The 494,204-nt window shown below is 62.8% G+C and overlaps 16 protein-coding genes across 45 annotated transcripts; 9 read left to right on the top strand and 7 right to left on the bottom strand.

The window, feature by feature from the left end:
- The first annotated feature begins 19,912 nt into the window (after nt 1-19,912).
- Nucleotides 19,913-21,348, top strand: HES5 (hes family bHLH transcription factor 5). Its single transcript, XM_045064937.1, has 3 exons — nt 19,913-20,031; nt 20,106-20,271; nt 20,355-21,348. Exons 1-3 carry the CDS (start codon nt 19,978-19,980, stop codon nt 20,636-20,638), a joined length of 504 nt encoding a protein of 167 aa, XP_044920872.1. The 5' UTR covers nt 19,913-19,977; the 3' UTR covers nt 20,639-21,348.
- Nucleotides 21,349-23,397: 2,049 nt separating this feature from the next.
- PANK4 (pantothenate kinase 4 (inactive)) lies at nt 23,398-38,683 on the top strand. Its single transcript, XM_004768743.3, has 19 exons — nt 23,398-23,554; nt 27,593-27,675; nt 27,960-28,174; nt 28,658-28,841; nt 29,052-29,144; nt 29,499-29,652; nt 29,741-29,922; nt 30,479-30,560; nt 31,089-31,189; nt 33,223-33,378; nt 34,023-34,135; nt 34,314-34,401; nt 35,513-35,664; nt 36,483-36,538; nt 36,663-36,712; nt 37,092-37,196; nt 37,515-37,615; nt 37,699-37,767; nt 38,217-38,683. Exons 1-19 carry the CDS (start codon nt 23,431-23,433, stop codon nt 38,428-38,430), a joined length of 2,322 nt encoding a protein of 773 aa, XP_004768800.1. The 5' UTR covers nt 23,398-23,430; the 3' UTR covers nt 38,431-38,683.
- A 2,236-nt stretch (nt 38,684-40,919) lies between these two features.
- On the bottom strand, nt 40,920-105,475 carry PLCH2 (phospholipase C eta 2). 4 transcript variants are annotated; one of them, XM_045063576.1, is made up of 24 exons: nt 105,259-105,474; nt 103,891-104,152; nt 64,327-64,473; nt 62,142-62,385; nt 61,828-61,957; nt 58,609-58,779; nt 56,293-56,386; nt 55,894-56,097; nt 55,487-55,607; nt 53,795-53,966; nt 53,315-53,422; nt 52,034-52,192; nt 49,621-49,707; nt 49,135-49,217; nt 48,602-48,699; nt 48,340-48,522; nt 47,895-48,002; nt 47,187-47,311; nt 47,024-47,108; nt 46,664-46,810; nt 46,139-46,218; nt 43,383-44,139; nt 42,567-42,594; nt 42,239-42,331 (listed from the first exon to the last, which is right to left on the bottom strand). In XM_045063576.1, the coding sequence occupies exons 2-23, from the start codon at nt 103,967-103,969 to the stop codon at nt 42,584-42,586; spliced, it is 3,393 nt and encodes a 1,130-aa protein (XP_044919511.1). In that variant the 5' UTR covers nt 103,970-104,152; nt 105,259-105,474; the 3' UTR covers nt 42,239-42,331; nt 42,567-42,583. The 4 variants fall into 4 exon arrangements, with proteins under 4 accessions (XP_012920143.1, XP_012920144.1, XP_012920146.1 ...); XM_013064689.2 differs by lacking the exon at nt 42,567-42,594 and having other exon boundaries at nt 40,920-42,331; nt 43,842-44,139; nt 105,231-105,475; XM_013064690.2 differs by lacking the exon at nt 42,567-42,594 and having other exon boundaries at nt 40,920-42,331; nt 43,842-44,139; nt 105,259-105,475.
- A 9,543-nt stretch (nt 105,476-115,018) lies between these two features.
- Nucleotides 115,019-121,330, top strand: PEX10 (peroxisomal biogenesis factor 10). 2 transcript variants are annotated; one of them, XR_006601615.1, is made up of 7 exons: nt 115,019-115,188; nt 115,679-115,759; nt 116,231-116,637; nt 117,869-118,044; nt 118,222-118,357; nt 118,755-118,848; nt 119,514-121,330. XR_006601615.1 is itself a non-coding variant. In XM_045063573.1 (6 exons), exons 1-6 carry the CDS (start codon nt 115,077-115,079, stop codon nt 119,580-119,582), a joined length of 981 nt encoding a protein of 326 aa, XP_044919508.1. In that variant the 5' UTR covers nt 115,020-115,076; the 3' UTR covers nt 119,583-121,330. The 2 variants fall into 2 exon arrangements, 1 of the variants encoding a protein (XP_044919508.1); XM_045063573.1 differs by lacking the exon at nt 118,755-118,848 and having other exon boundaries at nt 115,020-115,188.
- A 227-nt stretch (nt 121,331-121,557) lies between these two features.
- Nucleotides 121,558-131,512, bottom strand: RER1 (retention in endoplasmic reticulum sorting receptor 1). 2 transcript variants are annotated; one of them, XM_045063574.1, is made up of 7 exons: nt 131,364-131,512; nt 128,187-128,274; nt 126,968-127,072; nt 125,530-125,629; nt 124,124-124,202; nt 122,797-122,932; nt 121,558-122,214 (listed from the first exon to the last, which is right to left on the bottom strand). In XM_045063574.1, the coding sequence occupies exons 2-7, from the start codon at nt 128,265-128,267 to the stop codon at nt 122,125-122,127; spliced, it is 591 nt and encodes a 196-aa protein (XP_044919509.1). In that variant the 5' UTR covers nt 128,268-128,274; nt 131,364-131,512; the 3' UTR covers nt 121,558-122,124. The 2 variants fall into 2 exon arrangements, with proteins under 2 accessions (XP_044919509.1, XP_044919510.1); XM_045063575.1 differs by lacking the exon at nt 131,364-131,512 and adding an exon at nt 130,425-130,561.
- On the top strand, nt 130,502-131,656 carry LOC123387384 (collagen alpha-1(I) chain-like; the record flags this gene model as incomplete). Its single annotated transcript, XM_045064927.1, has 1 exon — nt 130,502-131,656. A coding segment is annotated over one exon (1,155 nt), but the record flags the coding sequence as incomplete, so codon positions are not given.
- On the top strand, nt 131,586-180,809 carry MORN1 (MORN repeat containing 1). Of its 9 annotated transcripts, XR_006601614.1 has the most exons (16): nt 131,586-131,843; nt 132,218-132,289; nt 133,017-133,214; nt 133,946-134,044; nt 134,548-134,658; nt 135,950-136,040; nt 136,545-136,632; nt 146,018-146,114; nt 147,316-147,426; nt 155,920-156,043; nt 156,450-156,619; nt 169,015-169,169; nt 169,288-169,367; nt 170,893-170,992; nt 178,689-178,735; nt 180,491-180,574. XR_006601614.1 is itself a non-coding variant. In XM_045063571.1 (15 exons), the coding sequence occupies exons 3-15, from the start codon at nt 133,773-133,775 to the stop codon at nt 180,658-180,660; spliced, it is 1,356 nt and encodes a 451-aa protein (XP_044919506.1). In that variant the 5' UTR covers nt 131,586-131,843; nt 132,218-132,289; nt 133,611-133,772; the 3' UTR covers nt 180,661-180,809. The 9 variants fall into 9 exon arrangements, 8 of the variants coding, with proteins under 8 accessions (XP_044919506.1, XP_044919501.1, XP_044919500.1 ...); XM_045063571.1 differs by lacking the exons at nt 133,017-133,214; nt 170,893-170,992 and adding an exon at nt 133,611-133,782 and having other exon boundaries at nt 178,686-178,735; nt 180,491-180,809; XM_045063566.1 differs by lacking the exon at nt 170,893-170,992 and having other exon boundaries at nt 180,491-180,809.
- Nucleotides 180,810-180,885: 76 nt separating this feature from the next.
- On the bottom strand, nt 180,886-190,093 carry LOC123387383. The gene is made up of 3 exons (XM_045064926.1): nt 189,959-190,093; nt 188,072-188,242; nt 180,886-183,173 (listed from the first exon to the last, which is right to left on the bottom strand). Exons 1-3 carry the CDS (start codon nt 190,091-190,093, stop codon nt 181,833-181,835), a joined length of 1,647 nt encoding a protein of 548 aa, XP_044920861.1. The 3' UTR covers nt 180,886-181,832.
- Nucleotides 190,094-191,634: 1,541 nt separating this feature from the next.
- SKI (SKI proto-oncogene) lies at nt 191,635-259,392 on the bottom strand. Of its 3 annotated transcripts, none has more exons than XM_045063564.1 (7): nt 258,367-259,392; nt 197,950-198,072; nt 197,736-197,851; nt 196,926-197,200; nt 196,531-196,832; nt 195,504-195,674; nt 191,635-194,751 (listed from the first exon to the last, which is right to left on the bottom strand). In XM_045063564.1, exons 1-7 carry the CDS (start codon nt 259,333-259,335, stop codon nt 194,569-194,571), a joined length of 2,139 nt encoding a protein of 712 aa, XP_044919499.1. In that variant the 5' UTR covers nt 259,336-259,392; the 3' UTR covers nt 191,635-194,568. The 3 variants fall into 3 exon arrangements, with proteins under 3 accessions (XP_044919499.1, XP_044919497.1, XP_044919498.1); XM_045063562.1 differs by having other exon boundaries at nt 195,444-195,674; nt 258,367-259,390; XM_045063563.1 differs by having other exon boundaries at nt 195,444-195,674; nt 196,932-197,200; nt 258,367-259,390.
- On the top strand, nt 259,334-273,735 carry LOC123387382 (basic proline-rich protein-like). The gene is made up of 7 exons (XM_045064925.1): nt 259,334-259,406; nt 259,656-260,070; nt 260,276-261,195; nt 261,491-261,586; nt 266,829-266,979; nt 269,854-270,260; nt 273,632-273,735. Exons 1-7 carry the CDS (start codon nt 259,334-259,336, stop codon nt 273,733-273,735), a joined length of 2,166 nt encoding a protein of 721 aa, XP_044920860.1.
- Nucleotides 273,736-277,322: 3,587 nt separating this feature from the next.
- On the top strand, nt 277,323-287,224 carry FAAP20 (FA core complex associated protein 20). The gene is made up of 6 exons (XM_045064924.1): nt 277,323-277,418; nt 277,855-278,029; nt 280,501-280,987; nt 281,705-281,834; nt 281,925-282,211; nt 286,942-287,224. The coding sequence occupies exons 1-6, from the start codon at nt 277,323-277,325 to the stop codon at nt 287,003-287,005; spliced, it is 1,239 nt and encodes a 412-aa protein (XP_044920859.1). The 3' UTR covers nt 287,006-287,224.
- Nucleotides 287,225-289,895: 2,671 nt separating this feature from the next.
- PRKCZ (protein kinase C zeta) lies at nt 289,896-379,275 on the bottom strand. 3 transcript variants are annotated; one of them, XM_045063561.1, is made up of 18 exons: nt 378,996-379,275; nt 376,290-376,411; nt 375,375-375,464; nt 373,793-373,843; nt 318,555-318,640; nt 315,565-315,696; nt 314,497-314,575; nt 313,379-313,428; nt 310,703-310,891; nt 307,472-307,569; nt 298,368-298,454; nt 296,874-297,009; nt 296,598-296,685; nt 295,100-295,219; nt 294,371-294,450; nt 293,976-294,065; nt 290,489-290,604; nt 289,896-290,364 (listed from the first exon to the last, which is right to left on the bottom strand). In XM_045063561.1, exons 1-18 carry the CDS (start codon nt 379,064-379,066, stop codon nt 290,277-290,279), a joined length of 1,773 nt encoding a protein of 590 aa, XP_044919496.1. In that variant the 5' UTR covers nt 379,067-379,275; the 3' UTR covers nt 289,896-290,276. The 3 variants fall into 3 exon arrangements, with proteins under 3 accessions (XP_044919496.1, XP_004768806.2, XP_004768805.1); XM_004768749.3 differs by lacking the exons at nt 373,793-373,843; nt 375,375-375,464; nt 376,290-376,411; nt 378,996-379,275 and adding an exon at nt 362,491-362,593; XM_004768748.3 differs by lacking the exons at nt 315,565-315,696; nt 318,555-318,640; nt 373,793-373,843; ... (1 more) ...; nt 376,290-376,411; nt 378,996-379,275 and adding an exon at nt 314,712-314,819.
- Nucleotides 379,276-395,149: 15,874 nt separating this feature from the next.
- Nucleotides 395,150-405,228, bottom strand: GABRD (gamma-aminobutyric acid type A receptor subunit delta). Its single transcript, XM_004768750.3, has 9 exons — nt 404,973-405,228; nt 400,068-400,180; nt 399,725-399,792; nt 399,409-399,629; nt 398,261-398,343; nt 397,657-397,794; nt 396,865-397,020; nt 396,414-396,625; nt 395,150-396,080 (listed from the first exon to the last, which is right to left on the bottom strand). The coding sequence occupies exons 1-9, from the start codon at nt 405,038-405,040 to the stop codon at nt 395,781-395,783; spliced, it is 1,359 nt and encodes a 452-aa protein (XP_004768807.1). The 5' UTR covers nt 405,041-405,228; the 3' UTR covers nt 395,150-395,780.
- Nucleotides 405,229-417,148: 11,920 nt separating this feature from the next.
- CFAP74 (cilia and flagella associated protein 74) lies at nt 417,149-478,751 on the top strand. 8 transcript variants are annotated; one of them, XM_013064605.2, is made up of 41 exons: nt 417,861-417,958; nt 419,084-420,796; nt 421,128-422,836; nt 427,247-427,331; nt 432,577-432,658; nt 432,793-432,933; nt 434,485-434,583; nt 436,213-436,320; nt 438,788-438,961; nt 439,561-439,671; nt 440,095-440,197; nt 440,900-441,057; nt 442,212-442,416; nt 443,666-443,824; nt 445,737-445,910; nt 446,338-446,456; nt 448,888-448,954; nt 449,354-449,443; nt 457,183-457,347; nt 458,453-458,615; nt 464,327-464,403; nt 464,890-465,012; nt 466,186-466,307; nt 467,766-467,894; nt 467,979-468,066; nt 468,495-468,668; nt 469,230-469,363; nt 471,461-471,737; nt 473,066-473,164; nt 473,724-473,863; nt 474,515-474,649; nt 474,808-474,917; nt 475,050-475,105; nt 475,214-475,333; nt 475,550-475,705; nt 476,555-476,684; nt 476,839-476,993; nt 477,194-477,326; nt 477,567-477,697; nt 477,914-478,048; nt 478,246-478,751. In XM_013064605.2, exons 4-41 carry the CDS (start codon nt 427,268-427,270, stop codon nt 478,345-478,347), a joined length of 4,908 nt encoding a protein of 1,635 aa, XP_012920059.1. In that variant the 5' UTR covers nt 417,861-417,958; nt 419,084-420,796; nt 421,128-422,836; nt 427,247-427,267; the 3' UTR covers nt 478,348-478,751. The 8 variants fall into 8 exon arrangements, 6 of the variants coding, with proteins under 6 accessions (XP_012920054.2, XP_012920053.2, XP_012920056.2 ...); XM_013064606.2 differs by lacking the exon at nt 419,084-420,796 and having other exon boundaries at nt 417,897-417,958; XM_013064600.2 differs by lacking the exons at nt 419,084-420,796; nt 421,128-422,836 and having other exon boundaries at nt 417,149-417,958; nt 436,216-436,320.
- A 136-nt stretch (nt 478,752-478,887) lies between these two features.
- TMEM52 (transmembrane protein 52) lies at nt 478,888-483,651 on the top strand. Of its 3 annotated transcripts, XM_045063558.1 has the most exons (5): nt 478,888-481,870; nt 481,956-481,999; nt 482,113-482,154; nt 482,777-482,955; nt 483,057-483,651. In XM_045063558.1, exons 1-4 carry the CDS (start codon nt 481,140-481,142, stop codon nt 482,905-482,907), a joined length of 948 nt encoding a protein of 315 aa, XP_044919493.1. In that variant the 5' UTR covers nt 478,888-481,139; the 3' UTR covers nt 482,908-482,955; nt 483,057-483,651. The 3 variants fall into 3 exon arrangements, with proteins under 3 accessions (XP_044919493.1, XP_044919494.1, XP_044919495.1); XM_045063559.1 differs by lacking the exon at nt 482,113-482,154; XM_045063560.1 differs by having other exon boundaries at nt 481,324-481,870; nt 481,956-482,154.
- A 282-nt stretch (nt 483,652-483,933) lies between these two features.
- On the bottom strand, nt 483,934-493,552 carry CALML6 (calmodulin like 6). Of its 4 annotated transcripts, none has more exons than XM_004768757.3 (7): nt 491,624-491,768; nt 490,706-490,891; nt 489,796-490,048; nt 484,593-485,934; nt 484,335-484,479; nt 484,160-484,260; nt 483,934-484,092 (listed from the first exon to the last, which is right to left on the bottom strand). In XM_004768757.3, the coding sequence occupies exons 4-7, from the start codon at nt 485,221-485,223 to the stop codon at nt 484,046-484,048; spliced, it is 924 nt and encodes a 307-aa protein (XP_004768814.1). In that variant the 5' UTR covers nt 485,224-485,934; nt 489,796-490,048; nt 490,706-490,891; nt 491,624-491,768; the 3' UTR covers nt 483,934-484,045. The 4 variants fall into 4 exon arrangements, with proteins under 4 accessions (XP_004768814.1, XP_012920065.1, XP_004768811.1 ...); XM_013064611.2 differs by having other exon boundaries at nt 484,593-484,767; nt 485,418-485,934; nt 490,706-491,766; XM_004768754.3 differs by lacking the exons at nt 490,706-490,891; nt 491,624-491,768 and adding an exon at nt 492,869-493,552.
- Nucleotides 493,553-494,204: the final 652 nt, after the last annotated feature.

Below are 494,204 nucleotides of genomic sequence, written 5' to 3'. Positions count from 1 at the left end.
TCCCTGGTGGGTGATGTGAGCCCCAGCCTGGGGCCTCTCCTCCCATCGCCCCTGTGACCTGGGCCCCGGGACGCCCCCCCCCCGGTCCCGACTCAGCCCGATTTGTGCCCAGACACCCATGCGGCTCGAGCTGGGTGTCTCACCCTCAGACTGCAGGGAGGGCCTGGCCGCCCGTCCCACTGCCTCCCTGTGACCTCCCGGTCAAGACGGTGCACGGCAACCCTGGGAATCCCCCGGCCACATTTCCCCTTTCTTCTTGAGGCAGATTTGCGGGGTCTTGGAGGGGTAGGAGAGAGACGGTGAAGGCTTGAGCCGGACCTCGGAGCAGGAGCGGGGGCGTCCTGAGACCCGGCCACAGCGGTGCTCCCTCCTCCCCTCTGCGTTCAGGCTACCCTCAGGGCCCCCCTCAGTGCCCCCCGGTCTGTGTGAGCTCCGGGCTGGACCCGGTGCAGTTCAGAGGCAAAGCGGCTGGGTCCTCCCCTCCCGGGGCTCTGGGTCTGAGCAGGGAGCCCCATCTATAAGCCAGAGATAAGTCACGTGGCGTGGTGAGCACCTGCTTAGGGAGGGGCAGAGGAACGATGCGGCCCTGGGGATGGGGGACAGGACATCTCTGAGAAAGAAGACAGTTGTGTAACACGGCTGGGAAGTGCCTGGGGTCCATTCTTGGTGAGGCGGGGTGTGGGGGGTGGGGGGGCTCGCACAGCGCAGGACTGGCCAGGGCCCCCTCCCACAGGGCCACCATGCAGTCTTCAGGCTCGTGGGGGGCAGACAGAGCGGACAGGAGGCCGATGGGCTAGCTCCCGGGTTGGGCCAGGTGGAAGCCCTGAAAGGCAGGGAGCAGGGTGGGGAGGGTGCGGGGTGGGGGGGGGACACCGGAGACGCCCAGAGGCGGAAAGCCTACAGGAGGCAGCTCCAGCATCATGTGGAGAGGAGGGTGGACGGCGCAGACCCCACAGCATGGCCTCATGCCTGCGACAGAGGGGAAGGATGCAGGGTTCAGGGGTCAGAGGAGGGCCAGAGGGTGTGCAGGGAGCCTGGGGACTTCCCAGACGTTGAGGAGCCGGCTCCTGGGAGCAGAACTGAGGGGACGGTCTGCCCCAAGCTCCAGACTGGGGTATCCGTTTCTGACCCCCATCCCCCCGCACCTCCGTGCCCCCCAATAGGAAGACCCTCCCCTCTCTCCCAAAACCAGGAGCCTGGAGGCAGCCGCGCCTCCCCCGGACAGCCGGGCCCTTCCTCACCCGCCCCTCCCCAGGCACCCACACCCTCAGCCCTCTCTCTCTCCACTGCCTGGCGGTAGCCGCGGCACCTTTCCAGCAGCAAGTCGAGCCGCGTCTGCCACTCCTACATTGTCTGGGCCTCGTGACCACACGCCTTAGGCTGGGCTGCTTAAACAGCACACATCGATTTCTCCAGGTTCTGGACACAGGAAGTCCAAGATCACGGAGCCAGCAAGGCCGAGGGCCTTGGCCGAGGCCTCTCTCCTTGGACCGCAGACGCTGCCGCCGTGCCGTGTCCTCCCTCTGCACACACACTGTTGGGCGGGGGAGCTCACATGTCCCCTCCTCTTTGTTTTGTTTTGAAGCCATCTCCTTGCCCAGCCTGCAGCCCAGGGCAGGTCTTGAACCCAAAACCCAAGATCAAGACCTGAGCTGAGATCAAGTCGCTGTCATGCAGCCCTAACTACCTCCGAGAATCCCCGTCTCCCGCTGCAGTCACAGTGGGTGTGAGAGCCTCCACGCGTGAATCTGAGGACACACAATCCAGGGCAACCTCCACCCAGAAGGTGAGCTCCTGAGGGCAAGGAGCTCTGGCCCCTGTCACTGCTGCGTCCCTAGCAGCAGGCACACAGCCCAGGCCCACGGGGACCCGGGAAGCGGAGGAAGCCTCCCGTCCGTGGAGAGGGGCCCACGCCATCAGCCGGGTTAATCAGTGACGTCACAGCGTGTCCGCATCTCCAGGAACACAGGCCACATGCTCACTCAGACACAGGAAAGTCACTGGCGGGCCACAGAACCACCAGCTGACCCCGGTGGCTTGTCACACACAGCCTTTGCTTCGCTCTGTTCCGCTTCTGACGCAGGCGAGGTATGTTAATACCAGGGGGTCATGGGACACGCAGGTCTTCAGGGCCAGTGTCCCCAGCAAGGAAACAGAGTGTCGGGACAGCCGAGACAAAACCGGGCGGGCACCACTTCGACGAGACCACGACAGCTTCCTGTCTGGCGGGACTGACATTTGCAACACATCCCAAACAAAACCAGTAACCGTGGAACGTCATTCACTGTCCAGTTGGTCCCCAGAGGTCAGCCCACGAGACCAGCAACATGTGAGCAATAACTCCACAGGCACTCGGGGACCTGATCCAAGCCCTGATTGGCACACCTTAGTAGCCAGTCCTCGGGGGGGCCCCCTCTCAGGATGCTCAAGACCGTTCCTCAAAAGTGCTTATAGAAACCCCTAAGGGCACCTGGGTGCCTCAGTGTGGGAAGCATCTGCCTTCAGCCGGGGTGGTGATCCCGGGGTCTGCAGGCATCGTGGGATAAAGCCGGGCTCCCTGCCCGGTGGGGCGTCTGCTTCTCCCTCCGCTCGTCCCCTGCTCGTGCTCTCCCTCAAACACACGAAGGAGATCTTTGAAAGAAATAAATAAAAAATAAAAGTCCCTATATTTGAGGACCAAAATGGCAACGCTCTCGGGTCCCCTGTTTCTCCAGGCGCTTCATACGGTGTCGATACACTTCGCTTTGCCACCCCTTGTCTGGCCCAGCTCCTCGTTCTTCAACGAGAGCGGCCAAGAACCACGGGCACTAAGGGGACAAAGTCCTGTAACATTAACACACCCGGTCAGGAGCTCCCCGCTCTGGGCCGCCCTCAACGCACACACAGCCCCAATCCCCCGACACACCCCAAACCCCGTGCCCACCGCCCCCGGAGTGACCCCACGCCAGCGATCCCCCAACCTCACTGCGTGGGCACGTGCGGGGGTCCGACTGCAGGCGCGGAGTGTCAGTTCTGAACAGGGCGTTCTTTGTCAAGCAAATGCTGATCACCTGCGGTAGCTCTGGGCGGCCAACGCACCCGAGGACCCAACACCCACACGTAGAGGCCTCCACGTGTGTATAGGACACATGGCACACAGCCCCGCCGCTACCCGCCGCTAGGCGGGTATGATGACGGGCATGACGAATCCCGCGCGCACTGTGCTTCCCTGCGTCCTGGAAAAGGTCGGGCCTCCTTCCGCTCAGCTCTGGCCAAGGACTAACTTCCCCTTTCTGCTTCATTCTCCTCTGCCTCGTCTGGGTTTTTCATAACACCATGTTTCCCTTTTACAAGAAAAAGCCCGAGGGGCAGATGGACTGACATCATTTCTGGTGAAGTCTGGGCCGTCGGGCCAGCCCCAGGGGAGCCCACAGGTTCCCCAGAATGCAGCCCTGCCGGGCAGCGAGGACAATTCCTGTCTGCTGCACAGCCCGCTCCCCACCCCGCTGGCCGGTCTCCCCACCCGCGCGCCTGGCGCCCCAGCCCTCAGCCCCGGGCTAGGGGCTTGGGAGTGAATCCGGGCCAGCATTGGCCTGAGGTTCAGAACACCCACGCTCACGCCGGCCAGAGGCGTCCCTCACAGATGAACGGATGAGCCCGTACATAGTCCCCGCCCGACGAGCATCACTGAAGCTTGGTGACCGGCATGGTTGACCTTGAGGATGTGGGGCTCCTGGAGCTCAGTCAGTCCCAAGAGGACAGATGCCCTCTGAACCCACTTGCACAAGGGACCTGAGTCGTCACCTTCCTAGAGAGCGCAGGCACCAGGGACTGGGGAGGGTAGGGCTGGGGTGTCAAGGGGACAGAGCATCCGATGGAACGTTCCGGAGACAGGCGGAGGGGACGAGGGAGTATGCTTCATGCCGCACACAGCTAGCACAGTAGCCCTCACGCCTGTGTCACAGCAGTTTTTAAAAAATAGATCAAAAAAATTTTAAGAGAAAACAGGAGGGACCCTCATGTTGCTAGAATGTTCTCTAGCTGGCCCATGTTAGTGTCAACATCTCCATCAAGCCTGTACCATGGCTTCGCAGGACATCACCCATGGGGGAAACCAGTCGAAGGACACGTGGGGTCTCTCCACATGATTTCCTACAATTCCCTGGGAATGGCACCGAAAGAAAAGCCTCACTTAAAGACTAAGAGCTGCGGGCCCCATGGGTGTTGTGCACTTGTGTGTGGAGTACGTGGTTGGGGGACGAGTCCCACGCCCCAGGCCTCAGCGCCCTGCTTGTTGCCACACAGGAAACCCCTGAGGCCCCGGGTCCCCACGTGGCAAGGTTCCTGCCTGCCCTGGGAAGCTACGGTTTCTTTCCCAGTATGTTCCACAACCATGTTTTCTCCCTGAACTGTCATAATGAAATGAAAAGTGTAACTCTACTTCGCCTTTCTCTTCTGTTTCAACAAGGTCACGGGATGTTGCTTTACACAGAAAAGCACCAACACACACCGTGACTGTGGATGCGTGTCTGTGGTGGGAGGAGATGCACTTTGCTTGCTCACGGACCCACCCAAGCAGCGCCCACGGGGCAGGCACCACCCCACCTGTGCCCGGACGGCAGCTGCCCACCCTCCTCCTGGGGTGGGGAACAGGACCCAGGGGATGTGTCCCAGGCCTGCGTCTCTGTGTCCCACCGAAGATATGACTTCCGGGGGACCCCTGATACTGCTGCTTCAATATCCAGCAGATGACAATGGGCCCCGGCCAACTGTTGATGAGAAAAGCCCTGGTTAGTCCCGGAGACAGCCCTGGGCCAGGGGAAGAGGAGCCTTATTCCAAGCCCAGAGCTCCCCCGCCTCCAGGAAGCAGTGCTCTGCTGGGCCCACATTTACCAGGCACCTCTTGCACGCAGGGCTCTGGGCTCACACGGCTGTCCAGCCGTCCCACCGCACGGAAAGGTGCGCTGCTCCACGGGTAACTGGAACACTCTGGAAGGCGGGGAGCACCCAGGGGCAGCTAATGGGGGCAGCTCAGGTCCCACCCAGCTGGAGCTGCACCTGTCAGGGAAGCTGCAGCAGCCTCGACCAGGCGGGCCGCAGGCAGCCGTGGTCACCACCTGAGCAGCGACCCATGCTCTCTGCGTGTCCCCGCCTGGAAGAGGTCACAGCAGGGCTGGTGCTTCCCCAGAAGGTGACTTCCCGGCCTGGGCCGCATCACTTCCCGGAAGACCCGCCCAGGCCTGGGCATTCCCCCCACCTCCCCGTGGCTGTCTCCCCAGGGCCCCATCCCCGGGGCAGGGACGGGCTGGGCCTGGGTCCGCAGGGACCCGCCGCCTTCCCCTCCGCTGGGGGGGACAACTCGAGCCTCAGCGGAACTGGGGAGGTCAGCGGCCGCCGGACCTTCCCCACGGCAGGGTCGCAGGACACCAGGGGGCAGCAGAGCCCAGCCCTGCGCTCCGTCCCCCGGAGGCGCCTGCCCGCCTCCCCGCAGCCGCCTCGGAGACCGGGAGCGCGTGCTTCTCCCGCCTCACGCCTTCCGAGACGGTGCGCTGGGCCTGTCGGCTCAGCGCGCGACCCAGGCTGGGCCCGGGACCAGGCAGCCTCTCCGCCGCGACGCCGCTGAGGGAGGCGGTGCTTGTCCCAGACGCGAGGCAACGTCTGGGGCACCGGGGTGAAGCGCGCGGGGCGCCCTCGGCACAGCGCCAGCCCCGGTTGCGGAGAGGCCCCCGGCCCACCCGGATCCCCGGTGCCGCCGCCGCAGGCTCCTCCGTGAAATGGGGACACTGAGGCCCTTGCCCCCAAGCTGCTGCGACTTCCGGGCCCACGACCTGGGGGGCTGGCACCCTGCCTGCCCCACGGGGACTCAGCGTCAACGGGAGACACCCGAGGCAGCCCAGGGAGGAGAGGAGCCACCGCCGGCTCGGCGCACCGGAGGGTCTTCCCGGCTGGCCGGGGTCGCGGGTGCGGGCTGGACCTTGACCGCAGGTACAGGAAAGAGGCCGGCGGGGCGGGGCGGGGCGGGCGCCCCAGCAGGGGGCGGATCGGTCCGCGCAGCCTGGGCGGGGCCGGGACTCCGTCCGCCTCCCGGGAGGGCGCAGGGGCCCCGGCAGGGCTGCAGACCAGCCCCTCTCTCCCAGCTCCGTGGTGCTCCAGGCACGCGCCCAGCCACCCTGCCTGCCCGCCCCATACACCTGCAGCCCCGGGGTGCGGCTCCAGCACACGGCCTCGCCCTGCCAGCGCGCGGCCCTCCCACTCGCTCGCCCTCCTGCAGGAACCCTCCCGTCCTCCGTCTTCCTGGAAGGCACGGAGGTCCCGCGGCAGGTTTGGCTGGGGTGACCCCGCAGCCGTCCCAGCGCGCCCGCGCACCCCCTCCGCAGCCTCCGCGCGCCACGCACCACCCCAATCACGACCACTTACAGACCTTGTAACACCCAGAGCCCTCGCCCCCAAGACCCCTCCTTCTAGCGGCCGCTGACGGCACCCGGCCCGCAGGCTGGGCTGCCGGGAAACAGGAGTGGACACAAAGTGTCCAGCCAGCCCAGCCTTCTCCTCTGGGCTCCAGCGGCCTGGCAAAGTCACGGCCACCTTGAGAGCGGGGGCTGCACTCGCTCGCCGCACTCGCGTGGCCGCAGGACTCTGGGGAGCGCTCTGCCCCCTGGCCGGGGTGTCCCTACGCGCCTGATGTTTGCAAAGAATCGCCTTCCCCGAGGTCCGCTCAAGGCGCTGGCGGGGCTGCGGGGGCTGCGGGGCTGTGGAGACTGAGCCGGGCAGGTGAGCGGGCGGGGCACGCATGTGGGGGGGGGGCTGTCCTGGGGGACACCCCTCCTAGCTGGCGCCCCCAGCCCCCCACCCTCCACCAGCCCGGGGCGGCGCTCACCCGGGATGTTGCCCCCTGTCTCCACGCTGTCCCTTCTCCAGCTCAGGGCTGGGCTGGTGCCCGCAAACTTCTCAAACAAAAGGGAGGCCAGGGAAGTGGCCCAGGGCGTCTGCCAGCCCCGCCCGGACCCTACCCCCACCCCCAACCACCGGTGCCCCAGACTCCAGCCGATCTTCATTCTGGGGGTGAACAGGGGCTGTGCCTGCCGCCAGGCGCCCAGGGCTGGAGGGTGGTCGGAGGCGGTGGAGGCGGGCTGGGTGCTGGTAGGGCCTTTATGCCGAGCGGGGTGGTGGGGCCTGAGGCGCGCGTGCCTTCCCACGCTCTGCCGCCAATCAGCGGCCAAGCCTGGACAAAGAAAAGCCCCCCGCCCCCACCACCCCCACCCCCCGCTGCTGGGCTGGGATAATGATGCCCCCGCCCCCAGCAGGTGGGGAGTGTGAGGGGAGGGGGAGACACGTGGGCACTGGCTGAGACTTGCCCTACCACCAAGTCCCTGCTGTCAGACCCTCCCAGAGCAGCCCCCAGCGGTCCAGCTGCCTGCCCATGGAAGCTGTGGTCCCTGGGGGCTCAGCTTTGGGACCCCACCCTCCCAGCACAGGTCAAAAGTAGCTCTCTGATCACTGCCTGCTCTCAGGAGCCATGCTTGGGCTCTCCCCTGGGCCTCTGCGACCTCTCACACCTGAGGGTCTTCAACCAGGCACCTGCTGGACCTGGCCACGCTCACCAGGGGACGAAAGCCGCTGCAGGAGCAGCTTGAGATGTGGGAACAACGTGGAGATGGCACCTCTGAGAAGGGGAGCTGACCAGCACCGGTGCCCCTTGAGTGTGCCAGGGGCACTGCCCCTGGAAAACCCCAACCTCATCTCGCTTTGGGAAAGGCCAAGCTTCAGCTGGCCACCTCCTCCGGGAAGGCCCTCTGAGCTCCTCCTCCACCCGCCAGTCTGGTCCTCACATAACAAGGTCATCATCAGAGATGCTCGAGGGTTCATTCCCCGGGGGGCAGGAAAGGCATGAGTTTCTCACCCCAGCATCCCTGGGACCCAGTATTTTTAAACGATGGCTCTCAGGAGGCTTTTCCACTAGCCCAGGGAGGGGGAAAGGCCATCCTGCACCTCAGAGAGGAAGCTAAGTTCGGGGTGGGGGCAGCCTTGCCGGCCCTCTGTCCCTACCACACTGGCTGGCAGGATGCATTGGCGGGGGTGGGGAGAGCGCCGTGCAGCCAGGCTGGGGAGCAGGGGTGCCAGGAGGGGATGAGGCGGGACCAGGGTAGGTGGCAGGGGGAAGGGGTGGGGGGGCTGACGGCCCAGGGTGATGGAGAGGCCCAGGAGTGGTGCCAGCCTGGGGCGAGACGGTGTTGGGGAGGGGCTGACACGTGGCTCCCCAGCCCCAGCCCCAGGGACCTCCTGGGCCCTTTGATGGTCAGCAGGCCGGCGCTGCCCCACGGAGGCTAGCTCTGCTTGGGGGTGGCCAGGTAGACCCAGGCTGCCCCTCTGCTCGCCCCGCCTGCCTCCAGGCCCTGAATGGCTGGGAGCCTTTTGTGGGAGAGCAGCTGGCGGCCGGCCCTTTATGTGGGGCTGTGGGAAAGTCGGCCGGCAGCCTCTCACACCCTCTCCAAAGCCCGGATTATCTCGGGGCCAGCAGGACACCCTCTCAAGGATGTCCCCCCCCCAGCAGGGGTGGGGGTGGGGGGCCCCCAGAGGTCCTGTCTACCAAGCACTGGCCCCGGAGTCCCTCAGCAAGGAAGGGCCCCTGAAAGCAGAGCTCCTGGGACGCCCGGCTCTCTGCCCCCCACCAGCCCCGCTGCCTAGACTCAGAACTGCCCCCCGTGCCGGGAAGGGCCTTCAAGGAGCCCCCACCCACCTCACCCTGCAGCTCATCCAGGCCTCTGGCCTTCATGGGGGTGGCGACAGGAGAGTTCGCTCAGGACTGACAGCCCTTACCCTAGCCGCTGGCAGCTGGGCCACAGCTGGGCCACCTTGCGGCAGGGCCAGGGCTGAAGTCAGACTTGGGGGTCCTGAGGGACCTGGACGGGGAGAGTGTGGCAAGGAACTGTGCACTTATTTAGCACCTACTGCATACCAGCTGAGCAGGGCACATTATCTTCCTGGACCCGCTCAGAATCCTGAGGGGGAGGGAAGACAACCGTTCAGGGGCCAGACCTAGGCCTAGCTCTCTCGTTGTCCTGGGTGCACTTTGGCCCCTGAAAGCCACTCCAGCGGGCAGCTCCCAGGCGGCCCGGAACTTGGGCAGGGATCATGCTCCAAATGAAGTGGGGTGGGCCAAGACGAAGGCCTACCAGAGCCCAGCGCCGGGCGCGGGCGCCAGCGATGTCAACACCAGCAGCCTGTGGGGGGCCTCCTGAAAGCTCTGCCTTCACCCACTCCTTCCTCCTCCACACCTGCCTCACACGGACTGCTACTGGCCCCATGTTACAGATGAAGAAACTGAGGGCCAGAGAGCCCAGCGACAACGCAGTGGCACTGGATCAGCACTCCAAGCCCACAGCCCTAGCAGCTCAGAGGGCCCCTGGCAGGAGCACCCTGGGGCAGCCATCAGAAGGGGCGGGACGGCAGGCATTCCCCTTTGTCCCTTGGTTCCCCAGCGGTGCCAGGCCTGGGGCGCGGGGACTGCTGAGGGCTGTGGGAATGGGAAGGCACCGGCCGGGCCAGATGTGCAACCCTCCAGCATGCGGTTGGGAGCTGCTGCTGATGCCCCAACCTTCAAAGGCAGCCTGGGGGAGCCCCGCCTGGCTCTGAGTGCTCCCCAGATGGCCTCTGGGCCCAGCGCTCCGCACACAAAGCCAGCACGCGCCTTTTGTGCCAGATGAATGTCCGCAGCAGGCGCGGAGTGTGGGAAGCCCCCCAGAGAGGCCCTTCCCTCTCGCCCAAATTCTCCTCTGGCTTGGGGGCGGGCAGGGCTGCAGAGCTGCAGGCCTGGGGTCCGCCACCTCAGCCAGCGTGCCCCCCCATCCCCGGGCCTCCATGCATGGTGTCAGACCGGCGGGGCGCTGCACCCAGGGAGACCACCGAGACCCCCTCACGCCCTGTTTCACACGAAGAGAAACGGGCCCAAGGGGGCTGAGGGGGCTGTCCGCTCTTTCCATCGGGGAGCTCCAGGGAGGGTGGGGTCTGCCTCACGGGGTCCGAGCCCAGGGGACAGGCGGGCGCTCACTAGACCCTCCTGGCTAAGGCCAGGAGCCACCTCAGTCCTGGGGGATGGGGCAGGAGACTGAATGTGAGGTCACTGCCAGACGTGAGAAACAAGCCTAGTAGGAAGGGCCAGACTCTGAAGGCTTCGCCCACCTCCCCCACACCCTGCCCCAGGGCCAGGCTTGGGCCTCTGCCTGGCACCCAGAAGCCACTTAATGAGGGTAATTATTGCCCAGCAGGGGGTGGGCAACCTTGGTCTCGCATCCTCCCCTAAGCTAGAGGCGGACCAGGATCCCGGGACTGGCTGGGCCCCTCGAGCCTTCCTCTGTGAACTCCGCGTTGGGTCCTGCGGGGTCTAAGGAGACCCCCAGCCCAGCGGCTGTAGGGAGCACCAGGTGTGCCCAGGGGGCCGGTGCTGAGCCTCCCTGATGGGTCCCTGCGCCAGGCTGGACCCCTGTACCCCCAACGGCTGGCCCGACTACTGAATACCATTACAATGGGGGGGAGGGAGTCTGTGGGGTTTCGGAGCCCAGGCAGGTACCCAAAAGGAATGTTGGTGAAGTCATCTGGAATCAGAACAGGGGGTCCTGTGGGGGGGGCAGCGGGGGGGTTGTTCAAGGATCAGTGAGGCGTGACCCTGGGGAGCACGGAGCCTGAACCCTCATCTGTGACCCTTCAGGTCCCCACAGTGCCTGGGCAGCAGAGGGTCCCGTAGGGACGGTTCTTGGCTCCCTCAGTCATCCTCGGGTTGGGGGGACTGCGTCAGTGTGTCACTCTGTGACACCCACGCCCAGAGCTGCCCAGGTCCCCTCTGCTTCCCCCAGCAACTTCCCAGGTAACTAAGCCACCAGAGCCCCCGCCATGAGTCACTTGGCCTTCTCTGGCTCCATCATTTGTGGGCAAATTAGTCGCCCTCCCCAAGCCTCTGCCGCTGCTGATTTGGGGAGCCCCGTGATTTGAGCAGGCGGCTGGGGGGGCTCTTTTTAAAATTTTTCTTTTTTAAAGATTTTTATTTATTTATTTGATAGAGATCACAAGTAGGCAGAGAGGCAGGCAGAGAGAGAGGAGGAAACAGGCTCCCCGAGGAGCAGAGAGCCCGATGCGGGGCTGGATCCCAGGACCCTGGGATCATGACCTGAGCCATAGGCTTTAACCCACTGAGCCACCCAGACGCCCCTGGGGGGGACTCTTTAACCACCAGCCAGACCAACCCTTCAGCCATCAGATGGGGAACACGAGGCCCAGGGCAGGCCAGCCCAGTGTCCAACAGGCCCACAGGCGAGAGCCGGGTGGAGCAAGGGGGTAGGACCCGCCAGTCCCGGACCCAAAAGGCAAGCGGGGTCAGAGTGTGCGGGTGCCAACGTAGGGAGCGGGAGCTGGGAGCTGCTCTGAGGGCCTGGGCTGCTCCACTGGGTGTGAGGGAAGGTCCCCCACCCCCAGCCTAGACCCCGAAGGAAGCACAGTGGTTGACAGAGAGGCTGAGTGACTGAGGGAAGCAGGACCCGATCCAGGAACCTGCTCCCACCCTTTCTGTGGGAGAAGCAGCCGCCACACCTGCCCTACCCCCCCGGCTCCGGTCTGGCCTCAGCTCCCAACATGCAGCATGGGAGGGACTGGTCCTCCATGTCCTTGCCTGTGCCAGTGGGTGCGATGCCACTCAGCCTTGGCACAGCGGGGTCCCATAGCAGCCCCCAGAGGAGCAGGGCAGGCGGGCGCGGCCCCCCCATGGGGAGTGAGGACGGAGGTCAGCGCCGTGCAGACAAGCCACACGGAGCAGGTGCCCCCCCCCATCTCCGGGACGGGCCCAGGGCCATCAGACTGACCCGCCCCCCTGCTCCCCGCTGCCTGGGATCGGGAGGGCAGCCCCGGAGCAGCGGAGGGGTGTGCCTGGAGCGTGCCCCCGACGCGTGACTCATGGACGCTCCGTTCGAGTTTCATGTCATTTTTGTGCGTCACAAAATATTTCCTTCTTTGGCTCTTTTTTCACGGGTTTAAACACGTGACTGCATTCTTGGGGAGACGCAGACACAGCGCAGGGCCTGGTGCACACCCCTGTGCTCAGCCCCATCTCCCCAGGTCTCGGGCAGCTCTGTCGTCATCTCGGTTCACAGGAAGCCAAGGCTCACGGCAGGTTAAGAGCCCCATCCCGGCTCTCCCAGTGGAGAGACAGCCTGGCAGTGCCCACTGGCAGTCTGGCCTCCAAGAACCAGGCTTGGGGTCCCCACGCGCCCCTCCTGCATGCAGTTTATGCTGGCCTGTGGTTCCCACACTGCGGCCGGCAGTGGAAGCGTGCCTGCTCCCCCCCCCCACCCCGCAGCATTAGTGCCGGGCTCTGCTTCTGAATGAATGGGGGCGGCCCCGGGGGGCGGGAGGGGGGGACGACTCCCAAAAGACCATCTGGCTCTGCGTTATAATAGAGCAATGAAGGGCTTGTCTGCCTTTCAGAGGTTGGGAGCGAGCTGCTCTCTGACACGGCAGGGTTTTAACCAGCTTTGGACTGCGACCCGGGCCTGCCCCCGGCCACTGGGGGGGTGGGGGCCACGTGGGCCACAGAGGCCCCTAATCCGGAGGGGCCCATGAGACTCAAGGGCCCCGCGCTTTCCCACACCCCCCGCCTCTGCGCGTCCACCCTGCTCCTCTTTCCGCTGGGGAAACTGAGGCCTCGGAGGCTGGGGCTGGTCAAGCCTAGGGTCTGAGCTCTCCCACTCAGAGACCAGAGCACCCTCCGTTTAGGAACATGGGGCCTGCTCTGGCCCACAAAGCCTGGGGTCCCCAAGTCTGGCCTGGGAACTTGGTGGGACCGCTGCTCAGGTGTGATCCCACCCCCGCCATGAAGGGCGGGAGCTGCGGACACCAAGGGATGGCCTGCCCTCCCCCAGTCAGGCTGCAGGGTAGTGCCTGGTTTGGACGAGCTGAGAAGGGGAGGGTGCGGAGGCTGGAGTCACCACCCCCACTGTCCAGGGCAGAGCCAGCTCATCCCAGGCCCCCAGGAGTAAGGACGGAGGCCAAACTCAGAGCTGGAAGCTGTCCAAGGGCAGCTTCCGCAGAAGGGTTTCAGCCCCCTGGAGCACAGAATCTGACGGAGCTGGCAGGTCTGTGACCTGACCCCCAGCATTCCATGTATGAGGCCCAGCCTGGCCCACCTCGTGGGTACTCACAGGCAGTCCTTCCCTGCTCAGAGCCCCTACTCCCTGGGACCCCGCCACCATGGAAGGAGAGGTGTGTGTACAGACAAGGGTGTGCGCAGAGCCTCGAGCCCCTGACTTGGTGACCCTGATTCAGTACGCCGGCGTCTGCTCAGCGGAGAATCCCAGGCAACTCCAAGCCGTCAGTCCCAGCAATGAGGGCTCCTTCTGTGCCAGGCCAAGCGGGGGGGGGGGGGGTCTCCTCTCTGCGGTGCCGCACTCGGCCACCCTGGGTCATCTCCCGCGACCGGGAACCAGTGCCTCCATCAGGTGGTCTTGGCGGGAAAAGCCCACCGCACAGAGGTAAGTGCAACCCATGTTCAACATAAAGCGAAGGGCAGAGCCCAGCCTGAGCTTCGACTTGCCCCCCACACCGACCCCCCAGTGTCCCTGGGGAACACACTCAGAGAGCAACCTCCCAGGCTCCCGCCGCCCTGCGCGCTACCGAAATGCACAGGAGACCCTCTGCAGAAGCACAAGTGTCTGTGTGGGCGGGACACTGCGGGAGGCAGGCACAGAACCAGGGGGGCACGGGTGCATCACAAAAGACAGGGTACTGCCCCGCCCGACAGTGCAAGAGACAAGCTGTTGATAGGGCCTTCCCCTACCCGTCCCCCAGGGCCAAGGTTCACCTGTTCCCGACCAGGGGGCTCAGAGCAGCCCTCAGCCCGGCGTGAACCTTCTTCTCAAGGGCCTCTAACACCTGGGCAGCAGGACGCCGCTGCGAAGGAGTGACCCAGCTGGGACACCTGAGCTGTGTCTACACACTGACCAGCCAAGGAGAGGGGGCCAAGCTGAGGGGCCAGGGAGCCAGGGCCAGGCCCTTTATTCCCGGAGCCCGGCGCACACACTGGGATGAGCACACACAGGCGGGGGAACCCCTGCCAGCCGGACTTGGAGACGCTGGTCCCTATTTCAACGCCCCCCCGCCCCCGCCAAGCCCAGATCCCCCCATTCTCGTTGCCTGGCAAAGTGTCTGCCGTTGCTTATCTGGAACACACCCGCTATCCCTCCAAGGACTGCTCGGGCCTCTCCTCCTCCAGGAAGACCTTCTGGGACACCCCTATCTCCCCCTCCATTCCCGAAATCCATGGCTCTTTCAAGAAGCATCAGTGCCTCCGCCCTCCGCACGATGCCGAGCCCAAGTGTGCCCTCTTAGAAACCACAGGAGGGTCTGACGCTCACTCCAGAGAATCCGGGAAACAGAGGCATAATGGAAACCAACCCCTGTGTGTGTCACACAAACTAAGCAGTGTGTGTGTCCCAAAGCGCCGGCATCGGCGAGCTTTTCCTTGACTTCTCTGCCAAGGTCAAGTGGGCGTCCATCCGGAGTGTTGGCCTGTCTTAGATGTACGCCTCACAACATTATCCCCTACCTGTGAGGGTTTCCTGCCCCCCCGCCCCTGGGTGGAGGCTGGGCCTCAGGACCTCTTAGCCCCGTGGGCCCAGGGTGTCTGCGCCCCTGCAAGGGGAGGAAGCCCCACAGTGCGGAGGGGCAGGGAGGGAGGAGCAAGCGCCCGTCTCTGTGTCCAGTTCTTCGGTATGGGACAGGGGTGCAGGGAGCTAAGGCCACGGGGACTAGGGCTCCTCCTGGCCAGGAGGTGGCCACTGCCTCCAGGGTACCCCCAAGCGGAGTGGGGTACACAGCCACCAGCTCCCACAATGCACCTTCGTGGCAACAAAGGTGGTGCCTGTATCTTGCCTGTAGGCCCGGGCACCAGTGGGAAGAACCCAGTGGCACCCAGCTCCCGGAGGGCGGGCACAGGGCGGTGGGGGGGATCCTCACGGCATTCCCCGGCCCTCCAGCCACTTTCTTAACCAACTTCCAGAAGGCCGTGCAAATGGGGTACGTGGAGAAGGGCTGAGCCCAGGAAAGCCACACGGCAACCTCAGACTCAGAAACCTCGGACACGGTGCCTGTGGACACACGGCACTCTCAGACACGGCGCAGCACCCACCAGCGTTCATTCTGGAGCCGTTGGGAGACTTCGCTCACGGTCTGTCTCTAGGCCTGGCCCATGGGGAAGGCGCAGGCTCCAGGGCCAGTGCAGGCCTCTCCACGTTGCAGGGAAGCCTCACGCCTAACCTCCAACCCCCGATGATCAGGGTCAGATTATCAGGGTCACCCCGTAGGCCGGGCGGCGCGGGCGGGAGCTGGGCGCTACCCTAAGGTGCCTCTCCCGTGGGGCCGCGCGTTCCCTGGGCTCCCATGGAGCAAACAGTCGACCTCCTTTAAAAAATCTCTGTGGGGGGGCGCCTGGGTGGCTCAGTGGGTTAAAGCCTCTGCCTTCAGCTCAGGTCCTGATCCCAGGGTCCTGGGATCGAGCCCCGCATCGGGCTTTTTGCTTAGCGGGAAGCCTGCTTCCTCCTCTCTCTCTCTCTGTCTGCCTCTCTGTCTAATTGTGATCTCTATCTGTCAAATAAATAAATAAAATCTTAAAAAAAAAAATCTCTGTGGGGCGTCTGGGTGCCTCAGTGGGTTAAATAAAGCCTCTGCCTTTGGCTCAGGTCATGATCTCAGGGTCCTGGATCGAGCCCCACATCGGGCTCTCTCCTCAGCAGGGAACCTGCTTCCGCCTCTCTCTGCCTGCTTCTCTGCCTAATAAAAAAATTTTTTTAAAGATTTTATTTATTTATTTGACAGACAGAGACCACAAGTAGGCAGAGAGGCAGGCAGAGAGAGAGGAGGAAGCAATCTCCCCGCTGAGCAGAGAGCCCGCTGCGGGGCTCAATACCAGGACCCTGAGATCATGACCTGAGCCCAAGGCAGAGGCTCAACCCACTGAGCCACCCAGGCGCCCCTGCCTAATAAAATTTAAAAAATAAAATTTAAAAACATCTCTGTGGATCGTGAAAGGGGCCTCACGTGAAATGCGCGGCTGTTCCGCTAAGGGCACGGCTCTGGGCGTGAAGCACAGCCCACTGTCGCGCGCCCGTCCCCACCGTCCGTCTCCAGGACGTTCCATCTTCCAGACTGACGTCTGTCCCAGGAAACGCTAGCCCCCGACCTGTGGCACCCACCCCGCCACTCTCTGACTCCGCGGATCTGACTCCCGCGGGGCCTGTGCTGCGGGGAGCGCTGGTCTCTCTGAGCTCGAAGTCCTTGAGCTCCGGCCCTGCCCCTTCCTCTCTCAGGCTGGGTAACAGTCCGTCACGCGGAGGGACCCGGTGCTGCTCCTCCTCCGTCCACCCGCGGCCCCCCGGGGCTGCTCCCACCGCTGGGCCCTCGTGAGCGCGGCTGCCGGGGTCCTGGGGTGCACAGCGCTCAGCCCCTGCACCCAGGTCTTCGGGGCGCATGCGCAGAAGACGAGCTTCTGGACCACGTGGTGGCTCCCGGCTGGATTTCTGGGGAACCCCACGCCGCTCCCTCCCACGGCGGCTGCCCCATTTCACTTTCTCCGCTAGCGCTCTCCTCCTCCAGCCTCCAGCCTCGGGAGCTAATGCCCCTGGAGCCCTCACCCCCTGCAAGCCGCCTGCTTTGCAGTCCCCCGGGGGTTGGGGTGTCATTCACAAAGGAGTTATGGTCCCAGATTCCTGAATTCTAGCATAATCAGCCCAACTAGGGGAGCCCCCCACATCCACAGCCAGGCATCTTCCCTCAGTGCTGAGGCTCACCCCAGACTTACTGAGGTCTCCAGGGTGGGGGGCAGGACAAACCTCCCTCCCCCTCAAAGTCCCAGCTGGAGAAAGGAGCCCCTCCCCAGCTGCTGGGGGCAGCCCAGTCGGAAGATCTGACCAGCCCCTGCATTCCCCGGTGCTTCTGCTCCAAGCCCACCAGCGGGGAGGGAGCCTCAGCCCTCCCCCCACCGGCCCATTCGCATCCCCCTCCCCCAGGCCTGGTGGGCCAGCCCCCTCCGGGTGGTGTGAGCCAGGAGCCCAAGGAGTTTCCCACACTTTGGCCCCATTCATAGTGTTAAACGGCCCACAAAGGCCAGGCGTGTGCCTTGGAGGGCTCAGAGCTGCCATCTGGCCCGCACACAGGGAGGGAGCCAGGCTCTATCCGGCCTCGCTGGGATTGAACACCGTTCGTCTCATATCTCCCACAACTGAAAAATGAACCAAAGCTGCTCCAGCTCAGGGGGAGGAGGGAAGAAGGAGGCGGCCCACTCACCACCCTCACTTCGGGCAGGCCACCCGGGCCCACTGCGGGTGGGTGGGCAGCTGGAGGGCTGGTGGGAGCTGGACCACATCTCCTGCACGTGTCTCACTTGGACCAAGAGCCAGCTTGGGGAATGGGGGTGAGGGCAGGACACAAGCCCTAGCCAAATGCCCCTCTGACGCAGATAGAAGTGAGGCAGGGAGAGGGACGGGCTGGCCTGAGGACTTCCCTCACTCGTGGTCAGGGCCCTGGGACCCCCGTGTCTAGCAGCCAGACGCTTAGGGCACACGTGGACTTGGGCTCGTATCTCGCCAGCTGTGTCTAGCCAGCTGTGGCCAGGGCCGGAGTGGGTTTGGGGCTTGCTCCCTGCCCCTGCATTCCCCAAGCCCTTCGCTAAGCAATTTCTTGGTGCTGAGTCCCTAGCTTTGAGGGTGTGGCCAACGGAGACACAGGTGACAAAGCCACCCTCTCCCTCCCACTCCAACCCACCCCTAGGGAGTCCATAAACAAGCAAGGGACACACCAAAACATGCCCACTGCCCAGCATGAGTCCCATTTGGGCTGAGAAATGGCCCCAGGGAGCGTCCTGGGTCTCGCGCTCCGCCCGCAGGACCTGCCCGCCCGCACCTAGGCTGTGGTCAGCGCCCAAGGCTGCGCGGCAGAGCCTGTGGCTTCCGCATGCCCATCCCCAGCTTCCTCAGCTGTCCCCTGCCCTTTTGCTTCAAACTAGAGCCACACATCTGTAGTAGGGCCCCATCTGCTCAGAGAGGAGCCCCGGCCCAGGGTCTCCCGCCTCCCACAGCCAGCCCAGGGCCTGGGCCCCCTTCAAGAGGAGGCTGTTAGGAGGGAGGAGGAGGAGAAGGTACCAGAGGGGTGAACAGGGGCTCCCTATGCTCCCCCTTCAAAGTTACCTGAAGGTTCCCCTCTGGAAGCTCCCCAGCCTAACACACCCCAGTGGGTGACCAGCTGGCCCACAGGGCAGCCCTGAGCTAGCTCCCAGCCACTCCTGTCGCGACACCATCCTGCCTGCTTCCCGCCTCGCCCATTGCTGGGAAACCAAAGGCTCCTTGTATGCGGTGGGGGTGGGGATAAGGGAGGGGGAGGGGGGTTTCTGGAGCAGGTCCACCAAACAAGCCAGTCATAGCTGTGGGTCCCTGCCAAGACCCCGGCGGAGGGGGGAGATCTGACTGGACCCTTGTTAAAGCCCTTCAATTTCCAGCCACACCTGGACCTGTTCCTGGATTCAAACTCTGGCTGATGTGCCCTGATGCCACCTGCCGGTTCCCAGGACAGAGGTTCCGCCTGCCCATTGAACCTGACTGGGTCCTGCCCTGCGTCCAGGAGGAAGCCCCGGCTCTGCCACCCCAGTCCCTGCAGGACTCCAGAGAATCAGAGCAAGATGACTGCTCTGGGCAGAGGGGGTGCTCCTGGACAACCAGGGTAGGGCTGGCAGTCCCCAAAGCAGCTGGGGGACCTGGGCTTGGCTGGCCAGGCACCAGAATTACCAGTTTTCCCAGGGAGGCCCTAGGGGGCTGTCTGAGCTCATGAAGCATCCGTGTGGGCTCCAGGCCTGTCCTGCTCTGACCCCCATGCCTACCACCTGGCACCCTTCCTCCCCACCCGCTGGCAGAATGCCCAAGGAAAGCAAACCCCACACGTCCCCACCAGGCTGGGCAGCAGCCAGCGGGCAGCAGAGGCCTCCCCCACCCCCGGTCTTGTATGTGTGGTGACCACACACGTGTGTCAAGCACACCCCTGGGGCCCTGGGCTCTCCTGCGCTCTGCGGACTCTGTGCTCGTACCTCCTGCCCCACGGGGCAGGGTGAGGCCCTGAGGAGCACCGGCTGGTGCAGGACACCCCAGATGCCACTGCCTGACAGGCTGCTCCCCGGAAGACGGGGTGCAGCAGATCCTGGGGGGAGCGCCTCGGCACCAGACTCCATGCTGGGCACTTCAGGCCCTCTGCTACCCTAGTCTTCCCCAGGCTAAGCCACGGAAGGTTTTCCAGCCCTGAAGAAGTCAGGTGACAGCCTGCGACTTATCACCTCCGCCAGCAGGTCTGATTCCAAAAGCGTGGGTCCCTCTTCCCCCTTCCACCTGCGCACGGGAAGACTGTAGCCTCCTCCATTTCACCCGCCCTGGCGTGGGCGTGGGGTGTGCAGCAGGTCCCCATCAGGGAGGCTCCCTAGCCTCTGGAAGCCCCCCACTCATTCACTGGAAAGCTTTTCCCCGCCTAGCCTCTGCCAGCCAGCGGCGGGAGACCCCGGGAGAGGCGAAGGGGAGGGGAGAGAGGGGCCCGGGAGGGGCACCACTCTTTCCTGCTCCCCACCCCCACCCCCGCCCCCTATCCCCGAGGCCTGGGAAAAGACAGCATATTGAGGCGCGGGGCTCCCAGCATCAGGCCCCGGGATGCTAATGAGGGCGAGCGCGTTCCCACAGCCCGGACATTGTGCGGAGCGGCCCACCTGCTCCTCCGGGAGCGCCCATTGTGCCCGCGCCAATTCACAGGCAATTTAGCGTGCGCTAATGGGCCGGCGCCTTTGTGCGGCCCGCCCGGCCATTGGCCGCCGAGTGTGGGAACGGCCGCGGCGCCCGGGCCCCAGGCGCCTGCCCGCCGCCGCGCCTATATAGGGCCCGCCGGCCCGCCGGCCGCCACTGCCTGCTCGCCCGCCGCCTCTCCGCGCCAGGCATGGCCCCCAGCACCGTGGCCGTGGAGCTGCTCAGCCCCAAAGAGAAAAACCGCGTAAGTGAGCCGCCGCCCGCCCCGCGCCCCGCGCCCCGCGCCCCGCCGCCGGCTGACGCGCGTGTCCCCCGCAGCTCCGCAAGCCCGTGGTGGAGAAGATGCGCCGCGACCGCATCAACAGCAGCATCGAGCAGCTGAAGCTGCTGCTGGAGCAGGAGTTCGCGCGCCACCAGCCCAACTCCAAGCTGGAGAAGGCCGACATCCTGGAGATGGCCGTCAGCTACCTGAAGCACAGCAAAGGTGAGCCGCGCCCCCCGCCGCGCCCCGCGCCCCGCCTCCCCCCGCGCCCCGCCCCCAGTCACCGCCGCCCCGTCTCGCCGCAGCCTTCGCCGCCGCCGCCGCCGCCGGCCCCAAGAGCCTGCACCAGGACTACAGCGAGGGCTACTCCTGGTGCCTGCAGGAGGCCGTGCAGTTCCTGACGCTGCACGCGGCCAGCGACACGCAGATGAAGCTGCTCTACCACTTCCAGCGACCCCCCGCCGCGCCCACGGTGCCCACTAAGGAACCCAAGGCCGCGGGCACCGCGCCCCCGCCCGTGCTCACCCCCGCCAAGGCCACCGCCGTCGCAGCACGCCAGCCCACCTGCGGCCTCTGGCGGCCCTGGTGACCCTGCCAGCCTGGCGGGTGGCCACCCCCGAGGACCGGAGGGCCGGCCAGCCTGCTCCTCTGGCCATCCATCTGTCCCTCCTGGGGCTTGGACAGACCCCCTTCTCCGGAAGGCTCTCTCTCCAGGCTGGCGGGCCAGCAGGAGGGTCATTCTCAAGAGAATGTGCTTGCAGAGTCCTTGTCACTTAGGACAATCAGGGCCCACCTTCTGCCAAGTGTCTGACTCCATGGGGTTGTTCTGTGTTTGCATTTCAGCAAGTGACTTCTGGGAAGTCCCCACCGCCTGGGGTTCTATGATATTTGTAAGTGTCAGGGGCTCGGTCAGCCGGTGCCTCCGTGTGTAGAAGACTTTCTTCAGGGCCTGCAGCGTCCAGGCCAGGGGGCCTGGCGGGCGGGCCGTGCCGTGGGCACATTTGCCTTTTGTGAAGGCGGAACTCAAGGTGTATCCTCATAGGAACGAGCGTCAGCCTGGACGGGCACGGAAGGGCCACGCGAAGCCGCGGCCACAAGGCCCCCGTTCACACTCGGTTGTCTAGCAGGGGCTCAGAGTGGGCTTTGGGGGGAGGGCGGGGGTCTCCACCATGATCCTCAAAGGGTCCCTGTGTGTGGGTGGGTGCGTGTGGGCAGGATCTGAATTCAGAATTGAACCCTCGGTCCCCGTGGGAGCCCACGGGCTGGCTCTGCAGATTTCCAATAAAACCTGACCAAGCAGCCCTCGGGTCTGTCTCTTGTGCTGTACATGGGTTCTTGGCAGCCACGGTGGTGGGGGCGGTCTGCAGGGGTGGAGGAGGCCACGCACCATCATGATCCCCAGCTGTGGGGGGAGGTGTCTCTGCCAGTGGCCCTCTGGACAAGGCAGAAGTGCTGGTCCCGGCTGAGGGAAGGCAGGAATGAAGACAGGAGGTGAGCAAGCAGGGGGGAGGCAGGCCGGGAGAAGAGCAGGCCCCATGGAACCCAGAGCCCATGGACAGCCGGAAGGGATGCTGGAGCTTCCTTCACGGCCCCTCGCTGGCTCCCTGCAGGTGGGGGACAGGGCAGGGGGGCGCTAGTGACAGCTAAGGGACTTTCCAGCTCCATTTGGCTGAAGGCGATGCAGAGACCCTGGCCTGCAGGGGGCCCTCCCCGCAGCAGAGGGGTTCAGCTGGGCCACACTGCAGGAGACGGTGTTCGCCTCCACCCTGGCCTTCCAGCACGGCCAGCGGCCCCTGCCCCCGGAAGAGCTCCTGGGAGCAGCCGCTTGGCTAGTCCACGGGTGGCTCTCCCGCCCTCCCTGCAGGCCGAATGCTCACCAGGGCTGCAAGAGGCAGGGCTGGTGACAAAGTCACCAAGGACAATCCCTCGCCTCAAAAAGGGCACCTATTTTTAGGCAGGGTACTGGACACCGGTGGAGTCCGCAGGAGCCTAAAAGGATGCAGGCTCCCCAAGGGACAAACCCACCCAGGTTGGGGGGAGGGGAAGGAGCTGGACATGGGGCCAAGTCTTTCACACGTCATTGGGGCCGTGGGGCCCAGACCTGGCCATCCTTCCTCTTCAGCATGCCTCACCCCACTGCCCTCTGGAGTCCTTCTGGCCACTCGGAGCAGAATCCAAGGCACCCTCTCCAGGCCAGCCCATCGCCTGCCCCACACCTTTCCCCTGCATCCCACAGGCGTCCTGCATGTGAGCAGGCGTGTCAATGAATGGGGAGTGGGGTGTGCCCCCTGGCCAGGCCCACACACCCCCACCCGTGGCCCAGGGTCCTCGAAGCTCCAGGCCTGCGTCCTCTGGGACCAGGCCCTCTGCACTCTTCCCCTCCAGGCGCCCCCACCAGCCCCCTCAACCCCTTCGAAGATATTCGCAAGGCCGCTTCTCCCAGGCTGAAGTCCATGGCCCCTTCCCCCCCACCCCCCCCCACCCCGAGCTCCCAGTTCCTGCGGCCCCACAGGCCTATACTCCAAAGGCCTTGCCAGGCGGCTGGAGACGGGTTCAACAGAGGCTGAGGTCCAGAGACACAAAGTAACCAGCCCAGAGTCACCTGGGAGTCCGTTGCCAAAGCCACCTTAGGGACCCTCTGTCTGCCACCAACACTGTCTGGATTCTTTCCTAAAGCGCCTAGTGCCCCTCAAGGGTCTCCCAGCCATCAGAGGCTTCCCAAGGACGGGCTCTGAAACCCGTCCCGATCACAATCTGTACCCGCACTCCAGCTTCAGGAACCATTTCAGCTAGTTCTCTGCAAATGCCTGTAGACTCTCCGCTTTGCCAAAAGGCAGCCTCCTCCAGGCAGGCTGCCGTGCTTTCTGCTGCATTCTCTGCAGACCTCACCATCAGAGTGAGTGTCCTCCCCACCTGCAGGCAGGTGCACCATCCACCCTGCACTGGTGGCGCCTGGACAACAGGGTCCCCAACACCCCCATTTCCATGGGGCTCTCGCAGCCCACAATCCTTCGCTCCTAGAGAGCCGGGCTGGTGGGTCACACGCGCCTTGATGACAGCGGTACTCATGGACAGAGGCAGGTCTTTGGAGCCCCAGGGCCCTCCTCTGCACTAGCTCACAGCACTGAACGTCAGCATCTGGCCAGCTCGCTGAAAGGGCAACAAAGACAACAGTCCAGACGTTTTGTGCTGGGCCAGCGGCCTTGGGGACTCTGGCTCAGGAGAACCCAGTGGCCCTCCAGCCGCGGGGACCACAGGGGCGGGCGGGGAGGGGCAGGCCCGGACGTCTCATTAGCATAATATATGCGCGGAGGGCGTTTAGCAGTCAAATATATGCGCATATATCTCCATAGATGATTAGGTTGGCCGGGCACATTCAAAATGGCGGAGTGTGGAGCGAGCGGCAGCGGGAGCAGCGGGGACAGCCTGGACAAGAGCATCACGCTGCCCCCCGACGAGATCTTCCGCAACCTGGAGAACGCCAAGCGCTTCGCCATTGACATTGGTAGCCGCGGGCGGGCGCCGGGAGTCGGGCGGCGCGCAGCGGGCGTGGGCGCCGGTGGCGGAGCCGGCGGGCCGGGGGCGGTGGCAAGGACGAAGGGCGGGGCGCGGGCCGCCGGCAAGCACAGCCTGTCGGACCTTGTAGTCCGCGGCCCGCCGGCGCCCGCGCTCGCCGTGGCGGCCGGACTACCACTCCCGGCAGGCGCTGCGCGGCAGCAGCGGGGCACGCCGGGGGTCGTAGTCCGGTGCAGAGAGGCGGGCGGCCCCGCAGCCCCGCGGTGGTCCATCTCCGTAGGGTCGGGCGCCGGGCGGGGCCTGTGCGGGCCGCGAGAGGGGCCCGGGGCCCGCCGTCTAGGGCCGCGCCGAGGGTGGACGGCGGCCAGGCTCGGGCCGCTGGAGTCCTCTGAGGGCTGCCCGCCCGGGCCCAGCCCGAGCCCTCCCGCGGCCGCCTCAGCTCCCGGACGGCTGACATTTGGCGGGAGTTCGGAGGACCTGGACGTGGACCCGGGGGCCCTGGCTGGCGGCCTTCAGAAGCCTCCTCGTGCCGCGCGGCCCGCGGCGGTGCCCCAGGGCCCCGCCCAGCCCCCGCCCCACCTTGCTGCGCCGGCCAGCCCCAGCCCCAGCCCCAGCCCCAGCCCCTGCCCCTGCCCCAGCCCCAGCCCCTGCCCCTGCCCCAGCCCCAGCCCCTGCCCCTGCCCCAGCCCCAGCCCCTGCCCCTGCCCCAGCCCCAGCCCCTGCCCCCTGCCCCAGCCCCAGCCCCTGCCCCAGCCCCAGCCCCAGCCCCAGCCCCTGCCCCTGCCCCAGCCCCAGCCCCTGCCCCTGCCCCTGCCCCTGCCCCTGTCCCTGCCCCTGCCCCTGCCCCAGCCCCAGCCCCTGCCCCTTACCCCGCCCTGGCGCCCCCCACCTCCCAGCCGCCCCCGTCACGGCCGGTAGCGAAGTTGTTTCGGGTCCCCGGCTGTAAGCGGCCAGGTAGGCCTGGCTCCTGGGCAGCGCGCACTCTGCGGCCCCGCCCGGGTCCGCGCAGGGATGGAAGACCGTGTCCTGCTGCGGAGGACACCCGGAGCAGGCCAGGGCGGGCGCAGGCTCAGATCCTTGCGGTGGCCTCAGCTGGCTTGTGCCTGCCCGAAGCCGAGAGTGAGCGCTTGCCCGGCCCCAGCCACGGGTCACACGCTGACCTGTGGGAGCTGGGCAAGAGTGCTCCTCTCCTGGAAGGACTGGGGCGTCCTGGCAGCGCCGGGCGGCCCCTTGGAGCCGCGTGCATGGGATGCTTTTGCCACCCGCTGCTCCCCAGAGTCGCTCTACTGTCTGGGACTTGGGTGGGTGGGGGCGCGTCCTCCAGGAGGTGGGAGCCGTGGGGAGGCGGGGCTGGGTCCTGTGTTCTCAGCCTGCAGATGCCCGGGATGGTGAGCAGCGCTGCTGTGGGGCCCTGACCTGGTGGCAGGTGTGCCAAGGAGCCCATATGGAGCCCGGCACAGGAGGAGCGTGGGAGCTGATGAAAGTCCTGCCAGGGTGCATGTTGGGCTGGCGAGGGGAAGCTTAGAGGCCCGGCTTGGGGGTTCCCAAGCCAGGCTTCCCGGGAGGCCCCTCAGGACTCTCCTCTGTGTGTCTTTGGAGACCCGCCCATGCCTCCAGGTGGCCGGGCCGTAGGGTGTGCGCCCTCGGGCATGCACCCGGTTTTGCAGCACGTATGCTGGGGTGCTGCTGCTTGGGAGCGAGTCGGCACTTAGCGTTTCTGAGGTGCAGCCAGAATTGGCTGGCCACGGGGTTTACCTTTGATCTTCTGTGTGGCCCCCAGAGGCAGGTTGTAGCCACAGGACGCAGGCAGTCCAGGAAGGTGTCCTCCGGCGCCAGCCCAGGCAGGGCTCCTGGGCAGAGGACACTCGGGATATTTTGAGTGTCCGTGTTCATTTCCCCTCTTGGGAGGTTCGCTGGGTCTCGGTCCCATGTCTGTGTTTCTCCAAAGGACACAGTCATTGTTCCAAAGGACAGACCTTGTGTGTGTTCCCAGGGCTGGTAGGAGGTCACCACTCGGGTGCGGGTCCTCAGCCCTGAGTGCACCAGTCACCGTGCGCGCCTATAGTCTGCTTTAAAAACAGGTTTCTCCCGCTTCCCCTGGCCTCTCCAGGCCTCTTGGTCCAGCAGAGCTCGGCTGCTCTGTGTCCTCGGCAGGCCTTTCTCTCTCGGACGCTCGTGTCAGCCGAGTGGGTTCCTCACTTGGAAAGCAGTGGGGACATTTTGTCAACACAGATTGGGGTGTCCCGCGCCCCTTGTTGCCCAAAATAGGAGGACAGGCCAAGAAGGCGGAGGAGAGGACGGCCCTGAGTCAGGCCCCGCGGGTCTGGGTGAGTGGGCAGGTCTTGGCTCAGGGGCTGGAGAAGGGACCCGAGGAGGCTGCTCCCACGGTCCGCTGCTCCTGGCTCTGGACTGGGGAGGCTGCGGTGCCCGCCAGCGAGCCCAGGGCTGCGTGCATGGCTCCTCTTAGGCTTGACGTGCCATGACCTGTGGCTGGGAGCTGGGTTGGCATTCGCTAAATCCAGAGGATCCTGAGAGCAGATGAGCTCTCGGCCCTGCCTGCCCCTGCCCCTGCTCTGCTCTGTGAGCTCAGCCCGGTTCAGGCTGACAGCCCTGCTCTGCACGTCCCCACTCACCTCCTAGACCCCTGACTCTTCCCTCCCGACGGGGTGTGGAGAGATGAGTCTGGGCTGCTGGGCATTGCCTCATGGGGGGCGCGTGGCGTGGGGCACACAGACCTGACTTCCCTCCCCCAAACCCCAGCACTCATATTTGCTTGTGATTTAAAGTTCACCCAAAGAAGACACACCCTGAGACTGGGTTTCCGTGGCAGGGTGGAGGGGGCTCGTTTAGGGTCACTTTTTGAAAAGTCTCTCAAGGTGTATCTTCATCCCTTTGCGTTGCTGGTCTTTTTAGGAAACCGTTAATTCAGAGCGAAGGACGCTCTGGGCCAGGCGGGGATTGGGGGCGGGGAGGACGGATAAGGAGGCTTAAGACCAAGTTCTCCCTCTAAAGCCCACGGTCTGGGGATGAGGTAAGCCTGTGCCTGGGTGGCCTGAACAGGGCCCGCCAAGGGCAGGTCACTGCGGCCCTCGCAGGCCCGTCCACACTGCGGCGGGCTCCCCGCGCGTGCTCTCGGCAGCGGGTTTCTCTTCCCTGGGCCAGCTTCAGCCCCCAGATGTTTCCCGCCTCGAGTGTTTCTTGTATGTTCCCTTGGGATCCTGTCACAAAGCAGCGGTCGGAGATTAGCCTCAGCCTCCCCCTCACATAGGGCTCTGCCTCACCTGGGCCAGCCCACGGAGCCCGGCAGGTTTCGAAGCGGCTCTCAGCCCCGAGCCTCCCGAGCCGCCTCCTCCTCGTCCTCCCCGGCGGTCGTGCACGGACCCACTGGCCGCCTCACTCCGCACGCTCGGAAGTGACCGCCCAGGACGGCTTTTTAAGTGGCCCTGAAACGTGTTTCAGGCCAATAAAGCCTCTTCTGCTTCCCGATGCTGGGCTTCCCTGGGTGTTCACAAGGCCGGCCGGGAGGAGGAGACCCTGCCGCCCGCCGTGTGGCCGCCCCGCCCAGAGCTGGTGCAGCAGCCCCTCCTCTGCTCGCCCCCTCCGGAGGATACTTTTGTTACCGCTTCCCCCGAGCCATCACGGCCGGCGGGGTGCGGGTCAGTGAAAGCTGTGTACTCGCCAGCTTCCTCTGTCGGGTCATTTTCACAGTCGGAGTCTGAAACAGAGTTTTTCTGAACCACTCATGGTCGCTGAGGCTTCCCGGAAACAGGACGCTTTCCTTCCTGCCCAGGACTGGATGCGGAGGGGCGGGGGACAGGCTCAGGCCTGGTGTGGTCTCAAAGACAGCGGAGTGTCTGGGTCTCCCGGTTCATCCCCTTCCTCTGCCCGGGGCCCTGCAGAGTGTCGGGCTCAAGTTACACCAAGTGCCTCACGCACAGGACAGTGTGGCAGAGGAGACGGTGCGCAGAAGAGCCTCGGGCCCTCCCGTCCGGCTCCTGACTTTGCCCGTCTGTGTCTCCCCTGCCAGGGGGCTCGCTGACCAAGCTGGCCTACTACTCCACCGTGCAGCACAAAGTGGCCAGAGTGCGGTCCTTCGACTACTCGGGCAAGGTGAGCCGCCTGGCGGGCTGGGTGGTCAGGCACCGCGGTGCCCCCCGCGCCCACCGCTCACCCCTTCGCTTAGCCTCCTGGATGTTCCTCATGTGAAAACCCCTCCCTGCTCCCTCGCTCACTCGCCTTCCACCAGGGACCCCAGCAGGAGCACCCGCTGCCTCCCCGGCTCCACCTCCCACCTGAACCCCCTAGAGAGCTGGGCCTGTTCAGGGCTCTCACGTCCACGTCCTTCCCTCCCCGAGGGCAGCACGCGCACCCAGACCCCCGCCCTCTACCCGCAGGACGCAGAGCAGGACCACGAGCCGCCCTACGAGGTCTCTGTGCAGGAGGAGGTCACTGCCCGGCTACACTTCGTCAAGTTCGAGAACACCTACATCGAAGCCTGCCTGGACTTCATCAAAGACCACCTCGTCAGCACGGAGACCAAGGTCATCCAGGCCACCGGGGGCGGGGCCTACAGGTTCAAGGACCTCATCGAAGAAAAGCTGCAGCTGAGGTCGGTGGGGGCCGCAGGGGCTGCGGGAGAGCAGGGGCTGCTGGCCTCGGGTCTCGGGGTCGGGCTCTGAAGGGGCAAGGGTCTGAGCTGGGCTGGCATCAGGCTTCTGTTGGCCGAAGCCGAGGACGGCCTGGGTGGCCGAGGAGAGGAGGGGGCCCTGCTCCTGCGGCGGCGCTCCCCGTCCTGCTGGGGCAGAGGTCCCTGACGTCTTCGCCCACGTGGGGAGTGAGGCTGGGGCCACGCGCGCAGCAGAGTTCCGGGTCTTCGGGTGCGTGCAGCTGGCCCGTCCAAAGCCATTTGCCGGGCAGAGGGGAAGGGGCCGGTCTGAGCTGTGTCCGGGGCGTGTCTGGGAGCCTTGCGTCCCTTGCGAGTGGGCGGCTGAGCGCAGCCAGGAGGGAGCCCTGGAGGGAGCCCGGGGCCGGCCCAGCCCGAGCCGCCGCGCACAGCAGAGGCGCTGTACCATCCAGGCTCTGTCCCTTGCAGAGTGGACAAGGAGGACGTGATGACATGCTTGATAAAAGGCTGCAACTTTGTGCTGAAGAACATCCCCCACGAGGCCTTTGTGTATCAGAAAGATTCCGACCCCGAGTTCCGATTCCAGACCAATCACCCCAACATCTTCCCGTATCTGCTGGTCAACATCGGCTCTGGAGTCTCTATTGTGAAGGTGACGCACGCTGTGGGGGTCGCACTTGTGGCCACCGGGCAGGGGTCGCTGTCTGCTGGAGCCGGCCGGGGGCGGGGGCGTGGCCACCTGGGGGGCGCCAGCGTGGGCTGTCGGGGGCACGGCAGGCGGCCAGGTGTGGCGCTCAGGAATGGAGTTCACCGCAGCGTGGGGCCGGGCCCTGCTGACCGGCCTCCGGCACTGTGCGTGCAGGTGGAGACCGAGGACAGATTCGAGTGGGTCGGCGGCAGCTCCATCGGGGGCGGCACCTTCTGGGGACTTGGGGCTCTGCTCACCAAAACAAAGGTACTGCAGGGGCCGCAGAGAGATGCCGCGGGCTCTGCTCCGGGTCCTGGGTCCCAGACCATCTCAGGAGGGGAGTGGCAGCCGTGAGGCCCGAGGCTGGTGGCTGGGGGTCCGGCCAGGGACCCTGGGCCTCGTCCTGGCCGTGGTTCTTGGTTGCTGCAGGATGGCCATTCATACTGCCGGTGTTGTCCGGGGCAGGGGGCGGCCAGTGGAGCCCTGACTGCCTCTCCTACGCTCAGCTTGACCCCCTTCCCGGACTCCGGAGGGTCTCCTGGCCCACCACGTGCTGCTCCACGGGCTGCGGCAGCGCTGGCAGTTCCCGCAGCACCCCCCTTCTGGCCCCCGTCCCCGCAGAAGTTCGACGAGCTGCTGCACTTGGCCTCCAAGGGCCAGCACAGGAACGTGGACATGCTGGTGCAGGACATCTACGGCGGGGCCCACCAGACCCTGGGGCTGGGCGGCAGCCTCATCGCCAGCAGCTTCGGGAAGTCCGCCATGGCCGACAGAGGTACCTGCTCCCCACAATGCCCTCTGCGTGCCGCCAGCCCCCTCGCGGCCCGGCCCTGCCCAGCAGCGCCCACCTGTGCCTCCCCCAGAGTTCTCCAAGGAGGACATGGCCAAGAGTCTGCTGCACATGATCAGCAACGACATCGGGCAGCTCGCCTGCCTCTACGCCAGGCTGCATGGCCTGGACAGGGTGTACTTCGGCGGGTTCTTCATCCGCGGCCACCCCGTCACCATGCGCACCATCACCTACAGCATCAACTTCTTCTCCAAGGTGACCCCGCGGGCCCCTGGAGCTGCCGCTCCTCCCAACCCTCCCCGACGCTCACTAGCTCGCCCTCCTGCCCTCCCTGATGCTCTGGTGCCAGCCCTCCATGTCCTCAGAACCTGTCGACCAAAGGGCAGGGGGGCCCAGGGCAGGCTTTTCCCGGACCCCTGCCCCTTTGCCCTGGTGGGTTCCAGCACCAGGCGCCGTGGCCGTCTCAGAGTTGGTCACGGTGGCAGCGGTGGGCGCGCGGCTGCCGTCTCCCCCGTGGATGAGCTGAGCTCGGGGACGTCCTTCATTCCCCGGGACACTCTGGGCTGGGCCTCGAGTGGGGTGCTTGGGTGGGTGTTAATTTTGTGGAAGAAGCTAGTCACTCTCTGATTTCTCCAAATGCCAAGCTTTTAACTTCAGCCCTGAATGTGGTTTTGTGGACGAGTGCATCGCGGACTTTTCGGGAAGCCTCTGCCACATAGGGAGGTGGACGGCGGGCGGCGGGTCAGTTCCGAGCTGCCCAGACTCCCCCCGTGGCGGTGAGGCCAGCTCAGACAGGGTCTTGCTGTGGCAGGGGGAGGTCCAGGCGCTGTTTCTGAGACACGAGGGCTACCTGGGAGCCATCGGAGCGTTTCTTAAAGGAGCAGAACAAGACAGTGAGTCCAGCGGCCGGGGTGACGTCGCGTCCCAACAGTGCAGGGCACATGGGAGCAAGAAGCGGTGGAGGCTGTGGAAGTGGGTCTCTAACCTTCCCAGGAGGTGCCGGCCCACTGCCCTCACTCACCCTCTGGAGTCCAGCGCCTGCATGGTGGTCTCGGTGGGCCAGGCGGGGGTGGGGGCAGGAGCTGGCCCGGGGCAGACGGGGGCCGAGGCAGGGGCTGGCCCTCAGCAGCAGTCCTTCCTTCTTCCTGGGGGTCGTCTGTGCGTGACGAGGGCAAGGAACGCGCCTTGGCGGCCTGCCTGTTGAAGTCCACTTGGAGGGCATGATGGGGAGGCGGACTGCTCTAAGATGCTTGGAAAGGTCCAAGTAATCGTACAAGGGTTCAGTACTAGCGAGAGAGACCACGGTGCCACCGCCCCAGGCTCCCTTGGTGTTGTGGGGACCCTCCGTGGCGGTTGGGCCGTGCTGGGGTGTGGGCACAGAGTGGTACCCCTGGGGTGACCCCTGGTTTTCTCCCGTCCAGACCCTAACCAGTACAGCTGGGGAGAGAACTATGCAGGCAGCTCCGGGCTGATGAGCTCGTCCCCAGAGCTCTGCCCGACGCAGCGGGCCAGGAGCGGCACCGTAAGTGCGGGGTTCTTGGTGGGGTCAGGTTCCGAGACCCCCTGTCCTGGCCACTGACCAACCGTGGACGATAAGAACAGGGGGGCTGGTTTCCCTCCTCAGGCCCCAGCAGTTCTGTGTTTTCCAAAAGTTCCACAGGAGCCCCAAGACCGTGCAGTGCAGGCCCGTTTGCAGGGAGCATACAGTGTGTGCTTCCGCGGTGCGGTGGGGCCACTGACGGCAGAACCAGGGTCAGCACCAACCCGGGCCCCTCCCGTAGACCACGTTCTCTGCCTGATGGTTTCAAACCTGCGGAGGCACAGAGTCTCTTGCCCTGGGAAGCTTCCTACCCATTGCTCGACCCCCAGCTGGGGAGACACCTGTGTGACTGGGCAGGGGCTCCTCCGTCCTGCTGAGCGGGCAAAGAGGGTCTCCCACCAGGACCAGTATCAGCCCGACACAGGACGCTGCCACTGTGGCCCGTACTGGGGAACTCACAGGCTTACTGAGGACGCCCCCCCACTGGCTTGTCACTCTTGTAAGTCTCTGAGCACTTGGCAGAGCTCAGGCGCCGGCCAGAGAGCCAGCTGGGGGAGTCCGGGCGGCCAGTCTGGGCACACGGGTCAGATTGCCTCCTTCAGGACCGGCCTGCTGGCTTGTCGGATGCAACACTGGTTTTCAGTTGTAGACGCAGGTTCTCTCACAAGTCGGCGTAAGCACCGTAAGAACACGGGATCTAATCATGAGTTCCCCACGAGAACCCCTCCCAGGGCCCCGCGTGCCGGCCCGGCCGTGCCAGTAGGTGGCAGGTGCAGGGTCTCTGCATCTTTGACCCCCGCTTCTGGTCTGTGGAGGCGCGACGTGGATTCCTGCCTCAGGGATCGCAGAGCCCAACGGACACGTGAGCGAGGAGGGCGAGTGTCGAGCTGGCGTGCGTGCCGGCTTGCTCCGCGCCTCACGCACCCGTCCTGCCGGGTCTCCGTGCGGCCTGCAAGGCAGGGGCAGAGGCTCCCTTCACACACGGGCGTGCAGAGCCTACACAAGGCAAAGCTGAGGTGTGAGCTGCTTGTCGGCCGGACGGGGTGCCCCGAACACCGGGCCGAGGCCCCGGAGATGGGCGACCGTCCACTTTCCTTCATTGCCTGGCAATGCACCAGCTGTTTCCTGGCTGAGCGCCCTGTGATTCAGGCACCCCGAGAGCCAGGGTGCCCCAGGTGCAGGCACCCAGCTCAGAGCACGCCTGCCTTTTGCCCTCCCGGCTTGCTGGTCTGGCCGCGGGCAGACGAGAGCGGAGTCGGGTGCGCGGCCACAAGCAGGGAGAGGGCTGCCAGGCTCATGCCGAGTGAGGTGTGAGCACGTCTCCGGGGACCAGGGCTGGTGTGACACCAGCCTCGTCTGAGCAACATAAAACTTAAAAGTGGCCGAGGGACGGCTCCTCCGGAAATGGCCGGAGCATGTGCTTATGGCTGGTGGTCCTAGGTAGCACGTCGGGCGGGGAGGGGTCCTACCCCTCGGCGTAGCCAGGGAGTTGGTTCTGGACACGGCATGCGTGGAGGGCACCCGTGCTGTGGAGAGAAAGGAGCCAGCGTGGGAGCCTGGACTGCCGGCCCCACGGGGTCCCTGTGGCCTTGCTGTGGGTATGGTACCACGGGAGTCACGGAACAAGGGCCGGCTGGGCAGAGAGGGGACCATGCCCGTGGGGGCTGGAGTGGCAGAGACGGGGCCAGAAGTGCAGCCAGCATGTGTGGGGAGAGCAGCACATGCTGGTGCAGGCGTCCCCGACCACAGGGCCACCCCGTCGCAGGAGCACCAGCACAGTCACTGGGAGGGACATGGCCTCGGTGGGGTTGGGCGGACTCAGGATCCGGGGAGCCTGGCTCTGGGCGCTGAGGCCGGGAAGGGCTGTAAGGTGGGTGGGCGGGCCCGGGAAGAAGGGGCCTGTCCGCCCCGTCCTCGTCCGCTCCCCCCGAGGAGCTGCTGCTCAGACTGGCCCGAGGGGTCTCGGTCTTCCGGGACCGCCCGGCTGACGCGCGTGTCGCCTCTCCCCCTCCCAGTTTGACTTGCTGGAGATGGACCGGCTGGAGCGGCCGCTGGTCAACCTGCCCCTCCTTCTGGACCCTTCTTCCTACGTGCCTGACACGGTCGACCTGACGGACGACGCACCAGCCCGCAAGTACTGGCTCACCTGCTTCGAGGAGGCCCTGGACGGGGTGAGGGCTCGGGGCGGACCGGCCGCCCCCGGGGACGAGAGACGGGCATCTCTGGAAACCGTGGGGCTTCCGAGGAGCAGCGACAGTTGTGGGGGGGTTGGTCGGTGGCTGTGGGGTCTGAGTCGGACTTTGAGAGTTGATTCCTGTTCCTTGGGTGTAGGTGCGACCCCGTGGGCTTCGTGGGTCCGAAGCACCTGGGGCCGTGCCAGGTCACCCCGCTGGTCCTGTGTTTGGGCAGAGGCACGCGGTTGACGCGGGGTCGGGGGCGACGGCGGTGGGACTCCAGGCCCGGGTGGGTTGCGTCTCAGGCCTTCCCGGCCCCTGCGAACGTCCTTTTCAGTCCTCACAGGCCTCCAGGCTCTGTCCTCTGAGTGAGGGGCCTCCAGGCTGGGACCTCGCATGGCCTCCTAGGATGGTCCCAGGCCACCTGTCCCCCCCCAACATCCGGTGCCGCAGGAGCTCATCCCAGCTGATGTGGCTCTGATCCCCGGGTGGGGGCCAGCGGTGACCCCATTCCCACCCCACAGGGGAGAGCCCGGGACCCCAATCTCCAGCGGCCGTGGGCCTGTGTGTGGGGACGTGCTCGGACCACGGCCCTGGCCACGCAGAGGCCGGGGCCTTGCTAAGCGGCCTGTGCCCGGCAGGTGGTGAAACGTGCCGTGGCCAGCCAGCCGGGCTCAGCAGATGCGGCCGAGAGGGCCGAGAAGTTCCGGCAAAAGTACTGGGGCAAACTGCAGACGCTGCGGCATCAGCCGTTGTGAGTGTCCGCGCCGGGCTCCGGTAGCCGCCCTGGGCACCGTGTGCCTCTGCCTGGCCTCCCCGCGCACCTGCTCCGCAGCTGCTTTGCCGCGAGGACGCTCTCCGGGGGCCGAGGCGGCGGCCGGGGGGAGGCCGTATACTTGGTGGCCGACGCCCTGAGCTGCCTTCTTCCCCAGCGCCTACGGGACCCTGACCGTGCGCAGCCTGTTGGACACGAGGGAGCACTGTTTGAACGAGTTCAACTTCCCAGACCCCTACTCCAAAGTGAGTGCCGCCCCCCTGCGTGGGGTTGGTGCCTGCGAGGGGGGTGCGGGCAGCAGGGGGCAGGGGTGCAGCCTGGCCTGGCCTGGCCTGCCTGGTGCGAGCACTGGGTGGTCTCTCGGTGGGCGGTGCCTGTCTCTGGCCTGGTGGGGTCGGCGTCCGGCCTCAGGGTTGGCGTTTGTGGACAGCAGTCCTGCTTTCGCAGGTGACAAGCCGCCCGAGCCCACCAGCCGGCTGAGAGGTACCAGCCTCCTCAGACCGTTGTGCCCAGGAGGCCATGTGCCCGGGGATGGCGGCCAGGGCTCCAAGCCAGCGCCGCATACCCCACCTCCTGCCTCCCTTGCCCTCAGACGGACTATCTGGGGATAGGGCGTGGGGTACCTGCGAGGGTCTGAGTCTCCCACCATAGCCCATCTCTGCCCTGCCTGGGGACACGGCACAAGCTCCTCGTGGCCGTGTCTGAGTGTGCACCCCGAGGCTGTGGCTGAGTGTGCGCCCCGCGGCCATGACTGAGTGTTGGCCCCGCGGCCGTGGCTGAGTGTTGGCCCCGCGGCCGTGGCTGAGTGTGCACCTGCAGCCGTGGCTGAGTGTTGGCCCCGCGGCCGTGGCTGAGTGTGCGCCTGCAGCCGTGGCTGAGTGTTGGCCCCGCGGCCGTGGCTGAGTGTGCGCCTGCAGCCGTGGCTGAGTGTTGGCCCTGCGGCCATGACTGAGTGTTGGCCCCGCGGCCGTGTCTGAGTGTTGGCCCCGCGCCCGTGGCTGAGTGTGCGCCCTGCGGCCGTGGCTGAGTGATGGCCCCGCGGCCGTGGCTGAGTGCACCCCCGCGGCCGTGACTGAATGTGCGCCTGCGGCCGTGTGAGTGTGCGCCTGTGGCCGTGGCTGAGTGTTGGCCCCGCGGCTGTGGCTGAGTGTGCGCCCACGGCCGCGCTGTTCTCAGTCAGTAGCTGTCAGCATCCAGGGTTGCCGGAACGCCTGTGACAGCTGGGCGTCCGTTCCCTCAGGGCGGCCTCGTGGGGACATCCACAGCGGGGCGCCCTCCCTCTGCCTGGTCCTCTGAGGGCCCGAGGGAGGCAGGGCCGTGCCTTCACGCCAACCAGCGACTCGCCTTTCCCCGCAGGTCAAGCAGAAGGAAAACGGAGTGGCGCTAAAGTGTTTCCCGAGGGTGATCCGCTGTCTGGACGCCTTGGGCTGGGAGGAGAGGCAGCTGGCCCTGGTGAAGGGGTTGCTGGCGGGGAACGTCTTCGACTGGGGAGCGAAAGCCGTCTCCGAGTAGGTGCCGCTGCCTTCACGGCCCCTCCACGCTTCAGCCCTGCCCCTGCCTGCTCACTCCATCTCGGGCTCAGGGCCACGGCCCGTCCTGTCCCCCTCGGCCACGTGCGCTGCCCCAGCTCGGTCCCTGCGGAGGTGGCATGAGGGATGGGGTCCCGGTGCCCTGGCCCCAGGAGTGGGTAGCGGATTTCCTTCCTGGCTGCCCCGAGCCTGTTCAGAGCAGGCACGTGGAGGGCTGGGCTGTGGGTTTGGGGCGTGATGTTTTCAGATGTAGAAACCCAGATCTGGGCTTTGCACATTACGGTGGGAATCCAACTATACTTAACAGTTGAAACTGGGAGACGGAGGTGCTTTTTGAAGGAGCTCGCAGACGCGGGTGGGAGCAGGTGGCCCAGGGGCCCCGAGGGAGCGGCACCCCCAGCCCAGGCCTGGGCCTCTTCCCTTGCTGGATGCTTGGTCTCCTGCCTGGTGTCCTGTCCTTGCCCTCGCCGGGTCTACGCTGAGAAGCGCCCTCATGCCCTCCTTACCCTTGTCACTAGCTGTGCCTTTGAGTAACATGTCGGGGCATGTGCCGGGCGAGGCCGGGGCTGACCCAGCGCCTTGCCGGAAGCTGGCACACACTCGGGACCCTCCCCACCTCCCCCCGCCCCCAGCTCCCCTCCACACCCCGCGTCCTGGAGCTCGTCCAGACCGCCACTGCTCTGGGGCTTGTGAGACTTTCGCGCTCCAGATCCTAGCGGGCTCAGCCCGTTTGGGCTCCACGGTGAATGCGGAAGCTGAGGTTGGGGTTTTTGTGACTTGTTTTCTCCGCCGTGCAGCGTTCTCGAGTCTGACCCCCAGTTTGGCTTCGAGGAAGCGAAGATGAAGCTGCAAGGTAGGGGCTCCCGTCCGTCCGCGCTGGGACTTCGCCCTGCAGGGGAGGGAAGGAGCGAGGGCACGGCTGCGGGAGGGGAGCGGCCCTGCCGGGGCCGGGGGCTGACTGGCTCCGTGTCCCACAGAGCGGCCGTGGCTCGTGGACTCCTACAGCAAGTGGCTTCAGAGGCTGAAGGTACACACCACCGCCCCTGCCTCTGCCCCAGGGCCGGGCCGGGCTCTCGAGGCCCCGGGGGAGGGGGATGGGCACAGGACGGGGCACGGGGCCACTCCAGGGCGGTGCACCGAGGGCCCCCCCCCCTGGAGGCGGGCGCGGCCCCGCTCCCCCAGCCACTGCCCCCTGCAGGCTCTGCTGGTTAGGTCGGTGGCCGCGGCTCAGAGGTCGTTGGGGACACGGTTCCGGAAGAGCCACAGGCGCGTCCCGCCCCCCGCACCCCAGCACCTGCGGGAGCCAGCAGCCCTCGGCCTCGGCCCGCGGGGAACGTGGAGCGCGCAGGGTCTGCAGCGCTTGGGCGCGCCTGTTCCCGACTGAGCGTCCTGGTTTTGTCTTGCAGGGGCCCCCTCACAAATGTGCCTTAATTTTCGCAGATAACAGTGGAGTAGACGTCATTTTGGGAGTCTTCCCCTTTGTCAGGGAGCTTCTCTCTAGAGGGACGGAGGTGAGCGTCCGGGCCGCGGCGGGACCCCTGCCCTGGGCCCGCCCCTCGCAGTGGGGTTGGCGCCGTCGTGGCCTCTGTGGGGCAGGCAGGTTCGGGTGAGGCTCCTCACGCCACGGACCTCGGGTCAGCCCGACCACAGTGTTCTGGGGCCGTCTTCGTCCCGACCCAGGAGCCGGCCCTCCTGGAGCCAGCGAGCAGTGAGAGGTCGTCGGGGTCGTGCCGCTCAGCCGGCAGCCCCGGGTGGGTGGGCAGACACGCGCTGGCTCGGCGCCGGGCGGCGGCCGAGGTCCGTACAAAGCTCGGGGCATCCCGCCGCAGGTCATCCTGGCGTGCAACTCGGGACCTGCCTTGAACGACGTCACCTACTGCGAGTCCCTCATTGTGGCCGAGCGCATCGCGGCCATGGACCCCGTCATCCAGTAAGCTAGCCGGGAGCCCGGGGTCTGCGTGGAGAGGTGGGGACACGGCGGGAGGGGTGCCGACCGGTCCCTGTGCTCTGCAGCTCGGCGCTCAGGGAGGAGAGGCTGCTGCTGACGCAGACGGGCTCCAGCTCCCCGTGTCTGGACCTCAGGTACCCCGAGGCACCTCTGTGCCCGCCCCTGGCCTCCCTGTGTGCCGCAGAAGGCAGCAGCCCCTCGGTGGGGCCCCGGGCGGACGGGCCCCATCTGGTGAGAGAGGCAGACACCCCCGAGGCTCCTTGGCGCTGATGACCGGGTCACCGCACTGGTGTTTCAGGCCCTGGGGATCCTAGAGCGGGAGAACCGGGCGCTGGGAGCCGGCTGGGGCCAGAACAATTCTCGGGGCTGACCTGCTCCCTTTCCAGGGCCGCTGTCAACCAGGAAAGAGGATTTCATCATGGAGAGAAGCGGCGTCAGGCCCGGGGGGGGGGGGGCGCTCCAGGCATCCCTGTCAGTTACTGCCCTTTAGGGACACAGGGCATGGTGTCTCCCGGGGGACAGCTCAGTGCAGGGGTAAGGCGCCACCATTCCCCCCCCCTCACAGCCCCCTCCCTCCCCACAGCCGCCTGGACAAGGGACTGGCCGTGCTGGTGCGGGAGCGAGGTGCGGACCTGGTGGTGATCGAGGGCATGGGCCGGGCCGTCCACACCAACTACCACGCGGCCCTGCGCTGCGAGAGCCTCAAGCTGGCCGTCATCAAGAACTCCTGGCTGGCCGAGCGGCTGGGCGGCCGGCTCTTCAGTGTCATCTTCAAGTACGAGGTTCCGGCCAAGTGAGGCGCCGGCCCCGCCGGGCAGCTCTGCTCTGCGCTTGTCAGGGACGTGCTCCGACTGCGGCAGGGAAACCGAGTTCCAAGCAGAGCATTCGTGTCGTGCACCTGGGACAGGAGCAGGGGCCAGGCGTGGCCGGGCGCGAGCGTGCGCCGTCGGGTCTCTGTGATGCTGCCTCGTTCGTGCTGGGAGACGCAACTTGTCCAGTGAGACATGCGTATTGGAATATATTTAACTGTGAAATAATCTTTTATACACACACGTGTACAGATGTAAATCCGCGCTCATGTCTCCAGCAGGTCAGCGGGAGCTCGGGGCGCCCAGAGAGAGCCCGCGGTGTCGTCCGGCCGTGCCGGGTGCTCTCAAGACAGCGGGCCCCATGAGCCCCGCCCTGGGTGGCCGCTAGCAGGGTCTTCCCTCCGCTTACTGCTGGAGCACCTGATCCTATGTGGGCTGTGGGCCGCGGCTGTCCGGTGACTCCCTGTGTCCTTGGCAGTCCTGTCACCAGCACGTCTGTCAGGGAGGGCCGTCCTGTGAGTCCGCAGCCCCACCGCACCCAAGACGGACTGGGGGGCCAGGCCAGGCTGGGCCATGCTCCTGACTGCAGGCGGCAGCCACAGGAGGGTCTTCAGGGGCTCTTGGGCTTGGTGGCCGCACACACTCCTGCTCAGACCCGACCTCATCACGGGGCCGTACGCCCAAGCCCAGAGCCCTGTCTCCAGCCCTCAGAGGGCTGCGCACTGCCCCTTCCCGCAGGGCGTGGGCCCGAGGCACGGCTGCTGCCGCAGGACTATGCCCACATGCACGCGGATGCGCTCGGCTGAGTCACCTGGCAGCCGGCCTCAGGAGGCGGCCAGCCCCGTCCCCGATGCCGCAGCTCCTGCCAGGGGCCCTGGCCACTCCTGCACCTTCCTTCCAGGCCCCCGGCGAGCCACGCATGCATCAACCCTAGCCCCACGGGCTCGTGGCTGCTTGTGCCAGGCCGGGTCTGTGCCCCCAGTGGCAGCCATTCCCAGGGTCCCTAGGCCAGGCTGGCCCAGCAGGGGTTCCCGTGAACCCCCACCATCCACAAGCGTCCTGCCCCCTCAGCCCACCACAGTCTGGCCTGCATCTCCCCAGCCGACACCCCTGCACCGTTCAGCGGGCTGTGGCCCCCTTTGTATGGCCTCCCTGGCCCCTTGGCCTGATGGCCCTCAGCCCCCTGCTTCCTGGTGCAGGGAGAGCCCAGCACGGATGCCCAGGAGGCCCAAAAAGTCTGGCCAGAGCCTGGCTCAGCCCAACACCCCCACAGGTTCTTCCATCTGCCCAACTTTGCCGTCAGGGGCTGCGGTGCCCCAGCCCTGGCATCAGCTGGGCAGAGCCGTGCAGGCAAGACCCGCCCTGCTGCCAGGCACCCTCTGGGACAGACCCAGCCTCCCCAGGTGTGGCGGCAGGCGGCTCCCAACCAGGGCCAGATGGGAATCGGCCCTGCTTCTCAGCTCCAGGAGCCCCAGCAGCCAGCCTGGCCCAGAAGCCCCTGGCTGATGCCCCCAGGTGCCCTCTTCCAACACACCCCAGATTCTAGGGACCCTGGAGGCCAGGCACACCTCCTAAATGCTCTGCGTTGGGGCTCCTCTTGGTCTCGGGGCACCGCTTCCCATGGAAGTGTTCCCCGTACCTGAGAAGGGGTGTGGTGGTTTCGGGGGGTTGTGGGGCCAGCAGGCACCCTCCACCTGGCCTTCGCTAAGACTGGGCGAGTGGCTGGCACAGGCCCCTGGAGTCTGCAGAGGGGACACCTCGAGGGAGACCGTGCCCACCCACCAGCACCCAGCCTCGTGTCGGTGCCCACCTTCTCGCCAGCCCTATCGGGAAGACAGCAGGGCCTATCCTGGTAGTCGGACACGAGACCTCGCTGGCCGGACCCACCACCTGCTGCATAACAGGCACTCTCGTGGCAAAGGCCTTGGGTGGCCCACATGGCTCCCGTGGAGGTCAGATGCCAGAGGCCGGGCTGGGGGCCAAGCCCAGACACAGACCCTCTGGTGTCCTGGCTGTCGTCCCGCCACTCCAGGGGAGGGGTAGTGTATGCATTTAGCCAGTTGGGGGTCCTCTGGCTTGGGGTCCCTGCCCAGGGCCAAGGTTGCCCCCTCCCCCCACACACAGGAGTGGGACCAGCAGGCTGGGAGGGAGCAGGGGCTGCATCCTGGAGGCTGCAGGGGTCCGCGAGCCTCTGTGGAAAGGGGTCGGGGTGTCCTCACACGGACCCCGGCCCAGGGACTGTGGCAGTGGTCACAGGGCACGGGGGTGGCCCCACTACCAGCGAGCAGGAAAGTGTTTATTGGAGTTGTGTCCGCGAGTCTGGGGTCTAAAGTGTCCCGTACAAAGGGGGCTTTGTGCAGAACAAGCAAAGCGCCGTCAGGCAGGGAGTGGGCACAGGACGAGCCCGGGAGCCCACACACAGCCGTGCCCCGCGCTGTGGAGACGCAGGTACGACGCAGAAAGGACTGGGCCCCATCTTAATGTGGGAGAAGCTTCGTCTCTAAAAACTTAAATACTTGTCATATATATCTTAACATCATGAAAAATCCGCCCCGACCGCAAGCAGGCTCCCTTCCTCCCTGGGGAGAGGTGGGGGCTGAGGGTCGGGGCTTCCACGGGACCACAGTGCAGGGCCAGGGGGCGGGGGGAGGGACTGGGGACCTCGCACCCTGGGGAGCCCGTCAGAGTCTGAGCAGGAGCCCAGTGGCAGGGGCAGGCACGTCCCCACAGCCCCCCGGGCCCCCGGAGCAGGCACCCTCGGGGGTGCCCCGCTCCTCCCCTGGGGGTCCCCTCGGGCCCTGCAGCCGCTGCTGCCGTTCCTGGGCCTGCCGGGCCCTGCTGGCGATGGCGCGCACGCGGCTCTGGCTGCGGGAGGAGGAGCGCCGCAGGAAGCCGGGGGGACCAGGCGCCCCTTCCCCCACGGCAGTGAGGCTTGTGGGCGAGGTGATGTCGTCCGCCTGCTGGAAGCCCGTGAGCCAGCGCAGCTGCTCCGTCAGGGCGTCCCGCCGCACCCCCCGCCCTGCCCGCCCCTCTCTTGCCAGTCCCAGGCTCTGGCCCAGGACCCCCACTTGGGGGGCGAAGTCGTCAGCAGTCAGGTCCCCCAGGCTCTTGGACTTGGCAGCCGCAGGGCAGTCCCAGAGGCCCGCCAGGGGGAGGCGACTCCAGGGGGGCCTGGGGGCCAGGGGACGCGGCGAAAGCTCTTCCAGTGAGGCAGGCAGCTGGCCGGCAGCCCGCAGGTTGGGGCTGGACTTGCTCTTGGTCACGGCTGACAGGTCCAGGCGGGCAGCTGTGGCCGAGCAGGGCCGCAGGGGCAGACGTCCGGCTAGAGCCCCTGCGACGCTCTCACGGCCCAGGCCCAGGCCCGGCAGGGAGAGGTCGATGACCGTGTCGCTGGACGACACACTAGAGGATGAGGACACGCTGTCGCGATGGCCCCCTGGTTCCAGCCGCCGCCACAGCCGGTCTCCACTCGTGGCGTCCGAGTACACGGTGGGGCAGGGCCCAGCCAGGGGCCGCCGTCCACCCAGGAGCTCCGAGGGCACCTGCCCCTCACTCATGGCCTTTCTGACCATCTGGCTGCTCGGGGTCCCCTCGCACGCCCCCCCGGGGCCCCCGCCATTGTACACCCTCCGCCGGCCTTCTAGGGCCGGCTCCGTGTCCCCTCTGCTCCGGGTCCTGGGCTGGAAGGGCATGGAAGCTCCCAGAGCTACCGCTGCGGGGCTCGCCACTTTGGCGCCGGGTCCCGAGGCGCACAGGGCCCCTCCCGGAGAGGGGCTGGGGGGGGCAGCCACCAGAGGTGGGGGGCCAGGACCCAGGGATGGCTCCTCGGCAATGGTTTCCAGGCCACACAGGGAGGAGCCCGTCCTCGGCATGGAGAAGGGGCGGGTATCTGTGGGTAAGAGGAGAGGAGCGTGTTGGGCACGTCCCCCGTGGACGGGGCCTGCAGGGCCCTCAGCGGCCAGGCCCCTCCCTGTGCACACGGCTGCCCCCCCCCCCGGCCCTCCGGCTCTGCTGCTGCTGGGGCTGGGGGAGCAGAGGGTCTGTGCCCACGGGCAGGGTCCACAGGGCCCCCTGGCAGGCCAGGGCTGGGAACGGCCCAGGGCACACAGGCTGGGCCCCATTACCTGGCACGCGGCTGCTCTCAGTCCCTAACTATAGAGGCAGCGTGGGGACAGAAAGAACAGGCTGGTCAGCGTGTGGGTGCGGCTGGCAGGTGGACAGACAAACAGCGAGGCTGGGCGGGGTGCAACGAGGGACCGGGGTCTGGGGGTGGGGGACAGGCTCGGCTTCCAGCCCCTCCCAAGGCTGAGGTTCCCTGATGAGGTGCCCTCGGGCTGTTGTCTGTCACAACCCAGCTCAGCTCAATTCAGGCCATAAAGCAGCGCCCAGGGCCGAGGGGTGGGTGCCGTCTCCTCCACCCCCTGCAAACACGGGGAACCTGGGCACCCTCAGCTGTCTCGGGGCGTCAGGGGCCGCCTTGCAGAGCATCACCGACACACTCCAGGCTTCCCAGAGGACTGCGGTGCAGGGCCAGGGGCCGAACAACGGCAGCCTGGCCCTGGGGGGAGAGGGTGGGGGGACAGGAAGCTGCCCCCAGCTCTTAGCAAAAGCGCCAGCAGAGGGCAGGGCCGGCCAGCAAAGTAGGGCAGCGGGGGCTGCCGGCCGGGGACATCGGGTCAGCGCGTCAGACCCGCTCTCACTGAGGGGCTCGTGGGGAGTCTCTGAGGGCAAGAGGGGGTTGGTACCATCAGCTGGGGAAGGGGTGCGGGGGGCGGCAGGGGACGCCCAGGCAAGCCAGCGGAGCAAAGGAGAAGCAGCCAGACGAGCACACAGAGGCAGGTTCTGAACACAGAAGCACAGGGAGGGTGCCCGGCCCGGGCCATGCCGAAGGGGGCGTGGGGGCGGCACAGAGGACGCCGGCCAGGAGCGTCTGGTCTTACCGGTGGACAGCATGGAGGAATTACTCCTAATCTCCTCCAGCTTTTGAACGAACAAGGCATTCATCTCCCTCTGCAGGGCCCCTGCCTGCCTGCGGGCGCCCTCAGGCCAGTGGGGGAACACCTCGGGACTGCCCAGGCCGCTGGAGTCCGTGGACACAGAGCCGCCTCCCGGACCTTGCCGCAGGGCCCCTCTGCCTCTCCCCGGGCCGGCACAAGGAGCCCCCAGCGAGTCCGCCCTGGCCCGGGGCTGCTGGCTGATGGCCTCGTGTGTGGCCGGGGACCCGGGGCTTGGCAGACGTCCCCGCCGCAGGCCCTCGGCGTCCTCACCGGCGCAGGAGCCCACCACACACTTCATGCAGGTGGCGGCCATCCCGGCAGGCCCGGGGCCCTCAGGGGCACAAGGGGGCGGCTCCTGGCCCAGATTCTGGGGCATCGGGCTCTTCCCCACCGGCGCCTTACCTCGGGGGCTGCGGCTGCCGGGCTCCTCGGGGGCAGGGGCCTCCAGGGTGGGGCCGGGGCTGGGAGCAGCCACGTCACGGACCTCCCCCTCAGAGCCTGTGTCCTGCGTGCCCAGGACCAGCTCCGGAAAGGCCTTGCGGCCCGGCTTCTGACTCTTGGTCGGGGCGCTGGCCGTGCGCCGCAGGAGCCTCTGGCTAACGGAGGGCCGAGGTGGGGGCCGCCCAGCAGCATGACTGTCCAGTGACCCGGGCTTTGGGCCTCTGAGGAACAGGCCTTTTAGGCCCAGAGCCTGCTTGACCTGCAAGAGAAGGAGCCCACATAGCCGGCAGCCAGGCCCCGGGGACCAGGGACTCCCAGCTCGCTGCTGCAGCCCAAGGGCCAGCGTGTCAGGCTTGTGCCGCTCACAGCTGCGGGTGGGGAAGCGTGTCCCCAGGGCACCCCTGCCAGGGACAGCAGCTGCTATGGCCTCTGTACAGACCGGGGATGCTGCCTTCCTTGAATGCAGGGGGAGGGTCTGAGGGTCTCAGGACAGGTGGACCCTGTGAGGGCTTGAAGGAGGAGACCCCCGGGCCGCCCAGACAGGGACCTTGAACCGTGGCTCCTGTGCCCACCAGGTACCCCTCACAGGTTCCCAAAGCCCCCGGCTCCAGCCGAGCAGGCTGGCACAGGGCGCCCGGGGGTGCTGGCAGGGAGAGAGAGAGGAGAGAAAACCCCGTGAGAGCGGCACCGCCCCGCTCACGCTCACCCTGCCTTTGGGCACACAGGCCAAGGAAGCAAGCAAAGCCGAGCGCAGGCCAGTGGTCTGCTCTCCCACACCCCTGCCTGCTCGCTCCCCCGGAGGGGCTGCCTCTTCTGGGAAGCCTTCCCGACTGCTACCGGCCTCACCGTGCTCTCTGTGCAGCAGCCCCAAGGGCAGGGCCCAGGCTGCCTCGGCATTCCCTGAACTGCTGCTGGCCTCGGCCTTCCTGGACAGCCAGGCCTCTCCCCGCCGCCTCCCTCTCTGAGCAGGGCAGCTGGGGATCCCCGGGACCAGCTGACAAGGGCCCAGGTCACTGCCAGAGAGGCCGACAGTTGCGTCTCCGGAGTGCAGAGGCCAGAAGGGTCTTCACATGCAGAGGCCCTGACCACAGCCACAACTGCCCAGGGATAGGGGGTGCTTCTGCGCAGGGCTGTTCACGTGGCCCGCACTTGAATCGGCTTCCCGATTCAAGATCCCAAATCCAAAGCAATTTGGTCAAAGTTGGTGGCAAAGTCATCTAGAAGAAGGTCCAGGATTCAAGCTCAAAGCACCTGGTCCCTGGGGCATCCCCACCCCACAGCGGGCATCATGGGTGCACACAGAGCCAGGGAGCACACGGGGGGCAGAGGGGCCGAGAGGAAGGGTAAGGGCAGGGAGCACACGGGGGGCAGGGGAGCCGGCGGCGCTCTGAGCTAGAGGACAGGACACGAGGTGGGGGTGGGGGGGGCACAGGGCGCCAGACAGAGGAGGGACGGAAGGCCAGGAGGGGTCCCCACACAGGAGGCCTCGCCGGAGTCCTGGACCTGCCTCATAAATGCTGCTCTGTGGCTGGGCATGGCCCGAGGGACCCCAGAACCACATCACGACCATGTCGCATGAGCTGACAGTCTCCAAAATGCTACCGGGAGCCACAGATGCTAGTGGGGCGACCTGAGCATGCAGGTGGTGGGCGGGCGGGCTCCGCCGCCCTGGCGCTGGGGTACCTTCAAGCTCCTAACAGGACTGTCCTTCTAAAAGTAGACTTTGGACATGGGGGAGGCCACTGCAAGACCAAAGAGACAGAGTGACGGCTGTGAGACGCAGACAGCCGGGCGAGGAGCCCGCGGACACAGGCAGACGCAGGACAGACAGGCGGCTGGACGGCGGGCAAGAGCCGAGCGGCCTGCGGCACCGTGCCCGGCAGCACCTTGGGGCCGTGGAGGTGGCAGGAGAGAGACAATGGGCACCAGGACCACGCCAGCCCCCCGTGCATGCCTGACACACCGCCACACACTGGCCCCCGCCTGGGCCCGGAGCTCAGAAAGGGGGAGACAGGGGAGGTCCCCCATCCAGGGATGCGGGGGACTGGGAGCAAAGCCAGGGACGGACGGAGGACCAGGGATCCCGAGACGCAGAAGGACTGGGGAGGCTCGAGAGAGATGGGGAGCGGGGGCTGAGCCGCGGTGCCCCCCCCACCCACTTGGCCGGTGGAGAAACAGGCCCAGCAAGGTACCCAGGAGACCCGGCAAACCTGGCAGCGTGGCTGGGGTGGGACTGGGGTCCTGCAGGCAGCTCTCACCTTACCACTGATGTCACTGACAGCCACGTGGACAAAGATGGAGGCTTCTTCCATCCCCTCTAGGTACACGTGCCGGTAGCCTGCAATACCGGTCACCCGCCCACTCTGCTCAAAGGCCCTGAATATGGCCCGGGAGCCCAGCTCTGGGGACGCCTCCTCCAGGAAGCCCGCTGATTTCATGGGCTCCTCCCCTTCCCGGGGGCCAGCTGATGCGCAGCCTGAGCGCTCCTCCCCTCCCGCATCCTCAAAGCGCCCTTGGCCCCATACCTTCCTCCTCGGTCCCGACTGCGTCCCTAGACCCACCCATGGCGGGAGCCGACCCACAGATGGGAGCTTAGCCCTGGTACCCTCCACCGACCTACGGGAGGCACTGCCTGTGGTGTGGGGGACACACTGGGTGTGGGGGAGGGACTGCTCTGTGTGGGGTGTGCTGGCCTCTGTGGCAGACGCCAGCCTGAGCGCAGGGGACGTAGGTCTCTATCATGGGGGATGCTGCCCCTCCCCACCCTGCCAGCCCCCGCCTACCTGGCATCATGCTGCTGAAGGCCAGCGTCCTCTGGCCAATGAAGTCACGCCCAATGGGGTCATGGTCCCAGACAAGGAAGCGCACCAGTGCGATCTCAGGCATATGCACGGTGAACACCAGCGTCTCCTCCCACATGGGGTTGAATCCTAGAGGCCACCAGGAGGAGGGGTCACCTCTCACCCCAATCCCTAGCCGGGAGGCCACTTGGGCCCACGCCCTCTTCTGGTGCCTCAGCCTAGGCTGGCCGCCCGGCGGAGAAAACCAGCCCCTGGGGCCCAGGCTCCCCCACGGGCTCCTGCGAGGGGGCAGTGCAGGGTCACAGGATCGTCCCCCGCCCCGCCTTCCCCTGCGAGCCTCACCATTGTCGTCCACCACACGCGTCTGCTCCTTGTTGCAGTCCACGGGGAGCCCGATGACCTCCACCTCCACGAAGGGGTCGATGATCTGGGCAGGTAGGGCAGGGGTGGCACCGGGCCTGGCGTGGCGGCGCTGCCCAACCCGCCCCCGCCGGGGCCCTCCTACCTCGCCTCGGTCCCCCAGCATGGAGTCCCGTGGCTTGGGGAGCTGCTGTCCGCTGATGATGCGGAGCACGAGCTGCTTCTTGAGCTGTCCGGGCAGAGGGTCCTCGGAGTTGGGGTTGAAGACGCCTGGGAGGGGCCAGGGGACCAGGCTGAGGGCTTTGTGGCGGCATGGGGCACTCCACTGCACCCCGTTGACCGGCCTGGAGTCCCGGGCCGGGGACAGGGGCAGAGGAGCAGGGTTCCAGCATGGGCGCACCAAAGGTCTGCGTGCCGGTGTCCCCTGGGACCGTCCTCGCCACCCTCCACACGCCGGGCTCCCGGTGATGGGGCTCCGCAGGCCCGTGCCCCCAGGCGGTAGAGTGAAGTTAGCCAAGGCTGGCCAGGAGGGCTGGGCGAGATCCAGGTTACAACGGGGACAGCCCCACGCAGCTGCCAGCAGCCAGCAGTGAGAGAGCTGGAGGCTCCGGGAAGGGATTCGGAGGTTCTGACTGCCCCGTGGGCAGTCGCCCCAGATGCGTCCTGCTGGGAGCCTCGTGGGGGTCAGGCGTGCGAAGGGGCTCCCTCGTTCACCCCTGCCAGCCCCTGGTAGCGTGGGGCCCTCTGCTGCACCCCCACTTCTGGCACCCGTACTTTGGAGGTGAGCCTGTGGCAGCTGCCCCTACCTACGCGCCCCGCAACCCCCGCCCCATGCCCCGCGCCCCGGGCTCACCCTGGCACATGCACTCGGGCTTGAGCACGTAGCCACAGTTCCCATTGGCACTGAACTTGGCCCGGTTCAGCTGCAGCATCCGCCCCTCCGACTGGTAGTTCAGGGCGACTATGGGGGTGAACACGAGGCGGCCTGTCAGCGCCCAGCACGTGCCCCACCCCCACCTCCCCTGCTTGGCTGCCCCCAAGTCCAGCGTTCGCCTGCGGGAGCCGGCCCCAGGCTCACCCTCACGTACAACCCAGGTCAGGCGTCCCGGCAGAAGGCCCCTGGAGCCCAGCACAGCCAGCCCCCCGCCGTCCCTAGAAGCACGCGGCCGATGTGCCTCAGTCTCGCTGGGCCCTAGGACCCCACCCCAGTGCCAGCCACTAGCGGGGTGTGGCGAGGCTCTCCAAGCCCAGCCTCCTGGAGCGCCGGGCCCTCCCCCTTCTCCGTGCAGCAAGCGCACCCATCTGGCAGCCGGCGTTCCAGAAGGGCTGGGGGTTGTAGTTGCTGGAGTCCACACGGTAGGGGGAGGGGTAGATGCGGGAGAGCTGGTGCTGGTTGAAGCGGAGGTACTGGGCCGGCTTCTGCTGCAGGATCTGCTGGGCCCTGGTCTCGCTGAAGGACGACACCTGCCAGCTGGACGCCACTGCGGGGCGGGGGGACGGCCTCAGAGGCCCGCCAGGCCGCAGCGCACCCGCTCCCGCTCCCGGGCCCGGGGCCCTCACCCTCCGCCTCCACGTCGCGCATGCCCACAGACTTGGTGTACTTCACCAGGTCTGAGAGGGCCCGGGACAGCTTCATGGTCTTTTTCTGCCGGGCGGCCCTGCAGGGAGGAGAGGCGATAGCCGTCAGGACGCCAGCACGGGCGCCCCTGCGGACTCGGGGCAGCCTGGGCAGCACGGTTCCCGAGCCAGGCTCCCTGGTCCACATAGAACGCGCACCCAACGCCTACTATGCCCCGGGGGGGTTCCGGGACGGGCAAGGGACCCCGAGGAGAGACGCGGGGGGAGGGACAGGTGCGGGCGCCAAGCCCACCCAACCACACAGCGGACTCTGGGAGCAGGCGCAGGGGTCCGTGTGGGCCCATCTGGCCCCACGACCCTGAGGTCCACACGCTGGGCTCCCCCTCGCCCAGCCCACTGTGACTTCACGGGGCCACAGCAGGGCCGGCGCGTCCAGCGTCCGCTGTTTCAGGGACACGGGCCTCGGCACTTCCTGCCCCACCCGTCCAGGGTCCAGGCTGGGGCAGGGCACTGACCCCCGGCTCTGGCTGCCCTGGGAGTCCAGGTCCTCGTCTCCCTCCTCCACGCTGGCCACTTTCTTCAGCTTGCTGGCCTTCTTCTATGAAGGGAGAGTGGAGTCAGGCCCGGTGGAGCCCCAGACCAGCCATGGCCCTGCACAGGCCGGAGGGGGCAGGAGGCAGGCCTATTGTCGGGGGGCCTGGTACCAGGGCTGCCCGGCTGAGCCTGCCTGTCCCCCGCAGTATGCCGGGCGGCCTGGGCCCGGGCCTGAGTGAGCCAGGGACGTTGGCTGCTATGCACCGGGGGGGCCGTCGAGGCACCTGCCCCCGGCAGCCCCCGACAGACACGTAGCAAGCAACCCGGGGGGGTTCCGGGAGGCGGGCCGGGGCCCCGGGGGCTGGAGGGGAGGCCCCGGCTGGCTGGCGCAGGGACAGCTGGGCCCGTGGGCTGGTGGAACACAGAGGGTCCCAGCAAGGTGCCCCCGCCTGGGAGCCCCGCCCGACCTTGCGCTTGGAGAAGCCGCTCATAAGGATCCGGTTGTTCCGTCGGCTAGCCCCGGCGTCCTCCCCTGACTCCACGTCCTCCTCCGCCTGGGGGAGAGGGAGACGGGGCAGCAGGGGGAGCCCAGCCTCAGGCCCAGAGCTCCGGGTGTCCCCCCCGGAACAAGCCGGGGGGAGCAGGAGCAAGAGCAGGAGGGGCTGCTGCCCCCCCCAGGCCTGTGGAAGCCTGGTCCGCCGCTACCCGGTGGGCGCCGAGGCCGCTGCCGGGGACCAGGCTCCAAGAGGGGCGGGGAGGGCTCAGCGGACATGTTGCTCTAAACCTATTCAGTCCCCCCGGACATGTTGCTCTAAACCTATTCAGTCCCCAGTTCTGCCTTTTCTCCCCACGGAGGGTGAGTGTGTGAGAAACGCTCTTTGTGTGTCTGGAAGTTTACTCGACCGCACGTGCTCATGTTAGGTGCGTGTGAGGCTCCCCACGGCTCTGGAGTCCTGTCCTGCTTCTGGAGGAGACAAACACGGTCTGCGCCCCCCGAAGCTGCTCTTGTCCACCTCAGGGCTACCGTGAGGCTTCCTCACCGCTGCTTACAGAGTACCTCCCGTGTCCCCGCCCGAGGGGCTCCCCAGGCCTGGTCCTGTCTGCACGTCACACGTCTGCACACCCATGGACGCACCTTCCCCACTAAGCGTGCCCCGGCCTGGACCACCAGCCGCAGCCAGGAGGAGAGCAAGGCCCCCTCTGTTGTGGACCCTGGAGCTCAAGGGGGACCCCACTGGACCCCACTATTGGGACAGGGAGCGCATGCTGGTCAGTTCCACCCCAGGGACACGGGGGACAAGACCTCATACTCTGGAGTGACCCCCAAGAACCCCCGGAGTGCCTGCCCCTCGGCCTGAACACCCCTGTGGCTCACACACGGGAAAGGAGTGTGTGGTCCGCGGCACGCTGGGCAGCTGCCCCCCAGCTCCAGCTGCTGCCCTGGGCTGCCCACACTGGCTCAGGGGAGAAGCCTGTGCCCGTGGGGAGTCAGGACTCTCCCATCTCCACCCTGGGCCTGTCCTGCTCGTGCACTGCTAGTCCACAGCTGCGCCTCGGCGGCCGCAGAGGAGCTCAGCATCAGCTAGGGTCCTGTCGCTCTCAGAAGCGTTTCTCTTTCTCTGCCCCGGCCCCAGCAACGCCAGCCCATCTCCCTCCTAGTTTACTGATGGCTCCACGGCCCGCTGGCAGAGGCACGGGGGGCCGTGTGCCTGCTGTGCTGGGAGCCGGGGAGGCCGACATGCGTCGCGGCTCTGCAAACACTGTCTGAAACAACACGCACACGCGGCTCTAAATCTGGGTGCAGCCAAGGAGGGGCGCGCGTCACCCCGCGTCCTGGAGGATCAGTGCAGCCTCAGCCAGAATCCACTGTCACCCTCCCAGCGCCCACATGTCCGAGCTTGGCTGGGTCCCAGCACGGGTCCTAGCTCCGACCGCCCTCAGGGATGCTGTGGGCAGCAGAGGGCCCGCCCTGGGCCAATCCTGCCCCCAGACACAGCCTAGTGACCCCAGAGAGCTCAGCAGGGTGGGGTGGAGCGCTCAGGACAGCAGGAGAAAGTGTTTCTGTGCCTTGGACAGAGCACAGACGGCAGGACCCAGCCTGGCCGGTCCCCTCTGATCAAGAAGGTCCAGTCCCGGCCCCTCTAGATGTCAGGGAAGGCGGTGCTGAGTCCCTCCTTGGCCAGCGCAGCCCCCACTAGAGCTGCACCCAGCACTGAAGACCGGGGTCCTGACTGGGGTCCTTTCCTTGCTCCTCTGGTGGCACCCAAGCCGCCTGCCCTCTCCCACACAGGACCTCCCAAGGGGTGGGGGGGCCACAACTTCGGGCCTCCCAGCAAAGGGGACAGAGAGGTATGTTGGGGACACATGCATGACCCCACTGCCCAGACGTCCCCCTGCTTAGACCCCCCACAGAGAGCTCTGTGCCCCACACCTCCCCATGTCCCAGCAGGGGAAGCCCTAGTGCTGCTGGGGACAGGGTGGTTCCCTGATCCCCTCCAAGCTCCATGCCTGGCCACTCAGCCTAAGCAGCTTCTCCTGCTCTTCCTCTTCCTTCTCCTCCTCCAGGAAGCCCTCCCTGACTTCCGCCCCCCCCCCACAGAAAATCACACAGAGGTAAGTTTCCCAGGTCCAAATGGCCATCCTGTGTCCCCAACTCCCCAGGTGCATGCCCAGACATTTCTTGGTCGAGGGAAAGCAGGGACTTCACGTCGCGTTGCCACACCAGACATACTGCCCACCGCTCACCCACCAGGGCCCAAGGTGCTCTGAGTCCTCCCCACCCAGAAACCTGGCATAGGTCTGTGGGGGGAGGTGTACGCACAGGTGTGCACAGGTGTGCCCTCAGCCGCAGGCTGACCTTGTGGGGTACACGGCCCTCACCTTTTTGCCCTCTGCCTTGTGCCCAAGCTTTCCAGACGGGGGCAGCGTGGACACGGTGAAGTCATTTGGGTCCTCACAGTCCCGAATCTTCGACTCCTTCATTAACGAGTCTAGTTTCTTCTTGGCAATGTTTTCCACACGCTTCCGATTGGTGGCGACCTGCCAGAGCGAGACGGCCACCCCGTGCCATCATCTCAGCCCTGCGGCAGCAGCGGTGACGGCCCCCAGGTCCCTGCTGGAGGGGCTTGCTGGAGCTGGGGAGCCCGAGCCCCATCTCGGCTTCTGGCCCTCGCCCCAGCCGCACACCTGCTCCTACACAACCTTGCTTATCCGCACGCCGCCCCGCCGCAGGGCTACACGGCAGACGTGTCATTTGCCCGGGGCCCTGGACCGTGACCAGCAGGCCCGAAACGAAGACCTCTCTGATTCGAACACCTGCATGCTCAACGCTGCTCGAGGAAGCTCGGCAGACAGCTTTCCAGGCATCAGGCGGGTGGTCCTTGCAGGAGGAGGTCAGTGCAGCCGGTGGGAGCCCTAAGCAGCTGGGGATGTGGGATCTCACCCCTGGCTCCCAGACACCTCAAGGAGTGGGCAGGGGGCAGGGACGGATGGCCGGCTGGCAGCCTCCAGGGCTCCTCCCCGCCTAGAATAGCCCCCGCCCCCTTATAGCCCTGACACACGGGAACCCCTCCAGGGCAGGTTCTGGGCCGTGTGCGTCTGGGCACCCCAGGAGTCACGCAAGGTAGACGTTAGACAACCTGGGTTCACAGTCACCTGGGGCCAGAGAAATCTGCATCCACCTCCAAAGCAGAAAGAATTCTGCTGCTTCAGGCTTTTCTAGAACAATTAGCCTACGTGGCTGGGAACGCTCCTGCTCAATTATTTTCCCATCTGATGGCCCCTCAGGGAGAAGTAACGCCTTCCTGCCTCACAGCAGCAGCTTAGAACAGCGCCCAGAGGAGAGAAGAAGCTAATTACAGAGCCCCCCAGAGCCCCCCCCAGCCCCGCTGGCCGAGCCCTTTTGCACTCCTCAGCCTCCCTGTGTGACTCCCCCAGCCCCAGAGCCTCTGGGCAGAGAGCGGGAAGCCCACTAGCCAACTTGGGCCGAGTCTCCGGTGGGGAAGGCACCCCCTCCAGCCGAGCACAGGCCGCTGTCTAGCCACTGTGCAAAGCACCGTCGCACCACCCAGGTACCCCCCCCCAGCCACCTGCCTCCTCCCAGCGAGGCTCGGAGCCTGCTGTCGGGGCTGCAGCTCCCGCCTTCCTCCCAGCCCTACTCACGTCCCCGTTGAGGAGTTTGCAGTCCTCGTCCATCTCGTCCGCGCTGTCTTCATCAGACACCTCGCCCTCCTCGGCATCCTCACTGATGCCGGCAGGAAGCTTCTTGCCCTGCGGGGAGGCGGGGACCACGGGAGGCGTCCTGCCGCAAGGGCCGGGAAGCCAGCACCCACCCAAGAAGCAGCAAAGGGAAGGAGCCCTTCGTAAGCTCGTGGACTTCAGGTCATGGGGTAGAGGCCCGCCCAGCACTCCCTTGCTGTGGCAGCACAGGAGGGAAAGGCTGGGCTGTGCACATGGAAGTCCCTAGATTACGAGCCCAGCACGGGAGAGACTGAGGCCAGGTCGGGGGCAGGGCCCACCCTGACTCCTCAGCATGGAGCCCTGTACTCTCTAGAGCAGGGCAACTGTCTCTCACCTGGCCCCAGAGCAGCGGTCAGAGGCCCAGTAGGAGGCCAGCCCAGGGAGGGGCAGGCAGGGGCTCACCTTCACCAGAATCTTGCCCTTGAGCATCTGCGGAGAGGGAAGCACGGTGGCGTCCTCCCCGCTTACGGACGACAAGTCCAGCTTGTCCCCGAGGATATCAGTCAGATACCGGGCCATCTTCTTCTGTTGGATGACACTGCAGTGGTTTTCAATGGACAGGATCACCGGGTACCTGTGGGCCCCAACGTGGGAAGAACAGAGTGAAGCCAGGGGAGGGCCAGGCCCCACCTGCCTAAGACCTCAAGTCACCTGCACCAGTGAATGAAGAGATCTTCCCAGCAGTCCGGATAGACGGACCTGCCAGCCACTGTGGGAAGGGGCCCTTCGATGGCTTTGAAAAGCAACCGAGTGGGTGTGAAAGTTGCTAGGACAGTGAAGAAGGCCTGCGGTTCTTATCCCGGGAAGTAAAAACAAAGGCGATTAGAAACTCCAGGAAAACCAGGGGACACAGTCAAGCAAGTCAGCAAGTCATGGTTTAAAAATGATGGACTCAACGGAGGTGCGACGCGGAGCGGTGAACCGACTGAAAAGACAATCTGGTTAGCCTGGACACCGCAGACACGGCCCTGCGAACGGCGCCAGGGTCCCAACACTGGTCCCAACTCCTTCCCATGAGAAAGGAGACATCGGCTGGGCCCACGCCACAGGGCAGAGCATTGGTGTTACCGCGCAGTGCAGGACAGGGAGCGCTACTAGGAATTTTCATTATGCTCTTCAGCTGTTTCATTCACTTTTTAACCAAGTGCACATTTTACTTGGATTTTTGCCAATAGGTAACGTGATCTTTTTAGAAAACGGAGGTGGCTCCGACCTAGAGGGCATGAATCAGAGTAAGAGACAAGTCCCGCATCGCAAACAGGACGTGGGGCAAAAGTACTCATCTCCCCATTTGTCAGGCTAGCGACTGAAGCCTCAAGTCCAAGGCGCTAGGGAAGAACCCTCTGCCTGCAAAGATCATGCTGGCGCCCAGAGCTTGCAAGCCCGGTGCTGAGACCCTGGGTTCTCAGCGGCCCCAAACGCCTGTCTGTCCCAGCTCCGCTGCCCTGACGTGCCTCCCTCACCTCAGTTCTAGGCCCAGGCTGCCACTCCGCACTCCCACTGCCTTCTGGCAGCCCCACACAGGGCTTGGGCAAGCTCCTTCGGGAGGGGCCCGTCTATTTCTGTTTCCTAAGTCAATCTTGCTTCTCCGCCCCTCCCTCGTCAAATTAGTTCTCTCCTTGCCTGAGAGCCTTGTTTAGCCAAGACTTGAAGGTGACTGAGTATGGGGAGGCGGTCTTCTATTTCCAGAAACTAAATTGGATTTTGCTCAACGGTGTCTGTAGCTACAGCTGAGTGACGGCAAATTGAGTTTGGACATAGAGCAGCTTCTGGGGGTTAATTAGTGCCAGAGCTACCAGTGCTGGAGGAGGCTGACCCCAGGGCCCGCAAGTGTGTGCGACAGGGACTGTGGGCACAGGGGACCCACCAGCCAAAGCTCATCTGTCACCAACTGCCCCCACCAGCCTCCCTCTCCCCAGACCTGTGGCTCCACTGCCTTCCCTGACCCTCAGCCTCAACGAGAGCCCCAGAGTCAGTCCTGCGACCTCTGCAAACATGCCTCCTGAGAGAGGATGTGGGGAGGGGCAGGAAGAGCCCTGTGGCCCCTCCCCCCACCCTCTGCTAGGGGCCCCTTCCCCAGTCCCAGCCACTCACTCATTCTTGACGAAAGCGTATTTGTTGATGGTTTCGATGACATCTTTGAAGAGGATCTTGGAGGTCAGAGTGTAGCCGTGGTGCACGATGGGCTCCCCGTCGGGCCCGTCCCAGCAGTCCACTGTGGGCAGGCGGACCTTGGTCAGGCCGACCCACGGCGCGGGGACCTCGGTCGGGCAGACCCACGGTGCGGGGACCTCGGTTGGGCAGACCCACCACGCAGGGACCTCGGGTCGGGCAGACCCACCACGTGGGGACCTCCCGCTCAGCTGCCAACACCAGCAGGAGCCTGTCCCAGCCCCCGCGGGGGGGGAGGGCAGTCATGCCACTCAGAGCCAGCACCGGTGTCCCCAAGAGCAGACGCCGGTCCGCAGCCCAGGCCCGCAGCCAGAGCCCCTCGCACGTACCCTCCACGCAGCGGCAGCCGGCCTGCAGGACCCAGGCGTACATGTCCACCCGAGACTGGGACAGGAGCTGGTCGCCCACGAGGTAGGTGTTGTGGGACGCGGTGATGAAATAGTGGCTCAGCGGCCGCGTCATGTCCTGGTGCACGCCGTGGTGCTCAGGGTTGAAGATGTCGCCGGCGGGACTCCGAGTATAGTTGGTGAAGCCTGCGTCGGGGGCACCGGGGGCGCTTAGCCCCGCACGCCGATCCCGCCCCAAGGCTCATCTCAGCACCACCCACCCCCGCGCCACCTTAGACAGGGAGCTGCCCGCTCGGGCCAGCTGCCCCGCCCTCGTATTGCCGGCCCGCACCCCCCATGGGCCCGCCAGGACAGCAAACCCGCAGCCACGCCCCCACTCACCGTCGATGCCCAGCACCCCCTTAGTCTTGTTTTCCGGGCAGGGCTCGAACTGCTGGACGATGTCCCGGCAGCTCTCAAGGGTCACACCCACCACCTAGGCCAGAGCAGGGGCTTAAGCCCAGGCTAGCCTGTCACTGGCCTGGGTAGCCTCGGGCAGCACCCACCACCTCCCCACTGCCTCCCCCCTGCCTCTGATCATCACATCAAGACTAACCACGGCGGGGGGAGGTTCAGGCCCCTGTGATGTGCTTCCTGGATTGGGGGGCACGCTAGCTGCCCCCAGTGTCACAAGACTTGGGACTCGGTGGCCAGAGGACTACTGGTGGGTCACACGGCTTCAGAAGAACTGTCTACGGCTTCAGATCCTTGAAGCCGGGGAAGGGTCTTTGGTTCCATCGGCTGGGCCACCCCTCATCCCCACCGGGCTAGGCAACTCAAGAGCTATGGACCAGGGCTGTCCCGGCAGAAGTCCCCGTATGGGAGGAGGTACAGGGGAACCAGGACCCAGGCCAACCTTGGAGGGACCCAGGGCGCCTCCTCTCCCTGCCTCTCCTGCTGCCTCCCCACATCTCTCACGGGTGAGCTGCACCACAAAGATGAGCCCAAGACAGCCCTGCACATCAGTGACCCCAGGAGCCAGAGGCCAAGGGACCTCCCAGGGCCCTGTGGTGCAGCAGGCCTGGAGCCCCCAGGTCCCAGATGCAGACCCACCATTCCCGAGTAATGCAGCTGTGGGTGCGTCACTGGTGACAGAAGGGAAAGGGGGCACCGCGGGTCAGAGCCCAGAGTCCAGAGGCCTGGCTGAGGGCTCAAACGGCCTTCCTGGTGGACAGTTTTTGTCCCAGATAGATGTTCTAGAAAGCTTAGGGTGAAGGACAGGGAATAATGAGTCAGAACTGCCCATCCCAGACAGGACCGTACTCTCACCTCTACCCTCCCCCCATGCACACCAGCCACCGTGACAGAGAACCCACAGCCTCGTCCCAGGGCTGCCCACAGTGGCTGGGCTGAGGAGGTTAGGGTTAGGGGTAGGGTTAGGGGATAGGGATAGGGTTGGGGTAAGGGCTAGGGTTAGGGCTAGGGTTAGGGTTAGGGTTTGGAGTTGGTCTGGACATCAGGAACCGTGAGGCTGGTGCAAGTCTCTCCTGTCCAACCCCAGAGCTTTTCTAGCAGTGCGGCCACAAGAACAGAACGCATTAATCTGTACATGTTAGGGGAGGCGTTCTGGGAGAACTGTCCCAGCTGTAGCCCTCTCTGATGTCCTGGGCTTGAGGCAGCCCTGCAGGTCGAGGTACGGCCAATGCCTGCCAGGGACTTTTGGGCTGTTGGTGCAAACACCACGTTGACCAGCCTGGCTCTCTCAGCTGTCCCTGCTGATCCGGCCGCCCAATTTTGGGCCCAGCCCAGTGGCCGAGAACCATTTTCCTTAACCTGGAGTCTGACTCCCTCTCACCCTCTGCCCAAAATGAGGTCCCTGAGGGTTTCAGGAAGTTTCAAGTCTGCAAGTTGATCCTCAAGGTGACCTCCCACCGGCCCTGAGGTGGCAGCCACAAGCTGTTTGAGCCCTGCCAAAGGAGCGCTCTTTCCTCAGAAAGAGAGGGCCCAGGGACACTGGCCTTCCCTCTCCTACTGCAGAGTGTCAGCGTCCTGCCCACCGCAGAAAGCAACAGCCAGCTCCTGCCTGGTCCGAGGTCAAGGGCGCCCCCATCCCTGAGCCTCTGGCCACTGCACCCCCCCATCTACAGGGCTATGCCCAGGGAGCCCTCAGCCTCTTCGGATGGGCAGGGGGGCATAGAGTCAGGGGAAAGGGGTGCACGCCCCTCGGGCTCCCAGGGCATCCAGGCATCTGCTGCACAGATGGGTGAATGGTGGCAGCGGCGGGCCTGGAGCTCAGGGGTACGGGCGAACCAGAGCCATGGGGGGAACCAGAGCCATGACGGGAACAGGAGGGATGCCTAGAGCATGGAACCCCGTTCCACGGGGAGTTCCACGCTAAAGGCGCTGTGGTGAGGCACAGGCTCCCTTCAGGAAGCTCAGAGTGTCTGTGGTCAGGGCTGAGCTGCTCAGAGGCCCACAGGGGAGAAGCCGTGGAACTTCCCCAGGGTCCCTCAGGGTCTCCATGGGACCTCGAAGAGGCTGGCATGGCCCATGATGGGAACCGAAGCAGGTCCATGGAGTGGAACCCTGAATGCCAGGCTAGCACCCATCCTCACACACTGAAGGGTTCTCAGCCACACTCAACCAGTTCAAGGGCCCTGGGAGCCCAAGGCGAGGCCGTGGAGGCTTGGACCCTGTGGCCGCTGCCCAGGCCCTCACCTTCTGCTCCACCTCCAGGAAGCGCTGGAGGTCAGTGACGTCCAGGTGGTCCTTGTGGTCACTGTAGGTCAGCATGAGCAGGTAGAGGTCCCGGCGGGTGGACATCATCTTATAGAAGGCACAGAACTCCTCAAAGCCCAGCGTCCCCTGGTGGTCATCTGTGTCTGCTTCCTGCATGCCAGAAATCTGTGTCCCCCAGTGTCCCAGCCTGAGAGCTGCCTGGGATCCTTGCAGCAGAGAATTCACTGGGCTCCCCCCGCCCGACTCTCCCACCAAGAAGCCACTGAGTGACCCTTTAACACAGATCTGACCCTTCCCGCCCCTAGTCCCAGACCTTCAAGGTCAACTTACACCTAAACCTGGCACAGTCACCCCACACTGAGAACCAACACTCCACACTGGAATCGAAACTCCAATCTGGGGGTCAGCATCCCACGTTAGAGCTGACACCTCTATGTGGCAGCTAATAGGCCGCTCTGGAGTTAATGCCCACCCCAGGCTCTGAGCCTGTGATGGTACCAGGGTGCCCAGTGGCCAGAAGAGCTCAAGGCCGCAGGGTGTACCGAGTGCCCTGCCTTCCGGCCGCGCAGCAGGGAGAGAGCACCTTGCAGCTGACTCCTTCCTGCCAGCAGGGCAGCTCTCACAACACCAGCAGGAGCCCGCTGGATGCCAGTGAGACCACAGAGTCCTTCATGAACCCACCCCTCAGGGAGCAACCCCTGAAGCATCAGACCCTGGGAACACCAAACGTCAGAGCCGGGACAGACCCAGAGGACAAGGGACCGGGCAACGGCAGGCTGGGCTGCCCAGAGGAGCCTGAGGAGCCCCGGGGCCATGGCGATCCCTGGGAATGGCTCAGAAAGGCCCCGCAGCAGGTGCCTCTCCAGCCCCAGTGCTCTGGGTGTGAGCAGGAACCCCGGAGGCTGAGGGCACAGCGGGGACGGGCGTGGGGTCAGCACCACGGACAGCAGTGCTCGCGGCCCTGCCTCCTGTCTGGACAGTCTTTCCTGGTCGGACACAACCTGGGGTGACGGGGGTGGGGCGTGGGCGGCAGGTCCCTGAGGCCCTCTCTGAACCGGGAGCGTCACCAGGGAACCAGGGACCACAGACACCCCCACGTCCCCATGCCCAGGGAGAGTACTCCTCTTGGGGGGGGGCAGATCTCTAACGCCTGCTCCTAGAGGGGCGCCGTGATGGGCACACAGCAGGGCCCCTGAGCCTCAGCCCAGGACACCAGCACCCATGCCACGGCTGGGACAGGACTGAAGACCATGTGTGTCTGCAGCTGTGTTGGAGGGCAGCCCTGGGTCTGAGAGCCGGCAGGACGGCCAGGTGGGCGGCCGTCCCGGGGTGTGGGTGGAGCTGTGCATGGACGCCCACCGCCCTGTCCGGTCCACGGGGTGATGTGCCCTCCCACCCGGTTCTTTGCTGGGCTGTACCACCAGGAGTCCAGGCTGGGGAGGCCGCCTGCCCTCCGTCCCGCAGCGAGCCCTCGGGGCGAGTGAAAACACGTTCCGAGGATGAGACTCCAAAGCACAGCCCCTCAGCCCCAGTCCTTGGGCCGCTCCTTCCGCCCAGTCACCGGCCGGCCAAGGCCCACTCCGGCTGGAGCCACTCTGCTGGGCACCCGAGGGCCACGCGGGGCCTAGCCACACTGCTGTTGCCTCAGACTTCACGAAACTATGTTCAAGGCGCCCTTTGCCCTATACAGTTCTCTCCTTTGATCAGGCACTTCCAGGTATTGGAAATAATCTTGAAATTTCTTGGCAACCAAATTGACTCTAGTGATCAGAGCTGCTTGGCCCGGTGGGAAGTCAGTGCTCCTGTCCTGGGCTCCAGAGCACTGGGAAGGATGTCGTGAAGATGGCCAGGGGCCGGGGACTGGGGGAGGCCTGGGGACTTGGGGACTACCGTGGACATGGTGGGGGGGCACAGGCTCTGGGGTCCACAGCTCTAGGCCAGCCCAGAGCCGCCACCACACACACACACACACACACACACACACACACACACACCCGTAGGCTCCAGGCTGCAGGGTCTCCCACTGCTCTGGGCATCCTCGAGGGGATCTGGTCAGAGCCTGGACTCAGCCAAGCCAGGGGCGGGTCAGAGGGCTCTGTGGGGAATCCCGTGTTGAAGCCTGCCTGAGAGGCCCCGTGTCCCTACAGGACCGGGTGGGCATGGGCTCCCCAGGGCTCCCAGCCTGGGCACATCTTCAAGCCAGGACTTTGTGCGTGACCTTCAGGTCCTGGGAGCCTGCGCACACTCGCGCCCCATCTGGGAGGGGGCGCTGCTCTCCTTGCGCCTCAGAGGACAGGCTGGACCCCAAGGTCTAAGCCAGCCTATTGCCCAGCCCCTGACAGCCTCACTGTTCTGGAACAGCCTCTTGCCCCAGAGCGGTCCCCAGAAGCAGCGTCAGCAGGGTACAGGTGGGGAGCTGATCTGCAGGCCTGAGCCATCTGCCAGCTCCTCACTGCCCAGGCAGGCTCTGTCCCCTTGGGGGCTCCCGGGGGGGCCCTGGGAACCCCCTAGTCCTTGGCCGGCAGCCCAAGAGCATCCCACTCGCCCCTTCCTTCACGCCCACCTCGCTCCGCCCAGCGCCAACACCTGTCTGTCGTGAGAGCCCAGGGGAAGCCCAGAGGCTGTGCCCAGTGCAGCGGTTGGCTGTGTGCACGAGAGATACAGAGCCAGAGGGACCGAGAGACGGAAAATCATCTTTCCAGGCTGCATCCTAGGAGCTGGGCTTGCCTGCCCTTCGACCCCACAAAGCAGGGACCCACCGATGCCACCTTACTCCACAACATACCAGCCGGGGGTCGGAAGGAGAGAAACTAACTGCGGACAGTAAAGCCTGCGTCTCCGCCGAGAGGCATTTTCCGAACTCCTAACGCGGGGCCCACTGAACCAGGAGGCGGCCCTGAGCGGGGCCCCAGAGCTGCTGCCCGCAGGACAGGCCAGTGCCGGGCACTCTGGGGGAGGACGAGGAAAGGGGGTGCAGCCCGCTTTGGGTGGCTTCCCTTGGGGACCTGACTGGGCCTGAATGCCCCCCAGCGAGGGAGGGCCCCCAGGAGCAGCTGCCACCGTGCCCCGGGCTTGAGCCGCCTCCGCTCCGCCAACGCGAGCTGTCCCCACCCCCGTCCCCCACAGGCCCCGCCGGGACTTCCTGCAGCTCCAGCGGGACGGCTCCCCGGGGACGCACCTGCACCGGCCCCACCTCACCTTGAACATCTGCTTCACCTTCTGCCGCGGCAGGTTCACGTTCAGCTTGTGCAGCAGCTGCAGGACCTCGCCGATGCTCAGGCTCCCGTCCCCGTTCTTGTCGGCCTCGTCAAACGTCTGCTTCAGCCACTTCGGGGCCGAGTTAGGGAGCCACACAGCCCAGCAGGGCCAGCCGCGCCCCCGCCCCCGCCACGGGCGGTAGGAGTGGAGGACTCCAGCCCCAATGCCCCTCCCCTGCTCCCCTTCCCCAGATGCGTGACCGCCCCCAGGAGGCTAACCCTTCCCTGACGCCTGCCCCCCCAGACCAAGGATATTGGTCCCTGGTACGCTGGCGGCGGGCCAGGCTGTCTTCGTCGCTGATGCCGGCCATGAGGTAGCGCAGGCCGGTGACCCAGGTGCGTGCCTCGTCCCCGCTGGGCGACACCAGGTCCAGGGACTCTCGGTGGCTGCCGTGGTAGATGCTGAAGCAGCAGTTGGGGTCGAAAACCCCATCAGGGTAGCGCTGGAAGACCTCAGACTGCCGCCCCTCACTCACTTCCTGGATGGAGTCGATGGAGACTGCGGGGGGCAGGGGCACCGGTCACAGCCCGCCCAGCACGCGGGGCCCCCACCTGCTGCACCGGCTCAGCACAGAGGGGCAGGAGAGGCGAGGCTGGGGACAGCCGGGGAAGGGACATTTCAAGGGACCCTCGAAAATACAGATGGGCTCAGGCTGGGGAGCCCACCGCTCCCCACTCTGCTCTGACCGTAAGGTCTGCTCCCCACTTCCTTCGGGTGTGAAAGAGGTTCACACACTCCCCCGGAGGGAGGGGCCTGCCTCCCTCGCATTAGTAATCCCAGGCATGTGGCCTCTGCCCCAAGCCCAAGGCTGCAGATCAAGGGAGCCCAGACAAGCCCCTTCTTCTGTCCAGGTCCAGCCAGCTCGTGTCCCTGCCCAGATGCTAGCCTGATGCAGGGCTGCCCCCCTGGTGAGCGCTGGCCCCGCAGGTGGTAGGACCAGGGGTACAGCGGGGTCCCGCTCTGTGTGCCCCAGCCCAGGTGCCTTCAGAGATATCCTTACTGGACGCAGCCCCCGGAGCTCCAGAGCCTCCATGCAAGACCTGAAGAACGCTGAGCCGATGCCCAGCCGCTGAGCTCAAGAAGGCGTCTCTAGGCTCAGTTCCCGCACGTGGGGCAGGGCCCCTCACAGCGCGTGTGCAGGGCACAGGCAGCCCAGGGTCCCCTCCGGGAGCCAGGCACCCGGGACCAGCCCCCCAGCTCTGTGCCCTCCATCCAGCTCTCACTGCCTCCCGTTACTGCCGGCCATTTCTGGCTCTGCCCAGTGGGCGCTATGCCCTTCTGGGGCAGGGGGCGTTATCCTGCCCAGGGCACGGACGGTGGGGCAGCCCCATCAGTGCAGTGAGGGGTGGGCCCCTCTGTCTTCTGCTCCCACCCCCTGAGCTCCCAGGTGGGCCGAGCCCACCTACCTGGGGGAGCTGCCTACTTCCCTCTCCAGCTCCCTCGGTGCGTACCTGTGCCTGGCAGGGGTGGGGGGTTCTGAGCCCCTGGACTGGGAGGGTGACAGACAGACAGCTGCCCCCCATTCCTCCCTCCTGGAGACCTTCCAAGGCCAGAGACAGCTCTAAACAGTGTACTTGGCCTCCCCTCCAATCCTGGCCAGTCTCTGCCCTGTCACCCCTGCCCTCGAAGGACCTCTGTGACCCCATCTACTGGTCCCTTCTCTCTCCAACCTCTGTGTTTTCTTCTGTCTCAGCTGGACACGAAGATGTCTATTGTGAGCTGACTGCCCACCTCGCGCTCAGACCCAGTGCAGGGAACAGCACAAGGAGGAGCCGCAGGTGAGAACTGCATGTCCACCCCTCCGGGCCCAGAGGGCAGGGCCAGCCCTCCCCTCCTGGATGCCCTCCAGGGGCCTCCCCAGCCCGGCTCTCTCCCAGGCCCCACGGCAGTGACAGTGCCCTTGGCAACTGCTGGGCTGAGGCCTGGCCCTGGCTCCCCTGGGTCTCTCCTGGCCTGTGCGGGCTCTAACGTGTCCCTTCCTGCCTCTCGGCCTGACTCCTGCCATGCCATGCTCAGAGATCAACTATGCTCTCCCCTCCTCTGCACAAACCCTCCCAGCTCAGGACCCCTCCTGGCGCCAGGCTGCTTGAGCTAGCCCAGACGCCTGGCCCTTGGTGTGCCCAGCTGGGGGCTCTCTCTCTGTATTTCTGGGAGGTCTTGTCCCTCAGCTCCACGGACGCTCCTTTGGCCCCTCAGCCCATCCCAGATCCCACCCAGGAAAGGGCAGCTGGTCCCCAGAGTCCTCAAGGGCTCTGCCAGGCAGGAACAAGGCCAGGGCCCTGAAGGGCACTGGGCTTCAAGCCCTCCCTACGTGGCATCCAAGGTCCCCTCAAAGCTCCACGTCCACTGGACCCTTGTGCCAAACCAGAGCCCCCGACTTTGCTGCCCTCCCAGCTGCCCGCAGCCGCGCCCCCCCGCCCCCCCAGGGCCGCCGCTCACTCTTGGCTTTCTCATGTTTGCGCGACGGCCGCCAGCGGACGCAGGAGCGATGCTCGTCCAGGAAGTAGAAGCGGACCAGGCCCTTGGAGCCGCCGCGGAGCTTGACCATCTGGGTTCCCGCTTGCATGGCGCTCATGCATCTTTCCACTGGACGTCCGCGGACGTGGCCGACAGACAGACGACACAGAGACACACGGATGTGGCAGACAGACGGAGGACGCAGAGACAGACGGGGCGCTGTGAGTGCTGGGCCCCCCACGAGCTTCGGGGGTGCAGAGACCACCCACACGCCCACCTCCGGGCCCACGGAGCCCACCGGAGAGACTGGGGCTGCCCAGCCCGGCGGCCGCCGCCTCCCCTCACGCGCCTGGGCCGGGTGCGGTGCCAGGCGGGGCCCAGGTCCGCCACGGCTTTGCTTTCCCTTGCTCTGGCCGCTGGCTCACCCTCTGCCGGCCCCAGCGACACCACAACCTGCCCCAAAGTCAACGACGCCCTCTCCAGGGCTGCTACGCAGTGTGGCCTCTGTGCCGGGCACAGGGAGGTCCCTGGCGGGCAGCTGGCAGGCCGGGGTTTCTCCTGAGAGCCTGTGCCCCCTTCCTGTGGCCTTCAGGAAAGCTGCCTTCCTCCAGGAGGCAGGGGTGACTCGGCACAGTCGAACCCTGGGGGCCCAGAGGGGACCCTGTGAGGCCATGTCTTGCACTGGCGGCAGGAAGACAGCACCAGACTTCAGCTCCAGAACGCAAACCCGTCCCCCAGCGCCCCTCCCTTCGTCCCCCTCCTCTGTCTGCCTGGCCTCTTGTCTGCAGCCTGGGTCCCCGGGGTCGGAGTCTCCGGGCCAGGCCAGCAGCCCCCTGGGGCTGGAGAGAGGCCCAGGGGTGGGGTCAGTTGTTGCCCCCGGCCCCCGGCCCCTGGGCCCCTCACACCTACTGACAGAAAGCCAGGCCTGGAAGCTGCCATCTGTTGAAGCACCAAGGAATTACCCCCCCGAGAACCACCGAGTGAGGGACCCTCGGCGGGCGTCTTGTGGAGGCACCGCCCGCCAGGGAGCCAAGTTGGGCAGGACCCCCTGGAGGAAGCCAGTCCCTGACCCTGCACTGCAGGGTGGTGGGACACAGCCCACAGGGAGGCCGGGCTCCACGGGGGACACGGGGAGGTGGGGACACAGGTGGTGCAGGGCCGGGGGCTGGGAGGCCCAGAGGCCCAGAACAGGTTCTAGAACGCAGCCCCTGGACCAGGCCTCATCCTTCGGCCGGAGCAGACACCCGGGGGGCACAGAGCCCAGATGGGGCCATCCACGGGCCAGCCCTGTCAGAACAGATATGCAATCTTCCTGTCACAGCCGGGCAGGCCTCGACGCGCACACGGCTGAGTCTCACATCGCTAAGGGGTGTCCCGGCCCCGCCGACGGCTCGTGTCCTGCACATGAGGCTTCTACCCCACTGGGGCTAAAGGTGCACGGGCCCCGAGTGCCAGGGAGTCCGCCCCTCCAGCAAAAGCCGCGGAGCCGCCTGAGTGCCCAGCCCGGGTCCTGCCCGCCGCCCTCCGTGCCCCGACCCCTCACCCTCCCCACTGCCTGCTCGGCCGCCAGCCTCTAGGCCCCGGGGCGGGGGGACGGTGGGGGGGGGCAGAGCGGGGCGCTGCGGGCGCCTCCCAGAGGGAGACCCGAGGGGCAGGAGGCTACAGCTCACACCCCCGGGAGCGGCCCCCACCCTCCTGACCCCGGGGGCTGGGGGACTGGGTGCGGCTCGCTGGGCAAGCAGGGCTGCCCCCTTACCTAGTGGGCCAAGCGGCCACGGTGGGGACACAGTCACACTCGCTCCGACCCAGAGGAGGGCCTCCGCCAGGCAGGCCACCACTCCCCCGGGGCCGGCTGGGGTCAGACGGCCCGGGGACCGACATGCCAAGACAACAGCCAGGGTGGCTCCTGGAGGCCCGAGACGGCCCGCGTCCCCCGCACCTCAGCAGCAGGTCAGGGAATGGCAGGGGGCACGGAAGCCCCACGGGTCCGCTCCTCTCTTCTGCCTCCTCCTCCTGACAGCCCTTCCTGCAAGGCCCCCTGGGGCTGTTCTCGGACACCTCTGGCATTGGTCCAACTGTCCCCCACAGTCCAACGGGGCCCCCAGGCCAGCCTGCCCACCCCGCGGGGCCACAAAAGGATCCCCAGAGAAGCAGCGCCTGGAGTCTGAGGGCAGGGGAGCCGCTGCACCTCTGCCCACCCCGCCGAGCCTCCGCCCAACCCCCTGTGCTAATCCAGCCCGGGGCCAGCCCAGCTGGCCAGAGGATTTAGGCCAAGGGAACTCCCAGCTGGAGACCAGGAGGGCACTAGGCAGCTGGCAGTGTCGAGGAGGGCCCAGGTCACCAGCCCCCATGTCCTGGCCAAGCAGGGACAGCCAAGACAGAGGCGGTCACCCTGGGGACCCGAAGAACACGGCTGTCAGGCCTGGGGTGACCGTCCTCGTGGGACCACCCACGTTGCTCATCATCCGCCCCATGCTGTCCCGCTCCGTTCCGGCCTGAGCCCCAGGAGAGGACCCTACTCCCCACCCCACACGTCTTGCACTTGCCAGAGACGCCGAGGGGTGCCCACAGTCCCCAGGGGGAGGGGGTAAGATGGGGCAGGAGAAGCAGTATCCTGGCCCCCAGCCCCCAGCCCTCTGTGGACTGATCCGGACCTGAGCACGAAGGGAGGGCCAGAGTCCGCGGGCCTGGATCGAGCGCTTCCACGCCCACACCCGCGCCCGCGCCCTCACCCAGCTCCAGGCCCCAGGGTGTGCGGCCTCAGGTCCCAAGGACCAGCCCCAGGGCCTGACCCCTCTGGGCTGCGGCAGCCCACTGCCCCGCGCTCGCTCACCACGGAGTCCACCCAGGCGCTGGGCTGCGCTGGGCCTCCTCACGCAGACCCGGCCTTGGGGAGAAGGACCCAGCCCAGGGAAGACCTGCCCGCCCATCTGCCGGCCCGACACAAGGCCCAGACTGGGGCGGCGCCCCCCGCCACCTGCGTGTCACTGCCCCTCCGTCAGCTGTCCCTCCCCGACACGGGCCGCTCCCTCCTGCCTCAGAGCCCGCAGCTCTTCAAACCCAGGCTACCCCTGCTCCTCCCCGATGCCTGGCCCCACCCTGGGGGGGGTCCCACCTCCTCACCCCCCGCCCCCCGGCCCCTGACCAGCCGCACCTGTCATCCCAGCTCATGCCCCGCACTCCCAGCCACCAGCTGATCAGTGGTCTTTTGCCATCAGCCGGGGGAGCTCAGGTACCTTGATCTGCCCGAGTAGGGGTGCGCTTGGGGGCACAGGTTGAGTGGGTCCAGCCCCTGCACCCCAGACACCCTAAGTCCTCCTCAGCACCCCCAAGGGCGTGGTCCTCCGCTGCCCAACCAGAGGAAGGTCCCGCTAACCCAGCCTGACGCAAGGCTCTGCCAGAGAAGGCCGCCTGGCACCCGGAGGCCCACTCTGAGAGTGCGTGAGGCGATGGACGCAGAGCCGGGGTCCTCCGGGGCCATAGGACACTGTGGGGGAGCTCCCGGTTCTGGGGGTGCCCGTTACCCCACAGTGCAGCTGAGCACGCTGGATACGTGCAAAGGCCAGGCCCCCAGTGACTGCCAGGCTGGGCTTGAACCCAAGACAGGCCCCGAACCGTGAGGACCCCGTCCCCTAACCAGGAGCAGGGTGCCTCCTTCCCCACCCTCCCCTCAACAAGAGCTGAGCACTTGCTCTCAAAGGGAAGGGACAGCAGCACCCAGGAGAACCACGCACAGGGTGGAGGGCCACACCAGCCCCCAAGTCTACATATGGCCCCGGAGCCAGTCCCCACCTGCTCCCTCAGGGTCCCCTGAGAAAACCCCTGGGAACAGACACCAAAGGCCTCCCCTTGCTCTTCTATCAATGGGGCCATAGAGACAGGGTGTCCCTAGTCTCCACACCCGGGCCCACACCCAGGGGGACAAGAGCCCAGCCCACCCCGACAAGGAGGCCACAGCGGGGCCCAGGATGGACTCACTCTTCACCCAGCACTTGGCCCGGCTCCCACCCCGCCTGCCCCTGTGAGCACCAGCTGCCCCAAGAGCCCTGACCCCAGCCTCGGTCCATGCCGGGCTCGTCCCAGTCGCCAGCCCCTGCAGGGCCAGCAGGTGTGGCCTCTGGGCCCTCGAGCCAGCGCACAAGCCGGGCAGAGGGGGCAGCTGGGGGCCAGCAGCCCTGGCCAGGAAGGGGCAGCAGGGCTCCCTCAGGCCCTTTCCTCCTCAGGCGCGCCCCACACACCTCTGCTTGGGTTCTCAGTCCTGAAGCTCAGCCGTTCCCTTCGGGACCCACACGGCTGCCTGATAAGACCACACACGCTGGTCTGCATGCCCTCAACCCCCCAGGGCCCTCTGGGGCAGGACCACCCTGTCCTGTCCTGCTCTGTCCTGGTGTTATCTGGGTCAGGCCCCAATCAGACCCTCAAAAGTGGGCAGCTGGGCCCCCAGTGCCAAGAACCCCAAGCCAGCCCTGGGGGTGGTGACAGGAGCCAGCACCTAGCACGGCCACGCAGCCTTCTCGGGCTTGGCCACCACCGGGCAGAGCTGGCCCCTGCAGTGGTAGTCCTTGTGGAGGCTGGTGCAGGGTGTGCCCAGCCCAGATGGAGGCACAGGCAGAGCCCCCTCCCCAGGGGCCTCCAGACCACCGTGATACTCAAGGCCACAGGGGCCCGTGGCTGAACCGCTGACCCGGACGCCCACCCTGGGCAGTCGCCGGGAAGCGGACTCTGAGGGCGGCCCCTGTCTCCGTGCCTCCGTCTCCCTATCTGGCAGCAGATCCCTCAGCCCCTTCCCTCCTCTCTTCCTCAAGTGGCCACAGGACCCTGGCTGCAGCTGCTCCAAGGGAAGAGGTCCCCGGCTGAGGTGGGACACCACTGGCTTGGCTGGAATCTCAGACGCTGACCCCGTCTTGGAGTCCTTCGGGGCGAGCACGCACACAGGCGGACGGGGAGGTGCTTCGGGCAGGCACGGGCCCAGGCCTTGCTCGCCCCCACCTCGAGCAAACACTCCCAGGGGCCGGGGCGTGGGGCGCACGCCTCCCACCTCCCTGAGCCCCCGCGGCCGGCCACCACCCCCCGGCCGAGCAGCCACGCCCTCCGTGGGGTCCTCAGCCCCCATCGGGCACCTTGAGCCGCACGTCTGCTCTCTGCAGGGGCATCTCCACCTGCAGGAGGGGCCCAACCTTGCGCGGGGAGGGGAGAGGAAGGGGTCCCCGGGCCCCAGCGCCGCGCCCGGCGCCCGCGAGCACCCACGGGGACCGGCCCCAGCGCCGGCCAGCGCCTGACAGGAGGGAGGCCTCCTGTCCCACACAGGCCTCCTGACAGGCCCACACACATATGGTGGGGATTATTTAAACGTCTGAGGAGCAGCTCGTGCCCCCTCCCCCTGCGCGTCTGGGCGCCTCCTCCCGACTATTTTTATTTTATCAGGGACCGGGCGTCGGCTCCCTCAAGCCCCCCTCCCCCCCGGCAGGACGCCAGGACGCCAGTGCCCAGGGCCCAGGGCCACGGAGTCAGTGCGGGCCCCGGGGGCCCTGGGGGACAGTCAGCCGGGCTGGCAAGGCCCTGGGTGGGTCCCAGACAAGCCTGGAGGAGGGCTCGGGGCGGGGGCGGCGGCGAAGCAGAGGGGGAGGTCCATGCCAGACACCACCCACCCCCACCACGAAGTGCCTTTTTTCCCTCCTCCGGCAGCACCCTCCCCGTGGGGCAGGCACTCGGCCTTCCCGCAGGAGCCTGAGAGCTTGGGGTGGGGGGCTGACCCACAGCATCACCAAGCTCAGAAGCGAGGAGGGCCGGAGGGAGTCCTGGGGGCAGACTGTCCCCAAGTTGCTCTGCCCCTTTGGACAGCTTCTGGCCGACCCCACCTTCTCCAGCCCAGGGACGCAGACCCCGGGGAGCCAGGGCAGCAAGTGTGCAGGCGGTGGGGGGTGTGTGCAGGGGATGTGCTCCAGCGGCCCCAGGGCCCCCCACCACACCGACTGACCAGCCCCAGGCCTGGGCCTTCTGCCCTCAGAGGGCCCTGGAAGCTCGTGCTCTCAGGCAGGGAGAGCAGCCGCATGGCCCCTTCCTAGCTGGTGACATGCGCTCCTCCGGGGACCAGGCCTGAGGGAAGGCCAGCGGGAACTTCCTGAGTGATGGACGAGCAGTCCACAGATGGCCCGGGCTCCCGCAGCCGTGGGCACCGTGGACGAGACAGAGTCCGGTGCCCAGCGCCCTCCCACAAGAGAAGCCCCTGGCCACGCACTGCACCGCCACACTGTCACCGAGGCTGCCGAGACCGTGGGGACCTGGGGTCTTCAGCACATGGGGTCCCAACATCCCGCTTTCCTCTGCCTGCCAGCAGAGCCCAGGACCAGCTCACACCAGCCTCACAGAGGGTCCTTCTCAGAGTCCTGCCCCCTCCCGTCTCGGCAGCCCCCAGCTCAGCTGCAGTGGTGGCCTTAATCACGTGGAAGAGTCGTGTGTGGAGGGGACTCTATAAATAGCCACTCCACAGCGGCCTGCCTTCCCAGGTGCCCGGGCTGTGTGCTCCCCGGCCCCAGCCCTCAGCGCCTGTGCACTGACCTGGCCAGGGGCTGGGAGGGGGCATCTGGCCATACACACCCCCCTCAACCAGGGCTCCCCGGAGGCAGGCACCCAGCTTTGTGGGTTTGTGTGAGGGATCGCCCCGGGGAGCCCCCGGCGGTGACCAGGGAGGGAGAGACAGCCTCGCAGCGGCTCTGGGGGTGGGGGCATGTTCCTGAAAAGTCACCAGATGGAACTGGGCCCACCTGCTGGGAAGAGAGGAAACTCCTGCAGGTTGAGGGAGGGGTCCCCCCCACCCCGCATGGCCAGCAGGCCCCATCCCCACCCCACACCCACCTGGGCCTGCGCGGGAGGCAGGCGGCAGCTGGCGGGGCTGGACGGCCGCCGGAGAAGCAGGCACGGAGCCACGGGAGCCGACAGGAAACAGGAGAAGGCTGAGCCTGTGGACTCCTCCCCGGGCCCGGTGGCTCCTCCTGGCCAGGGCGGCTTCCTCGACAGCCCGGGGGCCTCAGGCACCTTGAGGACTGTCCGGAAACAGCACCTTGAGGACTCTCCCAACGTGACTTCCTACAGTCCCCGCTATCTTGTGCAGGACCCCTAGCCCACTCCCCTGCGTGAGCTGGACCCGTGCCGCTGCGGAGCCAGGTGGTACCCTCCCTGAGCGTCATCCTGACTCCCCTTGGCCCTGCTCCCCAACATGCCCACCATGGACCTGGGAGAGAGCTCAGCCAGGGCCACCTGCAACCGCCCTCCGGGCAGGTCCACCCACGGCTTGAACCAGAGGGGAGTCTCCAGAGGTCAGCGGCTCTGCTGACTGGGGCCTGCCTGGGCCAGGGTGACTTCCGGTCCGTGTGCACCAAGACCACCAGGACTCACGTGGACTCACAGCGGCTTCCTTCTCTCTATAATTGACTGTCAGGCGCGCGAAGCCCCATCCTAGGGTCCTACAGGGCTGCCCCTGGCTGGTTCGGAGGCCCACTGGAGTCTGCCCAGTGGGAAGCTTCCTTCCCCTCCAGCTCTCCAAGAGCCAGAAAAAATACATCCTGTCCTGGAAAGGGTGTCTGTCTCCCTGCCCGAGGGGCCCGCGCCCACCGGCCTTTCCCACACAGGAAGTCCATCCAGCCGGTAGAGAAGCCCACGTCTGCTGGAGGCAAAGTCCCAGGAAGGAAAAGATACTTCTGATTACTCATCCCTTCTTGATGCCTCTACCCCCGAGAGCCCTCACGGAGCGTGAAGCTGGCCTCTGCACCCAAGAGGGCCCTCTGCACCCCCCTCACAGACCCCTGCCCCAGGAGAGGGGCGCCTCCCCACAGGGCCCATCCACTGGCTTTCCAGGAGAAGGTGCCAGGAGCGAGGAAACCACGCCCCCAGCTCATTAGCTGGACAGATGGAGGGCCGGACCCAAGACTCCCGCCCATCTGCTCTGTCCTCAGCTGTTCATTTGAGACTGTTCTCTCCGGGGGGGGGGGGCGGGCAGCACACTCACCCCAACAGACCACGGCCATGCCACACGTCTCCCCCTCCCAGACAGGGGGCACAAAGGGTGGGCTCACATCTGCTCCTGCGGCTGCCGCCCTACTACCCCCACAAGACCAAGGCCCTTCCCTTTCTGGCTGCACCCTGAGTGTATCCGGCCCCCCGGGCCCTGGGAGTGGCCAGTCCCAACCCTGCTAGTAGGCAGGCATCCTGCACCCCGGGGTTCTGACCAAGGCCGGGTGCTGATTCCACAGAACTCTCTACAGCTCAGGTAGGCAGGAATGTGCTGGGCCGGCCTCTCCCCAGGAACCATCCACCATGGAAGCCCTGCCCCACACTGGCATGGGGGTCTGCGGTCATCGGGTGGGTGCACCTATGAGCGACCCAAGCACACAGCCCCATCTCCACCTGCCATCCTGTCCTCCATTCACAGAAGGCATCTCAGGGAGGGAGGGGGGGTGTGGTGGGGACAGGCATTCCCGAAGCCTCCACACAGACTGGACATACTCTGCCCACAGCCACCCTACGAAGGCACCTCCATATTGTCCCTCTCTTGCACAAGAGACTCAGAGAGGGCTGGTGCCTTGCCTGTGGCCACACAGCTCCCTGAAGGACCCTGCAGGAGATGTGCCCTCAGTCCAGCCAGCAGTGATGTCCCTGCTCCCACACATGCTGTCCAGGGCCATGCAGTCCCTCCCCTATGTCCACACCAATCACAGGGCAGGACACACTGGGTCCAGAACAACGGGGACCCAGCCAGCCATCCAGAAGGCAAACTGGACTGCCCTTTGGTTCTCAGCCCTTAATCAGGAAGTCCCTCTGCACCTGCCTGGGGTCACTCTGGCTACAGCTGTGGCTCTGACCCCCTCCCTCTCTGCTTCTCCCCACTCCTGGCCCGGAGCAAGTGCTGCCCTGGGGCGGACTGACAGCTGGCCCCGAGAAGCCCTGCCCCATCTGGTCCCCACAAGGACAGGGGACAGGGCCTGACCAGGTGCAAACAAGTGCCCTGGTGATGGCAGTTCCGGGCTGTGTCCCCTGTGGATCCCTGCTGTCTGCCCAAAGTAGTGCGGGCCCCCAGGTCAGGACAGAGTGTCAGATCTCAGCAAGAAACCCCCACTGGGGTGCCAGCACTGAAGGCCCCGGGAAGCGGCCCCTCCGGGGAAAGTCGCCGCTGACCTGTCCATGGTGCTGACGAGGTTCAGGGCCGCCTGGCTGCCCTGGAGGAGTGGGGCGGGAGGGGGCTGGACCGGGCGAGCCCCCAGGGCCCCACAGGTCAGAATACCCCAGATCGGACACCCCCCCCCAGGCTGGTATCCCATAGGGGCAGACTGAGGTCAGGAGACAGCTCGGCTGGGGCTCCTCCTGCCCCGTCCATCAGCATTGTCTCCACTTTTGGCAGAGAAGCCAGCCCCGTGGGGGATGATGGGGGGGCAGCGGGATGTGCAGGTGTTGTGGGAATGGGAGTGTTCCGGAGGCCCCTGGGGGAGGGGGTCAAGCCCTGCCCTAGTGGGTGCAGTGGGTCACCGATGGGCAGTTCGCACCTGACCCTGGCTGCCTGCAGGGTCGCCTCAGCCTCCTTCCTTGAGTCCCTGCAGCTCCGTCTTACCTTCGTCCCGGCTGAGCCCACCGGGGTCCCCGGGCTCTTCCATGGCCCACAGGTACCACCCCCAACGATACCGGCGTGGCCCAAGGGGGCGCGGGTGGTATACTGGCACCGAGTGTCCCTGCGCCTGAGCGGGCGCCCATGGCCGATCAGCGAGCGCTGAGCCCGCCGCTGCTGCCAGGACCGCCCCTCCCGCCGGAGCCCCGCCCTCCTTAACCCTTCACAGCCCAGCCCAGCGGTGGGCGCGGGAGGAAGTAGGAGCTGGGGTGGGGTGCGGTGTCTCAGCGGGCTCAGCGGCTGGGAGTGGGGTGGGGGGCAGGAGGGGCTCTGGAGACACCCTCAGCTGCGCTGACCTCCTACCACAGAGGGCAGCAGCCCTCTCCCCTCAGGAACAAAATGCTCTCTGGTTGGAGGCCCCCCAAGACCACAGCGTCCCTCAGATCACTACGGACAGCCTCCCCTAGACCCCAAGGGCTAGTTCTCTCCAAGGAGGGTCTCCAAGAATGTCCAGGGCTTCAAGGATGGTGAGGGAGACCCTTCCCGGGCTGCCTGGTCCGGGCCCAGGTGCAGGATGGATGACAACCTTGAGGGTCCAGGTCCCAGCCCCAGCCACTTGGCATCCAAACCCCTCTATGCTCCTTCTCTGCCTCCACCCATATGTCCTCAGCGAGGGTCCTGCAGAAGATCCTGGGGCCCAGGGTCCCACCGAGGCCAAGCAGGCAGCAGTCCGGGGGCAGGGCGGTGCTGAGAGGCCCCCACCTGATCCTGAAGGGGCACCAGCCTGTCTGATTCAACCTGATACATCCAGCACCCAGGAGAAATCACGTTTCCCACATCAGCAGAAGAGAGCTTCGTCCCTCGTCCCTCAGGTGCTGTTTTGAAAGCTGCTGCTTCTACCCAGAGCCATGAGGGTGGCCTGGGGAGGTTTATGGAGGTCTGGGAGACTGGGTCGGGCAGCCTCGGGCAACAGGCCAGAGCAGGAGGACGGGGGGCTCCTCGGAGCTCCCTGAGCTCTGGCCGCCCCAGGGTGTGACTATCCCCTGCCGGGCCAGGCCCCCAGGTGTGCAGGGGTGAGACACATGAGCTGTCACCACCAGCACCTGGATCCTGCCCAGGGATGGCCTCGGGGCCACTGTGGGTTCCCTTAAAGGGGCAGCCTTTCTTCCTCTGCTGCCACTGGTGGAACCCTAGCCTTCCGGTCAAAGGGGCCACTGCCTGGGTTCTGGGGAGCTGCCTTCCTGAACTTGACAGGGTGACCCTTGTGTCCACATGAGTCATATGTTCCCTGAGCACAGTCAGGGTCCCTGGGCCCCGGTCCCTGGGCTGGCACAGACCCCAAAGGGAGAGGCAGCGTCCTCCCTCCGGCACCAAGTGTGACTGGGGCTCTCTGCTGGCCGCAGTGGGAGGAGGTCCTACAGCTGAGTGGGAAAGGCTGAGGTGGGGTCTGTCGGGCTAAGAGGAGGGGACCAGGCCAAGCCATGGCGCCAGAGGCGGCCTGAGGCCAGGGAGCAAAGGAGGAGGGGCCAGTCCGGCTCCCCCGCAACCGGGCTTTGCGAATCTCCTCACGCAGTCCCCTCTGGAAACAGGCCTGCAGCCCCAAGTCTCAGAAGAGGGGAGACTGAGGCAGGGAGAGACAGGAAAAAGGAGAAGCGACAGAAGGGAGAGCAGGTGAGGAGTGGAGTGCACGGACACAGGGTCCCGGGGAGGGGCCGGCTCTCCGCAGCGGACAGAAGGAGGTTCTGGTTCAAGCTCAGGTTCCGATGAATAATCCATCGGCTTGGCCAGCCGCCCCCACGCAGCCTCGGAGCTGGTTTCCCTCAAGGGGCGGGGCGGGCGGTGATTACCGGCGGTGATTAAAAGCCGCCTGCCGCACATGTTAATTTGCTTAAGATTCTGATCTCCTAAATCTCCTTTCTGGGCATTTAAGCAAAATTCTGTCTTTGAGAGCATTTGGCCTGGCTGGCAGTGGGTGGGGACACACGTCTGGAACAAGGGCTTGCCAGACCCCCCCAGGAGCCTCATCATCTTCTTGTGTGAAGAGGGGGACAGGAAGAAACACTGTCAGGTGTGGGGGAGCAAGTCTGGGCCCCCCCACCCCGACCCGCCCTGAGCCCTGTTCTCTTGGGGTGGGGGTGGCGAGCTCATGCTGGGGGAGCGGCCCTGCTCTTCCCCCCAGCGCCCTGCCCTGAGCTGCACAGCCCGCTCCCTTCCCTCTCCCTGCCACCTGCCAGCACCCACTCCCTGCCTGGGGCCCCAAGGTCCTGCAGGGGGCTTTGCTCCTGCCCAGGGTTGCAAGGGTGGGGCTTCCTCAGCTCTAGGGCCAGAGCCCAGGCCTAGATATCCAGCAGGAGGCCTGCATGTCAAAGCACCCCAGGGGTCATCTCCTCCACACCCCCAGCACTGAGTTCTTGCCTTCCAGACCTTGAGCACTGGGAGGGGCGTCTGCAACGCTGGATCTGGCCATGAGATCCAGCTGTGTCCATTCTCTGGATCCCAAACATCGCCAGGAGAAGACCATACTGTGCCCTGACACACGGGGGGCCAGCCCTGACCACGGGCCTAGAGCCCTGGGTTCCCAGCCAGGCCTGTAAGTGGCAAAGTCCATTCCCCTTCAGGCCTCGGTTCCTCATCTGCGCCATGCTCAGGGGACGGGGCTCCCCGGCGGGCAGCCACCCGCAGGCTGCTCTCGACAGCTACAGCCGCAGCCCCATCGGGGTCAGCTGAGCCCCTCTCCTTGTGGGGTGAGCCTTGCCACCAGAGCTCACCCTGGGGGGTCCAACTCACAGTCCACACCCATCCCCTGAGCATGTGCCATCCGGGGCGCCCAGGCTCTTCGGCAGCCGGTCGAGCTCTGCCTCCGCGGGCGGGGACAGAATTCAGGCCCCCAGCCCCCCACAGATCCCCCCGCAGCACCTGCCGTGCCCTGAAGCCTGCTCTCCACCAGGAGTCCAAGGGACGTGAAGCAGCTCCTCTCAGAGTCATTTCACCGGAAAGCTCCTACACCTCCGACTTCCCAGAAACACTGCGTGGGCAGCCCCGCGAGGGGGCAATGCGCCACCCTGGGCCACGAGCAGGCCAGCGCGTGTGGGGACCCCCAAGGGCTGTGTGTGCACACGTACCTGCACAGCCTGTGGGGACTGAGGGCCGCTGGTGGAGACCCAGAGACAGAGGGGCTGAGGCACGGAGCAGGGCCGAGACGGGAAGGGCTACCCTGGCTCTCCACTGTCCCCCGGGATGGCCTACAGCCAGTTCCCCGAGTCCCCAGCCCCCACCAGCCAAGGGCAGCTCTGTAGGCCGTCGGTCAGGGCAGCCGCCCGGGGACAGCAGACAGCAAACCCCGGCACCTGCGAGCCCTGCCCTGTGTCCCCTCAGCTGACCTGACCGCAGGGCCAGGAGGCGGGTCTGAGGGCAGTCCAGGGAGCGCCGTGGAGGTGACGGGCTATGAAGACCCCTGGCGACAGGAGAATGTCGCATGGAGCCATGCCCTGGCCAGGAGACCCCAGTGCCAGTCCTGCTCTGTCCCCACTCTGTGTGATCTGTGCAGATTCACAGCCCCCTGGACTTAGTGTCCCTGTCTGGAGCCAAGGAAGGGTCAGCAGTTCTGGGAGCCTCCAGTTGGGGCCATGGAGAAAGATCTGGAGGGCAGAAAGTGGGGGGTACTACGTAAGGGCACAGGTGGGGCCAGGCCTTCTGGTACCCAAGATCCCAGGGCAGTGTCCCCTTTGGTGGCGGCCGTGTGAAGAGGGTCTGGGAACACTGTCTCGTTCTTCTCGGGGCACAGTCCCTGGCCTGGGGCAGTGGCCACTCTGGCTCCCAGCCTCCGGGAAGCAGAGGCCGTGAGCAGTCACCTCCCCGCAAGTGGGATGGAGGTGGTCTGCAGCCGCAGAAACCTCCGTGGGGCCCTCGGATTTCGTCTTTGGACTCCCGTGAATCTCTGAGAAGAGCCTCCCCACTGACCTGTCGCAGTAAAGCCACCGCCCAGCCCCAGGCCCCAAAAGCCCACCAGCACCAGGGGAGACCGGGGGCACAGTGAGGGTCTCTGTATGTTGCCACGCTGCCCCTTAGAACGCCGAGGCAGAAGGGCCCCCAGAGGCCACCAGGTTCAACCCCTTTGCTTTTCAGATAGGGAAACTGAGGCACAGGGGTCTTGCCCGGGGCTCAAAGCCAAGCAGAGACAGAACCAAAGCCAGGCCCCAGGCCCTGACCCCAGGTGTGAGTTCCAAAGGGGGCGTCTGGGAAGATGGCTGGAAACAGCAAACCCAAGCAAGTCCCAGACCTGGACGGACGCTCGGGCACAGGGCCCAGGTGGGAGGGGCACTGCTCAAAGCCTGGAGCCCCTACTGCTCCCAGCACCCCTGTGTGCCCCCAGCACTCCCGTGCCGGCCCCAGAGCGGGGCACGCATCAGCGTCGTGGTTCCACAAGCCCAGAGGAGTCAGCAGACAGCCTGCACGCAGCTCGGCACTCCCAGGCCAAAGAGCAGGAGGCCCAAGGACGGCACAGCTGTGACACTTGATGGACCTGGTGTCCATGGAGACGGGGGACTGTGGGGAAAGCAGAGGCCCACTGGCCTGGGTGGTCATCACCCCCACAGCATCCGGACGGTTTCCAGGGCAGGAGGGAAGCCCCAGTCCCAGTGCTGGTGACTGGCCCCAGTCCCCATGCAAAGCAGAAGGCGGCCAGGGTCCTGGGGCCACGGACTGACCCAGTTGGAGGAGGCAATTGCCTTGGGCAATGACGGGGCGGGCCGGCAGGGAATGAAGGCCCCAGGCAGCAGGAGGGATGGGGGTTTCTGGAAGGTTCCACCTAAAGGGCCTCAGCCATACCCCCACATCTAGCCCCCCCGACGGACAGACCGCAGTCACCCCCCCACCAGTGGCACCCTCAGCCACAGCACCCTGCCTCGTGCCTCCCTCCTCGGCCCCCCACAGGACAGAACCCCCACCCCAATGGCCCCCTGCCCCCGGCCAAGGTGGTCAGGTCTGGGTCCTGTCCTGGGCTGCCGCAGCCCCCCCCGCAAGGCCCGGCCTCTCTGCACCAGCCTGACCTAGATTCAGTGCCCGCAAGCAGCAGGCACGGGCAGCCTGGCACCAAGACAAGAGGACCGATGCCAGGGCTGGCCGCCACGCAGCCACCAGCCCAGCCCACCTGGGACACCCCCACCCGTGGGTGCGGCCTGCCAGGAGCTGTCCCCCACCGACCCTCCTCCACGGCCGAAGCCCACGCAGGCTGCAGGGCAGGCGGCCAGTCTACGCATCCGGGTGCCGCCGCCTGGATGTAGGCACGGGAGGCCACTCAGTCACTTGCATCGATTAAAACCACAGAAATCCTTGAAATTAAAAGCAGGCGGCTCAGTGGGTGAAGACTCTGCCTTCGGCTCAGGTCACGATCTCAGGGTCCTGGGATGGAGCCCCACATCAGGCTCTCGGCTCGGCAGGGACCCTGCTTCCCCCTCCCCCTGCCTGCCCCTCTGCCTGCTTGTGATCTCTCTCAGATAAATAAATTAATTAATTAATCGAAAAATCTATAAATAAATAAATAAATGCACACAGAGGCAGATGCAAATGTATGCAAATCGGCCCCTGCCTTGGGCTTCTAGGCCTACAAGCCTTGGGCAAGTTTCTGGGCCAGGAGGCCATTCAGTGCAGCCCCGACCCCAGGGCAGGGTCAGCCCCCTGCATGTGCCAGCCTTCCTGCCCTCCCCCGCACGCCGCCTGGGCGCACCCCCAGCGGTCAGTCCCTGTTTGTGGGGCCCCTGCTCTGTCAGGATTGCCCTTGGGGTTCGGAAGGGAGTGGAGAGCGAACCAGAAGCAGCCCCCACCGTCTGCGAAAGGCAGAGTAGTGGGAATGGGCCCAGCTCCACCGGACAGCCCTGGATGGCCGGCCGGAGCGCGCCCGCCACGGCGCGGTTACCGGGGGCAGGAGGGCGCTCAAGCCAGGGCCTGGCTCAGGGCGCGGAGGAGAGGGAGCGGCAGGGGACATGAGGGGAGCTGGCCCCCGGCTGTCAGAAAGGCCCTCACTGCGCCCAGGATGAACAGCCCTATCACAGGGCGCACCCCTGAAACCTTCCTCCTGGGCCGTCCCAGGCCCCGGGTCATCCACCACTTGCCACAAGTATCAACTGCTGCTGGATGTGTGCCATCGTCACTTCCGACACCGTTGGCAGAACAGAAAGCACAGGCGGGCCCTGGGGGCAGCGCGCACGTCTCCTGCAGCACACCAAGCGAACGGCTCAGACTCGTGGAGAATCTGTCAAGTCGTCGCCCACGGGGGGCACAAGCTCCGGAACCCCCGCGCACAGTCGTGCTGGGCTCCGCCTCCGGGGCAGGGGCCGGAGCCGGGGGCTGGGGAGGGGGCTTCCCGGCTGACGCCTGACAGGCCTAGGTTCCTGCCGGCAGCTAGGACAGCCTGGGGGACGTGGAATGGGGCAGATGAGCCAGGAGCCACCGAAGCCGCCAGGAGAGGAGACCGCCAGCCGCATCGCCACATGCTGCAGTGTTCCCAGCCACGGCACCGCTCGTCCGGGACAAGCTGTGGCTGCGTGAGTGCACGCAGTCAAGGCCACTGAGATGGGGGACAGCAGAGGCTGACCAGGAAGTTCAGCCTCAAGACCGTCTGCTCAGCGACAGGTCTTGGACCCGCATGGGGAGTGCTGTGTGCTGAGGCCTCAGCAGCAGGAAGGGCCATGCTGTAGGTGGTGGCAGGACCCTGGGGACACCCCTACCAACCATCATTCCCACGGGATTCGGCTGCTGAGCAGCGAAGGGCAGTCGGTGTGCTGCCTTGTAAGCCGGCTCCCCACGCAGAGTGACTGTCCCTCTAATTCCCCAGGCACCAGAGCTGGGATCTGGGGCTTCTAAGACAGGCAGTACCTTGATCAACTAGCAGGCAGGGGGCAAAGGTCCAGGAAGGCTGGCAGCTCAGGGCAGGGGTGTGAACACAGATCAGAACAGGGGTGTGAACACACAGCAGAGGGAGGTTGGAGGTGTGAACACACCGTTCAGGGAGGTCGGGAAGTGTGTACACACCCCTCAGGGCCAGAGAACAAACAGGTAGCTCAGGGTCAGGTACCTGGAAGACCCATTTTCCTTCAAGACCAGAGAGAGACCCTGAGATCCTACTGGACCCAGGCATCTGCCCACTAGACATCTGGGAGTCTTCAGGGCTGGTGAGAGGTCGCCCCAACTCAGCACACAGCTCAGTGGGCTCAGAACTGAAGCAGCTGCCCCAGTCAGTGGGCACTGCTTACAGGTGGTCAGTCCTGGGCACCTGGTTTCCATAAGCCCCCTGCTCAGCCCCTCAACCCCACCCAGTCATCCACCTTTGCTTTGGGGCCCTCAGGGACCACAGGCCTGGGGCAGCAATAGGCCACACTCCCCACCACACACTGACCATCCGCCCGACACTCACCTTCACCCACAGCCTGGGGCAAGTCCAGCCAGGGGCAGACACCATGCCAGGAGGCCGGGACACCTTGGCCCTGGCCTGCCTGCCCTCTGGTCGCCCTCTGCCCCCCAGCTCCCTGCCTACAGATTGCGTGGGCCCCAGCAGCCACCGAGTGCTACGCACACAAATGTTTATTTTTTTCTCTAGGGCGAAAAAAGAAAAGGAAAGAAAGAAGAAGCATGGCTTATCCAGAGAGTGAGTCACTGGGGATGTTCGAGCACCCCATGGGCAGGACCGGAACTGCCCCCCCCCCCAAGTACAGGATGTGCTCTGGCTGGCCTCCTGGAACATCGTGGTCCTGTGGCTGGAGCTCCAAGGAAAGCCGGTCCTCACGGACCACCCCAGAGCGGGCAGCTGTCCAGCAGCCTTGGCCCCTGCCGCACCCCTGGGAGAAGGGGGGTACCCCATCTCAGCAGATCTTGCTTGTCTGGGGAGCATCTCCACCACTTCATTCATTTTGGGGTGACCAACCAGGAGGAGCAGGAGCACCAGAGAGAAGCCACTGTCAGCTGGAAACCGGGCCAGAGGGTAACCCGGCCTCACGGCCCCGTGCAGCTGCTGAAGGGCACAGGTCCCCTGGACCTCCGGTCCTTGCAGGCTCTGCTCCGTGGCCAGGCTCGTCCCCCCGCCCCAGACAAGGCAGGGGCCGGTGGTAGTCCTGTGTGTTGAGCAGAAGCTGGGCCAGAATGGCCACCCAGGGCTGATCTCATTCCTCCCCCACCAGGACGGAGCCTCCAGCCGGTCAGTCCAGGCTGGTTCCCCGAGAGTGGCCATCCTGGGAGGGCCCTTAGCGCCCCAAGCCCAGGCCACCCTGGATGGGACGGGCCAGCATGATGACGACCATCAAGGCAGGATGGCTAAGCCGATGTGGCCAGACCCAGGGGTTCCGGAAACAGGTGCCCGCTCCCGAGGAAAGGGGTCGGCCTCTGGGCTGCACAGAGAGGACCCACGCTGGAGGCCAAGAGAAGGTGCTGCCCACCCAGCTGTGCCCCCATGTGGGAGCACATCTGGCCCAGGGGCCTCAAGGAGACCAAGCCGCCCCCGTGACCTTCGTCGTCGTGGGAGCAGAGCTGGCGGTGCGGGCTGAGTCACCACCTGTGTCTTTTTAAGACACAGCGAGCGCAAGGGGGCAATTTAGGTCTTTTCGGCAAGACAGGAGACCATGTGGTGGAGAACACTAGAGAGAGCCCAGCGGGCACCGTGCATCCTCCGCGGTCATGCCCGCCACCTCTCACGGGGGTGCGGTGCAGCCGCAGCATGAGGGGCTCTGGCCAGGCAAACGCAAGGTGCCCCCTAAGGGGGTGTGCAGGGACCCCCACTCACTGGCCAGGGGACGGGGCTGCTCACAGTACGAGGCGGGGCGTCTTGTCCATGAGGGGGCTGTGCCCTTCCAGAGACTTCTGAGAATGGAGGACATGGCAGCCCCCGTCCCGTCCTGTCTGGGCACGAGCCGGAGTCGGGACGAATGGGCAGAGGCCAGAAGAAAGTGCCCTGTGCCGGGGTCCCAGGCAGACTGTCTGACATGGGCTCCGGTTCTAGAGGCTCGATGACCCCAGCTACGGGCAGGGAGGTCCCATGGGTTCGCCTGACCCCCAGCACCCTCTGTGTGTGTCTGCTCTCCTGCGCTGCCCCCCAGTGAGCCCGGCCTCGCCCAGCTGCTCCGAGGCCCAGCGCAAGCCTGCAGGCCTCTGGGGGTACCTCCTGCGAATAGTCTGGGGCCATCTGAAGCCCCGGGGGGCAGGGCAGGCGGCGGCGTCCTCCCCCATCACGGCGCCCTCCTCCCTCCGGGCCACATCCCGCAGTGCGTCGAGCACCCCCCACCTCAGCCTGAGGACCCCCAGGCGGCGGCACGTCTCCTCGAAGACGTAGAATATAATAATTCCCAATAATGCCAAGCCCAAAATAACCCCACAATGCGCTGCGCCGGGCTCCTTCAGAATGTGACTGAGTCAGGCACAGCTGTGTGTGGGGTCGCTTTAAAATGCACAAAGTGAACCAACACAGACGCACAACCCAGCCCCGAGGACGCCCGCCCCCGCCTGCCGCACCTCCACACGGAGGGGGTAAAGGTAGGGGCATGGGGAGGGGGTCTGCCTCCCCCCAGAGGGAGGCCCCAGGTGTCACACCGGCGGAGGGACCACAGGTGCCCCCAAAAGTGCCCTCACGCCCGCAGGCCCCCAACCCCTGCCTCGAAACCCTGCCTCTGGTAAGTCCCGGGGAGCTCTGAGACCCCCCGACTCCCGCAGCCGCCCTCCCAGCCCGGCCCCCCAGACCGCACGGAACAGTTCCTCCCCCCAGGCCAGTCTCTGCCAACTGGAGGGCTTGGGCAAACTCCCCTCTAGAAAACTCTCCCCAGGCCTCTACCTGCCCCCGGCCCCAGCCCCCGAGGCCCCCTAACCCCTGCCCACACCCCTTGCCCCCCGCACCACCCATGACAGGAAGAGCAGGTGGGCTGCCGTGTTGCACAGACCTGCCCAGAGGAGGCCAGCGTGGACCTATAGGGTGGCCGGCCCTGTGCACTCAGCAGCTCCAGGCCTCTGGCGAGGGATGGGGGCTCGACCTCCCCAGTTGGGTGGAACGGGTGCCTAGCAGGTGTCCGGCAGCTCCAGGCCCAGAAGAGCCAGCACCCAATGCAGGTGCCCAGTGGCCTCCGCACCAGAGGGCCCCACAGCACCAGGGGTATGCCAGAGAAACAGGCCAGCCTGCACCCCAAGAGTAGCCAGAGGAGCCCACACGTGCCCCACACGTTCCTCCCCACACCCAGGAGCCTTTCCATGAGGGGACCTCCACCCCCAGACCCTGGTCAAGAAGGCTGGGGGCAGTGTCAGGCCGCCCCCTCCCTACAGGGCTTTGCTGTTCCAGCCCCCAGACGGGAGCTCTGCGGCCTCCCCTGCCGCCCCCGCCCCGGAGACAGCCACGCCACAGCACGGCACGCCAGGCTGGAGGGGTGTCTATGGGGCACTGGGTGAATGAGGGTGACCAGGGTGACGGGGACGGGTCACAGGGAGAGTGCGCTTGGACGGTCCGCCCGGCCCCTCAGGAGCCCAGGCTGGCTTTGTTCTGAGGGCTGAACCCCTGCCTGTCCCGCTCTCAGCCCCGGTCCCATCGAGGGGCGCCCCACACTCCCCTCCACGGTCTGCTGGCTGAGGCAGGCGCCCAAGGCCTGGAGGAAGTGGGCCAGAGCCTGCTTGCTCGAAAACTGTGGTAGTCACGGGGTCTGCCCTGCCACTCTGCGGGCGGAGAAGGGCCCCCTGCTCAGCCCGCCGCCCGCCCCAAGACCCTCCCCACCCTGCCAGGCTCAGGCAAAGCACTGGTCCTCCGGCTTTCCATGTCCTCCCCCACCGCCGCCTTCCTGGGGGAGGCGTGGAGGAAGGCCTTTCCCTCAGGCCACGCCCTGACGGGGCCACAGTCCTGGGGACAGCTGAGGGCTGGAGCCAGAGCAACCCTAACCCTAACCCTAACCCTCCTATGAGGAGGACCCCGGGGACACACATCCTGACGGGTCCCACTGCTGGGCTCTGCCGGAGTGAGGACAGACGAGGGGGTACTGTCCGTGGCCACGAGGGCCTCTGGAGAGCGACAGCAGCACATGGGGGCTGGGCGTGGCTCCGTCCAGAGGGACAGAGGATGGCAGGTCCTCTGCTGGCCAATGACAGCGACAGCAGGGCGGGGAGGACCCGGCCCTGGGGCCCCCGGGGAGACTCCTGTGAGCCACCGCTTCCCCCACGGAGACGGGAGGTGGAGTTAGGGCCCCCACATGGCACTCAGCCCGCCTGGGACCTCCATGACGCCTTCCAGGCGGGACAGAGAGACGCGGTGAGCCGACCCTGCACGGCACTAATGTTCTCCACCGGCTGGTACCGCCTCCCCACTGTCTGCGGGCCCTGCGACCCCCGGCCGCTCACCACCCCCCATATGTCCTCATATGTAAATTGGAGCAATCGCAGGGCCAACTCTGGGGGGCTGGGGGCAGCACCCATAACCAGGCCAACAGCCCAGGGCCCCGGAAGGGGAGCCCAAGCCAAGCCCCTGTCCCCGCTGCCCGGGAATTACGTGGGCACCTCCCCAGGCCCAGTTGCTGTCCAAGGCAGATAGTGGCAGGTGAGTGACCTCTAAGCCGGGGGGAGCAGTGGACCCTGCCCCGGTAGAGGCAGAACCAAGGGGCCCCTGTCCTCTGAGCAGCACCGCCAACCGCCCACCAACTCACTCCAGGTGGTGGCTGCTGCCTTCAAGATGAGAGAAAATCCTTCTGCCGGATGCTCTCTGGATGGCAAGGCCGGGTGGAGGGGCCTGATGGGGTCCCCGGCCAGGCCCCCTCCTTGGGAACCTCAGGTCTGCTCCCTGAAGGCCAGCACCCACGTCTGGCACCAGGGCCGGCCGTCCCCAGGTCTCAGCTCTTTCCTTCTGTCAACCTGGGGGGACAGGGTGACTGCCATGGCTCCATGGAGCTGGACGGAGTGACCAGGCCCCGGGGGATGCCCCCCTCCAGTAGGGGAGACCAGAGCAAGCAGCCTTTCTTGCCTGAAGGGTCCAGCCTGGTGCCCGGGCAGAGGCCCTGCTTTGCCTGCCTTCCGCCGGCTGGAGAACACAGACTCTGCTTTGCAGGTTTGGCCTTTCTGAGGGATGACGAAATCCCAGGGCTTTGCTGTGTGAACAGACCCTCGCTTCACCAGCGTGCGGAGAACAGCACCTCCCCACAGCTCGGCCCGAATCACCGCCTCTGGTCAGGGCTGCCGTGGCCAGAGCTGGGGGCACATACCAGGACTCGGTCGGGCCTGTGCAGAGGTGAGATGGAGGGACCGGCCTGGCCTTCACACACCTCCCTCTCCCCTCTGTGACACTGGCCCAGCCCCCCAGGGAAGGGACCGACCACAGTTCCCAGAGGAGATACTCTGTCCCCAAGGGCAGAGTTTCAGCCAAGCAGTGTCAGGGCAGCCGCCTGCACTTGGTGGGGGGTCCGGCCCACCAGGGTCACAGACCCACATCGCTGCCACCTCCAGAGCAAAAACATGGGAGCTGTGGCCTTGGAGCCAGTCCCTGGGGCTAAAGGGAGACCAGGGGCCGGGGAAGGAGGCCTCCTAGGAGGCAGGTCTGTGGAAGTCCTCACCCAGCTCCGGAGTTAACCAGGCCTCTCCGTGGCTTCCCTGGGTGGCAAGACCCAAAAGAGTTAGCAAAGCCCACGAGGTGGGGGGGACCACCGAGTACCCATGCGGCTCTGGGCTCCAGGCCTCATGGTCCGGACCCCCACCCCACCCTCAACTCAGAGGCAGCCGGACCTGGGGAGGCTGTGGGTGCCCTGGCCTTCCTCCTGGTACACGGGGCCCCTGGCTGCATTCCCCACCTGGGGCTGTCCTAATGGTACTCCAGTCCCGCTTCCAGAGGGCCAAGCAAGGCCCCCCAGAGTCTGCCTCTCGGGAGCTCTCAAGGAGCCCCAGCCTCGGGAATGCGATCACCCTGTGGCATGTCCCTCACTTTCCCTGTGGTGACAAGGGCCTGATGCTCAGAGAGGCCACTATCTGGCCTAGGAATGCACAGCCCAGGGAGTGGCAGGGCCAGGCTTTGACACAGGCCGGGCTCCGCAGCCCCTCCCACCTGGCCACTGCCCCACACGTGGCCTCACACGTGGCCTCACACGTGGGCCCTGCCTGCCCAGCCCAGGTACCCCTGCAAGAGGACCCGGCTAGGGTAGAAGGTGTTAAGCAGGACCAGCCTCGTGAATTAGCCCTTTTATACTCTCTGGAGGGCAGGAGGCATCCCCGAGGCTCAGCCATGCTCAGCAGGGCGAGCAGAGGCTCTGAGAAAGTGGGGCACGTCGTGATTAGCGGAGATGACCAGAGGGCCGCCGTCCTGTGCTAGAAAGGCCCCTGGTGAAGGAAGAGGAACCAAGCCCTTGACGAGAGGGCCTCCGGTACCCTGCCATGCTCCACCTCCAGGCGCGGCCTCAGAAAGGACACCGCTCGCCCGGCGGCCCATCTCTGACCAGCCTCGGGGGTAGGGTCCGGCAGGCAGGAAAGCCCCGGGGACAGGGAGGACGGAGGCCGCGGCTCTGGGTACAGACCAGTGGCTTAACTGCACCCCAAGGCACACTGAGACCCACGGCTGGATGCAGGGACACGGAGGGCCTCCAGCACCAGAGGCCACTCCAGCCCAGAGCTGGCCTCCTGATCACGCAGCAGAGCCGCCCGTGCCCCCCACACACACACCCGGCCCCTGCGTCCTGCTAGCGGCAGCCGGAGAAGCCAAGGGCGGGTGGCTCTCCAGGGAACAGCGGAGCTCCAGAGAGCACCAGGGAGCGGGCTGGGAGGAGGCTCTGGCCTGCCCTGGCCTCTCTGCCTTGCTCCTTGGAAGCTGGGGAGGGCAGGCAGCCGTGGCCGCCAGCGGCCAGCACTCTCATCCCCTGCCCGCCGCACAGGTGAAGACGCTCCTACCAGTCCCCTGCCCGAGGCCACACGGGGGCTGGTGGTGGAGCAGGGAGACAGCCCAAGTCTGCCCCACTCTGGGGGTCCTCCTAGCCCCGGTTTCCCCGGGCGGGGCCTGGGCTGCACCTTCCCACCAAAGCCAGCCAGCACTGGCAGAGCCCCCGGACGCGCTCTCCCCTCCCCACGCACCCTCACGCCTGAGTCCCTCCTGCGGGGCCCTCGGCTGGCGGCGCCCCCCGGGACCCCGTTTCAAAGGCCCAGCTCTATCCATGGTGATATCCCCACCTCTCTCCTGCTGCGTCTTCCGTGCTCTCAGGTAGCGCCTGAAACCCACTAGAGCTCAAGGGTTGCTCGGGGCGGTGATGAGACCAGGGTGCCTCGGCAGAGCCGCTGGCCAGTGCCCCAGGGGCTGCCCAATCCCTGTGGTGCAGAGATGCCCTCGAGACCCCAAGGCTGCAGGCCACGCAGCCCGCCGGAGCCGGCCCTCCCTCACCAGCAAAACAGCCCACTCTGATGGGAGGGGTGCTTGGGAGTCCCCACTCCTCAGCGTGGCCATGACCGCCGGCTGGCCGGGTCCAGGAGCAGCCATTCACCAAAGGGGGCCCCCCCACCTCCCCCAGGAGCCTCTGGACAGCTGGGGTGGTGGGGACCCAGGCCTGTCAGGGGCTCTGTGTGGAGCAGCTCCACTCCTGCCCTCCACACGTCCCCATCTGTGGGGCCCGGGGGGCTGAAACCTGGCCCCGCTGCCGGCTGGCAGGCACTGGGTAGGGGCATGGCGGGTGCACACAAGACCGCTGTAGAGGGCCAAGGGCTAGCCTCCAAGAGGCGCACCCACACCCCAGAACTGACGCAGAAGGTCTCTGCAGGTGTGACGAAGCTAGAAACGGTCGCCCCGTGGGGCGTAGATCCCACGACAAGCGTCTCTATGGGAGGACGGGGGACTTGAGGGGGACCGGGGCATGTGAAGACAGAGGTGAGGACCGGAGCGATGCCGCGGGCCCTCAGGGTCCCCCCACAGAGCCTATGGAGGGAACGCAGCCCTGGACACCTTGACCTGGGGCCCCCAGCAGGGACGGAGGTTCCTGCTCTTTTGCTCTGGCCGCTGCAGGGCACCGTGGGGTCCCCTCGGGCTGGCTTGGAGGACCACCTCCCATGGCGTTCGCGCAGAAAGCAACCTTCCTATTAAGGTGGGTGCCTCTGCCGGGTCTAACGGCTTGGGGGCCTCCCACACAAGGTCCACAGCGGCCTTGGGGCCCCAGAGCCGCCAACACTGGCAAGAGCTACACACTCTGTGTGAATGACTGGATCAGAGCCCCAAGCTCTCCAGAGGGGCACAGAAGAACCGTTGGCTAGGTGCCCACAGCCGGTAAAGGGACCAGGAGAGGCCATGCTGGGGGCAGCAGGTGGCTGGCCTGGGTCAGAGGCTTCCCTGGGCTCTTCCACATGTTCCTAATGTGTCCGCGAGACACATTTCAGAGATGGCGCCCAGCCCTCTGTCTCTCTGCCTCCCAGGCCCACGCCGTCCCTGGTGTCCCCATCATGCCGGGGTCTCTCCCTGCTCCTAGCACTGGCCCAACTGCCAAGTCCCCTCTGAGTACAGCAGAGTCTGAGGTGGAAAGTGGGGGACCCAGTATGCCCGCTGGCTCACCTCCTTTCCCTGAGCGGCCTAGAGGTCTCCCGTCTCGGGACTGGCGTCTGCGCACGTGCGTGTGAGGTCGGGGTCCACACGCGGGTGCGGCAGGGGAGCAGGGAGACGACCCCCCAGGACACGAGCGAGCTGAGTGCTCCGGGGCCTTCCCCACTCGGGCTCTGGGTTGAGCGGACGCCCTGCCCCAGGCCTCCGCAGGCCCAGCGGCTTGCCGGTTCCTCCCGCCTCCTGGAGCCTCCTGCCCGCCGCCCCCCGGGGCACCGTGCGGGGTCCCACGCCGAGCCGGAGGGGAGAAGCAGGTGAGGAGCCCGCCCTGCCCGGGGGAGGTGGACACCCCAGAACCAAGCCCCAGAGGCTGCTGGGAGGGCAGAGGGGGCGGCAAGACCGGAAGGAGGCCATGAGGGGCCAGACGGGGCTGGGTCGGGCCCCTCCCGAGACCACCATGCCTGTGGAACACGTGTGCACACACGCAGGCTGAGGCCTCCGTGCCACACTCAGCCCAGGGGAGACCCAGAGCACCTGCCGGCCCAGGCCCCCTCGCCGCAGCCCCAGCTGTCCAGGTCTCCTCTGGGATCAGTGAGCAGGCAGCCTCCTTCGTCCCCTGCGCTGGGCAGGAAGAGGGGACAAAAGCCCCACTCGTGGCTGGCTGGCAGCAGCGCTGGAGACAGCTCCCAGGAGCCCTTGCTCCCTATGCTGTGTCTGTTACACAACAAACCTAAGAATAATCCAGAGGGCGGGCAGTGCAGGGGGACGGAGCTCTCCTGCTTCCCAGGACCCCTCAAGCTGGGGCTGGGGGCGGGGCTGATGGCACAGGGGCCTGAAGCCATCTGGAGGCCCCAGGGCCAGCCAGGTGTGCACCCACCCCTGGCACCTGGGAAATCGGGTCACAGAGTTCTGGCTCCCCAGGGCCAGCCAGGCAGATGGGGGAGGCAGGCAGAGCCCCAAAGGTCCAGGGCCATCTGTACCCAGTGGTCCTTGGGGTCCAAGGGCCTGGCCGGGTCTGCCGTGGGCACTGTGGATATGATCTCACACCTCCAGCGGCTGCCCCTTCTCTGCACTCGGGGCTGGGGGCTTCCATGGATGTGACTGCGTGAGACAGAGGAGAAGGGAGACTTAGCGGTGACAGGAGTGCCCACTGGCAGCCCGGCCCTTGCCCTGTCCAGCACTGGAGCAGGTGGCAAGCAGCCTGTGGGTCTCTGGGCCAGACACCCTCCCTTCCGGGGAGCAGGCGAAGGGCTGGTGCGACGTTCACGCCCAGAGAAGTAGCCCTCTGAGGCGCAGGGCAGCAGAATATGTACCAACAGGCCGGCTGCTCTTTGTCTATCACAGGCATTAAAGATTAAAATCCAATCACAACTCCTATTGTCAAACCGGCTCCTGCCATTTACCACAGCCCGTTGGGGGGGCGGATTATGTAACCCGAACTCTCGGCTTCAGGGAGTGAGGGCCCGTCCGCACCAGGAGGGTCTGCACGGATCACAGTACCCTCTGGCACCGAGGGGGACCCAGAGACCTGGCTTGGGCACCAGCTGAGGAGGTCCCCGGCTGACCACAAGCTCAGGAGGGGGCTCGGCCAGTCCAACCTCCTCCCGGCTCGCAGCTGCGCCCCGACAGCAGCCCATCAGCGCCGTTGGTGGCTGGAGGCCCCGAAGGCCCCGGGCAGACCCCACCCCAGCTCTGTGCTCGCTTCCAAAGCCCAGGTGGGCCAGGGTCCAAAACGTGAGGGTCACCGGGCCCCAGGACACGAGGGCACTGCACAGCAGTGAGTCCCATGACCCCCCAAGAAGTGTCAGCTCTCTTGCCTCTGGGGGGGGGGGCGCTGGGGGGGCAGAGCCACAGCCTCTGGCCAGGCTCAGGCCAGGACAGGGCCACCAAGATGTTCAGGCCGGGGAAGAGGACTGAAGGACCCTTCAGTCAGACAACACGTCACCCGCCACAGACACCCTTCTTTCTGGAACCCTCAGACCCTCTCCTTAGGGCCATACAGACGTGACCATGGGTTAAATTCAGCGAGAACTTCCGTGAAGTGGGGGCTGGGCGGCGGCAGAGCCCATCCCTGCTGTTTCCCCAGGCAGGGGCCACAGCCGGGTCTCGGGTCTCGGGGCAGACGTGCTGGCTCCTGACCCCAATTCTGACCTGCCTCCTGGGGCCCGAACTCCCCTCTGTGGCTACAGTGCTCCGATTGAGGCTTTGGTCTCCAGGAACCCTGGCAGGACCCTAACGGGCTCTTCAGGACAAGCATCTCAGCACCGAGGCCCAAGTGCCAGGAGAGCGCAGCCTCACCGGTGGGAGATGAGGGCGGGGGGCACAGAAAGGGCACAAACACGCACAGGCCCGTGGTGAGGGGTGGGGAAGGCCAGGGGAGAAAGGCCACTCCGGCTGGGGGGTCAGCCTTCTGTCCGCCTGCAGGCTCTCTCAGCAGAGTGGGAGTGGGGTGGGGGGAGCCCTCCTGAGGCCCTGGCATCTTCCCTCTGCCGGCTCCAGAAGTTTCTGTCTCCCCTGAAGTGTGCCCCTTACCTCTGCCAGCAGGCCCTGTACTGCTTCCCTACCGTCAGTGCCAGCGCCCTACAAACAGCCTGGGGAGCCCCCCCACAGCGCGACTGGGTCCCTCCCCTGCCAGGGCAGGCCCCACCACACCCCCCTGCCAGTGCTGGTGAGGGGCCAGAGCCGAACCTGCAGCCAAGCAGAAGGGCCCCGGCCAACCCTGGCCGCCTTCTGCCCAGCACCTCCCCACAGGCCCAGATGATGGCCGTGCCCCTGCTGCACCGTCCACACCCAGTGAGGGGACAGGGTGCCCTCCCGGGGCTCAGCGGGGCTCAGCCTCAGCACAGGGTCACAGCCCCAGCGCCCCATCCGCCCGAAACCAGGGGAGGAAAGTTCGCAGCGGGTAGCCGCAGATGCCTCCACGGGCACTGGGGCCTCCAAGAGAGCCCAGGACCCCTCACCTGCCGGACGCGATCCCGCACCCACACCCCCGCCCGCCGCCTCCAAGATCCCAGTCCTCCCTCCCGGGTCTGGACCTCGACCTCGGAGGCCGCTCGCGCCACCGCCCCGCAGCGCAGCGGAGCCAACCGGGCGCCCCCTCTCCGCGCCGGCCCCGACCCGCCCGAGCAGCGGCGCCCCCGCGCGTCCACCGAGCCCGGGGCGCAGCAGCGGCAGCGGCGCGGCACCTACTGTGCTTCGGCGGGGCGGCTCCCGCGTCCATTGTCTCCGCGGCGGCTGCGGCGGCGGGGGCGGCGGGGGCGGCGGGGGCGCCGTCAGCAGCCGGCCTCGGGCTCGGGCTGGGGCCGCCGGGGCGGGGGCTCGGGCGGCATCAGGCCGGGCGGCCCGCGGCGGGCTGTGCGCGCCGACACTGCGCCCCGTGGAGGCGCCGCGCGAGGAGAGCGCTGTCACTCGTGCCGCCCGCACCACACCCCCTGCCCGCCCCGTGCGCGGTGGGGGCCGGGGGCGCGGGCTCCGCGGCGGGCGCAGAGCGGGGCGCGGGGCGCAGAGGCGAGGAGCGCCGGGCGCAGAGCGGGGCTCGCGGCGCAGAGCCGGGGGTAGAGCGGGGCGTGAGCGGGGCGCAGAGCGGGGCGCACGGTGGGGCGCGCGGGCTTTCCCCGCAGAGGTGCGGCCTCGTCGCTCGCTCTTCTTCCCCCTCCACGCCCCTCTGCGTGGCCCCAGGCGGTGGGACTGCGAAGGGGGGCACCGGGGACTCTGCCCAGTCCAGGGGCTGGGCGCAGCGGGCAGGGGTGGTTGCCGGGCTTCACCCCTCCCCCAAGATGTAAGGTGCAGAAAGCGGAGAAAGCTGCACCAGGGTCTCGGCCTGGCGGGTGGAGGGGCAGCAGCTCCCCCACCAGGCGGAGGACACCCTTAGTCCACGTGCCGGGCGGGGTGTGGGGGGGCAGTGCCCCGGGCGGGGGTGGGGGCCGGGGAGGGGTGCTTCCCACTGCCGTCTTGAAATTGGGAAGAAGAGCCACAGCGGGGCTGGCCCACAGCCTCCTCTCCCCAAACCAGCCTCATACACCAAGGCCACGATGTCAGAATCTGTCCCCTCGCACGGCTCCGGGTCTTAGAGGTCCCCCCAAGCAGCGACAGAGATGAGCCCTGAACCCTCTGGGGCCCTCCCTCACAGGACCTCCCCACCAGCCCAGGCTTCCTGGGGGCCCCCACCTCTGCCCCCTCCTCCCACCCCTTCTGCAGGAGGCAGCAGTGGGAGAGGAGAGGCGACACAGATGGAGAGACATGTCCAGCGGGCAACAGTGTCCAGGGAGGCTAAGACCCCACCAGCCGCCCCGGGCCAGCAACAGCAGGTGGCCCGACGCCGGTGAGACCAGAGCAAGCCTCAGCCAAACTCCTCCCTTCTCTGGGCTTCGGTTCCTCCAGGTTCCGCCCCCACGGCCCCCAGCACCCTCACCCCGACAGGCCAGGGGCCCAGAGCCCAGAAAAGGGCCAGGGCTGCTGGGTCTGCTCCTCACCCCGACCTACAACCCCAAGCGGCCAGGACCCTGAGATATGACAGAAGGTGCGCGGGTGACAGCCTCTGGGACATGCTGGGAGGGGCCCTGCAGGAGCCACACCCAGGCCAGGCTGAGACTTCCGCTTGAGGACCCACAACGTGTTGGGATCATACCCGTGGGCACCCACAGTTAGCTTCGGAGACGTCACAGCAGGGCCCTGGCCGGGCAGAGGCTGTGGGTTCCCCTCTGCACTTTGCGCATCCCAGAGCCTCCAAGGCTTTCCTCAGAGTGACAGCCCCAGGCCCCCTGTGTCACTACCTGGCTGAGAGCCCCCCCACCCAGGCTGGGAGCAGGCCAGAGTAGGTGACACTGCCACCTGTCCCCATCTGCACACCTTTTCCCCAGCGGCATGGGGCTCAGCCGGGGAAGAGGTGGCTGGTCTCAGAGGGACCCGCACACCAGTCCTGGGGGCGGAGATGCCTGGGCATGGCTGCGTCCCAGCAGACCTTGCGGGTGTGGCCCAGGGAAGGAGGCCCAGGGACAGAGAGACCGAAACCAAGCCAATGAGACAGAGAAGCCCGGACTCCTGCTGCCAGCAAAGCTGGGATGCAGACCAGGGACCCCCAGGAGAGACCCCCGCCTTCTGAGACAGACTCCGGACACTGTGAGAAGCAGGGGGGGGTGGTGTCTGGGGATCCCAGCCATGAGGATGGGGAGAGGCCATCGTGCAGGGCATGTGGGGTGTGGACATGCCCACCATGACCTCCGGGTCCTCCGGGAGCAACTCCAGCAGCGAGGACAGCCTGGCCTCCCCCCGCAGCCCTCCATCACTCCTCCTGAGCACCGCCCTGGCCTGATCTCCCCCCGCAGCCCTCCATCACTCCTCCTGAGCACCGCCCTGGCCTGATCTCCCCCCGCAGCCCTCCATCACTCCTCCTGAGCACCGCCCTGGCCCGGCCTCCCCCCGCAGCCCTCCATCACTCCTCCTGAGCACCGCCCTGGCCCGGCCTCCCCCCGCAGCCCTCCATCACTCCTCCTGAGCACCGCCCTGGCCTGGCCTCCCCCCACATCTCCCAGACCTGCTCTGGCCTCTGGCCTCTGGCCTCCCCCAGCCCCAACCCACCGACACTGCTGGAACACAGGCCTGTCCAGGCCGTTCCTGGCTCCAAATCCTCAAGAACTCTACTCTCCAGTCATGGAATATCAGACCCTTGAGCCTGGCACCCAGGGGGTCCCACTGCCTGGTTTCCAGGGCCTAGAGCAAGGCATCTCCTCCAGGAAGCCTTCCGTGCTTGCCTTGTCCCTGGTGCTCACCCCCTCTGAGACCACAGCATCCACGGTCTGAGCCGGAGAACTTCACACACCGTGTCACAAGGGGCTTGCTCTTGTTTTGAGTGTCGCTGCCTAGAGAGATCACAAGGTCCCTGCAGGCAGGGCACCACGTGCCCCCTGTTCTCCCCCCCCCCCCACCACCACCACAGCTTGGGCCCAGCTTCAGGGCAGCCTCAGGCGTGTCTGCTCGGCCTTGGCAGAGAGGAGTCCAGCCACACTGCCCAGCTGCCCCTGTACGCTGAGACTGTTCCTCCGGGCGGCGCTGCCTCCAGGAGTAACAGGTGAGCCGGTGAGAGCCCAGCGAGGACACGAGGGCCCAGAGAGGCGCGCGTGGAGACAGCCGGCGGCACAGCAAGGGAGGCGGGGGGAACCAGAGCACACGCCGAATCGATAGGCCTAATTGGGGGAATGTGCAATTCTCAACCGGCTAAATTTAGAAAGTGTGTGTTTCATTTTTCACCAGCATCTGGTCTTAAGACGTCCCGTTCTCAATCAGAACTCAAGACAGTGCGCGGGGATCAGGTCTCAGTGTTGCCGGCTCCGGCCTCCCACACACACAGCCGGAGCCTGGGGACAGACCGCGGCCGAGCCCGGCCAGTGCTGGCACAAGTGCTGTGCCAGCCATCTCCCATGGGCACAGGAGGACCCGTGGGCAGCCTGACCCCCCCCCCCCAGCGCAAGAATTTCGCTGCCCACCTGAGGAAAGGGGAAGACACCCTGGGAGGGCCACCTCTGATGAGCCAAAGGCCTCGAAACCACTGCCAGCCATCAGGGATCACTGACTCCCAACAGCACCTTTTCTTTGAGGGGGACACTGAGGCACAGAGAGAAGGCACCTGCCTCGGGCTCCTGGAGACCAGGGATCCAGCCCCCAAAGAGCCTCTGTCATTGGATGCGGTGGGTGTTTCCACCTGACTCTGATAGGTCAAGGCAGGGACCACAAGCTGGGTCAGGGCTGGGCAGGGCCACGTCTAATACGGCCATCCACACGGCCAGGGTCTCAGCTCCTGCAGGCCAGCCAGACCCCTGGGCAGCGCAGCCCAGCTTGGGGGTGGGGGCTGGAAATGCTCCATGACGCCCTGACCACCCCAGGGCGAACCCCCTGCAAGTCCCCCTGGCCAGCGGAGGGGCGAGGCTGGTGAGCCGGAAGCACACGGTGGACTGGAGCTGGTCCCGGCCCAAATGACCCCAGACCAGTTGAGCAGAACATGGGCCCTGCAGTGAACAGCTTGTCTCCACGTGGCAGGTGCGGGGGTGCCGGGGCTCAGCACCTGGAGGGCAGCTGGAAGGGGCCTTCCCCGCCACACAGAGGGTGCTGGGGATACCTTGTGGCCATCCCGGCGTGGAGGTGAACATCGCTTCCCAGGCCTCCCCGTGGGCACCCCAAGCCCGTAGCCATCACCCCGGTCCGTTTCTGCCTTCGCCATGAGGTGTGTGCTGGGCGGCGGGGGGTGGCTCTGGGGAGAAGGGAACGGGGCAGGTGACACGGAGGGAGAGAGGTGGGGGCGGGGACTGTGTCTTGGAAGGAGGGAGGGGCACAGTGAGAGGCTTTCCCACAGACCCTCCGCCCCTCAGCCACCCCGGCTGTCTGTGGAGCAGGGGACACTGGGCCCTGAGGCAGCGATGTCCCACAGTAGCCAGGCTGCTGGCTAGGCTCACCCTTCCTGCAACCTGCACATCCCCGGGCCCCCAGCTGGGCAGCTAGGAATTCAGTGGGACCCCGGCCCCAGCCCCCAGCCCTAGACCAGCCTACTGACCAGCATAAAGCATGCACCCAAACTACTCCCCGTGTAGTTTACAAAAACCATTCAGCTGACACTGGGTGGGCTGTTGGAAGGGCACAGCAGGACGGGGCCTCAGATGGGGGCACTAAGCTTTACCCAGTGGGGGTGGGGTAAACAGAGGGAAAGGGGTTGGGGGAAAGGCAGGTGAGGGAAGCAAGGGCCAGGGCCAGATCACGAAGGGTCTTAGAGATAAAAGCAAGAAGGTGTTCTATGTAGTCGGGGGTGGTGCGGTGGGTCGAGGCGCGAGGAAGGGAAGGGAGGTGGCGGGGAGCTACAGGGAGCAGGCGGTCGGGCAGCCTGGGCAGCAGACACAGAGGTGGTTCAGACAGCGCGTGGCCGTGCAGGGGGAGGAAGTGAGGGGACCTGCGGTCGTGAGGAGCAGCGTCTGGGGTGCTCTTTGCTGCGACAGGGAACCTGGGGGGGTCTGGGGTGGAGCTGTCCATGCTCAAGGTTTGAGAGCTCCAGGCAGAGCAGGCCCCAGAGGGTCCCAGGTGAGCTCAGGAAGGAGTGGGGGCTGGACACCCTGATGGGGAGCGACCCCCCAATGGCAGGGGCCGCTGGCCAGGCTCCAAGAAGAGCCCCTGGCCCAGCTGGGCGGAACACTGCTCGCCTGCTGCATATCTACTCTTTCCCAGCTGGCTGGAAAGATCTGGAAGACCCTTTCGTTCCACGGGCCAGAGAGAGGCGGGCCAGGTCTGGGCTGTTCCCTCCCTGCCTGCTCCGGGCACAGGGGCCTGGGCAGCGAGTGTGGGCTGTCAGCTCTGAGCTCCAGGGTGAGTCCAGGGGGCGGGCAGCGGAGCTCACACCCCATGCCCTTCCGCAGCTGGCAGCAGGCAACAGAGACAGGGCTGGGCTACTCCTGTGGCCCCCAGGTTGGGGGGAGGAGGGGCCCTCACCGGGTCCCCCCTGAGCCCGGCAGGCAGTAAATTCCACCCTGTGCCAGGCAGAGCCCCCAGGGAGCCCCCAGAAGCCAACCTCCCTCTTGAAATCAGGGGGTGCAGAGCCACCTTGCCCCCAACGCCGCCCTCCCCAGGCTCCACACACAGGGAGGTCCTGCGACCCAGTGCACCAAGCCTGGTCAGGGGAGCCCCCTCCCCAGTCCCGTATAAGCACCTGCCCGTTGTGCAATCTCAGGGAAACCTAAACACCTTCTGCTAAGCTTGCTGCTGGCTGGACTGGCCCCCTCTGGCCTGCCAGGGCGGTCAAAGAGCCAGCCCCCAGCCCAGAGGAGTCCCAGCCCCCAGTGTCAGGATGTGTGCTCCCTGGCTCCACCGAGGAAATGCCACAAGACCAGGCTTCCCCTCCAGAGGAAGCAACCCCCAGACCTCCTGCCACAGCACCCTCACAGCCTGGCCTGGCCACTGGCCTCCAGACGCTCTGGGGACCACCGCCAGCTCCATCCCCTGCTTCTGACCGCTGACCCCTTTCCTCCTCCCTGAGGCAGAGCCCCTCTTCCTGGCCTCGCCCAGGCCACTCGCTCCCCCGCAGACTGGTCCGCAGGGTCTCAGTCCGTCAGGCTCCCATCTGCCAGCAGAGCCAGGTCTGTGTCCCAGGGCCCAGCACAGCTCTGACATGTCAGGCTCCCATCCGTGGAGAGCTGGGAGCCGCCAGCCCCACGCTCCTCAGAACCAATCCCCCACGTGTGACCTGCTTCAGGCCACAGGAAACCACAGCTTCCGGGGGACCCCAGCCTAGAGGTTCGGGTCACTCTGTGGCTCAAACACAGAGGTAACAGCTCACGGCCGCATTCACCCAGCCAGGCCGGCCTCTCAGGGACAAGAAGCATCAGTGCCCAGGATGCCGGGGAAAGCGGCCACAACTGGCAAGGTTCAGGGAACCTGTCCCAGGAAGCCGAGAAGCCTGGCGTGTCTCCCCTTGCTCGAGAGGAGAGACCCTTCCCACACTCCCCGCAAACCGGAGAGTCGAACTGGCCACCAGCTAGAACTGCGTCTGCCGGAGCGGGGCGGCCCCAGAGGAAGCCGACACCCACCGAGTCCTCGCAGGGATCACGCAGGGCATGATGTCACCTCCCCACACCAGGCTGCTCCCTGGATACAAGGCTGCCTGGTGGGGGTGGGGGGGATGTCCCTGCCTGGGGAGCGGAGGAGCGCAGGGCAGGCACCGTCCAGGGCGCTGTGGTCACCTGCCCCCACCCGCTCCTCAGGGTAAGATCTGCTCCCGGCGGGCTGACTCCGAAGGGCATAGGCCACAGCCCCCTCTCTCTGGCCCCGGCCCTGCCCGCCGGCAGCTCAGCGGGAGGCCAGTGATGCGTGCGCGCATCCGGGGCCACAGTCCCGAAGACGCGGGCCTCGGAGGAAAGAGCGGGGCCACAGCCCCGCCGCCTCCTCTGTGACCATGAGTGCTTCTAGGCTCCCTGACACTGGCGGCGGCTGCTGGGCCGTGCCCACTGGACTGTGAGGCAGCCGTTAAAAACCAGGCTCCAGAAGAAAATTCCCGGGTTTGAAGGGAACGCAGGCCGCAGCTCATCCCCAGGGTAGGGCTCCTCCAGGCGCAGTGCTGGGAGCTCAGAGACCTGAGTGAGCGCAGAGCCTCCTAGAAGGTGCCCACGGAGGTGGCCAGACCCCATCTCTTCTCCATATTTTCCCGTATTTTCCAAAGCATCTCCTCTGAGGAAGTTTCGCTTCTTGCTTTCATAGTCAGGGAAAAAAGAACTACAAGCAAGACGACACACAGAGAGCTGGCAGGAGGTGCCAGGGGGTGGCAGGGGATCTGAACACGCTTTGAAGGTCCACACATCCTGTTCCTGCCCAGCGCACACGGGCTCGCTTCCCCTCCCTCCGCCTCCCAGCCCCGGCTCTGTGAGGACACAGGCCTGGACATGCACCGCAGCCTCCCCACACGGGGCCTCCACACGGGGACAGGAAGGCAGTAGGACCCGTCCACTCCAGGCCCCGCTGTACCTCAGCAGCCCCAGCCAAGCACTGGGGATGCCCAGAGAGGGCGACAGGCCTGCTGCTCCCGCTGCGGGAGACCCGCAGCTCCAGCCCAAGAGACCCCACCGTCTCCAGTCCCTCTGCCCGTCCGGTCCAGTGTTATGACCTCATTCAGCCCGCAGCATCGGGACCCTCCTCGGCCTGGACCCTCTGTCTGGAAATCTTGCTGTGTGAGCTTGTGGGAGTGACTGAACGTCTCTGAGCGTCACGGGGCCACATCACACATCAGCACAGGGCTGGCCCAGGCCTCGGCGGGACAGGGCACAGTGAAAGAAAGACCCCTCTCAGCCCAATGGCCCGGCATCTGGGGGGGGGCGTGGAGTGGGGCAGCTCAAACTGACCCCCCACCCCCACCCCCAGAGCCCATGGGCTGTCCGACCCCTGCCGGAGAGCTCCGGCTGCTACAGACGGCCCATCCCGGGGATGCGGGCCCAGGTGCCCAACATCTGAGGCAGGTCCTCCGGAGTTGTCCCACTGTAAGCCCCTCTGTGCCCTTGGGGGAGAAAGGAGACCATGATCTGGACCCCCCAAGAGAAAGGACCGCACGGCAGCCCCTCCCCACCTGGCTGTAGGAGACACAGACTGGGGAGTAGCCAGGTGGCCCCCGAAGATAGCAGGGTCCCCAGGGTGCCCCTCGCCCACCAGCTCTGTTACAGAAGCCCTTTGCGGGTCCCCTTCATACACACGCCAGCTGGGGCCGGGGTGAACCTGGTGCTCGTGTCCCAGAGGACAGACCGCAGCCTCCAAAGCCCCGGAGGGAGTGTTGGTCTGTGACCAGGTGGCCAGAGGACAGCCACTCCCGCTCCCCCGCTAAGACCCTGTCCAGCACCCTGTGTGGCAGCGCACCCCGTCCGGCAGGGTGTGGCCTCTGTGTCTGTCCTGCCGAGTCCCGAAGGCCTGGCTCTCACCCGGCTGGCCCAGCATCGGGACCCCAGGGCACCAAGAGCTGACTGGCCCCCTGCAGAGCCCCGTGTGTTGTCTGTCAGGACCAGAGAGTTGCCCAGCCTGCGAGCTCAGGTGTCTACCGGCCCCCGGAAAGGCCCCCGTGCCGCCCGCCCCTCAGAGCCTGTGCCCGGCACCCCCGGCCCTCATCATGCTTGTCTTGAGGTTGTCGGAGAGCAGCTCTAGGGGTCTCTGGACCCTCACCCGCAGAGCAGCTTCCAGTCGCTCGAACTGGGACCTGCGACCACGGATACTCAAGGACAAGGGTGAGCAACCTGCCGTGGGAACGGCCCCTTCCGGGCACTGTCCCACGGTCCCAGCCCTGGTCCTGGCCGCTGGGGTCCACGCACTCAGCTCTGGCAGGAAGGGGCCTTTCTCCCCACCACAAGTGGGCCGCGGGGCTGAGGCCACACTCGCCTCTCCACCAGGAACTTGGCACCTGCAGCCCATCGCAGACACGCGGCTGGGAGTCCCGGCATGGGTGGCACAGAGCAGGCACCGGGTGACGGCCCTGCCCCCACACAAGCCACCAACCCAGGTCCTCGAGACCAAGAGGCCAGGACCCCAGAACGGACCCCAGCCACACAGCCCCTGGGCACGCCCTGAGCCTCCCCCCGCCGCACACACACACCGTCTCCCGCTCTGGGACTGAGCGGGCACCAGCCAGGACGGTGCTGCAGCTCACGGCAACCGGACAGACGTCAGTCCAGACCTGGAGGAACCCTTTGGCCACCAGGGAAACAGAACTATAGCCACTGACTGTCCCCAAGCAGCCGCCAGGACACGCGAGCTGCTCCATGGCCTTGCTGACTGTTTCCAGGGCCCAGGGCCTCTCCTGCCCTGCCTTTGCTCTGTGGTGCTGCCCCAGGGAGCCTTCCGGAAGGACCTGCCGCAGCCCTCGGCCCAGAACCAAGCCCAGGGCCTGTCTCATCTGCATCCGTACCCACGAGCCAGGCACGGAGGGGAGGCAGAGCACAGGGGGCACCGGTGGGGGACAGAAAGCAGGACGTAGGACAGGCAAGGGACAGGGCCAGGGCGAGGGGCAGCAGTCTGAGGGTGAAGCCCGTTCCTCCCCCACGGCCCCTGGCTCCCACAGCCTCCCCCCAGGGCCCTGCCTGGGCTCCTCATTCTCTGTTCCAGCCACCCCTTTCTCTGGGTGTCCGTCCCAGACTGAGCAGAGCAGCAGCCCCAGGGCCTGGGCAGGGGGCTGTAGGCCTCTGAGCAGACGTGTCCCCTTGGCAGAGGAGACCTGCTGGGACATGCCTGGGGAATGTGGGAGAACAAGCCGGGTTCAGCCCCTCGGGGCACAGGGGCGCACGGAGCACACACAGCCCCCTCCACACACACACGTGCACAGAACCTCACGGGGTGCGCGCCAATTCCTGCCACATACACGTGCCCACGCGCACTTCCACTGCCGCTACCCTGAGGGGCCGCCCCCCGAGCAGGCAGCAGAGAGCCTGGGGACGAGCAGGTCCTCCTGGGCAAATCTACCCACGGGGACGCACGCACATGGGCCACCATCCCAAGACGCGGGCCTGCTGGCCTGGCCTCACCCCGATGGCGCTCCCTCTTGGCTCTCCTCCCCGACCTCCCGAGAGAGCAGAGTCAGGGTCCCACCCGCTGCCCATCTGCCCAGGAGGATCCAGGAGGAGCCAGGGCCCCTGCACCAGCCGGCAGAGGCCAACTCGCTGCTGCTCAGACAAGAATGGAAGAGCCAGCGGACTTGGGGGCTCTCCCACTCCGGGTGGGCGCCAGCAGGGCCCCCGGCTCTAAGCCCAAACTCCCAAGTCAGGGGCTGGCAGGACCCCAGCCCAAAGGTAGCAGCTCCGCCCCGGCCTGAGGGGCCTGAGCCGTAGGACCGGGCACAGACGCGCCCCAGTGGCCTCCACTGCACCCAGGGTGCAGGAGACTCAGGACATGGCAGCCAGCTGTCCTGGGGCGGAAGAGGATAAGCCCCCTGCCTCTTGGAGAGCTTCGCCCGGCCGGCAGGCTCCCACCAAGCAGTATGGGAGTCTTCCACGTGGACAGACCGTCCCTGGCTCAAGCAAATTATATGGCAGGAGAGCTGCTGCAGCTGGAGTCTGCCGACACCCACCCTGCCCTCGGGGAGGGGCTCTCCCACCTGGCCAGGGTCACCTGCACCCGTGTACTCCTGCGTGCTTCCAGGCATTGAAAGCCGAGATGCCACAAACGAGCGTAAGGTGGTGGTTCCGTGGCACTTCACGTGGCAGGACCTTCTCTAGACACGCACCTGAGACGTGAGCGCTCCAGTGTGCACGCAGCACCCCAGCTCTCCGGAAGCTGGAGAGGAGACCGCATGCTCCAAACCAGTGCTACCCTATTCCGGAGACCACAGACGCCACTGCCTCCAGGCCATGGGGAGGCACAGACCAGACGGGCCCAGGGACACCGAGAGCCTCCCCGGGATGCACAGCACGGCTGTGCTGAGGACCCCCGAGCTGGGCCAGGATCCCAGGGGTCCCACTGTCCCGGACAGAGCTGGCAGGCAAGCCGGCAGCCCCAAAGCCATCTTCCTAACAGGCAAGTATGTTCCCTCTGCCGCCCTGGCCCTGGCCCTTGAGCGGAGGACACACCTGGGCTGCAGGCAGCGGGGCCTTGACCTTGCTTGGGTGTCCTCTCCCACTCTTAGCTCCAGCCCTGCAGGAAGCCTGCATCGCCTTTGCCTGAAGCCGCGGGGAGCCCCCCTTGGACGCACTTGTTCCTGGACCACAATTCCTGCTCAACTAGAGGAAAGCCTGGGTCCTTGGGTGAGGCCACCTCAGCCCCCCATCTTGGAAAAAGACCAGCAAAGACATGTCACCCTTGTGCACTGGGGACGGGGCACACCGGCCACCGTCGGCATCGTGTGCTGGGCCCCCGCCCACGGCTCCCCCTGCTCCGGGGGCACAGGCAGAACTCTTTCTCCCGGGAGGGAGAACTGGACTCCGAACCACGTCCGTGTCTGACCAGAGGCCTCACTCACCCACAGGCAGAATATTGATGTTCAGGAAAGACTGTCCAGTCCTCAGATTGGGCCCTGGGTCCCCCGGTGGGGGAGCCATCGTGGAGGGTGGAGGGCTCTAGTCGGCCGGGGGCAGCAGGCGAGAGATGGGGCTGGCCCGGGTCACCAGCGGGGGCCAGCTGCGTGCGGGAGGCCGGAAGAAGCCGCTCTGAGGTCCCTCTGTCCCCCGGGCCCCCGGCGTCCCCCTCTGGAGTAGAGGCTGGACCTGTGTGACATCACACACCTGGAGAGAGAGCAGGGCGGCGGGCGTGAGGCCTGCCGGCCATCCGGGCCAACAGCGGGGGGGGATTGGGGCACTTGTTGTAGGACAGCCCAGCTCACCACGCTCCGGAGCTGAACAGCCCACCCAGGTGAGGGCCGGTCACCCCAGCGTCACCAAAGCGTGACTGTTGCCCGGTGCTGGGACCTTTCCACAGCTCCATGATGTTCAAAGACAGAACAGGCATCGCTTCACAGAAATCAGCCCGTACCTTCGGCTGTGAAGGAGGAGCCGGCGTGCTGCGGGCCGTGGTGGGGCGGGCCCCGGGGCCCAGAAACGGCCGAGCAGGCTGCCCGCTCACCCTTCCCACAGCCCTTGGCACCGTCCCCCGGCCCTGGGGCTCAGGCCCTTTCAGCCACCTGACGGTCTGTGCAGAAGATAGAGCCCCTTTGTTCTCCGAAACCCTGGAGGGCCCCAGGCTCTGCCTGCCTCCTTGTGCCCCCCAGTCTCAGCCCACTGGCCTCTGCTCAGGCTCCTCCCCAGCTTGGAACCCCCACTCCAGCCGACGAGCTCTCCTCACACCCACGGCTGCCTCCTTGCGGGGGCTTCCTCCTCCCTGGGGGCCAGAGAGGGGCTGCAGAGGCCAGGTGGGAGGCCACTGGGCCCAGGACAGAGTTTCCCGGCCTAGCCCTGGGGTAGACCTCGGGACACCTGGGCCCTCCAGACACCCAGAGCCGTGCTCTGCCCAAGGAGGAAGCATGACCGAAGGTGGGCAGGCCCAGGCTCCCCACGGCGCCCCCCCTCCCCCGGTCGCCTCGGATCAATCTTAGCACATGACGCTTGAAACCCAGGACCTCCGATGCTCCCTCCAACCCCCAGGAGTCTGTCCCTCCCTCATCCTGGCCCGCTCTGGCCCCCCAACCTCCATCTGGCCTGCACCCTCCAATAGACCTAGAATTTGCCCGCCATGAGCTCTCTGGGGTCCCGTGCCTCAGAAGAGCACGGGGAGAGACCAGGTGGCCCCAAGGCCAGGGCACCCAGGGCTCATGGGTCGCTCCAGCCCCAGCCCGGCTCCGCCCACTGCAGCCCTTCACAGGCTCACCCTCTGCGCGCCCCAGCCCCAGGCGCACCGGCAGGTGTGGGGTCTCCTGGCCCAGGTTCACCGGAGGCAGCGGGATCGTGCAGCCCACCAGGTCGGAGCAAGCTCCTGCCGCCGTCCCAGCCGGCTACTGCCGGGTCCCCGAGCAGGCACCGCGGCTTCCTGCCGCCCCGGGAGCCCAGGATCCGTGCCCGGACACGTCTGTGAGCGCGGGCCGGGCGTGGGGCTCAGCAGGGCTGGCACAGCAGAACCTAATTAGGCAACAGCACCCCACCGCAAGCCGGGGCGCGGCCGTTACGGACCGTGAGGTCAGCCCTTGGCATAAGCCCGGCCGCACCTGGCCGTGTGAGCGGAGCCCCACCCCGCCGACCCCTGCCCCTCAAGCCGTGCCAGGCTCCCCCGTGCTGCCCCCCATTCCAGCCACACTGGCACACTGGGCCCCCTGACAGTCTGGGGGCCCGCGGCCGGGTCAGCAGCCTCGGGAGTGGGCGCTGCGGGCAGGAGGCACGGCCCTCAGCCGAGCCGCTTCCTCCTTGGGAGGGCCCCAGGGGAGGAGGGGGCCCTCCTGTCTCTGGCGCTCAGCCTCTGCCCAGACTCCCACCCAGACCAACGTCAAGTCCTGGAAACTGGCCACTGCCCACAGGTGACCACTCACAGATGACATTGTTCAGTGCCAGGCTGGGCCAGGCCGTGGGACAGGGTGGAGAGGCCCACCTGGCCCCGCCCCCCCAGGGCCAGCCTAGTTCATCAGGACATACAGCCCAGGCCCAGACAGGTGGGAGGGCGGCCCAGCCCAAGTCCGTTTGCCAGGGCCGCGACGCTCACACCCGACGGGCACGCCCACCCCACACAATGGCCACCTGCCCAAGCCCCCAGGGGTCAAAGGGACCCGTCGCCTGCCCCTGCCAGTCCGTGGTGCCCCGCCTACCCTCGCTGCCCTTGTGCGCGGGGAGAGCCAGTGTGTGTCCCCCCACGCCCCAGGGGCTTCCTCCCCGCGCGACTCTGATGCCCGCCGCACCCCCTCATGGTGCCCTGCAGACTCCCCACGGGAGTGCCGAGGGGCCCACCGCAAGCCCCTGCCTGCCCCCAGACACCTCCTCCTCTGGCCTCACCGCCCCCAACCCCGTCGGGCGTCACCAGGTCTGCCTCTCCCTCCACTGGTGTCCACTGGCCGGGAACGACCCCCGGGGCGGGGAGGGGGGAACAGGCCGGACACAGGTACCAGCTTGGGACCCCGGCGCTCTGCCCCAGAGAGAGCACCACGCAGGCCCCCAGGGCGGGGAAGTGGCCGGCAGCAGCACTATGCAGGGGACGCACAGGAGGGACGACAGGCCGCACGGGAACAGCCGGAAGGAGAAGCTCCCTGGGAGCACAGAACTGAGCCAAGGAGGCAGAGACCAGAGGAGGCCGTCGAGGGGGCACGCTTCCCAAAGGGCGGCCACGGGGAGCCCCAGGGGTCCCCAGAACCCCCAGCACGGGGCACGCGGTCTGCTCTGTCCGCACCGCCTCCTCCTCTCCCCTGCGCCGACTTCAGCGCGGCGGCGAGTGAGGCTCTGCACGGACCAGGCCGGGGCTCCAGGCCGCGCCGGGTCAGCCCTCCCTCCGCCCCCACCTCTGTCACCAGGCACCCAGAGTCACAGAGAGAAAGCCACTGCCCTGGGGACTTCTGGAAGGCGAGCTGAGGTTCCCAGCGCCCTGTGTGAGCCGCGGGGCACGGGCGGTATTGGCGGGAAAGAGCAGCTGCAGCCCGTGCGCTGGGTGCCCTGCATGCGTCTCCGTGGGCGCCGCGCTCCGAACCCCGCAGGGCAAGCCTGCCACCTGGGGGCAAAGCGACAGGATCTGTTGCCCATGACGTTTGAGCTGAAGTCAAAATGAGCGTTTTGGGGCGCACGTACCCGGCACGGCAAGTCTGATGGCTTCCAAGCGTCTGAAGACATTTCCTCCCGGCGGTGTGGCAGCGCTAGGGACAGAGACTCGGCGCGTCAATGTCCAGGAAGTCTGCCCCCGCCCGCCCCGGCCCCCCAGCCCGCCTGCCAGTGCTCGGATAGAGGGAGATCCACTCACAGGGAAACACGGACCACTGGGACCGAGGAGGCAGAGCCCCACGCTCACCTGCGACCCCTCCGTCCTTGGCTGTGGCGGGGGTCAGGACCACGTGCTGTTCCCGGGGGGCTCCTGCGTGTGCGCCCCATCCACCCGGCCCCGACAGCAGGTGCGGTGGCCGCGGTGCAGCCACAGATCCAGAGCCCAGCCCCTTCCTCCTGCCCGGCATGGCAGAGACCTGCAACCCCAAACAGCAACACCCCCTTCTCACTGGATTTGGTTTTGGGGGAAAAAGCTGCTCTTTATAAAATATTATTTATATTAACTTAAACAGGCGCAGCCACTGTGGAAAACAGTATGGAAGTTCCCCAGAAACTATAAATAGAAAGACAGTAGGACCCAGCGACCCTGCCGCTGCGCTGCCCGCAGACACACAACACGGATCCGGGACGACGTGAAGCCCCCGTGTGTCCCGCAGCCGCGACGGAAGCACACGCGTGTCCGCCACCAAGTCGAGACGTGCCACACACACGACGGAGGACTCGGCCGTCAGCAAGGGGGAGCGCTGGCCACCCGCCGCGGCGTGCGTGGACCGAGGCGTCGCGCTAAGCGAAACCAGCCCGTCGGGGACAGACAAACACGTGATTCCATACGCACGTGGAACCTCCACACCACAGCCAACGAACAAAGACGCAACGGACTCTTAAGTACAGAGAACACATGGGTGGTTTCCTGAGGGGAGGCAGGTGGGCGGCGGAGGGCCGCGGACTTCCAGGGACAGGATAAGGCGTCCCGGGGACGGACAGGACAACGTGGGGGCCGCAGTCATCAGGACGGAGTACCGTCCGCTCGCTGGGCCGCGTGCACGCCCGGGACTGCTGGGCCGCCGCCTGGGCCCCGGGAGCCGCCGCGCACGGCTCTCAAGTCCACCTCAACAGCCGAGGAGAGACGTTCTCTGCAGAGCCGCGTGATGAGTCCACGGTTATCCAGGAAGACTGCGTCGAGAGAATTCTTTTAGATGACGAGTTTTCATACTTGGCGAAGTAAATACCAGATAATAATCGTAACCAGGAGGCATTGGTACGATTCACCAGCAGCTCCCGGGGGCAAAACCCTCGGTGGGCGGTTGGGCGCTGTCGGCCAACTTCCACGTACATGCGCCTGGAGGAAACGCAGCCACCGATGTCCCGGGGACGGCCGCCGGGCAGACGCTGGGACCCCGCGGCTTTGAGAGGAGGGTGCCGACCGCAGCGGGCGTGACAGATGAGGAGGCCAGAAGTGTGACCGTTCGTCACCTCACGTTTCTGATACAACTCACATGTTTCACGTAATTTAATTAGTTTAATTTGATTTTTTTTAACAGCGGCCGTGTGTCGCAGCCAGCTCGCGAGCCCGTGCGCACGACCCAGTCCCCACAGCACCAAACACCCCGGGGACCCCAGAAATGGCTCGGCCTGGAAACGGGTCCGGAGACCGCCTTGTGCTCTGCTAAGACTGATTTTTTAAAATTCCGGCAAAACCACCCCATCCGTGCTGAGAAATGCCAAAAACAGAAGATGCATCCTGAAACCCACCAGGGCACATCCCGGGGGGACCAGACAGGCAAGTGGCCATCCGTCGTGAGGACTGGCCCCTGCGGCCCTCTGTGCTTGAGGACTCCTGGGGTCAGGACGCGCTGGAAAGCACAGCCCAGGAGCTTCTCTGAGCCTTGGTTTCCTCCCCCGTCGAGCAGGGTGCTGCTTGCCCCTCCCCCCACAGGAGACGGCAGGCGCACGGTCCACCCGCGGGGGCCTGGAGAAGCCCAGCCTGGCGTGCAGGCGGGCAGGCGGGCAGGTCCCTGGCGGGCAGGTGGGCAGGCGGGCAGGTCCCTGGCGGGCAGGTCCCTCCCGGTCATCACGCCCTGGGACCCCCGTGCCTGGGGACGCCTCCGTGCTCGCACCGGGAGCACACCCTTGTGGGCAGGGCACGCCTCACGACTGGAGACAGGCAGGCCCAGGAAGTTCCCACACCCCGCCCGCGGGCCGGAGCCCCTGCCCCGCCTGCACTGCATCTTCTCCCCTCGAGGGCCACTCGGGCCTGACAGGCAGCCGCAGGCGGAGACGTAAGGGGGCAGTTCTGCGCAGGGGTTAAAATGGAATCCTACAGCCCAGGGCCCGTGAGGGACAGCAGAGACCCTGCCTTGAATGCCTCCATCCGACAGCTCCCCTCAGCCCAGATGAGATGCTGAGTCTCTGGGGTGGGGGCCAGAGTCTGCTGACATCGAGAGGTAAGTTGAGGTTTGGGACAGGAGGAGGGCAGAGGCGCAGGGCCGGTCCCCACATCCCTCTGTCCTTAACCCAGAGCTCCCTGAGTTCCTGATCAATGACCACACACCCTGAGGCAACCCCATACCCACCAGCCAAGCTGCCAAAAAGCTCCAGAGCAGAGGAGGGAAGAAGGGGCCCTGTGATCCGCGGGCCCAGGGCTGGCACGGAGCCCCGGTCCCAGTGTGGACAGAACTGCGATGGGGCTCCCGGCATCCTCCAAGGATTAGCCCGGAGGAGCTCGCGTCTCATTTGGGGGCACCTCCCGAAGTCCTGCCTGCTGGGCTCCCCTTCACCTGACAGCGCCCAGACCACCTGCAGGGCCACAGATCAAGGGGAAGGAGGGGCTGGGGAAGGCTGCATGGACCCTGCCGGCCTCCAGCCCAGGAGCCACTGTTTGGGGGCGCCCTTTCCTGCCCTCGGCACCAAAACGAGAGGTGCTTTGTTCCTTTCTTGTTTGTTTAGGAACACTTCCGAAGCCCCTCATGGAACCAGGACCCCGCAGTGACCCGTCAGAAGTGCCACACTCGTGTGGCTCACATCTCAAGGAGGCAGGCAGCAGACCACCGTGCAGGGGACCATGCCCGCGAAGGTGAGTGCAGCGGGGCGGGAGCCTGGAGGGACCTGAAGGTGTCCTTGTGGGCGGGAGCAGCCTTTGCCTATCAGGGCACCCATGTTCCTGCGCCCCTCTTTTCAAGGTGCCCATAATATCCACGGGACCTCCAGTGCCAAGGTCAGACCCAGAACTCTGTCTTCAGGCACTGGGGAGCCTCTGAAGGTTCCAGAGCAAGGACAGGACGGGGGGACCAGGTGCTGGCCGGGCGCTCAGCCCCACCATGTGCCCAGAGCCACCAGATCCAGTGGGCCCCACCCGGCCCCGGCCTTTGGTGACACATAAGGTAGGTCACGCCTGTTTGTCAGTTTATAGCCAATAAACGGGCAGAGCAATGAGCGTGCGGACCGGCCGGAACACCCAGAGCCTTTTGCTGGAGGCCTCAGCCCCGCCCACCGGCCTCTCTGCTCACAGGAGAACCCCAGGGCACACTCACAGCACCCCCTGGGCCACACGCGGAGCGTCCGTCCCACATGTGCATGAGGCCCCGTGGCCCTTGTCGCTTCAGACCAGGAAGGTCGTGGGCCTTCGACAGCCTCGGTTCTCCAACTCTGCCGCAGAAATCTCCCATCCGCCTCTTCCCGGCTCACGGGGCTGCACCCCGAACGGGGCCGGAGGAACCAAAAGGAGCTGCTGCCCTTGACGGCTGCTGATGTCGTGCAAACCCACGTTCAGGAACCAAGTGGCTGCACCACTGACGCTGAGCACGTGCTCCCAGAGCCCTGACCCGGAGGAGACACCACCGGCGAGCGCCTGCCCTGCCCTGGGTCACCTGTCCATGCAGTCCCTCTGCCTTCCACAGGGGGGAGCCCCTGCTGCTGGCCGGGGCCTGCACCGGGAACAGAGCAGGGAGCAGGTCAGGAGGTTCCCCCAGACTGACCTCCCCAGCACCGGCACCCAGACAAACGCTGGCTCTGCCCGCAGAGGCTTTCACCACCTGCTGCCCCCTCTTCCCAGGACCCCGAGCCACTCAGGCCCCCAGGGCCATGCCCCCCAGCACCGCAGCCAGGCCCTGCAGCTCCCGGAGCCCAGGGAGCTGAGTGCCTCCACGGCCTCCTTCGGCAGACAAGGAAACGGAGACCCAGGAAAGGTGGGGACCTGCCCAGACGCGGCAGCCACAACGAAGAGGCTGCCCGAGGACAGTGGCACCCCAGGAGAGACGAGGAGCCTCCAGGACCCAGTCCCTCAGAAGTGGCCGCCCGCCCACAGCCCCAGCCAGGACACGGCCCCAGGACAGGCCTGACCTGCCAGCTCCCCAGGACGGAGGCCACACCCCTGGCTGGAGTGAGGGGAGCGCGCGGGTGACCAGTGCCTCTCCCGACACCCTGCCCGGCCTGCGGCCGTGCTGAGGCTTCCCCATCGGGCTCTCCCTGGTCCATGGGTCCTCGCTCTTGGGAACCCCACTCTGCAGGGGCCTGGCCTTCCCCCCACTTTCTTTCTCCCTGCAGCCTCGCAAGACCCCTCTCTCTTGTCTGGAGGGAGCCCTCCCCCCCTTCTGCCAGAGCAAAGCCTCCTCATCCAGGAAACCCTCCTGAGCAGTCTCTTCTTGGGCCCTTAGCGTCTTACACCAGCCAGCTCAGTCTGGGATGATGGCCGCACCCGCGTGAAGACCCCGTGCCCGTCCAGCAACAGGCAAGGCCATTAGGGACAGCTGTGGGACCGGACAGACCTGGGACCTGCCTGGTGCCTGCTTTTACCCGAGAAGAGCTCTCTGACCTTTGGTCGCTTAGCTCTGCCACATGACGGTAACCCCTTCCTCCCCCAGCCCGAGTTCGGCTTCCTGTCCTGGCTCTGGTGGAACCCTGACCATGGCTCCGAGCCCCACAGCGCCAGGCTGGCTCTGCTCCTGCCAGACATGCTGTTCTGCCAGGGAAATGCCATCCCTGACCAGCACGAGGACACACTGGTCCCCAGCCACCCTCTGGCGCCCTGAATCATGGACATCACCTCCCACACAAAGCCGAGCCCCAGGCCCAGGCTCGGTTCTCTGGCCCCTCGTCCTGACCCCACCTGACAAGCCCCCCAACGGGGCAGTGCTATGGGACCTCCACCCCTCAGCTAAGAAGGCCTCTGCTCAGGGGGCCGGCAGGAGTCCCAGGGTTGTGTAGCCCTGGCTCTGTTCTGGGGTGCTGCCCTCCCGTCCACAGGCTGCCCCCACCCCTTGCCCACTCGCGGCCACTGGATGTTCTTGCCAGCCGGTGGAGTGAGGTGCATTCCTGGGCCGCCAAGCCCTCCGGGCAGTCACGGGGCGAAGGAGCCTGTCCTCGGTGTTTGTCCGGAAGCTGCTCCCCACAAGGCAGCAGTGCCCTCCTCTGCTTAGCACCCGCAGGGCTCCTGCCCCATCAGGGACGCACACACAGCCTTCTCCATCATCCTGTGTCCGCCTGGATTGACACCTCTGCCTGGGAACCCCCACTCCCAGTCCAGGACAGGGACGCACCCCACCTGGCATTTGACCTGAAGCTCCTGAACCCTGGCGACAGCGGAGGGAGTCACATGCCGAGCCTTGGTAAGGGGCAATGAGCTGACCCACACGGTTTTTCCTTCTCTCCTGCCGGCACTGTCTTCCTCAGCACCTGTGCGTGCCGGGCTTGGCGATACAACGGCCACCCAAGCAGGGAGGCTATGCCAGGTGGAGCCGGCCTCCCTGGCGAAGCAGAGGGACAGACAAGCTGCCCAGCGGACCCCTGGGCGGCCCCCTAGGCCGCTGGGTGGCGCTGGGTTCAGGTGGGAGATGAGGGGAGGACCGAGGTTGAGGTACGCAGCAGGGCTCCCGAGAGGGGCCGGAGCAGACATCCAGGAGGAGGGACGGGGGACACTACATGCTGTGAGTTAGATTCCTGCTCCACGCGTGGCTGGGACCCAGGTGACTCGAGCGCTGCCGTCGTGGGCCCCTAATAAACACCAGCTAATTCTATCAGTGTTCCCATTTCACAGCGCGGAAAACAGAGGTCCGGGGCTTAAGGCAGCCTGTGTGTAAGCGAGAGCTCCCTGTAAGTGACCGAGGGCCAGCTGGGAGGGTCAGAGACTGGCTGAGTCAGAGATCAGCACAGCCAATGGCTCGGCGGCCACGGGACACTCCGTTTAAAAATGGAGCAACCCCTTACGGAATGCCCAGTCCACAGACAGCAGCCCCACACCAGGGCTGGACTCCCGTCGGCCACCTCAGCCCCACGCGGGTCCACACAGCTCTCTGCCTTCCTGACGGAGGAGGTCAGAGTCACTCTGCCACCGTGAAACTCACTCCCTGAACCCCGGAAAGTCTGCCCACTGACCTGGCGGAGCCGATGGGCTGACGGCCCCACCTGCCGGCCGCTCTGCCTTCTGACTCCAATCCGAAGTCCTCTTAGGGCCCCCGGGGCAGCCCCCGGGGTTGGGAACTTGAGTCTGAACCCTGTGGGGACCCAGGTCCCAGAACAACACACTTGGTTTGGTCGCATGGTTCTTGGCCTTGCCCTGCCGAGGCGGGAGGCCGCAGCAGGGGAGCTGCCCGGAAGGCACCGTCCTGAGCAGTGGCCACGGGCGGGTGGGCACTTTCCCAGTGAGGGAAGGAGAGTTCCACCGCAGCCGGTGCCGGTGCGCGGGGCTGTCTGTGCAAACCCACCGGCCGGGGCTTCCTTGGGACCAGGACGCGGAGGTTTCAGGCTGGTGGACGCAGCTGGGCAGAGACTTGTGAAGGACTCGGGGTCTTCCACCGGCCGCCCCCAGCCGAGGGGTCTACCCTGCACTGCCCACTAAAGCCTCAGGCAGCCTCGGTCTCCAGGAAACACGGCCAGGGGCAGGGGCTCGGCTCCAGAAGGGCACGGGGGCTCCAGCGGCAGGAGGGACTGTGGGACCCGCCCAGGCCGCGCCTTCCCTCTCGGAGGAGCCCACAGCCCGCGGGCCGCCCGTGAGCTCCGGGCCGGTCTCCCCAGCGCGGCCGCAGCCTGGCGGCTTCTCCGCGCGCCGCGTGCCCGCAGAAGAGGGCAGCCCGTGGGGCCCAGCCTGCGGCCCGGCCCGCCCTCCGTGCCCCACCCCCGCCGCCCCGGGCAAGGTCGGTGCGGCTCGGCGGCTCCCCAGCCCTGCGGAGCCGAAAGTGCGCGGGGCTTCCCTCCGCGGCCGGGCCTGACGCCACGCAGGTGGGCCTGGGGCGCGCCCTGCCCTCCCGCGGCCGCGCCGCAGGTGCAGCCCCGCCCCCCGCCCTCCCCCCCCGCCCCCCCGCCCCGCCCCGGCTCCGGTGCCGCGGCGGCCTGCGGCGGGCCCTCGGGCTGGCCCAGCGCTCGCCCTCCGCGTGCGGCCTCCCCGGGCCGCTCCTCCAAGAGCAGGACCCGCGCGGAGCCCAGCGCCCGGCGGCCCGCTGGAGGAGGGGCGGCGCCCGGCCGGTCATCGTCACCGTGGACCCCCGAGTCCTGCTCGCTCCCCACACAGCGACCCTCGGAGCCGGGACCCCGCCAGACGCCCACGCGCCAGAACCGGGCCCCGCCCTCGCCACACCCCCGACTCCCGGCCCCGCCCCCGAGGCCCCGCTCCGTCCACGCCCCCAGCCCTCATTGGTTCTCCCTCCCGGACTCCGCCCCCGGCCTCGGGCCCTGCCCTCGTTCCCGTCGCCTCCAGCGCCGCACGGCTCCGCCCCCCGCCCCTGCCCGCTCCCACGTCGCCTTCCACCCTCATGGCTCCGCCCCCAGCCCCCATTCCCGCCCGCGTTCACGTCGCCACGCCCCCTCGCGGCCCCGCCCCCGGTCCCTGCCCGCGTTCACGTCGCCCCCGGCGCCGAACGGCTCCGCCCCGCACGCAGCCCGTCGGTTCCACCCCCGCGCTAGGTCGCGCCAGGCCGGCGCCGCCCTCTGCGTCATCAGGCTGAGCCCGCGGGGGCGTGGCCAGCTGGCTCCCGGGTCCCCGCGCGTCGCGGACATGGCGCCCGCCGCCGCCGGCCCCGCGCAGGTGGTTCGCGCGGCGCAGAAAGACGACTACTACCGCGGCGGGCTCCGGGGCGCGGCGGGCGGCGCCCTGCACAGCTTGGCGGGTGAGCCCGGGCCTGCGGCGCGCGGGGGCCGCGGCGCTGGGGGCGCAGAGCGGCGGGAGAAGCGGCTTGTGGCTGCGCCGCGGCCCGCTCCGGCCTCTCTGCCGCTCTCGGCGCTTCGCAGACGCCGCCCGGTCAGTTCCGGACGTTCCCGGGTCGGGCTCCGGCCCGTGTCGCGGCGGAACTTGGGGGTCCGTGGGCGCGTCGGAGGTCGCCCGGGCCGCCGCCGCCTCGCGGGGGCTCCGGGTCGCCGCCCCCCGCCCTGCGCTTGTGGCCCGTCTGGGGCCGGGACGGTGGCCGGCGCTGCGGGGCGGGGGCGGGGGCCCTCCGGAGACCCGGCCCGGCGGGGACGGATGCCCGCGGGGGCCCGGACTGCGCTGTGGGACGGTCTCGGCCTGTGGAGCGGCGGCTGGACCTTGGCGGCCGGACCTTGGCGGCCGGAGGAGCCGCGCAGGGACTGGACTAACCGCCCGCCCGGCGCCCGCCCTCTCAGGTGCGAAGAGGTGGCTGGAGTGCAGGAGGGAGGTGGAGCTGCTGTCCGACGTCGCCTACTTCGGCCTCACCACGTTTGCAGGTAGCCCCGGTGGGCCCCGGAGACCAGGGCCCGGAGGTGGGGTGCGCGTGCCGCCCCGCAGAGTGAGAAGCTCCTGGAGCTGCTTCCCAGTGTCCCTGCAGCTGGCCCAGACCAGCCTCGGGAAGGAGGGGACGCTGGGGCCCTCCCCTGGAGGAGAGGCCAGGCCTGAGCCCCAACTGGAGCCTCGGAAACTTCCAGGGTGTCACTTCTGTGCCTTTCTCTGTTCCTTTTTGTGTTCCTGGGGATCTTTGCCCTCGACTTTGCCCAGGGTGCCCGTGGGACAGTTTCTCTGTAGCTGAGTTCTGTGGCTCGACGGGGGTCCTGGCACTAAGCCCTGTCGCAGGGCAGGGTCAGCAGGGCCAGTGGAGCGTCTGACACCTGACAGCAAAATCCAGTACAGGGAGAAAGAAACGGATGGCAGGCCCCTGCCTCAGTTTCTCAGGTGGGTCGCCCCACACCCTCACCCGGCAGGCTACCAGACCCTCGGGGAGGAGTATGTGGGCGTCATCCAGGTGGACCCGTCCCGGAGCAGAGTGCCCTCCAGGTTGCGCCGTGGCATGCTGGTGGTGCTGCACACCGTCCTGCCCTACCTGCTGGACAAGGCCCTGCTGCACCTGGAGCTCGAGCTGCAGGCGGAGGCCGACAGCCCCAGGCCCTCGCAGGGCAGCCTGACTCTGGGCAGGCGTGGCCGGTCTGGAGCCGGGCACTGGGTGCGCCAGCACACGGCCACCCTGGCGGAGCCGCAGAAGAGGACACTCCTGCGCGCGGTAGTGGTGCTCAGGCAGGGCCTTGGCTGTCTCCAGCGGCTCCACGTTGCCTGGTTCTACATCCACGGGGCCTTCTACCACCTGGCCAAGAGGCTCACAGGAGTCACTTACGTAAGTCACCGGTGCTGTCGGGTCTTGCTCGCCTCTGGCTGCTGTGTGTTCAGCTTCCGGCGGCGGGCACGGTCACAGGGCTGGAGCCAGGATCTTCTCCTGAAAAACACGGTTTTACTGCGTCGCGTTTGCTGGCAGACCCTAGAAAGTCAACCCTGAGGGAAAGGCTCATCTGCCTCCCTGCTGCCGGCACTTACAAGACGCCGGCCCCGGGCTCCAAGCCCCCGGGCCCACGCCCCCTCCTGCACAGCTGCCCTGCCTGAGGCTCAGGTGTCAGCCTCGTGTCACCACCAGGACGTTCCCTGGGCTGAGCCTGCCAAGGAGTCCCACCTTTCATTCTGTTTCTGTCCTGGTGCCTTTGCTTCCAGATTCACACAGGAAGTCTCAGCTCAGGACCCTGATCTCGAGGGTCACCCCCTTTCTCGCTTCACTTGGCAGCACCGTCCAGAGCACCTGCTCCTCCGGTCCCACCTCAGCCCTCAGTGTACGCACTCACGAGAGCCGCCAGCTCGCCGCCCCAGCACTAGCTAGGGTGTATGCCGAGCCGCCGCAGCAGAGGGGCCAGACGCACGGCCTCGACCCAGGCAGAGAGGGTTTTGCGCTCCTGGGGTCTTCTCTGCACGGAAACGTGGGGCCTGGCTGACTGGGGGGCTCCAGCTAACGGGAGGGAGACCAGGAGTGGACTTTCCCTTTGGGGGTGTGGTCCGATGTTGGGCATGTCACTAGCCACAGTGTCACACCGACGGTCTCCCGTCACTTGGGGAGCCAGGTGTCCTCCAGGAGCTGCTCTGTTCACGTGACAGAGAAGCAGGTTAGCAGCCATGCCTGCGCGGCTTTTCCTCCTGTTCCCTGGGCTGCCGTGCTCGGGACTCCCTGCTGGCACTTTCCTCTGAGCTGTGAGTCCCCCGATGCACGCCCCCCACCCCCAGATCATCGCCTGCAGCCATAGGGACTGGACTGCAGACTTGGAGCCCTGTGGCTGTTTTCCTCACCGTGGCTCAGCACTCGCTGTCTCCTCCAGAGTGAGGGCCTGAGCTGTCCAGCAGCGGCCCCCACCTGCATTCAGACCGGGCGAGGTGCTCCTGCCCCCCTCACTCAGCAGAGAGACCCCGTGATCGCGCTCTGTGCCCCCTTGTGCCAGGAGGGCAGGTTTTGGCCTCGTTCGATGGGACACTACCGCCAGGGGGTTGTGCCAACTGATCATGTGACTGTGCCTTGGGGTCCCTGACAGCTTCGTGTGCACTCTCCGGCCGCGGAGGACCCGAGGGCTCGAGAAAGCTACAGGCTGCTAGGGGTCCTCTCCCTGCTGCACTTGGCCCTCTCCGTGGGCCTGCAGCTATACGGCTTCCGGCAGAGGCAGCGAGCCCGGCGGGAGTGGAAGCTGCACCGAGGCCTGTCTCTCCGCAGGTGTGGGGGGAGGGGACAAGGGGGGCTCCCAGCCCATCTGCTGCAGCCCTGCGGGGGTGGGGGCGGGGGCGGCGGCAGGGGCTGAGCAGCCTTGTGCACAGCACTGCTGCTGGGGCTCTGAGCCGGCATCGCAGGGACATCGTGGTGAGATCTTGTGTCTCCCTGCCCCGCCGCCAGGAGCCACGCGGAAGAGAAAGCCGTTTCCAGAAACTCCACGTGTACGCTGTGCCTGGAGGAGCGCAAACACCCCACAGCCACGCCCTGCGGCCACCTCTTCTGCTGGGAGTGCATCACCCAGTGGTGCCACGCCAAGGTGGGTGTTCCCCAGCGTCTGCAGTGGTGGTCCCGTAGCGCCGGCCTCACGGGCGGGTGGGCGGGCCGGCCCAGGAGGCTGTCCAGGAATCAGGAAGCCTGTCCCAGGTTTGTCTTAGGATGGACCGCAGACGGGACATGCCTGCACGTCCCTGATGGGGCTCCAGCCGCGCGTCCAGAGGCATTGCTGGGAGGTGGGGACAGCAGCCGGGCCATGCGGTTCCATTCCTGGAGTCGCCCCAGCCCCCAGCCCCGCCACTCAGAAGCCTGGCCAGCCTGCAGGAGCAGGACCTTCTCTAGCTAGGCGGATGCCCCGCCGGGACGGCCTGTGTGGGTGGGAGCTCCGTTCAGGGTCATGCCCGTGGCCAGAGCAGGGGCCGCCACACCATCTCTTACAGCTGCGCCGACGCCCATGAGGGGTGGGGTTTCTGGGCCCCCAGCAGCACTGCCGCCCAGGCCCAGCCCAGATCGAGCTTTCTCGGGGCCGCACAGGTGAGGCGGGTAGACGAGGGGCGGGATGTGCACCTCAGTCGGCACCTCCTCTTCTCACCTGAGAACCCTCACCTCCGGCAGTTGGCCAAGGGGCGTTCCTCAGAGCCCGGGTCCGGGGTTCACAGGGGCCACGGCCTCAGCCTGGCCGCCGTCACTTAGAAATAGCACCATGTGGGTCCCTGGGAGTGTCCCACTCAGCCTCCACTTTGGGGCTCCTGCTCCCCATTTTGAGGGAATCCCCCAAGAACACAGGTGCCGTCTCTCATAAGCATGTGGCCCCAGGCAGGAACGCCTAGTGGGAGATGAGTGGACCTTCCTGGGGACAAGAGGGAGTCCAGCCTGTCCTTGGGAGCGGGGCCCCTGGGACGGAGCCAGACAGGACCCCACACACTCCTCCCAGCACGACACTCTGTAGCAGCCGAGTGGACAGACGGCCGCCTCCCTGGCTTGGCCTCTGCTCCCGGCTCCACGCCCCACTACCCCCGGGTTAAGGCCCTCCCTTCAGGTTTGTGACTTCTGAAAAAAATGCTTTTTTGAAATGGGTTTTCATTTGAAGTTGAGAGAGACGTGTGCACCTCCCACGTTACTGCAGGTGCCGGTGGGGGAGGGCCCGTGCTGGGGTCCGCACTGGCCACAGGGTCCCTGACCCTCCTCCTCCCCTGCAGGCGGAGTGCCCCCTCTGCAGGGAGAAGTTTCCTCCGCAGAAGCTCGTCTACCTGCGGCACTACCGCTAGCCCGACGGAGGGCAGAGGCACCGGGGAATCAGCATCAGGAGAGAAACCCCGTCAACTCTCAAGGTCGCTTTTACTTGCACAGGAATCTCCTAACTCTGATTTTCTTTCATGTCACGTGAGAAACTACACGAGCAGCTCGGGGACGGAAGCTGGACCTGCCTGCAGGGTGGCAGGTCTGAGGTCTCTGCCGAGTGTGGGCTGGCACATCCCCGCTCCGCCGCCCCTAGCCCCGAGCGGTGCAGGTGGCCAGCAGCAGCTGGGGCAGAGCCCGCCAGGGGGTCCGCTCCCCCCCCCCCCACGGTACATCTGGGTCACTTCTTCAGGAGCTGGACTGTTGGACAAGGTGGTTTCCATCCCGTCCCCAAACCATACAGTGGAAAGTTGGTTCCAGAAGTGGGCCCAGCCATTCACGTGATGACAAGAGGAGTCTGTATCAGGCACACAGCAGACGGTTGGGGTTTGGCCCAAAGGGGCAGTTGTGGGAACAGCAGACAACGGGGCTTACCCACTGGTCAGTCCGCCAGCCCCGCTGACCTGGAAACCTTGCCTTCGTCGGCAGAGGCAGGCCGCTTGGTGGCTCGGGCACGTCCGCTCACAGGAGCGGAAAGACCCCAAGGAGTCAGGTCTCCACCTGCAGCACCTGGCTCGTGCCTTTTCATACACGGTCAGGTTTGTCTGCTGTTCTGGAGGACGAAGTCCGCATCTTGGCCGAGATCTGCCTGCCCAGGGCTCGGGGTGCACAGCCAGCCTGCAAGGGAGGTTCTCCGCCTTCTTCACGCCTAGCCCACAGCTGCCTCTCAGAGCTGAGCTCTCCCTGAGCCTGGGCAGGCTGGCTATTCACACCAGGTCACTGCTGTGTCCAGCCTACTTCCTGCCACCATTTTGTTATCTTCGGGTCTTTTAAACAAAGTATTTAACTTGTGCCAGAGACTGTACTTTGCCACGAGCTTCCGTAAGAAACGAGTTCCACAGAAGCGTGGGTGGTAAGAATGTCATCAGGGTGGACGGAAGGTCCCATCTCATAAAGGACGAGAACCTGCGGTCAGGATGTCCCATGCCCTGTGCGAGGCTGTGGCCCAGGCTTCCGGCAGAGGCCTGTGCAGACCACTCCGGGATCTGAGTGGACACGGGCTTCCAGGGATGCATTGCTCCACACTCCTCAGCTACTACGGGCTGGCCACCTGAGACAGGCCCCCGTGACCACAGGCCAGACTGAGTAGGGGCCTCAGGAGGGAGGCTCCTCATTTCCTGAGGGCCTTTACGGACGCCTGACCAAGCGCAGACAGTTTCCTATCACTTAGGCCTGAGCATGTAGCAGGAAAACGGTATGAAAAACAAGTGTCCAGAGTTCCAGCATTTCAGGTACCACAGTGTTGTATCAAAGGTACCGGTTCAGGACATCATTTAAATGCCAAGATTAAAATCCGCAATCAGGCACGTAAAAGGTTTTCATATGGCCTCCTAGAAGCGAGAGGAGCTCCATCTCAGATACGTAAAAATTGGCCCCAAAAAGCCAGACAGTAAACGCATTCAGTGCCTACAACCCTGAGACGGATGGGAAACTGGGCAGAGCTACGAGTCCGCAGCGCCTGAGACCAGGAGGCGGCCCACGGCCTGCCCCTCGCCGCTGCGCCCCAGGGACCGGCCCAGCTCAGCGCCTGCTCACGGGCGGCAAGCTGTTGTGTTTCAGATAAAGACTCCACAAGAAAGGGGACACTGTCTTTAATAAAGTTGGAATTAAAAAGTCACTTAGTAAAATGTTTACGAGTATTTGTTTTTATCACATCAAAAAAGTTGACATGCGGGTCAGAGTTCTGTTTTCCTGTAGAAAGTGAGAAGCCGTGTGTTAAAACCCACAAACCGGTCTGCCCTTGCCAGCGTTTCTGTAAAGGGGCCACTGCGTGAGAACAACTTCAAATTAATCAAAAACAACTCTTCAGGTATCAAAGAAATGTGTCAAAATAATTCCAAACAATTAAAATAGAATATATATATTTATAATTCCAGGCCCTCAAAAGCAATCGTGGTGATTAAGAACAAAGTTTGAGTCATTACTGATAGAGACCAACGTGAACCTCTCCGGTACCAGAGACGAGCCGGGACGCCGGCACTGGGACCCGCGTTACTGGGGATCACCTTCCCAACGTTCTTCCAACACGCAGGAATCAGGTTCGCGTCCTCCTCCAGCTGGGTCACGGGGCCAAGGGCATCGGGCTAGGGGCAGCTGGGCACCACCCGCTGCTGCTGCGCAGGTCTGTTCCAGGCCGCCCGCCCCTCCCCACGCCCCCACCTGACTGTCCGCCCAGCCAGCGGTTGACTAGAATTCTGTCCATCTGAACACTTGAATGTCACTGAAAAATAAATCAATGCAATTTGGTTTAAAGGTCAGTTTCTTCAAGAACCTGATATTTCAGTTACAAATAATTGAAGCTCCTTTTTAAAAAGAAAATTCGACTCCCTCGAAACCAACTACTTTATGTGCAGAAGAAGGCATTGTTACAATGGCTCAGACCCGTCCTCGGCCCCGCGGTCCGGCCGGCGTCTAGCTCGCAAACGTCTTGCCCGCGTCGTCCTTCCCCTTGTACGTCCTCTTGCCGTGCGTGAACGGGATGTACCGGTACTTGATCATGTGCTGGGGACAGAGACACTCGCTTCAGAGCGGCTTCACCACCAACTACGTTTCCTCCAAATCTGAATCCTGACCCTCTCCACGCACAGGGCAAGGAAACCAGGGAGCCAACCAGCTTCTAGTCCCCTCCCCACCGGTGACACAGCAAAACCCTCCCGAGCTCACTGGAAATCCCGAGGGTCTGGGAAAGGGGTCATGACCCCCTGCATGCAGGAGGGGCCGGGCCAGGAGGGCTGGGGACCCCTACGACACCCCCAGAGGCATGGGGATAAAGCCGCCCTGGGAGCCGTTTGAGAGTGATGTCGGCGTAACACTCGCTGACGGGTGGGCCCTGGGCTCTGAGCCCCCAGGACAACGTGCCAGTGAGGCCAGCATGGCAGAACCGAGGGCGTCTCCCACTGGGCCCCCAGGGAGCAAGCGGTCTGGGGGGGGGGGGGGACACACAGCTGCACCACAGGACACATCTGTGTTGGCCCTTGGCAGCAAGGGGCTGTGCCATGCGCCTATGGCCCAAGGCTTTGTGATGCTCCAAGGACAGTCAAGACCCGAGCGGGGCTCTCCGCGCCCACCGCCGCCCGCGCTCACCTTTATTTGCCTCTTCATGGTGATGCAGAAAAGCATGATGAAGTACATCACCAGGATGGGCCAGAACACCGGCACGTTGAACGCCTCAAAGAAGGTGCAGGCCATGGCCACGAGGATGCCCTTGGTCGCCGCGTGCCTTAAAGCAAGGGAGGAGGTCAGCGCGGCCAGCTGCCGGGCCACCTCGGGCTGCGGCAGCATCCCTGCTTGGGGCAGCAGTGGCGCGGTGTTTCCTACAGGGGGCGCCACGCGGAACCACCACACGGCAGTCCCTTAGTCCCGCGAAAGCCCCCGTCACCTTCCAAAATTAGAGTATGAAACGTTCAGTGAAAACGTGCAACTGCTCAGGCCCACACGCACCTCACGTCTGCCCCCTGGAATAAGCCCCAGGCGCCCGGCAGGCCCACCCCCGGACCATGCACTGCTGAGACCCCGGGCCCCCGGGCAGCCCCCTTCAGCTCTGCGCCGAGCCCATCGGGCTCACGGCTCTACTGAAAACGCTCCTTGGCGCTCCCGCTCCAAAAGGCCAGCTTCCTCGGAGTGACCTGCAGGGCTGGCCGGCCTGCCGTCAGCTCCCTGCCCGCAGTGCCCTGGCTCCAGCCCTGCACACCCGACGGGCGGCCTGCAGAGTGCTGCCGCATCCCACACCCAGCACCAAGAACACAAAGACGGGGCAGCTTGTGCCTTCGACTTTTGGCTCCAACAAATACAGGACAAATGAGGGCACAGCCTCCATGGGGTGGGGGTCACCTTCATGCACGACAGCAGGGTCACCCGTCCACCTGTCCCATGCGTCCTTGTGCAACATCACACAGATGTCACCACCTCCGGGAGGCCTGGGGGACAAGCCAGTCCCATTGGAGCCCCACCCCAGCACGTTGGTGAAAGCAGGTCTCCCCAAGGCTGTGTCCACCCAGAAGGGCCCAGCCCTGCCTCTGTGCGGACACCCCGAGCAGGAGGGCAGGGGAGGCGGCGGGAGGAGCAGCACACAGGCCGGCCAGTCCGAGCAGGGCGGCCAGAGCCCGTGCGCGTGTCCTTCCGGAGGCCACGTAAGGATATACCCACGACCCTCCGCCCAGAAGCAGCTTCTCTTCTGCTGGTTCCGAAGAGCCACGAGGCCCTGGGCTCGCCTACAGAGGTCCCTGTGACCTGCCTCCACGCCCCACCCACTGCGACTCACATTTTGGATGAATGTTCGAAACACACACCATAAAACTCTCATTTTTGAAGAAGTCTTTGCTGGCGAACTAGAACAAAACCCCTCTGTTCTCAGTCTTACTGGCCACACCGAGGACAAGTCTTTCTCAACCACCCTCAGGAATGAACTCACCAAAATTTAAACTCTGGAAGCCTTCGAATGAAGGGCCGGAACTCCTCATTCTGTTTGGTTGGTAATGAGGGGCCGTCATCTGAAAGGCAGAACCTCCGTGAGACAGCGCGGGCGTGGCACCCGCCTGCGTCACTCCGGCTCCTGCACTAGCGGGCCTCACGCGTCGCACACACGTCTTTGTTATTGAACCAAACAGGACACGGGAAACCTTCAACCGATTTAGGAATCGATTCATTGCTTCAGAAGATTCAGAACAGAATTTCTTTTGTAAAAGAACTACACATTTTAAACGACTGCGTAAAATTAAAATGCAGACCCATCTCCAGACACACGTCAGCCGCAGCACACGGGGACACGGAGGGAGCGAGAAGGCTGTCGGAAAAGGAACGGAGACGCACAAAGCTTGACCTGCCGAGTCTGACTCAGGACAGCTACGCCCTCCGGCACAGAGTCCCCCCACGCTGAATCCCCTGGCTGGGCCCCCCCGAGCACCCCCAATGCTGAGCCCCCGACACGGCCCCAGCCGTCCGCAGGCAGGCGCCCTCCCCAGCGACACACAACCCCAGGCCTACAGAGCAGCTCTCCTAGTCATCGTCTAACTCCCTCAAATGGCAACAAATGGGAGTTGTGTTTCCTTTCAGGTTTTCCTCAAATGCTCCACGGAGAAAAACCACAGGCTTCTGGTTAGCATCTGAGCAGCCCGGGGAAGGCGGCGAGTGCCCGGAAGCACGGGGGTCACAAAGAGGAATCCACGGTCAGGCAGCTGCACCTGGGTTCTTCCCACAGTGGCGACACGCGCTGGCAGGAGGGACCAAGTCCCCAGGTCTGTGCCCCACCCCCACCTACCCTTCCCCAGCCCGACAGGCAGGTGTGGACCTGGCCCTCCGACCTGGCCCAGGGAGGGCCAGGAACAGCTTGAGCCAAGAAATTTTCAACCCATTGTCCCTGGAAGTCAGGGAGCGTCACCACCCTCAGCGGGGCCCACCTGTGTGTGCTCAGAATCCCAGTGGGCACTACTGGGCACAGCATGCTGCCCACAGAACCCTCTGGGCCCCCAAGAAGGGGGCCTACCCACGGGGCATAGATAGGACTCGAGGACAGTCCTGCCCCTGCTCCCACGCACTCTGCCACGCGACCCTGGCCAATCCGGTGACCCAAGGGACCTCCGCTTCCTCATCAGCAACCCAGGGTGGGCAGGAACGCCCACCCACAACATGACAGAGTTGAATGACTCAACCTACACCCCGGTCTATCATCACCGACGTTCTACGTACACTTTAAACACCAAGAGGACCTAGTCTCAAAAGTTCAGATTTGTAAGGTTTCTAGAGAAAATGAGGCTGTCTGTGAAGTGCACAAAATCCCAAGCCCCCTGGACAGAGCCGAGCAGACGGTCTCCACCGTACCTGAGTCCTCCATCAGGGAAGGGTCCACTTTGGGAGAGAGGAAGGCTATGAAAAGATTGAGGTGGTAGATCCCCAAGGCGTAGGTCACGATGTACCAGCCCTGCAAGAGAGGAGCCCCCGGTCAGAGCTGCCGCCCAGCCCTGCCCCAAGCAGCCCCCAACGTTCCCAGAACTCGCGGCCTTGTTGGAGCTCAGCGTCAAAGCGTGCACGACCTGCTCCCAGTCCGGAGACTGCACGAGGCCAGAGAGGCACAGTGAGCACACGCGATGACCGTCTAACTCCAGCGACTGTGTGCGACAATGCACAAGCCACGGGGCAAAGAACAACCTTCTGCAGGGGCCGCGGGGCCACCCGCACCCGAAGCTGCCAGCTCCCCACCAGAGCGGCAGCAGGAGGACTTCCTTAGAGCCACGCGCCTGAGCCGGGCTGCCCCACGGGGCGGGTGCGGACCAGGCACTGAAGGACGCTGGCGTGGACGCCGGGCCCAGACCCCGCCTCACGGACGGCTGCCTGCACCGGTATACGGGATCTGAGCCACCCGCCGGGGCGCGCCGGCTCTGACGCACATGGTGGGCCCCTCACACCGCCACCCGCTGGTCAGGGCTGTTAACGGTCTTTGCCCAGGAGAAATCCAGAACCGGAAAAATCAGGAAATCAAGAATGAGGTTAAAAAAAACATGGAGGGGCACGGGGGAGGTGGGGGGGCTCAGCCGTTAAGCTTCTGCCTTTGGCTCAGGTCATGATCTCGGAGTCCTGGGATCGAGCCCGGCATCGGGCTCCCTGTTCAGTGGGGAGCCTGCTTCCCCCTCTCCCACTCCCTGCCTGTGTGTGCTCTCTCTCAAAAAAATAAAATCTTTAAAACAACAAACAACAAACACCACCATGGCGGAGCCAAAAACCCTCCTCGGAAGACACCAAGAGACGGGGGCACCAGCAGGGCATCACGGACCCGGGATTCGGTTCATTGAAAAGCATCAAGTTCACCCTGTCGGCCCAGGATGTGGTGCGTCATCAATCCTAAAAGCCCAAAAACTGTGCACACAAACGAGGAAATCCTTCCGCCTTCGAACTTCCCAAGTCTGGAAACTGCAGACAGGATGTGGGGGCTGAGGGGCTTCCCACCGCGGAGCCACACCTGCGGCCGCAGCAAGAGCACACATGGCTCGGAGGACAGCTGAGTCCCCACGCCACCTGCAGCCCTCTACCGAGGTCTCCGCGTCACTCCTCCCGTTAGAGGACGGGCCGAGTTCCCATGCAAACAGCAATCCTGACGACGACCAACTCCTGACGGTCAAGTCCAAGTCAATTGTAGCCAGGCTGCGCCCTGCCACCCGGACCCCTCCCACTCCAGAAACAAAGGAGAAAACCCACGTGCCAGCCATGGCCATACCTGGACCGCGTGGAGATGGCAGGGGCTCGGCTCCCAGCCCACACCTACCTGCAGCAGGTAAACTCGAATCATGTAGACGAAGCTGAGGCCCAGCGTCACCAGCCATCGCACGGCGGTGTACGGCGTGGACTTGTCTAGCCAGGACTGATAGATCTAGAAAGACAGGGGGTCACACGCTGTGGACCTCACAGCACACTTCCCTGAGCACCGGCTTTGCACGTGACGTCACCAACGCAAAGCAGCAACCACGAGGACCCCCAATTCCTGACACAGGCCCACCCCTGAAGCAGAATGAGTACAGAACCATCTCTCAGGGCATCAGCCCGAGGGGTCGCTGTGGGGTCACCTAACTTCACCCCGAGAGCAACGAAGAACGTGGGCACCTTACGGGGGGCTCAGTCTGCGGGTCCCACGCCTCCCGGCCCCGGCCCCAGCCCTGCCCTGCCCTGCCCTGCCCAGCCCAGCAGCCCCAGCCTCCGCTCTCAGGACCGTCGGCCACAGCCTCATCTCCGGCAGGTGTGGAGCTCAGGCGCGGTGGGCGACAAGCGCCGAGTTTCCAGAAGGAATTCTTGGTTTCACCCACACAGGCACGTGCGCGTGCAAGCACATGTCATCAGACGTGCGCGAATTTTAATTTTGCAGTTAACTTTTCAACTCTTAATTTTTTACGAAAAACTTCTACTGTTCATCAAAGCAAGAGTACTCGCCACCTGGCCTTCACTACCTACGAAGTTTTCCAAATATTTTGTAACTTTAAGAACACACGTTTTTTAAATTCTAAGCCCAAACGTCAGTACGTGCAACTGCTAACCCAATCGGACGCCCGAACTCCGTGACTGAACACGGCTTCAGGCACCGCTGCCTGCACCAGGCCTCAGCACAGCCCACAGGGACGCCCACAGGTCAGCGCGGAGCTGGGCCAGGGCCCGCGGAGGCAGTGGCCCCGAGAGAGGACGGTAAGCGCATGGCAGCGGCCACCGCCACCCCGGAGCTAAGAAGCGTTTCCATGTTTTTAAAGGTTATTGGGGGACAAAAAAACCACCCAAGTGTATGTCAGAGCACACGGGTGGCCCTCAAGGCCTAAACCACTGTCTGGCCCTTTAGGGAAGAAGAGGCGAGCACGTCTGCAGCCGCGGGAACGTGGAAGGCGAGGCCGGCAGAGCGGGCGGCCAGCGCCCCGCAGGGAAATGTCCGAGGTCAGCGGCTGCTCACTCTGTTCAACTCGTCCGCTCATCGCCAGTCACGTCTTCAACCCTCAAAAACCAACCTGTCCGAGTCTTGTGAAAAATCTGTACACCACGGAAGGTTTCCCATGGACTGAATCTCCAACGCTGTCACCTTCGGACATTCTGTAACTGAGACACAGACAAGAGACCGTAAGTGAAAGCGTCCAGGGCTCTCGTCACCTCGCCCCATTTCCACCAACACGACCGAGCAAGCTCTCCCGGGGCTCGCTACGTCTCTCCGGGTGTCTTCGCCGTGAGCTGTCCAGGAAAAAGAAACCAGCAAGAGGGCCGCCCGCGGGGCTCAGCCGGGTAGGTATCTGCCTCGTGATTTTGGCTGAGATCGTGACGCCAGGGTGGGGAGCCGGAGCCCCACGTCGGGCTCTGCACTCAGTGGGGAATCTGCTTCAGATTCTTTCTCCCTGTGCCCCCCCGCCCCCCGCGCTGAAACAAAACTTGGAAAGAGGGCGGGGTGCCCCGGCGGAGAGCCAGAATGGTGCAGCACTGGACGGACTTGTGTTTCTGCATGTGCCGCCCGGCCTGCGTGCCTCCCACTGGTCCCCAGGAGCGGCCCTCGCTGACCATGGAGTCCTGTGGACACACTTTCCCTGGGGCTGGTCCGCACCACAGGCCACTGCACCCATGTCTCCCTCCTCTTGCCTATAGGGCTCCCCCCAGCAACTCCTCTCTCCAGGCCCAGGGCTCTGTCCAGGCTGCTCCCCAGGGCACCAGCTGTGCAAGTCCTGGCCTCCTCGAGGCCTGGCCCTCCGCTCCACGAACGCCACGCGATCCCCAGGAGGGAGCCCAGGCCTGGGCCCCGGCTGGTGGCAAGTGGAACTGAGCTACGCGCTCCTGACTACTTCAACAAGCTGCTGTGGGTCACAGGAGGAGTTAGCGGACGAGAAGCCCGATAACCCAGGGAGCTTAATCACCGTATCTCACTAAAGACGAGAGTCTCAAACAGTCCAAGCCACTGGCCAAGGTCTGAGCGGCCGTGCCAGACCTCACGCTCTCTGTGTGAGCACAATGCCACCCAGCCCAGACGACGGAGGTGCTGCGGAAGACGCCCAGGAACGCTCAGCACTGGCCCCCACTACCTGTGGGCAGCGCCTCTCCTGACGAGCACCACGGCAAGGCTGGGGCCCGGAAGCAGAGGCAGACTCCAGCCCCACGTCCCTGCCCCAGGCTCCTGCGCTGTACGGCGAGCGGCCGCGGTCTCCTCGCCCGGCCCTCGGCGCTCCCGGACCCAGAGCCTTCCCGTGCACACAGGACAGCGAGGCTCATAGCGGCCGCAGGGGCCCCACGGGTCGCAAGCTGAACCCACACCCGCCCGGGCCCATGCTTCCCCGTCACACCCTCACGGTAAGCGCTCGGGACACCCTCTGTCCGATACGGAGTCCGCAGGCCCACGGGACCCTCGACCTCCAGCGGAAACTTTCAATCACAGCCGAGCGACTGAGACCACCTGGCGGCCGCCCCGCGTCACGTCTGCATTCCAGGTGTAACGGACTCCACGGGCACCGCAGGCCGGGCAGAGAGCCAGGCGTGTCCAGGAGCAGACGGGGAGATGTCCTTTGCCCTCACGAGACCAGGAAGAACGGATGAGGATGACTGAACGGAGCCGATGACTCACGGCCCCGGGGCCCCAGCTCCCCAGGAGGTGCGTTTCCACCCTCCGGTGAGAGAACCCTGCGTTTCAGGACGGGCTGGGCCGGAACGCATTCCCCGGGACGGCCGGCCTCCCGGTGCAGGCCACAGCCAGGCCGGCAGAAGGCTAGAGCAGAGGCGTCCCTGACCTGGGGACCCGCACAGTCTGCTCCTACCTGCCCCCAGGCCCGCGGTCACCGCACAACGCCGCCGCGCCGACGGAGGCAGGACAAGCAGCGGAGCGTGTGCCTGGTGAGCCCTGGACGCACGCACGCCGGCCGGACGCCTGCTTCTTTCAGAGGAACGCGCAGACATCACGGCCAACACACGTCCCCTGGCAGCGGCTCCCCCGTCTCAAGGAGACGGTCACAGTGACTAAAGCAGGCGCAAGCTCCCTCCAGCGTCCAGGCCCGCCACTTTCGAGCAGGACGGCCGGGGCGGCCCCTCGTTCCAACCTGCGAAGCGGGGTGCCAGCCCCTCAGCACCTCCTCCAAGGCTTCCCCCGGCCGGGGAGCGCGCCGCCCGCCTCGCCCGGGCCCACAGGGGAGCCCCTTCCCTCCGCTCAGCTGGAAGGCGGCCTCTGCCCCGAGGCCCGCCCGGCCAGCAATGCCGGAGTCCCGTCGCCCTGTTCTTACTCGGGCAGCAGCCGGTCTCTGACTTCCACCGTTTCTCCCGCGGGAACCTCTGCGCCACGGCCACCGGCTGCCCCTAAACAGGCCCGGCCGCAGCGGGCGATGGGCAGGTCACCTGTTGGACTTCACGGCTCCACGCGGACCCGCGCGGGCACACGGGGCAGCAGCAACATCAGGCATCCCAGGACACAGCGACCGGGTCACCCCTGCAGAGCTGCGCGCCGCGTCCCGGCCCGGCCCCGTCCGCACGCCCCGAGCGGCGCGCGCCGCGCGGAGAGCCTCGGAGCCGGCGGCCAGGCCTCCGGGGCGTCCCCGCTTCGCTCCTCCTCCGCGCTCCGGCCAGGCGCGGGGCGGGGCAGGGCACCGGCGGCCTGCGGGGCGTCGCTCCGCTGAAACGGCCTCCGGACGCCCCACGCCTGCTCGGCCGAACCGCCTTCCCGGGCCAGGGCTCCTCCCGCCTCGGACGAGACGGCGGCCGCGGCGCCCCCGGGGACCGCGGCGCCCCCGGCCGTGAGCGGGGTCTCGCGCACGGGGACTCCCGCCGCCCTACTGAGAACAACGGTCCCGGGGAAACTTCGGGGCTCGCGGGGCCCCGAAGGCGGCTCGGCGAGGGCGGCCGGCCGTGGGCACCGTCGGACGCGAGGCGGGCGGGTGGCCGGGGCTGTGCGGCCGCGCCGCGCGGGGTCCCGGAGATCACCTTGAGCGACCCCACTCGCCGCGTCGGCGCGCCCCGACCTGAGCCCCACGGCGAGCCCCGGGCCCGAGGGACGACCGCCGGGGCGGAGCGCGGCCGACCCCTCCCCGCGCGCCCTCGGGTGGGGGTGGGGGCGGGGCGGTCCCTGCGCGCCCTCGGGGGGGGGGGGGGAGACCCGCGACCCCAGGCCCGCCCGCCCGGCCGAGCCCGCCGCCCCGCCCGCCCGGACACCCGCCGCCCGCCGGCACCTCGCCGCTCCCTGCGGCCGAGCGCGGTCTCCGAGGGCCGCGGGAAGGAGGACGCGGGCAGGCGGCCGCGCCGGCGCTTCGCACGGTCGGGAAGAGCCAGCCGAGCACTTCCGCTCTGTCCTGTGCGGCGCCGCCTCCGGAGCCTCCAAGATGGCCGTCGGGGCGGAGCCGAGAGCCTCCAACCATTTCCGCTTCCGGTGCGGGGCGCCCGGGCCGTTGGCTGGGCGGTCCCCTCGGCGGAAGGGACGTCATGGCGGAAGCGCACCCTGCGGCGCATGCGTAGTTGCCTCTAAGGGCTCCGAGCCGGCACAACTCCACTCCACAGATTGCTATCGCCCAGGGGCTTGGCCCACGGGCCAATGGAGGAGAGGTTTGCGGTTGCTACGGAAACCCGTAGCGGCAAAATGGCGGCGGCGGGCGGCGGGAGCCCGAGCTGCAGCCCGCCGCTCCAGGACCCGCCGAGGCGGCCGCCGCGGGATGGTAACGGCTGCGGGCCGGGGCCGGGTCTCCGTCCGCGATGCGAGGGGGGGGAGACGGGCGCGGGCTCGGCCCCAAGCCCAGCCGGCGGCCCCCGGGGAGCCCCGGCGCCCCAACCCTGGGAGGGGCGGCCCCGCGGCGGGCGGGCTTCCGCGCTCGCGGAGCCGAAGAACCGTGTTGGGGTCGAGCCCGAGCCGCCCCGCGGCGGGTGCCGGAGCCCAGGGACTCGCGCGCTGCCCGCGGCGCGGGGCTGGGGGAGGCGCGCCCCGCCGCGGCCCCCGGGACCTGCCCCACGCGCGCGGCCCCCCGCCCCCGCCCCCGGGGCTCGCCGGCCGGCCCGGGACCTGCCTCAGGCGGGCGCCTCCCTCCGCTTGCAGGCCGCGGCGTCTACGTGTACCCGAACCCCTTCTTCCGCTACGACGGCGAGTGGAGCGGAGGAAGGATGCACGGTGAGGCTCCCCGCGGCCGCGCGGCCCCGCACCCCCGCACCCGAGCCCGGGACGGCCGGTCCCCGCAGGCTGAGAGCTCGCCGGGCGGCACATGCCCTCCCGGGGGCTCCGGGGCACCCGGGGCAGCGGAAGCCGCAGCCTCGACGTCCTCCTGGGGTCAGCTAGTCCGTCCCTGCCCAAGCGGGCGCCGCCGTCGCGGTTTCTGTTGACGAGTCGCGCTGTGTTCCGCGGTGCGAACCGAGACGTGCGCGGCCCCCGCGCCCCGGCTCCCCGCGGCGGCGTCCGCGCTCGCCGCGCTGTGGGCCGCGCCCGGCCTCCGCCCCGGAGACCGGAGGAGGAAGACGCGGTCCGTGTGAGGACGACTGCGCAGCCGTCTGACACATGAAAAGGAAAAGACCCGAAATCTTGATATTTGCAAGGATGGGGAAGGCGCGAGAGGGTATTACCGAAGGGAAGGAAGTCGGGAAGACAGACGGCCTGTGGCCTCAGTGCACGGCTCGCGAGAAGCAGATCCGAGGGGCAGGGGGACGAAACAGGAAAACCGAGGGCGGCCCCCGCGGGAGATGCTGAGCCCCAGGAAACAGTGGGGCGGGGGCAACGGACCGGAGGCGCCTGACGGAATGAGCCCTGGGTGTTGTGTGCAGCGGCCCAACCCCTGAATTCCACCCCGGCGACTAGTCCACAGTGCACTTACCTAAGTTGAACTTTAAAAAAAAATTTTTTTAAGGGAGAGATTACCTGCTTCTACGGAAAATCTCAGCATTAAAAGGAAGTCCTGAGCCTGAGCAGCCGGAGCCCCCCCAGGGGCGAGCCCCGACATTCCCGTGTGGACCCGCACACAGTGTGACGACTGTTTGGGGATTCTGCCTGCTCACCTCCCTGCCTGGTTTTCCGCTGGAGCATTGGTCTTTTAGCATTTTCTCATGTGAGCCCTTTTTGTGTCTGCTTTTGTCTGAAATCTCTGCTTCTCTTCCTCTGGGCCAGACGTGCAGACGCATGTCTGCGACCCTTGCCAGAGCCTGGCCTGGACAGCAGGGTTCCCCCTTTTTATTTTTATTTTAATTTTTAATTTACTTCTTTTTTTTTAAGATTTTATTTATTTATTTGACAGACAGAGATCACCAGTAGGCAGAGAGGCAGGCAGAGAGAGAGAGAGGAGGAAGCAGACTCCCCGCTGAGCAGAGAGCCCGATGCGGGGCTCGATTCCAGGACCCTGGGACCATGACCTGAGCCGAAGGCAGGGGCTTAACCCACTGAGCCACCCAGGCGCCCCTGTTCCCCCTTTTTAAATGTATTCTTGAGTGCCACCCTGTGTCCACAGACTCCGTTTCTTCCGGCCCTGGTCCTGATGGAGGCCGGGTGACTGCCGTGTCCCCTCTGAGGAGGTTAGGATGGGTCCTCCCTGCAAGTGGACGGTGCTGCTGTCATCCCAGCTGAGACAGTGGGGCTTAGTTATGTGTCGACAGCGTTTTCATGGAGAAACATGTATGTGGGTGAGTTTGCAGTGAGCAGGCGTGGGACGAGAGGCCGAGCCGAACACAGGCCTGAGAGCTTCAAAGTCCAGGTCTTCCCTCGGGGAAACCAGTCCCGCCACGCGTGGGCAGCGGGGGTTTCTCCGGCTTCGGTCTGACTTCACATCATGATTTCTTTCCCCAGGCCAGGGCAAGCTGCTGTTTAAAGACGGGAGTTACTACGAAGGCGAGTTTGTGGACGGGGAGATCACAGGGGAAGGCTGCCGGCTCTGGGCCTCATCAGGTTAGGGGGGACGGGTGCAGGCGTGCTGACTGCTCTCTCACAGACTGTCTCTGCTGTAAGGTGTCCCTGGCTTCAGGGTGCAGAAGGCACCTCCATTTGGGAAGCATGGGCCCCCCGTTTCCATCCTGTCCCCCACATCAGCACCATGCCAGCCTAGGGCCGGGGCAGCCCCTCCCAGACCTTCTCGGGCAAGCGTGGTGGTGGTTCTCCCGTGGAGGGAAGCCCAGCCCCACAGGTTCTGACCCACAGAGGCCTTTGCCCTTGGGCCCCGGGATGCCGCAGAGGAGATCCGCGCCCACACAGTCACGGGACGGCGGGACCGAGCCCACCTAATCCTAGTTCCTCCCGTTCGCCACAGTGAGCAGCAGATGTGCAGACTCGCCCACGTGTTCTGCAACGGCACTTGCTGCCCCCGTTGGTCAGGGCGGGGAGGGACAGGGCTGGACCCGCAGGGACACAGGAGCAGCTCTAACCCCGACTGCTCTTCTCCACGTCTGCCCCAGGGGACACCTACTCTGGACAGTTTGTCCTGGGAGAGCCTCAGGGATACGGCCTCATGAAGTACAAAGCTGGCGGCCATTACGAAGGGGAGCTCACCCACGGCCTGAGAGAAGGTCTGACGCCCACGGGAGCCGAGTGCGGCAGGGGGCTCTGTGGGGAGCCCTGGGCCCCAGCGCGCCGCCCTGAGATCTGACTCTGGGCCTGACGTCTGCCCGGCAGAGCCGGCCGCGCGCCTCTCTCTGTCCCCAGAACCACGTGGGCTGCAGTTCCGTGGGGGGGCCGTGGCCCGGGGACCCTGCCTGCTGGGGCTGAGACCGTAGGGCGCACCTCAGTTCCCTGCCGTGCTTAAAACCCAGCGGCTCAGAAAACCGCTGTTGAATTACTGGCCTGCAACCCCAGGGCTCAGCCGCCTGCCCCTGGCTCGGCGAGGTGAGGTTTCCGGCCCCACATGCGGTCGCCCCTGCGGTGGTGGTGCTCAAGCAGGGCTGGAGGGTCCTGGACCCTGGCCCAGAGCCTCAGTGCTGCTGGGAGGCAAGAAGCGGCGGGTCCTCTGAGAACGGGCTGCTGGACAAAGCCAGTCAGGAGGGCACAGGCTGGGGGCGAAGCAGGGTCTGCCCCGGGGGGGGGGGGTGTGCATCCCCTGCCGCGGAGACTGAAGCACTGGCTGTTGTAGACGAGCCCCCAGAGGCCAGGCCCGCAGCCCCGCAGCCTCTGGTCCTGTCCTCGCACGGGGAGGCGCGCTCACAGGCGTCTCGCACCACACAGCGAAGCTCTCACACTTGTCCTCTGGCCTTCGTTTTCTTTTTCTTTTTTTGAGATTCATTTGTTTCAGAGAGAGAAGGCGTGCCGGCAGGGGAGGGGTGAAGGGAGACTCCAACACACTCCCTGCCTAGCGTGTGAGATCATGACCTGAGCTGAAACCAAGAGTCGGACCTTCCCCCAGCAGATCCCCCAGGTCCCCCGTCCTCTGGCCTTTAGACCAAGGGCCTCTGAGTTGGTCACTGGAGGCCCAGCACTGCCCTGTCTCTGTGAGACACAGTTTCCCGTGGACTGACGCCACGGCAGAGCCGTGGGGTGGCCCCAGCCAGACAGCAGGGCACTCCAGCCTCAGATGCTGGGGCCTGGGGGAATTTAAGGGGTGCCCCTCCCACCCCCGCTCAGCGCCTTTGAGAGCTGGACCCTAGAAGCACTTTCACAGGCGTGACAGTCCCTGGGGCCACGCCGAGTCACAGTGCTGTCTTCCCCGGGCGCCCCCGGCCTGGGAGGGTGACCTGGTTCCTGGAATGGAGCTGACCACGGCTCTCGTCCTAATCCACCGCCGCTCTCTGGGGGCAGGGGTGGAAGCAGGGTCCCCCACAACAGGAGGCAGGAAGTGACGCTCGCTGCCCTGGGCTCCCTCCCTAGGACACGGGCACCTGGTGGACCAGGACGGACAGGCCTACTGGGGCTCGTTCCATAACAACAAGCGGCACGGCCAGGGGCACATGGTCTTCCGGTGAGTATGCCGCCCCCTCCCCGGGGCGTCTGCAGCACTCAGGCGTCTGAGCTCTCAACAACTGACACTGGTTACTGGTGCGTTCAGTAGGGAGAAACTCTCTGCCGGGTAAACGCCTGGTGGAAGCTTGGGCAGTGGGAGGGGGACGGGCGGGGCCTCTCTCGGGCACCCGGACGCGGTGGGCCTGCCTTGCTGTCGGTTGCTCGCACATGATGCCGCCACGGCCACGTGTGGTTCACAGCGACTCTTCCTCAAGCCTTACATGCCTGCGGGCCGGGCGGGTCGGGCCGCCGGCCGCTGCCATCACTCCCTGCTGAGCGCCGGGGCCGCCTGCCCGTCCACAGCAGGCCCTGGCAAGGCATGAGCTCATGCCATCTGCTTGGGCCCACGTTTGCCTCGGGCCCGGTGGCGCGTGCTGAGCCCCGGCCGGAGGAGCGGGGCTGAGTCAGCGCCGCCACCTGGCCCTCCGCAGTCTGAGAACAGCCCCTGTGTCTGTGTCCCCAGGAACGGCGACAAGTACGAAGGCGACTGGGTCCGGGACCAGCGTCAGGGGCACGGGGTGCTGTTCCGTGCCGACGGCTCCACCTACAAGGTACCTGGAGACGTGGCCGGACCCCAGGCTCTTGGGGGCCCCGCTGGGGTCCTTGTGCCACTGGACACCCTCATGGGGCACCTCCATGCTGCTCCGCCCCCCCCAGGGCCAGGGAGGGCGGCCGCCCCGCCTGGGAGGAAGTGAGGGAAGGGCCTCGGCTGACACTTGCCCTGTCTGGCTCCTGTGATGCCCCGCACCCTGCCGTGTCACCTGTGGGAATGGGGTGATGCTTCTCGTTCCCTTGAGGTCACCCTTGGGGCCAGTGACGGGTTTCCGATGAGAAATCCCCGCCTTGATAATGTGAGGGCACAGGCGAGGCTGCGCACCCCTCCGCATTGCGCAGGCCGTAGCCCTCGGGTCTGACCAGGGCCGCGGGGGGTCAGGATGTACACGCAGGTGAGGGAAGACCTCACTGGGACCCCAGAATCCATCATTCATTTTTCTTATCGGACACTGGCCACGTGCCCAGCTGGGACCCAGCGGAGTCGGGGCCAGCGACGTGCGTCTCCTGCGGCAGTTGGTGGCCAGAGTGATGAGTCGCCCCGTTGGCCCCGCAGGCAGCTGGGGGCTTCGGGCCTGGCCAGCCTCGCTCCTGTGCCGTTCTGTGAGCTAAGCCCTACATGGTGGCGAGAGCCTCCACGGCTTCTGGACGGCACGGGCGGGGCGGGAGGGCCGCTCCTGGGGCAGGAGGGCAAGGGCGTGGTCTGGCAGGAGGTCCGGGAGGGGCCCAGGGAGACCCCGGCCTCCGGGGCTGGAGGGGGGTCGTGAGGGTCGCAGGAAGTGCTGGAAGGAAGCAGTGGTCCCCTCTCTGCGTCTGAAGGTCCCTCCTTGTTCCGAGGGCACTGCGGCCATCAGGAGATGGGAGGGGACAGAGAACAGCCCGGGGGTTCGGACGGAAGACACCAGCCTCACTGGCAGGTCAGATGTCGGGGCAAAGACCGGAGGAAAAGCAGGGGCGGCCTCTGGATCTGGGACCTGAGCATCGGAGGAAGACGGTGCCCGGGGTCGAATCCCGCGGGGAGACGGGAACGCCCACATGTTACCGTGGAAATGGGCAGCCAGTGGAAGGCCCCGTGGACACCCCCAGAATGGACCTGGGGCCAGCCTGCGTGGCCAGGCTCCTCAGGAAGGGAGACTCGTGTGTGGTGACGTCGCCACGGTGACTTCGCCATGGTGGCTGCGACGCCCCTACTGAATCTGGGGCCACAGGAGCCCAGGTGCTGCTGTACACGGCCGTTCACGCGGATCCTGCCACTGCGGAGACCGCATCAGGCAGCCGGGGAGAGACGACGCGGGGTCCAGCTCCCGCAGCACGGAGCCAGACAGGAAGAGTGGCTTTGGGCCGAGAGTGGTAACAGAGCTGGCAGCGTCGCCAAGACAGCAGCTGGCGGGGCGCCCGAGGGGGCAGCTGGCGTCCCGGCCCCGTGCAGCAGTGCTCCAATGCTGGCCTGGAGCGCGGACGGCCCAGGAAGGCTGTACCCCAGCCTTGGTCAGGGCGGCTGGCAAGGGCCAGCGTCCCCCGTGCGCATCCGTGTCGCTGCCGCCCTGCTGCTTCTATGCCAGGGGCCATCCGCCCAGTCTCACAGGGCCAGCCGTGGGGCACAGCACGGGCACCTCAGACAACCGTCCATGGTTCTCCAGAGCTGCAAAGAGGGAGACACGGGGGCAGGTCTCCGTCCCCTGCCGCCCCGCCGTGCCACAGCTGGCACCCATGCCAACGTGCAAACCAGCCCTCGAGGGGCCGGGGAGGACAAGCACCAGAATATTCACGCCACAGGCACCGGCCTCTGTCCCCAGCCCTTCCCCCCATGGATGAGGACACAGGCCCAGCGGAGGGGCGGGGAGTTCCGGACTGGAGCCCCAGTGAGAGTCGGGGGGCGGCTGCATGGCCTCCGACCCGGGTGGGTCCCCTCACAGCCGGTCGGGCCGGCGGACCGTTCTGCTCTGCGGACCCCAGCACTGCCCTGTTGCTGGAGGCTTTTCTGGCCCTCGGCCCCTCCGCCACCCGCCGGGCCTCACTAAAGGGCTGTGGCTGCCCCCGGGGCCTCCACGCAGGCCTCCCCTGCATGTCAGGGCTCAACCCGGAGGAGACCAGGGCAACAGCTTTCCACACTCACTGCAGGCCGACCCGGGGCGCCCGCCTCCTGCCCAGCACTCCACCAGGGGGCAGCCCAGCCCCGGAGCAGGGCCGCCCGGCAGCCCTCACGGGGGCTTCTCCCGCTTGGGAGACATTTTGCTCCAACTTGAGCGCTGGAGCCCGATTTCAGCCCGAGCCGCCCCAGGCTGCTGCTCCTGCTGGCCAGGCTGCCGCCATCCCCAGGTGAGGAGACGTCCACTCGGACGGTCGCCCCTCAGAGTCACAGGCTGCTCTGTCCCGGCCTGCGGACCTCAGGACCCCCACGCGCCCTCGAGGGAGGTGACATGTCCTCAACGAGGGGCACCTCCCACAGGAGTCAACATGGAAGGCTGGTCGTCCGGCCACGTCTTCCCCAGGATGCAGACTCGCGTCCACACGCATTTCTGTTTGCTTGGCAACCTGCCAACTTTCCGGAGCGTCATGCCCAAGGACCTGGGACAACCGTCCGGCCGCCTGCTGCTGTGAGTGCTGCTGGGACGCCGTCCTCCGTGGTGCTTGCCGTGTCTGTGGGTCGTCCCAGCCACGCACGGCGGCAGGGACGTGTGCAGCCACCTCGCCACAGCCCGGACGCCGATGAGACGACTCCAGTGGCACCCAGGTCCCAGAGGGCAGACGTGGGGGTCCCTCACGGCATTCCTCGGTCCTCTGGCCACTTCCTTAACCAGCTTCCAGAAGGCCGTGCAGACGGGGCGCGTGGAGAAGGGCTGCGCCCAGGAAAGCCGCATGGCGACCTCGGACACGGTGACCTCAGACTCGGAAACCTCGGACACGGTGCCCGTAGACACACGGCACTCTCGGAGACGGCGCAGCACCCACCACCACCAGCGTTCATTCTGGAGCCGTTGGGAGACTTCACTCACGGTCTGTCTCCAGGCCTGGCCCATGGGGAAGGCGCAGGCTCCGGGGCCAGCGCAGGCCTCTCCACGTTGCAGGGACGCCTCACGCCTGACCTCCGACCCCCGGTTATCAGGTCACCCCGAAGCCCAGGCAGCATGGGAGGGAGCTGGGCGCTACCCTGAGGCGTGTCTCCCGCGCGGCCGCGCGTTCCCTGGGCTCCCACGGAGCAACAGTCAGCCTCCTTTAAAAACATCTCTGTGGGCCGTGAAACGGGCCTCACGTGAAATGCGCGGCTGTTCCGCTAAGGGCACGGCTCGGGGCGTGAAGCACAGCCCACTGTCGCGCGCCCGTCCCCACCGTCCGTCTCCAGGACGTTCCATCTTCCAGACTGACGTCTGTCCCAGGAAACGCTAGCCCCCGACCTGTGGCACCCACCCCGCCACTCTCTGACTCGGCGGATCTGACTCCCGCGGGGCCTGTGCTGCGGGGAGCGCTGGTCTCTCTGAGCTCAAAGTCCTTGAGCTCCGGCCCTGCCCCTTCCTCTCTCAGGCTGGGTAACAGTCCGTCACGCGGAGGGACCCGGTGCTGCTCCTCCTCCGTCCACCCACGGCCCCCCGGGGCTGCTCCCACCGCTGGGTCCTCGTGAGCGCGGCTGCCGGGGTCGTGGGGTGCACAGCGCTCAGCCCCTGCACCCAGGTCTTCGGGGCGCATGCGCAGAAGACGAGCTTCTGGACCACGTGGTGGCTCCCGGCTGGATTTCTGGGGAACCCCACGCCGCTCCAACAGCGGCTGTGCATGGGTTCTGATCTGTCCACACCCTCGCCTGCACTTGTCCCTCCTGCCCTTGAAGACGGCCGTCCCCGCGTGTTCTGGCACTGCCCACAATCTAGCGCCCACCGTTGCCGCCGTGGAGGGATGTGGCCTCCGTCCGTCCTTGCTGGGCTCGTCTGCCCGGCCTCACCCTCCTTCCCGGCATATCCCTTAGCTGGACTGCCGGCCCTGACAGCGGCTGTCACCCGGGGAGCACAGGCTCTGCCACACACACACGGCCGGGATGCATGAACCATCCTGTGCCTACAGGTGTGGCAGGGTCTGTGCACCTCTTGCTTTCTTCCCAGGGAGTGCCGGCCCCCACATGAGGCCCTTCGGCAGCCGCAGACCCCACTCTCTTCAATCCCGAGCTGCCCAGAAAACTGTCCTGGGCCCCTCTCACCACAGATCTACCAGCTTCTGATTTTTATTTATTTTTGAGATAATTTTATTTCCTCGAAGATTAGACAGTAGAGGCCGAGCTGTCCCTTGGCCGTGTCCTATGTCAGCCGAATCGGACAGAGAACCTGCCAAACCCAGAGAAGGGGAAGTTCCAGGAGGGGTGGCACCTGCAGAGGCGCACTCAGGACCGCATGAATGGGGGAGTCGGGCCCCCCCCGCCCGCACGCCGTTAAGTCTGCCTTCCCGTGGCACGTGTGCCTTTGCCCCAAGGTTCCTGCTGCCTCATCACCAGATTCCCCAATGCAGACCGTTGTAAGGAGCCTTTAAAATGTTAGTCCCTGGCAATGTCCACTCCTGAAGATCATGTTCCAGTGTCTTCTGTCGACATAAAAACAACGTATCCCTAAGCCAGAACTGCTTCTCCCTCTCCCGTCACGGGAGCCGCATGGGCGGGATTGGGGCGGCTCATCTTGGAGAGAACGTTTCCTGCCTCTGCTACCCACTGAAGGTTCTGCCCGGATCACCCCCAGGCTCCGGGCTTGCACCCGCTGGACCACCTCCAAGGGACATGCGGGCAGGCGTGCCCAACAGCGGCAAGCTTACTGGCTCCTCCAGGGGACGTGGCTGTAGCACAGTGACCCCCGCAGGCACAGGGCAGCCGCTCCTAGAGGGACAGAGTTCAAAAATCCCTGGTGGAGCCCAGGAGCCAGTACCGCTCCGTGGAGGCGAGCCATGTCCCCCGCAGAGAGGAAGCAGATCCAAGCTGTCAGGGAACCTCGGTGACTGTGCAGCAGAGCGGTCCCTACCGTGTGTCCGCAGGGTGGTCCCCACCAGCAGCTGCCAGCTTCCGGCCATCCCTGGGCGCCTCTCCACGCACGCTGGCTGGGTTTTTCGGGTTGGCTTTCCCAGAGGGAGGCCTGCTGGTTGGTACACCTGCTTGCTGCACGGGGCCGGTGGCCGGCCTTCTGTGCATCCTCCCCTGCTGGCAGCTCCCAGCCGCCGCTGTGCTCACCTGCGTGTCTTTGGGAATGCCGCTGGCCTTTATGTGCCCAGGCCACCCTTCACAGCCCAGGAATGTGGGGCCCTGACTGCAGGGGTGCACGGCACACAGGACAGTCGGGCGTCTGGGTCTGCTCACACACAGGGGAGGGGTCTGGACTGCCAGAGCCGTCGTGGGGGCCAGCGCCACACTTTGTCCTCTGTGTGGTCTGCACGCCAGCAGGCAGCAGAAACAGACACAGAAAGGCAGCAAGAGCCACAGTGCACACCTTGACATCCGAGGAACTAACAAGCAAGGTCGTGGAGATCCAACACAATAGCCGTGACCCTGCTCTTGCTGGGGACACGGATGAGCAGGAGGCACACCTGTGCCCCGACGTGCCGGCCGGCCTGCGTGTCCATGGCAACCCCACAGGCTGCCCCACAAGCTGGAGACACAGGCCCCTTGGATAGTCCCAGGGCCCAGGCAGGTGGCCTGGCGCCACATCCGCTTATGTGACCTAACTCCAGACCACCCTTTGCTGGTCTACAAAGTCGTGACCTCCGGACGGTGGTCCTCTGCTGCAGCTCCGAGGTTCGACGACAGGGGAGGCCGTCCCAATACTGCCCACGGCGGACACTGGGGAGCTGGGCCATTGGGCCCTCGTGGTGTGGCCACCCAAACCCTGGGCCACAGGCAGGACGTGACCCATGTGCCAGGCTGGACGTTCAGTGTGTGCTGGGGGGCACCGGGGGGCGTGGGGAGGCAGGTGGAGAAGCACAGTAGCTCTTCCCTCGGAAAGGAACATAGAATCAACAGAAGAGGCTCCCTAAAATGAGAATCCAGCTCTTCTCACAGTTTATTCCCACCACGTGTGCCCGGGAGAGCACCCAAGGAGGCTCTCATCCCAGTGGCCCAACTGTCCTGGGAGCTATGGGCCCGCAGAGGGGGGCCCACCACGGAGGCATCTGCAACACCCCCTTGGGGTTCCAGGGGCCCCCCAGCAGCTTCCGGGTGACAGGCCTGGCTCCCCGCCATCCCACAAGACCATTTCCTAATGCTGAGTCCTGTCCCGCCGGTGTCTGTGGTGTGGACACAGCCCCCTGCCCCCTCTTCCTGCAACACCCTACGGCGCACGAGCCCTCAGCGGGGCCGAGAGGGGTAGGGAGAGAGCCGAGGGAGCCCCCACCCCGGGGGGATGTGCCCCCAACCATCCTTGGGGGCAACCCCCCCACACCCCCTCCGTGCGACGCTTTTTAAAGTATTGGTTCACGTTCTGTGTGCAAGTCAGCTGAGAAAGGGCAGAATTTTCGAAGGTATGATTTATAACATCAATTAAGATTCCGCGCTGCTGGGCAAGTTACGCTGTGCCCTGGAGCACGCCTGTCCTGGGGAGTCCTGTGTTAGCGCTGCAGACACCCAGCCCCCCCAGAGGCCCCAGCAGCCTGTGAACGACCCAGGAAAACAGTGGAGAGTAAGCACAGAGCCCCGCATGCCCCTGGAGTGGGTGTGGGACACATGGTCCCACCGGCCGCCCTGGACATCTCTGGGTGTGGGAGGACCCGCCAGTCTGCTCCCTCTCGGGCAACCCGAGGCTGTGCCTTCCTCCAGGAAGCAGCGTGGGTGCTTAGCAGAGAGAGGACGGGCCGACGGAGGGAGCGCGGAGACAAGAGGTGGCCGTTCTCACGGCGGCAACAGCTACGATGCAGACGACGGGCCAGCAGCCAGCTCCCGGCTTCGAGAGCCTCTCGGCCTGTCCTGAGCCTCACGCGGCCCTGAGGGAGCCGGCGAGAGTTTATGACTAGCGTCCGTCCGCCTGTCCATGGGAGCTCTGACGCCAGGCTCCAGGAGGCCAGGGAAGGATGTCCGCTAGGAAGCGCCGCAGGCTTGCGCTCCATCTGGCGGGAGCATCTGGAGCCCCGCGACGGGGAGCCTAGCGAGGGCGGAGTGGACGTCCCCGCCGCGGGCGTGGGCGGGGTCGGTGCTCTGTGCACACCAGACTCCGCAGCCGGTTTCCAGCGTCTTGAATCCCAACTTCCCACGGGGAGCGCCCCTGAGCACGTGGCCAGGCTCCACGGGCCCCACGCCCCGCCCCAGCACACCTGCACGGGGACAGGAGCGAAGACCGGGAGGCGAGGGCAGGGGCAGGCCTGCCCAGGGCACTCAGTGGGCACAGCTCTTGCCCCTGGGAGGGCGGAGGGAGACCGGGGAAAGGTGAGGGGCCCCTCATGAAGGCTCTGTTCTCCTGGAGGCACAGCCCCGCCGTGGCCGCCGCCCCCAGCCTGGGCCCCTGTCGGGGCTGACCGCGTCCCACTGTAGCAGCTGTTCCTGCCAGGCCTGGAGACTGAGCCCCGTGGTTCTAAGTAGAGGGCACAGCGGGTGCTGGGGGCAGTGGACGTGGCTTGGCTCCTGTGGGGTTTGCGTTCTTTTGGCTGAGAGTCCTGTCGCCTGAGTTGAAACCGGTGACTTCTCAAGTCCGAGGATGGTGTCGTGAGGGAAGGGGTTTCCTGGCAAACAAACCAGTCCGGCGGCGTTGTCACATCCAAGCCTCACCCGCCGGCTCCCAGCAAGCAGAGTCCCCAGGGGCAGGGGCTCAGCGTGCAGGCCCCCTGCCCTCCCAGGATTTTTTTTTTTAAAGATTTTATTTATTTGTCAGAGAGGGAGAGCGAGCGAGCGAGCACAGAGTGGGAGGCAGAGGCAGAGGGAGAAGCAGGCTCCCCGCCGAGCAAGGAGCCCGGTGTGGGACTTGATCCCAGGACACTGGGATCATGACCTGAGCCGAAGGCAGCTGCTTAACCAACTGAGCCACCCAGGCCTCCCTGCCCTCTCAGGATTGTCCCCCACTGACCCACGGACAGCAGCCCAGCCCAGCATGCCCTGCTGTCTCCCGCCCAGGTCCTTTTGCCCATCCTATTGAGAGAGCCGTCCCACCGTGCACACACATGCACACGGGTACACAGATGTGCACACGGACACGCAGGTGCACACACGTGCACACATACACAGGTGCACACACTTGCACATGGATACGCAGATGCACACGTGGGAGCAGGGGCGCATACGTCACCCCAAGCGTGGACACACGTGCGCAGTGACTCCCTGATTGCAGGGCCAAACGCCCATGCTGGCTCTAGAGTGGCCCCCGCAGCTGCCACCAGGCTCCCTGCCCTGAGTCAGGACAACAGAGTGGGGCCCACAGATTGCAACTCCAGGGCCTCACCTCCACTTCGGTCCGGCCCGTCACCTGCACACGTGAGCCACTTCCTGGAGAACGCGACCTCAGCCTCGCATGGCCCTGAGCGTCCTGGGAGCACCACGAGGGCACCCGAGCCGTCATGGGGCTGACTCGGCTCTCTGGGCCTCCCCTGAGGTGGGGGGCAGTCTGGCACCCCAGCAGGCAGCCCAGCCCCTCCTGCCAGCTGTCCAGTGCCCTGGCCCAGGGGCCAGCTGTGCTGGAGCCTGGCCATGGAGGTCCTGCCCCCACCCTGCAGCCTGACCTGGCCCCACAGCCCTGGTGCTCGGTGACTCTGTTCTCCAAGTCGCCCCCCGCGGGGCGTCCGAGTTCTGCAGAGCAGCGGCTCTCAGGGCCATTCTCACAGCCCCGTGGTCCCTCATGGTCCCGCCCAAAGGAGAGCCGGGCGCTGAGCTGCCTCCCACGGCACCTGCGTGCAGCGCCCTCCGCGTGGCACTGACAGCGCCCGGGCCACGGGAGAGCAGGGCAGGGACACGGGAGCCCCGTTAGCTCCCTCAGAGGAGCGCATAGACCCACAGGGCTTCCAGCCGGTTTTTCTTCTAACAGGAGGACCTTGACGTTTTCCACGGAAGCAGTTGTGGCTCTCACATTGTCCCCACGCCGCTGTGCCTGCGGTTCAGAGAGGCTGCTGGGGGGGGGGGCTGCACGCGGGCTCCGAGGGCCCCTCAGGGGGCTTGTTGCTGGTGGGCTCCTCGCCGGCACCAGTGTAGTCTCTACTGTGCTCCCAGGGCCCCGTTTGGAGCGTTCGCATATGAGCCATTGTCCCCCGACTCCGCGGCTTCTCACGGTTCCACTGCAGAGGGACTTGGAGGCCAGGGCGGTGCCCCGTGATTGCCGCCCCTCGGGGCTGGTTTTCCAGCAGCCTCAGTCCTCGCCTGTGGCGGGGTTGGTGCTTGCAGGGACCCCGGCCTCCGCCTGCGGTCTCGTGTCGTCCGTGGGCTCTGAGTGCACACGGCTCTCTCCGCAGGGACAGTGGCACGGTGATGTCTTCAGCGGCCTGGGCCAGCTGACCCACTGCTCCGGGGCCGTCTACCGTGGGATGTGGATCAACGGCCGCCCGGTGGGTAGGTGCCTCTCCCGCCCTTGCCTCGCCTGTCTTCTCGTGGGGTCATGGCGGGGTCTGCTGAGTTCTGTCTCCGATGGCCACAGGCGCTCGCACAGGGATGCTGAATCCGGAGGTGTTTGGGGTCAGGGGTGAAGTAGGATCTAAACCCCCAGCCCCTTTAGGAAAAACACATTCCAGTCGGGTTTCAGAAGGGCTCGCGACTGGTCTGCCTTCGGCTCAGGTCAGGATCTCAGGGTGCGGGGGGCCTGGGGGTCGAGCCAGCCTTCCCCAGGGCCCCCCGGGAGTGCCTTTGTAACTGTGCCCTGGGAAGAGACCCGGATCCCAGCTCACCCCACGTGCGGGCTCCTGGACGCCTGGTGGGGCAGCCTCTGGCAAGGGGGCATAGGATGTGTCCTCGCGTCCCCCCAGCAGAGTCTCAGCCACCGCCAGAGTCCACCTAGGCCCGCTGAAGCGGGCTCTGGCCTCCCCCTGCTGAGGGCCGGGTCGTCCCCCCTCAACGGAGCAGGGCTGTCCAGGCCGACCGTCTCCGCGAGGCACCTGCCGCCCTCCACACTCGCCTGTGGGAGCCCCCTCCTGACCCGCACGTCCTCTGTCAGACTCCGTCCTGTCCTAAGCTTTAACGACCCGAACCCTGGGGACGCAGGGGGAGCGGACACCGAGAACGCCGTCTCCAGCTGCTCCGACCCCAGAGGCGCCCCGCACGTCTGGCCTGTGGGTGGCCACGCCCCGGCCAGCTCCCCAGCTGGTGTCCAGGGCGCCCCCCCAGGCACACGTGGAGCCACTGACCAGACGCAAGGAGGGCGGGGCCGGAGTCCCAAGCAAGCAGAGGGTGTGCGGGAGCGCCCCCCGTGCAAACCCGAATGCCCACGAGCCCTTCGCTCACGGCCCTTTGGCGCTGGGTGGGCTTCCGAGGCCTCTGTAGTGTGACCAGCTCTGCAGTAAGTTGCTTAAAAGTCCCAGCTGGCCTTCAGGATGGGTCACAGTCTCACTCAGCGAGGGCCCAGGTCGCTGGGTGGGGTGGCACGGGCAGGGGACTTCCAGTCACGCGTGTGATAAAACCGCACATCCCTCCCCCTGCGGTGCCCTGGGAAGCGCGGCTGTTCCGTGGGGGGCCCACGTGGGGGCCTGGGCTTGCACGGACCGCGGCCCCACCGGCCCCGCCATTCAGCTGTGCCGCGCTCTGCTCTGCTCTCTCCCAGCACAAGCCAAGAAGATCGTGATTTTGGGTCCGGAGGTGATGGACGTGGCTCAGGGCTCTTCCTTCACCGTGAGCGTTCAGCTGCAGCAGGACAGTGGGGAAGTGGCCGAGGGTGAGTGTCTCCAGGGTGATGGCTGCAGACGTCAGGTGCTTAGGGTTAGGGACGAGATGCCCTGTGTGGCTTCGGGTACGGGGACACCCGCGGTAACTCCTGTGTGGCTTCGGGTACGGGGACACCCGCAGTAACTCCTGTGTGGCTTGGGGTACGGGGACACCCGCAGTAACTCCTGTGTGGCTTCGGGTACGGGAACACCCGCAGTAACTCCTGTGTGGCTTCGGGTACGGGGACACCCGCGGTAACTCCTGTGTGGCTTCGGGTACGGGAACACCCGCGGTAACTCCTGTGTGGCTTCGGGTACGGGGACACCCGCGGTAACTCCTGTGTGGCTTCGGGTACGGGGACACCCGCAGTAACTCTTGTTTTGTCCTCCTCTCTGGAGCCTTGGCAGAGGGGGCGTGTGAGTCCCGTGTGCGTGCATGGCGTGTGCCCATGGCCGTTGCGCAGCTCACAGGACGATGCGTGGCTTCTCGGGGCTGCTGGAGTCTGCAGGGGCCTGTGCCTGACGAGGGGCGAGTTCCTGTGTCCTCCATGGGTCATCAGGGGAGGACAGATGTCCAGTCCAGCTGTGTTTTGGGGAATGGTATCCGTGGAGTGGCGACGCAGAGGTTGGGCATCTGACCTGCCAGAGCCCTTCCTGCCCATGAGCAGATTGCCTGGTGCAGAGAGGGGCGTCCTGGCCTGGCGGCAGGGCGGAGGACCCTGAATGCATCCATCAGCGCCCCGGCGGACACGGTGCGGTGGCCGGGGCAGGACCGCCGGCAGTACATGCCTGCCTGAGACGCTTAGTCTCTGCTAGTTTGCTTGGGGTCAGCAAGCTTTGACGAGGGCACCACGAGCAGCACCGAGCAAAGACAGTCACAGTCGGTTCATTTTAGCAACTTTATTTTGGTGTCGTTTTTATGGCTCGAAATTCTCGAGTATTAAGTGATTCCTAGATTTTCAGGAAATTTACAGAGTAGAGTCCAACCAGCCCCCGGTTCTGCTTCAGACCATTTCCTTCGCCTCAGAAAGACCCCTGCTGCCCGCTGGCAGCCCGGCTCCCACAGCTGTGCCCTCTGTGGGCACTTGGATGAGTAAGTCCCACAACCCATGGCCTCTGGCTCTGCATCAGTGACCAGTGTCCTTGGCTGCGGTGACCCACGGGGACGTGCTGGCACTTCACAGACCACGCCTGTGCCTGGTTTCCCGTCTGGTCTGTTGGTGGACCTTCAGTTCCCTGCACTTCGGGCAGCTGGGAAGGTTTGGGGCACGTTCCGTGCGGGCTGTGTTCTGTGTGTCTCGGTCATGCACCCCTGAGTGGAGCTGCTGGGCCAGATGGCAGATTGATGTGTAAACTCCCCAAGGAACTGCCAGACTGCTTCCCAGAGTGGCCACACCAGCCGCATGGGGCTCGGTTCCCCCCAACCCTGCCCATCCGCAGCCATCCGGGACTGCCAGCCAGCCTGCTGAGGCCCTGAGTCGCACTTCCCCCCCAACTGTTGGTGCCGAGCAGCTTTTTGTGTGTTCCCTGGCCTTGTGTGCATCTTCCCTAGAGAAATGTTTATCCAACTGTGCCGTCCGTTTTTTTAAATGTTTGCTCTTCTTGTTTTTCAGTTATCGGAGTTCTTTATGTATTCTGGATACTAGTTCTTCATCAGTTACATCTTTGCAAGTCATTTATTTTCGTTGTGTCTCATCTTGTGATTTTCCTTAAGCATTTTTAAAGTATTGACTGATTTGAGAGTGAGAGTGGGGAGAGGGAGCTGAGGGAAAGAGAAAACCTCAAGCAGACTCCTGCCGAACACAGAGCCTGAGTCGGGGCTCAATCCCACAACCCTAAGATCATGACCTCAGCCAAAACAAGAGTCGGACGCCTTACCGACTGAGCCACCCAGGTGACCCCATCTTGTCATTTTCTTAATGCTGCCTTCTCAAGTGCAAAGGTTTTTAATTTTCATGAAGATTTGTCCATTTTTTCTTTTATAGATCATAATTTTGGTAATGTATGTAGGAATGATTAGCCCGACCCAAGTACCCAAAGATATTCTCCTGTTTTCTGCTAGAAGTTTTGCTCTTGCATTTCTGCAGTCCATTTTCAGTTAATTTTTCTGGATAAGATAAAGTTCTAAGTTCATGTTTTCTCTTGTAGTACCATGTGCCGGAAAGACTGTCCTCTCCCCATCGAAATGCCTCAGCGCCTCAGTCGAGGGCAACTTCACTGTCAGAGTGAGGGTTTGTGCAGACTCTGGGTTTTGCTCCGTTGACCCATATGTCTATCCCCACACCACACCATCTTCATTATTGTAGCCTCACTCTGAGTTTGGAAATTAAAGACTCCTTCGATTCTGCTTTCTTTTTTAAAATTGTTTGACTATTCTGGGAACTTCATCTTTTATACAGTTTTTTAAGGATCAGCTTGTCAGTTTCTGCAGAGGGGGAAAAAAAGCCTGCTGGGATTTTTGTTAGGGACCGCTTTGACTCTGGCCGGGAAGAGCCACCATGAGCCGCACTGCGTCTTCCCATCCATGAACATGGGACACCTCCTCATCTCTTTATATCTGTACTTTCTCTCGCCAACGCTTTGTAATGTTTAGTGTGCAAGTCTTGCACTTGTCTCATTAAAGTTATTAATAATGATAAGTAATTTATCAATATTTTGTTTATAACTTAGTTATAGTTGGTTCAGTAATTAATGAGTCATGTTTGTTCTTTTTATATTATTATGGATGGATTTGTTTCCTTACCTTTATTTCAGGAATTGCTAGGCTACAATTGATTTTATTTTTTTTTTAAGATTTTTATTTATTTATTTGACAGACAGAGATCAAAAGCAGGCAGAGAGGCAGGCAGAGAGAGAGAGAGGAGGAAGCAGACTCCCCGCCGAGCAGAGAGCCCGATGTGGGGCTCGATCCCAGGACCCCGAGATCATGACCTGAGCCAAAGGCAGAGGCTTTAGCCCACTGAGCCACCCAGGCGCCCCGGCTACAGTTGATTTTAAAACATTGATCTTGTGTCCTGTGACCTTGCTGAACTCATTTGCTAGCTCTGCTGCTTTTCCTGAGGATTTCTTGGGATTTTGTTATATGGAAAATCATGTCATCTGCAAAAACATCCAGTTTTGCTTCTTCCTTTCCAGTCTGAATGTGTTTTCTTTCTTTTGTCTGCAATAGTTTCCATTCCCACTGGCAGTGACCAAGGTCTCCAGCGGCTCGGCGTCCCTGCCGGCATTTGTTGCCGTCAGTCTTTGTAGTACTCGCCATCCTACTGGGATGAAGTGTGTCTCACGCTTCGGATACGTGTTCCTCTAATAAGTAATGATGTTGAGCATCTTTTCAGATATTTATTGGCCATTTGTATGTCTCCTTTGGAGAAATATCTATTCATATATTTGCCCATTTTTAAAAAATGGGTAACTTGGGTGGCTCAGTGGGTTAAGCATCTGTCTTCACCTCAGGTCATAATCCCAGAGCCCTGGAACTGAGTTCCACATCAGATCCCCTGATCAGCGGGGAGCCTGCTCTTCCCTCTCCTCTGTCCCTGCTTGTTCTCTCTCTCTGTGCCAAATAAAGAAATAAAATCTTTAAAGAAATTAAATAAAATTAACATTTTAACAATGGGTAATGTGCCTTTTGATTGTGAGTTATTAGGACACAAACAAGAAAGACAAAAAGGTGTTTGTCTCTTTATGTATTCTGGATATAAGTCCCCTTATCAAATATCTGATTTGCAAATATTTTTTGCCATTTTGTGCATGGTCTTGCAGTTTCTTAATGGTGTCCTTTGAACACAGAAGGTTTGAATTTTGGCAAAGTGCAATTCCTTTACTTTTTTCTTTTCTTGCTTATGCTGTTGGTTTCATACCTAAGAAGACTCCCTAACTCAGAGTCATGAAAATTTACTCCTGTATTTTCTTCTAAGAATTTTATATTTTTAGCTCTTACATTCAGAACTATAATCCGTCTGGAGTTCATCTTTGTGTGTGGTGTGAGGCAGGGGTCCGGCTACATTCTTTTGCATGTGAATGTCAGTTGTACCAGCGGCATTTGTTGAAAGGCTGCTATTCCCCCCATTGAATTATCTGGGCATTCCATTTGCTAAATTTTTCTTTAAGGTTTTTACATGTTTTTTCATGAGGGATATTGGTCTTGAATTTTTCTTTTTTTTTTTTTTTTCTTTTTTAAGATTTTATTTCTAAGTAATCTCTGCACCCAATGTGGAGCTCAAACTTACAACCCAAGATTAAGAATCACATGCTCCACCGACTGAGTCAGCTGTGTGCCCCAAATTTTTTTTTTAATATGTTAGTCTGGTTTTTCTATCAGGGTAATGTTGACTTCATGTTTCAATTTTCTGGAAGAGTCTGCGTTGAATTCGTATTATTTCTTTCTTAAATATTTGGCAGATTTCAATATGAAGATCATTGAGGCCTGTCGTTTCTTTGTGAGAAGACTTTTTTTTTTTTTTTTAGATTTTTTTTTTATTTATTTGTTTGACAGAGAGATATTACAAGTAGGCAGAGAGGCAGGCAGAGAGAGAGGAGGAAGCAGGCTCCCCGCTGAGCAGAGAGCCCGATGCGGGACTCGATCCCAGGACCCTAGGATCATGACCTGCGCCGAAGGCAGTGGCTTAACCCACTGAGCCACCCAGGCGCCCCGACTTTTTTTTTTTTTAAAGATTTTATTTATTTGACAGAGATCACAAGTAGGTAGAGAGGCAGGCAGAGAGATAGAGGGAAGCAGGCTCCCTGCTGAGCAGAGAGCCCAATGTGGGGCTCGATCCCACGACCCTGAGATCATGACCCGAGCCAAAGGCAGAGGCTTAACCCACTGAGCCACCCAGGTGTCCCATGTGGGAAGACTTTTAACTACTAATTCCATTTCTTTAAGTAGCTATAATGTTATTTGGGTTATCTACTTCTTCTTGAGTGAACTTTGGTGTTTGTGTCTTTGAAGGAATATTTGTTCATTTCATGAGTTGATTTATTGTCATAAGCTTCTTCATAATACTCCTTCATCTCCTTTTAATCCACTGATATCACCTCTTTTGTTCCTACTAAGGATTATTGATTTCTTCTTTCTGTTTTGCCTGACTCATCTGGCCACAGGTTATCAGTTTCATTGGTAAACAGTCAACTTTTGGTTTCATTGATTTCTCTATTATTTTCTGTTTTCTATTTCATTAATTCCTATTATGATGTTATTTCCTTGCCTTCTTATTTTGGATTTAATTTGCTCTTTTTTTCTTTTCTTTTAGTTTTTTTTTTTTTTTAAGATTTTATTTGTTTATTTGACAGACAAAGACCACAAGTAGGCAGAGAGGCAGGCAGAGAGAGAGGGGGAAGCAGGCTCCCTGCTGAGCAGAGAGCCCGATGCAGGGCTTGATCCCAGGACCCTGGGATTATGACCAGAGCCGAAGGCAGAGGCTTTAACCCACTGAGCCACCCAGGCGCCCCATCTTTTAGTTTTTAAGATGGAAACCAAGGTAATTGACTTCAGACCTTCCTTTATAACACAAGAGTTTATTGCTATAAATTTCCCCCTCAGAACAGCTTTAGCTGTATCCTGAAATTTTTGATAGGTTTTGCATTCATTTTCATTCAATTCAAAATGCTTTCTGATTTCTCTTTTGATTTCCTTTTTGACCCATGAGTTATTTAGAGATATGTTGTTTTGTTTCCAAATTTGGAGACTTTTTTTATAGAATTTGTTCTATTTTGGTAAATGCTGTGTGTGCACTTTAAGAAGTATATGATTTCTGCTTTCGTTGGGTGGAACATTCTATACATATCAGGTGGATTTTATTGATACTGTCCTTCAAGGTCACATGTGCTTGTTGATTTTTTGTTTGCTTGTTCTATCAATTGCTGACAGTGGTATCTTGACATCTCCAATTGTAATTGAGGATTTGCTTATTTCTGATTTCATTTCTATCATTTTTTGCACCATGTATTTTGAAGGTCTGTCCTTAGATGTGTAACATTTAGGATTTTTATGTCATTTAATTAGATGACCCCTTATCGTTGCAATATTTCCTTTTTCATCCCTGGTGTAGTCATTGCTGTGACCACTACTTCCTGTAATAATAATATAGTCGCTTCAGCTTTCTCCTAACTAATAGCATTGTGTATCTTTATCCATACTTCTACTCTCCACCTATGTAAGTCTGTATTTAAAGTGTGCTTTTGAGGACACCTGGGTGGCTCAGTCGTTAAGCCTCTGCCTTTAGCTCAGGTCATGATCCCAGGGTCCTGGGATTGAGCCCCGCATGGGGCTTCCTGCTTGGTGAGGAGGCTGCTTCTCCCTTTTCCCACTCCCCTTGCTTGTGTTCTCTCTCTTGCTATGTCTCTCTCTGTCAAATAATAAATAAAATCTTTAAAAATAAAAATTTAAAAATAATAAAGTATGCTTTTTATAGGCAACATATTGTTGGGTCTTAGTTTTTCATCCATTCTAACCACATCTATCTTTTATTTTATTTTTTTTTAAGGTTTTATTTATTTATATGACAGACAGAGAGCACAAGTAGGCAGAGAGGCAGGCAGAGAGAAAGGGGGGAGCAGACTCCCCACTGAGCAGGGAGTCTGTCGGGGCTCAATCCCCAGACCCTGAGACCATGACCTGAGCCGAAGGCAGAGGCTTAACCCACTGAGCCACCCAGGCACCCCAATAAATAAATAAATCTTTTAAAAATGGAGGGATTTTTCAGCCTTTATTTCCTCAAATTGTTTTTCTATCACCATTCTTCTTCCTCTCGTCCAGGGGCCTCATTACCCACGTTGTTAGGGAGCTTGGACTCGCCTCACTGTCCGTGGATGCCTCACTGTCCGTGGATGCCTCACTGTCCGTGGATTCTCTTTCCCTCCCCCTTCCTCCCTCCTTTCACTTTACCTTTGTTTTTCTTCCTCTTTTTTCCTTTTTTCTCTTGGTGTTTTATGTTGGTGGTTTCTATAGCTATGTTTTCAAGTTCGTGAATTTTTTTCTGCAATATCTCATCTGTCATTGATCACATACCGTGTACTTTTTTATCTCATAGTTTTTGTTTCTAGAAGTTCAACTTTATTTTTATATCTTTTCATCTCTACTTACGTCTTGAACACGTGGAGTACGGGTCCAGTAAAAACTTTGGACAAGGGTCCTTCCTGCTGATCCTCACATCTGGGTGTGTTCTGAGCCGATTTCAGTTGCCTGCAGTCCCTCCTCACTACGGAACGTATTTTGCTGCATTCTTCGCCTGCTAATCTTTGATTGGTGCCAGACATGGAGGATTTTACCGTTTGGTGGCTGGGTATTTCTGTGTTCCCATAACTCTTCTTGGACTTTGTTCTGGAGCACAGTTGGCTTATTTGGAAACAGTTTGATCCTTTCAGGTTTTGCCTTTGCGACATGTGAGGTGTGGAGGAGAGCTCCGACTGAGAACCACGATCCCCACTGTTGAAGCTGGACCTTCTGAGAGCCCTGCCTCGTATGCTGTGGCGTCCATTCTCCCAGTGTGGCCAGCAGGAGTGAGCGCCACTCCCAGGGCCATGCAAGCCCAGGTCCCTCCCGCCCTCCCCTGTGGCTCTTAGCCCGGCCTCTCGGCATGTCCTCGCACTCGTGCACAGATATGTGCTCCACTGTGTCCCCGGAGGTCCTCTGCCTCCAGGACTCCAGGACCCCTGCTGTGTGCTTCTCCTCCTGGCCTCCCAGCCCCGTTGGCTCACTGAGGAGTTTCTTGGGCTCACTCAGTCCCTCTCCCTGCACCCGGTCCCCCTTCTCTCAAGGCAGTGGCCCGGACAGTCGGGGAGTCCACACCATTTGTTCCGCATCTCTCAGGGGCCACTGTCCTTGCCTGAGGTCCAGGATCTTGAAAAGCCATCGCACCATCATTGTATTTTCTCTGCCTTTTTGGGGTGCTTCAAGTGGGGCATGAATTGGTTCCGGGTACTCTGTGGTGACCAGAAGTGGAAGTCAATCAAATCCCGGGGGGTGTGGCTCTCTACTCTCCTTCCAAGCCGAGTGCTCGCACTGTCAGCCCTGCCACGTCTCCTCTTCCACAGGGGCTGGGCGGTGGGCCTGCACTGACCCTGCTCGGTGGGTGCTGTCGGCTGTCCTTCTGCGCCGGACCCAGAGCCCTCACGGCCAGGCCCTGTGCTGGGTGCCTTGGGCGCGCGGACAAGGGGCCCAGAGGCGGGAAGTAACAGGCCGCAATGTCTCGCCAACGGCAGGACCGTGGTAGAGATGGGCCTCAGGTGTCTGCTCCCAGCCAGGGCCGCCCCCATGGCCCTGAGGATAACCAACAAGAAGAGGCCCCCCCGAAAGCGCAGTGAGGTGCGCTGAGGCTCAGGCCCTCAGCGAGGGCAGGAGAAGTCGGGGCAGGGAGCTTGAGTTGAACGTAGCTGCGGCCTGGGCCAGCGTCGCTGCTACGCGCCCCTCACAGGCGTCCAGGCCAGGACAGGGAGGGAGAGACCTGGGTTCTTGTGGCCATTCTGTCCCTTCTTTGGCACAGCCTGCTTTTCTCCCTCCCCAGGCGAGGACGGCCGGGTTTTGAAGATCTCAGCCGGCGTCCGGTATGTGCAGCTCCCCGCCTACTCGGAGGTCAGCTTCTTCAACGTGGACAAGGACGACCGAGGGACACCCATCCAGACCCCATTGTGAGTATGGGCGACCCGGACGTCACCCATGGGGCGTGGGGGAAGAGGAGTGGCCCGGACCTGCTCCTCCCAGGCCCATCTCCACACTGCTCCCACACCAGCCGGGACCCCAAGGGCACTGGGCACACAGGAGTGACCCGCGGACATGCTCTGCTCGGTCTAGGGAACAGGAAGCAGTGGGGGCCAGGCAAGGGGCCGGCAGCGAGGGCTGGGACCAGGCGAGGCACCACGTGGTCCCGGGACTAGACTCTCCCCGCCCTTCCTTCCCGCCATCTTAGTCTCAGGGTGGTTGCCTCCGCCCCTCCTCCTCCCCAGAAGGGCCCCCAGGCCACCGTGCCCCCCACAGCCAGGTGGCACCCTCAGCTTAGCATCCAGCAAAGCCCGGTCCCTCCCGTTCCCTCCACAGCGGGTTTGACTGCGTGGCCTATCCTCTGTGGAGCCCCAAGTCTGGGGGCCAAGAGCCCAGAGCTGCGCTGGAAAGTACCAGAGACCCGCGGCTCCCCACCGGAGGCCTGGAGCTGGCGCTGGCATCAGACACGGCTCGCGGCCAGAGGGCCATCCCTAGCGGCCTTGCCGGTGAGTGCCGTTCGCCAGCTGGTTGGCGGTAGTGGGCCTGAGTGCTTAGGGGCGTGTGGAGTGACAGCGGGTGCGCTGGAACCTGGGCGGGAGGAAATTAAAGCCTTGAGAAGCCAGGCATGGGGACCCTGGAGGAGACAGACGGTGCCAGGAAGATGGGGCCGGGCCTGAGCAGGTGTCCCTCTGCAGAGCCAGTCCCCAGCACTGTGGGCTGAAGGGCAGGCTGGGAGCTCCCTGTCCTGGCCATCCAGGCCCCTCGGGCGCAGTCCCAGTGCCACGGTAGCATTGGGAACAAGCAGTCCCGGGGGCCACCACAGGGGCCGTCCCGCAGTCCCCACGGACACACCTGGTCATCGCCATCAGTGTAAAGTGAGGCCGTTTCACTCGCGCCCGGAGCTGGTGGGAGAGGACAGACCCTAGGCGGGCTCAGGGCTGTTTCTGCATCTGTCAGACTGAGGGCTGGGCCCAGAGGCGAACCCACCAAGGCCACTGTCCCCAGGAGGCTGTGGTCAGCCTGGACAGGACCCCGAGTGTAGGAACTGGGCCTACACTCCGCCCCCCCCACCGAGGTCAGCCACCATCTGCAGCCCTAACGGTCCCGAGGGTTTGCCCGGTTTTCTGGCTGCTTCCGCGCCTGCCCAGAGCACACAGCATCTCCGTATGCACTTGGCTCCTGGTGCCTGAAAACCTGCAGCCGTGGAGGGCCTGGCCTGGCTTTTCCGTGGCTTATTCTGAACAACTCCCAGAGAGCAAGGGCCGGAGCTCAGGATGTGAATCCAAGTTTCACGTCTGCCGCTCACTGTGCCCGGCCCGTGGGCCTCCCACACGGCCTGATGCAGTCCCACACGGCCTTCATCGTGCGGGGGGGGGGGGGCATTGGCGTCACCCACGGCATCCCAGCCGAGCATGGCCGTGGGTCCCGCCTGGTCCCTGTGCCCCCGCCCCCCGCCTCAGGAGCAGCTGCACCAGATCCTCGGGGACCACAGCAAGCTCAGGAAACGGGGCTCCGGGATCCCCATCGGGCAAATTCACATGCACATTAGCTGTGGGGGCCTTCACGCACTCCTGGGCCCTTTGAAGAGGGGCCCATCCCCGCAGTTAGGACCCCAGCCCTAGACACCGCGTGCGAGTACTCCTGAGTCGCAGAGCAGGACGGGCGGACCTGGAGTGCTGGCACAGGGCCCATGGCTAGACCCAGGCCTGGGCCCTCACCCGGGGGAGCCCCATGCCACAGGGGTGATGGGTAGCCTTGGGGGGCCGCGACCTCTAGTCTGCTTCCAGCGCAGTTTACGGAGGCAGCTTTACACTGCGGGGCTGAAGAGTTCTCACATTTCCGCATAAAAACACTCGCTGGGCCCCTCGCCTTCCACTGGGAGGGATTTTGGAGCCTCTCATGAGGTCTCCGTGGAAACCAGGCCCAGAAAGGGGGGCCTGCATCTGCTCCTTGACGTTTAGTGCAGGCGGCCCAGGGCCCAGCCCTCTGTACAAGTTTGGGGCGCTCGCTGCTCGGGAAATGGGCCTCACCCCACACTCGGGGGGCTGTGTCGGGCTGCCAGCACGTTCAGAGATGTTTCCAGCTTGGCTAGGATGGGGGTGGGGCACCGCAGAAGATGATCTTTGGGGAGACCAGGGGGAGCAAGTCTTTGGTTTTGGGAGGGCCACTCGGGTTTGAGCTCTGCGGGCATCCGGTGGCCTGCTGGCAGGTCTGCGGCCAAGCGCCAGGTCCCGGGTCCTCTGCTGGTGCGTCTGGGGCTGATGGCAGACGTGGGGCTGATGCTTCTCTGCCTTTTCTGGCCAAGCTTCTCCGTATAGGTCTCCTCTTCTATAAAGTGACCGGGACAGTGCCAGTCCCATGGCGGCCCCTCCTGTCCCCTCACAGGGTGGCATGCTGGCGACGTGCACACCTGCCCACGGGTCAGGAAGGGTCCCCTGTGCCACTGTGTCTCTTCTGGGGACCAGTCCACCCCCAAACGCTCTGGAGGACACTCGCACTGACAGGGTCTTGTCCCCATAGCTGCCCCAGAGCTCCCCTCACCCCACCGGTGCCCAGGCCCTCCGGACGTGTTGGCAGCGAGCTCAGGTCTGCTCTGGGTCATGGACACACAGGCCGGCCGGCTGTCCTCGGTGCCTTCTGCAAACGGCAGTGAAGCCATTGCATAGGTCAGCTCTGCCCGGGTAGGTGGTGGGCATCAGCGTAAACGAGAGAAAAGCCCAGGCGATGACGGTGCGAGCAGGGCGAGGCTCGTGCTGTGTGGGGTGTGGGAGGCACTAGCTCAGCAGGGCGTGAGGCCCTCCTGCCGGCGGGACACCCAGAAAAGACCTCAGGGGGACGCGGAGCTACTTGGGTGGGAAGTAGGCAAGGCTTTTTATTTTTTTATTTTTTTATTTTTTAAATGAAGTCGCTTATTCTGTGACTACGTGGGGATAGTAGCAAGTTCTCTTGGTTGTTATCTGGAGAGACAGCAAAATTGCGACCGTCCGCGGCAGCCCCACACGTATGGGGAGCGTGTGTCAGGGCCTTTCCTTCGCATGAGTGAAGGTCTGTATTCGCCGAGGCAAGCTGTGAACCGCACCACTCCCCCTTACTCTGGCCTGGCACAGAGCTTTCTTGCGTGGCTCCTGGATCCCGCCTCCCTTCCTTCCGCCAGACCTTGACCGAGGACCCCCGAGCCCCACTCAGGCCTGCACCGAGCAGAGGGGCTCCAGCCGAGGGTCACTGCGTCTGCCCACCTAGGTGACAGTGCGCCGGCCTCGGGCTGCGGAGCACCTGCTGGGGCCGCCGTGGGGGCTGGCCACACACATTGGGAAGTCTCGGGGAGCAGCCACTGGCGACACCCAGCCTGCAGCCAGGACAGTGACGGGCCTCCCAAGTGCAGGGCAGAGACCACAGCCGGGAGGGTTTCAGGCAGAGACTTCGGTCGACACAATGCCTAAAACAGGCCACGGCCAGAACATCTCCCAGGTGACTGTCCCTCTCGAAGCTACTTTCTGTGGCCCCAGAGCAGAAACGTTCTCCCAGCACATAGACTCCAAGGCCGGGGTTTCTCTCTCAGCCCCGGGTCACAGGCGGCATTGGACGCCCTCCCACGACGGAACGCACGCCACCGCACAGGCAGACATGAGCCCGGCTCTCGCTGAAGCCTCATCCCATGGCGGCGGCCACGCTCTTGCTGGCCAGGAGCAGCCCCCCTTCCAGGTCCACACTCCGGGCTCACGTGGGCACCCGCTTCTGACAGCAGTGGGGGATTCAATTCCACCAGTGTCACTTCTCACATGGAAGCTCCATGGCGGGGCGACGGCCCCCGGGATCACCAGGGATCCCTGCTCCCGTTTCCTCTTCTTTTCTGTCATCCTTCCTGCACCTCGTGGTCCCAGGGGGCTGCACAGGCACCAGCCATCACACCCCTATTCCAGACTCCAGGAACTAGAAGCAGAAGGAGCACAGGCCTGCCCTTCTAACAAAAGCCCCTTTGAAGACACCCACCATCACTTACCGCTCATTGGCCAAAACTTGGTTACATGACCACACCAGGCCACAAGGAGACCAGATTGTCACCCAGAGTTAGGTCTGAAAGCCACAGGAGCAGACCCGCCATTGGCTTACATCTGAGAGCAAGGCCCTGGGCCTCCCACCACCTCCGGGGTTGGACGAGGCGAGTGACGCCCCCTTCATCTGCTTGTAGGAAGCCCGCCGTGCCCCTCAAGCTCGTCCCCTGTCCCACAACCAGGCTGTAAGGCGGTGATCGGTAGATTTGGTAAAACCAGGCCTGGAGGTGAAGAAGTTGAGCCTGTTAGACCAGCGGGAGGTGTGGAAGACAGGGTCCCCCAGCCTCAGGAGCGGCTAAGGGCACGGGGAGCCACGGCCCCGTGGCGGGCCGGCCAGTGCCAATAGCCTGTACCCTGCCCTGCTTCTCTGCTCAGGGTTCGCTCACAGTCGAGAAACAGTGCGGGCAGCCCCCTAGCCCTGGACAGGGGTCCCCTTCCCTAACCTAAGGGGTGGGCAAAGGCAGGGCCGGGGTGTGGGTGCTGGCCACCAGGTCTGCCCCCCCGAGCAGCCTTCGTGCAGGGCCCAGCATCGCAGGACCCCTGGCGGGTCTCCCCTGCAGCCTTTGCCCCTGAGGGTGATGCTGGGTGCGGGCTGGGAGGTCCCCCAAGCCTCCCGGCCCGGCCCCGCCCGCCATGGTCCGCCAGCCAAACTGGAAGAGTGCACCAGCTCAACGCTCAAATTTTCGAGGACTTCAGGGTTTCCGTTCTCAGCAGCCAGGAGGGTGGGTGCCCAGGAGAGGGGGGAGGGAAGGGGCTGGAGCCGCGCTACAGGGAGGCGCTGCAGCGGGAGCCCAAGCGGAGGGGGCGGCGTCTAACACAAGCAAGTGTCTGTGTCTCTACACATTCTTGAGCTCCTGCGCCAACACCAGTGGGGGGCGGGGGACATGGAGCACAGTCCCCGGCCAGCAGAGAGGCGCAGGGGGACCCCGCCTGCCCTGCCCCAGCCCCAGATTTCCCCGGCCGTGTTCGCCTGGCCTCTCTGGTCGCTGAGACCGTGGAGCTAGACCTGCCGGTGCGCGGCCGTCGCCCACACCCGCGGCCCACAGGGACCTGCTTCGGGCCCTTTCTCACCCACCCAACCCACAATTAAGAAAGTGAAGACTCTAAAACCTTGGCTTCCAGTTACTTAACTGTAAAATGAAGAGAAAACGCTCTCTCTTTCCAGAGGCCTCGTGTCAGTCGTGCACAGTCGTGAAAGTCCGTGTTTGATTATTTTGTTGGTATGAATTATTTCAGTCGCTGAATTGTTCTAACTTTTGAACAGACGAGTTGCCTTCCGTTGAGAAGAACAGGCGATTTCATGGGCGTGGATGATCGCCAGGTTTTCCAAACCCTATTTTGGTGAAATTACAGCGCCCACATTTCAGTAACAAAGCACGCTGATGTTATATTCAAAAAGATTTTTATATTTAGACACTTAACCTTTTGTAATTCCCACCCACAACTTTAAACGTAGCACCCTTTTATGTTAATTGCCGTCAGTGGGGTGTCTGCTCGCCCCCCCCCCCGGCAATTTAGGCCCATTGAGTCCTAACGCAGGTGCTGATAATTGCTGCGGGACATTGTCTGGCCGCGGAACCCAGGGGCCCAGACAATCCGCCAGGGATTGGATTTGGGAACCTAATAACGCTGTAGCAAGGAGAGAACCTCAGACTGCTTCTCTCTCTCTCTCTCTTCTAAGTGCACAAAACCCGCGCAGGGAATGTTTCCAACTGATCTGAGAGGCCCCGTCTTTTCCATTTGTTGAGCAAACGGTTTCGAGTATTCATCAGACGGGAGCTACGAAGACTCCCCCATCATCGTAAGATGATTTTGAAAATCAAGGTTGCCTTTGCCACTAACCCAATCTCACCGATAAGAGGGACGGAAAGTGTAGAGAGAACTGGAAATTTCACCGCCTCTTGAGGTGGTGACACGCTTTAGTATTAATCGTCCGTGGTTAATTATGGCAGCGTAGCTGCACGAGAGATCCGTACTTTTAAAGGGAAATTTGTGCTGTAGTTTTCTTTTTTTTTTAAGATTTTATTTATTCATTTGACAGACAGAGATCACAATTAGGCAGAGAGGCAGGCAGAGGTGGGGGGGAGGCAGGCTCCCCGCTGAGCAGAGAGCCCGATGGGGGGCTCGATCCCAGGACCCTGAGATCATGACCCGAGGCCTAACCCATTGAGCCACCAGGCGCCCCTGTGCTGTAGGTTCCTTGTTGAGGAATCCCACCACGCAGACGGACCGTCAGGGACAAGGAGGAACAGGTACCCCGGTGCCTCCAAGGCCAATGCAGAAAAGACCGATGGGACCGTCGCAAAGGTCGGGGGCGTTTCTGCCTGAAGCAACACCCCCGAGGGCTGGGCGGCCCGAGACCACATCTCCCCTCCCCGCCCCGCACCCAGGCTCCCTGGTTCCCTCCTTCCTGCAGCCCATGGCCTGGGGCCGGGAGCACCCACAGGACCCCAGGCAGTGGGTCTCTGGGGGGACCCTGGAGAGAAAGGAGGGGAGCAGACAGGCCTGGACTTCCATCAGGCTTTGCCGGTGCGGCGCCCTGTGGGCGTGCCTGGGGGGGATGGTTGCCCCGGGAGCTGGCTCAGATCCCTCTCTCCCTGGCTGTGGCCCCAGAGGCCTAGTCCAGGGGGCTCACACCGCGGTAAGGAAACGCTGCTTGGGGAGGGGGCTTGGGGGGCCCCCGCCCCCACGGCCTGGGGGATTTAGGCCGTCGGCTGGACAGGCCGCGGACCACCCAGAGCCACCAGGCCCGGTGGCGATGGAGACTGTGTCTGTGTCCTGATCCACCTCAAGTTTAGCCTCCGACCGTTGAGCCACCGAGTGGGGTGGGGACCAGCCCGCCCAGCCAGCTGCCCTGTGCACCCTCTCTCCCTCTTGGGAAGCAGCTAACAGGGGCTCCTGGTCCCCCGTGGTCAGAGCCATGCTTGCCCTCACCCCACGTCGTGGAGCCTGTGGCCTGCTTCTCCTCAAGCCCAGAGCTCCCTGCGGCTGTCTGTCCACCATGAGAGGTGCAGTGCTTGGGTCAGGCCCCTGCACTGACCCAGTAGGGGCGTGGGGCTCTCCTGGGGCAGGGTGTGGCCCCTGGGAGTCAGGGGCCCCTTTGGGCAGGAGACTTGAGGAGGGCAAGAGGCCGGGGGGCCCTGCACCCTGACCTGTCCGGGACTCCCTGGGGAAGGTTCCGGGGAAGCGGTCGGCTTGGAGTCGCTGCCGTCCTGGCCGTGGCGGGTGCAGCCCAGGCGTGCGTGGCGGGCACAGTCAGGGCCTGGGCTGGCAGGGAGCGGCCCAAGCCCAGCTAGAGGAGCAGGTCTGGGTGCGGCTGAGGACCTGCCCCGGGACGGAGAGGACATGGGCCGGGCGTGTGCGCACGTGGAGGGGAGGCCGCCCACGGCTGAGGGGTCTACCAGCCAGGCTGTGCCAGCGTGAGGGCACCCATAGGTGTGTGTCTGTGTGCGCGTCTCCCGTGTACGGAGACCGTGTGCTCACAGCCCTGGTCACGGCCAGCTCCTCAGGGCCCGGCCCCTCCCCACACTTGGGGCCGGCCGGCTGCAGGCCCCACAAGGCTTTTCTGGGGATCTGAGATCCAGCTTCCTGCTCCTGCAAAGGCCACTGGCCCCCGGCATTCTCCACACCCGCTCGCTCCTAGAGACACAACAGATGCCCCTCACCCTTGCCCAGGAGAACGCAGGCCCAGCCTCAGCCCGCTGCCCACTCCACCCCTCTTGGAAGCCTCGGATTTCTGGACCGGCCCCCGCGGAGGCCCCCGCACCACGGTCCTGGCCGCTCCCGCCGCCGCAGAGGGTCCTCACGTCGGGATGCGGCCACTCCCCAGGCCCCTTCTCGGCCCCAGAGGCCTCTGCCCAGGCCCGTCCTGAGAGCCCGCGGGACGGCCGCGCCCGGAGCAGCCCCCGGCCGGTCCTCCCGGGACGGGTGGTGTCCAGGGGCAGAAGGGCTGCAGCGGCCACTGGTGAGAAGGCGCCCAGCCCACCACCTGCCGGCAGAGCCGCGGTGGCAGGCTCCCGGCAGTCACCTGCCCACAGCATTGGGAGGTCCGCCTCCGCGTCGGATCCCGCGTCCCTGGGCCGTTTCTAGGGACCCCCACTCCCCACCCAGACAGGCTTCGGCTTTCCAGCTGAGCTGCCAGCGCAGGACAAGAAGCAGCTGCGGTCGCCTCGGGGGCAGCCCGGCCTCCATCTGGGCCCTCAGTACGAATGGCCTGGCTGGAGGAGCCTTCTGGAGGCGCGGAGTGGGGGACCGTCCGGGACAGGAAGGAGCCCCACGTTCGTGCCGCTGTCCCGGGGGCTTCACACCATCTCCCCGGCTCTCACTGCCGCTCGCAGTTCCCGCACCGCTGGCTCTGGGAGGGAGTCTCTGAACAGCAGCATGGCCTCAGGGTAGCACTGGGGGAAGGGGACGTTTTAGCCCCTTGGCGGGGCACCAGGTGCACAGCCCCGTCCGGAAGGTCGCACGCACGGTGGCGGACGGGACCGCACGAGAGCATTGAGGTTCGAAGTTTTGTTTTCTGAGTGTCCAGAAAGGACTTGGGCCAACGGGAACATGGCTTTGTGTCGAGTCCATTTTCCGTGGTTCAGTGAAGGAAGCGGAAGGTTCCTCATCAGGAACAGCGCGTGGGCCCTGCCGAGTGCAGCCCGAGGGCCCGGGGATCCTGGTCCACGCTGCCGGCCACGGGGCTGGGGGTTCGGAACGCTGGCGCGCCCGCCCCTCCCCAGCCAGGCCCGGCCACGAGCTCCCTGCTGGCTTGGTTCTCACAAGGCTCCTTGGGAAACCGTGCAGTTTGAAAGCCTCCGGATAAATCCTCGAACCCAGCCTTGCCCGAGGCCTGCAGTCGGGTACAGCCCTAGGCGCCCACGTGGGGCCCGTCTGTGTGTGGGCAGTTCTCCCCCAACCCCAGGGGCAGCCTGTGTGGACGCATGGGGCGGGGGTTGGGGTGGGGGCTCCTGGTGGGGGCCGCCCCGTGGTCACGTCGAAGACAACATCTGGGGCCCCGTCAGGCCAGCCCCCCCCCCCGGACAAATGGAAGGGTGAGGTGGGCAGGGGCACGCGGCCCAGAAGGAGCCCTTGTCTGGTGACACAGGCCATCCGAGAAGGAGCCCGAGGGTGCCCACCCGGCCCTGCCCGACACTCACGCCGCCTGCTCTCCCTCTGGGTCACGGAGACCCGGACCCGCAAGTCCTCTCCAGGCCGGTGGCTCTGCCTGTGGACGTAGCCCGCTCCTCGGCTGAGGGACCAGTCCTGCCCTGAAGACTAGTGGGGTGCGTCTGGTCACCTCCACGTGAGGCGGCTCTCGGCCCCTGAGGGCCGATGACATTTTATTTCTCTGATTCATGTAAATGAAGCAAACATTCCCGCCTACGCCCGGCCCACGGGCGCTCGCCGCAAGGCTTGCTTCCCCCGGCCCCTCCGCCTCTGTCTCCGTGTCCTACAAGGCTGATTAGGGAGTCTAATGGAGTTGGCTGTAAAAAGGTAATTAATTGACGTCTCCTCCCAGAGCGGTCAAGCGCCGGTCTCTCCCCGTGGCGCACCTCCCGTTGCGTGTCCCCCACCGCCACCCCCGCCGCGCCCCCCAGAGGCAGCAGTGACCTTTATCTTGCTGATAATTAAAATCGACTTAAAGGCTTTGGAAATAACCCCTGAGAGCTGGCGTCGGCATCTGCGGGCAGGGCCCTGCCTCACGGTTGGCCAGGCTGGGGGCCGCCCCCAGAGTGGCCAGGACCTGGTCCGTGGGCCGCTACAGGCCCGGCAGGACCTTCACCCCAGAACCGTCCCGTCAGGAGCTGGAGGGGATGGCGAGCACTTGCTTCTCTGGGTGGTTTCCTAGGGGCTGGCGGGGCACAGGGGGAGAAGGACGGGCTCCCCAGAGAAACTGACACCCCTTGGGCAGCTCTCAGATGGGTGGGGGCTCTGGCTAGGAGCGCGGCTGGGGAGGGGGCGTCCACGCTGGCCTGCGCCGTGGGCCTGGCGGTGTCTCTGCAGCGAGGTCCTTTATCAGGAGGTGGTGTCATGTCCTCTGGGCGGCACCTACAGCGGGGCGGACGGGTGAGGACCGGGCCACAGCGGGGGGAGGGTTGGGGGATGGACGTGGCCTCCCTGGGGCAGCAGGGGCAGGACTGGACAGGGCACCTGCCGCAATGCCCCGGGCTCAGGGCGCCGGCAGAGACTGGGGGCCCAGCACGTAGATGCTTGGCATGCGGCGGGGCCATGAGCGAGGACGAGGTGTGGGACTGTCAGGAGTAGCCGGCGCCGGAGCTCCTGCGGCCACAGGGCTTAGTGTGCGCTCAGGATGCAGGGGAGAGTCGGGGGCAGGGTGGAGCAGGCGGGGACCTCGCCTGGCAGCGGGTCCGTATGCCGGGAGCAAGGGCGGGCCCCACAGTGGCGACTGTGGAGGGACCAGGACTGCGGGGATGCCAGTGAGGGGAGGGACAGAATCCTGGATGTCGCCCCCATTTCTGGCGGAGCAAGCAAGAGTGGGGGACAGACCAGTAGGGGTGGGAATTGGGTCTGGGGGACCCAGAGCTCCCCCTCTAGGAGGCAGCACGTGGAGATTCCTGCAAGGAGCTGGGGCAGGGGTCTGACCCCAAGGAGGCCAGAGCAGGCCCCGCGTGGTTCACTCGTGGGCAGTAAGGCGCCCACCCGGAGAGGGTGCGCACGGGACGGTGGCATTGGATGTCCACCCAGGAGGCTGCGGGGGCGGTCAGCTGTGGTTGCTGGTGCCCAGGACAGGGCAGGCCCAGGAAGTGTGCACTAAGGTTAGGGCAGGGACACCAAGCCAAGACTATGGGAAACCCCAATTCTCGACTCCTCGTGTGAAGCTTGGAACTCACGGTCCCGCCCCGGGGCCCACGGCACCCCGCACACGTGCAGCTTTAAGTGGATCTCAAATGCCTACGCGACCCAGGGAGCCCTGTTCTCTCTCAGGGGCAGAGCAGGGTCTGCAGGGCCTCACCTGGACCCTCCAGGGGGGTGGGGGGTAGGGGCATACTCTGAGACTTCCGGCCAGTCCACAGCACCACCCACCCCACAGGCGCCCTGGGCCACCGTCCACGCACGGGTGGGTGGCGGGGGGGCAGCAGGCCTGGCCCGTCGGGACATCTCGCAGGCAGAGCAGATAGAAGCTGACTGACCCCTTGGGTGTACGGGCCAGGAAGCCACGGTCCAGCTGAGATGCGGAGGCGGAGGAGGTCGGGGGCCGTGTCCAGGAGCAGGGGCCAGCACGCGGGGACCGATCTTGGGCAGGCTGGGGTGTGCCCTAAGCACCAGAGTTGCTCATCCCTGGGAAGGTGGCAGCAGGCCTTGATGTCACATCTGAGAAGTGGGGATGATGGGGACAGACAGGTGTGTGAGCCCCGTGTGGTCACTTTGAGCAGAAGGGGCCCTCGTATGCAGGGACCCAGTCTTGCGCAGTCACCCAGATGGGAGTCTAGGCCACAGCGCCAGGGTCCTCACCATCCGGAGGCGATCAGCTCCACCCGAGCCCGCTGGAAGCCGTCCATCGCTCAGAAATAGAACTATGCCACCAGCCCCGCGGCCCCCAGTCACTGCCCAGGACATAAAGAGCGCGAGGACTGTAAAAGCTAATGGAGAGAATGCCCTTCATTAAAGAGTGTCCTCGCAGAAGGACAGATTTTGCTTTTTATAACGCACCATAATGATGAAGGCACCTTTGAGAGAAATAATTCCCTACCTGTGATTTGGAAATACTTCTGGGGCCTGTGTGCGCAAGCTGGGCTCCAGCGAAAGGGCCTTAATACCCTGCAGCCCCCGGGCCCCGTCCAGTGCATGGATGAGAGCTGGCCCGCCGTCCACCCAGGGCGCCCCGCAGGCCTCCCTGCAGACTCAGTTAGCGGGAGCCTCCAGCCCGTCTTGCCCACCCCCGCTGTCCCCACGGCCCTACCCAGCCACCGCCCTGAGGTCTGACCACGCCTGCTGGTGGCTTCTCCCTGACAGTGGGTGAGTGCAGGGCAAGGACCTCAGGACAGAGGTCCGTTGGGAGAGCTGGGACCCCAAGCCCCACAGGAGAGCGGATCCTGACGCATGTGTGTTAGGGACAACCCTGGTGACAACCCGGTCTCAGCCACCAGCTTCCTGTGCCTGAGGCGGAAGGAAGTGGCCAGCAGGCCGCAGCTCCATCTGCCCGTGGGCGGAGCCTGGGGAGGGGCCTGCCGGGGAAACACTCCGCACCCCCAGGAGGAGGGTACGAAGAAAGCCAGGATTGACGGGTCCACAGCGGGGCTCCCACTGCGGGCGAGCCCAGCCCACCACCATTCTTAGATGCCAGAGGATTCGGGGATCTCCCGGAGGCTGTTGCCCCTGGCGGGGCCCGGTGGCTGCCAGAGGCTTCTGTGCTCCACACTCATGGATGTGACCTGCAGTCACCCGCAGCACAAAGCCATGAGGTAGAAATGTCCTTCTCAGGGTGCACTGTGCAGGAGAGGCCCAGCCCGGCCCAGTGCAGGGCCTTCAACCTAGATCCTCTCCAGGCCCTACCCCTGGTGCCCAGGACCCTCCCAGCCCCAAAGAATCCTCCTGCCGGGCACTCACAGTGGGTCCCAGAATACACCCGCGGGGAGACTGCTATGTCCCCCCCGGGACCACTCGGGGCGTGCCAGGACCAATGTATGTCGTGGGCCAGGCCCTGGCCCCTGCTGGCCACTCACCTGGAGAGGGCCACACGGCCAGTGTACCGGGCAGCAGGGCTCTCGCGCCCACGTGGTCGCCCGTGGACCCGGCCAGCTCCGCTACAGAAACTGCCCTTCCGAGAGGCCACGGAACGGGTTCTCTCCAGTTTTGGCTTCCTGCTGCTTCAGAGTGTCTTTCTGCTCTGCACTTCCCAGGAGAAACCTCTTCCCCCGCTTCCTGGGGACGCGAACCCCACTGCCCTGAGGACTGCCGACGCGTGGAACAAGGTCGCGCCCAATTCTCGGACGTCCGCCTTGGACCCCCACCTCCCGGGTACAGCCCTGTCCTCTTCCTCGACAATCTCCGTGAGGTAAGGGCAGGGAGACCCCCCCCCCACCGCACCCACCATGGCTCAGACCGCACGCTGCCCAGCACCAGGGCCAGGCCGCCCGGGGCCCCTCTGAGCCGTCCCTCGTCACTCCTTCCAGGAGACAGACAGCAGGTCCAGAGGCGGCCTGGGCCCCGGCAGGATGATGCCCGACAGGCGGGACCCGCCAGGAGGCAGCAGGTAGGAGAGGGTGAGAGACTCGGGACATTTGCCGCTTGGCGTAGCCTCCCAGGTGCCTGTCCTCAGGGGTGGAGGCCGGGGCACGGGGGTCGCAGTGCTGCTGTGGCTGCTCCTTTCCGCCCCTCCCAGGAGCCCGGCTCTAGTCCGGGTCGGCCCGCCCTGGGCCGTGGCTCAGACAGACCCAGGGTGGGCAGAGCAGGGTGGCCTGCTTCTTCAGGTGACACCCACGGCAGGGAAGCCAGCTGGGCAGAAAGGGACGCTCCTCGAGTGGGCGCAGGGGCCGGGAGTGGCCCACTGGGTGGGCAGAGCAGCCCTCAGTGCGGCGCGCCCGGCAGCCATGAGCTTACCACAGGCCAGCCACATGCCCGCCACGGCCCGGGGTCCCCAGCAGCCCGTCCCACAGCAGAGCAGACCCTGGACAGGGCCGCGTGCCCCTGTGGGGCCCAAGGTGACAGCATCTGTCCGTGCCTCCCGGCAGCTCTCTCCGGCCGCGGCCCTGCCGGGAGGAAGGCTGACTTCCAGAGAAGTGTTTCTAGCGTCAGCCGCCCCCTGCCAGGCCTTGGGACCCGACTGAGAGCTCCCCTCTGGGAGCCGTGGGGGCTGGCAGCGGCGCCGCGGGCCGCGTGCGGAGGCAGAGAAATCACCGCTCTTGAAAGCCAGGAGCCCTCCCCTGCGGCCCGGGCGCACAGAGCCCAGCAGGGGTGTGGCAGGGGAGAACACGGCCCCTCGGGGGCAGGAGGGGTGCCGGGCCTTCCCAGATGACCACCTGCCAACAAGGGCAGACTTCTGACCAGTGTGTGTGGCCCCACCAGGCCTGGGGGCCTCAGAAAGAGCCACGTCCAAGGGCAGAGGCCTTTGGTCACAGACGCGACGATGAAGCTCAAGGAAACTGGGAAATGCAGGAGAAACAGGAGGAGTGGCCGCGGCGGCCGCAGTCAGATGGCTCCCGGCTGACGCCAGTGGGCGGGGACCGGGCCGGGACACCCGGAGGCTGGCACGGGTCGGCCGACTGACAAGCCTTTGATCCCACTCCGGCGGAGCCGGGACGCGCTGCTTGCTGGGGACGGTGCCTCCCTGCGTGGGCTCGGAGTCACGTCTGCGCGTTCGCTCTGAGGCCCGCTCTGCTCGCTGACGGGAGAAGCGCAGACTTAGGAAAAGCGGCCAGGATCCTGCTGAACGTGGAGACGCTACCTTCACCCAGTGTTTCGGTGACCGGGACGCGTGTGAGACCCAGAAGCTGACGCCCAGCGTACAGGGAACCGGTGCTCAGGGTGGAGTGGAGCCCGCTGTTCTCACCGCGGAGACTCCGAGGCCCACCGCCGAGGCTCCTTCCAGCCAAAAGGAGGCCCTCGCTGTGCTGGCCCGTTCCTCCTGCAGGAGAGGCCCTCGTGCTGTCCCAGGAAGGCACGTTTGCATGTGAAATGCTCCACCTCTCAGGGAGCCTTTCAAGCTGGTGACATGGCTGTGACGCAAGCCGGGCCGGCGTCCTTTGAGGTTAATGGGGGCGGCTGCCCTTTCTCCCCAGGGAGCCCGGATTTCCGGGCAGAAGCCTGCGGAGATGGCTTTCATGGTGAGCTCTGGCGGCTCTGGTGACTTGGCGTTGGACCGGTCATCTGCAGGCCCAGGTCTGTGTGGCATGACCCCTCTCTCAGACCCCAGGGCCCCCACGACAGCGGCCTTCAGGGCCCTGTGCTCTGTGTCGCATCCGGGCACCTGGCGCTCCCCTGGCCCCCATGCAGAGGCATGAGGGGGAGCCTGCCCGACGCCCCCAGCATCGCTCTGCTGTGGGGACATGGGCCCTCCCCGACGCCCCCCGCCAGCTCCTGACTCTGGTTCCAGCCCCGGCTCCCCACACCAGCAAACCTGGCTCCTGACCCCCAAAGCCCACCTTTTGGAATTCTAAGAAAACCATCCTTCCTAGCGAGCAAGGCTGGCCCCGGCAGGTCAGAAGGCCTAGATTTCACACGGGGTCCGGTTTGCGGTGAGAAGCCCCCCAGGTGTCGGCCAGGTCTCAAGTGTGTGGCTGCCCTTCTGTCCACCCCCCGGCTCACCCCCACATGAGCGAGATGCTCCCAAAGCTGGGAGCCCCAGCGGCCGGACCCACGGTGGGAGGACAACAGGAAGGGGCTCTGGCAGCTTCGTGCCCCTGCCGGCCCCCACCGAGCTGCTGCCGCCGCCTTGACTGTGTCCTGCCAGCCGGGCACCCCAGCCCCGAATTCTGCATGTCTGGCTCTGCGTTTGCAGCCTGTCTAGACTGAGCCCCCTGGAGGGAGTGGCCATGGGGGGGAAGGCTGGGTGGGGGCGGCCTCCCGCCCTGTCTCCCCGTGGCAACAACGGGGCCGTGCCCAAAGCAACCCCAGGGACACAGAGTCATGGGCCCTGGTGCCCACACCCCCAAACCATAGGCTCTACCGACTTCTCTCACCTCCCCAGTGACTCCAGAACCGTCTTTTCTGACGCAGTTCCCAAAGTTAAGAACTTCCGTGCGTGCAGATGGCTTCCACACCCAGAAACCCTCCACATGCTGCCCCCTCCCAGTGGCCAGCGACCGGGGTCGCGAAGTGGCCTGCGGGTGTTGGCACCGGGTTCAGGAACTCCCGCGGGCAGCGGGACTGTGGGACCCATGGGCTGAGGTGACTGTCCCAGACGTGCACAGCCTCGGACCCCAAGGTCGGGAGGGTCGGAGCCCAGCGGCCCGGGGGGCTGCCATGCCGTCCCACCTGGTGGGGCCCAAGTGGGAGAAGGAGTCTGTGGGAGCAGCCACCGGGGCTGGGCTGCGGGCTGGGGTACAGCTCGCAGCGACACAGGCCGTCGGTCCCACAGGAGAGCCTCGGCGTGCCCTCACCCCCTGCAGCACCCCCCCCCCCATGCCAGGAGTCCCTTCTGCGTGCTCCGGGGTCCCTGGGAGAGGCCAAGCCTCACTGAGCCTCCTGTCGCTGTCAGCTGTGGACCTTTGTCCTTGCCCGGGGCCGGTGACCCCTCGGAGCCACAGGAGGCCACGCGCTCGCCCCCCGACTCACTTTGTCTGCAAGTGGCTCCTTAGTACCGTCCAGGAGGCTCCCACGATAGAAATGATTACAAAAGATTAAGAGGGACTTGCCACCCGGTAATTTGGGAGCCTGGCAGAGGTTTTAATTTCCATAAGAAGGGTAGAGCATTCCGGAGGACTCCTCTGCCTCTTGTTACAACTTCCAGGCATAATTCTGCATCAGCTTCCGTGTGGAAGAGGAACCAGCCTTGTGCGTGTAGGCGGAGGGAAGGGAGACCAGACGCTGCGGCCCCCGGGCTCCCAGAGGCCTCTCCCCTCCAGCACACATGCTCTGACGCCTTACGCTTGGGGTGCGTGCCCGCCCAGGGCAGGGGCGCTCAGGGGCAGCCAAGTGCTAAAGGGCCCAGCCCCCGGCCCTCTCGGGGCCCCTTGCGACGCGAGCCCCACCTGGCCGCGCCTGGCAGAGTCCCCTGCCGGGAGGGCCCTGGATGTGGATGACAGGCCTGCTGATGTCCCAAGCAGGGTCCCAGGGTCCCAGAGGGTCACGGCCCCGCCTGACTCTTTTCCCAGGGACTGGCATAGATCCGGCCTGGAGATGCCGCCTCCCCTGGCTTGGGTGTGGCCGCTCCAGTCCCCGAGTGCCCAGGCCAGCCAGCTCCTGCAGGGCGAGGCAGCCTGTGGATGGGGCCGCTCGGTGTGGACCCAGACAGGGCGGGGCAGCAGACGGCCACGGGAGCCCCACATCTACCGTATCCCTGTGGCAGAGCATGGCAGTTGCCAGCTGCGCCCAGCCAGAGCCACGAGGCTGCGTCTCCGTGCCCGCAGCCTGGAGCAAGGCTGTGTCCCGAGGGTCCCGGGGGCCTGCTGCCGTGCTCCGTGGGCCCAGGCCAGAGCTGGCGGCACAAGCGGGACTCTCGGGCACACACCCAGCTCTGGCTCTTCACCGGCGGGGCTTGCCCGACTGGAGCCCTTGGTCCCGCCAGGGCCGACACCCCAAGCCTGTCCTCGCTGGGATCCCGCTGACCACGGAGCATCGCCTGGTCTGCGGCTTGTCCCCGAGAGAGTCCAGTTTCCACCGCAGGCTTCTGGCTGCGTTCCTGCGGAGGCATTCCTGGCACATCACGGGTTTCACAACAGGACCCAGAGCCCTGTCAGCTCCGGTGATGTGAGATCATGTCGACTGCTGGAGACAGAGCTAGTTTCGGAAACGTGGCCGTGAGCGTGCCCGGCCACCCACGGGGATTCCACTGAATCAGGGCATGGCCCCCTCCCCCAAATCCCAAGTGTGCGCTCTGTGGTGGGACACGGCCACCGCCCACAGCCCCACCTGGCAGCCGGGGAGGGCCTCGGGGGCGACCTTGCCCTGCGCACTCGTTGCCGGCTCAGCACACGGCCAGCCTGACGCGCGCCGGCCAGCACAGCCCCTCTGCTGCTCACTCGGAGAAAAATGGGTTTAATTAAGACTTCCGTGATTAGTCATTTAATCAGTCATCAGACCAACACAGATGGAGCCAATTAATCGTTTTATTTGAATAGACGGTTGAGGCCGGCAGCCCGTCCACGCAGGGTCACACAGGTGACTGCCGAGCACCTGACACAGGCCCCCGCCTCTCCACGCCGACCCTGCCCCAGGGACACAAGTCCACCTGCCATCCCCCCTCGTCTGTCTGGGGCCTGGGCACTATCCTGTCCACCCCCGGCGGGCCCATCACGACCCAGAGATGCTCCGGGCAGAGGCCTCCGCAGTCAGCAGGGTCCCAGCAAAGACAGGCTCGGGGTGCCGGCCCCGGTGGGGACGTGGGCTCCAGGCGGGTCCCCCTTCCCTTGGCCACAGGTCCCTCCGAGAGCCGGCTCAGTCTCTGCCCCGTCCCGCGGCCGGCGGCGCCTCTGGGTGTGTTCCCGGAAAATAAGAGATGGGGATTAGTGACTGTCTCCGCTTCCTCCGAAACTCTGGAGACGAGAAGCGAGACCGTCCCCAGCAGGAGTAACCAACGGAAGCAGGGGTGAGGGCCGGGAGGGAACGGCCGGGCCGGCGCCCTAGGCCCCCCGCGGCACAGCCAGGATGTCTCCCTCCTGACGCTGGGCTGGCAGGTGGCGGCTGGCGGTGGGGGGCATCCTCACAGCCCCCCCAGCAGGGCCTCCCTTGGCTTTCTGGGCCCAGAGCTGACTGCCTGCTGGGGACAGGAGCCCTTAAATGGTCCTTGGAGCTCCACCCCCCCCAGCTGCCCCCCGGGTCCAGGCCGAGATTTCCCAGGGGCTCTGGTGCCCATGCGTTCAGCCGCTGTGCCGCCGGCGTGTGTGGGCCTCGCTCCGAGGGGCCCCTGTAGCCCTGTACCCCCGGGCCCAGCGTGAGCTTGGCTGAGGACAGGCCTGCCTGCTGGGTGCCCCGTGGAGCCAACCACCCTCTGCTGAGGGGGCCACGCCATCTGGGAGAGAACCCGGGGCTGCACTCCGTGGCCTGTGCACTCTGTGGCTCTCGCTTGGGGCCCGTGGGTCTGAGGGGCCCCTGGCAGGCCGCGTCCCAGCGCAGCCCCAGAGCCAGCTGTGCTCCCGCAGGTACCAGACTGTCCTAATTTTGGAACTTCCTTCTGGGCTCTCGGTGGGGGCCATAGAAAGCCCTGGGGCTCACTTCCCATGTGAGTGGGTCAGGACCGACCCCGATCAAGCCCTGAGCCTGTGCCCCTCCCCCGCCACCTGTCTGGACTTCAGTCAGTGCTTTCCTCATCTAACCAAAGGGCCACCAAGCCCACAGCCCTGCCTGTCCCTCAGTGACCTGGTGGACAGGCCTGAGTCACCTGGGCTGCTAGAGACCTTGGGCTCACTTGAGGGAACCCCTTCTCCTGCCATCCACTGTGTGGGGTCTTCACACCCCCTCCCCAGCTGCCCCCCTCTGTTCAGCTGCCCAATAAAAGGTCAAGTGCACACACAGGCTCCGGGCCCGCTGGGCCAGGGTCAGCTGACCGGCCTCAGGCTTCCAATTAGGGCCATTTCTTCAGCTCTGCCAACCTGCCCTCCCCAGCCAGGGCCATGCAGAGAAGCACAGCGAAGCCACACGCCCCAGGGCTTGCCTGTGGCCCCCAGGCCCCGCCCAGGCTGCTGCGTGCTGCGCCTTAGTGACAGTTCTGCTTAGGGTCAGACCTGTTGGAGGGAGTTCCAGTGGGACAACATCCCCAGGCGCCTTCCTGGGGGGGCCTCGTGACTTGTCAATGTGGCCCTGAGAAAAGGTGGGGTCAGGAGAGCCTGTCAAGGTCACAAGGCTCAGACAAGACATTCTCAGGGCCTAAGAAAAGGAAAAGACGGGGTGGTGGGGGGCACCAGGGCCAGCGGTGCGGAGGGGACGCGACCGCACGGGTGAGCCCCTCACGGAGCTGGGCACAAGGAAGAACCTGCAGGTTCGCCTTGTTGGTCTTGCCAGGAGGCCATCCGCTTCCCTCCTGGGGCCCGCTGGGCCACGCATCCCACAGGGGCAGGCAGAAGGTGAGGCCCACGAGGCCTTGCGGGGACTGGGAGACCCGCCACGGGGGCCTCGCTACGGGAGAGTCACGCGGGGCCGGCCCCACCTCACAGGGCCACAGGCCATTGGAACAAGATGCCATTTGAGGATCTTCGAGGACAGCCCCAATAGCGGGGCAGACGCCTCATGCTCGGCCTTCCGCAACGAGCCCAGCCCTTCAGGAGTGGCCACAAGGACATGAGCTGGGGACACCAGGGCCCCACATGTCAGTTCAGCCTACAGACGCAGAAACAGGCTTCTGCTCCTAGCCAGGGTGAAGTGCGGGGGGCCAGATCCCCTCCCTCCCCAGGCAAACAAGAAACAAGCGGCACAAGATCCAGGAAGCAACAGCCCTGCCGTCACGATGCCGCAAGGCCCCAGCCCGGTTCCTGAGCGTTTCCAGCTGTGGTGCAGGGAGGGGACCCAGCAGGTCCCGGGGTCCCCACAAGGGCAGACATGGAGCTGGGATGCCTAGGCAGCCAAGGCAGCGAGTCCGCAGGAGGGAGCTCGGGAGAGGAGAGAGTCCTAGAGGTCTGCAGAGCGGGAGGAACGTGCCTGCAGCCTGGAAAACCACAGCGAGGGTCACGGCCAGTCCTGCCCAGAGCTCACACAGGGCTGTGGGGCGTTGGGTCCAGCGGTCAGCCCAGAAGACCTCCGGATTCATCCCAAGACATCAGAAGAGTATTTAGCATTGGGGAATAACGAACCCTGTGTTGAACTCCGGCTGACACACCTTAGGAGCCAGATCCAAAAGGATCAGACCATCTCCAAGCAACGGAACAGCGTCCGAAACGCAGGAGCCAGGAGAGGAAGCCACGGTGTCGGACGTCCGGCTGAGGGTGAGCAGGCCCACGCAGCAGGAAAGGAGAGCCCATCACCAGGAAGAATAAACCAGTCAGAGCCAACCCAGAAATGACAGGACGGGAGACTCCGTGGACGCGGACGGGAAACGCGCAGAGGAGAGGCGCGTCCGCAGGGAAGACCGGCCGCGCTGGGCCCACGCGGGGCGGGAGGGGGTGGAGTCGCCCGCGGGAGCCGACACGCGTGGGCACGGACGGCTGGAAGGAAAGGAGAGCCCCGAGCTCCCGGGGACGCCAGGCAGCCCCCAGACGCAGCCAGAGAGGAAAGCAAGAAGAGCTGGGGAAGGTCACGGGCAGAGCCGTCTGTCGGACGGTTTCCTTCCGGCCAACCACGCGCAAGGTCAGAGGCCGAGAGGTGCGAAGACTAACCGGTAGATCCAAGACGCGAGGAGCCCCAAGCACAGGAAGCTTGAGGACAAGGACAGCAGCTGCCAATACAGAGAACACGCCGGACGCGGCGCCGGCCCCCGGCCCCAGTCCAGCTCCAGCAACGCCCCCAGCCCCCCCCCCGCCGGCCCACCGGGGGCTCCTGGGTCTGCCCAGGAGGCCAGTCTGCTCCCCCCGCTCTGACGGCCCCGGAGCCCCGAGGCTCGGCCCGCACCCAGGCCGAGTTCCCGCGGCGCCCCCGGCTCACGCGGCGGCCCAGCGCTACCGCCTCGGACCCGCCCCCACTCTCCAGGGGCACCGTGTCCCCACGCCGTCCCTCTAATGCGCGCCCCTGCCATCTCACTCCGCGGCTCCCCAGCTCCTTCCCGGCTCTGCCTCTCCTCGAAGCTGGCAGGCGGACAGACTCTGGTTATTCTTAGTGCGGGATTATTTATCCGCGTTCCTGCTCACCCACACTTCAGAATTCGGAACGTGGCTCCTGGGTCCAAGCCAAGGCCCATTTTCCCCCACTTGAAATGAAGTAATTTTAAAATCTTTTGTCTTTAATTTTTTATCACCCAAACCATGCCTGTGGTAATTAAGCTTGGCGAAGGGTCGGAGCCTGGCGGGTCGCCGAGCCGGTGCCAGGGAGCCCCCTGTCCTCCGCCTCCCCCACCAGTTCTGATGACAGGAAACCGCCGTCCACGGAGGGCAGGGGTGGGAGGAGTCCCCCAGCTCCCCCAAAGTGCCACTGGGTAGAGAATTCAGGGCAAAGCTCAGCCGGCCGCACTCGGGGCCTCCATCCCGCCAGGAAAGCATGCCCGGCAGCAGGAGGAGTCAGGTGGGCCGTCCCACCAAGGTGGCGGGGGGCGACTGAGGTCCCGACCCAGGGCAGAAGCTGAGGACGTGCACCAGGGCTCACACAGGGATCCTGCACCAGGGATCCCCTTGTCCTCGCCGGCACACGGCGTATCCCCCTGGGCAGGTGACCGCCCCTGTGGGCATGCAGAATGGGCTCAGCGCCACGCACCACAGAGAGGAGAACCTCCCGTCAGGTCAGAGCCTCAGGCTGCCCACCGGGCCCTCCTGTGGCGGCCATGGCCAAAAGTGAGGGTCTCTGCCCCTCAGAAATGGGGCCAGGCCTGGGCCCATCCCTCGCGCCTCTAGCTGCTGCCTTTCCAGTCCGTTCCCATGATCTCCCAGGCAACAGCGGCCTCAGTCTTTCTGAGGGGACCCACGGGAGGCACCGGTGCCCCACAGCCCCCGTCCCACGGCCCCCGTCCCCCGGAGCCCGGCTGCCACGGGAATTTACATGCCAAGTGCAGTGGGCCTGGTGCGTCCAAACCTGCAGCTCGGTTCTGCCAGCAGCGCGGCGGGCGGTGGGCCGGGGGTGAGTTTGTGCAGCCCCGTCCAGCCTCTGCCCGTGGGCTCATTCAGGTGTAGACAGGAAGGCACCAGCCGAGGGGCAGAGAGCTGTCCGGGGGGGATTGAGCACACTGCCCTTGGAAGGCGGGGGCGGGGGCTGGGCTCCGAGGACAGGATGGTCGCAGCTGTGCCCACGCAGGGCCGCAGGCTGGGGCGGTCATTCAGGGCTTTTCCTTCTCTCCCAGCAGGCCTGACGGGGCGGCCTCAGCCGAGCCAGCAGCAGCCGCCTTCCCAGGTAGGTGGGCGCGAGGCGGACTCCGTTGAGCCAAGGCCACCAGTCACCCCACAGTCCACATGTAACCTATTGTGGACCTTTTTGGCAGGTCCCCTGCACCCCTTCCCCTGCATGCACCCTTAAATTCAACAGCTCCCAGCCTGGCCACCCGGCACGCCATCCCAGGCACCCCAGAGGCACCAGAGGCGGAGGGGACCCGATGGGCCCAGGGCCTCCACTAGGCCCTCTCCCACCTCCGTCCCCTCGCGAGGGCTTCAGGCACGGGGCAGGTATGGTGAGGGTGCTTGCCCATCCTGCGGTCCCCTCTGTCCCCGTGGGCAAAGCCCCACCTCCTTGTGCCCAGGGTCCCGAGAGGAAGGCTGGTGGGCCTCCAGGTCTGGGCTCTGACCCCATGTACATATGGGAGTGTCGGCAGGACCGTGCCCCTGAGCCCACCTAGTGCAGGAGGAGGGCTGGGTCCTGGGCAGCGCCCCCCATGTCCCCCTCTGGGCTGGCACTGGGGGTCCCAGCAGCCCCACGAGTCTGGTGCCATGCTCCCCAGATCTCAGGCCCCTGGAACCCTCGTGCCCTAGGAGGAGGGAGGCCAGAGGGGACGCGCCAAGTTGGGAGGACCGATGGCATCGGCTGGAGGAGGGCCAGGCCCTGAGGAGAAGCAGTTTCCAGACCAAAGGGACAAGCCAGCGGGTGGCCACGTTCCTGGGATGCGGGCCGTGCATCTCTGTGGGGACGCCGGGCCTGGGGTGGCCGGCAGCCAGAGCCTCTCCCGGCCACTGGGAAGAGCGTCAGGAGCGAGGTCAGACGAGGCTGGGCTGGGTCCTGTGGCCGCTGCCCACGGAGCCCTGCTCCCCGGCCGGGCCGCAGGCTGGCGGAGCTGTGTTCCCGGGAACACCTAGAAACCCCAGCTGCTTGGAAACACTGTGGCGTTGCCATGCGCGGGTCTCCTCCAGGCCGGCCCGGGGGGCCTGGAGCCCAGGGCTGTGGAATATGGGCCCCCCCGGGCCCCCCGAGCTGCTGAAGGGACAGACTCCGAGCCCAGCCCGTTCCTGCCGCCGAGCGCTCCCTCACCCGGGCCTAGAGGCAGGCAGTGGCCGCAGGCGTGGAGAGGAGAGGCCTGCGTTCCAGACCGGGCGCTGGAATGTTCTCCCTGACGGTGTGAGCTGCGTCCTGTGCCCCGTTTCAGCTGCGGCCACATTCCTGGTGTGAGCCGGGGCCAGCCCAGCGCACTTTTTCCACGCTCCGGTGCCAGCCCCCTTGGGCTCGGGGGGAGGAGAGTCCGGTTTCCAGGGCAACCGCACTTTCTGTTATTTCTTATTTTCTTTTTTATGGCTTCTCCAACGTTGAAGCCCTGCAGTTGACAGACGGCGAGAGGGAAAGTGCTGCCCCTTCTCCTGAGCCCACCGGCGGGCGGCCTCCTGCCCCAGCCCCAGCCGGCTCAGCGGCCACATCTCCCCAGCCGTCACTGCTTAGAAAAAACATCTTAGAGAAAATGAATTCTTTTTCTGCTAAAAAGATGGGGACTGTTTTCAAAAGAATCCTCGCACTCAGCCACGCAGCCCCGCTAGCACTGAGGGGCTCTCCGCCCCCGCCAGCGCCCGGATCACCCGCCAAGGAGAAGGCCCGGACCCTCCAGCGGGGCATCGAGGCGGGTGTGCGGGCGCACAGGAGCCAAGGCTGGACAGAGGCAGGGGCAGGAGCCTGGGCAGGCGGGGGCTGTGGGGGCCACAGGGGCCGTGTCTGAGCGCCCGTCTTTTGCAGGGGAGTACGTCGTCATGATCTGCGACGTGACCGACCCTCCCTTCCTGAGCCACACGCTGCCCACCGCCTTCAAACACCTGCGGGTCTTGGGGAAGGGGACAGACCAACGGCCCCACGTGGCTGGAGAAGGCCCTGACCCCCAACCTCGGACAGCCACCCCGTGCACCTGACAGCCCCCAGGGTCGCCCTCGGGAGACCATCTTCACTGTGAGGGGAAGGAAGAGCCGTGTCAGCTCCCTGGGGCCCTTCCCCCACGTCCCCCGCAGGCCCGAGGGCCACCACTGTACACCCCATGGCTTCAGTAAAACGCTCAGCACCAGCTCCTGAGAGACGCGCGACCCACACAGCCAGGACCCCTTGGGGGGCACCTCCACTCCCCCTGGCCGGGCTGGGGCGAGGCTGGTCCCGGTCCCCCGCCCCGGCGTCTGGCAGGACTGCCTCCCAACAGCGGTCCAGCCCCCGGAGGGTGGCTCCCCCACCCCTGCCGCAGGCCACTCGGACATGGGGACCTGCTGCCATATGAGAAACCAAGAGGCTCCAGCGGGTGATTGGTTTTCCGGAAGCGAACTGTGGGTCTGGGGGACAGTTCTTGAAGTTCATGGCTGCCTCTGAGACCGGCCCAGGGCCTGGGAGCGGGAGACCCCGGGAGGCTGTGGCCGTTGGAGGCGGGTGAGAGCCGGGACCCAAGGCCTCCACCGGCTCCTGCCTCCAGGGCCGCTGGGGCCCACCCTGTGCGCGCGGTGTGGGTGGGAGCTGGGCTGGGCCCTCGCTGGAAGCCCGTCACCTCTTCTCTGAGGAATGGGGAGCAGGGAGGGACCACCCAGCCCCCAGCCCCGGGAAACACATTTCTGCTTCCTGTCCCCGGAACCCTACGGACCCCCTGCCCCTCCACCCAGCACCTGCTGCCCTCCTGTGCTTGCGTCTGCGCCCTGCCTCCCACCCTCCGGGATGGAGCCCCCCACCCCTCCCTCGGGCGCCACACGCGGTCCCGCGTCCACATAGCCGAGGCTCCCTCGGCCCCTCCGCTGGGCCGCCCCTACCCCTCGCCGCACAGTCCTCATTGTTCAGGCACAAATGCTTGGCTCCTGTCTCTGCTTCTCTCCTGTCCTGTGGTCCATGGCCAGTCTTGGACGGCTTCGAAGTGCACCCCCAGCCGGGCCCCACCTGCCACACCCTGCACACGGCAGGCACCGTCAGGGTTCCCTCCCCATGTCTGTGCCAGGACTCCAGGCCGGCCAGAGCGGGTCCCGCGGTCACTGCCTCCCCTCCTGCTGCTCCCCCTGGCTCTCTGCCCTCTGCTCACACCGGCCCCCGCAGCTGCCCCGTCCTGCCTGGTTCTGCCTCAGGGCCTTTGCACGCGCCCTTCACGCTGCCTACACTGCTCACCTCCCTGAAGCCGCCTTCTCAGGAGGCCTTCCTTGGCCACCAGCTCTGAAGCCTCACCCCACCTCCGGCGAACACTTCCTGCTCCCCAGCTCACCCCGCGTGCGCAGGTCAGGGGACCGCCCGGCCCGGCCACGTGTCTGGTTTGCAGCCTCCAGACAAAGGGAGGCGTCCTGTCAGTTTTGCTCCCTGGCGCGGTCTCAGCATCTAGCAAGGGCCTTCTCCTCAGAGGTAGGTGGCTTTTCCGCGTCTTACCGGGACCGGGTGACCCCCACGGTGGGACACTTAGAGGCCGTCGGCAAACGTCGGCTGAATGAGTGGGCGAGTGGGAGCCCCTGCTCTGGGCCAGGCAGCATGGACAGTGGAGGCAAACCAGGCAGAAGAGGTGTGCAGGGAGACGGGAGCTGAGTAACGGGCAGGAGGGAGAGACGGACAGACGCGTGGGTGGCGGGCAGGCGGGCGGACAGTCGTTGGGTGACAGCTGGTGGATGGACGGACGGACAACAGCGGCCGGGCGGGTCAGCGGTGGGTGAGGACGTGCGCAGGACAGATGGGGGGACGGTCGGACGGACGGACGCAGTGGAGGTCCGTCGGCCGAGGAGGGAGGCCGGCACGGAATGGTCGTGTTCTGACGCCGAAGGCAAAGGACCCCTGGGTCCAGACCAGCCCACACCAGACAGCCTTTCTCGCCCGACAGCGGCCCCTCCCGCCGCCCCCCTGCCGGGCGCTCGTCTCTCTGCCAGCCAGTTCGGCCCTGGTAGGACTGGCGCGGGGGGCGGACCGGTCGGCCCCACCGACCCTCCACCCCGTGCTCCGTCCCCACCTCCAGAGCCGGTGGGGCAGCCCCCCGAGAGCCAGCTGTGACCACGGTGGCAGGCCACTGGGGGACATGAGAGCCCGAAAGGCAAAGGCACTCGTGGACCTCTCTGACCCGGGAGTGAGGTGGAGGGAATGAGCTACAGCCGCTGCCCTTCCCGGCCCGTGAGCTCAGGCGGCCGCAGATGCCGCCAGCCCGCCCGAGCCGGCTTCTGCCTCGGGCCGGCCACCTGCGTAGGTGTCTCCAGCAGTGAGTGCCCAGGAACGATCCATTCCCGGGACCCACGGACTCCTGGGTCAGAGCGCCTGGGTCCTCAGGCCTGCGTCCACATGGGTCTGCACGTCGTGGACAGACCGGGGTCAGGAGGGCCACCCACTCTGGAGTCCCCCAGCTTCGTCGGCACTCACCGTCCACCTGGGTCTGCCCCTGAGGCTCGGCAACTCGTCCGTGGCTCTTTCCTCTTTTCCAGATGAAACCATACTCCTGGCAAAAGAAAAACAATGAAAATGATGAAGTTTAGGAAGAAAATGAAGTTGAGGAAGAAAAGCATGCTGGGCACAGAGCGCTCCTGTGTTTCCCAACTTGTCCGGGGGGTGGGGCGGGGGCCTTCGCTATTTCTATCCAAATCATCACCGTGGGGCTCGGTCACGAAACCCAGGGAGCAAGTTCAGAGTCAGACCCAGGGCCCCAGAGCTCTGGACGCAGGGGCGGGGGTGGGAGGAGTGGGGAAGGTCAGCCCCCTCGGCCCCTGGGCAGACGTGGAGGACGGCCAGCTCTGCCGGCCTGCACACACACAGCCCCCGAGACCTCCTACTTTCCAGTCACCCCAGCAAACCCCAGAGCGGCTCTCCCCACCGACCCACCCACACCCTGGATGGCCTACGGGGGCAGGGGCCCCTCGGCGAGGCCTGGGGAGAGCTCAGACCCCATGGACCTGTGTTTGGGCAGGTCCCCTGCCCTGCCCCACTGGCCCCTTCTGCTGGGATGCCTGGGTGCGGTGCTTCTGAGCCAGGGACCAGCATTCCTTCCCGGGGCTCTGCCCTGGGACTTGTGTGCCCGTCTGCTGTCTGCTGGGGGCCCAGACGCCGTTGCTCTCACCATGACCAGACCGCTTGTCCTCACACTGGGCCCCACAGGCAAAACCACAAGAAATTTGAATTCTTGAGAAAAAAGAAGAGGGTGGGTGAGCAGAGGCCAGGCCGCAGACTCTGGTCCTGCCCGTGCCCTCCAGGCAGCACAGCAGAAGCGCAGCCCATCCCGGGGTGGGACGGAGCCCGGGGTGGCGCCTGCGGGAGAGCTCCCCCGACCTCCAAGCAGCTGCGACGCGGGTCCTCAGCCTGGTCACCGCTCCGAGTCAGGGCAGGGAGCGTCCGTGCCTGGGAGGCGGGAGGCAAATGACACCCCGGGTCCCGAGTGAGTGGCAGTGTGACAGCCCGCAGAGACGGCCCCTCAGGCCCCCGCAGACATCCCAAGGGCCTTCTCCCCGAGGAAGGCGACGCAGGCAGGCAGGGGCTCTAGTGCGGGCGGCGGGCGGCTGCCCCCCGCATGCTCTACACACCGAGAAGCGACCCAGCCCCAGGAGGCTCGGGGAGGAGGCACTGGTCCCAGCAGTATCCGGAGAGCAAGCAGTCCCTCCTGGCCAGTCTCTCCCCGTGGTGTGTCCTCCTGCCGTGCCCTTGCTCAGTGGACAGTGACGGAGGGGAACCCCATGCTGAGCTGCTGGCCAGGCAGGGCCTCGAAGAGAACATACTCGTTCTTCACAAGGACGTGTCCAGCCAGAGTCAGAGCCCGAGAGCTCAGAGAGACAGAGAGATCAGACGCCTGTCCCTCTCTGCCCGGCCCACCTCCCAGCAGGGCCTTGGCGAATGTGATGTCTCCAGCCACCCCTCGCCGGCCTGGCGTCGGCATGGGACCGAGCCCACCCTCCCACAGGGCCCCGCCTGGCACAGACAGCTCGCCCAGCCTCCTCTCCCACTGGCCGTCTGGTTACTGGGGACGCCCAAGGGGGAGGCCTCCTGTCCGCAAAGCCTGGCCAGGCCTCCTGGTCTCGGTGCTGGGAGGGCGGCAAGGCCGGCCGTGTAGAGCCCCGGCTCCCGGGCAGGACGTCCTGGGGTGTTCCTGTGAGGCCTGGCTCAGTCTGCCAGCCCCCTGCGTGTCCCAGGTGGCCCCCAGCTCCCTGGGGTTCCTCGGTCCTGAGCGAGTGTTAGTGGGGTCAGCAGGCCAGCTTCAGCAAGACCATCTCGGGGCAGGCAGCTCAGATGGGCAGCGGTCGCAGCAGTGTGGGCAGTCCCCTTCCTGCCCCTGTCCCCTCAAGGCAGAACACAGCCCTGAGAGCCGTCCCACAGCCTCTCTGACTGGGCCACAGTGGGCACAGGACACCTTGAGGCAGACGAGGGCCTGAGCAGGTGCAGAGGAGCTGCCTTGGGTCCCCTGCCCATCAGGTAATCCTGGAGGCCCACAGCCTCAGGCCGGGGACCACTGTGGTTCCTCCACAAGCCGAGGGGGTGGCCAGGGGCCATGAGTGGGCCAGGCGACACCCCATACTGGCCAAAGCTGCCCTGGCCTCGGTTGCCCTTGGCATGAAGCCCTGGGTGTCCAGGGGCAGGCGGCCACCCCACCGCCATGGCCACGGAGTTTTCTGATGGAGACTCTGCATAGGGCTGTCGTCGGCTGGTGGGGCAACCAGGGAGCCTGCCAGAGCCTGCCTGACCGGCTGGACTCGACCGTCCCCACCCCATGTGCCCCCCCAGATGGTGGTGCCCCCCCAAATTCTAGAAAACTGCTCCTCCTGGCAACTCTGCCCCAGGGTTCAGGGAACTGCCAGCTGCCCCCCAGCCCTGCTTCCTGGAAAACCCGAGGTAGCAGGAACCAGGACAACGCCCCCGCACAAGTGCCCAGCAGGGTGGACCCCAGTGTATGGGCCTTTCTCCTGGGCCAGTCTGGGGAAGGGCGTGGGAGGGGTGCCACCCACTCCCCCAAGTCTTCAAACCCTCCTTAGCCCTGCCCGCACACAGGTGCTCGCCACAGGCCACGAAAGCCACCGGAGCCTCGGTGCAGGCCAAGATGAGGGCAGGGTGGCCTTCCGGGGGTCCCTCACTCCCTCTGCCAATTTCTAGTGAGCCCCCACTTGAAGAGCACCCCCCCCAGGAAGGACGGTAAAGGTGAGCTGACACGGAGCCGAGAAGGCCTTTGTGTGGATGCCGCGGGGCAGGGGCAGGGTTGAGCGCTCACGGGGTGGGGGGCCCGTGGGAGTGAAGGGGTGGTGGGAACAGGCCGGGTGTGGGGGTCTGGGCTTGCTCTGTGTTAGCAGAGGAAGAAGGGAGCAGCCCAAGCGGCTCGGGCGGGAGTGGGGGCAGGCCTGGATGTGGACTGGAGGGTTGGGTCAGTGGGGTCCCAAGTGGGGGGCAGTGTTGGGGAGAAGCAGGACGTGTGGCGGGGAGGGGGGCCTCACCCTGCTGAGGGGGAGCCCACGCCGCAGGAGGGGCCAGTCCTGGAGGAGAAAGGGAGAGGCAGGAGGGGCTCACAGGTCACCATGTGGCTTTCCATGGGTGTGGGGGTCTCCGGTGGCCGCACCTGCTAAGGCCCGCAGCCCACTCCCCAGCCAGGGCCCTGACAGCCGCCCAAGGACTCCGGCCAAGCCACCGGGGCGGGAGGAAAAGGGGCCTAAAGAAAGCGGCTGGGCCTGGGGTCGGGGTGTCCCCCTCGCACCCCCCTGCAGTGACTCAGGGCCGCACGCAGACCCCTGGGGGGCACAGAGCCCGGGGCCTCTACGGAGCCCCGGGAAGGGGCAGAGGTCCGGCGGCAGGGGCGCCCTTCCGCGGGAGCGGGGCAGGGAGGCGGCGGTCCCCCTTGGCTCCCGCATCCCGGGGGCGCGCTCAGGCCCCGTCCCGGCCGCGGCTGCAGTTCCCGCCTCCGCCGCCGGGGGCCGCCGGTGAGCTCGGGCTCCCGACACGTAGGCACGTCCGCGGCGCGCCCGCCGCCCGGAGCAGGGACCGGAAGGGTTAACCGCGCCCGGGACGCGGGGTCGGGGGAGGGGGCACTTCCTGCGCCCGGCGCCCCCGCCCCCCCAACCCCGCGCACGCGCCCGGCCCGGCGAACCCCAGCTCCCTGCGCGCCCCCGGCGGCCGGGGCCCGGGGCCTCCCCTCGCGGGGGCGGGGCGGGGCGGGGCGTTGGGGGAGGGGCGGCCGGGGCCCCGGGCGCGAGGCTTCGGGAGGAACTCGGACGCGACGGCGGGCGGGGAGCGGGGGGGAGTCCCGGGGCGTCCAGTCGGGCTCCCAGGCGTGAAGGGAAACTGAGGCCGCGCCCGCCCCACCCCCGGCCCCCGGCCCCCGGCCCCCGCACGGGCTCCAGAGAGCGGCTCCGCGGAAGGAAGCGGGGACCGGCCGGCCTGCCCGTCCCCCAGGGGCGCGCCCTCGCGCTGACCCGGCGGTCCACGGCCTGGACCCCCGGACCCGGAGCGCCCGCCGTGTGGACGGCCGCAGGGGGCTTGCGGCTCGCCCCGCGTCCCGGCCCGGGGGCGACCCGCTCCCGGCGCACCCCTCCCCGCACGGGCTTCCGGCCCCGGCGGGAGGTGCGGGAACCGGCGCTCCCGTTCCCCCGACGGTTTCTGCCCCGGCCTCCCCCCTGCGGCGGGGGTGCGGAGAGGAGCGTCATCTGCATCTCGCTGGGAGGGGTGGGGGCTGTGGGACCCGGTTTGGGGCAGGAGCCGGCACCCCTGCTCGCTGCCAACTCCAGACCTGGGGGTCCGAGGGCGGGGGGGTCTGCTTGCCGACGTGGGCGCTTAGGGGGAGGCTAGACCCGACATGGCCAGGAGCCCTGACCTGGGCCTCTGTCCCAGCTGACCACTGCCCTCCTGCCTGGGAATGCAGGTGTCCAGGGAAAGCAGATGGCCCACCAGTGACAGGGGCCAGTGACACCAGCTGCAGCCGCCCTGGTCCTAGGGCCTCTGGACAAAACAAAACCCCTTCCCAACCCCTCCCCAGACCTTGGCCAGTAGTCTCCACAGAACCCCAGCGCCTTTGCTGGGGCTGTTTTTGCTTAGAAACGGGAAATTGGGGCTGTGGGCCACCTCCACAGGGTCAAGGCCCCACCAAGGGCCAGGGAGGGGGGCTGGACCCCAGGGGAACTCAGCACTCTGCCCCGTGCCTCCAGCGCCCAGTGCCTGAGGGAACCCCGGGTGCCTAAAATAGAGAAGGTCCAGGATATCTTCGTCTCCCTGGGTGGGGCTGAGCTGTGGGGTTGTGGGAACACGGAGGGAGAGCAGAGGTGGGGGATATGGGGGCCCCGGTGGGCACCCTGTCACTCGCCAGCTTCTGTGCAAGCAGCCTGCGCTTTGCATTCACAGAAGTGTGTGGACATCACAGCAGTGTCCATGGCCCACCTGGGTTGCCGAGGGGATCTGGACGCTGCCTTCCGACTCTGCCCGCCGTTGATCTGGGCGCTGCCTTCCTGCCTTCTCTTTCGCACCCCTGCCTGGGCCTTGAGCTAGACTCAGGTGTGTCCTCTGGTGGGGGCCAAGCCCCGATCTCGGGCTCCATCCCTCACAAGGTGCCTACTCCTGGAGGTTTCCAGAGCAAGCTTCTGTGGCAGGAGGAGTGACCTGGGTAAGAGCTTGGGCCAAGCTTCCTGCCAGTAAGGGCTCCTGGGCCAGGCTTGGAGCAGGAAGGCCCGACCCCAGCCCTGCCAGACACCTGCCTGTCCCTACCACCTCCTACAGTGGAGCCACCTGCTCCAGGGCTGGGAGCCCCAGCACCCGCGGCCCCCAGCCCCTGGCATGGGTCTGAGCACAGATGGCTGTGCGTGTGAGGCCTACAAGGCTCACGTCATCACTGCGTGTGGGGAGGGGGGGGGATGGGATGGGCAGGCATCCAGGCCCCGAAAGTTCTGCACCCCCGTGCCACGGTTGCCTGGCAGTGGGCAGAGCACACAGGAGGGCACAGAGCATGGTGGGTCTCCGTGGGTAGGGTCAGGGTCCCCCTCCAAGGCCCTGCTCTTCCATCCGGCTGGGGTCAGCACACCTGTCGCTGAGGGCACACAGTCCCGCGAGAATCTCCGGTCCACTTACCCTACAGGACCCCTGCCTTCCTGCAGGTGGTGGGACTCAGACTGTGCTGGGCCCCGGCCAGCAGCGTGTGGGTGTGGGACCTTGGGATTCTCGGGAGCCCTCCAGCCTGTCCCTGCCTGGCCAGTGAGGGGGGGGGTGGCCTCCGATGGGACAGGCAGAGAGGGAGGGGGTGTCGGTGGGGAGTGGAGGTAGGTCAGGCTCCAGGTTGGGCAAGCCAGGGAGGGGCCTGCTGGCCACAGCTGGGAGTGTGGGTGGGGTGGAGGTGGGGGACCACACTGAGTGCCGGGGCTGACCCCACAGTCCTCTCTGGGGGCCCTGGGGAGGATGGGCCGCCCCAGCTGTTACTGTAAATGGGCAGGCGGCTTCCTCTTTCCATGGAGGGCGCGCCTGGCATCCGCCTCCCCAGATAAGGGTAAGAGTTCTTGGCCTGCGGTCAGACCCCTGACCACAGGGTGCTGGGTGGGGCCTGGGGGGCCAGACTGTGGCTCTGGGGCCAACAGACTGGAGGACGGGTGGAGATCCCAAGACACAGACGGGCAGGAATGGCTGAGTGCACAGGGGACCGGGGTGGGGCTGGGGCTGCTGGCGGTAGAGGAAGAAGTGAAAGCGGAGGGTGGGGGAGTGTCACAGGGCAGGCCAGAAACCAAGGACCTGGGTAGGCGCCCAGGAGCACCCCCTCTGCCCCAGGCCCCCCGCATCCCCGGGGCCTCGGGCAGTGTGGAAAGCAGCACCATCCTCGGAGCAGCCCGCACCCGGAGCCCGGCTCAGGCCAGGGTTCCAGGCAAACGAGGCCCTGCGGCAGGACAGCCTCGTGGGTCCCTGGGCAGCATGCCAGTGGCGTGGGCGGTCCTGAGCCAGGGGACCCAGAGGTGGGGCAAAGAGGCAGGGCGTGGCCAGGAATACTGGGAAGGGGGCTTTGACAGCAGACGGCCCCCGTGTCCTGCACCAGGGTGCCCAGGGCCCCTGAAAGACTGATTTAGTTGCAAGAGAGGCCACAGGGGGAGGGACAAGGGAGGTGGACAGCAATAATCTCAAGCAGACCCCCCCCCCCACTCAGCACGGAGCCTGGACAGACAGGTAGACGTGGGTCTCCATGCCCCCCACCCATGAGGCCGTGACCTGAGCAAAAATCACAAATCGGACACTTCACAGACTGAGCCACCAGGGTGCCCCGACCAGGGGCCTTTAAAGTTAAATTCATACCCAAAAGTGAACCCGGAGTTGGAGCCCCAGCCCCGGGAAGGTACTGGCTGGCGTCTGGGCTTCTGAGGCGGCCGCCAGCCCACCTCCAAGGCCCCGCATGGGCTGAGCACCACACTGGCCACGTGGTGCCCCCATGGCCTGCACTGGGCCCGCCACCCTGGGGAAGCCCCCTTCTCCAGCCCCTGCGGGCCTCCTGCCTTCCTCCGGGACGGCCTCTCCCCTCCCACCGCCTCATTCCTCCCACATTCGGGGCCTGGAGCAGCCCGCGGACCTCTGCCCTGGAGCCAGTGGGGAGCCCAGAGCCTGTGGGCCCTGAGCGGCGGCAGCAGGAGATGCTCTGCGGAAGGGCAAGGCCTGGCACCAGCACAGGGACACCTGTGTGGCAGGCCCCAGGGAGGGGACATCAGTGGCTGCGTCGATACCCTGTGGGAACGGCAGGTCTGGACAAGTCCGGGAGGTCCCATGAGGACCTGCCGCCCATCCAGGTGGGCTTGGTTGTGAGGCCGAGAAAGGGGCAAGTGTTTGGCACTGGGCACAGGTAGGGCCTTGGCTGCCTGCCCCTGCGGTCCTCGGCTCCCACCCAGGGCCACTGGGGAGACCCCAGAGGACAGCGAGGAGCAGCCCTCCCCACAGCGCCACACGGTGGGCAGATGTCGTCATGGGGGGCCCACACCCTAGGTGTCCAGCCCTGCCCGGGAAGGGGGGCACTCAGATTCTGGCCGATGGTCCCATGGCTTCACGGTGGGGAGTCAGGCCAAGGTGACTCCCAGGTGATGGGGGGTTGGGCTCCGCTCTTGGGGCTGAGCCCCACTATGTAACCTTGCGGGCCACACCTGCAGGCCAAGGACCCCAGGGCCCCATAAGCAGTAGGAGGGGGCAGGGGCCTGGGGCGTGTAAACCATCCGCCTTCCCTCAGCTCCCCAACCCAGGCTCTACCAGATCCTGGGTGGTCCCCCACGAGGGGCTGGGATCTTGGCCTTGGGGAGCCTGTGGACGACATGGAGGTTCTGCCTCCTGGTCCCCACTGTCCACACTCCAGATCCGGTCTGGATAGGAGCCTGGAGCTCCGGCAGAGTGGGCTTCTCCAGGCTGCGGCTATCCAAAGCCCGGCGGGCTCGGTCCCCCTCCCTGGGACCCCCGAGGACTGCTGGGGCTGCGTGTGCAGTAGCCAGGGCTGGGCACTGGGGCTTCCCACCACCCAGTTCTCCAAGTGACCCCCGTATGACCTTGGAAGGGCTCCAGTGGAGCTGGGAATTGGGACACCGGCAGCCACAGGGTCCCGGGAGAGGTGGCAGCATAGGGTTCCCAGCACCCAGCACGGCCAGAGTCCCCAAGCTTCTCCCTCAGGCCAGCACGCTGGGGCCCAGGGCTCTCAGGGCCCCTGAGGGGAGCTGGCCATCTGCCCCGGAATAGGGTGGGGCGCGCGGCAGGCCTCCGGGCCCCCACACAGTCCCCTCCAGCTGATATCCGTGGGCCAGCCAGGTGGGACCTAGGCAGGCAGACAGCACCCCAGCCAGGGCGCTGCCCACCCAAGCCCCATGTCACTCCGGGTCGACGGAGACCGAAGGTCCGCACAGTCTGACAGGCAGACAGACACCCCCGCCCCCACCCTGGGCTCAGGCCCAGATGGTGACCCGGGCTGGGGGGAGGGTGCCCAAGCACGGCTGTCCGCGGCACACTCTCCAAGTCCTTTATTGTACAAGGTCATCTGTTGGGGGAGGGGCGCCAAGGGACTACGGCACACAGCGAAGTACATAAATAAGCAAGCTTTCTCTGTGTTCGTCTTCAATCAGGCATTTATAAACAAGAAAGCATACATTAATTACATAAAAATAGTTTTCGATAGTAGAGTAAGTCATCATGTCGTCATTAGCAGCAGCAGAGGGGACGCGGACAGCGGTGCGGACGCTCCTGGCGGGGAGAAAGGTAGGGGGGGTTTTTTTTCCTTAATTGAAAAAAAATGTCGCTTGTGACTCCTGACTTAAAGCAAGAACAAGACGGCCGCTCGAGCCTGGTGGACGCGGTGGGTGGGCAGGGGAGCTGTTCTTCCTCAGTTAAAAACAACCCCGAAAACAAGACAACTACCAGGTAAGAAAAGAGTTTCTGAAAAAGGAACCACCGTACACGCATGTGATACAACAGTGTGGGAACAGTATTTACAGGGACCGTCTGTACACGGGCTAGTCCGTACGAAAAGCAGGATATTACGTGTGTGAGTTAGCTGCTCCAAAGATATGAATGTTATTGCTGTTGTTTTTCCCTTCGTTAAAAATCCTCTTTCAGCGCAGAAATAATGAGTGATTAAACTGAACACACAGTCATCCGGATAGCGGGCGGGTTACACACAGGGAGAGCCCACAGCCGACAGATAGCTCCCTTCTCCCTCTGCACAGAAACCAAACGGCAGCTGCCCCGACCAAAGCCGGGTCTCGGGCCCCTCAGCCCAGCCCCCAGAGGATGGGAGTGGCCAGAACGCGCCGACACCCCCACCCCTGGACACCCTTCCACCCAGGGAGCTGCCCAAGAGGGCTCGAGCTGCTGGTGACCGGGGAGCCCGGGACAACCGGTCCCCGCCACCCCCGGGCAGCCGTGGCGGGCCCAGCTCTTCCCGACCTTCCGGGACGAAGCTGGCACATGGGGGTGTGGACCCAGCAGAGAGACGGTGACCAGAGGCGGGCAGGGCGAGGGCGAGGGGAGGCGGGGCCCCAGCAGAGGAGCTGTGAGAACTCCCCACCCTCCGGGACCCCCCCAAACTCCCAAACCTAAAAGTGAGCGGGAGGCCCCGGGCGGCAGGCCCCAGGGCCCTTTGATCTCTCTGGACTTTCCGACTTGGCACCAGAGCACAGCCAGCCAGAAGCACAGGGCACACGCGCTTAGAGCTCTGCCCTGCCGAAATCACGCAGTTTCCCTTGAAGAAACGACTGAAAACACACAACTCTGGAAAAACAAGGCTGAGCACGGCACTGTGAGTGTGGCATAGCACAAGCAGCCCCTTCTGGGGCCGGTAATAATGCCCATGGACGGGTGCACACACGGCAGAGCGCTACCATCCCATGCATACAGATCTCATAACTGCAAAATAAACAAAGCAAAAAGCAAAAAAAAAAAAAAAAAAAAAAAAAACCCAAACCAACGCTGCATATATATGATGTCCCTTTTGCATTGCACTTTAGAAGGGGGGTCCAGCAGCACCTGCGCCCCTCCCCCCCAGTAAACCACGGGCGGGAACCCTGCAGATGACCCGGTCACCAAGCCTCTGCTCGTCGCAGCGGCGGGCGGCGCCAGTCTTGGCCGGCGGTCTGGTCTCCACCTCCGTCTGCGCTCACAGCTGCCTCGGCGTTAGAACGGGGTCAAGCGAGGAATTCTGGTAAGATCTTTCTCGAGTACATAAATACCGTAATTTCGGGATGGGTAAGCCGCCTCTCGTCCACTGGGAGATCATTTTTCAAGGTTGGGCATAAAAAACCTTATACAATTTCCATGAACAGTTGAGAGTAAACGAGATTATTTGGAATAAATGCAAGGAACTTATTCTGATAGTGGCAGATTCAGTCCTATTGAAGACAAGGATCTCGGGGGTAAAAAGACAAGTCAGGGTTTGCTGTACAAGATGCTGGAAGGCACAGAACTACCCCCCGAAGTTCAGTTTTTGCATTTTCGTTTTGTGATTCCCTTGTTCAACCAAGCACCAGAGGGGGTTTCTAAACACTCGAGCACTTAGAATGTGCACTGCTCTATAAACGGGTTCGCGATATTTGAAAAGTAAAAACCTCAGTTAACTGGGGAATAAAAAGAGCAGGGAAGGGTTTGACAAAGTGCAGTTCCGAATATACGTTTAAATGAACAAACAAACAAACAAAAAAATAGTGAAGTAATGCTGTTTTGTTCCAACGCTGCAGCCTCAGTCCGACGCAACAGGAGTGGCCTGGGGAGGGCAGCCGAGGCGGCGCGGGCCTGGCACTGCCCCACCCCCACCCCCACCCCCACCCCGGGCCGCCGGGCCGCAGCAGGAGGTGGCAGCCCGGCTCGCGGCGCCCTCCCTGCTCCTCCCAGCGGCAGCACAGGAAGCCTGGGTCCTCGTCGCTGAAAAAATAGACTCTGGAGAAAACCCTCCCTGTCCCTGTCCCGGGCCGCTGGCAGGGCTGCGATGGCTTGTAGGGGCGGGGCGGGGCGGGGCGGCCGTGCCCGGCTCCCTTAGCAGGTCCTCGCATGGCGTCACGTGTTGCTGGGGCTTTTAAAAGTTAGTCATTAAAAAACCTGTTGATTTTTGAGTATCAAGTCTTCTTACTGGTTTTAAATAGCTTATAACAAAAATGTAAATGGTCGAACGTCCCGGCAAGCGCAGGGCCGCTGCCGGCGCCGACTGCGCCCGGCGGCCGCGAACCCCGCCGCGCACGTGAACTTGGCCAGTAGAAAATTCTGCAGTGGACTCCAAAAGTGTGTGGTTCCAAACACTCGCTTGGTTATAGGCACAGTAAGACGTTGTGCTGTGTGGCCGCGGGGCGGGCCCACCGGCGCGCAGAGCCCCGAGCCCCGGGCCGGCCGGCGCGGGCCGCCCGCCCACCCGCTCCCTGCGGCGCCCGCCCCGCGGCGGCAGACGGTGGGGTCCGCTAGGGCTCGGGCTCGGCCGTGCTCTCCGCGGCCTCGGGGCGGGGCCGGGGCCACAGCTGCTCGCGCAGCTCCTTCACCACCTTCTCCAGGTGCTCCCGCGCCTCGCGCTCCCGCAGCAGGTCGGCGCGCAGCTGCTCGCGGTCCGCCTCCGCCTGCTGCAGCTTCACCTGCAGGTCCTCGATCTGAAAGGGACGGGGGGGGCGTCAGCGGCCCCGCCTCCCGTCCCCGCCCGGCCCCCTTCCTGGCCCCCTTCCTGCGTGGGAGATGCAGTCCGCAAGGGAGGCGGGGACAGGGGCCGGACAGCATGACCCGAGGGCAGACGCAGCACACAGACACCACCCCCCACCACCTCCCCCTCCCCGGCGGATGGGCTACGACCCGAACCCTAAGAGCTGCGGCCCGGACTCCTGCCGGCCAGGACGGCCCGTCAGGCGGCGCAGAGACCCTCGGAGGTGCCCAGGGTGGACAGCCCACAGCCCCGGCCCCCGCCCCAGGACAAAAGAGTTGGGGCTGCCTGGGGGCCCCCTGCACCCCTGGGGCCGGCTCGGAGCCGACTCCTCAAGCAAAATCCCCCAGGAAGGGCCCGGCCTGGAAGGAAGGAGCCCCAAGGAGCTCCCACACGGTGGCCCCGACAGGCCAGAGGACCGCCTCTCCGTGGAGGACCAACGCCGGCAGCCCAGGGAAGGGCCCCCCTGGCCTCCTGGGCCGGCAGCGGGTCCCGCGGGTGCCCAGAGAGCGCCGGCCGCTTCCCGCCCGGGGCCCGGGCGCCGCTCCGCAGCGGCAGCCAACGGGGGCGCGCTGGGGCCTCGCCGCCGCCGGGCCCTGCCTCCTGGGTGGCGCCCCCGACACCCGCCCCGAGGCCCCCCGCCCGTACCTGGGCCGAGTACTTGGCGCGCAGGCGGCCGGCCTCACAGCCCTTGTCGCACACCCGCACCTGGCGCGCCTGCTCCAGCTCCCGCTTGAGGCGCAGGCGGGACTCGTTGGCCTCCCGCATCTTCTTCTCGTTCTCCGCGCGCAGGCGCTCGATCTCCTTCCGCAGGTTGCGCTTGGCCTCCGTGGCCTCCCGCAGCTTCTCCTTCTTGGCCACGCGCAGAAACTCCAACTCCTGGAGAGCGAGCGGCACACACCGTGGGCCGGGGGCGGGGGTGGGCCGTCCCCTTGCTGCCCCGGCCCTCCCGGCCCCACGGGGTCCCAGCGCACCCCAGCCTGCGGTCTGAGCAGACAGCCGCGGCGGGCAAGCTTCCGCCGGGGTCCCACGGCCGCAGGGGTCCCTCCAGGCGGGGCCGGGGCCCCCGATGCACAGCGGCGCTCCCCGGCGTGGGCAGGTGCACTCACGCCCCCACCCGGAACCAGGGAGAAGGCGTTCTGGGTGAGTGCCTGACAGACACATCTGAAATCTGGGGCTCTCAGGACCACACGGCTGAGTCGCGTGTGCGAGGAGCCCCTGGGCGAAGCTGCCAGACGCCAGCCGTTCAGCTGTGAACTCAGCGGGCGCGCGCGCAGGGGGGGGGCTCCTGCAGGGCCACAGAGCCCGAGGGTGAAGGCCTGCCCTCCCCAAGCCATGAGCTCTGCGGAGAATGGGCACAGAGGACACGACAACATAATGACCTGGGGGCCGGGTGCTACCGAGGTGGGAGGCAGAGGCAGATGCGGGCGGGGCCCAGACCCCCTCGGCCTGCAGTCCCCGCTGCACCGTGGGGTCAGCTCGGAGCCAGCGTGCGTGCACAGGCGGTGCGCTTGTGCCCGAACCGGAGCCACCTGGTCCGGCCCTCACGCTTGCCAGAGCAACCTGCCGCATCCGACTCCGACAGCCCGCGTGTGCACGAGGGACCCCGGGGGCTGCAGCCCAGGAGGTGTACCAGTCCTTGGCACACCAGGGCACGGGGCTCCTGCTGGAGAGCAGCGGGCCTGTGCTGCCCCAGAGGGACAGGCCGGCAGCGGGCGCAGGGGCGGAGCCTCACCTGGTGGAGGCCGCGCTTGGCCTGCAGGGCAGCGCTCAGCTTCTCCTCCTGCTTCACCCGCATCTTCACCACCTCGTGCAGGAACTTCTCTTTGGCTTCCTTGGTGTCCAGGCCGCCCTCCAGGGCCTGCCGCAGGTGCTCCAACTCGGCCTCCAGGCCGCCGCTCGTGGGGTCGGCAGGGGCCACAGCCTCAGGGGCAGCAGGGGCGGCGGGTGGGGCGTGCACGCCGGGGGAGCTCAGGTCCTTGGCGGAGCTGGATGAGGTAAGGGACGGGGACGAGAGCGAGGACAGGGAGGAGGTGACTGCGGAAACACAGATGGAAGCCGAGGTCACCAGGGTGCTCGGCACGTGGCCGTGCGGCGCTGCGCCCGGGGCAGGCAGGGACCCCGACTCACACGCACATTCCTCCCTGCTGTCCACTTCCACCTCGGCCTCCGAGTCCTTGTCATCCTCTGGGGCGGCCACAGCCACGGGCGCCGGCGTCTCTGGGGCTCCAGGGGTGTCCACGGTCAGCTTCCGCTTCCGTGGCTGGAGGCAGGTGGCCAGAGGCTCAGGGGCCCGGGAGACAACGGCGGTGCACGGTGGGCTGCTCACGACCTTCTGCTGAGCCGGTGGGGCCAGGGCCACGTTGGGGGCCACACCCGTTTCGAAGCTCTTGTAGGAGTAAAAGCTGCGGGGTATGGGGGGGCATTGGGGCCACAGGCATCTGCTCCCCACCCCGAGTCCCCCATCCCACCATGGCCTGCATGCGAAAGCTCCTTATGGGACCCGCCCCCGGAGGGTGCGAAGGAGGAGACGCAAGCCAGTGGCTGTAGCCCAACCCTGTCTAAGACCAGCACGGTGGTGACTGCCCGTGGCCCCCCCCAGACTGCTTCCGGGCCCACATGGCCCCACGTGCAGGCCCTCACAGCAGGCCCGCAGGAGCGGAGAGCCTCTGGGCCAGCACAAGGCGGCTTGCGGGTGGGAACAAACACAGCAGCATCCCGGGCTCTCCATTCCCCCTGCACTGAGCCACCGAAGGAACACCCACAAGGGGGGGAAACCCGTCCGGAGACACACAGAGCAACAGCCTTTCTTGGATCTTGTCCACTTTGAGAATGACCTTAGGTGGCTCCTGGCCCAGCAGGTGCTTACAGACACCCAGGTGGCAGAGCCCAAGCCCAGCCCCTGTGTCCTCGCTGCCTGCTGGCACAGAGGGCACTCACCTGTCACGGATCAGGGCCGGGAGGTGCGGGGAGAGCTCTTTGTCACTTGTGGACACCGCTGGGGACCAGGGTCGGAAAGCGGAGAGGCGCTGGCGAGGGTGAACACAGCCAAGGCTCTGCAGGAAGAGAGGCACCGGGCGTCAGGGGTCATCAGAGGCCGGGCTGCGGACCCCGCGGCACCTTCCGTCCTCCGTCCGTCCCTGCCCCGCGCCACCTTGCTGGAGGAGCTGGCCAGGGGCCGCAGCCAGCCCGACTGTTTGTCCTTCTCAGAAGATGTGGGGAGTTGGGCGGAGGCGTCATCTGTCTTCCGGATGGAGGCTGGGGGCTCGGAAGAGACCTGTGAGAGACAGGAAAGTTGTCGTTGGTGCCTCTAGCTCTGGCCAGGGTCTCCCAGCCAGCAGACTCGACCGTGCACAAGGCGTGAACAGTGACGTGCAGACCCGGACCCCAGCAAGGAACAAGTTGCATCCCCGCGTGCCCTGTGGGGCTGCCACGCTGGGACCTCACCCCACAGCTGCAGAAGGCTCAGGGGAGGGCGCCCAGGCTGAGCTCCGGGCAGGACCTCGAGGGGACGGTGCTCCCTCCCCACCACGGCCTTGTCTGCGCACTGCCGACCTGGTGCCCACACAGCTGACAGGAGCCTCAGACTCTGGCCTCTTGCTGCAGTCCTGCCTGGATGGGGAGGGAGGAGCCCGGCAGGCAGGCTCACTGGCCGAGTGTGGGGCCTTCCATTGGGGAGGGTCACCCAGGGCCCCAGAGTTCTGGGTTCTACCAAGCAGAACAGACAATTTGCTGTCAGCCGGAGGGGCCGTCTGGCAAGACCCCAGGAGAAAGGTGGGGCAACCCTCCAGCGCGTGCCCACGGCTTCAGGACCGAGGCCACGCTCATTTTCTCCTCACGCCTCGCAAAGCTGCCTCCAGCCTCCCAGGGGCGCCAGGTTATGCGTCTGCCGGATGCGGTGGCCAGAGGGGCTTCCAGCACCGGTGTCAGGATGACACACGCCCCCATCCTGATGACACAGGATCCCAAGGGGGACGGGGCCTCTGCCTGAAAAAACGGAGCCGTCTGTGGAAGACAGACAGTGCCCACACCCAGGGCAGCTGCGCCGGGGCCACACGCAGCCAGCATGCAGCCACCCGCCCGGGGCCAGGGGCCAACATGACAACGCGCTGTCGCAGGTCTAAATTCAGGAGAGAGCAGAACTGGGGGGCGTTCTGCTGGCCGTCGGGGAGCCTTGGAGGGGAGAAGCGCTCCTCCCCACTAAGGGCTCCTTCAGAACACTTAGAGAAGACACTGTGTCACAAACCTGGCCGTTGGGGGGACACGGGCTTCCCGGGAGGGGGAAGAGGGCAGGGAGGCAAGTGGCCCATGGAGATGCCCTGCTTACCAGGGCCATCGTCACCAAATACCAGGGACAAAGGACTGGCGGGACCCTGGCCAGAGGGCCAAACCCAGCCCCTCACGCTCCTGTAATGCACGCATGTCCACGGGGCCCCCACCATCTGGCAGCCCTGCTCGGGGGACAAACACGTAGGGAGAGGGGGACTCCGGGGACAGAGGCAGCCTCGGGCCCCAGGGAGGAAATACTAGGACCTCGGACCCTGTGCAGGGACGCACTGGCCTTTGTCCTCAGAGAGAAGCAGCTGCCTGAGGCCGGTGGCCCGAGGCCTACGCCACGCTCTGGGGAGGTGCTCCCAAGCGGAGCCCACAGACGGCTGTGGACGGTCTGCTCAGACACAAAACAATCATTCAGGAAATAAAGACCCATTTGTTGGTGCTTTTTAAGGGAAAGAGCCGCGGTGACGTCTGTCTGTGCGGCTTGGACACCTCCTGCCGCCTGCGAGCGGGTGGCCGGGCGGGCGACGGGCGGAGCTTCCTGTTGGAGCAGATAGGAGGCAGGAGGAGAGGAAACAAGCCTAGTTCTCACCGAGAGAAAAGCCACAGGCTTGGCACCGGCGCCTGCAGGTTCTAGAAGCCTCAGGGAGACTCCTGCGGGGTGCATACGACTCGGATCATAGGGCCACCCCCCGCCCCGCACCCACAGGCCACAGCCCCATCTGTCCGCAGGAGGAGTGAGGCAGGCGGGGCTGGGCTCCCACTCAGGGGCCTGGCCCGCGAGCACCAAGCCTGGGACATCTGGAGAAAGGGCCTGAGCCTCCCCCGCCCCACCCACCCCCAAGCTTGTCAACCCTAGGATGGGGACGTGTCTTCAGGCAGGAAAAACCCCAAGAGCAGGACCTTCCATGAACATGAGAGAGCAGCAGGAAGGGGCCAGAAGGGAGCCTCGCCAGGACAGAGACACTGGCCCTGAGGGAGGGCTGCTGCTGCCTCTCCCCTGAGAGCGACCTAGAGCCCCGGCAGCCTGTGCTTCTCCAGGCCTGGAAGGCCGCCATCCCCGGCAGGCCCACGTGAGCCCCCGCAACGGCCCACGGCATCCCCACTCCACAAGAGGTCAGCGAGCAGGTAAGACAGTCACTTCTGGTTCCTGACCCTTCTCAAGGCCTCCAAGCCGGATCACGGGGGCCCACAACCCTCACAGAGGGAGCAGGCTTCTGGGCCTGGGGCCTCAGCTGGGGCACGGAGACTGGCCAGCCCACTCCCCGGAGCCTCGGGCTGAGCCTGCAGAGGGTCCCGCAGAGCGTGGACGGGCTCCCGCGGCCGGCCACGGCACTGCCCGCGGACGCCTGCCCACAGGACTCCGGGCAGAGCACTGCCCCACACGGGGCCGAGAGCACGTGCCAGGACACCCAAGTGTGCCCCCACGCAGCACACACGCAGCCACCAGGACCCCGGCCTTCCACGGAGCAGCCACTCGGCTGGGCGCGGCGGCCGACGTGCCCGTTGCCCTGCTCTGCGAGGCACCCAGGTGCCCACAGACAGGTGAACGGACAGAGAAGACGGGGTCTGCACGCAGGAGAACGTCAGAAAGAACGAAATGCTGCCACTTACACCAGCGTGCACGGAACCAGCGGTGTCGCACTAAGTGACGTCAGTCAGAGAAAGACAATGACCCTCTGATCTCACCCACACCGGAATCTAAGAAACCAAAGAGAGGATCACGGGGAAGGGAGGGAAAAATAGAACCAGATGAAAGCAGACAGGGGGACTCTTCACTCTCGGGGAAACAGGGCTGCTGGAGGGCGGGGCGGGGCGGCTGGGGATGGGCAGGCCGGGAATGAGCCCTGGGAGCCACGCGGGCTGATGCATCACTGACCTCCGCCTCTGAGACCAATAATAATGCGCTGCATGTTAAATAACTGAATTTAAATTAAAAAACACAACCTAACAAAACAAAACAAAACCCGCGGCTGGGAGCTGAAGGGAGCCGGGAGAGGGAAGTCACGGTTTAATGGCTACAGAGTTTCAGTTGGACAGACGGCGGGAAGCAAGGCTGCAGGATCGGACCCGGCGCGGCCGCAGTGCACCCTGCAGTGTTTAAGATGGTAAGTGTTACCTTGTCTATGTTTTGCCACGATTTTTAAAACAAATGCGGTTTTCAAAAGAAAAAAAAGAGCTGTCGGGAGAGCACGCAGGCAGGCACCGGGACCCTCCCGCAGCCACGTGCGCCTCACAAAAGAGAGGACGCCCCGCATGGGTTCCGCACACCCTGCCCAGGGGCCTCTGTAGGTTTACGAGGATTTGGGGGCATGACCTCACAGTGACTTGACTATGTCCCTTCTGTCGGGCTGGGCTGCGGGGTCCCTCCTGTCAGAGGCTCCAGCAGGCGCAGGGCGGTGCTGGGGCAGCGCAGGGTGAGGCCGGGCAGACGACAGGGTGAGCAGCCACCAGGAGCTGCGGCAGCTTCTGGCATCAGCCCCGGGCCCTCATGCTCACAAACGCCGTATTTCATTCCACGCCTGAGCCCCAAACGCACAGAAGGACAGCATCTGCCAAGGCCCAGCAGCAGGGCAGGGCAGGAGGAGGGCTCCGGGCTGCGAGACCAGGGGCCCTTGGATTTCTGAGCCCCTTCCCCCACACTCTGCTGAGAACCCCACGTTCCAGCAGCAGGGCGGCAGGCCTGGGTGTGGGCCCTGACCTGGCATCTGGGAGCCCCTAGACGCAAGACTCCTGTGAGAGAGGCCACTGGCAGTACCCCACGCTTTCTCAGGGAATGAGCTCATTACCACCTGCCTCCCAAGACTGGCCTGGGGTGAACCCAGGATCGCTCCCCAGGGCCTGCCCTGCCCCTTTCCTGTGCACCACCCCGGACATCTTCGAAGAGAAAGAACAACTGTACATGGGGGACAGAGCGGAGGGAGAGAAGACGTTCCAGATGCTGCTGGCACCGGCCTGAAGCCCAAGAGCACAGCCGCTGTCCGTGCGGTGCTCTGGCCACCACAGCAGATACAACCCTTGGCTCGGGGACCGATTCTGCGGGGACACCGGCGGTGCAGAGGGCCAGCTCCCACCCATCTGCCAGGACAGCCAGAGGCCAGCGGGGCACAGCCATGTGCCACACACCCAAACGGCCCAGGGTAGGGACAGCCAACCACGATGACAGACCGCACCCACAGAGCCCAGGTCGAGAGAGCAAGGCCGGGCCAGTGCGCGCCGCGCGTGAACGGACGTGCCAGGCCCCCGTGTGCACACAGAGCCAGCGCTACCGGGGCTGCGGCGCCAGAACCAAGCTCATGCGGGCGGTACGAGCCCTGAGCTGTTGACCCGCAGGAGAAAGACGTCCCTCTTTGTCGGTCAGAATCAAGTCACCTTCTCCACCCAGGTCCACGGACCCCAAACTTTACCTACGCGCACTTGGGGGATATGGGGCCTTCGGCTGAGGATCGGACTGTGACAGTCCGAAGACTCTGCCTGTCAGGAGAACCAGGGCCACAGATGCTGAGAATCAGACCCGCGGCCCCGGTGTGCACACAGGGAGCCAGTGTCCAACAACAAACACGGCTGTGGAGGGCCGGCCAGCAGCCTCAGCACGCCTCCGGCTCCCTCTACCTTCTCTGAGACGCCCCCAGCGGGTCCTTCTCTCCCCATGCCCTGTCTGGACATCGCTGGCATGTGGTGCCCGGCTAGGGCACACTCGGAGCTCAGCTGTGTGGGTCGCTCTCAGCCACAAAGGCCACAGGCACCCGAGAGTGCACGTACCACCACCCCCCCCGCCCCGCCCGGAGCAGATGGGAACTGTGTTGGTTTTGTTCTCCTAGTCCACTAAGGTGCCCCACCCACTCTGGCCCCTGGACCAGGGCCAAGGACGCACACTGCCCCCGGTGCCACATGGCGGGGCCACATCCACCGCCACCCAAGTCCCTCTGACCCAACAGCGCTGGGCACCGAGGACGAAGGAACAAGAGAGTATGTCTGCCCAGCAGACACCTGGGCGCTGAATGTGGAGTGCGGACCTGGGCAGAAGACCAGCCTCCTCACTGTGGCCAGCCACCGCGCGGACGTCCGTGTGCCCAGAGCTTCAGATCCCCACCCACAGCTGATAAAGCCGGGGGCGGGGCGGGGGGGGGCATCACGCCAGAGGAAAAGACTCCCGGGTCCCAGAGCCTGCAGCAGCTGAGCTGGAGCTGGGAACCAGGGAGGCACCGGGCAGCGATCCACCTCCTCCCGCAACAGCAGGCCCAGGCGAGGGTCAGGAAGAGCCCCTGTGGCGAGAAGGCCTCCCGGGTGGCGTGAGCTCAAGCAGCAGTGGCCTGGTCTGGGTGGGCCCTCAGGCCCGGGCACAAGCTGACGACAACAGTCACAGGCCTTAGCCGAATGCCAGGGCAGAGAACAGCAGCAAGAACCACTCGAGGCGCTCTTCTGCCCGCTCTTGTGCCGGTGGTCTGGGGCTGAATTCTGGTCAGTTCCTCGGGGATCAGGAAAGAGAATTTGGAGGTCACAGGTGGGACAAAGAGCTGAATCCCAGGAACCCCAGCTCACTGAAGGCCAGACCTCTGCCAAGGGTCCCAGGTGGACAAAGGACCAATGCCCAAACCCAGGAGAGGCTCCCCAGGGCTCAGGAGCACACGCGTCCCTTTCAGACGCCACGGTGGGGATGGACTTAGCAGATCCCGTAACCATGCGGGGCTCTGGACCACACCCAGACGGTGTGTGGCTCGCAGCTCAGCAGGCGTGGCCACGGGTGATCCCAAACAGGCTGAGCCTGGTCTATAGGTCTCCACTGACCACTGACCACAGGCTGACCACTTGGTGCTCGGGGGGGCCGAGCCTGGCAGGGCCCCTCCTTGCTGTGGCCTCAGCCCCAGTCCCTCACAGGCCCATGAAGGGAAGCCACAGAGAGACCGCCCCGGACAGTGGGAGCAGACCCCACCACTGTGTCCGCTGGGGGCTCCCAAGGCAGGGGCAGTCCCTCTGGGCAGGGCCCAGTGGCTGGCCCTCCCTCAGTCTCGGCTCTCCACACTGTGCTCACCAACCCAGCTGTTAATGCCTAGTTACTAATTAATTACTAATTAGATGCCAAACAACAGGTCCTAGACCAAAGCCCCTTTCCCTCTCACCGCCGGTGCGGCGCTGATGGTCCCCGCTTCGAACCCCCCCGACACAGGGGTCTGAGCCAAACTTTACAGAGAGAGTTTGTATACCCCAAATCAAAACAAAACACCGCCCCACACCAGCCTCCACCCCCGCCCAGTGTCCCCCGAGGGGTCCTGCTGTCCTGGAGCAGTAAGGGGCCCGGCCCCACCCCTGCGACCTTCACATGCTCTTGGTCTCAGGAGATTCCAGCACCTCCTACAAGATCTGGGTCAGCCACGTGGCTTCGTCCAAGACACCAGCTGGTTGGCGCTGGAGGGATCCCTAGTCTGTCACCCTAAGGGGAGGAGGGCTGAGGGGCTCCCCGGAGCCCTGTAAGGCCACGGTCACGCTCCCAGCAGTGTATTTGGGTCAGGGAGGCCACCTCAGCCCCAGACAGAGAAGCAGCATCTGCACCTGGGCCAGGAGGCCCCGCCTTGGGGGTGGAGCTTCCCGGCCACACACCTACAGGGAGGGTCGTCCCAGGCAGCCAGGGGGGCTGCGGGCACCCTCAAGGGCCCATGGTGCTGGCAGGCAGGGCTCTGCACGGAGATGGCAGAGGATCCCCAGAAACAAGGCCTAGACACCGAGGAGGCCACAGCCAGATGGTGGAAGAGGAGGCCTCGGCACACGCCCAGCGCCACGGCGGGTGCGGGGGACTCCCGCTTGCTTTCTTACTTCTCAGCACACACAGGGCCCCTTCCGTGGGCGGGAGCAGAGCACACCAGAAGGAGCACAAACCCATTCCCAAGACGCAGCTGCCTGGCCTGCGGGCGGCCTGACACTGAGGCCGCCTGCTCAGACCCCAAACGGCCTCCCTGGTAACGAGGCCCAGCGCAAGAGTCCGATGACAGAGCACCTGGCGAAGTGGCTGCCCGGCCAACACACGTCCCACCTCTGCCCAGGCCACCGCCACAGCCACATCAGAGGTGCCACATCTCGGCCCAGGAATGAAGGTGAAGCCTCACCCAACGAGGCACCTCATCCCGCTCCAGAGCAACTCAGCTCGCGGAGCACAGCACGGTGGCCCGCACCGGTCACCGGGTAAGGACAGCACTGGCGTCCGTCCCCGCAGGACCTGGCGTGTGCGCAAACAGGGCTGGCTGCGGAGCCCCGGCGGGCGGCACGGCTATGTCCAGGGCAGACGCCCGTCAGGAAGGCAGGTACCGGGAGGCTCGCCAGCCTCTCGAGAACAGTGGCCCCCATTCTGCACACCTGAACAGCACAGAGCAGGCACACAAGTTCCAAGACAGTAGCCTGAGAGGCCATGTCCCAACCTCCTGGGTACGCCAAGGGCCCCCCACCCCGGGGAGCTCACACCAAGCTGGGGGTACGTGCTCTACCGCAGAGCCCCACTGCCCCAGCCTGCCAAGGCCGCACCGCGCTGTCCGCCAGCCCTCCCGGCACCGAACCACGTTCATCGACGCGGTCAGCCCAGCAGTCGAGACGGTTCTGTGCTAGGAGCCAGGGAGAGTGTTTCATCAAACACCCAGAGCTGTTGCGACGTCAGGGCAAGGACTTCTGTGTAATGGCCGGGCTGAGTGAGGAGACGGCACCTGTGTGTTCCGCAGAGGCTGAAGCCTGGGCGTGAGGTCACTGGCCCCTGCGTGCACTAGCGACCTCCTCCAGGAGGCCAACAGGACAGACCAGCGCTGCCGGAGGAGTGGGATCACCCACGCACACCTACATTCTTCACCTGGTAAGAACGGCCACCGGGAGGGGCGCCTGGGTGGCTCAGTGGGTTAAGCCGCTGCCTTCGGCTCAGGTCATGATCTCAGGGTCCTGGGATCGAGTCCCGCATTGGGCTCTCTGCTCAGCGGAGAGCCTGCTTCCCTCTCTCTCTCTCTGCCTGCCTCTCCATCTACATGTGATTTCTCTCTGTCAAATAAATAAATAAAATCTTTAAAAAAAAAAAAAAAAAAAAAAAAAAGAACGGCCACCGGGAGAGCCACAGCCTGTGCAGACCCTCCCGAGGGCCAGGAGTCCCAGGCAAACGTGGCCGAGGGGCGTGGGAGATCCTGTGGGGGGGCCAGCCCCTCTCCGAGCCCCTTCTCCGGTGCTGCTCCCACCCCTGGCTTGTTTCCCCCCCGGGCCGGAGAGTGGCTGCGTGAAGGGAGACGGCCCCAGCCTCACGTGCCGCGAGGACCGGCTCTGGGGCGGGGAGGGCCCTCAGGCCTGCTGGGGCAAAGACTGCTGGCAGGCGCCTTCCCTACCGGCGCGTGCTTCCTTACGCTGTTGCCAAGCAAACGCGAACACGGTGTCCGCAGGGCTGCGGCCGCCACTGCCCACGGGCTTCCCGCGTAACCACGGCCACCACCGCCACCCCAGCCACCACCGCCAAGCGCCAACACGAGCAGCGGGCGGTAGAGAGGATGCGGCAAGTCCAAGTCGGGGTTTTCCTGCGGGTCGGAGGGTGCCGCCGCGGCACCGAGACAACCACGGGCCGGGAGGAACGTGTAGATGCGGCGTCAGCTGGGGGACCTGCGTCGCGCAAGCCAACACACCCCTGCTATGACGGGGCGCGAGGGGCCCGCAGCTCCCCAGAGGCCACGCCCCCAGCAGCAGGGAAACGCACCTCAAAACCACCGCCAGAGACCACTTCACACCCACCGGGATGGCTGTGATCCGACAAGAATCACACAAGCACCCTGGACGGAGGCGGGGCGGGGCGGGGGACGGACGCGACAGGACCTCAAGCCTGTGGGCGGGGCCGGGACCAGCAGCGGCGGGGAAGGGGCCAGCTCCTCAGTCAGGACCTGGGAAAACTGAGAAGAGGGTCCCAGACACGTGCACAGTTGACCCCCGAACAACGCAGGGCTGAGGGACACCAGCCCCCTCCGTGGGGTCCCCAGACGTGACTAACAGCCGGTGCTGACCACAGGCCTGGCCCATCCCACAGGTAGCCGACCGACACACATTTTGCGTGTCATGTGTCGTACACATCATCCTCCCGCGATGAAGTAAGCTACAGAAAACAAAGTGTTACCAAGAGAATAAAAAGAAAGAGAAATACGTTTGCAGGACTGGCTGTCCGTGCCACAGCAGACACGGGTCTGCTTACAGGACGAGCGGCCCCTCAGTGCACACCGACGTCCTCTATGCGTGCGCTAGGACACACTGGCCAGGTCGCACGTGCTTCCTACAGGAAGTATTTACGGGGTAACAGGCCTCCACACAGATCACCAAGCAGCGACAGGGCTGCCTCCTGGCCCCCTCGCCCCTCCGCTAACACAGGGGCCATCACAAAGCTCTCAGGCCTGCAGGATCGAGTCACCGTCGTAACGTGGCACTGGAAACTTCGCAAACCACGGACTTCTGATCACAGGCCTATACCCACTTCCTGCAGTTTCTCCAGTTTTAAGAGGCCAATCGTAGCATAATGATTTGAAAGCGAAGTTATAAAATCAGGAAAGCAAGCCGCCAGGGCCTCCAGCGGGACCCAGGCACGTACCTGCACCACCAGGCAGCCCCTCGCAGAGGGCGCCGCCACTGAACACCACGTGGCTCCCTCGGGGCGTCAGGTTTCACACACAAAACCCGGAGCGCCGGGCCCCTGTCAAAGGTCAGGGAATGTTCCAGTCTGGCCCCATCCCGGACCACGGGATGCCCTGGTCTAAGCTGCGGGGTGAGTGGCCGTGAGGACTCCACAACGGGCGGGGACTGGCCTGGCCCAGACCCCGGCCTGCTCCCACTGCGCCAGGACCTGGTGCCAAGACACTGACCAGAAGCGCAGGGTGGGGGACTGAGCCACCCGGAGTGCAGGCAGCCCTCGGGAGGAGAGGACAGTGCGAGGGGCAGCGGGCTCAGGGGAGACGGGGGGAAACGGGCTCCCAGCAGCCGCTCCGTGCCAGGAAAGGGACAGGCATCCTACGTCCGCTCTGGGCAAGGCCCCAGTTCCCAGCTGGGCAGCCCGGGCCATTCCAGGCTGACGCCGAGGCTCTGGCCAAGGCTGGAGTGGGGGTAGCCGTGTGTACATCCAGGGGCTCAGGGCAGGGGGGCATCTGTGTGTTTCCTGAGGCCCACCTGGTCCCCACCTCCCAAAGTCCTATGGTCCAGTGTCCTGGGCAGTGGCTCTTTCAACCTGGCGCCAGCTCACAGATGGGGGCACACAGGGCTGCTGGATGGCCGCCGCATACCGCGTGGGGCCTGGGCCAACGTGCCCACACCCCTGCACCGACCTGAGATCCCAACTCTCAAGCTGTGGGGTCAGCATCCGGGCCCCTCCCTGCCCTCACCAATACCCATGCTCTGACACTCCCTTGCCCCGTCCCTGACCCTGGCTTCCCGGAGACCCAGATCCCTGGGGCTGGCACCTAGGGGGACCTGGGTGGGGGGGGGAGGGGTGAGGTGTCCCCATCACTGTCTTATGAACCACTGAGAAGACAAAGCAGCCCCTGCCCAGCAGGAGGACCAGCCTGTGCCCCCACAGACTGAGGCCTTGGAAAGACAAGCGGCGGAAGTTCTCGCAAATCAGCAACACTGTGTCTGAGCACAAGAGAGTGCTTTCAGCTGGGGGAGATGCCCCAGGAAAACCACATCTAGGGGTCTGAAGACATGCGTCCAATTTCCGAACTTAGAGACTCAACTAAGCAGTTCTTCCTCATGGTTTGGCAGAGTCTAACAGAATCCAACCACTAAGTGATATGTCCAAGTTAGAAGCTCACTGCAGGTTTAGAATAGGGGCAGGCAGGACCCAGCATTTAGGCTGCTCACAGGTTCCAGGCGACCAGGGACCTTTGGTTACATCATCCTCCCTGAGACGGCCATGGCCTGGGGGAGTGAACCTGTGGGTCTCATCCCCCAGAGCAAAGACGGCAGGCTTAAGTCTGGGACTCTGCAGAGCGCACAGGGAAGGGCCAGCAGCCGTGCTGGGGTGCTGGGCATCTCTCTGTGACCCTCGAAGAGAGGGCCCCACAGTCCAAGTGTTCATGTTATAATTCCACTCCATCGAGTGGGTCGGCAGGAAACGACTAAGACCACAAATTCAGAGATGAAAACGTTTTCCAGAAATGTCATCAGGCCTTCAAAGCAGCCTACCCTGTGATGCTGTCAGGCCAGATTTCTGAAGAACAGGTAGGGGTGGGGGGTGCCTGCCACGTCTGCTGCTCACCCCATGGTGCCAGACCTCCTCCTCCACAACCACTGCAAATGTCAGAGGAGACGCTCCAACATCCCCCCAAAAGCTGAGCTCAGGAGGAAAAGCCCAAGGGCCCAAGGCCAAAGCTGAGAAAAACCACGTGACAGGCCCGCCATGCTGACCCAGGGAGGCCCGCCATGACCACCAGGGGTCAAGGACCCCTGCGCCCCACCCCAGGGACACAGGGACCGTGTAACCACGGGACCCCATGGACCTCCATGAGCCCCAAGTGGAAGCTGAGAGGAGCAGAGTCTGGGGGCCGCACCATACGACCCCCCAGGCCCTGCGCGCAGGCCGCGGGCTGGGCCGCACAGCCTCATCCACAGAGCAACGGGTAGAAATGCTAGAACAGACCGAGCTCAAAATGAGTAAACATATACAGAAAAAAATGTGAGAAAAGAATAAGACATCAAAAAAGATCACGCAGATTGGAAAAAAAGCAGAACTTTCCAGAATAAAAGCAGTTCTCAGGGAAATTATTCCAACGCAGTGCAGAGGAAGACGAGACGGACCCATGAGAGAGGGTAACAGACGCGCAAGAGCAGAGGAGGCATTCCAGAAGGAGAGCGCAGGGAGACGGGCCAAGAGCCTTCTGGATTTGGTGAGAGGCAAGCCTTCAGGTTTCAGAGATGAGGCCGAGGAGGGACCGGAACGGCAGCTTGACCTTTCAGGTGCCAGGTCGACGCCATCATGCCATGCGGCCCGCACGGACACATTCGAGTGTGCGCCCTGTTTCTCGGCCACGAATCCTCAGCTTCAGTGTCAGACGGAGCAAATCCGCACCGACGTGGGGCCCGCAGCAGGCGCTGGACCTGAGAGCTCCGGGAGGTCGGTCCCACACGGGCAGCAGGGGCTTCCGTCCTGCCGGCCCTGACCGGGTCTGCACGTCCTTGAGCACAAGGATGCGGGACCATGTGGGTGAGCAGAGCCCAGGCGGCTTGAACACCGCCCCCTCCCCCAGCTGTGTGCATGCTAGGCCCCGGCCGCGGCCGCTCCGGGGGCAGAGGCCGCTCCCGGGGCAGGGAGTCCGGGCAGAGGCCCGGCAGCAAGGCACAAACGGCGTCCTCATCCCCATCCAGACTGCGAGTCTGTGCGGCTCCAGCAGGGGCAGGGACTCCAGTCCCGAGTGTCTCTCTAACTGGGGATGCTAGGTGCTTGGTGCCGGAGTCCAACTGTCTCCTACAGGTAAACTCGAAACCCCCACCTCAAAGCCACCCTAAACCAGCCAAGACCTGCATTACGGACCATTCCTGAAGATTTTACAGTTCTAGAAACCGCACAGCTATTTTTATAAGTACCATTAATATTTTCCACAGGATAATTCATGTTTCATATTATGCTTAAATTAACCTATTTCTGATTACTGTGGTTCAGAGGAAGCAGATTAAATTTGCAAGACAACTCCAAACCCCAAAATGAAGTGAAAATAGCAATTTTAAAGACCCACCTTAATCTTTAAAAAAATTTAAGTAGGCCATCCTTTCAGTTACTTGCACACTGTTGAGAGGAAGTCGAGTCTCCTCGGAGGACAGCCCGTCAGGGACCTTGCCCAAGAATCAGACCTCATGACAGGCCAGCAATGCTCCCAAGCCAGGGCCCGGACACTCTCGGCTCCAGGTAGCACCTTCCCTCCCCCAGGACCTCCAGACCTGGGCCAACCCAGGCCTGAACACCACGGCGGCAGGACACTTTGGGCTCGAGCTCCCAGAAGAAGGCCCCTGGGGCTGGAGGCACCACTGGGCACAGAGATCCCCTACCCTCCCGTCGGTCGAAACACAAAGAAGCCCTCGCAAACGCAGAGGCTGGGAGGGAGAGGGCGGGGTGGGGCGGCCCCCCGACCCCCACTCTTCTGCAGACTCACAAACATGACTCCTGTGGCCCCGCCACCCTCACGAGGGGAGGGAGAGGCTCACCTCCACTGGGCCGGGGGGTCTGGGGCCCCGATCAGAGGGTCCACTGGACCCAAGACTGAGAGCGGGTTTCGATGCAGACACTGGATGTCTGCTCTGACCCTGTCCCATGGACTCGCCAGCAGCCCTCCGGATACCACGGTGTCCTGTGCCCCTGTAAAACCTCACTTTAGCATCAGGAAATGTGTGGGAAGTCCCCAAAGGGACACGGTGAGGTGGACCAGGATCCTCCCCTTCCTCGACAGTCACTAGAAAGTAACTGCGAAAAGCATGACAACAACGAAACAGAACCCCAAGGACAATGAAGCTGTTCTGAAAGTCGGTGGGACTCTTGTGTTCTGGAGAAGTGGGAACAGAAGGCTCCTGGGTGCTCTCACGGCTCACCCCAGCCCCAGCCAGAGACGACAGCCGCGCCTTCCGCCCGACCGGTGTCAGAACCACCGCTGCGCAGGAGCGAGGGCCACTGTGGTTCCACTCCGGACAGCTGGCCGGCCGAGGACCGGACAGCAGGCCCTCACCCCACGAAGTCCCCTCTGAAAGGACAGCCACCCCTCCTCCCCCACAAGCCTCCACACAGAGAACCGGCAACTGACCGGTGATGCTCCTGCGGACGCCGCAGCCAACCACGACACCTGTTGCCCCGGGCCAGGCTCCCCCTCTGACGCACAAGCAAGAGCCTGGAGTTTCCGCTCATCTCGAGCAGAAATACACGGCGCACGGCCCTCAGAGCGAGGCACCAGGCAGTGGCCACCAGGCAGCGGCCACCTGCTTCCCACCCCCGACCCCTGCCACCCTCTGCCCTCAGGAGGTGCCCGGCTCCTGCGGTGCCAGCCTCCTCCCCACTCTATAGGGTCTCCAGTGCCTCCCACATGGACAGAGCCTGCCCGCCTGTCCCAGTGACCACCCGCCCTTCGGGAAGCTATACACCCTGCTGACGACGGGGACCCCAGGAAGCCCCTCAGCTGCCTTGCTCGCACCTCCAGGTCCCTCCCACAGGCCCCCATCCCCTGACCTTGTGCTCAGAATAAGGACCAGGACCGGAGCCCGTGTGCTCTCACATGTGCGCGTGCGTGTGCGTGTGACCGGTCGCCTGTCAGAGGTGGCAGGCCTCAGAGAGAAGGCACCGGGTGAGGGGAACTTTGGAAGTCGATATGGGGTGTGGGGTGACATGGTCTGAAGCGAGGGGAGTCCTGTCAGCTCTGCCCCAACCCCAGGGGCCCAGGGGGTCTTTCACTAAGGAAAGTGTCCAGAGAAACTTCTTCTGTACCACAGATCCAGTGGGGACGGCAGGGGCGGGGTCGCGGGTGGCCCTGGGAAGAGAGACCTGCCCACTCCCCTCCCAGAACACGGGCCCAGATGCCGGCCCAGCGGGGAGCCACACCACAGGCCTCCAGGACCGGGGCCTCCTGCCTCTGGCCACCTTCCAGTAAAAGGCCTTCTCACTCCTTGAAACTCCCCGTCCGCCGCCAGCCCCACGGCTGGGACGCGGGTGCAGCCCCGGAGCCTTGGCCAGGGGCACAGCAGGGGCGTTCCGGCTCAGAGGAAGGAACCAGCAGGCAGACAGGACCACGAGAGGCAGCAGAGCTCTGTGCAGCATCCTACCCCCGGGGACACTGACCCCACACAAGGCTTGTGTCACCGGCCACACACCTCTCTGGGTGCCGCCACACCCCATCACCCTGTCCTGAAGGAGGAGCAGCTGGGACCAGAGAGCCGCAAGCCCAAGCCTGCCGCGCCTCCTTGCAAAGAAGCCTCCCATCCGCTCAGCCCCTCTTCCCACGCACAAAGGCTCCAGGCCCAGCGCCCCCCATGAATGATGCATAACAGCTCAGCTGTGACAGCACCGCGGGAGGGCCGGCGTGGGGGCCCAGGAGGGGGAGGAGGAGGAGGAAGAGAAGCCTGGCGGCTGGCATCCCGGAGGAGGCGGCCGAGGAACCCCAGTGCGGCAGGGCCACCGGCGTCCACGTGTGTGTGACAGAGGTGCTCAGGGTGCCTGGAGTCTGGGGGAACCTGAAGGACCAAGAGCTCCAAACTCGAGCCCCCCGGGTCCCCGAGACCCCATCAAAGCCCAGAAGAGTGGCTGCTGGCCCCCGCGATGGTGGGGAAGGCCCCTCGGGGGGAGCTGGAAGACCCACAGGGCCCAGCCCCACGCCTTCCGCTCTGAGCACCCTGGGAGGCGCACAAGGGCAACGGCGGCCTTCGGGCTCGCCCCAGCCGGACCTCCACCTCAGGCAATCCACCCGACAGAGCCACCAAGAACGGAGGCTTCCAAAAAGGTAGCGGGAGAGAGGGGTGAGGCATCTCCGCTGCTCTCAGCTGGCCCCCCGAGGAGGAGGCCGGCAGCCCACACGCCCGCAGGCCAGAGGCCTGTCCTGAAGCCGGCCGTGCGCAGCAGACCCAGCATCCCACCCCGAGGCGGGGCCTGCGGGCACAGAGCCAGGCTGCCCACACTGGGACATTCCCGTTCCTCCCGGGCCAGGGAACTCTTCCTGCAAAGGACCAACACTTTCCAGTCTTCAAAATCGAAATAAAAATATCCCCAAGCGGCGTCCATTCGTGAGAGGACACGCAATCTGTCTCCACACAGAACAGGAAAGCGTGCCAGGCCCCCCAGAGCCTAAGACTCGCACGAGGAGCTGAGAAACCCCTGTAGGCCATCTGAGCCCCGAGGCTGGGAAAGGGGGTGTGAGGAGCCCTGCCTTCTGGGCGCTCGCAAGCTGGGCCTCAGCTCACTGACTTTTTCATCTAAAAGGAAGATACTCCCCAGGCTGGCTCCGTGGGTGTGCCGTGTGTGCACCAGGTTCAATGCTCTGCTGTCGCCGTCCCAGAATGCTTGATCATCTCATCTTCGAGAAACCGTTCCTTGTAAGTGACGCTGAAGGACTATGGGGCGCGCACGGAGCCAGAGACTCGAGGAAGGTCAAGGGGAGGAGGGAAACCCCCGAGCCGGCCGGGTGCCCCCACCCCAGGAGGCCAGGGCTCCCCTGCGCACAGCCAGGGCCCAGGGCCCGACCGGAGCGCTCTGCCCAGCTGAACGTGTGCGGCGACAGGGGCACCACCGTGCTCTGCCGTCAGCCTGCTCCCCGCCCCCCACCGGGAGGGACCGGCAGAGTGCTCGCGTCTGCGCGTCGCAGGAAGTGACCGAGAACAGCCGAGTCAGCTCTGTGCTGTGTTTCCACTGTTCCGGGTAAGGAGGAAACACAGACGCGTGTTGGAGGCACAAAACGCAAACTGTGTGACTCCAGTGACCCTGCATCCGAACTCGAGGCTCCTGCGTTTGCTCGATATAGACATGAACAGGACAATCTGGGGCAGGAACTTAAATTTTCTATTTTTTCTTACTCAAAATGCCATTAAATAGCAATAAGAACCATCATGACAAGTCGAAGGGCCGCGAGAAGAGAAACATCTGCGTTTCAGCGGCTGCCGACTTTCCTCCTGCCTCCCAGACCCAGGGCCCGGCACATGCCTCGACCTCCGCCACGGCCACACGTGGTCCCGGAGGAACCTGGGCAAAAGCTTCCCAGAGAGGACAGACTCCGGCTGACCTGCGGCACCTGTGAGTGCCCCCTGAGAGACCTCCCAGTCCAGGGCCTCGCAGCCGGACGGCCCCTCGCACCAGATGGGGCGACCCTGGAAGGCCATTTTCTAACCTGAGAACAAGATCTTTCGAAGGAAGAGTCTTAAGCCCACTTGTTGGCACCTGCAAATGCACGGAAAACCAGCTGATGTCAGAGAAGACGGAAATCACAGGAGAGAGGGCTCAGCCAGGCCAAGCCACAGCGCCCAGGGAGCAGGGGCCACACCCAGCCACCCGGCCCTGCTGGGCCCCCGCAAGGCCGAGTTTCCGGAACACCGCTCCCTACATCTCCGAATGGGAGCCCGAGCCCAATACGCTCATCAGACTGCCCACGATCCGACAATACTCTGGTAGGTCCACAAAGAAATAATACTGTACATCAGCAGGATCAAAGAAGGTCTCTGTGCTCCTAATTCAAACTAAAAGTGAAAGTTTCTTAATTCTTTTTATCACCAGGAAGGCCTAATTTGGGGGTGTGTTCGTAAAGAAAAGTGTGTACGTCATCCTCCCCTGCTCTCTCTACACGGCCACCTCCACACGATACGCACCGACCCCGCCCTTCAGCCAGGGGACCCTGTCGCGCTGACAGGTCCCAGAGGAGGGTCACGCCCACCTCGCCCCCGCCAGACCTCCTGAGGCTAAAGGGAGTGGAAGGGGAGAGTCTCCCCAGAGCGAGGTCCGTTCTGAAGGAGACCCTGCCTCCCTGCGGGCCGTGCTCCCAAGGGGCTGCCCCCAGCAGGGAGGGGGCCTGGGCCCTGGAGGGGCCGTGAGCAGGGTGACACAGCCTTGGGCCCCTTACCTTCACACTGGCTGTTACACCCACACATGCAAATGGCCCTGAGCCAAGCAGGGTGACCCGGAGCCAAGCAAGGAGGCGGAGGCCGGGTGGGAGGCAGGATCTCAGGGGAAGCGCACACAGGAAGGAAGCCAGACCCTGGCCTGCTCAGCACGCGGTACACCGAGGCCCCAGACCTCATGCGACTTTCCACCCAGCTGGACAGTCCCTCCCGCAGGACAGGGGTTCCCGGGTGGGGGCCCTCCACCCTGCAGCTGCCTCAAGGCTCCCCCCACCGCAGGGCAGGTCTCCCCGCCCAGCTGGTCCCCCCAGGGCAGGCGGCAAAGGCGGCTGGACTGCGGAGGGCGGGCTGGGCTGAGCGCCCACTGCCGCTGTGAGCTGATCCCGGCCTTCAGGGCCCCTGGAGAGCCGAGCACTTTCACCTCCCCAGCCAGGAAGTGGAAATTCGAGGCCGGCCCCGCCCACCGCCCGCCCGCTCTGTTTTGCTTCCTCAGCGCCGGGGCCTCCCTGCCCCTCCCCCCGGGCAGAGCCTTGTTTTCCTCCCCACAGAAACCGACACAACAGGCCTGGCGGACTGGGGGGGCGCTGCCGGGCCACAGGGCCGCCTCCACTTCCGGGCTGTGGCAGGGAGGCGGCCAAGGACCCGCAGAGTGGCCGCTGGTAAGGCCCGGGCTCACAAAGCAGCAGAGAGGAGCGCTTGAACAGGGACCTGGTGGAGCCCAGTGGGCGGCACCACTGCTCGGGGCTCAGACCTGCGCGCAGGCCGGACACACCAGAACGGGCCCAGGAACAATGCGGATTCTCCCTGGGAAACAAACAGCACACTCTGCAAAACATGCGTGTCCCTCTCACACACCAGCACGCTGGGACCCAGGTCTCCACGGGGACCCAGCCCCCTCCTGTCCAGAGGTGCAGTCACCGCCAGGTGTCGGGAGCCGGGCACCAGGCAGGGGACAAGCTGCTCCCGGCTGGGGAGGTGGCTGTGTGGGTCCCGACAGGCTCAGGTGGGCACTGGCCCAGAGGGACCCGGAGGAGAGCCAGGGCGGTGTGCGTCACAGAGGCCTTGGCCAAGGGCCCCGGGGGACTGTTCAGACCACACCGGCTTTGTCACCTGTGTCACAGGCTCTGCTGTCTTGGCAGTGCCAGCAGAGGGAACACAGCAGCATCCTACAGACCACCAACTCCAGACGGGCCCCGCCATCGAGCCAGAGCCACGACACTGCCCTGAACTTCAGAATTCTTCAGAATGTGCAAACTGGCCAATGCGCCAAGCCCCCAGGGCCTGCCTCAGAGTCCCAGGACAGGCTCCCCGCCGTCCCCCCCCCCACAAGGGAGGACACCAGCCTGGGCTCGGGGCACCAAAGCTCTCGCTGAGCAGCCAGGCCTACATCCTGGTGACATCCCTGCCCTGAGGGACCAGGCCTGGAGCCTGACCACCCACTGCCCCACTGGCCAGCCCTAGCGGGGTGGTGGCCCCCTCACCCAGGAAGCCAGAGACCCCGTGGGAAGGGTGGGGTCTCCCCAGAAACTACTGGGCGGGGCAGCAGCCCAGCCAGAGAGCAGGGCCGGGAGCCCAGCTGTACGGGGCCTCTCATCGGCAGAGGAGGAGGGTGACCCAAAGACCTCGGAGTGAAGGGCGGAGGGCTGGGGACAGTGTTCGAGCCGGGAAACGGGCTCCTGTGGTTTCAGAAGGCCGCAGCTACCACAGACCGCCAAGGCTGACCCCAGCACCAAGTCTGCGGCCTGCTCTGCTCACGGAGGCCAAGGGCACCACAGGGATGGGGCCCGGCCCCGGTCCCACCCAGGCCCAGACCCTCACCTCCTCTGAGACCGCGTTCCGATGATCTAAGGAGACGGGTCAGGGCCTCCTGTTTTGGCTCCTGCACGTGCACACCACAGCGCATCCTCCACCAAGTTCCCCTGAAGGCGTCCGCACGAGGGCTCAGGTAGGACAATGTCCCTGCGCACTTCTAAGGCAAGCCCTTTCTACAGGCCACCAACAAAGGCCACACAACCAAGACCATGGGAGTTGTTCAGAAGGGCAGAACCCAAGGGGACACGGAGGACAGGAAGCCAGGCTCCTACAAGATGGGGGTGCCCAGGCCCCTCTTCTGGTGCCATGAAGGGTGGCTTCCCTGGGAAGGGGCTGTGAGGCAGGAAGTGGAGTCACGACTCCGGACATGTCTCCTCAGGGACGGGGAACACAGATGGCGAGGGAGTGGGCTGGGGTCCCCACTTCATCTGCTTCTTAAAAGACCCCACTTGAAACAGCTTCTCTCCGGAGGGCTGCCGGGAAGCAAGGAGAGCAGGACGCGGAGGCCCTCGGCTTCCCTCCCAGGACACTCACAATGGACCAGAATTAGGGAGAAAGAGCCCTTCTGTCTGCCGGGCTGGGACTGTGGGTTTGCCTTGGCGGGGCGACAACTTTCCACTGGCCCGTGCCCCTCCCCCAGCTCCCTCCCCGAGCAGCTGGAGCTGTCCTCAGAGGGAAGGAGGCATTTCCTGTGCCCCCCCAATTTCCCAACATTCTTGGCAAGCCGAGAGAGGGGAAGGCAGCAAGCACAGGGAGGGCCAGGCGTGCCCCCAGGCACACAGAACTACCCGTCAGGGGGACAGAAGACAGAGCGCCCAGAGAAAGTGCTTACAGGCTGATGGGGCAGATGGGGGGCGGGGGGCGGGGTCTGCTCTCCAAACCAGTCTCCCTCCTGCTGGAGTGTCCACCAGGCCCACACTGCCCAAAAAGATGCCAGAAGGGCAGGTGGGCAGGGGTCTCAGGACAATGGCTGAAATGCTGTGCCTGGTCTTGGGGTAGATGACCCTCCAGGACACAGCCAGCCAGGTGGGCAGGGGTGCAGGTGACTGTCCAGTCACTGGCCACTAAGTCCCCCCTCCCCACAGTCATGGCACAACAAAGGTGGCAAGGGTCCAGGGGGCACTGCCAGCCTCCCTCAGCATCTCAGCTCCCCGTCAGGCTAGGCAGCAGCCCTGAGGGTGGCCGTGGGGCTCAGAGACACGAGGCCCTGACAGCTGCTCAAAAAACATCTGCAGTGAAGGCAGGAGGCCAGGCCAGGCAGGGCGTCCCAAGCACAAGCAGCCCGCAGGATACGGCGGCAGCGGCCCCACCCAGCCGCCTGCTCCCACCTGCTGCCGGGGCCACAGGACACCTTGCCTAAGGCCTCCCCAACTACTGTCGTGAGCCCCTGGGCGCCTGAGTCGCTGGGGCAGGGCTCAGCCATGGGGCGGCACGAGTCTCCTGGGGGTCAAGGCAATGGCAGTGACAGTGGTGACCACCTCCTGGTCCAAGGACCTCGGGAGCCCCTCCAGTGGGCGCCCAATCCCTGCAGAGGCCTGGATGGTTCCTCCCCGGAACAGCTGGATGCATCCAGCTGTTCTGAGAAATCTGCCTTCGTCTGGCTGAGACCAACTGGGGTCCCCCGCCCAAGGCCACCGCCGAGCTCCACAGATGCCCACTCCGGGGTGCACCTGTGCCCTGTCAGCAGGCACAGAAGAGGGACGGGGCTGGGGGCCATCCCGCCGGACTCGTGGGTCTGCTGGGGTGCCGACTGCACATCTCCAACTACTCAACTGCAGCCCCACAGGGGCTGACGGCTTATCTCCCGCGGCCGCCGACCTTGCACACCCCCTCCCCAGGATCCCTGCCTTCTGCTCAGCCCCTTCCCCACTTGCCTGGAGCCCCCGAGCCCAGCACATGGCTCTCTGGAGCGGGAAGGAGAAGCCCACTGCTCCGAGGACGAAGCATGGGCTGGGGAGAGACACGTATGTGAAGGGACACATTTTTGTCCTGGTGAGGGACCACACAGGGCTTCTCCACCGGGACTGCTCTCCAAGCAAGGGTTAGAAGTCCTCAGATTCACCAACGGCCTCTATAAAGGCCACAGTCCAGTCCCAGAGCCCCGCCCGAGTCAGCCACTGAACCTCACAGCCTCCCGGCCGGGACACAACAACTGGCGCCTGAGCCGGCGTAGCCAGACCAGCACACGTCCTGCTGCTGCCCAGCCGGGAGGGCCACACCGCCAATCTCTGCAACAAGGTGCAGCCATGAGACGCCACCCTGTCTCGAGAGCAGGGGCCCTGGCCTCTACTGGTATGCCGAGTGTGAAGACTTGGCTGGAGCAGCCACTCTGGGCCATGAGGCAGGAAGCAGCAGGAAGCGAGTAACGGGGACAGTGCGTGGGCAAGGACACTAGCAGCGTCCATCTGTCAGGGCTCTCGTCTCTAGACGAGAGGGAGACAAGCGCAGCGCCCTGCCGGGCCTCAGGCTTGCTCCTCCGCCCTCCGCCGACGGAGTCACTGTGTTTCGGTCACCCTCACGCCGCTCCTTACCCAGGAAGCAAAGGACAGAAGGCACCAGCACTCATCCATGCCCAATACAAACACACCAGGGGAGAGGGACCCCAGCAACCCCCCAAATTTCAGAAAAAAAGAGAAAAGCCTCAAAGGCCAAGGTTGTGAACATGACAGATAAGAAGCTACCGGAAGAGGTTTTCATCCTTTCCGCACAAAACCAGCGGAGCCAGCCGCCAGGAATCCAAGACCGCTGGGAGAGGGCCGCCCTTTCCCAAAGCTTCTGCCTCCTGGCCTCAGGCAGCCCTGCTCAAGACGCCCCACGCAGGAGACCACAGCGCCCCTCTGGGGCAGAGCCCACCCAGGCCGCCCGCTCCCACGCTGCTCACCCCGGGACACATCCCTGCCCTAGGTGGCCTCCAGGCTTCCCGCCTCCCTCTGGGGTCCAGGCCACCTGCACAGTATCCTTCCTTTAGAGGATCTGTGACTGCAGCAGGTGACCCTCAGAGAAAGCGGAGAGGGGTCCTGGTGCTGGGGGCAGGGCACCCGGTCCCAGGGACGCCAGGGAACCACCACCTCTCGGAAGCCCAACAAGGGGGCACGTGGAACCCCGGCCTCACGCCTGGGCTGTGGGCACAGTGGGTGAGGAGGCTTCGGGGGGGCCTGAGCAGATACCAGCACCTAGAGGCTCCCATGGATAGAGGCTCTCACAGGACCTCCCCGGGCTCAGAGATAAAAGCCAGAAACAGCAAGAACAACGAGATGAAACTGTTCGATCCCAGGGTCCGCATGCCCCGAGAAGACCCCAGGAGCAGAGAGAAGCTGCCTTCCTCCCAGGCACGTGGGACCTGCAAAATTCACGCAGAGGCCAGCAGTGCAGGCCAGCTTCCTCCCAGGCACGTGGGACCTGCAAAATTCACGCAGAGGCCAGCAGGGCAGGCCAGCCACAAAAGGCATGGCCGGGCGCCAGGATGTCCCAGGGGACCTGTGGAGGGGGGGGTGTGTAGGACTCTCCCACGGAGCCAGGGAAAGGGCGGGCTGTGGCTTCGCCAACCTGCCCCCGGCCCCGGCCAGGCCAGGCCCCCTCGGCAGCTTCCGGCAAACGTTTAAAGACACAGTAGAACGGTCATGGAGAAACCAAGCCCCCCACACCCCTCTCCCGACCCAGGCCTTGTGGGGGCTGAGACCAAAGGCAGAGCCGCCCAAGCCTCCCGGCCAGACCCCTCCAGGATCACAGGAAGAACCAGGCCCCCAACCTAAGAACACAAGCTCCGACCGCAGCCTGAAGGCAGGCCCGGGGGCCCCTCATCCCTCCACAGTCCGCTGGGCTGTCAAGGTGGCGGGGCGCTCTCCCTGCAGGAAAGTGTGCGGGGAGCTCTGTGGCGACAGGAAGCACACCGTCCCAAGTGGGGAGTCAGCACTGCTGTCCGACCAAGACCGCAGGAGTGTCCTCCGCACTGCTCTGCACATGAAGGGCCCCAAACCTCTCTCGTGCCCCAACACCAGATTCCCACTCCCGCCCCAGGCCAGTCACGGTCTCGTGTGGCCCTTTTCACATGTGGGGCCCCCAGATGATCCTGGCCAGCTGGAGAGACCCTCAATGTCTCCCACACAGCTCTTCCTGCCCAAGTGGGTGAGCAGTGCCTGACCCAGGAGGGACCACGAGCCACCAGAAAGCAAAGGACAGCAAAAACCCACCATGTCCGAGGCCCTGTGCCCCTGGAGCAAGGACGGCCGGGGTTGCCACGCACCAGCCAGAGGCGGTGATCACGCGGACGGCAACTGGCCATCAGTCGCGTCGGGGACACATGACAGTCACGACAAGGTGTCACCTCCCACCTGTCAGAACGGCTCAAATCAACAACATGAGAAACAACAGGCATTGGCGAGGACACGAAAAAATGGGAGCCTCGTGCACTGCCGGGGGGACGCGGGTGCGGCCGCGCTGGCAAACCGTGCGGAGTTCTGTCCACGGCCAGAAGGAGAACTGGCCTGCGACGCAGCCCCCCCGCCGCTGCGCTGCCCGCAGACACACAACACGGATCCGGGACGACGTGAAGCCCCCGTGTGTCCCACAGCCGCGACGGAAGCACACGCGTGTCCGCCGCCAAGTCGAGACGTGCCACACACACGACGGAGGACTCGGCCGTCAGCAAGGGGGAGCGCTGGCCACCCGCCGCGGCGTGCGTGGACCGAGGCGTCGCGCTAAGTGAAACCAGTCCGTCCGGGACAGACAAACACCATCTGAGTTGACTCGTTTTGGAGTTTAACACACACAAACAAGCACGTGCGAAGGAGAGAGTGACCAACCGAGAAACAGACTCTGGCTACAGAGAACGTGCCGGCGGTCCCCACGGGAGGGGGTGTGAGATGGGGCCGACGGGAGCCCCGGTGAGCTCCAGAGTCACTGGGAAGGGCTAAGCCACAATGCTGTCCACGTGACAAGAAGATACCACCCTGTATGTCAACTGCAATTCTTTAAACTTAACAAAAAAATGGGACATGGCCACAGGAGCAGGAGCCAGAGGCCTGCGCTGCCCAGGAGTGGTCTTGGCCCCTGCGGTCCCTTCCAGTCCCATGGACACACCTGCTGGGCCCCTGCCCCGGCCACAGCGGGGCTGCCTGCGGTGGGGCGGGCTGGACCCGAGCCGGGCGGCCCGGGGGGCGCGCACACAGGCTGTGCACACGCCGGAGCACACGTGGCCACGGCGCGGGCGCAGACAGCCCGGCGTCACGAGGGCAGGAGGACGGGAGGGCGTGGCACGCACGAGCGCCACACCCCGGGGAAGTGCACACAAGCTCCGCAGCAGAAGCCTCCGAGTTCAGAGAAGAAACCAGAACAGAGGTGCGAGGGTGGTTTCCCCAAATACTGCAGCGCTTCCCAGCCTGTGAACAACCTCCCGCTCCTGGCGAACACACGAGGCCGGACCGCCGGACCGCGGCCCGTGGGGGGGTGGGGCGGCGCTGCAGGAAGGAAGGAGGGAAGAGGCCAGCCTCGGCCCGACCCTGCCAGGTCGCTCTCCTTACCCGGAGACTCAGAAGGCCGCCCACCACCGCCAAATACACCCACGTCTGGAGAAGGACCCCAGGACAGCCCACAGGCAGGGCCCCTTCGGGACCACGAGCATGCCCCCCTTACCAGAGCCCCAGAACCCCTGCCCTCCTCCTTCCGGGGGCCACGCACTCCCCTCAGCGGAGCCTGGAGCACACGGGCCCGCCCCTGCGCTGACCTCCAGCTTCAGGTCCCAAGCAGCCCTGCCACCAGGCCCCGTACAGTGAGAAGCTGCGACAGCCCCTTCCAGGGACCAGGAGCCAGCACGGGAGCTCTGCAGGCAAGCAGCTAGGGTGTCCCTCCAGAGGAAGGCCGCACCCCCCTCCTCTTCTCTCCCCTGGCAGAGGATGGCCGAGGGTGTGAGAAGTCGAAGCACACTGCTCCCTGGTCCCCCGCACCCCCCGCCCCACCCGCCTCCCCGGCAGCCTTTCCACTCTGCAGGAATCCCAGGGTCTGGGGCCCACGGGGAGTCACGGCCCTCAGGACACCACGCAGGTGCCGAGCAGAGAGGGACAGGCAGCCTGCTCCTGCTTCACTGTCCCAGATCCTGTGGACGGGTCTGTGCAACACCAGCACAAGAAGCCCGGTGCACACCCGTCTACACCAGCATGCCCAAGAATCTTCCAGAATGATGCAAATGGAAAAGCGGGGCCAGGAAGGGAGACCAGCGCCCACCAGCCTGAGGCACAGGTGCATGCCATGGACCCTTGGGGCCAGTTAGGGGCCAGATGGCCCTGGGGTCCTCAGTGGAAGAGCCAGCCTGGGACAGACACCTGGGCTTTGGGGCTGAAGGACGTGTGGCCAGTGTCTCCAGGTGCCCCTGCGCAGCGGTCACTCCCACAGCTGCCGGGTGGTCCCTGATTTAAGACTGGGCACTCCTACCGCTACCCCGCCCCCTGGCAGGGAGCCCCTCTAGTAAGGCAAGCTGGGCCAGAGCACGGCGGCGGGGGGTCATGTTGGGGGACCCTGGGGTAGAGGCACCAGGTGGCCGCCTGTGGGAACAAGTAGCCTATCTGCCCCAGGAGCCGGAGACCGGGGCCAGGAGAGGGGAGAAAAGTTCGATGCCAGCCCTGAGACCGACCACACGCTCAGAGGGCATCAGTGAAGTCTCGGTTCTGACCAAACTTACAGCGAGGACAGCGTTCACGTGCCCGGCAGTGTCAACTAAGGGCTTCTGGGGCAAGCAGTCACCATGCAGAAATGCAAACCAGCTCCCCCTCCGTGGTTTGTTTTTTAAATCACGAAGGCTCTGCCGGTGCCTGAGCGGGAGTGAGCCGCACACCCGCACACCGTCCCGCACTCCTAGACACCAGCCCCCCGGGCCGCACACCCAGCCCCACGCGTGGGCGGCCCCAGGGACGGCCGCCTGCTCTGCTCCTCTGGGGGGGCACCTCGCTCCGGGGAGGCGGCGCTGCCCCAAGCAGCTCCGGTTTCCATCCACCCGGAACCAGGCCTGTACGCGCCTTCTCAGCTTCTGACGCCATTTTGAAGCTGCTGAAACACGTCACCTCGGTGGCTTGCAATTCCGACCTTTTGGCATGTTTTTCAACCCCTGAAAGGCCTTGTCCAAGCTCCCGCCTGGCGTCCATGCCGAGGGCAAGGGTCGTGGGAACTCCGTGAGGCGGCAACAAAATCAGGGCAGTGACCTTTCGACCCGGCCTGCACACGGCCTACGAGGGGTTGGGGGTGGGGCACCCCCACAGCCAGGCCCCCCTCCCCAGGCTCCTCAGCTCAGACGGCCCCGCACCTGCCCATGGGGCCACTGCCCCCTAGAGAAAAAGAAACAAGCCACCAGGACAGGCGTGACCCCCACCCCCAGCCTCCCTGAACCGGGGAGTACTGCCTGTTGTTCTGGCACCAGGTCCTTTTTTGAGAAGTGGCTTTCTAGAAACCTGGCCAGGCGGCCCTGCACCCCCCCAGCCTCACCAGCTAAGACATTTGTTCTCAGCCCCTCCTGGCCCTTCACAGCCAGCCTGGATGGGGGGGGAGGGTGCCCCAGGGTCCCTGAGGAGCGGTCACTCAGGGACAAGGACTGCCTCCCTGCCCCAGGGGTCCTGCAGGAGAGACAAGGTGCACCCCAGCACTGGAGGGCTCCAAGGAACAAAGGTTTCGGGGGGCAGGAGCCGCTCAGCATCTCGGGAGCGCCTGGTCCGCACAGGGCGCGCCGAGCGCTCAAGGCCCGCGGCTGCCACAGGGTGCGGCCAGTCCCCGGACCAGCCCCTCACCTGGGGGCGTGAGCAAAGGGCTGCCACAGGCCCGCCTGTAAGGAAAGCCAACCACACGAGGCTTTGGGGCCAGCCCCCCAGGAAGGAGGCCATCTCCCCACAGGTCCCCCAAAGCCCCAGCAGACTTCTGGGGGTCCGGTGCCATCCACCCAGATCAGTCGGGGAAGCTGGAAGGGAAGGGGGGGCAGCATGAGGGTGAGCCTGACCCCAGGGGAGGGGACTGTCCCGGAGCAGGGGCCAGTGGACAGGGATCCTGCTGCAGGCCCCAGGGCCCCCACGGCCTTGCCCAGGGGTGGCACAGCAGGAGGGGGCTCGGGTGAACTTGTCCGTCTGTCCCAGGCCTGGCCCCACCGCTGACCCAGCTGCGAGCCCTGCAGGGAACAAGCTGGTCTGCGCCGTCAGCTCAAGGGTCGCCTGCAGGCAGAGCAGCCCGGCCCCACCGCCGGCCTGGGCTCCGCCCCACCCCCAGCTCCCCTTGGAGCCGGGACAGCCTGAACTTTTCACCCCTGGGCACAGACATCAGGAGGAAGGGGCTACAAAGGTGTCTGCCCGGGAGGGGGAGCCTGCACCCCTGGCAGTGTGCTCCTCCCCCGACCCCCTCCAAAAATGTGTATTGCCCGTTTTACAATCACCAGATGGAGGCCCCAGGCCTGCAGGCCTCCTCACCCTCTGTGACCTCTCGTAAACAGAGCCCAGGACCACGGCCACACCCCCACTCCCGGGACGGGGGGCCTGCAGGTCAGCCTGCTGCATCCAGCCCTTGGCATGGGAGCGGGGGAGCGAGCAGCATCTCAGAGCCCCTCACGCTGAGAACCAGAAACCTACAACCCAAGAGGAGTGGCCCCAGCCGGCAGCTGAGTGGGCACCAAGGCTGGTGGGCTGCCCTGCGGGGAAACAGCCCCGGCTCCCCCACCCCCCACTCAGGAGCAGTGAGCGCCAGCCCAGGGCGGGGCCCCCAAAGGAGGGGACACGCAGGGAGGCCCACCCTGACCATCAGCACTCCCTGAGCCTGCACAGGCGAGGAAGATGAGCCGGTCGCGCCGGGCCTCTAGTGAGGGCAGAGGGTGCCCCGCGGTCTCCGGGTGAGGATGCCACCACGGTCACCCACCAAGCCTCCGGGGCCAGGGGGCACAGGCGCTGCCACAACAGACGTGGTCGGATCCTCCTTCCTCCACAAGGACCCTCTCCTGCGCTGCTGCCACGCGGCCGACCGCCGGGGCCCTCCCTGCCCCCAGGCTCCTCCTGCCTGGGTCTTCACTGCCAGCCAGGGCTCACGTCCCCAGCAGGCCCACCAAAGTCACTCACGGCCCTGAGAACAGAAGCTCGCAGCCAGACCCTTGCCAGGCCTGCCCCCGCCCGTCCCCCCGGCCCCCGCAGCTCGGTGTGGCCTCCTTGGGACTTACCAGCAGCAGCCTGTGCGCCGTGCTGGCCAGAGGTACGCGACAGACGTCAGGGCAGGCCCAGGGCCACAGGAGGTCAGGTGCGCGCACTCCTGCAACCCAGACAGCGGGGCCACACCAAGGCCCAGAGCGGCAGGGACATCAGAGCCGCGATGAGCAGGCCCCCGCCGTGAGTGGCGGGGGGACCCCAGTGCGCACGACTCCACCGACAGCGCAACGGGACAGTCCACAGCTTCCACAGAGCAGGTTTCTTGGTGGGTTCCAGGGCAAGCGGCGCCCCACACCCCCGGCCTGCCCGCTCTGAGCTGAGGCAGGGCCCCTCACCCCTCTGTGCTACAGCCCCCCTCAAGCAAATCAGGGCAGACACCCCACAACCAGGGAGAGAACCACGTGATAAAACCAGCAGGAAAACCCACCCTCACCTCCAAAACCAAACCACATGTGGTTCAGGATGGTCCTGAGTGACCCACGGTCTACAACCTGCGATGGGAGGCTGGACGGGGGGGGCAAGGGTCTTCAGCCCCAACCGTTCCTCACCATCTTCTCCGGTGTCCACAGCCTCCGCCCCATGGCCACCCTGTGGTCAGCCGCCACTGCCGGGGGGTGGGCGAGGGCCCCGGGGGCACGACCCGTGGGGGTCCTGCTGAGGCACCAGAGTCCGCGCACAAAGTAAAATGCCGCTCAGCAGCCGGGACGCGGCCAGCGCCTCCTCCCGACCCCACAGGCCGGACACCGCTCCTCAGCCAGCACCGTCCAACACTGTCTGCCCCGGCTGCCCCGCCGACACTCAGGTGTGCTCGCCGCAGACCCAGATCCAGCAGCTGGCTACAGCTGTCAGAGAGCCTGGACGAGGGAACGGGGGACGCACACTCGCGCTGTCGCACCACGGTGGCAGCCCACCGCCGGGAAAGACCCAGAACGTCCGTACAGACATGGTACCCGCTTCCTGGGTCTCAGAGCACACCTTGTATCCTCTGTGCTGCAGCCCTGTGCCCGGGAGGTCCAGGGTGAGGGCTGGCAGGCACATCTGGGAGAGGGAACGGTACTCTGGGGGGCACCCCGAGAAGGGTCCTGAGTGCCGGGGCCCTGGGACAGAGTCTCTAGGAGCGAGCAACCTCCCCTGAGGCCATCGGCAGGGTGTGGCCCTCCCCGGACCTGCAAGTCCCCGTCCAGACAGCCAGGGCGGCCACGGTCCCCTCAGTGCGGGAGCGGCAGCCACAGTACACGGAGCCGACCACAGAGCCGGGGCCGGCCCCGGCTGCTCAGAACTTCCAGCCCCCGTGGCCTCATACGAGCTGAGCACAAACCGGCAGGCAGCAGGGCCCGGGCCCGGGCCCGGGCCCGGGACCGGCCCCGGGACCGGCCCCAACAACTGTCCGGGAGCACCCAGTGCGCGATCCGAGCCGGCCCCGGGGTGCCCAGGCCGAGCGGGGCAGCCCCCGCCACGGAAGCAGCCTTTCCCCGGGGCTCGGACCCCGCACCCACTCCACGCACCCAGCACGCTTCAGAAGAGAGCAGAGCGGCGCTGACCCGGGGTCCCGGGCGCCCCCTGCCCCGAGGCAGCGCCCGAGACCACAACACCATCCTCAGGCCCGGCCAAGACCAAGACCCAGACCCCGCGCCACTGACCAAGCAGGCCTTCCACTCTGGCTGGATGCGGCACCTCGGGGCCACAGGTGACGCTCACGCAACAGAGCGCAGGTCAGCCTCGCCGCTCTGTTCGCCCTGAGCCGCGTCGCAGACCTGTCCCTTCCTCACACGGGGTCGGGGGCGGGGGGATCACACTGTCTGCAAACTTGTACAAACAAGCCAAACAGGCGATCCTGACTCGGCTGACCCCTGCGCGGCACCTGGAGGGAAGCGTGAGTCCCACGGCCACCGCCTCGCTGCCGGCCGGGCCTGTGCTTGCAGGTGCGCCGAGAGCTCACGGATGCCAACCCTGGTCTCCCAGGTGTCGCCCGGAGCGCGGACGCGAGCCGGTTACCAGACCCCAGGCGCCGGCACGCTGCAGCTGCCAGACTGAATAGTCAAAATCACGGCACTTTGTTCGTCATCAATTCTGACTAAAACTGAAAAGGCCGTAATGAAGATGTTAACAAAACGAATTTAATGCAGCCAAAATTATTGCAAAAAGGAAAACATATTTGCTCACAATGGACTTGCCAGTCAGCACAATTCAGCCATTTTTTAAAACCTACCTCCAAGCTCGATTTGCTCACCTTCCTTCCTGCAGCTGAGACCACCCCCAAGGATCTGTCACTCAAAGTCTTGAGTCACCGTTGCTTTCTGCAGCGGTCAGTCCTAGAGGGACACACCAGAAGCCCTACCTGTGCAGGGGAGCCCCCCACACCACAGCCATCCACACCAAGCATGTGCACAGCAACTCAATTTTGATCTCATATTTCCAGGATCACTTATGAAGAGAGTATCTGAGCAGGAAAGTCGGTTTTAGCTGGGGGCAGCAACCACACTGCGAGGAGGGGCCCCATCTGCAGCCAAGATGGCGCCACAGAGGCCGGGGTGGGGGGGGTGCAAAACCCAGACCAGGCCCAGGAGCCGCCACCCTCCAGCTCCAGCCGCTGGGCGTTAAGCGACTAAGCACAGTGACTCCCAGATACAGAAGCAATCGCGCTGAGCCCTCAGCCAGCCCCAGCTTACCGCCCCGAGGGCTTCCGGGCGGGTGCAATGACCAAGTTGAGCAAATGGAGCTCGAGGTCCAGGGACCCACACGGCAGGGGAGAGTGGCACAGAGAGGCGCCAGGTCTGCCAAGCACAGATCAGCACATGTGTGCCAGGAAGTTGCACAAAGCTGGGAAACCTCTGAATTCATGGGATCCTGTCCACTCGGGAAGGTTCTGTACAGGATGGGAACAGTCAGCCCCAGAAAGGGCACTGCTCTGGACCCACCAAACAAATCAGAGAACACCTGTAAGGACCAAACTATCCCCACGTAACTTAACCGCCCCTCAGAGCCGAGCTCAAGATTTACAGAAGCATTCAGCGCCTAGACAGAAATTTCAAAACGTGTGCAGCCAAAGAAGCAGGAAAACATGAACCATAATGAGAATCACTAAAACTGATGAGAATGGACACAGACATAAGCATTCACAAAGGACATCGGTGGCATTCGTAACGCCGTATTCCGCAGTTCAGCAACTTCCACAGAGACGTGGAAGATCCGTCCAGTCACACACAGACCCGCACGCTGCACCACGTGAGGTGGCGGCGATGGGCAGGAGACCTCGAGCCTGAACACGCGCAACAGAAAACACCCGAGGGAAAGGGGGCGCATCAGAATGACAAGAGCACCTGGGAGCACGCTGGGCCCTAGGCGGCTTCAGCTGAGGGTCTGACTCTTGGTCTCGGCTCAGGTCCTGATCTCAAGCTCATGAGTAGGAGCTCCGCATGGAGCCTGCTTGGAAAGAAAGGGAGGGAAGCGGTTTTCCAAAGAAAAACAATAAACCCAAAGTCTCCATAATACCCCAAACACATGCAATTAAAAAACTACAACAAAAGAGGCGCCTGGGTGGCTCAGTGGGTTAAAGCCTCTGCTTTAAGCTCAGGTCATGATCTTGGGGTCCTGGGATTGAGCCCCGCATCGGGCTCTCTGCTCAGTGGGGAGCCTGCTTCCTCCTTTCTATCTGCCTGTCTCTCTGCCTGCTTGTGATCTCTGTCTGTTAAAATAAAGAAGTAAATAAAAATATTAAAAAAAAAAAAACTATAACAAAGTACATCACAATCAACATGCTCAGAACCAGGGACAAAGCAAGAATCTTAGAAGACATCACGTAAAGAGAAACCAGGACCACAGCAGGTCAGCCTCCTTAAAGCATCAAAAGAAAGAAAAAAATGACAATCTGGAATTCTATACCTACTGAAAATACCTTTCAAAAATGAAAGGAAGAGGGGCGCCTGGGTGGCTCAGTGGGTTAAGCCTCTGCCTTCGGCTCGGGTCATGATCTCAGGGTCCTGGGATCGAGCCCCGCATCGGGCTCTCTGCTCCGCGGGGAGCCTGCTTCCTCCTCTCTCTCTGCCTGCCTCTCTGCCTGCTTGTGATCTCTGTCTGTCAAATGAATAAATAAAATCTTTAAAAAAAAAAAATAATGTCAGTCATGTGAACTCCCCAATCAAAAGGCAGAGAAAAATACATAAATAGATAAATACAAGGCAGAGACTATCAGATCAGACAGAAAAGCCACATGTAGCCCACAGGAAACCCATTTAAAAAATACAGACACACACACAATAAATTAAAAATGAAATAAAACAAAACACAGATACAGATCAAAGTAAAGGGACGGAAAAACGGGCAGCTGGCCGGCAAAGTCGGGGGAGCGCGTGACTCTCGGTCCTGGGGTCATGAGCTTGAGCCCCACACTGGGTGTGGAGATGACTTAAAAATAAAAGATTAGGGGCGCCTGGGTGGCTCCGTGGGTTAAAGCCGCTGCCTTCAGCTCAGGTCATGGTCCAGAGGTCCTGGGATCGAGCCCTGCATCGGGCTCTCTGGCAGGCGGGGAGCCTGCTTCCTCCTCTCTCTCTGCCTGCCTCTCTGCCTGCTGGTGATCTCTGTCTAATAAATAAATAAAATCTTTTAAAAAATAAAAAATAAAAGGTTTTTTTAAAAAAGGATAGAAACAGGTATGTCATGCTCTCAAGAATCCAAAGAAAACTGGAATAGCTAGACTAACATCCAAGTAGATTTCAGCCAAAGAACATTAACCAGGGAGAACGTGCAGGATTATATCGGTAAAACGTCAAGTAATCGAATACAAAAAAAAAAGCATAAACATTAATGCCCCAAATATACAAAGCTACAAAACACACGCGGCAAACCCGACAGGACAGCATGGAGACAAATCCGGAGTTCCACAAGAACCCTCTTCTGCCAAAACTGGATCGAGCGATAAACAGAAAATTGGCAAAGATACAGCACCACCACCACAGAGCAGCATTGTAAGCTGACCGGACCAGCTCACGGCGGTCCCCACAGGTCCTTCTCAAGTGCACCGCGAACATTCACCCAGACAGATGATATTCTGCACTGGATACAAGTCTCACAAGCTTAAGAGGGTCCACGTCACGAGTGCACCCTCTGACCAAGGTGGAATTCAACTGGAAATCAGTAACAAAAAGATCTGTAGAGAATTCTCAAGTATTAGCAAACTAACAGACTTCTCAATAACCCAAAATGAAATGAAAGCAATTATAAAGTATTTGAACTGAATGAAAATGAAAACAGCATATCAGACCCTGTACGAAATCCCTAAAACAGGACTTAGGAGAAAACCAAATATTTGTATCTGAAAACAAGAAAGAGTCTTAAATAAATGCATCAGCTTCCAACTTATGAAACTAGAAAAAGGACCAATTCAATCCAAAGCAAGCCAAAGGACAGAAACTATAAAGATCAAGACAGAAATCAACGAAGTAGAAAATAGAAAAATAACAGAGAAAATCAGTGACATCCACACTGGGTCTCTGAGATCAGTAAAATTGATAAGCCTCTAGCCAGACTCGTCAAGAAAAGAGAAAATGGTCAGCATCAGGACCGTGAAAGGCGGCATTGCCACGGACTTCTGCGGCTGCTTAGGAAGAAGAGGAATGATGTCACAACAACAGAGCCAAGCGCAGAGCGAGTGGATCACCCGCACACCTGCCGACTCTTGGGCCGGAGCAGGAGCCAGGGCAGCCCAGCCTCGCTCACTCCCCCCAGAAAGCCCTCCGGACCCCGGTGAGCCTCCGCGGTTCAGTGCTACCAGGAATTTTTAAAAGAAATGAATGTTTCAGAAAACGGAAGAAAATGGAACCCAGTAACTCACCAGGTTAATAAACTGAAAAAAACATTCATCATATTATGAATCCCAGTAAATGCAAAAAAAGCTTTTAATCAAACTCCACACCCATTCCTGATCAAAATAAACTAGGGCCAGAACTGTAGGGACTCCCTCTGTCCAACAAGCAGCATCTATGAAAACCCCAGGCCAAGCGCAGGTGGCGGAGAGAACATCGCACGCCTGCCCAAGCCTGGGGGCCAGGAGAGCTGCTTGTGCCCCCTCCCGCCAGCACGGTGATGGGGGCCCCGCCAGGGCAGCCAGGCCACAGCCCGGGGGCCTCCAGGCCGCAGGGGGAGAGGGGACACGTTCTTTGATCACAGATGGCATCGTCATCTATGCAGAGAACAGGCTGGAGGCTTCGGAGAAAGACACTAGAAAAGTCGCGGGGCGCGGGTGTGGGGGTCAACACAGAAGTCAGCCGCGCCGGCAGCATCTAACCAGGAACCGAAACCTGGAAAGCGGCACTACTGGGGACGCCCAGGGGGCCGGTGGGTTAAGCATCTGCCTTCGGCTCAGCTCATGATCCAGGGTCGTGGGATGGAGCATAGTTTCAGGCTCTCTGCTCGGTGGGGGGGTCTGCGCCTCCCTCTCCCGCTGCCCCCCAACGTTCACTCTCACGCCCTCAAGTAAATAAACAAAATCTTAAAAAAAAAAAAAAAAAGCAGTACTTGAAACTCTCACACTGTATGTTAACTGGAATTGAAACAAAAACTTGAAATTATAAAAAAGAAAAAAACGAAAGGATCAAAATAAAAAGCAGCACTGCTGACAGTAACACCAAACAAGAAAACCTCGGAGACAATCCAACAACGGTGACAGAAGGCGCCAGGGCCCGCGCCCTGGGACTACGGAGCGCGGAGAGACCTCGAGTCACTCACACGAGCGGACGAGCGCTCCGACCGCGGCTGGAAAACCAGGGTCGCTAGGACGTCCGTTCTCCCCGGATCCATCTGGAACACCCCCACAGCAATCCGAATCACAACCGTGGCCCGATTTTTCTTCATGAAACAGCAAGCTGAGGACCATGCACGCGGGAAGGCCGAGGACCTGGGGAAGGGCGGAGCCGGGCGCGCCTGCCACCTGACGGCAGGACACGAGGCCGCACCGTCCACACCAGCAGGGGAGCGACACAAAGATACACAAACAGACCAAGCGAGCACACCAGGGTCCAGAAATAAGCGCCTACGCAGGGACAACGGCTCTCTAACCGAAGCGCCACGATGCCCGGGGGCCGAGCCCACCCGGCGACATACGCAGGAGCCTCTGGGTCTGCACAGGCCGAGATGCGGACTCGGACGCGCACCTTGCATCACCCCCGGCTCCACTCCAAGTGGATCTCACACCTGTGTGTAAACCCTAAAGCTACAGAAGTTCTAGGGAAAAGCAGAGCAGGGGCCTCTGTGACCAGGGTCCAGTGCCGCCCGCGCGCCACGGGCCCAGCCCCCGGACACCGGAGCACCGCGGGGCCGACGCTTGCCCCCAGCTCTTCAGAGCCGCGGTGAGAAGAGACAGGGGCGGTGGGGCAGGGCCTCGTGAAGCACCAGCGTGAAGGGGCGTGCGTCCACGACACGGAAGTCCCAGAGCTCGGCAGGACAGCGACGACTCCCGCAGAGACGCGAGTCCGCGCAAGCCTCAGAGGGCCGCAGCTCGGCGCGAAGCGGAGCCCGGCACGGGTGGCCTCCCGCAAGCACAGGGGAAACCAAAGCCACGCGCACCGCACGCACCAGAGGACACCCGGCACATCGGGAGTTCAGCTCGCATCCGCACGCACGGCCCGACCCAGCCGCTCCGCACCGCTCCGCACGGAGCTGTGCCGCCGGGGACCGAAGCGCGGCCCCACCAACACTGCCCCCCCCCCCCCCGAGCGCTCCCGGCAGCGTCCCCTGAGCCGCCGAGGCCTGGGGCTGGGCCCATCACCTGGACGGGCGGATGCATCAACACGGCGGGGCAAATCCAGGCGATGGGACAGTAGCCAGCAGTTACACACGCACAACTACACACAAGAGCCTCAGAATAATTCTGCTGAGTGGAAGAAACCAGACCAAAAAAACACACAGAGAGAGAAATGTCATTTATATAAAGCTCCAGAGAGACAAACTCATCTCTAGTCCCGGCGGCCGCATGGGGGTGGGGAGGCAGGAGGGAGGAATCCAGGACGGACGCAGGGACACTTGCAGGTGCGGGCAGGCTCCTCGTCCTGACTCCGGTCACGGTTCTCCACGGGAACACACGTGTCAAAGGTGTCACGCCGCAGGCTTTAGTCACGTGCGGCTCTGGTACGCTGTATCTTTACGACGCTGTTGTAAAGGACAACGCCGCGGCAATCACCCCAGCTCGACCCTTCAGAACCCAGGGTTCCTTTGTTCTGCGGCCTTCCGTGACCCCCACGGGTCAGCGACAAGTGCAGACGACCAGGATAAAACCACCACGTCTCCACGGCTGGTCCCAAACACACCCTTTTCCATCCCACGAGGATTCACAGAAATACAGCAGCACTGCATTAAAATCACTTCTTTCTCTAGATCAGGAATTGGCAAGCTCTTCCTGTAAGGGGCCAAATCGTGAGTATTTTTAGCTCGGAGGGCCATGCGCTCTCACTCACAGCTACTCAGAGCTGCGGCTGTATCACAAAAGCAGCCCCCAGCAATGTGAACAAAAGTGGGCGTGGCTGAGAGCCAATAAAACTTTATCCATAAGATGGGGGGGCTGGACTTGGCCTAGGGCCCCAGCAGGCAGAGCTGCGATCATTGCTTCCCCCAAGGGGTTCCCCACAGTGCAGCAACATCACCTGGGAACTTCCTAGAAATGCAAATGCCCAGGGCCTAGCTCAGACCCAGGATCAGACACCCGGGGCGTGAGACGGAGCAGCTCCTCATTCCTGAGAATTCTGAAGCTCCTTTAAGAAACTACTGGCCTAGAAACCCAGCCAGAGCGAGGGACTGATGCAGAGCCAAGAGTGAAGAAACCAAACCAAACGCTTCACGGAAGGCTACAGACCACGCTCCCCAGAGAGGGCGGCGCTGGGCCTTTGCACTGTGGGGTGAAACAGTCTCTGACTAAGACCCTCGAGAGAAAAAACTCCAAACAGGCAGGAAGGATCAGGAGCCGCCTCCGGACAAACCTCCGTGACCGGAGGGCGCTGCTGGTTCTCTTCACTTCTGGACAAGGTTTTCAACCGGCTTTAAAAGCGCGCTCTAGAACATCTCCCCGCCCCCTTCGCTCCGCACTTCCCTCAGCACAACTCCGACCTTTGTCACTCCTCGGGCCTGTCCAAATCGGACGCGACGGGGTCGGAGTCGCTCTTCCAGACAGGAGTCAAGCCCGCACTCCGCCACAGACGCCGAGGCGAACCGTGCGTGAACGCGCGCTCACACGCACTAAACAACAGGCCAAGAAAACATGGCCTGATCGTCTGAGGGTCACTTCTGGGTAAAATCACAAATCGCCGCGTTCCCGCGTCTTCCTTCTCAAAGTGGCTCTTTATGTCTTTCCTTCCTCGATGCTTAAAATGCCAAGACCTTTTGCGAATCCAGAAAACACATCAAGAAAACAGAACAATTAAACTGCATTATTTGAGTAAAGAAAAACCAGTTTTAAGACAGAGGCGCAAAAATGCTTCAACCCCAGGCTCTCGAAAAACACCAAGGGGCACCTGGCCAGCTCTGAAAATGGAGCAAGCAACTCTTGACCTCAGGGTTGTAAGTTCGAGCCCCATGCTGGGTGTGGATTTGTTTAAAAATAAAGTCTTAAATACAAAAACCCTGCCTACCCTGCTCTTCAACAAAGAGGAAGCTTGTGGACCTTGAGCACATGCGAGGGCACGAGATGGCCAGGAGGAAGGCAGGCCGAGGCCAAAGAGCTGCCGGGAAAGAGCCCCAGGCGCCACAAGGGAAAGCTCGGGGCAGGAAGAGGCCGGTCGCCACAGGACGCGGATGAGAGGTTTCACGGGAGCAGCGTCAGGGACCAGGCGCCAGGTCCCCATGAGGAGTGGTCAGGCGCCAAGCGCGGAGAAAGCGGAGCTCCGAGACAAGGCAGAAGCAGGATTTCGGAGGAAACCAGCGTTAGCATCCCTGGGGACGGGAGACGAACTCACAGCCAGGAGCCATGACACAAGAACACGTGACAGCCATTACAAAAGAAACAAAAACAAAACCATCTTAGAAATTACAAATGAAATCACAAAACCCGAAAGTGGACAAGGCAACAGCGTCTGGCAACAAATCCCAGGAAAGCCCTGGAACACACCACAGAGATGGGGGGCGAGAAGGACCGAGGCCGCGCCAGGCCCGGCCAGCCAGAAGCACCCCAGGGCGCAGTGACCCAGGAACACCCACAGCTCAGCCCCAAGCGGGGGCTAGCCTCCTGGTGACCAGGGCACACGGGGCCAGCACAGGACCACACCGATGCCCAGGCCCAGGCCCTCTGCGCCCACCCTCCCGGCACTGGGAACCAGAGGACAACAGAGAGGTGGGCCACACACCCAGTCTGGCACTGGGGGGCCTCCGAGGTGGGCCACGGCCAGAGGCATCGCTGTGCCAAAGAGGAGGAAACAGGCAACCAACTCCAGGGCCCAGGGCAGAGCGCGAGCCCCGGGGTGGGGAAGACAGGGAGCAAGGTCAGGTACGGGACGCCAGATCTGGGGGAACACGGCCGCACAGTCGTGAAGTAAGCACAAAGGACGGGCTCATCAAACATGAGCCCCGGATGACGAGCGCGGGCCCCGCAGCGGCAGGCACGGGCTGCAGGGGCCTAGCAGGGCGGCTGGACTGGGGAAGTGGCTCCGCAGTGGCTCCGCAGGTGACAGTTGCAGGAGGTCGAGAGGATCAACAGTAAACAACAGGAAGTCCCTGCCCGAGGCAAAGTGTAGAGAGGGGGACGGGGTGCCGCTCACCGGTTAGCTGCAGACCTGTCCACGGATTCCCTAGGGGGCCAACGGAAGGTGAAGACGGCACCCACCAGAGGGGGCACGGGCCTGCCCAGGGAGAGGGGCGCCGGCCCGCGGCACTGTCCCTCAACACAGCGGGCCATGCTGCGCAGCCCCACCGGCAGGAACGGGCATCTGGAGGAAGGAGAGCCGCTGCAGGGGGGTGGGGGGGAGCACGCGGAAGTTCCCAGCCTGCTCCCACCCCCCCCCACCCCCCCCCGCCCACAGAGCCCACCCTGCGAGGCAGCAGTGACAGCTGGGCGTGCACACAACACAGCCTGACAGTCCGTGGGGGCGTGTCCAAGACGTCCAGACTTAGGGCCAGGTACATTAAAATGAAAAGCACCAAATAAAGATCTAATGATCTGGAGCTTTCCGTCTGGTCCTTCCCGGGTGAGGCAGCACCACTGCAGGGCCCCTAAAGGGACAGGGAGGAGCCAAGATGGCCCACGATGGGGCAGCCATCCCCCAAGGACCTGGGACAAAAGGAGATGCAGGGGGAGGGGCACTGCTGTGTCCTCGGCAAAGCAGGAAGGCGTCTTCCCTCAGCACAGACCCCTGCGATCCCTCCGTCACCAGGCTCACGGAGGCTTGTCTTGGGCAGAGGGGCCTAGCAGAGGACACGGCCCGTGTGCTGCAGTGAGAGGGACCGAGGACCAGCCTGCCACCGGCTCCGAGCACGCCCACCCACCGAGGCTACAGCCTGATCTGTACCCCAGGCCTTCCAGACTCCAGAATTATCTGGAGATGAACCAGCACGTACCCGAAGGACCCAGAGACTCAGTGGTCCCCCTGGGACCACCTAGAGGCCACTGACTAACGCAGCCTGGGTGTGTGAAACAAAGAACACACGGCACAGCTCGGGACCCCAAATGCAACGGGACCGCAGCCTCAGACGGCATGCAAGGTGACTCCTGCCGCCTCTGCCACAGCCAGGGTCTCACGGCAGCCCAAGGAAGGGTCTGGCTTTGCTCTCAGCACCTCCGGGGAGGCCCTTCCCAGATCGCGGGGCAGCAGGGTGACCTCCCTCAGCGAGGGGACAGCCACACCAACAGGACGGCAGCCCTTGGTGCAGGGCGTCGGGGGCCTGGGATGACTCCTCAGTCAGAATAAAGCCTCGATGTGGACCAACAGACAAACAAGACTCGCGAGTATGAAGAACCAAAAAAAACGGAGAACCTTCCCCAACAAGAAGCACTCTGGCCAGGACGTTTGCTCTGGTCCACAATGTACACGGGCCACCGGCTCTAACCCTGGCCAAGGCCTCTGCTGACCAGTCCCCGCCCTCCACTCACCCTTACTGCCCCCTGGAAGCCGTGGGGCTCCTTCCCACCAAGGCACAGGCTCCCCAAAGCCGCAGCCCCCCACCTGAATGAAGGTCTCTGTGCAACACGCGACACACAGTCGGACACGAGCGCGGGACGGCCAGGGGGCGGGGCGGCAGCTAACAGCACCGGGTACGGGAACACACTGGGGGGCCAGCCGCCCCCACACCCCCTCACCCGGGCCCCCGCAGGCAGTGTGCTGCCTCCGCAGCCTCCCAAGAAGGCCTGTCCCCCCTCTGCCTCCTGCGGCCGGAGTCAGGTGACCGGCACATGCACGCTGGGCGGCAACACGGCCTCAGGCACGAAAGCGAGACCCGGGCCGAGGCTGGAGCCTTGGGCCCTGAGTGCATGTGGCCGAGTCCCACGTCAGGCTCCGCGCTCGGCAGCAAGTCCGCTACCGATTCTCCCTCCCCCTTCACCGCCTCCGTGGCTTGTGCTCTCGCAAATAAGACAAAAAATTAAAAGAAAAGACGGAGATCGGGACAGTTTCAGTGCTCCTGCTCCAATCCGAAACAACAGGACGAGCATCAGAAGGAGGCCACGGCCCCGCCCAGGCTTCCACTCCCTCCTGGCCCCACGCGCCACCCGGGACGCACCAGGGGCCGGGCCTCCGGGGACGCGTCCCAGCACAGGGAGCGAGCACAGGAGAGCACTCTGAGCGAGGAAGAGCGTGAGTGACCACATGCCACGGCCTTTCCGGGCACAGCTGACAGAGCCACAGACGCGGGGACAGGGAAATGTCAACAGACACATCGCAGGCGGTCCCCAGAGCCAGGAGCCCGAGAAAACCGTGGAGCGGAAGCAAGTGGCTCAGTTTCTCTAAATGACCTACGGCAAAGAGAGGCAGGAAAACGGCCAGCGCCCACCTGAGAGACACCCTCCGCATCTCCGTCTGCCCTGGGGTGACGTGCCCGCGGTGGGGACAGGGCTCTGTGCCTCTGGCCCACCCTGCGGATGTGGTTCCCTCAGGGCCTCCCCCCGAAGAACGCGCAAGCCACCCGTTCTCCCCGAGGTTGACCGAGTCAGGGGGTCTCAGGAAAAAGACCTCAGGAGGGACGGAGGCCCCGGGGCGGCCAAAAGAGGGACAATTTAGCCATCAGAACAATGGCCAGAACGGACCACAACGCTGTCGCAGACTGAATGAGAAAACACAGTGGGCAGTGACGGCCCGGCAGCAGGACGGAGGGCGGGCAGGGCCCCGGGAGAAGCGGACGCGGGGTTCACGGGATCACGGTCACCGGGTCAGCGGGGCAGCGCAAGGGCGTTGAACCCACCGGGAGAAGGTGCAGCAGCGCACATGCGGAGGAGGTCTAAAGTCCTCCGCGGGTTACTGATTAACCGCACAGGACCCAGGAGCGCCATCAACGTTCCCGGCTGGAGTCCAGGCAGGCCGCACGGGCGTCCAGACGCTGCTGGGGGGACGCCGTGGCACCGCCAGGCTCCCATCGGAAATGCGGGAGCTGCATCTGACCAGGGGGCACGCCTGACCCCAGGTGTAGACCCCTAACCCACAGGCTGGCCCCATGCCTCCCAACGGACCCATGTCACCAAGGACCAAAGGCAGGGGAGGGGCCCTGAAGACAGGCAGCTTGGGGGCAGGGGTGTGTCCTGGTGGGTCCCGGGCAGATCGAGGCTACGGGCTGCTCCGTGGGGGTCATCCGGGGGTCACCCTGCTGTGCCAACACGAGGACGCCCTCATCTGCAGGACACGTACGCCCAAGACGCGCGCTCACCCATCAGAGGGTGCGCCAACACCACACGGTGTCCACACCCGCGAACCTCAGTGAGTGCAGCTCTCGTGACTGCACTGGAGGCCTGAAGACTGTCCCGAACAAAATCCCAAGCCAAGGAGAAGCAGCTTACAGACTCCTCTCGGCACCTCCTTCGGCCGCCCGCACCTGGAGGACGCAGGCAAACACATGAGGGCCAGAAAGGGGTATGAGGCACCCTCGGGACGGCCCACGCGGCAGGAGCCACCGCTGAGCCATGGGCTGTGCGGGACTATGAACTCCGCCCTGGAGTCCACTCAGCGGCGGCCATGTGACACCGAGCTCTCAAAATCCCCAATTTCAGGCACTGTACCAAACCCTGGTCATAAAAACCAGTATCAAATTCCAGCTCAACGCTCCAGTACAACGATCCAGGAATCCGACGTGCGTGTGGACCTGGACCAACAGCAGCAGGAGGATGGAGAGGAGCGCTCTCGGTCCGGCCAGGCCAGTCGAGCACGGAGCCGAGACCCTGAGACCCTAGCCCACAGCCAAGGTGCCCGACAACCAGAGACATCCGCTCCAGGAGCCCCTTCTCACAGCTCCTCACGGACACGAGCAGGACAGGCCACCGCGGCTCCCGCAGCTGGTTCTCACTGCCTTGTTTCCATTTCCTGAGAAACCTTGCTTTTCCAGATAAGAACTGCTCTGGGGGGGGCGCCTGGGTGGCTCAGTGGGTTAAAGCCTCTGCCTTCGGCTCAGATCATGATCTCAGGGTCCTGGGATCGAGTCCCGCATCGGGCTCTCTGCTCAGCAGGGAGCCTGCTTCCTCCTCTCTCTCTGCCTGCCTCTGTCTACTTGTGATCTCTGTCTGTCAAATAAATAAAATCTTAAAAAAAAAAAAAAAAAAAAGAACTACTATGGGGTCGGGGGCACCGGCTGGCGCAAGTCAGTAGAGCACGTGATTCTCGATCTTGGGACATGAGTTCAAGTCCTGCGTGGGGCATGGAGCCCATTTAAGAAAATAAAAATCACTCTGGGGTCAATTTTACCTGGTTCAGATCATGGCTGTGGATGAAGTCACCACTGCTGACTGAATTACCAAAAGCCCTGTTTGAAGAATTAAAACAGGCCACCCCACTGGAAAACACATCCTGGGGCGCCTGGGGTGGCTCAGTCGGTGAAGCATCTGGCTTCGGCTCAGGTTATGGTCTTGGGTCCTGGGATCGAGCCCCAAGTCAGGCTCCCTGCTCAGCGGGGAGTCTGCTTCTCCCTCTGCCCCTACCCCTGCTCACGCTCTGGCTCTCCGACAAAGAAGTAAAAACCTTTGGAAGAAAGGAAGGAAGACACCTCCTACCAGCCTCGCTCTGAAACAGACCTCTGGCCCTCCCTCCAGCCAGGAGTCGTCCGAAGATCAAACCCGGTACGAGCCCACCCCCAGGCACTGCTTAGGGCACACCCGTGTGCCGCCACCCTCAATCGCACCGAGCCCAGGAGCCTGGGATGTCCTCAGCCTGGACGAACAAAATCCCAAGCCAAGGAGAAGCAGCTTACAGACTCCTCTCGGCACCTCCTTCGGCCGCCCGCACCTGGAGGACGCAGGCAAACACATGAGGGCCAGAAAGGGGTATGAGGCACCCTCGGGACGGCCCACGCGGCAGGAGCCACCGCTGAGCCATGGGCTGTGCGGGACTATGAACTCCGCCCTGGAGTCCACTCAGCGGCGGCGGCCATGTGACACCGAGCTCTCAAAATCCCCAATTTCAGGCACTGTACCAAACCCTGGTCATAAAAACCAGTATCAAATTCCAGCTCAACGCTCCAGTACAACGATCCAGGAATCCGACGTGCGTGTGGACCTGGACCAACAGCAGCAGGAGGACGGAGAGGAGCGCTCTCGGTCCGGCCAGGCCAGTCGAGCACGGAGCCGAGACCCTGAGACCCTAGCCCACAGCCAAGGTGCCCGACAACCAGAGACATCCGCTCCAGGAGCCCCTTCTCACAGCTCCTCACGGACACGAGCAGGACAGGCCACCGCGGCTCCCGCAGCTGGTTCTCACTGCCTTGTTTCCATTTCCTGAGAAACCTTGCTTTTCCAGATAAGAACTGCTCTGGGGGGGCGCCTGGGTGGCTCAGTGGGTTAAAGCCTCTGCCTTCGGCTCAGATCATGATCTCAGGGTCCTGGGATCGAGTCCCGCATCGGGCTCTCTGCTCAGCAGGGAGCCTGCTTCCTCCTCTCTCTCTGCCTGCCTCTGTCTACTTGTGATCTCTGTCTGTCAAATAAATAAAATCTTAAAAAAAAAAAAAAAAAAAAGAACTACTATGGGGTCGGGGGCACCGGCTGGCGCAAGTCAGTAGAGCACGTGATTCTCGATCTTGGGACATGAGTTCAAGTCCTGCGTGGGGCATGGAGCCCATTTAAGAAAATAAAAATCACTCTGGGGTCAATTTTACCTGGTTCAGATCATGGCTGTGGATGAAGTCACCACTGCTGACTGAATTACCAAAAGCCCTGTTTGAAGAATTAAAACAGGCCACCCCACTGGAAAACACATCCTGGGGCGCCTGGGGTGGCTCAGTCGGTGAAGCATCTGGCTTCGGCTCAGGTTATGGTCTTGGGTCCTGGGATCGAGCCCCAAGTCAGGCTCCCTGCTCAGCGGGGAGTCTGCTTCTCCCTCTGCCCCTACCCCTGCTCACGCTCTGGCTCTCCGACAAAGAAGTAAAACCTTTGGAAGAAAGGAAGGAAGACACCTCCTACCAGCCTCGCTCTGAAACAGACCTCTGGCCCTCCCTCCAGCCAGGAGTCGTCCGAAGATCAAACCCGGTACGAGCCCACCCCCAGGCACTGCTTAGGGCACACCCGTGTGCCGCCACCCTCAATCGCACCGAGCCCAGGAGCCTGGGATGTCCTCAGCCTGGACAGCTTCGAAGACAGGAATGGCTCCCGGCGTCCCAGCGGGTTGAATCAGGGACCGTGTGGACTCGATCACACAGAGACCCAGGTCAGACACTCTATCACCTGTCTCACAGGGGACACTACACTGTGGAAGTCCAGGGGGGAGCACAGCCTGCAGGGGGTCACCGACAACGGGCCGCACGGGCCCCAGGACATGGGCCCGGGGAGCCCCCGCCCCTGGCACGCCCCGTGCTGTCTGCCCACAGCACCTGCTGCTGTCCCTCCGACCGGCCCGGCTGCCTCCTGCCAGCCGCCCTGGCTCTGGGAAGAACCGGAAGGTGCAGAACTTCGTAGCACGGCACCTTCATCACCCACTACAAGAGGGTAAGCTGAGGCCCAGAGAGGTGGTGTGACCAGAGTGAGGACAAGACCCGGGCCCAGGCTCTCTGTCTCTCTCCGAACTTCTAGAAACTCCTACTTGTCCAAAAATACCAAAAAGCTCCAAGGACTCCTGCTTGCAGAGAAAGGGAGGTGAGGAGGCAGGGAGGTAGACATCAGCCCCCGGGACAGCAGCCTCCCCCCGGGGGCCTCCGAGAGACCTCCAACTCCCGCTTTCCTTTCCCCGAACACGAAGGGCCGCCCCTCCCCACGGACGTCACAGCCAGGCTTTCCTTCTGACCAGCCCTTGGGGGGGCGGGGGGAGCTGGTATTTGCAAACCAAACATCAAGGATCCTCCCCCTCCCACAGTGCCCTACCCTCCTTAACACAGGGACAGAGCTGTCACCTGGACCAGGACCATCAGGTCTCTCAGCTCCTCGCCTGCTCCCGACGCAGGAGGCCAACACGGGCCATCTGGGAACCAAGTAACAGGAATGGCTGCTGGCAGCTGAGTCACCGGCTCGGTGAGCGCAGCCCCAGGGATGGGGACACGGGCAGTGGAGGCCCCATGTGTCTAGCCTGGACAACCCCTAGGCCCCTGGAGCCACCCCAGGACCTCCAGGCCAACAACCTAAGAGGCAGTGGGCCAGGCCTTCTGGGGCTTGGGAGAAGGGCCGCGGCCACCCCTTCAGCCTCACAGCCTTGGTCACGTACACACACTCGCCTCCCCACGAGGGGCCAGACCACAGTGGCATGTGGCCCACGTGAAGGACCAGTGTCTCCCAGGCCACCCGTCACCCCCAGCCTCCTGGAACCAACAGAAGCAAACTAACGCAAACCATGGCCCAGAACAGGCCTGGCCCTCAACGTCCGCACAAGAGGGCCGTGAGCCGCGCAGACGACTGCCAGCCTCACGGGAAAGGACGTTCCCAGGCGGAGAGAGCAAGCAAAGCAGCTGACGGTCCCGGGCACGTGCTTCCAAGCCGCCGACTTTTCTGAAGCTGCAGTGGACTTGGCCACGGAGCCCGGCCACAGCGTTGGCCACGGAGCCCGGCCACAGCGTTGGCCACGGAGCCGCCACACTCCCCAGCCCGCCCCGCGCGCTCAGGTGCCCGCCCCGCGCGCTCAGGTGCCCGTCTCCCTTCATCCTGCCGCCCAAGGGCAGCCCCGCGGTCCTTCCCTCCTGCTCGCTGGGCCAAGTCAGGGTTAGGCCATCGGGCTCTCAGCTGTCCCCAAGCTGTTGTCCCCTCACACGGAGTCCCTTATGCCACCCACACCTGGTGAGGAGACTAAAAGAAAGGCAGATCTTTGTTAAGAAGCATCACTTTCAGTGAATCCGTTCCTTTTTTTTTTTTAAAGATTTCAATGATTTATTTGAGAGACAGAGACAGAGACAGAGCGCGTGCACAGGCAGGAGAACTGCAGAGGGAGAGGGAGAAGCAGGCTCCCCGCTGAGCAAGGAGCAGAAACTGGGCTCCATCCCAGGAACCTGAAATGGTGACCTGAGCCAAAGGCAGACACTCCACCGAATGAGCCACCCAGGTGTCCCAGTGAATCCATTTCTGTCTTCAAGAATTTCTCCAGATATGCGGGGCGCCTGGGTGGCTCAGTGGGTTAAGCCGCTACCTTCGGCTCAGGTCACGATCTCAGGGTCCTGGGATCGAGCCCCGCATCGGGCTCTCTGCTCAGCACGGAGTCTGCGTCAGATTCTCTCCCTCCCTCCCTCTCGCCCGGCCCTTCTCCCTACTCGTGAGTGCACATGGGCTCTCTGTAAAAATAAACGAAAGAAGAGAAAGAGGAAGAAGCAGGAGAAGGGGGATGGGAGGAAAAGCGTGCGCCAAGCCAGCCCAGCCGCCCTCAGAGCCTGCAGCCCCTCGCCACCCTCTCCCATCCCCAGGCCACGGCCCAGCCTTCTGTCCCAAGCTTGGCCCTGTCCAGGCAAACACGCGCACAGGCCACAGCTCTCGTGCAGGCCTCTGCAGAAGGCAAAGGTAGCTCTCAGCCCAGTGAGCAGTGGGGCCGCCAGCCCACCAGCCTGACCCTGCGGCCCTAAGCAGGTTCCCTCTCCCAGCTGGGCACAGGCCAGGCACACAGTAGATGCTCCATAACAAAAGGACACGTGCTCCCGCCATGAGACTTGCTCCCCCAATGACACAGCCCCTCACCCCGACAGGCCATGGCCACCTCTGCACTGGGCATGAGCCCCTGTCCAGGTGCACCAGAGCTCCCGTGGCACCAGGCTCTCCTGCAAAGAAGGGGAGGTCTCTAGGGGCGCCTGGGTGAGCATCCGACTCTCGGTCTCAGCTCAGGGCTGGATCTCAGGCCCCTCACTGGGCTCCACGCTGGGTGTGGAGAACCCACTTAAGAAAAGATGTGTCCCCAGCCCAGAGACGGCCCTGCCTCAGCCGCACGAACAGAGGGCTGGCCGAGCCCACTACGTGCAGCGGACAGGACACCGCGCGCCACTCGCCACAGCGTGACGGGCCTAAGGCGGAGAACACAGACACGGCTCCTCCAGGCCAACGAAATAGCCCGACTCGAAACAGGACAAAGAACCTGAACAGACATTTCCCCCAAAACAACATCCGTGTGGCCGACAGCATACAAGACACGGACCAGCACTCGGGGTCTGGGAAACGCCCAACAGCAGGACCGGCAGAGGCCACCTGACTCTCACCAGGACGGCTCCCTTCTCGAAGACACTGAAAATACCCTCACGAGTGTCCTCAGCAAGGACGTGCGGAAACTGAGACCCTCGGGCACGGTGGGCGCGAGCGGAAGAGGGCGCCGCCGCCGCCGCGGAAAACAGGCCGGCGGCTCCGGCTCCTCCAAGGAGGGAAGCAGCTCCAGGAAGCAGCAGTGGCTTCTCCGCAGGGTCTACGCCCCGGGGCGGGAAGCGGGGCTCAGAAGCGCGTCCGCAAGCCTGCGCTCAAGGCTGCGCTGTCATTCAGAGCGAAACCACGGAAAACACGGAAGCAACCGCCGTGCTCCGCCCCGTCGGAGCGAGAAACAGACGGTTCGGCCTCCCGAAGGACGATGTGCCGGGGCCGCGTCCAACGTGGACGCACTTTGCAGAGACACACCAGAAGCAGGAGCACAAACCCTACAGGACGCCACTCACTGGAGGTCCCTACAGAAGTCACGTTCCGGGACAGAAAGGAGAAGGGGGACGGCTGGGGGCAGGGGAGGGGGCGCGAGTGTTTCGCAGGAACAGACTCTCGGTTGGGAAGATGGAAAATCCTAGAAACGGATGGAAACGTGACACGCAACATGACATATGACAATGTGGACGTCCTCACGTCCCTGAACCGTGCACTTAGAAACGGTCAAGAGGGGTGTCTGGCTGGTTTGCTCGGTGGAGCGCGCGACTCTTAACCGGGTTGTAAGTTCAAGCCCCATGTTGGGTGCAGAGCTTACTTGAAAAAAAATGGCTAAGATAGCAAGTTTTGTGATATAGACTTCTTAACCTTAATAACACAAATACATAAGGCAGATTACAGAAATTCTAAAAATCACACAACAGCCAAAGCCACTAGAAAAAAGTTAAACAATGAGATGTTCACCTTCCAAACAAACAGAGAAAGACACCCAGAGTGACAGTAACCGAAGGTCGTGAGGGTTAGGAAAATGAGCACCTGCTCAACTCTGTGGGCGTATGCGAGAAAGAATTCGGTAACAGGTAAAATCAAGAACTCTTGAGGGGCCCCTGGGGGGCTCAGTGTGTTGATCGTCTGCCTCCAGCTCAGGTCACGATCCCAGGGTGTCGGGATCGAGCCCCGCATCGGGCTCCCTGCTGGGTGGGGAGCCTGCTTCTCCCTCCCCCGCTCCCTCTGCTTGTGCTCCTTCTCTCGCGGTCTCTCTCTGTCAAACAAATAAATAAAAATCTTTAAAAAGAACCCCAGAAAAGGCCCTCCACCTTCCCAGTGCCGGAGCAGGGAAACCGTCAGACCACATACCGGCGCCACCCCGGCAGGGTTACGAGGCGGAAGAGACAGTCGTGCGGACGCTGTGCGTGCCCTCTTCGATCCGCCGAGCCTCCTAGAAGAAACCCGCCACCACCTGACCTCCCGCGTGCCCACGGAGATGCACTCAGAGTGAGGGCGGACCACGCTCTCACTCTGTCCCGAGAGCCACCACGGGACAGAGGACCTGCCCTCCCTGCAGGGGCTGGCCCGCCGGCGGAGCCACGTCGGGAAACCGTTCCGTGGGATTCAGGCGCCCGACTCGGTCCTCTCGCCCCGAGCCCCTGCTCCAGACACGCGCACACACGCGGGCCAACAACCAGCTGCAGCTGTTATCCACGGCCACCCAAGTGGGAAGCCAGAAGGCCACCAACACCAGAATCGGGACCGGCCACAGAGCCACGAGGAGGCCCACAGGAGTGACAAGAGCACCAGGTGAGCTGAGAGAGGAGCATGACTGATGGGGCCGTTCCAGCTACGCGGGGACACAGGTCCAGACGTGGGAGGACACAGGGGAGGACCTCCCCGGGGAAACTCAGGCACAGTGCAGGGTTCCCCCTGGCCGGGGGCGGGAACAAAGCGGCCGACGGCCAGCAGGCACCTGCCCTCCTTGCTCGCCCTGGGGCTGCACAAGGCTTCTGGGAAGCATCAGAGGCAGGACACTCCCCAAAGTGTCACCTGGAGCCACGCACAGCACCCCAGGTGTTACTTCCAGAACCCTCCACGGCACGAGGACTTTGAACCGCCCACTGGACAGGCGCGAGGCCAAGTGCACGCACGCAGGCGTGCGTGCACAGAAGGCACGTCACCCACAGGCAAGGTGGCCCTGGGTCGTGTGGAGCAACCAAGGAAGAGCCAACTCGGACGGAGACAGCCGGGAGCCGGACGCGGGCGGGCGTTCGCGTGACCTCAGTCCCCCGCTGGCACCGGGGTCATGGCCTTCTGCAACAAGGGGTATGTCAGATACTGAAATGCCAAACTGTGAAGTAAGATGCTGGGATTCGCTTTAGGAGAGAATGACAGCCCGCCGCACACGCGGGCAGGGGGCAGTCGGAAGGAACCAGCAACCGAGACGCCGCGAAGCGCTGGGCTGGCGCGCGGGCTGGTGCCAACCAGTCTCGCGGTTTCAGCGTCAGCTGGCGAGTTCCGAGCATAACAGCACCTTTTCCTTCATCTGCAGACACGTCCTGATGCCGGGGCAAGAAACGCGCTCCCCACTGGCCCCGAGTCGGGGCGGGGGGGTGGACAGGAACTCCTGCCGCCGAGGCCGGGCGACGCAGGGAGGGTCCGGGTCATTCCTCTGCGCTTCTGCTCCGCACAGCCGGCTGCGCTCCAGCAACGACGGCAAGGGCGCCGGCGCCGCCCCCGAGCTTCCGCCCCCGCCTCGCCCGGCCCTCTGGCCCCCACACCTGCCAACGGGGCCACACGGGCTGAGGTGCGGGGGCCACAGCGACAGCAGGCCGTGCTGTGCGTCAGCCTGGCGAGGTCCCTGCTGTCATCCTCAGCCCCCATGGATCACAGAGGGAACGGAGACCCAGCGTTTGTCACAGAGACTGAGAAAAGAGATCTACCAAAGGAATCACAGTTCACGCGTGAATGTTTAAAGAGACGAAATAGAAGGCCTCTGTGCACAAGAGACATCAAGCCCAAGCAGGCAGGGAAATCTAGGGGTTCACTGAACACCACAGAGGACCCCTCCGTAACCCGAGACCATCTCAACAGCACTGACGGGGGTGTGAAGCAAGTTCTCCCACAGACAGGAGGAGATCCCAACACAAACCCAAGGGACACGTGCGCGGACTCCCCACCCAGCCGCAGCCAAGGAACACGGGGCCGGCCCTGGCTGAGCCCACAAGGTGCACGCCACGCTCTGGCTTGGAAGATCAGGGGCGAGGGTGATGCAGGAGGGAAGCTCCCCACCGCACGGCCAGGAAGAAGCTCCAAAGTTCGGAACTCCCCGGGGCCTTCAGCAGGCGTCAGAGACCAACCGGGGTGTGCACTGTGGCCCATGCCAGGACCCGGGGTGTACGCTGTGGCCACGCCAGGACCCAGGACCCAGGCCCATCACGGCACAGGTCATCAGGGCAGAGCCGGTCCTCTGTGGTCCCCTCTGTCAGGAGCCTTCCTAACCTCCGTTCCAGGACCAGGCCCGGGCCCCGGCCCTGGGTGTTGCCATGGGCTCCTGGACCCGAGTAAGCAGCCCGCGACCACAGCAGGCCCCACACACTGGGAAACACGGGACACGCGGTCACTCACCGAGCCGCACCGAGGCAACCCAGCGGCTGACCTTGTTCTTACAGCTTCAAGAGCTCCCTAAACTGAGACAAAATCGACGAAGGTCAGGCAGGCTGGGCGACACTTACTGCACACAAGAATGTTTAAAAAAAAAAAAAAAATCACAGTTTTGATAGTTCTGCAAAAAAAACTTAGCAAATTTACAACAAAACTGTCAAGTAATTAAGGCAAGGCACTTCACACATGAACTTAAACTGCTAATTAAAATCCCCTCGCTTAATTGACTACATTTGCATATCATTCAACTTGGGAGCACAATTTTTTTAATGGTTTGGGCAACACAGTTGTAACGCCAGGAAGCAGGAGGCAGCAGGTAAGGCGGAGCCAGCAGTACCCACCGCAGCCACGCGGCCACACCGGGAGCGGCCGCCCAGACTGCACCCGAGCCGCAGGGGTCACCCACCCCAACGGGGCCAGCCAGCCCGGGGCCAGCTCCCGATGCAGCTCCTGCTCTTGCTGCGGTCCAGGGCCCCCCACCCAGGGGGAGAGGAGGAGACCTGCTCACTGCGGCCAGGGCTGAGGACAGCACCTCCCTGCTGCCCAGCGCTTCTGCCTCAACCGCCCCCACCCCAGAGGGGAACGCCCGGCAGATTCCAGAACCACATGTGGGACGCGCGCACCTGTCCCTTCCTCCAGGGAGAGGGTTGGTTCCCAGCTTCGCCAGCAGCACTCCTGACTGCCCCCTTCCTCCCTGGTTCGTCCACGTGCTCACCAAGCGCCAGCCCTGCCATTCGAGAAACATACAGCTCCCTGTGCCAAGGGGCCCAACCAGCGCCGGGGCTCAGGGGAGGGCAGACCCCGAGCTTAGCACGACACACGGAACTCGGCTGGCCAGGGCGGCTTTGGGATCCGGACTGGGCACCATGAGGCCCAGGCAGATGAGAGGCCGTGGGTGTTCCAAACGGGGGTTGCTGTGTGACCCTTAGCGCAGAGCCCGAGTAGGCGGCAGACCAGCGTGCACGCCCCCCACGGCTGGACCACACGGGTCTGCAGAGACGACAGGCATTTCTGGTCCCAACGGTTTCCACGCAGCACCGAGGGGCTCTGAACAGAGAACGTCTGGCAATTAGAAGCATGTGTCCACAGGGATGGGCAGACAGCACAAGTGGTGCCCAAACCGCCACGGCCCCATGCAAGGAGGGAGCACCACCACGGGTACCACGAGACCCACGGACGCCACACGCAGCAGCAGTGACAACGGCAAACTCCAGGTCTGAGTACGCAGAGACAGAAGATCGGATGTGAAAACGGAGCTTCCTCGAGGTGGGAAAGGGGGCACAGCCTGGTGCCCGCCAGCCTACCCCCACTACTGGCCCCGAGAAGCCTCACCTCCCAGTCAGGCAGGCACCGTGGGGCTGGGATCACAAAGAGACACTCAGCTGACAGCAGACAGACGTGGCCAGGGCACGAGAAGCTGGCTCTGCTCCGAAGGGAAGGCAGACCTGGCCCACCACCACAGGGACTCACAGGTCATCCAGACACCCCCAGCCTCAGACCCAGGCAGCCCACCAGCCTCGCTGGGGCCAGGGTCCCTGCAGGCTGCTGGTGATGGACGTGGCTGCGCTTCCCCCAGAATGTGGGGCCGGGGCAGCACTGGGGTCCCTTCCTGCTCATGAAGCAGGACAGACCTTCCCCTCCTCCCCCCCCCCCCCCGCTGCACAGCCCACTGGGAAGAGCAGGCTGCAAAGGAGAACATGCCACCAGGCCTAGGCTCCGGGCAGGTCCCCAGGCATGAAGTCACAACCAACCGGTTCCTATGATGATGCAGGCAGTTCCTGTGGGACAGAGGAGCTACCTGACACTGATCAGAAGACCCCAAGCCACAGCCATCACCCACACCCCCATGCCTGATATGCTCCCAGCAGGCTCAGCCCCATTCCTTCCCATCGGCCTGTCCTGTGGGCTCAGCCCCAGGGGCTGGGATTCGCAGCTGAGCTGCCGTCATGTGACTGCCACCCCACCTGCCACCTTGTATGTGGCCTCAGGGGCAGAGCTAGGAGGAGAAGGGCCACCCCGGAGCCCCACCAGCACCCTGCGCCCTTAGACCCCCACAACCCAGCTCACCCTCGGGACAGGAGGAGCCCCTGGCTGGGGCTTCTCTGCAGCCACACAGCAGCCCTACAGCCAGCCCTCCTGCCACCCCCCCCCACAGCGCTGTTCCTCTGCACCAAGCAACACAGGGGGTCCCACGGGAAGCCTGTTCTCAACAAGACACGTTTCTTTTCAAAGTAGGCCGCTCCTATCCCGACGGAAGCCACATCGGGGCAGGCACCACGGCCAGGCCAGTCCACTTCCAGAGCTGACAATACCTTCGTCCCACAGCAGAAGCCGAGCATCTGGGTTCAAATAAAGGTTTCGAGCACCCCCCACGGGTCTAAGCAAGCCACCTTCTTCAAGCCACGCCACACGACCAGGACGAGTGGCACCTCAGGGGACATCAGTCTGCCCGAGAGAGTTCCTACACCTCGCCTTCTCCAGCTAAGAGCAGAGCTGCCCTAAAGCCCCCAACAACCAGTGGTTTCATGCCTCTGTGAGTCATTCAAGGAGTATTCGTTCTGGGGACCCAGCGGTGACCAGCCTGCGCCCTCCATGAGGCTGACAACACGACCACAAACACACAGATCCCAGGCCCACCGCAACAAGGGCAGCCCGGAGAACCAAGCCCGGCAGCCAGACCACAGCAGGCTGCGAGGCCCAGAGCGCGCCGAGACTTCCTGAATCACCACCTAAAGCTGAAAACCACCAAGTCGACGCGCCCTTTGATTCCTTCTAAGTCAAACAGTTACCGCAGATAAAACACAAACGCCGCACACACGACGACCTCCCGTTTCCCAGGCTCCTGCCAAGACCCCTCTGGAAGCCCATCTGCTCACCAGCACGGAAGACACGAGGATCACCAAAGGGACAAGAACGTCTGGCGAACGCCGGCGCAGCACGCAGGCGCCACGCTGCAGAGAATGGCGCCCCGGCCAGCGGCAGCCCACGCACAGGCGCCCCGGCCACTCCGCTCCTCCTCCCGGCGCCCCCCTCATGCCCACCACCTCTCGTCCACATCACGCCCAAGCCCGGGCCCCCTCAGTAAGGAAGGGGACGAGCCGCGGCGAGTGCCGGAAGTAGAGGGCCTTCCCCTCGCCCCCCAAACCAGCTCCCAAGCTCTGTGACCGGCAAGACCGCCCCACCTCGCTGAGCGCCTCCAGCGATGCTGCCGGCAGAGGCAGGAGGGCGTCCGGGCCGGCCTCTAGAACCGTGTCCCCGACCCATGAAGAACAGCGTAAGAGCTACAGCTGACCCCACCGCCAGCCCTGGGGACAGGCTAGAGGCTTCCCGGGCGTGACCTGAGTCTGCCTGGACACGCCACACCTGGTCCCGGAGGAGTGAGCAGCCTCTGAGACGTGGGGCGGGGTGGGGAACCGTGCTGTGCTCGCACACGCAACAGGGGACCATGTACGTAGCCCCCCAAGGGCCACCCACGCCTCTTCATCCCCTCGGATAACCCAACGCTACCCGAAACCTGCTTCGGAGCAAGCGAGGCCGTGCGGGGCGGAGCCACCGCCACACACAGCCCCACACCCCAGGAAACGACTTCCTGTCCCTTCTTAGCAACTCTGATCTGCCCCCCACATCTGAGATGCTCGATAAACAGAAAATGGGGAGCAATGGGCATGGTCCCCAGGCCACGCCCAGGCTGCGGCCCAATGCCCCGCCCCCGCCCCCCTCGCCGGTTTCCCCTCTTCCTCGGGGACAGCAAACCCGGAGGGCGAGGGCCTGACCTAGAATGGAGGCCTTCTCCCACCGCCGCACTCACACACCTGAAGGAAATCATTCAGCCTCTATATTTTGACTCAAAACAAAGAAACTTTTAAAAAACATTTCAGTTGAAACTTGCATAATTCCTCCAGTGGAGAAATCCTCCCGACTTTCGCAATCCTTAGAAAGAGACACATTATTGCTGCTTGTGGAACACTCTCCGGGCCACAAAGAGTCCGGCCGGCCGCCAGCCTCGGCCACCGCCCGCGGTCGCCGCCCGCCAGACAGCTGGGGCTGCCCCGGAAGCACCGCCTCCCCCCCCAGGTCCCCGCAGCCAGGGGTGTGGGGCGGGGCTCGGTCACACTCCCCCAGACTTCCTCCTGCTCCCAGCCTGTCTGCCCTGGCCCGACATCTCAGACACACATTGCACAAACCGGCTGCCGAAGGCTGAGAAACCGAGACGCCCAGAGTCCGTGACCCTACTCCCAAGGCTCCGTGCTGCCTGGGGGCCCCGGTGAGGTAGCAGGAGCAGACAAAGATCACCCAATGACCCTGCTGCCCCAGGCCAGCTGCCGCCCTGGGAAAACTCCAGAGGCTAGGGACCCGGTCCAGCTCCAAAAACGGGTCCTGGAAACAGCAGGGTGGCCGACAGAGGAGCAGGCAGACAGACGGACAGGCAGCCCCCGCCTGGAGGACCGTCCAGACACGGCTCTGCACACCCAGACAGGCCGAGGCACCTGGCCGGCCCTCCCCACTCTCACACAGCCCACGGCGGGGCACAGGGAGAAAGCAGAGGCCTCGTTCAAGCTGCCGCGGCCCCCATGGGAGACGACTCCCAACCTTCACTCTGGGGCCTCCATCCGGGCAGGCGACCAGACCAACTGGCAGACCCCATCCTTGTGCTTGGCGGGGGGAGGGGCGGGGGGAGGAGCCAAAGCCCATCCAGGGTCACCCCTGAGATAATTCGGAGCATCAGCTGAGATGGTTCCCCATCCAAGTGTCTGGAGGCAGAAGACCACCACGGAACCCCACAAAAGCCTACAGCAAAACAAGGGGACAAAGGGGCAACTGACCCTCTGAATCTCTGCCCACACAACAGACGGCATCAGGGTAAAGCACGGCCCCCCCAGGAAAGAGGGGGTCCCAGATGATGCACACGGTCAGAGTCTGCTCCCGCCTGAAGGAAGGTTCCTGACGGCACTCCTTCCCAAGAGAACTCCAGCGTAAAGGAGCGAACCGCGCCTCGCTAGGGAGGGTCCACGGGCTGGAACCCCCTTCCCGGCCGGTGCACTTAGAAGCTGCAGTCACTCTCCAACAGGGCCACGAGACACCAGGCCACCAGCGCCGCTGGCCGGGCCTCTACTTTCAGAAAACACCGCCCTGTGACCAGGGTAAAGTCTCAGGTGACAGAAGACTTCCCATGTGAGGAATTCAGACAAACCCAGTCACCGGCACTCACGCCACCGCGGGGCCCTGGAGCACAACGACCCACGCGACAAGCCCCTCCAAGAACTCAGAGGCTCGAGAAACACACACAGGCCAGACTCTCCAACCCGAGAAGCGGGACACCCCGCAGGACAGCAGTTCCAAGGAGCGCGTTTCTGGAGCCCAAGCACAGCCCTGCGGTCGGCCAGACGGGGAAGCCTCTGGTGGCCCCGCAAGGAGCCAGGCCCCACGCAGCAGCCACGCCGGCGGCCAACAATGTCCGCCTCTGACAGCCACCGGCCTGACTCAGCCCAAATACCGTGAGCATCAAGCCGGAGGGGCAGGGACAGAAGCAAGGGGGCAGAGGAGCGGAGACGTCTCCGCGTCCCCACCTCCTCGCCACATGGCCCCCAGCACCAAAATGACGCATCCCCGCCCCAACCTGACAGCGGACACCTGCACGCCCTAGGAAGATCGACACCGCCGTCACACCGCTTACTAGGGTCCCCACTTCACACACGAGGACACGGACACACACACAGTTGAAGCCACTGGCGCGAGGTCATGCAGCCAGCAGAGGCACGATGAGGCTCCCGGAGCAGCCCCATGGGGTTCCGCAGCTGGACTGGGCCACTGCGGGACGCCGAGGACAGCAACTAGTGGGGAAGCGGCTCAGAGGTGGCTCCCCGGCACCCCAGAGGCCCCTCCCGGCCCCGGCGGCAGTGGAGCACTGACCGAGTCTCCAGCTGGCAGGAGCCCCGGGCGGCACTTCAGTCCCACAGCCTGGAACACACTCCAGCTCCCGTGGCCTCCACAGAACCCAAGGCCCCAGGGGAACCGTGTCCCCTACAAAGAGAATTCCAGCACACTCTTTGTTCCCTGCTGTCCTCATCCTTGGTGAGTCAAAACCATTAAACTAACCTACCCAACAACTGAAAACGTTCCCAAACCGATTCCACAAATAAGCTGTCAAAGGCGGGGAGAAGGCGCAATCAGAGACGGACAGGGCTTTGGGGGGGGTGCGACGGGGTGGGGGGGTCTTCCCAAGCAGCTCCTCTCGGCGCACGTCGGCTCTGGGCAGCCGGGGGTCCCTCCCACCCTGAGCTCCACCCGCCTGACTCGGGGCCCTCGGCACGCACACGGACGAGCACGTGGCTGCGCCAGGACATTTAAAGAGGACGACGCACCCCATGACTCCCAACTGCGTGGTCACAGAGCCAAGGCAGCAGGCAGAGCCCCGAACACAGGCCGAGCAGAGAAGCTGGCGAGCGGGGCGTCCGCGGGGTGGCAGAGCCAGCAGCAGAGCCCCCCAGCGCCCCAGGAAGCCCAGCGCCGGGAGCCCGGTCCGGCCCACCAGCTCGAGGACAGCGGGCTGGCACAGTGGCCCGGGGACCCCACCCACTCAGGCTAAGCCACTCTTCCTATCCGTGGGGAAATTCCTGTTTCCTCTGCGAAGGAGCTCCAGGGCAGCATCAGGGAAAGCACGGAAGAAGAAAGGCCGCCCCGAGCGGCTCCCGGGAAGGCCGGCGCACACACCGGCACCGGCCTCCACTCCCGGGGCCGCCAGGCACGGTCCCACGGCTCCCCACGCAGGGCCCAGGCCTGGCGCCTTCCCTGAGCCGGGGATGGCCGCGCCCAGAACCACAGCGCCCAGGGCCGCGGCTGTGACAAAGGGCCAGCCCCTGGGAGCCGGAGACCACCCCACACAGCCCTCGCGCCCCCCGACTCGGACACCGACACGGACACAGCCTGCCCGACAAGGGCCCCTGCCCCGGCGCGGCCACTAACTGCTGTCGGAGGCCCCCCAGGCCGCAGTGGCCGCGGAAGGTCCGGGCACCCCAAACGGAAAAGCCCGCGGTTCACGGAGGGTGCCCATCCCGCCACCCGTCACCGAGTCATCCGAAATCAAACGCTTGGGCCTTTCCTGCCAGCACCCCCTGCTCAGACCCCCCCCACCCCCTGCCCGGCCTGGCCCAACCCTGCCCCACAGTCTGCATCCCGGCGGCCACCCGGGCGGCGCCAGAGCCGCGGGCAGGAGCGCCGCGGGAGGCCTGTGCAGGCGCCCACGGCGGCCCCCTCCGGCGGCCCCCTCCGAGCACAGGCAACAGGCCCCTCCATCCCCAGCCCCCTCTCTGCTCACCGAGACGCTGACACTCCGCTGGAGGGGCGCCCGGAGAAAACCGGGCGGGAGCATCTATTCACAGATTTAGAAAAAGAAGTTTGATGCAGTAGCTGAATTAATGAGGCCTCCTCAGAATAGCTGAGCCGATGCAGCATTCCGTGTGTGCCACCGCATAAGCCTGGGGGCTCCGAAGCGGAGTCGCAAACGCGGGGGGAGGGCAGGACACCAGGAAGACGCGGCGAGGACCGCCACTGAGGGCTCTCGGCGTCCAGCGGCCCGGGAGCTCCCCAGCCGGCTCCCCAGCCAGGTCACAGGTCCTCCGCCCCGCAAGCGACAGAGCCCGGGTCAGGGGCCCCCCCAGGCCCGCAGCGTCTCAGAGAGAGGGGGACACGTAAACGGGCGTGTCCAAAACGAGCCGCAGGCCAGGAGCTACTCCTGTGAGGGCCCCAGGAGCCCGCTGACCAGGCCTCAGGCCCGGGGCCAAGCGGCCCCGGCCCCCACACGGCAGTGCCCACACGCTGGGACTCCCACCGAGGCAGGCCCGCGGAAACCCAGCGGCAGCCGCCGAGCCGCGGCCCCCGCCACCGGGGCCTGGACACCCGGCCTCGTTTCCGTCTCCCAAGACTTCAAGGCGCAAACAGGCCCCATCGGCCCAGTTCTGTCTGCTGAGGACCAGCGGCAAGCACCCCTCTGCCTGCGAGCGGGGGCCGGGGGGGCCTCGGTCTGCACGCCCCTCGCGGCCCCCCGAGGAAGGCCTAGGCCTGCGGCTGCAGCCTGGGCCCAGCCCGGATCCCACTTCCCAGGACTCGGAGCGAGAGCGCGAGAGCGCGGCAGCCCCCCAGGGCAGCGGCGGCGGCCTCGGGAAGGCTTCTCCGCCCCGCTAGCCGGCCCCCAGACCACCGAGGCCCCCCCGCGCCAAGCCCGGTGGCGCGTCACGGGCTCGAGCCGGAGGACCTTCCCGCACGACCGTCGACGGGGACGCCGACGCTACCCTGAATTTCTTCAAAATAAACCCAAATGCTGCGAAAATCTCCGAGTTGCACAGACCGAGTCCCCGGCCCAGGAGGGCCCCCCAGCTTCCAGGCCCTGGGACCCAGCGCCCCGGTGTCCCCCCACGCCCACAGCCGCAGGGACACTCACCCGGGGCACCCGCCGCTTGTACTTGTTGCCGTAGTCAAACTTCTCCTTCACGTCGTCCAGGCAGCGGCCGAGGCGCGCCTGCTCCTCCTTGCCCGTGTAGTCCTGGCTCAGCAGGATGTAGGCCCGCCAGTTGGCCGAGTCGAAGCCCCAGTGGCAGGTCCGGTTCTCCAGCGCCTTGTGCGAGTGCACCACGAACTTGTGCGGGGGGTACATGAGGCGGCAGTCGAGGCACTGGATGCAGGCGGCGCTGGGGCTGCTGTAGAGCTCGGGCACCAGCAGCCCCTTGCACTTGCCGAAGCACTCGTGGTACACGCGCACGCTGCGCTCGCTGAGCTCCAGGCCCAGCGCCAGGCTGGCGGCCAGCTCCTTCTTGCAGGGCGGCGGGTAGGCGCCGCCGTACAGCAGCGCGTTGCACAGGCGCTCGGCGTCCGTCTTGGTGATGAGCCCGCACGAGGGCGCCGAGAAGGGCAGGATGCCCATGACTTTGAGGATCTCCAGCTGGTCCGCCGTGCAGCGCGAGCAATAGATGTGCAGCTCGTCGCACACCGAGTTGATCTGCTGCAGCGAGAAGTCGCGCAGCACCGAGTTGAGGATCTGCGGCAGGCACAGGCGCTTCTCGCCGCCCACCACGAAGCACGAGATGGTCTCGCCCTCCAGCACGGTCTCGCAGCGCTCGGTGGAGCGGTCGGACGGCATGAAGAAGGGCCCGGGGAGCACCGGCGGCGGAGGCTGGATGGCCGGCAGGTGCAGCACGGGCGGCGGCTCGGCGGCCGCGGGCACCGGCGCCGGCACCGCAGTCGCGCTGGCCTCCTTGGCGCTCTCCTTCTTGTAGGCCTCCTGCGCCCAGCGCGCCGAGAAGGCGGCCGGGCCGCCCAGCGAGCTCATGGAGCTCAGGTGGAACTGCTCCAGCGTCTTCTGCAGCCCCGGGTGCGGCTGGAAGCCGCCGCGGCCGCCCGCCGCCGCCTCCATGCTGCGCTCCGGCTCCCCGGGCCGCTCCCGCTCCCGCGCCCCCGGGCCCCCGCGGCCCCCGCCGCCGCCCCGCGCGCCCCGGCGGCGCCCCCGGCCCCGGCCCCGGCCGCCCCCCGCCGCCGGCTCCCGCCCGATCACGGCCGCGGCCTCGGCCTCGCCCGGAGGCGCGAAGGGGTAGGCGGGCGGGGCGAAGGGGTCCCGCCGCTGGAGCCCGCCGGCACCCGGGCCCGGCGCCACATCCACGCGCCCCGCGCCGCGCCCGCCGCCGCCGCCGCCGCCCGGGCCCCCCGCGCGCCCCCCGCGCGCCCCCCGGGCCCTAGGCGCGGGGCATGCCCCTGCGCGCGCCGCCAACGCCAACGCCAACGCTCGCGGGCCCGGGGCTCGCGGGGGGCGCGCGGGCAGGTGCCGGCGCCGCGAGGCGCGAATCGCCGCGGCGGTCGAGGCCGAGGGGCCCGGGAGGAGCGGGGGCGCGGGCGCGGGGCCCGCCGGGCCGTCCTCGCGCGGCGCGCCGCCGCCGCCCCGCTCCTCCCACCGCGCGGCGCCCGCCCGGCTCGTCCCGGCGGCGCTGGCCGGCCGCGTCGCGCCCGCCGCCGGCCGCCCCGGCCCGGCCCGCGCCCGCCCCGCCGCCCGCGCCCGGCTCCGCGGCCCGCCCGCCCCGCCTGCGCGCGCGGCTTCCGGGGCGGCGGCAGCGCCTGTGGCGGCGGCCCTCAGAGCGCGGCGGCGGCGGCGGCGGAGGCGCGGGGCGCGGCGCACATCCTCCCGGCGGCTCGCTCCGGCTCGGACTGAGCGCCGGGCGCTGAGCTCACGCCGCCGCCCCGCCCCGCGCCGCCCCGCCCCGCCCCGCGCCGCCGCCCCGCCCCGCGCGCCGTCGGGAGCCGCGCGTCCGCCTCAGCCGAGCGCCGGCCAGGAATGCGACCGCCTCCCGGCCTGGCTCTTCCAGGAACGCGCGCTCCCCCCGCGCCGCCACCACCCAGCCCGGGGCTCGGGCCGGCTCGGCCGCACTCGGGCGCGTCCGCCAGGGACTCGGCTCCGCTCGGCCGAGACTCGGCTCGGCTCGGCCCCGCCCGCCCCGGACTCGGCCCCGCTCGACCCCGCTCGTACCCGCTCGGCCCCGCTCGGCCCCCGCTCGGCCCCGCTCGGCCCCGCTCGGCTCCGCTCGGCCCCGCCCGCCGGAAGGGCGCTCGGCGGGGGCGGCGGCGGCGGCCGTGGCCCCCCTTCCGGCCGAGGCCGCTTCCTGCGTGGCTGGGAAGGCGCCGGGGCCGCCGCCGGGGCCCAGAAACCCACACGCGGCCCCCGCCACAACCGCAGACTCGCGGAGGGGCGGGCAGGACGGGGGTGCCGCGCCACGCGACCGTGGGGAACCCCGCACACGACGGGGCCAGGCCCGGGCCCGACCCGGGCCCCGTCGAAGGACGGGGACGCCACGGGGGTCCCTGCACGTTAGGACTGCCCCGGCCGAGGCGACCCCGCGCGGGCGCGCACCCGACGCAGCCTGTCCCCGCGCCCCCGCACGTGCAGGCCGCAGCCCCCCACCCGACCGAGCGCCCGGCCACCCCGTGCCCTGCGCCCTGGTCGGCGCGCGCCGCGGGCAGGCCCAGCCGCCGCAGGGCAGGACGGCTGGCTCCACGGGGCCAAGCCCTCTCCGGGAGCGCTGGCCGGGGTCAAGCCTGGGGGGAGTCCTGGGAACCTCGGGCAGGCGGCCTGACCCCCGACCCCGGCAGGGCAGCCACTTAGCGTCTGGAGGGCGTCTGCGGCAGAGCCGGCGGGACACGCCGCTGTGGGTCCTTCCCGGGACTGGGGTGTCCCCGGGGGTGGGCGAAGACGGGGGTCCCCAAGCGGGACTGGCTAGGTCGCCCCCAGGTGAGGCAGCGTCTTAGCGGGGGCCGAGGAGGTGGGGACTGGACATCCCAGAGACGGTTCTGTCTGTCTGTGCTCCAGCCGGACGCGGATGGACAGTCCAGCCGAGCTAGGCAGTGGCGCCTTCTGTGCCACAGGACAAGGACCCAAGTTTCTAAATACCCCTTCTGGGTATTGCACTGGGGGACACGTGAAGAGCACCCCGGAGCCGGGCACAGGTGAGAGGGCCGAGCCCGCTTCAGCCTGGGTGAGCTTCACCTGAGGGCAGCCTGTCCCCCCCCTGCTCCTGCCTCCCCAGTGGAGGCTGAAACTGCCCCCAGCCCAGAGCTCCTGGCGGGTGGCACCGGCCCTGCGGAGCTGACCTGTCATCTCTACAGGCCCAGGCTGCCCCGAGGTGCAGGCAGGTGTCTGGAGAGGCCACCCCAGCCCTGCATGGCCGCAGGCGCAGGGAGACCCCGAGGAGGGGCCGGAGACTCAGGAGCCCAGCTCCATCCGGAAGCGACCACTCTCCTCTGTGAGCACGAGCCTTCCCCTCCGCCTGCCTGTGCCTAGGCCTGTCCCACCCACCCTTCTCGCGGATCCCCCCAGGAGCGGCCGCCCGACAAGAGGCTTGTCTCTTGGCGACATGAAACTCAGAAGGAGTATTTAAACCCAAACAAAGGGACTTCGTGCTTGTTTGGGGACATCATTCTCTTGACCCCCATTTGGGGCCAAAAAAGTTCATTTATGTTGCACCCTGAGAGGGTTGGTTCCTTCTCTGTGGACTTGAATCCCACACAGCTCAGGAGGTGGCTGGGGCACTGGTGGGGGGAGCTGGAGACGGTTTCCAGCCAAGCGCAGAATTTCTCTCGCTCTGTTGGCCAAGCGGGCCCTCCCACGGGGGCCCTGAGCCTGTGGTCCTCTTGAAGGACAGTGCCTGGATCAAACGGGCCACTTCCCTCTACATCCTCTGGCTTTATAGGGGTCTAGGGACGAGTCCCACGAAGGCAGGGGGCAACATTTTGCCAGAGCTGCAGGGGAAATGTGATGGGGGCAGGGGAGCATCAAAGGGCCCTGGGACGCAGGACGGGACTGGATTGCCTCTGAAGTGTTTCCTTCTCGGTGGACTTTGAGGCCTCCTCCCCAAGCAATGTTGGAGTCTCTGGAGCAGTGAAGCCCACCTCACAGGCTAGCCATGCCTAGACAGAGCCAGCCAGGCCCCCTGTCTTCTCCCTGGCCCAGTGGGGGGGACTCTCAATCCTGCTGGCCTTCCTCCAACCTCCAGCCCACCGTGCAGCTGGATGGTGGGGTGGCTCACTCACTCCTCCCACTGCCAATGGCCAGACAGCAGGCTGCCAAGTAGAAGGTCCAGGCCATGGGCACAGCTCCATCAGAGGGCGGGGACAGGGACCCACTACATCTGTGCGCCACCACTTACCCCCTCCAACTCTCTGGCTGGTGACTGTGGGCAGCAGCTCATGTGTGCTCACATTTGTGGAGCTCGTACCTCTGCAGGCACAGAAACCAGTGCTGGCGGCCATGGGGTGGGGTTCTACCCACATGGCTTCGATCTCCTGTGGAAAGACTGGCAAGGGAAGGACACATCTGCTGGTAAAGGAATAAGGTCCCTTGGGTGCTGTGGAGACTTGGGGGGTCACAGGAGTCCAGTTTCTCGCTGTTAGAGACGGGCATTACAGATATGGAGAGGGATAAATGAATCGTGTGTGTGGAATTGGAATTAGCAATACCAGTGTGAACCCACAAGTTTCAATATTTATAAACATGGAGAAAAACAATAGATGTAGGGGCGCCTGGGTGGCTCAGTGGGTTAAGCCACTGCCTTCGGCTCAGGTCATGATCTCAGGGTCCTGGGATCGAGTCCCACATCGGGCTCTCTGCTCAGCAGGGGGCCTGCTTCCTCCTCTCTTCCTGCCTGCTTCTCTGTCTACTTGTAATCTCTGTCTGTCAAATAAATAAATAAAATCTTAAAAAAAAAAAAACAATAGATGTAAACGTGTTTGTACAAACATCCGTGTAATTCTTCACTCTGTCAGGTGAGGGCCCACGAGAAGTGACACCCCAATAGCAGTGAGCACACAAGAACTTGCATCCTGGTTTCTAAATCCTATCCCCCACTCGCGGGAACCAGAATTCTTTGGCAGGATGGCGGGGCTCAGGGCTCAGGCGGGGAGAGTGCAGGACGATCCTGGAATGCCTTCCAGTGCCCAGAAGTATGGAAGGGCTCAGAGCGTAACAGGGACATGTCAGAAAGACGTGTGCCAGCTCGAAGGCCCCCCCCCCACTGGCAAATCAGAGGTCATAATTACAGGCATGAGCTGTGATCATGGAATAAAATAGGAAACCACAAGTCCACGCATATTCAGATACTTATTAAAATAAATGGATTTGTAAGTTGAAAGTTTGATGAGAAATAAGCTATTTGCCTAGTTTTCAAGTTCCTCACACAAGGTCTCCATTAATCACCAGGGGAGGAGGAGTGCGTTCCCAGGGAGAGGCCGGCAGACACCACCGTAACCCAGAGGTCTAGGTGGGCAGCATCGCTCTGTTCAGAGGTGATCCTGCCTCACTGATGGACGGCAGACCACACATCCCTTCTGTGATTCTCCTGCCAAAGCAGCATAACCCGCATCTGATCGGGTGAAAACTCGGACACCCACATGGAGGCTCTACAGAAAGAGGGCCCAGAACCTTTAAAGGGGTCAGGGTCTCAGCAGTCAGGGAAAGGCCAAGGAATGTTCTGGACCTTTGGAGACTAAAAAGGTGTTGGCTCAGTAGGACGTGTGGCCCTGGGCTGGTCTCGTGGCCGCAGAGGACGTTACTGGGACAACCACAAAGTCTTGGATGTGGCCTGAGACCAGACGGCAGTGTCCCTGGTTCGGACGAGGCGCTCTGGTTATGTCCGAGGACACCCTTGCTTTGGCGGGTGATAGAGCAACGGGTCAGCAATCGCCAGTTCTTCCGGATTGTGGGAGGTAGGGTAGGGGGCTCCTGTGCTAGTTGTGCAACCTTTCTGTAAGTTCGAGATTGTAAGAAAACACAAAAAGTATTTTTAAGAATGTTGTAGGGAGGAAGCCTAAATTCTCTTTTCAGCCCTGCTTAGTCTGAGATGCCTGGCGGAGCAGGCTCTAGCCTGAGGCAGCTGGAGGTCTCACCACTGTGCCTGCGGGGTAAGGCCTGAGGGGACACTAGCAGAACACCAAGAGCATAGGCTCCGGCTTCAACCAAGGGGGCAGAGGAGCTGGGCCCTTCCCGCTGCGGCGCGCAGGCGGGAGAAGAGAGGCGCGTATTTTAAATGTCCCGTGACAATGCGCAGCCCTGCAGAGCCGGTCGCACGAGCCACAGTGGTGAGGAGAGTGGAGACCAAGCAGCATACATGAGGCTTGGGGCTGGCCTTACACCCACTGTGGGCTGAGAGTTTAGGCCAGAGTTGAGGTCACAGGCCGTTTCTGTAATGGGAGTTGGAACCGTCATGACAGCACGAGTTGAGATGCAGGTGTCCCGTCTGTGGCGGGGACTTCCGACTCTGCCCATCAGTCTAGAGGCAGAGTCCAGGGAGCAACCAGACCAGACCAGGACAGGAAAGAGGGTGCCAGGAAAACGTAGAACCGATGGAATATAGGATGCATTCCGCTAGAGGGAAAACTGGTGCCTGTCGGGAGATGTAGGAGGGCTAGCTATGGGCACAGAGAGAACTCGGCAGGCGAAAACATAAAAACAAATATTCACTCCAGGAAAAACAAAATATCTAAACAGAGTTCACTCCTTGGATCACCGAGAACAGTATTTACATAATTAAAATAGTGCAAACGAAATAACCAAAGTTATGAAACAGTTCGTTTGGGAAGATCAAAGAAAAGAAAGCATGTTCGGAGCAGAGGGTGCAGGTGAGAGCTCCTCCAGGGACGCTCCGGAATGCCGGAGACCGGTTGAAAAAAAAAAGCAAGGGCACATAATCTTTTTTTTTACTTTATTTTTTATTTTTAAAGATTTTATTTATTTGACAGACAGAGATCACAAGTAGGCAGAGAGGCAGGCAGAGGGAGAGGAGGAAGCAGGCTCCCCGAGAAGCGGAGAGCCCAATGCGGGGCTCCATCCCAGGACTCTGGGATCATGACCTGAGCTGAAGGCAGAGGCTTTAACCCACTGAGCCACCCAAGCGCCCCAAGAGCACATAGTTTTAAAATGTGGAGAAAACTCGGACAAGAAACGGATGAAAGAATCGAGAGAGGCCAAGGCCAGGCCATTGAACCCAGAGTCCAGAGCGGGGCTCAGGGACCACTGCAGACTTGATGAAAGTGCCCCGACCTTTGGGCTTCTTTCTGTTCTTTTCATCTACGTATTTTTCTTTGCTAAGAATTTACACACACAAACCAGAACTCTAAACTGAAAATAAATAACAAAGAAAAATGAACTCACATTCCCACCACGAAATTCACAGCTCAGGAAATGATACCTTGAATAAGTCATTGATTAAAGAAGGAATCTTAAAATGGGAATTACAAAATGTTTTAAAACAAAATGATAATGAAAACGGTGCCGATCAAAATTCCTGGCTGCGGCGGACATGGTGCTTAGACTTTCACAGACTTCGGTTCCTGGATCAGAAAACATACAGGATCCTGGTTTCGGCCAAGTGAGGGAACTGTAGATATTTCTAATTTCTTCCTTGTGACAACCTGCACCTCCTAGTTTTCCAAAGAAGCTGTTTTTGGCTTTGTTGACATTCCCTTGTTGTGTCTCCTGGCCCGTTCTGGCAAGGAAGGACCCCCCCCCATTCCCCACGGGACATTTTGTGGGGTCAGTCTCATGGCCCATTCGTCCCACATGGCTGAGGGGGTGCATCTGCCTCCCCTGGGATGGTCAGGGGCCAGGGGCTGTGCAGGGTCACACACGGGTCCCCGCATCCAGCATGCATTTAAGACCTGCCTTCTGGGGGTCAACCAAGGTAGCACCTGGGAAGCTGAGCAGAGACCTGACCATGGCCACGGGGGTCCCACTCTGGTTGCCACTGGGAATGAGAAGGTGAGCTCAGAACGCTGCTGTAGGGGCTGACGACCTCACCCTGTGCCCCTAAATCCTGCCTGTCTCCCTCTGTGGGCAACACCCCCATGCACCTGTCCCCTGCCAGGAGCTGCCCTTGTCTTCCTGGAGGGGGGAGGAGGGAAAAGCAGGGTACCCTTTCCCATGCCAAACAACTACCCTGGGGCTCCGTGGCACTGCCACCCTGGCAGCCCCCACCATGGCAGGTTTGGCCTCAGCGGCTGGAGGAAGCTGGCTGGGGCTCTTGGGAGACTGGGCGGTCCTGCCTGGGACCCAAGTGCCTGCTAGTTCCCACCTCTGGGCCCACACCAGCCTGGGAGGGGGCCTGGCCCAGCCCCAGGGCCCAGGTGGGAAGAACAGCTCAGCCAACACAGAGCACCCTGAGGTCGAGGAGCCAGAGCAGAAGGAAAGCTGACTGGGAATGAGGGAGGGGGACACACTCCCACCCCCGCCAGGGCTCCACGCTCGGGGCCTGCTGACCTGGCTCTGGGCCTGTGTCCTCAGCTGGTGGGGCACTCCAGAGAGGACTCAGCCTGGAGGGGTGCACAGAGCGCCTGTGTGGGCGGTCTGCCCTGCGGGCCCATCCCTGCCCCCAGGACCCTGTCCCCCCAAGCACCTTGTGCTGCTCTGGAATGTGCACCTTGCCGGGCATGACCTGCCCAGGGCTCCGGCCGTGCCCCGCCGATCACAGGGCAGCCACCGCCCGCCCGCAGTCCCAGCACCCCCCGCCCCCGTCAACAGTGAGGGGTAAGGGGACGCCAGGGCCAGGACATCAGCAGTGCTCTTCAAGGCCCCCCCCCACTCTCTCTCTGTCCTGCAGACTTTGCTGTGTGCCACCCAGTGCGTGTGGAGACCCCGATGGGGGCCAGAAGGGCCAGCTCTGGTCTGCAGGAAGTTTTCCTCCGGCACCTTCCGAAGACAGTCGTCCCAGGGCTGGAGCAGCCGCACGGCTGGTGACAGCAGAAGGCCGCGTGGTCAGAAGAAGTGGGATCTGGGTGCCAGGGGCTGTGAGCCCGCGCAAGTATGGCTCCCTCCCGGCGCTGGGGCCGGGCGGGCTACCGTCCCCTGTCAAAGCGGCACACGAGGAGGCTCAGGGTGGCCCCGGAGCTGCCCAAGGCGCCAAGCCTCCAGGGGTGGGAGCCTGCGGCAGGGTCTGGACAGGTAGGCTGTGGTGAGCCGGCAGGGGCCGGTGGGAGCTCCGAGGGCCAGACTCCAGTGACCCCGGCATGGAGACGGCCAGCAAGGAGCCCTGCTGTGGGGGCCCATACCCGGCCCTGCGTGCGGGCCCGTCGCTCCAGAGAGCCCCTCGACTTCCCAGCAGCTGGGGAAGGCGCGGGCTCTGCCTTCCAATCACGCAGAGGGCATCCCACGTCCTGGGCCCCCACACGCACCAGTGACGTCCCCCCTCCGCCCCCCACCCCGGCACCAGGACACAGTCCCGTCTTCCCTCCCTTGGGCCCACGGCTCCTCCCGCTGCCTCCCTTTCTGACTTCCTGCCACACTTCCTGGGCTCCCAGTGCTGTCCTCAGCCCTCCTGTGCACCCCCCGGGGCCCTGGAGCCAGACTCCTCATGCGTGGTGCTACCCGCCCTCGGCCTGTCACCTGCCCTTGCCTGTTGGGGGCTCTGTCCCTCCAGCAGTGAGTGGCCAGTGGACAGACACTCCTGCAATCTTGGTGAACTAACGGAGCCACAGACAGAGTCAGATGAGACGAGCCACTTGTGTGGCCCAGGGACCGCCCCCCCCCCGGTCAGCTGCAAGTCACTGCCCTCGTGACCCCCACGCCCTAAGAACCACCCCAGCCCCACGGCAGGCAGCCCCTGCAGGTCTCGACAGAGTGACTGGGCTGGGTCTAGAGTTCGAGCCTCCTGTAGAGGATGTGGGGGCACCGCACACCCCAAAGGGGAGAGACCACACGGTGGGGACGGCCCAAATGGGGAAAGCATCGCCCCATGACGAGGAGGGCAGGGCAGAGTGCCCACTCCTCCAGGCCTCCCTGAGATGCTCCCCAGAGAATTTTAGATGACTTACAGGGGTCCTGTCGGCACCAGGCCGGTGGGGGGAGCGGGGCTGCACCCCAGGCCTGGCCACTGTGCTGGGCCCCTCCTGGGCCTCCTCCCACACCAGGGGGACCCAGGGCCCAGGGCCCCTCTCTCCTGGAGCCAAGGCCGCAGGCTCCTCTCCCTGAAAATTGTAAACTGCACATCAGAGACACACTGGGCTCCCTGAGCAGGCCCCTCCCGCCCTCCTGCCGTCATTCCTGGCAGGCCTTCGGGTGAGCTCACGCATTACATAAGGCATGCGAGCTATTTCTTGGGGGAATGAGCTCCCCCTGCACAGGGCTCCATTTCCCTCTCCCGCTCCAGCCACGACCACCACCAGCCACGGGGGTCTGGGCCTAAGAGGGGAGACTCCCATGTTCCCAGGGTCCCCCTGCAGAGGGAGGGGCCGCCCAGCCCCTGTCCCCGCCGGCACCCCTCTGAGAACAAGCCGGTCTTCTGCACAGAAGAGACTGCGGGTCCTTTGGCAGGGACACCCTGGAGGGCAGGGGGTGCGACCCAGCCCGCCTCAGACAGGTGTTTCCCCAGGGCGACGTTGGTCGTTGCCCCCAGGAGGAGCTCGGGCTTTCCTCTCTCTCCGGATTGGGAGTCGGCCCCGTCGGCACCCACCGCTGGGGGCTCTGGGCTCCTCTGAGGACACCTGGTCACCCGTGGGCATGAAGCCCAAAGACGGTTCAGCCCGGACTGTGCTCTTGGGAGGAACAGCGACCAGATTTCCCTTTGGTCAGAACAGAGGCCCCCGCGGTGAGCGGCCACCAGGAGGACAGCCGTGGTGGCTGGGGCAGGGGGCACCAGCCCGGGGAGCACTTCACGGCTCCTCTTGGGACTCTTGGTTCTCAGCTGTTGGAGGAGACGGGCCTGGGGACCTTGGCCCCCCCGCCTCATTTCTGTGACTGGGACTGAGGGTGACCCGTGAGGACACAGTGGACCCCCAGAGGACACAGCTAAAGGGACATGCAGGCAGCACTAGCCTGGCATTTCAGGGGCGGCCAAGCCCTCCCCTGGCCTGGCCAGCAGCAGGCAGGGCACCGGCCGGCCTGGAAGGAAAATCGGGGGCAGGCGGCTTAGGGGGCTGTTGGGGGGACTGGGGTGCTCTGAGCTCTTTGCTCCTTGGGGGGCTGCTGGCGAGGGGCGGGGGTGGGCTTGGGTCTGGATGGGGTGGGAAGCCCTCTGCTTCCTTTTGCCTCGAAGGAAAAGTCGGGAGGAAACCCAGCCAAGTCCAGTCCGGAGCTAATGGTCCCCCCAACCCCCGCCCCACCCCCCGCAGCCGGCAAGGGAGCCCAGGGCCCAGCCCTGCTTGGGGACAAAGCTCCCTGGGGTGGTGGGGACACGGGGAGCCGGAAACGCCGCCGTCCCCCCCTCAGCCCCCGCCCCGGGCCTCTGTCCCCGCGCGCGAAACAAGACCACGGCTCCTTTCTTTTCAGAGACTCGAGTTCTTGGAACGCACACCCTCTTGGGTTTGCTATTTTTACCCGCCCCAGCCTTCCGGTCTCCATGGCGACGCCTCCAAACAGCAGATTCCAGGCGGCAATGACGTCACCTTTCCCCTTCCTGCCGCCCAGGCCCCCCGGGCGCCACCGTGCGGGACCCCAGCTCGTGCCCCCAGGCGCCCCAGGCCGAGCCCCCCAGGCGCCCCAGACCGAGGCCCCGGTCGCAGTGGCCTCTCCTGTCCCCTGCCGGCCCGGCAGCGGGGCCTTCAGCGGCCGCCGGAGCCCCGTGGCGGAGGGCACAGGCCCAGGGGGCGGCCCTCCCTCCCGCTCCGGGCTCCCTGCCACGCCGGCTGCCCTGTGGGAGCTGCCGCGGGCCCTAGCGGCTGGGGAGGCAGGGGCAGGCCGGCGCCAGGCCTCGCTGGCTGCCCGGGCAGCCGCCTGTCTGGCCTGGGAAGGCCCCGCGGCTCCCTCATCAGAAAGCGGGAACCGTGGCGGAGGGCCTCGGAGGTGGCTGCGGTGCCGGGAGGGCCTGTGGCCTGGTCGGCGGAGGCCCTGGGGTTGTGCCCGTGGGCCTGCGGTCCCCTCCCGCACCTGGCTGCCCTGTCCAGGCCTGTCGTGGGCCACATGCTCTATACCTTGGTCCTGATTGGGCAGCTGAACTGGGGGGCTGTGGCCCGTTCTCAGGGGGCCAGGTCCCCTCCAGTTCATCAATAGGCTGTGTCTGTCAGGGCCACACTACCCAGCTGTCCCTGTAACGCCCAGCCTGAGGTCTATCATCAGCCCCAATGCAGTCCGAGGGCGTTTGGGACCTGGTGGGAGTGTGGACCCTGCTGGAGAAACACCTCACGTCGTGGGGGTGCTTAGTGTGCGCTGGGAACTTGCTGTCTCCCCCGTGGAAGTGGCTGAAGTATCCTTGCTGGCCTGCAGGGCAGGCTGCGGGGTACGAAGAGCTGCCTGGGGAGCTCTTCTGCCCTTCCCGCCAGCAGCCCACGAGGTTGGGTGGGCCCGCCACGGGGCCTCCTGGGATGCGGGGGTCGCCCCTGAGCAGAGTCTGCCCCTCCCCATCACCCCAAGGGACCACAACAAAATAAACCCCAGCCCCACCCCAGCAGTCTCCCCTTCCCTGAAAGCAGACACGGGGCTTGGGGTTCAAAGAAAGCAGTGACCCTGGGAGGGCAGAGAGGGCGTCGTGGGGCTGTGCCGCCCCCGGCCTCGGCCAGTCGGGGGGTCAGGGCCACAGTCCGTCCTGCCGACATCCAGAAGGGCAAAGGAGACGCCCAACCGCCCTGCTCTTAGCCTCGGTCTCTGCTCCCAGAAACAGTATTGAAAGAAGGTGTTTTCGAAGCTCACATTCCTGCCCTCCTGCTCCATCTGAGGTACGAAGCCCCAACTCGCCCCGTCTGACGTGGGCAGGCACACTCACAGGCCCGGGCACGAGGCACGCAGGTGGGCGGCCCTGTCTCCGGAGCCCCACACAGACACACTCACAGCTCGGCGTGTGGGGAGCGCCGCTGGCTGCGCAGGTGGGCCTTCCCACCCGCCCCCTCCCCAGGGGCCTCGCTGTCCCACGGCGGTGGCCCAGGGCACGGAGTTGGGGGAGGCCCTGCAGGGGCCCGGGGCAGGCCGCCATGCCTCCCGAAGTGGGGGTAACCCTAGCGGGAGGTGGACGAGGCTTGTCTGGGGAAACACCTGTTCCAACAGGCTCTGTCCAGACAGGACACGAAGGGGCATGCGGGGTCCTGGGAGCCGCTGGACCAGGGGGGGGGGCGGGACACTTCACGCGAACGGTGTGAGATTCGAGGATGAACAGCTCGTGGCGCCGGAACAGGTGGGGAGAGGCACCCGCGGCACCCGCAGGCCGCCCTGCCCGGACTTTGCGTGGCTCTGCCCTTCTGCCCTTCTCCCTCACAGTCTTTATGTAACAGGCAGGCTCCCGGGGCTGCCTCTGCCCTGGCCCTTTCCTCCTGACCCGACCATCTGGGCCCCTGCCAGGCTCCACGGGAGGCCCCGGGGCTGAGCTCTGTTCAGCGGACAGGCTGAGGTCGGGGGTGGGGGCGCAGGGGAGTGAGGAGGAGGGATGGGGGGCACTTAGATGACTTACTAAGCCAGCTGCTCACCCCCAGCTTAGCTCCCCCAAGGGAGGGGGTCTTGGGAGGCACTGCTCTGAGCCCGAGAGGCCCCCAGCCCCACAGCCCATCACTGACAGGCCAGGGCAGAACAGCTGCCAGGTGGGCTGAACGGGAGGGAAGTTCAGCAAACAGCACCCCGGCCCCACTTGGCTGCTGGGAACACTGAGGCCTGGGCGCAGAGAATCGACTCGGAGCGGCCGAGACTACTCTTCTGAACATTTTGTTCCCAGCCCTGCCCCTGGCCTGCCCCGGGGCTGGGGGGATGGCCAAGAGGAGGGCCCTCACCTGGCCCAGGCCTGCCCCTCTGTGGTCCCTGGGAAGCCCCTCCCGGCCTGCCCAGGGACCCCGCCCCCTGCCCTGCCCAGGACCGTCAAAGCTGGACGTGCGGTGGGAGGGACGTGGGTACGGGGAGGGGGCTGCCCGGCCCGCCACCACCGGCCCCGCAGACACCGCAGGGAGGGTCCTGTGGCCACTGGCCTGGCAGAGGCCTCCACCCAGCACCTTCCACAGACCATCCCACCTCCAGGCCGAGTGCTGCCCAGTGGCCTTGTCTCCGTGAGTAATGTTTAACTTGGAAGGGCTGCCGCGGAGACGTGAACAAGTCTGGATTGCAATCTGCTTGCCAGGAGGGGCAGAGGGGGAGGCAGGGATCGAGGGCACCGCTGAGAGGCGTGGGGGGGAGGCGGGTCTGAGGGCTCTCACCACGGCTGCCCCCCTGCGGACCTGCCCCGGGAGCTGGGGCCGCTGCGGCACCCACCCCGTGGGAGCGGGAGCGTAGGGCCAAATGCCTAGAAGACATACCGGACATGCGGCGGAGCCCCTCCAGCCTCAGTTTCCCCTGTGGGAAACACCCTGGTCAGGAGGAGCCTTGGGATCCAGCTCCGGGGACGAGAGCACAGACAAGTGCCCACACACGTCACACACGCAGACACGCAACACAGACGTGCACACACAGACGCGCACACGGGCAAACATGCAAACACACACAACTTCTGTGGCCGTTGGGACCCCATAGTCCTGAGGCCTGGACACAGGAAGTGAGGATGAAGCCTGGGACAGGGGAGAGGGGGGTGGGGGGGGGGGGGGGGCTCGGGGGCGGGGCCGCAGCCGGGACAGGCCCCCAGGTGGGCGTCTGCAGCCGCTCCTGCGGGCTGCCCGCCTTCCCGCCCTGCGGTCCCCGGCTCCAGGCGTCCACCAGCCACACCCGAGAAGGTTGAGGGGTGCCGGGGAGGGCTCCACTCCCAATGGCCAAGGGGAGAGGCTTCTGCTCGACCCTGTGTCAGGGACAGACCCCCCTGGGGCCCCATGATCCTTGGGGTCTGCCTCTCTCCCTCGCCAGAAGCCTGCCCTGAGCTGGGCCCAGTTCCTCGCTGCAGGCCAGAGGCCGGCCCCAGCCCTCGGCCACTCCGCAAATCTGAGACCACGTATTTCCCACCAACATGCGTTTTCCCCAGAGGAAGATGCACCCCTCCCCAACTCCAGAGTTTCTACTGATTGGCTCTCCCCTTGGGGGGCCTGGACCTGCTGGGTGGGCCCCCAGGACCAGGTAGAGCGGGGGACCCGCCCTCACGGAGTCACGTGCGCTGAGGGAAGCCGCTTGAAGGGAGCCCCTGCCCCTCAGCCCTGTCCTTTCACTAGAGACAAACCTGAACTTTCTCCTTGAATTCCGGGTGTGCGGCCTGTCTTGTGAGCTGGACGGAATAAGGACGTTCCCTCCGCGACGTGCGTGTGACTGCGTGTCGAAGCCTGCACCTAGGGCCCGCTCCCGCCTTCGGTTGCAGCCGGCCACGCACCTGGGGGCCACGCACCTGGGGGCCTAGCCGGGGCCAAGTCGGTCTGCGTGTGCGTGTGCACGTCCCCCCCAGATTTCTACGTCGGAGCCTAACCTCCAGCTGCGGGTGGTGAGTAGGTTCTAAGGTGGGACTAGAGCCCGTACAGAAGGGACCCCAGAGAGCTCCCCCGCCCCTTCCTCTACGTGAGGACACAGCAAGAAGTCGGTCTCCTGTCACCCAGGAAAGGGTCCTCACCAGAAGCCGACCCTGCCAGCCGCCTGGTCTCAGACTTCCAGGCTCCGCCACGTGAGAAAGACATTTCTGTGGGGCACAAGCCCCCCCCCCCACAGTGTGTGGCCCTCAGGGAGGACTGCTGGGCAGCGACAGGACTCCAGGGTCTCTCTTTGTCCCCATGGGGGTCCTATGGCCGGGAGCCCGGCCAGACCAGGATCTTGGCGGCACCCTCCCTGTCCACTTGGGTTGGTGGCTCTTTGTTCCGCCCATCCCCCAAAGCCAGGTGCTCTCGTGCGGTGGAGAAGAGAAGCTGCTCCCTAAGGGGCACTGACTGTCCCAGTGTGCCTCCCGGCGGGGGACAGCCCCTCAAGATAGAGATTGTGGGGAGCCTGAATTAGTTCAGGGTCTTCTTCGGTTGCAGACGGCAGCCTGAGCCAGGACAGGCCTGCAAGAGGCAGTCCTGCTGCGCCCAGGGCTGGGGGTGTGGGAGGGTCAGGTCATGTTTGTGGGCTGCGAGTCAGTGGGCCCCGGACAGCTGGGGTTGCTGGGAGTCAGCCTCAGGAGGTTGACCTCAGCAGACGGGGCGGGGCAGCCTGGCCTGGGTGCAGAGCCTGGGTGGGACAGTCATTCCATAAGGGTCTGGGGGGTTCGCAGGGGGACCTCCGAGGCTCAAGAGTCCCCAAACAGGAGGAATGAGCCTCGTGGTCTGCCCAGCCTCAGACTGGGTCTCCTGAGTACCCACAGCACCCCACACTTCGCTTGATGCTGTGCCCTCAGTCCCTCCTATGCAAGGCCCCCGGCTGCCACGGAGCCAGCAAGACCTGGAGCTTGGGCGGCCGTGGGGGAGGGCTGGGTTCAAGTGTCAGCTCTGTGCTCATGGTCTCACGGTCCAGGACACAGGGACAGAGGGCTCCGGGCCCCAGCAGGCCTGTCTGTAAATGGGGTGGAACAGCAGCACCTCCATTGCGGGACTGGATGTGGGCAAATGGGCTGGGCCCCGATGTGAGCGTGGCCTGAGGACCTGGGCCCCTTGGTGCGGCTGCTCACAGGGCAGGGTCCGGGGAGGGGGGAGGGGAAGCAGCTCGCAGAGGAGGGGCCCAGCAGCTCTTCCCTGCCCCGGGCTCTGATCCACCGCCAGACAGGGCTCTGAGAAAGCAGGGACTGTCCCCACCTCCACTCCAGGCAGGGCGTGGGGCCACCAGCCCCACCACTGGGAAGCCAGGGGCTGCTCAGACCCCAGCTGCCCACTTCCCCTCCCTGAAGGGGTGGACTGTGTGGGGCCAAGCCTGCCCCCTGAGGGCAACCCATGTGTGGCGGTGGCTGGGACCCCCGACTCAGCTGCCCGGGCCCAGGCGGGATGGCCGACAGCAGGGACCTGAGCCCGGCTGTGGGTGAGCGGAGTCAGGGAGACAGAAGCCAGCATTCCCTGTGGGAAAAGGGGGAGGCCTCAGAGGAGGAGGGGGGCTGCCTGGAGGGGCCTCCGTGGTTCCCTCGGTCCTTCCAGCTCTGACTGGGGGGTGGGGGCAGGACTCCGTGGACTCCGTGGAGCGGCTGCCCCCGATATGCCCCAGAACTAGCCCACACGTGTCGGGTGTTCCAGACCGCAGGGCCCTTCTCCCTCCGTCCCCACCCCCGCGTTCTTCGCACCGGTATCCACCCCCAACCTCCTCCCTGGAGTGGCCGGATGGGCCTGAAGCTGCCTCGGACTGAGGGGCCGGCTGGCTCCCGGGGCTGCTGCTCTGGCCAGGACCCCTCCGCCACGCATCCGTGACTTCGGGGCCGGAGGGAGGGGGTGGGGAGGGGGATGACTGGCCGCAGGATGGAGGGCAGGCCCAGCTCGGTGGCCCAAGGGGGCTTGGGGTGGCTGCCTGCCTGGGTGCTGACCCCCGGCTTGGGCTCCCATTGGCCACACATCTCCTGCGGGCCTCAGGCGGGATCCTCGGGGGGCCAGGTTGCCTCCCTCTGGTTGGCCGAAGGGCCCCAGTAAGACTCAGGTGGTGAAATGACTTTAGGTCCATAACTCCTGGGGGTGGGGTAAGACAGAAGCTGCTCTCCTGGCCTGTGCCCCCCACCCCTGTCCCCCAAGACCTCTACCTATTATTGCCAGGGAGGTCAAATAGCCATCCACTGACCTCTGCCCCAGCCTCTGTGTCACCACACAGGGCCCAGGCCTCTGTGCCCTTCCAGAGAGGAGGGTAGAGCAGGATGGCCCCGGGTTCGGGAAGACAGGAAGGAGGGGAGGACAAGCACAGAAGTGGGGGGAGGGAGACCGGGGGAGAGGAGAAGAGGGGGTGAGGGGGAGGCGGGCGGGGGAGGGGCCGGGGGAAGGAAAGGGGAGGAGCAGGGCGCGTGAGGAGGCCAGGCCAGGGCTCAGGAGCTCCTCCCAGAGGGACGCGCCCCTGCGCTGGGGCCCCACCAGGGTTGCAGGCAGCCCAAGCACACCTCCAGGGAAGGAGATGGGAGCTTCCCAGGTTCCCGCTCTCCCACACGGACATGGGGGGACACAGCCCGGGCTCCTGGCGGCCGTGGGTCTGGTCTGGGGCCTGGAAGGCACAGGGACCTGCTGGCGTCTCAGGAAGTCGTGGCCCCCACGGGCAGGTCCGCAGGTCCGCCGGCAGCAGGCAGCCAATGGGGAGAGCCGCTCCCCTTAGAGCTGAAGCCAGGCTCTCCGGGAGAGCTCCGGCCCGGGATGGCCCGTCCTGGGCCCTTCCCAGGAAACACGTGGGTTGGAAGCTGAGCTGGCTCTGCTCTGCGGGGTGGTTGGCAGGACCCAGGGAGAGGGGAATGGGAGAGGGGGGGTTCGGGCTGCCCAGCTGCCCCCAGCTGCCCAGACTGTCCTTGGTGCTGGCAGCCAGAAGAGCATCCCGGGCCTGTGGCACGAGGGCCCGGAACTGGCAGCCTGATACCAAAGGACCTATCCAGAGGCCACAAGTCTCGGTTTGGACCGAGGGTGCGGGAGGGGCGGGGCTCCCTCGGAAGGCCCCGGGAGGGTCTTCCTGGACCGCTCGGGCTTTCCGGGCTCCCAGCTGGCTGCAGAGCTCCGGCCCGGCCTCTGTGTTTTCGTGGCTGTGTGTGCAAGCTCCCCTCTTCTTACCAGGACACCAGCCCACCTAACCCAGCGCTGCCTCATCGCAACCAGACTCCATCTGCAAAAACCTGGCTTCCTAACTGGGCCACACTCACAGGTTCCCAGCAGACACGGAATTTCCTTCAACGCTGTTTAACCCCCAATATCCCCAAAGCTTGGTCTCTGCTTGCCTTTCACTCCCTCCAGCCCGATCACCCTCAGAACTGGCTGGCTACTTCAATCTGGGTCCCTCTGCATGGGTCCCCTGAGTTTCTGGGGATGCCCTGGGTGTAGAGTGTGGGCTCCCCATCCTGGGAAGGCACACTGCACCCCCAACCTCCAGTTCCCACTCGTGGGGCAGGGAAACCCAGGAGCACCCACCACGTGGAGGGAGGCCTCATGGAGGAGCTTTGGCTGGGCCAGGAGGGCTTCTCGGTGGAGGGGACACCAGAGCAGAGCCCCAGGGCCAGCAGGATCTACCACCTGCAGGCCACAGTGAGGGAAGAAGCCTGAGCTTCAGACTTCGACCAGGACCGAGAAAGGACCAGTGTGACTGGGCAGAGGGCAGCAGCCGAGAAGGGTGTGGATGGTGGGGCAGACGGGGACCTCGCAGCCAGCTCTGAGAGGACCGCTGGGAGGGGGGCTGTCGGGAGAGAGGCGGTGGCCGGGACGGGGCGTGGAGACAGGGCCGCGATCCCTCCTGGGCCAACTCCCCAGCTGTTCCTTGGCTGTGGGGCTCTTGGGGTGGCGGCTGGAGGCTGTGCCAGCCCAGGACTTGAGCCCAGTGAGCTCCGGTGGGGCTCGGCCGCGGATGCCCACCCGCCGTGGCGAGGCGGTGCCTTGAGGAAGCTGCGCGCCTCTGGTTCCGGAACCGGTGAGTGGGCCCCACACCCCCACCCCACTGCCCCATGGGTCCTGCCACATTTCCCAGGCAACCGTTTCCATCGGCCTGTCTGCCTGGCCCTCCACACCCCTCGAATGCTGCTGCCTGGCACCCCGCAGCCGGCAGTTGCGGCCCAGTGTCGCCCGCCAGCTAGACTCGTCCAAAGGCCTGGCTCGGGGAGGAGGCAGCCCAGCGTTTGAGGCTGGCCTCACCCGGCGAGCAGGTGCAGCTGGGCCACCCTGAGGGCCACACAGCCGGGCGGTGGCAGTCCCGCCCCCCGCCGTAAGCACACACACGGCCTGCTGCCCGTCTCACCTAGAAGTTGGAAGGCCACCCTGCTCTCCAGGGCTTCCCAGGTCACGCCTGCAGCTTCAGTCCTCATCTGTCCATCCTCGCCATCTTGACCCCGTCTGCACAGTGGCCTGATGGTTGACCCAGGTCCCCCCAGTCCCAAGGACGGTGCGGAGATGCTAAATGGGGCTCAGTCCACTGCAGCTGTCTCCAGGCCAGGATCAGGCTAATGGGTCTTTCCTGGCTCAAGCCCTGCTGGGAAGCAGAGGTGACTGGCGGGCACCTGCCAGGCTCCTGGGGCTAGCACTGGCCAAAGGAGCCAACACCCCTTTCCCGCCTTGGCTCTGAGAGCACTGGGAGCCGAGACATTTGCTTCTTGGGTGCAAGGTGCTGGGCTGGGACAGGCCCCTGACCAGCTGGCCACACACGTCCAGTCCTGGGACAGGCACCTGGGCGGGGGGGCAGGGTCTAGGTCATCACCCACAGATTCCTCCCGTTCCTGTGGACAAAGCCAGGGGAGTGGAGAGTGGGCTGCACGGGGCTGCAGGGTGGGCCCCCCGGCCCCTGGATCACTTGCTGCTCTGCCCCGTGGGGCCTGGCTGAAATGGTGGTTGCAAACAGGAATTTGGGCTCAGCCGCAGTCCCAATCCGAAGTTAATCTCCAGGGAAGCCCGACTCAGCAGCTGTCCCGGCGGCAGGCCCGGCCTTTCCAGCCCGCTCAACTAAGTGGTCAGCCTCCAGCGTCTTGCCGGTGACGCGGGGACAGCCGCAGCAAGGTGGGTCTGTCCCGTCACCCGCACTCCGCTCTGCTCCAGAAGGCCCCAGGGCGGGGGCGGGGCGGTGAGCAGCAGGGTGGGGGGTGGCAGGGTGGCATGGGCGGTGGCAGGGTGGCAGGGGTGGGGGGTGGCAGGGTGGCAGGGGCCGGGCTTCCTGACGGCTTCCCCTAGCACCGTGCTCCGTGGAAGCGCCCCAGGCCCTGGGGCTGGCCCTGACAGGGGAGCTAATCCCCAGCAGCTGGATGAAACCAGAGAGAAGAAGCCCCCCAGGAGGACAGCTTGTACGCAGGGCTCTGGCGCGGCTGCCCCCAGAAGACCAGGCCCTGAGGGCCTCTGTTCGGCCAGTGAGTGCAGGCCTGGCCTGGGGGTCCCAGCTTCGCCCTTGGCTGTCAAGGGCAAACGAGGACCCCCAGGCTGGCTCAGAGCAAGGAGCACCCCCCCCCGCCCCACTGTGCCGCCGGCTGCAGCCAGGCTCCTTCAGGCCTGACTTGGGGCACCTGCGTTCAGGCCCAGGTCCTCGACTGTGGCCCATCCGAGACCCCTCCATGCCAATGCCTTGCTCTGCCCTTCTCAGTCGGGGAGTGGAGCCGTGGGAGGCCTGTAGAGAAGGGGACAGGAAGGGGCAGGAGTGGCTGGGACTCTGAAGACCCCAGTGTCCGTCTTCAGGAGCAGTAGCTGCTCGCACCACCGTCCCCACGCGCCTTCCCAGCATGGCCCGGGGGCTGAGTGCGTGCTATGAGGCCCGGCTATGCCTTCCTCCCTCTGAGCGTCCCCGTGGGCACCTGGCTGAGGCTTTGAAGCTGCGGAAGCTGCAGCCAGGCCACGGGCCCATGTCCCGGAGCTGCTGACACAAGCTGTTTGGTGGTCCTGGATCTGCCAGACACCCTCACTGAGCCCCACCCGGGAGCCCTCACATCTGGGGTGCCCTTTCCTGGGAGCAGGCCCGGCTGCAGGCCGCCTCCTTCGGGGGCTCCCGGGACCACCCCGCGTGGTGACTCTGCTCGTTTATGCACATGGGGCCTGTTTCCGGTTGGTCAGGACCAAGGTCTCCGTCCACTGGAGGCCTCCAGGATCTAGAACAATCCTTGACAGAGGGAGATATTCAGGGAGTGTTTGGTGAACGACCGCATCCCCATTGTGGAGGTCTGCACTGGCCACTGGATGCAGGGTGACCTCAGCGCCACTGAGAACAATGCTGACTCAGGGACGGGGGGGGCCCTTGGACTGGAGTGTGCAGTGAGGGGGTGCCCAAGGCCTGGGACTGGAGGAGGGCAGGACAGTGGCTTGCGGAGGGGCGAAGGTGAGGGGGTTGGATCAGTGCTGTGGGAGCCCCTGAGGAAGAGGGTGCAGATCCCCAAAGCTGCTGGGATTAGGGAGGGCCGAGGGGTCCCAGCACCGCCAGCGACATCTGCTTGTCTATGGAGGGGAGTCCCTGCCACCCAGCTCCCTGCAGAGGGCAGCCCTGGTGAGGGTGGGGGTCACCTTGGGGCCCACCGGGCATGGCTCTGCAGGAGCAGAAGCAGCCGAGAGTGCCCTGGGCGGCTGCTGCCACCAAGTGGTGGCTCGAGTGGTGGCCAGACCGAGCACCTGGGCCCCGAGTCTCAGGGAATCCCCTCCCCGCCCTGAGCCCGGAGGACCCCCGCCACCGCACCCCTGGCCCAGGACGCCGGCCGTGGCGGGCCACACGGAACTCGGTGGCTCTCTTCTCTTCTTAACTCGAGAACCAAGTTCCTCGCGTTAGAGGGAAACAACGGTCCTGAGACGGACAGGCCGGCCCCCTCGGACGGAGCGGGCAACCGAAGCCCGGAGCTGGGCGGTGCCGCGGAGGCGGCGGTGCCGCGGAGGCGGCGGAGCCGCGGGGCAGGTGGGCTCCAGCTGACGGGAGTTGCCCGGGCAGAAGGGGAAGGGGTCCCCGAGCTGACCCCACGCCCAGCTCCTCCTCCCAAGACTCTGCGGACCCCAAGCCTCCAGACCACCGCAGGAGATGGGCCCCCGCCGCCCCGCAAGTCTGTCTCAGCTGGAAGTCAGCCCCCCGGGGCCTCCCGGCCTTCCCGACCTCAGTCCCACCTCCGGTGCAGGAAGGAACGGCGGCCTCCGTCCCCTCCAAGGCGGAGGTCAGGACACCTTCCCCTCCGACAGCGTCCCAAAGGGGAGGCCGCCTCAGGGTCCGAGGAGCGCGCTGCGCTGTGGGGTGGGGGTCCAGGGCCGGTGTCCCGCGCTGACACGGGAGGGGTCGGGGCGCGCGGGGAGGGGGCGGGTCCAGGTCCACGGCGTACTTCGGACGGGAGGTTGGCGCGGAGGGCGGGGGGCGGGGTCCCCGACGAGGGGCGGGGCGGGGGGGGAACAGTCTGTGCTGGGGGCGGGGTCCCCGGCGGGGGGCGGGGCGGGGGGAAAGGCTGTGCTGGGGGCGGGGTCCCTGGTAGGGGGCGGGGTGAGGGGGGGGGTCCTGTGCCGGGGCGGTGTCCGTGCGGGGTCGGGGCGGGGTCCGTGCGGGGGGCGGGGTCCGCCGCGGGCCTCTCACTTCCGCCGGACGCGCGGCTCGGGGCGGATGGAGGTGGCGCGGAGGCCGCGGCCCGGGCTGCGTCGCCGGAGGCCGTCCTCGGGGGCCGGGTGAGGCCGGAGGCCGCGGGGAGAGAGGGGTGGGGCGGGGCGGGGCCGGGCGGGGGCGGGAGAGGAGGCCCGCGTCCCCCGGCCGCACTGGGGCCCAGGGCCGCGCACCCACGTGTTTCCCGGAACCCGACTCGGTTCCGCGCCCGCCCGCCCCCTCGGGCTTGTCCCCCCCAACCCCTCTCCCCCGCCGGGGCCCCGCTGACTGCTCCGCGCTCCCGCAGCGGCCGCGGGGGGCCCCTCCCGGGGGACGGCGGCGAGCGCGCGCGGCCGTGGACGGAGCTGCTGCGCGCCGCGAGCGCGGATCTGAGCCCCGACGGAGAGCTGCCGCCGCTGCCCGCCTTCCCCGGCCCGGTGCGTGGCGGGGGCCCGCGGGGCGTGGGAGGGGGCGGGGCCCTGGCCGGGGAGGCGCGGGTGACGCGGCCCGACGACCCGGTTCGGCAGGAGCCCGGCGGCGGCCCGGAGCGCAGCGCGGCCCCCGAGGTGTTCACCGTGGGAGGCCGCACCTTTCCCTGGACGCCCTTCCCGCCGGCCCCGAGGGGAGGCGGGGACCCAGGACGACCCTCCCGCGTGCTCCTTGGGGCCCGGGGACGCTCGGGGTGCCCGGCCCGGTCCCCGCAGCGACGCCCCGCGCCGGAGCCCCGCGGGACCCCCGGCGCCCGGGAGCAGCTGTGGGAGGCCGCGCCGACCCTGCGGAGCTGCCCCATGTGCCAGGCCGACTTCGCCCCCGGGTGAGTGCGCCCGGACCTCGGTTCCCTCCTCTGACCGCAGCCCCGTACTTGGCCTGCGGAGCCGCCGGAGCGCAGCCACTGACCCGGTTCGTCAGCCGGCGCGGGTGTACGGCTCTGCCGGTCCCCCTCTCGCTCGTCCCTGGGAGCCCCGGGGCCAGGCTGCAGTCTCCCCGGAGCCGCCTCTGCAGCAGCGGGGCAGGGAGCCCCACTCTGAGTCTCAGGGACCCTGGTGGTGGCGGCCGTCCCCAGGCTGAGGCCGTCTCCAGGGCCCCTCTGGGGCTTCAGGTCACCAAGCAGTTCCCTGTGTAAAGCGTCCCACCTGAGTTTTCATAGGGGGTGGGTTTTACAAAAATGAGGACTTTGTGTGTCCGGAGATGCTGTTTTACCTCGAGAACTCATTGTATGTCTTTATGTTTTTGTTTTTTTTTTTAAAGATGTATTTATTTTACAGAGGGAGGGAGTGCGCACAATTGGGGAGGGTCAGAGGGAGACGGACCAGACAGGCCCGCTGCTGAGCGTGGGGCGCGATCATGACCTGAGCCAAAGCCAAGAGTCCAGCTCTTAAGTGACCGAGCAGCCCAGGAGTCCCTCTTCATATCTTTTTCTAAGTGAGGGGAGTGGAGTCGGTGTTGCCGAGCTGTTAAACCCAGAGTGCCCAGCTCGTGGGCCACGTGTCACACAGCTAGGGACGCCGGTGTGGGGGTCACGAGTGCGGGTGTAGCCGCGGACGGCAGTTTTCGGTAAGTGGGCCAGCTGCAAATGTCCTGTGGCTGGGAGGTGGCGTGCAGGTCACAGGCCGCTTCCCTGGTTGTCCGGAAGCAAACACCATCCCGGACGGGGAGGGCGACCCAGCTGATGGCAAAGCAGACGCCGTCAAAGCCGTGGCTTGGAAAAGCACACAACGTGCTCACGCAGGTCTTAGTGCCACTGTTACCGGACATGGGACGTCCAGTTCTGGTTACGTGTCGGCTCCTCCAGCCTGCACTGCTGTTACCGGAGCCGGCTTTGAAAGTCTGGTGTTGGGGTGAGCCCAGTACCCCCGTGCTTTTCTCCTTATGCCCATACAGCACAGGCGGGAGCGGGCTGGTTTGGGGGAGACCGTGGCTGTCCTGGACAGGGACGGCGTGCGGGCGGAGCCCCAGCAGGCAGAGCCACAGGCCGGGCCTGGAGGACGTGGCTCAGTGGCCCACCGGAGCACCAGGATATCTGCAAAACGTTTCCAGGCCCAGCAGCTCCCTGCACTGCCCCCTGCGCGTACTCGTGTTTTGGGACGGGTGTGAATTGCGAGTCCCGCTGGCCAGTTCTGAGAATGCCGAGAACACTCTTTCAAAGCAGTGGCCTTTCTGCTTCACCGCAAGTCCACGAACCCCGGGGCCAGAGGATGGCACAGCAGGCTCTAGAGGGAAATTCGTTTTCTTGGCAGAAGCTCTCAAGGTGCCCCTTTTCTCCTCTTCTGGATGGGGCTTGTCCTGGGAATGCTGGCATTTCTGCTCGGTGCAAAAAGAGACTCCCGACGACAGAGACATCAGAGAGAACAAAGTTCCCGTTTTGAGTTTTATAAGCAGTTCGGTTAAGGCTTGGCAGAGTGCCTCATTGTTTTCCGAAGTAGGTGTTGGTGCCGTGGTTCCAGGCTGTGGCCTGTCGGGATCCACTTGTAGCACGTTCTTCCACGTGGCTGCAGGGGACTGGGTGCTGGGGCCACACCCCCCTCTGGTCCTCGCAGTGACTGGGGAGACTGAGGAGACACGGGTCCTTGCAAACAAAGGTGTGGCCCTTGGTGGGATGCTCGGGACCCTGGGGCAAGGAGACTGCCTGGGCTCCGGGCGGGTCCCACCTAGCAGGTGTGCCAGGTAACTAAGCTGTCCCACCAGCTTGTGACTTTCCCTAGAAAAATGACAGTTTTTAGTGATTCTTGGGACTTTTTTGATATATATTATCCTTTATTTAAAAAAAAACTTATTTATTTTATTTTTAAAAAACATTTTATTCATTTATTTGGCAGAGAGATCACAAGCAGGCAGAGAGGCAGGCGGAGAGAGAGGGGGAAGCAGGCTCTCCACGGAGCAGAGAGCCCGATGGGGGGCTCCATCCCAGGAGCCTGGGATCATGACTTGAGCCAAAGGCAGAGGCTTTAACCCATTGAGCCACCCAGGGGCCCCTAAAAAATTTATTTTTAAAATATTTTATTTATTTACTAGAGACACAAAGAGAGGGAACACAAGCAGGGGGAGTGGGAGAGGGAGAAGCAGGCTCCCCACTGAGCGGGGAGCCTGACTTGGGGCTTAGTCCCAGGACCCCGGGATCATGACCTGACCCGAAGGTAGATGCTTAGACTAAGCGCCCCTAAAAAAATGTGTGTGTGTTTTTTTAAAGATTTTATTTATTTATTTCACAGACAGAGATCACAAGTAGGCAGAGAGGCAGGCAGAGAGAGGAGGAAGCAGGCTCCCCGTTGAGCAGAGAGCCCGATGCGGGACTCGATCCCAGGAACCTTGAGATCATGACCTGAGCCGAAGGCAGCGGTTTAACCCACTGAGCCACCCAGGCGCCCTAAAAAAAATGTTTTTAAGTAAACTCTATACCCAAGCTGGGCCTTGAACTCATGACCCTGGGGTCCAGAGTCACATGCTCTACGAGTGAGCCAGCCGGGCGCCCCACATGGGACACGTGCAAGCCAGAGGCTGAAGGCGCGCTCAGCCCTTCTGATGGGCCATGGGGGCGACTGGTGACCTCGCGGCTTCTGGTGGCATGTGTGCTTTGGGGACACGGTGCTGTGGGACACGCCCACCGTTTGCCTCAAGGCAGTGTGTTCAGGTCACTCGGGTCGGTTTTATTCTGCGATGTGAGGCGAGGTTACACAGTGGATGCGCCGGGGTGTGAGACCCCGCGCCCTGGAGAGCTGCTTGCTGCTGTGGTCATGGCTTCTGTGGGCTCCCTGATGCCTGCAAGCCACGGGGGCGGTTGGGGAGACAGACCCCCACGGGCCACTTGACATGGGGCTGGGGCAGCCAGGAGCTGAGTCCCGTCCCGTGTGTGCGAGGAGCGCCAGGCATCGTACTGGCGCCGAGCCCCCGCGGGCCGCCGTCCGGTCCCGTCAGGAGAGGCTCTCGGGCCGGTCTCCTGTCCTGCGGCCGCGCCGGCTGTCCGCACACTGGGCTTCCGTGCGACGGTGAGGCGGGTCTGTCTCGGGGCGAGCTGTGGGGGAGGCTGCCAAGACCAAGTTCTCTCAGTAGGGGGAGGTCTGGAGGGTCCCAGAGGGCAACCCCCCCCCCCCCCCGACCGAGGGAGGCCGCCTGGAAACTGCAGACGAGATGAGCTGTTCACCCCTTAGACTCTTGTGGCAGCCTTGAGGGGGGCACGCAGCGGCCCAGCTACTTGGGAGTACGCGGACCAGCCCTGGATTCTGAAGGGGCAGCTAGTGGCCACCGGAAGGGGCACAGGCGCCCAGAGCAGCGGGGGAAGAGGCGGTGCTGTGACCCATGCTGTCTGCAGTGATGCTCCAGGGACAGGCCCTTCCACTCCGGCCAGTGAACGTGGCCAGCTGACCAGGATGGCTCTAGACGGGCAGAGGAAAGGTCATGTCTGCGAGTAGGGAGACGCCGTCTGGGCAGACCACCTGCGAGGTCACAGCACAGAGGTGTCCCAGAGGGTCCCACGGGACCCACAGCGACAGGGGGGTATCTGCTCTGCCAGCTGCAGAGACCCAGGGTGCCCACCTGGGAAGAGCCGCGGGGGCAGGACTGGTGTCTGCTCCGTAGGGTGCAGGTGGGGCCCTGGCCACCATGACACGTGCCCGGTGTGGGGCAGAGGCTGTGGGGGAGGCTCTGTGGAGGGTGTCCCCCGGCAGCCCTGCTGAGCACCCCAGCTCTGCCACTTGGGGGCACAGACAAAAGCCGCCCGTCCACGGTTCTCAGCACACCGGAGATGGTCCTGCCTGGTCCGCCCTCCTCGATGGGGTCAGATGAGACCAGGGATGGAAGGTGCTCTGTGCCACGAATCTAGACCCTGCCCACACCCCACTGGACACCGAGAGGCCTCAGTGCCCCCAGAGTTGTAGGATGGCAGCCCAGGTTCACTGAACCCCATCTCTAAGGGGGCTTGGTCTCTGCACGTCAAGAAAACACAGTCTCAGACCTGAGCTGCAGCACCCCTTCCCCCCACTTCTTGTCCCTGCCTCTCGGAATGGACCCTGGTCGTGTTCCTGGGGCCCCAGTCTTTGTGCTTTGCTTTTTTTTCCTTTTTGGGGTGCCAAGTGGGGTGGGTTTTATAGGTGAGGACATGACCCTCTTACAGAGCCCTTGGGTACCGAGAAAGGGCCACCCTCGACTGTGAGGCCTGACCAGGGAGCCACCAGGTGGGCTTTCGGGCTTCAGGACAAGCAGCTTTCTGGGAGCCGTGAGGTTGTCAAGCCTAGTGGGCTCCCAAAGGCCCCAGGAGGCCCAAGCAGACACAGGGCACCCCTCCCCCCAGCCTCAGACATGGGCACCTGGGTGAGCCTTCAGAACGTGTCCCCATCAGGGACATTTGACCTGTTCCAGATGGTGTGGCCGCCCCGGACCTCCCGCCTGCCCCGTGTCTGACTGGCTATGGAGACTCGTGGGGTTCCCTCTGGCTGACCTTCGTGTAGTGGTCACACCAGGGGAGGGCAGGAGCCCGTGGCGGGTGCCCTGGTGAGGCGGCGGTGGTCATCCGTTCCCTGTGCGTGGCTGACGGACTCCTCCCTCTCACAGTCTGGACGTTGATCACCACCTTGCTCAGTGCCTGGCGGAAAGTGCAGAAGACGTGGTGTGGTGAGCCGACGGTCCCGCCAGCCCAGCCGTGCAGAGGCCCCGGCCCTCGGCCAGAACCATGTCCTCCGCCTTGAAAGCCACGTATTAAAAGCGTGGACTCGGGGCGCCTGGGGGGCTCCGTGGGTGAAGCCTCTGCCTTCGGCTCAGGTCCTGATCTCAGGGTCCTGGGATTGAGCCCCGCATCGGGCTCTCTGCTCAGCGGGGAGCCGTCTCCCCCGCCCGCCTCTCTGCCTACTTGGGATCTCTCTTTGTCAAATAAATAAAATCTTAAAAAAAAAAAAGTGTGGACTCCTGGCGTGTGTGTGTGTGTTGGGACTGACCCATGGGCTCCTTCCGGTTTCTGGCCTCGCCAAGCAGGCGCTCTTCTGCCGTCAGAAGCAGACGGAGGTGCGTGGCGGAGGGACCCCAGCCCGGCCGGGGGAGCCCAGTCCGTCGAGCAGAACCGGCCGGACGGCGGGGTCGCACGTCCTGCCTCCGCACGCCCCACTCGCCCGTGCTTCGCCTCCCCAGGTGAACCGCTCGTTCCGCGGTGCTGGCCGCCTGGGCCCAAGACCCCTCACCGCTGGGCAGGCGGGGACTTAGGGGAGGGTCCAGGCCAGCGTGCCGGAACATTCCGCACCGGCCAGGTGGTGGTTGTGCTTCCAGGGCAAGTGGAAGATGGCCACAAGAGCGTCGAGGTCATTTTCCTTCCCGTGCTGACGGCCGCAGACTGGGGGAGCCGGGCTTGCGTGGCCTCCACAGTGGTCACAGAGCGGTGGCGGTAGGGGGCAGGTCAGCGGCCAAGCAGAGACCGTGGAGGAAACTGCGTGTGACCGAGGGCAGGGTGCCAGTCTGCAGACCGCATGCTGCGTGACCCCCGCCGCAGGGGCTTCTGGAAACAGCACAGCCGGAGACAGCAGGAGACCAGTGGTCACGGGAGGGCAGGCACACGGCACGTCTAGGCGGCGAGGCTCCGCTGCGTGGTCTGCACTACGGACACGTGTCCTCTCGTCCAGACCCGCCCTGCGACCCCAAGACTTGAACCCGGCACCCTAGGGATGAGGACGGGTCTCTGGTCTGTCCCACGTGGCCCCGAGGAGGGGAGGGTGGCAGTGGGGCAGGGAACGTGGGACATCCCTACAGACGCAATTTTGACGCGAAGCTGAAACGCTCGTCAGGTTTTTAAAAACACCTTCCAAAACTGCTCCCGAGAAACACCTTTTTTTTTTTTTTTTTAAGATTTTATTGATTTATTTGGCAGACAGAGAGACGACCAGTAGGCAGAGAGGCAGGCAGGATGCAGGCTCCCTACTGAGCCGAGAACCCGATGTGGGGCTCGATCCCAGGTCCCTGGGACCATGACCTGAGCCGAAGGCAGAGGCTTCACCCACTGAGCCACCCAGACGCCCGAAACACCTACTTTTATAAGAAATAATAGTGTGCACGTTCCCTGGTCTTCAGTAGACATAGTAGCAGACACGAACTCTGGCTGCGGAAGGAAGACCACTGGCGGCCGGTGCACCCGCCAACCGCGGGGCCACAGCCACAGCGTCTCTGTCCCCGGACCATCCCCACCACCTGAGCCACTCGCGAATGTCGGGGCTGCTGCTCCCCCCACTGGGGTGCGGCCTTCACCTCCTGATACAGCAGGCGGCTGCGAGCGTCCCCAGTCCCCACCCCATGCACATGTCTGCGTGGGAGCCGCCGTCCATCGCTGCAGACCTGGAGCCCCCTTCTACCGGCACAGACACTGGCATCGTGCCCAGTGTAGCGAAATGACCCCATCAGGAGGAAGGGGTCGCAGCTCTCCCTCCCCGTGGGACCCCACCCGTCCCAGGGCTCTGTTCCCCAGTCCCGACTGACCGCCCGGGAGCCCCTGAGACCCAGAAGTCGGCTCTCTTGATCTGCTCTGGGATCCCTCATTTCGGTCTTTGGAGACAAGTTTTCTTGGCTGTAGTGGAAGTGCTGGGTGAGACACGTCTCCGTGTTGTAGGAAGGCTACCCTGCAACGGGGGGCGGGGGGGATGTCCAGAGACCTTGGGCGGCCTGGGGTCGGGGGTTCCGCAGGCACCCACTCGGTGTCCCACCCTGAGTGTGAGAGTCAGCTCCTTGCCGGACTCGGGGGAGGACAGGGGCGGTGCCATACACGCAGCGCTTCATTTCCACCTTCCGTCCCACAGCCTCCTGCCCCAAACCAGCAGCCACATGGCGGAGACCGCCGGGAGGGTGTGCGGGGAGGTGGGGTCCTGCGGGCGGTGGAGGAGCCCTCCCACGCTGCCCACGCCTCCGGCCACACTTCATGGGGTAGAGACTTTGAGAGCCCCTGGGGCCTTCTCTCCTTCAGAACCCCTTCCGTAAGGCGTTCGCCCGAGCAGGGACACGTGTGTCCTGTGCGGGCGACTGGCCGCGGGAAGCACCACCTCAGGGATGGGCAGGACGTCCGTGGGTCTCCAGATGCACTACTAAGGCTGGGCACTCACACACAGACCTTTTTAAATTTTCTGACTCTGAGCATCGTTGTAACCGACAAAAACACTGTTTCAAAGACTCGATACAAGAGGTCACGTAGGCACCGCTTAGCGTTCGCAGAAATATTTTGTGCAGATTTCGTTTTCTATTTCCTCCCTTGTTTTGGTCTCCGGGGGCTTCGGTGAGCCGCGCTAGAATCCGGGATCCGGTTTCGCCACCTGCCCACGCACGCCCTGACGACGGAGACGCGTGTGTGTGACCTACGTGTTTATGACACAAACTTACCGGGACTTAGCAAACCTCGCAGATTTGTAAATTCTTCGCTGCGCTGCCCCCACAGGCGCTCGGGCTCCCGTCCCCAGTCCCCACCCGCTCCAGCGCCTCCCACGTGGGTGTTGCCCGCGAGGCGGGGCAGGTGCCGACACAGAAAAAAGGCACCAGGAGGCTGCGACATCATGGGCACATTTTATTCCTCAGGACATCACAGGCTAACTCTCCTGGCGGAGCAGGTCAGTTCTGTTTCCGTGGAAAGTGTGCACCTTCAGAATCGTGGGGCAGTTTCTCCCTCGGACGCGGTCACCCCGGCTTCTCCGCGGCCCAGGCACAAGAAGCAAATTCCTCCAGCTCGAAGCCGGCCGCACAGGCCCAGACGCAAGACTGTTCCGCTCCGAGGAGGGCCGGCTGGACGCCCCATCCGCGGTCTCTGCGGCAAGTGTCCCTCCCTGGCCGCGCCTGGAGCCTCGCGCCCAGCCTGGCATGCATGCGCTGTGGTTAAGGGTAGAGTGAAGGGGTCATTCACAGACGTGTCCGTGGCGGAGAAGACGGCCTCACACGGACTCCTCGGTGGACAGCAGTAACGGGTTGATGTACTCAAAACCTTCGAACTCTGACTGGTCGATCCTCTTGATGACGTCCCTGTGTGGACAGGCAGGGCACGGGCATGGGTGTCGGGCCCCGTCCCCCAGGCCCACCACCGACCCGGACGGGGCTGACAGCTGGCAGGGAGCCCCGAGCCCGTGCCGCCCCCCGCGGGCCTTACTCGTCGTCCGGGGTCAGCTGCACGGGCTCGCTGGTGAACTGGGTGTCGAAGTTGTCCAGACCGTACTCGTCGGTGATCTGGGGCTGGAACGGCGGGAGGGCCTGCTTCTTCTCCAGCTGGGAACAACAACGCAAGGTCAGGTCGATGCTGTGTCATCTCTGGGGGACTGGGGTCTTTGCGGGGACTTAAATCACAGAATGGAACAGGAAGACACAGTGTTTCACGAGGTGTTCGAAGGCCAGTTTTCGTTTCCCTTAAACACGAGTCTAGGAAAAAGTATCTGAAGCCAGAAAAATCCCGAGTTTAGAAAGGCTGGTTGGACAAGGCGGAGCGGGCGGCCTGTGCGCGGGCCCGCGCCTGGCCCCTGAAACCGAGCGGGGCTGGTCTCGGGAGTGTTTTCTGTCCTACAACTTGGAACCCTGGTCACAAGGGAGCTCGGACTTGACGGGGCCACCGCCGCCCACACTGCTGCCTGGTGAGACCCTATCGTGATGCGACCTTCTTGCCTGAAGAGCCGTGAAGGACTCGCTCTGTTTCTGATCAGAAGGGGAAGGGGACGCTCGTCAGGCAGGAGACGGTCCTCGGGATCCGGACCGACTCCCAACTCACCTCTTATGGGCCTGGGACACGCTCGCGCGGCTCACTCAGTCCCTCCGGGACACACACAAGCTCCCCCCACCCCGGGGCGCGCTGTGCACCTGCGTCGGGCCAGGCACGTCCCCCAGCACTAACACGGAGCCGTGAGCGAGAGACACCGCTGCCTGCCCCGTGGGGCCGTTGTGTCGGGTCCCTCCCTGCCACGAGCCGCGCGTGAGGCGGGGGCGGGGGCGAGAGGAAGGATGTGGCGGCGGCACAGCCCCGCCTGGAGACGCCCGCCGCGTGGGGCTCCACTCGTGCCCGTGCGGGCCGTGGAACCGTGCAAGGCCGACGCGACGAGCCGTTCAGGAGCAGCAGCGGTGCCCGAGCAGGCGTGGGACGCCAGCGGCACGGGCCCCGCGTTGTCGGGTGGAGGGCGCAGGGGTGTCCCAGACTCGGGCGAGTCCTGGCCGCCGGCTGCCCCAGGGCACGTGGCAGAGGCCGGGCCGCCCCTGCAGGCGGAGCGGGCGGCCTGTGCGCGGGCCCGAGGCCCCGTCCTCGCTATTTCTCGCCTTTTCTACACGACTCGCCACGTTCCTTTTTACTAAAGCTTTTCTGACCGGGGGTGGGGGCACGTCTCTCAGGCCGCTTACCCACCCCGGGTCTCGCCGCGCTCGGGCGTCAGCAGCAGCTCCCGGCGGAGCCAAGCAGCGAGCAGAGCTGCGTCCGAGGCAAGAAGCTCCCCGGGCCCCCCCCCCGCGCCCCGGGGGCCCCCCCCGCGCCCCGGGGCCCCGTCCTCCGGTCGACCCCCCTCGGAGTGCGTCTCACAAGCGTTACCCCCTTTCCTCCGTCAGATGCGCCGGACCAGAACAGTGCCGCCCGGACGCCGCCGGGGGACAGGCCGCGGGGGGGGGTGCGTGTGAGTGGAAAGGGGCGCGCCGTGGCAGCCGGGCAGACTCCAGTTCTGAGGGCCTGAGGCGGGGCGGGCCAGCCTGCAGGGGTGTCGAGGGCACCTGGGAGGAGGCAGGAGGTCCCCGGACAGAGCGGGGTGCTGCTGGCAAGGCTGGGCTGGACCACACCGGGGGTGGGGAGAGGCCCCGACCCTGGAGGCTGAGGCCCCCAGGACGGGGTGGGAGAGGCGGGGCGGGGGTCCAGGACGACCGCGTCTCCCGGCGGGGCTCCTCGTGTCCGCAAGTCCCTATCCCCCAGCTCCGGGTGCTGCGCTCCCCGCGGGCTGTGTGCGAGGCAGACACGGGCCAGACCCTGCCCTCCTGGCCGTGGGGCAGCGAGGGAGTTCCGGGAGCTGCCTGTGGGGGCAGAGGCACCTCGGCACCTGTGTCTCCCTCCGCTCCCTGCACAAGCCTCCCACGGAAGCAGCACGCGCCCGAGCACTGTGGGCGCTGCGCTCAGGACCCCGTGTGTCCCGTAGCGCGTGTCTTCCCGCTGAGGCGTGTTAACGACAGCAGTGGCCGGGGGGTGGTCACTCACCTCCCGGGGCCACGGCTGTGCCCGCAGGACCCCCATGTCCCCGGGGACCACCTACGCCTTCCTCGACGCACTGGGGTCTTGACGTGGCTTATGAATGTGGACACGGCTCATAAAGGAACCACGTCTACGCCGTCGCCCCTTAGCCGGCTGAGCCCCTTAGCCCCAGAAACAGGCTGCCCTTGAGAACCAGGCTTTTGGCAAGGAGGCACTGACCAGGAATGACCAGATGCCACCCCCAGCGGACGGGCTAGGGACGGGCTGGAGCCGCGCCACGGTAGGCGAGGTGTTCACAAGGCCTTTCCAGCTCAGCGGGACGACGCCTGCCTCGTGGCGGGGGCGGGGTGGGGAGCTTGCATGTTGCCATGGGCAGACCCTGCCCTGGGCTCAGCCTGTCAATACGTGGTCCGTGGAGGCTCAGTGCGGCCTCCAGGTTGTGGACGCCTGGCGGGGGCACTTTCCTCTGGGCCAGGTGTCCCAAGCTACACAGGTAACTGATGGTCAGAAACCGGCCCCGATCTACAGTTCCTCTCCTTTGGGCCCTCAGTTTTTCTTTCTTTCTTTCTTTTTTTTTTTAAGTAATCTCTGCATCCACCATGGGGCTTGAAGACAGCCTGAGATCAAGGGTCTCACACTCCACCGACGGGGCCCGCCAGGCGCCATGCTAGAGGCTCCTGTGCTCCGAATGCTGTAGAGCATTTGGGTCCGAGAACTTCGAGGGAGAGGCTGCAGATTCTGTTTTGAAGCCCCCCCAGCTGCGGCCTGGACAGGGCTGGGCGTAGTGGGGTGGGTGCATGGTCTGAGCACGGGGACCTCACCACGACCGCACAAACACACGGACAACAGTCCTGTGGGGGACGTAACAGTGACCGGAGGGAATGGATGTGAGCCGCTCTGCCTATGGGGCTGGGAGGCGGACCTCAGTGCTGGCTGCGCTGCCGTGACACTGCCCCAACGGGTCTTTTTTCCAATCTGGTTCGAGCCAAAGCTCGAAGTTGACTGACTTAGCTAACGGATCTCCTTTGTCTCAGAGGAGCACAGTTTAAAGGTTGTGTTTCAGGAACTCCAACCATTTATATATTTTGAAACAAACTGAGTTCAATCTCCTTTTAGTATCAGGAACCACGTGTTAGAGTGCAAAGGGTTTGTAGCCTTCACTGCTCGCAGTGTCCAAGATGGGACCAAGAAGGGCGGGTTCTGGAAAACCAACCATGAAACCGGCTCCCACCAGGGGCTTTCACACAGAATCCACCAGGCAATGTGGTCAGATTGAGGACGTCCCCAGATGGACCCCAGGCAGCACAGCACGTGGTGGGGGACACCAGGCGGGACTTCTCCCAGGGCCCCAGAGGGTGGCCCCACCACACCCTTCGTGCCCTGCCCTCCCTCGGGGGTGGGGGGCAGCGAGCGGGTCCCCGTGCTTTACCAGGTCCCAGTCTATGCTGCGGAAGAATGCGTGAGACTTGATATCGGAAAATCCCGTCTGTGGCCGGCAGCCGAGCCTCTCTTTGGGGTCCTAGGGGTCAGAGTTCAAATAAGGACCAGTCGGTATGGAGCACAGCAGCCCAGATCCACAGCCGGAGGACACCGGCTTCCTGCCCCCCGAGACGTGCTCAGCCACGCGGCTGAAGGACAGATGCCGCCCTCGCTGCGTCTCTCCTGGGCATAATCTCTCGTCCTGTTCTGGCACGTGTGACTGAAGACCGATGGTGCACGGGGCTGCGGCCAAATGAGGAAGCAGAACCCCCACCCCGGGAGTCCCTCAGCGGCTACGGCAAGAGCCACGCGCCGTGGTCAGCCCTGCTGGCGACCACACTGTACCTTGTTTAAAAAGCCTTTCAGGACGTGGGAGGCCTTCACCGAGAGGAATCGCGGGATCCGGATGGGCTTCTCCAGGATCACTGCAACGAGGGGCCGCCTGAGAAGTCGCGTCCCTTCCAGCGGCTCGCCACGGGGCTCGCCCTGCCCAGCCGCGGGAGCTGGACGGTCTGCAGGGCTCTCGAAACCCTTTCTGAGCAGGAGCGTCCAGGGCGTTTTCGGTGCCCCGGCCCCTCCTCCCGACGTCCAGCAGGGTCTCTCCCCGACAGAGGGCTCCCCCCCACACCGGGCTCAGGATCTTGCAGAAGCCAGCAGCCCCCACACGGCCCCTCGAGGGCGCCTCTGCACGTGACCGCCAGAGGGCGCTCCGGGGACCACCGTGTCCAGGGCACCGGCCTCCCGCGGAGGGAATTCTGGCCCAGGGGCAGGCGTTCCGCACTCGCAGGTGGCAAGGAGCCCTAACCGGGTCCCGCCTGCCCACTCCTGCCCACGCCTGCAGGTGGGGTCCAGGAAGGAGTCTGGGCTAAATCAGGACAGGCCGCCTCTCCCGGGGAGCCAGCCCTCCACACCGCGGCTGCTTCCACGTCCCCAGCACAGTCTTTCCGTCCCTGAGAGTGGGGTCTGCGAGACCGACCTTGCTTGCGGGGTCAGGCTGGGGGGGGGGGGGAGACCCAAACGCACAGCCCGGGGGCGGCACCCACACCCTTGGGAGACGGCTTGCGGCCCACGCACCTTGGAAAAGGTAGTCCTCCGTGTTCATGTCGGGGTTGTCGGTGATGATGTCGAAGGGAGAGCGTCCGGCCATCATCTCAAACATCAGGACGCCCAGTGCCCACCAGTCCACACTGAACCCTGGGGAGACGGCACAGGCGCGGCCTGCGGTCGGTCGGCAGGGGCCAGGCCTCTGTGGGGAGGCAGGGGAGCACGGCCGCAGGCACGGCTCTGGCTAACGCGGGGCTGGGTGCCCTGACGTGCCCGGAGCGGCCTGGCCTCCCCTCTGCCCAACGTCATGGGGCCCTTGTCTTTTTCTTTCTTAACAAGCTGCAAAGCTGTTTTCACGTCAGGGCCATTAGCCTCTGCTGGTTTTCCAGACTGTCATCTGGCCCTGCAGTCCTGCCCGCGGTGCCCCGAGCGCGCGGACTTGTGCTGAGCAAGCCGTCCTTCCTGCTCCGCTCTGGCTAACCCCCACGCTCCAGACCCCTTTCTCAAAGCGAGCTCTCCGTCCCAGGCTTCCTGCAGCGCCGTCTCACGGTGTCTCACCGCACCAGGGGTCAGGGAGGGAGAGCCCGGCTTCCATGGTGCCTGCAGCCTCTCGGACCCTCTGAGCAACTGCCCCATCCTGGATGGGACCCCCGCCCCAGGCCAGCTTCTAGACGCTCGATCCTGGTCTGCCCATCTGCTGTCTGTCCTTCCCTGTCTGTCCTTGGTGACCTCGCAGAGCATCCTGGCGGGGCCTCTGACCTGAGCAGGCAAAAGGGACCTGCCCACCCAGCCAGCCCCCAGGTCAATGGCAAAGGAAATGTTTAAAAATACTTGACGGCGTCTCTGTGACACATCCCACTGAAAACACGAGGACATAAGAGTATGTGGGGTGTGACATACGTACACGCGTGTAATACACGTACATCACACACGCACAAACACAACACACATGCGAGCACAGATGCACACACCCTACATTCCGCACACATGCAAACACACACCATGTGTACAAACGTGTCACACATGGCACTTTACACACATACACACACACACACACACACACACGTGCCCACGTGATCTCATTTTTGTCTCCAGCCGAGAGAGCCGAGGGGCAGAAGCACAGTCCGCAGGGGCTGCAGGGGCTCAGCCGTCCCGCTCGCTCGCTCTCCCACGGCGGGGGCGGCCCCTGCGGGGGGGGCACTGTGCACACGCACGGGGCTTCTGCCTCCCTACCTGTGAGGGGTCGGACACCCAGGAGGACAGAGGGGGCCACACAGGTTCAAGGAAGGGCTGAGGCCACACGGTGACGGGGCCGGCAGGAAGGTGAGGGGTGTAGGCTTCAGGTGTATTTGGCCACTGGGCTCGGGCCCTGGAGCTGTCGGCCCTGGACAGGTCCGTCTGGCCCCCTCTGCCCCGGGACCACGTCCCTGAGAAGATGGTGCCTCCAGGAGCCAGGGGCTGTCCCTGTTTGCACCCGCAGGCCGTGTGCCAGCGAGCCGCCCCCCACCCACCTGGTGGCCTCGCTCACCGTACTCCTCCCCCCGCAGGATTTCTGGGGCGATGTAATTCGGGGTTCCGCAGAAAGTGCTGGTTGTGTCACCAGGGCCCAGGCCTTCCTGTGGGGACAAGTCTGTTACCAGGAGGGAAGAAAACCTGCAGTCACCCCCCCACTGGCGGGAAGACCTGTCTCCGAGAAAGGCAGCGTGGGCAGGGAAGGTGGTGGAGGTGCCTCGGCCCCCAGGAGCCACGGAGCCCATGCGGGCCCCTCTGCAGCAGGGGCGTCGCCTAGGGACCACGTACTCGCCTTGCACATGCCGTAGTCCGTCAGCTTGATGTGGCCGTCGGCGTCGAGGAGGACGTTGTCCAGCTTCAGGTCCCGGTAGATGATCCCGCGCTCGTGCAGGAAGTTGAGAGCGATGCAGATCTCGGCAGCGTAGAACCTGGGGGCAGCGGAGAGAACCCGCGAGGAGTGTGGGTGGGGCCCGCGCAGGCCGAGGGGAGCTGGGGGGCTGCCGCCGGCCCCACGGCTCTCCCAGAAGACGCCCTGGCACCTTCTCGCAGAGGAACACACACAGGCCAACAAGGCCAGGAGACACGCTTGACGTCCTCACCGTCAGGGAGACATAGATCCAGACTGCCTCCTGCCCGTGAGGATGGCCACTCTGACAGACAGATGGACAGCCGGACAGACAGCCGGACCTGCGGGCGAGGGCTGGGGAGACCAGCACGGGCAGCCGCCGAGGGAACAATGTGGAGGTGCCCAGTTAAATCCAGAAATCCCCCTCGAGCTAGGGTCTGGGAGAGAGGTGTGCACGGCCCTGTCCTAACTGCCCTGTTCAGCGAGGCCAAAGGTGGAGGCCACCCAGGTGCCCCTCGCCGGGCAGACGGACAAGTGAGCACGGCCCCTCCACGCAGCAGGGAACCCCTGAGCCCGCGGCGACCCGGCCGGACCTCGAGGACTCTTCGCTCGGTGACACGAGTCAGTCCCAGGACAAACGCGGTCGGATTCCCCTCAGGAGGCCCCCAGCGGGGACCAGGGAGGCCGGGGGGCCAGTGTCTCGTGGGGGCAGGGCGTCTGTCCGGGAAGATGGAACGTTCCAGAGACGGACAGTGCGGGCCGCCGCACAACGGTGTGGACATGCTTCGTGTCTCTGAGCCGCGTGTCGAGGGCGCCGTGAACATCACGCGCTGCCCAGCTAGAGAACAGGCTCGTGTGCGGGGAGGGACCGATGCTCGACTTACTGCCTGCCTCTCCCCAGACTCGCAAGCTGCACGAGCTGTTTCAGGGGAGGGCGTGCAGAGCAGGGAGAGCCGTGGGGAGCAGGAAGGGGCAGGGACCCTCGGGTTCGGGTTCCCATGGCGCCAGGAGGACGGGTGGCAGGCGTTGTTGTCACTTAACAGAAACAGGCTCTTCCTCTCCAAGCGTCAGTGCCCTGCCTTGCGTCGGTGCAACAAGAATCAGAGCTGGCACAGTGCCCACCTGGGGGTTCCCGGCTGGAGCGTGTGCCCCCCCGCCCAGGTGCTGGAAACAGAGCAACGGCAGCACCGCGCGCAGCACCGGCGCGCACACGCTCTCCCAGGAGCCCCCACTTCTCCGGGGGCCGTGCCATCCTGCTCTGGCGGCCGAGTGGGCCATTGCTGAGATTCTGTAACTCTGGGGACCCACGAGCCCTAGGAGCCCCGAGCTGACTGGAGGGGACAACGCGTCCTCTCTGCCATGTCCCCCAGACTCCACCTCCCCTCCTGCTCACGGCTGGCCTCCGAGGAGGGGTCCTGCCGCCCGCCCGCCGGCACCCACCTGGCGTGCTCCTCTGGGAGCTTCCTCTGTCTCTGCATGTGGAACATGAGGTCCCCGCCATTGACGTACTCGATGACCAGGAAGAGCCTGCGGGAGGACAGAGGTGTGGGGGCTGAGACGCCGCATGGCCCAGGCCCGACCTCGCTGGAGGCAGGTTTGACGTGGGGAAGCACCGTGACCAGGAGGAGCCGGGCCTGGGTGCCGGCGGGTCAGCTGTGAGCACCAACGCAGGGAGGCGCCTGGGGACCCCTGGCCCTTCAGGCCAGTAAGGAAAGCAGCCGCGACCGAAAAGTCAGGCTCTGCACCCAGGTTCCTGGGGCGTCATCCTGGGGGACGTCGAGACTCTGCCTGTGGGGTCTCTTGTCCTGATCAGTTCTGGTCCCGCCACAGGGAAACAGCAGAGACAATTCTGGTCACCCGGCAGAGGAGCAAGTGCTGTTCCTGTGGGACCGGTAGAGGCAGGACACGGACCTGTGGGCCCACCGTGGAGGCCAAGGGGCCCGGGAGAGCAAATGCACGAGCCAGGTGAGGGGGTGGCCATGTCTGTGAGCGACTGTTCTGCCCACCAAGTCTGGATGGACCCCAGGGAGGCATAAGGATGTGGTGTGTCCCCGGGCGGGAGCCCCAGTGGCTTGAGTGGGGACGGCGTAGTCGGGGGCACGGAGGACAGCCGACGAGCTTGCAGAGACCTGGATACCGGGGCGGAGAGAAGGGGGTGGGGCCCCTGCACAGCCTGTCCCAGCACAGGGGTGAGTTGGCGGCAGGGAGAAGGCCCGGGGGCAGTGGGGCCAGGGTGGGCCAGCATGACCCTGCGTGACCTCGTGGCTAAGGAACCGGGACCACACACCATCCCAGTCTCTTCCGCAGTTCGCCTTTCTCGCGTTCAGTAAGATGCCGTTTCCAAAATTAAATTCACGTGCAAGAAACACCTTGTTGAGGGCCCCTCGCGGCTCCTCTGGGTGGGGAGTGGGAGTGAGCATGGACAGCTTGCAGGTCGGCTCGTGGGTCACAGGCCAGCCACGAAGACGGAGGTCACTTTATATGAGTGAGCACCGAGCTGAGGCCACCATGGAGGTTTCTGTGGGCGCTAACCGAGCGACAACCAGAAACCCGTCAGTCCGCGGGCGGAAACGGGCCTGGAGCACAAGCGAGGAGCCTTGGGCCCTCATCCTCACCCCTGAGTCCCCAGGGTGTGTCTAGACGGATGAAGAAAGCTCACCCTCCCCGGGATTCGCCTGCGTCCATAAAGCTTCACAGGCACGGAGCTCCGTCCACTCATGTACGTGTGTGTGTGCCGGCGCTCACGCGACAGCACACGCGTCTGCCCGTGCACGCCCAGTCCTGTCGGCCACCGTGAGGGAAACGTGGTGGTTATTGCACCCCTGGGCAGGGACCTCGGGCCTAACAGTTCCCCAAAGTGTTAAAAAAAAAAAATCACATTAACTCAAACCTCTTAGGGTGACCTTGAAGCGCAGGTCAGAGATTTTCCACAACAACCAGGGACCGTGTCCCTGGGACGCGGCTCACTGGAGAACCTGCCCCCCTCCCAGCGGAGGTGTACACCCCGACGTTGTGCTCCTTAGGAAGGGCCTCCAGGGCCAGTGGCCCACTTGTGGTGACATCAGGTGACAGGGACAAACCTGACACCAGTTCAAAGAAAATAGCAGAACACATGGCTCCTGTGGGAAGCAGCGACAGCACAAGGGGGCCGGGGCGTGAAGCCGGCGTTCAGACGTGTGGAGAAGCGGAAGCCGAGGTACGTCCCTTCCGACCCGGAGAGAAGCCCAGGTGGGTATCTAGGGTGAGGCGCAGCCAGACCGGCCCCTGCCCCGGATGTCACCGGTCGGGATCTGCTCACTGGGCGAAGCTGGTCGGGCCCAGTCACCGCGGAGGAGCCGTTTTCCGTCCGCAGCAGCTGCAGACCCGAGTCTTTCGGTTTGCTTTGTGTCTTCTTCCGGTCTACAGACCCACCTGAGGACAACCCCGGACATGGCTTCGAGCAAAACTGTACCAGAGCCACAGGACGGGGGACTCTCCGCCCGCGCCCCGGGGGCCTCAGAGCTGGCCGCCGTGTCAGCGGGGCTCAGCTCCCGCTCGGGGGCACCGCCACGTGCAGCAGCTCATGGGGTGGCTTGGAGTGTCCTTACGCCCACGACCCCGGGTCCCACGGCCACACCAACCCACTTGGAGGGAGGGAGGTGACGGCCTGTGGCTCCCGCCAAGCTCGGAGGGCCGCCCTCGGCCAAGCTCTCCCACCGTCCGCTTGGATGCCGCCCCAGGAAGGGAAAGAAGCAGGACTGTGGAGCCAGGTCACTCCTGACCCTGCGACCCTGGTCGCCCAGATGGGAACCCGGGGGCTGCAGCCCCTGCTGGCTGGAGCAAACCCTGCACAGGGGGGCCCACAGAGCGCCCGGGGGAGAGCCGGGCGCGGACTCGCCCTCAGCGCAGAGGACCCATGACACCCTCCCCACGCTGCCCCGTGGAATGAAGTGCCCAGCCCCGCCCGTCGGCCTAGGGGGAAAGACTGATGCCACCAGACAGAGTGCGTGTGCTCGGGTCGAGAGCTGATGCCGTGTGCGGCCCACCACCTGTGTCTGTGGATGAAGTTTCATGGGGACGCTGCACGCGTCTCTACACGCACCGCGTACGTGGTCTTTGCACCACCACAAACTGTGGTCCTCAAAGGTGAAAATACTTACTCTCTGGCCCCTGGAGACGCAGTGCCGATGGCTAATGCACACCCTAAGAACAGACGTTCCCACCTCACTGACCCTCAGGCTAGAGACTCAGCTACACGTCTGGGCATCAATGTTTAACACGGTGACCCCAGCCAGAGGGGAACGTGGGGGCACCGGGAGGTAAAGGACTTTCTCAGGATCACAGTCGCCGTCTGCGAGGTCTGACACCACAGGACCTGGGCGAACCCAGAACTCACACTTGGAGACCCTCCTGCAGGTTCCGTTCCCACGTCACAGGGGTGGCCACCCCCAAAGGAACTGTCCGATGAGGAAGGAGAAGATGCTCGGGGGACAGAGGATAAGAAAAGGGAGCAAGGTGGGAAGCGGCACTCGGCGAGCCCAGCGGACCGGCCGGGTCAAAGATGGGGGGGGACACTGGCAGACGGGAAGCTGACGCAGTGGGGGGGGGAGGTTTATATTGTCCAAAGAAATGTGCCAGAGCAGGAGACAGCCAGTCGGGCCTCGGGTCCCCCCAGAGAGGAAGAAAGCCAGAACATACCCCCAATATTTGGGGGCCGTGAGGCGAGGCTGACCCTGGTAAGCTGGGGCCGAAGTGGGACAGTCGCCCTCGGGCGGGAACGGGAAGGCACCCCCAGCCCCAGGACGCCACCTGACCACGAAATGGAGCAAACCACGAGACGGACACAGGGAAGCAGCTACAGGAGGGCCAGGGTGGGACGTGAGCACCAGGAGCGCAGACAACCGGGACCCGGGACGGAGCTCCTTCTCCCACGGCAGCCGGTGGCGCGCCCACGGGGCAAACACCAGAGCGTTCCCGCGAGGCGAGGAAGCGGCCAGGCTGGCCCTCCACCAGCGGCCGCCGCACGAGGCAGCCACGGGCCACATCATCGGGCGCACAAGGAGCAGGCGGGGGCCGGAAAGGAGCGGTCGTCTGGCGCCGACGCTCTAACCGCACCCCGCGGACGCGGCAGAACCGTGACCAGCTCCAGGGGCAGCGAGCACAGGACCCGCGCGCACGCGGCCGGCCGCTCCGCTGGGAGGAGGGGCGAGGAGCGTCCGGGTCGGACGTCACACCAGTGGGGAGGCCTCTGTGTGACGGAAACGTCGCCCACACCGACAAGGAAGACACAGGAGGCGAAGCGGGAGCAGCCACCACCTCGGCCCTGCACGGGGCGCCCGGCCGGCTGGGTCGGAGGAGCACGCGCTGCTTGATCTGGGGCTCGTAACTTTGAGCCCCGCGTTGGGAGCAGAAATTGCTTAAAATAAATAAAGAATAAAAACATTGCTTCAAGTTCTTGAGAGAATTCTCTGAAGTGGCTTCTGACCTCACCGGATCGTTGGCAAAAGCAGTTTCAGGTCCGCCTGACAGCCCCCTCTCATCCGGGCCCCAGGCCTGCTCGAGGCCTGTGCTGGCTGAGGACGAGGGGGCCCCCGGGCCTCATCCAAGTCAGGTCCCTGTGTCCCATCAGCGTCCCCAGGACAGAAAGCGCAGCCCACAAGCCTGCCCCATGGTGGCCAGCCGCCGCCCGATGAGGAAGACACACGGCCGCTTGCACGGTCCCCGGTGGACGGAGGCCAGTCCCTGAGGGTCCGCGGCTGCCCAGGGCCTTGGTCACCCGCAAGTGACCAGGTCACCTGCGGTCTCCCTGCAGCCGCGGGTCCGACGAGTCCCACGCCATCGCGGGACTGCCACCGTGAGTCACAGGCCTCCTCCTCCCCACGACGCCCCCCAGGCGGGTTGTCTGCGGCCCAAGCCAACCTGCCCCGGGACCCTGCGGGTGAGGTGCCCCCACCGGCCTTCAGAACGAAGGCTGCACGGACACTCCACAGCCCGCCTGCCGCCTGCACCCCGGCGTCCACGCCTTCTGTTCTGGACTTCGCTTAACTTCCGACTCCAACGAATGTGCTGCTTGGACGGTGCAGAGACGCAGCGCCAGAGGGGAAGGCGCTAACCCTCGGGTCTCGGGTGGTTCCTGCCGCGCCCACGGCCTCCCTCCACGAGCAGAGGCCCCAAGAGAACCCGGTTCTCCTGAGCTCCCCCAGGAGGCTCGACCCGGCTGTGGTTCTGCTCACCCATCTCTCCGCTCGCCAGCCATCACCCCTGCTCGAGGCCTGACCTCCTCCGTGGTCCCCGTAGCCACAACCACCGGGCGCACACGTGCTCGCCACCGACCCCGGCGCCCCCGGCTCTCTGTGACCCTCACTTCTGCCCCCAGATCTCCACCACGGTGTAGCCTGGTGAGTCCTGCCACCCACTCTCCGGCATCAGGCGACACGTACCGTCCTCAGCTCCATTCTGAGGCCTCCTACTGGGCCTCCATGTGCCCAGTGGGTCTGCACCTGTGCCTGGACCCCACGCCGCCGGCCCTCCTAGGGACTGGGCATCGGGCGTCCACAAGAGGATACCACCCGGCCTCCGTGTCCCTGGAGCCCAAGTGGCTATGGACAGCTCCAGGATGACCCCTCACATCTCCTCCTCCCAAACACACACCGCCTCCTCCAGGATGCGGCCTGTGCCCTCCCCTCCCCCCACCCCGCTTTCACCGCGTTCCGGCACCCGCCCTGCAGCACTGCGGTGCCCCCTCGGCCGGGCCGGCCCGAGCCCCGGCGCAGGCCCTCCAGACCTGCCGACGAGTCCTCGGGGCCACGTGCGAAGGATGAACACACATGACAGCACCGGCCAAGTGGCATGAATACCCAGAGTCCACCCCGAACCGACAACTATTCACTCAGGCGTCAAGGTCAGCAGGCTGCGCGGGAGGCTCTCCCCCAAACCGCGGGTGTGACGGGCTCGCCCGTCTGCGGAGCGTGAGCCGCGTTCCACGCGAGGGGAGTGCGGCGCGGGACGTGGCAGCACGTCTGAGATCCGGGGTCATGCTAAGTGCGACAAACGACCCCAAACGGCAGTTGGGGGGGGGCTGCTAAAAATAGTCACCTCAGCTACACCCTTCAGCCCATTTTTCCTGGAATTGCTCAAACAGAAGCAATTTTGTAGTTAATTTTCATTGTGGCCATTGTCCGGGAAGGCCGGCTGTCTGTGGCCGCGAGGTGCGGTTTCTCCACAGCGCGGATGTTCCTTCTGGGTTAGAAGAATGCTTGGTCTCCACTGCGTGTGCCCAGCCTGAACCCCCAGGGGTCCCGTGCGGCCGAGGCCCTGCCAACGCCCGCGTTCATGGCAAGCTGCCGGCTCACTCGGCAGACCTCCCCCCACGGCGGCCCCCGAGCCCAGGCACGGCTCCGGAGGTTGCTGGTCGTCCTGTACACAGGTGCGGCAGGTTGGGCTCCCCGCCCCCCGGACACGGGCCTGTGACAGAGCCTCCTGCAGCCTAGGAGCCGAGGGGTGGCCTCCTCAACCCCTCGCCGGTGGGGCTCCCCAAGTGTCCCGTCCCCCAGCTGCCCACACCCCTGCTTGCTGGGGCCTCATCACGTTCACGACTTCAGTCCCCGTGGGTATCTGGCTGGGTGTGAAGGTTTGTGGGCGCCGTGCTAACCGCCACCCGACCGTGACAGGGGACGCTGCTGGTCCTCTGGGGCCTGGACACGGCGCCAGCACGGAGCGGGCCCTCACGCGGACGGGCGCGAACAGCAGTTCCCCAGGCGCCGGCCTCGCTGTCAGCATTTTAACATCTTACTAATCCTGGCAGCGGCCCTAAGAGGTGGTGTCACTGCTGCTCCCTGTTCCCGGAGGAGACTGGGGTGCAGACAGGTTACCCCAAGTTCACACAGCAGACAAGAGGAGGGCTAGGCCTGCACCCCAGCTGTGGCTCTAGACCTCAGGAAAAACTAGGTGCCGTGTGCACTGGGCCCTCCCAGGCTGTTCCCGTGGCTTCTCAAAGACGTCCCGACTCTGCACGCAGCCACGCAGCAGAACCAGTCTGCCGGAAGGTCATCCCGGCTCCCCGCTCCAGCCCGCTCAGACGTGTGCAGGACTTAGAGCTCCTCTCGGAGCTGTCTGTAGCGTCTGTAACCTTCATCGACTCGTGAGTCACAAAGAACACGACACGTGTCCTCTTTATACTTGTACCAAGCACGTGACTGTATCTTAAAGAAATATTCTTCAGGGGCGCCCAGGTGGCTCAGTGGGTTAAGCGCCTGCCTTCAGCTCAGGTCATGATCCCAGGGTCCTGGGATCGAGCCCCACATTGGGGGTCCCTGCTCAGCGGGGAGTCTGCTTCCTCCTCTCTCTGCCTGCCTCTCTGCCTACTTGTGATCTGTTAAATAAATAAAATCTTAAAAAATATACATATATATATATACATATGCATACATATATATCTATTCTTTAAGCAGCGAAACTGCCTACAGGGTGTCGGGTACCAGGCAGACGCTGGGGCCCGCAGGCACTTGGAGCCACACTGCTCTCTCCAGCTGCACGCCACGGGCTGGGGACACGGGCACACACACAGTCGGGGTCAAAGCAGGCACATAAACATGGCCCAGGGGAGACCCCCTATCTGGACTAACCAGGTGTTTGGAGCTTCCAGACAGACAGACCCTGTAAAAATGAGACAAACTTGACATCCCGGGACAGAGCCTCCCCTCGGGGATGTTGTAAACACGCCTTCTACACGCCGGTTTGGAAAAGCAGAGCGGCCGTGTCACAGGGTCACACACAAACACTGAACGGACACACTTGTTTTCAGTCTCTTGGCACACCTGGAGCGTGACACGCGGACCATCTCCGGGGGCGGAAAGTTCTGTGCTCCCGGCAGTGGAGACAGGAGGGGAGGTTGAAAGTCTGACCCTTTTACACTCACGCCCCCACGAGTTCACACAACAAAATCAACCAAAAACAAGTCTTTTGGAATCTCACCATACAGGAAATGTGGGGTTGGGACGGGCTGTCTGCCCTTGGGCATCTGTAATTCCAGAGACCATGGCCAGTGTTTCACAGAGGCATGGGGAGAGCGCACGAACACAGCAAGGGGACCGTTCCAGAAGCTCTGACGCAGGAGGGCCAGGGGGAGGGCAGGGCAAGGTGACAAAGATGGACAGAACAGAGCGATCCAGGGAGAAGCCTGGTCCCAGCAACCTGTCTCGGGCCCAGGGGGCTCGACTCCATCCTAGAAGCAACTGGGGGAGAGTCAGAGGAGCTTCAAAGCAGGAGAAAGACACTTTACATCTGTGTTTCCAAAATACGGCTTAATTCCAACACGGGGGCACTGACAGCCTGGGGAGCCCCAGTGACCAGACGCCCCAAAGGGGCTATGGTCAGGGTCAGGCAGGAGAGAAGGGCGGGGTCTGAGACACATCCAGGAGGCGTGTCAGGGAGATCCGGAGAGGGGACAACCACAGATGCGGGGGAAAGGCCACTTATCCCAGGTGCCTTGTGCCTTGGACACACAGGCGGGTCAAGGGACTAGAGGTCAGGAGGGAGGCAAGAGTGGACGTGGGTGTGGGGACGTACGAGTCACCAGTCTGATTTACAGCTGAGCTGAGTCACTGTGAGCCGGACAGAGACGGTCGTCCTCAGGAAGGCCCGTTTTCCAAGGCTGGCCGGCCCCTGGCTGGAGTCTGGGAGCTTAAGTGGTAGATGACTCCCTCCACCGATAAAAACCTCCCCCGAACCCTAGGCATGGTCTGCGGTGCATAAAGCAATACGGTTTCTGCGGACACCGGCTTTCTTCTGAGAGCCTGGAACACTGTGGCGCGTGCCAGTCGACCGCGGCCCGTGCGATCCCAGCGGCAGATCCCGGCCGCTTCCCTCGCCGTCACCCCGCGCCGCCTCCCCCTGCTGGCTCTGCTCCATGCCCTGTCACGGCGGGAAAGCTCAGCCTTAAGTCCTACTGTGTGCTGGTCCTATGAGTTCTGCTAAAGCAACGAACCAGGCGGTGGTCCAGAAGACCCCGGGCACAGAATAAAGTCAATATTTTTTGCAAATAAACTGAATTCAAGTCAACTGACTGAGAAGAATTCCAAACCGAGTATATACTGACTATCCCGGACCAGTGGTTTTCAAGCCTTTTAAAACAGCAGGATTTCGATATAAAGTTTTACTAAGTGAAGTTGCTGGTATTTTTTAATTTATTCTGCTTATTGGTAATATCTGTGAGCACAGAAACCTGCCTCCTGCCCAATACGTCATCCCAACACCTAACCCAATGCCTCTACTCCTGTACTTACTAGGATGTTTTCAATAAATATTTTATAAATGTAGTTAAATAATTTAGGTTCAGATCCATGAAATTTACCTGATACAAGCTGATACAGCGCTGATGAGAACAACAAAGTTAGTTTTGACGAGCCAAAACAAAACAAAAAAATCAAACATAAAAATCCCAAAACAAACCCATACTTGCAGCTGAAAGAACCCTAATATGATGGTGGAAGCCGCGCGCCGACTCACTTGCTGTGCAATGCAATTCAGAAATCAGCAGAATCTTAGAAATACGCTCTTCTTCTTACCGACTTGTTGTCTGGAAGCAGGAGTGTAAGCCGACCAGGAAAGGGTTGCTGGATGCCTGCTCAAACACATGCTTCTCTGTCTGCACCCAGTCAATATCCTGAAATAGAAACCAGGGCGTGTTAATGAGCCTCCTGAATACTCTTCATCCTCGAGAAGGGGGGCAAGAGAGAACCGTCTCTCACCTCCGCTTGTAGGAAGACAGTGCAGACAGGAAAGGAAAATGCCCATTAAGAAATACATCACCACCACCACCCCATCTCTGCCACCGTCCTCACTGTCATGTTCATCACCATCACCACCATCACCACCACCACCATCACCATCATCGTCACCATCACCACCACCATCGTCACCATCACCACCACCATCGTCATCATCATGACCATCACCATCACCACCACCGTCACCATCACCACCACCATTACCATCACCACCACCATCGTCCCCATCACCATCATCACCGCCATCATCTGTTCGCCATCTCTACCACCATCACCAGCTGTGTGCTGGCCTCTGAGCTACAGACTCTCCATGCACTGCCTCATGTGCTCCCCGTGGCAGCTGTGGGGGGCTAGTATCATCACCACTTAAGACAGGAGGAAACAGGATGGACGCTTAAGCAGGTTCCCCCACGTCCCATGCCCATCTCTACAGCACCAGCTCTAGCACAGGGCTTTCTCCCTCCCAATCCACGCTGGGATCTGGGGAAAGCTGCAAGTCCCTTTAGAGGCACAAAGATTCCACAGCTCTGATTTCATTCCGACCCAGAAAGCGAGTTAGATGTTGAGCCTCTCCTCCTAAGGGTTGAGAAAGCGAGAGGGAAACAGATGTGTCCAGCGTCGTGCTGCCTGCCCCGAGGGTGTTTGGAAACAAATGAGCAAACTCTCAGTGGGGTTCATCCTCCTTGGGCTCAGTTCAGAGCTTCCTCTACTCCCCAGAAGACCCCCGGGATGGTCCAGCTTTGGAGCCAGCCATGCAGGCAGAGTGGTCCCAGCCCCGCCTCTCCTTGAGCTCAGCTAATGCAACCGCCAGTTGGTAGCCCTACGGGGCGTCTGGCACTGCACAGGAGGCCCTCAACCGAGCTCCCAACCAGCCTCGGCCATCTGTGCTCCAAAGGGACCTGGTCACCCAGGTGCTCAGGTGAAAATCCTGGTAGAAGGCTGAGATGTGCCTTCCCTCCCACATAGTAAAGAAACCAGGGTCTCCTGCTTGCAGGCAGCTGCTCCTTCCTGCCTGCAAGGCTCCCGAGGCCGTTTCAACAAAGTGCCGTCGACCAGGGGCCTGAAAACATCCAGCCCCGGCCTCTCACTGTCCTGAGCCAGAAGCCTGAAATCCGGGTGCCGGCAGGGTCACACCCGCTCTGGAGCCCTGAGGGAGGACAACCTGCCTCTTCTGTGCCTCCCTTTGCACACTGGTGTCCCTGTGTGTCTCTGTTTCCTTCTGTCTATCTGTCTGATCTCTGCTTTTCTCTAAAAGGACACCTGTTCCTGGACTCACGGCCCACCCAAACAATCCAGGACGATCTCCCCAAGATCCTTCACTTAATCATACCTGCAAGGACCCCATTCCCAAGTAAGTTCAGATTCACAGGTTCCAGGAGTTAGGATGTGGGCACATCCCCTGCAGGCCACATCTAGCCCACTGCAGTGTCCCCACTGATGTCCATGGCCCACACGCACGGCCACAGACACTAGGGTCTTGCACAGATGCACAAACACAGACAGGCATGTGACACATGCAGACACACACAGGCACACACACAGTGTGCACACGCAGCTCCCACTCACTGACTCCTAGAGTCACACTTTTCTTGAGAGATCACCTCCAAGTCCCACCCCACATCTTGGTCCACAGGAGATGATCTGAAGATGCCAAGAATGAACCAAAGCAGTAATTCTCTCCTAATTGCTTCTTTCAGTTCTACGAACTTGACTTCAGACAATCCACTAACTTTTCAGCTGGCCAGGGTTCCAGTCAGGGGGTCTGGAATCATCCTGCTGTGCTGCTAACCGGCAGTGTAGACTGGAGCAAACCACCTCCTCCTAAGCCTCAGTCTCCTCAGCTCCTCACCGGTGCCACCACTCACTCACAAGGTCAGCACTCAGGGGCCAGTTGGGCAGTCTGTGCACTGCACAAATGCACCCTGCTCGTAGGGCAAGTAATAGCTCTAGTTTAGCCCCAGCTCTTCCCTCCAAACCACGAGCCCGGGCCAGGGCTGGGGAGCCCTCCTGTGGTCTGCTGGGCCCACGGAGCTCAAGCCGCCTCATGTACTACACGGGCCCGAAGCAGCAGCATTACTGCTGCCCGTGCATCCAAACTGCCTCTGCTTCTAAGACACAGACTCTGCATTCAGCTGTGAAAGACAAAGACCAAAAAGACACAAAGCCAAGAAGCCCACAGAGATGCCCAACACCAGCAGTCATCCCAGGAATGCGGATTGAGCTACCGTGAGGGGCCGCTCCGCAGCCTCCGCGATAATCACAGACCAGAAAATGGCAAGTCCTGGAAAGGGTGCACAGAACTGCGGCCCGTGCGCACGGCTGGCAGGGACGTGAAGCGGCGCACCTGCCAGGCACAGCTCGCCGGTTCCTCCCACAGGACAGCGTGAGTGCCCCTCCGAGCCAGCACTTCCACTCCCAAGTCAATCCCCCGAGAACCGAGATGGCGCCTTGAACAAATGCCCACACGTGAACATGGACCACGGCACGGCTCAAGGTCACGGGAGTGGGGGGCTCATCTCTACCAGCAGGTGAACAGATGAGCCGAAGGTGGTCCGCTCAGAAAATGGACTATGATTCAGGCATAAAAAGCAATGAGGTTCTGGGGCATCGGGGGGCTCCGTTAGGCGTCTGCCTTCAGCTTGGGTCACGATCCTGGGGTGCTGGGATTGAGTCGCACATGGCGCCTCCTGCTCTGTGGGGCGTCTGCTTCTCCTGCCTCTGCCTGCGGGTCCCCCGCCCCGCGCATGCTCACGCACTCCCTCGGTCTCAAATAAACAAAAGTCTTAAAAAAAAAAAAAAAAAAAAAAGCAAGCAGGGACATTCTGACACATGCCGCTATGGGAGGGAACCTCGGAACGTGACAGCCGCTGCCAGACGCCGGACACGAAGGGCCGCACAAATGTGTACTTTAAAAGGTTAAAACGGGGCGTGGCGCTACGTGCGCTTTACTCCCGTGGCGCGCAGGAGGCAGCCGCGATGGAGCCCTGAAGGGCCGCGGGAGCCGCTCACCTCGTCGTCGTGGACCAGCTCTTTCTTCACCACCTTCATGGCGTACATCTGGTCGTTCTTCTTCAGCCGCACCAGCAGGACCTTGGCGTAGCTCCCGCGCCCGATGACCCTGATCAGGTCGAAGTCCTGCAGTCCGAGCCCCTGGGAGATTTTGATTCCGTCCATCCCGTCGATGACCGGCTGCAGGTCCTGAGGACGAGAGAGGACGTGAGAAAGCAAAGGCTCCTGGCCGTGGCGCCGACGAGTCCCCGCGGGGGCTTCTGCAGGCTCCGACCTCACCACCACGCCAGGCTCCCCAGTCACAGCCCAAGGCTGCCGCGGGAGCACGGGGTTCCCCGGGGCCTCCCACAGGCCCCCCAGCAGCGCTCTCCGGGGGTCAGAACGCTTCACCTGCTGAGGCGCGCACAGCCCCGCGCCTGGGCTGCAGAATGAAAGAGAAAGGCGATCCCGTGAAAACAGAAGCTCCGCCTCTCATCCTCCCTGGCCAGGGTACCTGCGGCGAACGCAGGAGAGACCGTGCTCCTGCCTCATACCAGACGCGGACCAACCAGGTAGAAAAATCGGGAAGTCCGGTCGCTCTACAGAAGCTGTGGCCCAGGAAAAAGGGCAGCTGTTCTGAGGTTCTGTGAGCGGAGGCTGCTGAGTCCTGCTGCTGTGACTTCCTCGCTCAAGGGGACACCTGCGTGTGCCTCACGCGCCACCCCGAGCTGGTCGCGCACTCAAGGCCAAACGGAACCTCAGTCCACATCTGGGAAGACCACAGAACAGCAGCAGAGGGCTTGCCCGGAAGAAGGGGCAGATCTCGACCCCGGGACTTCACGAACACTCGCATGTTCTTCTCCCACTCCTGGCACAGCGGAGCTCCCCAAGCCCTTGGAATTCCCTAAGCGCAGAAAAGGTATCTTTTGCTATGTTCATGACACAACTTTAGAGACACCCCAGGCTACCTAAAGATGGGGGCCGCTTGCCTTGCTGGGGGACCAACCAGGTGACTGGAGGCTTGGAACCCAGCCTCACCCCGACCTCCGACCTCCAGGGATGGGAGAGGGGCCAGGGGCTGAGCCCATTCTCCAGTGACCAACAACCTAATCAATTGTGCCCCTGTTATGAAGTCTCCAAAGAAACCCCGAAGGACGGGGTCTGGAGCATGGGGAGGTGGACACGTGGTGTGCCTGGACGGGCACGGGAGCTCCGCGCGCTTCCCCCACCCCGACTGCAGGCAGCTCCCGAGTTAGAGCCTCTGATCATAAGCTAGTTATAAGCTAGTTATCTAGTAAGTAAAATGTTTCTCTGAGCTCTGTGAGCTGCTCAAGCAAATCAGTAAGCCCACGGAAAGGGGCGCGGGAACCCAATTCACAGCTCACTGGTCAGAAGCACAGGGAACCACCGAGCCTGTACGTGGCCTCTGAGGGCGCGGGTCCTGTGGCCTGAGCCCTCCAGCTGCGGGGGCTGATGCGAGCTCCAGGCCGATGGGGTCAGAATGGAGTGAAGTTGTAGAACAGTGGGTCAGGGTTCCCCAGGAACTGGAGACCTGCTCAGTGATGTGCGGAAAGGGTTTTATGTCGATACAATTTGACAAAAACTGCGGCCCAAGAGCCAGGCCTGGAGCCGCTCCACTATCTGGGCACGGAGGGTGCTGGGGAGACAGAACCCACAGCAGCACGGAGCCACGGCTGGATCCCAAGAGACTCTGCGACGACAGACCCCGGGAGAGGCAGAGGCCGTGCCCCGGGCAGGACTGAGCCAGGGCCGGGCTGGCGCAAGCCCTCTCCTCTCTGCCCAGCAACAGACCAACCTCACTGTCCTGCACAGTCCGCCCACCGAAGCCACAGGGTGCCCGGCTCCCCGCAGGCCGGCCCATGTGTGCCAGCACCCTGTAGCCTCGTGAGCTACCCATCTTCCAGGGGTGGGAGCACCTGTCTGCCGGCGGCAGGAGGCGGAAGACAATTGCGGAGAATGTAAGCACATGAACCTTGGGACGGGGGGAGTCAGGTCACCAGCACATGTGCTGCGTGTCCATCAGTGTGTGTCCGTGTTGGCCACAAGCCCGCCCGGAACAGGACAAAGCGGGATTCCTCCACGACGGCGGCCGTGCGAGAGGACGGCGGGATCCTGCCCCTCAGGGACCAGCCTTCCCACCGTTTCTCGAAGCCCACGCGCCTGGGGTCTCTGTGCAGCCCACTGTGGGGGCCCGAGCCGCCCTGTACTGACACGGGAGGAGCTGACCAGGCGCCGTGGAAAACAGCTCCCTGCGTGCCAGGTGTTCACACGCGCCCTTTCAGCTCACCCTCACGAAAAGGTGCGGCCATTATCCAGCTTCACTAAAGAGGACTCTGAGGTCAGAGAGGCCCCTGCAGCGCGCAGCTCTGAGATCAGCACAACCACCCCACAGCCTCACAGCGGATTCTGCGCCCGTGTCTGCTGCCGCCGCCGGCTCTCTGTCCGCCTACCGATGCGGAGGTTCCTTCTGCGCCGGATACTGGAGACTCCACGGGACTCCACCCTGAACCCCTCAGTGTGCGTCCCCGGAGATGTCCGTAGACCAGGCCCTCACAGTGGGCAACAATTCCCAAACCTGTCTCGTCCGCATTTAAATTTCCATAATTGCCCCAGAAATGAGCTAATGAACTTCCAAGAAGAACCTGCAAACACGAACGAGCCGTTTCGTACACTCACCTCAGAGTCCTCTTTAACGTCATGTTTCCGGGTTGAAGAAATGTAAGCGACTAGTGAAGAGAAAGAAAAAAACCAGGACGTCGCAGGTGCCGTCAGGAGCGCGGCCCAGGACGTGGGGGCTCCCCGCCGCCCCTCCCTCCCCCACGGGCCCGTGGACACCCGGCCCAGGGCAGGCCGGGGCAATCCCGGCGCAGTCCCACCTACTCGCCGAGGCCGAAGGAAATGCAGCCCCGGGTCCCACCAGACCTCCTGACTCCGCACCTCTGGGGGTGGAACTTGGGAACCAGCATTTGTGATTCTAGACTCATCTAGAAGTAACTATCCGCAAGATTTCCGTGCCTAGCCTTCCAGATGTTCTTGGGGTGTGCAGGTGCGGGGAAGAGGCGACGGAGGGGTGGGGGGGACGGGGTGGGTCCACACGTAAAGGGAGCGGGCGGGCTGCGCAGGCGGCTGGGGCGTGGGGGGTGTTTATTAGAAATCTCCTTTGTGTGAGGTTGCGCTAAATGCTTCATGTTCTGTGGTCTCCTTTCCAGGGCTCTCAGGGCACAGAACGCACGTTTATGACGTGGGGGCTGGGGCTCTTAGTGCCTAGACTTCGGGAGCTCGGAGCTGGGCTATCAGTCCCACCAGTATTCAAAACCTTTCTCCAAATTAAAAAAAAAGGAGCACAACATTAAAAAGAGTCTCTCCCCCACCACAAAACCCCCACAAAATCCCACAGAAACTCAAGAACCAACGTGCCAGCAGGCTTTCCCATGGAGACCAGCCTCTGCGGCAGCCCACCCGTGGGAGGGCCTGGCTGCGGTTGCTGCCGCAGCAAGTCTTTTCCAGAACTCCCAAAGTTAGTGCCGAGGAGAACGCCCGCCTGGACCCCCACGGCAGCCACTCTCGGACATGTGTGCGTCCAGGGAAGGCCACCCCACCCTGCCGCCTCTGCCCAGGGATGTCGGAAGACCCTAGAGACGCCCCCGCCCCCACAGTGAGGGGCCCGGGCTGCCAATATTGACCCTCGGAGAGCAGGTGGGAGCTAGAAAGGATTTGGGGACAGAAGGGGCGGCCCGCGGGACTCCCAGGGTAGAGAGCCGGGGCTCCGCCAGCAGGAAGAAAGCGGCCCCTACTTCCATCGGTGTCCTCAGAAGGAAGGCCCGCGTCGTCCTTGTCATCCACTGCAGGTTCCTGGGAAGGCATGACAGAATCCTGCAGGGGCGGGCAGTAGGGAGTGACCAGGCAGGTGTTACGAGGGAGCTCTGGAGACACTGTGTCACTTTCTATCACCACCTCCCGGGACAGACACATTGTAGCCCATGTCCTAACACCAATTCCACCGATGCACCTGCTGTCCTCACCACCCTGGAGACAGGAAGACCCACACGGAGCTCTCCTGTGATCCTACAGCGGGCGGCCACCCAGCACCTCCGGCTGTGATCTTTCCAGCAAGTGCTTTACAGAATGGGGCATCGGCACACCATCCTCGGAAGTCCGCCCCGCCCCCACTGCTGCGTCACAGAGTCCCGGGAGCTGATGTCACAGCTGAGGCAGCCCCCATTGGCCGACACTAAGCTCTGGGCATCGGCAGTCCTCAGCCCCTGGAGGCTTACATCTTTGGGGCCTTATTTCTTAGGCTAACGCGGACCTATGGGGTCAAAGGGTATGTGCACCTTCTTGGTTTTCGGCAGCCACGTCTGAAGGGACATTAGGAAGACAGTGTGCATCCCCCCACACCGGTCTGTGGAGGGACCCCCTGCCCAGTGCTCAGCAATATCGGGGTTAGACATCAGACGTGAAGAGCACGTGGAAGGGCCAGAGTGCTTCACGTGCATGCTCACAGGCTGGTGGTGAGGGGCACACGGGAGGCACGTCCTCTGACTTTCAGAGCGTCCCGGGGCTTTCCCTCCACTCCAAGTCTGGGGTACAGATGAGCCTCCCCCGTACCTTCACCCCAGCGCAGCAGAGGGCCCTGGAGGCCCCACAAGAGGCCCCCCCAGCCCAAGAGTGCAGGGGGCTCCCAGGGCTTGGGAAGGGGGCCCCACCCCATCTGGGGTGCCGGCCCGGGTCACGGCTCTGCCACCCACAGGGACCCCCTCCTTTCGTCTCCGTGGTGGCAGGGTCCCTTCCGGACAGAGGGAGCCCGAGGGTCACCGAGGCCGCCCCCCGCAGGGCCCTGGACTCGGGGCAGCCACACTCACCATGCGCCTCTTGCAGGTCAGCGGGACGAGCACGTGACAGCGCTTATGCACCAGGAGCTGGCAGTGGATGCAGCGGTAGCCCTGCCTCGCGAGACCCCATATCCTCTCACTGCACTGGCCACAGTACGCTCTCTGCGGGCAGGAACAGGGGCTGTCAGGGCTGGGGTGGCCCCAGAAGCCAGAGACCCGGCTCAGCACTGGGCCCCGTGGCACTGTCCCTGACCGGAGGCCAGGACAAGACGTGGCCCAGTCAGCTGACCACCTGGACACCAGGCTCTGCCTGACCTCAGGAGCCCCCACTGCAGTCTACCCCAAGGCTGGGGGAGCCGAGGGCCCCAAGGAGGGGGCAGGGACCCCGCTTTGGCAGGGCTGGTGAGACCCCTCCTTTAGACAGGGACGCACCCCTGCTTGTGGGGGCAGGAGGGGGATCGCGGCTCCGGCCGGGCTGTGTGGGGGCCGTCCAGATTCGCCTCGGGTGACCATGGCAACAGCTCTCTGACGTGTCGTTATTTTGAACAGCTAGGGGCAGTCTGTGATTATCTTGGGGTGTTTTCTGGGCATTTTTAGAGATTTTTAAGTGATTCTTCTGTTCTTCCAGGTTCTGAACGTTGGAAGCTAATGGTGACTAGGGCTTGTTCAGTGATGTTTTCCCAAATTTTGACTGTTACAAAGTGCAGGAGGATGAGTGTTCAGAAATCTGGCCGCACGCGGCAGGTGGTGGCGCGAGTGGTGCCGGCCTCTTTTTTCCAGCCGCAGCTCAAATGCAGGGTTAACAGACTTCATCCTTTTGAGAGAGCCTCTCCGTACTCCTGAGCAGTGATGAAAACAAGCACAGTTGTACTGAGCACAGCTCACTTATGGCGGCAGATGGAGTCCTCTTGGCACATGGACGCGTATGTGGTGGCGTGGACGGACCACGTGCCCGGAGCTCACGGCCACGGGCACTGAGACGCCACCTCCACGTCCGCGAAGCGCGAGCAGAGAAGCCAGGGCCTGAGGGGGCCGGTCCCCACACACAGAGCTTCAGCAACCAGTGCCTGGGGCAGTGCCCAGCACACAGTGGTCCCCAACGCATGTCCGCTAAGGTCAAGTAAACACACGCTCCCCCACATCACTTTCCACTTTGAAACAGGACAGAAAAGCACTTATTCCAAGGCTCGTGTGTTGCGCGAAGCACCCGTCCCGCGAGCTGCTGAACGCAGAACCCGGGGCCGTCGGGGAGCGGGCTGAAGGGCAGCGGACGGTGGCGAGGGCCGGACGGCGGGGCCGGCTGCAGCGGCACCTCCAACGCCTGCAGCTCTGGCCACCCTCCTTTGGTCCCGGCGCGGCCCACGTCGGGCAACCGCCGAACGCCTGAGCTCGGAGAAGAGCTTCCCGTCTCTTCTGCACGTCCGGCTGCGTCAAAGCACTCGTCAAGCCGTTAGGAACGACCCGCCTTTCTGGTGGAACACAGCGACGCGTTCAGCTTCCCACGGTCACCGCCGCGTGACCAGCCTGCGACGCTGCTCCCATGGGCCCCTGGGTGACCTCACGGCGTCACGGCAGGCTGCGGACCGACGGCGGCCTGCTCTCCCCGGGCTCTGCACAGGGGCACAGAAGAGACGTGGAACCCGCGCCCGTGAGGCTGCCACAGGCTCTTATCTCAGACCCGTGTTTGAACCGTTAACTCTTCAGGAAATGCGATGCTAAAAATAGAATGAAACCTAAATCCAAAGCTCCGATACTCTGAAGTTCACCTGATGAATAAACCAAGGGTTTTTAAGCCTCCCACGCGGCTGACTTGGTCCTTGGCTCGTGTTCTCTGCCGCGCGTCGCCCTTTCCGGTCACACCGGGCTCTCTTCCGTGGGAGCCTGTGGTTCCCGCGGCTCCTGCTGGATGCCCAGTTCCCACTATGCTCTGCGCTTCTTGCCAGGTGAGTCCCCCGTCCTACCGATTCACCTGTGTGGTCCCTGAGGCCCCGCCGGCCCCCGAGGGGCCCTCCTAGGCTGGCCCGTTAGGCTGCAGGTCCCGGGTTCCAGGACAGGCCCTGACCTGGCCCTCATGCCTCACCCTATCCAAGATACTGGTGTCGCCTCCTTTCCTAGGGTGGAGGTCTTGATTTCTTCTTCGGAAACTCACTGGATTTCTCTCTTAGATTCACCAGTGGAACTTTTTCTCACTGTTCTAGAAGAAAAGTCGTGTCAAGGCCAGATAAAGATCTAGGCGGGGGAACTCACTTTCTGCCCTTGGGTCACCGAGGTGTGTTCGCAGGACGAGGGGCGACTGTGATGATTCCTCCCCACCCCCGATTGCCCTTGGTTCTGAGTCCCCTGTCTTGGCCGGACCTGGAGGCCAGGTCTGCCCCGTTCCCCATGTTTATCACAGGGTTGTGCATTTCCCCTCCACCGGTCACTTCCTAGGGCCACTGAAGGAGCACAGCCCTATGTACCCTGCGTACACCTTGGGTTTGGACCTCTGGCTCCAGAAGGAACTTCTGTCCCAGGTCTGCAGGGCTTTGGTCCGGCTGCCCTGGGACATGAAAGTCCTTGGCCAGTGAGGCCCCTGCAGGCACCTCCCCTTCCACTGTGAAGTGGGATGATCCCAAAGCCACCTGAATTACATCACTTCTAGAGAACAGAAGCGCATCCTGAAGACAGAGGACGGAAAGGATGGGCTGGGGGCCACGTGTGTGGCAGACGTGGGGCTCTCGGGGTCCCGGGGCTCACAGGAGATGCACAGCGTGCGCGCCAGCGTCCTCAGTCAAATCTGCAGACCCACGTTCGACCACATGCAAGCTAGGACCTTGCAGCTCCCGCGCCCCATGCAGCAGAGCAACACGGAGACACACCCCCACACTCGCCACGCAGCCACCACGTGCAGAAAAGGCCTGGTGCTTCTGGAACGGGCTTGCGTGACGCACTCAGCAGCAAGTGTCCCCACCTTTCTCTTTGCTGGTGAGGGCAGTGCAGGCCGGGCGGTGACAGCCCAGGAGCTGAGGGGCGGCACTCACCCTGTTAAAGCGCTTGGCCTGGAAGAGATGGCCGTTGGCGCGGTACAGCTTCCTCCATCTTCTGGCTCCGCGGCGGTAGATGGATTCTGGGGGGGGGGGGGGGACAAGGGAGAGGGGTAAGGAAACAGTCCAGCAGCCTGCCAGCCCCCCCCCCCGAGGTGCACGCGGACGGCCGCCCTGGAGCGGGACAGCAGCTGGGCGGCCCCTGTGAGGGTCCGGCTGGGACGTCGTAGAGGCCAGAGCGCGTCCAAGCCTCCCTGTTTTCCCTTCCACCGGGCTGCGACCTTGTGCCTCACCATCCACGGAGGGGCCGCAGCTGCCACGCGGAGTCCACGGTGAGCCTGACGTGCCGCCAGGCGTCCTGTCCACCCGCACACGAGAGACCCCCGCCCGACAGCTCTCGGGGCAGAGGTGAGGCAGACACACCAAGCCCTTACGCGGAGTTGAGGGTTACCAAGCACGTCGCTTTCAAAAACGGCGTTCCAGAATCCAAACTCGTAAGAAGGACGCCGCTGACCAAAAAAGCTGGAATTACGGATTTAACTAGAACTGTCGGTTTCGTTCTTCCCCAAACATGCTCGTAACTTTGCTCCTTCCAAATGCTCTGAAGCAAACACCGGTACAAACAAAATACTCAGGACACAACGAGAAGCTTTGTGCTTTTATAAAGTTCCACACTGAAAGCCACTTTCATGAGTTGTGGAAGTGCCACGAATGCACACCAATGTGGAGACTAACGAAATGTTTTTAAAACAAGCAAATTACCAGCTCTGGCTGGACCCTGCTGAAATCAGGTCATGGCCACCGGACAGCCCGCTTCCCTCCCCTTAAACGGGAGACTGAGGGAGAAACAAGATGTCCAGATTCCTCTGCAGCAGGAGCCCCCAGCGGTGGGCAGCTGGGGGACTGGCAGAGGCCCACACATTGCCCAGGACTCCTCAGAGGTTTCCCGCCACAGACGCTCAGGCAGCACCCAGACGTGAGCAGGGACACGCGGGAGGAGGTGGCACCAGCCTTCACCTCCCGCTCCGCCACCTGCAAGTTCACACCTGGGCGCCACGGGACACCAGGACCACCCTCAGTCCGTTTGGCCCTCAGCTCTAAGGAGTCCCTGGTGATGCCCAGGGCCTTTATCCAGATGATGAGGTGTGTCCTGCCATATCCAGCCCTTCCAGCCTACCTGGCTTGATTTGGGGGAAGGCTGGTGTGGGGGGGGCAGGTCCATGCTGATGTCCACAGGACGAACCGTCCCCACAATCCCAGGCATGCCCCCGACCCTCCCTGCACGTGGCATTCACAACCCCCAGCCGTCCTGCAGAGAGAGGTCACTGAGTGACAGACACAGACGGAGGGACAGAGACATAGGGGAGCTGAGCTGGCCTGCTGGGGACACCCCGGTGCCAACATGCCGCAGGGGCCACTGCGGGTTGCCAGGAGGTCCAGGAAAACACTCCCTGCTCACCTATCCGCCTGCCCCATCACCTCAGGCAGAAGTGTGACCTCCCTGCTGTCGGTGGAGTGTGGCTTCAAGGAAACGTGTGTGGGTGCCTCTGGGCAAGGGATCGAAGCGGGGGGGGGGGGGGGTTACTCTGTGTCAGCAGGGCTGGGCTGCGGAGTCCAGACGCACAGCCAAGTGCTGTTCTGGATGTTTCCGGGAGGGTGTTTCTTTTGCTTTGTTTTTATCTCTTTGTTTTTTAAGTAGTCTCCACACCCCTGCAGAGCTCATTGTGAAGCCTGAACTCACAACCCCCAGATCAAGACCTCAGCTGAGATCAAGAGGCAGATACTCAACCACCAGAGCCACTCAGGAGCCCCAGGGGCATCTCTGGAGGGGACTGACGTTTAAACCAGGGGACTCGGAGTGAGGCAGACTGGCCTCCGTGACATAGGTGGGCCTCATCCAATCAGCTGAAGGCCTGACTAGAGCGAATGACGGGCATCGCCGAGCAGGAGGGAACTCTGCCTGCGGCGGCCAGACTTTCAACCTGAACTGAAGCTCGGACTCTTCTTGGTCTGCAGACCGCCGACCCGACCTGCCCACCCCACTAACGGCACAGCCGGCTCCTTACCACAGAGCTGTTTTCCTCTATTCACACACCCTACTGGTTCTTTCTCTGGACACCCCTGACTGACAGGAGGTCTCTAAGACAGTGTTACCTTTATCCCCACCCTACGCAGGCACAGGATGGCGTTTGCAAAACCCCTGGCTTTGCAGACCCCGGCAAGGCACCACGGTCTTGGCATGGCTTCAGGCAAGGGCAGGGAGCACCTCCCCCTCCTGGGGTGTCCGATCCACGCCCAGGCCGCTGCCTGGAAAGCAGCCGTCAAGTGAGTTACAAAGAACCACAAGGGACAGCGGGACAACCTTCGCTTATAAAAATATCTATGTATATTACACACACAGGCAATTTATTTATTTCAGATTTACAGAAAGTTCAAAGACAGTACAGAGAGAGCCCACGTCACCTGCCCACAGCGTCCCCTCCCGCAGCACCTGACTTCCGCTGACGTGTTCGTCAAGACGGAGGTGAACACCACGGCTGTTCCCTAACTCCAGCCGGAGCCGGCAGCCCCCATACACTTCAGGGCTCGGGACACTTCCAGACTCTGGGAACACTGCGGCGAAGACAGGGGAGCCCACGGCGTGCACGCCCCACCCGCGTCTTCCCACGGGCGTGCGGCACGTTGGTCACGACTCGTGGAGCAATACTGACGTGTGGCCATGACCAGGCCCTACTCTCCTCGGATTTCCTCAGCGTCTCCCTGCCACCCTCGTTCAGACCCAGATGCCACCCAGAACCCCACCCAGCCCCTCGCCCCGCTCGCCCAGGCCCCTTTCGGTGGTGGCCGCTTCCCCACGTCCCTGGCTGGACAGCCCCGCTGACACTGAGGAGGGCGGGTCAGACGCCCGGTCGGGTGCCCCCTCCTGGGGTCTGCCTGCTGTTTCTCTCAAGACTGGACTGGGGTTACCACCTCCCTAATTTTTTTTTAAAGATTTTATTTATTTATTTGAGAGAGAGACGGCACAAGCAGGGGGAGCAGCGGGCACAGGGAGAGGGAGAAGCAGGCTCCCTGCTGAGGGGCTCCTTCCCAGGACCCCAAGATCACGACCTGAGCCAAAGGCAGAAGCTTCACCGACTGAGCCCCCCAGGCGCCCCTCACCTCCTTAACTTCTGAATCAACTGAGCACCTTTCATGAAAACCCACATTCCCACCACGGCAGCCACCAAACCCCCAAAACTTCCGAATGTTGGACTGTTTACTAGAAGGTTCCCTAAGTGCAGGGCTGGATGCAGCGGGATGCGGCCCGCTCGGCCTTCCTGAGCTCAGCTGGGGCCCACCATCCTCTGCCCTCGCTGGCCAGGGCCATCCGCCTTGGGGGCCACCAGCTCCAACGACTGTCACGTTCGCGGATTCTGGGTTTCTGCCTGGAAAGTCACAGCCCCTATTCTTGATTTGAAGTGACAACCACCCCGTGTAAACGGGGAAAAAAAGAACACATGTCCTCAGAGAGCACACGTGTGCAGCAGGGGCGGGTGCTCGGGGAACGGCGCTGGCTCTGCGCCCCCACCGCGCGTCCCCTTCTTGCCCGCTGATTTCAGCACCTGCAGGAAAGGGGTCCCCCACACAGGTCGGGTGGGCAGGAAAGACCTCCAAGGGGGTGTCAGGGCCCTGCCTGCGGCACAAGGCAGCTGCCCAGAGTCCCGTCGGGTCTGAGGTTCAGCCTCGGCTGTGTGGTCAAGGCCGCGCTCTGAGGTCCGTGTGCCGCCAGGGCCCTTCCCGGGCGCCCGCGCTCTGGCCTGGGCACCACGGCGAAGGCTGGGCAGCTCGCAGCGGCGCCCGGGGCGCGTGGGGTGCTCTCCCCTCCCCCCAGCATCAACTCCAACCCTTGGAAGAAGCTCTTCGCTTGTCTTTGAAATTCTATAATTAGGAGGCCGCAGGGAATTTTAACGAGCTCAGTTTCTATGGCAATGCCGCGTCTTGAGGGCTCTGACAAGAAGAGCTCGTGGAGCGACAGTGTGAAGAAACCCCGCGGCCCGCAGACACGGGGACGAGCGTGGGCTGTGCCCGAGTTCCGGGGCAGGGCACCGTGGCAGGCAAAGTCTCTCTCGCTGTTCGCGGGCCACGGGCCGGGGTGAGCAGCACAGCCCCGCGCCACGCCACGAGGACGGCCGCAGAGCCCTGAGCCCGGGAAGTGCTGCCCGGATGCGGTACACATTGGGGCGCACCGCGTGGGGACTGTCCCATGCCGCTCCCCGGGGGGGTGACCTGCTGAGTGACCCGGCCCCAAGCAGGGGCAAGGAGCTGGTGAGGTGGCTTCGGGCCAAAGGGTGGGAAGCAGAGTGTGACTGAGAGCAGGGGCCCGGGGCAGAGGGGGCGCCGCCGCCTACCAGCTTCCTCCCTGCGGCCGGCTGCTCCGACTGGACTCTGTGCCCCGGGGGCGGGACCCCGGCTCTCTGAGCGGCTCTCCTCAGTACAAGGCTCAGCCTGGCTCGTTCCGGGCAAGTATCTGACATGCAACAGTAAGACAAAGGACACACTGCCAGGGCTAGGACAGCTAAGACAGCCCCGTCCCTCCGTCCTCCAGGACTGTGCGGAGACGTGCGTGTCGGGGCAGAAAGGTGGTGGCCAGTGCTCCTGCAGGACCCAGCTCTGTGTCACATCGCCGGCCGGGGTGGGGGTTCAGAGAACGCTTGCCCCAGGACCCCCTGTTCTCGCCAAATGCACATTCCACTCACAGGCTCGGAGGACACGCTGCCATGTGACCTTCTGGAATCAGCAGGCTGGGGTTTTGGGGGGGTCCCGACCTCAGTCTGGCTGCCGGGGAGGGACCTGGTGCCGTGGGGCAGCCCGGTGGGCACCCTGGCTGGGAGGTTCCCGAGGACAACGGAGAGTGTGGACGAACATGCAGTCCCTGCGTCCCTTAGGGGACCGAGCCGTGGCTCCTGTCCCAGGCCTGCAACGAGCAGGGCACCACGGAGGGACGTCCCCGAACACCAGACTGCCTCTCCAGACACGCTCTGTGAGGGCCTCCCTCGGGGCACGTGGCCCATCTGCTGCGGCCACCGCGGTCTGCCGTGCCTGCCCGCACGGCCACCCAGCAGCAGCGAGACAGCCCAGGCTCCGGGCTAAATCCCGGGGCTGGCCTGCGGGCACACTGTGGATTAGAGCTGGGACTGCGGAGACCACGCAATGGCGAGCCTCTCCTCCGAGGGGAACGGGGACTGCACTCGGCTCCCCTCTCTCCGGGCCCAGCGTGCCGCCACCCTGCCTCGCGTCTCCTAGTGTGACGCCCCCGTGCCAGCGGCGGGGACATGGTCCTCGAGGCTCCGCATCCCCTGCAGGGCTTCCCGCTGGCCCCTTCCCCAGCAGCCAGGGTGAGGCCACAACGGCAGAGCGGGGGGAGCTGGGATGCCACGGCGGAGGGGGGCTGACCCGCCGGGGAAGACGCGGTCCGTGGGTGGGGCAGGGGACAGGATGCCACTTCTCCCGCGAGAGGAAAAGGCCCCATGGAGGACAGACAGGCGCGGACGGCCCGCGCGGGGGTCTGTGCAAACAGGTCCCCTGCTTCGGAAGCCGAAGTCTGATTCCCGCGCGCTAAGAAACCTGGTGCGGCGAGCAGGCGCGTGCCGGCGCGTGCCCGGGGATCCCGCTGCTGACTTTGCAAAATGAGAGCTGCTCACCCGCAGAGCCCCCGACCGGAGCCGGGGCCGGCAGGGGCTGGCAGGGGCTGGCAGAGCACCGAGCAGTCACCCAGCCCCATGGCGCGGCCTGCCCAGGGAGAGGGTCGCGGAGAGGGTCACGGCCCTCCAGGGGCTCCTCAGAGCTGCCCCTCCCTCACCACATGCTGTCAGCGGCCCTGAAGAACACCGTCCTGCGAGGTTGGTTTTAAGGAGGGATTTAACAGGGATTTCTTTTTCTTTTTTTTTTAAGCTTTTATTTATTTATTAGAGAGAGAGAGAGAGAGCACGAGCATGAGCACGGGGAGTGGCAGGAGAAGCAGACGCCCACGGAGCAGGCGCCCGACGCGGGGCTCCTCCTAGGACCCTGGGATCACGACCTGAGCCGAAGGCAGAGGCTTCACCGACTGAACCCCGGCCCCCCAACAGTCCAAACTTCTAATCATTTTATCACAGATACCTTAACTTTTCATGGTCCAAGTCAAGTTTTAATTAAAGGGCTGACCGATATTTCACAAAGCTTCTATGGAAAAATGGGCACCAACTTCCGAGTAACCTACTATAAATAACTTCACACCGAACGCAACTCCTTTCTGCGGGGAGGATTTCCTCCAAGGACTCACTTACAAGGAAAAGCGCTCGTTGCTGCTCAGCGCCCAGCGCTGCAGCAGGACCTGGGCCTCTCCCGCGACCAAGGCCAGCACCTGGGCAGGGAGCGCAGAGCCTCGGCGACGAGAGCACCAGAACCACCTGGCCCCCCGGGAAGCGGCAGCTTGGATGGGGAGCTGGGCCCTGAAGACGTGGGGTGGCGCCAGGACCCGAGGGGCCTCAACCTAATTCCGTCTCCGAGAACAAACCACAACAGCAGGAAAACAGCAAGCAAATGTGCAAGCAATGCGGACAGCCGCAGGAGGGGACGATTGTGTCACCAGGCCCACCTTGTGTCCTCAGGCTGTGCTATGGGTCCTGGGGCAGGGGTTGCAAAGAGAGCAAGAGCCGCGGGCAGCTCATGGGCACCCGTCTGGAGACAGAAACCGGGGCCCAGGACACCCAGGACATCCAGGACATGCAGGACAACCCAGGTCTAAGGAGGTCTCGGTCAGCCCGGACGCAGTGACCACACCGACACCACTGGGGACTGGGGACACACACTCCAAGTGAGCTCTCACCGTCTGGAGGCTGGGGCCGGAGGTCAGAACGCCTGCCGGGGCCGGTCCTGCCAAGAGGACTCTTCCTGGGTGAAGGTGGCCTTCTCACTGTGTCCCCGGGGCCGAGACAGCCCACTGGCCCTTATAAGGGCAGTGATCCCAACTGAGGGCCCCGCCCTCTGACCTCAACCAGCCCCTCCCCAAGGCCTCATTCCAAACACTGTCCCATTTGGAGTTAGTTCTGGTTCTGAGGGACAACATTCAGTCTGTAACACTCTGCCCTGGCCGCCTCCCCCAAATTCAAGTCCTTCTCACACGCAGAACACACTCATTCCATCTCAACAGCCCCCAAAGTCTTAACTCCTACTAGCATCAGTTCTGACGTGCACATTCTGATCTCAATCAGGCAACCTTCACCCAGAGACAGGATTCCAGTCCATCTGTGAACCTGTGAGGCCAAACAAGATACGAGCTTCCAAAACACAGTGTCGGGACAGGCCTAGGATGGCCACGCCCATTCCAAAAGGGAGACACAAGAAGGAAAGGGGACGGGTCCCAAGAGAGGCCACAGCTTGGCCAGGCAAATCCCATGAGATCTTAAGGCTGGAGGACAGTCCTCTTTGGGCTGATGCTCTGGCCTCCAGGTCCCTGTCGCCCCCGCCTGAGAGGATCTCTCAAGACTCCTCAGAAAAGGAAGTTGTGGGGGAGTCGGCCTGCTGAGGTATCAGCTGGACCCCAGGCACACAAATTCAAGGAAAGAGGCCAAGAAACCAAGAAGAAAGCAGCTGCTAAGTGGGGAAAAAAACAAACAAACAACAAAAAAAATAAAACCCAACAGCCAGCCCAGGTAGAGATTTTGGCTGCCTCATGGTGCTCGGGAGACAAGAGCTGGAGGTTTGGGTCAGGGAAACCCCCAGACCTTCCAGGTTGAGATTACTGAGACATTCAAAGAAAATGGGAAGTGGACCAACCTGAGCTGAATCAAGGTGATCTGTCCACATTCCATCTGCCAGAATAAAATTAAATCCTCTCAAGAGAAAAATAACATCATTCGGAATGCCTACAGTTTTTCAAACACAGTATCCGACACTGCATCAAAAATTACCAGGTGGGCCGAGAGAGAGAAGCGTCCTGAAGAGTCAACACAGACAGACTCCGGCGACCCAGATCTCTAAATGTTTTTCAAAAGATGAGAAGATTTCACCGTCGAACTAGACCTACAGAAAAGAAGAGAGGCTCTAAATATTCCTAGGACTTCAGAAATTTAAAACAAACAAACAAACAAACAAACAAAGCAATTGAAACCAGTAATTCAGGAGAAAGATTTAAAAGCAGATTAGACCAAACAAGACACCTCAGTAGAAAATACCCAGATTGAAGCACAGACGGTAAAGAAAACCTGCGTAGAAAAAAGACAGGAAAGAGCATAAGAGACATGTGGGTACGGCAAGAAGACGTGGGTACGAAGTCCTGGGGAAGCAGGCGGCCTGAACAGGGCCGTAGCTGAAAAGATACTGATGGACATTTTCCAAAAAGACAGAAGACATTATGCCCTACATCCAAAAAGCTCTACAAACCTCAGTTGGGATCAATTCAATAATACCACCCTCTCTTTCACAGGGCTGCTGAAACAGAAGAACAAAGACCATTTTATAAGCAGCCAGAAAGAGAAGAGAGAGCACGCGCGATTACCTTCGTGGGAACAAGATCGACAGGTGACTTTCAACAGAAATAACAACGGCCAGAAAACAACATACCAAAAATGCTAAAAGAACAATGCTTGTGGCCTACATCTGTGTACCTGGTGAAAACAGCCCTCAAAAATGAACACAAAATAAAGACATTTTCACACAAACAAAAATCAATTAATTGTCAGCAAATCTATGCCAACAAGAAATACTAAAGGAAGTATTTTGGACAGAAGAAAAATGGCCTCAGACATTAGCACGGTCACGCAGGAAGAAAGGAAGCACATTAGAAGGTTAAAGAAACAGGTAAATCGGAATGGGTACCATTTAAAACAGTATTTTTTAAAAAAAAGATTTATTTATTTATTTTGAAAGGGGAGAGAGTAAGAGGGGCAGAGGGGTGGGGGGAGGAGGGGCTCAGAGGGAGAGGGAGAGTCTTCAAGCTGACTCCCTATGAGCGCAGAACCGGACATGCGACATGAACTTCTGACCCTGAGATCGTGACCTGAGCCAAAATCCAGAGTGGGATGCTCACCCTACTGAACCACCCAGCTGCTCCTAAAAACAATATTAATGATGACTTGTGAGGTTCAAAATATACATGACGTTCACACACAACAACACCATAAAAACTGACAGAGGTTAAGTGTTGTAAGGTTCTTGTCTTACCTGGGAAAGAGTACAATTATTTAAGGTACATTCCAAGAATGTGTTTCATAATTTCTAAGGCAGCCAGAGTATTTACAAAATATTTTTTAAAGTATTATTTAACAAAGCTAAGGGAGGGGGAAGTGGAGTAACACTTGACTACATCAAAAGTAGCCAAGAAAGGAAGGCCAAAAGGAAACAGAGGGGTTGATGTAAAATGATGATTAAGATAGCAGATTTACGGGCGCCTGGGTGGCTCAGTGGGTTAAAGTCTCTGCCTCTGGCTTGGGTCATGATTCCAGAGTCCTGAGATTGAGCCCCATATGGGGCTCTCTGCTCAGCGGAGAACCTGCTTCCTCCTCTCCCTCTCCCTCTCTCTCTGTCTGCCTCTCTGCCTACTTGTGATCTCTGTCTGTCAAATAAATAAAATCTTTAAAAAAAAAAAGATAGATTGAAACTGTAACATATCAGTATGATGTTAAATATAAATGGGCTAAATGCTTCGGTTAAAAGACAAGGACTGTCTAGAGTACACTAAAAACAACTAACTTCTGCTAGTACGATTCATTTCCAAAATCTGACACAGAACAGTTGTAAGGAAAAGGATGACACATAAACACTAAGTTTTCCTTCTCCCCAACACATGTACACACAAAGGAAACTCCCAGGCTAAAAATATTGTCCATCTTAAATAGCAACCTCTCATGATGATAACAGCGTCAATCCAAAAAGCAGATATCATGACCCTAAAGCAGTATGCGTCTAATACAGCACAAAACACATGATGAAAAGGTAACAAGAGAAAAAAAAGAGAAAGATAAATCCCTAATAATTTGATAACATCTAGAGCGATTAAAAATGGTTTAGGGTTGCCGGAGTGGCTCAGTTGGTAAAGCCTCTGACTTTGGCTCACGTCATGATCTTGGGGTCCTGGGATGGAGCCCCACACTGAGCTCCTTGCTCAGTGGGGAGCCTGCTTCTCCCTCTATCTGCTGCTCCTCCTGCTTGTGCTCTTTCTCTCTCCCTCAAATAAATAAATAAACAATTTTTTAAAATAATACACCACAACTTAACTAAAGATAACAAGAGAAGACATACAAAATCTCAGATTTCTATTTTATAAAAATTAAGCACAGAATTTAAAACACTCCCACAAAGGAAACTCCAGACCCACAGGGCTCTACTGGTGAATTCTTCCAAATAGTTGAGTTAGAAATAGTCTCAGTCTTACATAAAATTGTCTCAAGAATTTAAAAACAAAAGCTCATTTAATTTTATGAGGCCGATATACCTCCAAGTTAAATTCTGAGAATGACATGAGAGAACTATAGGCCAATCTCTCTCACAAACACAGTTGCAAAAACACCACACAAAATATTAACAAACTGAATCTGGCAAAATGTAGAAAAGGTAATATATCACAACCAAATGGAGTTCAGGAAGGGAATGCGGGTTGGCTGACATTCAAAGTCAATCAGTTAAATCACCTTTAAAAAAATGTTTTATTTATTTATGTTAGAGAGAGGGCTTGTGTGCAAGTGGTGGGGAGGGGCAGAGGGAGAGGGAGAAGCAGACTCCCCCTCTGAGCTAGGAGTCCTGACGTGGGGCTCGATCCCACAACCCTGAGATCACAGCCCGAGCCTAAATCAAGAGTTGGACACTTAACCAACGGAGCCACCCAGGAGCCCCCAGTTCACCTTATTAACAGAATATAAGAGAAGAGCGTGTCAATGGACGAAGAAAAGAAGCATCTGATAAAATCCGGTACAATTCAGGACAAAAACTCTCAACGAGGCCTAAGACCTCCTTAAGGTGATGGGGGTTTACAAGGGAAAAATGTCCTTCCAGGGACGTCCTCGACAGTGAAATGTGGAGTCACCACTTCTGCCCCACACGTTTTCAGAAAGGTGAGCGGCGCGGGGTTGGAGCGGCGGAGATGAGCCGATGGGATGACAGCGCCGCCCTAGGAAACCCACGGGAACCTGCAGACCCGACCCGGGTTAACGTGCGGGGGTAGCGCGGCTGCTTGACGAGTCAGCACGAAGCCCCTTCCCCGATACGTGTCCGCAAACAGAACCGTGGAGGCAACACCATTTAAGGCGGCGTTGAAAATGAAACACGGGGCCAGCGCTCGACAGAAACTGCAGGGCGGCCGCACGGAGGGGACGGAAAGACGGTGGAAGCCTCGCCGCCCTGAGGACGTAGCTCCCCCCCCCCCCCCGCCCCGCGCTGACCTATGAACTCAGAGGCGATCCGAACTAAAGACAAACAAACAGCCTCCCTGGGTTTTTGGAAACTTATAGGCCACTTGGAAAATCAAGGCAGAGAGCAGCCGGGGTAATCCAGGAGGAACACAACCCCGGGGGCCTTCGAACGCGTGGTACTCACGGTCACTAGAGCTGATTTAAAGCAGTGTGACGTTGGTGCGACGGATCAGCGGCACAGAAGGAAGCTTCTGGAAGCGGGTCCCCACACGGACAGTCGTCTGAGTGATGACCAGGGCGCCCCTGAAGTGTGCTGGGAAAGGGCTGGCTCCTCAACCAACGGTCCTAGGTGGACGGTGATCAACAAGAAGGCAGCTGCGCCGGCCGCCACCCCACACCAGCGCGGAGCTCCCGCCCAACCCCGGGTCGCGGGAAGAACGAAAGCTCCCGATCTTGGCCCGAGAGAGGACGTTCAGGCCCCTGGGGCCCGAGAGAGGACGTTCAGGCCCCTGGGGCACAGAGGCGTTTCTTCAACACGGCAGGAAAAGCACGAATCGCAACGTCCCACTTCCTTCATGAGAAGAATGAAGAGGCAAGTGGCCAAGTGTAGGAGCAAATTTGTGAGGATCAAAGAACTCGTCCAAAACACACAGAGGGCCCGTACACATCCGCAAAAGAGGCACGCGGCCTTGGGGCACCCGGGGGCTCAGTCGGTGAAGCCTCGCCTTCGGCTCGGGTCATGGTCTCGGGTCCCCGGATGCAGCCCCGCACGGTGCTCAGCGGGAAGCCTGCTTCTGCCTCTCCCTCTCCTCCTCCCCCTGCCCGCGCACGCTCGCTCTCTTTCTGTGTCTCGTATAAATAAAAGTCTTTAAAAGAAAGATGTACAGACAACTGCATCATTTTTAAACACCCTGATCTGAGACTGGGCAGAGGGCGCAGACAGGCACCTCACCCACGTGGGCCCAGAGGGAAGCCCGAGGCAGGCAGGAAGGCACTGAGGAGTCAGAGGCGATGAAGACGCGCAACCCCAGGCCGGGATGTGAGGCCCCTTCCCGCCAGCTCTGCCGGCGCCAACCAAGAGCCTCCGACAACCGCGGTCGACAACCGTGGTGCGGGGAAAGGCGTGTAGGAGGGACCCCCAGGAGCTGAGGGGGTGAATTCGCATTGATCACAGGTGCGCTCCTGGCACAGACCTCCTACAGCCACTGGCCCTCTGGAGGGGCGAAGGGTCTTCCATGCTCCAAGGAAATGACTCGGGGCCTGCCCCCACCCCTAGCAGCAGGATGGGGCTGGGAGCACCAGAAAGACCGACGCCTGAATGGAGGCCTGGAACTTTCAGCGCCATGTCCCACCTCCGGGGATGGGGGTCGGGCATCACCTCCACGATGAAACCTCACCGACAGCCCTCGCTGACCAGGTGTGGGGAGCTTCCAGGCACTGAAGCTGGACAGGGCGGGCGCGGGAGCCTCCGCCCCAAGTCCTGCCCCTGCGTTGCCTCCCTCAGCCCCTTCCTGAGTCGCACACGACCCAAGAAGCCGGTAAACTGGTGTTTTCCTGAGCTCCGGGAGCCGTGCGAGCCAGTCACTGACCCGATGCATCGGAGCACGGGCGGCATCTGCGGCTGGGGCACCCCGCGGGCCGCACTCCGGCTGCGGGGTCCGTACTCACCCCAGGCAGACGCGCCAGAACCAGTCAAACTGCAGGATGCACACGGGGCCACCCCTGGTTGCGGGCAGGGAAGACCCCACACGGGGCGCCGGGAAGCAGTGCGGGGAGCGCGCGGAGGCATGGCAGCTCCAAGCACCCCAAGCATCCTTACGGTTCCCGCCGTGTGCAGGCAGGGGGCGCGCGCCAGCCGGGGTGTGTGCAGGGGCCCCCCGCGGGGCAAACACTGCCGCTCTGAGAGGACAGACTTACAACTTATGGCCGGCGCGCGTTCTCACCCTGGAACCGACCCTGCGCAGGGAACGGTAACCCAGAACCACACCCAGCACCACGGGGACTCTCCCCCACGGCACTGAGAGGAGCCGTCGGATTCCACCACAGAAAGTTCAAAACCAAGCAAAGCTCCATGGTGGGGAGGGTGGCCAGGAGAGGGGGCCGGGATTCTGGGCACAGCTGAGGTGGACCCCCTAAATCGGCTGGAGGCCGACGGAGGCCTCCGTAATAACTCACGCAGTCGCACACTCAAGAGTTTACAGTTTCTAGAACAGTTTATTCTGGTTAAAAACAATGAAGAAAGGAAACAGGACCCGAGAACGGAGGCCCCAGAGCCGCACACCCCTCCCTAAATAAAAGCTACCCCCACCCCCGCCAAATCGGGGCAGGCTTAGTACCTTCTGGAGTGAGTTCTCAACTTTTTCTTGGCTTATTATGATGATGGTTTTTAAAAATTTGCTCTCTAAGATTAACTTCTGGGACCCACACTCAGCACGTGACCTGTCACTTGATTATCCTCGTAAGTCGTACCCAATAAAAGCACTTCTGGAGAACTAACGTCCACCGTATGCTTTCTCTGCAGCGGAACAGCCATTTCGTCGGTCCCACAAGCTCCTTCCTTCCCTCACCAGACGGCGAGTGCCCTGACGTCCCTCAGACGAGAACAGACGCAGGGAGGCCCGGGGCCCCGGAGGCGCATCGGTCGGCAAGTCCGGTCCTTCAGGCCCCGGAGCGGGCCCTTCCTGTCCTCCTACATGCTCCTGGCCCGGCGTGGCCTCATCACAAGAGCCTGGGGGGTACGGCTCTCTGCCTGATGGCTCCAACTCTCCCACAAATGTGACGGGTCCTGCGGTGCCCCCAGTCACCCACCCTCGACCACTGGCAAGCCACCCACACACTGCCACGGTGCCTCTGCCCCCAAAGCCAGCCCCACGGGGCCTCGACCTGGTGCCCAGCTCCCAGGGCCATGGACGGTCTGCTCGGATGGTCAGTGGGCTGCCCCTCAGCCACACCCCGCCTCTTCACCACGCATCAGCTCCCCACCCTCAAAGATCTGGGCACTGGGTCCCCTTCTCTCTGTCAAGACCGATGACCTTGACCTTCCTCCTTGGCCAAACTACGGACCCGCCATCCCTCAAAATCACCCCTCCTCCTGGGACTGGACCACAAGCACCTCTGCACATGTCCATACCCAACCCTCCCCCTGCCCCAATGCCAGCCCCCTTGTCCCCATTCCTCATGGGATCGAAGAGGCCAGCGACCAGAAGTGCCATTACTGTACAGACCACCAAAGCAAAATACCACTGCCCAGTCGAGCAGGACCCGCGGACCGTCTAGACGCACCCTGCTCTCAGGGTGCTGGGACGTGAGAGGTGCCTCCGTGGGGACACAAGGTGGGGTCTGCTCCGGCTCTTCCGGGGGAATCTGGTGCCCGTCGTCTCTCAGCTGGGAATCTGCAAACCTCAATGGACAGACGGTTGGAAGGTGGCCGGATGCACCCACAGCTGCTCCAAGCTGAAGCCCGTGTCCGAGGCCGTCCTTCCCTGACCACCCCAGCCTCTGCACAGGCGAGCCCCTCATCAGGACTCTGGCTGCCCCCGTGCACAGTAGGTGTTTCTCCAGCATCCGCCCTGCTGGACCACGCTGGCCAGGTCTGTCTGTGCTCGGCACCAGGGCCCACACGCAGGACGCCTGTGGCCTTCTGGAATGACTTGGCCCCGAACACGCTGGCGCCCGTCTCCTCCTCTCCCTGCACCTTCATGGACATCTGAATGCCGACAGAAGACAGCCCTCAGCTCATAACTGGGTGTACAGTATGAACAGGGTCTGCCCTCAGCGGAGCCCAGGGTCTGGGGGGAAGCAGGTGCTCTCAGGAACTGCATGGCGACGACAGGTGTGGCACCCTGACTGGAGGCCCCAGATGGCCACGTGCGAGCTTCTGAGCCTCCAGCCCCCGAACAGGTGCTTTACTCCTGGCCCCGCGGGCTCCACTCCCCAGCAGCCCAGCCCGCCCCATCCCCGTGTAGCGGCTTCTGGCCAGTGAGGCTTGAAAGGCTCCCAGGGAACACCAGGGGATCCAGGGGCCAGTACCAGGCCAGAGGCTTGATTTGGTCCCTGAAGGTGTGACCCAGCAGCCACGGGACCAGAGAAGGCACTGAGGGCGTCGCCTCAGCAAGACCGAGGGCAGAGCCCCTCCGAGGAAGCCAAGCCTGTGGAGAGAAGCAAGCCCTGCTGCCTGGGGACGAGCCGTAGTCTGTGCTGGGCCCACTCGCTGCCTATCGCCGGTCACTCACGGAGCCTTGAACAACTGTGCTGGACTGACGGGCTCTTCCCTCTCCCTGGGCCACCCTGACAGCAAAGCCACACTCCCCCAGCACCCCAGCCAGGGACCAAGTCCACCGATCTGAGTCTGGACCTTTCCAGACTCACCCACACCCCACCGCCTCCGGCCTGCCCCCACCAGCAGCCTCACCCCGGGGCGCCCGGCACCAGCAGGATCAAATCTCAGGGACATACACGGGCCACGGGCCTGCGTCGGGACCTCCCCAGACGCCACCCAGAGCGTGAGCCAGCATCAACCCCCAGGGTCACTGCTGGGACCCCTCTCTTCCTCCCCCCCATTCCAGGGGCTCCCCACCCACTGGCCACCTGGGGGAGCTCAGGGCGGGGTTATAATTCGCATGTCTGACACCCACTGCCACACTCGATCAGAACAACCCAGGGAGGAGGAAGGGGAAGGCAGTGTAGACCCCACTTCATGGAGGAGCAGACCGAGGCTGCCCAAGGCCAAGGCGTGGCCAGAGATGGCTCCTCCGCCGGTCCAGGAAGCCCTCCAGGGCGCCAGAAACCTTCCGCAGCCGCATAGCTGGAAGCCCTCGTGATCGGCTGGATAAGGGTCCCAGAGATGTCCCCCCACCAGTCCCTGGAGCCTGTGAGTACGTCACCTTACAAGGTGCAGATGTGACGAAGTTATGGACCCAAGACAGCAGGGGGGCGCGTCGGAGTCAGAGAGACTATGCCCGGCACGGGGCGCACCCTGGCTCACCTGCCCTTGGTGTCGCCTTGGCACAAACCCACCACGTTTGTTCCAGAGACTCTGGGACAGGGTCACACCGGGGTCTCAAAGCCACCGTCTCAGCACGGTCACCAAAGCCACCACCAAGTCCCCCTCCTCCTCCATTCAATCTGCCGTGAATGCCAGTGGCACACAGTGCTCTACCAAGACCGGAATCCACGGATGACCAAAGTGTGGCCCCAGGTCTAGAGACCCAGAAGTGACATGAGCACAGACCCAGGACCAGGGACTCAGAGGGGGCAAGAGTATGGCCTGGCCTCCAGGAGCTACCACAGTTAACACGTGGTCCCAGGGATGGAGGGTCCCTGACCTTGAGGCAGCTGGAAAGCACACAGACAGGAGAGGCCAGGCAGGCTTCCTAGAGGAGGAAACATCTGAGCTGAGTCCTAAGGAGGTGAAGACAAGACAGGATGAAGGGCAGGCTCTCGACAGGCCTCCACCAGGTCCAGGAGGACCACACGTGAGGACTCAGGGAGGGTCTACCTTGATCCTTTTCCCTCTGAAGTGCTCCTTAAAGGATGGGCTCACCCGGGCGCCTGGGGGCTCCGTCGGTGGAGCCTCTGTCTTCAGCTCACGTCGCGATCCTGGGGTCCTGGGATCGAGTCCCGTGTCCGGTGCCCTGCTCAGCAGAGAGCCTGCTTCTCCGTCTCCCTCTCCCTCTGCTGCTCCCCCTACTTGTGCTCTCTGTGTCTGTCTCTCTGTCTCTGTCAAATCAATCAAGTCTTTAAAGAAAAAAAGAAGGATGCACTCTCCGGCCATCCCAGGTCCACTGCAGGACTGCGCTGCTGCCTCTGCTGGCGCACGAGCGAGACGGCGGCAGGCGCTTTGCGTGGGAGGGCGGGACACGGGGCGGACACAGGAGTGCACGGCCCGACGGAGTCAGCAACGCGGAAGGTAATCCCAGGGCACCCCGCACCCGACCCCCTGCTGGGGCACTCCCAAAGAAGCAAAGCAGCAGTGGTGTGCGCGGGGACTGTGGGTTCACCTGTGGCCGAAAGAGGCTGGAAGAACCCAAGACTGAGGAGTTCCCCGGGTCCACGCGTGCTGTGCTCGGGGCCGCGCGGGGAGCGGGAGCTGGTGGGGCGCGGGGCTCTGCTGTGCGACTCACACCCACCACTCCCGGGTGAGCGGCTGGACGGAATACGCAGCAGCCACACGGACACGCGCAGCTCTCCGGCGTGGAGTGGGGGCCCTGGAGCTGAGTGCCAGGAGCCGGGCCCCGAAGACCACCCCTCAAACAGCCAAGATTACGGTGGGGGGCACAGGGCTGCAGTCGGCAGGGGCGACAGACGGCAGGGGACGCGCGGGGAGCCTTCTGCACGCGGGATCGATGCCGTGGCCCTCGCGCTCACGACATCGTGCTGTGCCTACGTGGGCAGAGCCATGGGGACTGGGCACACCGTGCAGGACCCCTTCAGGGTTCTCGCGACTGCCAGCCTCAGCGGTCAGGATGGAGGCCCTCTCGAGAAAATGGAGACAGTTCTGGAAACGGGCACCTTGGCTACCAATCTGGCAATATTAAAAAGGGACAATAAATGTTTTCTTGTGTTGGTGAGACGGTGCTATTACGTGATGCTTATCTTCTAGAGATATTTACTACAATATTTGTCCACAGATGACAGGAAGGCCAGGATGGGGGCTGGGGGCTTACCGGCCGGCCGGAAGTTACGGATGGAGCTGAAGAAAGGGTGCGTGAGTCTTTACTACATAATTCTCTCTACCTTGGTAGATGTTTGGAATTTTTCATAATAAAAATTTTCTTTAAAGAAACCCCAAGAAACTCATTTCACTTTTTGGCTTTTGTGCCCACTCAGAGCAGGAGCCCCAGCCTCTCCAAAGCCAGCTCTAGGGGGAGAACCAAAGGTCGGAGGAGCCCCTGAGTCAGCTTGGGCTGCGGGGGCGCTGGGCATCTTCCAGCCTCAAACAAGCCAAGTGCAAATGAGAGCAAGGGGACCAGGGCCGGAGCCTGTGCGTGCCGGTGACCACGGAGGCCTCCCGCAGGGCTCGTCCCAGCCCCCACACGCAGCCCTGTGCACCCAGAGGAAGGACTCTTGCCCCGTGACTACTGAACCGCCCGATCACAGCCCCCAGAGCAGGGCCTAGATAAGACCCAGAAGGCCCTGAGGCTCCTCTTGGAAGCTCTCAGCCACGTGGCCGCCTCAGCCCAAATCAGTCCGCCTGGACACTGATAAGGACCCCGTGACCTGGAACAATGGCCACTGCCTTCACTTCCTGCCAGCCCATCCCGAGGGAAACAGCCCCGTCGGGTCACCAGGGAGCCCCGTGCGCCCTCACCGCCTCCCACACGGTGCCGGGCTCGCATCTGCAAACGCCCTGCACGCCCCTCGCCCCGTCCTCCTCTGGCTTGAGGAAGCAGCGCGAGGGCGAGAGCAGGGACCCCGCGGAGCGCAGACGCGGTGCCCGTGGGAAGGTCGGCAGGGCCACAGCCGCTCGAGCCGTTAAAGCCCCTCGACAGGAAATTGCCCTAGTGCCGAGCGGCCGGGCGCTGTGATGAGAAATGACTTTCATGAACTGGTCTTCAAGCCCCCCGGCTGACACAGCGCCGAGTCCGAACGTGGTCCGGGGCAGCCACGGGTGAAGGCCCTCCCGAGCGCCGTCGGGCCGTGGCCGGCCATCCTTGAGCGAACGAGGTACCCGCGTGCCGTCTGACCACAAACGGGCCGTGCGGGAAGTCAGCGTGTGCGGAGCTGCAGGCTGCGCCCTCGCCTCCGGAGCGCACGCACCCACCGTCCGCAGCCCCCGGCCCACGCTCCCCCCACCCCCACTGCTCACCTGGGAACCACCCCCAACCCTCCCGGGTTCCGCCAACGTTCTCCCAGCGCTGGGCACCCGCACGTCGCCCCGGCCCTCTCCTCCTACTGTCTCTGGCCTGGTGGGCAGCAGGGGACCGCACAGCATTCGGCAGGAGTGACCGCACTATACACATGTCCAATCACGTAGCTCCCCCCGCCCCCGCCACCTCCAGCCATGTCAGCTTCCCCTGTGCTCAAGCTCCTTCCAGCCATGCCTCGTTCCCTCCCGCCGGGGCGGAGCCGGCTCCCTCCCCAACCGGGGCACACAGGGCACCTCCCCAGGGAGAGAACAGCCTCCCCTCAGCACCCCCAGCCCCGTGCGGGTGACGTGTCCGCAGACTCACCTGCCTGCTCCTTCTCTCCCCTCTAGAACACAGACTCAGTGTGGGTGGGCGGCACCATCCCAGCCCCGAACCGGACCCGGCCACGGGGGCCTGCGCACAGTAGGTCTGGGGAGCAGGCGATCTAGAACGGACAAAGTCCGCATCTTCCCGCGGCTCCGGGGCCACCGTCCTCAGAGGGGCTCTCACAGTCCGGCCCATCTCTGACGTACAGCTGCTGACGGCTGAACGCCCACCTTCCCTTTCCGTCTCCCCACACCTGGGCAAGCTGCTGAGAAAGCCCCGATGCCGCCTCTTTCCACCGTCAGGTGTGAGTTCAAAGCCTGTGTGCGCCAGCCCTGCTCCGTGCCTCACCCCAGACCACCACCGAGACCCTCGGCGGATCTCTCCCCAAAATCTCAAGCCATTTGGGGGTCAGCCCTGAGCTCACCCTGCTGTCCCAGAAAGCCTCATTACGGGTGCACGGCCCAGGAAAGAGGGTGGGTCCACCCTCCCCCACTCCCAGGATGGCAGACGGCGGGGGCGGGGGACACAGGCAGACGGCGGGGGGCGGGGGACACACAGGTGCAGGCATGGCACTCGCCGCACGTTCCCACCCCACGCGCCCCAGGGCTTCCTCGCCGGACCAGAGTCCCCCAAGGGCAGGAGTTACAGTCGCATCCCCAGCTCCCGATGGGTCTCGACGAATGTGCATGAAACAGAAAACGGCAGCGGACCGTCGAGCATCTCACCTCGCCCTCACCTTGTTCTAAAAGGGACCCAAGAAAGCAAGCAGCAGCTCTCCCCGCCGAGAGAGGCTTATAATTGTCGCGGTACTAAAACGTCTTCATCATAGCGATGTGATTCAACACCAAGAGACGGCTGACACAGAGTGCTGGGGCAACGCGTCCCGAAACAGGCCTCACGCACCTAGGGAACCGGGGACACCGCCCGCAGCTCCGTCGCCCCCCATCCCCGCTCCCCCAGAGAAGACAAACAGCCCAAGAAAGACGGGGGAGGGTCCCGTGATCCCGTGGTACGGCCACTTCCGAGCCATCAGACTTGCTCCCGGACCCTCGGTGAGGTGGCGGGGGAGGGGTGCTGCGCAATTCTGGACTGGTTTTCTACAACGTCGAGATAAAGAAGACTGAGGTTTCTAGGAACCCACGGTTGGCCCAAACAAACAGAACAGAACAGAAGACTTGCAGGCAGGACCTGCAAACCCGCAGCAGACCATGGGCCGGGGGCGCAGAGGAGATCTTGAGGCAGAGCGGAGGGACGGGTCCGGGACAGGGCTGGAGTCAGGGTCATGCCCCCGCGCTGGCCCCTAACGCCACCTGAGCGAGGCCCCTCAACGTTACGCTCCCCCGGCAGCAGGGCAGGAAGAGAGGCTGTTCTATGTCCGCAGAGACGAAAAGCGGGAAGGGAAGCTGGGCATTGCTCCGACCCTCATCCACAACCCTCTCTGCTGGAAGGGGCCCTGGAGCTGCACGGCCCGAGGCTCAAGCCCCGTCCCCGCGTGGCACACTCGGCGTCACCGTCAGACGCCGGTCCTGCTCAGTGCCTGCCCCGCGGCCCTGAGACATACCCACGGCCCACCTCTCCCTCGACCCGCACACGGGGGTCAGGGCGCCGGCCGCCTGCACAGGCAAAACCGCATGTGTAACTGCTGACTCCCCGAAAACTCAACGACAAGTTCCCTACTAGGGAAGAGGGCCAGGAAGCCCTACCAACAACGCACACTTTGCACGTGCTCTGCGTGCCCCGCGTGGCACATGGCGTCTCCGGACAACGCAGTCGGTGGGAGAAAAGGAAACGCTGCCGGGATCGTAAGGAAGATCCGTTCACACTGACGTCCGGCATCCAGCCCCACGCGCAAGCAGACGCGTGCTGTTCGAGCCGAGCTGCGCGGGGGTCCTGTCCACGGGCACCTCTGTGACGGCGGTCATGGCTCTGCAGGAACCTGCTGGTGTCGTCATTTCTCAGTTATGTGACCCGTCTGTGCCGTGAACCATGTGTCTCTGTGTCTGTGGGTCTCTGCCCCTCGCCACCCTAACCCTACCCTCTCCCGCTCTCGCCCCTGCTATGTCCCGTTCACGCGTCCACTACGTACCGGTCCCACACCTGTCACCCATCTCCCACCGATCTCCGTGCGTCTGCCCTCTGTCCGCCGGGGCCTGCTAGGTGCTGTCCCGGAATGAGGACACCCGGGTCCCTCTGCGGCCACAAGCCTCCCGGGAGGCAGGTGTCGCCGTCTCCCTGTGTCAGGCAGGACTGCGGGGCTGGCAGAAGAGTGGCCCTGTCGGGACTCCTGGTCACTTCCGCATTTCTAAATCCTGCCTGACCCTTAACCTCCAAGTATCAGCCAGACACGAGGGCAACAGAGCGGGCAGGAACACGAACGCGTCCTGGGGCCCGTTTCAGTGGGCGAGGGACGCCCAGAGGACCCCAACGGCTGCGAAAGGGCAGCAAAGAACAGGGAAAGGGGCTTGTGGTGCAGGCGCCTGGTACAAGCCGCACCTGCCAGCCGGGACAGGCAGGCACTCCTACCACCTGGGCTTACGAGAGGGGTAAGCCGAGGCACCAGGAACCTGAGTCCTTTGCTCTGGGCCCCACAGCCGGTGGCCAAGAAGCCAAGTGCAGCTGCCTCTGGTGCCCACAGCTCGACCAAGGGAATGGGAAAACAAGAAAAGGACAGGAAAGAAGGACAAGCGGAAACGATGACACGTCAGCGGGGCCTCCTCGCCGACGGGGACCCCTGGGGCCTCAGGACAAGGTCAAAGGACAGAGGCTCGGCCCTGCATGGGGAGCCAGGGTCCCGCGAGGAGGAGTGAGGAGGGGGGCGCCCCAGCCAGAGCACGTGGCCCGAGTGGGCTTTAGATTCTTAAATTCTGTTAGAGATTCCAAACAGCTTCAGTAATTAAACACACAAAAGGGACCTGTTTCTCCTAGAAATTAAGCCTTTTGAAAGGCTTTAACAACTTACGGGGGCTGGGGGGGGGAGCCCTGCGTTGCCAAAACGAAAATCCGACCAGGGTTGGGGGCTGCGATTCCCATCCTGCTCGAGGGACCCCAGTGTTGGACAGAAGGTCCCCCAGCCCTCGAGGGGCCAGACCGGGCCCAGAGAGGCCCCTCGGCCCCTCACCAAGAATCGCTTCAAAATCTCTGTACAAAACAAAGTTAACTATTTCTCCTCACACTGCTTATTTCAAAAGCCAGACGTAAGGAAGAAGGCAACTCAGCAGAGCCCCTGGCCGCCAGGAGACCGGATGGCGCCGCGCGCGGAGCCTCCCATGTTCCCCCGGAAAGCGTGCTGTAAAGACCACATGTCAATGATGACAAAATAAAAGTGTGATCCTTTACTTCATGCACATTCTAGCAAGACCCAAAACTCCCTCCAAATGAGACTCCCCACCACAGGGGCCTCGGCAGATCCCACTCCCCCTCGCTGGGGAGGGCCGTGATGGCCCTCAACAGCCACCGGCCAGTGTGGCCGTGTGCAGCACGGAGCTGGTGTGTCTGTGCCCCTGTGCCGGTCACCCCAGAGTGAGAAACTGAGGCGAGGAAAGGTCACGCACACCTGCTGGCCAGTGAGCGACAGAGGAAAGGCCCGGAGAGAAGCTGTCCACAGCCCCCCATCAACCAGGCCCCTTGCCTCTTGGGTGTGGCCCCAGTTTCTCTTGGGGCAAGTGGAGGCCGTGGGGGCACGAGAAACAGTTAAGTGGGAGCGAGCCCTCCACACGCACGCTGGGCAGAACACAGGGCCAGGCTGAGGGCAGATGACCAGCGTGTGTTCCTCCCTCAGCCCCCGCTTTCACCCCAAGCGGCTGTCCAGGCTCCTGGGCCGGTCCCAACACAGAGCCCCCTCCAAAGCGGAGGGGACGCGCCTGCAAACTGCCCATGAGCTCCCCACCCCGGCGTCTGGACGAGGCTGGCCTCCGAGAGGGTGGAGTGTGGTACCGACATCCAGAGGCAGAGCCCCGGGAGAAAGCCCGGACCTCGAAGAATAGAAAGAGGGGTGGCCACTCGGGGTGACCGGGGGGCAGGGACAGAGGAGAGGACCCGGCTGGCAGCCGGTGACGGCCCAGGTGAGCAGGGGGACAAGGCGAGACACACCAGCACCAAAGTTGCTGCTTCTGTGGAATCCTCGCTACCGAGATGCCCGTCCCCCCTGGGCACACGCTTTTCCACGTGGCACGTTTAGAAATAATTTTAGCAAAGCCACCTTCAGCACCGCAAAATGAAATCGAACTGAGGGAAGAGGCACCGCAGGTCACAGGAGGAGAGAGAGGGTCGGCCTGTGGGAGGAGGGCGCCTCCCCGTCCGCCTCTGGGCCCGGGTGTGTAGAGGGAGAGTCCTGCAGAGAGAGGACCCTGGGGACAGTTAAATTCAACAGTGACGGGGGTGGGGCTCGGAGAAGACCGAGGACCTCGGTTTCCAAGCCCGCACGGTCACCCCGGGACGGGGCTCGTGGCTACCACGTGCTCGGCAGTGAGCGAGCTTCGTCTCTTCCCACAAAAGGGCATCCGAATCTCCCTTTTGTTACTTTGAAAACATTTCAAGGCTTTTCTGCTCCTTGCAAGTCTGTTTTCACTCGACAGGGACCACGGGCCACAGGCGTTCAGTCCCATCAGAGCAGGAAGCGGGTCACACCCACCTTTCAGGTTTGTTGGATTAACTCCTTAGAGGGTCATGAAACGCACCCCTGTGGACGGCCAGGGACCCTGTGGAGCCCCCCCTCCCGCCTCTCAAGGGGGCTCTGCCCAGCGGGTTCTCCTTCCAGGGCCTTTGCACGTGCCGGGCCCCCTCCACCTGACGGAGCCCCCAGCCCGCTCCTTCCACGGGGCTTCACGCCTGACTCGGGCTTTGGCGGGCTGTCGCGGGTGTGGGGGCCCCCGCCCGCCCCGTGTTTCTGTGTCGGCACCACCACCGCGGCCACGGACACCCACTGTAACTTCGAATTTCGAATGATCTGCTTCTGCGTGTTTGCTGGTTAATGAGGGGATGAGGAGCGCACCCCTCCCGGTGGGTGCTTTCCCAGCCTCTACGCCGCACCCACCCAGCCCGGGCACGTGGGGACCCCGTCAACCCGCAGGAAACGTGCCAGAGAAGGAACTCCTGAATGAACGGGGACACGCCTGGAGGAAGGGGCCCGCCGGAATGCCGTGCTGAGGGTAACCCAGAGCGGGAGAAAAGGGCCCCCCTTCTCGCGACCCTGTACTGCACGTTACCCCGATTTCCTAACCTCCTAGCCCAGCAGCTCAGGAGAAGGGCATCCCTGCCGGGGCCCTGGGCCGGAGAAGTTTCTGGTCACAGAGTGTGGCTCCAGGAGCAGATTCCTGACGGAACCCAAACCACAAGGGCAGGAAGACGGTCGTGTTACTAGGGTGAAAGCACTCAGAGCCCGGTCATCCGGTCCGGAAGTGCCAGCACGGAGGCTGGCTGGTAGGTTCTCGGAGGCTGGCGGGCACGGCCACGGTGGTCCACCAGCAGCCCGAGCACTGCTTCTCCTGCTTGGATAGAGCAGAGCTGAGAAGCCCCACCGGGCAGGAGACCCACCAGAGGCTTCGAGGGCAGGAGCTCGTCTTGAGGCTGAACTCCGAGCCTCTCTCGGCTACAGCTCGCTCGTCCTCTCAGGCAGGTCGGGAAGCAGCACAGCTCCCGACGCCCCGGCCGCCGCCCCAGGAGCCAAGACGCCCGCCTGGGTGCACTCGGAGACGCCCCAGCACCAGCCCCCTCTGCTCTGCTCAGAGCCAGGGTCACAGCGCGTGCTGATGTAGCACACGTCCCGTTCACACCTCCCCACGGGGGTTTTTCTCTGACTGTAGCCTCGCAAGTTTGGAGAAACAGTCCGAAGGCCGGCCCAGGCCGGGGTGGCGGCCCAGTGAGAGGCTGCCCGCTGAACACCCCGGCATCCCCAAGGCCAGCCAGGGAGGACTTCGGTCCTCTCCCCAGGGACCCCTGCCGCACCTCCCACGTCTTCCAACAGCCCAGCTGTTTAGTCCCACAGCGAGGCCAGAGAACGTTTCGTGTCCCCAGGTCCCTCGGTCACGCCAGGACGTGAGACAACACAGCCCCTCCTGGGCAGCCACGTGCCCGACACACACGTTCACACACAGGCTGCCGATGCGCCTCCCCGATCCTGAGAAGCAGGAAGCTCAGCCCCTCCCTGGAGGAACGGGAGCCCCGGTGTGTACCAGCCCCTCCCGGGTGAGGGACCGCGGCATGTCAGCCGGCTCCGCCACCTCTCCCCAGCCGCCTCATCACTGGAGCGCCAGGACGGTCCCGGTCCACACTGGAGCCTGGCCGCTCAGGGCATCGAGCTCTTTCCAAAGGGTCAGAGACGGCTTAGGGCCCAGGAGGAGCACCAGATGTCAGGGCAGAGCTCGGACCTCGGACCTCGACAGAAGCGGGGGAGGAGGAAGACAGACCCGCTTTCTCCCCTGGAGGGAAGCCAGAATCCTGACAGCAGGAGGCAGAGCCCCCGTGGCCACGGCCTGGAGCCAGTTCTCCTGGTAGGTCAGCAGCACCCAACGGACATTCTGGGGCTCCCTGGCTGGGCCTCAGGCCACCCCTCCCCACCACGCCGCCGACACCGCTGAAGCTGGCGGTGCCGAGCCTCCCCCGTGCGTCTGTCAGGACAGGGCTGAGGGACAAGCACGGGTGTGACCCTCTCTGGGGTGACAACTGACACAAACCAGTCCTGCGCACACAGTAGCCGATCGACCCTCCCGAACACAGCAAAACGCAACCCAAGTGTAAGTAGCGGCTTCGGTGTGAAGGCTCCCTGCGCCACCAGCGGGCAGGCCCGTCCGCGTCCGCTCCCAGGCGCGAGGGTGGGGGCGTGTGAGACGGAGTGTGCGTGCGTGTGCGGCCGCGCGTGGTGTGTGAGTGTGCGCGGGAGCGTGCGGGGACAACGCAGGCTGAGGTCACCCCAGGCTGCTCCCACCGCGCTTCCCGAGTCCCTGCTACGGGGAAAGCCAGGGCTCGACGACGGTTCGGGGCTTTGGCAACACGACCCTCTGCGTGGGAGATGCTCCGACCCACGGCCCGGACGCGGGGCCTCGGGCAAAACCGCTCGCTCCGACCCTCAGGAACACCGGAGCTGCCCTGTGCTCCCTTGGGAGGGCCCTTGGGGCCTTCACGGAAGGCATTACGGACGCGGACAGACGAGCCACCATGTGTGGCCCCCACAGAAGATGAGCTTGGCGCCAAGTGCATTTCCACATCCTTGCAAAATCCACATGACCTTTGTGTCCACATCTGCCGTCCGAGCACTGGGACCCAGGGAAGAGAGCCACGGGCCAAGGTCACGGGGCAGGAAGGGGGCCCGGCAGACACTGCGAGCAGAGGCTCCCGGAGGTCAGGCCTCCGGACAAAGGACACAGCCCGCGGCACTGTTCGAACACCCAGTGACCGAACAGCTGGGGGAGCCTCTGGGGCACACACGGAAACCCCCCGCCTCCAACAGAGGGAGAAGCCATGGGTGGCGTCTCCACGACCGCCCCAAAGCCCACAGCGGGGGAGGTGCCAGCGGGCTGTGCCCCGTGGTCCGGCTCAGGGCCAGCCGGGGTGCTCCATCTGCGTGACCCCAAACGCCCCCCTTGGAGTCAGGGCCTGGGCAGGCCACGTGGCCCGGAAGACTGACACACACTGGCCAGGCAGTGCTGACCGTGTGGGCACCGGCAGAAGCAGGGGCCGGTGGTGGGCCCCACAGGACCCGTGGGTCCAGGCAGTGGACGCTGCCTCCAGCACGACCGCGGGCAACGGGCACCAGGAGGCGCGTGCCAAAGGGGAGGCACAAACCACCGCCCTTCTCCTTACACACTCGGGAGCAGCTTGGAAACCGGCTGCACCTGGGAGTTCCTCCTGTGGTGGTCTCACTCCCATTCCACCGCACGTGCGGGCCCTCCTCCCGCACTGGTGCGCGGCTTTCATCAGCAGCATGTCCTCCCCCTGGGAGCACTCAACCTGCCACTGTAGCCACCAAACCACAGAAGGATCGTCCACGCCCAGAGAACGAACAACATAGCCCCAGGGCTCCCGCCAGAAAGCAAAGGATGCCAACATGTCCGCCAAGTACTGACGTTAGCAGTCACAGCTGGACCATCACAGAACCAAAAAGCACAGGGACGTCAAGCAGACAATGTCACACACTGTGCAAAACTAGAGCCGCGGGGCACACGGCAAGGCCCCGGGTACAGCGTGGCCAGGGGCCAGGCTGAGGCAGCCTGCAATGCACGGGTGATGTGCACGGGCCCCGGGTGACCAACACACCCAGCAGCCTGGGGCCGTGGCGCAGGAGCTCCTGCCCACCGGGCAACTGCAGTCTGCGGCGGACGAGCCACATCCACATCCCGGCTCAGGTGGGGGCACGGGGACACCACATGAATGGGTGGGGAGCACGGGCGAATCGCGACAGAGCTTTCCATAAGGTAGAGTGAGGGAGACCAATGTGGGGCAGCAGCACGAGCTGATTCAAGGCCAAGAGCAGCGGGCAGAGGGTGGGGGCTGCTGGCGGCAGGAAGGGAGGTCCCAGCAGAAGCCCCAGGAAAGCCGCCATCGGAGACGGCCGTGGTGACCACGCGTCCCCGCGGGGCCATCGGAGACGGCCGTGGTGACCACGCGTCCCCGCGGGGCCATCGGAGACGGCCGTGGTGACCACGCGTCCCCGCGGGGCCATCGGAGACGGCCGTGGTGACCACGCGTCCCCGCGGGGCCATCGGAGACGGCCGTGGTGACCACGCGTCCCCGCGGGGCCATCGGAGACGGCCGTGGTGACCACGCGTCCCCGCGGGGCCATCGGAGACGGCCGTGGTGACCACGCGTCCCCGCGGGGCCAGCGCTGGCATGGCGCGTGCGTGCTGCTTTCACACAGGGGAGACGGCACAGGAGGCCACGGGCCCCAGGCCCATGCAGCCCACTGTGCAGGCAGGCAGAGATGGGGTCCGCAGAGGGGCTGCTCCCGTGACAGGAGGTGATGGCAAAGGAGGAGCATCCCCGCGGCGGCCTGGGACCGAGCGCTCCGGAGCACCAGCGGGTTCCCGTGGAGGAAGACCCTCCAGACAAGGCTGACGGGGCGGGGGTGCAGGGGCATCCAGAAAGAGACATGATCCCTAAACTCAACATGGAAAATCAACACGGGGGCCAGGGCAGCCCCACACCCCAAGTCCGCTCTAACTGCTGCTCTCACACAGGCCAACACACGGGGGTCCCCACACGGAGCAGGCTGGGGTCCCACCCCCACAGGCGGTCTGACCTGCCCAGGGACCCAAAGGACCCAGGGGCTGCTGGGCTCCAAGTGAGCGGCAGCAAAGAGCACACGGGGAGGCCAGGAGGCAGCCGAGTCGGCCCATCCACCTGTCTAGACTGCCCGGACCTGTCCATGCACATCCACACCGTCCACATCCACACCTGTCGCCCCAGCACCCGGGTCCATCCACGCACGTCCACGCCCGTCACGCTGGGGTGGACGCCAGGAGTGCCCATGCCCCGGCCGCAGCCTCTCTCTCGGCGGGATCCCCCGGCAGGCGCTGCGTTTGCTCTGCACTGCGCCTCTGTCACAATAACCCATCGTGGTTTCTGTGCCAGCCCGGGTCTCAGGGGCCAGCTTGTAACTGGAGCAGCCGGGCAGGGCCTGGGCTGTGGGGCCCGGAAGTGAGCGTGGCAGACGGCCCCCGCTCCCAGGAGGGAGGCAGGTGTGTCAGAAGCACAGGTCTGCGGTCTGTTGGTTCAAGATATGAGGTCTGTTTAATGCCTTGGCTGGGACTGAAATCTAGTCCCCCCAACCCCAAATCCCTCGCACCCCCACCCCTGTGTGAGCACCCTGAAAACCAGGGCCTCCACTTCCCCAGATGAACCATCTTTTAATGCTAAAAAATAATTAAATGTAAAGGATCCCTTTGTACAAAAGCAGACCAGCTAAAATGCAAGAATCAATCACGCTTGTTGAGTCTGCCTCTAAGAGCACGGATGTGAAGGAGCTGCATGTGAAAACAAACCCACAGAGCTTCCCGTCCCCCGACCCCACGCTTTCTTTAGAAGCCAAAGCGAGGACGATGAAGGTGGTTTCCTTTAGCTGGGACCCTCGGCCCACTGGGCCCAGCACTTGCCGCTACTGAGGGTGAGAGCCAAGCGGGGATGGCCGGTCACTCAGTGCACAGACCACTCGGCGCTCTGCTCCCGCCTGGGGTGTCCAGGGCACCCCCAGTGTGCAGGGCACCCTGAGGCGGGACCCCTGCGGTCTCTCCCTTCTCCGCGCTGAACTGGGTCTTCCCTTCTGTGGAATCATCCCACAGAGCACTGGGACTGTCCCCACTGCCCGCACACGGCAGAGCTAGAGTCCGGGGCTGGCTGCTCTAACGTGTCCTGTTCTCCCAGGACTCGTCTCACGCAGGAGAACGTGCTGGGGGGGTGGCTGCGCTGACTAAGCCCACGGGGAGGGCTGGACACAGACCCAGTGACGAGCGAGCGGGGCAGCTGGACAGGCCAGAGCCCGCAGGCGAGCTAGCACCCAGGAGGGAGAGAGGAAGGGCCTACCCACTCCCTGCGCCCCTGCGAGCCGGTGTCAACCCGCCACCGCTCGCAGGACCCTCCTCACACGACAGTTTCTGCTCTGCACAAGCTTTCTTCCACCGAGGACACGGCAGACGTGGCTCGTCCGTCCTCCGCCCGGGAACACAGTGCCCTCAGTGTCCTGCTTCCTCCGTGTGGGAATCAGGGGGCTCCGGCAGGAAAGGCAGAGACCAACACGCCCGGGGCACAGTCTGTCCTTCAAACCCAACCAGGACAACCAGCCCACACGAGCAAAACACCGGATTCAAAGCGTGCAGAAGGACTCAAACAGACGTTTCTCCAAAGATACACACGTGGCCAAAAAGCACACGGAAAGATGCTCAACGGCCCCAGTCAGCAGGGAAACGGCAAACCAAACCCACAGGGGGCCGGCGGCTCACCCCATCACGGCGGCTGCCACGGAAAGAGCACAGGGGCACCTCGGGGGCTCGGCCGGCGCAGCGTCTGCGTGCAGCTCCGGTCAGGATCCCGGGCTCCCAGAGTCAAGCCCCACATCGGGCTCCCTGCTCGGCTGGGGGCCTGCTCCCTCTCTCTCTCTACCTGCCTCTCTGTCTGCTTGTCATCTCTGTCTGTCAAATAAATAAATAAAATCTTAAAAAAAAAACTACAAAAAAAAAAAAAAAGAACAGGAATGTACTTTAACTACCAAACCATACACTTAAAAAACAATTAAAATGGTTATGTTTTATATTATGTGCGTTTTACCACAATTCAATAAAACCCAAACCAACAAACCAAGCTACAGTGTGGGCTATACAGTTCTCTGAACTTTTATTAAAATATATCATAACCTGCACATTTGGCAGTTGTTTCTTTTTAAAGAGTTTATTTATTTGACAGACAGAGATCACAAGCAGGCAGAGAGGAGGAAACAGGCTCTCTACTGAGCAGGGACCCTGGGGCAGCGCTTGATCCCAGGACCCCGGAACCACGACCTGAGCTGAAGGCAGAGGCTTAGCCCATTGAGCCCCCCAGGCGCCCCTACATTTGGCAGTTTCTGAAAATGATATTCACAATGTGTACTCAGTAATTCCTTAAATCATAACATCAAGAAAATTGAGATCCTACAAATTGAAATTAATATGGTTAAAATATTTTAGGGAAAAAAGTCCAAACACAAAGAAACTGAGTGTCATAAGCAAAAATGAAAAGCCCTCCCTGTCCCACGGCCCCCAAGCAGATCAGCAGCGTCCTGGGCTGCGAGGCCGTCCCAGGAAGGCTCTCTCTCGGGCATTTCCCCTGAGGCTGGCCACACCGGGCGCCACAGACAGAACCACAGGGGAGAACAGGGACAGGAAATGGAACGAACACCCAAAGCTTCGTTTCCACGGGTGCAAGGGGCCTGCCAGAGAAGCACGGTGTGGCAAGTCCTTTCTTCCTGGTGCTGCCAACATGTCCACCTCCGGTCACCACTGTCCCTCTTGAGACACTGGGCAAAGATGCCAGAGCCATGAGGGCTCCCAAGCAGCTGAGCCACACGTGTGACCCCAGGCCGCTCGGTCTCCCACCGCCTGACCCAGAGAGCAGAGGGGACATTCTTCCCGGGCAGCAGGAACACCAAACCAGCCCACCCCTGACCAGACCCAGGATGTGGAGACCTTTGGGAAGACCCCCAGTGGGAAGGGGGGAGCTGAGTCGTCCTGGGAGGCATGCCGACCCGGCATGAGCTGTCTGGGCGGAGGGAGGTAGGGCCGAGGCAGTAAGGGGACCCTGCCGGCCAGAAAGAAGTAGGGGCCAGAGGAGGGGCCACGGGGGCAGGGGCCAGTAGGGCTCCTGTCTCCAGCCTCCGTCAGCCGGCAGAGGTGGGTCACCCAGGCGAGGGAGGCGGAGTGGAGACCAGGTAGACGCTAAGTGACCTTCCCAACGCCGGGGGGGTGGCGGGGGACAGGGGAGCAGCAGCACCCGAGGCTGAACTGGCCCGCGTCTCCGCAGAGCCCCTCCTCGCTGCCCAGGGCCAGCAGAGAAAGCCGCTATTCAGGATCGCCCTGCTCCGGCCGGAACAAAGGCCGCCTTCACACCGCGTGTCCGGGCAGCCAACGCGCGCCAGTCACCGGGAGCCTGCCCTGCACGCCTGTCCCGGGGCCCCACCTCGAGGCTAGAGGGCACCGTGGCCGGGCCACGGCAGGCTGGGACTCCGTGCCCTGTTCCTAAGAGTCAGCTGTGTGTCCCGAGGAGACCGCCGGCGGCAGCAAACCCTTCCCGCTTCCCGAAACGCCGACCGCAGGAACGCACCCCTGCGTTCATAACGAATCTTCGTGATGACACGACACACACATTGCCCAGGCACCGTGCTCTATCCTTTGGGTCACACAGCACCGAAATTTCCAGACAACTGATGGAGACCCACGTAAGCACAGCCCTAACGAGGGGGCCGCGCAAACCCCGCAAGCGCCCGGGGCCCACGACCTCGCCCGCGGGCGCCGACGCCTGGCCCTCGGAGTGCGGGGCCCCTTCCAGCCGACCGCAGGGGTACCGGGGCCGCACCCTGCGAGCCGCCTCGCTCCAAACCCACGGCCTTTCCCCGTTTCTCGCCGAGCTGCTCTGCACGACAAGAAGGACGAGCCCCAGGGCCCGTCGCACGACCACACACGGCCGCCACCTCCGAGCCGCACCCCGCAGTGTCAGAGTGACCGGGAGCCGGAGCCCGGCCGACACCGAGTGCTGGGGCCGCTCAGGCACCGCTGCTGGACGGCGACACGGCGCAGCCCCTCTGGGGGACCGTGTGGGGGTCGCTCACAAGACTGAAGTCCCCGTTCCCGTGCGGGCCAGCGCCAGGCCTGCGCTCTCGGCTCTTACCCAAAGGACTGAAACCTTCCGTCTGCCCAGGAACCTGCCCACAGGCGTTCAGAGCCGAGACCCGCCCAAGCCTGGGAGCAGCTGCGAGCCTGCGGCAGGGGACGGGGCTCACACTGACGGCAGGCATCACCGAGCGCCACACGGCGACGAGCCAACAGGGCACAAAAGACGTGCACGCATGTCGCCGACTGAGAGAAGCCGGTCTGAAGGCCACACACCGTGTGACTCCAGCTACGCCACGTGCTGGAAGAAGCACGGAGACAGTACAACGAGGCCGCGTTCCAGGGCAGGAGGGACGAGCCGCTGGAGCACGGAGGGCGTCCGGGGCAGTGAAGCCACGAGGACGGACGCACACTCGTCTAGACCCACACGCTGCATGACACCGAGCGTGACCCCAGCGTCAGCCCCGCGCTCCGGGGGACGATGACGGTCAACCGTCACCGATGCCCCCTCCGCGGGGCACAGAGAACGGGCAGGCCACGCCCTCCTCTCGCCTGCGCTGCCAACACAACTCGCTCTAAAACAATAAAGAATGAATTGAAAGAATCATTCAGAAAAGGTTAAGTGGTAAATCTTGTATCACGTGATTTCTTTTAAAGCCGCAATTACCAGAGAAGGAGCCCGAGGGGGGTGGTGGTCGAGGGCTTCGCACGTGCGGGGCGCCTTCTCCGCCGAGACGCTCTGCACGACCAATGACACACCTGCTTCCCAGTCTTGAAGCAGAAGTCGTTATTCTGAATACAAATTTAACTAATAATTATAAGGACACCAGGGGTGGCTCAGTCGGTTGAGCGTCTGTCTTCGGCTCAGGTCACGGTCCCGGGGTCCTGGCATCGAGCCCCACATTGGGCTCCCTGCTCGGCGGGGAGCCTGCTTCTCCCTCTGTGCTCTCTCTCATTTCCTCTCAAATAAATAAATAAAATCTTTTTAAAAATGAAAGTTAATAATAACAAAGAACCACGTGCCTTAGAACACGTAAGAATGCCTGTGTTGGTGGCCACTTCAGCGCGGCGAGCTGTGTTTTGTACGTTTCCACAAAAATACCGAACTGGGTCCTAAGGGGCACACACCTCTGAGACGTTACATCGCGCACGCAGAGAACACAAAGTTCCCGGGACGTGTCCCGCGGGGGAGGGCAGCATCGCCATCCCAAACTGTGTTTCAGACCAGTCCCGCACGAGTAAACCTGGAATGGCCTCCAGTCTTACTGATCTCGCATGACAGAGCAGACAGGTTCTCCCCAGATTTCGAAACAATCCCCGAAATTTATGTGACGTTACCAGTAAGAATCACGAGACTGAAAAGAAAGGGTTTTGTAAGTGGCCAGAAAGTAAAATTTTGTCAGCTGCGGCACAGGGACACGGAGGCCTTCGCGTTGAGGTTTCTCTACAGAAAACACTACGGACCTGCCCCGTGAGGCCGCCGCCAGGGCTCACAGTCCGAAAACCCAGGTGAGGAAGGGGAGAGGCACGTCAAGCCGATGTTCACCGAGGAGCGTAATTCTGGCTATTTTTCTGGATTTTGTGGGGCCCAAGATATTCAGTGGTTTTTAAAAATTGGTCATTTCTTTTGATCTCTATTCTCATCCTAAATACATACACATCCTCCTGTTATCGGAAACATGGACGGTGCATGACGCGGAGAAGCACGTATGCACACGGAGACCCCCTTCGCAGCAAGAGTCGCTAACACGCACGCGCTCCTGGGTTCATGAGGAGATGTGCAGGTCGGCGAGACGACCCAGTGAGACCGCGCCACCTCCCCGCGCACTTGTAAGTCTGAATCAGGCTGGCGTGTTGCACGGCCTGGAATAAGACAGACCAGGATGGGGAAACGGCCGGGGAGAAGGGACAGGCTTCCCTCCGGAACAAGGCCCGCCGATGCCGGCGAAGGGCTCCCGGGCCCCCCCGCGTGGCGACAGGAATGCCCGAGTCCAGCAAAGCCGCTGGGGGACGCCGAAAACCCCTGCAGGACGCTCTGTGCTGAGGCAGGATCACCAGGGCCACGGCTCAGAGCAGGTGTCTTCAAGTAAAAAGAATTTTCAGGAAATTACAATAAACAACGCATGGTTTGGTCACCGGGGAGGCTGCAGGCACCGTGGCCAAGAGCGTGATTCGGGCTCTGCTGCCGGCGGGCTGTGGGGCCACAGGAAGACCAAGAGGGCCTCCCCTCGGAGCCCCGGGTCTGAAGGTCTGGGAACACATCTGCACCCCAACTCCAACACCCGGGATTCTGTGGGAGGGTCACTGGCCTCAGCCAGACCCCAGATGTTGGCTAACTACGCCACGTGCCTCCCAAAATCACGGGGATTGTGAGAACGCAGTACAACCCCAGGTCCTTGTCTTCCCTTTAAGTAAGTGCGCAAAAATACCAAAAACACCACCGATCAAATTTTGTTAGAACTAAACACCATCCAAGGAAGTGCAATTTAATGACACAAAATGAAGGGCTGGCTGGTGGGTCCTACAGCCGACCCAGGCTTCCCCTGCCCACACCCCAGGCCCTCCGAGTGGCTCCTGTGACCACCCACCACTCCTACGGGTCCGTTCCGTCCTCTGCCACGCAGCTCCCCATGGCACTGCCGTGCCCACTAAGCTGGTTCCGGGAGCCGGAAGAACCCCAGGGCACACGACACCCTTCCTCATCCCTGCCCCAGCCAAGCCTTACAGGACAGGGTGGGGAGCACTGGTCACAGGCTCAGGTCTGTCCCTGTGGGGTGCCAACCGCACACCCGTGACACGCCCCCCCGTCTAGCACCTGGGCCCACGTCTGACCTCCCCTGGGGGAGGCGTGTGGCCAAGCAGACCCAGCTCTGGGGGACCCGAGTGGCGGGACACCCAGGACGGTGGGCCCTGAACGTCCTTGGACCCCGTTCCCCACCTACGTGCCCAGCGCGGGCAGCGGGCAACAGGCCGGCCAGCCACACGCCACATGGGGGCGGAGGCAGTTGGCTGAGCCCGGGGAGCCCAGGGTCCCCCGGGGGAAAGCCCTGCCTCTAAGCTGCCCCACTGTGAGAGTCTCTGCTCCTTCTCTCCGCACACGGTGGAGGGGGCTTCCCAGTGCATCTCCGGGGGGTTCGCATGACTCGGTGACATTCTGAGGCAACCAACGTGTGATGCCACAGGGTTCAGAGCCCATGTGGCAACGGACGTGTCAGAAACAACTACTTGTTGAGTTTTAGAGAAATACCGTAGAACACACCCGTGTGTCTGAAAAGGCGATTCGCACACTCAAGCCTTCCGAGAGCTACGGTCTCCTCGTACGCCGCACCCGCACACGCCTCGCCGCCTGGGCCGAGGCCGATGGCCCCGCAGCAGACACCCCGAGGTCCGTAGCAGCGCGGCCGCCTTCGCACTCGAGTATTTTTTATTTTTGGAAAGGGGTCACCTTTATTAAAGTTAACTCTTTCATTAACAACACTTGCCTTAAGTCTCAAACACAGTCCGCGCCGAGGACAACCACGGAAGGTTTGAGGTGCTCGGGAGACCCCACGGTGGCCGGCGGGATGGCGGGAGGCTGGGGAGGCGGGAATGGGGCTGGCGGAGCTGGAGGCCTCCAAGAAGCCTGGGGCTGTGTCTCCCTCGTAGCTACACGCCCTCCCGCCTGCCGCGGGGTCCCTACTGGGACCCAGATGCAGCGACACGGGAAGAAGGTACCACTACGTGACAGCTTTAAACGTCACTTCATCTCCAGACCTGGTAAGACACAGGAGGAGATGGGCCCCCACCTGCCGCACATGGGCCCCCACCTGCCGCTGTCAGGGTCCGCCGCTCCGGAGGCCGCCCGTCACTCGGCTCCCCTGCTGTGAACTGTGATGCGCGCCACGCTGAAGGGGACAGCCTGGAGCCCATCAGAAAAGTGTCCTTTTCAGAGCTGCCGTGACCCGCTGAGCGGGACCTGGGTCCGCGTCCCCTTCGGGCCCTCCTCCGCCGCCTGCAGAAGCCGCTCTCTGGGGACACCTGCAGGGGCGTCCCCCACCCGGTGCCTGCGGTGACATCGTGGCGGCCACGTGCCATCAGAGGTGGGGGTGTCCCCAGGAAGGAAACCCGCAGCCCTGACGCACCGGGTCCGCCACTCGCACCCAGACAGGACACCTCCTGCGCTCCAGGATCGAAACGATCAGACAACTCCGCTTTCCTCACCGGCCAAGAGACGCGCAGCACCGCAAACGGTCAGATGGGCGCTTGGAAGACGAGTGACCCCGCCCTCCCAAGGGGCCACTCGGGCAGCCGCCGGCCCCCAACCCTGCACACGTACGCCCCAGGACGCGCAGCACGGGGTCCCTTCCCCAGACACGGCCCAGAGCGGAACGAGGCAGCCAGGACAGACGGAGCGGGGGGAGCCACCGTCAGGCTTGCAGAAGTAAGCGGAACCACTTCCTGCGCTCACACCTGCCCGGCCGGCAGCGTGGAAACACGCCCGGGCACCTTCCTGCCGCAGCCGTGCGGGGAGACTTGGGAAGTTCAGTCGGGACCAGGACGGCCTCCACGGAGCCTGCGTCCACGTCGCCGTTTCCCAGAAGCACAGCGTGCGCGAGAGGCGGACAGGGTTACAAGCGGAGGACGGCCCCATCGGAAGCGGCCCTGGCGTGGGACTGAGCTTCCGGGAAGGCTCATCAGGGCACTGCCTTTGTCCCACGCATCAGACCAAGTGTCTCACAGAGCTGCAGGGGTGACACGACGCGTGGAAGAGCCGGTGTCCAGGGCCGGGCGGCTGCGCCACGTTTCTGGGCCCGTGGCTCCATGCCCTGCTCCTCCTCTAGCCTGGCTGGGAGGGAGGCCAGAGACCCCCCTGCCTTGCCCTGCAGGGCCTCCAGGCCCACCCTCCCAGCCACTCCCCTGCCAGCCTGGGTCTGGCCGTCATCACGGCCGGGGCCAACCAGCAGTGGCCGAAGCTTCATCCACATAAGAAACCAAAGTAGGAGCGGAAGTAGGAGGTCGCCGTCCACGAGCACATCCCCGTGAATGCTGGGGGTGTGGAGTCCAAGCTCCCGTGGGGACCGCCAGACGCCCCCCAAAGTGCAGGAGCGTGCATCCCTCCCCTCGCGTGTGGGCTGTGTGGTGATGTCCTTCCAGAGCGGGCAGTGGTGTCTGTGGCAGACACATCCCAGCCAGGCAGCCAAGGTCACGCCCCAGTGACAGGCCCTGTTGGGAGCAGGGACCAGGGACTCGATGGAATGAGAGCACGCACCCCTGGGGTCTCGTCCCCGAAACCCACAGCCCAGGCTGACCGTGAGAAAAACACCAGAGCAGCTCACACTGAGGGACGTTCTACAGAAAACCTGGCCGGCCCCTCCTCAAAGCCACCATGGTCACCGCAACCAGGACCATCTGAAGCTGTCACAGCACAGAGGGGCCCAAGGCAAGGGGGCAACTGAATGTCTGTCGCGTGGGGTCCTGGGACAGAATGAGGACGGTGGGGAACGCTGAGGAAATCTGAATCAAGAGTGGACATCACCTAATGGTGACGTGCTGGTCCGGTCAGGGTCTGCTGACCCCTACCACGGGCGCTCGTAATGGGGACCGTGGCGCTCGGGGCCATCTTCTCAGTTTCTCCGAAAACCCAAAACTGCTCTAAAGAATGAAGTCTACACACACACACACACACACACACACACTCACCCGTGCGGCCAAGGCACCTGTGAGCCCACCCAGCTCCATAGTCGCAAACACACTCGGGGAGCCAGGGCTTGAGAGCCAGCCTGTGCACGAGTCACCACGGGTCATCAAAGGAAAGTGAGTCACCGCCCCTCCTGTGAGACTTGGCCCTCGGCCCCGGGTCCCACGGTGATTCAGGGCGCCCGGGGTGTGCTGATTCACCACATCCACACACGCCCACGCCCACCGGTGAAGACCTTAGTGCTACTTCTCCCGCGTAATTTAGCCTCGGGAAGGTGTCATCTAGATGGTGTCCAGATCAACAGAGCAGCAGGAACCCAGTTATTAAACCAGACCCCTCCCAAGAACAAAGCCAGCGGGAGAAAAACGCCAGCAAGAAGGGAAGCGCAGGAGGGGCGGTGCCACGTTGGAACCGAGGAAGCAGGTGGCCCTGGGGTCAGCGGGGGACTGGGCAGAACGGAACCCTAAAAGGCCTGTGAGTCGGAGGCTCCATGCCCCAGGAAGTGGGGTGCCCATGGTGTGGGCTCCCAACCTCTAAAGGGAGAGGCCCCGTCCTCACCCAATACAGCCGGTGGAAGGCAGGCCCGGCCTGGGGGATGGTGGCAGTCCCCTCGCCTGGAGCTGAGACGCCCCAGCCCCTCCCTGGACAGGATTACCACACAGCCGCGTCCACCATCTCTACAGTGCCCCGTGTGCCGACGCAGGCAGATGACCAAAGGTCACCCAGGGGCTGTGGAAATCCTCCCAGCCCAAAACAAACTGAGAAAACAACTTCAGTGGAAACAGAGCTGTGACAAGGACCACTCACTCAACAGCGCGACCCCATCACCTTGCCTGTCTACTGCCGCTCCGCGTCCCGACAGTGCCGCACCAACTCAGCCCTCACAGTGATGGGGGGCCGCGCCCACGGTCACACCCCACTTACCACAGTCTGAACCACAGGGTGGACAGGGCTGTGCCTGAGGTCACATGGCTAGCAAGTGGCAGAGTGGGGACCCTGCACTGCGGCGAAGAACACGGACTCGGGCCCTGCCTGCAGGGGTGAGCCCAGCTCCACGGTGCATGGCTGTGACTGGGAGAACCTCAGGACCCTTCTGTGCCTCAGGTGCCACTTTCACCACAGGAAAGAGACAGCAGCAGCACATCCCTCACTGAGCACCATGAGGACGACACCAGCTCGCATGTGGGGGCCTCGGATCGTCCAGTGCCGGAGAACTCACACAGTTACATTATATCATGGGCCCGTTACCGTAATTAACAACCTCAAAGTAACGGGGCGATCCCCCACCTCCCAACAAGAGCAAGTGACTGTTTTAAAAAGGAACCTTCAGGGCACAAGAAGGAGCTCTCAGAACAAAAAACAAAGGACAAGACAACAAACTTAATAGTTTAGCCATGAAAAACAGAAAGTTATCTCCTAGGACTAAAACAAACAGAAGTGGGATACCGACAAAATAGGAGGGCCAGTCTGGGAGTCCCGGCAAATGACCCACGGCAGCTCTAGGAGGTGACAGAAGGAAGGAGATCTTCAAAGAAATAAATGAAAGTGGGCGCCTGGGTGGCTCAGTTGGTGGACGACTGCCTTCAGCTCAGGTCATGATCCTGGAGTCCCAGGATCGAGTCCCACATCAGGCTCCCAGCTCCATGGAGAGTCTGCTTCTCTCTCTGACCTTCTCCTCGCTCATGTGCTCTCTCTCACTGTCTCTCTCTCAAGTAAATAAATAAATAAAATCTTAAGAAAAAAAAAATGTTTAAAAAAAAAAAAAAAAAGAAAGAAATGAAAGTATCCCATGCCCGAATGCCCCCAGTTCCTGCACCACAGCCTCCCAGCATGAGAGACAAGAAAGGCCACATCAAGACACAGCATAATGAGACTTGACAACAATAAAGACGCATGCGCACGTGTGCGCGCACACACACACACACACACACACACACAGGTGAAAAGATCCCGAACACTTTCAGGAGAAAATAAAACACACACAAAAGTAAAAATGGCCCCTGACTTCTTAGTCAGACTGGAAGCTGGAAAATGCTTGGGGAAAACTGTTTCCAGTATGGATTCTATACCTAGCTAAACTATCATGAAACTCTGCTAAAGTCCCTTTCAGACTAGATCTCAAACAATCTACCTCCAGGGCCCCCTTTCTCAGGAAGGTCTCGGAGGATGTCTGAACCAGAGATTAAGTCAAGAAACGGGGTGGAGGATCCAGGGATGAAGGAAGCAGGCAGAGAAGAGGGGCAGGGGGATCCCCAGGGTGATGGCAAAAGGAGGGCCCAGACACACTGTGCTGAGGCACCAGGAGGAATGTGGCCCAGGCTACCCTCCTGGAAAGATTATGCGTAAATCTGAGACAAGACTTCCAGAAAGCACAAAGACCGGGGGGGCAGTGGGGAGAAAGGCAATTATTATCTCCCCAAAAACTAAAAGTTGTACAAGAAAAAAGAAATGTAATGTTAGTAATTTTCAAATACCTTTGCAAATCCTATAATGTAAATACTCAGTGATCAAACAGTAAGTGGTGACCTGACACCATTTTGTGGGCGGAGACAGAGAGCTGACCCGTTCCAGAGACAGAGGGGAATGGGTAACACCCCAAACAGAAAACTCTGGAAACAGCAGCATGAGTGTGTTATTTAGGAATCCGGAAATAAATGCCAAGAACACGCTCAGACTGAAAGGGAGCCCCCAGGAGGGGGGAGGGAAGGGCAGGAACACCCACCCGTCCTCTCTCTCTAAACCACGTGGGGCTATTCAATACCTTCAAATACAAAGATGTCACACCCAAAATCAACTCCAACATCTGAAAACAACATATAGCGCAACCTTCACACACAAGCACTTAGCAGTAACTACATGGCTTCCTGACCAAGACAGGGCACGCTCAGCCTCTCTGTGCTCGATGCGACTCTGTTCAGCTCCTTCCACAATCCCATCTCACTGATGAGTAAACAGAGGCACGGCATGGGGCTGGCCGGGGCTGAGCCAACTGGCAGTTCAAGCCGGCACGGACCTCCCACTTCCCACACACACACGGCAAGTCTCCATCTTGTCACAAGTCAAACCTTTTTATTTATTTATTTTTAAAAGATTTTATTTATTTATTTGACTGACAGAGATCACAAGTAGGCAGAGGCAGGCAGAGAGAGAGGGGAAGCAGGCTCCCTGCCGAGCAGAGAGCCCGATGCAGGGCTCTGGGCTCGATCCCAGGACCCTGAGACCACAACCCGAGCCGAAGGCAGAGGCGTTAACCCACTGAGCCACCCAGGCACCCCAAGTCAAACCTTTTTAAATTTCCCGTAGAAGAAGCTTAAAAAAGAAGCAAAGTTAAAACAAAAAACCAAAAACCCGACACATTCAAACCACCAAACTGAGCCATGAAACACATGCTTGGGGTCCCCTCCGTCCACTGACACTGGGGGCACAGTGTCCTGTCCCTGCAGAAAACACACACACCAACATGGTGCAGGGTCAGCCCACACAGCGTCCGGCTGGGCCTATAGCACCTTTGAGACAACCTCCAGCAGAGGATCTGTTAGCTCTCAGCATGGCTCTCCCGCCTTGCCTGGTTTCGAACCTTGCTGGGGCAGGGGACGGCAGACCTGCCCTCAGCTGCCCGGGGTGGAGGGGCGTCTGGAGGCCTCAGAGACAGAACGGTAAAAGACACGGGTCACAGAGGAGGTGCCCTACTCTACATCTTTAGGAAAACCCTAAAACCAAGCTGTTATTCCAAGTACACCTGTGGGGTCTCTGCAGGGCTGTCTCCTGTGCCATAACTTTACCACCAAAAGCAATCTGAACATCGGACAAGCCGTCGGTTTCGACAGTTAACTTTGGAAAAAGCTCTTCTGCCCCCTCATTAAGTACCACACACTCACAGTGCGCCTGCTTCATGCCAGGGCCCTGGGCTGGAAGCCGGGGGCCTATGGGGACTCGCAAAGCCCAGATAACTCTTACAGAGCGGTGGCTGTGGGGGCAGTGGCCCTAAGTGCCATTCACCCCATGACAGCAAAGGAAACAGCACAAGCAAAGGCCCAGTGGCAGCAGGGATTCAGCAAGACAGGCCGGACCCACCCCGACCTCAGACCCTGAACTCTTCTTTTGCCACCACCAAGGCGGGGGGGCACAGAAGGTCACATTCTCTGAATGCAAACAGCAAAGACACATCAAACCAGGGGTGGAGGTTTACCCTCCACGGGCCTGGCCTGGCTCTGGACAGCAGCCTGCAGGGCTTCCCCCCCTTAGCCCAGCACAGGCTCCCGCTCAGCTCAGCCCCGAAACGGCTCCCGGTCCAACAAGGAAACAGCTGGTGCCTCATCTCTGCATCCTCGGGAGCCTGACCACAGGCACCTGCTGACCTGAGCCTCGACCCAATGCGTGGACCTCCATGGGCTCCCCTCTGCAACATCTCGTGGTCAGCACCCCTGCTCTCACACGAGACACGCCCTCGCCACTCCCCAAACGCCAGCGGGAACGAGACAGATGTGGGGGGGGCTTCGGGACCAGGGAGGCACCACCGGAACCACAGACAAGCCGGGTCCCCACCAGGCTGACACCGACAGACGGGGCTGAGGGTTGCGTCCACAGGCAGAGGAACCGTCCAAGGCTCACAGCTGCTCTGCGAGACCAACTGGGGGTGACGTGTGGAAGGTCAGCAGGACCTCAGAGGAGGCACACAGCACATACAACTCCTTACATAACCGTCAGCGGCTCTGAACTTTGAGGCACGTTGTTGACGGCTGACGTGCCGAGACAGGGAGCAGGGGAGACCCCACGCGGGTCTGACCAGGACACAGACGTGGGCGACACAAGCCACAGCCCCTGACAGCAGCAACACATGGGGGGGCTCTTGGGGGCAGGCGCTCCCCCAACCCGGCCCCACTCCTGGCTCTGAGGGAACCCTGCCAAGGCCCCGCGGCCCAGGGGCCACCTGCTCCGGCCTGCTCCGGGTCCCCCGGCCGTGCACGGGCAGCGCATGACCACACGGAAGGAAAGAGGCCAAGATGTCCCAGACATCCCAAGAAACTATGACACAGCTAATTTCTCCTCGTTGGCGAGCACACACGTGAGCCAGCACCCCTGCTCCCACGCACCCAGCAACACACCCTGGGTTCCATAATTCAAGGATCCAAAACTAATGAGATCCCCCCGCGACCCGGGCTGGCGGCACCGAGTGGCCGACGGTCCCTCCTGCTCCTGGGGGAGGGGCGGGCTCCCTCAGCGGCCTCCCTGTCACCCCAGCACTGTCCACACAAGGGGCCATCCGCCCTGGCAGCCCGTCCACCCAGGCCATAGGCTCCCCGCCAGCCCAAGGGTGCCTGCTGTGGTTGTTTTTTCACAAAAACACCTTGCAAGATGGACGTCAGAAAACACCCACATCCCCACAACCCCCCCAGCCACCACGCAGCCCCCAGGCGCATCTGGGTCTACCTCCGACCATCTCAGAACAGAACACCGGACGGGGACAGCGGCACCACGCTCATCACAGACGCCCGAGGACCCTGCTGGAGCGAGCCGGGCACGTCAACACTGGCCGTGCCACCCAGACTCCGACACGACGCTGTCGTCAACGCGGACACGGGGCCAGGACGGGCAGCGGCACACAGAGCAGGAGCTCGGCACAAGGAAGCAGGTGCCGGCCGCGGCCGCCAGCCCCGCGGCCCCCTGGCTTGCAGCAATGCAGGCTGAGCTGGGAGCAAGGCACACGCACGTTCACGCGGGCCACGGCAGACCCCATAGCCGGCCCATACCCGCACGCGCCACGGCCACGCTACCCTCCGCCGGGGCCCCCACGCCAGGCGGCCGGCCCCACATGAGCCCGAGCGTCCCGGGACTGCCCAGCCGGCTGACAGGCCTCGCTGCCCGGGGGCGCGTCTCCTTCCGGCTCCCCCCGCACCACCCGCACGGCAGGGCGCGCTCCTCTGGGGCCTGCTTTGCTAAAAATCTGTCCCCTCTCCCCACTCTGCCCCCCACCCCCCTCCGCGGCTCAGAGCCCCGCGGCCGCAGCCCTGCCCCGGGCCTGGAGCATCGTGCGGCCCCGAGGCTGCGGGGCCAGGCCGCCGTCCCGACCCCAGCCTCCTCCGGGCAGCATCAACACCGCGCGCTCGGCCTGCAGCGCCGGGAGGAAGGGCAGGGGCTCCGCGCGGCACTCACCGGGCTTTCTTCTCCCGCCGGCTCGGCACAGGCAGTTTTTATGCTCTACGGAGCGGTGGGCGTGAGGGGGGGCATCTTCCTTCCCTTCCCCGCGCCGCCGCTGCCCTGCGCTCCCGCGGACCCACAATGGGCAGGGTGCGCTCCCGGCGAGCAGCAGATATTTAAAGGCAGGCTGGCCGGCCGGCCCCCGCCTCTCACATCCCTGCCTCCTCGTGTCTCCAGGCCGGGTGGTACCCAGCTCCCCTGGGAAGCCGGAGCCAGCAGCTGAGGCACCAGCTAAAACACGGCCTGGATGCCCAGGAGCTGACGTCACATGAAAACAAGCATCTCTGCAGGACGGTCCTGGAAGGCGGCGCGGGGCAGCGGCCCAGGGGAGGGAGGCTCAGCCTGAGAGCGCTGCGGGGCCAGAGCCCGGATGGCCGGCCCCCCCACGCCCCCAATCAGGCCCCCGGGTGGGGTGCGGGGAAGCACCTGGGCGTGAGGGACCTCCGGCCGTGTGCACAGAGGCCCGGAAAGCGCCCACACAAATGCTCACGGGCTCCAAGGCCTGGGTGCTGTGGCCGGGGAGGGAAGGCAGGACGGAGGCCATGGTCCCGGCTGTTGTGGCTAGATGGGAGTCCAACCCCGATTCCCTCCAATTCCATAAAATCCCGGGAAAAGGACGGAGCCCGTCCAGCCTCCCTGGAGTTGCCAGACCAACACTGACCCTACATGGTCCGAGGGGCTTGGGAGGTCAGGACAAACCTCTCCCTGACCCGGCTCCAGCAGGCACACAGGGTGGTCAGCACCCCGCGGGTCCGGGAGCAGGCTCCTGGCTTGAACCACCCTGCCCATCCCTTATCGGCAGGCGCCAGGCTCCCGCATCTGTGCTCACTGCTGTGCAGGCACGGACTTGGGGCCGAAGCTCTGGGTTCGAACTCCTGCGCCTTCAGGTGATGGAGCTGGGGCCCGAGGTCGCTGGGGAGCTCCAGCTGCCTGGCCAGTCCGTGTGCGGGCATCGCATCCGCTGTGTGTCTCATGAACACAACACTCAGAGGCGCCACTGGAGGCCAGGGGCCCCCGTCTGCCCCTGGAAGGGAGGGCTGGTGAACAGCAGGGCTCTGGGCTCGGAGCCCCATGCCAGGAATAGCTCATGGTTTCTCGAGGTGCGGAAATCACACAGAACACAACCTCCACAGATTTCGGGGCCCGTAAATAAAGTTCATTGTGCCTCATTTGTTTGGCTTGAGCTGCTGCAATACGAACCACACATATACTACCGGGGCGTTTCCAGAAAGCCTGCAGACCCTACGACGGCAAAGTCGTAGGATAACAGACCAAGCACATCTACAGGGGGCCCCGCAGGAGATGCACACGTCTCCCGATCCACTGTCAGGCCTCATCCACAACCAGCTTCGCGCCACCGCCCTTGTCCTCCCGACAAGCATCGGCCCCTCCAACCTAGACCAAAACACCCGGTTCCAAAGAACCCCAGAAAACCCGGGCTCCACTGGCAATTGCTAATTTTAATGGAAGCCTATTTTCGGTGGATAGCTAGCTTCTCCAGTATGTTGCAAGTAATTTGAGACAAAGCTGAGTGAAACTGGATTTTTAATAAAACAACAGACATCTGTACCAACTCCGGGGACAGGCATATTTCAGAAGTATTCCGAGGTGACTGGCCCACCCGGGGCCTGGAGGACACTCCCAAGGGCTTTGGCCCCTGAGTCTCTGCCCCAGCAACCGGTCAGCGGAGAGCCCCACACACCCCGGGGCTCGGCTTACCACCCCCCTGCAAAAGGTGACGCAGGGGGTTGAACACACCTGAGCAGCCCGGGCTGCAGTGAGGGGCCCTTACTGAGGCTCAGACGTGCCCGAAGCCCTTGGAGACTCGGGGACACTCACACAGCCAGGCCCACACTATCCCAGACACAGACTCACATTCCAGAGGGATCAAAGACCAAAATGCAAGAAACTAAATTCTTCTACCCTTTGGTGTAGCCAGGGAGGAAAATATTAACAGATTTGAACATGGAAAACTCAAACGTTAACGTTTCCGTGTGACCAGAGGCATGAAAAGGCACATGAGGGAGGAGGGCCTGGGAGGAGCGTCTGCAGCGCGCACCGAAGCCGCAGAGCCAGGCCGGAGGCAGGACCGGCGTGGCTGCCCACGGACGTGCCCACGGGGAGAAACACAGCGAGTGAGGCCCGGGGCCCCGGTGGTCTTGAGGGGACCCATGAGGCCACAAGGCCCTCCTATGCTGCCGTCCAGGGGTCGCCTGGGGCAGTCTGTGCAGAGCCAGCAGGCGTCCCCCCTCAGACGCTGGAGCTGCCACGTTACTCCTGCACCTCCAAAGCCACCCAGAGCCACCGCGGGCCCCTCCGAGCCCACCGTCCCCACAGAGCCTGCACCCACCAATCTGCCAGGATTCTCGATTCCTTATCATGCCACATACGTGTCCTGGAACGCCTTGGAAATACACTGCCACGTGGCGGGAGGGACCCTCCTGGGTCTCTCGGCTCCTGTAGGGCCCTTGCTGCCGACTGCAGGGAGCCGGGCCTCCCAGCCGAACCCCCAGAGCACGTTCACCTCCATCACGGCACCGGACGGGCACGGTGGCGCCCACAGAGGTCCGCCCCAACGGGGCCCAGGACAGAACTGAAGTCAGGCCCCCTTCAAAGTGGGGGGCCGTCCCGGGGCCCCGTTGACGGTGACTTGGGAGGATGCCTGCACACACACATAGTGATCAGTCTTTAAGGTGTGGCCAAAACAAGGCTACCAGTTTCGAGCTTTCGGACCTAGAACGGGTGCAAGATGCCAACAGCAGTACAAGTCACAAGGGCCCGAGGGCCGTGTCCATCCATCCATCCATCCACCCGTCCATCCATGCACAAAGAGAGAAGCAAACTGCAGGAAATCCACACAATGAAACACAACCGAGTCCTATAAAGGGAAGAACAGCCGGACAGAAGGGAGTAAGGAAGGAGAGAGCCACGCACGATCAACAGGACCCGACAGCCACACTCCCGCCTCCGGGGAGCCCGCGGGACGCTGTCCCGGAGAGCGCACACACACCGTGCCCACCGTCTCCGTGCGCCTCCGAAGACAGACAGAGTGTGTTCTCTGCCTACAGCAGGACGCAGTTAGCCACAAACCACAGAGAGAAACTGGAAAAGTCACCCGTGCCTCCAAATGAAACAAAACAGCCTTGAACAACCAACGGACCAAAGGAGAAGTCACGAGGGAGAGAAAAGAGATGCGAGCGACCAGAAGCACAGAAGCGCTTCCAGGGCGCGGGTCACGCTGCGGGGCCCTCCTGCTGGGACCACCACCCCGTGACCCCGACCTCACCGTGACCACCAGCCAACTAACGTCCTGACTTAAGAGAAAAAGGAAAAACAAAGTAACCCACAGCCAGGAGAAGGCTGGAAATCGCGAGGACCGGGGCAGAGATCCACAAAATTGGAAACAACAGGGGGAAAAAAAATCAATGAAACCAAAAGTTAGCTCTTTGAAAAGATCAAGAAAATTGACAAACTTTTAGCTAGAGGAACTAGGAAAGAAAAATGATTCAAATTACTGAACTTGGAAATTAAAGCAGGACAATTCCTACCACTGATGCCATAGAAATAAAAGGAACCCAAGGCAACCTGGGAACCGGCGGCGGCACGAACTGCCCGGCCCAAGCCCCGAAGAAACAGGAACTATAAACCGATCCACCACCAGCAGAGACAGCAGCAATAATCGAAGATCTCCCGACAAGAAGATCACTGGCCCAGACGGTTTCACCGGCGGATTCCACCAAACATGTAAAGAGCCAACACCAACTCTCAAGCGTTCCTAAAACACCGAAGAGGAGGGAACTTGCCTGAGCCGTTCTAGGAGCCTGGCCTCACTGGCGCCAAAGCCGGGCAGAAAACCCTGCAGGGAGGGAAAACCACGGACAGATGTTCTCGTGATCACCAGCGGAAAGCCCCCGGCAACATTCTGGCCAACAGAACTGAGCCGCACAGGGAAAGCGTCCACCCTGGGGCCAAGTGCCACCTGCCCCCAGAACACGAGCACGGCTTGTGGACGAAAGTCCACTCGGGGCAACACCCACGAACACAACGGAGGGAAAAAAACACACGATCATCTCCACGGACGCAAACAAGGTATCTGAAGAGTGGAACATCCTTCAGGATAAGAACAGTCACTAAACCGGGGGACGCCAAGGCGGCAGAGGGGAGAGCCAAAGAAGGGAGGGCGCAGGAGGCGCTGGCTGAGAGAGGCTTCTGGTGGGGGCTGTGGGCGCCGCAGACCACGAGGTCTGACCACGGAAGGAATTCCTCGAGCAGCTGGACGCAGCCCGGCGGCCGGCGGCTCCCGGAGTGTCTCCAGGCTGCGTCAGACACGCATCAAGCTCTCCGCGCCGGGGACCAGGCTACTTGGTGCCTGGGTTTAGAGACTAACGTTACAGAAATGGACAACTCCACGTTTCCGATCTAAATAGGCAGTTTTGGGGGTGTCCAGGTGCCTCCGTCAGCGGGGCCTCCGACTGGATGTCAGCTCCGGTCGTGATCGCAGGGTCACGGGCTCTGCGCGGGGCGTGGAGCCGCTCCGGACTCTTCCCTGCCCTCCCCTGCTCCCACGAGTGCGTGCTCTCTACAACCAGGGGCGCCGGGGGGGCTCCGCGGGTTGGGCATCTGGCTTCGGCTCGGTGGTGATCGCAGGTTCCTGGGATGGAGCCCCGCATCGGGCTGCCTGCGCGGCGGGAAGCCTGCTTCTCCTCCCTCTCCCTCTGCCCTGCTTCTGTCTCTGACAAACGAAAAAGATTCTTTAGAAAAAACTAAAATTAAAATAAAAACAAACAGGGACGCCTGGGTGGCTCAGTGGGTTAAAGCCTCTGCCTCAGGCTCAGGTCATGATCCCAGGGTCCTGGGATCGAGCCCCGGATTGAGCCCCACATCGGGCTCTCTGCTCAGCAGGGAGCCTGCTTCTCCCCTCTCTCTCTCTCTCTGCCTGCCTCTCTGCCTACTTGTGATCTCTGTCTGTCAAATAAATAAATAAAATCTTAAAAAAATAAATAAATAAAATAAAATAAAAACACGTAAATAGGCGGTTTATTTACTCAGAGTGCTGGACGAGCCCGGCTGAGGCTGCTGCCGGGTTTCTGACAGAGCTTGGGACTGCAACTGAGCTCCACATCCTTCTGACAGGTACTCAATTTTTATTTTTAAGATTTTATTTATTTACTTATTTGTCAGAGAGACAGAGAGCAGGAGCACGGGGAGCGGCAGGCAGAGGGCGAGGGAGAAGCAGACTCCCGGAGGAGCCACGAGCCGGAGGCAGGACTGTACCCCAGGACCCCGGGGTCATGATCCGAGCCGACGGCAGACGCTTACAGGGCCACCTGGGCATCCCTCAACTTTTAAAACACTCAACAAACAAGGCACCAGGGTCATCAGGCGCCCGTTCCTCCCCACAGGACCACGCGATTAGCTCAGTTCTGACACCACTACGTCTGATCCCACACGGGAAGGGCTCCGTCCTACAAGACCCCGCCCCCCCGACTCCAGTCACCAATCCGGGGTGTCACCCGTGCTCCTGAAAGATCAGGCTCGGCCACAATCCCCTCCTGGGTGTGATTAAATTGCTAGAGTGACTGCATTAACTCGGGGACAGCCGGAGGAGATGCCCAGGGAAAGGTATCGGGAAGAGCCCGGGGCTTCTGTCCTCTCCGGGCAAGCCGCTCTCCCCACATCGCCGTGTCTTCATGAACCCAGAAGCTCCATGAACCCTCCTTTTGGGGTTTTATAGAGGTTCAGTTCATAAGCATGACTGACTGACCCGGCAAGCCCTGTCCCCCCAGAGGTCAGAAGGGAGGGTCGGAGGCTCCAATCCCTCCCGACAAGGTCTTTCTGGCCACACACCCCCCTCCAGAGGCCCCACCCTAAATCACCTCATTAGCATCAACTCCTAGTGTTCCAAAGGGACTCTTTTTTTTTTTTTAAAGATTTTATTTATTTATTTGTCAGAGCGAGCGAGCACAGGCAGAGGCAGAGGGAGAAGCAGGCTCCCTGCTGAGCAAGGAGCCGGATGTGGGACTCGATCCCAGGACCCTGGGATCATGACCTGAGCCACCCAGGCATCCCTCCAAAGGGACTCTTAATGATTGATGAGACAATGCCATCAGTCAGGAGACCCCGGGGGACTTCAGAGCTCTGCCAGAACCTGGGGGCCAAGGCCACATGCACTCCTCATTCCAGCACAGATGGAAACTACCTTCACAGAGTCAAAGCCGTATATGCAAGCCCCCAGCAAGACTGAGAGCTTTTCCTCCGAGATCAGGAACAAGACAAGGAAGCCCATTCTTCTCTGCACACAGTGGGGAAGTTCTAGCAGGAGCAATCAGGCAACAGAAAAGTAAGGGCACAAAAACTGGAAAGGGAGAAGTAAAATGACCTCTGTTTGCAGATGATACAGAAAACCCTAATGATTCCACAAAAACGCTGTCGGAACTAATAAATTCAGTAAAATGGGACACAAAGCCAACACACAAAACCCAGTTGCATTTTTACACACAAACAACGAACTATCCAAAAAAGAAATCGAGACAACAGTTGCATTTTACAGTAGCATCAAAAATGAAACACTTCAGAGTAAGCCTAGCAGTAAAAGCAGTAAAAGACTTGGGACACCAAAAACCACAAAACAGTGCTGAAAGGGATCAAATGGGACAAACGCAGTAGGACATCCCATGTGCTGGGTTAGAAGGCGTAATACTGCCATCGTGTTCAGTCATCCGACCCAACCTACAGATTCCACGCAATCCCTACCAAATCCTAATGACATGGTTTGCAGAAACAGAAATACCCATCCTAAAAATCATCTCGAGGGACCTAGAATAGCCAAGCCACCTGGAAAAAGAACAAAGCGGAAGGCCTTACATCCCCTGATTTTAAAAACTTCCTACAGTAACAGAAAAATGAGATATTGGCATAGAGACAGAAAACATGAAGTCCAAGAGAATAGAGAGCCCAGAAACCAACCCTCCCGGGGCGTCCGATGGTTCTTAGCGAGGGCGCTGCGACCATCCAATGCGGAAAGGTGGTTCTTTCCAGCAAACGGTGCTGGGAAAACCAGATATCCACACGAGAAAGGATGAAGTTGGACCCCTACCTCACACCATATACAAAATTAACCCCACATGCATCAAAAACCTAAAGGTAAAGGCTGAATTTATAAAACTCTCAGAAGAAAATAGAGGGTGAAACCAGACCACGTTGTACTTGACAAGGATTCCTGGATGCGGCACCACAGGCAACAAAAACAAGCCAAGGGCCGGCTGCGCGTGAACAGACACACCAAATGTGGTCAGAATGGCAGGACAGAAGGCCGGGAGCCAGGGGCTGGGGGTCAGTGCTTACTGGGGACAGAGCGCCCTCTTACAGGATGAGGGACGTTCTGGAGCTGGACGGTAGAGCTGGTTGCACACAACGCAAATGTAATTCGTATCAATGAACCGTACACTTAGCGGTCAGGGTGGTAAGTTTCAGGTCCTGTGTAATTTACCCCAGTACAAAACTGGGAAAGAGGAATGTCGTTGTGACACCTGCTACAAAGGCATGGGCTTTGGAAACACCAAGCTAAGTAGAAGGACCCCGTTACAAAACACCACAGGCCACGTGATTCCATGACCACAAGTCCAAACCAGGTAACCCCACAGAGATGGCAGGAGGCTGAGCGGGGCTGGCTGGGGCTGGCTGGGGAGTGGCTGCTGATGGGCAGGACAGGCCCCAGAAGTAGGCAGACGGGGCACAGCATGGAGTGGACTGAATGCCACAGAACCATTCACTTTATGGGGGTTATACATTCTATGTTACGGGCACTCCACACGATTTTTTTTTAATTTTTTAAAAGATTTTATTTATTTATTTGACAGAGAGAGATCACAAGCAGGCAGAGAGGCAGGCAGAGGGGGCAGGGGGAAGCAGGCTCCCTAATGAGCAGAGAGCCCGATGCGGGGCTCAATCCCAGGACCCTGAGATCATGACCTGAGCCAAAGGCAGAGGCTTTAACCCACTGAGCCACCCAGAGGTCCCCTACAGGATTTTTTTAAAGATTAATTTATTCCAGAGACTGAGCGAGTGCGTGCACGGTGGGGAGGGGCAGAGGGCAAGGGAGAATCCTCAAGCAAACTCCGCACTAAGCACAGGGCCCGTCTCGGGGCTCGACCCATGACCCCAAAATCATGACCCAAGTCAAAACCCAGACTTGGACGCTCCGCCAACTGAGCCACCCAGGCACCCCAGTCTATACACTCGGGCTACAGAACCGGTTAAATCGAGATTTACAGCCTGAGCAGGAGGGGCTGGGAGGTGTTCGGCTGAAAGCGGACGCAGCCCCGGCTGGAGTGAGGTGGTCTTCCCGCTGCCCATGCCCAGGTGCCACCACGGGACCACGTTTCCGCTGCCTGTTGTCTCTGGCCACCGTCCGCCAGTCCATCCAGCCCCCTTCATGCGGCCCTGACACAGCTCAGGGCCGCAGTTCGCGTGGCACCTGTCGGGCCCTCGCACTCCCTGGGCACCAGGCGTGCTGCTCGAGGCCAAGAACACTGAACATGAAAGCCCACGCAGGCACCAAAACCACACAACACACCCAGTCCGTGGTGGCCATCAGTGGCCGGAACTGTCCAAGATGGGCGTGGAAATCAAGCCAAAAGAGTAAAATACCCGGGAGACACCTGCACTCACAGAGCCCAGGAGCCCGGGACCCCTCGTGAGGGCTCTCTGCTCCCTGCCCTGGCCAGCGAGGTGAGCCTGGTGCTCGGCTGCAGACCTGTGGGGCAGGGATCCGCGGGCAGTGAGACACGGGTCAACGGCCCCCAGCCCGTCCTGGGGACTCAGCCAGGGCCCAGGGCCGGTGGGATGATCACCCATGAGGACACAGGCCGGCGGGACAGCCAGGGCGGTGCGGCTTCAAGTTCACATTCCTACATTCCCCTGCGGTGACACAATCTGCTGCCCGGCCACGCCTACTCCTACCTGCCGCAGGGACCCCAGCCCACACAAGGCCAGGCCGGGCCTGGGGGGCGTCCGGGCTGGCTTCCCTCCAAGGCTCCTCCGCGGCTGCCCAGGGCCCCTGCGGGCCTTTCTGTCGGCGTCACCGTGTCTGCACCTCGTGGCCCGCCCAGGCCGTCCCAGCACCCACGGCACGTCACACCTCATAACCCTCTCTGGGCCCACAACCCAGCAGCGCCCAAGCCCCACGCTCAGCAAGGCCGTGCAACCACACGCGTGCCCTGGCCCATCTGGTCTCCCTTCCCCAGAGGGGCCACTGCTGGAACCTTCTTTTCCACGGGACACTGCCTCTGCACAGCTCCTCACCTCCGACTCTCAGCCGCAGCCCCCTCCCAGCCTCGGCCGCTCCCCCCAAACCCCCACCCCAAGCTACACAATCGCTGTGTGATGTGGAGCACTCCCGTGTCTATGGGGCCTATCGCCTGCCCTAGCTGGGAGGTCCTGGGGTGCCCGCGGCCCCCCACCCAGCCTGTGTGCGGCACATACAAGCAGGACTGAGGGAAGGAACGTGTCCCTGTGCCTCCTCACACTCTCCCCAAAACCGCCCCGCTGTCCGCTGCCTATAGGCTGGCTGTGGCCGAGACCCAGCCAGCCCCGGCCCTTCTGGCCTCATCAGACAGCCCGCTCCACTGCGGCCAGGAGTCCAGAGTCCGCATGGCCCTATAGCCTGGCCGGTGGCTCCATCAGGGTCCCCTGGTCCCTGTTCCCTTTAGAAGCCCCAAGACCAGACCCCAATCTCAGCCACTCTCTCCTCTATGCTAAGGGCCCCCAAATCTATCTTCAGCCCCGTTGCTTTCCTAAACCCAAGAATGACGCACACAACTCTCCACTCACCATCTCCCCAGGGCCTAGCGGCCGGCCGGCCGCCCGGCCTCTGCTCAAAGGCTCCAATCTGCTCGGGGCTGAGCCAGGGAACTGGCTTAGCCCCCAGGCCCTTGCTCCCGGGAGGAGCGACAGCTCCGACAGCTCCACGGGCCAGAGGAGGGTCTGGGTTGTTGGTGAGCAATTATGCCCCACATGGGGGCTCTGGCCTCAAGGACAAAGTGGGACCAGAGAGCTCTGACCAGCCTGGGGTCCGGTGGTCCCTGGGACAAGGCCAGAAGCTCTGTCCTGGACCCACTGCCCCTCGACTTCTTCCCGTATCAACAGACCCACATCCCTGCATTCCGGGGGGCCAGTGTGGGCCGGAGAGAGGGCACATGGCCAGGTCTGGGGGTGGCTGGGACAGATGCCTGGGCCCTTCCCTCCTCGGGGAGCACGGCACTGCTGGCACTGTTCCTCCTGGCACCAAGGGACCAAGCCGGTGTCCTGAAGGCAGCCCTAGTCAGCCAGAGCGCACACTGGCAAAGACAGGCGCGCCCGTGGAAACCCCATGTCAGGGCACCTCGACCGCTCACTCTGCCTTCGGTCACCTCGCGAGGACACACATTCCTAAGCCGCGGCCACAACAGGCACCCGGTCTGCACCCTCCTGACACTTGAATCGAGAATTCAAGCCCCGACGTGCAACACAAGTCATAGAGGACGGCAGTACTCACTGTCTTCTCCCGGACAAGGCATGCCTGGCTGCTCGGGGGTGCTGGGGAACACTGGAGAGAGGGAGAGAGAGCAGTCTGTCACTAAGCGCGGCCACGGAAGGTCCCACGCCACGTCAGGCTGACCGGACGGACCCCCACGAAGCCCACATAGCTGACCAGCCTGCTCTGAGGGGGTGCTCCTTGCGGCACAACTGTGGAAACCCAAACGTGCTTTAAAAGGACTTTGAAACGCAGTGAAAACCTCTGGGGGAGAAGCAGTGGGGGACCCTGGACCAGAGCTGCCCCAGGAGGCCTCCCGACTCACAGCGGTAAATTTAACATGCAAGTTAGGAGCAGCACCTACTTCAAAATGGACTTTTTTTTTTTTTTTAAGATTTTATTTATTTATTTGACAGAGAGAGAGATCACAAGCAGGCAGAGAGGCAGGCAGAGAGAGAGAGAGAGAAAAGCAGGCTCCCTGCTGAGCAGAGAGCCCCATGCGGGACTCGATCCCAGGACCCTGAGATCACGACCCGAGCCGAAGGCAGCGGCTTAACCCACTGAGCCACCCAGGCGCCCCCAAAATGGACTTTTGAAAGCACATTAGACTCTGTTTTGCACTCAAGGTGCAGTTCAAAATTAAATATCTTAAAATACATCCTGGGCTTCCCTCATGGATTACTCAGATAGGAGCTTACAAAGTATTAACACTTAACTGAAGCAACCGCTTCCTTATCTAGAAACTAACGCTGTCTTTGGAAAGCACCACCATCAAGAAAGCGGGCCGGGTGAGGGCTCCCAGCGCAAACCCCATGTCCGGGCAGAGCTGCAGAAGCGGGACCCTGCAACCACCACTGGCCCCGCCCCAGGGAGAACATGGAACCACGGAACCCCTGGTTGAGAGCACCGGTCCCAGCGGGGTCAGGCTTGGCTCAGCTGTCCCTGCCCACCTGCCTGGCCAAGGGTCTGGGCTGCACAGGAGCGAAGGCAGACATGGCTGGTCAGAGCCATGCTCAGACACCCCGAAGAACCCCCAGGAGTGTCGGGGGGCAGCCTGAAACCCCCAATTCAGACTATACTGAAATCATAATTCCTACTTCCCATGATCAGTCTATAAAGCAGCTCTGAGCTTCTCAGAGAACAGCTGTGAGCCGGGAGACGGGCTCAGGGAGGGTCTCATCCACCCCAAGTGCCCCCTCTTCCACCTGTCCTCCTACACTCTAGGCCGGGACCCTTCCAGCTTCCCAAAAGGTGGAGGCCGGTGAGAGGGCCCAGGCTTCTGATGTACCAGTGATGCTGGCCTCCAGGGCACGGGGACAATGAGGACCAGCAACCAGAACCCAGGCCCCTGTGTCTAGTGAGAAGGAGCTTTTCTGACTCTTTACCAGCTACCGCTATTTTATTTAGGTTAACAAGATGTAAGAGAAGAAACAAACCCAAATCACACTATATTCAACATCCTTAAGTTCTCTGGAATCCTAAGATTTTAAACCATGATCCCCGATGTGTTCTCCAGTCCCCCTGGCCATCTGGAAACCACACTGGGCTCCCACCACCCCAGACCACAGTGGGACCAGCCCACCCCCCCCCGGCTGCCACTGACCGTGAATGGCGAGCCCCTCGTCCCTGCGCTGACAGGCCAGACGGAAGGCCTCCTCCAGCTCCATCTGGGAGGACACGGTGCAGGGGTCACCTAGGCAGGGCAAGAGACATCGCTGAGGCTGCCGCAGGCCCGAGGCAAAGGGGTCCAACTCAGGCTAGGAAGGGCAGAGTCTGGCTACTCGTGACCAGTCGCCCACTGTGGAGCTGGGAGACCCGAGAACAGGTGACGGGATGGGGGGGTCCACATCAGAACCGGCGGATCCCCAGTACGAGCCCCAAGAAGTCTAGCTCCAGAGCCAAACCATGCTAACGTTCCTGGCTTGGACGAGATGAAGGACATTCTTCTTCGGTTAGTCCTCAGTGAAAGGAAAGGCTCCCTGCCCCCATCCTGGAGAGGAACACAGAAAGGCACAGAACCAACGCCCCAGGGGGTTACTCTGCAGCTCCCCTGTGTCCTCCCTGGCAGCTGGACTGTGTCCCCACCTCCCAGCTTTCTCAGATGTGTGTCTGACTGACAGACAGAGGGATGCAGAGGGGAGGTGGGGAGGGCGCTGTGGGGTCTCGCTGCTTACCCTCCAGCTCTCCCTGAGCTGAAAAGGAGAGCGAGCTCATCCTTCCAAATCACCCACTGGAAAGCCCAGAACAGGAGAGAGGGAAGGGCCATGGGCTGGCCCCAGGTGGGGACAGAGACCCCTGCAGCCCTCTCCGCATCTGCCCTTCCCTGTCCCCGCTCCCACCCCGCTCCCGCTGTGAGCAGCCTCTCCGGGAAGTGATTTCCAGCACCCTACGGGGAAGACGGCTGTTCACTAGCTTAATCCCATAATTTTAAATCTCCTCAGAGAGGGGCTGACCTAACTTTGGACAGAGGGAGATCCAGAGATTCGCGGTCGGACGGACAGAAGACCAAGGGCTCTACCTTCTCTGTCCACCCACTTCAGGGTGAGCGGGTGTGTGTGATGGAGACCGCACATCTCTCTCACTTCCTCACAGAGCTCCTCGAAGGTCATGGCTGCATCCAGGCTGGTGATCAGGATGTCCCTGGGGCAAAGAGGGTGGACATGTGTCACCAAGAAGTACATTTAAATCAAATTAAATACTGGTTAATTGAGTTATTGATTACACAGAGGGAAATTTTCCCAAACAAAATATCACAGCCCCCCCCCACCCCCGCAAATAGAACCACTGGCCACAGTCTTGTTTTCTAATCGGTATCACGAATGCCCTTGCACGGAGAGACCTATCCCGCGCCCGGATGTCCCTACGTGGGGAGGCGGGTGGTAAGAATGAGGCGGGGGTATCAGAAAGCCAGGCGAGCACACGCTCAGTCGCCAGGTTCCAAGTCAAAAGGTCACATAGGAGGGCTGCAGGGGTGGGGTGGGGTGTGGACACAGTTCGCTCAACTTAAGCCCACTGGCTTCATCAGACCTTCCCCCAAGCAGACACACGAACAGCAGCCTGGGCTCGAGCTGGAGAGAAGGAAAACCCGACGTGGCTGTGCCTGTGAGCTCAGAAAAGTGGACGTGAGACTCGACCTGGCAAAGCAGGGTCTCCAACACCGGTGTGCCTCGCCTGGAGGTCCCCCCGAAATACAGGTGCTGCTGGACCCCGGTGTTGGCACATCCTCCAGAGGCCAAACTGGGGGCTCCCTATTTTTCAGAATGACGTCTTCAATGGGTCTGACCTCCCGCTGCAGCCCTGCTGCCCCCAAACCACCTTCCAGCAGCGAGAGGGCAGCACAGCCCCACCCAGGGACAGAACTCGAGGGGTCGAGGGGTCGGTCAGACACGCGCAGCTCCTGGTGCTTCCCAGGACCAGCCTCATTAGAGCACCGAGGCCTGCCCCTCCCAACTCAGAAGGGGAGGCGTCAAGTCCCCCAGGAGAGAGACCAGGCCAGAGGCGCAGAGAGAGCTGGGGTAGGGCAGGAACCCCCCAGGCTGCACGGGGGCTGGAAGCACCGACGGACAAAGGGAGAGTGGGAGGAAGAGGAGGACCAGAGGAAAAGGGACGGGAAGGGCGGGGAGAGGAGAGCGGAAAGCAGGGGAAGGGGGTGGAGGGAAGGGAGGAGGGAATGAGAGGCACAGACGGACGACGGGGGCCTCGTCAGCCCGGGAAACTGGAGCAACAGGTCACATTACTGGCAGTAACCGAAGCGCTCTCCTGAGGCCAAAGTCAGGGGCAGGGCTGGGGACCCTGGAAGCTGCGTCTGGAACTCCCAAGGGCTCCAGTCAACTCTGCCCGTCTCCATCGCTCCTCTTGAACCCAGCCTGGGGGGGGGGGGTCCAGTCCCCGCCCACCCTGGGCTGCTGGGGTGCAGACTTCTTCTCACGGAGGAGCAAGCCTGATTTTCCCCAAAGGAGCTTATCGCTCAGTGCCGCGATTCCTGGATGGGAAGAGGGCTGTCCCTGACACAGGGTCCCCCTTCCTCAGAGTCCACCCACCAGCAAGGCAAGATGTCTGGCCCTCCCATGAGTCTGAGAGCCAGTTTTAATAGGCAAACCACCCTTCCAGGCCAGAAGACAGGACTCGGGGCCCTCTTCTTGGGGGGCTGGCCGTCCTCCTCCCGGAGCCCTGTCCCCAAGGCTCCCACACATGGCGAGGCGGGCAGAAAGGACAGGGGAGTTCCGACCTGAAACCCCAAACAAGGTGCCCTCGCGAGGTCAAGGGCCCATGCCCCTCCTCAGCCTGGAGACGCACGCGGAGATGCACCCGCGAGACCACCGAGACCACCAGCTTAAAGAGGCCACCGCAGAGGAGCTGAGCTCCCGCCGGAGCGCCGCGCGCTCTCGGGCAGAGGCAGGATCCGCCCTCCGGGCGCCGCCCGCCCCAGGGCTGCTCCCCGGGAGGGGCCAGACGCTCCCGGCCTCTGACCCCTGAGACGCCTGCTCGCCCCATTTTACAGCGAGCAGGTCCAGTCCAGCGCGCCGCGGGCGGACGCGAGCTGATCAGAGTCCGAAAGATCGGGTCCCAACAGAGCGGCGCCCGGAGACGTACGCGGACCCCCTCCCCGCCCCGATTCGCGCCCCCGCGGGCAGCTCACTGCACCTGACCTCCCCCCGGGTCGTCACTGTTCTTGCGTATGACCTCTGGCCGGGTAAATGGGGAAAAGTTTAGGAAAATCTTGTGTTTAAAACTCTGCCCGAGGTTCCATTCGGTTAAAACTTGAGTCTTACAGGTTTGCGGCCGTAACGTCCAGTCAACTCCGCAGCGAACCTCAGGGCTGCGCCCAGGGCGGGGGAGCGCGCGGCGACCGCCGCCTCTGGCCCCGCAACCTCCTCCGCGCGGCTCCGGCCCGGGAAGACCTCGCCGGGGCGGGCAGGGACCCGCGCGGCCGCCCGCACCCGCAGCGCTCCGCGCCCCGGAGCCAGAGGCCCCGGCGACCCCGCCCGCCCCGAGCGCTTCAGGGCGCCTCGAACGCCCGTCGCGTCCCGGGCCCCCTCCACGGCGACGGCGCGACAGGACCTCCCGGGGCGCCCCTGGGCCCGGAGGGGCCCCGCTGTCCCCTCCCTCCCGCGCCGCACGAGCGGCGACACGGTCCCCGACGGCAGGCGCGGTCCGGGCCGTCTCCCCGCGCCCGGCTCTGCCCGAGGCCCCCCGGCCCCGCCGTCGGGCGCAGGGCGCTCACCCGCTGTAGTGCGCCTTCAGGCGGACGCGGCAGCCGCTCCCGTCCATCTTGGGGCCGGTCCTGCTGGGCATGGCTAGCTCCGCCGGCCGCCGTCAGCGCCGCGCCCCGGGCACTCGGGCCATGGCGGGGGACCCAGCGGCCGGCCGGGGCGCCAGGTGGGGCGGGCGGCGGAACGCGGAAGGGCGCGCGCGGCGCCGGGACCCGGGGCACGCGCGTGGGGCCGGCCAACTCCGCGGAACTTGGTGGCGGGCCGGGCGGGACGGGGGCACGGCCGGCGGGGACGCGCGAGGGGCGCGCACGGAATCCCGGCGTCAGGCCCGGGGTGGCGCGGGGGGGCGGGGGGAGGGGCACCGAACATGGCCGATTCGAGGCCCAGCGGGCGGCCAATCGGCGGGACGGGCGGTCCCGGGGCGGGGGCGGTGGCACCTGCGGCCAATGAGGGCGAGGCGGGGCCGCTACCTGGGCCAATCCCCGGGGGTCCCCGCGGCGGCGACCCAATGGCTCCGCGCTGGGCGGACTACCTGTCGGGCGGGGCGCGGCCCACCTGCGGCCAATGGAGGCGCGCGCGGCCCGGCTCTGCCCGGCAACCGGAGGCGGTGCGCGGTCGGCCCCGAGCGCCGACCCCTCGGGGAGGTGGGCTCGGGGCACCGCGCTTCCCGGGTGGGTCCCCTGCGCTGCAGCGCCCCGGGAACCTGTTGGAAATGCGAGCTACCTCGGGTGCCCCAGCCCAGGCGCACGGAATGGAAACTCCAGCGGTCTGTGCAAACCAGCCCTGGGTAGTTCGCAGGGGAGCGCGATCCGAAAGTCGCTGGTCTAGGGGACAGTGGGAAAGGGTCGCCGGTGACTTGAGGGATGGGAGCAGAGAACCCAGCCAACGTCGCGGGGACGGTCCGGCTCAGCTGGTTCCCTCGCCCCAGCTGCTCGCCTCTCCTTGCGGAATCCGAGATCCGGTTGTACGGAAGTCTTGTCTACGCTAGCTGGCTGTTCCCACTGCTCCAGATCACTCCTCGGCCGGGACAAGGACACTACATTTACCCACGTCGCCCGCGACCTTCATTTCTGAATCTCCAGCCTCCGTGAGTCTTAATAACCCTGCGGCACTTGATCTGGACAGCCTCGTCTGGACACTCTCCAGGGCCCTGAGGGGCGGCATCCTGGTTGCATCCCCAGGGCCCAAATCTGTGTCTGCATGACCTCAACTGGGCACCAGGTGGGCACCCCAGCTCAGGTCGGCACTCCCCTCGTCCTCCTCTTCCCCACACCACCCAGCCGGCAACCTCTGACCTGGGACTCCAGACCTGGCCAAGCCTTCACGCCCCTCTTGGACAATCAGAGGGGCTTCCAGGACTCCCCATACTCTCATTCCCTGGACACTTCCTGGCACCTCCTGGGAACCAGGCCTGGGGTGAGAACCAAGCGGACAGTCGTGGACATGGAACTCGTATCTCCCTGTACATGGACCCAGAGAAACCTGTTGAAAACCTACCTTTCACCTACCTAAGATGCTGTCCGCTGTCCCCACCTGTCTGTTTCTCTGCTCCTCTTTACAACAAAATGGCCAGGAGCCTGCAGTCCGCATCCCTGCTTCATCTCCCACTGCTTTCTCCCGAGCAACCCCCCCACCACACACCTGCACCGTCATCATCATCTCCTGTGTTTTGAATACAGTGGTGAGTTCTTAGACTTTTTCTTGATCGACCCTTGGCAGTTGTCTGGCCCCTCCTAGAAGATCTTTCCCTAGGGTGCTGCTCTGTGCCCCCCACCCACCCGCATCTCCCTCTGCTGCTTCCTCCTGGTCTCAATCTCTTTTTTTTTTTTTTTAAGATTTTATTTATTTATTTGACAGACAGAGATCACAAGCAGGCAGAGAGGCAGGCAGAGAGAGAGAGAGAAGCAGGCTGCCTTGCCGAGCAGAGAGCCCGATGCGGGGCTCGATCCCAGGACCTGGGCCGAAGGCAGAGACTTAACCCACGGAGCCACCCAGGCGCCCCTAGTCTCACTCTTAAATGCCCCTATCTCTGGCCCCTGTGTCTCATTTCCACTTAGGGCTCCAAACACCAACCTGAGGCAGGTCGCTCCCCTGAACTCCTGCTGAGCCTGATCCCCCCCACCCACACACACGCACACACGTGCGCGCGTGCACGCACACACACACACATACGCCCTCTCACCCCAGCAGATCTTGCTCAGTTCAAAAACCTCCTTTCCGGGGCGCCTGGGTGGCTCAGTGGGTTAAAGCCTCTGCCTTCAGCTCAGGTCATGATCTCAGGGTCCTGGGATCAAGCCCCGCATCGGGCTCTCTGTTCAGCGGGGAGCCTGCTTCCTCCTCTCACTCTCTGCCTACTTGTGATCTCTGTCTATCAGATAAATAAATAAAATCTTAAAAAAAAAAAAAAAAAACGCCTTTCCTTCTTACCCACCCCACGCCTGCGTCGGCAGATCCTGGCAGCGCCGCCTTCAGCATATTTCCAGATTCCTGCCACATCCCCCACCTCCGTTGCTACCCCTGGTCCAAGCCACATGCAGCAGCCTCCAATTTCCTTAAAAACATAAGTTGGTCCATGTCCATCAGTCTGGTGTTTAAAACCCCCAGTGATTACCACTGTTCTCAGGAAAAGTCCACAGGCCCCACAGGAAAAGTCCACAGACCCCACAGGAAAAGTCCACAGGCCCCACAGGAAAAGTCCACAGACCCCACAGGAAAAGTCCACAGGCCCCACAGGAAAAGTCCACAGACCCCACAGGAAAAGTCCACAGGCCCCACAGGATCTGGGCCCCACTCCCTCTGCCTTCATCTCCCACCATCCTCATCCTGCCTCACTCCCTTCCAGATACCTGGCCACTTTGCTTCCGCTTGCCTCAGGGCCTTTGCACATGCTGGCATCCCTCTCCCAGAAGCACCTTTGCCCAGACCCACACTTCCTTTGAGTCTCCACTTAATATCCCTGATGCCCGGGTTACTCAGCTCCCCCGCCGCACCCTGTGGGTGATCCCTCCACAGCCCCAGCATGGCCACGAGAGCTCCATGGCTGTCAGTTGGGCACGAAGGGGATGGGGTACAAGGGCTTGCCATGCCAAGGGAGCAGCACAGTGCCCACGGGGCTGAGCAGGAATCTGCCACGGAGCAGCATCAAGGTGGCAAGTGTGTGTGGGATGCACCTGTCCCTGTGTCAGGCCCCTCAAGCAGCCCATGGCTGGCACCGTGGCCTTGTGCCCTTGACCGTCCAGAGCCCAGCCTGGCACATGGCCTCGGGCAGTCCTGACTGGAGGAGAACAAGGTTGCATCTCAGTGGGCACAGACCATCTCCGAATGGAGGGGGATCCTCTGATACCCCATGGCACCTCCCTGGCGTTCTGATTTCCTGCCTGAAAGGCAGGACAGGAAGCAGCAAGTCCAGGTCTGGACGCCCACCACCCGCTGTCGGCGGGGCAGGCCGGCGTCTGTCCACTTCACTGCGTCACCACTTCTCTGATGTCCCACCGGACAGAGTGGCCAAGTCGGGCCCCAGAGCCCTTTCTAAGCAGGGAAGCCCTTGCTGGGGTGGGAGCCTCGAGGGTCCCGGTGCCCTTGTGGGGACTGACCTCACCTGTGATCTGAGCTGACCCGTGGAACCTCTGTTCCGGAAGCTGGCACTGGCAGGGTCTGGAACTGCAGCACTCCCATCCGGGGAGGGAAGCCGGTGGGGGGGGGGGGGGCGAGCCTGAAGCTGCCGGGTATGGGGGGGGGGCTCTGTTCTCCATGAAGGTCGGGGAGGAGAGGCCTATTCCAGGATTCCAGGAGGAGGGCCAGGGGGAGGGCCTAACCCGAGTCTCTTACGCATCCTGTCCCAGGCCAGGGTGAGGGCACATGGGTCATGTGCAGTGCCCAGAAAACTTACCTGCGGCCCCTGGACGTGGAGGACTTTGGCTTTTGCATCCTCCCCCAAAACAGCTCTGCAAAACAATGGGTCCCCCTGCCACCAGGCCTGTGGACAGTCTCCAGAGGGTGGGGAGCCTCCTGCACCCCCCCACCCCGTTGGGGCCTCAAGAGTAGAGGGCGTGGTCCGGACCGGCCAGCAGGGGGCCCCGCAGCCCAGCCCTGGCCACAGGCACAGGTGTTTGTCCCCAGATTTTCCAACCACTCCCCACGCCACACGTGACAGGGGTGGGGACCCAGTCAGCGTAGGTCCCTGCTGTGTCCCCACGGTGTCTGCGTGTCTGGCACATCATGGAACGAATGAGGGAGGGAATGAGTAGCAGACACCCCTCAGAAATGCCAATCCAGGCCCTGTGCTGAGGGGCCCTGGACAGGACTACTGCCTCCCCAGTCTGCCAAGTAAGGGGACGGGGGAGGGGGAAGGGGGGTGGACTTGGTGGCCCAAGGACAGACCTGCCAAAGTCCCTGGGGCTTAGGACAGGTCCCTTCCAGCTCCCAGCAGCTCCTGTTTCCCAGCTCTCCCTGCCAACAGCTCATATGCCTTCATAATGACACTTATTATTTCCAAAATGAAAAAAACACAAAGGTGCGGGCTTTTAAAAGGGGATTATGAAAGTGATGGAGGCTTGCTGTAAGTCTGCAGCGTCATGGCAGGGGTCCGGAGAGGCCTCAGCAGCCCTGCCTCAAACCCCACAGGGAGGTCGTCCCGCTCTTGTCACCTGGGACTCCAGGGCAGCGCTGGTTGGGGAGGAGGGTGGCCAGGCCCCACCTAGCTTGACCTCCGATTTTCTCCCATGAATGTTCGTTATGAGGATGCTTTCAAATGACCTTGAGATGCTTCAGGGGTGGGGTGAAAGCTCCATGAGACTCATCAGAGACAAGCAAAGGCCTCGGTGGGGGTCTCTCCCGAAAAGACCTCCCTGCAGAACTCCACCCAGGGGCCTGCCTTCCTCATCAGACCCCATGGGCTGCATTAGTGTCCCCTTGGGATGTCTAGAAGGAGGTGGCCATCGGGGCCTCCTGCCTGGTGTGAGACCGCCCCAGGCAGTGAGGACCAGCACAGGCTCCGGAAGCCCAGGGTGTGTGCTCGCACACAGCTGGGGAGGGGAAGGGCAGCAGGTGTTTCCTTTCTTTGTCATAGAGGACAGGATTTGGAAAAACTGGTTCAGGAGACAACATTCCCTTCCCTCGCCCATAAACGTGTCCAGGGCCTGCTGGATGCCCAGACGCTGGGGCGGATTCTGCCAGATGCGGCCGCTCTGTCCTGGACACCGCACACCCGTGGGGACATGGACGCCCGTCACTGGTCACACAGATGTGGCAGCTCGTAGGGAGAGCGGGTCTGACCAGGTCCCCGGGAGAGAGCCTGGTGCCGGGATGGGGACCTGCGCTGAGGCAGGAGAGCAAGACAGGCAGGTTGGGTGGCTCCTGCACAGGCTCTGTGGCCCCAGGGGGCAGGGGTGTCTGGAGGTGTCAGGGCGAGGCCGCAGAAGCTGCTGGAACAGACCCCAAGGGGCCTCCAGGGCTGCCTTAAGAAGGGACGGGAAGCCAGCCACGGGGCCCTGGGGGCTCCAGAAAAGGTCCCGCCCAGAAGGAGAGGGAGAGCCGTCCTCATCTCCGCGGGCTGCTGTCTCCGTGTGCGTCGGACGACCCTCGCGTGCGTCTGTGTCTCGCGTGTGCGCGTGTCCGGTAAGGGTGTGTCGGAGGCATTCGTGCACACGCGCGTGCGACACTCGGGCCCCATCTGCTCCAAGTTCACCATGGCCGGAGCCGGGGCGGCGCTGCTGCAGGACGGGGGTGAGGTTCCTCGCTCCGGGCGCCGCCGACCCGTGGGCACAGCGTGCATCACCGCGGGGGCCTCTGCGCGCGCGTCTGGGCGCCGGTGCTGGCCGCCCCCGGCCTCCCGCGTCCGCGCAGTGCCGCGCTGGCCCAGCAGAGGGCGCCGGAGGGACGCGGCCGGGAGCCCCCGGTGGGCGGTGCTGTGGGCGGAGGGCATCCGGGGAGGCCACGCCCACGCCCCGCCCAGGACGCGGCCCGACCCCCGCCGGTGGAGGCGCCCGCTCGGCCCCGCGCAGTCCCCGCCCGCGGCGAGGTCGTCCGTTAAAGTACCCGGTCCCCGCCCAGAATCCCGGGCCCGGCGCGCGGGGTCCGCTGCGCCTGCGCGCGCCCGTGGGGCGCCTCCGTGGGGTCCCCGCGTGTGCGAGCGCGCGCGTGTGCGTGGTGCGTGCGCGTGTGCGTGCGCGCCCTGGCGCGGGGCTGGCGCGGGGCTGGCGCGGCGGCCGTGTCCCGCGGAGGCCGGGCGGCTCAGGGGCGCGGGAGCCGCTCAGACCCTCCGACCCACGGCCCCCCGGGGGTCCACAGTCGCCCGGGCCCCGCACTCCCCGAGTCCCCCCCGCCCCTGGGAGGACCCCAGGACGTGGGTACCAGGGCCCCTTCCCCGAAAGAGGACACCGAGGGTCTGTGTGGCCCCCTGCTTCGTTGGGTCTCAGCAGCCGCCAGGCGCAGGGCCGAGGATGGCCGCGGGGCGCGCCTCCCTCCCGCCGGGTGTGTCCGCGGGGCGCGGCTCTTCTCGGAGGGCCCGGGACAAGCGGGGCGGGTGCCCGGAGGAGGGAAAGGCCCTTCCCCTCCTGGAACATGGAGTCTGTCCCGCTTTCAGTCCCCGCAGCTGCCCAGGACTATATTTAAAACCCCGAGCAAGCCTGAGACGCGTCGGAGGAGGCAGCACCCAAAACCACGGTCACCATGGCAATGCCGCCCCGTGGGGGCTGCGTGTGGGCGCTATTTTAGCCACAAGAAAACAGTAGTTGACTAGGAGCGTCACCGGGAGACACAGGGACAGAGCGAGACAGGCCCCAGCGGCTTGGCTGAACCCTTCTGCCGGCGGGACCGGTCCACACCCAGCCACCGGTGTCTGGGGACACACTGGGCGTGGTGCCTCCACCGCGCTGAGCCCGCCCTCCACAGTCTTCTTTGCCTGTTACTCGAAGACAGACAGATGGGGGCCTCAGTGGGCCCCAGAGCCTGGTATTTTGTATCCACTGCCCCAGGGTCAGGCTTCCAGACCGACGTGGTATCCAGTCACCCTGTCCTGGGAAGGGACTGGGAGGAGGTGCAGCCGGGGCCGCCTTCTAGAAAGCAAGGTGACCACAAGCCTCCCAAGCCTTTGGGTCTCATCATACCACTTCTGGAAATCCACTGTGAAGAACAGAGTGGACACGCAAACATCCGTGCGTCCCAGAAAACACCTGGCGTCCCCGACGTCTGTCCTGAGAGCTGCAGGACCGAGGGTGGGCTGTGAGCGGCCGGCTGCAGAGTGGCGTCCGCAGTGACCTTTGAGAGCTAATTGTGCACACAGACACATGCACGCGTGGGCTCATGCTCACTCGGACCAGGCAGGAGTGGCTCTGCTGGGACAGAAGGAGGCCGGACCCCTGCTGGTAGCCCAGGCGAACCAGCAGATGGCCCGGCAGCCCGGCTGTGAGCAGGCACTGTCTTGTTGGAAAGCACCCCAGCATCCCCAAGCTGGGAAAGATTCCCTGAGACCTTGTCACCCACAGTCAGCAGCCTTCCATGGGCGGGGCCCAGGCAGCCATCCCCAGAGGTGACATGCAGCCCTCGCTGACCCCTGACACCCCTGCCCACCCCAGTGACCCTTCCCCGGGCAGGACAGCCGTGGTTGACAAACTGCTCTCAGGAGGGGGCCTCATCTAATTCCTGCCACACTCACCTGGGGGAAGTGCTGTGGCTTTGTGAGAAGTGGCACCAGACAGGTGTCCTCAGCAGGTACCCTGGTGCTTGGGCACACCTGTCCACGTCCTCGCCTCAGCACCTCTGGGGAGCCCCAAGAGCTGTGTCTTCAAGGTTGATCTGAAGGGACCAGCCTCCAGGTGCAGCCACCCAGTGGGCCTGACTGTTCCTAGGACTGCTGGTGGTCGGCAGCCGCTCCAGGGTCGTGCCTGGGGGTGTCCTCGGCATGGAGGGAAACATAGGGCATCCCGGGCAAAGGATGTGAAGACTGTGGCCACCCCATCCAGATGCTTGTGGGCCTCGGCCCACCGGGGGAGGGGCCATCCTGGCAGGGGTCTGGAAGGAGGGGATGCCAGGTGTTATAAAAGGGAGTGCGACATGCAGGGGTGAGGTCCTTTTGGGGTGGAACCTGGTAGCCCGGCTCAAGAGGGCAGGAGCCTCTAGCCTGGGAGTCACAGGACACGGGGAAGCGGCCCGCTTGCTGGGCTGCAGGTTCTTCCCCTGTGAGTGGGAGGGCAGGGTCCTGACTCGGCTCTCAGGAAAGGGCAAGAAGTTTCTGTCGCTGTCATGGCCCTTCCAGGGTAGCCTGGGGCAGCTCTTAGCCCCTCCCGTGGAGACTCAGCAGGGGAAGTTTCACCTCAGAAGCCCCCGAACCTGGAGGGGAGAGCATGTGGCTTCTGTGCCTTTTCCTCCTCCTCTGGTCTTCCTCACGAGCCCTGTGCACACAGCAGCAGGAAAACAACCAACTGAACTTCTCACCTGAAGCGGCCTTCTAGGTTCTGTCCTGTCTCCGTCATCTCTACGGACTCGCCTCCCTCCAGAGACGCGTCTGGGAGCCGTGGGAAGGGGCTGGTGCGAACTCACAGCGGTGGCCCGAGGGGGTCCTGAGAGCCTCGCTGGGCCGGCCTGTGCTTGCAAGGCGAGAGTAGCCAGCTCTGAGCAGGGCATCCTGTGTGCAGCCACGGCGGAGGAACTTTCTGGGACAGTGCTCCCCGCCGTTGCGCAGAGGCCGCTAGAAGATAGGGGAGTCTGGTTCAGAGACAAAGGACTTACTGCTCCCGGCACAGAGAGTGGCGCCCACGTCACGGAATCTGCACTGGCCTGCTTGCCCCTGCATCCCACAGGAGGGGGCCCCGGGCGGGCGCCGTACATGCAGTGGGTTCCAGGACAGGAATCGAACTCTGAGCTCAGAGAACCCAGATAGTCCATAATGGACAGAACAAACCCTGTCCATTCTTGAATGACAGAGAATTCCAGACTGTTCGTTCAACAAACCTCCTAGAAGAGACAGTCCAGAACGAGAGGCAGTTGGCATCTTGCCAATAAGGATGTGTGGAAACAGAGAAGCTCATGGAAAACTGTCCCGGTGGGAATTTGGAATGCTGCTTCCTGACCTGGCAGGGCCCCGCAGGCTGCCCAGAAGAGCGGCTTCCAAGCCTCTGCCTGGTCGTACTCGGCCCAGGTGAGCTCCAGCGTCTGTGCTAGGGTCACCCCCCAGCGTCAGTGCTCCCAGGGCAGGCACCCCAGAGGCTCCGGAGAGCAGGCTGGAAAACCTGCCTGGCCTGTCCCCCATCTGACCCCACCATGCCCCCCTCCGAACTTCGCGGAGTTCAGGAGCAGGAGCTGCAGGGGCAGGAGGGCCCCACCTGGTAAACCAGCTGTCTGAGAAATCAAAGCGCCAGTGACAGTGTTTACCAGCTTCCACCGCGTGAAGTCACCGAACCCGGAGCTGGGGGTGCCTGGCGCTCCCGTGAGCCTGTGGGCGCCCCTCCCTCCCCCCCATGCTTGCTTCCTGCAGCCCCCCATGGCCAGGAGACCTGAGCTTTCCCCACTTCTCAGGATCGGTCTCGTCCTTCCCCCGCACCTGCAGGACAGCCGACCTTGCGGCCTGCACTACACCACACTGAGGAGAAAATCTGAGTCTCCTAGAACTGCCCTTCCTGCGTCCACTGGGAGCTGAAGGAGATTAGGAAATTTCCAAGGCACAGCCAGGATTGTGAGGCCGTGTTCTGGCTGCAAACCCTATTTTGAATATCTAAACCCAAATACTGACTGTGGCCTTCTTTTCGCATTTCTTCTTTAACAAGGCTAATCCTGGCCCAACCAGGCAGGGGGTGCCCTGGGCCAACCAGTATCCAGCGAGCGGTGGGAGCCCCAGGCACCGTTCTAAGTGCTTCTTATTACCGACAGGGCCAGCTCATTCCCGCAGCAGTCTGTGCGTCACGGCCCCACTCTGCAGAAGAGGATGTGGGGGTCCTGGGCTGGGGCGGAGCTTGCCCGAGCTCATGCAGATGAAGCAGTCAGTTCAGAGCCCACGCTGCTAGCAGCCGTGTGACAGGACTTCTCCACCAGGCGGGTCGTGCTCGGAAGGGCGGAAGAGGGCAGTGCGCGCGGATCACCACTCCAACGGCTGCATCTCTCACACGGAAACCCCTAGCTTCTCGGTCATGGACGCTTCCAGGGCCCCGGGCCATGTCCCTGGCCTCGCCTCTAATTTCAGAGCAGCAGGGTGGGCCGTGCCCAAGCGCACGGGCAGTGTCTCATCGCCAAAGCTCCCCGTGTCCCCATCTCTGTTCTGCCCCAGGACCCTCTCTGACCTGCTCGGCCGCCTGAAAGGGTGGGAAGGTACTCCCCCTGTGGACAAGCGTGAAGCACTGGGGCGTGGGAATCGGCCCTTGGGAGGTGGTTCCCTGTGGGTCCTCAGGGAATCTCTAGGGGGAGCAGACCATACAGCCGTCCGTCCGCCGTGCACGTGACAGCCCCCAGCGCCCAGCCAGCTCCGGAACATGGGTCCCTGGCCTTTTCCTCCGTGCCGCCGCTCCCCGCTGGCACACGGCTACCTCCTGGGCCCCTTTGCAGGTGGCCACAGGCACAGAAGTGCCCTGGGCGTGAGTGGGATTGGCTCACTCACTAGATGACGGTAAAGGCACCTGCTGGGGAAAAGTGGGGTGCTAGCCAGCTTGCAGAGCCTTGGCCGTGGGGGTGGAGAACCAGTGTGGCCTCCCCCCCGGCTTCTAAGGAGGCCTGGCTACCTCCACCGGAGGGCGGCTGGTCGGACCGTTAGGCTGAGGGCGCGGTCATGCGTGAGAGATGAGTGAGGGGCGGCCTTGACCGGTCCCTGTGCTCGGAACGTGTACGGCTGGGGCGGGGTTTGGGGTCATGGCCAGCCGGTTCACCTGGGAACCTCGTCCTCCCGTTCCATTTGTTGTGGAGGGAGGTTTGCCTTGTCTGGAGTCACAGGAAACACCTCGTCCGAGGCAGAGACCTCGGAACGTGACTCCTGCTGTGTTAGTTCCCGTCGCTGCTGTAACAAGTGACCACAGACCGCGGGGCTTCGGCCACAGGACTTCACCGTGTCCCAGGCGGAGGCCCGGAGTCAGACCCCGGGGCCAGCGGGCGGGGTCTTCCTGGAGGCGACAGGGGCCATCTGCTCCTTGCCTCTCTCCAGCTCCCAGGGTGCTGGCCCTCCTCACGGCTCCTACAACCATCACTCCCATCTCTGCCTTTGTCTTCACACAGTCTTCTCTGGGTCCCTCCGCATGTCCCCACATCCGGGACACCAGGGGCTGGATGTCGGACCCATCCTCACCCAGTACGCCTTCCCCTTAACCTCCGTCTTACTCACATCTCCGAGACCCTATTTCCAAACAGCGTCACACTCACAGGTCCCAGGGAGGAGGACTTCACAAACCTTTCAACCCATTATACTTGTCCGCCCCAGAATCTGCCGCCTTCCTCCCGGCATCCAGGAACAGCCGGGCCCAAGCTCGGTCTGAGCAGGGGTGCTGAGGACCACATGGGAGGGAAGAGCGCTCCCCGGGACTGCGCTCCTGGCCGATCCGCACCAGCAAGAACCTGAAGTCGATCCCAGAGCGGGTCTGAGACAGTTGGACAGGGGTGCGGCCTGGAAGGCTGCGCAGAGGAGAGTTGACTGATACGCGGGCGTTTACCTCTAACTAGGCATTAACAGCCAGCAGAGTGGAACGGGCCCTAACCCTCTCGGGGAGCCTCTCTGAGCCTGGGATGCGGTGGTGCCCGCGACACTGAGACAGCTTTGGAAGAGTATGTGGAATGGGCTAACGTTGGGGCGAGGCATGCGGCCGCGGGGACCACCAGCTCACTGGGTCCTGAAGGGGGCCTGGAAGACGCACCTTTCACGGAAGCAACAGGAAAGGGTGCCGGCATCGTCGAGAAGGTCAGCGGCGGCCCATCTGCCTGGCCAGTGTTGACAGGAGGAAAGCCAGCACGGGAGCTGCAGCAGGAGAGAGAATCCTCACGGCCCCGGGGGGGCCGTTACCGTGATGGGAAGAGGGTCTGGAAGGAAACCAGGCGCCCGTGGGAATCTGTGGACTGTGGCGGCCCTGGGCGGACGGACAAGCAGCAGACGGGGCTCGACGTGTGTGAGCGGGCGCGACCGAGTCCTGGGACACGGAAGGCGGATGTCAGTGGCCACAGCAGGAATCACGACCCTGTTCTGCCATCCCGACCCCTGTCGTGCACGAGAGGCTCGGTCCCCCCGGAGGAGCTCTACGTGACCACACATGCATCCGTGATACAGGTTCCCCCAGCATTTTCCTGCTGCCATCCAGGGGGACTCACTCTGGACAAAGGACACCCAACGTTTTTTGTTTGTTTTTGTTCTTTTTTTAAAAGATTTTATTTATTTATTTGACAGAGAGAGAGAGCGAGCACAAGCAGGGAGAGTGGCAGGCAGAGCAGGCAGAGGGAGAAGCAGGTTCCCAGCAGAGCAAGGAGCCCAGTGTGGGACTCAATCCCAGGACCCCGGGATCATGACCTGAGTCTAAGGCAGACGCTTCACCCACTGAGCCCCCCAGGCGAGGATGCCCACAGTTTTGAAGCACTTTTGGATACAGGGTCTGAGTTGATGATGATGCCAAGAGAATGTCGAAACTGGCCCCCAGGTAGCGCGAAGGCTTAGAGAGGCCAAGGGGAGAGGGGGTCCTGGCCCACGTTCCCCTCAGTCAGCTCAACAGGTTTGTGGACATGTTCGGGGTCATCCCCAGTCCCCATGTTCCTCTCAGGTGGGTTTATCTGACAACGTCAGGGTCTGCTGGTGTTGCCCTGTCCTGTGAAGGAGAACAGCCACGGCTGGAAGCTACCCTCCTCCACCCGCAAAAAGACTGACTCAGAAGGACACCGCCTTCCCTGGGGACGCACAGGTGTCAAGGCCAACCTCGAAGACAAGGAACTCGGGAGTGGAGACCCTTCACGCTCCAGGTCAGTCTGCTGGTGTGGACAACAGGGCCAGGCTGGGCACCAGCTTTCCTGTTTCTTGTGGTCGGAAGTCAAGCAGGGCTCGAGGGGCCTGTGGTGGGTCTCCGCCAAGCCCCTGTCGGAAGGTGTGTAGAATCGCCCCTGGGATTCCACAGCAAGGCCACACCCGAGAACCATTTGTCCCAAGATGAGACCGTGACCACGGCACCTGGCCACGGGACATGGAGCAGAGGCGCACCCACAGCTGCCCACCACGGGCATTGCTAAGTGGGCACAGTCCGTGGGCACAGTCCATGGAAAGGCATCACCCGGCTTAGGATGAAGCGAGCCTCAAGGGTCAAAAAGTTGCATGAAAAGTGGCCCAGGTGATCGGGTCGGCGATCCCCTGGCTTCGACGCCTCCCCCATCTGGAGTCTGTGACCTCATGTGGGGCTGGGGTCCCTAGAGCCACATGACAGAGGGGAAGCCACGTGGGCCCGGGCTCGTGGATGCACCGGTCTGATACGTTGGGCCAGGCGACCGCGGACCTTTTGCCTCCTGCCCACTTGAGTGCCCATCAGGAGTGCGGGCAAGTGGAATCCTCTGGCAGCCGGAAACCCGAGTTCTTGCCTTTCGGTTCTGCAGGATTCACCTCTCAGGGGTCCACAGCTGTGGCCCAGAGTGGGTCACCGCAGCCACACGCGGTCCGGCGAGGGCCAGGCGGCCAAGGCTCAGCCCCCAGGACCAGGCTGTCGGTCACCGAGCCAGGCAGCTACCGAAGCAAGCTGAGGTGCTGGGCAGGGACGGATGGGGATGGGGGGGGGGGGACAGCATGACTCTCGGGAGCACCTGCGGCCGTGAGCACAGACTGTGGCTTCTCGCGCTCAGCAGGGCTGTCGTTGGTGGGGGCGCTGTGACGACCACCTCCTTGGAGAACCAGCAATGTCCTGAGCAGACGTGAGCGCTGCCGGGAGGACGCCCCGCTGCTGTGGTGCCGGTGCCACGGCCCTTCTAGAACTTTCCACGGCACCACGGGGCTGCCAACAGCTCGCGGGCAGGTGGCCTGCGGTGGCCGTGGGTGACAAATGCCCCAGCCCTGACTCCTCAAACGGACGGTACAGAAGTCTGCTGCACACGTCGGGCAGAGGCTCCCAGTGGGACTGGGACCTGAGAGCCCCAGGTGTAAAGCACTTTGTCAGCTTTTCCTGCTTCCTCCCCTCCTGCCTCTGGGACACCCCCCAAATGGGGCTAAACCGTGTTCCCCCCCAAATCCACGCGGACGCAGTCCTTATTTGGAAGTAAGGTCTTTGCAGAACCTGCCCCAGCCCTCCGGACTTGGGCAGGAGCCGTCCTAGCTCTCAGGGAAGCATCTCAGAGTCTGCATTGGCAACGTACGTCCCAGCCTCTGCCAGAGACGGCAGACAACGCAGCCACCAGCCCCCAAAACTGTCCCTGCTGCAGTGAGGCACATCCGGAGGCAGCCCCCCCGCCCCGGCCCAGATGCCTCTGACACAGCAACTGCCGACATCTCCCCAAGCCGGCCCCTCTCAGCTGCAAACCTCAATCCGCCCCGGCCTGAGTCTGCCCGTCGCATCACCACCGGAATAGAACTCCGCGTTGAAAAAGCACCAGCCTTCATGTCCCTCTTTCCCGGCCCTGTAAACATGTGGGCAGAAATAGAAGCCTGCAGGCTGGGGGGAGTGATCGCTGCTGCGGAATCGGGCGACGGCTCCTGCCCGGGTGGGCCTCGCCGCGTGGGTGCCCGAGGCAGGCACAAAGGCCGGCTTTAAATAGCTCCTTGTGGGTTATGTGCAGCAGAAAGAGGGCAGCCGGCAAGCTGCAGGGGAGGTGAGGACAAGCGGGCATGGGGCGGGGCAGGGCCCTGCCCCCAGGTGAGCTCAGCGGCTCCCTGAACCTTGAACCTACCTGCACAACCCCTGGAGGCCTAGGGGTGGAGCCTACCCTACCTGGCCTTCCTCGGTGGAACCAACGCAGGACCTGGGACAGGACCCCGGCTGCCTCCTGCACTGGGGAGGGTGGGCAGCCCTGAGCCACACCCCCACCCCGGTAGCGTCCGTGCCCTTCTGGGGCTGGAACACCCCACCCCAGGCAGTTCTCCAGGCGCCAAGGAGGAGGGGGCAGGACCTGCACGGCATCACGCAGACCAGGTGCTGAGGGGACAAGGGAGAAAGGGGCCCCTTCCCTTGGGTGTCACTGTTTACGGAGCCGGCCAGGCTTGGCTGCCCCCCCACCCCCTGCTGTCCTGAGGCGGCCCGGATCCCCAGCTCTGGGGACCCAGGTTCCAGCTCGGCGGCTGCGCAGCCGCCTGCTCTCCGTCTGCCCCCAGGCCCACTCCATGTGCAGCTTCTGGTCACACTGGGTCCTGGAGGTCTTGCTCCTTGGCCAGCCCCACCCCCTGGGACGACTCTGCCAAGCTCTGCAGCCCAGCTCTTGACGGCGGCGGACAAGTAGCAGCCCCGCGTACCAGCAGGGGCATTTAGGAGTCGAGGGGCCTTGGAGCTAGAGAAGGAGCTGGAGCTGGAGGGGGAGAAGGAGGGGGAGCTGGGGGGGGCGGCTGGAAGGCGTTCAGGCTGGGCTGTGGTCTGTCCCGATGGGCCAACGCCCTTCTTTGTCCTTGATGTGGCCGGGTCTTTGGGGAAGCCGCTACCTGCAGGGCTGTGCTGGACACTCAGTGGTCACTCTGCCAACGAAGCCCTTTGGGACTAAGCACCTGCTAGCATCCTGTCCCCGAGGCCTCCAGACGCTGCAGACCCCTGAGCAGATTGTGTGTCGGAGGCCGATGGCAGACCACCTGATTCACGCCTCGTCACCGTCGTGCTCCCCTTGAGGTGGCTTGGGGGGCCCACCAGGAGGGGCACCACGGGGCCAGCTGGGCAGCTGCCTGGCTGCCACCTTGACCACAGCACGGCATGCCCACGGCCGACGTTGGCCCTGGGAGCCGGCCATCCCAGCTCTGTAGCAACCACTGCTCGCCCCCCTGCCGGCCTCTGTGGTGATGACATGCTCTGTTGGTGCCACGGAAAATCTGGACCCCCGAACTCAGATCTCCGACGACCAGAAACCCGCATCACCAGCTGCAGCCCTGTCACCCCACGTCCACAGTGGCAGCAGAGATGAGAAGGAGCTGAGCGGTGTTTGTGGGGCTCAGTGACCCCCCTTCACCCATCACCACGTCCGAGAAGACAGCACAGTGGCGCCCTGGCCACGGGTCCAAGAGATTAAGGTGAGGTGTGACTGACTCCTCAACCCTCTCCAGGTCCCTGCACCTCTGCCCCTCCCGCTAATGCCCAAGGATGTGGCCACGTGGCTCGCCTGGGGGGGACACAGCTCCAAGTCTCTCGGTCCGGAGCCCAGGGAGCCCACAGCTAGAGAACGGCTCTCCAGTCAGCGAGGTCACGGCTGCAGCTCAGCCCCAGCGACAGAGAACACAGCCAGCAGCCAAAGGCTCCGTTTTATTTCATGCTGGGACCGAAGGCCCACGGATGCCCTTCTCCACCGTCTCACCGAGAAAGCGGCCCCGCCCATTCCCAGTCTTCCAGGACCTGGTCCCAGGCCCACAGCACGAATGCCTAGAATCGGGATGGTTTTTTGAATTGCACGCAGAGTTCCTCCAGGGCCCTGAGCCTGTGTGACTCAGCCCCAGGTCAGGCTGGGTCTGCCGTCCAGGAGGGGCCGGGCCAGGGGTCCGCAGGAAGGGTGTGTGGGAGAGCCCCGGGGTGGTCTTGCAGGAGCTGGTGGGGACAGAGTCTGGGGTCCTCAGCGAGGCCAAGGCTCTTCTCTCGTTTTATGGGGCCTGTTGTCATGCCCCCTCGAAACAGGCAGATCAGCCCAAGAGCCTCTCCCCAGCCGCTGCGGGCTCCAGGACAGGCGAGGCCTCACCTCCGGCCTCACATGGCGTAGGCCGCCCAGTAGAGGACGTTGACGGCCACGAAGGCCGCCGGGAACACCACGCGGGCATAGATGTCAATGGTGTCGGCGTCGATGGGCTTGAAAAGTGCACGGAGGCCTCCCCGGCCCCCCGAGCGGCCCGCCCCCGGCCTCTCGGCCTGCCCGGTCTCCATCTCCACACACCTGTAGGAGCCCATGAGGTTCCCAGCCCCGCGGCAGTGCCGGCGGGACACAGCCAGCTCCTGGGTGGCACCGGCGGCTGACAGGGAGAGGAGCACGATGGCGTTCTTCACGTCCAGCTGCGCGGTGGGGCGTGGCGGGGAAGGAGACAGGGCTGAGCCCAGGGCCGGCTCCCCACACCAGGACCCCAGCCTGGGCCAGGGCCTAAGTCCCCCCGTGTCCGGCCGCAGAATGGGCCAGAGTCTGGACCTGCTCTTTTGCGCCGGGGGCTGCAAGTGACCTCCCCAGAGCAGGGGGCAGAGGGTCCTGAGCAGGTCCCGGGACAAGGGGCCCCAGCAATGCTGCCTCTTCATGTTGGGGCTAGAGGGAGTGGGGACTGGGGGCCACTGGGAGGGTGTCGGGGAGGCTGTCCTTGACCCTGGACACGAGGGAGCCAGCAGGCTCAGCCTCACCTCTGCTTTCTGCTCTTTGACCTTGACCTTGGCCTTCTGCTTCTTCCGGTAGTCAGCATTGAAGTGGGCGAAGGCGTACTCCACCAACGCGGCAAACACGAAGACATAGCAGATCCAGAAGTACACATCGAGGGCCTTGATGGCCGAGGCCCGCGGGAGGGAGGAGCGGGCGCTGACCATCAGCGTGGTCATGGTGAGCACCGTGGTAATACCTGCTGGGGAGGGTGGTGAGCGCTGGGGCCCCCGCCACCTCCCTGTGCCCCCACCCCTGGCCCAAGTGCAGGTCAGACTCCTCTGACCGGACCTGGCCCAGCTGGCCATGGGCCCAGGACAGCTGGGAACATGGGGCTGGGAGACGAGGCCCGGGCTCGCGGCTGGCAGGGCGGGGGTCCTATTTCTGGGCTCCTGCCCTTCGGCCCGCTCCCTCCGAGGAAAGGTCAGGGCCCCGTACCTAGAGACACCCTGGCCGGCACCGCCGCCTGGCTGATCCAGAAGGAGACCCAGGACATGGCGACGAGGAGCACGGAGGGCATATAGGACTGGATGATGTAGACGCCGCGGTTCCTCCGGAGGCGGAAATGCAGGCTGAGCCGGGGGAACTGGCCGGCTGTCGGGGAAGCACTCCGGGTTGGGACCCGCCTCACACACGCGGTGGCGTTCGGGCAGAGGGGCCCCTGTGAGCCCCAGACCCCGGCCTTCACCACCTCCCCCACACAGCCTGATGGGTCAGGGGTCTCCCCTGCCCAGGCCCTCGTCCTGGAGGGAGGCCGGCTCCCTGCAGGGCCGCCCAGAGGAAGGAGAGGAGATGGGGTCCGGGTCCACACTGGCCCAGGCTCCTACCCCAGCCGTGCGGCCAGCCCAGCTCTCCTGGCCCTCCTCGGGGCACAGCCAGACGAAAGGAGAGGGCCAGCTGGGCTCACTGGCACCAGCGACGGGGCGGCAGGAGCTGGGAAGGGGCAGGAAGGACCAGGAGACACAGCAGCCCCAGGAGGCCCCTGACGCCCTGGCCCCTCATGTCTCCCAAACCCCAGGGGCTGCCGCCTCCAGGGAGCAGCAGAGGCCGGAGGAACAAGGCCGAGAAAACCTGACGGCCATCCACACTGTGGTGTCCAGAGTCCCCGGGTGCGGCCTGTGCCCATCCGTGGTTTTCCAGTGTCTCCTCGGGGATCCCGAGGGCCAGCTGTCAGCTTTGCTGGAGGGGCCAGAAACCCGCAAGCCGGCTCGTGGGGAGAAGCCGTGTTACCGGATTTGAAGTTCCTCAGCTCGGCGGTGAAGCGGTGGCTGGTGATGGTGAACTGGGCCAGATGCAGCTCGTTGAGCCCGTGGATCCGCTCCTGGTTCTCCGACCAGTAGTACACCACGTCCTCGGACGAGTAGCCGTCTGCGGGAGAGCCCCGGCGGGCAGCGGAGCCTCGCACCCCCGCCCCCGGCAGCCCCCAGCAGCCCCCAGCAGGAGCGCCCCGTGCCCCTGGGGAGCTGGCGCAGCAGCGACAGCGGACAGCACGAGAAGACCCGGCCAGGGGTGAGAAGGCCTGCGGCCGCGCCCAGCACCCCAGGCAGGCGGACAGGGCAGGTCACCATCTCTGGGTGACCCACCGCGGCTGTCCTGCAGACCGCGTGATACAGACACGTGCCTCGTCTGGGCTCCACACCCGCCTGTCCCCGGCAAGGCACTGCCCCGGGACGAGGGTCTCAGGCCTTGCGGCTCCCTCCCTTCGGCCTCGACTCCACGGGGCCCAGATGCTTCCCGGTTCCCAAGCCAGGTCATCCGCAATGGCCCCTGACGGTGCGCGTGCCCGGCCCCTCCCCAGCAGAGTCGGGAGCGGCCGGCGGCCGGAGGCACTCACAGCTCTCCAGGAGGAGCATGCACTCCTGCTCGTCCATGGGGTACTTGGCCAGGTCCATGTCGCAGGCCACCGTGGACGTGATTCTGCCCAGACAACGTGCTGGTGAGGTCTCCGGGAGGGAGGCCGGTGCTCGCCATCCTGCTTCTCCTGCCCCCACCCCCACCCGGGGGCCCCGTCCAGCGAGGGGGGCCGAACAGCCTCTGGGGCTCTGTCGGCGAGACGCTGGCCCCAGCGGGGGGCGCACGGACCGCCGCGGTCCACGGACAGACACTCCTGGCTCTTCCTTCGGGAATCGCAGCTGGGCTCCTGTCACTTTGTTCGTCCTTCCAAATGCCTAAGCATTTGGCTAAGCCGGGGCGGGGGGCTTGGAAGACAAGGGTGCCCGAGCACCCGACCTGCGCTGAAGGACAGCCTCTGGGCGTTCCCGCCGACCGGGCAGTGTGGGAAGAGGCCGGGGCCGCCGAACGTTCTGACTCTCCAGAAGAATTTAGACTCTTATATAAATCTCCTGGTTGGCAACTAATGCTGTTTTTAAAAGGCACGTGTCAGAAGCACGTGTGGAAACAAATGTGTGGACATTCATGTTCACAGCGGCCCGATCCACGATGGCCGACACGTGGAGCTGCCCAGGGCTCCTGAACGCAGGAGGGGGCACCAGGCCACGGAATGCTACTCAGCCACAGAAGGGACGTCACAACACGGGCAACACCAGAAACACTGCTGAAAAGAGGAAGCAGACACGAAGACACGTCGCGCATGACTCACTCGACGTGAAATGTGCAGAATGGGCAGAAAGCAGGTTCGGGGGGGGGGGTGGTGAGGGAATGCTCAGGGGCCCGGGGTCTCCTTTTCGGGGAATGAGACGTTCTGGAATCAGACAGAGGTGATGTTTGCACAACACTGCGAATCTACTGAATGCCACAGAATCATTCGCATAGAAATGGTGAATTTTATGTTATGTGAATCTCACCCCCGCAGAGAAAACAGAAAGGCACCGCGTTGGCCAAAAAGCTGCACCTGCGGGCTTCCCGCCGCCCCCTCTGCAGCTGCCATGGGTTCAGCGGTTCTGGCGACCAGAGGCTCCGGACCCACCCTCCCCGCCCCAAGCTGGCTCCTGGCGGGGCCTCTTGCTGGGGACAGGTCCTCACCGGATGCTGTAAAGGATCACCCCGTCGGGCTGCAGCCGGATGAGCTTGTTCTCTACCGTCACGTCGTGGAACCAGGCGGACTTGGCATTCACAATGAAGGTGTCTGGGAGCCACAGCTTATCCACGAAGCGGCTGTCCAGCCCCAGAGTCTCGTTGGTGTGGTTGTAGGCCAGCCTGCTGTCGCGCCAGCTCTGGTGCAGAAACACCGTCATGGTGTACTCCTGCAGGGGAAGGCAGGGAGGGCCACTGGCCATCAGCCCGGCTCCTGCCCCGGGGGCCCCGGGCAGGGGTGCGGCAGAGTGTGGCCGGCACCTACCATGTTCGCCTCCGAGATGTGGTCGATGCTGGCCACCTCGATGGCGAGGGCCACGTTCACAGGGGGCCCTGCAAGGAAGGAGCTGAAGCCAGGCTGTCCACCCACTGAAAGCCGGCAGGCAGGACAGGACTTTGCGGGGAGGACCGTGCTGGCGACGCTCTGTGATGAGATGCTGAGAAGATCTAGCCTCCTGGCTGTCTCCCTGGAGGGGCTAGCTGTCAAAATCTGACACACTCCTTGGGGACCACAGATGCACCCTCAGGGGAGCCATCTCAGAGCCAGCAAGGCTCGCACGCGCTGCTGGACGCAGGAGTCTACCCGTGTCCCCACCGGCCGCCCTCACCTCCGATGCCTGGCCGGAAGTTGCGAGCGTAGCCCTCCATCAGGCCATCCAGGTTGGGGAGCCAGGATATCTCCAGGTTAGAGCCGACATAGTCCCCAATATCATTCATCGCTCTGGAAACAAAGGCCCGCTGGTCACGGGCTGGGAGCCAGGAACAGGACCTAGGTCCTTCCTGGGAGACTGCTGTGAAGCGCCCCAGGCCGGACCTGGCCAGTCCCAGGAATGCCTACCAAAAACAGGGGGCCCCAGGGAGGAGCAGTGCCCAAGATTCCTCCACCTCCCCCACCAGCCTCTCTGCTCAGCTGCCTCCTACCCACCTGGCCTTGCGTGAGCGGGCTGGGTCAGGCAGAGTCCCCAACCTCCCTCCACAACCCGCCTGAGGAGACTGGCCAGTCCCAGAGTCCCCACCGGCCAATGAATTGCCTCAAAGGGCCTGACAAGGGCCCCTGGTCTTCCTTCCAGCCTCAGAGGGTAAGGTGTTCTGCAGGAGGTGACTTGAGAGAAGAGATGTGTGACCAGAAAGCTGGTGGGGGGCTGTTGGTAGGGTCGGATGAGGTCCCAAACCTGACCCAGGGCAAGTACCTCGCCAGGGCAAGGCGAAGGGCCCATGGGGACGTTGTACCTGACCTCCTGCTCTCTGTCCCTTTCTAGGAAGGCCGAGGCCTGGCCCCAGAGACCCCCAGGTTGTCCTGTGCTTAGCTGAAGCTTAGCCTGATCCCAGAGCAGCTGGGGCCGTGCCAAGGGTTGCAAGGGAGTCCCACTGGCAGCCTGTGCCGGTCGTGTTGTCCCCAGCAGAGCCGCGCCGTGTGGCTGGGACACATCAGACTGCCAAAGGCTCCCCAGCAGCCCCACCTGCCCGCCCCTACTTGTGCTCAGCTGTCCTGGGGTACAGTGCCACCCAAAGTTGATGTCCACCCAGAACCTCAGAATGGAACCTTATTTGGAAATTGGGCTGTAATTAGTTAAGAGGATATCATGCTTGATAAGGGTGACCTTAATCCAAAGAGTGGCATCTTTTTTTTTTTTTTAAAGATTTTATTTATTTGACAGAGAGATCACAAGTAGGCAGAGAGGCAGGCAGAGAGAGAGTGAGAAGCAGGCTCCCCGCTGAGCAGAGAGCCCGATGTGGGGCTCGATCCCAGGACCCTGAGATCATGACCTGAGCCGAAGGCAGCGGCTTAACCCACTGAGCCACCCAGGTGCCCCCAAAGAGTGGCATCTTATAAGAAGAAAAGGCAGACACACAGGAAGAAAGTCCTGTCACAACAGAGGCAGAGATCGGAGAAACGCAGTCCCGAGCCAAGGGTTGCCACAGACCCCAGGAGGGCCCCAAACTGCCAAGAAGCCCAGGAATGGTTTCTCCCTCAGAACCTTCCAGAAGGAGTCAGCCCTGCCCTCAGACTTGATCTGGGGCTTCTGGCCTCCAGAGCTGGGAAAGAATAAATGTCCATGGTCTTAAGCCCCTCCAGTTTGTGGTCACTTGTTAGAGAAGCCCCAGGAAACTCACACATCCTGCCCCTGGCCGGAGGACAAGGCCTGCCCAGAGTCAGGCTGGAAGAGGGGAGGGCATTTGAGAACAGCACTCATGTGTTACTCTGTAATCACGCTGTAGTCTCAGAAGGGGGTTCTAGAACACCTTGTCCCTTGTCTAGAGCTTGCCTGCGACAGCCCCTCCCCTGTCTCATCTATGGGCCCCTTGAAGAAGGTTGAATTTGAACCAAGAGCTCCTCAGCGAAAGAAATTCACAAACCCTGACCTCCCCCCAGGAACCACCTCGGTCCCTCCAGACAGCGGCCTGGTCCAGCGCAGGGGCGCGCAGGTGATTCGGTAACGACGTATAAGAAGGACGTGAGCGAAGTCCTGACCCCACGTGCGCACAGCCACACACACGGAGGCCGCCCTGAGACCGCACAGGAAGGCACTGGAACTGGGTTTTATTTTTGGACCGTCCCAGCTGCCGTCTTGCTGCAGCGGCCAGCCTGCCAGGAATGAGGCTGTCAGGAGACTCGGCCTTCCCTGGCCTGGGGTGGTGGCCCAGGCGGCCGCCCCTTTCCTCGGCCAGGCCCCAGGCCCACTCGCAGGCATGAAGGCAGGACCATGGGGCAGCCCCTGGCCCTGAAGACTGCCTTGAACTGGAAGGAGGCCAGCAGACTTCTTCGCCGTTGCCGTCCCTCATGGAGTCCGAGGGGGAAAGGCCCCCAGCCCCATCTCACTTGTCACTTACAACAGGGGCTGCTCATTTTTCCAGCTGTGAAGAGATGACAAAGGCCATCCGAGAAGGACGCCCGGCACGCTAGCCTGGGTCGTGGGGGCCTTGCTTTCCTCCCATGGTTCAGGTGGGCAGCTAAAGGGGTGGACTGGGTCCACAGGCCACGTGCAGGGAGCTCAGCACAGGGCGAGCTTGTGGAGACTCTGACTAGTGCCTTGGGAGAGAGGTTCTGTTTCATCTGATGGCCTTGGACCCAACGATGGCCTAGGGAAGGGGCTCCCCTTGTGTGGACAGACAGAGAAGCTCAGAGACAGATGTCCAGACTCCCGGGATAAAGCAGGCCCCATGAAAACACTGGCAGCTTGCACCTAGCTGTCAGGCACCATCAGGCCTCTCTCCCTCAACTGACCCCTGTCACTTGTCTGTGCCCCTGGGGACAAGGAAAGGTGGGTGTAGCTGAGCGAGGCAGCGGGGTCCTCTTCACCGTGCACACACAAGCCCACGGTCCCCAACAGCTTTGCTGTCACGGAAGCACCAGCTGCTCTGACACCTCAGTTACCAAGGCGAGGAGGAAGCCCACACCAGTCGCGCCATGAGCCGGCACAGGAGCTACCAGCAGAGCTCCTCCAGGGACGCGGAGGCGCCGGGGGCCCAGAGCGGGGCCGGCCGCAGGGTGTGCAGCCAGCAAGCTCGGGCACCCACTGCACCAGCGGGGGCTCAGGGAAGGCACAACTTGGGCCCGAGCCACCAGCGCCGCAAGGCACTTTCCTTCTGCTCCCACCAGGAGGCCCAGGGTCTGCCCTGAGTCCCGCAGCCAGAGCACGCACCTGTCCATCATCCCACACCGCTCCGCGCCGGGTGTGAGGACAAGCCCGAGGGAAGGGAGGTGCTGTCCTCCTGGCCTCCGGATGGAGGGACACAGAGGCTGGGAGAGGAGGCTCTGGACTGACAGCAGGACACTGTCTGAAGGTCGCCACCCAAGGCCCATAAAGCCCAGAGGCTCTCCCCGCGGCGGGGCCTCACTGCGCAGACATGCAGACAGGCAGACAGGCAGACAGACACATCCCTTACCCAAACCCTAAGCCAGATGTGGGTCAAAGTTCAGAATGTTTCTGTTTTTAGAAAGGCGATATAATGCACTTCCGGACTTGGGGTGTGGGGGAGGGTCTGGAGAATTTCCCAGCAGGAAAGTACAAGCAGGCCCCAAAAGTAGGATAAATGAGCCTCATGGAAAAGCGAATAGTCTTTGCCACCCAATGAGCTTTGGTGTCAAACTTGGGCTAAGACTTTGGGATCCGAAGAAGCTGGGACATTTGGGAATCACAGCTGCATGGCTGTCCTGGGCCCATAGCTGGTCCCAGGCTTTTAGGACATACGTCCATGGCTACACCTCAGTGCTTTGCCCTTCCTGTTACCTTGAAGTGGGAAGAGGGAAAAGGACCATGGGTCTCCATAAAAGAACAAAGCCCTCCCGAGGGTACGGGTTGCGTCAACGCTGCCTGTGGTCTGGGGCACGATGGCCACACTGTGGCCAGACCCAGAGCTTCCTGGCTCTGTCCCCCACCCCACACATCTCCCCCTGTGTCCCTGATATGTGCTGCCTGAGTGTCTATATCCCAAACACAGGCTGATGTTCAACCTTTTCCAGTTTCTAAGGGTCCAGAAGTCTGGAATGCTAGGGGAGGAGTGGGGGCTGTCCTTGTTCTGGTTTTCTGCAGCGCTTGCACCAAGATAATCCTCAAAAAGTCCCCTCACAACTCGCGTGGAAGGTGACCGGCATAAATGCATGGGCTGCCAGGCCACCTGGAGCCCATTTCAAGTCCCCAGAGAAGAGACAAACCAAGGGACCCTACTGGTCCCTGAGGCCAAAGGGAGGAAGCCACAGCCCAGGGGGACCCTTCTTCTTAACCTTTTCCATCCTCCCCTCCCCCGACAGTTAGAAATCCTGAGTTGTCCTGCATGTCCCCCCCCCTCCCATCCCTACGTGCTCCCCCACCCCCGACCAGGCAGTGGGCTCCTTCCCACCTGCATACTCTGGAATTCAGCGGATTCCATTTGAAAGGGCCCCGGAAAGGAGACTCCGGTGTCCTGAGCCGGAACTTTCTGACGACCACCCACAGCCCTCATCTCGTCCACCCCAGCCCTGCTAGCTGCAGCGGAAGCTCGTCTGTGTAGCTCTGCTCCCATGGGAAAGGGAGCAGCCTCCTCCCCCGTGTCCTCAGGATCGCTCCTTCCTGCCTGCCTGCAGCTCGTGCGGAGCCGAGCGCTCAGCCGGCGCCTGGAAGGGCACCAGCCAGCCAGGGGCCGGCCAAGCGCCTCTGGGGCGGAGGACCCCGGCGAGCCCGGGCACCCCGGAGGATTGGGAGCGTCTCCCCCGCCCTCGGCCGGCCGAGCGGCGCCGGTTCAGCACCGGGACGGCGGACAGCACCCGGGGGCGCCCGCAGCTGGAGTGGCCGCGGCCCGCGCCCCAAGGGCAGCGGCGCGGTGAGTCCCGAGAGAAGAGCCCGCGGGGGAGTCGGGGTCGGGGGAGGAAAGTCCTCGCGGGGAGATGGGGGTGGACACGGAGGGATGAGGAGTCGACGGGGGCGATGAAGCCGGGGGCGGAGGTAGACAGGCGCGGGGGATGGGGATGAAGGCCCGAGGGTTCTCCCCACCGAGGGCGACCCTGGCAGCAGCGCGGACCCCGGGTTGCTTACCTGGCGCCGCGGGGCTGCTGCGCGCAGAGCAGCAGGAGCGGGGGCAGCAGCCCGATCAGCGTGTCCATGGCCTCGGCGCTCGGCGCTGGACCGGGGACGGCGCCGAGGTCCCGCCGGTCGCGGGCGCTCGAGAAGTTGCTTCTCCGGCGGCCGCGGTAGCAGCACAGGCTGGGCGGGAGCGGGAGGGCGCGCGGCGCGGGCGCGAGGGCGGACGGAGCGCAGAACCCAGAGCCCGCCCCGCCCCGAACCGGGCCGCCCGCCCCCCGCCGCCCCGCCCGTCCGCCCCCACCTGCCGCCCAGCCCGCCGCACTCGAGCTGCGCGGATTCCTCCCCGCCCCCGAGCCTCGCGGCAGCGCCCCGCCTCCAGCTCCCGCCCGACCTAGCCGCGCCCCCCTCCCCGGGGGTCGGGCACTCGCGCTCCGCTTCACTGCTGCGGGGAAGGCGACCCAGCCCCGCGCCCCGCCTGGTCGCCGCCTCCCGCTGCCCGGCCGGGCGCCTGCAGACGGACGGGCGCGGCGATCCTCGTCCCCGGGGCTGGCTGTGGGGGACACAGGTCCCGGGCACCTGGTTCAGGCACTTGAGGAGCGTGGCTCGGGGAGGGGGCTAGCGCCCCTGCGGCGTTCACCCGCTCGTAGGAGAGACCCAACGCCCCCACCAGCAGCTCCTTCCAAACCCCTCGCACTTGGGGGAGAGCAGAGCCTGAGCGGTCACGAGGCAGAGCAGCTCTGCCCACCCTGAAAGGCCCGCCTGGGGGAGAGAAGGGCGGTGCGCCCTGGGGGTGCTCCCCCCGCCGGCCGCGGTCCTGGCCGGGGTCCTGGCCGCGGATGCAGTGACTTCCCCGTCTGGCCTGACAAAGAGCTGAGAAAGTCAAGGCCTTGAGCGTTTTCTATTTTAATTCTTTTCAACTTAAAGCCCTTCGCAGTTTCCCTCAAAAAACTTTGTCATTGGTCCCATTTATTCCCTTCTGGACTCTTTATCAACTGACAATAGAAAGTGAATTCCCATGAAAACAAGAGCAAACTTGTTCTGGAGTGGGTTAAGCCTCCCTGTGAGACCGCAGACACTGGCCAGAGCAGGGGCAGGTAGAAAGAACTTTGCTGCCAGGTATTTCCAGCCCAGCCTAGAAGGCCAAGTATCCAGGGCTGGGGTCCCAGTTTTCTTTCGTGGAGCCAGGAATAGGCGGGTAAGAGAGCCAGGCGGGTCTCGGTGTAAATGCCACCTTTGGGTAGAGACGCAAAGATCTCAGCGCGTTCCCACGTGGCGCGAATGTGCCTGTGCTCTGAACAAGTCTCAGGGCCTCGGGGCCACTTTCCTGTGGGCCCTTTCGGACGTGTTTGTTGGGAGGAGTCAGTCCTCCAACAAGCGCCCAGAGTGTGTCCTTGCACAAAGTAAGAGTTGTGAGCGTTCAACAGGATTGTTACCATTCCCGCTAGAACAGAGGTCCTCCCTGCCCGCTTCTTCAGGCTCCTTCATGTCTAAACCTCCAGCACATAGCAGGTGCTTAACAAATGTAGGGAAATACACAGGCTCAGTCTCCAAAAGCCAGCAAAACGAGCACGGTCCGCAGCCGCTTTACTGCTCGGGAGCTCCTGCCTTTCAGCCCCAAGCTCTGATCTTTGTGCGGGTCCAGGCAACCATGCTGAGCTCACCGTCACTCTATGAATATTTGAGAAGGTCCAGGTGCTAACAGCCTCTGAGAAATAACCTTGACCTTGAATCACTTGACTCAATTAGTTCAGGGTGACCCAGTTCTGCTGCCATTTTCTTCACTTGCCTGTTAGCTGAGGCATAAAGGGAACCTTAAGCTCTCCCTGCAGAGGGTCACTAGACAGGAATTTCAGCCTTAGCTCTGGCTGTTTGGGGACATCAGCTCGCCTCTTCTTCCGCAAGCCCTGGAGGCAGGCGCTGTTTCAAGAACCACCAAGAGACAGAGATGTACAGAAGTCACCTGCTCACACATTCCACCTTTCGCGCACACCAGGACGAGGTTTCTGTAGGAGCCGCTGCGGCAGGCATCACCGGGGCCTCCTGTGACCATCAGTCAAAATGCTTTTTCTTCCCTAGAATCCTCGAGCTCCATTTCAGGTCTAGTCCCTACCTAGTTTGTCTGGGTCTGAAGAGTGGGGTTTTTATTGTTCCTTCTTCTGGTTTTTCAGGAATTAGTTTGTGGCCACTTCTGTGTCCCCTTTTTCCTCTTCGGCCCCCTTCAGACAACTGCCTCCGAACAGAGAGGGCCAATTCTGGGTGCCCCCAGCAAAGGTCAAGAAACCAGGGCCTTGGTTCTGTGTGTCTGGCTGCTGGTTGGGCTGAGGGGGGCCCAGGATACGGGAGCATCTGCATCTGTGGGACAGAACCAGCCCCCTGGTCCCTCCCTCTGAGGGTCTGGGAAATGCTCCCCACTCAGAGGTCCGTCAAGCCACTTCCCTTCTCTGGAAAACACATAAGTTGTTCTCCGTGTGAATCCCGTGCCTAGTACTTTTTGAGGGGAGAAACCACCTTCCAAGAGGGGCTTTGGTGACTTTCAAAATCCTTGAGAAGGACCCTTGGGGAAGTGAAAGGTTCTCCGTCTCCAGGAAGATCTGTGCCCTTTGCCCAAATGCCTGGACAACCCCAGCTCCTTTCTTGGTACCATTAAGAGCGCAAAACAGGAGGCTCGGCACCAGACCAGGGGAATGAGAATGATAAAGGAACAAATTTCAAACCTAAGGCATTTGGTCCCCGTACGTACATCTATTTAACTCGTCCATGGAGTCCCTTTTGGCTTATTTGATGAGGTGGCTTCCCGATCAGGCAGGACCCATGCAGAGCCCTCTGGTTTCAAGCTGGGGGCAGTGACATTGCTGTCTTTCTCCTATTTATGCAGGGAGGCGGCATGGTCTCCCCATATGGCACAGAGCGGGACAGGACAGTTGTGCCTTCAGTGGAAGGTTTAGAAACTCTGCCTCCTTGGTTAACCCTGGGGTCACCGGAGCACGTCCCTGAGACCATGCTTGGCCACCCTAAGCTGCATCTGGAAAAACCAGACCAGTCTGGTCTGCTGGTCTGTTAGATTCTGGAAACCACCAGCCTGCCGTCGTTTTTGTGTTATTTAATCGCTTTGCCTGGTGCCCACAGCGAATGGAGTGGGATGACACCCGGGCTGAGGCCGCGGCGGAGAGCTGGCCGGCTTCCACCCCAGCAGCAGGACGGCCCCGGGAGGTAGAGGTGAGTCACGGCGATCTGGGAGGGGAAGCAGCACTAGCTAAATTTAAAGTCCCTGCCTGATAGATTTGTGAGGCTGCCTTACGATTTTACTGGGGAGAAAACGGCAGTGACACAGGAGAATTTTCTTGAGCGTAGCCTGCGAGTATTAATGCTGTGATTTTTACACGGAATCCATCGGTCTGAGAAGCAGAGAGAACTCGGCAGAAAGGATCTGATGCAAACTACTTGCAGCGGCCGGAGGTCATCTGTCTCCTTAGACGGAGGGCGAGCTCACGGCCATGGCCATGCTGTTCTCAGGGTTCGAGGCCCTGAGAACCGACAGACCCCAGACTCGGCCTCTCAGAGAGTTGTTTCCACACGAGTCAAATAGACATTCCAGCACATTCATGTTTAACGTGGAAAAGCCAGAATTCTGTTCTCCTTTTTTATGTTTTTTAAAGTAGTGGTTTGAAATCCTACACGTAAAGAAAACAGTAGACACAAATTAACATTCCTGACAAAAAGGCTGTCAGTCAAGGGAGGAAAAGTGTCTGCTTTGGACGGAGCGGGGGCTGGGTCAGCCACAGGGAGACTGTCAGGGGCCGCGGGGGGGAGGGGGTCCCGCCGGCAGCCGGATGAGGTTCTTCCCAAACTCTGGCAGGAGGACGCTGCGCCCCTCCTCTCCCTCTGGTCCTGGATGCTGATCCTCCAGGCGGGATGCCAGACAGATAAAAACAGGAACTTTTTCATACTTGACATTTGATTCCCTTCATTAAACTTCCCCCAAAAAAGCCCCCACCAGATCAATATTCACTTAACAAATATTAATGGATTATTCAACCTACCACATGCCAAGTATTGGTCCAGACATGGGTTGTGAAGAAGATATAAAAGGTCGCCATCTCCACTGAGCTCACCTTCTAGAAAGGGGAGGACAGACAGTCGGTGAGGAAATGAACCATCATTTCAGAAGAAATACAGGCTGTGAAGGAGTGTAAACAAGACCAAAATAATAGAGTAGTTGTGCTGGGGGTGGGGACGCTTAGACAGGGTAGTCAGGAAAGGCCTTCGATGAGGTACCATTCGAGCTGGAACTTAAATTATAGCCTATCCCTCCTGGAGAAAAAGCCAGCCACATCAAGAGCCAGGTAAGTGCTTCAGAGAGAGAACAGAAAGTGCAAAGGTGCTGGGGCACCTAGCTGGCTCAGCCGAAGAACATGTGGCTCTCGGTCTTGGAGTTGTCAGTTTGAGCCCGATGTTGGGTGTTGAGATTACTTTAAAAAAGATTTTTTTAATTTATTTAACAGAGATCACAAGTAGGCAGAGAAAGAGGAGGAAGCAGGCTCCCCACCAAGCAGAGAACCTGATGTGGGACTCGATCCCAGGACCCTGGGATCATGACCTGAGCTGAAGGCAGAGGCTTTAACCCACTGAGCACCCCAGGCGCCCCTAAAGATTTTTTTTATGTTTTTTACAAGAAAGTGCAGAAGTCCTGAGGCTGGGATGAACCAGCCAAAGAGAAGCAAAGCCAGTGTGGGCAGTGACACAGGGGGTGCGACGGGGGGTCCGTGGGGCACCGGGGCTCAGCGGGTGAAGCCGCTGCCTTCGGCTCGGGTCATGATTCCAGGGTCCTGGGATTGAGCCCCACGTCAGGCTCTCTGCTCCGCGGGGAGCCTGCTTCCTCCTCTCTCTCTGCCTGCCTCTCTGCCTACTTGTGATCTCTGTCAGATAAATAAAATCTTTAAAAAAAAAAAAAAAAAGACAGGCAGGGTCCAGGTCAGGTCTCACACAGCCTTTTAGATTATGGCCTGGATCTAGATTTTATTTTACTTTATATTAGCTTTGTTGACATATAATTTATATACAGTAAAGTTCACCGATTTTAAGTATACAGTTTCGATGGACCACAGCCAACCTTACCTATTTCTACCATCGTCATGGTCAGTCCGCTCCCCGGGTCTGGTCCCGAGTAAACCATGAGCATCTGCTTTCTGTTGCTTTAGTTTTGCTTTTCTAAAGTGCGACATACAAGGATCGCACAGTGTGAGGTTGGTGCGGGCAGCCTCCCACGACGGCTCCCAGCGACCCCTGCCCTGGTACTGGACATCTTCCCTGGCATGGGGTCTGGACCCACTCACCTGTTTCAATGATATCCAAAAGGGACAAGACATCATGTCCAGGGTCGGCTTGTGAAACACGTGCCTTAGGTCTTGCTGGCACCCTACTTGTTCACGTTGAAGAGCTGACTGCCATGTTGAGAGCTGGTGTAGCAGGAGACTCACCAGGCAAGGAATTGGGGACCGGCCCTTGGTCTGACAGGGACCAAGGGAGCTGACGTCCCCTGCCCAGCCAGAGTGAGCTGGAGAGTGCAACTGGACCCCGTGAACCTCAAGATGACTGTGAACCTGGACATGGCCCTTGGCTTCAGCTTTGTAAGAGGCAGAGCTGGGGACCCGACCCTGACAAAAGCTGTGGGATAAGGGTGTTGTTTTGATCCACGGTGTCTCACGGCCATTTGTTACACAGCAATGAGTGACTAATACAGTAAGCTTGTGTCCGGCTCCTTTCACTCAGCGTAATACCTTTAAGGTTTATTCACGTGCTGGCCGGATCGGAAGTTTATCTCTATGCTGAGTCGCGTTCCATTGTATGAATATACCCCACAGCGTGAAGCCACCTGCTGACAGACGTTTGGGCTGTACCGAGGTACATCTGTTAGGAGTCAAGTTGCTTTGAAAGCTCAAGTGCAAGTGTCTGTGTGGGCATTTTCTTTGGATACATACCTAGTTGTAGGATTATGGGATTTTAAGGGGAATGTATGTTTATAGGAAACTACTAATCTGTATCCCAGTGTGGCTGTGCTATTTTGTATTCCCACCAGCGATGGATGAGATTTTAAGTTACTCTGCCTCCTTATCAATGCTCGCTTATACATCTTTAATTTTGGCCATTTTTGTGACTATGCATAGACATCTCATTGTGGATTTAATGTGCATTTTTTAATGGCTTATGACTCTGAAACCTCTTTATAGGCTTGTTCAAATCTTTTCACAATATTTTCTTTTAAAGATGTATTTATTTATTTGAGAGACAGAGAGCAGAGGGAGGGGCACAGGGAAAGAATTTGCAGCAGACTCCCAGCCGAGTGTGGAGCCTGATCTGGGGCTTGAACTCATGACCCCGAGATCGTGACCTGAGCTGAAACCAAGAGTTGGATGCTCAACCAACTGAGCCACCCAGGCATCCCGTCTGTCAATATTTTAAAATGAGATTGTTGGCCTTCTTATTGAGTTGTAAGAGTTCTTTGTATATTGCAGATAGACGTCCTTCACTGGATGTACGTCTTGCAAATACTTTCTCCCAGTCTGGGGCTTGACTTTTCTTTTTTTTTTCAAAGATTTTATTTATTTGACAGAGAGAGAGAAATCACAAGTAGGCAGAGAAGCAGGCAGAGAGAGAAGAGGAAGCAGGCTCCCTGCAGAGCAGAGAGCCCGATGTGGGGCTCGATCCCAGGACCCTGGGATCATGACCTGAGCCAAAGGCAGAGGCTTTAACCCATTGAGCCACCCAGGTGCCCCTGTCAGTTCATTTTTCCTAACAGGAACTCCTCAAGAGCCGAAGTTTTTAATCTTGATGAAATCCATTTTGTCAATGTTCCTTTATGGCTCCTGCTCCCCCTGGGTGTCGCTTGCCTGAGAAGGGCCGGGGAAGCTTTCCGTCACTCCATCCCAGTCAGCAGCAGGACTTTGCCTTCATTCAAAAACTTTTTTAATAACGACTTTATTGAGATATAATTACATACCATGAAACCGCCTTCATTTTCTCCAGCTGTTTTCTCTGAGTACAGACGTTCACATCACCAGCGGTTTTTGTTTGATTTTCATTTTTTCTTCTTTCAGGGTTTTAAAGTTGTAGCTTCATTGTCTCCGGCTTGAATGGTTTCCCTCCAACAGATCACTGACATTTCTTTGTTACTCTGCATGCAATGTGTCTTTTCTCTGAGTGTTCTGAAGAGTCTTTATTTCTCATTTTGGCCAATTTGGTGATTATGTGTCTTGGTGTGATTTTCCTGTATTTATTCTGCTTGAGGTCTGCGGAGCTTCTTGGGTCTGCGGGCTTGCCGTTCTCATCCAGCTTGGGAGATTTTCAGCCACCTTGGCAGCGAATTTCACATCCTCTGGGGTCCTTGCCACGGTGTTAGATCCGTGTCCCGAGAGAAGGCCCCACGTCCACAAATTATCCCCGTCAGAGGCTCCTGTTTGGCCCCTGGAGGCTGTGCCTGCAAACCCATTCCACAGCCCACACCTGCTGCGAATTCCTGCAGCTCCTTTTGGCCTTAAAAATAAAAATTTCAGGGCGCCTGGGTGGCTCAGTGGGTTAAAGCCTCTGCCTTCGACTCAGGTCATGATCCCAGGGTCCTGGGATCGAGCCCCGCATCGGGCTCTCTGCTCCTCGGGGAGCCTGCTTCCTCCTCTCTCTCTGCCTACTTGTGATCTCTATCAAATAAATAAATAAAATCTTTTTTAAAAATTCCAGTTATTTTACCAGCAAAAGATGGGTTTGCTTGGGAACAAAAGAGAAAGGCAACCTGCACAAGCAAGTCACAGCAGAAAAAACATCACTGAGTCCAGAGAACAAAGAACGGCTCTTTATAGCCGCGAGGTGGTTGTAAGCAGAAAGCCCTTGGAGCAAACTAGGAACTTGAATGCAGTCTTCTCATTGGCTGGGCTAGGACAGTCCCTCCATGGCTAAATTGTGACAGTCTCTTATCCGCTAGGTTGTGGCTGTCTTTCATTGGTTAAATTGTGACCATTTCTCATTGGCTAAGTTGTGGCTGTCTCCCATTGGCTACATTGCAACAGTCTCTCATTGGCTGGGCTGTTGCTGGGCAGACGAGGAAAGCCTCTCCTCCTCCTGCTGGGGGTAGTGGAAGTAACTAACACCCACTTGCAGAGTCCCTCTTCTGGTTGGGTCAGCAGTTGATGAGTGGTGGGGCCGGAGGGCGCCCTCTGCCCTGAGCCTCCCGGCTACATTAGAGTGAGGCTTTGTTGTTTTCACACACCGTTCCTTCTTACCAGGTCCAGCATGCATGTAATGAGGCTATGCTGCGATTTGTCCCTGGTTGCCAACCTGGCAATGGGGGCGCAGGGCGGGGCATGGGGAGGGCGCAGATACTGGGAGGACCTTGTGGCCTTATTTTTGAAACCTCTACAGTGTCTTCCCATAAGAGGGGAGTCCTGGTGTTTCCCTTAGTGGTTGGGGTGAGCAAGCGTCACAGTTTCTGATGTTTCAGAAAAGTCCAGGGAGCCAAAGTCTTTAGGAGCACCCACCCAGATAAACCCATTCCATGTGTGGAGGTTTTTCCAACCAGGCCCTGACCTTGGCATTGCAAAGCTACCTTGACTGAGAGTCAAGGTAGTTCTATTTTTAATTTTTAAAAAAATATTTTATTTATTTATTTGACAGAGAGAGATCACAAGTTGGCAGAGAGGCAGGCAGAGAGAGGAGGAAGCAGGCTCCCCGCTAAGCAGAGAGCCCAACTCCGGGCTTGATCCCAGGACCCTGAGACCATGACCTGAGCCAAAGGCAGACGCTTAACCCACTGAACCACCCAGGTGCCCCTATTTCTTGTCTTTTTGATCATAGCCATTCTGAGAGGTATGAGGTGATATCTCATGGTGGTTTTGATCTGCATGTCCCTGATGATGAGTGATATTTGCCATCTCATGGATCTGTTGGTCATCTGGATGTCTTTGTCTTCCTTGGGAAAATGTCTGTTCAGATACTCTGCCCATTTCTTATTTGGATTGTTTGGAGTTTTTGCTATGAAATTGTATGGGTTTTTTTTTTAATATATTTTGGATATTAACCCCTTACCAGATACATGATGGGCAAATATTTTCTTCCATTCAGAAAGTTGCTTTTGCATTTTGTGGATGGTTTCCTTTGCTGCGCACAAACTTTTTAGTTTAATATAGTCCCACTTGTTTATTTTTGCTTTGTTGCCTTTGCTTTTGGTATCAACACACTTAGTTTCAATTATCTGTTAACTATCTCTGTCTTTGCATATTCTTCCGTGAGATGTCTCTGCAGCCAAATCACTGTTCTTTTTTTTTTTAAGATTTATTTATTTAAGATTTATTATTTATTATAAGATTTATTTATTTATTTGAGAGAGAGAGAGAAAAAGAGAGTGTGAGCAGGAGGGGCAAAAAAGAGGGAGAAAGAATCTCAAGCAGACTCACCATTGGGTGCAGAGCCCAAGATGGGCTCGAACTCATGACCCTGAGATGTACTGTTCTTGTATGTATCTCCTTCATCCTCCCAAACACACGTCCTTGTCAGTCACTGCACCAACCACTGTTCTCCCAACTTATTGTGAAAATTGTATCAGTGGGATACCACCTTGTTCAAGGCATCCACGTTTGACCCAGGATGCGAACTCACTGCCAGCAGGGCAGCGAGTGATCTAGTTACAACTCCCCCTCTTAGTATCTACTACCTCAGACCAGTCCTGCTACCAACTATTAATGTGTGTCCTCCAGTAAGCAGACTATGACATGGCATTCAGAATACAAGAGATTTATTGGGAGCTCATGCCTGTGAAAGATGGGGGTTGGGGGTTGGATCAAAATCGGGCTGAGGAAACCACAGACTACAATACTGATCTGAAGCCCGTGGGTGGGAAGCATGGAGAAGCAGAGTTGAGCAGGGAGAACCTAACTCTGATGCAAACCCTACTAAGTTTTGGTCGATCTGAGGGAAGGGGTGGAGAACTCTGGAGCAGAGATTATCCATTAGAGGAGCCCCAGGGCTGGAGGTCCACCTAGAGCCACCTAGAGCCCCTGCCATGGTCGATCATTGACCAGGAACCACCCAGAAAGAGAGTGAACTCAGCTCCACTACAGCGCTGCTGCACTCCTCTTGACTAAATGCAAAACCTTTCTCGAAGGGAGATCAGAGCCGAGCTCTGCCACGGAAGCTTCATCCATTTCCAGAATGGTGATGCAGCATCCTAGCAGCCTTCAAAACTGATCAATGAAAAAAAAAAAAAAAAAGCGATCAATGAGGATTTTATTTTTTAAATGAACTCATAGATGTTAACATATTTGCTGTGCTTCAGTCCACTGTATTTCCGTTTTTTTTTTAATACTCAAATTGTCCTTACTTTGGCCAATGGGAGCATCTCCACATTGACTAGCAAGTCCTCTGACCCAATGCTGGACTCGTTAGTAATTCCCTTGCTTTCTTTTGATAAGATGCTCCAAGATCATGTTGTGTGTTTTCTGCCTTAGATCTGATACCAGTCATTTTTCTAAGAAGCGGTGGTTTCTTCTACCAGGAATAGGGCCGAGGACAACCAGCTGGGTGCTGAGTGCTCACTGCTACTGAGCTAGTGATTATTTCTAGACTGTGCAACCCAACCAGGCACTTTTTATATCTTTGCTCTCTAATAGGGCAGCTGCTAGCCACACTGCGCCACTGAACACGTGAAATGTGACTACTGCAACCAAGGAATGGGATTTTATTTATTTTTTAAAATTGTTTTTAATTAAAAGTAGGCTGCACGCCCAACATGGGGCTTGGACTCACGACCCCAAGATCAAGAGTTGCACAGCCTGAGCCAGTCAGGTGCTCCAAGGAATGGAAGTTTAAATTTGTACCGGTGTACAAGTGTCTGTTCAAGTGTTTAATTTTAATTAATTTTACATTGAAATAGCCACATATGTCCAGTGGCTACCATACCAGATGGTTCTAGACCTTTTCAGTGGACAGAACTAAGAAGTAATTTTTTCTTATGATTTTACTTATTTATTGGACAGAGACAGAGATCACAAGTAGGCAGAGAGGCAGACAGAGAGAGAGGGGGAAGCAGGCTCCCGCTGAGCAGAGAGCCCGATGTGGGGCTCAATCCCAGGACCCTGAGATCATGACCTGAGCCCAAGGCAGACGCTTAATCCACTGAGCCACCCAGGCGCCCCAGAAGTAATTTTTTTATTATTTACATATTTATTTATTTTTAGGGAGTGTGCAAGCAGGGGCAGAAGGGCAGAGGGAGACGGAGAATTCTAAGCTGGCTTCGCGTGCAGCGCAGAGCTGGACTGGAGTTTAGTGGCACAACCCTGAGATCATGACCTGAGCTGAAAGCAAGAGTCTGAGGCTTAACGGAATGAGCCACCCAGTGTCCCAGAAATACATTTTTAAAGTTCTATTAATTCATACTAATATTTCCCATTGGCACCCAAGATTACAGTTTTAACTTATTTTACATTCCTATCTCTTCTCCCAAAGTTAAAATGTTGGCTCCTAACATTCCCACACCAGCTATTTCCTGGATCTCCCTGCGCGCTCCTCCGGACGGCGATGGCCCTACCGTTACTAAGGCCGGGGCCACTGCAAACAACCCGAGCGTTCCTTGGAGCTCTTTTGGCCCTTACTAGTTAAGTACGATCAAATTGTTGGGTTTTAAAGTCATTTGAATTCTCTTCTGTCAGGTTAATACCTGACATACAGTTAGGTTCATTTGTTTCATTTTGTTTCCATTTTAGGAACTGACTTGTTTCTGGCCTTGCAGCCACACAGTTCCACAGCCAAAGGGACAAGCACCTTCAGAGAAACGTCATTTCCGCGTGGAGCTCACCTTCCTGACCCCGGCTGGTAGCTGTTTCTCCGTGACCCTCAGGAAGTACCTGCACCTGGATGTTCTGAGCGCCTCTGCCCCTTCTTAGGAAGACACACCCCGTTGCACCACTTTTGTCCCTTCACAGTAGGTTTTGAAGATCACTCCATGGGGAGACACGACAGTCCTCCCGCCTCCGCAGCGGCTGGGCCGGGGCTCTCTGCAGCCCTCGGCCGGCCTCCGCTTCTGCCGTGGACAGGGCACGGAGGGCTGCGGATACGCGAGGCCAGCGGGCAACCCGGGGGGAAGCAGCCCGGTGGAGGGCGTGGGGCGGCAGGAGTGTGAGTTCTGTCAGGGAAGCGACCGTGGGCCGATGGGGCGCCGCGGTTCTGCTCCCCGGGCCCAGGCTTCGGAGCGCAGAGACCCGCGCCCCGCGAGCCGGCGATGGCCGCGGACGCGCGCGGGGCCACGGCTAACGTGGCGTGTGCGCGGGGCTCGGCGCGGGCCACCCCGGTGGGCGGTTTCCCGCGCGGAACCAGGTACTTCCCGGACTCGCGGCGGCCCCGAGAGGCACCTCGAGGTCGGCGGCAGCGGCGCGCGGCGAGGGCAGGGCTGCGCCGCCCTCCCTCCCGGGTCCCCGCCGGGCCTGGCCCGAGAGGCCCTGGTCGCACCCCCACGTCTGCGCTCAGACACGCGCTCCGGCCGGGCCGGTCGCCTCACGACAGAGCGGGGCAGGGGACCCCGGGCCGGGCTGGGGAGGGCGACGCGCGGCTCGGCGCGGCCCGCACGTGGAGCCCGCAGTCCCCGCCCACGACGCCCGCGGGAAGGCCCCGTCGGCGCGAGCACGACACTCGCTGGGGGACCAACCTGCCCCCGGGGCTGCTTGGGCCAAACCCCCGGGTACGGCCCCGCGCGCTCCCGCGTCCACCGAGCCGCGGGATCCGCTCCGGGACTCTCCGCGGGCCGCCCCGGCCGCACTGCGCCTGCGCGGGGGCGCCCCGGACCGCACCATCGCCCGAGCAGGGGTGCGCGCGGCGGGCGAAGCCCCACCCCGGCCCGTGGAGCCGCGCGTCGCCCTGGAGTCGCTCGTTGCCATGGAGCCGCCCGCCGCCCTCGACGCCGCGGCCCAGGTCTGGGAGCGCCCCCGGAGGAGCCTCTGCGACCCCCAGCCGGCCACGGAGAGGTGGGTCCGTTCGCCCCGGAGCCCGGGTTCGGCCGGGCAGGCACCTGCTGCGGCGGGTCTCGCCCCCGGTGGTTTTCGCGGAGTCCCCGGCCCTGGGGCTGGTCCCCCCCCCCGACCCCCGGCTTTGCGGGTCTCCCTAGGGTCGCGGCGCCGCCGTGGCAGCCCTGACCAGAGTCGGGGGACCCCGGCTGGGGAGTCCAGCGGAGAAAGGGAGCCCCGAGTCCTCCCGCTGGGCTTTTCTTTCTTATTTAAGTTTACTTTTTAAAAGATATTATTTATTTATTTATTCATTAGAAAGCGAGAGAGAACGAGCGGGGGGAGGGGCGGAGGGAGACGCGGACTCCCCGCTGGGCAGGGCGCCCCATGCGGGGCTCGATCCGGTGACTCTGGGATCATGAGCGACCCGAATAGACGCTTAACCGGCTGAGTCCCCCCAGGCGCCCCTATTGGGTTTTTCAAAGGGACCCCGTTTGGGCAGTGGAGGGGCCCCTGCTGTGCTTCCCACCAGCTGCCGGTCCTTTCCTGGAACCCTTCCCTGCACGGCCGCGCTGAGCCGCGCTGCGCCAGGTACGGAGCCCGCACCGCCCGGCTGGGCCGCCAGGTGCCCGGAGTTCCCTCACAGGTGCTCTGGGCAGGGGGACGCGCGCGCCCGCGCACCCGGCGCAGACTGGTTTTAAAGTGAACATCAGGAAAAAATTAAACACACACACACACACACACACACATGCATGCATACACACATACACATATACATGCATGTGCACACATATATACAGGTACATGCACATACGCATACATACATATACATACACATATATACATGCATGTACGCGCACGCATATGGCCACATATATGCATACACATAAATACACATCGGCACACATGCATGTATACATGCACATACACATATACACAAACACACAAGCACACATATACATACATATAGACACACACACACATACACATACGTACATAAAGTGAACGTCAGTAGCAACTACCAGGTGAAGAAGTAAAACCATGTCCACACGGTAAGTCGGTCCTCCCTTCCCTTCCCACAGGCAGTCCTCACTGACCCCCAAGACCCGGGCGGGCTTTTGTGATTCTCATTTCCTGGCTTTTCTTCAGGTGCACCCCCTGTGCATGCGTTCCTAACACCATGATTGCGTCTCACTGACTTTGCAGTATCATATGAATGGAATGATACTATGTATATTCTTTAATTTTTCAACAACTCCAAGTTTACATGAAAGTTTAGTCCCCAATTCGTCTTTTCCTGAGGCATTTGAGAAGTCACTTATGGGATGCTTTCTGACCGAGCCACACTGTGCAGGCCGTTCTCCCACATGACCTCAGAAGGGCCATCAAAGTCAGGACACTCACAGACGTGTCATCACCACTGTTAAGCACCTTTTGACAGTTGATCCCAGAAAGCCACGAAAGCGAAAGGAGCCCCTCTGGGATCACACGCTGCGCTCCGCAGTCCTTGTGAGTCTGCAGCGTCCGACCCTCAGCCTCCCTGGCGTTTGCCGGGCGCTCAGGACGCCGCCTCTGGCGGCTGCAGGCGGGTCCGCAGAAGCTCTCCGATGTGGGCTTGTCCGATGTTTCCCCAGATGAGGTTTGCATCGTGCGTCCTTGGCAGGAGAGTCAAAGGACTTTCTGCCCATTCTGGCCTGTGAGGTGGGCCATGTCACATCACCGCCGACTTTCACCTTGATCGCCGGATTAACGTGCTGTCTGCCGACGTCTGCCGTTCCCTGTGTGACTGACACATGTGGTGTCGGGAGATGGTAGAAGCTATATGGCCGTGTCATCCTTCCAAGGCTGGAGCTGGGTGGCTCCCAGTGACAACGCCCCCCCCCCGCCCTGCCTGGGCTCTGATGTCCTCCACGGGGCAGCCTCCTCTTGCTCCCGCCTGACATCCAACTCAGGGCCACGACTCCCCCAAGCCGGCACCCCCTCAGCACCCCCGTCTGGGCAACCGCGGATCCTGCCTCTCCTGCCAAATCCGGGGCACCTTTTGAACCTTCTTCCCTGGCGGTCGTGTTCAAGGGGGCCCTGCAGCACGGTGCCCGACGTGGAGCATTCGCGTCACCCCAGAGCACCCAGAGGAGGACCCGTGCGCCTGTGGCCATCCTGCTGCGGGATTCCGGACTCTCTGCTGCTCCCAGCCTTGCTGCTCTAGGGGGTCCTGTTGTGTCCCGAAGCCAGAGCGTGTGATGAGTTGAACTGTGTTTCTTCAAGGAGAAAACATCATGGGTTGAAGCCCTAATCCCCAGGATCTCAGAATGTGGCCTCCTTTGGAAATAGGGTCATTGGGGATGTCATTTGTTGTGATGAGGTCCTACAACAGGTGTCTTTATAAAAAGGAGGTATTTGGACGTAGATCTGGGCCCCTGGAGACCGTCATGTGGAAGCTGGAGTTAGCCCACGCCAAGCCAGGGCGCTGTCACCCCAGAGCACCCAGAGGAGGACCCAGGGTGCTGTCAAAACCTTGGAGAGGCCTGGAACACATGCTCTCCCAGCACTTCAGGGGGACCACGGCGCTGCCATCACCACGATGGCAGGTCCCTGTCCTCTGCAAGTGTGAGAGAACACATTTCCATCGCCCGGAGACACCTGGTGTTGCGCTGGTGGTGGCAGCCCCAGGACACTAGCGCAGCATCTGTAGGACGCACACCCAGGAGCAGAGCCCGGAGTCAGAGAATGGAAGCAAAACTGGGCCCCCAAAGGCGGCCATGACCTCATCCTTGTAACCTGGGAATATGTTAGACGATGTGGCAGGGGAATTCAGCTTGTTCAGCAGCGTCTGAGCTGGGGACAAGATCCCAGATTATCCAGGTGTCCTCAGGAGTGGGACAGGGAGCTGGGAGAGGGGAGGGAGCCACAGAGCCCCGGGGGGACGGTAGCTCACGCTGCTGGCTTTGAAGATGGTTGAATGGGGCCTTGAGCCGAGGAGTGTGGGGGACCTCCAGAAAGGCACGTGGCCTTGCCACACCTGGATTTTAACGCAGTGAGACTCACTGCCGACCCTGACCACCCGAATCCCAGCATGACTGGTCTGTTAAGTCACTGGGTTTGCAGTAACTTGTTACAGCAACAATGGGAAAGTGATACAAGGGTACATACTTTTTCACTTTACTTTTCTAAAAAAAGATTTTATTTATTTCAGGGGAGGGGCTGACTCCCCGCGGAGCAGGGAGCCCAACATGGGGTTTCATCCCAGGACCCCGGGATCATGACCCGAGCCGAAGGCAGAGGCTTCACCGACGGAGAACTCTAAATGAGGTTGGGCAACGTGTGTGTTGCCGACAAACAGCTTATCCGAAGCGGGAGCCTGTGGCGAGCTACGGGGAACCGCGCGAACCACGGCGGGAGGCAGGCAGGACTCGGGCGCTGACACGCAGGGGTGCGGCTGCCCCGCTGGCCGGCCAGGGCGTGCTTTAGGGCGAAGGGCCCTGCTGACATGCTGCCCCTTGGCCGCCGGCGGCTCCTCTGCCGACCCGGGCGTCGCCCTTACATGCTCCTGACAGCAGAGCTTTTGGGATTTGTGTCGAATTTGTCTTCTGGTTTGTAACTTTTTTTCAACGCTCCTTTGGGCGTTCTCCGAACACAAGCTTTTAATTTAAATGTACATGACCCTGCGCCAGCTTTTCCTCTCGTGGCTGACGTTTGCAGCGCCGTGTGCCCCCAGCATCCACTGTCCGGCCTGCGACGTTCATCCGCAGGGAGCCGAGTCCCGGCGGGAAGGCCCGGCCATTGGGCTCGTGACCGAGGCGGGCGCCCTTGCCCGCTGGTGGCCGCGCGCTCTGGCTGGGTGTGGGGCGGTGCTGAATCTGCAGAGCCTGGCAGCTCCTGAACACTCATTCATTTATGCCGACTTTGTTCTTTTCTTTGCACTTTTACTGTGGAAAAGTGTGATCTCAGGAAGGTAGAGAAGGGGCGACCCAGACTCGCAGGCCCGGTCCCCTTGGTGCCTCCCGCTCCACGCTGCTGGCCGCACCCCTGCAGCCCCTCACCGGCAGGTCCTGGCAGGGGAGGCAAGAGCAGCCCAGGAGGGGTGTTTCCACCCGTACCTACCGCGCTCCCAGAGAAGTGACTACGACATCGCTATCAGTCCCAACAAAATCAGCCTGAATTTCTTGATAAATCAAACACCAGTCCGCCTTCATTCACATCGTCTGGAAAACGTGTCTTCTTAGCTGCTTCCTGGAATCCAGGGACAGACAGGACCCCCGCACCGCAAGGGGCCGACTTGTCTCTGAAGGCCCTTTTGGTTTAAAGCGGCCGCCCTGTCCCTCTTTTCTGCCTTGACATCCATTTGCTGAAGTTTCTGGGTCGTTTGATCCGTTTCTGATGCTGGAGGCCTCCTGTAATGTCAGCCTCCAGCGTCTTCTCCGGACAGGATCTGCACGTCTTTCGTTGTGTCCGGTTTTAGGTACCTCGTATTTCTTGGTATAATTCGAAACACACGGCATCTCTTCCAAATCTCGTTTCCCCTCCGTTCGGAAGAGCAGGAATATATTTGGTTTTTATGACTGGACTTAGGTCGAGCGACGTCACTAAATCGTCTCAGTGACTTAATGCCGGATGTCTGCGTGCCCGGCGGATCGCTCCGCACACAGTCCTGGGATCTGAGAACATTTCCACTTCGAGCTCCTTGTGTTCCTTCCAGCGGGTTCTGGCTGGGAGCCCCAGCGGCGCTGAGTGGAAGCAAACGTGCTTGTTTTGCTCTCAGTCCTGCGGCTTTTTGTGCGTAGAACTCATGGAGTTTCCTGCAAACAGCCTTTCCCACACTGAAGACATCAGTGTGCAGTAGGAGATGGTGAAGTGCGATGTTGAATGTGATCAGTGCTTCCCCACATCAATCGAGTCGATCATGTGAGTCCCTTCCTTCGGTCTGTCCCCCGCGGTGAGTTGACCTGATTCTAACGTGCAGTCAGGCCCTGGGGTACCAAAGTTGCATCCATGCGCTGCTGCGGGATTCAGGCAAGGGATGCTCCCCACTTCCCCTTTCATTGTCCGGCTTTGGTGACAAAGGTGGCAGGAGCTCCGGGAAGTAAGTCAGGGAGTGGACCTTCTGCCCTTACTTCCCAGAAGCAGTGTGCACGCCTCGCGGGGTTCCCAGAACTTGGCAGGGCGGCCTCTGCGCCCCGAGCCCCCTTCAAGGGTCCGGCTGTCTATTGAGTTTCTTTTACGCTCATGGGATTCAACATTTTTCTTTTCTTCAAACCATTTTGATTACTACTATTTTTCTAATAACTTGTCCATTGTCTAAATTTTCACATTCATTGGCATAAAGTTGTTGACTGACTTTACTTTGTATTGTTTTATGAGATTATTTTTCAGTTTTGCAGATCTTTAAAAAACCCAAACTTCCCGTTTCCAGGGCCCTCTCTCTCTCATCTGTGTTCGTCGTGCGGATTTCTAATCTTTGTCATCTTCTTTCTTGCACTTTCTTTGAGTTTCTCTGGCAGGTCTTGGCTCACTTCCTTGACTGGACGTGGAGTCCGTTCCCCTTTCCGCGACAGATGCTGTGGGGCCACAGGTTGGCGGGGCTCCAGCTGCATGGCCGGTCCCCGGGTGCTCCTGTCCTGTAACTCACTGCACCGTCTCCATGACAGTTTTTCCCTGGACCCTGGGTCATTTAGAAGTATGTTTCTTGGGGGCACCTGGGCGGCTCACTCATAAGCCTCCAACCATTGATCTCGGCTCCAAGCTTGATCTCAGGGTCACGGGATCAAGCCCCGTGCTGGGCTCCACGCTCAGTGGGGAGTCTGCTTGGGGCTCTCTCTTTGTCTCCCCCTGCCCCTTCCTGCCCACACCGTCACTCTCTCTCTCCTTCCCTCTCTTTCTAAAATAAATAAATCTTAAAAAAAAAAAAAGTGTGTTTCCAAGTAGTTTTCTATTGCTTACTGATTTGGGCCGATGAATTCAGGCCAGAGAACAAGTTTTTAGGATCGTCTTTATTGAGGAGTAACTGGCGTGCAATATTGTGTTCATTTCAGGGGGCACCACAGTGATTTGAGATGCACCTGCCTTGTGAAAGCTATCCTTGTGAAAGCGTCCTGTCGCCATCTGTCACCATACAAAGTCATCACGACATGATTGACTGTGTTCCCTACTCCGTACAAAGCTATGTACCCTTCCAGGCCTTCGAAATTGACTGACACCTGTTTTGGGCCCAAGACACGGCTTTCGTAAATGTTCTGTGTTTGCTGTAGGGGACCCTGAAATCCTGCGGTTGCCGGGTTCCGGGTGTCTGTCGGCTCAGTTTGCTAATGACGTTGTCCAGTGCACATCGTTGGCGACTTGTCTCTCCTGGTTTTGTTAGAGAGTGTGTCACCGTGGCCCACCAGAGTTGTATCTTGACCTTTTCCTCGTTCCGTCCACCTGTGCTCCGCTTGCTTTGCGACCGGTTAGTGGGTGCGCGTGGGCTTCTGGGAGCCGAACATCGGGTGCAGATGTCCTGCGTGGCTATTGCTGCTTTTCGCCTCCAGAATTCCGCGTGTTTCTAGATAACTCCGCCGGCCTCCTCTTCACAGTTCCTGGCCAGCGCATCTCTCTGAATTATAAAGCCCGGGACCCCCGCAGCCTTGTGTTCTAGATGTCTCTTCGGTAGTGTGAAGTTGGATTTTTGGGTCGCTGTTACTGTTCTTTTCATCCAATTTAAGAAGAGACTTTTTATTTAACCGTGGCCATTTAACCTGTATGTATACGCTTGCCTTCACTTAGATTTTGACCTGAAGGGTTCTTATTTTCTAGTCAACTCTTCGAGCTTCTTAAGGCAGTTACAGTACAGTTTCACCCACCGTTTCTGCTTGTTTTCCGAGCGACGGCTGGGACCTGGGCGGCCGTGCAGCCAGAAGCAGGGAAGGCACTTCGAGCTGCTTGTTCAGCACGTCTGAGCAAATCGCTGTTTCGGATTTTACCCCACCCCCAATTCATCGGCGCCCTGTTCTGGGGCCTTTCACCAGCGGGTGCTGTGCCCAAGGGGCATCGTGTTTCAAGTTTTCCCCCGGAAGGTCAGTCTGCCCCTGCCAGCCGGGCCGATAACATCCTCACGCCTCCCAGCTTCTGTTTGGTTCAAATGATGTCTCCTCCCGTTGGCCTGGTCCTTATGGACTCGTGTGTTGGGAAAACTGAATCTTTCTGCTGTGGTTTTCGTGAGAATTTAAGAGGGGCCAAAGGCCACGCCCTAGAAGTGCCCTTTTTCACTGGACATTCCGAGTGTGTGTGGTTGGCGGGCACCTGGCTGGCTCAGTCCGTGGAGCAGGGACTCTCCTTCTTTCTTTCTTCCTTTTTGAGAGAGAGGGAGAGAGGGCTTGGGGAAGGGCAGAGAGAGAGAGAGAATCTCAAGCTGAGTCCATGCCCAGCGCAGAGCCAGACGTGCGCTTGACCTCACCACCCTGCCATCATGACCTGAACCAAAGTCAGGAATCGGAGGCTCGACCAACTGCACCCCCGGGGTGCCCCGTGACTCTTGATGTCTGGACTGTGAATTCAAGCCGCACGTCAGGTGTATGCATCACTTACAAACAACATCTTGAAGAAAAAGTGGATAAAAAGTGCTATGATGTAGTCGTTTTCCGTGAAACTGTGGTGTTCTGCCTCTGCTCAGAGACTCGTTCCCCCCGGGGGGTCAGTCACACCGTTGTCGCGAGCACATGGAGGTCATGACTGTGAAGCAGAACAGATGCCTCCACTTTGTGCAGATCTTCCAAGAGCTCTGCGGATCCCCGACCAGTAGGTCAACAGATTTTATCAACGGGAGGAGCATTTGGCGTTTTACAAGATGCCTTAAAATTCTGCCTCTCAGAAGGGAAATGCATGATTCTTTGTGGCGTATCAAAAAATGGATTACTAGCACTGACTTATTCATGATTTGTCCAGGAAACATTATTAGGCTTTGAAAATACTTTTCAGTTAATTATTCTGAAGCAATGGCTAAATTAAGCAGTGAGAAACAAATTCGTCTATAATTTTAGCATCTCCTACATAAGATCAACATTTAATATCAGCGTTCTCCACAGACGAGCTCGGAGCGTTCCCAAAATGATGAAGTGTAATGAATATTCTGAAATTTCCTAAGCAGTGCTTTTGAGGGGCGCCTGGGGGGCTCAGTGGGTTAAAGCCTCCGTCTTCGGCTCAGGTCATGGCCCCTGGGTCCCGGGATCGAGCCCCGCATCGGGCTCCGCTGGAGGCGCGTCTGCCTCGCCCTCGCCCTCTGCTGCCCCCGCTTGTGCTCGCTCGCTCTCCCTCAAACAAACAAACAAAATCCCAAAAATAAAGCCTCGCTCCGGAGCCGCGCTGCGCCCGCGTGCGGCACCTGCGCTTGGGCGAGTTGGGATCACCGCGTCCCCGGGGAAGCGCCTCTGCGGCAGGACCTGGGGCGGCCGGGCCGCTGCTCCCGCCCCGCCGCATCCCCGGCCTCAAGCCCGAGCCTCTCCCCGGCGGCGCCCGCAGTGGAGCCCGCACTTGGGTCTGGTTCTCCTTGGTGTCCGGCCCCTCCGCCCGCCGCCGTGTGTCCCGGATGCAGCCGCGCGCGGGGCCCCGCGTCGTCCCCGGGCCTGGGCGCAGTGCGGGCCGCGGGGTCGGGCCGGGTCGGGCCGCGGGGTCGGGCCGGGCCGGGCGGACGCGCGCGCGGGACTTGCGTGGGGCCGCGTCTCCGGCGGTCCGGGCGCGCCTGGAGGAGCGGTTCTGGGCCCCGTGGGACGCCCGTGTCGCCGCGGTTGGGACTCGGGGTTTGGGGCATCGTGTGCGGCGCCGTGTCGCGGTGGTTTTCCTTCCCGCTCGCCCCGCGACTACCGCGGCCCGGCCTCGCGGCCCTTCCCGCACCTTCCCCGGCGGCGGCGTCTGTCCTGAGCCTTCTGTGCTCGGCCGGAGGCGGGAGGCAGCTCCGGGCTCGGGGCCCTTTGCAGAGCCTGAGCTCGGCGCTGCCAGTGCTGCTCCCGAGGCTCCGGCTCAGGCATGTTCTTAATGTCTTTCCAGAGGAGAAATTGTTAATTCTATTTTTTTTTTAAGATTTTATTTATTCATTTGAGAGAGAGACAGTGCGAGCGAGCATGAGCGAGGAGAAGCTCAGAGAGAAGCAGACTCCCCGTGGAGCCGGGAGCCCGAGGCGGGACTCGATCCCGGGACTCCGGGATCCTGACCTGAGCCGAAGGCGGTCGTCCACCAACTGAGCCACCCAGGCGTCCCGAGAAATTGTTAATTCTTGTGAAACCCAGTATTTATGGCTTTTTAAAACTATGGCCTTATTCCTCTGTAACTGTGATAATTTGTTTGTAGCTAAAATTTCTGCTTCCCGAGATGGAAGAAGACGCCCGCCCGGCCCCGCCGACGCCGCTTCGGGACGGCCTCGCGCCGGCGGAAGGTGGGAAGATCCCCCCCGGCGGCAGCTGCTTCAGCAACAGCGGAGACGCGTGATGGGCTTCGTCTCCCTCAATTCCGCGTCTTCGGACAGAGCGCAGCTCTTCAGCTTATGTGTTTTCCCTAAAAGAGGGAGCTTACATGTTCCTGTCTAGAGTTGAAAGAAAGATACACTATGGCTGAGAATCTTGAAAGGAGCAAACATGGTTTTCCCGCTCTCACATCTCTGTTGAGAACCAGATGCCGTTTTTATCCCAGTCCTTTGAATATGACCTATTTTTTGTTTTCTTTCCCTGAAAGCTGTTAGAGTTTTAAAAATCACTGATAATCTCACATTTTTCTAAGACCTGCTTTGATTTGGGTTAGCGCTAGGCCTCAGGCAGGACAGTCCAACCCGGACTAATTTCCTCCGTCCCCCATCAACCCCCCCCCCCACCGTGGCTCCTTTCTCAGTACTGAAGAGAGATGTAATGAGGCATGCTGATGTGAGGTGACCTTATGTGACATATTGTGAGGTGAGGCGAGGTGAGGTGATATGAGGTATGGTGAGGTGAGGTGAGATGATCAAGTGAGATGTGTTGAGGTGTGATGTGGTGAGGTGAGGTGAGGTGAGGTGTGGTGAGCTAGAATGAGATAAAGTGAGGTGAGTTATGGCATTGTGAGGTGTGGTAAAGTAAGGAGTGATGAAGAAGCCGGGCTGATGTGAGGTGTGGTGAGGTTAGTGAGGCGAAGTGAGATAATGAGGTGCAGTGTGGCATGGTATGGTGATATGAACTGAGGTGAGATGTGGTATGGTGAGGTGAGGGGGGTTGAGGTGAGGTGACCTATGGTGACATGAGGTGAGAGATGGTTTGTGGTGTTGTGAGGGCTAGTGATGTTTGGTGAGGTGAAGTGAGGTGTGGTGATGTGAGGTTTGGTGAGGTGAGATGAAGTGTGGAGTGCAGTATGGTGACATGAGGTGAGGTGAGGTGAGATTTGGTCAGGTGAGGTGAAATGTGGAGTGCAATATGGTGATGTGAGGTGAGGTGAGGTTGAGGTGTGGTGAGTTGAGGTGAGATGAGATGTGGTAAAGTGAGGTATAGTGTGGTGTGGTTCATAGTATTGTGAGGTATGGTGAGGTGAGGTATGGTGAGGTGTGGTAAAGTGAGGTTTGGTGAGGTGAGGTGTAGTAAGATGAAGTAGAGTATGGTGAGGTGAGGTGAGGTCAGATGTGAGTGTGGGGTGTGGTGTGGTGTACTGAGGAGAGAGGAGGTGTGTGGTGAGGTATGGTGAGCTGAGGGTGAGGTGTGGTAAGATGAATTGAGGTGACTAAGGTGAGGTGAGTTGTGGTGTGGTGATGTGAAGTAAGGTGGTGATGTGAGGTGACACTTGGTGAGATGAAGTGTGGTGAGGCAGGCTGTGGTGTGGTTTGTGGTGTTGTGAGATGAGGTGTAGTGAGTTGAGGTGAAATGAGGGGAGTCGAGGTGTGATGAGCTGTAGTGAGATGAGGCCTGGTATGGTGAGGTATAATGTGATGTGAGGTGAGGTAAGATGGGGTGAAATACAGTGAGATGATGTCACGTGAGGTGAGGTGTGGTGTGGTAAGGTGAGGAAAGATGAGGTGTGGAATGGTGTGGTATGGTGAGTTGAGGTGAGGTGAGGTGTGGTGTGATGGGGTGTGGTTTGTGGTATTATAAGATTTGGTGAGGTGAGGCAAATGAAGTGTGGTGAGTAGAGGCAAGGTGTGGTGCAAGTAAAGTGATATGAGGTGAGATGAGGTGAAGGGTGGTAAGGTGAGGCATGATGAGGCCAAGTGAAGTGAAGCGTGGTGAGGTGAGATGAGATGAGATGAGTTGAGTTGAGGAAAGTCGATGTGAGGTGAGTAGAAGTGAGGTGAGATGAGGTGAGGTATGGTGAGGTGAAGTGAGGTATGGTGATGTGAGGTTTGGTGAGTTGAGGTGTGGTGTGGTGTGAGATGAGATGTTATAGGGTGAGATGAGATGTGAGGTGAGATGAGATGAGATGAAATGAGGTAAGGTGAGTTGAGGTGAGATGATATGAGATGAGGTGAGGTGAAATTAGGTGAGGTATGGTGAGGTGAGGTAAGGTGTGGTGCGATGAGGTATGGTAAGATGCACTAGGGTGAAGTGAACTGATGTGAGGTATGGTGAGGTGAGATAAAGTGAGTTGTGTGAAAAGGTGAGGTAAGTTGAGGTAAGATTAGGTGAGGTGTGGTGAGGTGAAATGAAGTTAGGTGAGGTGTGGTGAAGTGAGGTGAGTTAAGATGAGGTATGGTGAGATTAGATGAGGTGTGGTGTGGTGAGGTAAGATGAAGTGAGGTGTGGTGAGGTGAGATGAGGTGAGGTGTGGAGTCGTGTGGTATGGTGATAGGGTGAGATGAGGTGAGGTGTGGAGTCGTGTGGTATGGTGATAGGAAATGAGGTGAGGATGCTGTCATGTGTAGTTTCTGGTGAGGTAAGGTGTGGTCAGGTGGGTGAAGTGAGAGGTGGTGTGATATAGTGAGATGAGGTGAGGTGAGGCATGGTGTTGTGTGGCATGCTTTGCAGGGTTGTAGGATGTGGTGAGGTGAAGTAAAGTATGGTGAGGTGAGGTGAGGCAAGGTGAAATGTGGTGAGGTAAGATGAGGTGAGTTGAGGTGAGGTGAGATGAGGTAGGTGAGGTATAGTGAGATGAAGTGAGTTGCGATGTGGTGAGGTGAGGTGTGTGGTGTGGTGATATGAGGTAAGGTGTGTTGAGGTGAGATTAGGTGAGGTATGGTGAGGTGAGGTGAGGTGAAGTTGGGTGAGGTGAAGTGTGGGAGATGAGTTGAATTGTGGTAATGTGAACTGAGGCATGGTGAGATGAGGTGAGATATGGTGATATGAGGTGTGGTGAGCAGAGGTAAGATGAGATAAGATTAGGTGAGGTATGGTGAGGTTAGTTATGGTGAGATGTGGTAGGGTGAAGTGAGCTGATGAGAGGTATGTGAAGTATGGTGAGGTGAGGTCTGGTGAGATGAGGTGAGTTGTGGTGTGGTGAGATGAGGTAAGGTGCGGTGAGATTAGCTGAAGTAAACTGAAGAGAGATTAGGTGAGGTGAAGTGTGGTAAGATGAGGTGAGATATGGGGATGTGAAGTGAGGTGTGGTAACATGAGGTGATGCTTGGTGAGGTGAGGTGTGGTGAGGCAGGGTGTGTTGAGGTGAGGTATGGTGTGGTGTGGTTTGTGGTGTTGTGAGGTGTAGTGAGTTGAGGTGAAATGAGGGGAGTTGAGTTGTGGTGAGGTATTGTCAGGTGAGGTGTGGTGTGGTGAGGTGAGGTAAGATGAGGTGTGGAGTGCTGTGGTATGGTGAGTTGAGGAAGATGAGGTATGGTATGATGTGGTGTGGTTTGTGGTATTGTCAGGTTTGGTGAGATGTGGTGAGGCAAGGTAAGTGAAGTGTGGTGGGTAGAAGCAAGATGTGGTGTAGTAAGTGATAAGAGGTGAGATGAGGTGAGGTGTGGTAAGGCAAGGCATGGTGAGGCAAGGTGAACTGAGACATGGTGAGGTGAGATGGGATGATATCAGGTGGAGTGAGATGAGGTGAGTTGAGGAGAGTTGATGTGAGGTGAGTGGAAGTGAGCTGAGCTGAGGTGAGGTGAGGTATGGTGAGGTGAGGTGAGGGGCAGTGATGTGAGGTTTGGTGAGGTGAGGTGAAGTGTGGTGTGGGTATGAGGTGAGGTGTGGTGTTGTGTGAGATGAGGTATGGTAAGATGAGGTATGGTGAGGTAATATGTGTTCTGGTAAGGTGAGTTGTGATGCAGCGAGGTAGGACGAGGTGTGCTGGGTGAAGTGAAGTGATATGAGGTATGGTGAGGTAAGGTGAGGTGAGGTAAGGTGAGGTGTGGTGAGGTGAGGTTTGGTGAGGTCAGATGAGGTCAGGTGAGGTGTGGAGTGATGTGGTATGGTAATTGAGGTGAGGATAGGAATGGTGTGGTATGGTTTGTGGTGTGGTGAGGTTTAGTCAGGTACGTTGTGGTAAGGTGAGGTATGATGAGGTGAGGTGGTGAGATAAAGTAGTGATATAGTGAGGTGAAGTAAATCATGGTGATTGAGGTGAGGTGTGGTTAAATGAACTGAGGTGAGTTGAGGTGAGATTAGGTGAGGTAAGGAAAAGAGGAGGTGTGGTACAGCAATGTGAGGTGAGGTGTGTTGAGGTGAGATTGGATAAGGTGAGGTGAAGAATGGTGATGTAAGATGAGGTGAGGTGAGATGAGATGAAGTATGTAGAGGTGGGTGATATGAGGTGACTTGAGTTGAAATTACTGAGGTATGGTGAGGTAAGGTAAGTGAGTTGAGGTGAGGTGTAGTGAGATGAGGCGAGGTGTGGTACAGTGAGGTGAGGAATTTAGGTGAGGTATGGTGTTGTGAGGTTAAGTGAGGTATACTGAGATGTGGTAGGATGAAGTGAGTTGTTGTGAAGTATGGGTACGGTGAGATGAGGTGAGTTGTGTATTGTGGTGAGGTGAGGTAAAGTGTGTTGATGTGAGGTGACGTGAAGTGGTATTAGGTGAGGTATAGTGATATCAGGTAAGGTATGGTGAGATGAGGTGAGGTGAGGTGAGTTGAGAGAGAAGGTGAGGTTTGGTGAAGTGAGGTAAGGTGTGGTGAGGTAAGGTATGGTGAGGGAAGATGAGGTGAGGTGAGTTAAGATGAGATTAGGTGAGGTATAGTGAGGTAAGATGAGGTGAGATGAAATTAGGTGAGGTGACAATATTTCTTAAACTTTTCTGTCAGAGAATCCCTTTACATTTTTAAAAATTCTTGAAGACCTGAAGAGCTTTCATGTTGATCATATCTTTTAATATTTACTGTATTAAATATTAAAGCTGAAAATTTTTTGTATTTATTCACTTAAATTAGCAAAACTGAACCTGTTACATGTAACAGAAACCATCGGTCTGTCAGAAGACGGATTCTCACCCGCGCATCTGTGTTAGCCCGTGTGATACTATGTATCCCGGGACCTTCCAGAAGACTCCGCTGCACACTTACGCAATGGGAATGAAGGCGCAGACGATGCGTTAGCGTTGTTAGGAAAATGGTTTCTGATTTTGCAGACACTCTGCAGCGGCCTGTGGCACTCGCACCGGGGCTCCCTGGGCCGCACTCCCAGAGCCATTGCTCTGAGACACCAGCCGCTTCTGGGCCCGCCGGGTCTGCGTCCACCCAGGGCTTCGGACCTGCATGACTTTCTCTGCTCTTTGTCTTTTCTCGGGCCTCGGTTTCTAGAACGAGACAAACGAGAGGCCCCGGAGTTCGCCGTTGAATTCCCGCCTCCGGAAGCGGGGAAGGGAGCCGGCGCGCGGCGCGGGTAAGAGCCGGGGCCGGGGCCGGGGCTGGGGCTGGGGCTGGGGCTGGGGGGCAGCGACCCCGCAGCCTCGCGGGCGGCCGCGGCGGGAAGGTGGGGCTGCGCTGCGGGGCCAGTCGGCGCCTTTCCGGGTTCAGCCCCGAGCAGGGGCCCGAGGCCGGCGCCCGGGAGACGAGGGCGGCCGCCCCAGACGGAGCGCGGGCCTGGAGGAGCTGGAGGCCCCTGAGCCGCCTGGAGGAGCTGCGCCGGGAGAAGGAGCTTTGCGTCCAGAGAACCAGGTGAGGGACGCCCGGCGGCTGCTCAGGGGACGGCGGGACGTCGGGGTCCTAGGATCGTCCCCCACTGGCCCAGGGACCCGCCCGCCCCGGCTCCCCGGCCGGCCACCCGCTGGGTGCTGGGTGCTGGGTGCTCAGCGGGAGGCCGCCTCTTCCTCTCCCTCTGACCCTCCGCCCGCCCCGCCCCCTTATTCTCTCTCTCTCTCTCTCAAATAAATTTAAAAAGAAAAGAAAACAAAAAAAAGAAAAGAAAACCAAGTGGGGAGGGAGCAACGGGGGCGTGGTGATGGGCGGGGCCATGGGGAGAAAGTGGTGGGTGGGGCAGGGTGGCCCCGGGCTCGGGGAGTTGTGGGTGGAGCCACCGAGGGAGGTGGGGAGAGCTGGAGTTGGGGGGCGTGGCGAGCGGTGGGAGGGGCGGGGCGAGAGGTAGGGGCGGGGCGAGCCGTGGGGGCGGAGCAACCCTCGTTCCAGGAGGCGTCGGCCCAGCCCTCTGACCCCGCCGACCCCACGAGGCCCCGCAGCTGGACCCTGGCCGTCCTTGATGGAAGACTTCCTCCTGCCTCCTGGGCGGTGGCGGCCAGCTGCAGAGGCTGCCCTCTCTGTTCCCGCCGGGCCTCGGCCGGGCCGGTGCCTGCCTGCGTGGGGCTTGCCCTCCGGTGGACGGCGCCGCCCCTGCAGACCCCCCGCCGCTCCGCAGGCCCCTCCCGCTTCCGCGTGCTCCCGGGGTGTCTGTGCAGAAAAGTTCGAACCCGCGGAAAGGTTGGAAACTTTGGGGCATGGGTGTAGCTGTCGCTCGTGCACCGCGGATCGCCTTCTCCGGTCCCGACTTCCTCCGTTCATGTGATTTCTTTTTGCTCAGCTATTGGCCAGCAAACTGCGGGAATTGCAATACTTTACTCCCAAATACTAAAAACACAGAAATATCCTGTGCAGAACCTCCGCTTGGTTGCTTCCCCTAAGGAGCCGGAGTCCTCGCCACACCGCGCCCGTCCTGTGCAGCTCCTGCACGTCCCCGGACGTGGTTTGGAGCTGCTTTGGTTGTGCTAATCCCAGGAACTAGAATTTTGAGTTGGGTTTAGTCCGGGCCCACACATTGGCTGGTGGTCCTGATGGGTCTGTGAGTTCTGGATCACCGAGGAGGGGCTACCGCTGTGGGCCCTGTGCACAGCCCCCAGGGCTCTCCCCTATGTCCTTGACATGCCTGAGCTCATTCCTTTCTCATTTGAGAATTCTCATTCTCATTTGGGCTGACGTCACCCAGGTGGTTTTCAGAAACCAGACGTCCAGCACCACGATCATGCAACCGGATTGTGGGAGAGAAATCCCTGGAAAGATGATGTGACCTCGCTGTCCCCTGGCCCGTTGGCCTGGGCATGGGGGACAGATGACCGTGTCCCCAGCCTCGGCAGGGGGAGCTGGAGGGAAAGGCCCCACTCCGCCCTGAACCCCACTGTCGTTTTCTGAAGATGGGGGACAGTCAGAGGCACCAGGGGAGAGCTTGCGGAGAGAGCGCACTCCGGACAGCCATTCATCCCAATTCTGGCTTGCTTCCAGAGGAGAGCTGCGTGCTTGCCGTCGGAGGATGGAGCTCATCACCCAACAGCAGGCGAGCGTGGCGGCTGAGATGGCTGCGGAAAGAGAGGCCAAAAACATGTAGGTCGCCTGCTGGGGCGCTGAGGGGGGCAGGCGGTCGGGGCTCAACCTAGTCCCACGCCAGCCAGGATCTGTGCTAACACCTGCGGCCTGCAGGTGCTCGAGGAAGCAGACTAGCTGCCCTCCGCTGTGGGAAACAGACACAACCCAAAATGGAAACAAAGAAACTAGTGATCACGAGGACAAGAAAGCTGGTGGCCGTGAGGTCAGGAAGGGTGACTACTTTGAGACAGGCGGCCAGGGAGCCCTCCTGAGAAGTTACCTCCAGGCTAGGACCTGAGTGACAAAAACAACTTGCCTGCTTGGACCAGGAAAGAACATTCTGGGGGGTGGGGATGTGCGAAGCCCCAGGAGCGCCCAACAGAGGGGCCACTCGGTGGTGACAGTGCAGGGGTACCAGCAGGCTTCAGGGAAGAAACGTCAGGATGGCTTTGCCTTGAACACCCAGCCAGGTGGTGCCTCTACCGAAACTGGGGGGCAGGGCAGGCAAGGGGGTCCGTGGCTGCTGCACAGACACACTGGCTTGGAGCTCCGCACGCACACAGGGCTGGCGTCTGCAGGTGCACCCAGTGCCCCTGGGAGCCAGATGGTGTCCACGCGCTTCAGCCCTGTAATTTCATAGCAGGCCTCGGAGAGACTTGGGGACACTAGTGACCTGCCCAGGGTCACCCTGCTAAGAAGGGATGCCATGGGACTTTGGTCCCGGCGCTCTGAGCTGGAGCCTGAGGGCAGCTGCTCCACTTGCTGCCGGGAGAGGGAAGAGCGCCCACCACAGGGGCCAGCGCCAGGCCCCACTGGCCCCAGGAGGGCTGATGGGGCTCCTGGCCACTAGGTGCTGGGGTTCCAGGGGCCACAGGACAGACAGGGCCAGGAGCCCGCCAGTGCTTGGAGCAGCAGCTTTGGGAAGCCTGCAGCCCAGCCCCCGCAGGGAGAGACAGGCTCTTCTGTAGGATTTTTAAAGCCTCCTGATTCTGTGGACACAGCAGGCCAGGTGTCCAGAAACGATGCCTGGACCGACCAGCATCTCACAACCCCTCCCCAGCTGTCCGCGTCTAGGGTCCTGATTGTGGTATCCACACAGCCAGGTCCTGTGGTCAGCATCATCCTAGGCTCTTCCCGAAAGGCAGCCCCACTGGCTACCCGGTTTATCACAGTGTCCCTGTCATTATGTCAGAACACACCAGGGGTTAGGACGACTGGGTGGTGCGCCGGACCGGCCCCAGCTCCAGCATGCAAGCAGGGAATGACGTGAGGGGATGCAGAGTGGGCTTAGAGGCGAGAGTCTCGCACTGGCTTTTTGGCCACCCAGCACAGTCCTGGGGCAGGGGCGCCGGGCCCTTCCCGGACCTGAGTGGCCTGCAGTTTGGACAGGCTGGAGCCCGGGGAGCCGGCCCGGCGCTGGGGGAGAGGGGGCCGTGGCACGACCCGGTCAGGTTGTCTGGCAAGTTCTGTGACTGGCCAAGCAGCCAGCAGTGGGCAAAGGATGTCGCACCCGGTCCCCGCTGGTGGGTTTAGACAGGTTTCTCTCAGGAAGATGAAAAGGCGACCCTGGTGGGTGTGGCTGCAGGGGGTCTTGGGGCCAGGCCGCCGCCCCCACCCCGCTCCCTTGCCCCCTGCCCTGTGTCTCAGCAGTGCAGCCCTGGGCCGCCTCCAGGCGGTGTCCGGACGCCTCTGCAGGGAGCTGGACACTGAGCGAGTCCTGCAGGCACAGATCAGGGAGCTGCTGCGGAAGCACGAGTGAGTGTGGCGCGGGTTGGGGGTGCACATGGGAGCCTCGAGCTTGACCTCTGACTGCCCTGAACCTGGAAGGAGCTTGTTTAGTCATTGAAAGACAAGACTTCCCGTTTTTTGAAATGCTTCCCACTTTCTCCATGTTTGTTTACAGTAGGAGACCTGTGAAATCTGCTTTTCCTTCCCCCTTTCCTGCCCTGTGCTAACAGAGCTGCCAGCACCGTTTTACACAAGTGTTTCAGGGGTGCCCGGGGCAGCTCAGTTAGCTAAGCGTCCGGCCGCTCCGGCGCCGTGGGCTCAGGTGGTGATCTCAGGGCTGAGAGGGAGCCCCAGGCTCTGCACTCAGCGGGGGTCCGCCTGACGTGCCCCCTCCTTCTCCCCCCACCCCCCACTCACACTCTCTTTCTTTCTGTTAAAAAACATTTTTTTAAGTATTTCACAACCTTTGTGAAGGCTCCGCCAGAAGAGAGTGTTGCGTTGTCCTCAGTGTTTGCAGACCAGATCGCAAAGATCAGCTTCGCCTCTAGCTCCTTGAAGCAAGAAAGGGATCTAGGAGGGGTCAGAGCTCTCTTGTCCCTCGTGCCCTGCTCCGCCTGCATAGGGGCCCCCTCCGAGTGCTGGCCAGGTGGCCTCTGGGAAGCACACAGGAAGGCACAGAGAGGACCAGGACAGGGCGTCGGCCACAGGCCACACCTCTGCTGGAAGAACCATTGCGGCCCCCAGCAAGTCTCGGGGCCGGGGACCAGTCTGGAACCCCTCCCTCCTGGAAGCTCAGCGCCGTCCCGCCGATCCCCAGCTCCTATGGGATGAAGCACAGCCCCCTTCCCATAATCTAGAGAGAGGAGGGAAGGAGAGAAAGGTGGCCTGGATGGTGGATCCTTCTGTGAGCAAGCCAGAGAGGATGAAGGCGTTACGTGGTCCTTGCTTGACAGTTGGGCCCAAGGCCAGGGCTCACCAACCAGCACCCAGCTGGGCAGTCGTCTTCACCAGAGCCACAAAAAAGCTGTGGTCCTGCCTTGTCAGATTCCCAGATCCATCTGCGCTCCTGTGCATAGCAGGGACCCAGTGTGTCCACAGTTGAGCACGACAAGCATTCTCTCAGCCTTCCTAGAGGGTCGGGAAGCCAGGAACAGTGTGGCCGAGTGGTTCTGACTGCCAGGAGCAGTGTGGCCGAGTGGTTCTGACTCAAGGTCTCCCCTAAGGATGGCAGCCAAGGCAGCAGCATCTGAAGGCTCGCCCGGCTGCGTGGGGTCAGCTTCCAGGCCCACTTAGCTCTCCCCAACAGAGGCCTCCCCCTAGGGCTTCTCGGAACAGGACACTGAGCCCCCAGGTGAGCGATGCGGAGGGGGAGGGGAAGTAGCAAGCCCAAAGCCCCGGGGTCGTCTCAGAAGTGACATGCTGTCCCTGCTGCAACATTTGGATCCACAGAGGCGAGGTGGGGGCAGGGCCTAGGGTGTGCATATGGGATGCAGGGTCACAGGCCGTCCCCTTGGGAACCGGCCACCTCGTGTTGAGTCTCAAGTTGGCGTCCAGACGTCGGCAGAACCAGCTGCCGAGCCCACAGGCGCCCGGCGCGTGGGGAACTGAGCCTTCTCCTCACCTGGGCACTTCCGCCTCTGAAATGATGCCATCGCGCGGGCGTCACGGTGGCGCACGGTGAGCTGAGCGACTGTGCTTCTCAGGGAATCGCAACAGTGACAGGGACACAGGTGAAGAAGGAAGCTCTGTGTCCAGAGAAAGCGGCTGCTCCCCAGAGCACAGACCGCCGTGCCCAGCTCGGGGCAGGACTGTCTGGGTCGTGAAGGGCGTGTGCAGAGTGGGGCCTGGCCAGCCCTCTGCTGCGGGTGGACTGGGCGCTCGGCCCCGAGGAGCCGAGTCTGTGTGCTTCCCCAAAACCTCCTGCATGCGTCTGGCCCTCTGACCTTCCTGTCACGGCTACCTCTCTCTGACTGACCATGCTGGTTATTTGGAGAAGGTGGGACCTTAGTGAAGCCCCCATCTATTTCAAGCCTAGGGACCCCATAATCAATCAGCCAAACATTCTTGCCACCCGTCCATGCCCAGAGCCCAGAAACCCCCAGAACCCCAGCCCCCTCCCCTCCATGTCCCAGTGCCACAGGGAGCCCCCTTCAAGGGCAGCGTCTCTCACCTGTGCCCCTGGCCTATTTCAGGGTGCCACCCCGTCCTCAGGCCAGGAGGGGGCCGGTGCAGGTGGTGCCCATGGGCCATCCAGGTGGAGATCCAGGTTCAAGCAGGGCAGGGGCCGCAGGTGCTGAGGTGAAGGGGGAGCCTCGCTCTCCAGCAGCTGCAGGCCCAGAAGGCTCCCAGGAGGACATGCTGACCTTTCACCGGTGTTGGTCAAAACTGGCTGTCCAGGCCCTCCCAGACCCCTGGAGTGGACACTCCACGGAGGGTGCGGGCCCAGGTCTCCCACACCTTCGCCGACACAAACAGAAGTGTCTCTTGTTTGAAGGAGCAGCATGTGGCACGTCGCCATCCAGGAGAGACAGCTCGAGGGTGCCCAGAAGTCTGCCCTGGAGGAGGAGGCGGCCGGCAGGAAGCACCTCCGGGAGCAGGCGGCCAAGCAGCTCCGCCGGGAGGAGGCCGCCTCGGAGAAGGCGGAGCGGAACCGGCTGCTGAGGGTGAGGTGGGTGGTGAGGGCCTGCGGGCGCGGGGGCTCCGCAGAGACGGGCTTGTCCCCGCAGAGCCCTGCCCCCGCCCGTGGCCCGGCCGGAGTCCTCCGCGCCGCCCCTCCCCCGGCTGGACCTGACACCCACTTTTCCTTCCCTTTCCTCCTCTGGCTGCTCCCAAGGGCTCAGACCCTGCAGTTCCCAGGGTGCGGGGGCCTCCTGTTGGGCCACTCCTGAGCGGGGCAGGGCACGTCGGCACGTGCGCCATGGCCCCGCCCCACTGTGAAGGGAGCACCCCACTCCCTGGGCACAGCCCCCAGCTCCTTTCCTGAGGTCCTCGCGACTCTTCCCCTCCCCGTCCCAGCCAGTCCACTGCCAGATTGCTCTGGGAACCAAGCCCCCTGTCCCTCGTGGGGTCCTCAGCCACCCCTCCCCTCCAGCTGGGTCCTGGTCCTGCCCGTGGTGCCTGCCCTGCCCCATCTCGCCCCTCGCCCTTAGCACGAGCACACGGGTGCTGCCGGCCTGGTCCTTCGGGACACCTGTTCCCCAGGCGGGCGTGGCCCCTGCAGAGCCGAGGCTCACGTGTGTCTGTTCCCACGGCCCTGTGCCCCCGCAGGAAGTCCACGTACCTCCAGAAGGAGCACGGGCTCAGGCACCAGAAGCTGGTGGAAGATGCCCAGAGGAATCGCAAGGCGGCAGTGAAATTCCTGAAGGCTTCCCTGAGGAGGTAGCATCTTCAGACTCTCTTCCCGTTGATACCCCTGAGGAGAAACAGAAGAATGGATCCTTTGTTTTTGTTTTAAAATTCCCCAATTTTATTATTAAATCATCACTTTACTGTTAAAAAATAATAAAACTGTGTTTTTAGTTTTGAGCTGATCACCTGCTTGTTCTCAGAAGAGGACCTCCCATGAGGTGGCAGCAGCCTCCAGTCCGGGGAGACGTGTTTCCGTGTGTCCTCGTGACAGACGGATGGACAGACGGACAGACGGACGGACAGACAGATGCCCCACACGGCACTGTGCCTTCCATGTCGCCACAGTCCATTATTTCCCTGGTGGACATGCCCAACCCCCAGGCTCCTCCTAGTCCTGTTCTTGCGCATCAATGAGATTTTGGTCCTTCTGGTGAAAAATGCGCCTTCCCCCAGATGCCGGGAGCAGGAGGAGCAGGAGGAGCAGGAGGCCCGGGCACACATGAGGAGGCGCATGGACGCAGTCCTGGCCCTGAAGAACAGCGTCACAGCCAACAGGGTAGGCGCCCGGCTCACAGCCGTTCATCCCCAGAAGGACAGCCCCAGAGCCTCCCAACACCCGCAGAGCCCCGCGCAACCCTCCAGGAGCCTGTCCAGGCAGGCGTGTGTCCTTCCAGGCAGGGCTCCACACCTGCACACCGCTTGGCCCGGCCTGCCGCGTCTTCCTGAGTCCCCGCTCCTCCAGACGGGAGTCCCATGTCCTCACACTCCCCACTCAGTCGCTCCCCCAAGGATCTGTTGTCCCCCGGTCTGTGCTGGCCCTAGCCAGGTCCTAGCTGGGCAGGAAGAAAGTCCCCAGACCTGTCCTCAGGGGACCTGGTCTGTGGAACGAGTGATGACAAGTCGACAAGGCTCCAGGAGGACCAGGGCTTCCTGAGGCCGTGGGCAGGGGTCCGGGATCTTCCTGAAGGAAGCGACACCCCCGGGGCCTCAGGTATGGCAGCTGGGCCTGGAACATGGAGAGAGGAAGAAGGGGAACAGCATTTGCCAAGGCTTAGAGGCAAGAGAGAGCAGGCCTCTTGGTGGGAAACCCAGGGAGGCCAAGAAACAGCCAGTGGGCAGAGGCCAGCAGAAGACAGCGGCCGCGCCCTCAGACTGCAGGTCCCTTCGGAAATCTCAGAGCTAGTTTAACTTCACCCGTGAGACAGAAAGTTCCGGGGTGAGAGTGCACATGTGTGTGCCAATGCTCTCGATTCCCAAGGAAACGCTCCGGAAATTTCAAGCGTGGAGCCAGGCGAAGGCGGAGCTGGCTGAGCAGAAGGCCCAGACCGAGAAGGAGATGATTCTGGCCCAAGGTGGGGACGCCTTCAGACAGCTTTTCCATCAGCGCAGGTGCCAGGAGCTGGAAGCCCAGAACCGGTGAGTGCGAGGTACGCTCCGGGGAGGAGCCCCTGGGCCAGCCCAGTCAGGCAGGCTGCTTCCCTCCCCGGTCTTCCCCCTCGCATGGGGGCTCCAGCCCTCCCGCCACACCCTGCTCCCCAGACCCCAGCACGTGGGGCCTCCCCCGGGCCCCAGAGCCTTCCGGCCCTGTCTCCCCGGCGCAGCCCTCCTCAGGCTCCTGGCCTGGTTTCCCGGTTCCTCAAGACCTGCCCTGAGACCCCAGAGTGGCTCGCTCTCCCTGTCTCTGGGTGGTCCACGACCCTCCTCTCGGGGGCTCTGGGCAGCCTGGGCTCCCCTTTCTGATTTCCTCCAAAAGGGCACCTGGTACTAAGCCTTCTCACTAACCTGAGACCCCCCCCCTCAGCCCTTTGGGGTCCCCGTACCTCGCCCCCCAGGCTGCCCCCACCCTGCTTCCCGCCCCCAAGTCCCCCGCAGGAGTGGGCTTCCCGAGATCCCAATATCAGTGTTCTGCCCCTGCCCACCTCCTGCGGGGCGTGTCCCTTTCCCCACTAGCAGCCCCCAGCCCCCGACCCATCACGGCCACTGTTAGGGTCTACCCAGGGCTGGCCTCCTGGTCGTCTCCCTGGGGACAGCCTCTCCAGTCTGGGAGTCACTGTGCCCTGAGTGTCACCACAGGAGCTTTGCCGTCACCCCACCCCACTGCAGGCTCCTCTGGACAGCTCCACCGAGGCCCCCTGACCCCCGCCATCTGGCACAGGCCTAGCACAGGGAGGCCAGAGGGGAGGAGCCGGGATGAGTGAGTGTGGCCTTGCTTTGTGCCTCAGTGGGCGTGCCCCAGCCGCCGGCCTCGAAGCCAGGAGCCAGGGGCCACACTTGTGGGGTCAGGATTATTGTGGGGCCTGGGCCTAGGCCAGGCTGGGCCAGAACTTCAAGTCCTGGATCTCCAGCCTGGCAGCCCTCCTGGCCTCATCTGCTCCCTCAGGAGCCAGGGGCTCGAGCCAGGACCAGTTCCTTGCAACCCTGTGCCCAGGGGCTGGACCTGGGTCCCTGCGGAAGTGTCTCCTGAGGGTCAGTGCTGAGCCAGGGCCGCCTGCCCCCACACCCCCCCCCACCCCGAAGCCGATCGAACCGTGCATCTCGCCCACTCTGGCCCACACAGTGTTTTCCCATAGCACCTTCGAGGAAGAGCAGAGACTCAGAAAGCAAGAGATCGTAGGTCGGATTCTGAAGGAAGAGGCCAAGGTCGAGAGCAGGAGGAAGAAACAGTCGTGCCCTGCCACAGCCCGGGACCGGCCGGCTCTGCGGGAGCGGACGTGGAGTTACATCACGAACATCTGTGAGGGGCAGGACACAGCAGTCCCTTCCTGTCACCTGCTGGTGAGCCGGGAGCCCTTCCAGTCAAACGTGTGCACCTCCAGGGGCGCAGACGGATGACCCAAGGGCCCGGGACCTGGCGTCATTGTACCAACCCCTCCGGCTAAGATCCAACCGAAGAAACTGCCCGTCCCGCCCCAGGATGTCTCCAGCGTGCTCTTCCTCGGGCTGTCCTTGCTGGGGCGCCCCACGGGGGCGGGCATGTCCTCTCCACAGCACGCGGGCGGCAGGCCACGGGGCGCCCACCAGAGAGCTGTCCTTTCCTGGGCGATGCCGCAGGCACACGGACAGACCCAGGTCTCTGGTGCCCCATCCACAAGGGAGCCACGCCCTGGGGACTCCACTGCAGGAGGCAACATGGTGGCTCAGGTCGCCTGACCTGTCCCTATGTAACTGAGACAGGCCAACGAGCAGAGGCCAGTCCCGGCCCAGGGGGCATTTGTGCCTCAGACTCCTGCGTCCTCCGTCTCGTGCCTGCCTCATCCCCTCACGCCGGCAACCCTACCGAGGGCCGACTCCGGCCAGCCCCCCGGGCAGGTGACCTAGTGACCTGTCTTCGCAGGTATGGGGCACAGACACGAGCCCCCCCTCCTGAGCCCAGTGCAGCACTTCTGCCCTCGTATACCCCAAAACCTCGAGGTCCGGGGCACTGGCTCCAACAAACGCACAGCCGCTAAAAGCCCTCGGGGCACTGCCTTCGGCCTCTGTGGGGCCTTCACTCTGCCCCGAGGTGGTCTTCAGTCTCCTGCTTCGCAGCCCCGTGTCCACGCTGAGCTGGCGCTCCTCCCGGCCTCCCTCCCGGCCGCCGCCTCCTCTTGCCCGCCCGGGCCCTCTGGCCCCCTGGCCGCAGTCTCCAGCCAGCTGCCCCAGGAGCTTTCCCTGCCCGTCCAGACCGGGAGCCCTGGAGGGAGGCTGTGCCCAGGCCCCACTGAAGCCCAGTCCCAGGACAAGGCGTCCTCCGAGGGGTAACCATGAAGGACTTTTCCAGAGTGTGGTTCATAGGAGCAAAAATTAGAAATCGTGCAAAACTAAGACACCTACTGGTGTCTTCTGGATTCTTGTGGGTGTTGGAGAAAAATATTTCATGCTGTATAAAGATACTTATATTTTAAATGGGAAAAGTTACAAAACAAACTGTGTTCCAGTCCCAGGTAAGCCCCAAGGGCTCTCTGTGAGGGTTATTTTCTTCTCGCTGATCTGTAGCGTCCCTATTTTCTGTGATTCGTTACCACCTTCTCTTCCCCAACAACAGGATGGCGACGCGGCCACACACCCCAGAGCCTCACAGTTACTGGAAGCCATTTCCAGCGAGTCCGTCCAGGGAGATGCCGGGAACACCAGCTGGGAAGATGACACGCTGGCCGAGCCGGAGATCCCCGGGCTCTGGAAGGAAGACTATAAGCCGTACCAGGTGAGCGCTTCCTGCGTCCAGGACCTGAGGTTGGAAATGCGGGGCGCCTGCTGGCCTGGAGCCAAGGCTGCAGACGGAGCCCCGCGCCCGGTCACTCCCCTCGCCCAGGGGCCGTGGTATTTGTGCCGCTCCCTGCTGCACATTTCAAAACCTTCCTGTTGGCCTGATTTAAAATTCTAGGAAACTGGTGTTCCTCCTGGTTGTGCGCTCTCTCTCTCTCTGTCAAGTAAATAAATAAAAATTTTTTTGCTTTTTTATTTATTTTTGACAGGGTTGCCATTCTCAAGGGTCAGAGAAATTTTTAAGATACAGTGTTTATGGGGGCGCCTGGGTGGCTCAGTGGGTTAAAGCCTCTGCTTTCAGCTCAGGTCATGATCCCAGCATCCTGGAGTCGAGTCCCGCATCGGGCTCTCTGCTCTGCGGGGAACCTGCTTCCTCCTCTCTCTCTCTGCCTGCCTCTCTGCCTACTTGTGATCTCTGTCTGTCAAATAAATAAATAAAATCTTAAAAAAAAAAAAGATACAGTGTTTATGGATTTCAACAGATATTTCACAAAATTTCTCAAAATATTCCTGCAGGCAAGATGAAGCTCTTGAGCTAGAGAACAGAACCAGAGAACCTTTAAGTACACAACTTCAGTGGTCAGCACAAGGCTAAGAATTGATGGGAACATGGCCCTTTGGAAGGAGGTGTTTAAAAGAATGTCCAGTGTAGGACGCCTGGGTGGCTCAGTGGGTTAGGCGGCTGCCTTCAGCTCGGGTCGTGATCCCAGGATTCTGGGATCGAGTCCCGCATGGGCTCCTTGCTCAACGGGAGCCTGCTTCTCCCTCTGCCTCTGCCTGCCTCTCTGCCTGCTTGTGTGCTCGCTCTCTCTCTCTCTCCTGCTGCTGACAAATAAATTAATAAAATATTTTTTAAAAATTTTTAAAAAATAAAAGAATGTCCACTAGACAATCTTCATTGACCCAGTCCTAATTAGTTCAACATGAATAAATTTTTTTTTAAAAAAGCTTAAAAATCTAGGAAGCTGGGGTATCTGGGTAGTTCAATCAGTTAAGCCTCCGTGTCTTTTTTTAAAATTTTGCTTTGTTGTTACTGAGACATTAGCTCTTTATTTTATTGTTTTTAAAGATTTATTTATTTATGTGAGAGTAAGAAAGAAAGAGCACGGCTGGGGGTGTCGGGTGTAGGCAGAGGGAGTGGGACAAACAGACGTCCCACTGAGCGTGGAGCCTGACCCGGGCTCCGTCTCTGAACCCCAAGATCACGGCCAGACCCAGAGTCTAGAGTCAGACGCTATCTGAGCAGTGAGGTGCCCACGGCCGGCGCAGAGCCTGACTGAGACCCTCTGTCTCCTGCGGCACCTGGGGGGCTCAGTCGGTGACCACCTGCCTTAGACTCTGGTCACGGTCCCAGGGTCCTGGGATGGAGCCCTGTGTCGGGCTCCCTGCTCGGCAGGGGAGCCTGCTTTTCCCTCTCCCATCCCCCCCCTCTCGCTGTGTCTCTGTCAAATAAATAAATTTAAAAATAAATAAATAAATAAGATCTTAAAAAAAGAAAAATATTCTCGCTCTCCCTCTGCTGCTCTCCTGCCAAATAAATAAATAAATACAGTTAAATAAATAAACTGTTCAACAATCTAGAAAACTCTGGCCTGCCATTACTTCCCAGAAATCTGCGGGGACCCTGGATGGGTCTACACTTCCCATCTGTCCTTTCTCTCTGAAGAAGGGATCGCCGGGCTCCCTGAGCAGCCTGCCGGGCGGTGCGGGCTGTCCCGGCCCGGCTGCTCCAGCCCCGGCTCTGCGCGGTTAACCTCTGCGGCCACCGAGATGCCCTCGGCCGCGGGGAGAGCGCCTCGCTGCGCCCGGGCTGGCCCTCGAGTGTCGGCTGCCGTTTCCTGGAACCGCAGGTGCCCAAGGAGGGCGTGGACCGGAAGCCCGTGGGGGGGACGAAGATGGACAAGGACATCCTGGCCCGCACCGCGGAGCAGCTGCGCAGCCGACTGACCCACAGGCAGGTGGTGTCCGGGCGCGAGTTCCGAGGTCGCCCCTTCAAGAGCAAGCCGCGGCTCGTCCACTTCACGGTGAGCCCGAGAGCCCTCAGGGCCGCAGACGGCGCGCGGCACTACCGGTCCCCCCGGTGCTGAGGGTGCTGGGGGGTCAGACAGCGGCCCTGGGAGGGCCCTGGTCCCAGCCGACGGCCTCCCTGGGAAGGGACATGAGGTCCGTGCTCACACGTCGTCTGTCTCCAGACTCTGCAGGACAGGGTGCTGGGGGGCTCCCTCCGTGACACGGAGATCCCCGGGTGGCTGCGTCCCGCTCCTGCTCTCCCTGCTCTTCCCGAGTCTCCCGAGGCCCTTCCTAAGTCGGGGGACCTAGGGAATTGTTGCTCGGCTCTTAGGACGCTCCCCGTGCTGCCTCTGCCGCCGTCCTCACGTCGTCGGCACGCGGGCGTCGGGGCGCATGGGGAGAGGCTGCCCCGTGCTCAGAGGAACTTCTCTGGTTTCCCAGGATTTTGATATCGGCAAAGTGTACAAGAAAAAGATCACGTTGACGAACGCCACCTACAGCATTAACTTCTGCAAGCTGGTGGGCGTGGAGGAGCGTCTCCAGGACTTCATCCACGTCCAGTGAGAGGCCATGGGGCGCGCCCGGGCGGTGTGGTCCCCCGTGTGTCGAGCTGCTGCCCCACACCCAGGCGGCCTTGGTCTGGGCTAACGCCTTCCGCTGGGAGACAGCTCGGCCTGTCAGCTTGGGTTGGCGCCGTCTGGGGTCAGCCCCATCGGCGCGATCAGGGCTGTGGCAGCCACATTTCCTCCCTGTCCGTGTTTTGGTGTCGCCCACTCTGGGTGAGATGTCCCTGGTGGTTGCTGGGCCTTTCCTGTGAGCAGGTTAAAGCCGTCCCCGCCCCAGGACTGTCCCCAGCTGTCTTTGCGTGTCCTCTCTGTCACGTGTTTCTGCGTCCTCTTTCTACGACCCCACTGGTGCGTGAGGTGGACCTTTTCACGTCTACCTGGTCCCCTTTAACGCCTGCTTCTCCCCTGCGTTACTTCTCCGCTCCTTTCTTTCGTGCTGACCTGCTCGTGTCTGCGGCGATGTCTCTCTTTGCTTCTGCGCCTTAGCATTTTGCCTTCGGTTTTAAAAAAGCTTCTTCCTGGTTTCTGCCAGGTTGTGTTTTTTTTTAAGTTTTAATTCATCTATTCGACAGACAGAGGTCACAAGTAGGCAGAGAGGCAGGCAGAGAGAGGAGGAAGCAGGCTCCCCGCTGAGCAGAGAGCTTGATGCGGGGCTCGATCCCAGGACCCTGGGACCATGACCTGAGCTGAAGGCAGAGGCTTTAACTCACTGAGCCACCCGGGCGCCCCTCTGCCAGCTTTTAATTGATGCATTTGGAGGCCTGCGATGACCGGGGACAGCTCTAGGACTGCTGGCTGGAGGGCGTGGGTGCAGGGCAGGTCCCCACCGACCGTCCCCACCGCCTGTCCCTGTGCTCTGCGCTCGCTGACCTGAACTCTGATCAGCTTCTCCCATGCAGGACATGCTGTCCACTTCTGGGGGCTGCTTGTAGATCAGACAGGGCATCTGCATTCCCCCCTTCACTCTCTCCGGCAGCGTTGTAGGCTCTTGTGCTGTCTGCAAAGGCCTGTGTGGGCAGAGCCCAGCTGGGAACTGCTGCCGGCCCCATTACTCTGTCCTGCCGTCCTGCATTCCTGCATTCCTGGAGGCACGGGATTTACTTATGGTCTATGTGGACTTCACGCTGGTCTGTGGGTCTCTGGGGAGTGTCCAGGGGCCCCGACTCAGGGTGTCCGCTCCCTCAGCACCCGAAGCACTCCCCAGTGGGGCTGCAGCTGGAGTCCTGCCCTGAGGGTCCCCCCCAGCCACCTTTTGGTTCCTGTGGCTGCTGCTGACAAGTCAGTGTCAGCCCGAAGGTCCAGCCCTTGTATAGTGTCTGGCTTTCACTCTGGTCTCCTTAAGATGTCCTTGTCTCTGGGGTCCTGAAGCTCCTCCGCAGCACATCAGGCTTGGGCTGGTTTTCTTAGACACGTTAGGGCTCACTGAGGACCCAGAGTCTGAACAGCTGTGGACATCTCCCAGCTGGTGTCCAGGTGTTCTCGAGGCGGACACTGAGTCGGCCCTTCTCCCTCCGTGTCTACTTGGCTATTGAAATTGTGTCAGTGGCCACACTTCTCATTTCCAGGAGCCCTGCGCCCTGCCTCAGGCCAGCGGCTACCTCGCGACCACGTCTGGCTCCTTTCCCATGTCTGTGGTTCTCTATTTCTGTCCTTGGTCATTTTTAAGGTGACATCCAATCCTTCTCTTCCCCGAGGCCCTCAGAGTCTGGCCTGCCGTCTGCACATGTGTCGGTGTCCACGTGTCCTTTCCAACAAGGGAGTCCCATCTTATCACCAGTGGGACTCTGCCCTCCCCCAGGGGGTCTCTGTGATGTGGCGTCACAAACTTCCCTTCCCGCACAGACAGGTTTTGGCTCTGCCTGGTGCTGTGCGGTCACTACCAGCCCGGGGGGGAGACGCCTACATCAGATCATAGCTGTGCATTTCTAACCGAAATGCCAAGTACTCCCCGCTATAGGAATTCTCTGGGAGCTTCTTTTCCTCACTCAGGTTCCAGACCAAGACAGGCTGACCAACCCCCCGAGTCTCCCTGTGAAGCTGGGGCTCTTTCTTGGGATCTTTCACTGCAAGTGGGGTTCCCAGGGTCCTGGCTGCGTGCAGGGTCAGTGCCAGCCCCTGCCTGGCTCACAGCCCTCACATGGGTGTTAACATCCTGCCCTTGGCTCCAGGCAGGGACACACGTGTCCCCTGGGGGCACTGCTGTTCACCCCATGGCTCCCGGCCCCTCCCTCCCTCTGCACCCATTACGTGTGTCCTGGGCCCTGGGACCCGGGCTCGGTGCCTAGGACAGGCAGGAAGGGGTCCAGAAGTCCCTCTCGGTGGCTGCTCCGGGCCGTGGCTACTGCACACAGCTGATTCCAGCCCAACCACACGTTCCCTGTCAATCTGATCTGTTCGCATGTCACACAGACGCTTGTTCCCGCAGCTTTGATCCCCCTGGTCCCATGTCAGCTGGGATGTCCTGCGAAGTACTTGTCACCTTCAAGCCCATGGTGAGTGTCTGTTCCAAACCCAGACGGTGTGAAGGGACTTTCCTCCATTGTGAGTGGGTGTGGGGGGGGCACCAGGTCTCTGACCCTCCTCAGGCTCTGCAGACACTGTTCTGGTGTCCATAGGGGTCCCACAGGTCCCTGTTCTAGTTCCAAACATGGTCATCCATGTTCCTGATGTTAGGAAGAATTACAAGCCTGCCCTGATGTTTGCTAGCAAGCAGGTGCAATCTGGTGCTGTTCTTGGGTCTAAAATGGGGCATGTTGGAATGTTCCCTGGCCAGTGCAAGGCTCCCCCCGGCCGCCGTGTGGATGCCCAGGTCCAGGCTGTGGTCCTGGAGCCACAGCACGTGTCCCTGGGTCAAGCTACAAAGTCATAGCGGTTGGGGTTCTGTTTTTTAGATCAACGAAGATCTGGAAGGAAATGTCTCATTTATGACTCAGACAGGGGGGTTTTCCGTGCCGCTGAAGTGCTCCACGAAGAAGTGTGCGGTGAGTGCAGAAACGCTGGTCCCCGCGGGGTGCATCACATCCCCAGCCTGACAGCTGAAATTTGCACCTGAGGGCCACCTTCCCCGTTTCCCCGCCCTGCCGTCCGCATCTGCGAGCTTGGGTTTTGTAGATCCCGCAGGGAAGGGAGGCCACGCCGCCGTTGTCTTTCTCTGCCTGCCGCATCTCACTTCCCACGGGGCCTTCAAGGCCCGTCTGCGCTGCTCCAAACGGCAAGATAGCCTTCATCCATCTGGTCACCCGTTGGCAGACGCATAGGTTGTCCGCAGTGGTTGGTCTTTGGGAACGATGCTGCTGTGAATCCGGGTGCGGCTGTCTCTGAGTTAGTGCTGCCCTTTCCTTTGGATGCGTTGCCAGAAGTGCTGTTGCCAATTGCAGAGTCGCTCTGTGTTTGACGTTCTGAGGAATCCCCATGCTGTTTTCCTAGTGGCTGCGCCAGTGTGATTCCCCTTCTCCACGTCCTCACAGACCCCTGTTGTTTCTGGCGTTTCTGTCTCACCATTCTGATAGCTGGGAGGTGGTGCCTTGTCGTGGGCTGACCTGCGGTTCCCTGATGGTGAGCGACGTTGAGTAATTTCCGTGTGCCTGCTGGCCGTGCACATGGCTCCTGTGGCAGAGCGTGTGCTGGCTGTGGAGAAGGGCTGCGCCCCCGGCCCTCGCTCACTTGAATGCCCCGTCAATAAGAACAGCTTTAATTTTATTCTCTATTTAAAAAGAAAGAAAGAAAGATAGAAAGATGTCTGTTCAGGTTCTCTGCCCATTTTTAACCAAACTGTTTTTTCATTATTGAGTTGTGTGAGTTCTTCATATATTTTGGATGGCAAGTATTTTCTCCCATTCTGTAGGTTGCGCTTTCATTTTGTCTGCCTTTGCTGTGCAGAACTGATTCTTTTAAAAATCGTTTTGTATTTTTAACTTTTATTACTGAGCTGTGGCTGGCAGACGAGGTCACATTAGTTTCAGGGGTAGGACATGATTCAGCAGTGTTCCATGCCTTGCTCAATGCTCGTCAGGATTTTTTTTTAAAGATTTTATTTATTTATTTGACAGACAGAGATCACAAGTAGGCAGAGAGGCAGGCAGAGAGAGGGGGGAAGCAGGCTCCCCAGCGAGTGGAGAACCTGATGAGGGGCTGGATCCCAGGACCCTGAGATCATGACCTGAGCTGAAGGCAGAGGCTTACCCGTCTGAGCTACCCAGGCACCCCAGGATCTTTTTTTTAATTAAGAAAAATTTCGGGGCACCTGATTGGCTCAGTGGGTTGGGCCTCTGCCTTCGGCTCAGGTCATGGTCTCATGGTCTCAGGGTCCTGGGATCGAGCCCCGCATCGAGCTCTCTGCTCAGCGAGGAGTCTGCTTCCCCCTCTCTCTCTCTGCCTGCCTCTCTGCCTATGTGATCTCTGTCTGTCAAATAAATAAATAAAATAAATAAATAGAAAGATTTGAAACGTAAGGAAAAGCAGAAAAACAGCAGAGGATGTCCGCACCCGGATCCCATCTGTGTTGACAGTTACCACGTTTGCTTGGTCGGTCTGTCTGTCTGTCTGTCTGTCTTCTGATCTGCTTGCACATAAACCAGCAACATCATAACACTTAGAGAACTTCCACCGGTCTCTGGGATAAAGGGGGACATTCTCCCGCAGAAACCGGCACCTCGGGGCCCCTCCTGAGTGCGGAGGTCAGCATCCCTGCAGTGATGCCGTGTAACCAGCCGTCCCCAAATGCAGCGGCTGATCGCAGCAGTAGGCATGTTGTCCCACGGTCACGGGTGTGCAGGCTGGGCTTGGCCAGGCAGCCCCGTCCGGGCAGCAGCGTCCCTGGCAGGAGCTCCCCATGGGCACCGGGTGTGGCATGTAAGTCCACGGCTCTGTCGTGACGGGCAGGCACAGCCATCATGCTCTCCAGATCTCTCCCACCTTCCAGAAAGGAACTCTGTCCTCAGACAGCGCTCCCCACTGCTCCTGCTCTGGCCCTGGCACCTCCTCGCCTTCTGTCTCTAGGGATCTGAACGCGCTCGGGGCCTATGGAAGTGTGATGCCGCGGTAGGTGTCTCCTGTGACCGTCTGTGACTTTCTGTGACCTTCTGTGACTGACGGGAGTCATGCACGCTGCCGCATGGGTCAGAGTGTCTGTCCCTGTCAAGGTGCACTGGTGCACAGGCCCAGCTTCCACCCCACTGGCCCTGGTTTCCTGTGCCCCTGTCTTCTTCTGGGTTCAGCTGATTGTTTTTAGAGTCAAATGTTTAAACTCCTTCCCATTCCCTTCCGAGTACATCCGTAGCTATTTGCCGAGCGGTTACCAAGGGATTACATTCCGCATCCTGAAGTCACAGCGGCTTCATGCCACGGCACAGACGGTCCGCTCCCCACGGCTCGGCCCGCCCCTTCCAGGTGCGAATGTCACAGCACTACACCCTGTGACGGTGCGTCCAAGACCACAAGCTCACAGTGTCGCGACTGCATTAGTCTCTTAATTTATGTAGAAAACAAAACGTGGGTCTCAAACCAAAGCGACGGCAACATTAGCTTCTAGACCGATACCTGCTTAAAACAAACGCCGCCGCAGCAGCAGTGAATCAGTCTCCTAAATCGCGGAGAGAACAAAACCCACAGTGACAGCACCGGGACGAGAACACTGGCTTTCCCGTCGCCCGTGCGCTCGCCTTTACTGGGGCCTCCAGCGACGACCTCGCTGGGTCTCTGTTTGGCCCCCAGGCTCCGGGCACATTTCCTGCAAGGCCCTCAGCTTTTGTTCGTCTGGAAATGTCTTGGTTTCTCTCACTTTGGAAAGATGGTTTTGCTGGAGAAGGGTTTTGGCTGACGGTGGTTCCCTTTTGGTCATTTGCACACATTGGCCCACGGCCCTCTGGCCTCTGGGGCTTCTGAAATCTGGTGACCGTTGTGGTGTGGCCTCATGTACACTGGTGTCACCTCTCCCCTCTGTCTCAAAGGTCTGATTATGATGTGCCCCCGTGCTGGTCTCATATTCCTGTCTCTCGTCACCCTCGGGCCCCTGGAGCCGTATTCCTCATCTCCTGCCGTCGGGCCCCCGTGACGCGGATGCCGGCCCACAGTCCCCGAGGCTCTGCCCGCTTCCTTTCAGATTCGACACCCCGTTGTCGTATCTTAGCTGAAAGTCCTCTGAGACTTTCTCCAGCCGGCCGCTGGTGCTGAGGCCGAGACCAGTCTCCCGATAACGTGGCGACGGCCCACGCCCTCTCCGGAACCCAGCGCGGCACTACCTGCCCCCTCCCCAGCGAGCGAGGCTGTCACCTCAGAGTTTTAGCAATGTCCATGCCTCCTGCCTGAAGCAGCCCCTTCCTTGGGCTGGACGAGGCTCCTGGGGCGCCGTGCTCCCTGGTCCCAGCACCTGGGCCTCCCACCCCCCGGGGAAGGCCAGGACTGCCGTTTTCTGTACGAAGCTGCTGATTTCTCTATTTCCCTCGCTTCCTAGCCTGTAGCATAAGCGACAGACATGGCTTGCGAGGGCGCCAAGTCAGGTTCTCTTTCTTCCTGTTTCCTCGCGGGTTCATGGGTTCCACGTGTTCCACATGCTTTCGTGGTTTAGTGTCCGTTCTTGGTGTCACTTTGCCCCCCGCCGTGGCCATGGCAGCCCCGGGCGCCTGCGTCGGTTCACACACAGCGTGCTGCGGCCGGGCTGTGACAGCTCCGCCAGTGGCCGCCAAGCCTCATGGGGGCCGTGGGGAGCTGACGTTTGCCGGGGCCTCCGGCCTCCAGGATGGCCACTGCTCCCCGGCTTGGAAGCAGCCCCCACATCATGTGGACATATGCCCCACGGCACAGGGCACACTATCTGCTGGGCAACGAGCCTCAGAAATAGCGAGTGTTGGGGGGAGTCAAGCTTCAGACCCCGGACTCAGCCATGGGAGAAGGCCGGGCACTGGGAAGCCCAGCTCCCCTGGAGGGCAAAGCCTCAGGTTCTTCTCTGGACGGACCTGGAAGCACTCATCTGCAGCCTGGCCCGTCTCCAAGTACATAGAAGTCCAGCCTCCCCCAGTCCAGTCCGCCCAGCACGGGCCCGTGTCCTCGGGGCTCTCTGCACTTTGGTCGTGCGGCCACCGGGGGAGCTGCAGGGACCAGGGTGCCCGGGACCATCGCTCCGTGGCTCGGTCAGGCAGGGGCTGTTTCCGCGCCAGAGGTGAGGCGGCCCACAGGGAGCCCCTCCAGCCACCCGGCTTCATGCTGGACCTTCTGTCTCCCCCACACTCAGAACACACAGCTCCTGCCCAGGCAGCCGCCCAGGCCCACCCAGGCCCTGCCTCCCACTCAGCACGTTGGGGGCGGCCCCGGCCTTCTGTCCAGACACGGCTTCTGGACGTCTGACGACCCATAACAGGAGACAGGTCACGTCACGTGCCCCCTAGTCCCTCCACACACGCACACCCACCCATTCCACACACACCCTCACGCGGCCACACATGTGCACAGGCTGCTCTGTCTGGTCTCAGCAGCGTCTGTCCTACAGGGGCACAGGGGAGAGTGGAGCTCCTGGGCTTCCAAACCTGGGGCCCAGAAAAACCCCAGAGGGAGGCAGCCTGCACATGACCTTCTTAGCCAGCGCCGAGACAGCCAGGTGCTTGTGGGCCCTGAGGGGGAGGGGACGTGTGCCCTGGAGGACATGCGCCCTCCCGGGAAGGAGGCGCCTACAGCACACTGATGTCACCAGGACGGCGGTGGCCTTGCCAGACCCTCTGAGCCCGAGCTTGTCCTCCTGACTCTGGAGACTCCCTCCAGCTTGGGTTTTTCTTAAATAACTTTATTGTTTAGAATAGTTTTAGCATTACAGAAAAAATGCAGTCCTACAGCCAGTTTCCCTGTTAACGTGTTAGTGCAGCGCGGTTATCCAGGTCATTAACCAGTATTGACGTATCGTCATTATCAGCTGAAGAAGACACATTATTCAGATTTCCGCAGATTTTACCTGATGTTCAGTTTCTGGGCATCACATCCTACATAACACGTTCCTTATGGCGGCTGCTTTGTGTGGGTCCTTGTGACCATGACAGGTTTTTTTTTTTATTAACATATATTATTTGTTTCAGGGGTATGGGTCTGTGACTCATCAGGCTTACACAAGTCACAGCGCTCACCGTAGCACATACCCTCTCCAGTGTCCATAACCCAACCTGGCTGCATGGTATTCCAGTGTGTGTGTGTGTGTGTGTGTGTGCGCGCGCACATATACCATATCTTCTTTATGCATTCAACTGTTGATGGACATCTAGGTTCTTTCCATAGTTTGGCTGTTGTAGACATTGCTGCTATAAACATTGGGGTGCACATGCCCCTTCGGATCACTACGTTTGTATCTTTTTTTTTTTTTTTAAGATTTTATTTACTTGACAGAGATCACAAGTAGGCAGAGAGGCAGAGAGAGAAAGAAGAGGAAGCGGGCTCCCCGCTAAGCAGAGAGCCCAATGCGAGCTCGATCCCAGGACCCTGGGATCATGACCTGAGCTAAAGGTAGAGGCTTTAACCCACTGAGCCACCCAGGTGCCCCACTACCTTTGTATCTTTAGGGTAAATAAATACCCAGTAGTGTGATTGCTGGGTTGCAGGGTAGCTCTGTTGTTGACTTCTTGAGGACCCTCCACGCTGTTTTCCAGCTTGTACTCCCAGCAGCAGTGTAGGAGGCTCCCCTCTCTCTGGCTGTGACGGTTTCCGAGACTTTCTCTTTTTGGATGACCTTGGCGGTTTGGAATCAGTTACTGTGTAGAATGCTCCTCCAGTGGGACTTGTCTGAAGTCCATCGCTCAAGCGGCCCGACGTGGCGGGTTTGGGGAGCAGGACTGCAGGCTTCTGGCCTCATGACACGGAGGGCAGCACTACCACGTGCCTCCCAGCGCGACTCGCCCTTTGCCTGACTCGGTGCGGCCGCCGGGCCTCCTCCCCATGATGCCTCTCTTCTGCTGCCCTCCTGCCAGACTGTGCTCCCTGGGAGGACTCGAGGGGCGGGAGGCGCGCTCCGGCTCAGGGAGGAGTGACTGGCCGCGTGAATCATTTGGAATTCTTCTGTAACAGAGATTCATGTCTTCCACATTCATTATTTTATAAAATCACGTCTTTACTTTACCCTTTGAGTTAGAATCAGATACAGCTTCTCCGTTCCTGCCCACGTGCTTCCTGGGAGCCAGTCCGCCGTCCTCCGCGTCCCTCCGATGCGTGGCTGTGACTGTGCGCAGAGCTCGCCTCGCGGCACGTCCTTTCGTAACAGAAAGCGGGCCAGGCTCATCTGCGCACCCCCTGGCCCGCGCTGCAGTGAGTCCTTTCTCCCGAGAGCCCCGCGCCGCTCGCTGGAGAGCGTCACTAGCAACCGGTCGCGGGGGTGCCTGGAGGCACAGTCGGTTCAGTTTCCGAGACTCTTGATTTTGGCTCAGGTTGCCATCGCAGGGTTGTGAGATCAAGCCCCGCGTCCATCTCCGTGCCCGGTGCAGAACCTGCTCGCGACTCTCCCCCCGTTCACGTGCGCCCACACTCTCTCTCAATAAATAAATCAATCTTTTAAGATAGAGAGAAAGAGGGAAAGGCAAGAAGGGAGGGAGGAGGGAGAGAGGGAGGAAAAGACCAGGAGAGGGGCCGGGAGGGGCCGCTGGGGCCGGCCTGTTGCCCCAAACAGGCACGCGGTCACTCGCTCTAACGCAGTCCCCACGGGCCATCCCGGCCTCTTCCCGGCTCGCCCGTGAACTCCGGCCCCACGGCGAGGGCGCGGCTCCCCACCCACCGCCGTGCCCTGGTCATTCAGCCCGGCGCGAGTGCAGCCGCACAGCAAGCCCTCCCCTGGAAACAGTGCTCCGGCCAGAGCCCCCACGCTCCACACGCGGGGCTGCAGCCTTCAGCCCACAGAACCCTCCGGCCCTGGACTGACTCAGCTCAGAGCCTTCTCCCCACTCTCTAGTCAGGTCGTTTATTCAAACGGTGACCAAGCGAGATTGTTTCGTGACATCCGCATTCCATCCTGAGATTTCCTCAAACTCCCAAATGATGTATTTTTCAGTAGACTTTACTACTGAGAGCAGCTCTGGGTTCCCATCCGGCGTGAGGGGCAGCCGCCGAGATTTCCCGCGTGCCCCTGCCCCCCCCCGCCCCCCTCCCGCCTGGCCCTTTGTTCCAGCGGCCGCGGGGCTCCCACGGGCTCCAGGGCCCGGGTCTACTGAGGGTCCCACACGGCTGTGCCTTCTGTGGTTTGGACAAAGCTCCAGCCACACGTCGTCACTGCTGCGGTCACACGGAGCTGTCGCTGCCGACCCCCGGTGCTCCGCCCACTCATTCCTCCCTCCCCCGAAACTGCTGGCCACCCCTGAGCTCTTGACTATCTCCTTAATTTTGACTTTTCCAGAATGCCATACAGTTGGAATCACTGTATGTACCCTTTCCAGGTTCAGTCCCTTAAGTAACGTGCACTCGAGGTTTCTCCGTCTTTTCATGGCTTGATCACTCATTTCTTTTTAGCTAACTTGACCTGTTAGGTTAGAGCTCAGGAGCTCCCAAATCACCATGATCAGTCCACAAACCGACAATTTCTAGGATGTGGACATTGTCCCTGGGGTGTGCAAGGGTCCCCCTGGAACCAGATCCAGGACTCGGCCTCACGCAGGAGGAAGGGGCCAGAGCCCTGGGGTCCCCTTGGGGCTGCAGGGCAGCAGGCAGGAGAGGAGAGTCTGTCGGGCACGGTCACCCTGGTCATCCCTGGGTCTTTCGGCAGCTGTCTCTTGACAAGGAGCTCATCGACTTTGGCAGCTATGTGGTGGGGGAGACCACATCCCGGACCATCACGCTGACCAACGCCGGGGGCTTGGGCACCAAGTTCAAGTTTCTTCGGATGTCAGAGTCCTGTGAAATAGGCATCGCCCAGTCGGCCATGAAAATGGTGAGTGTGTTGCCTATAGTTAGCCGTGGCTCCTCAGGCAGGGGCGGGGTGTGATGCCTCCCCCCACCCAAGACAGTCCTGTGAGTATGAAACAGTGGTGGTGGGAAGGAGCCTGTCAACACAGGGCTGGGTGGCACTGTCTGGCAAAGTGGGAAAAATTGGCTCCGGCCACCTGGGGCTGCCTGTCAGATCCAGTGGCAACTGGACCCTGACCCCTCTCGAGTGTGTGGTGACTGATGGGGCAATGGCCAAGAGCTCCAAGCCTGAGAGCCACAGGGGACCCACCTTTCTCCCGATGTTCCTGTGAAGTCCCTGCTTGGGACAGGCCAGCCAAGAGGACATGGCCTGAAGCAAACCCTGCCCACTCCTATACATTTTCCAAAGTCATGGTGAGCCACGGTCTTTCCATGGGAAGGCCGTGCGGACATGCTGCTGAGCGCGTAGACACGACCCCAGAGCACCACAGGCGGGACCCCATCTGTGGAGACCACTTCCGTCATACCCGTGGGCACTGGGAGGTCTTTCAGGGTGAGGATGGGTGAGAGGGACTCCCGGCGAGAAGCACTGAGCCACCTTACGCTTTTGGTCCAGTAGCCCAGGGGTCTCCCAGAGGCCCCAGACGTGTCTCCCGCAGGGAGGGCCAGGACCAGTGGGGTAGGGACAGAGGTGGAGAGGGCTGGGGTGTGAACCCGGAGCAGAGCCAGGAGAATGGTGGGTGAGGAGGCAGGCACAGGCTGGGTCGGCTTTCGGACCTGCAGGTCTCTGGGCCGAGAGTACGGAGCAGCAGCCCCACGTGGGGAGACAAACCGGGTGTCCCAGGAAAGGAGGCAGGGTGTCAGCATGGAGAGAGACCGTGGAACGGGCATGCTGGAGGACCCACGACCCGGCATCAGTGCCTGTGGAGGAGCAAGGAGCCAGCCTGGACTAGAGATGGGCGGTGGGGCCCGCGCCCCTCGGCTGCGGTGCTCTGCGCGCCTGGCTCAGGAGAGAGGGAGGAGCACCACGGCCAGGCTCCCCACGTGGCCCTGCTGGCAACAGGGCTCTGGGCAGTAGAGAGGGAAAAGCAAATGGGAAGCGGCCAGTAAGAGCGTCACGTCCTTTCTAGAGCAGCGTGTTCACAGACGAAGATAAAAGTTTCTACGATAAAATCATCACCGGCGTTTCTGAGCAACAGACGGAGGGCAACGAGCCCTCCCCCGCAGACATGCCGAGCCCGAAGGAGTCTGGGAAGCTGGACAGCAAGGAGCCGGAAGAGGGGCGCCCCACGGGTGAGCTGGGCACGGGGGGGGGGGCAGGCACCTGCTGCCTCCTGGGGGCTCTGACCGGAGCCCATGTGGTGCCAGAGGGCTGGACTGTGCGGTGTTTCTCTAGGACGTGGTTGTTAAGTGATGGTAAATAAGGAAATATATACATTCGGACAAATGCGGGCTGTGGAGGCGAGTGACGTCTGCAGTCACAGGTGCGCTAGATGGACATTTAACGGAACTCCCAACAAGGACAGCGGAGGAGCCGCCCCAGGCGCGCAGCCACTGGACAGAGCAGAGGGCACGGGGAGGGAGGAAGACGGGGAGGCTCCACTGACAGGGTCAGGGACACCCCGCTGTCTAGGACCCCCGGCCCTGCCCGTCCAGAACAGTATGAGGTGAGGAGGGTCCACAGAGGAGTCCCCGCCAACGGCCCCAGCCCCCGCAGGACAAGGAATGCTCTGCAGGCCCAGCCTCGCCCCGACGGCTGGTGGCCGTGTTCCCGTCACCTCCCTGCCTCCCTGGACAGTTCCCCTTCCACACACACGCAGGAAGGCGGATTTCTCGTGTCAGCCTCACGGGAACAGAGCCTGGAAGACTCCCGTGGCTCACGCCACCGTGGCAGCGGGTCCTCCGTCTCTACCACCGTGCGGCGTCCACACCCGTAGCCACCTTAGGTCACAGACCCGCGGCCCCCAGGCACGCGTGGGGCTTCGGGGTGTGTCCACTGTGCCGCCGGCCACGACGGTCCCTGTGAGCGCGCACAGGCCCGCTGCGCCCCGCGGCCTCCCTCTCCTTGCTCATGGCCAGATCTTTTCCAACATGCTGGTGTCCGTTCAGGTCCCTGCCAGCCGCGTCCGGGACCGAGCTGCCCAGCAGAGCCACACCAGCCACATCTGTGGGAGTCGACGGCCGATTCGAAAATTCCTGTGGGTACCCAGAGCATCTACAGCACCCAAAAGAGTTGCGATAAAGACTGGAAGACTTGGAAGGCTCAGACTACCTGATTCCAGCACTTCCTCTAAAGCTACAGGGACGAGACTCTGCAGAGGGAGCGACACGGAGACTCGAAGGGACAGAGCCGAGTCCAGAAGTGGGCGTGCACGTGTACAGCCGGCCCAGCTTCCCTAGAGATGCAACGGTCACTCCTGGGAGGAAGAAAAACTGTCTTCCACAAATGAGACCTTAATTAGATAAACATACGCCCCCCAATGAACCTGCACCCATTCCTCCCACTGTAAACAGAAACTACTCAAAATAAATCATTGACCTAAATGTAAAATATGAAACTTCTAAAGCAAAACATATGAGAAAATCAGTATAATGGTGTGTTGGGCAAAGATTTCTTAGATCTGACCTCAAAAGTGCGATCCATTTTTTTAAAAATCACCACCTACTTTGGGAGGCAGCAAAAGCAGTTCTAAGAAGGAAGTTTGGAGCCCCCGAGGCCTCCTGAAGCAAGCGTCTCAAACAGCCAGAAGTTACACCTAACGGAGCTAGGAAAAGGAGAACGAAGCCCAAACCCAGCAAAAGGAAAAAATAATAAAGATCAGAACAGAAGTAGATGAAACTAAAAAACAAAAACTAAAAAAGCAAACCGTAGACTAGGTCAATGAAGCCAGGAGTTGGTTCTTTCAAAAGATGAACAAAACTGAGAAACCTCCAGCCAGATGAGAGAGAGAGAGACGACCCAAACGAATGAAGCCCCAGTGAAGGAGGAGAAACAACACCCAGTGCCACAGGAACTCAAGCAGCGGCCGCAGACGGCACGAACACCTGTGCGCCACGGTGCCAGGGCTCCGTGGGTGCCGCTTCTGCCTTTGGCTCAGGTCACGAGCCCGGGGTCCTGGGGTTGAGTCCCGCGTCAGGCTCCCGGCTCTGTGGGATCTGCTTCCCCCTCTCCCTCTCCCCCTGCTCCTTACGTGGTCTCTCTCTCTCAAATAAATAAATAAAATCTTTTTTAAAAAAAGAAAGAGGGGCTCCTGGGTGGCTCCGTGGGTTAAAGTCTCCGCCTTCGGCTCAGGTCGGTTATGATCTCAGGGTCCTGGGATCGAGCCCCGCATCGGGCTCTCTGCTCAGCGGGGAGCCTGCTTCTCCATCTCTCTCTGCCTGCCTCTCTGCCTGCTTGTGATCTCTGTCTGTCAAATAAATAAATAAAAATCTTTTTAAAAAAAGAAAAGAAAACCTATATGCCAACCAATCGGAGAACCTGGGGGAATGGACAAGTTCCTAAAAACATACGCCTTCCAGAACTAAAGCAGGAAAAAACAAAGTCTAAATAGACAAATCGAATGAAATGGAACCAGGGATCAAAATCTCCCAACAAGCAAAAGGCCAGGACCAGACGGCTTCACGGGCAATTTCTCTTTCTTTTTTTTTTTAAGTTATTGATTGATTGATTGATTTCAGAGTGAGCAAGCGAGCGAGAGCAGTAAGGGAGGAGCCGAGGGAGAGGGAGGAGCTCCCTGGGGCTTGATCTCGGGACCCCGGGATCTTGAGCTGAGCTGAAGGCAGATGCTTCCCCCTCTGAGCCCCCCAGGCGTCCTGCAGTCCACAGGTCTAATGTAATCCCTATCAAAATGCCAGCAGCATTTTTCTCAGAGCTGGAACAAGGAACAAATAATCCTAAAATTTGTGTGGAACCACAGAAGACCCTGACTAGCCAAAGCAATCCTGAAAAAGAAAAGAAAAACAAAACTGGAGGTATCATAATTCCAGACTTCAAGTTATATTACAAAGCGGTAGCAATTAAAACAGTGTGATACTGGCACAAAAGTAGACACATAAGTCAAAAGAACAGGATAGAAAATCCAAATAGGAACCCACAATTATACGGTCAATTAATCTTCAACAAAAGAGGAAAGAATATCCAATGGAGAAAACAGTCTCTTCAACAGACGGTGCTGGGAAAACTGGGCAGCCACAGGCAGCAGCATGAACCCGGACCACTTTCTTACACCATAACAATAAACTCAAAAAGGTTTTAAGGACCTAAATATGAGAACCATCAAAATCCTAGAAGATAGCACAGGCAGTAACCTCTTTTTTTTTTTTTAAGATTTTTTATTTATTTGATAGATAGAGAACACAAGTAGGCAGAGAGAGAGGAGGAAGCAGGCTCCCCGCTGAGCAGAGAGTCCGATGCGGGGCTCGATCCCAGGACCCTGGGATCATGACCTGAGCCGAAGGCCGAGGCTTTAACCCACTGAGCCACCCAGGCGCCCCAGGCAATAACCTCTTTGACACTGACCATAGCAATATTTTTCTAGACACGTCTCCTAAGGCAAGGGAAACAAAAGCAAAAACAAACTTTTGGGCCTGCACAGAAGTAAAAAGTTTCTGCCCAGCAAAAGAAACAGCCGTAAAACTGAAAGTCAACCTACCGAGCGGAAGAAGAGACTTGCAAACGACACATCCGGTAAAGGGTTAGTATCTAAAATCTGGGATACATGCAACTCAGTGCCCCAAAGGCCAACAACACCATTTCAAAACTGGGCGAAGACCTCCAGGCGGCCGACAGACCTGAGAAGACGGTCCGCGCGACTCGGCATCGGGGATCCACAGATCAGAACCTCAGCGAGCTGTCACCTCCCGCCTGTCGCCTGTCGGAAGGGCCGAATCAACAACACGAGAAACAACCGGCGTTGGCGAGGATGCGGGCGAAGGGGAGCCTCGTGCGCTGCTGGGGGGACGCGAGCTGGTGCGGCGGCTCTGGCAAACCCTGCGGAGGGTCCTCAGAAAGTCAAAGTAAGGGGCGCCTGGGTGGCTCAGTGGGTTAAGCTGCTGCCTTCGGCTCAGGTCATGATCCCGGGGTCCTGGGATCGAGCCCCGCATCGGGCTCTCTGCTCAGCGGGGAGCCTGCTTCCCCCCTCTCTCTCTCTGCCTGCCTCTCTGCCTACTGGTGATCTCTGTCTGTCAAATAAATAAATCAATAAATCTTTAAAAAAAAAAAAAAAAGAAAAGGAAAGAAAGTCAAAATAAGAAAAATAAGAAAAAAAAAGTCAAAAATAGAGCTACCCTATGAGCCAGCAATGTCATTACCAGGCACTTACCAAAGAATACAAAGATCCTACCTCGCGCGGCCCTATGTGGACATCATCTCCACGAGCCAAACTGTGGAACTCGCCACAGCAGCCTGAGCGGACAGACGAGGACGTGGTGCAGACAACGGACTCGAACGCAGCCACGTCTCGGCCTCGCAAGGACGCGGCTGGAGCTAGAGAGTATCGTGCTGAGCAAAATGAGTCAGAGACAGACACCGTGTCACCTCCCACAGGGGAGATTTAAGGGGGAAACGAGCAAAGGAGGAAAAGAGAGGCAAACCGAGAATCAGACTCGACCTCAGAGAACACACGTCGGTCACGGGGAGGAGGAGCTGGGGCCGGGGTCGAGGGGCGGGGCTGAGGGAGTCCGCGTCTCACAATGGAAAACTGAAGGAAATAATAATGCAAGTTACAACCCGGACTTCGTTAAAACTGAAAACACCTGCCCTTCTGACGAGAGTGCTAAGAGAATGCAAGGGCGAGACTTTGCATCAGAAACACCAGCGAATGACGCGTCTGCTGAAGAGCCCGCCCGACGTCGCAAAGAATTTCCACAATTCAGTGAGAAAACAAATGTCCCAGTTTAAAAATAGGCAGGAAGGGCACCTGGGTGGCTCAGCCAGTTAAGCGTCCTCTTGGTTTGGGCTCCGGGCATGATCTCAGGTCTGAAACAGACAAGGACATAAACATCAAGATGGGGACAGCCGACGGCCCCTCCCCACCAGGTGACGGCTGTGGCTGCTGAGTGCGGTGACAGTCTGCCAAGTTGGGGGCGCCCAGACCAACCCCAGACCCCAGAAAGGGTGCGCACGCCCCTGCCGGTGAATCGTCCAGCCCCGCCGGGCACACGTGTGTCGGGGCAGGCCTGGGGCAGGCCTGGGGCAGGCCGCCGGAGGGCACCCGGGATCTCCGCGGTGGCCAGCCCGGCAGCCCGGGCACGGGACTAGGAAAGGTGCTGACCTTCACCTCTCCTGTCACATTGTGTCACAAGCAAAATCTGCAGAAAGACCTTCTCGGACGAGAGGAATCGGCATCTGCGTTCAGGGCCCTTCCTGACAAATAGCCACGGGGCAGGTCAGCAGGCGCAGGCCACCAGCGGGGGACATGCCGGCGGCACAGGCACGGGCCATGCTAAGTAGCGGGGACTCGGCTGGGACACTCGGAAGGCGGTGTCATTGTGAACTCTCAGGCCTGGGTCCCTCTGCTCCACAGGCCACCACAAGCGTCCCCGTCCCCAGGCCGTCCTCCGGCGTCTCTTCCCTCCCTCGGCCCAGCGCTCCTCTCTGCTGGGCCTTCTGGTTTCCTCCTCTGACCACACCACCCTCAGAGCCCACTCTCTAGTCCCCCGACCCCCAAAGGGCTGGCTTGTTCCAGCTCCTCTGGCTCCGGCACTCCGAGCCCTGCACCCCACCGGCCACACACAGCCAGCTCCTCACCAACCTCTCCTCCCCCGGCCTCGGCAATCCCCTCCCGCCCCCAGTCTCCAGCTCCGGAGGCCATGGTGCCCTGTCGTCCGCCTGAGAAGCCCCTCCCCGCTCTGCCCCTCCTGTGCCAGAGTCATTCTTTGCAGAGCGGGGCTGGAGCGAGGGAGCTGGCTGGGTAGCTGTTGCACCCGGAGGAGGAGGGCCCAGATCCCCTGGGCCCCCTGGGCTGCCCAGCCAGCCGTCTCATCTGGACTTCCTTCTCTTCCAGAATCCGAGGGAATGAGCGTGACCACTGTCGTGACCATACCCCACAACGAGGAGCCGACAGAGATCTCGCTGGGAGAGGTCAGCAAGGCCTGCTGCCCCACAGGCCACCTTCCTGCAGGCGTGCCCTCCTGACCGGCTGCCCCCTCCCCCGGGGAAGACCCTTCCACTTGACCAGGGCTGGATGAGGCTCGTCTGGCCTCTCAGTCTCTGGGCAGCCGGCACGGTCAGCCAGCCTGCGGCCACCCCCATCCCAAGAAGGGACTGGGCAGGACTGGAGCAGCAGAGGGACCGGCAGCAGAGTGTCCACTGCGAGAAGACACGGGCGGGCCTGGAGCATGGAGTGTGTGTGTGCGTGCGTGTGTGCGCACGTGTGCACGGGGCCCAGGTCATGGAGAGGACAAGCACACAGGCGGGGTTCTGCTGTGATGCTGGGCAGTAAGTCCTCGAAGGGCAGGCCCAGTCCACCCAAGGACACTCACTGTGGTGGTGATGCGGCCCTGGGTGAGGACAGGGGAAGCGCCTTGATGGAAACGTGAAGGCCGACTGGCCTCTCTTCCCGTGCAGGACACAGAGGGGGAGATCGGCCCCTTCAGCTCCGTCAAAGTGCCGGTCACCTTCACGCCCGTCATCCCAGGAGAGGTCCAGACCAAGTTCAAGGTTGTGTTCAAGAATCAGCAGTGCCCGACCGTGAGTACCCCACCGCGGCACGGCACGGCCCTGGGGTCCCTGCCCCTCTGCACTCCCCCCACCGCACCCCCGTGAGGACACTGAGTGCGCTGCCCAAGCCTGGACAGCCTGTCGGTGGCCCGGATGGTCGGCTCCACAGCTGAGACACACACGTGCACGCGAACACGCCTGAGCACACACGTCCGTGCGCACCTGTGCGGAGCCCCTGCCCTCAGTCACTAGAAATGCCTCTTCTCACTCCAAGTACTTGCAGTCTTGACTTGCCGATCTGTCCCCTCACTGAAGGTCTGTTAGGTCTTGCTCAGAGACCGTGATCTGTCCGCTCTGTCATCGCTTGATTTGTTGCTACGTTTGTTGTGACCAAAGGCACAACTGAGTTTATCGACGTGACGTGTGCACGTGTGTGTCGGAGCTGTAAGCAGATTCCCGACCTGGGGGGTCACACCGGTCACGCCCTCCGTGCCTTCCCGGCCCTGAGACCACAGACACGTTCTGTCTTTAACCCGCGATCGTCTTGTCTGTGCCGCAGGGACCCTGTGGCCTAGGGTCTGCCAGCTGGGGTGTTCGAACTCTCACGAGCCCCATCCTGTGGGCCGGCGGCCCCCTCCTTGGGCCGGGGGTCCTGGAGGAAGGTGTGTGGAGGCCTTGGCTCGCCACCGCCACCCCAGGATATTGCCTCCCCTGCTGGGCGTCTGCCCGGCCTGGGAGGGGTTGTTGGGCTCAGGCTGTCCCTGCGGGACCCCCACAGACCCCCAAACGTCCTGAGACCCAGGACTCGGGGTCTGGCTGGGAGGAGCTTGTTGCTGCGGAGGGGAGAGAAGTGCTTCCCTCTGTCCCTGGGCAGACCGAGACCCCTGAGCCTCCACCTACGTTGTGTGTCTGGGAGATCATTATTCTGTAATGAAAGGGTTTGTTTAAGCAGCTGAAAGCGCCGACCATCAGGAAGCTCTGTGATGGGTGCATGACAACACACTATGCTAGTCTATCTTCTTACGTTTGAACGTTTTGATAATAAGGATTGTTTAAAGTATATCATGTGAAAACTGCCACAGAACTCCAACACGTGGCCAGTTTAACGAGTACCTTCCGACACTTGTAAGTCCTAAAACCCTGCGGCTGGGCGTCACCCGTTGGCCAACGGAGGTGTCACTGACTTTGCACCTTCAAACTCAGTTGTATTTCAGAGTCATGGGCGTCGCTATTGACGTGCCGGTCTGGGTACCGAAGCCCAATGTGGACCTGAAGATTTGTATGTACGACCGGCTGTACCAGGACTCCATCCTCGTGCATACTCGGTGAGCGCTGCGGGCAGCGGAGCCCCGACCACTGCGCCATTCGGCCGGACCTCCCGCTGGGTCGCCCCTCATGGTCATTGTGGTGGGAGGCACAGCAGGGCCAGGGTCAGACGCAGAGGAAGTCAGAGAGGAAGACGAGGCCTGGCCATGGCCAGGGAGGCAGTACCTCTAGACCCGGGGAAGGGCCAGAGCCCCAGAAGGAGGCAGCCCTGGCCGCAGCTGGACCTTAGCCAGAGGGACCCATGTCTGGTTCTGACCTCCAGAACAACAGGAGAATAAGTCTGTGTTGTTCCAAGCCCCTGGGTCTATGGTGAGCGGCTCCAGCCAGAAAGGGACGCCCCTCCCCCCCCCACACACACACCCTTGTCCTTGGCGCCTCATGGACACAGACAGGAAAGCCAGGAGCACAGCCATGAGAGGAAAAGCAGACGGAGCCCCAAGGAAAGAAGCAAGCTTCTCTCTAGGGGGTCTTGCAAAGGCGTCCAGACACAGGACCAGTCATTTCTAAAAGCTTTTTACTGACATATAGCCTAGATGGAGAAGAGTGGGCAAAGGCCATGGTTAGCTCTTAGGCAACTGTCATTCCCCAAATAGGCCTGGTGCCGGTACCTGCTGACGCCAGGCCCCCGGGCTTCGCGAGCCCTGCCTCCAGCACAGACCCGGCTCGTAGGTGTGGAAGTCCCGCAGACTTCCTCCGTGACCCTGCGTCTGTGGGGGGACATGCCTGTCCCTTGCCAGGACCACAAACATCGGGGACTCGGGAGGGGCCCCGTGGACTTGTTTGGGAAACTAGGGTGAGCAGCCTCTGCCAGTTTATCTCAGGGCGGGTGGTGCAGCTGCTTTTGGGGGCAGGGACAGCCGTAGGCCTAGGGGACAAACAAAGATCCCCGCTGCACACCCGTGGGGGCGTGTGTCCGTGACAGCCAGCCAGGTCACTTGGTTTGCAGGAGACTCAAAGGCAGGCAGGGGTGTGGGGACACTTCATGGTAGGCAAAGGGAAGGTTCCAGGTGAGCCCAGACGGGGCCCAGCGAGCAAGAGGCCCTGACTAGAAGCAGACACCCCATGCACCCGACACCTCTGGCTGCTTCAGAGTTGGAGGAGGGGCAGAGCCAGGGGAAGAGGCCTCAGGCCCATCCCCAACCTTCTCCTGGGCAGGAGTATGGCAGAGCCCCACAGCCAGGGGTACCTGCCCCCCGGGCCCACACCCCTCCAGGTCCTCGCACTGGGTGTGCCTGTCCCGCAAAGTTCTTGCCAGAAAACACTCCGGCCTCTGAGAATTGACTAGGGCCGTATTTCCATGGCGGGCTTTCCGTTCGTAGGAACTCCTCCTCCTCCCCAGGAAATCATCCCTTAGCAAGCCGGGCTGTGCACCTGCACCCGTGGGCGTCCAGGGTGCGCAAGGGGTGTCCGTCCCGTGGGTGCAGACCCTCAGCGTTGCCGTCTGGTGTCCCCCACAGGTCGAAAGTGGCACTGCGTCTGAAGTTCGAAGTGTGCAGGGAGCTGCGGGAGCACATGGAGCTCCTGCCGGAGACGGGCTACATCCAGGCCCAGTCCTGCTACGCCGTGCAGCTCAAGTTCCTGCCGCGGTGAGCACCCGGGGAGCCCGCCGTGGGCAGCGCGCAGGTCAGTGCCCCTGTCCTTCTCCAAGCTGAGTGTGTCCTCTCTTCCAGACTCTCCCTCCCAGAAGACGCAGGGAAGTATTTTGACAAGGAAAGCAGAGTCCTAGAGGCCCCGATGACAATCCGGGTGACTGACCAGGTCTGTGTGGGACACTCCCCGGGAATGCTGGGCACTCACGCGGAGGCAGGGCCCTGGCGGGTTCCCGGCCCAGCAGCCCCTACACGGCAACCGTGAAGGCCGGGTGTCTGTGGCTCAGGAGAGACCCGTGAGGGCTGTGCGGGGCCGGCAGGGCGTCCTCCTGCCACCGGAACCCACACGCGCCCACGTGTACACTCACAGCGAGCGCACGTGTGTATACGCACGTGCGCTCGTGCACCCCCACCCCCGCCCACCCAGGGCCCTCCCCTCCTCTCTGGTACCTGCTTCCGAAGTCATGGACTACGGGCAAGTGGTCTTTCCCAAAGCCAGTCTTGTGTCTGGCCCAACGCTTCTGCCTCTCTCGTGTGTGGAGTCATTTGCAGAAACAGACACAAGTAACGGTGGCGTCCTCGCCGTGTCCCCTTCAGATCAAGCCGGTGGTGTTTACCGTGCATGCCGTGGTCACCACCTCGGACCTGGAGCTCAGTCCCTCGGCCGTGGACTTCGGCTACTGCACCATCTACGAGGCCATCAGGACACAAATCAGCCTCTACAACCACTCCCTCCTGCCCCAGGGGTTTGGGTTCGTCGGGGTCCCCAAGGTGCCTCGCTTGGTCAGGGAGGGGCATGTGTGCGGGGACAGAGTTGGGAAGCTCTGGGGATGGGCCAGGCCGGTGCTGCCCCAGGATGCTGACGCCCCAGGGGGCCTCACCCCTCCCCAGGCCCGTCAGCGTCTCTCCCTCCCTGGCCCATGCCCTGGCAGGACTCCAGACCTCTCCCTCTGTTCCTTCTAGAAGTCTGGCCTGCCTGGGCCCGCAGGGCAGCCAAGACGAGGCTCAGGGCAGGCTGCCCTCAACTCTCTGCGGGCCACTCCGCCGCCAACCCTGCCACCCCCACACACGGGCCGACAACGTACAAACGCGACAGCGCACACACATCCGCTCACACGCACACACAGGCGCGTCGTGACATACAGACACACGGACAACTCGCATGCGCACGTGTGATCACACACACACAGATGTCCTCCCAGAGATGCTGACACACCCGCACACGCGTATACACGCTCACGTGCACACCACACGCATGTCCACGCAGCCCCCACGATACGCCCCAGCAGACCCCAGTTTTCACTCTGGGGTCAGTGGTTTTCCATTTGCCAGTTTGTGGACATCCAGCCCAATGACGGGTTTGGGACAATCCTGCCGCTGGAAATGCTCCAGCTTGACGTCATCTTCCAACCCACCAAGGCCAAGGAGTATGACTTCGAGCTCGTTTGCAAGTCCGAGATCAACCGGTGAGCCTGGCAGGCAAGAGCCCTGGGGAGGGCCGGTGCAGCTGGCGCGGGGTGGGGCGGGGTGGGGGGCAGTCCCGCCCCCAGACTCAAGCAGGGCAGCTGGGTCGACTGCAGGCCTGGGCTGAGGCACGACGGACCGCCAGGACCTCAGACCCAGGTACAGGCTCCTGGGATCCGGGACCTCGCGTGCTAGGCCAGCTCGCCCTGTGTGTCCACGCGCGTGCACATATGTGTACACACATGTGTATGCGAGCACAAGCATGGGAGCAGTAGGAGTGTGTGCATGCGTGTGAGTGTGCACCTGTGTGTGTGCACATGCACGGATGAGCGTGAGGGGGAGTGTGCACTGCGGACGTATGTGTGCGTGCGTGCGCAGAGTGTCCCTCTGCACCGGAGGACCCGGGCAGGAGCCCCACTCACTCTAATGCACCGTGTGATGGGGACACTCCCTGGACCTCCCTGGGCTTCCCATTTCCACCCTGACAAGTGGGATGAAGGAGGCTGGATGGATGGAGGTAGAAAGAGAGAAACCAAACAGGGTGCTGCAGGGGGTTCTGGGTAAGGGCTGTGTTCTTGCTGCTGCCTGAGGTTATCTGTCCCAGTGAGGAATGTTCTAGAGCACCCCGTGCAGGTGTCCGGCTGGGCGCCAAGCCCCACTGCCCGCCCTCCTGTTTCTCTTTGTCTCTTCTCTGTCCCCGCCTACATTCCAGCCTGAGTTGCCATTCGACCCTGTCTGGGGTCAGAGTGCCCGGGGCCCATGGACCAAGCCCTCTTCTGGCCCCGGGAGTGTGGCCATGGGCAGGACCACTGGTCACCTGGGACCTGATAGGCTTGTAGGTGAGCAGAGGTGAGTCCACAGGTTTAAAGAGTGAAGGGCAGAGTTAGAACCCACAAGGAAGGGGCGCCTGGGTGGCTCAGTGGGTTAAAGCCTCTGCCTTCGGCTCAGGTCGTGATCTCAGGGTCCTGGGATCGAGCCCCGCATCGGGCTCTCTGATCATCAGGGAGCCTGCTTGCTCCTCTCTCTCTCTCCCTGCCTCTCTGCCTGCTTGTGATCTCTGTCTGTCAAATAAATAAAAAAATCTTTAAAAAAAAAATTACCGTTCTTCAATTAACTGCATACTAATAATAACCTCAATGATATTCCCACACAGAAGGATTTTTGTTCCACATTTAGAGCCTGTGGTCACAAGACAAAATACATATTTCAGCACTTCAGTGTGTGTGCAACATCGCCGTCACAGCTGCATTATGACAGGGCAGTCAACATCAGAGCCTTAAAATGTATGTAATTAGGATGAAATTCAACACAGAGAGCACAGTAGTAATCTGGATTCGAAGATGTGAACTGGAAATATTCCAGTGGTTAAAATACCAAATATCTGGTGGGTTTTTTGGATACATTATCTTAACTCAAATACCAGGCGGATCACACTCGGTCCAAGAACACTCAAACCGAGGTTAAAGATTAGTCTTCAAACGTCCAGCCCTGGTGCCGGCCACCAGGTCCATGTTCCAGGAGGGAAAGCCCCTCCCACATCCCTTCTTCTTCTTTAAAGGATAATGGTGGAAATTAGCTCCCTGGGGTGCACAGATTCCCGCACTTGTATTCAAAGACTAATCCATCGGTTTTATTTTTAAATGCCAATGAATACTTAACAAAATAAGCCAGAAATTAACTCCTCTGCAATTTGGGATGAAATTTTTAGCTCCCCTCTTTAAATGGGTGCAGGGGTATACAGGATCTAACTCATTGAAGATTTTATTTATTTATTTGAGAGCGTGCGTGCACAAGCAGGGAGTGGCAGGCAGTGGGGAAGCAGGGACCCCGCTGAGCAGGGAGCCCGATGCCTGACGGGATCCCAGGACCCCGGGTCATGACCTGAGCCGAAGGCAGAGGCTTCACCAACTGAGCGACAGTATCTTCGAAAAAGAGTAAAATTCACTAATGAGGTAGCAAAATCTGTGACAACCGCTGTCGTGGTCCCAGGCGCTGCGGTGCCCGTGCAGGCCACCATCTCCCTTGGGGGCCCCCTTCCACAGCGTAGAGGGACCCCGCAAACGGCGGCCCCACTGAGCCACCCCTGCCCGCCCTTCCAGGTGCTTCAAGCTGGCGTGCCGAGCTGTGGGCGTCCACCCGCCCCTGGAGCTGTCCCACTACCAAGTCAAGTTTGCGGCCACCTCCCTGTATGACATGTCCGTGGCCACCCTGTACGTCATCAACTCTCATGTGAGCATGAACTCACTGACCCACTCCGTGCCCCGCATCGGCTCCGAGGACGCCTCTCCCGTGGGGCCCACGTCCTTCGAGTTCCTGCTGCCCCCGGACTCGCCCATCACCATCTCGCCCTCCGTGGGGACCGTGCTGCCAGGAAAGGCAGGTGTGGGCCCCATGGGTAGGCTGGGGGGCAGAGCTCTGTTGGGGTGCTTGGCTCTGCCCACCCTTGGCCACAGCAATGCAGCCTGGACAGCAGAGGTGGGGGTGAGCTTGTCCCTTGTCAGACCCAAGCAGGGCCAAGGAGGTCTCCATGGCCCATGGACATGGGCAGAGCGAGGAGGCCCAGCCAGCCCAAGCCCAAGACAAGGGCACCCAAGGGTGGCTGACCCCACAAGCATCGGCTGGGAGCTCCAGCCGTGTGCACCAGGGGAGGACATGCAGACCCCTGGATCCCAGAGCAGCTGGGCCCAGAGGGCCTGGTCACCGGAAGTGCAGGGTGGGTGTCCCCTCAGCTGGTCAAGGGCTCCACCGCACCGCCCTGCCCGATAGAGTGGACAGAACTGGGACCTGGGGACAGAGCTTCCTCTCAGCCCGCCCCAGGGCCGCCCCGGACTCCTGGAGCTTAGCTCTTTCCCTTCAAGAGCCCGGGCGGCTGCCGCCGGGACGATGTGAGGAGGGGCAGTGACGGTGCTGGGGGCGCCTGGGCCCTGGCGGCGCTTCAGTTACTGTGATCATTTAAGTGCACTTTACGGGGTGCCTGGGATGCTCAGTTGCTTAAGCAACCGCCTTCGGCTCCGGTCATGGTCCCGGAGCGCCAGGATCGAGTCCCGCATCGGGCTCCCGGATCCATGGGGGCGTCTGCTTCTCCCTCTGACCGTCTCCCCTTTCATGCTCTCTCAAATAAATAAATAAATAAAATGCACTTCATTAAATTTAGCAAAAACTACTTAGGTACCAATCCCCAAAGGAGGTACTGTGGTTGGCTTCTGCGTTCGCGCCCGGCTCCCTCCGTCTTCCCTGTATTCCGGCCACGCCATCGGCTCTGCCCCCCAGGGCGTGGGCACCTCTGCTGTCCTCAGCACCAGGGACGCCCGGGAGTGAGCCCTCGGTGGGGCTCAGGACCTCCCTGCAGGCTGCGCCGGTCACAGGGACAAGCTGGGGTGAAGAACTCACCCCAAATCTTGATGGCTGAATGCCAAGTTGCCTTTCTCACACGTGGCCTGCCTAATGTGAGCTGCAGGCGGGGTCCCAGCCCACCAGGACCTCCGTCCCGGGACCCCCGCCCTGGAGGGTAAGAGCAGCCCCGGGGCCAGCAGTCAGGGAACGTCCCCCTGGAAAGAACCTTCACAAAGTGACAGGAGAGTCCTGTCAGGACTGTCAGGGAGCGAGACCCGGGCCATGCAGGGGCGATGGGGGCCGCAGTGGGTGCTGAGGAGGCCGGGGCCCCCGCAGGGTCAGCTCTGCCTGCCACGATCCTGTCCCTGCAGAGACACCTCATCCGGGTGGCGTTCCGGCCCGTGCTGCCCAGCAAGCTGGTCCACCAGGAAGCCTCCCAGGCCCCGAGCAGACCGGCGGAGGCCAAAGTGGTGTGTGCGGGGCTCCAAGAGGAGGGGCGTGGGGGACACGGTGGGGGCTGGGACTTCCTGCGCCCCCCACCCCGTGACTCCAGGGGAGAGGGAGTCCCCAGACCCACACGGAGCCGTGCAGTCAGCCTAGAACGACAGCCGCCCTCTGCTGCCCTGGGGACGCGGAGGGACACAGCACACTTCTCCAGCATCCGGCACACGCAGGGGGAAGCGCTTGCCCTGCTGCAATGAGGCGCCGGGGGACAGGCACAGGAAGGAGGACCCCTGGTCCCAGGAGAATCTTCCCGTCTGTTGCCTGTTTCCCTGCTGGGGAAGGAAACACTGGGGTCGTGACCAGGCCCGGGGGGAGGGGTCTCTGGACACTCAGCTGCCTACTGCACCTGTGGTCAGTCTTCCCCAGGAAGCCACCCGGTGCTTGGGTCTCTGTCCGCTCCAAGCCCCTGCCCCTGTGGCCCCTGCATGGGGCAGTCAGCCCAGGCCTGCGCTGGCAGAGAACAGGCCGTAGGGGACGGCCATGGTGCCCACTAGGCTGAGCAGAGGCGGCCCCTCTGCACCCCAGCTTCGCAAGGACACAACCAGCCAGAAGAAGGACCTCAGGAAACAGTCCTCCTCCATGCTCCGGCCGCAGAGCCAAGACCGACTGCTCAGGAACTCGACCACCCCGACTGCAGAGCTGGACAAGCAGGACCTCAAGTTCAGGTGGGCCCAAGAGAAGTTCGCCCCACCGCCTCCCTCTGCATCCGTGTGACGAGACCCTGTCCTGACCCCCATGGAGACGTCCCCCCATGTGCTGCCTGGAGCAGAGCTGTTTTGAGCCATGTGACTTGACGTCCAGGGCTGGGCTGGCTTCAGGCACAGATGAGTCCAGGCACTGCCTTGAGGCCTCTTAAGCTCTGGCTTCCTGGGCATCTGCCCACCTCATTCCCAAGGGCCCCATGTGCCTACACATAGCCTCACACCATGGGCTGGGGAGACCCTGCTGCCCCTGACTCCCGTGTTCCCAGCTCAGCAACGCCACCCTCCCCAGGTGCAAAATGAGGCCAGGAGAGCTCTGAGGGGCTCAAGTTACTTGCCCACCCTAGATCCTCGCCTGAGACCCCAGGAACACAGTCCACTTGTTAGGTGCCTGACCAGGACCCTGGGGTAGGGGGAGGACCCCACAGAAACCAAGAAAAAGTAGGACAGCCACAGCCTGGGGCCCCTTCTCCCTCTGGCCCAGAGTCCTAGGCAGCAGGTATGGCCTTGTGTACCCCATCCCCTGCCCCAGGAGAGCGTCGCGGGGCCCCCAGCCACTGGGGCGTGTGTGGTGTGGGCACAGGAGTGGGAATGCACGTCACTGCCTCGTTCTAGTTCCAACGAGTACCAGATTGCCCAGGCCACCCTGGCCAGATCTTTCCAGGGGAAGTTCGACAAGTTTGTGGTTCCCTGTGTCGTCGCCAGTGGTGACACCAAAGACAGGAAGGGGACAGAACCCCTGAGTTTCAGGTGCGGTGTTCTGGCAGGGGGTGGGGGGGCATCTTCCAGAAAGTGACCGTCCCAACCCAGATCTGGGGCCCCAGAGGGAAGGGCATAGTGGCCGGAGTGAGCAGGACGAGAGTGGGGAGGCAGGGCACAGTGCCTTCAGCACACCCCCTGCCCCCCAGTCCTCACAACACCCTGTACCTGGAGCTGTGGTGTCCGGCAGTGGCACCGTCTGTCGTGGTGACCTCCAACAAAGGCAAGACCATCTCCGACTTCGGCGACATTGCTGTAGGTGAGCCCTGACCAGGCCCAGCACCCACTGCAACTCCCGCGCCAGAGACCGGCCCACCCCCAGTCCCCGCCTGGGTTCCCACAGCCCGTGCCCCGCCTAGGGCTATACCCCGATCCCACCATCACATTTCAGGACACCACGGGATAAGGAAGGTCTCCATCCAGAACATCTCCCCAGAGGACCTCGCCGTATCCTTGTCCACACCCAGCCCAGGCTGCCCACACAGACGGGGCACGAGCTGGTGTGGGGAGGGCTGCAGGCCTGCCTGGGCACCTGTCCTTGACACTGAGCCTCAGGTGGAATTCTCCGTGCTGAACCCCAACGGCCCCTTCGTCCTGCTGAACCCCATCAGCAAGCTGCTTACTGGCGAGACCTATGTCCTGACGCTGTCCTTCTCTCCCCGTGAGAGCATCCTGGTGAGCCCCAGGCCCACTTCACGCCATGCTGCACCCTGTCTGCTCGGGCCCCGGGGGTGGCCAGACCCCCAGGCCCTCAGCCCTAGCGGGCAAGCAGGGGGCAGCTGGGGCACTCCAAGCGATCTCCTCTCCAGCCTGCCCAGCGGCTCCCAGCAGAGCTCCGCCGCACGCTTCCGACAGAGGTCTGCTCCGTGCTCACGGACGTGATCTCCACAGGCCCAAGAAACACTGGACATCATCACCAAGAGAGGGACACTCTCCCTGACCCTCGTGGGCACCGGCGTGGCATCCGTGATCACATGCTCCATTGACGGGGATGTTCTCGACATGGGTTACGTCATTGCCAGGGAGTCTGTGTCCTCAAGCTTCAAGGTGAAGCACATCACGGGGCCTGGTGCCTGCCTGGTCTCCTGGGAGGGGGCTCCACCCTGGGAGGGACCAGACCCGCCTTGGTATGGGAGCCAGGGTGGGTCCAGCCCCCACCCCCCACGCCCCCTCCAGCCACGCCCCCTCCAGCAGCTGTCCAGCACCCTCCCTCCATCCCTCACCGGCGCTGCCTCAGTGTTCCCTGTCTTCCCGCACGAGGCCTTCGTAGGAGCCGTCCCATCTGGGATGAGGAGCTCGGTTCAGGCACTGCTGTGGGGGTGCGGGCGTGGGTACAGACTTCTGTGGCAAGGTCACATCGCCCTGCGGCCGCCCAGCCCCTGCCGGAGGGCCGGCCCAGCTCCCCATGCTTCCCGAGTGTCTGAGGGACTCACCAGCCCTGGGATCAAGGACCACCACGACACCTGCTTCGTCCACTAGCTTAGGTCGGGACCTGGCACTGAGCCCAGAACAGGGATTCCCTGAAGTGTCTCACTGCAGAGGGGACACCGCCAGGAGAAGCGGGAGAGGGCAGGGCACAGACTGGGCAAGGGTGCCGGTTCGGCTGAGGGCAAGCCTGAGCCTGACCGCAGAGGGAGCTCAGGAGGACAGAGGGCACTGCGGAGCTGTCCCCTCCGGAGGCACAGTGGTCCGGCAGGTAGGCCAGCCTGGACTGGGGGTCACGTGAGGCCGGACGAAGGAGCCAACAGGCAGTGAAGTGCCGTGGGCGCCAGGCAAACCCGATTGGACAGGAGAGCGACCAGACCCCAGCGGGTGTGATCCCCGCGGGGAGGCCCCTTGGCAGCAGCCTGCGTGGGCGGGGCCCGGCCATCGGCTGAGGGTCGCCCCTCCGCACAGCTGCAGAACTGCTCCACGCTGCCCATCAAGTTCTCGATGCAGCTGGACAGCCTCTCCCGCTCCAGGAGCGAAGACCAGCCCCGCCTGCCGCAGTTCCTCACCTCAAGGGCACAGAGGACTGAAGTCGTGGGTGAGCCGGAGGGGTGGGGGGGGCACCACGGGACCACAGCTGGCCGGGGCCGCAGGGCAAGGCCCAGGGAGGCCGGCACGGCGGCGGGCGGTGGGGGTGTGGCCAGGGGCTCCGGCTGAGCAGGGGACCCGCCACACCGCCCGCCGGCCCGCAGGCACCCAGAACTACAGCGGCCAGAGCGTGTTCAGTGTGATCCCGGTCGAGGGCGTCATGGACCCAGGCAAGGCACAGGACTTCACCGTGACCTTCAGCCCGGACCACGAGAGCCTGTACTTCTCTGACAGGCTGCGGGTCCTGCTCCTCGAAAAGGTGCGGCTCTGCCAGCCCGGCCTCGACCCCCTTCCCATGTGTCCAGGGCCCCTCCTGCCTTCCCAGCCTGGCATCCTAGGGGCTCCACGCCAGGGGTGTCATCAGGTGGAGAGGCCAGTGTCCCAGCTCCCACGGGCCCGCGCCCTCCCAGAGCCCCACTCACCGGTCCCAAGACGATGCTGCTGTGCTTCTTGTCCCAGAAACTCTCCCGCCAGATCCTTCTGAAGGGCGCGGCCCGTGAACACATGATGTTTGTGGAGGGCGGCGACCCCCTGGACGTGCCTGTGGAGTCCCTGACCGTGATCCCCACCCACGACCCTGAGCACAGAGAGGGTGAGCCCTGGTGGGGCAGGGAGGGCTGGGCGCAGGAAGAGGACCCCTCCTGAGCCTCACCTGCACCCTTAGCCCTAGGAAGCCCGAAGGGGAGGGCGGTCATTGCTGGCCCGTCCTGCGAAGGCTGGAGTCATGCTAAAGAGAGATTTCCGGAGGACCCCAGGCAGCTCCCTCCCTCTCTGCGTGGCAGCCCCACCCCACCCCATCGCCCCCACCCCCAGCCAGGTCCTCTCTCTTCAGAAGCAGAGGAGCTGAAGCCCATCCTGGTGACCCTTGACTACATTCAGTTAGACACAGACACGCCACCTCCCCCTGCCACCCGGGAGCTGCAGGTGGGCTGCATCCGGACGAGCCAGGTGTCCCCAAAGAAGGTGACCACAGCACCTCCCGGGGCCCAGCCAGCCCCTCCATAGCTCCCCCTGCCTGGGCAGCCTGGACCCCTCCCAGCCTTGGCCCTTGGTAGATGTGGGGTGGGCCGGTCAGGGCTGAGAGGGCAGGTGAGGTCAGCTACCCTCGACCCCAGGCCATTGCTTCCCGGGAGCTGTGCCCAGCCGGCCAGCCCCACCTGCAGCTCTAGTGTCCCACAGACGGTCGAGTTCAGCCTGGAGGGCGGCCCCGCTCTGCAGCACAAGGGCTTTACCATCGAGCCCTCCAGGGGCTCCGTGGAGCGTGGCCAGACCAAGACCATCAGCATCTCCTGGATGCCGCCTGCCGATTTCGACGTAGGTGCCACAGACTCTGGCCAGGAAGGCCTGCAAAGGCCGAAGGCTCGGCGGGATGACGCCCCGGCCCCACCGAGGGAAGGGGCTGCTGGGTGGGCCCCGGGCAGGTGAGGGACACCGCGGGCAGTGAGACAGCACACGTGTCTGGCGGGCCAGCTAACCGAGGGTCTCCTTCCTTCCTCCTCGTCCCGTTCCAGCCGGATCACCCACTCACGGTGTCAGCCCTGCTGCAGCTCAAGGGGGACGTGAAGGAGACTTACAAGGTCCTCTTGGTGGCCCAGGTGGTGACTGGCCCCTGAGGCCACAGGAGTCTCTCCACAGAGCCCCCTCAGGCCCTCCTGCTCACCCTTGAAGCCCTCCCTTGGTCTGTAAACAGGCCAAACCACCCACAGGCCTGGGACCTGCACATCCCTGGCTGGGCAGGTTCAAACGTGCAGCCCTCTGTGTGACCCTATGGCCAGGGCGCCTCACCCCACAGGCAAGGCCACTTCCTGCTGCCCTGGACCCCCTGAGTCCAGAGCACACCCTCCTCTGGCCCCATTCAGAACCAGCAAGATGACCAGTCCTGCCCACAGCCTGCTCTGACTCTGAGCCCTTCAGCACCCCAGCCCCGCCAGTACCCACCTGCCCGGCCTTTAGAAGTGCTGGTGGGGGAAGAGCTGCCCCCACAGGTCTGTCAATAAACCTTCTGGGCTTCTTCTAACAGGCCTGAAGTGTGGGATGCACACCAGATCAGAGATGGGGACAGAGCCCTGGGGAGGCAGCGCCTGCCTCCTAGCCCCCCACACCCACACACACAAATTGGTCCATAAGCGACGAGCCCTGCCCTGGCTCACTGGGGAACCACTGGCAAGGCAGGGTGCTGGGGACAGAGGCTGAAGGTGAGACAGGCCCAGACCCAGGGAGGCCCTGCAAAGATGGGGAAGGGTATAGGAGGCTCCAAAGCCAGGGCACCCTTTAGGATTCTCTGTCCCTCCCAAGTGTCAGGATCCCTGATGACCCTAAGGAGGGAGCAAATGTGCGGCCCTCGTGCTCAGGGCGCCCCTCAGTGTCTCGCTGGAGTCCAGAGTGAGGCCCAGAGCATGAGTTATGTTTTCCATTTTTCTGGACAGAGTCCAGGCTCAGCCTTCTGGGCTCCAACCGGTCCTTCAGGGTAGAGTTCCCCACAGGCCATACGGCACTCCTGGGAGCTCAGAATGTGCTCTTGCCCCAGCCCCTGCCCCAGCCCCTGCCTTCGGGAGAGTGCTGGTTGGACACTGTCTCCACAGAGTCCATCCAGTCTGGCCCCTCCGTACACAGCATGCCCAGCCCACGAACCCCCCGCCCACGCCTGCCAGCAGCAGGAGAGAACATGCAACTTTCCCTAGCAGGAAAGGAGGGTGGGATGCATCTGGGGGCCCTCCTGGGTACAGACTCCAGGACACCAGCCTGGGCGCTCTCCTGGGTACAGACTCCAGGACACCAGCCTGGGGGCTCTCCTGGGTACAGACTCCAGGACACCAGCCTGGGGGCTCTCCTGGGTACAGACTCCAGGACACCAGCCTGGGGGCTCTCCTGGGTACAGACTCCAGGACACCAGCCTGGGGGCTCTCCTGGGTACAGACTCCAGGACACCAGCCTGGGGGCTCTCCTGGGTACAGACTCCAGGACACCAGCCTGGGCGCTCTCCTGGGTACAGACTCCAGGACACCAGCCTGGGCGCTCTCCTGGGTACAGACTCCAGGACACCAGCCTGGGGGCTCTCCTGGGTACAGACTCCAGGACACCAGCCTGGGCGCTCTCCTGGGTACAGACTCCAGGACACCAGCCTGCGGGCTCTCCTGGGTACAGACTCCAGGACACCAGCCTGGGGGCTCTCCTGGGTACAGACTCCAGGACACCAGCCTGGGGGCTCTCCTGGGTACAGACTCCAGGACACCAGCCTGGAGCCACCGTCCTAACCCCAGTTCCTTGGTGCCCTTCATGCCTGGAAGACTGCCATCTCCCTAACCCGAGGCCAGTGACAGTGACCCTATAGTGGAGTTTTGCAGGACTTCTGTCTGTGCCCTCCTGGGGCTGGCCAGCCAAAGCCCAAGCTTTTCTCACCAGATGAGAGGCGAAGACAGGCTCCAGCACCCCAGGCCAAACCCAGGCCCCAGGAGGAGGTGCTCCCTGCAGAGCACGGCCCTGCCTCCTCCTCTGGCTGGTGGGCGAGAGGAGCAGCCCCTCTCCTAAACCCTGGCCTCCCTCTCCTGCTAACAGGCCCTGGTACTCTCTGGCCGAGGCCCTGCCTGAGCTCCTGGGCACGGGCTGGACTTCTGCCCGTCCTCATACCTGCCGCCCACTAAAGGCAAGAGGGAGGAGGGAGGATGACCAGGATCCAAGCTCAGGCAGCCTGGCGGGAGCACAGTGGGCAGAAGGGGCCCTGGGCTGCCGTGGCACCTCCGGGAGGTGCAGCACAGCTTCAGGGCAAAGCCCGGGCAAGGATCAAGCGAGATCAAAGAGCAGGTGCCTGGTAGATCCAGGCGGAAGCCCCGACCTAAGAAAGACAGCTCTGGACGCCTCGGTGGCTCAGATGGATAAGCACCTGCCCTCCGCTGATCCCAGGGTCCTGGGATGGGCCCCACGTCGGACTCCCTGCTCATCGGGGAGTCTGTGTCTCCCTCTCCCTGCGCCCCCCTGCAGTGCTCTCTTGCTCCTGCTCTCTCAAACAAATACAAACTTAGATGAAGGAAGGAAGAGGTCAGGGCGCCTAGGTGGCCGGCTAAGCCACCGACGTCCGCGGCTCTCCGCACCCCCCCCCGCCGCCCCCCCAAGCTCACGGCCAGTCCGCGCCGCTCCCTCTCCCTCTCGCCCCCCCAAGCTCACGCTCAGGAGCGCGCACTCGCTCTCTGAAATAGACGAACGTTTAAAAAAAAGAAGAAAAGACAGGTCAAGGGTAGCGGCTCCTCGCCCTGGCCAGACAAGGCCGGCCACCCTGCCCCTTGCAGTGCTGACCCCTCCCTTAGCCTGACCGCCAGATGGTGGAGTGGAGGCCCGAGGGACAAGCTGCCAGGGCAGCTAGGCTGGTGAGAAGAGCGGGGGGAGGAAGGCCCCAGGCTTTCCTGGCAGAATGGACAGCAGGCATTCTGTGACCCCAGGCCCGGGGACCACAGAGGCCACACGCCCCAGCTTGGGCACGTCTTTGAAGGCCAGCGGATCTGGAAAGGTGGTTAGCGCCGCAGAGGCCCGCCCCCAACTCCGGGGGGCCGGCGCCCGGCCAGCCCCAGGCAGCCCCAGGCAGTCGGCACCCGCGCACGCGAGCCAAGTAAATGCCGCCCAGCACCAGGCTGGGAGCGCCCCGGACCCTCGCCGCCGCACCCTTGACCTTGAGCGCCGCGGGGGCGAGCGCCACCGCACTTCTAGGCCACACCCCGCGCAGCCCGGGCGCACCGAGCCTCTCTGCACCACAGGCCTGGCCCGGCCGGGACCCGGCTCTGCGCCCCGGCCGAGGGCAACACGCCCCTCCCTCCGCCCGGAGAACCCCCCAAGCGCGCCCAAGCGGCGGACCGGGGTGGAGGGCGGGGACGTGGGGCGGGGCTCTCGCTGGGCGTGGCTTCGAGGGACGGTACCCCTGGGGGCGGGGCTTCGGGCCAGGGGATCCGGGGTGTGGCCGCGGGACCGGCCTCCGACGGGCGGGACGCTGGGCGTGGCCACGCGCTCGGGGCGGGGCCTGTGGGGGCGGGGCCTCCATAAAGCGGCGCGGCGGGCGGGTCCCGCTCCGCGTCGGCGCCGAGCATGGTGGTGGGGGCGTCGGCCTCCCGGGCGCTCCTGCTGCTGCCGCCGCTCCTGCCGCTGCCGCAGGTGGGTCGCCGGCGCTCGGCTCGGGCACCGCGGGGCGGGTCTGCGCTCGGCGCGCCCCGGCCCGGGCTCACCCCTGTCCCCACAGGTGGCGCTGGGCTTCTCGGACGGCAGCTGCGACCCCTCGGACCTGTAAGTCGGGGGGGGTGGGAGCCGGGGCCTGGCCCCGCCCTGTGGGGGAGGCTCGGACGGGGCCGTCGGCCCGGCTGGTGCCCCGCCTGCTCCAGGTGTCGCCGTCCCCGCAGGTGCCCGCCCCAGGCCCGCTGGAGCAGCCTGTGGCACGTGGGGTAAGTGGAGGCCGCGGCGCTCGCCCCTGGCCAGGCCCACCAGACCCCCACCCCTCCTAGCTCCACGGACGAGTTGGCGCCGGCACTGGCCCCTTCCTGGCGCTGCTGGGAAGGCGCTGGGGCCCTCAGCAGCCTCCCGGGCTGACCCCTGCCTCCTGCCCCCAGCACCAGGGCGGCCTCTCTTGTGGGCCCTGCCCCAGTCCGGGACTGGTCTGGGCACCGAGGCCCTTGGCGGGACTTCCCTTCATGGCCTGCTTATCCGCCTCCCACCCGCTCCTTGCTCACCCCTGCAGGAGGCCCCTGTGAACATGGCCATTGGTTTGGGCACAGGACTGTGCAGATGGCCTGGGACAGTGTGTCCTGGGAGTGAGCCCAAGGTACTTGTGGCCAGCCCTGGAGAGAGCCAGGGCAGGCCCCGCAGCAGGGTGCCAGGGACTAGCCGGCTCCTCAGGCCCAGCTCTGGCCTGGAAGGAGGTCTCTGGCCTGCAGAGACATTCTTTGGTTTTCTTTTATCCTGCCCGTTGTCCTGTCGTGGGTGGTCAGGCCACGACTGCCCCTGGAGAGCGGGTGCCCAGCGGCCAGGGGTCAGTCCAGTGGCAGGGTCTTGCTCCTCCCTGCACAGGCTTATCTTACTCGCTGTCCTGCTGCTGCTGCTGTGTGGGGTCACAGCCAGCTGTGTCCGATTCTGCTGCCTCCGGAAACGGGTACACAGCCAGCCACACCTGCCACCAACACCTCAGCCTTGTGACCTGACGGTCAGCCCTGTGGACAGTGACAGCCCCGTGCACAGCACTGTGACCTGTGAGTGCCTGCAGACCTGTTGGCTTGCACCCCTGCAGGGGGGAGCGGGGGGGCAGGTAAGAGCAGACTCATCCCCACAAACGCACTCTGGTTCCCTGCAGCTTATAGCTCTGTGCAGTACCCGCTGGGTGTGCGGCTGCCCCTTCCCTTTGGGGACCTGGACTTCGACTCCATGACCCCTCCTGCCTACAGCCTGTATGCCCCTGAGCTGCCACCCTCCTATGAAGAGGCTGTCAAGATGGCCAAACCCAGACAGGAAGAGCCACCGCCCTCTCAGTAACCCCATCTTTCCCCTGGGGCCTGAGGCCTAGAGACATCGGCGGGGCCCCAGGAGCCGGCTCCAATGCCCTAGCGGCCCTGGCTGTCGTCCTGGCACCCCTCAAAAGCAGAGGAAAACTCTCTTGAACCTCTCAGTTGTGCCAGCCACCTTGTGCTCAGAAGGGACCCCCCAGCACACCCCTGCCGGCCTTCCCCAGGGAAGGCCAGCCCATCCAGCACATCGCTGCAGCCTTGGCCTCGTTGCTGTGTAACGCCAGGCCGCCCGGCCAGCTGGCCCTGCGTGGGCCGCACACATGAACCTCACTCGGCACGCACACGGGGGCTGCTGCGTTCAGCCCCGACCCCAGAGGCCCGAGCCTCGGGGCTGGTGGTGACACCCCCAGCTTTTTGGAGAGAATAAAGTTTGTACCGAAGTGATCTCCACCTTTAGGAAAAGGCTCTGGGAGGGGCCCGTGAGCAGCCGCCCCGCCGCTGCCTGGTGCAGGCAGAGGGGCCAGGGGTAGGCTTCGACCTGTACCCAGTCTGGCTTTCAGGTTGGTGTCCAGAGCCCAGAGCCTGGGCAGTGGGTGGTGCCGGATGTCACAGCAGGAGTGACGGGCCCTGTGCCGTGGCTGCCTGAGGAAAACCCTCTCCTTTCTCCAGTCCCCAATCTTTGCCAGCCCCTCCTTTCTGGGCTACGGAGGGACAGTGAAACACGCATTTGTGCGGCTGGAGTGTTTATTGGCCAGAGGTGGGGCGGGGGCGCTGAGCGGCAGTGTGGGCGGCAGCAGGCGCGGCCTTCGGGCAGGCCTCCCAGGGCCACAGCACCTGCTCACTGGACCAGCTTGAAGGACTCTCCGGTCATCATGGCCACAAACTCTGGGAGCAGAAGCACAGGTGAGCCGGCGGCCCGGGCGCCCAGCCCCCAGGCCCGACCCTCACTCACCCTCGTAGTCGATGGTCCCGTCCCCGTCCTTGTCGGCCTCCTTCATCATCTGCTCGGCCTCCGCCTCGTTGAGGGGCTCCCCCGCGTTCATGAGCACGTACCTGCCGGGCCCCCACACTGAGCGGCAGCCCCCGCGGCTCCGGCCCTCACCGCCCCGCCCGGCTCCGGGCCCTACTTGAGCGTGTTCCAGTCGATGTAGCCCTTGCCGTCCTTGTCGAAGACGCGGAACGCGGCCCGCAGCTCGCCCTCCTGGTTCTGGGCCTTCTCCCAGTAGATCCCCATCAGGGCCAGGAAGCTGTCACAGTTGAAGAATCCTTTGTCTGCAGGGAGCAGGCCGCAGGCCGGGCAGCGTGAGGGCGAGCTGGTGCGGCCCTCCCTGCTCGCACTCCCGGGCGCCCCCCCCCCACCCAGGCCTGCCCCTGCCCAGCCTCACTGTCTCTGTCCACGTCCTGGGCCATGGAGGCCAGCTCACTCTTGGTGGGGTTGATGCCCAACAGGCTCATGAGCCGCTCCAGCTCGGCGGTCTTCACCTGCCCGTTGCCCTCCTCGTCAAACATCTCGAAGACGCCCTTGTACTCCTTGATCTGCTCCGCTGTCAGGCGCTCCGTCTGCAAGGACACCTGCACCAGGGCCGCCTCCGCCCCTCGGTCCGAGGGAGGTGGCGGTCCTAGCACGCGTGGCACCCCGCCCTGTCCTTCCACCCGGCAGCCCTGCACGGTTGGGGTTAAAGAAGGAGCCCCCTCCCCCGCAGCCCAGCGCGCTTCCAGACAAGGTGGCACTGGGGAGGCTCGCCAGGGGTGAACGGCACTGTCAGGCGGCTTCAGGGGAAGGACCCGAGAGCCAGAGGCCAGGTGCGAGACACCAAGGCTCAGGCCAGCCATGTGGCGGAGCGTCAGGTGGACCCCGTCTCTGGGGCTGGTGAAGGGTGCCGTGGCGGGGGCATGACCCAGGTCAGGGTGAAGGACCCCGGCCGGTTGTGGTGTTTCTACCCGCTGGCCTCTCCCGCCTCCACTGTCATGGCAGCTTTCAAAAGGGCGCCCCCCGTCCCCGGGCCAGCAGAGCATCAGCAGCCGGCTCCTCCCTCTCCCTCCAGCCTTGCCGAACTGCTCCCTCGATTCCCAGAGAGGCACCCACACCCTCGGGTGCCTGTGCTTGGAAGCCCCGTCCCGTCCTCTCTCCTCCCCGACACGGCTCCCAGCGCCCGCTCCATCCCCGAGCCAGCCCACCAGGGACCCCGCCGGGGCAGGAGCAGCCCTACCATGTCTGCGGCCGGCTGGGAGAACACTGCGGTGGCACCAGAGACGAGGGGCAGAAGTGTCAGCTGCGTTTTAGCTGGGCCCAGCTGCCTGGGGTCCCCAGAGTCCAGATTCCAAGATCCTTGTATGGCCAGGAGGTCCTGCGGCCCTATTTTGGGACAGGCTCGGCCCTTCCCCACCTGGTCCCCTTCTGGCCCTCCTTGGCCGGAACACCCCTTCACCCTGAAGCTCCCTCCCGGACCCTAGGTCCCAGCTAAGGCCCCTGCCCCAGCCTCCGTGTCTGGAGCCAGAGCCCAGACAGACACCATGCGCTGAGGACCAAGGGCAGGAAAGGGGCTGACGGGTGGCCGGGGAGGCCCGGAGTAGACATGCGTTTGCCGGTTGCTGTCCCCTCTTCACCGTGTCAGCCTCCTCGAATCTCTTCCCGCATTGGCTCCCCTTCCAGCGCTCTGCCACGGGACCTCACACGGCCTGTCCTCCGGTGTGAGGGCTCACCCTGGCCCGTGACACCCCCAATTCCTGTGGGCCCAGTGCTTCGTGAGCGGTCTCTAGAAACAGGCCGAGGAACGCGTGCATCGCCTGGCCTGGCCGCCCTGTGCAGAAGGGGCTGCTAGTCTGCACTCGGGGGCTGGCGGGGGGGCAGACAGCTGGACACGGGGAGGCGGTGAGAGGGGGTGAGGCGGGCAGGACCAGGGGGCCAGACCGGCTACCAGGGGCCAGACCAGGTTTCCTCTGAGCAGCCAGGGGCTATTCTGGGGTTTCTCAGAGAAACCTGACCCTCCGTTGCACTCAGAACAGCAGAGCCGGCTCCCGAGGGAGCCTCACGGCCAGGCCGCTCCGTGGCAGGCTGACAGAAGAGCACACACATGGCTCCGCAGGCGCGCTCAGCCCTCAGACGCACACACTGACCCTCACCTCCCCTGAGGGCCTCCTGGCTCCCACCCTGGCATGGAGCGCAAGACCCACCGGCCTGGCCACAGGGCTCGGAGGCTCGCGGGTTGAGGGGACGCCTTCCATCCCTGCCTCCAGCTCCCCCCAGGGACAGTCACAGAGAGGTGCCCCCACCTAACACCCTCACACCTGTGCGCGGCCCCCCAGAGTCACGCAGACACACGCCTGCCCGAGTCCACGACTGCCTGGTGATCTGAGCCAGTGAAGGCAGCCGTGTCCCCACCAGCTCAGCTCTGGGCCTGCCAGTGACTGAACCCTCCCGCTCCCCACGGAGGCCCAGGCCAGCTGCTGAGGCCGCAGGATTTGTGCTGACCAACGGGATGGCTGCGGCAGGCCCAAGGCCGGAGGGCCCAGGGCCCAGGGGAAGCTGGCTCCGGGTCTGCGGGGGGGTCCGCGGCCTTTGCCCTGGCTGCTCTCTGCGCCTGGTTTCAGGTTTTGTGTCCCGCTCCCTTTGCTTGAAAACCTCAAACTGGAACAGGAGTCCGAAACATTTCAATAAACTGGTCCCATCTACAAGCCCAGAGCACCCCATGTAAGGCAGGAAGCCAGCGGACAACGGCGGCGAGGCTGGGCGGGGGCCTGAGGAGAAAGCCGGGCAGGAGAGCTGACCTCATGCGTCCAGCTGGACTGCAGAGCCGGGACCCCGGCGCAGGCACTAGCCTAATGTCCACACGAGGGGTTTGTTCTCATAATTTATTGATTACAGTGGCGAAATCAACATGAAATATTACTCAGGGGGAACGACATTTACTGAACACCTGTTACATACCACAATCTTCTTTTTTAATTTGTGGTTAAAAAAAAAAACACGTGCAAAATTGACAATCCTAACCACTTGTGAGTGCACACTCGGGAGCACGGAGCACAGTCACACTGTTGTACAACCGTCCGTCTCCCAAATTTTCCATCTTCCCAAACCGAAACCCCCCATTAAACACCCACCCCCCAGCCCCTGGTGCCCACCATCGACTCTTCCCCATTCCTGCCTAGAAGGGGACTTATACAGGCTTTGTCCTTGTGGACTGGCTTAGGTCACTGAACATGATGTCCCCAAGGTCCCTCTATGCTCTAACAGGTGTCAGCACTTCCTCCTATTATTTTAAGAGGGGGGAGGGGCAGAGGGAGCGGGAGAGAAAGCATCTTAAGCAGGCTCCCTGCCCAGTGCAGAGCCCTACATAAGGCTCGATCTCACAACCTTGAGATCGTGACCTGAGCTGAAATCAAGAGTCAGATGCCTGACGGAGCCCCCCAGGTGCCCAAGCATTCCTCCTCCTTTTTTTTTTTTTTTTAAAGATGTTATTTATTTATTTGACAGACAGAGATCACAAGCAGGCAGAGAGGCAGGCAGAGAGAGAGGAGGAAGCAGGCTCCCTGATGAGCAGAGAGCCCGATGCAGGGCTCGATCCCAGGACCTGGGGATCATGACCTGAGCCGAAGGCAGAGGCTTAACCCACTGAGCCACCCAGGCGCCCCTGCATTCCTCCTCCTTAAGGTAGAATAAATATGTCCCTGGGTGGGAAAACCACATTTTGTTTATCCGCTTGCGTGTCCATGGAAAGTCAGGTTGCTGTCACTTCTTTGTTACTGTGATTAAGGCCGCAATGAATGTAGTCTGCATGAAGGTTTTTTTTTTTTTTTTTTAAAGATTTTATTTATTTATTTGAGAGAGAGACAGTGACAGAGAGCTTGAGAGGCGAGAAGGTCAGAGGGAGAAGCAGACTCCTCATGAAGCTGGGAGCCTGATGTGGGACTCGATCCCGGGACTCCGGGACCGTGACCTGAGCCAAATGCAGTTGCTTAACCAACTGAGCCACCCAGGTGCCCTGCATGAAGGTTTTAGATGTGATTAACATTTATTTATTCTTTAAAAATATTTTATTATTTATTTGACACAGAGAGAGAGAGCACAAGCAGGAGGAGTAGCAGGCAGGGGAGAGGGAGGAACAGGCTCCCCAAGGAGCAGGGAGCCCAATGCAGGTCTTGATTCCAGGACCCCAGGATCATGACCTGGGCTAAAGGCAGTCACTTAACCGACTGAACCGCCCAAGCGCCCCTGATGTGATTAACATTTAAATCAGTAGACTTTGCATTTAGCAAATGACTCTCACAATGTGGCTGGGCCTCACCCAATCAGTTGAAGACCTCGAGAGAAAAAGAGTAAGCTCCCCAGAGGAGGAGGGAATTCGGCTTCAGAGGGCCACTGGGTTCGAACTGGAACATCAGCTCCTCCCTGGGTCTCAGCCCTCTGAACTCACCAGCCCCACAATCGCCACAAAGGGAGCCAATGCCTTAAAATAAATCAACCTCTTTCCCTCACTCTCTCTCTCCCTCCTACTCCCGCTGGCCTGTTTTCCTGGAGATTCTGACTGACACAGAGGCCACTAAAGGCGGTACGCTCCAAGAACCTGGGCATCCACGTCTGGACCCCCCGGGACCACCCTCCCAACTGCGGGGTACACATGGAACTTCCTGTGGGCAGGTCTGGAAGGAGGCGTGGGCCCCCGCAGAGAGCAGCTGAACTCGCAGAGTGGAAACACAGGCCAGGGTGTAGCGCAAGGCTGCGCGGGCAACAAAGCCATCCCAGGCTCTCCCTCCCGGCAAGGGCCTCCCCAGGGACCTCTCCCTGGAAGAGAGGGGAAACCCATAGACACTGGCACTGGGAGTCCCCAGCGAGACGACAGCACAAGGCCTCCACCCTTCCGGGCAGCCTCAGGTGCAGACCCAACTCACCCGCCGCTGTGGCCCCAGCTAGAACTTCTGAAGGGGTAATTTCACCTGACCTGCCGGCAGGACGCTGCTAGGGGAAGGTGCGACCTTGCCACCAGAGGGGCTGTCCCCCTCAGTTCTAAGACCCAGACCCATCTAAACCTTCTGCGCCCGCAGGGTTTGCTCACCTCTCCCTGGGAAGAGCCGCACCCCCAGCCTCAGCGGAAATAGACCTCTGAGGCCTCCTCACCCAACCCCACCCCCGGACAACATTGTCCCCGTCAGGACCTCTACCTCCCTCCTCGCCACTAGGCCTGACAACCAGGGGTCAGCGGCAGCGTAACCCAGCGGGGTGTGACAGCTCAAGGACAGCAAAGGTTGAAGGGACCGATGGGCGGAGCTGGCAGGAGCTGGGGGAGCACAGGCAGCCCCAGCGGCTCCTTTGAGGGGAGCCGTGGGAGGCGGGAGACTCTACCATACCAGTGGTTCTCATGGCTGCCCCTCTTCCGGCAGCTTCCGCCTGAGACGCCCTAAACCAGCGCGGGGCAGGCCACGGTCTGAGACCCACACTCTACGTGGTGCCCGCAGCGGCGGCCTCGCCCACCAGCAACGGCGCTGTACCCGCGACACGGTCAGGGTCCCAGTGTGCTGAGCCCCGTCCGCTGTCCGCAGTGTCACCCGCTCAGCCCCAGGAATACCCCCTTCCCACCCTCACCATCTTACCTCCTACAACTACAAGAAAAAATCCATGTCCTAGTCGTGAGTCTTTGTTTCAGGGTCTGCTGGAGCCCAGCCTGGACAAGGGGTAAAGCAAACCCCAGTTCTAGACTAGCGACCGTAGCAGATGGGATGGCGCGCGGGCGAGAGGTTCCCGCAGAGCTCAGGGACGGCCAGAGCCGCGGACGGAGATCGAAGTCTGTGCAGGACTCTGAGGCGACCACTAAAGTACCAGAAATGGGTTGTATAACTTCCATATCTGTGGAGGAAAGAAAGAATAAAGAAAATGTAACGAACCCAGCAGAACACCGGGAAGAAGACAGAAGCCTAAGAAAAGCAGCAAGTAATGTCATCAAAGTAAACCCAGCCGCCTGACAGAGCTCCCAGGGGCCAACCCTGGCACGACGGGAGCCAGAGGAGGATCAGATTACGACCCGAGTGTAAACTAAATGTCCACAGTGCATCGAAGCACCGCATCAGCAGAGTGAGAAGGCACCCCACAGACGGGAAGGAAATATTCACAAATCACATCTCTGATAAGGGATTATTTATGTATTTATTAGAGAGAGAGAGCACGAGCAGAAGAAGAGGTTGAGGGAGAAACAGGCTCCCCGCTGAGCAGAGAGCCCGATGCGGGGCTCAATCCCAGGACCCTGAGACATGACCTGAGCTGAAGGCAGAGGCTTCACTCACTGAGCCCCCCAGGCGCCCGATAATCAATTCATATCCAGAATATGTAAAGAATTCCTACAGCTCAACAACAAAAATAAACAACCCAATTCAGAAGTGAGTGAAGGACTTGAATATTTTACCAAAAAAGATACACACGTGGCAAAGAAACACATGAAAAGACGCTCAGCATCACAGATCATTGGGAAAATGCAAGTCAAAACCACAATCATCTATCATTTCATACCCGTTATGGCCACAATCAAATAAACAGAAAGCAAGTGTCAGGGAAGATGTGGAGAAATCGGGCCCCTGCGCACAGCTGGTGGGAGTGTGGACACTACGCCTGCCGTGACAAACAGCCGGGGAAATCCTCTAGAAAGTAGGCACGGAACGGCCGCATGTCCCAGCAGTTGCAAATCCAAGTCTGTACCTGAAAGAACCGAAGAGCAGAGTCCCTAACAGACACCGTGCGGCCGCGCTCGTGCGGCATCACCAGAACATGTAAAAGGTAGAAACAACACAAAGGCACAGCAGCGGGCAGATGCGGAGACAAAACGTTGTGTACGAGTATGCCGTGCATATGACAGGCGCCAGCCTGGCCGGGCCGAGGCACCCAAAACATTACTTCTGCACGTGTCTGTGAGAGTGTCCCTGCAAGAGATGAGCCTCTGATTCCAGAAACTGTGTAAGGAAGATCGTCCTCGCTGAGGCAGGTGGGTATTGTCTCATCTGTTGCCGGCCCAGGTAAAACCAAAAAGGGCAGAGGAAGAATGAGTTTATGAGTTTACTCTCCGCCTGAGTGGCATGTCTATCTTCTCCTGCCACCAGAAATCTGTGCTCCTGCCCCTCTGGGCTTCAGACTCCGACTGAACCACCCCACCAGTCGTGCGGGTCTCCAGCCTGCGCAGGGCAGCCTGTGGGACGTCCTGGCGTCCGCAGCTCCATGGGTCAATTCCTATCGTCCCTACGCACTTCACGCATGTGTATGTACCTATGTTCCGTTTCCCTGGAGAGCCCTGATACAACATACAAGGGAACTGTTACTAGTCAGCCTCAGAAAGGAGGAAATCCTGACACCTGCTACTTAAGGAGGCCCCTGGAGGGCAGCAGTGACGTAAGCCAGCCTCGCAAGCCCAAATACGAAGAACACGCACGGGCGCACCTGCGAGCACAGTCGGCCAAGTGTCTGCCTCCAGTTTCCGGCGGGGTCAGGATCTCAGGGGGGTGGGACAGAGCCCCGAGTGGGGCTCCGTGCTGAGCAGGGAGTCTGCTTGGGATTCCCTCTTCCTCTCCCCTGCTCCTCTCCCCTGCCCCAAATAAACAAATAAATCTTAAAGAAAGAAAAGAGAGAGAGAGAAAACATACAAATGGTCAACAGATACGTGAAAAAATGCTCAGTATCATAAATCATCAGGAAAATGCAGATCAAAACCACGATGAGATTAGTACCTCACCTGTCAGAATGGCTGGAATCAAAAACACTAGAAATAACAAGTGTTGGCGAGGTCGTGGGAAAAGGGGAACCCGGCTCTGCACTGTTGGTGGGAATGCAAACTCGTGCAGCCACTGTGGAAAACGTTGTGGAGGCTGCTCAAGAGAGTAAAAATAGAAGGACCCAGAGGCGCCTGGGTGGCTCAGTGGGTTAAAGCCTCTGCCTTCGGCTCAGGTCATGATCCCAGGGTCCTGGGATCGAGCCCCGCATCAGGGTCTCTGCTCAGCAGGGAGCCTGCTTCCTGCTCTCTCTCTGTCTGCCTCTCTGCCTGCTTGTGATCTCTGTCTGTCAAATATATAAATAAAATCTTTAAAAAATAAAAAAAATAAAAATAAATAAATTGAATTTAAATAAAAAGTTATTCGTTTTTAATTTTTAGTTAAAAAAAATTTTTTTAAGATTGTGTTTATATTTGAGAGAGAGAGACATCTCAAAGAGGAGAGAAGCAGAGAGAGGGATAAGCTGACTCTGTGCTGAAGCGGGAGCCCCATGTGGGCCTGATCCCAAGACCCCGAGATCAAGACCTCAGCCGAAATCAAGAATGGGACACTTAGGGACGCCTGGGTGGCTCAGATGGTTAAGTGTCTGCCTTCCGCTCCTGTCATGATCCCAGGGTCCTGGGATTGAGCCCCACATCGGGCTCCCCACTCTGCGTAGAGCCTGCTTCACCCTCTCCCTCCGCTGCTCCCCCTGCTTGGGCTCTGTCTGTGAAATAAATAAATAAAATCTTTCAAAAAAAAAAAAGGAATGGGACACTTAATCGACTGAGCCACCCAGGCGCCCCCTTTTTAAAAAAGTTAAGTTTATTTTTAGAAAGAAACCCAAATACATCAATAACCAAAACAATGCATTGAATACAATCACCACATCAAGTAGCAGACTGTCCAACTGAGAAAAAAAAGTAACAGATCCCACCTGCTCTTTGTTAACAGGACCCAACCTTCAAGGCAGGGCTGCAGGAAGGCGGGCTGCAGGGGTGCAGCCGTGCAGGCGTACAGGGGTGCAGCCGTGCAGGGGTGCAGCCGTGCAGGCGTGCAGGGGTGCACGCCTGGAGGGCGCCGCTCCGCTGCGGGGGGCGTGGCCCGGGCTGCGAGCCCCTCCTCACCCGCGCTCGGCTCCCGCGCTGGACTAGCGCGCGGGAACGTGGTTCTCTCCCAGCACGCCCGGCCTCGATATCGATCCCTTATCGACGCACACAGAAGAGCAACACCAATCTGACAATCTGCCTTCGCCGACCACCGAGATTCCGATTAATTTCGAAATCCAGACGCGAGGACACAGCGGCCGTCGTTCCAGGGGCTCGTTTCTCCTGGGGAGGGGGCGAGGGAGGGGCTGCGGGGAACCCGCCCCGAACCCGCCCCGGGGCGCCTCGAGCGGAGCACAGGCTGTCTCGGAACAAGCCGCGGCCCCCGGGCTCTTCCTGGGGAGTGCCAGACCCCCGGCGAACGGCGCGGGCGGTGTCAGGGAGGGGCTGCTCCCGCCCCGGCCCCCGCCAAGCTCGAGGCCCAGCGCCGCACTGCCCTGGGCACGGGGACCCGCCCGTGGGCCTCGGCCCCGCCCCCGGTCCCGTCACTCAACAAGGCCCGGTCCCGTCACTCAGCACGGGCCCCGCCCCCGGTCCCGTCACTCAACAAGGCCCGGCCCCGCCCCCGGTCCCGTCACTCAGCACGAGCCCCGCCCCCGATCCCGTCACTCAACAAGGCCCGGTCCCGTCACTCAGCACGAGCCCTGCCCCTGGTCCCGTCACTCAACAAGGCCCGGCCCCGCCCCGCCCCCGTCACTCAGCACGGGCCCCGCCCCCGGTCCCGTCACTCAGCACGGGGCCCGCCCCCGCCCCGCGGCAGAGGCCCCGCCCCCGCGCCGGCCGGCCCTCCGCTCCCGCCCGGAAGCGGCGCGGCCGGCGGCCTCTCCGCACGCCGGCACTAGGCGGCGCTGGTGAGCCGCGTGGAGCCGGCCGGGCCCCCGGCGTCCGCCAGCCGCGTTTGGGGTCTGGGGTCGGAGGTCCAGGGCTTGGGACTAGGCAGGGGTCGCCGCCTGGGCCGCCGGCCCGCGCGCCCTCCGATTCTCGTCTCGTAACCGTGCCCTGGAAACCTCCTTTTCGGTCCCACTTTTGTCAGAGAAGCAGAGACCCGCATCTCCCTTTCGTTCCGGCGGCGGCGGAGAGTGGGGCAGGGCGCCGACTGCGCAAGAGTGGAGCCCCGGCGGGCCTTGGGTTGGCCTCCGACCTGAAGGTCGAGGCCCGCAGAGAAGG

This window comes from Mustela putorius, unplaced genomic scaffold, assembly GCF_011764305.1.
Source record: "Mustela putorius furo isolate JIRA1106 unplaced genomic scaffold, ASM1176430v1.1 tig00003853_pilon_pilon_pilon, whole genome shotgun sequence".
In the NCBI taxonomy this organism is placed as follows: domain Eukaryota; kingdom Metazoa; phylum Chordata; class Mammalia; order Carnivora; family Mustelidae; genus Mustela; species Mustela putorius.
This window is presented reverse-complemented; position numbering and strand designations above follow the sequence as displayed.

Bases quoted from the DNA above. Each gene is read 5' to 3' on its own strand.
- FAAP20 (XM_045064924.1), top strand. From the start codon at position 277,323: ATGGAGGAGCTTTGGCTGGGCCAGGAGGGCTTCTCGGTGGAGGGGACA. The intron at 277,419-277,854 runs GTGAGGGAAGAA...CACATTTCCCAG, and splicing joins TCTACCACCTGCAGGCCACA to GCAACCGTTTCCATCGGCCT. The intron at 280,988-281,704 runs GTCAGGACACCT...GCGCTCCCGCAG, and splicing joins CCGTCCCCTCCAAGGCGGAG to CGGCCGCGGGGGGCCCCTCC.
- LOC123387383 (XM_045064926.1), bottom strand. From the start codon at position 190,093: ATGGGGGCACCACGTGGCCAGTGTGGTGCTCAGCCCATGCGGGGCCTT. The intron at 188,243-189,958 runs GTATGAATTTAA...CTCCAGGAGTAG, and splicing joins AACTCCGGGTTCACTTTTGG to GCACCTTGTGAGGGATGGAG. The intron at 183,174-188,071 runs GTGGGCCATGGA...TTCTTTTGCCAG, and splicing joins AGATCCCCTCGGCAACCCAG to GAGTATGGTTTCATCTGGAA.
- GABRD (XM_004768750.3), bottom strand. From the start codon at position 405,040: ATGGACACGCTGATCGGGCTGCTGCCCCCGCTCCTGCTGCTCTGCGCG. The intron at 400,181-404,972 runs GTAAGCAACCCG...CTTTGTTTCCAG, and splicing joins CAGCAGCCCCGCGGCGCCAG to AGCGATGAATGATATTGGGG. The intron at 397,795-398,260 runs GTGAGTGCCTCC...GCTCTCCCGCAG, and splicing joins CATGCTCCTCCTGGAGAGCT to ACGGCTACTCGTCCGAGGAC.
- CFAP74 (XM_013064599.2), top strand. From the start codon at position 417,149: ATGGGGCGCCGCGGTTCTGCTCCCCGGGCCCAGGCTTCGGAGCGCAGA. The intron at 465,013-466,185 runs GTGAGTACCCCA...CTTCAAACTCAG, and splicing joins AGAATCAGCAGTGCCCGACC to TTGTATTTCAGAGTCATGGG. The intron at 473,165-473,723 runs GTGTGTGCGGGG...TCTGCACCCCAG, and splicing joins GACCGGCGGAGGCCAAAGTG to CTTCGCAAGGACACAACCAG.
- MORN1 (XM_045063565.1), top strand. From the start codon at position 131,723: ATGGAGGAGAGGTTTGCGGTTGCTACGGAAACCCGTAGCGGCAAAATG. The intron at 169,170-169,287 runs GTAAGGGCAGGG...CACTCCTTCCAG, and splicing joins TCCTCGACAATCTCCGTGAG to GAGACAGACAGCAGGTCCAG. The intron at 169,368-178,685 runs GTAGGAGAGGGT...CTTCTCTCCCAG, and splicing joins GACCCGCCAGGAGGCAGCAG to CAGGCCTGACGGGGCGGCCT.
- PLCH2 (XM_013064689.2), bottom strand. From the start codon at position 103,969: ATGGCTCCCCCACCGGGGGACCCAGGGCCCAATCTGAGGACTGGACAG. The intron at 48,523-48,601 runs GTGAGGGCCCCG...CCCGCCCCGCAG, and splicing joins GCGCGACGTGGAGGCGGAGG to TGGCGTCCAGCTGGCAGGTG. The intron at 42,332-43,841 runs GTAAGGCGCCGG...TCTTACCCACAG, and splicing joins CGGCAGCCGCAGCCCCCGAG to ATACCCGCCCCTTCTCCATG.
- PEX10 (XM_045063573.1), top strand. From the start codon at position 115,077: ATGGCGCCCGCCGCCGCCGGCCCCGCGCAGGTGGTTCGCGCGGCGCAG. The intron at 118,045-118,221 runs GTGTGGGGGGAG...CCCCGCCGCCAG, and splicing joins CGAGGCCTGTCTCTCCGCAG to GAGCCACGCGGAAGAGAAAG. The intron at 118,358-119,513 runs GTGGGTGTTCCC...CCTCCCCTGCAG, and splicing joins CCCAGTGGTGCCACGCCAAG to GCGGAGTGCCCCCTCTGCAG.
- CALML6 (XM_004768754.3), bottom strand. From the start codon at position 485,223: ATGCTCTGCTGGCCCGGGGACGGGGGGCGCCCTTTTGAAAGCTGCCAT. The intron at 484,480-484,592 runs GTGAGGCTGGGC...TGCTCCCTGCAG, and splicing joins CCAGGACGTGGACAGAGACA to ACAAAGGATTCTTCAACTGT. The intron at 484,093-484,159 runs GTGAGTGAGGGT...TTCTGCTCCCAG, and splicing joins CGGGACCATCGACTACGAGG to AGTTTGTGGCCATGATGACC.
- RER1 (XM_045063574.1), bottom strand. From the start codon at position 128,267: ATGTCCGAAGGTGACAGCGTTGGAGATTCAGTCCATGGGAAACCTTCC. The intron at 125,630-126,967 runs GTAGGTGTGGGC...CCTCTCTTGCAG, and splicing joins TTCGAGTTTACCTGCTGCAG to GGCTGGTACATCGTGACCTA. The intron at 124,203-125,529 runs GTACGGTGGAGA...TCTGCCTTTCAG, and splicing joins TTCCCTGATGGAGGACTCAG to ATGACGGCCCCTCATTACCA.
- PANK4 (XM_004768743.3), top strand. From the start codon at position 23,431: ATGGCGGAGTGTGGAGCGAGCGGCAGCGGGAGCAGCGGGGACAGCCTG. The intron at 34,402-35,512 runs GTGAGTGCCGCC...CTTTCCCCGCAG, and splicing joins TCCCAGACCCCTACTCCAAA to GTCAAGCAGAAGGAAAACGG. The intron at 36,539-36,662 runs GTAGGGGCTCCC...CGTGTCCCACAG, and splicing joins AGCGAAGATGAAGCTGCAAG to AGCGGCCGTGGCTCGTGGAC.
- HES5 (XM_045064937.1), top strand. From the start codon at position 19,978: ATGGCCCCCAGCACCGTGGCCGTGGAGCTGCTCAGCCCCAAAGAGAAA. The intron at 20,032-20,105 runs GTAAGTGAGCCG...TGTCCCCCGCAG, and splicing joins GCCCCAAAGAGAAAAACCGC to CTCCGCAAGCCCGTGGTGGA. The intron at 20,272-20,354 runs GTGAGCCGCGCC...GTCTCGCCGCAG, and splicing joins CTACCTGAAGCACAGCAAAG to CCTTCGCCGCCGCCGCCGCC.
- TMEM52 (XM_045063560.1), top strand. From the start codon at position 481,339: ATGCCGCCCAGCACCAGGCTGGGAGCGCCCCGGACCCTCGCCGCCGCA. The intron at 482,155-482,776 runs GTAAGTGGAGGC...CTCCCTGCACAG, and splicing joins AGCAGCCTGTGGCACGTGGG to GCTTATCTTACTCGCTGTCC. The intron at 482,956-483,056 runs GTGAGTGCCTGC...GGTTCCCTGCAG, and splicing joins CGTGCACAGCACTGTGACCT to CTTATAGCTCTGTGCAGTAC.
- LOC123387382 (XM_045064925.1), top strand. From the start codon at position 259,334: ATGCTGCGCTCCGGCTCCCCGGGCCGCTCCCGCTCCCGCGCCCCCGGG. The intron at 261,587-266,828 runs GTGCAGGCAGGT...CCCTGCCCCCAG, and splicing joins CAGGCCCAGGCTGCCCCGAG to GACCCTGTCCCCCCAAGCAC. The intron at 266,980-269,853 runs GTAAGGGGACGC...CCTGCCGCCCAG, and splicing joins GCCCCCGTCAACAGTGAGGG to GCCCCCCGGGCGCCACCGTG.
- PRKCZ (XM_045063561.1), bottom strand. From the start codon at position 379,066: ATGCCCAGCAGGACCGGCCCCAAGATGGACGGGAGCGGCTGCCGCGTC. The intron at 313,429-314,496 runs GTAGGGGCCGCT...TCTCTTCACTAG, and splicing joins TTCTGAGGACACCGATGGAA to TCGCTTACATTTCTTCAACC. The intron at 290,365-290,488 runs GTAAGGCCCGCG...CTGTCCACACAG, and splicing joins CAGCTGACCCCGGACGACGA to GGACGTCATCAAGAGGATCG.
- SKI (XM_045063562.1), bottom strand. From the start codon at position 259,335: ATGGAGGCGGCGGCGGGCGGCCGCGGCGGCTTCCAGCCGCACCCGGGG. The intron at 195,675-196,530 runs GTGAGGCTCCGC...CTCGCTCTCCAG, and splicing joins CCAAGCGCGGCCTCCACCAG to GAGTTGGAGTTTCTGCGCGT. The intron at 194,752-195,443 runs GTACGGGCGGGG...CGTCCCTTTCAG, and splicing joins GCGCCAAGTACTCGGCCCAG to ATCGAGGACCTGCAGGTGAA.